We start from the raw sequence: 576,716 nt of genomic DNA, 5'->3' as shown, positions 1-576,716 counted from the left end.
AAATGTGGAATATCACCAAGTTTTCACTAGTTATATACAGTGGAGTATGCTATCGTACGTCAGTTGCTTTGTGTATTAGAACAGTTTTAATGAAAATTTTTATTCGGCATGTTTCGCTCATTCGAACTTAAACATTCTTTTGTGAGCGTGCCAGCAGCTACAACTGCAGAAAAAAAATGGCACGTTATCTGTTTTATGAATGAACAGTACATCTACCGAAAAGACCTAATCATCCATTGAAAGTCGGAAATCTGAGTTCAGGGAACAGAATATTTCTTAAACTAACACAATTGTCAGTTTTTATTATGACAAAATACTTTTCCAAAAGTTAGTAATAAAAATTTACAAAGATAAAACCTCATAGACCCCCTCTTTGTGTCTATAGATATACAGTTTTTTTTTTTTTTTTAGATTTTACACAAATCTAAACATGAGTTATCTACGCATAACCTTCGTAATGTAGATGCAACAGATTAGTGGAAAGGCCAACAGTACATACCGTCTATCTTGGGTTGTATTTGTCTGATCTGATAATAAGATATGGTAATTCCATAATAATTTTTGTAGATCCCCCACGACCCCAAATTCAACGGGTGGCGGACCATGAATCCTTCAATTCACTGTTCGGACACACTAACCTAAGGCCACACTCGAGCCTCAATTACATATTAATATATGTTACTTCAACGATTCCGAATAACATTTCAATCTGAAATACAATTAAAATATATATTTTTTATAACTAGATATTTTGTCGACCCGAAAGAAACTAATGCAGTTCCTTTTACCGAATGAGAATAAGTTTCCTGGCAGCATCAAAATAGTTTGAACTTTTTTTGTGTAAAAAGTTACGATTATATCAGTATTACTTTGAAATAAGTATTTTTTATTATGCGGAAAAGAATACATAGAGAACTCTTACTCAGAAATGACAACAACAAAAATATTTCAGAAGCTAAAGTCTCTGTAACTCATTGCTTTAATTAGCGATAGTGACGAAAGCAGAACACCAGATGGCTCCAAAGTGGCATTGGTCACATGAAGGCTAGAGCGTATAGAAAAACATTGATCACATTAAGACTAGAGCGTATAGAGCTAAAGTCTAATCAAAGAACAGTCACTTAAAAGTCCAATATACTGATATCACTTTTATTAACGTATGCTGCACCAAATGTCTCATTTCCTTGAAAGCTTTCCCTTTTCAGTTAGTTTTTTTCCATCACTGAATTCAGATGTCCTAAAAATCGTTAGAACAGGAATTATTTCTTGCTGCCTGTGTGCCTACAATCGGTAATGGAAAAGTCTTTCCTTAAGCTGGAAATTGGGAAGAGGGTGAATGGAGAGATCTCCAGTACACCAACAGTCCACCAACAGTTCAGAATAATGACTCCGTGTATGCAGATATAGAACCTGAAAAAAAACAAAAAAACATTAGTAGGTGGAAGTAATAATTCTAGCAAATTTAATAATTCTACTAAGATAATAAATAAAAAAGGAAAGTCTTATGAACTAGTCATTATTCTACTTATTTTCAAATTCATATCGCTTGTGGTTATGTTTTGTTTTTGTTTCTTTTCTCTCTTTCCATTATAATTTATAATTTGACTCACTGCGTCAAAATAGATATAAACTGCTGTACCAATTGTAAGAACTTTTCCAGTGGCAAATGCCCGGACCTCCCTACTTTTTCTAAAAAAACGTGATTCACTTCGAACTTGGGTTTACGACGAACATTTTGGTTCAGATGCTTATATGCTTTAAGTTGGCATTTGTTAATCATATATAACAATATACTTGTTTAATTATTTCATGAATCGTGGTTTTCATCAGCTTTCATTGTTAGAGTGATTAAAAGTGTGCACATTAATTTCATTTAGCCTAACCTATTGAGATAATGTCTTCCCTCCACATGGATCAAATTAAGCTTACTTTCTGAATTTACGAGTTTTCTTAGAGTTTTTTTATTCTCGTGAAATATCAAACGTCCTTTGGCATTAAACCTTGCCCATAATTTAGATGATGTCACTAATGGTTTGGTATGCATATTCATAAATGTATTTCAGATAATTTACGTACTGTGAAACCTATGACAGAATTCGCGATGACGAGAAACCCACTTGAAGCAAAAATGTGTTTCCCATACGGCTGGTATTGGTATTAAAACTTTAATTGAAATAAAATACAGAACAAAGTTTCGACCTTCTTAGATCATCTTCAGGATAACAAAGAACCTAATGTCGTACCAGTCGTCTTGATAGTACATACCATAACAGAATTGTTGGTATTTTACTAGAGGTAGAATTGTTGCCTCATAATAATAATAACACAGTAACTTGATAGGTCTGGTAACAAGTCGTTTTGGTTGTAACATAATTCTTATTTTATTGTGTTCTGTATAGCAACATCTCAAAGAAATCTTGAATTTTGCAAGTAAGTTTGTCTAGTTATCAGTTGTTTGGGCGACATACTAGGTTAAATTGTAAAATTAACGGTTGATGGGCTATATAGCAGATTAGAATTTAAAACATATTAGATTTTAAATTAAGCAGTGTATAAGAAACATACTAGGCTAGATTTTTAAATCTCACGGTTGATGACCTACAAGATTTTAACTTCAGCAGCTAATAAACTATATACAAGTTTAAATTTTAAATTTACAAGTTAACCAGATTTTAAGTTTAGAGGTTAATGAACTACGTACAAGATTTGGTTTTTAAAACTTAACGGCTTTAAGCTATATGAAGGTTAGATTTTAAACTCAGCGGTTCGTGAGTAACATACTAGGTTAAGTTGTAACCTCACAAAAAATTGTGAATCAACAAATGTGAATATTATTGAACAAACGCTTTTCAGGATACAATACATCATTTATATTTAAAGTTACGGTAGTTCATTAATTTAATAAACATTAGTATCTATACCGTACTCTAGAATTTGAAATATACAATCGTTGCACCAGTTATTATGTGGTATGCCCAGCCTTCCATCCATTAATACACATTTACTAACAAAACTATGAGAACAATATATATTCCAACTTGAAAGAGACAGACTGGATAGAAACTGTATATATACGAAATCAATATGTTACCGACTGTGCTTTGAGTGGAACATAATTACATTTATACAACTTTAATGTTCCCTTTATTAGTACGGCGTGTTCCAGGTAGATCTGATTAAACAAGCAACTAAGATTTAATTTCAATTTTCAATAAATTCTTTATGATCTTTCACTGGACTTGTACACTAAATAATCTCCTTTTCGTACAGTTCATAGACTGGCACGTGAGTTTGTATTATCTGGCTTTCTGAGCTGTAAAAATTGCCGTTGTTTTAAAATTGTTGTTTTTTTTTCTTACAATGTATGAGTTAGCTCATGCCATAGATTTTTGGATGCAATATATTTAGCAGTTTTTTTTTTTAAATATATGTTATTAAGATATTTTGATGAAAATTCCATTTCCTAAGTGGTTGCTAAGTTTACGAAACTTAATAAAAAAAAAGTTAACTACCACACGCAAAGTTGAAGTTAAAATTAAATGTAATTACAAACATAGATTAGATTCAATGCAGCGTGTGGCCACAGGTGAAGGTCGCTTTGTAAAAGTAATAAACGCAGACTTTGAGTTCAGATTTCCTACTGAAAAGAAAAAGGTCGATTATTAAAGTAATATTTATGATAAAAATCACATAAGCTGAAAATTTACGTCTGCTGATTAGGTAACTTTTATTGCAAAATTTGTCTGGTATCTTATATATTTTTTTACAACAGAAGCTTTTTCTTTATATTTACGCGTTAAAACATAATTTATGCATAAAAATCTTTGTTAATTTAGTTTCTTTATTAAATATTGACTTTCGAATGTTTCCTTTAATTTCATCTAATACAAAATTTACACTTTACAAGAAACACGTCTCTTTATTTGAATAAAGCCATCAGTGTTAGTTTAGAAAGAGTTCACATGTTTTGTCTAAATTATGTTTTTAAAGATCCCTAACAGTGTTCTGGAAAACTACGTACATATTTAAATTAAATTACAAACGTATACAGAATCATTAAGAAAAGTGAATGTTGAATCTCCGAACAGAGCATGATGGGAACTTCTAATATTAAACATTTGCACTGAAAGTAGATACTCGCACAGCGATTACTTTTCCAGATTCGTTAACTTATGTTTAATTTATCGCGTTTGGACTAGTGATTCATATACGAGAACTGTATGCGACCCATTGCTGCAAAACGCTGTCTCTGAATTTTGGTAATGAGGTGCGGTGTTTGGTCTGACAAAAAATAGCTTAAAAGTTTCGAGAACTCATCGTGTTCATATTTTATTTCTAGAATATACTACGAAGTATGAACATAAGTTTAATAAACTTACATTCGTAAATTTTAATATTTTATTACATGGTGTGATTATAAATCCTTTTTAAACAAACCTAAGAAAGTCATTGTTCCAAAACAATATACTAAGGCACTTCTTCACACACAAACAGAAACGTTCCCAAGTTCGTATTGTACGAAAACGAGAAAACATTTTAATATTTTCTGAATTTAAAAGTGAACTTTTAGTTCTGATATAATGTCAACAGTTAATAAACTGTACATATCTCTTTCACTGCTTACTGAATCTCTAGAAAGTTTATTAATTTAATGTAAAAGACATACTGAATAACCAATGATTGGGTGATGATAGAAACGTTGGTCAGGCTAAAACAAATTAATAAAACTATTTCCGTTATCTAAAAGTGTGGACAATATAAGAAACTGAATTTTCGTATTATCAGTAGTATCTAAGCACATGTATCACGTTTCGTTCCTCTAATTTATAAGAGAAAATGTCAACGCAGTGTCAAACATGGCACCCTCGGAATCCCAGGACGGAATAAAAGAACACAAAATTCGATTTCGTATTGTAGTCAAGAACCTTACTTTTAGACCATCATCCTCAGTGACATTCCAGGCATGCTTTGTCTTCTGTGCTGTCCCAAACAAATAAGTAGAAAATTACCTCATTTACATTTGAGCACACACTCGAGCCACCCAAATGCGTCTAACTAGTTTGTTTCGCGGAGAAATAAATTCGCAAACACACAACGTGAACAGCGTAGCCGAAAGCATTCTGTATCGAAATACGCTTTATGGTTTCAAGTAAATGAAATATTTTGACACCATGTCCGTAGTACATACTCGATTTGAATTTTAAAGATTTAGAAACCTAAAGACTGGGAATAACATGATGCACTCATCTGATTGTTTGTTTGTTTGTTATTGAGCACGAAGCTACACAACGGCCTATAGAAGCTTTACCCACCACAAATATCGAAACCTAGTTTCTAGCGGTATGAGTCCACAGACTTGCCGATGTGACACTGGGGGGTTTATCTGACTGAGCACTAAACTTTAGGTTCATTAAAAAGATTGTCTTTTTATTTACCTATCTCTAAATTATCCGTAAAAGGCTGTTTCGTCTTAATGAGTTTTTCAATTTGAAGAAAATTTTGGCAAAATTAATTATCGTCTGTTTTTCGTAAACAAAATTGGCCGTAAACGCGTACGAAGATCGTTAAAAGAAGTTTCAATGCTTTATTAAGTCGGTTTATAATATCATACTTTCTCATTGAGCAGAAAGTTTTAACTAGAATGTTATTAAACATCATTCATGACTGTTTTAATATGACGAGAAATTTCAGTTTATTTATTTTTTAATAGCCAAGTTTAGAGAATTTTGTTGGATTAGAAAATATAATGACTGTATAATTTTTCTATTTATCACTTTTGAGTCTTTTCTGATTGTAATGAACAACTATCAGAGCACGTTTGTTTTTATAATTTATATGTGAAACCGTTGAAACATGGTAAAACTCCATAATTACAGAATTGGGGAAAACAAAAATAATTGTACCTTTCACAGATATTTCATTTACTACTGCAATAGTTTCGCCACTAAAGGTCAAGTCAAGTATATATTTTTTTTTACTACAAATCTACCTGTTTCTTATATATTAAAAATAAAGTACAGCAAGGATTATTCCTGTACGAATCAAAAATTAATTCTAATACTAGAATTTGTGTTGCTAGATTCACCATATTTTTTTCCGTTCTCTTATAATTAGTGTCTGCTTATTAGCTCGTTGAATAATTTTGTTGTTGTTGTTCAAAGATTTATGGAAATGAAAATAATTAGTAGTCTGACTTTTATTCACTAGATGGTAGGGCATGCAAAGTGATGGTACGAAATTTTCCTCTTTCTGGTATCTGTCAACATTGCTCTAAAGAATTCATTTATATAGCTAGATTAAATTAACTGAATTTGAGGCATTTTTAATTTTTTCAGGAATAATTTACTAGGGTTCTTGTATTTATGGCAGAGCTACCAAGACTATAATGTCACTGTTCTAACTTTTGACAATTTACCAGAGGGAATACAGCCATTCAACAGCACCCTATCACCTATAATCCACACTGAAAGGTTGCCTGTTACCCTTACAACACATCCATAGCTAAAAGTGCCACTCAGTGTTCAAATAACTATAGTGTTAGTAATTCTGAACATACGTTTCTTTTTTCTTCTAACTTGACAGTAAAAGTCTCCACTCAGCTATAATTTGCTTTACTGACAATAAAAAGATATTGGGTTAAATTATGCTGTTTCCATAAATACATGTGGATTGCATTACTTATGATGCAAATCAAGCGAGTAGTTTTAGTTAGCTATCAGATACATATAAGCGGATTTACTAACACTAAATATGTAAAGGTTTATTTTACTGTTTCAATAGCTACATATGGATTGCTTCACTCTCAGTATAAATCAAACAAGTAATTCTAGTCTTTCCTCCTACACATATAGATGGATTTACTTAAGATGTAAGGTCTGCTAGAAGTTAAGCACAAAGCAACACAATTGGCTATATATGCTCGCCCACCACAGGAAACAAAACCCGGATTCTAGCGTTGTTAGTCGTCAGACATTCTGTTGTGTCACTGAGAGCAAAAATGTGTGGATTGATTTTGTTGTTCCTATAAATACATAAACTGGATTTGCTGATTTCACAAATGCGTATTATTGATTTTATTGCCACTAAACATACATATATATTTGATTTTACTGACTCCAGATATGCGTATAACATTTTTCATAAATGTACAATTACAACAACAATACTGCCGTAGTTTAGTAACGGACATTACGATAACAACTCAAATCTCAACTATTTCGAGAATCTTTAGTAAATGAAAGAAATTTATTTTTACATATACAACGAAAAATTAAAATTACTGACAAAAACGATGTTTTGCCAGTCTGTAAAATTATTACTAAATATGTGTTACTTGATTTGGTTTGAGTTTCGAACAAAACCACACTAAGGTTATCTACGCTAGCCGTACTTAAGTTGGCTGTGAAAGAGTAGAGAGTGTGTGTTTTCTTATAGCAAAGCCACACTGGACTATCTGCTGAGTCCACCAAGGGGAATCGAGCCGCTGATTTTAGCGTTGTAAATGCGTAGACTTACTGCTCTACCAGCGTGGACAAGAGTACAGGGAAGGCAGCTAACTAGTCAACACAGCCCACTATCAACTCTTGACCTATCTTTGACCAAGGAATAGTGGAATTAACCAATACATTATATCAACCTCATGCTGAAAAGCTGAGCACGTTCGGTGACAGAGAAAACGTATTATTAAAACAACCTTCTGGAGAATAAATCCTCCAATGTAAACCTTAACTACTCAAATCTCCATCTTGTGACACATTCTTTAACTGTGAAGCTTACTTATATTAACAATACATTAGAAACTGACTTGATCTTACAAAATCACTTTTTTTTTCTATTTTCTTTGTTTCTATTATCAAAATTAGGTTCTTCATTATGTGTTTCTATAACTCCTCCTCAAAAGCACAAATAGAACAAGCGAAAAATAATTTAATGTGCAGTTGTTCTTGCAGTGCGGTCATATAAAGTCTTTTAAAACTTATTATAATAAAACGCTTAAGCGAGTGAATGATTTTATATTGTCTCCAAAGCTAGATAGCTGATTCAGCAAGCTATCCGAAATGAAGCGCAAAAATGCTGTTTGCGTGCCACTTTTGAACTGTACGGCCAGTAAATAGATTTGTTTTCACGCTTGAATTGTGAAACGATCATCAGTCGCAAGTCTCCGTTCATTATGAGTGTGATCTGGGCCGCACACGAAATAGATAGACTTGGTCATGCTCAGTTTAAAAATTCTGTTCATTCTTTTCACGACCTAGAATTCTACTAGGTTATAACGTGTTAATTACCGATTTAAATGATGAATCTTCGTGCTATTTGTTGAGTAAAATGCCATTCATCATTTGTGCTTGAAGCAGAACAAGTCATATTTATCATTCTACAGTAACTGTTTAGTTCGGGTAGTAATTAACATGGATGTCATCACGATTTTCTTAGAAGGTCGTATTTCTTAGGGGTTGAAACTTTCTATTCCTGGTGCACATTTCTTATATATGCGCACATGTGTGTGAATAGATACATAGATGTAAAATTGCACATGTGAGGACAAGAACTCGACGGCAAACAAGTTTTTTGAATGCAATTTTTAAAATTAAACTGTATTCTATCCAATCATTAGTTATTTAAACTGTATTCTATCCAGTCATTAGTTATTTAAACTGTATTCTATCCAGTAATTAATTAACTAAACTGTATTCTATCTGGTCATTAGATAACTAAACTTTATTCTATGTATTCATTAGTTAATTAAATTGTATTCTATCTAGTCGTCAGTTAACTGACTTTATGAGCACTTCACAATCATACTTATATAATTTCATTGTTAGCAACTATTTCGCTTTTTATTACATAAGGTGGAATTTGTATCATTCAGATTAAGTGTGTATCATACTAAATGGAACAGATTAGGTGTATTTAGTTGTGAAAAAACAGCCACAGCCTTCTGCAGCATATTTAGACGCCCCAATATAAACACAAGTGTTAATGAAGGCTTTATCGAGGCCAGAATGTAATTTTAAAGTGTGGCTTTTATCTGGTTCGTATTGTAAAAGACGAAATGGTACAGTACTTCATGATGACGAAAAACTCATTTGAAGTAAAAATGTATTCTCAAGACGGCTGGTATGGGTATTAAATCTTTAATTTAAAATAAAGTACAGAACAACGTTTCGACTTTCTTAAGTCATCTTCAGGTTAACAAAGAGAGTTTGCAAGAGTTCTCCATATTGGTAAAATACTTGCCAATTCGCATTATACTGAGAAATGGGCCTGCTGACTGATTTAATACTTTTGAATATGTTATAATTGTGCCAATGATACTTATTTCACACCAAAATTACGCAGATATTAACTCTATCGTGCACCATACTACAGGACTAATGTCGTGTTTTAATCTCATACACAGACAATAGCTTGGTCGTGTATTAACTTTGTCGGTTCTCGTTACAGATCCAGCGTGGTCACGGTTTAGTTATACACAGCACGAAACTGTCCCAATTTCTAATACTTACATTATGGCACTTCGTTCATGTGTTTCTCGTCTTTACCACCTACAATGTCCCCCAGAATCTGTGGAGTTTCAAATTTAGCTATACGTACTACGATACAGTAACGTTTGTGTTATAACAGTGCTTGGCTAAACTTACTACATCACAGTAGTTTGTGTTATAACAATGCTTGGCTAAACTTACTACTTCACAGTAGTATGTGTTATGACAGTGTTTGGCTAAACTTACTACATCACAGTAGTTTGTGTTATAACAATGCTTGGCTAAACTTACTACATCACAGTAGTTTGTGTTATAACAATGTTACTACATCACAGTAGTTTGTGTTATAAACTTACTACATCACAGTAGTTTGTGTTATAACAATGCTTGGCTAAACTTACTACATCACAGTAGTTTGTGTTATAACAATGTTTGGCTAAACTTACTACATCACAGTAGTTTGTGTTATAACAATGCCTGGCTAAACTTACTACATCACAGTAGTTTGTGTTATAACAATGCTTGACTAAACTTACTACTTCACAGTAGTATGTGTTATGACAGTGTTTGGCTAAACTTACTACATCACAGTAGTTTGTGTTATAACAATGCTTGGCTAAACTTACTACATCACAGTAGTTTGTGTTATAACAATGCTTGGCTAAACTTACTACATCACAGTAGTTTGTGTTATAACAATGTTTGGCTAAACTTACTACATCACAGTAGTTTGTGTTATAGCAATGCTTGGCTAAACTTACTACATCACAGTAGTTTGTGTTATAACAATGCTTGGCTAAACTTACTACATCACAGTAGTTTGTGTTATAACAATGCTTGGCTAAACTTACTACATCACAGTAGTTTGTGTTATAACAATGCTTGGCTAAACTTACTACTTCACAGTAGTTTGTGTTATAACAATGCTTGGCTAAACTTACTACTTCACAGTAGTATGTGTTATGACAGTGTTTGGCTAAACTTACTACATCACAGTAGTTTGTGTTATAACAAAGCTTGGCTAAACTTACTACATCACAGTTGTTTGTGTTATAACAATGCTTGGCTAAACTTACTACATCACAGTTGTTTGTGTTATAACAATGTGTCTATATATTAGTGTTGTTTTGTTAAAACTACCATGAGTATTATTTGTTAATATGTAGCAATACAATAAAAGCACACACACAAACAGAACACGTCTTTAAAATTGTATAAGTTGTAATTCGCAATACGAACCGAAACAACTCATTATTGGTAAACAGTTGATATATCCACTCCCGCATTTTGAAGAATACTCCCAGTGTTTACATGTGTACATTGTCATTTGCTATAGCATTGTTGTGTAACTTGTTTACTTCTTTCTTTTACGGGCATAGTAAAACCAGCCCTTGAAAATGACAGCATTGTAATTCGCTCCAAGGGTAAGAAAACTAACTTTATACGATTGTGTTAATCTAATTAGTGTAGCATTGAAATACGAGTATGACACCTTACTAACATGACAGAATGTGGGGGAGGTATATAAATCTTTTTTACATTATTTAGACAGTCATTGATTGCACTTGTAAATATGGTGAGAAACACTTATGTCCCCTTTCCACACCTGATATACTTCCGTCTTCCACCAAATGCGATTCTCGCCTGTATTTAGATGGTTATCTAACGGTTAGTGTTCAATATTGAAGGTTATGACACTTTTTGAGGGTACAGAACTATAACATAGATGCCGCACTTTAAATGCAGAGTGTTCAAACCGACACAGAAAATAGTGAAGTTCCAAATTTATACTATTATCACTATACAAGCTATGCATGAACTTTACTTGACAGTGAGCACTTTTCAGAACGAAATATAAAGGTTTAGAATAAAAAGATCAGAGCAATTGTTATTGCACAAGTCCTACAACATTTAGAGTGTTCACTTAATTTTCAGAGACGTAATGTTGCGTTAAAAAGAACACACTGAACACGCCAAACGAGAACTGCGCAACCTTCAGGTCATTTTCACTAAACACAAGCTCTTATCGAAGCTGGGTGTGTCTAATGACTAACGAACTGTATTGTGAATACGAGAATTCGTGGCTCGCATCCCATTGTCGTGGGGCCTATGGGTGTGCTGTAAAGTGACAATAAAACCTTACTATTTGGCCAGACTAGAGTAACTCCTCAATGGGTGCTACGAATTAGTTGTTTTTCCCCTAGACTTATTATCAGTCCAACGTTATGAAAATTAGGAGGACAACTAGACGCAAACAGCCATTTATGTAGCTATACACGAAAACTTTAAAACAAATAAACCGACTTAACAGCTTTATAGTAAAACCACTTACTCGAAGAAATGTACGAATTTGTAATTAAGGGTAAACTGCACGAAAATCCATACGGAATTCGTGGCAGGTACTGTCTAATTCAATAATTAAACAATTACTAGCCACTGTAATAAGAGTGACTAGGAAAATAATAATTAATATAGTTTTTCTACTGGAGTAGAAATTTATCACATGATATTTTACGAAAACGGGAAAGTTCATCCACGTGTTCCATTTTCGTTTTTTCTTTTTTGAGTTACGAACAGCATTCGTTTCTTTATGAAGCACGAAAATTGCTACATTGACTCACATACACCCTAGCGTCGGTTTTCTTATTCACTGCACCATCTTTTTCAAAGGAAAGTCCAGCAAACACAGCATCCAAAATATTGTTAAATTTTGATAATAAGTTTATCACTTCAGTGTTTCATATCCAAGATAATATTAACAACCAGTGAGTGGAGTATTCGAACTTATAGTATGGATGCTATGATTGAATTGGGGAAAGTATTGCTTATAGTGTTTATTCGTGAGGTGATAAATTATAGACATTATGATTATGACGTCAGAATTTGACTAAAACAAACAACTTAAAGGCAGTTTGTGGGTATTTAGAATATAATAATGATATTAATTAGCCAAAAACTTCAAACAAACTAAAAATTAATATAATGCAATGGGAAGACAATCAGCATTTTATAACACTTACTGGAAAACCAAACAAAGGAAAGAGAAACAACGTGGTTTAAGTTTAAAATGCTAATAACCTTAGAGTTGTTACTGTTACTCTATCTTTGAACCTGTTTATAAAACGATGGATAAAACCAAATACTATTTTAAGACTAAAAACGTATCGTATTACACATCAGTAAACACTGTAATTAAAGTTGATACAAGAAGCTTGAAAGATTAATATTCTAAATCAACGACTGAGAAATAAATAAAATATGAAACTTGCAACATAACGCTATAAATTTGTGTGTTTGTTTTTTTAATTTTGCGCAAAGCTACACGAGGGCTATCTGCACTAGCCGTTCCTAATTTAGCAGTGTAAGACCTAGAGGAAAGGCAGATAGTCATCACCACCCACCGCCAACTCTTGGGCTACTCTTTTACCAAGGAATAGTGGAACTGACCGTCACATTATAACGCCTCCACGGCTGAAAGAGCGAGCATGTTTGGTGAAACGGGGATTCGAACCCGCGACCCTCAGATTACAAGTCGAACGCCTTAACCCGTCTGGCCATGCCGGGCCGTCATGATGCTATAAAAGTTTCTTTTAAGCATTTCAAGTCGTGGTATTTTATCCATTGTGGGTGGGATAACCGAGTTTGTCTAAATCCCTCAACTAAACACACATTGGCTAAGTCACGAAATACACTACTGTCATTTGTTTCATTTAATGGAACTTTAATAATATCGAATGAAACAAAACAACTGATTCACACTGAAAATTCTGCCTATACAACCGCTATAAGAGGGATTATCCACCATATATATATATATGCGTATGACTTGGAACAGAGTGATCATAGAAATGTTTTGAAGTTTGTCTGTTGTTCATAATTAAAGTTACCTATTATTTATTGTAATGGTTTGTATAGAATGTTTAACTAACCTCTTTGTAGAAATTATTACATACGAATGGCTTTTGAAGACTTCACCTGAATTTGTTAATTTGTTGTTTAGGTCTAAAATATTTTAAATGAAGTAAATTATCATGCCTACTAACTGAAAGCATAATAAATTCAAAATGGCTGATCAGGAGATGTATAATATAATATGATTATAGCCACACGAAAAAAAATATATATATATACATTAAATTAGTTACTTTAGCTACCATGTCTCGAAGGTTGAAATTACTTATAACATAAATTTAGATCCTGTAACGTAGTACTAAATAGTGTGTCATTGCTGGTGTGTTTTAGGGCCATGGTTGATGTGTTCGTTTTAAGGATCATGAATGATGCGTTTGGCTGCTTTAGATCTTGTTAAATGTTTGTATTTTAGGATTACTGTTGTAAATTTATTTTCCTTTGTATTTACAGGGTGACTCTTAAAACTGCACCCACATGACATTGTGAACAAGTAGAATTTGGCACGTAAATCCTGCGTAAAGATAAAAGGTCTAAATATGTCTTTTACAACATCAGCAGTTTGATTTTTTTCTTTCACGTACAACCTACCTATACTGCTGTATATGGGAAAGTTAAGTATGAGGTCACCAATAGTCACACTTTATACAGCCCGCTATTTTAACATTATGTTTAACTGTACTTCCGATTATTTTCCATTTCCTGTTTCTAACTGCGAGTTTATACTAACATTGTTACACACGTTAATGCTTGTGTGTGTTTATTTCTAACAGTTAAAGATTAGTGGATATTTCTTTACAAAACAAAAACAACGACATCGAACAAGTACTCAGAAATGTGAAAGTTCGAGAGAATTTGAGAACTGGAAGATCCGATGATAATGTATTCTGAAGCCCACTGTTTGGCGCCTTGTTACACAAATGTGCACTTCCACGTTTAGTGTGTAATATTCTCCGGAGACTGTCAATTAGTAACAAAATGAAACGAACGAAAACTATGGAAGCCTTTAAAAATTATTTATTTGATCAGAGAGAAGCTAATGACTATGACAAGATGACCTGAACTTGATGATTCACTGAAGGGTAATTTTACACTTGGATTAGGTTTACAGTGATTAATAAACTGAATGAGGTTTCTTCGTGCACACGTGCGGAAAAAGGGCAGTGCTCTTCACCAGTCTCGTGTTGTTTATCCGATTCGCAGCAGTTGGAGGTTGATTCTAATAAGGTTAAAGTAAACTACATACTCAGTGTAGAAGAAAACGCTCATGAGTAACAAATATGTATATATATATATATATATATCATTGCGAACGTAAAAGAGCTTTGAAGAGTTTTACAGAATATGTGTTAAGTTTATTAAAAAAAATCTATAAAAAACATGTAGTAACAAACATCAGACCAGCGAGGGTGAATGGACTCTAGGCTTAACTGAACTGGTTTTGTCATAGGTGCCTCCAAATGTCAATATCTTACACCATCTCCGCAGCAAAGAGAATCACCCTGCGCTTATCTGTGCCTCTTTCTTGACGCCATCTGACGCCTGCCTGCTGATACCAAATACAGCAATTAACACATTTTCGATCTACAAGTGATCTAAATAATCTTTATTTCATTAAAAGTCCACCCACTTCTCATAAGAGGGTGAAGTAAAGCAGCACGTCGTAATAACTTCCTGTTGCCACGTTTTGAGGTGAACTTCTGCTTTATTTTACGTTTCTCGATTTGACAGCTGTCAGTTTCAGCTATTATTTGGTAAACCAGCAAAAAACCTATTGGAAATGGAAAAATGATGTTTTAAAGGCACATCATCATATAATGACATACATTTCGCTGTTTGCGTAAATGAGTGAAGATGAAAACACGTTGAGATTTTCTTTCTCTCTCTTTCCTATCTATCTATAGTAGCTCTAACATCTTAAACAGCTGTTGATAGCCGATCTAATTGGTAACAAACGCTATTCCTCTTTATCTCCTGTTCTTATGAAATTACAGCTAAAATAAATCCAATGCTTCAATATCATTTTGATTTTTTTTTCAAATAAAGAAAACTAATCTATAATAAGAACAAATGAACGTAAAGATTATGAAAATGTTATCATTATTTGTATAATGAACATCTTTGTTTTGCTTTTTACGGGAGGGATAATTCCGATAAACCTCCTATCCATGAAATTCGGGCTCGGCATGGCCAGGTGGGTAAAAAGCTCGACTCATGATCTGAGGGTCGCGGGTTCGAATCCCCGTTGCACCGAAAATGTGCGCCCTCTCTGCCGTGGTAGCGTTATAATGTGACGATGAATCTCACTATTCGTTGGTAAAAGAGTAGCTAAAGAGTTGGCGGTGGGTGGTGATGACTAGCTGCCTTCCTTCTAGTCTTACACTGCTAAATTAGGGATGGCTAGCGCAGATAGCCCTTGTGTAACTTTGCGCGAAATTCAAAAACAAGAAAACAAACAAAAATGAGTGTTTGTGGTTATACGCAAAACTAAACGATAGACTATCTTTAGTGTGCCACCGTGGACATCAAACTACGATTTATAATGTTATAATTTTTCAAGCTTATATGTTTTAAATCAGGCCTTTTTGCGAATTCATAGTTATTGCTTTTAGTGATCATCTGACTTATCGGCTAGCATCTTCTAAAGAAAATCACTGTTCTTTCATTTTTTGATTTTTTTTTTATTTCCCGCAAAGCTACACGAACGCTATCTGCGTTACCCGTCCCTAATTTAACAGTAAAAAACCTGAGAAAAGGCAGCTAGTCATGACCACCCACTCCAAACTCTTGGGCTATTCTTTCACTAACGAATAGTGGGATTGACCGTCACCTTATAACGCCTCCACGGCTGAATGAGTGAGCATGTTTGGCAGAACGGAGATTTGAACCCGCGATCCTCAGGTTGCGAGACGAGCGACTTAAAAACCTGTCCACGCCAAGCTCTTTGCAAAGTGTACTACTTTTGTGGTTCAAAATTTATTTGCATAATTTCGTATCTTGAAAGATAATCCGATGAACTTTGTTTTAATACTTCGTCAGGTTAAAGAAACTAATGTCAAAATTGAACAACTTGTAACAACAGCTATGCTGTTAAGGTGTTAACCCCGGACCTTTTAAACCAGAAGTCAGTTTTATATTTTCTTCACGGCGAGTTATGTTCTTCGATTCACACGGTTTCAAAAGACTAGTAATTTATTCATTACGCTTATTTCTTTCATTGGGAAGTTTCTAAATGCGTTTTTAAACAATTAATTTTGTGCAATGGCAAAGTCTAAATAGTTTTCTATAGGGAAATTGTGGAATTATAAACATTTGCTTTCAAGGATTAAAAAATGATTTGCTTTGAGAACTAAAGTTGTACGTATTCCATTTTTATATTTTGATTCATTCAGTATAGGTTTATGGCTACATCTCATCCAATTGTGCCAGTAGCCTCAATGAAACTGATGGCATCCTGACTGCAGAAAGGTACAGTGGATTCTGATACAGCAAATCATTCCGTGAGGAGTACGACTCATCAAGCAGGAACGCACCTTTCAACAAGATGATAAAGCAAGTGTATTGAAAAGATATCTTGGAGATAAAGAAGCTGATGGAGCACTCCTAACTATGGTTTGATATATGTATGATCATGTGATCATACTGTTAAAATTGGCGCTGGGAAACCGTCGTCCTCACATACTATATAGATTATAGAAAGCATCAGGAATAATTATTCTGGTTTGGACGTGACAGACGTGTTATGGACTTTTACTCTGAAAGCTAGTTGCAGTGTTATTATTAAAATGCCCGGGATCAGATAGATTGCAACGACGTTGTGCGATTTTAAAATCGTTTCAGCACAACTCACTCAACCTCTTTAATGTATATAGTCATGTATAATATACAACATTCTTCTTTTCTCAGATAATAATACTTTACAGATGCTTGAAAAACAGTGAAATACGATGCAAGAAAAATTAAACCTTTCTTTACCCAAATATGAATATACTTCTGATTTCTAAAATATATATATCTTCGATACTATGCTGGTTACGTGGATATTTTCTTCGAGTGTGTAATTTCCGAAACTTTCAAATATGGACGTGGGCATTAAGTTTTTTAATTAACTATGTAGATTTCCGCTCTGATTCCATCACCAATTTTCCTTGTCAACTGTTAGTCACCATAAAATGTAAACCATAGCATTCCAATTTAGGTACTAATTTCGGAACATCTCGAAGTTCTGATTTTCTCACTTCTTAACTTAATGTTTATGATCTTGGAAATTGCATAATCTGAACCAAATGTTTGTAAATACTTTCCTTTGCTAATTTGAAATGTGAAATATATTTTTTAGCCTGATATTCATTAGTACTCCTGTCCTTAAAGCGTTTCGTATCATAGATGAATGTTAATTATATATTTTAACTTTTAAACTGTTGAAGTTTTAAAATAAATATTGTTTCAACAACTCGAATTCTGCCATTCCACTCGTAAATCAGTATGGTATGTCACATATAGTAACGCTGTCGCCTTACGTCAGTGTTAACTGCACAGGTAACATACAGCAAATAATTATAAACATAATAATAATAATGGTTATAGATTCTTCGAGGTCTTCACTCAGCCCAGTGGGTGCATCTTCATTAAAAAAATATAACGACTAAAAATGTTTGATTATCCACAATAATAGTAATTATTGACAGAAGATTGGTTATGGCCACCTACGGCCTTGGAAGCACTGAATCTTCTCCCTATGGACAATAAAGTGTGGACGTCGACTTTCATATAACTTCAGGACTTCGTAATCAGACTTCTTTCATCGAGTAGCTTGTAAACTTATATTATCTATAAGGACTGATAATTATCCGTTTGCATTTCAATATGAAAACGGACTTTTAACTGAAAGAATGACATCAGCGAAAAAATTGTAATTGTTAAATATCTGTAAAAATTAATACGTATTATCAGCAAGAATGAAAAATATATCATCTTTTTAATAATCGAACTTTATTTGTGTAATAAAGCATCTGTAACGTTTATTAAAATATTTCTAATGTCATTAAAAGTGTATAATTAAAATTACAAATAACAGAATATATTAATTAAAAAATAATCGATAGAACATCTAAAATGGATAAGGGTGCAATTAATCCATAAAAATCTAAGACAGATTTGTATCCTTGGAGGATCTAGAAGGATTTTTACATCAGATATTTTGGTTTCATTTTATATTACATAAGAAAACGTTATGCAATAAAAAAACTAAAAGTACTTGATAATTATATATACATAAAACAAACCACTTTGAAATAAGGGTTCAACAAACCTAAATCATATTACAATAATCAATTTCATTTCTAAAGACAGAAAGGTGTACAAGCTTTCTTACAGGTAATAACTGGTGCTTGAATGTTTAATTTTAAAAGTCTCACTAGTCCATCATTTCTTTATTGAATGAAGAAATATAGCATGCAAACAAACATTGGAAAAGTTTTAAAACCTTCACTTTTCCCTGCATAAATACAATAAACATCTTAAATACAAACTTTAAATCAGTAATAAAAATATTGTTTAAGATAATAAAGAAACGATTTAGTATGTGAATTACATTACTATAGTGAAGTTTGTCTCTCTGTATTGAAGTAGGTAAACGCAGACTTTTACACAAACCAAATCCAAAATGAAATAAAAAATAAAGCTGTGAGATTTTGAGTGTGCAAAACTTATGAACCCCTAACTACAAAAAAATATATGTCGTTCAATGTGTCCATACGCCTTGAACGTATAACAGCCATTATTTTACATACAAGTAAGCATTTAATACGCTGTTTAAGGACTTTCTTTGTACAGATCATTCATAGTTTTCTGTCAAATTAATATTATACAAGATAGTCACCTTTATTTTGTTTGTATTGTTTGTTTGTTTGTTTTTTGAATTTCGCACAAAGCTATTCGAGGGCTATCTGTGCTAGCCGTCCCTAATTTAGCAGTGTAAGACTAGAGGGAAGGCCCCCTTTGTTTGTAAGGCTAAACATTCTACGTTCTTATATGTCGAAAATAATATGATTGTGCATTTGCAATTTTCTTAAACGAAGAAAAGCCTGGTAAATTTATCGAGGTAGTATAATATAATTCCGTATACTGCTACTGGGCACTTTACAATTATAGAGGTCGCTGAATAGTATTTTAAAAATAGTGAAACTGTTTACATTGGGTCATCCTGTATAATAGCATGCTTGTCATCACCCTCATCACAGAAACCCCAATATTTATATACCACAAGTATGGGACATTTTTTATATAAATCTTTATTTACTGAAGTTAAATTAAAACAATATACTTTCTAAAAATGATCATAAGCATTGATGTAAAAGAATGAGAACCTATTTCCATTGTATCTAAATATTATCTTGTTTAGTATCTCCTAACAAAATTGCGTTAATGAAGCAAGAAGACATGATACAAGGCCTTCCGGGTTCGTTTCATGCATGGAAGAACAGTTGTAATCTATTTTGTAATTTGGACTGTAAAATAATCAAATATATAAAAGAAACAAGCACCAAAACATGCAGAACCATGTGGTCATTTAATAAAAAGACCACCTTGTCACGACAAGCGAGAGTAATGTAAGGTAATCTGCGTCCACATCAAAAACATTTCGCACTAAATGAGAGAAGATTAGTTCAGTACAAAAGAAGGTAATGTGATAAGCACGTGCAAATGAATGGTACAGTGATAACTACACTTTTTAGAGCATCTTGCTTCTGTAATTGTGTATCTTATTATGATGTGAAACTTCCCATGTGAGTGTGTGTGTGTTTTATAGCAAAGCCACATCGGACTATCTGCTGTGTTTAACGAGGATATTCGAACCACTGCTCTCGACGTTGTAAACCCGTAGACTTACCACTGTCTCAGCAGAGGACTCCTACATGTGAGAATACAACTTTAAAACGCCTGGAAAATAAACGTTTTTATATATCACATTTTGGTTTGTGTGTTTATAATTAGGCACGAAACTACATAATATGATATCTGTGCTGCCCACCACAGGTATCGAAATCTGAATTCTAGCGTTTAAAGTCCGCAGACATACTGCTGTGTCAGTGAAGGGCCACATTGTAATCTAACAGACTAATTCTTTCTTTCATTAATACAAAAATACTCCACCAGGGTGTTTTAGTAGCGTAAATATAATCCTTTAGAAAAAATATAACATGTTAGTTTGTTTTTTTGAATATCGCGCAAAGCTACTCGAGGGCTATCTGCGCTAGCCATCCCTAATTTAGCAGTGTAAGACTAGAGGGAAGGCAGCTAGTCATCACCACCCACCGTTAACTCTTGGACTACTCTTTTACCAACGAATAGTGGGATTGATCGTAACATTATAACGCCCCCACGGCTGAAAGGGCGAACATACTTGGCGCGACGGGGATTCGAACCTACGACCCTCAGACTACGAGTCGAACGCCTTAATCCACCTTGCCATGCCACATAATAAAATCATAGGTGATTTCTTCCCCTTGCTTTTCTTATAAAGTTATATTTGAAAACTCTTACTCTAAAAACACGACCCCAGACGGTGATGACAATGCTATTACATAATACACACGTTATCATGTTCTTGTACTTAGGTAGATGCTTTAGAGCTAAGCCATGAAAAAAATCATAGCAAAGAACAAAAATGACATCAAGATAAAATGTATCTAGCATTTACAAGCATCTTTGGTACCAAACGTATACAATAATAAGATTACACAGTCTTTCATATTTAACATGTATGTGCGAGTGTCTATGTGAGTAGGGCTTTAACAACCACCTCTAAAACACGCGATATACTTTCTAGTATTCCACTTTGTAATTTGTGCTTTTGTTGTTCCACATTTGTGTTCTGAATTTAATTTTTGTTTAAATATTTTATCTTAAAATCCGGGTTTAAGTGTCTGTAATAGGCAGAACACATATAGCTTATTGTGTACGTTCATACTTAACGACAAGCGAACAAAGATATTGTACAATTTGAAATAAATTATGTTTAAGTAAGGCTTGCATTATCATTTATAGTTTATCATGGTTAGTTATTTAGTTATCACCATTAGATTACATCTAGGAACATAGGGCCGCAATCGCTTGCAGATTCTTCAACAAGTATTTAAGTGAGTAGGTTGTTAGCCCACTGCACAGTTTATCATAAATGTAAACTTATTTTATGTCACGTTTGACAAAAACACATTAATTAAAATAACAACTTAAACTATTAGGTGTTTTAAGATTATTGTCTACCATAATTTGTTTATCTGATCTCAAACGTTTTTATCAGTTGATTTTTAATAATCACGTTAGGTGTATACTTCGGTAGCAGAACATAGGAATTGGATGGAGGAGAACTATGTCTCCCACTTTTCAGCCTGTCTCAATAAAAATGCATCACAATTAGGAAAATTATTCTTTAAAAGTTTCAAGGTCCTAAGGAAAGCCTTGAACCCTGGCTGAAGTGGTTGCACCAGTGGCGCACATTCCCTCAGTCCAATAAGGTTTGCAAACACTTAATTTGCCTCCTACAACTCTTGGTAGTGTTTCACTTGAGTGTCATTTATTAGCAATAACCTAGATGTAATTAATACTTCTTTATTTAAATTTCAGTGATACCAAACTACATTTCATAAAGTCCGCCGATGAAACAACAGTAAGCCTATGGACTTACAACTCTAAAATCCGGGATTCGATTCTCAGCGATAAGCACAGGAAATAACCCAACCATTATTTTATAACATCTCACATCGAAGCATGTACTTTAATGTTATTCATTTAGCTTCAGTTGTTGCAGTTTTTTCGTGGACAGGTTCGAAACCAATGTACTTTCCATCACAACTTTGAATGTACTGCTTTTTAATGCTTTTTTTCTTACTAACGTAAAACGAACTTAACTGTTTTATTATATAGTTAGTTGAACAAACGCAATTACCAGGCTTAAAGAAAAATATAATTTAAACGTGGTCATAGAAATGATAGGCCCGACATGGCCAAGCGTGTTTAGGCGTGCGACTCGTAATCTGAGGGTCTCGGGTTTGCATCCCCGTCGCGCCAAACATGCTCGACCTTTCAGCCGTGGGGGCGTTATTATGTGACGGTCAATCCCACTATTCGCTGGTAAAAGAGTAGCTCAAGAGTTGGTGGTAGGTGGTGATGACTAGCTGCCTAACCTCTAGTCTTACATTGCTAAATTAGGGACGGCTAGCACAGATAGCCCTCGAGTAGCTTTGTGCGAAATTCCAAATCAAATAAACATAGAAATGATACCCACATGATTGTCAGTCGCCTACATTTATGTGTGAATTAAGTTATTTGCAATAAAATATAAGATAATGGAGATAACCCTCGCCCAAGTATAGAGAGATCCCTGAAAATAATGCCATGCAAATTAACAAACTTCCTTCTAAAGCGCTGTTTTAGTTTGCTTTCTACACTCTTGCGTTTTGCTTTTTATTGACCTGCAATTTTTCACTTATCTGCTGTCTTTAAGGAAGTCGGCTGCTCTACTCATAACATAATTTTAGAATGATCACGATAAACTCAGTTTTCTCAGGACAACTAGGAACTAACCTGAATTAGAAGTAACAAATACAAAAGTGTCACGCTTATTTTAGTGTTCATCCTCACACTTTATTGTTTTAAAAGTCGAACATGAACAATTTTGACCTCTCGAGTACACTGAAATTATGCAAGTGCAATTACGAGTACAGAAACGGGTATTGTAATGGAAATAAAGCAAACCTTTTATAGAGTTCCTCAACAAGGCATTCATTTAATTTTTGGTGGGGAAACACGAATCACTTATATTTCTTGGAAACTGTTACACTGTTTCGACTTTAGTATACATTTTTAATTTGCTTTTTAAATGCTCAAGAGGATGAACATTCAAAAGAATCAGCCATGTTTAAAAGTGTTTCAAAAGGAACCGTACGACACTTCGGCTACAGAAATCAATCCTTATGCTACAAAAGAGTTTTACCTAGAGAAGCTACAATTTGTGTGCTTTCCATAACCTGCAATCTGTGCTTTTATTTCTCACATTATATTTATTTGTTTGAAATTAAGCACAAAGCTACACAGTGGGCTATTTGCGTTCTACCCACCCCGGTATCGAAATCCAGTTTCTAGGGTTGTAATTTTGCAAACATACCTATGCTAAAGGAAGGCAACATTTTAGTTAACGTTACAGATTAGCTTATCCAACACGAGACATCTTTCATATCGTCAACGTTTGCTAGTTTATGCTAAGTAATTGTTGTGGCTAAGTTATTTCACGATATCCATACCTATATATTTCTAAATTGGGGTCAATTTGCTAGTTCGGTAAGGTTAAGTATTATCAAGTTGAAGACAACTATACTGTAATAACGTGCATAATTAAATACCAAACTCAAGAAGCGAGTCGAAAATATATTTTAATAGTTTTACAAAATGATCACAAATGCTTCTATGTCACCCAGACCCAGCATAGCCTGGTGGTTAAGGCGTTCGATTCGTAATCTGAGGGACGTAGGTTCGAATTCTCGTCGCACCAAACATGCTCGAACTTTCAGCCGTGGTGACGTTACAATTTGACGGCCAATCCCACTATTCGTTGGTAAAAGAGTAGCTCAAGAGTTGGCGATGGATGGTGATGACTAGCTATCTTCCCTCTAGTTTTACACTGCTAAATCAGGAACGGCTAGCGCAGATAGCCTTCGTGTAGCTTTGCGCGAAATTCAAATACAAGCAAAAAACAAACAATCTCTGTCACCCAATGAGACAATGGCAAATTACAAATTTAAAACAAATTTGATTCCCTGCGATTGACATAACAGATAACCCAGTGTGGCATTGCTCTCAGACAAATAGGTATGTTTTGTCAAATGTTAGAATTAATTAATTTTGGATATAGAACGTTTTGGAAAACAATGTAGAATTTTCAATAATAACAAAATAACTAGCAAAGTGATTTGTTGTCTGATCAACAGATATTTGTCCCCTGGTGGGGCAGCCGTAAGTCTTCGGTTTAACAACGCTCAAATCAGGAGTTCGATTCCGTCGGTGAACACAGTGGATCTTCCGCTGTGGCTTTGCAATAAGAAATCAGACACAATAACAGACACTGTCCTACATGAGACCGCGCGGCTATTTGCAACATTACAACAAAGTTTATTCTTCCAAGCAATAAACAGTTCTCTTATCCACTCACGTTTATTTTATTTTTCAAAGTATTTTCCGCTGCTTTAATCATATGTAAGATTTTATGCCACCTGGTATTAAACAGTACGATATAAGAATCGAACTTGACAAGATGGAGTGTGAAAAGATATCAAATATAATGAGCAAATCAAACATCAAATCAGCTTATCGTCAGCCAATAATACAAGTTACTCTTCAGTTTCATGCGATTTGAAAACCATTTTATTACGACAAATTCTGTGGACAATTAATGATGTTGAACCAAACAAGACAAATATCTTTTGATAATACATTTTGTGAAACACATTACATTTATTACCATTGCGTTCTTTGTTCTATCAAAAAGTTACGATCTTTTTTTTTTTTTTTAATGTACCTCGAATTCTGTAAAATATGTGGAACACTTTTAAACTTCAGAAGATTATAAGGTCATTTGCTTATTGGAGACAAAAACGTCAGTATAATCATATGCTGTAATTAGGTCTATTCAGGGTGAATCAACGATCTTACAAATCGACCCACGTGTTTTATATTATTTCTACACCCCCATTATAAAGGAGGCCAAGGACGTGCAGTTTCTAAGTAGGGTGTTGAACCATATAAAACGGAAAAGAGGTTCTTACTGTCATGCAACTTTCTGTTAGAACTGAGACAAAATAACTGTATTGTCACAGTTTTGTCTTTACCTAATGTTATAGTCCAAGATATCTGTAACTACAGATGTATCTTCATTAAACTTATATTGCCGTAACATTTTAACATTTTATTGTAAGTTATGCTTATTTCAATTTATATGGTTGCAATTTTTTGGAGGAAGCAATGACGTCATGTCACGTAATGAGCACATGGTTTAACATCTGGCATTTTCTAGAAAGTTTAGAAGATAATTTCAGTTTATGTTATATAAAAAGCAGCTAGGCTAGAGTCAGTTATTGAAGTAGTGTATTATTAAGCGAGTAGTTAATTAATAAACAATCAGTGCATGATTTAGACAATTTTTTTATTCTTCATTCAATTAGTCAGTTAGCTCAGTGCTGTGAATAATGAGTTTTTTCAGGGTGTTCGGAAAGCACTGTGCAGTTTTGTAATCATATTTTATTCAGTCTATTTCAAGCCACCAACTGATAGTGGTGTTTAGAAACAAAATAAGAAGGATCCAGGCCTGTATTGATGCCAACAGGGGTCACTTTCAACATTGTTTATAATTGTTATTCATATTTACCTCCTGTATTCTATATTGAAACATGTCTGTTAATAAATATATAAGTGCATAGTGACTTTCCGAACACCCTGTATATCGATAGAGGAACAGAGGTTCGAATTTAGTAAGTTTAATTATGAAGTTAGGCTTGTCTATGAGTATTGGATATAGTAAAATGGTATTTGAAAAAATAATATTTTTGTTATCATTAAATGGGTTGAACTTTCATTTATTCTTTTTATTGAATAATTCAAAAGAACCTTCCCAGTAATAGAAACAATTACAACAGTAATACATTAAACATGCGAAACTCCTATGTGTAAACATACACCTAGACTTGCACGTGTGCTTTTATCTTAAGTAATTTGTGTATTTTTGGAATTAAATCAAATACAGCTTACTGTGAAATTATATCCGTACTAAATAAATTATGATCGTCTATGCTAACTTGCTATAGCAGTGTTATACGTTCACAATGACCAAAGTTCAGTTTCCTATAAATACAAGTCATAAATATTTGAGTCCAGTCTAGATGAAACGTTTCAAGCTTTAAAGCTATGCAGGTTCACATCGAAGACCATCATAAATTATCATCTTTGAAGCAGGAGTCGATATCAAATTCTCACTTAAGGACAACATATCATATCGCAAGAGCTTTGGAGGTCTTACAAGCTACTAAAAACCATAGATTAAATGCCTTACTCGTAAAATATTAAGATAACTTGTTCAATATACCTTGTCAATTAGGATAAATATATAAGATATTTTATAAGATTGGTACGGGATATGCAAACAACTCCCACTTGCAAAGCATGTTGAAGCTTTAAAAGACATAGAAGCCATTAAGGAGCAAAGAGTTTTAGAACCAAGTAAAACTTGAAGAATAAAAATGGATGTACAAAGTTCCACGTGGACTACCGAAGGTGAACCCAGTGACAAAGAAAGATCCTTACCATCTGCTGAGGACTTAAACTACATTGGATGTTTATCTGAACCAGAATGGTCTACAAAGTTCTACAAGGACTACCGAAGGTGAATCCAGTGACAAAGAAAAATGCTTATCATCTGCTGAAAATTGAAACTTCTTTGGATGCACTACCTGGATCAAAATGGTCTTCAACATTGGATCTTAAGAATAGATGCTGGCAAATGTCAATCGAAGAAAGTAGATAGGAAACAGTCTTAACTGTAGAATATTTATTGCGAAATTCATTGTTATATATGTAACACCCATGATCCCTTCAATAATTAACGAAGTGCGCTTTCTCTTAACTACTCTGAAACGTCATATTCATCCATTTGGGTGACATAATTCTACATGGAAACATCTTTTTTATAATTCTTATGATATACGAAAGAAAGTGCTGGGTCAAATGAGGAAAGACGCCTTTAAGTTGAATAAAAAAATGTATTTTTTTCTGTTAAAAAGTGAGTTTCCTGGGACACTCTCGGCAGATAAGAAAGTATCTATATACCCATTTAAAGTAGATTTTGTTGAGAAGTGGCCGATATTAAAAACATGCATAAAGTGAAGGAATTTCCTGAACTATACTCATGTTATTATTGTCTTGTAAAATCATTCTTAGAAAACTAAATGTTTGTGGGATAACGTATTGTGAATAAACAATCAGCAAATTGAAAGAATACTCGTGTATAAGCACAATTAAGTCTTAAAGATCTATTCCTTTTAGATACACATACCACTGAGTTTGCAGTTGTAGCAATATTATCACAATTACAACATGAAATAGAACATGTAATTGCCTACTATAGGAAGACAATTAGTATTGCGGAGAGGAAATATTTTAGAGAATTGCTGTAAATCATGCGAACTGTGCTATAAGCAAGAAAGTTCCCGAGAGAAACAGCATGGTCAACTAAAACACTATTGTGTTAGAGCACTACTTGAAAGATTTGTTGTTCACGTACTTAGTCCCCTGCTACGAAGTAACAATGGGAATACATAGATCGTAATTGTGCTGGACTATTTCACCAAATGGTCAGAAGTGTGTGTTTTTATTAATTATAAAACAGAAACTCTAGCAAAGGAAACTCATCGATGTATTTGTTTAAAGATCTTGGGTGTGTATAGAGAATCTCTCAGATCAGGGATGGAACTTTCAATTAGCCTTGTTTTCAGAAAAGTGGCTGCTCTTGGAATATAAAAAAAAGAAAAGAGCTCTTCATTTATTTTCCCACAACAAGATGAAGAGATCCCATTGTAAATTGTTAACCATTTATGTTGATGAAAACGTAAGTTCAAGATCTTCCACTTTTATTTATGAGTTATCAAAGAATAGTACCTGAAGCTACAAGGAACGTACCATCAGCTGGTATTTGGAAGACAATTTAAAGTGACATTGGACCTTTTGTACTCATATGTTAAGATAGCCACTCAGCAGAGGCTTACACAGAACATGAAGAAGAACTCAGAAAAAACATTCAAGTCATAGATGATTGTTCCTAGCAAAGACTAAAATTAGCTAGTAATAAAATTAAACATTTTTATAATATTAATGCTGACACCACTGGATTCCATCGATGTGACATGGTATGATTGTACAATAACCACTGTAAGAAAGCGCTCGAAAGTTAAGCAGGTGTTGGAAAGACCTATTTGCTATTCTATAAATAATCAATTACATGGTTTACAGAATCATGAAGAGCAGAGATTCTAATTCAAATGGTATTATCTTTCACAATATGTCTGAGAAAATAGCCAATTACGTAATTTCAGAAAAACAGTTTAACTGGCAAAAATCATCTCGTGGAAGATAATTTGCTAAACCACCAATCAAGGGAAAACTCTCGCAATAATGTAACAAATGACAACAAAGGAGAAGTCATATTATCTGTGTACTAAAGCTCTTGAAAAATAAAACCAACAGGACGATTGTGAATAGACAATATAATGTACTGTTATATTTTTTGCATTAGGATTGCAAAGTGAGAAATTTCGCAAGACATTTAAAAAAGAGGATGATTTAAATATTAATAGTTAATAAGAACGTTAATGAATTGTTCCGTTTAATGTTAGTAGTGAGAGTTTTCGCGCCTATTCACTTACTTTACAATAAATTATTGTAAGTACATTGTGTATTTGTAAATTAGGCATACAATTAGTCTCAGAAACGTTGCTTCTGAACTTAGACCTTCAATGTGTGTCACAGTGATCATATCCCTTAGCAGACTTTATACAAAAAGTTGATTAATTAATTCGTTATCCTTGCGTGAAATGGACTTATTATCTTTACCAAATAACCTAAAATATTCCGCCCAAGGAAAGAACGCGCTGCAACAAAAATCTCTACGTGTCGAGTCTTAATACGAATACAATCTGCTCGTGAAAAGCCCATTACGCATCCAACGAAACGAGCTTCTACGCTTTGAGTGTACTAGTATGTAGGCTTAAGTTATTAAAAGACCTAACTTGCTATTATAAAACAGAAAATTAATTTAGTTCGGGTGATAGAAAATTAATTTAGTGAACAAATTGAAAATTGAACTGTTTTGGAAACTCTTCTGCTCCTTTTGCGTCTAAAGTGATTGTGCGCCACCACATACCCTTTACCCAATCAAGGGCTGTCAAAGAGTCAAATTTCAATTTTGACTACGAAAACACATAGACGTTCCTGCTTCTTTGTTTTCGAAATGCAATGTAAAAAGTGAAAATATATTGTTAAATTCCACGTGTCTTTGAATGAGCGTTACAAATTAGTTTTATAGTATTAATCCTACAGATTGATACATTTGTGAATAAACAATATTAAAATTATTGGTGTGAAGGTGGCGTTTCGAAACTACATTTCCATATTTCAAACATAAAAAAATCAAGCAAGTTTCAGTTGCGAGTGATCCCGTGGTTCCTCGTTTCGCACAAAGCTACATCAGAACTAGCTGCATATTGCCATTCCTAACTTTTATATGATATTCTAGAGAAGAAAAACAACTATTCAACAGCACCCTTCGATAACTACTGAGTTACTCTTTTCTAACCAAAGAGTGGAACTTCACCGTCAATCCTGTAACGCATCCACAGCCCCAAAGCAGCAATGAGTCAAGGAACAGAAATTTTCAGATTCAGAATCTGGGCATGTTAACTATATAGCCACACTTGGAACACACGTGTCTTTTCTTTAATATTGACTGCGTAAATAAAAATGATTTTCGTAAAATTCCCCATATTTAAAAAAAAAATCAGTCATCTGACTGTTAAGCTTAAAGGCTAAAATTTGGGCTTTTATCCCTGCGGTTGGCACAGCACAGATTATTCATAGGGCAACTTTGTTTTTAACAACAAGCAAATAAGCAGTTTTTATTTTAGCGCCATCTAATGCTAACATGTAATTGAATTATTTTTTCCTTACAGTAACCGAAATCTAGGGTTACATTACACAGTAATAGTGGTAATAGAAGTTATTTTTGAGTTTTATTGTCACACTTCTCAAATGGTCCGGCATAGCCAAGAGATTAAGACACTCGACTCGCAGCCACAGGGTCGCGGGTTCTAATATCCGTCACACCAAACACGCTCGCCCTTTCAGCCGTGGGAGCGTTATAATATTATGGTTCGTCCAACTATTCGTTGCTAAAAAATAACCAAAGAGTTGGCTTTGGGTGGTGATGACTAGTTGCCTTCCACCTAGTCTTTCACTGCTAAATGAGGGACGGCTAACGAAGATAACCCTCGTGTAACTTTGCGGAAATTCAAAACCAAGCCAAACTTCTCATGTATTTTGGCACGCGTGATTCGATACATCTTGTTTTCAATAAGCATCTGAAATACAATATCCCAGTAATTGTTAGAATTTGTTAATCAATGGACTCCAGTAAAAACAAAGTCGAAAATGGTGCACATGTCTCATAATTTAACATAAACTCAAACATTCGATATAAAATACCCATATTTGTTTTAAAATCATGTGTAAAAGTACCTTGCCCAGAGACTAAACTTATTGATAAATTGCAACATTTTTTTAGGTTTTATTGCATCTAGTGTTTCGCATTATTAAAATTTCAGAATTATGTTTCTCAACTCTGCGGTTGCGAAACATTCGATTCGTGATCAGAGCTACATAATGGCCTATTTGCTCTGTACTAACAAAAGGGGCCCAATCGAAAATTTAAGTTTTATAAACATTTAAGCATACCAATGAGCCATCAAAAGTCTACCTCGCGAACATTCTCAGAAAACTTTTACTTACCATTGCAAGTAAACTTTACAACCTGTTAAAACTCTTGGCAGTTCTAAAAAACAAAAGGCCCGGCATGGCCAGGTGGGTTAAGGCGTTCGACTCGTAATCTAAGGGTCGCGGGTTTGCATCCCGGTCGCGCCAAACATGCTCGCCCTTTTAGCCCTGGGAGCGCTGTAATGTGACGGTCAATCCCACTATTCGTTGGTAAAAGAGTAGCCCAAGAGTTGGCGGTGGGTGGTGATGACTAGCTACCTTCCCTGTAGTCTTACACTGCTAAATTAGGGACGGCTAGCACAGATAGCCCTCGAGTGGGTTTGCGCGAAATTCAAAAAACAAACATTTAAAAACAATGTAATGATATAGTATCCTAGGAGAAATTCAAATGGACTCTTGAACCCTTTATAAGGATTTATCATATCTCAGTCGAAACTGTAATTAAACATATGTTCGGACTCAAAAATTATTTTTGCAAAAAGTAATGTATTTTTTGCAAATGTAAATAATTTTATTTTCAAATAATTGCTAAAATTATAAACGAAAGACAGGGCATTGTAATATAAATTACCTTTTTATCAAGACTCTTAAAATATCTCTTAAAAGTTGCAATACAGCTTGATAAAGTCAATTTTTCTACTATTGTATAGCTTTAGGGAACAAATAACATCACCAGAAATTTTTCTTATTGATATCTAAAATGGCGACCCTGAATCTATATCAAAAACGATCCTGAAACCTCATATTAAGAAATAGAATTTTAAAACATGTGCTTAGTTAACTAAAGAACTTTTTTCTAGACTTATCTATCTTAATGCTTGCGTTTTTAGATGGTTTGATTTATCCCTCTAGATTTTGTTTCGTCCTTCTATCTATCAAGAAAAAATAAGTGCCAGTAACTGAATAGAGAAAATAATTACTTAATAAGTTGAACCATGTGATCTTAGATCATCGTGTTTTTTTCTCTTTTCGGTTCCCCTCGGTGGGCTGAGCGGATAGCTTGATGTGGCTTTGCAATAAGAAAAACACACACACACACATTTTTTTCTTTTTTTGCAATTATAATGCCATTTGGAATTTTAGGCTTGCCTTCAGAATTATGTATAAGTTTTCCTTTCACCGGATCGCTGAAACTACTTCTTTAGAATATATTTTCTGTGTCGCCACCAGGAGGTGAAAAGAAAATAGACGAATATTGTAGGGAGTGGAGTTATCTTTTTTATAAACCAGAAAGAGCTATGTTCAGTGCTTCCTGACCTGTAATGTATTATATGGAAGCTATGTTCAGTGCTTCCTGACCTGTAATGTATTACATGGGAGCTATGTTCAGTGCTTCCTGACCTGTAATGTATTATATGGAAGCTATGTTCAGTGCTTCCTGACCTGTAATGTATTATATGGAAGCTATGTTCAGTGCTTCCTGACCTGTAATGTATTACATGGAAGCTATGTTCAGTGCTTCCTGACCTGTAATGTATTATATGGAAGCTATGTTTAGTGCTTCCTGACCTGTAATGTATTACATGGGAGCTATGTTCAGTGCTTCCTGACCTGTAATGTATTATATGGAAGCTATGTTCAGTGCTTCCTGACCTGTAATGTATTACATGGAAGCTATGTTCAGTGCTTCCTGACCTGTAATGTATTATATGGAAGCTATGTTTAGTGCTTCCTGACCTGTAATGTATTATATGGAAGCTATGTTCAGTGCTTCCTGACCTGTAATGTATTATATGGAAGCTATGTTCAGTGCTTCCTGACCTGTAATGTATTATATGGAAGCTATGTTCAGTGCTTCCTGACCTCTAATGTATTATATGGAAGCTATGTTCAGTGCTTCCTGACCTGTAATGTATTATATGGACGAGGTAATTATTACTTTTATAGAACACTTTATTCTGACGACGTGAAATGATTTTCGTGTGAATTTGAAACACAAGTAAAAAAACCAAATTGCAGTTTGTTTCAAACGTAACATTGTATATAGATAAAATAGTTTAAATGGGTCTATATCACAAGGTAGATTTTCTGATTATTCACATAGCTGCTGATAATAATAAATAAATTAATTTTAGATCATCTAGTTTAGAAGTAGAGGTTAAAACTAGACGATAGGGGCGCCACCTTTTGTGAAATCTCTTATCTAACAGTTACTTAAAAAAAAAAAACATTCTTTATAAAATAAAATGTACAAAATATCATCATGCTTTAAATCAGTTATCAGTCCCTATTCCAATATTCTATACACGTCAATGTCCCTGAGATTACAAAGAAATCAGTCTATTTTAAATGTTTTCTGCGGTTTATACAGATATGAATTACATGGAACGCCCAGACTGACAAGTCAAACAGTGGACATTTTCACGTTTGTAAATACGTGGTGTTTTCACAACCGGCTTGAAATGTCATCTTTTTTCTCTTTAGTCATCTTGTTTACCTCATTTTATCTTCCGGGGTCCTGAATAACACATTACTGTACAACTAGTACGTGCCTTGAATGATGTAACACTCCTTTCACTTATTCTGTAAGCAAAAATAGGCCTAAGCTCCGGTTACATACATCGAGATGGAGTGACATGGAGAGAGACCATGTAAAGCGAATTTCATGGCTTTTAAATCCACCACCCACCCCTCAAACAAGAAAAAATGAATTCATGGTCGTCCTTGGTATTTATTTTCAGGATGATGAACTAACAAAATGGTTGGAGTTATAGTTACTGCAAATTAACGTATCAGTAGAATCGAACCATGTAACTGTAAGATCATATCCTTCAAAATACACATAACGTACAACCAAAATAAACTAGTGGTCCTCCATTGAAGCACACACACGCAGCTTACGCGTACACACATGAACACATTAACTGTCAGTTTTTAAGATGTATACGCAGGTTACGAGTACATAAGAACCGGCATGGCCAGGTGGTTAAGGCACGCGACTCGTAATATGAGGGTCGCGGGTTCGAATCCCCATCACACCAAACATGTTATCCCTTTCAGCCATGAGGGCCTTAAAATGTGACGATCGATCCCACTATTCGTTGATAAAAGGGTCAGTCGCCCAAGAGTTGATGGTGAATGGTGATTACTAGCTGCCTTCCCTCTAGTCTTATACTGCTAAATTATGGATGGCTAGCGCAGATCGCCCTCGTGTAGCTTTGCGCGAAATTCAAAAAACAAATAAACAAGTAAAAATTCGACGAAAACTAGAAGCGAGACTTGAAGATAAACTCAATGGGATGGATAAAAGTTAAACCTAAAAAGACAGGAAGAGTAGAAGACAGAATGATGAAATAAAGAGATCCGGTCATTGAAAAAGACTGATTAAAAAAAAAGACAGAACGAGTGATGTAATGTAAGAGAATTGGGTAGATAACAAACACAAACGAAAAATAAAAATCGTTCAAGCTGAATAAGTGATGTATCAACCTTGGTTTTTCTTCACTGCCACTAGCAAACAAATTCAAAGTGTGATTAATAGTTTATCTGTACAAGAGCCACTTTTACTGGTCTCTGTTGTCCTATCATAACCCAGTAACAGTAAATAATATTGTCTGCTTGTTGTGTAATGTGTTTCCTACTTAAACAAAACACTGAGGAGCAATATTTTCTAAAAAATATACAACATTGGGTAAATATATAAAAAATTTCCTGTCTTTTGTTTTGTTTAAAAGAAAGTGTAGTCCAACTAATTAATAATGAAAGGCCTGTAAAAGTGTTTGACAAACATTTAATGGATACAGGAATTTCGTTTCTTTCCTCCAATTCCCCAGTGATTCAGCAATAAGTCTGAAGACTTGTAACGTTTGAAACTAGGTTTTCTTACTCGTAGTCGGCATATCAATTGTGCTTAACAATAATAAAAGAAAAACCTTCATAAAAATTGAAGCTGTCTTCGGGGTATGACACAATTGAGTTTTTTAAAAAGATTTAGAAGTACTCTATACTAAAATACAATAATGCAAAATCTTATAATATCTTATTTCAAAGGTTACTCACGTGTTAGTGTTAAACTCTATTGTTTTTCAACGCTTTTCCAGTTGAAAATAAGAAACATTAACTTATTTGGTGCTCAAGGTATAGCAAAAAAATATATTTAAGCAATAGTTTTACGAAACTAAATGTCTATTTTACAAGGAAAGAGGGTGAGCCTTTCTTGCTGTTGTTTTTGGTTTGTTTCTTTCTTTCTTTTTGAAAATTAAATTGAAAAACATCAGTATGTTTCTGGAGAATACGATTGTTTCCTTCACTACTGTAATTGACCATTCAAGGAACGCAAACCATAAGTGTTCTCAGACCCTTCCCGGTTCCTCCACTTACGTTAAATCATACATCTCTATGTGCTAGATTAATGTGGAAGTATTGCTTTTCATTATTGTTGAGTAAAGTTGTTCTAATAGTACCGTAATTCTTTGAAATGAAACTAAAAAACAATGATCTAATATGTGTTTATCACATTTTTTCATTAAGAAACTTGATATAATGCGTAAAATTCATCACAAATTCAATGCGTGATCAAAAACTATCTTAAAAATTAAAATCACATATATCAATTTAGTGAGAGCATAAATAATATTGCTTTTATTGAAACGTAAAACCTTAATGAGGCTATAATTTAAATGAAAATGGCACCGCCCTCTATAACTTGGTTCTGATTTAGAAATTCTTGTGGGCGAGGCAGTTGAACTTCTTAATATGGAATAATATATTACTTATCAGCATACTTCTGAACCGCAATAATTCGTACAGGTATTTCATTACAGAGCATTTGATCACGAATTACTACACCTTATATTATATATATTCAGCTATTTTTTACGCATAGCAGGGCATGTACACAGAAATCACTTGACGTATTTGGTGTGAAATTAACTTTTTCCTTCAGCTAAAAAAATATAATAATAGTAGAAATTTAGTTTAATAAGGTGAAATTAATTATTTCTAAGTTAATGAATATTCAATAAACCACTTACCAAAATCAAAAATAAGCTAGCGAGACGCCGTTTTGTTGAGTTCCAAACGTATGTCTATATATTTCCTGTAAGATCTTTTAAAACACGTATATTAGGGAACAATTTTCTCTTTCAGAGTAAAAATAAAAAATAATGCGAACATAAAGAACGTGTCTAGAGATTTATCAGTTTCAAGAAACTTTGCTTTACTTTTTAGCCCTGTATATTGGTTGTTATGAAACTCTTTGGACTTTCTATGGTACAATATAATGGTAATATTATCTGGGTTTCATAAGCACCTAAGAGCTGTCAAACTTTTGTCGATAACAACCAAGCTGACTCCAATAAAATTAACGCATTACATTCACAGAAAAAAAATATTATCAAATATACGAAAAGCAGAACTTTTACAGAATCTATCCATACTTTTAACTTAGCTGCTTACAACTGGTTTTGATTCTTTACGTGTGTGTGAAAGATACAAAAAAGACTTTCAAGTAAATGTATTAAATTTCCTTATTCGGATTGCTTTATTACATCACAACCTCAAATGTTCTTTTAAATGTAATATTTCCAAAAATAAAAACGGATCTACTTAAGTTGAGTAAAAGTTTCAAGAAAATTTAAAGTGCTAGTGGCCTTTTCTAAACGTTCCTCAACTTTTACAGTGAACTAATCATTAAAAAAGCCAATAATAAAAATTGTACTGCTTCAACCAATCATCAGTAAGTTAATAACAGGAAATATTCAAGTTCAGTTCCTAGTTATACTATTCCATGAGGAAAACATAAATGATCTCACAAAGAGAAATAAATCGTTTTAATTTTCGTATTTTCGAGTCAAGTTTTCAAACACCTTGTAATAAGGTGTAATAAGAGAGACATCAATTGGCAGAACAGTTAAACACAGGTATCACGTACGGTGTTTAAAGATTTTGAAGGTTATATTGCTCACGTTAACGTTGGTAATTAAGTAAGGCTAAAGTCCAGATTGAAACAGAAAGCGAAAGAATGCATTTTTTTGTCTATTGTGCTTGAACTGATCTTAACATGCAGTGAGGTTTACGTAAGAGACATTTTCGTCAAGAAGCAAAACGAAAATACTTATTTTATACATTGTTCATCTTTAAATGTGCAACGTAATTGAACATATAACTTTCGACATCATCATTCAAATACTGTTGTTTCACCAATTACTGCACAACCCTAAACTTGTTCGACTCCAAGGTAATACACGGAAACGTTTTAAAAGTGATATAAAGATAATACAAAGATATTTGAATCCGAGATTCGATTTCCGTGGTGAACAGAGCGCAAATATACTTCTGTATTATATTTTTCCATTGATATATATATATATATATATTGTAAAACCAATGTAATGGCAAGTCAAGGCGGTTCATTAAAAGCAATGTACAGACATTTTCGAGAAATACAGTAAGAGTAATGTAAAAATTATACAGAAGGGTATATAGTAAGAGTATTACAAAAGTAATTCAAAGAAATTTTGGGCATCATACAAAAATAAGCAAAGAAATATCATAAGACTGGTGTAAGAATAACATTACGTGTCATGAATATTTATAGAGTAATATAGTGCAATTATCCAATTGCAATCTAGGGGTAATACGAGATATAATGGTATTACGAGGAATGATAAAATGAGCTATTAAAAAGTAATAGAAGAATATTACAAAGAAACATTCAAACCTTTTTCAGGAATGTAACGTAATAGTTATGAAAAAATATTACACAGCTACGCAATGGTAATAGATAAGTTCATTAATTAAAGATGGCAAATCGGGTAATATCATGTTCAATGAACGAAAAAAATTAGTTCAAACTATTTTTATAATGGTGATAAAATACCATAAACATGGTTTTATAGCAATACAACGGCGTAATACAATTACATAAGCTTTATATAAATTGACAGCCCTCATTAATATGATACGCCAAAGCTGATATGCAAGATTTATAAAGTACATTTAAGAAATGAAATTAGCATGAATATACTAAGCATATATTAACACTTGATGAAAAAATTTATTAAAACTCATCAACTCGCCAAAATAAACAGAGCAATATGACTTGATTACAATTTACGGCTAGTGATGATTAAATGAGAAAAACATGACAGCTATTTAATCAACTACTATCTTTTATGAGGTCAGCTAAGGATATCATATCACTATTAACTGTATAGTTTCTGCCCCACATGGAAGAAAACGTAAATTTTATTTGAATTATTGTAGGAAGTTAACATCAGCAAGGAGAGTTGTACTATCTTTAGAGAATGAGTCGAACTGCTTCTTTGTTTGTTTGTTTTCTGTTTCACTTTCTATGTTGTACTAATGGGGCTCTACCACTAGCACACCATCTCTGACATAAATATATATATATATCGAATATAGGCTTACTTTTTCAATGTACACAAATGCTTTTCTGCTATTTTTTGTTTCGTTTTGTTTTAATTTATATGACGGAAGTAAAACATTCTACTCTACTCTTGACCGACATTTTATGTTTTCCATTCGCAAGTGAAATAATTTATTTTTCAGAGAAATATAATTTATATATAATTTATATATATACATATATATATATATACATATTATTTACATCTGGAATTATTTTACAAACTCTTCCACTTCACACACGTAGTTCTTGTATTTATAGGTCTTGAAATCGTTAATAGAGATTTTGGTGATAAATCAAGTGTTTGTTAAAAGGGGAAGAAACTTGCAATATTCTACTTTGCTTAACAACTCTGTTCCGCACGTGTTTGACCACAGAGCACGTTAACCCGATTAAAAAGATTAAACATGTTTTGTGTTAGGCAACAATATGTTTACAGTGCATTAGAAATCAACAGCAAAAGGTTTCTGCTTGGGCCCTTTCTCGCAGTTAGGGCAACATTAGCACTGTGGCTTCGCCGTCTGTTTGGCGCCTGTAAAGGGAACATTGTCCTGGTCTAAAACAAGCAGCCAACCAATCATTTTTACCTCTTTCTCAGCTTGGCACTTGATAATTGTCTGTTCACTGTTACAAGTCTACGCATGCGCAAATATCTATTGTTTTGTAATAGAAAATTGCTGGTAATTTTCATCACATTAGTCCTTTAACTGCTAATATAATACTTTACTGAACAAAAGCCTCAAATTATATGTTATTCAGGTCTCCTTCAGGCAACTCAGGACGCCCGCACCCTACTCTAAATATTTGTTCGTATGTGCATCTACTTATCTGTATCGAATGTTATGAATAATATTTCTTCAATGTTATTGTTGTAGTGATTGCAGCTTTATTTACTTTAGCCTACTTTCGAAGTCATGGAACGTTTACGTTCTCATGTGGCACTGAAAATTGTGTAAGAAAGGGCCATGTCCGAAAACATATGATAATAGTTTGTTTTTAAAATAAGATGTGTTTATACTAATTGAAGTGGCGTTTCATTAGAACGCTTTGAAATTCTATCAACATCGAATTGTGTCTGCATATTATGTGAAATATGGTAGGAGATTTTGTTGTTGTTGTTGTTGTTTTTTTAATTTCGCACAAAGCTACTCGAGGGCTATCTGTGCTAGCCGTCCTAATTTAGCAGTGTAAGACTAGAGGGAAGGCAGCTAGTCATCACCACCCACCGCCAACTCTTGGGCTACTCTTTTACCAACGAATAGTGCGATTAACCGTCACATTATAACGCTTCCACGGCTGGGAGGGCGAGCATGTTTGGCGCGACGCGGGCGCGAACCCGCAACCCTCGGATTACGAGTCGCACGCCTTACGCGCTAGGCCATGCCAGGCCAAAGAGAAATCAGTGTGTGTGTTTTTCGTATAGCAAAGCCATAAAGGGCTATCTGCTCAGCCCACCGAGGCGAATCGAACCCCTGATTTTAGCGTTGTAAATTCGGAGACATACCCCTGTACTAGCGGGGGGCATGGTAGGAGATAAATGCGTATGAAAATACATTACGAAAATACATATTTACCTCAAAAAATACGTGAAAATTTAAAAGAAAAACTTTCAATTAAATGGATGCTTTAAAGAAATGGAACTTACACTGATACAGCTTATTATTAGTCGAATTTAAATACTCAGAAACGTCTGGACTCCATTCGATGAGACAACTATGTTGTTGCAAACATTATAAACTGTGCTGATCGAATTCTAACGAAATTGTACTAATCACTTGTAAAATCGACTTAAGTTATCGTTTCCGTTCTAATTTGCCAATATTCAAATCACCATTGCATGTAAACGTTCTAAAGGTAAGCTTTCAAGAAATCGTATAAACGAATTTGTTAAAATAAGCTCTTAAAGACTGGTTCAGACCGTATCTAAAATAACCAGTGAAGACAGTTATTTAGAAGACAATATCGTTTATTTGAATTATTTCCATCTAAATAAACTAAAAACAATGGAAGAGGAAAGAGTTAGCCATAGATATAGAAAATAAAATTATTCTAAAAGTTAATCTTACAGTTAATGGTGTTTACCCTCTAAAGTCCAAATAGTCTTTAGCCTAATCAAGTGTAGAACTTGTCGGGACTGCAAATCGTAAAAATGTAAAATTATTTAGCAACGTTCTCGTTAGATTTAAACTTTATTTCATTACACAACAAAAAACGTGATGTATAAAAATAAAAACATTTCAAACACAATTACGAAACAAGTGTTAAGTACGTAAATTTTATAGATTTTCGAAGTTACCTAACAGGTATAAGAGTTGCTTACCATAAAAATTGCGTCGTTTTCTTTTCCATTTAGAACTATTAAAAATGTCATTCAAAAATTATGAGCGTTTTCAGAATTAATTATTAAGTTATCTATCAATAAATCTTGTCAAATAAAAGTGTACCAGATATTTAATGTTTTACATCACTTTAAGTTTCTTCACTATAGAAGCGACTTTTGATTGAAGAAAATTCGCTGGACTTTTTACAAACTTAGAGTATCGGTTTCTTCATATAATTGATTTTAACATATTTCTGTCCACATAAACAGAAATACTAATGCAGCTGGAAGCCAATGTCCGTTTTGTGTTTGGTTTGTCTGTTTGGAATTTCGCCCAAAACGACGCGAGGATTGTTTTTTTTTATTTCACACAAAGCTACACGAGGGCTATCTGCGCTAGTCATCCATAATTTTGCAGTGTAAGACTAGAGGAAAGGCAGCTAGTCATCATCATCCACCGCCAACTCTTGGGCTACTCTTTTACCAACGAATAGTGGGATTGACCGTGACACAATAACGCCCCTACGGCTGAAAGGGGATGTATGTTGGTTGTGATGGGGATTCGAACCTGCGAACTTTGGATTATGAGTCGAGCGTTGTAACGACCTGGCCAAAATAATGTTGTTGGTGTCCTTTGACTTCCTACCATAGGGTGAAAGTTACCACACGATTTTGTTTTCAATACAAATGATTTCAGCAATAGGTAGCGTTACAACAGTTTTTTGCGTGCTAAGAAATAAAATCTTGCTCTCTGTGTTTAAATTGTGTGGAAAATATCGTTATTAGACAAAGAAACATTCACACAAATTGTAATGTGTTCACAACTTATGCTCTTTACACGTGCGAAATACTTAAATAATAAATAAATGCAGTAACGCGCGAGGGTAACTAACACTTCAATAATAAAAGCAAAATTCATTTTCACTCACACTATCTGCGGTGGAGTAAATACCGATATTATACGGATATACTAAAAAAGTAGTCTATTTATGAAGGATGTAAACAGTTTCTGAAACACAATAGTAAGTTACTATCAGTTTCACATTTATCAACTAGAAGAAAGGCAACTATTCAACACCACCAACCTCCAATCAAATCTTGGGATACTCTTGTCAGACCAATTAGTGCGATTTAAAACCATCCTTATAACGCACCTACGACCTCAAGTGTTGTTTTTTGGAGGGGAGCATTGAGCGTTAAGACAACGCAAGCTATGGTTTTCATATCAACAGTCCGACTCGCTAACCAACAGCAATATGACTGTATCATATAACGCTTATCAACAGGATATATCATTAAGTTATATATACTAACTGAATAAATCCTATACGTATGAACAGGATGAGTTATTCATTCAGAGTTAATAAATTAATAAAATCCACACATCTCAATAGAATGTGGTAACTTTAGAAAGTCTGAATTAATTCAGGATCTATTAATAGGCTTTCTTGCATTTGAAAATTTGCAAGTATTCCACGCATATTAGCAGAATAAGGCTTGTTTGTTTGTTTTGCTTGTTTTGGAATTTCGCACAAAGCTACTCGAGGGCTATCTGTGCTAGCCGTCCCTAATTTAGCAGTGTAAGACTAGAGGGAAGGCAGCTAGTCATCACCACCCACCGCCAACTCTTGGGCTACTCTTTTACCAACGAATAGTGGGATTGACCGTCACATTATAACGCCCCCACGGCTAGGAGGGCGAGCATGTTTAGCGCGACGCGGGCGCGAACCCGCGACCCTCGGATTACGAGTCGCACGCCTTACGCGCTTGGCCATGCCAGGCCCAGAATAAGGCACAGTCAAATACTGAATTCATCCCACACACTATGTGAGAAGGATTATTTCAAACGTATGTGTACCACCAGTTATGAAATACTTTAGAAGGTCTGCGTTAATTATATAATTATCATCGCAATTAAAATAATTCCATCCTTACCCTATTTTTGACAGGATATGTCATATTAGAATATCTAAATTAAACCCATATGCGTCACAGTGTCAAGAGTATATGACAAATCTCGTTCACAATTTAAAATATACGATACATAAATAGGATGTATAGGTCTTATTTTATTAAACAATATATGGTAAAAAAGCTGTTTACACTGAAACTACCCAACTTAGTACATATAACGTAATATGATGTGGTAGGAACATAGTGTTAAACACCGAATCAATCCCACATTTATAAACTCAACAGGAAGAAGAAAGGTGTTACTGTTGAATCTCCTTCCACCCTAACAAACTATATATGAAACAGAAAAACATAGTGTTACTATTGAGTTCATTTCACACTAATAAACCAGATGTAAAAACAGAAAAAAAAATGTAACGTTATTACTGAGTCTGTTTCACACTAACAAGAGTAGAGAGAAAATAGAAAAGAACATATATAGCACGAGTATCAAGTAGCCGCCCTCCCCCCCCCAAAAAAAAAAGGTAAAAATACTATTAGGTCTGAAAAGTTTTACAATTATACACCAGATGTGAAATATTGTTAAGTTGTAAATAAATTTTACAATTATAAATCAGACGTTAAACATTGTTAGGTCTAGTTAAATTTCACAATTATACACCAGATGTGAAATATTGTGAGATTTAAATAAATTTTACAATTATAGATCAGATTTGAAACATTGCTATGTCTAAATAAATATCACAATCATACGCCATATATGAAACACTGATAGGTTTGAAGCAGTCCAACCTAATATGATAGCTACGAATTTAGCTTTCATTAAGATCAAAATCATGGTGAAAATTACAATACAAAATTATGCTTATGAAATACATATGAAACGTACTAGGCATTTCTTGATGATGAAAAACCAACTTGAAATAAAAATGTATTTCAGAACGGCTGGTATTTATGATATACTCGGTGTTTCTTTTCATTTCATATCCATCTATAATTTTAAATATTTTTGATACAAACTTGTTTTAGAGCTCGTACAAATAAACTTGGCATATAATGCAGCCAGTTCTGGAATATGACTAACATTCTAGAGTTGTTGTTACACGTCATCTTGAACGTTTCGTATTCGGTGTTGCTGAATATGTACCATGGAATGGAAAGATGTCATCGGAGAATTATGTAAATTAATATTATGCAGTTTTTCTAGGAACAATCAGCTGTGTAGAAATTTAGCGATACCTAGAACATATCTCCTAACAATTTTGACTCGTGAAATGGGTAGCACATGCGCCCTCGAAAAAAAGGCACTATTGTTTTCTCTTCACAAAACGGTCAGCTCCTTCAGAATTCCTTCTGGTAAGATCTCTTGCCAATTTAAGAGTAGCGCTACCTACAGTTTCTTTTTTCACTTCTTGGATTTGTATTATTTTTGCATTATTTTTAATAAATATTATTTTTGCCTCGATTTTAATATTTTGTTCAGTCTCTTTCATTCAATTCAGTTGGCCCGTGGGGACGCTATAATGTCACGGTCAATCCCATTATTCGTTGGTGAAAGAGTATCCCAAGAGTTGGCGGTAGGTGGTGATGACTGACTGCTCTAGTCTTACACTGCTAAATTAGGGGCGGCTAGCACAGATAGACCTCGTGTAGCTTTACGCGGAATACAAAACAAACCAAACCAATCAATTCAGTTAAATTCAAAAATTCAGCTTCAACTCTGTATAAATTTGCTGACATTCTTCGTGTAATTGCAGTCATTAACCTTTCCTTTACTAATAGATAAAAACATTATTGTAATTGTAGCTCAAATCAATGCCACCTCAATCAATAACATAAAATAATAATAGGTGTGTCTAATAATTAACAATCTGATTGCTATAAACGGTGGGATATATATGAGTGGAATCATGTTTATTTGAACTTTTATGTCTTATGTAAAATTTTGACTTCAAAAGAAATATGCAATGAAAGCAGGAGCGTATTTGGCTTAACAGTATGTCAAAATATATTAATTAAAGATCAAGAAATTATTTCGAGTTATAAATTAACATTCTAGTTTTGTTATGTGCACAGCAACATCAAAACATTAAAAATTCTCAGTACGCTCATACCCACCCAGTTTGTTTGTTTAAAATCAAGCACAAAGCAACACAATGGGCGATCTGTGGTCTGCCCACCACGGATATCGAAACCTAGTTTCTAGCGGTGTGAGTGTGCAGATATGCCGCTGTGCCACTGGTGGGTTATCCATTTAGAGTGATTAAAACAACGTGCAACGTAGCTGTTACCTCATTCTGAATTTGGTTCTATATATAAATCTCTTCCATTTTGACACAAATGTATACCATTATCTGATCCAATACTCTAATAATACTTCTTCAAGTTAAGCAGCTTACAATATGTGCGCTATCGAAACTAGCATTTTTATCCATCAAACAAAAATAAGGTCTAATGACACCTAACAGTAGTTACTATAATGTTCACCAAGCCGTCACAGAGATATTCCAACACTTTAACATTTAATGTAATGCACTCCATTTTCGTAACATTACGTTCAATGTTTATTGTAAAACAAAAAATTCTCGTTTCTACAGAAGCTTTTCAAACAGTGATAGTTTTTTTTATAGTTCCAGAGTGATTAAGAATAGCTGAAACATTTTTATCTTACTTTTCAAAAACGATTCGCCACAAAGAAAATCGAATTACAAACTTCTCCTAAGTTGTTTTTAAAAATGTCACTAGGTTAACAGAAGAAAAATAAGTGCGTTTATGTTAAAATCAAAGTATTATAACTCGATGTTAATGAATGGCTTATTAGTGGGTATTGAGATAATAAAATTTATTTTTATGACGCAAGCATCAAACAGCAATCATTAATCAGTTAGCGGGGTATAATTATCACAGGTCTTATGTCAGTTTTAATTAGATAGTTCTTTTAATAATCTCGCTTGATCACGACAGAAGAACAACCATTAGTCTTGTTTCCCAGGTACTTTTTTTTTACATTAACTTCGGAATCAGCTAGAATTTGTTTTCAATAACAATGAGCTTTCATATACATTTTTTTTGCTAGGTTCTCCATTATATGGGCCTGACATGGCCAAGCGTGTTAAGGCGTGCGAGTCGTAATCTGAGGGTCGCGGGTTCGCATCCCCGTCGCGCCAAACATGCTCGCCCTTTCAGGCGTGGGGGCGTTATAAAGTGACGGTCAATCCCGCTATTCGTTGGTAAAAGAGTAGCCCAAGAGTTGGCGGTGGGTGGTGATGACTAGCTGCCTTTCCTCTAGTCTTTCACTGCTAAGTTAGGGACGGCTAGCACAGATAGCCCTCGAGTAGCTGTGTGCGAAATTCAAAAACAACAACAACAACTTCTCTATCATACAAAGCATAACTTCATAGGACAGGCAGCAAAGGTACTATAATACACTTTTCATTACGCTTAACAGGGCGTTGTTACATGTTACACTTTACTGTGGGCTTCTCCCCCGTTTCTGCCGAAGAAACATAAAGCAGATGGTTTCATCTCTCTCCTGTTTTAACCCATTCTCTATGGTACGACTTGTTTACAAAAATATCGTCTTTCGTTATTAACCTTTCGTTTCAGTAACAAATATTTCAAACGACAAAAAATTGAGTAAGTAAAAGGAGAAGCAAATTAGGTGCAGAAATATTAGTTCTGTCTCCCGAATTCCTGAGGACAATAAGATATCTAAAGTAATAAAGTTATATCGGAACACCATTGAGGTGTGCCTAACCTAATACTTTAAATAACACTGTTGTTGATGTTTAGCCCAAAGTTAAAGGTGAATGACTGGAATTAAAACTCAGATCAAACTGTTGTTCAAGTTATTTCACTGTTTTATCAAAATTGTGCAAAGATATAACGAAAGCTGTAAATATGATATTTGAGAACCAATTTATCAACAAAATACCTTTGACCTTAGTGCACATTTAGTATGTTCAACTTGAACAACACCTTATGCAGTGCAGGATCTAAATGTCACAGCCAGGGTTAACGCAGAGCCATATCTAATTTAGAACTGCTGAAAAGAAGGAAGTCAACCATTTATCAGCAATCGCCGTCTAAATGTTTACTCTTAAACGAGTGGTCAGATTAAACTTATAAAATTTCCAAAGTTGAAAGTGCGAAGCATGATTCACAAAACTTTGCAGCTCGAATCTTGGACCTCCTGATCCCCAACTTGGAAGAAAAAAATATGAAAAACTAGGGCATGCTAGGACCGATTCTAGTCAAATGTACACTGATCTCGTGTGGTTGTTTGTGGTTGTAAATCATTTACATATAAAATCGCTGAATTTCTTCGTGACACACTTTTCAAATCACACGATTTTCGAATATGACACTCCCATCTGGTGCTTTTCGTACATTCTCACGCCTTAACTTGACAGTCACATGTTTTCCTAGAGTTTGTTAGTATTAAATGTTCAAGTCCTAATAAATCTTAATAATATTAAGAATTTTTAATTGGCCCAAATAAGCACGTGACCTACGAACCTAATAAGTAAGATAACATTAAAATTGGGTTCAAAAGACAAAATGAACAAAGAGGAAAAGTTAAGATAAAGTGACCTGCAAATATGGACTTTTCTCTTTTTTTTTTTGCTTCCAATAGAATTTTACTAATATATTTAGTGACATCACGCCTACACGTGTAGCTGAAGTTACCGCCCACAGTCCCAGTAAGGGAACAGCAATAGAAAAGATGTATACCACAGAAAACATCGTATGAAAACAGAGGTGGCAGCCGTTACTCCAAGCCTAGACGTCGAACCAGTTTCGTTAGCCTTTCGACCACGTGCAACGAGGAGCATTGGCTGGAACTGTACTAGGGTGAAAGTATTTAAGCGGTCAGCACGGCCAACTCCTGATGCAAGAAGTCTTCCTTCCAGTATATTGTCCAAGAATATTCGTTTACAAACCAGTAATTCCAGTGTTTTAAGGAGTAACGTTAATGATATAGAGAGGTTAGGTTTCACTTACCCAAATATTACAGAGAAAGAAAGTTAGGTGTGGAAACAATGGAATATCTGCTGTACAGAAAATTCTTTTTTTTCCTACTTCTGACACTCAGCACCAATCCTGTAATCCAGTGCAGAAGGATCCCTCGATGGCACATAAAAATGGTTCAAAGCCAAGGGTATTTATTGTTCTTTATTTCCTAAATTTGTTTAAAATTGTTTGGGTCTTTTTTCTTTTTTTGTAACCTGAATCTTGTTTTTTGAGGTATTTCATCAAAAAGCTCACTAGGATGTCTCCACACGGCTATTCATAATTTTGAAATAATAGACTAGAGTGAAGGTAACTAATTAACAGCACTCTCCGTCAACCATGAGGCTACTATTGTCTGACCGGATAGTAAAATTTGTTTGCCACTCTTATAACGCACTCGGGGATTAAAAAAAATACGGCACGTTTTTTTTTTTTTTCGGTAAGGGGCTGCGAACTTGCACTGTGAGATTACCAGTCAGAATGCAGTGAGCACTAGACAACGCCCAACCCCAGAACTGAAGAATTTAACCTTCTTCATCCCATGTTGCATGTAAATTTTGTACGCTCAAGTTTCAAATAAAACGTAGCTTAGGATCAAGGATAGTCGAGTAACATTATCATTGTTTCGTTATAGTAAAACAGTAAAATGGGTTATATGAACAGTAGTTCACAGTGAGGAATCGAACCTCGGATTTTATTACTGTAAGGTCTTAAACGTACTACTGATCAAGCAGCAGATTCAAGTGCAATATAACATACGATTATGTGCAAAAATAACTTTAGACTGAAAATAGTCGATTGAAAAACTAGCATAAGATTATTCAAATAAGCTATTTTAGTTATCCAGCACTGAAGTAAAAAGGTTCATTAAAAGAAGTAAGAAGCTGATAAAAGAAAACTAGTTGTGTTATTTGTCAGTGATTGATAGTTTGACATGTTATGATTTTGGTGATAAAAATAGTGGTGGAAATTATGAAAGAAAAATAGAAGTGACAGCATGTAAATTAATTTCATATTATTATCGGTATATAAATGTTAACTTGTGTGGAATTTCGCACAAAGCTACTCGAGGGCTATCTGTGCTAGCCGTCCGTAATTTAGCAGTGTAAGACTAGAGGGAAGGCAGCTAGTCATCACCACCCACCGCCAACTCTTGGGCTACTCTTTTACCAACGAATAGTGGGATTGACCGTCACATTATACGCACCCACGGCTGGGAGGGCGAACCTTTTTAGCGCGACGCGGGCGCGAACCCGCGACCCTCCGATTAGAGTCGCACGCCTTACCCGCTTGGCCATGCCAGGCCCAATAAATGTTAACTCAGTTTTCATTTGTCATAGTTGTTTTATGAATGAAAAACCTACCTGGCCATGCAGGTGGCATTCAATCGAGAACCTAACTCAGGCATTAAATTAAACATAAAAGGTTCTTTATCTTTACACCTAAAGTGTGAAAAATATCTGTGCAGTGGTTGCTTTACTCGTTTCAATTATTTAGGGGCTAGTTTTGTAAGACATTATGTCCGTAGTACACAATCGATTTGAAAATTTAGAAACTTGTCTAAAGTATCTAATTGATTTGTTTGTTTGGAATTAAGCACAAAGCTACATAATGGGCTATCTGTGCTCTGCACACCACAGGTAATGAAACTCGGTGTTCAGCGTGTGAGTCCGCAGACATGCCACTGTGCCCCTGGGGAGGGGGGGGGTATGGTTTGTAGGTGTTATTCTAATCCTTGTTTTTTTAAGTAATATTTTGTTTTTCTGAACGTGTGTGAAAGAAAGTTTACATGCTACGTTTGATCATTCAGACTTTTTTTCCAAATATAAAAAGTTTCACTTAAGTTCCCATCAGCATGGAAAATAAATACTGATTTCGCTTTTGCACTAAGTGAGCTTTCAAATTTCTCTTAATTAAATCTTTTTTGTTGTTGTTGTTCTACATGTTGGGTAAAGTTAACTAACGAAGTTAAGATAACTCACTTCCTGTATTCGACCACACGCTGAAGATATTACATAACGTTTGTTGGTATCATTATGAAGAGTTTACGTACTCATAGTTCAAGTGGAGAAGCGCTCCTATACAGAGAATCCGTTGTATGAATCAGCCTGCATGCCTTATGTGTAAACAATTGTAAGGACAAAAAATATGAAGAGAAAGCGTTTTAGGAGTATTATCGCTTGAAAACATATGTGCAATTTTTGAGGATGAAAGAAATGATATCAGTACTTAAAGAAACCACTTACGCATCAAACGTTATCCAAATTCGCCATTGAGTCTATATGCGTTTGCAAAGCACGTGATGCTAAAGAATGACGAAGGATAAAGTTTTAGGGTTTATATGGACACGTAAAAGTGATGTTACTTATGAAACGTTATCCAAATCATTCGGATGGTCGTCTCAAACTGTCTCGTTTATCACCTCTAATGTAAAATACGTTTATTTTAAAAAAATGTATATTACTCGTTATGTCCGTTTTCGAAAACTGAAAACATGCAACTGCTCGGAATTCTGTTCTATCAACAATCAATAAATATGCTAAATATACTAAAATATTTGTATGTTCACGTTATTGATTTGTTGATGTGCATAATTATTAGCACTTTAGCAAAAAGTTTCAAATTTTTTGTTTGTTTTTTAATTTCGCGCAAAGCTACACGAGGGCTGTCTCCGTTAACTGTCCCTAATTTAGCAGTGTAATACTAGAGGGAAAACAGCTAATCATCACCGCCTACCGCCAACTCTTGGACTGCTCTTTTACCTACGAATAGTGGGATTGACTGTAACATTATAACGCTCCCAGGGCTGAAAAGTCGAGCATATTTGGTGTGACGGGGATTCGAACCCGCGACCCTCAGATTACGAGTCGAGTGCCATAATCAGCTGGCCATATTGGGCCGAAAAGTGGAGTAATTGTCATTAACATTCTTGAAAATGGATTAGTAATTTAAATTAAAGTTTTCATTATATATATAGCTTAACGTACAAGTAATACAATACCCTTTTTCTGTGATTCTTCAGTGCAAATTAAAATGTCGTAAATCTAATTTAAATACATGATTCCGTTACTTTGTATTCATGCTAACAATGCTGTCACTTCTAATTAGCTCAAATAAAGCTGTTTTTTCTTACTAGTATACTTAATAATTTTTTCTATTTTTTATAAATAAATATAACGTTTAGTGATGCAAATGATGCTATTGTCACTCATTAAGTCAAATTATGTTACCTTTAATTTTTGTAAATGATGTTACATTTAATCTATGTTGATGATACTGTTATATATCGTGAATTAAAATTATGTTTTAATCTTTCATCGGTGTGAATGATATTATAACCTCACATGGATACAGGTAATGCTGTCATCTTTTATGGGTGTAAATGATATTATCACCTCACATGGGTGTAGATAATGTTGTCATATTTCCTGGGTGTAAATGATAATGTAACCTCTCATGGATACAAATGAAGTTTTTATGTCTAAACAGTTCAATCATTATGGTATCGTTCATGGTTGCATCAAATACTGTTTCTTCTCTGGGTGCGAAATTTGGAACCCTTCCAAGAACGTGACGTTGTAAGTACTACATGATGGCTAAAACCCTGGAAGTGAAGATCAATTAGAATTATATAAAAAATTGTTTTTTTAATTTTATTTACTTAGCATACACGTGGCTTGTAAGTCTCAAATGATGCCTCGCCTTTTGGTGTAACAGATCTTCTGTCTTCATATTTAAACTCTCACATCTACCCGGAAATCGTAGCCTAGTTTTTAATAAAACAAACACCTAAGAACGAGGGTATTTATTTAACGATTTCCTGAAACTTTTTTTCAATCTTTATACGTAGTATTTGTATCTATGGTAAAATTACTTAGGCTATCTCCTGCCGTCACTAACTTTGAACTCATGACTAGAGAGCATACAGCCAGTCAACATCATCCATACTCCACAATAAAAGATTTATTGTCACGCCCACAGTTTAAATAAACTTAGGGAAGGGGGAGTTTGTGGTATCTAATAGATTCAAATCCGGGTCTCTAGCACCGAAACCATAGCTCCACTACAAGATCAACTGGTGCCTTAATATTTAATAACAGTTTGGTTTTGGTTAGACCTCAGTGAGGTAGTTTCGGCGGTCAGTATAGTACAGCTACTAACTCGTCTCTTGCCAAGATAATAACTGTGTTTACTGGCTTTCAGTAATCAGTATTGTTTAATAAGGTACTAGTAATAAACAGTACGAATATATCGTCCGAATTTTTTATCTAAATTAGACATTTCATACATTTAGTAAACCCTCTTCTTGGCCTTAGGTCCACATTTAACTCCTTGCTGAATTTGGAAAGCATCAAAGACTGAATATTTAAACCTGTTTGGCATTTCCATACATTTGTTATTAGTTCAGTATATACAAAAGTGTATACTGACTATCACTTAGTTTCTCAACCTTGCTATCTTCTGATAATTAAGCTCAGGACACATGATCCACATGTGTTTCTTTGAAGACGTTCATAACTCAAAGTCGCAGATCTGCGATGCAAATAAAAATATTAAATGCTCCACAAAGTCATAAAAATCCACACAGGAAATAAGTAATCATTGATAATTCGTCTCATAATATGCAATAATAAACTCTATAGTTGAAAAATATATTTACGGTGTCGGTTTATTCTAAAACCAAAAATATATAAATTTAGGTAAATTTGATTTTAGTTTACCCTGAGTACTGCTTAGCCATGTATATGGCTTAAATTAAAAATCCCTCATTAATGTAATGTTGCATTTTTACATTATGATAAAAAAGACGGCATGTCAATAAGTAGATTAACCACCATGTAATTGGGTATCTGCAGTGCATAATATCAGATACAAATTTTATTTTAATAATAATAAAAAGTACATTCTGTAATGGCGCCTGTCTCTCCCCAATATCGTAAGATCATCATAGGGCATTTCTTATACTACCAATCAACAGTGTGCGACTCGATTGTAAAGAAAGAAAAATATAACTTGTGCTTAAGCGTCTCATTAAACAAATAACTGAGAAATAGTTAATAATTTGGAACTTATTTTAAATTTATACTACCTTTAACAACAACAAAATACACTCATTTGAGCGTGAGCTTACTTTTAGAATAATCAACAGGAAACATATATATATATATATATATCATACGTGGTCTGGTCCGACTTCCTGTCTAAAATTTGTATTGGAAACTGATTCTCTTGTATAGTTTAGTTGTGTATTTTACATAATAGGCGTTACTTGATACGCATCGTAAGTACGGTGAGATACAAACCACTTGATCAATTATTATATAGGATATAGTTCAGTAATTACATACCACTAAGTTTTTAAAATGTATTACAAGAAGCTGATGGCATGCAGAGCATTTCTGTAAGATTTTGGTACTTACACAAGGCTTTTTGGATACGTTTAAAACCAGATAATCATGTTTCGTAGCTTCAAAAACGAGGTTATTATGCTTCGACCAAAGTGATATGTAGATGCGCATGCGTTCACCTATCTTGTGTAAGTTATGTTACTGTGTAGAGGTTGCTAACCTGAACAACGAATGCGAGGCTTAATACCTGGAAATACCTATTAGTTGGTAAAAGAGTAGCCCAAGAGTTGGCTGTGAGTGGTAATGACTAGCTGCCTTTCCTCTAGTCTTACACTGCTAAATTAGAGACGGCTTTGAGCTACTCTTTTACCAACAAATAGTGGAATTGGCCGGAACATTATAACGTCTGCACTGCTGAAAGGGCGGGCATGTTTGGTGCGACAGGGATTCAAACCCGCGACCCTCAGATTACAAGTGGAACTCCTTAATCCACCTGGCCATGCCGGACCCCTTAGGATTCAGATATAGTCCTTCCCAAATTTGAAACTATTAATCAAAAAGCGGGAAGCCATGCATAAGCACCCGCCTCCATAATATATTTGTATAAATTTTGAAACGAATGATGACATTGACTGTCACTTGTATAACGACCCCGAAGCTAAATGTACGGTGTGTGTTCACGTCTTGAACCTTAAGTTCTTCGATTCTCGGCCCAGTTACATTGTCACTAGACGCTTTCCAGCCCAATTAGGTAAGAACAGCCCATTAAGTGAACTATGGTTGCATTTCTTTATGATATTGTAAAACATATTGTTATTTATAGCTAAACTTACTCAAAATAAGCACAGTTCATATCCTCAATCGACTATAATTTTGAGTGTTCTTAATAGATTAAATTTGTTAATGTAGAAGATGTCGTGTAATATTTAACCCCTCTCGTCACTAAATAGAAAGCATGATTCTGTTCAGATTTTGTCAGTACTTCACACGATTCCTTGATTACTAAATACTAATTTTCGACTATATTTTATCCCACTTTCAGTTGGTGATCTGAGACATCTTCAAGGAATTCCTGAAAAGGGATATTTTTGTCTTGGTAGTTGGTGGATTCATTTGGTTGAATTTCGCGCAAGCTACACGAGAGACATCTGCGCTAGCCGTCCCTAATTTAGCAGCGTAAGACTAGAGAGAAGCCAGTTAGTTATCACCACCAGCCGCCAACTCTTGCGCTATTTTTTTACCAACGAATAGTGAACGTTACATTATAATGCCCCCATGGCGAGCATGTTTAGTATGACGGAGATTCCAACCCGCGACTCTCAGATTATGAGTCGGGCGCTTTAACCACCTGGCCAGCCTGGGATTAGGTGGTAAGATTAGATTCTATGCCATTTTGATAGAGAGACTGGCGCGATTCTCCTCAACTGTTTGTGTGCTGATGAATTGTTTGTTTGTTTGTTTTGGAATTTCGCACAAAGCTACTCGAGGGCTATCTGTGCTAGCCATCCCTAATTTTGCAGTGTAAGACTAGAGGGAAGGCAGCTAGTCATCACCACCCACCGCCAACTCTTGGGCTACTCTTTTACCAACGAATAGTGGGATTGACCGTCACATTATACACCCCCACGGCTGGGAGGGCGAGCATGTTTAGCGCGACGCGGGCGCGAACCTGCGACCCTCGGATTACGAGTACCACGCCTTACGCGCTTGGCCATGCCAGGCCCTGATGAATTGTCTAGAAATATAATTTTATGAACGAGCATCAGTGTTATTACGGATGTTCTTCCCAATGTGTTGCAGAAACGGGACGCGAACAGAAAATTCCCAGATTCATAACCAGTTAATAGATAAAAAGTATTAAGTGTTTTGGTCATTAATCATTTTTTTAAAAGTCCTTAATCCTGTTTCTTTTGCGGTTTTTATTTTGAGTTATATTTTAAACCAATAGATAAAGGCATTATAATTAACAATTACGTTTTTCATATCACGCAAGCTTTTAATATCACGTGATCAAAAAGGGGTCTTAATATTCGCCAAAAAACTTTCACAATTATTTACATCACACCATAATAATCGTTTTACGTCATACACTGGTATCATTCAAAATGTATAACAATGACGTCGTACTTGCTATTTTCAACAATAATCAAGCAGAACGGGATTTAATACTATTAACTATACATAATAAACATTAATACCTTAGGCCCGGCATGGCCAAGCGTGTTAAGGCGCGCGACTCGTAATCTGAGGGGCGCGGGTTCGCATCCCCGTCGCGCCAAACGTTCTCGCCCTCTCAGCCGTCGGGGCGTTATAATGTTACGGTCAATCCCACTATTCGTTGGTAAAATAGTAGCCCAAGAGTTGGCGGTGGGTGGTGATGACTAGCTGCCTTCCCTCTACGTCTTACACTGCTAAATTAGGGACGGTTAGCACAGACTGCCCTTGAGTAGCTTTGTGCGAAATTCAAAAAACAAACAAACAATTAATACCTTATTATAGAGCTCACAGCAGACCTCTCGGAATAAAACAATTTATATATTTAATGTTAAATGTACGTAAGAAAACTTAACGTCCAAGGCGCCTTTTAATAGTTACTATTACAGTATAGCTTTCTCACCAATCATGAAAATATTTAAGTACGTATCGTTGGCACCTGAACATTCTTGAGTTAAGCCTATAAATGCTAAATCGTTAACATTTTCTTGGATGGTCTTGAAAATAGAGAGAGGACTACAACTGAGAACTACTGCGCGTCATAATTATATAAACATATCCTTTTCCACCTGGATAAGTCGAATGCAGCATACGAACCAATAATGCAAAAACAAAAAAAGTTAATTATCTTCGCTTTACAAGCAATAACGGTAATAACGTAGGCTGGTCAGGTTATTAGAGTATAGTCAATGGTGAGATCCAGAATGTTCTATAAAGCATTTTAATGAAGAGCCGAAACCAATATTCAAGTAAGATTATTTTTGTAACGAATATTTGACCTAAAATTTGATATCCGAAATTTGTTTATTGTTGTTGTTGTTTCTTTTTAATTTATTATAATTTAGAAAACCTGCATGTTCTAAATAACCCAGACATCACTTTCATTCCCTAACTGAAAACATAAACCAATTTTTCCGATTAAAACTGTTGAATACAATCTATCATCACTTATCTTTGTGTCTGTTTATCCATCATTTGAAGTTAAACGGCGTCTTAACATTCAAGAGCAATGTAACGTCACAATCAGGCAGGTCTTGTAGTACCAATAATGATCCATTTCTATCTCTAGGCAACGAGCTGCAATGATTCCAAAATCAGAAGCTTGCGCTTTATATATTCGTTGTAATTAAATTGTTCGTTTGCTCTAGTGAGATACCATACGCGCTGTGTCCACCATAGAAACCCCAAATTTTAACGTTATAAGTCTCAAAACTTATTTCTTCCCCATCGGGAATCAGTTCTAAAAGAGCTAGAAACTCAGCGTGTAAGAACTGTTTGCTTCTTTGTTTTTGAAATTTCACACAAAGCTACACAAGGGATCTCTGCGCAAGCCGTCCCTAATTTAGCAGTGTAAGACTAGAGGGAAAGCAACTAGGCATCACCACCCACCGCCAACTCTTGGGCTACTATTTTACCAACGAATAGTGGGATTGACCGTAACATTATAACGCCCGACGGCTGAAAGGGCGAGCACGTTTGGCGCGACGGGGATGCGAACCCTCGACCATCGGATTACGAGTCGAACGCCTTAACACGCTTGCACATGCCGAGCCTAACTTCATTAACAGGTTGAAAGACATTCCCACCAGAAAATGAAAAAGGCAGAAACTATATATTATTGTAATACTTAGAAGATATATTGGATATATTTTAATTGCCGTATAGATATCTCGGAATAAATCACTTCCTTAGCCAATTCTTGAATTTATTTACCGGAAGTATTTCGAATATGCAAAACGTTTGGTGCAAATATTCTTTGCCAATCAAGAGCTATTTAAACTATTAATTCTCCTTTTCAATTTGTTAAATCGACCTAATGTTTTCTAAATCACTCAATCACACTGAATTAACAATGCTAAAACAACAATGAAAGGTAGTTGTAAAATATTGCAGGTGGTTGGTAGCATATTTGGAAGATACAAATTTGAATAAAGGTGTATGTGTGTTTTTTTATAGGAAAGCCACGTCGAGCTATCTGCTGAGTTCATCGTAAGGAATCGAACCCGTGATTTTAGCGTTATAAATCCGTAAACTTACCACTGTACCAGGAGGGACTGAATAAATGTACCTCATGTTATTATCCGACACGTAAATTGTCTTTACAAGACTAAATAAATAAAACATAATACGTGATACTTTTTATCCCATTTTTCAAATAAATTTAACAAATCATAATTAATTATTCTTTTCATAAGATGTCAGTATTAGACCTATTATATTTTAAACATTACACTCTATGTCTGTCTCTTACGGATACAACAAAAAGAATGTACTTAGAATAGTATTATTATACATTTTTTCATTCTTGAAAACAGACTAGATATAAAATGTATAGTTTAAAATTTACAATGCCTAATACCAATGCCTTATGAAAAGTATAAATAGTTATAATTATGGTTTCGTTCCCTGCTGGTACAGCGGTAAATCTTCGGATTTACAACGCTAAAATCAGGAGTTCGATTCCCTTCGGTGGACTCAGCAAATAGGCTGATGTGGCTTTGCTATAAGAAAACACACGGAATACACATAATCATAGTTCACTACTTTGAAAAACAACGTTCACGTCTTGTTAATAAAACATTCTTTCAACAACTTTGGAGCCAATTTTTGCAACGCCTACTACGATTTAAAAAGAAAAATCCTCTTTTATCAAACACCAATATCCATTCCTAGAAATATGTTTTCGAGTCACTGTGTACATATATAGCTGAAATTTCATTATATGTTTTCAAGTTAGTGTTTACACACGTAATAATAACTGCATAATCTTGCACGTAGTAAAGTACTCTTATGCAACGCCTTCTGAAATTTCGATACCCGTGGTAAGAACAGCACAGATAGCCCATTCTGTAGCTTTGTGGCTAATTACAAACAAACAACGCCCTCCGGTGATTTAGCTGTGGGTTAAGGACGTATAAGGTTGAAAGTTGGATTTTAACACCAGCAATGGGAAAAACATACATAATTTGTTGTGTAGCTTTGAGTTCAGTTAACAAACACTTTTTCATCTAACATATTGTTCGATAAACCTCTCCAAATCTCAACGGCAACACCAATCATCAAACAAAACTTTACTGTATAATAAGTTAAAGTTACAAAATTAAAATCGCGTTTTGTATTATTTTTCTTTTTAAACTAATCAAGTACGTTGTGTGCTTTGTAAAACTTTTAAAATATTGTATTACCAGAATTAAGTTTTCCTAGTCACGTTTCAGTAAGACAAAACCATCATGTCATTTTCACAAACGAGTTTGGCCCGGCATGACCATGTGGTTAACGTACCCGATTCGTAATCCGAAGGTCGCAGGTTCGAATCCCTATCGCACCAAAGATACTCGCCTTTTTAGCCATGGGGCGTTATAATGTGACGGTCAATCCCACTATTCCTTGGTAAAAGAGTAGTCCAATAGTTGGCGGTTTGGTGGTGATGAACAGCTAGATTCTCTCTGGTCTTACACTGCTAAATTAGGGACGGCTAGCCCTTGAGTAGCTTTGCGCCAAATACAAAACAAACCAAATAAAAGAACGAGTTTGTTAACAATTTTTCTATTCGAAACATAACCTACTGAAATATTACACTTTTTCAACTTCAAGCGTTTAAAATGTTTAAAGAATCATTTTTCAATAATTAATGTTTACTTTTGAAATGCAACTATAGATAGTAAAATGTTAAATTTCTGGAATAGATCACTGAGTCACAACATTTCCTGAAATGTCTACTTTCTTAAATTGCTCATAGAGAAAAATTTGTTTTAATGTTATAAGATAAGCACAAAGCTACACAATGGGCTATCTGTGCTCTGCCCACCACGGGTATCGAAACCAGGTTTCTAGCATCGCTGGTCCATAAGCAAAGCGCTGTGTCACTAGGGGGTCGTGGAGAAAGCAGCGTAAAAGCAAATAATATTGCATGAATGCTAGATATCATATAAATAAACGATTCTCAACTTATGAAACAAAAATAATTATTTAACTAATATTTAGAATTAGTCTCAGAGTGTAATGTGATACTAAGATAGAAAACATCTGATTAAAAACGTGGAATTACTGAATATACATTTAAACCAAATAGGCTTCGTTAGGCTTTTGAAAATCAATTGAAACGATCGTATAAAGTAATAATTAGAATATTGGTAAAAGTGAAAGACGGACAAAATTATTCAATCAATTCTATGCGATCTGTTACGCTACATAAAGTTTGTTTGGACAGTAATGCAATATAATGTGCTTTTATCTAGATGTCCCCCACTGGTACAGCGGTAAGTCTACAGATTTACAACACTAAGATCAGGGGCTTGATTCCCCTCGGTGGACTTAGCAGATAGCCTGATGTGGCTTTGCTATAAGAAAAACACACACACACTTATCTAAATTCGAATTATAAGAGTTGACAGAAATGTTGGACAGAGGTAAGTTTATGGACTTACAACTCTAAACTCGTGGTTCGATTCACTCTCGTTAAACACAGCACATATCCCAATGTGGCTTTGTTCTAAAACAAACAAACAAACAAACAGAAAATAGTTTTACTTATTTGTTCACTGACATTAAAATGGTTCTTAAATTACCAAAAAACATCATTATTTTCAGGATAACGTTAATAGTCTCTTTTGCACCTTTCTTTTTTCTAGACGAACTGCAAATTAACTTCACGTTTAAATATTGAGCAGAAAACGTAAGTTGCACTTGTCTCAAGTGTTAAGCATTTTATATCTTTGGTTCTATTGCTTACTACAATCAAACAAACAACTACGACAAACAAAGAAACTGAAAAATGGAGTCTTTGGCAGTTATGAAATTTCCAAACCAAACATTTGTATCTTGAAAAAGTAAACGTTTGACTTATGTTTCCTAAATAATATAAGATTTTACAAAACGTCTCTTTACTTTATTTTTACTGGTTCTAACAGTGACCGTTACGTTTTTTTTTTTATAGTGGTCAGTGAAATATAGCGGTACAAGTAAGTCGATGTCCATACTATCATCTTAAACCACACATCTCACACCAGCACGATTAATAGTTGTTTTTTATGTTTTATTGTATGTCGTAGCTATGTATAAATAATTTAACTCAAATATTCTTGTAGTTTTAAATAACACAGCTATAAAAACGTTGGCAGAACAAATAGATATACGTCGTAGTGAGCTGATGTTTAAAATCTATAATACAATCTGTGTGAGTAATTAACACCAATGTAGCCAATTACTTTGAAAATCTAATATGTAAATTTTTCCAATATATGTTAACATATACCATCAAAAAAGACTAGGTTATCATTAAAACATGGATGGTTCTTATGTACGTATACGCGTATAAGTAGTAGTCAATTCGTATTCAAAGCGCAGAGAAGAAAGTGAAATTGATTGGTACCAGCTCCCACGTGGAAAGATTTATCGTGTTAAACGGGAAATATGCACTCTCGTGTTCTGACAGTCAGTCACGTGTAGATATATAAAGTGCACTTCATGGTTGGGCTTTTCACAACGCTATCGTTAACCACAATCATGTTACACTGCATTTGTTGACAATAATGAAAAGTTATCAGCTGAAATTTTCCTCCCCTGGTCAACATAACTTATATATTGATCCGAGATATGACTGTAAAATACGCAAATAAATTATACAAACAGACAGCACTAATATAACCAGGATGTTTGGATGATCTCGTATTACGAGCTCTTAATAGTAGGGAAAAAACTGATGATTTTGGGGTGAGTTATGTTGCAGAATTATTTCAGTACAGGAGTTGTTACATTCATGTCTTGTATATTATACAACATAATCAAATAAACGTTAACAAAGATTCACTAGAATTCCACTGAATTTAAATCAAACGTGACAATGAAGCACACTTCATGTCTCATTTACTTGCTCTGAAGACTAAATGATTTAATGTTTTCATTTCATCCTAACCTGAAACTAGAAGCTGCATAAAGCAGAAACAGCAAATTTTCTGTTGTTTGCTTTGTTTGTCACTTTGCATTCGTAAACAGTTTTCACGGTAAAAAAGCAGAAAGTCGCACATAATTGCAAGTCAATAAAAATACATAGATAGATATACAAGAAGTGCCATCTAATGTGAATTATTTCGTAGCTTCACAAGAGATAAACTGTCTGAAAAATAAATTCATGTAAATTCAGTAAAATAAACAGACACATAGAACAAAAAAATATTTGTTTACTTTGAATTCCGCGCAAGACTAAACTAAACTCCTTAATTTAGTTGTAATGGACTAAGGGAAGGAAACAACTCGACACCATTCTAAGCTAACTCTAAGGCTACTCTTTTAGATACGAATAGTGAGAATGATCGTCACATTATAACGCCCTCATGGCTGAAAGGACGAACATGTTCGATGACATGGGTACAGGAAAGTATTTATACGGAATAACAGCACTATAGGCAAGATGGCAGAATCCATTCAACATCTTAGAATAAATGATCGTTGTGTATTCTCTCGTAGTATCAGTAGCTCAACAGTAAGCTTAAAAACGTACAACTCTGGAATATTTGACCCGTTTTCCCATGACAGACAGCGCGGTTAGTCAGTTGTGTATTTGTGCACAATAACAAACAAACAGTCTCTAACAGTAAAAAGTGTTGTTAAAATCGTTCAACAAAAAGCAACGAGACTACCTTATAGATATATTTTGATATTGTAGCATTATGCAACTCGATACATATTAGAAAACGGTGTTAAAAAAACGAAACAAACTGACATGTGATGTTATTGAGGTCAAATCTGACAGGATTTTTGTAATTTTTTCTCATTTTTTGTTAAAGTAGTGGGAATTGGGACTCTAGAAGAAGGTGTCATAAATAAGCCCATGTTGATACAAACCACTGACTGATGCCTCTGCTAGTACAGCGGTAAGTCTACGGATTCACAGCGCTAAAATCAGGAGTTTGATTCCCCTCGGTGGACTCAGTAAATAGCCCGATATGGCTTTGCTATTAAGAAGCATACAAACCGCTGATACACGAAGCATTGACGATCATTAATTTCTAAAAAAAATTTGAAGTATTATTTTAGTGTATAAAAAGCAAAGAATGCTGAGTTTCTCATGTGTATAAATAAAACATCGGAAAAGGTTCTGACGTATGTCGCTAGTCATAGGTTTTTTCCTGGCCGTATTGCACTGTCGGCTGATCAACAACTCATGGTGAACGAAATAAACATGTGCTAAACATATTAACCATGTCTATACCTGTTGTGCCACGTGATTCTTGAAAATATACCAATATTTCTTGTAAAATGTGATTAACCTTTGTTATCGTTTAAATTTTGTTATTTAAAAAGAAAAAAAAACTTCTTTTAAACGATGCCTGGCATCTTGATTTTTCGATCTCAAATTATTAGTTCACCTAAATTATTTTTTATATTTTGTGCACATGAAAATACTGCGTGAATAAATACTTTTAACTGCTAACTTAAAAGTTATCATTTATGGATATTTTAACAAGTCACAGCATCAGATAAAGTTGACAATACAATCCATATCCACTGTCTAGAATCGAATGAATAGATAAAACTTAAAATCCTACTCAGCTTCTTAATAGTTGTCTCACTGATTAAATGTTTAAATATCGTTGAGGGAATACTAGACAGATATTAACATATAAAACAAATTATGTGTGCAAATAAACAAAAAAAAAGTACAAATTTCAATTTAAACACGTGCTGCCATCTAGTGAAAATCGTTATCATAAACCCTATTTTTTGGCATCATTTTCTTGCATAAGTTAGTTTATAATAATTAGGTTGTAATAGTATTAGCTATAAAACTAAAAATAATGTTTGAAATTAATATTACGTGACTAACACAATATTCATGGATATGATAATCTTTACTTTTCTCCAATTCCAGTACAAAAGATTCTGATAAATGTTTGTATCACGTTTTCTTTGCAAGGGTTTTAAAATATCGTATACAAAATCAAAAATACTAGCTCTGTTTTTATGGAAGCTTGTCTTTCAAACCACTAACATCTGTGCAATTCTAACAGTTTGCAGCTCGAAAAATTAACAGTTTAATAAACACTAGTTGAATAATGATATGTATTTCATTTTTAATATTGATATATTAGGCCTAACACCTGTGCTGTTGAGGAAGTTCCGGGAACTAATAAAAAGTATTGGACAGAATGCAAATATTGGATGAACAGGGAAATATGTGGCGTCAAAACGTAAGTCAACTTGTACTTAAACTAATAGTAAATTACAACTAATGACAATATCATAACGAAATCTAAAGATTACTTTGTCAACCTCATAAGATTAGCTGAAAATATTAATATTTTTATCAATATTCTGTGATTATTTAATTTGTTTAATACTTAAATTATATAATACAATTTTTATAGGTCCTGTTTTGGTTGGTTTTTTTTTTTTTCCTTTTACATTGAAACTGTAGATTATTATGTTTTACAAAGTATTGTACATATCTTTACGTTCCCTGGACTTACAACGCTAAAATCCACGGCTAGATTCCCAGCGGTGCACAAAGCAGATAATCAGTGTATCTTTGCTCTTAAATAAAACAAACAAACGTATTTGTATATAAAAAACATATTTAAAGTACGATTCGTCGTCGTAACAAAAATGAGGTTTGGCTTGTTTTGGATTTCACGCAAAGCTACACAAGGGCCATCTGCGCTAGCCGTCCTTAATTTAGTAGTGTAAGACTAGAAGGAAGGCAGCCAGTCGTCACCACCCACCGCCAACTCTTGGGCTACTCGTTTACCAATGAACAGTGAGATTTGTCGTCATATTATAATGCTCCCACAGCTATGAGGGCGAGCAAGTTTGGTGTGTTGACGATTCGAACCCGCGACCCGCAGTTATGAGTCGGGTACCTTAACCACCTGGCCGTGCTCGGCCCAACAAAAATTATATGAAAATTTTTCGTCATCTTTGTAGTTATGTGATCAAACATTTATAAACAAATCAAACAGCCTAACTAAAATATTGCAGTTTCTCTTTTCAACTATTTATTTGTGTCTTAAATTAAATAAAAACATTTTAATGTTTAATTAAGTTTACCAAAGTATTAACTGAGAGAAAGATGCTGTGCGATTTATTTTTCATTCGTAGTTTTTTATTTGTTTGTTCTTATACACAAAACTGTATGGAATACAAAGTTTTCATTTAATGCAGTGATCGAACTCCAAATTTGGAAATTATAAGCACCCAAATCTTTTATAGTATTACTTGGTTACTTCATAATAAATTAATTTTAAACCTTTATTACAGATATATTTAGCACAATATGGTTTTCATCACGAACTACCCATAATAACGAACGAAATGATATAATTCTCAAACTGTGATAACCTGACGTGTCCTGGTGTTTAGAATGCTCAACTCAAAATCTGTGTGTCGCGGGTTCATAGAACATGCTCGCTGTTTTAGCCGTGAGGAATTCATAATGTGACGGTTAATGATACTATTCGTTAGCAAAAGAGTAGTCTAAGAGTTAGGGCCTGGAATGGCCAGGTGGTTAAGGCACTCGACTCGTAAACTGAGGGTCGCGGGTTCGAATCCCCGTCACACCAAACATGCTTGCCCTTTCATCTATGGGGTCGTTATAATGTTACGGTCAATCCCGCTATTCATGAGTAAAAGAGTAGTCCAACAATTGGCGGTGGGTGGTGATGACTATCATACATTGCTAAGTTAGGGACGGCTAGTTTTACGCGAAACTCAAAAGAAAACAAACAAAACTAAGAGTTAGCGGTGGGTAGTATTGACTATCTGCCTTTCCCTCTAGCCTATCACTATTAAATTAAGGACAGCTAATGAAGATAGCTTGAAAATAGTTCTGCGCGAAATTTAAAACAAATCAAACTCATCTAACTGCGTTACGTGGAGTCAATGGTACGCAAAAAAAGTAATGTAAAAACTGTGAAATGTTCCGGACTTATACAGCTAGAAACCGTGTTTTGATACCCGAGGTGAGCAGAGCAGAGGTAACCCTTTATGTAGCTATGTGCTTAATTTCCAAACACATACTTGATGTGCCCCTCAGCGTTGAGTCTGAAAGTTCAGATCGTTAAATTCAAGTTTCGTACTCGCAGTGAGTAGAGCACAGATAGCCCATTGTGTAGTTTTGTGTTTAACAACATGAAAAAACTAAGTAATTCCATAATTTTGTGGTAAAGTATCGTAAAATGGCAAATTCGTAAAAGGTAAACACCTATAAAGTTATAAAATGAGTTAAATCTATGTCTAAAAAATAAGGTCATGTTATTCCTTTGTTTTTTGTAATTGATTTCTGTCTCCGCTTCAGTTGTTAAAAGAATGATCTTACACATAAACATTGCAAACTTCAAAACATCATAAAAAAATAAGCGTGTTTCTCGCTGCTTTCCAGAAAGAACTTCTTTGTTCTTTTGTTTTAGAGCAAAGTCACGTTTGGTTCTCTGCTGCGTCAAGCTTCGGATTCTAGCATTGTACGTCCATAAAGTTACTGTTGGCCCACCTACGAACTTCAGAAAGAAAGAAAAGTAAAGCATATTATAACTAGTGTGTTTCATCTCTTTCTAGAACAACAGTAATCTTACGGACACAGCAGATATTCCAAAGTGGCTTTTCTGTAAAATAAAACTACTGGCTCTTATTCCACTGAATTTTTCCATATTAAACAGCTGTGTGTTTATTTTTTAAAGAAGAATAAACAGATAGCTTAATGAATATGACTTTAATTTTAAATTGCAACAGATGGTCCAGCGTGGGATCAGGAAATTGTTGAAACAGTGACGCTGAATTTGAGGATTATTAAACTAGTTTCTTGAAAGATAATATTTCTTTTCCGTTATTATCCTATCAGATTTCTTATTTATCCTTGTCTAATAACCTTCATGTGCTAATTTTCTAGCAAAGTGAGTCAGTTTTAATAAAACTAATTTCATAATCTTCCGTTACGAAGCCATCTACACATTTTGTAGAAAGTTATGCTGTTCAGGAGAACTATTATGGTGACGAAAATAATGACATATTTAGTGGTGAATTAATGATAACTGTTTTTTTTATTTTAAATAAGATACTATGTCATTAGTGTGCTTCAGATAATAGAATAAAATGATTCTTTAGACAAAATTAAACATAATTAATTTAATAACACTTTCTCTGGTATTTCTTTTATTTCGTTCTGTATTTCTCTTCCTTTTTCTTTCTTTCTTTTTTGTTTTTGATACAGAAATAAAAATAACAATGCATGTTCTATAAAAATGTTTCTCTGCTTGGTTAAGTTTCAAACTAGTAATAAAAGAGTACCTTGTGCTCGACAGAGTTTCAAGAACGAAAATAAAAATACTTGTATGGTATTGGTTGACTTTCAAGAATGGAAGAACAAGGTGTTATTCCCTTGTTACTAAAAACCTTTTAATACTTGGGTTCTTTAACGATATGTATAATGTTCAGCTCAGATTTCTAGTGTTATACGTACATACCATTGTCCTCCTGGGGGACGCCTACCAAGGATCCGAGAATTAATGGTGCTGAGGGTGCAGTAGCATATCCTTGCTTGACTTGCGGGTAGTTCAGGGCGTACATGGTTACAATCATATTCAAGGGCATCAATTTTACTCACTGGTTTCCAGTTACCCTACTACAAAAATAGTTTCAGTGTTTATGGTTCAAACAGCGTTTCTCAGAAATAATCATTTTCAGATAATTAGCGAGTTAGATACTTATAACATTTAACTATAAGAAGTTTAAAATAAATGTGTGACCAAAGCAACCTCGTAAATACATCAAACAAGATTGTCAGCAAATTAAAACAGTAACTGCTGTTTCAAAAAAATCTGGTTTTAATATAACAAATTATAAAAAAATAACAATTTGAAGGTTCTAACTGTACGTCGTTTCAAAATGAAATACAAAATGTTTGGAATATTCCACCACCTTGTGTACCTTTTCACTAGGTACTAACACTTTCTATGCAATCACATAGTCCCTCTGATAAAAAATTCTATAAAGTCGGTGTAATAACTATTGTTATAAGAAAATCAGAAACTATGTTATGAATAGTAATAAGATATTGATATAAAAGTATTTGCACATGTCTATATATTTTAACATAAGAGTAGCTGTTGAAAACAAGGCTAATCAGAATTTTATCAAATATAAACTCTGTACATGTATATATATAAATCGTTTATTAACTAGTTCCAATATAATCAAGTGTAAAGTCTGTATATATATACGTGTGTCCATATATATATAAGCTCTTTGCTAATTACTTCCAGAGTAATACGATACGAATGCTGTGAAGGATTTCAGCAAATTAAATATAAACCAGGGTGCAGTGGAGGTAAGACGAATTATGTCTTGTACACAGGAATACATGTGCAAACCTGTAGTGAAAAGTATTATTCATAATACGTACAAACTGAGAATAGATAAACAAATTTAGTACGTGCTAGTTACATCTATAGTCGGGTAATACAGAGTGATTTTGTAAATATACGACGGTTACTAAGAGAAGATACTGGAGTAAACCTGGAATACTAAAAACATTTTCAAATGCATTAAATAGTAGGAAATTGTTCTAATGGCAATCTATTTCTACTTACGAATATAATTTACATTTTGCAGAATTGATTCCTATAAAAATGTTATTTGTCCTGTTATAACCCTACTTAATTATAACATTTTAGAATGCAATTGAAAATGGTAGCAGAAAGAGACTCAAAATGGTAAAAACATTAAATCATATAATAATCAAACAAGTAGACACACGGTTATGAATATTTTTGTAATTTTATGTGTTTGATAAATCTCTCAGTGAAACCGATGACAAACGTACTGGACACAGCACGAGACCTAGGGGCTACCTACTTTGTGGACTACTTGACTCAAGCTGGATTGGCAGACAGTCTTCGACAGGCTGGGGCTGCTGTTACTCTCTTTGCTCCAACTAACGAAGCTTTTGAAGTAAGAAGTAAAACATATTACTTTCAAAATATCTTGTATTATAACCAATTATGAAGTTTACTTGTAACATATAACACTGTTCGACGAGTGTTTTACGATACGTCAGACACAACAGTCATGGAATTCGAAAAGATGATGATAATGAACACTGGTTCGTTTGATGATAATGAACACTGGTTCGTGTTAGATCTCATTATACTCTCACAAGGAAAAGCTAAACTCTGATTAAATCATTTTTTATCCTTTATTGTAATTCATTCAGTGATGTTCCTGCTGTAATTCATTTCAAGTAGCTGCCGCACTTTATCTTTTTATTTGTAGCACTTTAACTCAATTAACCAAGACAATGGTACACCAAAACTGTCCGTCATAAATGCAATACCAGATAAAGACACAACAAAGCCTATAAAACCACTACTTGTCATCAATTAAGTGTGTAGAACCATCTATTTGTCACCAACAAAGTCTACTAAACTACCTATTATCACAAAGTGATATGAAATACTATGTGCAAAAAATGCAAATTTGAGGAAAACCCAGGAAAGTTTTATCCAACAATGAAATTTCCCAGAAGACACTCTATTATAAATCTAAGCATAAAATGATCCACCTGTTAACCAGAACATTCAAATAATATATCTTCCCAAAACTAGAAATTATTAGCTGTTTAATCACCAGAGTCCTATGAACTTTCAATTCTTCAGTTTGCTAAGTAAAAAAATGTTTGAGGAAATAAATATTCATCAAAAGTGATTCAAAAGTAATTTCAAACGTGCCAATAAAAAAATCAAACTTTTTCTACATAATCGCAGCATTATAGACATACATTGGCTGATTTTTTGTGAGTGTTATTTAAAATCACTTCAAAACTGTAATAACTAGTCAGTACCAGTTTTGTGCTGTAAAATGCTCTCCAGAAGAAACCATAAAGTGAAGTGTTGCTAAAATAAACAAAAGCAACATAAATACTACAGATAATTCCACTAAATCATTGCTTGATCTATTATGCCTTTTACACAGGAAATGGGTGATCCTACTCTATTCTATTTGTAGAATGAATTCTTTACTCAAGTGTTCAAAACTGTTACATAGAAACAGATACCAAGGGCCCGGCATGTCATATGGTTAAGGCACTCAACTCGTAGTCTGAGGGTCGTAGGTTCGAATCCCCGTCATACCAAACACGTTCACCCTTTCAGCCGTGGGGGCGTTATAATGTGACGGTCAATCCCACTATTCGTTGGTAAAAGAATAGCCCAAGAGTTGGAGGTGGGTGGTGATGACTAGCTGCCTTCCCTCTAGTTTTACACTGCTAAATTAGGGACGGCTAGCGCAGATAGCCCTCGTGTAGCTTTGCGCGAAATTCAAAACAAACCAACTCTGAATATTCGTATTGGAAACATAATGCTATTTACACAATATAGGAAAAGTAATTGTCTGTGTTTACGTGTCTCCAAGCTTTCAATAATCTCTTACATTATTTTCTGTAATTCTACGGTCATACTTTAATGTAAGTTTAGATTCACACCAACTCAATGTGTTTCAAAAAGAACTGTTCGAATAATCGTTACATCATATCTTAAAACGCACGTGCTAGCCAATGCTCACACAACTGTTTATCTTAATACCCCATGATAGTTTAATTTGTGTATGATACTATATACGTAAACAGTGTATTCTGTATAAATATCTTCGTCTTCAATTATCAGCACTTTTACATAAGGCGTCTTATCATAACAGCTGTACTGATACGAAGTTAATTAAAATCTGCCTTAAAAAGTACGGAGATGCTTACTTAAATTGCAAAGTATTGTGTCATGTCGATTCTGTAAAGAACAGAATTAGGGATTGGATATTTTTTTTTTTTTAATCTAGTCTAGGAACACTCCTGATGTCTTAGTGCAATGATATCAAGCGTTAATATAATATCTTTGTATAGGATTTTACATTCTCTTAGACTTACTTAGTGTGATCCTAACTCCGTAACACTATCCACACTTTTTCATTACTTTACTTAGTTCTCATTATATAGACTCTTTGTCTTACTTTTCAGTTTTTCTTTTTCTCTCAAAGAAACGTGAGGTTTAGTGGGCGTGGTTATATAATATGGATGTAAATGTATTTTGCTAATACTGTCCCTTTGCAATCTGCTAAACAATCTATATCCACTAAAATTCCTGATTTTTCTGGTTACATGGCTCTTCATAACACATGAGTCATGGATAAAAATGAGCAAAAACCACTGTCAAAGTTTCAAGTAGTTCCGCTAAATTACTTCTATGTTTCCTCGTGTATTTGATATAGAAAATACGTGAATTTGCCCGATATCTTGGTGATTTTTTTACACAGAATAAAGTAATAGTTAAAAAGACAGAATATCTTAAATATATTACAATTTGTGAACCCCAGCTACCGGTTAAAAATGCAGCTAGGATTATCTTAATAATCGCTGCGTTTCTTAAGATGTTACAAAACATATGTTTTATTTTAAACCTGTGTATAGTGAAGTTATAACAACAGTTTGAGTATTTAAATCAGTTTACATGGCAAAATATTTTGTGTGATTGTATTAAGAATCATGAAAGTCTATTTCGTTGGTTTACTTAAACGACATTAAAGGGTGGTGTTACCGTAATTACACATTACCATCATCATTTTCAGTAACTTTCTTCATCCTTAAGAAAAGGTGCCAGATATTGTAGCGTGTCACACCTTCCCAGGAATTGCCTGAACCCCAATTGCAATAACATAATTTGGATGAAAAATGGTTGCTGGTGATCAGTCTGTATTTGTAGAAAACCCTTAACCAGTAGTCGGTGGGTGTTAGGTCATAATTTCAAAGAAGTGGCTGCTGGTAGATTGACCATCACTAAGTCTGTTTGAATAATATTTTCACGAGAAGTTACATCATCTTGCATGAATGTGACCTTCTGGACAGGTCCATGTTGCTTGAAGCACGAATATTAAACAATGTATGTTAATGTTGTCCAGTTATGCGAGTCGCTAAGTAACGGAGTGTTATTTTCTGAAAGAAGAATGACCCCAGGATAACGCCAGCGATCAAATCACACCACGTACTGACCTTTAGTGAATACAAGAGTTTCCCTGTCACAGTCCATAAGTATTTGTTTACTCGGCTGACCTAATTACGGGTAAACACATGGTCAAGAAGAGTGAAATGAGTCAATGAACTACAACACGTGCTACGAACTTCCGATAGACACTCTTTTTTTAACTCCTAAAGGCGCTGGTTGGTGCAGAAGAGCATGTGAAGAATAACGCCCAAAACTTTCCGTACGGTTAGCCATGGTAAACCGTCTGACCTGCTAATCCCAAGCACCAATTACATCATCAGTGCATCTTTCAACAAGAGCTTCAGTATCCTGCAGTACCTCCGAAGGAGTACCCAGTGAGGTTTATGGATTCTCTGATTTTGGGCAATCTCATTATTCCTATCGCCCTCGGAACCTTCTAGCCAATCACACTGACATCTTGTGTCAATCGGAACCTTCTAGCCAATCACACTGACATCTTGTGTCAATCAGAACCTTCTAGCCAATCACACTGACATCTTGTGTCAATCGCGCAACGGAATGGTTGAATTTCTACCTCAGTTTCAGGTAATTTTGTTGGTGGTTCTACCAATACGATTCTTTGTTCCAAACGTTATACTATGTGGGATACCTTCTACTATTAACCACAAAGTGACGAGTCTATATTCAATTCAGTGCATATACAACAACGTAATTTGTATATGCAGCCCTCACTAGTATCATTTTCGGAAAACAATGGATCGTACTTCTCGTGATTTCGTATATGCAGATTGTACACTTTTCCTCACAGTCTTTTCCAAGTACCAATATGCTAGCATCACAACCTTCCTGCATATATAACAGAAGCATACCCGAAACACGCGCTTTTCACCACGAGCACTCATGTTGTTATGTCACTTTATGGAACAACTGTGCATTCCATCCTGAGGAGGGATCAGTCTTTACTTTCACCATTCATAAATATGTATTGTTTAGGAATAGCGCTATGTCTTTTAAAGCTTTTAATGCTAGTATAATTTCTTCTTGGTTCATTATGTATAATTCCACATTTACGTACTCGTTTTATTGATGAAACTGCAAATCTATTCGAAACAATCTCATTTTCAAATTTGTCAGTATTCTAGACTTGGCAATTGTAATATAGCTTTTCTCTGTAATGAGCTGTGATTTGCTTACCTTTGAGAAGGTCTAAGAAACAATAAGGAGGTCTCTATATAAACTATTAAAGTTAATTTATTAAAACATAAAACTATACATACTTAATTCTTGGCCTGTTCTTATTTTTCGTAGACAGTGGGTCACATTGAACGAAGGAAACCTCAGGAGAGTCTCAAAAAACCTTTATCTCTGTTTAAAAGTCAGTTTCTTAACTTAATAAAAAAAGCTATTTATATCCTTAAATTTTTTCTCTAATCTTATTTTTCATAAACAATAGGTTTCATCGAACAAAGGAATTTCAGGAGATTCTCAAAGACTCTGACTCTGTATTTAAGTTAGTTTGTTAACTTAATAAATAGAAAACCATAAATACTTAATAAATAGAAAACCATAAATACTTAAATCGTTGTCTACTTTTTATTTAGACGATGAGTCACATCGAACGAAAGAAATTTCAAGAAAGTCTCCTGAAACCTGAATCACCGTACTTGTTACATCATATAGTTGGACGTAAACTTCAGTCATCAAACTTTAATGCTGATTCGGAGATTGAGAGTCTTTATGACGGACAAAAACTTCGTATTATACGTTATTCAAACGGGGTAAGAAACACTAATCTCTTGATGCAAAGTAATAAATATCTGATAAACATTAGAACACTTTGATGTAATTGTTAAACTTGATTATGTTGATTTTCCACAAAAACTATCCTTTTTTTTTTGACACACCCAACACAGCCATGAAGTTAGAGAGCTCGACTCGCAATCTGAGGGTTCGCTAGTTCAAATCCCCGTCACACCGAACATCCTCGCCCTTTCAGCTGTGGGGGCGATAATGTGACGATCCTTCCCAATATTCGTTGGTAAAGTAGTAGCTAAAGAGTTAGCGATGGTTGGTGACTACTGTCTGCCTCCTCTCTAGTCTTACACTGCTCAAGTAGGGACGGCTAGCACAGATAGCCCTCGTGCAGCTTTGCGCAAGATTCAAAAAACAAGTAAACTTCTTAACACGGTTCTACAAGCAAAAAATCTAAACAAATGCTATTTTTATGCTTGTCATATTACTGAGATATCAACATGTGCGTAGTTCTACTTATTATACATATGCGAGAAACCAAAATCACTTATTACGTATATCTCTTATTTGTTTTAATTTGTGGTTATTCCACTCTTACACATTGTAAAACGATAGTTTCAGGTATCAGTAGAGAAGTAGTATAGGCATACTAAACTCTTACAACATTTCATTCCAATTGTTGTATTAGACATATGAGTTTGTTGGTTTATTTACTTTTGATAATCTTCCCCACCCAAGGAACAGCGGTATATCTGTGGACTTACTGGTGGGCAGAGCACAGATAGCTCATTGTGTAACTTTGGGCTTATTTCTGAACAATCAATCAATCTGCGAACTTACATCGCTAAAAATCGGGTTTTGATACCCGTCGTGGGAAGAGTAAAGATGGCCCATTGTGTAGCTTTGTGCTTAATTACAAATAAACAGACAGATACTTTTGATTATATGATTTCGAAATAACTAAAAGGCATTTGATTGATTGATTCCATTACTAAGGCCTGACATAACCTGGTGGTTGGGGCACTCGATTCACAAACATGCTCGCTCCTTCAGTTGTGGTACGTTATAATGTGAGAGTCAATCCCACTATTCGATGGTAAAGGGGTAACCCAAAAGTTGCTGGTTCACTTCCCTCTTGCCTACTACTTCTAAATTAAGGAGGGACAGCAAAGATAGCTCTCGAGTAACTTTGCACGAAATCCAATCCGAGCTCTGTATGCCATTATGTGTTTGATGGATGATTTGTGCGAAAATCACCTTTGGTAGGCAAAAAAGATCCAACTTTAAAAACAACAGATCATGAAAAAATGTTTTTCAACGTAAATGTAAAATTAAAGAAACAATGCGGGACTTTATATTACTTGATACTTCAATATACGATATTTTTATCACTTTTAACTATATGTTTACTAAAATTCTATTATAGATAAGGTTTCAAATATTTAATACCTATTGATAAACAGGTTTTGCTGTAAGTCCTTCATGGTGAATAATGTTATGAAAACTAGCTTTCTGCCATAATTAGATCAACTGAAGAAGTTAACTGATCTAATAAGTTTTGGGTCTATCGACATTTCGTGACTGTGCAATCAAATACCAGTTTGTTTTAGCTGAGAGCAAAAACAATTCAATTTTAATTACAATTCAAAAACAAATACTTATCTTCTTTTGTATTTCAATACCTCAAGATGATTACGGTTAACTGTGGTCCTGTTGTAAGAAAAGATCAGGAAGCCAAGAATGGTATTGTTCATCTGATTGATCAAGTACTTGTTCCTCCTGGACGTACAGGAACTTTAACTATTCCTGAAATTCTCGTGGAAGACGGCAGATTTCGAGAACTGGCTACAACTTTGCTTCAGTCCAATCTAGTCAATGAACTCCGCCTTGGAGGCCCTTATACGCTGTTGGCACCTCTTGATGAGGCTTTCGAGAAAATTCCACTCGCTGAAAGAGAACGTATGACAGGAAACCCGGAGTCGAGACTTGGTGAGGCTTTTAATTATCCTTCTAGATCTTTTAATGGATGATGGCCCGGCTATCATTACCCTCAATTTATTAGAATAAAAACCAAAAACTGCATTGTATAAAGGATTATGTCAGTTAAAGCAGCACTTATCAAGCAAAAACTTTTGTTTAAATCATGCTTACGTTATCATGGTATGTAAAACCTGCTTTAAAATTTTTAATATATATATTTTAATGTTATAATATAATTAATATAATATAATATTTTAATATATATAATTAGCTTTTTATCTCTTTTTCAGTAACCAAAAATACTGTTTACAATTCTGCACATGTATTTTTATCTGTAACATGTATTTCTCGTAACTCTACTCACCCTAGATGGTAGGATATATTGTAGTACTTACATAGAGAAAGACATTTCTTGAACTACTTTAATAAATCAAATCCTTTGTAGTAATAAATACATTTTAATGTGTAATCTTAACTCCATATTCTACAATGAGATAACCAATGTTGAGCTTTCCTTGTCTAAATTACTTTTACTTACACTTTTATCAAATGAAAACTCGGGAAGGAACAAATACATAATATGTGTAACTAAAAAACTTTTAGAATTATTTAAGTAAATAAGCTATTTTTTATGTAGATTAAGGTAAGGGTGTGAATTTGGTGTATTTAGATTTTTAGAAAGCATCTGGTAAGGTGACACGTAAGGACATCCCAAAAAATTAAAGCTGTAGGGTATAGGTTGGGTTATTCTTACTAGATATAAGACTGTCTGGATGGAAGAAAATAAAGGGTTGTTATAAATGGAGTTCATTCAAACTGGGTTATCGTGCTACGTGGGCTACCTCATGGTTCAGTTTTAGGATCTTTACTCTTTTTACATCAATGACATAAATGAAAGAATTGTCAATAAAGTAATTATTTGCTAATGATTTTAAAGTTTTAGGAGTTGCTGGCTGCGAGAAGGATACTGTTAGTTTGTAAATGACTGAAATTATTTATGCGTTTAGCTAATAAATGTCGGATAGATTTTAATCATAATAAATGCAAGTTAATGCATGTGGGATATCATAATTTGAATTATGGTTATAATTTTATGGGAATAACCTTAACGGTGTTCTAGAAACAAATGATCTTGTTGTTCTGATTGATCGGTATCTTAAGCTATTCAATCAGTGTACTATTGCTTGTGGTAGGGCAAATGGGATTTTTAGTTATATCTACAGAAGTATTGAATACAATCCTATAAAGGTTGTAATTTTAATGCATTGGTCATTGATTAGGCTACATTTGGAGTTCTAAGTTTAGTCTTGTATAACTTATCTTAGAAAAAAAACATTGAATTCTCGAAAAAGGTTCAGAGGAGAGCTACTAGGAGGATAACTTGGATGAAAAGATTGTTACACAAGGAAAGGTTAAGATCTCCGAAATTGTTTCCTCTTGAAAGAGAAGAGTTAGGAAGATCTGATGTATTTAAAATTGTTAATAAAATTGACAGTGTTAACGTACTGGTACTTACTGATGAGAATACTAACACTAATATAAGTTTTAGTACGAGTCTTCTCCAGCTTTATTTTTCCAACAAAGTGATTGGCCTTTGGAATAGGTTGTCTTTAGATGTGGTAGGTACTGTTAATTTAATAAAGTTTAAGGGAAGATTTGATAAATATTGAAATGATGAGGGATGTTTTCGAGTGCTTTATTTTAATATTGTCTTTCAGTGGGTCAGCGGTAAGTTTACAAACTTACAACACCAAAATACCAAGTTCGATTCCCCGCCGTGGGTACGATAGAAAGCCAAAAGTAGTTTTGTCCTAAAGTACACATACGCACATTTAATGTTTTGTTTAGTTAACAAGTCTCTTATTGTCCTCAGATTATATATATATTCAACCAGATTTTGTTTTATTTTTTGAAACTGGTATGAAAACATGCAGATGCTATTAAATATACAGCGTATGTAAAACTAAATCTAGATGTTATTTATCTTTATTAGTAGGTGGCTTTTATAAATGTTTGAGTAGTTTTATTTTAAAATAATAAATTTAATGAGCAATTATTCGTAAATTTAGCTAGTATATTTAAATAATAAAAAATGTCGACTAAATAGGTAACCTCAATTGTACAGAGTATGAATATCTTGTACTATATTTCACAAAAGTTAACGTGCTGATAAGAGAAATCATCGAGTGAATCAAGTTATCTCGAAACACATGATTAATATCAACTTGGTAACTTTACCCTGAACAACGTCTTATGCATAGCTATACTAAAAGGTTAATCTAAAGGCCTCTGAAATTCAGGTGTGGCTATCCAGAATTCAGAACTGCTAAACAGAGGGAAGTCATCTCGCCAGCAGAACCTGCTGCTCTTTATGTAGCTTCCCTTAACCGAATTGCGGAATGGACGTCAAAATTGTAACACTCCCCCCACAGCTTAAAATGCAAAGACTATTTGGCAGCGTATTGCGACAGAAACTTTGATACTCTTAACACACTAACCAATACGTTAACCATTATAAATCACACCCAGTCGTAACTTGTAGAACTTTATATTTCTTTCTACCCTTCTTTGTTTAGCTATACTTTAAAGGACCATAACTCGTTAAATTAGAAAAGAAAACATCTGTTGGACGAGTCAAAGATTAAAGCTTTGGACCTATTTTATTAGGTTCTTTAAGAAATAATATTTGAGCAAATAATCGAGCATCACATATTATGACACCTTTAAAATTAGAATTAGAGAGTATGTTCGTATTACATCTCTCACAACGCTTAAATGTGTTTGATAAAAGAATTCTCTCCATGCCCGCAGACTTTCTATAATATAAACAATAGTTAATGGATAAGTGCACAAAATGCTTCAGATTTTCTTATATTTATATACCAAATAAACTGGTCACCCTTCACAACAATCTGAGCTAGTAAAACTGTCTCAAATCAAAATAATATATCAAAACTGAAGAACCATTCTTGTGGTAACTACACCGCATATAATGAGTCACTGTTTGTCAAGTTTTGATCTTGTGAACTGTATGTTGGTATCATTGTCTGGCAAAAGTTGTAGTAAACAAAATTACTACGTATTTGATTTCAAATAAAAAAACATGTTAAAAATGAGTAGAACTTAATTTAGATTACAAAGGTGGTACAGAGGAGACTGAAGCTACCCCAAAATGTGCCTTAACATCCTGTAGCACTCCGAACAATTATTACTGTTAAAGCCTATTAAAATGTAGAATCTCCTGAAGTTTTTCTCGGGTCTACCTCAGTCCCACAGAAGTTTGTTTGTTTAGTTAATCATAAAGCTACACAATGGGCTCTCTGTGTTCTACCTACACCGTTATAGAAACCCGGATGTTAGCGTTGTAAGTCCACGTACATTCAGCTGTGCCACTGGGGGCGCACAGGGAAGAAGTTAGCGCCTCCCATGTTAGGCATTGTCTTCAAATGTTAAATACATCTTCTAATTCGATATATTGTTTTTCTTCTAAAAACTATGCTTCAACAATATCATTCAAAAGGTGATTTAACTTAGTTACAATTACCGTTTTTCAACTGATTTTACAGCTCTTCTGAAGAACCACATAATCCCTCACGTAATATGTACACCGGGAATAATAGACAAACACAGGCTTCGAACACTTGGAGGAGATCGTATTCATTTGCATTGCAACCAGTCCGGGACTTTTGTTAATGATGTGAAGATGACGTCAGAGGCCATGATTGCCAAAAATGGAGTAATAAACATAGTTACTGATGTCCTTGTGCCGGAGCGTGGTAAGTTTCACTTTCATAAGTCTAGCATTTTATTATAATAACTAAATAAATTATTCCAAACATTACTTACTTTTGATATTTTCAACGACTCTCTTGTTTACAAAGACATGTTGATGTTTAGTTTATAAATATAAAAGTTTATTTACTTTAAAAGAAGGTGTCAAATTATTAAGACTCCCTGCTATAGAGTTTATACATTTTTATATATAAACATATTAATAAAACAAGAAAGTAAAACTTTTATACTGAAGTTGAAACGTAATCTTATCTTCGACAAAAACTGTTATCTAATTGTTCATACTAAAGCTTATGTTACTTTTCTATTTTTCGTAGTACGAAGTGTTTTGTATCTAGCAGCACGATCAGACAATCTTAAGACATTCTCCACACTAGCACGCTCTACCGACATGGCTCAGGAACTAGTGCGCCCGAATATCACCATTACGATATTTGCTCCTTCTGACAAAGCTTTTGAAGCATTACCAGAAGAAAGACGACAGAGGCTTCAGGAAAACACGGACGAGGCTCGTAGACTGTTAGAGTATCATATCATACAAGGTAAAGTAAAATCGGACACCTTCTCGGATAACCAGAAAGTGGAGACAACAGGAAGAAAAAATCAACTCCGTTTGAAAGTTTATAGGAAGGTACGAACCCTATTTGATTGATACGATTTTTTTACACTAAACAATTCACTCAGATAACACACATAAGTTCCCAAAGGTTTTGGACCCTTTGGGCTGAGATTCCAAATAATTATCTAAAGTAAGTTTTTTAATAATAACAGCTCTTCACTCAAATTAGTTTTTGGAAACAAATATCATCCATAAACAACGTTTCTTACCATATCTACTTCAATAAATAAAATTCTCGCTGATAATATTGTTTTTCTCGATGTAAGTGAAGTTCTTAAGAGAATATTTCCAGATGTGGTCAGGGCTATAATATAACATTTCTTACGTTTCTTTAGTTGTTGTTATTTTACTTGATGTAAATATGAGTCAGTTCTATTACTTTCTCATGACTTAACAAGTAAGGTTTAGATCAGGGGTGTGCAACATTTTTCGTCGGTGGGCCATATAACCAACTTCATCAATCAAGCGGGGCCACTTAAAAACAAGCTTATTCGTGTACATGCACAATAAATTAAAAAAAATTCTCAAAATGCAAGCAATAATATTTTATATTTTTGCATGAGTGATCATTTTAGTGCGACACTTGAAATTTAGAGTCCTTGCAGAGCTTGTCAATATCAGCTTTGACAGAAGTGGTTGCCACTCTTAACTGACTGGTCAAATGTTCATCAGTCAGCTGACTTCTACATTTGGTTTTGATGAGCTTCATTTTGGAGAAAAATTGCTCACAGCAGTAGGTGCTACCAAAAAGGGAGGCAATTCTTTGTGCATGACGGGACAAATTGGGAAACTTTTCACGTACACAGAGTTTGTAAAAGTCTAGCAAACTGTTTTCAGAGAATTTCCTTTTAGTGTCCATGTCAGCCTGCAGTTCAATGAGTTCCATTTGGCAATCATCAGGACTGTCTTCCACTGCCAAATCAAAAGGTTGAGCGAACAATTTCAATCTAATTTCAGTTTGTCTGAAATCTGGAAACCTGTTTGCAAACTCATCACGCAGCTTTTGTACACTGGTTCCTGGAAAAGTTCCAATTTCTTCTCAAAAGCACAAATATGCTCAAACAACTTATTCACAAGTTGACTTTTCCCTTGTAGTTTTAAGTTTAAATCAGACAGATGCTGTGTAATGTCTGTGAGGAATGCTAAGTCATTCAGCTAGTTCTCATTGCTCAAGAAGTCCACATTCTGACGTTTGCTCTCCATGAAGAACTTAATCTCCTCTCGCAGATTCCAGAATCTCTTCAAAGTAGCAGCTCTACTAAGCCAACGTACAGCAGAGAAGTACAAAACATCTGAATACTCACTGTCCAGCTCATCTAAAAGAGTTTTAAATTGTCGATGATTTAATCCTCGTGTTCGAATATAATTTACGCATTGGACGACATTTTTCATGACTTCTGCAAAATCCAGAACTTTGGTGCACAAGCTCTCTTGGTGAATAATGCAATGGCTTACAACTACGTCTTGTGCTCCAATTGCAGTTAGAAATTTCTTGGTGAATCCATTTGTCCTACCTGTCATGGAAGGAGCACCATCTGTTGTAACACCACATAATTTATAAGGATTCAGTTCAAACTTTTCTACAACCTTAAGCACTTGTTCACAAATATCCTGTCCTGTGGTTGTGGAGGAAAGGCTTGCCATATCTAAAACTCTTCGAAAACATCAAAGCCTGCAGTAACAGCTCTGATGAAAATGACAAGTTGGGATGTGTCATTGATATCAGTGCTTTCATCCAAAGCCAGACTGAAAGCTTCACACGAATTCAATCTCTCTTTCAAAGTTTCTTTGATGTCCTCTGAAAGATCTTTTGTCCTGCGTGAGACAGTAAAGCGGGAAAGGCTAGTTTGCTCCACCAAATATTTTTCTCTGGACATGCATATTCTGTGAATATTGTTAAACAATTTTAATAAATTCTCCATCACTGAAAGGCTTTCCCTTTTCTGCCATACATTCACAAAGCTTAAAACTCAGTTTTGTCACCAGTTCTGAATTTTTCTTGAAAGTGGTAAAAACACCTTGTTGCTTTTCAATGGATGTTTTTAAATGTTCAATTTTGTCCTTTCGTGCCTGACCAACAATTTCATCAAACTGGGAGGAGTGCTTAGTTGCGTAATGTCGCTTAATATTGTACTCTTTCATGACTGCAATTGTAGTTTGACAGACGAGGCAACAACTAGGGCCACACTGCTCGGAGTACTCTCCATTTCTAACATAATAGGCAGAGTGCCAAAAATCTCTCTCGCATTGTGTGTTTTTGAATTTCGCACAAAGCTACTCGAGGGCTATCTGTGCTAGCCGTCCGTAATTTAAGCAGTGTAAGACTAGAGGGAAGGCAGCTAGTCATCACCACCCACCGCCAACTCTTGGGCTACTCTATTACCAACGAATAGTGGGATTGACCGTCACATTATAACACCCCCACGGCTGAAAGGGCGAGCATGTTTAGCGCGACGGGGATGCGAACCAGCGACCCTCGGATTAGGAGTCGCACGCCTTAACACGCTTGGCCATGCCGGGCCCCCTCTCGTATTCAAAAACAATATTTACAAAGGGTTAAGTAAATTATGTTCAAATGATTTTGAACATGCAAAGCAGAAATTCACGTGACATTTACAGTCGATAAAACGTCACAGGGGAACATAATGTATTAGAACTACTTTTTTATATATATTTTGGCTTCACCCAAGTTAGTATCATGCTACCGAAAATTGACCGTTTTGGGGAAGGGCATGTAAAATATCCGTATACTCAAATCATGAATATGTGTTCGAATCATGGAGTTAGTATATCAAGATAGGATTTTACTGGTGCTTAATAGGATTGAGAATGTGGATCGACATATGGCCTTGGAAAAACGTGCTTATGTAAGCAAAATATGGTAGCTTATAATAGGTCAAAATTCCAAACACGAAGATCGATAGCTAAAGTTTTCCACCTGCTAAAGGCGACAACACTAATCATGATTGATTAATTGGTTTAGTTGTTGTTAAGCACAAATTTACACAAATGGATATCTGTGCTCTGTTGATCATGGGTATCGGAAACCTTACTTTAGTGTTGCAAGCTCATAGGCTTACGACAAAGCTACTAGGAGACCCAACAGGATTAAGAAGAATTTATGAAAAACGATATAAATCACGTGTACGTGACATATTTGTTTAATCGTATCATTCATCAGCTGGTGAACTAAAGAGATATTCGTAGTATTCCATACAAAAATATACTCATCAAATCGCTTATGGACTTTTGTATGATCGGAATGGTGTGGTCAGGTTGTTATGGCGCTCGACTTGCATTCTGGGAATCGCGGGTTTCAATCCCCGTTACACCAAACATGCTTGCCCTTCCAGCCATTAGGGGCGTTATAATGTGACAGTTACTCCCACTATTCGTTGGTAAAAAAGTAGTCCAAGAGTTGGCGATGGGTAGTGATGGTTAGTTGTCTTTTCACTAATATTTCACTGTTAACTTAGGAACGGCTACCGCCGATATTCCTCATGTAACTTTGTGCGAAATTCAAAACAAATTGGAATAGTTAAACGGTCCCCAGGAAACCGTCATCATTGTAAACTAGAATGTCTATGGAAGGCAGGCAAGGAAGAGGGACATGCTTTAAACGTGACGACTTTACGACAGAAACTTTTGCAATGAAAAATAAAGAACAGAGATATTATAAAGTTGAACAATCGCCAAGTAGAATGTTATCAAACGTAGGATCATAGATTGTAATGCAAAAATCGTTTTGATATAACGTACAAAACATCTCTATTGTCCATATTATTTAAATATATTTCTTGATATGTTTTGTCTTCTGAACTCTTACTCATTACTAATGGCGATGCACTCATGCTATTTCGTGATGACGAGAAACTCACTTTGTTAACCTGAAGATGGCCTAAGAAAGTCGAAACGTTGTTCTCTGCTTTATTTTGGTAAAGGTGTTAGTACCTGTACCAGCCGTCCTGAGATACATTCTATCTGTTTTTACTTATAATATATACCAAGTCAGAAGCAAATGAAATTTTTGAAACGATTACTATGAGAAATGAAGACAAAAAATTCTAAGGTGACAGAGTGCGTTTTGAACTATCTGTAAACTTTAATTTTTAGTTTGAAATTCAAGTTTTGAATCATTAGAATTTTTAAAAATATCAACACGTTGAATCCTGTTTCAATATCCAAATAGTTTATTTTAGATAAAATAAATTAGGTGAAATAATTTGCATACATATAATGACGAAATATTTAGCCGGTAGAGATTTCTTACAAACACACTGGCTTGTGGATTTTTTTGTCCTTATTCTTCCTTCAAAATTATTTTTTTATTAATACATAGGTAATACTAATGTATTAGGTTGTCCAGAAATAAATTTCGTTTTTGAACTGCGAAGTTTGGAAAAATATAAACCGGTGTTATAAAACATGCCTTAATTAAAGTATTTGTTTGTTTTGGAATTTCGCACAAAGCTACTCGAGGGCTATCTGTGCTAGACGTCCCTAATTTAGCAATGTAAGACTAAACCAGTCATCACCACCACCGCCAACTCTTGGGCTACTCTTTTACCAACGAAAGTGGGATTGACCGTCACATTATAACGCTTCACGGCTGGGAGGGCGAGCAAGTTTCGGATGAAGTCGCGCGTACGCGCTTGGCCATGCCGGGCCTTTAACTAAAGTAATCGCCATTTGCTTCAACGCACTTTTCCTAACGTGTAACAATGCTGTTTATTCCTCTGTTGTAGAAATCAAAGTTTCTATGGTCAATGAACTCCCGGAAAAATTTTTCTGCAGCTTCCTGGTTTTGAAAGCGTTTATTTTTCAAAAAGGTTTTAGATTGCTTTAAAAAATTAAAATATGGAGGCAGAAGGTCTGGTAAATAAGGTGGATGAGGCAGAGCATCGATTCCCAATTTTTTATAATTTTGGAGAATCATCCTTGACAGGTCTCATAACTCCGATTTTGTTCATATTCAGTCAGCTCACGCGGAACCCACTTATCCAACTTTATCGGCTTTCCAGTCACACTCAGGTGGTTGGAAATACTTGATTTGTTTGTACCTAGCTTTTCTGCAAGCTTACATTTGTTGTGCAAGGGTCTGTCTTAACTGCTTCCATTAATGTGTTTCCTTCCACGACCTTCGTGGTCTTCAAGACTTTCATCTCCATGTCAAAACCCTTGGAACCAACGCTGCACTGTACGTTCAGTAACAGATCCATGACCGAATGGCTTATGTTCCGGGTAGTTTCGGTAGCTTTTCGTCCATGTTTAAAGTCGTAGAGGAAAATCAGACGAAAGTCCTTCTTGTCCATGCTGCCTTGGAGGTTGCGAAACTTACTCTGAGTAGAGTTGAAACAGCAGACAATTATGACACCTTGTAAACGACAAACGTTGGATTAAACCAACTAACCAACGATAAGTTACTTAATATTCAGCTTCTAAATGTCATCGTGAGATTTTCAACATTTATTTTTGGACAACCTAGTACAAATTGGTATTGAACCTATCTGTATATGTATGCATGAACAAGTCTAATTGCTTATGTGCGTAAACATGGATATATACATATACATATAGCATTATTGAATAAGAAAGAAAAAAAATTAACACTACATGTGTCATCACTTGAAAAGATCCGAATTTGGTAGTAAAATTTGTAATCCACGCACTGGACGACATCCAAGGCCACCTACGAATCATGTGCAATCGGAAGTCCTAGAGAAAAGTAGCGTTGTCGCATTACCTTTAACCTGTTCAGTGCCGTAGACGAGATAACTCGTCCAAATCGATCGGTAACAGAGTGCCACGGACGAGTTAATTCGTTCTCAATAATACCTAACTTCAACACTAGATGTCAGCACCATACATGCATTTGACCTACTTACATATTGCTTCACTTTCGATCCAAAATGGCATCACGAAAACGGTTACAGAATGAACAAGCATTAGAGTTGTATTTTGAACTTGGTTCGGAGTTGCCGTAGCAGCTGAAATACTTAGCAGTCAACAGGTTAATAACGTGTCTGGTTAGTAGGGTGCAACGAAATTTTAATAAACAGTTTATACTTGTGTAAAATAAAATATGTATTATGAGGCTAGACTGAATACACAGTGATGTCGCTATAATTATACCGTGTAAATGTGTTGCTGTTTTCAAAGCAACGTTACAAAGCATTTCTATATTAGTTACACTGATACTTAAGATTTTCCAAATTAACTTACGTATTAATGTAAACTTTAACAGACAGGTTACAACGATTGTTGTTCTTTTAATTTAAAGGGTGGCATTTTAAATTCCTACAGGGGTGGATTCTCATATTTTTCTTTTCAACTGTCCACTTCCACTGTTGTAGACCACGACTGACAACACGTTGCTATGATAGTGCTATGCTTACACTTTGTTTTCTCTTCAACTTTATCAAGGTTGAACTTATTTTTTATCAATACCTAACTTGTGCTAATATATATAAAAAAATACTGTTTGTTGCAATCATCTTCAATATTTGCCTATCAGAATCAGATTACATTTAACAATTAATTAAGAACATTCATATAGAAGTGATTTTGATACTTAGATTTGTATAAGTTTTATTAAACATGATTTAGAATAACCTGAAAATAAACAGAAAAAATATATTGAACCTTATTTATATATTCTATGGTCCATCGTTATTTAGGTTACTGAAAACAGGTGTTGTACGATTTACTCCTATTGAGATGAGTAGTAATTATTAGTATTGGCCATTTAGGCCGGGCATGACGAGGTGGGTTATGGCGTTCGACTCTTAATCTGATGGTCGCGAGTTCGAATCCCCGTCACATCAAACATGCTCGCACTTTCATCCGTGGGGGCGTTATAATGTGAACGGTCAACCCCACTATTCGTTGGTAAAAGAGTAGCCCAAGAGTTGGCGGTGGGTGGTGATAACTAGCTGGCTTCCCTCTAGTCTTACACCGCTAAATTGGGGACGGCTAGTGCAGATAACCCTTGAGTAGCTTTGCGCGGAATTCAAAACAAACCAAACCAAATTGTCCATTTAATTTCAAAACATTATTCTAATTGCCTTCAGATGAGAAAGTGAAATCACTAAAGCAAGCGTATGAATACAAGTTCTACTGCATTGAATGCAGCTACATGTTTTAATGAGCATGCTATAGTACGTAGAATTAATATTTAAATTTCATATAATAGATTTCGTTTTTGCTTTCCATGTAGGCTTTGGGAGTAGAGTCAGCAATGATTACTAAAGCGGATAAAGAAGGCCAGAATGGTATCATCCATATTATCGACAAGGTTCTCATACCTCCAGAACGTAGCACTTTGGAAATGCTCGAAGAAAATTCCAATTTTAGGTAAGTAACAACACTTTTATCAATTCAAATGAAGCATAATTTGTAAAATAAGTATAAACATAAATTAGGTTTGAGAGAAAACATATTGATAGCATATGTGGTGGAAAATTAGCTAAAGGATAATGATTTTGACTTCAAACATTTGACGAAGGGTATAATATAAATGATTAGTTGATGATGGGGTTTTATCTAATTGAGCTTATTGGAAGAGTATAATGGAGAAAGCGATGTAATGAATGATGCGTTTTGTGAGAAATGTGGTGTGCTGTGTTAGCCCTAGTAAGCATGAGACCCCACTCATCATTGTAATCAGGTAGTGTAACTCTCTGATTCCAAAACATTCTAAGTCGCAGACTCCTCCACCCCCTCTTTTAGCAAATATGAAATACACAGCTATCCCTCACACGTATTAACTGTCACTCTACTCATAAAGCCATTGTTGAATATGTAAGTGTTGACTGTATTTCTTTTAGCATAAGCAATGTTTGCGATAACTTTTTTTCTGAATTTTCAATTTTCTCACAGATCCACTAGCAGAGTTTATTAATAAGTTACTCACCATTAGAGATTGTGTATTTTTTTCATCTAATTAAGTCTAAACTTAGGTCCCTTAATTTCATTTTAGAAATCTGAACAAATGCCTTTGTTTTTATGGAATAATTTCCTACGAACAGCTCCGACCTACTTTTAGTTTGGGTTGGTTGAGTTACGGTTTTTTTCGCGTAAAACAACACGAGGACGATTTGCGTTAGCCGCACTTAATGTAATAATGTAAGACTAGAGGGAAAGCAATTAGTCACCACCACCCATCGCCGCCTCTAGCCACTCGTGTATGAACAAATCGTGGAATTGACCATCACCTTAAAATACCCTCAACGGCTGAAAGAGCGAAAATGTTTAGTTTGACAGGAATTCGAACCTACGATCCTCAGATAACGAGTCGAACGCCCTAACCACTTGTCCATTCCAGGCCCTTTTCGTTTGGGAGAAGCTATTTCTGATTGTATGCTTAATTACTAAGAACTCAGCACAGAGTCTGAAATAACGTCTCTAAAATTACACATAAGGTAAGTATCATCTACAGGAAACTGTTCAACATATTGTATAATCAAGAAAACAAACAAATTATTTGTCTGGAATAGCACGAGGTCCCAGCGATCATTTGTCTTACTCGTCTTAAAAGCTTGTACTATCAGAGTATGTGCAGGAAGAAAAGCCGTCCATGATGATAGAGGATATAGATGAGATGATGGGAAGTACGGTGAAGAGCTTACGGATAATCAAGGCATGTGTTTAGTAGGAAGTGTGGTTGTGAGTTGTATAACATACGAAAATAAAACATCGTCGTAGACTAGGTACAATTATAATAACAAATACATTAAAACACCAATCAAGAAAATAGATAATTAAAATAACAGTGACTTCAGAATTTAGGAATTCGTCAAATTCCTTCTTCGATGAAGACTAGGAATTTTTTATATGTAAATAACGGTATTTGTAGATAGAAGCTATGGAGAAACTCAAAGTACTTCGTCTAGGTCATGAAGTTTTTTGTTGTCGTTAAGCCTAAAACAACATTATGGGCTATCTATACTCAACCCATCACTGATGTTGAAACCCGATTTTTAGCGTGATATGCATTCAGATTTATTTGTGAGCCACCAGGATTGGGTGGAAGTAGATCATGGAGGAAGAGTAAAATTAACGACGTATTTGGTAGGAAGGTGGCAAAAGGAAAAATCTACGATAAAGTTAGTTCCTATACATATAGAGGTGGGGGGTTGATAACATTTTACAATGACAGGGATATATCATTTTGTTTAGGCATTTGAACTCAAATTTCTCAAATAGAGCATTCATTAGAAAGTAGAGAACAGAGCCAAATTTTTTTTATTTTTTTTTTACATTTTATAACATCTTCAGTTGGTATCTTCTATCATGTCCAATAATATTTTTGAAGTGTGTTAAATACGAATTCTTGTACGAATAAAACGCGTTCTAACCATTAAAACACTTAATGTAAATACAGAAATATTTCAAAGTGTTGTCCGCATGTATCTATATTGACATTACATGGATAATTCTTGATTTAATAAACGTGAAAACTAGTTATTTTCAAATCGTCGGTCGAAGAAATTAAAGCTAATTTGATTCGTTACGTCAGTGTTTTCATGTTCTTTTTCTTTCCTTAAGCATGTTTACTGACGCAATCCGAAGAGTTCGAAAAGTTGAACCTGAGTTCCTATCTGCTCCAAAGCCATCACAGATCTCCTTCACCATCTTCGCCCCAACAAACAAGGCTTTCAAACAAATGAGAAATCATGAAATGGAATCTCTAATGAAAAATGAAAAATCTCTGAAAAAGGTAAATAAGTATACTTATCTATCTTGAGTTAAGTAGAAAGTTATAGACGAAATAAATGAAATTAGAAGAAGTTAATTTTGTGGACACGTGTGCCTAACTTTGTTAAAAATAGTAGAAATAAGTGTGAGGAAGAACTAGCTAGCAAATGCGATGAGAAAATTTTCCCCCAACAAAATATAAATATATATATATTTACATATATTCACACTGATAGCCAACTGGTTAGGACACTTGACTTGCAACCTGAGGGTCACAGGTTCTAATCCCCGTCTCATCAATCACGCCCGCCACTTCAGCCGTGGGGTCGTTATAATGTTACGGTCAATCCCACTCTTCGTTAGCAAAAGAGAATCCCAACAGTTAGCGGTGGGGGTGATGACTAGCTGCCTTCCCTCTAATATATCAATAATAAATTGGAGACAGCTAGCGCAAATAGCCCTTATGTAGCTTTGCGCGAAATTCAGAACAAAGAAACGTGTCCCTTCTGCTCCTGGCCTGGCATGGCTAAGCGTGTTAAAGGGTCTTAGGTTCGCAACCCCCTCGCGCCAAACATGCTCGCCCTTTCAACCGTGGGGGCGTTATAATGTGACGGTCAATCCCACTATTCGTTGGTAAAAGAGTTGGCCAAAGAGTTGGCGGTGATAACTAGCTGCCTTCCCTCTAGTCTTACACTGCTAAATTAGGGACGGCTAGCACAGATAGCCCTCGAGTAGCTTTGTGCGAAATTCAAAAAACAAACAAACCCTTCTGCTCCCTGTTAGGTGCCTTTGCTTTAGTGCACTAATTTATCTTCAACTTTCTAATTTAGAGCTTCCTACTTGATTTTCCTCATTTTATGTACATGATACTGAAATGTTTACATCACAAAGTAAGTTTCTTTTTCACGATCTAGAAAACGTTTTGAAACTTGTAAACGCTTGGATTATTATATATCAGTTTTTGTTCAATTTGTTCTCTAGCTTGTAGTCATTACACTTTTTTACTATATTTATCTTTCTTTCCCAATCTTTTCTATCTTTTTTTTTTTATTCCAGTTTGTGCAGAACCACATAGTGGACAACATGATGGCCTCTCGTTCCTTCCGGTCTCGACTCTTTTATGATGTCCATACGGAATATGAAATGGTAAAAATTCACAAGAGGAGAGGTCATCTCATGGTCAATAATGCCCACGTTGTAGAGCCTGACGTTGTGACTAAAGATGGCATTGTTCACTGTATTGATAAAGTATTAATGCCAAAACATCAGCGACATTTATGAAAAAATTCAACGATAACTGTGCATCATGTACCTTTTCCCTGATTCTTCATTTCAATTATTTCACTATAAGTAAAGGAATGGACTCTGAGGATAAACTCCTCTGAACGGTGCCCCAAGGCATGCGCTTATAAGAGCGAGAAGATTCTTGCACCTCTACTTCACCCCCAAAGAAAAATCTGAAAAATTAAAGTAAAACGTTATAAGTATACATGAATGAAGTTGTATTTGTTATGGTACGAAATACGGGGTTTACTGCGAGCAACCATCAAATCATTCTTTAAAAATTATCCTTGTTTCTGTCTTTACACGTCGATTTATTCGAGTTTCCTCCATTGCATTTTTTTTTGTAGCGGACGATATGGCTACCAACAATAATTTTAGAATTTTGTTTTTATTTATAGAAAGCACTCAGTTCATATTATATTCGTTTATTGACTGAAATTTTAGTAAATTTAAGTTTGCGTAAGAAGGTAAAATCCATTGTGTTATATAAATATGTTTTAGGTTATTTAATAAGAAGTAACTCCTTTATTTTACCGGTCATTTTTCTCTTTTAAGAATTTTAATTTATTACCACTCGATAACTACGTAACCACAACTGTTTTTATAATGTCTTCCAATTTCTTAACTCTAGAATTTACACTTTTTATCCAAGATGTAACTCAAGAAAAGAAACAATAGCGAAATATATAATTATCTAACTATTAACTTGTCGTAACGAAGTTAGTTTGGATATAGTTAAGTACAGATAAGTTTTGGGAAATGTATGTTATGTGCATTGTGTTCTGTCTTACTGAGCATTAACATCGACTAAATTATTCTTCAATATACAAAAAAAAATTGTGGTAATGTTAGGAAGTTTTTCCCCGTTGTTTATCTTTCAAAATACGGTTTTTGAAGAACATTATTTTAGATTTAAGATATGTAAAAAGGCACGTGTGTCTGTTAGATTTAAAATATGTAAAATGGCACTAGTGTGTCTGTTATAGTTGGTAACTTTTTTTTAATTATAAATTCAATATTATACCCAGTACTTAAATAAATATTTGTCATCATTTCTCTGCCTTTTCTTTGAATTGAAATATTATAATGAACAGTTGAAGCTGTAGAAAACAACCACCCATCGTACTTACCCTCATCTATGTGTTGAGCGACTCATTAACAGTGCATAATATATACATGTAATATTCGTAATTCACGAAATATAATAATTGGTAACTTAATACTGCACCCCAGTGGTTCGGCGATATGTCTGCAGACTTCCAACGCTAAAAACCGGGTTTCGATACCCGTGGTTGGCAGAGGCCAGATAGCCCATTGTGTAGCTTTGTGCTTAATTCAAAACAACTACTACTTAATACTGTATAAAATACACAATAAATATATTTCATTTTGTTTAATGCATTTTGCTTTTAATTATAAAATCGCTAAAGTTTAAATCGTTGAGTTGGACCTTTGTGATTTGTCACGTTCTCTTCGTTAACACGTGCGATGGTGTTACAACTACATCTGCCCTTTAATGTTACAGAAAAATTTATATTGGCATACTTGTGTAATTTTTATATGAAAAACACTAGTATTTGCTTTACGTTGTCATTATTTTATTTATTGACATAACATAAATTAGCATTTTATTCACGAGTGCCACTAATCATATGTCATAACATGTATATAAAGTAACACTAAACGTTAAATGTAGTTCATTATTGCCAACATTATAAAAAGTTTTTGTATTTTTATTATCAAACCGATTATGAGTTTAATTATATTTCACCATTAACATTACATTACAGTTATATATTGAGATAAATAAAGAACATTTCTTTTCCGATTTTAATTTATAAAACTAACGTATCTCATAATGCATAATTTTAATCAAATATTTTAAATTATTTTACTAAACAAAGTCTATCTCTCAAACAAAAAACACTTCGATGGCAAAACTCAGCGCAGCTCTGGAAACCTGAAAGGCGATTTTAGAAGTGTTCAACTTTATATTAATTCTTTATTTCTTAATAAAACTATTCATGAACAATAATTTGCAGCGATTTGTTAAGGGTTTCAAAACACTGCGCTTCGTAAAACATTTAACACAGTTTAGATACTATTTCTCCATTTTTAGGCTTAGTTGATCGACTGCCAATCTGCAAGATCGTCTTTTCGAAGGCGTTATAACCTGATGGAACATTCCACTTTTCGTTGGTACATAATATGCCAAAAATTGGCGGTTGATGGTATTGACTAGCCTCATTCTCTATTCTATCACTTCCAAATTAAGGACGGTTAGCGTAAATAGTCCTCGAGTACTTTTGTACGAAATTCGACAAATCCGTCCTGAAGTGTAAAACAGGAAATGTTAAAATAGCCTATGAATAAAAATTGAGAAATGTGTTGAACAAAGTGCAATCAGATATTTTTTTTATACAGAAAAATGTATTTGTAAAAGTTAATTCCCATTTACGTGCTTCAGAGATAACCAAAGAAGTAATAAATGTAGTGCTTATACTTGGATGAGTGTCTGAAGATTTTGTGAATAATACATTTTAATTATAGAGCTTTTGATAAATGAAATGTATCGCCATGTGCCATGTAACAGCAAACACACAGAAAACTTACTTATAATTTATACTTGTTTTAAATTGATGGAATATTTTATCATATTCTTTTTAGGTTATCCTCTTTCTTACTTGTATAATGTGTTTTATAAGAATATGCTTGAACAACACTGAACGTTTAAAATTCTTTACAAGTATATTGTAAAATAAGCTTTATTATATGACGCTATATAAAACTGGTGGGACACGTTATTTTCAAGAGAAAACCTATATTAAAGAACAAATGAAAACGCGAAGAATTTGATCATTAAGGTTTAAAATGTCTTCATAGTAAAAACAATACTCATTTTCCAAGAAGACAAATGATATGAAAAGTACTTCTTTTGAAAAAAATAATAAAAAAGATGAACTGATTATATAGTGCTTCGAAGATATAGTATCACCCCACTTAACATGGAAAATAGATTTTCCCAAATTTAAAGTTTAAGCACTAGGTTTCGAGTGACTAACATAATCATGCAATCAAATTAAAGATAACTGCAGTTTCTAGGTAATTTGGACATTGTTAAGGAGAGAGGAATACAGTTGATATCAAGTGTCTCTTAACATTTCTAGAATTCCTTCCCTTTACTATCAAATGTATTATTTATTCATCAATATTTCATAAATACAATGATAATATATGGAATAAACAAATTAATTTCATATATTAAAATAAAAAACGTAAGAAAAAAAACTCGTTAAAAAACCTAGGTTTCAAATACACTGTTTTCAATGTGAAGAATTTAACGTACCAAACAAGTAAATTCAGATACTTTACAATATTATATATAAATATAGCATAAATGTAACTGGACCTATATTTTCCTTTAAAAAAACAAACAAACAAACAGAAGTTATAAAAAGGCACCACATGCAAAAAATATATGCAAAGTGAATATTATTTTTTAACTTTCAATAAAATAACTATAAGTTTTCATTTCTGGCAACCTCAATTTGATCTTTCAAGTTCAGATGTTTATAAACGAAAAAAACAATATTTAACAATAGCAATAAATAGAACTAAACACAAATTACAGTAAATGTGTTTATATATACAACAGCATAATATATTTTTTTTAGAATTACAAAAGGGGAGTAGTAATAACTCCATACTTATTTGAAAACTGTTTGGAATTATGAAACAACTGAATGTATTTTAATACAAGCATGTTTTCTTCATGATGCGCAGAAACTCTTCTTGGTTGACTTCTCCATCGCCATCCCTATCAGCTTCTTCTATCATCTCCTGTAACAGAAGAATTTGCAAGTAGGACTAAAGAGAATCGTGACTATTACTTTAGTTGGTTTGGTAATATTCTACAACATCAAACCAGCTTCATCTCTTTTCGTACTCATCTTCTTTCAACTCTTTCATCATCATCATTAACTTTTCAGTTTTACTGTGAGCATGTGTCATTATCTGTGACATCCAGTATCAAAAGATTTCTATATAATATAAATAAACTCCTTCAGCAGAGAACCTAACCAGAACCATCAGAAAAACAATAACATCCTTGGCATAAGATACTGTGAGAGATAGCAAAGAAGGACAGAACTAGAACCCCCCTTACCTTCACTGTGACCCACACTACAGGAGTATTATTGAAAGAGGAATATAGACAATCGTAAACATGGAAGGATTTGTGCTGATTGGTTCTACTCTAAATTCAAAACCCAGCCATAGAGTACCAACATTCACATGGGTATAGAATGAAGACTCCCAATGAAAGTGGTGAATGTCTCACTCCTTTTAATTGTATATGCTTATTGGAGGTTGTCGTATCATCTACACTTACAAAACACCACCACCTTACTCCATACTCCACCTGAAGAAAAGGAGGGCAACTAACAAGTTGGAAAGCCCAGAGGAACTTCATCACCTAAGACAGTACAATGGGTGACAAAACCCTATTTTCAAAAGCAGACTATATCAATTTATTTAATACAACGCATGGCAGGAATGAGCAGCTATTCCCCTCTGCTTTACCCACACAGTCCAAACATGCAAGTTTATAAAGCAAGGCCATAGTAAGGTTATTCACCTACAAGCAATCTTATGAAACACCCCATCTCAATAGCACTGAAAAGTCATGTAAACAAAGTGTGAAAAGTGTATAGTGCAGATTTCAACTTGAAAAATACCTGATCATGGGCCACTCACAAAAAGTGGAATCTATGTAATTAATAAATGAAGCAAAGGCCTCTGAAATAAAAAGAAAATATGAGTATAAACTTACTCAGTCAAATTTATATTGAAGCTTGAAGGAGGAAGACAAAAACCCAGTGATGAAGAAACCACACTATAATATAAATAATGGGAGACAAACATATTGTGTGTAGTTCACATACCCAAAGGTAGGATTTCCTCTAAAGACCAACAAAGATGAGATGTAGGAGAAAAGATGAAATGCTGAATCTGATAAGATGACACCTTTAACTATTTCTGGTGGGAAGATGAGAAGGAATACTGCCAAGGAATAAAGATTCACGAACAGGAACCACAGAAAAAAAGTCATACTGGAAATAAAGCAAACACACATATGCACCAGATATAAAAAACTATCCCAATTAGGATGAAGATATAGATGAGAAATAGAAGGAATGGAAACCAGAGAAAGCCAAGGTTATAGGGAGGAAAGAACAACCAGAATAAAAGAGAAAATAGGCAGGGTTGTAAGGCATATGTGAAATATATGTGAAAATAGGTAGGATTGTAAGGCATATGTAAAATATCAATGGCAAACAAATCAAATTGTTGAAGTTTACAAACTAAAAGGAAAAATGTTTTAAAGAAAACATGAAACATGAAAAATTAGGTTCAAACAGAGGTAAAGCAAGGGAATGGAGAGCTACATTAATATTTTAGCCAGGACAATTAGGCAATCTGTGTGAATCTCAAATCCAGAAGGAAAACAGCATTGTGGTAAAGACAGAGGGAAGCAAACACTCAATGGTATCTGGAAAAAATTAAAGATGGCAGCTTAAATATCCAAGAAATCAAAAACCCAAGGTCAAATAGCAACATGAGAAACTTAGCCACACAAGCCATAGTAGACAAGTGCATAGGGAATACCCAAATTGCAAACCAATTGTGGAACACTTTCCCTTGGCACTGATACACTTCCATTGAAAAAGGAAGTCTGGAAAGATCGTTTGGTTGGTTGATTTAGTGTTTTATGGCACAAAGCAGCAAGGCTATCTGCCCCAAATATCCAGTAAAAAAGGTAAAATTAAAGAAAATGTAGTAAAATTCATAAAATGAAATTAAGGTAAAACAAAACAAAAAACATAAATAGCATAAAACCAATGTTTATATCTAGTCTACAATGTTAAAAGAAAAACTACAATAAGAGAAGTCATAAAGGACTTTCTCCAGCATAATGGTAATTATCATAACCTGCCAGGAAGACTAACAAGTAAGTACAAAAACAACCATCAGTCTCATGAAGTTGGCCTTTCTAGTCCTGTTCAGAGTTATGTGACATTATGGCCATTTTCAAAAAGTAATAAAAAAAAGTTTTAAGAGATGTGTAGCAAAATTTTAATAACAACTCACCAGGATGACTAATGGGTAGTTCAAACAGCAGCATTAGTCACCTGAAGTTGGCCTTTCCAGTCCTGGTGTCAAGTTATTTAATATTACGGCTATTTTTTAATTTCAAATCGAACTAGAGAGACTGTGATTCTAAAAAAAGGGAACCACATTAAAAAAGGTTTAATGTATAAAATAAAAAACTTAGATGACATTAAAAAGATCAATGGCCTTTAAAAAACTAAAAACTTTACCAAGGTGGACAGTGTCACCATCACCAATAACACTGTACAATGTTATGGACAAACCTTTGCACAGAATGTGTTTAAAATGGTGCAATTGTTGAGAGTCGTAACGACGGTAAGAAAGTAAAATGTGGCTCATTGTGATCCGAGTGTTACACATACTACACACTGGTGCATCAGTTCCAGATAAAAGAAAACAATGAGTTAAAAATCTGTGACCAATGCATAGTCTAGTCACAACTTCCTCCTTCCAATCCTTACAGAAGCAAGAGGTCAAAGTCCAATATAGGGTTTTAATTGGAAAAGCTTGTTTTCGCTATGCTTACTCCAAGTCAACTGCTCATTGTGATCCGAGTGTGACACATACTACACACTGGTGCATCAGTTCCAGATAAAAGAAAACAATGAGTTAAAAATCTGTGACCAATGGGTAGTCTAGTCACAACTTCCTCCTTCCAATCCTTACAGAAGCAAGACAGCCAAAGTCCAATATAGGGTTTTAATTGGAAAAGCTTGTTTTCACTATGCTTACTCCAAGTCAACTGCCATCTGACACGAGCCGAGCTCTGAATACAGAACCATAGTCCATATATGGAACAGGTACAGCAGTGATAGTGCCAGAGCAGATAGACTTAGCTGTGGTGTCGGCGAGCTCATTCCTGCTAATACCAACAGTGCCTGGTATCCATAAAAACTGGATAGAAGTAGATGTTCAACAGAAATAGGCCAGTCGGATTTGAATATCAGTGAAAACAAGGTGTGAACCAACGTAAGGCGATTCCAGGGTCAGTAGAGAACCAAGCGAGTCAGTATAAATAGTTCAGTTTGAGTGTTGCTTAGCTTCTATGTGATTCAGGGCAAGAGAAATGGCATACAGTTCAGCAGTGAACACAGAAGCTGAAGAGGGAATTCTGTGTGCAACCACCAAACCACAACAAACCATGGCAGAGCACACAGTCACCTGATTTTAAACCATCCATATAAATAGGAATGAAAAGATTGTTCGAAAGATGTTCAGTAAATAAAAGATGGTACTTCCAATCAGGAGTATCTGCTTTTCTCAGATGACTGAAAAAAGGTCACAATATACCTCATGTTCAACAACTGACATGAGATGTGAAAGTCATCGACACAGAGCCTGTTTGCAACAGTGAGAGGGAGTTGTTCAGTGATGGCATTAATTTTTATACTGAAAAGGGTGATACTCAAAATACAGCCCTAATGGACTCCATGTTACTGTAGAAAAGAACGGGAAAGTGTCGAACCCACACAAACTTGGAATCTCCTGTCCATTAAAATTTTGTAAAATAAAAATGAGCAAATGGCCATGTAACCCATATACATGGAGGTCTCTCAAAATGCCATACATCCATGTTGTTATAAGCCTTCTCAACGTCAAAGAATATTGATACAAGTTGTCGTCATTTGAGAAAGGCTCCTCTGAATGGCATTTCAAGTCGAATCAGGTGGTCCATGGTGGAGCTCTGTCGTTGGGACTCACACTGGGTGTGCGAGAAGAGGATGTTTGATTCAAGGAACCAAACAAGACAAGCATTAACCATCTTCTTTAAGGTCTTACAGAGACAGCTTGTCAAAGCAATTGGACAGTAGTTGGAAGGAATCTTGGGATCCTTCCCAAGCTTAGAAAAAAGCAGGACAATAGCCTGGCATCAGGAAAAACACTCCTGCCAGATCTGGTTAAAAACAATTAGAAGAATAGCAAGAAAAGCAGGAGATAGATGGTGCAGCATGTCATAGTGTACATCATCTGGTCCAACCGATGTACTGCCAGACTGATGAAGAGACAGTTTCAGTTCCACCAATATACAGGGACGATTATAGTCATAGAGACAATCAGCTCGAAAGGAAAGAGGAGATTGCTCTGCCCAAGTCTTAATGGCTAAAAAGGTGGAAGAAGAAGCAGAAAGTACTAAATACCAAGCAAAAGCTTTTACCTAGAGTATCAACAATGCTCCAGATATCAGCTACTTCCTGGCCATCAGAGAGTAAGATCAAGAGGGAGACAGAAGTGTATTGCCCACTGACCTTTCGAATCTTGTCCCATATGACTTTGGAACTGGTGGTAGAAGATATGCCAATTGTGAACTTAATCCAAGATTCCTTCTGGCTTTGATATCTTACCCACAGAGCATGTGCACGGGCCCGCTGGAAAGCGACACGGTTTGAGAGTGTGGGATATCTATGGAAAGTATCCCAGGCCCATTTTTGAGCCTTCCGTGCCATGTGGCAGGCAGAATTTCACCATGGATTAGGATATAATGGAAAACGTGTTGAGGTTTTAGGAATACACTGAGCAGCTGCTTGTATAATACAATCAGTTACTGCTGCCACACAGTCGTCTACTGATGGCTGACACATGATGGCAGGATCAAGTTCTGCGAGAGCAGTGAAAGTAAGCTAGTTTGCCTGATCTAGCTTCCACCGGGGCACTTGGGTTGGGTGGCATCGACAACAGCCAGTCTCTCTCAAAATTATAGGAAAATGATCACTGCCTCATGGATTATTGTCAAACCTCCATGAAAAATTGGAAAATAATAAAGGGGAGCAAACCGAGAGATCAATAGCGGTAAAGGACTGATTATGTGCGTGAAAATAAGTAGAAGAACCAGTATTGAAAAGAGAAAGGTTATGATCAGAGAGCACACACTCTACAGAGCAACCCCTCCTATCAATATCAGCACTTCCCCAGAGGTGATGTCCATTAAAGTCCCCCAGGATTAAAAAGGAAGATGACAACTGTTCAATGAGAGCATCCAGGTCTGATTGATCATATGTCTCTCCAGGCGACAGATAGAGAAAACAAACAGTGATGGTATGACACAAGGAAACACAGATGGCTACAGCCTCCAAGGGTGTGTCAAGTGGCAAAGACAGGGTGGGCACATGCTGATCAACCAATAGTGTCACCCCTCCATGCACTCGTCCATCACACAACCTGTCATTTCTGTAGAAAGAAAACCGCCGAAAGATGACTGTATAAGCAGGTTTCAGAAATGTTTCCTGTAAGGAAAGACATACAGGATGATAGGAAGCAATCAGTGTTTTAATGTCATCCAGATAAGAACGTAAACCTCGACAGTTCCATTGTATCAAGGTGGTCATTTTTAATGACGTGTAGGTGAATTGGGTGGAGAACCCTTGTTTATGACCACGTCTTTTTTCGTTACTGTCCTATCGACTGCCATAGATCCTGCCCTGGGTCGATTGGGCAGGTCTTTGTTGTTAGAAGGAGATTCCAGTGACTGAGGTTGTGAACGAATTATTGTTTTGCATCTTAGGGTGGGAGAAGAGGATGTATCTGAGGAAATGCCTGTACCCAGAACCAAAGGATGTGGACCTTGAAGTTTGTTGTTGGAATGTATGTCAAGAACAGAGATGGGTGTAGAAGTTGATTCACCAACGTTTTCAACCATGGAGGTCAAAAGGCTTTTCATTTGTTTTGAAAAAGATTCTCTTGAAGGCACAGAGAAATCTGTCTGCACTCCCACTGTAGTTGTGAAACGAAGTGCAGCAGCATACAACTGAGATGAAGTGGTGGACAGCAATTTGAGCCTCAGGATAAATAATGTTATGAATCATTTTCAAATGCTGCACCTCTTTTTCTTCCAACCATTTAGGGCAAGAATGAAAGTAGGATGGGTGAGAGCCATTGCAATTGACACAATGAATGTCTGTTTCACACTTGTAGGCATCATGGTTCTTGCCATCACAATGAACATATGTCAGGAAACCACGACATGACATCTTTGAGTGACCAAACCTCTTGATGGTGGTAGGTGGACATGGTGATGTAAATGTCAGAACGAGGATATTGGTCGGCAATGTAACTCCATCTTTACGAGTGGAGATATGCCTTACTGCAGAAACTCTTTGAGTGGAGAAACCAGCAAGAATCTCTGTCTCTGGGATGTTCTTCAAATACCTCTCAACAATAACTCCTTGTGACTAATTCAAAGTAGCATGAGGTGTAACCTCAATAGGTATATCCCCAATTGCCTTTAAATTCAAGAGGAGCTCACTGTGTTGAGATATGGATGTTTCCACCAGTATGTCACCAGATTGAAGCTTCTTTACTGACTTTGGAGAGCCAGCAAGTCCCTCCAGACCCTTATGAATAAAAAGAAGGGGACATTTGCCCTAAAGGTTTCTCTGAAAGAGAATGTAGGATAAGAAAATGAGGTACAATTGGTGGTACAGATGTTGAAGATTGCTGCTCAGAAACTTCAAGATGTGGTCATTTTTACTTATGGACTGTTTTATCACTATTTTATTTACATTTTTAATTGGAGGATCCATAAGCAGGCATGCCAATGACATTTATGAAAAAAAGAGGAAAAGGTATATAGCCTGGTGCCAGAGGCGCCACAGCGCGGCATAGCTGCGCCTGACTAGGGGGGTCTGGGGGCATGAACCATAGGCCTCAAGCCTTTCTGCCCTTTTATTCTGATTCTCCCTCAGCTTTGAGGTATACTTTGAAGTTTCTGATCTAATGTCCTTACACATTCTCTTGTCTACAGGATAAAAATTAACATCTTTCCTTTTAAACATTTCAATCGCTGTTGTTTCTTTGGAGCGTAGAGAATATTTTATCGTCTGGTATGCACACGATACCAGATCACGAGACCTGCCACGAGACGAAACAAGACTGTTTCCAAGATGGCGGTCAGATTTTTTTTTCTGCAATAAGCATTGAAAAATTACGATTTCTCCTCAAAAACCACCTACCCGGCCCCAAAATCGCTCATATTGTCTCCTCGAATTTACACGAATCTTGTGGGTGATCGTTGGCTGTTTGAAAACTGCGGAAATACGCGTTTCAGCGGAAAAACGGCACGCATGATAAGAAAAAAGGAAGATTCAGTGCCCACTGACCCCACCCACCATGAAGCCATACGAGGAGATACACTACAATGTCAAACAAGAACACTGCAGCAACACCAGGGTTTCGTGAGCACTATACCCAAACACCAGCATCAGACACAATGTGCACAACACCTGTTGAGAACTTTCAACACTGGTACTTGGTTGACCCTAGCCCAAGTGGACCAGCCGATTGAATTTAGTGAGAAGAGTGACACTGTTTTACATTTTTGAAAATAAATATTTTGACCATAAATAATTTAAGAAAGCTTTTCCTGGTAAACTCCTTTCAATTAGCCAGTAATGGACAGTAAAAAACTGGTATGAAAACCAATATTTCCAAAAATGTTTGATTGGTTAACATTTATTTTGCTTACAGTGTCAAATATGCATTTCATATATAGATATATCAGTTGTTTCTAGTCAACTTTAGTTCATTTATTTTCACTCTACTTTGTATCATGTCTGATCCAATGTCTTTTTTCATAATCACTTCAAAAACACATCATGATTTGTTTGTTTTTTTACTAAACATTCATTTTAAAATACAAGCACAAATCATTGAAAATCATTGCATGTTAAGTCTCAGGTACACAAAAATAAATATATTCAAGTCAAGTCCTTCAAAGTCTCAAGAGTGAAGTTTTATACCTAACCTGCGATTCTTTTAGGTGATAGTATCCAACTAAACCTTATTCATTCAGGTATGATCACCTTTTAATTCAACTTGTGCTGCTGTAACTGTAAAGATTTTGAGGTTGTTTTTCCTGCACTAGAAGAAACTAGTGTTATTTTGCTAACAATAATATACATTTTTAAACATCTTTGTAGAACCATTCCTCGATTTAGCAATATACTTTAGCTAACAAATAAAATTATTTTGTAGGTTTCAACCCCAAATCAAGTCTTGAAATGTTTATATTTTTTGTATTATACAAGTTATTGATCTCAATTATCGATTTTTTACAAAATTACTTTTGAAATTCTGTTCCCATATTTCACATTATGAAATTACTATATTTTCACCATTCACTAGAAATTTTCCTAAAAAGAGAATATAGCAGTTCATTTATTAATTTTTTTAACAAAAGTTCACTCTTACCTGTAGCTCTTCATCTGTAAGATTTTCTCCTAGTTCTTTCGCTACTCGCTTCAAGTTCTTGAAAGAAATCTTACCAGTGTTATCATCATCAAACAGTTGGAAGGCTTTCATTATTTCTTCATTAATATCTTTCTCAGCCATTCGTGTAGACATTACATTAAGAAAGTCATCAAAGGCAATTTTACCTGATTTTAAAAATATATATAAATTATAGCTTTGTCCTTAATATAAATAAACATCCTTCAAACCAATCAGATATCACTGAATTAAAAATAAATCCAGGGTATTTTAACTTAGAAAAGCTAATATGTTTTAATTCCCAAAACAATTAATCTTGCTTCAAAAATAAATATTATAGCTAGTTAAAAATTTTATCAAACTTCTATTTATTGTAAAAAAAAATTTCTGAAAAGAAATTAATCCATCCTTAGCAGAAAAAATAACCAAGTCTTTTACAGGTACTGATAGAACTATGATGAAATGAGAATTTGAGAATTGTCCTTAAGGTTAAATTTAAGTACTAAACATATCCAAATTACATATACATTTTCAGTATTTTTGTATCTGAGTATGCGTGTGTGCATGCGCATCTCCTTTTACATTCATTTAGACATCTTAGTTTAAACAATTAAATTATCTTAAGACCCAGCATATATTCAGAAGCTCTGTTTTGGCTTAATTTAAATTCTCTATTTGTTTGTCTGCATTTTTTAATTTTGCACAAAGCTACACGAGGGCTATCTGCACTAGTCATCCCTAATTCAGCAGTGTAATATTAGAGGGAAAGCAGCTAGTCATCACCACCCATTGCCAACTCTTGGTCTACTCTTGTACCAATGAATAGTGGAATTGACCGTCATGTAATAATGCCTCACAGGTGAAAGGGCGAGCATGTTTGATGTGACGAGGATTCCAACCCACAACCCTTGGATTACAAGGTAAGTGCCTTAACCATCTGACCATGCCAGGCCTTCTCTATAGAAATCATTCATTCAGACAATAAAAATCCATTATGGGCTTGCCAGTTATAAGAGGTCGAATTTGAATTTTATACCAATTTCTCTATAAGATGTGTTTAGTCAGAAAATTAAAAGCATACAAAGACATATTTGAGTTTAATTGAAATTCTTTTATAAAAAGGTATGTATTGTAGACTAATTATTTGTCAGAAACTTACACATTGAACAATTACATGAATTAAAATAAAATGAAAAAGGTTAGAATAAAAATACATGTACACATGGCAAGTATATTTGCTTAGTTATGCTTTACACATTTGTGAATGCCTCCCATTAGTCCAGCAGTAAATCTACAGAATTACAATGCTATCAGGGGTTCAATTCCCCTCAGTGGGCTCAGCAAATAGCCCAATGTTGCTCTGCTATAAGAAACCACACACACAGATTTCTGAATTTTCATTTAAGGAGTAACTGTTTTAACTACAAAGATTTCTAATAATGATAATTTTTCATACATGTATTATATGTTGGTTTACAAAAAATAAAAATATTAATATTTAAAACCAAAAATAAAATTAAACAATGCAAATACATACATACACAGTACTGCACACTGATTCATAAATGTACTACAAAAAGTATAAGCACAGATAACATAGCTGCTTTGCATCATAAAAGCTAACCAACCGACCAATCAACAAAAAGTAAAGTACATTCTTTCAACTTCCAACATATTTTTTTTTACTATTTTTGCCAAAAATTATTTTATGACAATATTTAGGTTTTACATTTATTTTTAAAGTATAGAAATTAATACTGAAATATATTTATACATTCAACATTTTTAAACAATAAGATCATTTTAAACAATTTTCACTACTTTCATTTATATCTTTCACATATTCTTGGACATTGCATTAGTATTAACTTTTCTAAATTTAATACATAAAATTACAAAATATTTTTCTTTATGACTAAAAAAACAATTATCATTACAAAAGGTCCAAAATTAAGGTGCCAATTAATTAATAGTACACTTTAATTATGTATATATTTTTTTAGAGTGCTATAAAGGAAATACATAATGTGCTTTACTTACATAAAACATAAACTATCAGTGTTTGCTTATTATGTTGTTATTCTGTTTCAGTTTATGTACTTGGCTTTTAGTAACACAGCAATATTAAGTAAATTCCTGGACAAGGTTTTGAAATATTTATTCAAAAACAATACAAAATAAGTTAACTAAAAACTTATTTCTTAATGAAATTCTCAATGATTTGAGAACTTTGTTCAGTCAAAAACATTTTCTTCCTCAACTATTAAGTTTTTAACCAATATTATAAAACTAGATAAGTTGAATGTGATAATTACTGCTTTCAGAATTCACAGAGCTCTTGAATTATGCTATTCTAACAGTTATCTTGGTTAACAACTGAAGATAAATGATTTTAACTTTACTGATTAAAGCTCTACAGTGATCAGACAATCTATAATTATTATGTATCATTTGGCCTGGAACTGCTTTACAAACAGCAACCTCTTTTTTTTAATACGAAACAATGAGACAATACATATCCTATTATCTAACAATTGTATCTATTGACTATATCAGTCTTGTCTGCAAATAGTAATAAAGTATTTTTAAAAGGTGTTTGTAACAACCATTTATTAAATACTGCAAAATCATTTTCCATATAATTTTTTAACAATTACTAAAAGAATAGGTAAAAAAACACTTGCAATTCAGAATGAACACTGTAATATCTCCTATTAACTTTGAACTAATAAGCAATTTTGATGGTAAAATTTTCTGAAAAGCAAATACTCTTACCAATGCCTCCTTTATCAACTTCTGCAATCATCTTTTTAATTTCTTCTTTTTTTGGTTCAAATCCTAGTGCTCTCAAGGCAAACTAAATACAACAAAAAATTGTGAATACATTGACAAGACCACAGAATATCAAACATTCTCTTTTCCATGCTAACCAAACACTGAATATCTCATCTTTGTCAAAGTACTAGAAGACTAGCTATATGTTCACTCATTCATATGATATACGAAGTCACAATTTACTTTTAATAAAATTGTTAGTGACATAAAACTAAAAATTTCACTGGGAAAGGAAATGATAGGCAAAGAGTTGCAAGATATTTTTAACTTGACATACTAATTTTATCTATTTGTTGGATATAATACAATTACATAAGGTATTAACATGAAATATTAAAGTTTTGTATATACTGATACTTAGTAAATATATCACATATGTCAGAGCAATGATCATTAATGGATTCATATGCTGTGAAAACTAATTTCTGATTATTTTACTTAAAAATGTTAAAAATAATTTTAAACAAGTTCCTGGCTTTGACATTGAAGTATATTTTAATTCTAAAAATGTAAAACTCAAATTAAGTAGACATTTCTGAAATACTGAAAGCCAGAATATCCAAATTGTAAAGGGAATGAGAACCAATAAATGTTAAAAGAGAGAGAAAAATATAAAACTACTAGAAATATAACAATCTAGACTAAAATAAACATGTAATCCAGCAGAGCTGGAGTAGAATCAATATCTAATTTACAGAACTGAATGAGAAATAATTGGAGTGGACTAGTCTTACAAAAGTACTGCACCTGAATGACACTCAGAAAAAAAAGATTCTATCTTAGAAGGGTAGCTCTCCACCCATAATGTCCAATTCAAGCAAAGAGGGTTATGTTTTGGTTAGCAATAATTTGTATTATGCCTGTGAAGCCAACAATATGGCATAAACAAGTTGGAGGAATACTGTTCCCCCACTGGAAAGTTCCGTGGGGAGTAGTCTAAACATTTATTATGAAAGGACGTACTCCAGAAGCAGTAGGCTACCTTCATCTATATAACAAGTACATGTGTGAATCTGTTTCTTTATAATACATTCTAGTGGCCAGGTGATTGTTTTATATGTATATATTAATGCCAAGAAACTAGGCACTGTTGTTTACAATATTTTTCCTATAAATTATAAAGAAAGGTTGAAAGATGATATTTAGTATAGAATTCTAATTCTGACTTTGGCACAAGTGCAATTTTTAGCACATCATCAACATAATAATGACACATCACAGTCACTGATTCATTGTACTGAATAAACATATGATTATCAGAGTATCCAACAAAGAGGTTGGTGTAAGTGGGACCCATCTTTACACCCTTAACAGTTACACAATTCTGTCTGTAGTAGACACCATTACAGATGAAGGTGTTAAGTGTGAATACAAGTTTCAATAAATGTTGAAGTATGTGTGTTGGCAGATCAAGTAAGGGTATTTTATCTAAAAGATGTTTTCGTACAATTAAATTTTCACTTTGTGGAATAGAAGTGTTCAATGATTTTATGTCTATTAAAGATCTTTTCAAATTATATTTCTTCCTAACTGAAATTATATATATATGGATTGTGTCTTTTGTGTGTATTTATAAACTTGCAACAAAGAATGATAAAACCAAACAAAGTAATCACATATTTGTTCCGTAGGGCACACAACAAATCAGCCCAGATGTCCTTTTTTGTGGTTTTTGTTGCAAAGACAAAAAATAAAGGCTCATTTACAATAAAGTTCCTGGCTGTAGTGAGTAATTAGTTAGAATCAATCATATCCTCAACTGTGAATAATAGTAGGTTGTTGGAAGCAGAAAAATAAGTTTTGAAAAGGAGTGTTGAAAACATTACTCTTAGATTGTTTTAAAGTTTCAGTTACATATAAATTCTTAAATGGCATCACCTTCATCTGCTGGTTTTATAACATTGTCATATTTTTGCCACAAGTTGTTTATGACTAATTGTTCATTGTGAGAAATATTTTTAGACCTAGTCTTAATGTTCAAATTCAGTTCACTGATTTCACCATTACATTTTGAAATGAAGTAATCAAGTTTGGTGAACTTGCTACAAAGTGAAATCTATGAGAAATGTTCAAAAGACGATTTAGAGAAAAGAATGAAGGAAGGATAATCTTAGAAAATCCTGCTTGATAAAAATGATTTTGAGTTTCAATTTCAATCATTATGCAAAGAGAATTGACCCTACTTTTGATACAAACTTAAAACCTTTATTTAGAATGTTCAGTTCAGTGAACAAGTGTTCTAAGTCACTGGGCAAACATGACAGCTTGGTTGGTATCATTAATTTTTGAAATATTAGATGTGAAAGTAGTAATTTCTTGTGTGTTGCTTTTAAATGGATGGATATTTCTCATTGTATTTTGTGTGGATACAGCTGAGACTTCCCCAGTAAAAATTACAAGGTTAGCATTTGAAATGTTAGGAAAGCACAACTGAAACTGAGAAGTGTGGATTCATTTGTAGGAGTCACTGTAGTAGGTTCTTCAATTATTAGTTCAGGTATTTTGTTTTCCTTCTCAGAAAGGTCAGTCCACAGAATCACTGCAAAAATATTCACATTGGCAGCATTGTTTAAAAGTGTCACATTAGGAATAGGATTATTTATGGTTAAGTTCATTAACTTATTGTAATGTTATCATTTCTTTAACTTTTAAGGTTTTCAGAAAATTATGAAACTTATGGATTTTTTTTATTAATCTTTTGGAGACGTTAAATAAGTCCTGTTCATTCCAATCTTTTTAGATTTTGTGGTGATGTTTTCACAATGAAGTAATTAGTACAACTAGGAATCTCACTGTAAATGAACCAAAACTCCTATTTTCTATCATCATTCCAAAATCCAAAAAAGAACATCTGCACCAACCTATGGTGCCTGCAGGCAGTTGCCCTACAGAGCAAATATCCTGTTACCTTGAAAATATTTTACCATCCTTTGTTACAAGCTGACACAAAGAAAACTATTAATGTCATTATTTTAACTGAAAACATATGCTTAACTGAAAAGGAACACTACATTTTCACCACAAATGAAATCATATACCTCTATCCCACACAATGAATGCTTAATTGTGCAAGATATTTCTCAGATCAAAAATCATTACCTGACCCTCCATAACACTTCTTTATTTAAGAAACCTGTACTCACACATAACACCTCACTATCATGGTAACTAATACAAACAAAATTGTCGGTGTTTTCTGGGTCGAAAAACAGGTCTTACTTTTGCCAACTTCTGTTAGATACACCAAAAATCATATGCTTGTTTACTCAATGAATTAATACCCATGGCATTTCATCATCAATGACATGCTAGGAATTGCATCTATGTCAAAATCAGAATTAAGAACTAAAAGTACTATCTAAAGTCTCTCATTCAAAATGCTGCCAAAGCTAAATCATACACCCAGAAACAAACCTTCAACCCTGCCATAAAGAACAAACACATTGTACTCCACTGATGTTAGCATACCACCAAAACTACAAGATCAATGATATTATACCAAACAATTATGCACTACTTACTGAAAAAAACAAAGAAAAAACACTAGGTATGTATTAAAATACCTACCCACTGCTGTTTATAGACAAGACATAAACCTAAAACAATTTTAAACAAACATAATACAGTACACCAAGCATGCAAATATGTAAATGAAAGAGACAAGTCATTACCTATAACCAGCACTAATTAATAAATAAAAGGTAAAAAAAAACACTATTCACTGTTAGATAGCTCTTTATATGAGCTACTGCCTGTATCATTTGTTGTGTAATTTACAAACCAGTGCAATGGTTTATACACTGAATGAAGAAGTTGTTGGCTGGGTGACTGAATAATTAATATCCAAACAATACTACTGATACTTAACCAACAACGAGCACAGAACTGAGGATTTTTTGATCTGGGTTTTCAAGTGCAGAGATGCCAACTATTTCAAATGACTGAGCGTAATGATTGTAGACAGAGCCCATAAAGATATCATACAACCACTGGATACAGTTTTGAGTCATCCATGTCTGTGGATCCATCTGTGGCTAAACTGTAAACACTGTTAGTAAGTATGCTTGAAATCATTTTGTCATCTTCACAACCCAACATTTGTACAATGGCTGTAGTTTTGGTTCTAGCACAGCTATATTTTTTAACTATATCAGAGTCTGGGAGCATTTTTCTGAATAGATGTCCTGCATGATCTGCTACAGCTAGGGGTAAATTATGAGCAATGATGAATTGCGTGAACATCACTTCTGCATTTATGGTTTCATATTCTGAATTTTTACTTATAAATGTCGTTAGCTGCATCATTTTTGTCTTCACCTCAGCCTTTTGTTGGTGAGATGCCGATTTTGTATGCCTGGAACAATTGTTTATCCCACCATGCGCCACAGAAAAATCAATGTGACAAACTGTACAAAACACGACTGTCACTGACTTTTGATGCACTGACCAGATATTATGCACTATACTCTTTCCTAAATTTTTGATTCACAGTTTTAGTCCTTTTAGATTTGCCAGAAACAAGACAATCTGGTGAACCAGGCCTTTTTTTTTCCATCTTGTGAACAATCTCATTGGTGTTTCTATGCCACTTAGAAAATGAGAAATACCCATCTACACAAGCGCTGATTGGCTGACAAGCACTGATGACATAACTATAGATTCCCCCACATACCTAGTATGGAGAAGCACCACACTCAAACTATTGGTAAATGTCGAAGATACAAATATTTTTTTATTATTTCAAGTACAAACATGATTATCGCAAGTAGCCATTTGGACTATGTCTTTTATTTATTATCAAAATTTATTTGTATCTCACTAGAAATTTTCTTTTCACCCCTTTCAAGCCCTGGGGGAACAATTTATCACTTTATTGTATAGGCCTATGTAATATATAATAATTCAGGAGTTGCAACAAGTCGTAATAATTGTCTGTATGAGCGTATAGTCGTAATGTATACACCAAAATCATAATGATTACGCTCAAATCATAATGGTTGGCATCTCTGCAAGTGGTCTAACAGACATTCACAAAAAAGAATGACTACAAAGGTAATTAATCTAAAACATGGGAACCCCACAACCTTCTGGTTTAAAACAATGTTTTCCTTTTCTTTACATAACTTCACTTTTCCTGCAATTTTTTTTTCTATTTTGGTTTTAATATCTTTTTTTCTATTTTTTATAACCTGTATGATATTTACAAAGATCTAATTTGAAAAACATTTGTAACTCAACATTCAAAATGCTGTTAAAACAATTTTAGAAATTCATACATGAACTTCTATTCTATGCTCCACAATCTGTCAAAAAACACAATTGCAAAAATAATCTTCCAAAAGAAAAATGTATAAAGCATGAAAATTTTGTAACCTATTCATTAATTTCTGTGTCCCTGTTTACCTTAATTTTTTCTTTTGCAAATCTTAAACTTCTATTCTCATGTCCTACTGTTTGTAGAATACAATACAAAAAAAATCAGAGGCCTTTATCTTATTGAAACATCTCAATAATGTTGTAAATTTCAATAAGATCATGCCTTGCCCTCTTTTTCTGCAGATAACATAAGTTATGAGATCGTAGTTTATCTCAGCAAAATATTCCATCCATTCCTAGAATCATCCATATGTAGAATCTCTCCTTTGAACCTCTCCCAATTTTCGTAATCAACCAAACTGTCAAACATTTTAAAACTAGTCATATTCAGAACTTAAAAATTAGAAAGTGTGTAATATTTTACCTTTAGCTCTTTTGTATCAATAGTTCCTGAGTTTTCTGGATCAAAAAGATTGAATGCTTCCTTGATATCTTGTTTCTGCTCTTCAGTTAATTCTTGCTTTCCTCCACTTCTCTTCTTAGGTCCAGTTGAACCACTAACTTTTCTGAAGTTAGACATTCTGACTCTATGCACAACTGAAAAAAACAGAAAAAAATTAAAAGATAAACATCAAAGATAAGGTAATACACTACAAATTCACTGTTAACACCAGAATCCATTCACTATGTGATAAAACATTCACATTGGCACTAACTTTTTCATTTAATGAATTACAACAAATTCCATTTTTGTTTAAAATATTGAAGGAAAGGTACTTGTTACTCTAAATAGCAGCTATAAGCAATACATGCTAACTAAATATTTCTAAATCGTTTTTGCTGTGTCTTCACAAAATTGGTACTAAGGTAATGAAGTGAACACTGTGTTAATGAAATCAGTGGTTATACCAGAAGTTGTAACAAGTCTTATTTTACACCAAAAGAAACGTTAACAGTAGGATTTCTTTTTCTTTAAATGGAGTATTTATTAAAATTTTTAAAAGTTTAAAGGAATTAAACTCTCTAGTAAACCCAGACACTTACAACTAACATAATTAAACTCCAAATTTCCAACTCAATAATATAATCTCAATACAAAAAATTAAGAACCTGACAGAAAACAAACATTACTTTATAAACCATCATAAAATCTGCTTAATAATGCAATGCTTACAAACTCTATGGTTAATTATAACTCCTAACATTTATAAGATCTACCCAAATTTCAAGCAATATCCCATCTAGATCTCCACATTCTTAAGCATCTGGCTAATGTAGTCTTCAGCTTTCTTTCCTTTTTGTACTCATATTCTTGTTTGCTACCAGACTACAACTCAGCAAGGGATAGTTATTGGCAATTAAAAAATTATCTGCTCAACTTTGTAGCTAGAATGATTCACATAATGTCTTAGCAACATTTATTTACATATGACAACCAATTTATTTACATGATTCTTGCTGCTATGACCATGACTTCAGCATCAACCAGTGTCAGTACTTTTGTTTCACTGTGAAAGTAATATTACAATTAACTCTAATGAAGCATGAATTGGCATCATGTATAAACAGATGTGAGAGACAATTCAACTTATGTCAAATAAAATCATTACAATAATAATCAAAAAATGATGGAATGCCACCTTACAATCTAAACCATGTACAAAAAATTAATTTTAATCACCAGTAGTCAACTGAGGTTTATTTTATGAAGACTGACAATATACATGTATGCAAGGTGAAGAATGTACATAGTTTTCTTCTAATTTCATTATGGTGTTTCTCTTTTTGTTTTAGAATTTCACACAAAGCTACAAAAGTATTATCTATGCTAGCTATCCCTAATTTAACAATGTACAACTAGAGGGAAGGCAGCTAGTCATCCCCAACCACTGCCAACTTTTGGACAACTCTTTTACCAACAAATAGTGGGATTGACCATCATATTATAAAGCTCCAATGGCTAAAAGGGTGAGCACATTTGGCAAGATGGAGATTCTATCCTATGACCCTGAGATTATGAGTCAGGTGCCCAAACCATCTGGCCATGCTGGGCCACAGTGTTTCTAACAGCATTTATAACATTCTTCTTATAATAATATTAAATTTTGTATGAGGATTACCAAAACTACAATTTGACCAAAAAGCTTTTATATAAAAACCATGTAATAAGGCTTGCATAAAATAAAATGTAAGCTTGGAAAAAAACCAAGGAAAAAGTTATTTAATTAACCCTAAGTAATTAAACATAGTTCAATACCACTTTCTTTTCTTGTATAAAATTTCATACAACTAAATACCATTACAAGTTTACACGAAATAACTACGTATCTAGTTTCAAACAACTTTCATTCTGCAATTGATGTTCTTTAGAGATATAAAGCCATACGTAAATATACTGACTGAAAGTATAAAAAAATAGCATCTAACTTTTTTTAACTCTCCAATTTCAATTAAATATTACAAAAGTTGTTATTAAAAAAGAACAGCTTCAAGAAAGATCTGGAAAATTATAGGGTTATTACTGTAACTTTTCTTGTTACCAAAATGCTGGAAGAAAGGTGGCTTTAACAGAGCGATTCTTACCACAATATTCAAACTTGGATTTTATTCCCTTACTAACATGAGTTTTTAAGTGTTTAGCTATGATAATAAAAACCTAATCTGTACTTTATAGGAATTTTGTAACAAGAAGGTAAGTGGAAAGAAGAATAGGACTAAGAACCCCTTCATGGATGTGGACAACTCATGACTCCTCAATTTTCTAAAAAGGTAAATTGAGTAAATTTCTTGCCAGTATAAAATTTGATAAGGTAGTTCTAGGCATAGATTTAATCCTCTTGAGACCTCTCCAAAACAACCCTGGTGTAATGACTAGTAGAAGGATAATACAAAGTCTATTGGAATGATACCTAGCTTAATTTTAATGAGGCTTAAGACTTTTAAATTTGTTTATCCTAACATATACATAGGAAATAAAGGTTGCTTCACTGAGTTATTCAAAAATGTTATGGGTACTTTGTTTACAAAAGAAGTTTAAAATATAGAAATAAAAACATTAGTATTACTGACAAGAAAGTTATTTTTTGTTACACTCAGTTGTAAACTTGTGAAATTGTTTCCCAACAGCTGTGATTCTTTCAAACTTTAATCAAACAGACATATGCACAATATGATTTACAAAATATATATATACTTTGATATCATATTTAACTTAAAAGATGATGGAAGAATGATCTCAATAACCTTCTGCTATTTTATCTTTCTTGGATTAATTTATCATGGATTTTACACTATGTAATGGACTTGTACGTTACACTACTATATTTTCTTAATGTCAACATAAAATGGTACATGAAGCAATGCTTTCTGCATTCCAGACTTAATATTTGGTTCCCATTGGGAATGCATTCCCTGTACACTTTACTACTGAATAAAATTGTCTCTGAAACTAACAATCTATATTAGTTTAAAACACTCAAATATTTTGTTCAGCTTGTACTATTTTAGTATTTTGCATCTATATGTTTCTGTATATTTTATGATGAACTATTTGAATTAAAATTACTTATAGGATTTAATTTTTACAATACTGTTCTCCACTTCTGCATAATAATAAGCAAAAACAATGTCCCTTTATACTAAGCAAAGTAGGCTTCAGATGTATTAATTTAACTTCCTCATAATCTTTTAAACCAGAGTTTTCCAACCCAAAAGCTACTGCACCCTACTAAATCCTTCAAATATTTCACCATGTGTCCCAATAACATAAGTTACTATATATTCATACAGCATTTCAAGCCCCAGCAAATGCCCAAGAAACACTACCCTGAACTTAATTATCATAATTTGTTTTCTAATCTTAAAGTCAGCCATTATCATTCATATAGTTAGCTGGTTTTCTTATAAATCTCACTTAAACTTACTGCCTCCACATCTGAAGACAACTCATTCTAGAGACCTGTTAGAGAAATAAAACTGTCTTAACTGAAGATAACTCCTACCTTGCCAAAATTTATATTTGTGTCAGATAATCCTACTATTATTGCCATTAAGAATAAAAAAAAAACATTATATCAACGCTATTAATTCCCTTTACAATCTTATATGCCTCAATTAAATCCCCTATAATTCATTTTTCAAGAAAAGAACAGTTTCAAATATCTTAATCTCTCCTCATATGACAAACCCTCCATCTGAAGCACCATTCTAGAAACCCTTCTCACAACCCTTTACAACAATTCAATGTCCTTCCTAAGATAAGGGGCCCAAGACTGAGCCCAATACTCTACATGTAGCCTATACAAAGAAATTATAACCTCTTTAGACTTGTATTCAATACTTCTGTACAAACAACCTAAAACCCTATTTGTCCTACCACTAGCAACAGCATACTGCTTGGATGGTTTAAGAGACTGATCAACCATTACATCAAGATCCCCTTTTTTTTTTATGATACTATTAAGGTTATTCACATCCATACTAGTCTTATAACCCACATGCATTATCTTGCATTTATTACAATTATAACCAATCTGCTATTAACTTGCCCAACTCACTAAATTATTTAAATCCTTTGATAAAGTAGCAGCAGTGTATTTACAGTTAGCAACATCCAAGACCTTAACAGCATCAGCAAATTTAAGTAATTTGTTTACCATTACTTTGTCTATGTCATCAATGTAAATCAAAAAGAGCAAAGATCCTAAGGCTAAACCCTGATGCAGCGCACTTGGGACATTAATCCAGTTTGACTGAACTCCATTTATAAAAACTCTGCTTTCTTTCATCCAGCCACTCTTCTATCCAATTAGTTTACCCCCACCTATAAAGACATTTTTTTACAAGCCTTTTACATAGCTCCCTATCAAAAGGTTTTTGAAATTCCAAAATCACATTACCCCCATCTAAATAAGCATCAACCATTTCAAAGAATGTTAAAAGATTTGTAAAGCAAGATAGTCAGTTAGTGAAACCATGTTAACTATGGAATAAAATTCTAAACTTCGTTAAATGACTCAGCAAAGAGTCTTTTATCACACTTTCCAAAACTCTTTACCCACAACTGTTGCCTATGATTACTGGGAATATTTTTATTACCTACCTTGAAATTATGAGCTTCATTAGCTAATGTCCAATCACTTAGAACCTGCCCACTATTCAATGACTCAAAAAAATAGTAGTAAGTGTCCCACATATCCAATCATTAATATCTTTCAAAACCCTTGTGGAAATATTATCTGACTCTGGAGTCTTATTTTTTAAACTTCCAAATTTTTTCTTAATGAGCTCAGAATTAATGCAATCATACTGTTGACTTTGTTTCCATCTACCATCTACTCAAGGTAAGGAATACTGCTTAAATCTTCATTAGTAAAAACTGAAAAGTGCAATTTGATAACCCAGCTATCTCATAATATGTAAATACAAGCTTTCCTTTATCCCTCAAAGGTTCTACTCCCATCCTAATATTTTATTTACCCATAATGTACATAAAGAAATCCTTACAGTAATTTTTTTTCATTTTCAGCCAACCTATTTCATACATTCTTTTTGATGTCCTAAATTTGTTTGATGAATTTTACTGATTTTCTATAATCTTTTAAATTTCCTATCATACCAGTAATCTAATATTTTTAAATTTATAATGCTTTACTTTACTTTTACCTCTTATACTTTTTGTGAGCCAACCTAGTTTTTACTTGTGGTCACAATTTTCATTCTGTAAGGAATATGCTTATCTTGAATATTTAAACATTTATCCACAAACATGTCCTACATAAAAAACTCCCATACAAAATTTTGTCTCTCAATACCCATTCTCTACAAAACTTTACAATTTGATCTGCATTATTAAGATCATTTTGTGATATAGAGAAAAAGTTGGAATGATTCAGATGTTAAATAAGCTAAGCAAATCACATTATCAGTAATATCACTTTACTCGTTATTAACAATATTACTTATAATAAACGTGCGTCCATCATTTAAAAAAATCTTCAAAGTTATATTTCCTTTTTTTACAAAAATGCTACTTTGGACTATCTGCTGTGTTCACCGCAGGAATCAAACCTAGCATTTTAGCTTTCTAAATCCGTAGGCTTACCGCTCTCCCACTGTGAAAGAGCTTTTATTATGTATTCAAAATTGCAATATATATCTAAGCCTATTTCGAGATTCAAAAACTTTCTACGTTAGGCCTATCATCTATTCTATTGTTAAATTACAATCCCTCGTTTTCAATATTAATTAAGCTAAATTTTGACATCATCTGTTAAAACTCCAAATGCAAGCCTATCAAACTTTAATATAACTCTATCATAATTTTTTATATACACGATTAAAGGATATTTGTAGTCAAACCTTTGTAATGAAACCTAAGTAACCGTACTTACATCATCTAATATATGGGTCCACAAGACGCCTCGTTTGTTTCCAAGACTACCGATTGCAAAACTAAGCTGATTTTAACTGCGTAATTTGTTGCAATGTTACTGGGACAAAAGGAACATATTTTACGATGATTTATTTGAAATATGTTTGTTTTAATTCCAATTCCAATATTTTTGGTAACCCGTTCCGTATTGACCCCTCCCTTGGATCTTAGATCTGTGGTTCGTGTTCCGCTACCGCTGAGACAAAAATAAAAAATTTGCACTCCTTAAAATTAAAATAAATCTAGCGTATCGAGCCAGGCCTAAAAATAATGGGTTCTTATGGGTTCAAAGTAGAACTCGCTTCATGTATAACTGTAGTGCCCAAAGACGGAAAAAAAATTCTGAAATATGTCTGATTCTTTTATGATCACTGTAAGTATTTTTAGTAAATTTCCTCTGATAAGTATGAAAATGCTGTTTTTGTACCCATGTGCAGTGTTAAAAAGCAATTATATAATGAGAAACCATCATTAAAGAAAGGAAAAGCGCCCCGCTGGTACAGCGGAATTACAACACTAAATCAGGAGCTCGATTCCCTTCGATTGACACAGCAGATAGTCCGATGTGGCTTTGCTATAAGAAAACACGAACACAGAGAAAAGTTTTGGTTTGTTTTGAATTTCGCGCAAAACTACACGAGGGCTATCTGCGCTAGCCGTCCCTAATTTAGCAGTGTAAGAACAGAGGGAAGGCAGTTAGTCATCACCATCCATCGCCAACTTTCGGGCTTAATTAGACTGGATTTGATTTTGTTGGTTTTTAAGTAGATGAGACAACATATATGTTCCAGCAAGCCTTCTGCTGTCCCGTAAATGTAATATTACGTTTACAGTAAAAATTATAAAACTGGATATATTAACTGTTGTAATCAATATTGAAAATGAAAGTACATTAATAAATTGAGTAAACTGGCTTTACATGCGTAACAAACAAACACTTGTTGATAGCTTCAAATACTGTCATCACTTTGATGTACGATGAACAATGTAGATTTCTAGGATTCTTCAAAGATACCAGGTTGATGAAGAAAGCAGAGGCTGAAAGCTTTCCGAAATCTAATGATAATTGTAGTTGTATTATAAAGGTAGACAAAAATGTTTGAGAGAGTTGAGGATAGGTTTTCTAAGAGAAAAAGAAAAATATATATATATATCAGTTTTTACACACAATTGTATCAACTTATTCACGTTGATAGTAATATGTATAGACAGATTAAATATGTTATCATCAAAGCAAGATTAGTTAAGGTTGCGAGGGATTATTTTCTTATTCAGAATATGGAGGATTGAATTATGGAAGATGCTATCTTGTTCTTAGTACTGATGAAAATGTGGTAGAAATAAAGTTGTATCAGAACAATAAGTTTTAATTATCATAACCCCTCAGTGACCCAGCTGTAAGTCTAAAATTCAGGCCCAGGTTCCTATAATTGTATTCTAAAATACAAAAACACAAACTAATTTTAAAATTAAAATGATAACTAGGCCAAAATCTCTCTGTTGATTGCTTTGTTAAAAAATGGTGGTGGTGAACAATTTACAATTGTGAAAATACGATAAGTAATGGTATAAATTAAAATCTAAAAACATTTTATATCTAAAATAGCAAGCTCGTAATTTCAAATTTAGGAATTTCAATTGAATGAAATATAATAATGTTAAACTTGAGAAAGTTTTTTGTTTGTATCCCCAGGAATAAATATGTAGGGGTACACTGTACCCTCAATTATTGTAAATTATGGGGCATTCTGTTTAAATTGATCAAGTTTTTCAAAGATAAATATGGAGACCACATGTTTTTGATTAGCTATAAACGTTTGGAATGCGCTGTGTGATCTAGTTTGAATTATTTTAAAATCTCGTTATATATGAAAGGCTACATTTAAACTAATTTGTACAAGTAAACCTTAGAATTCCATAGACTTTACCAGTGCTTCAATGGTTTAAATTATTTATTCACTAATATGTACAGATCATTTTTCATGTTATACTATTGAGTTAGTTCTCATCTGTATTAAATATGATTCACTTACTATAATTAAAAGTAATTTCTCAAATATTTGTCCAACTTACCAATTGCATAAAGTTATTTTGTAATACTTCAACATATTCAATATAATTAGAAATATCAAAGTATTTGTGTCATCAGAAAAATTTATTGATCTATTGTAATTGAAAAAGTAAGGTGTGCGTGAAAAGCTTTTAAACTCCGTTAAATTGTGCAGAATTAAAATTCGGAGTAGTCAAGTACGGAAGAGTGTGTGTGTTTCTTATAACAAAGCCACACAGGGCTTTCTGCTGACTCCACGGAGGGGAATCAAACCGCTGATTTTGGTGTTGTAAATCCGTAAACTTACCGCTGTACCAGCGAGGAACAAGTAGGGAAGAAGTTACCATATGTGTGTGTGTGTGTTTTCATTTAGCAAAGCCACCTCGGGCTATCTACTGAGTCCACCGAGGGGAATCGAACCCCTGATTTTAGCGTTGTAAATCCGTACCATATGTGTAAGAGTTGTTGTTTTGAAGTTAGTCATAAAGCTACACAAAGGGCTATTTATGCTCTGCCCACGGATATCGAAACCCGGTTATTTGCGGTACAAGTCCACAGACATACCAGTGTTCCACTGGGGAGCATGTGTAAGAGAGGGTTGGGTGTAAATGGTATTATACATTGCAAAAGAAAAGTTATTTGGAGAATAGAACTGTTACCCTTTAGAGAAACATCTCAGATAGTAGTTTTGTGTGTGGATTTCTTCATTTGTATGCTCAAGACGGCTAGTATGAGTATTAGCATTTTAATCAAAATAAAGTGCAGAATAACGTTTCAACTTTCTAAGGTCATCTTAAGATAAATAAAAAGAGAGTTCGCAATTGACAGTTGCCGGGCACATGTCTCAGAAAAGAGAGTGTAAACCGGTTTTCTACGGTTGTGTTTATTTGATTTGAAGTGTTCAAAACGTGTGAAGGTGTTTTCTTTTTTGTTGTTGTTGTTCTTTGAATCTAATTTCCATTTTTCTGCTTTTTTCTCCAACATAGAAGTCGTAGCAGTTATTGCATTGTAGTTTATAAATTATGTTTGTCAATGTAGTTTTTACATAATACGGACTTTAGTTATATACCTGGTTTTGAATAAATTTGGTATTTCTTGGAATGTTGTGTTTTGTTATAAGTTTTTTTTTCCAAATGTTGGTTATTTTTTTGCTGATGTCAGGACTATATGGTATGCATCAGTGTAAGGTTTTGTAATTTTTGTTTCTTGGGATTTATTATTGTCTGTTTGTCATTGATTGTGTTGTTGATCTAGGTGTGTGCGTATAATTTTTGCAACAGTTTTTGGAGGAAATTTGTTGATGTTGATGAAGTATTGTTTTGTTCTGTTGATTTCATTGTTAATTCCATCAATTGAGCATAGTTTTGCGGCTGTGTTTAGTTGGTTTCTTAATATGTTGAATTTTTGTTTTGTTTCATATGCTGAGTCCTAGGAAACGTATAGTCCAGTATGGGTGATTTTTTTGTGGATTTCTGTTTTGAATTGTGTATCGGTTCTTGTGATCTTGAGGTTAAGAAATGCTAGTTGGTTAATTTTTACCGTTCACAGGTGAGCTTAATGCTGGGGTGTATAGAGTTAATGTGGTTGAAAGAACTAAGTGTGTGTTCTGTAGGTGTAAATCTAGCAGTTGTATCATCAACATATCTGCACCAGTACAGTAATGGGTGTAAGGCTAAATTGATCACCTGAGATTCAATCTGTATCATAAAAATGTTGGCTAGAACTGGCAACACGAGATTGTCCATACTTAGGCCATTTATTTGTAGGTTAGTTTGGTCATTGAAAATAAAGTTACTTTTGTTGGTAATGAATACTATAAGGGTTGCTAATTGGCTGTTAGTGATGTGTATCAATGGGGGGGGGGGGTTGAATATAAAGTTCTGAAGCTATCTTGCAGGCTTCAGTGGTTGGAACTTCTGTGAAGAGGAAGGTTACCTTAAAACTGGTAATTCGTCTGTCTTTTTAAATTCGAGAAATTTTCAAAACTTCATTTTGAGACACGTACTTCTTTGAAAGTTCCGCGGTAAGTCTTCGGATTTACAATGCTAAATTCAGGGGCTCAATTCCTCTCGGTGGACACAGCAGTTAGCCTAATGGGGCTCTACCATAAGGAAACACATAAATACTTCGTCTTCGAATTTCAATTTTTTATTGTTAATCAAAAAGCTTCATTTTTTTATATCCATTAAGTTTAAAACTGATTGATTTTAATTTTTTGAAATTGTATTTTATTTGTTGTAAATCATAAAAACACAACATAAACCGAAATCGAAGAAATATATGATGACTTAGGGCTGTCGGTCAAAATGGTTTGGTTTGTTTTGAATTCCGCAAAAAGCTACTCGAGGGCTATTTGTACCAGCTGTCCCTAATTTAGCAGTGTAAGACTAGAGGGTAGGCAGCTAGTCATCATCACCCCTCGCCAACTCTTGGGCTACTCTTTTACCAACGAATAGTGGGATTGACCATCACATTATAACGCCCCCACGGCAGAAAGAGCAAGCATGTTTGGCCCGACCAGGATTCGAATCTGCGACCCTCGGATTACGAGTCGAACGTCTTAACGCGGTTGGCAATGCCGGGCCTATAATAATAATAATAACACTTACTAGAAATTAGGATTTAGATGTTTTCATTAGAGAAAATTGTCGTAGCATTTTAAAAATATATATATAATTTAACGCCACATATACACAAAGGAGTAAAGTTTGTTTGTTTTTTGGAATTTCGCACAAAGCTACTCGAGGGCTATCTGTGCTAGCCGTCCCTAATTTAGCAGTGTAAGACTAGAGGGAAGGCAGCTAGTCATCACCACCCACCGCCAACTCTTGGGCTACTCTTTTACCAACGAATAGTGGGATTGACTGTAACATTATAACGCCCCCACGGCTGGGAGGGCGAGCATGTTTGACGCGACTCGGGCGCGAACCCGCGACCCTCAGATTACGAAGCGCACGCCTTAACGCGCTAAGCCATGCCAGGCCAAGGAGTAAAGAGAATGTCTATAAAAATTCCAAAACCTGTAGTTTATTTGAATTTTCTTTGTTCAAAATTTCATATAAAACCATATATTATTACTTGCTTCACTTCAGTAATTTACTCACTCTATATAGTTAATATCTTCTTTATCGAATATTTAAAACATTTGTTCAGTGTTGCTATTTTCTAGACCGTTTCGTATTAGTAATTATTCCCACCCATTTACTTAGTTTTATGACCTCACAACACATGATGTGAAGAGACTTGTAATAGTAAATCCTCAGACAGAGGAGGAAAACCACAAGATATTCATACCTTTGTTAACTGTATTCTTAAGAGATGATATGTTTATCAGCAAATAAAAATCCATAATGATCACCAGAAATATTCTTATGTGCATTGTTTACACTTATACAAGTTGCAATTTTCCCTGGATTTGTATGAAAATGTAAATTTGAACTTTTTTTTTTTGTAAATCACAGTTTACACTAAATTAATATTACAAAATGACAAAATATCAATTATAAAATGTTATTGATGTCATAATATAATATCATGATCATAATAGGCTAAATGTAATATTCATATAAATGTAATTTTTTTCTAAACTAATTCAAAAATCCAAGTTTATTTTTAAGAATATTTTTGTTTCCTCAAGAAAATATCTGCTTTAAAGCTACCTTCTTTAATATAAAAATTGCATATGATTTAATTGATTTAATTAATTGATTTGAATTATGATTTAATTAAATGATTTAATGTAAGCTAGTTTTTAAAACTTACTGTAACCAATTAAACAATGCTTTTAACTTTAGATTTGTACAGTGTTGGTTTTGATTTAAGCTTTGTATATGGTAATCTGTTTAGAACAAGAACAGTATCTTGATTGACTAATATTTGCAATTCTTTATTAACAATATGAAATTTGAATATATGCTTATTGGTTAAAATTTATGTTTTATTGTTCATTATATATATAAGTGTTTGAAACATTCAGCCAAGTTTAGATTTATTACATACTCAGTAAAAACTGGTTTTTATACCATTAATTTTTTGGTTTTTAAATAACTATATAATACATTTAAGTGTTCACAATTATCACCTCTAACCTTATGAAGTAAATGCTTTATTATAGAAAAAAAAACGTTTAGCATTTTATAAATTCTAAGAAAATGCTGCAGTTAAAATTATAGACATTTGAACTCGTATGATTTAGCAGAATGTTTTATGATTTTTATGGTAACTTTTTACAAGATACTTCAACTGTACAAAAATCACTTAATATCCTTGTTATCATATCTGTGGATTCTAATAACATCTACAATGTAATTATGCAGATTTGAATTCTGTGGTTATGTGTTTGCATTAACTACTTTTTTATACAAAAGGATTACCATTATGCTTCAAGTTCATGGATGATGATTCAGCAAATCAAACTTAGAATGTTTATTGTTTAAATATTTAACATTATACACGTTAGATATCACACATTGTTTAGTGCTGCTAGTTAATGAAATTGGAACAATACATATAATACTCCAGACCTCTCCAGTATTCTTCAACATAATTTATGAAAGAAAAAGTATTACAAAATTTTGAAACTATATGTATACCTTAAAGTGCATATAATTTATACTTGATTTATCACTTGCAGCATTGCATCTCAAAGGTTGTGTAAGAAATAAGTTTATGTGTTACTTGCTGTTGTTTTTTTTGCAGAAATCTGATACTGAAAATACCAAGTTTTCTTCTGTGTTTTACCAAATACTATCACTGTCAGGGTGATTTCTCTTCTTGGTAGGCATTCAAAATATAATGTCAAGGATCACTTAAAAATCACCTTGAAAGTTGGAAGTTGATGGAAATTTCTTAACATGGCCTCAAAGGGGGGATTATCTTCTCTTGATGAGGCTTTTGCTCTTTTGTTTGGTGAAAGTACCCTTGTTGTTTCATACAGCTTGACTCACAGAAGCCCAAGTTTACATTTTTGTATCTCTTGGATTTTGTTGTTTTCAAATATCTTAGAGTAAGCTTGAATACTTGCCAAGTTTTCTTCTGTGTTTTACCAAACACTATCACTGTCAGGGTGATTTCTCTTCTTGGTAGGCATTCAAAATATAATGTCAAGGATCACTTAAAAATCACCTTGAAAGTTGGAAGTTGATGGAAATTTCTTAACATGGCCTCAAAAGGGGGATTATCTTCTCTTGATGAGACTTTTGCTCTTTTGTTTGGTGAAAATACCCTTGTTGTTTTATACAGCTCGACTCACAGAAGCCCAACACTCAGGGTCAGAATAAGAGCAACTGATGCCCTAAGCACAGCCCAACAATGGTGCCCCCCCTCAGCCCCTCCATTGCTTAACTGACAAGACATTAAAACTCAGTAAGTGCTGAAAGTGAAATAAAAGTTTGAAAATTTATAACCATTTTTCAGTTTTCTTCCAGGTCAGACCCCCACAACTACATTAAATAAAAACTTTATTTTATTTATTTAACAGACTGGGCATAGATCAAAATCAAGCAATGACTGAGGCCTTTTATTTATAAATGATGAGGGAAATCTCTTCTTTGATTAATGATAATTAAAAATAATTATTTTTACTGTATATTTGTTTTCACTCTGAGTTAACAATTCTCACTTTGATGTTAACAAAAATGAAAATCTTACTCAAAACCCTTTTATTCAAAAAATTCTCACTTTGATGTTAACAGTTTCTCACTTTGAACTTAAAACCCTGTAAGTAAATTATTTACTTATAACTAAATATTTATTTAAATTTAAAAAATTTCTTCTAGATTTTTGAATTGCAAAGTCTTTGATTTAAGTCCTCAAAACTAATTTGGCATAACAAATCTGCTTCTATACTTAGCAGCCTGTCTTGTTACATTCTTATTCTGGTGGAATGTTTAATATGCTTGAGTCAGAAAAATAAATACTCAGCTGTGCAGTTTGGGACCATTAATGTTAAAAATATATGCAATTCAATGTCTACATTTAGAAATGCACACTTAATTTTGTCTTCTGAAATTATTTTATTAAGTTCAGCATGACTAAATCTGGTTTTTACAGATTTTGTTGCACTTGAAGAGATACCCGACCACAGAATACAGCAGCCAATCAAGGTCATTCAACAAGAATTGGCGTGATCAGCACTCGTAGTTGGAGTACTCTGTGACCCAAGATGCTGCATTCTACTTTTCAGTCACACACACTTCAGAAAAACTGAGAAGTTCTTCACCCATAAAGGCTTCTGGAATTGGAAGAAGGCGACCACATCACTGAAGTCCAATGATAACTCTGCAGAACACAAGTTTGCCATGCAAGCTTGGGCAGAGTTTAAATTGCAGAAAACATAGGGTGCAAGGATCCAACATGCTATCGATGCAGGAAAAAGCGTCTTGTGGAGGAGGACAATGTCCACAGAGCCACTGAATCAAAGGGCCTGTGCATCCTCCTAGATCAGCAGTTTGTAACCAGTCTAGTGACCATAGAAAAACTACTGCTGATGACAAAACAGCTATCAGACCACCTCCAGTCACTTGACCTGCAGCTGGCCTCTTTAGAGGACCTAGTACAATCTGTCATCTCTGGTCTCTCAGAAATGAGAACTGAAGCAGTATGGAAAGACTTGGAAGAGTCTGCTGAGGATATATGTAAGAAAGTGGGAATACTCACTGAGATGGTGCATCAAGGTGGACAGCGATCTACCCCCAGACACCTGGACGAAATCATAATCACATCTAATACTGCCCAAAGAGATGAACCAACACCAAATGCCAGAAGACACACCTTCTATGCCATCATAGACAGGATGCTCAATGAGCTGAATAGAAAATTCTCCTCTGATGCCTGCAGTGTTCTGATGGGTGCAACTGCATTGAACCCCAAGCACTCCACATTTCTGGACAAGCAAGCACTCTTAGGAATGGCAGCAAATTATGATGTGGCAGAGGATGACCTCGTAGTGGAGGTCCACCAGTTGAACTGGCTAATTGCCAGGAAGAAAGACAAGGGGCAGGAAGTATCCTCACCATTGGAGCTTGCAACCATGCTGGAGCCATACAAGGATGTCTTCATGGATCTCCACAAACTAGTATACATCGCTGTGACCCTGCCTGTCACTTCAGTTGCCTGTGAGAGAAGTTTCTCATGTCTGAAGCTTTTCAAAACATACTTGCGCAACAGCAGTGGTAACAACTGCACCAGCAACCTTGCTGTCATATCAGTAAACTCCAGGAGGGCAAAACAACTCGATATTGATACTGTTATAGACACATTTGTTGCCAATCACCAGAACAGGCGCATTGTTTTGAAGTAACATTGACTATAAACACAACATGATGAAAAATAGTTAGTCTGATAGTGACCTTACTTTTCCTCAGAGTGTGTTAACTTCACATGGGATAATTCGTTTTTGCTATGTAAATTATGTCTTTATGTTATATTTCTTTTGATTTGTAGGTTTACTCTTAATGGTATATTAAATGTTCAATCTAAGCTAATCTTGATTTTCTTTATTATTATGTATTACCTTGGGTGGAATTTAGGTGAGCTTCCTCTTTTACATATACGCATATTTTCATAAACAGATTATTTCTAATTTGTAATAATGAATTATTAATCAGAGTATGAGTTTTCAATGAAAACTGCATTGAAAACGCAGTTCAAAATAGCACAGCTTTCTGAAATGTACCTTGGTATTTACATTATTATAATTTACCATCTATACTTCATATTGATAGCATTTTGGGAAGTCCCTTCACAGTAGTACCTCAGTCCCCCCCCCCCCCAACGAAAATATCCTGGTGCCGCCATTATATGCTGTCCCACCAGTGGTAACGAAACTTAATTTCAACGTTATCAGCCTTCAGATTTACCACTGGAGAGAAAAATTTAGTTTGAAAGCAAAAATTATTACTTTCTGTAAACAGATTTTGTATTATTTCAGATTTACCGAATGATGTTGTTTGTTTTCGAATATTTTTGCAACTCTGTATAAAAGATTGTCTCGCGTAGATTGGTGGTTAGTGCACTACAGTCGCCAGATCAAATCCTGCCACCAAAAATGGCTGTCGTTACCGCCTTGTGGCTATTATATTGTGACGATCATTCTTACTATGCACAAGTCAAATGTGGGCCATGTCTAGTTCGACCCGGCAAGACCAGGTAGTTAGGGCGCTTGGCTCGTAATCTGAGGGTCGCTGGTTCGAATCCTCGTCTCATCAAACCTGCTCGCCCTTTCAACTTGGGGGCGTCATAAAGTGATGGTCAATCCCACTCTTCGTTTGTTGAAGAGAAGCTCAAGAGTTGGCTGTAGTTGTTGTTGACTAGCTGCCTTCCCTCTAGTCTTACACTGCTAACATAGAAACGGCTTTGTAGCTTTGGGCAAAATGTAGAAAACAAACAAACCCATGTGTAGTTCTGCATATTCAAAATCAGAGATGAATAGTCAATATAACTCTAGCTTTGAACGAAAACAAAAGGATTAAAAGAGGCATCTGTGCCGTTCGTCCTTAATATTCAACTGAGAGACTAGAAAGAAAGTTATTGGTGAACACCATCCGCTAAAAACGTGTGAGCTACTATAATCGAATTACGTGATTTCACTATCAATCTTATTACGAATTCACGGCCTGAAAAATCAAGAGAGTAAATCCACAATAACATAAATAGAACTGCGAACCTATTTTAATTGCTAAGCCACGCTGGGCAAGTGATTGGAGAAACATAATAACATTCTTCATATGCATCTAATTAAATAAAAAATCTACTGACACATAAAATACAGATCAACTACAGAGTGAATCCCAAAAAATGTAATTAATCATTATTGTACCTACACCTGAAATAAATGTTTATACATATTGAGCTTATATTACACTTAAAATATATGTTTATATATATTAAATGTATATTGTGATTTTAATATACAGTCTTCAATCCACTCTTCTGAAGTAAACTCAAATATACTTTAAGTTTGATTCTCTCACATTAAGGATTTAGTTCATTAACGTATTTATCTATTATATTTAAAATAATTTTATTGTATTTCAATAATCAACAAAAATATACAAATATGTTTTTCAGTCTGAGACGCATGAACTTTAACTTAGTTATAAGTTCTGATGGACCAGGTGGTTAACGGAATTTCTCTCAGGTTGTCACGTGCACAAAGTAATGTTAGCTATAAACGTATATTGGACGTAAATTTGTATCGATAAATCTCATTATCGTTGAAAATAATTTAACATTAATATTATTTGTTCTTCATTTATATTCCTCGAAGTGTTGTTAAATTATAAAAATAACAAATCATTACAGATTTATATATCAAGAACAGATTAATATTTACATTAGATATTGCTAGGCGAAAATACTAAAAACTACAGACGTGATACTTAAAAATGAGATTAGTTTAATATATTCCTAATATCAATATTAATATATTTTAGCTACTCAATTATCAAAGTTTATCTTCCTGTAAAAGATATCGATTATTTGATAAAACCAAATTTATTCCAGGTAAATATAATACAAGTATATCCAATTAAACAATGGAGTATCTCACCTTTATTTCTTCTTTCACCAGAATTTTGAGGTCAAAGGTAACTTTTAGGAATAGTTTTTTTACTGAGAACCTGTAACAAAAACATACAAATACCGTTTCTTAACTAAACATAAATAATCTAAAATAATAACATACATTATTTTTAATCATACAAACCTATGTAAAATAGTAAATTACGAATTTAAAAAAATACATAATTAGTCAATAAATTTCCCTTTACAAATTAAGATGTTATTATATTTATACTTTATTTTTATTATAATAGAAATAGCAATAATTTATCCTATATTTTTCATTCTTTTACTACTATTTGTTTTCTCTATAAGTCTCAGTAACTGTTTTCAGTGTTTCAAAATTCTTAATAACTTGGGCCTGGCATGGCCCAGCGCGTTAAGGCCATCTGAGGGTCGCGGGTTCGCATCCCCGTCGCGCCAAACATGCTCGCCCTTTCAGCCGTGGGGGCGTTATAATGTTACGATCAATCCCACTATTCGTTGGTAAAAGAGTAGCCCATGAGTTGGCGATGGGTGGTGATGACTAGCCGCCTTCCCTCTAGTCTTACACTGCTAAATTAGGGACGGCAAGCACAAATAGCCCTCGAGTAGCTTTGTGCGAAATTCCAAAAACCAACCAACCAACTTAATAACTTTACACAAACAGTTTCTTCTGCACTCCTACTACTACCTATTTAAAATGGCGCTAAAAATTTAATTGAGTGATTAATTATTTGAAGTTGAGCTCACACACAAGTGGTTATTTCTACTCTGCCCACCACAGTATTAAAACCAGGTTTCTAGCGTAGTAAATTCGCAGACATGCCGCTGGGGGCGTCAAAAATTTATAAAATATTTTTAAGAGTAATATTTTATGTTTTACATTATATGTCTTAAAAGAGAAAACATGAAAATATGGTTCTTTAAACCAATCTTAAGGCCAATGAACACAAAGAAAAAAATATGCATTTTACGTTGTTAGACTCACTTATTAGAGTAAAGCTTCGAAAGATGAAAATAAGAAAAGAGAAAATGAAAGAAAAAAACTTTTAGCATTTATTAGGGAAAACGTAAACACTATGAAATTAGCCTAAATACTAGCTGGTCAAAAGTTTAAGACCATACCAAAAAGAAGTCCGAAACAGGATAGGAAGTGCCCAACAAGAGGTCTCAGTGGTGAGTTGCACGACCGTCATTGCGAATAATTTCAAACATTCCTTTGGCGTGGTCAATATAACCATTTGCAGAAGGCTGGCTGGAATATTATTCCAAGTGGTGAAGGTCGCTTCACGAAGATCATGCACCTTTTGGATTTTACATCCATTTCTATAGACTTCCCTTGCCATCCACACCCAAACATTTTCAATGGGGTTCAGTTCACCATGAAAAAGTTCTTTGTCCTGTGAGCATTGTGGATTGTAGCGTTGTCCTGATGAAATATTCTGTCATTTCCACACAAGCGAGGGCCTTCAGTTAATAAGGATGCTCTCTCCAACATGCCCATGTAGCCAGCTGCTGTTTGACGCCCCTGTATAATCTGAAGCTCTATTGTTCCATGGAAGGAGAAAGCTCCCCTGATCATGATGGAACCTTCTCCACTGTGTCGTGTAGAAAATGTCTCTGGTGGGATATCCTTATCGTGCCTTATGGTCAGAGGGCAAGAATAAATTGGATGTGTAAAGATGATAGGAATAGTGAAATCATGAAAACATTTACTAAGACTTACATAAAACAAAAAGTAAGTAAAAATGTGAAATTATATAACAAATAAATTGTATTTGTATTATTAAAGTATATTAATTAGTTGAAAAGCAGTATTTGTATGTTTTTCTGTTAAAGTTTCTCAGTAGAACTATTTCCTGAAGAGCGAACCTTGAAGTTACGAAACCGGCAGAAGAAATTAACAATGTTTTGCCATAGTGAAGTAACCAGAACAAATATTATTTCTATCAATATAAGATAATGATTAACAAAGTTTTAAAATGGTAATGGTATCATATACTGTCACAATACTATTTATACTCTTTCACAAAACTCATAACATCATTCATATTAATTAGGATTTTTAGAATTTAAGTTTTCCAAGAACTGTATGTGAGATTGGAGCCTCAAAAGATACAAAATGTTGACTATTGAAGAAGAAGAAGTGAATATCTTTGAGGAAAAGTTTGAGTAATTCTTTGAAGTGTTTGCAGTCGAAACTCGTGTATTTTTCATTTTTGTTAGGGAAAAGGGTCGTTAGGATTAATTGTATTATTTCTTTGAGTATAATATTAGTTAATAAAGATTCAATGTTGAAAATAGAAAGGATATATTCATCACAATTAGTAATTTTGGACATTTTTTTGTGTAAAAGTAGAAAGAGCCTTTAATTGTCAGCTCATTGGAATTAAGTGAATTTAGAATAAAAAATAATTTATCCAGTTTTGACTAAATGTGCTTATATTTTTTTTAAAATGTTTTACTACACTAAGAACAAAACTGTAATAACTGTGTATATTAGGACTTTTTCATCAATAGGAAAATTAGTGAAATAATGAAAATATCTGGATTCAGAATCAACTGAGTTAAAAAAAACTTGAAAATCTTAAAAAGTATGTCATGTCTAGGTTCACTAATGGCTGTAGTTTATAAAAGGATTCATGCTTGTGTTCCATAATCAGAAAAATTGATACTGAATACTGACAGCACAAAAACACCAGTATTTGTTCATCCTTTTTATTTTTTGCTTTTGGGATATTTGCATTTGTTACTATAATCTTTTACTAGTGTTTCCTTAAGTATATTTTCTGTGTAAGATGATACATCTTTAATATTTATAATTTCTGTATGAACAGCTGATATAAAGACACTTGTTTGATACTTTGTATTACAACTTGTGAATGTTGGTTGTACTTGTACACATTTTGACTACTTTTCTTGCACCATAAGTCTGGAAACTTAAATTTACTACTGTTCTGCCTCACATTTCTTTAATAAAATTGCTACTTGGTTCATCCACCTCAGCCTGACATCTGTCTACATGTGATGAACTGAAAGTGCAAGTTCATTTCCTACTTCAAAATATTTTCTTGCTTTTTGAATCAACTGAATAAACACAATCCATCTTTATTAACATTTCTGTCTCTTGTCAATATTTGAAAGGATACAACATTAAAAACTAGTTAACAGTGTTAGTACCATTGAAATATGTTCAGATAACCAGGAAAAATAAAAGAGATCCCAAAAGAGTAAAGATATGTGATTTTTACAACGTTCATTTGTGGGGAAAAAAACAAACAAACGTGCATACATGTACAAAAGCACCCTGTCGATTTTTGCTTTAGAAGATGCAGAAGATGGAACCCAATATGACATTCATTGGAACAGTGGTGAATCAAGCAATGAAGATGCGTCAACTTCAGAATATAACAGTGAGTCAACAGAAACATCAGAGTAACACTCTGATTAAATAAAGAAAGCAAGAAAAAAATTATTGTAATGAAAATTTTAAATCTCCTGTATATTTGATATATTTTTATTATATTTCATTTTAAATACATTAATTAACATTTCTGGTTTGTTAACAAACTATTTTAAAACATATTTACGCCTTTCTAATTATCATCCAAAAATTTTCCCTTGAAATCCCTTTTTAAAAGTGGGGTGTATCTTAAATTAGAAGGAATACAATATATATAAACTGCTGGCCAAAATCTTAAGGCCAATTAACATAAAGACAAAATATGCATTTTGCGTTGTTAGACTCAACCACTTACTTGAGTAGAGCTTCGAAAGATGAAAATAAGAAAAGGAAAAATAAAAAAACCAAAACTTTTTAGTGTTTAATAAGGAAAATGTGAACACTATGAAATTAGCCTAAGTATTAGCTAGTCAAAAGTTTAAGACCATACCAAAAAGAAGTTCTAAACAGGGTAGGAAATGCCCAACAAGAGGTCTCACTAGTGAGTTGCACGGCCTTCATTGCAAATAACTTTAAACATTCGCTTTGGCATGGTCGATATAAGCGTTTGCAAAAGGCTGGCTGGAATGTTATCCCAAGTGGTAAAATGGCTTCACGAAGATCATGCACTGTTTAGAATTGATGTGCATTCCAATAGACTTCCCTTGCCATCCAACCCCAAACATTTTCAATGGGATTCAGTTCCGGCGAACACGCTGGATGGTTCAAAAGAATCACGTTATTCGCCATGAAAAAGTCCTTTGTCCTGCGGGTATTGTGAATTGCAGCGTTATCCTGCTGAAAGATCCAGTCATTTCCACACAAGCGAGAGCCTTCAGTCAATAAAGATGCTCTCTCCAACATGCCCATGTAGCCAGCTGCTGTTTGACGCCCTTGTATAGCCTGAAGATCCATTGTTTCATGGAAAGAGAAAACAATTCAGGTCATGATGGAACCTCCTCTACTGTGTCGTATAGAAAAAGTCTCCGGTGGGATATCCTTATCGTGCCAATAACATTGGAAGCCATCTGGACCATCCAGGTTAAATTTTTTCTCATCAGAGAACAAAATCTTCCACTTTTCTATGTCTCATGTTTAGTGCTTTTCAGCAAAGTTTTACCAAGCTGTTTTGTGGTGTGGAAGGAGGCGTGGCCTTTGAAGACGTTTACGGTTTTTAAAGCCTTGCTCTCGTAGATGCCTTCTTATTGCACTTGAGCTGCATTCTGCATCCGTAAGGGCTTTAATCTGGTTCGATGATTGGCTGATGTCTTGCCGGACAACCCGTCGAATCCTCCTGCTCAACGCCGGCGAAATTTTCTTGGACCGACCACTTGAAATTCTCGTTCCGTATCCCTCAGGGTCTTTTAAGAAATTTGCAACAGCAGTTTTACTATGCCCAATCTCACCAGCGATGACACGTTGAGAGAGACATTGCTTTTGCAGCTCGACAATTCTGCCATGTTCAAACTCTGTCAACTCTTTAGCCTTTGCCATATTTTTACCCAATGTAACACAGGAGATATGAGTGAAAGATGTTGACAACGCTAATGCTTAAATACAAATGACTAATTTTCTTACGTGTTTACCAATTAACGCTTCGTCTCAGTATGGTCTTAAACTTTTGACCAGCTAGTATTCAGGCTAGTTTCATAGAGTTCACATTTTCCCTATTAAATGCTAAAAAGGTTTGTTATTTTTATTTTATTTTTTCTTAATTTCATCTTTCGAAGTTCTGCTCAAATAAGTGGTTGAATCTAACAACGCAAAATGCATATTTTTTCTTTATGCTCATTGTCCTTAAGATTTTGGCCAGCAGTATATAGATGAAGTGGCGCGAAAATGTTGAGAACCTATAATGTAGAGTCAATGAAGGACAAAAATATTTGAATAAAGAGGAGTAAAATGTATGTATAAGGCAGTGGTTCCCAATTGGTGTGCAACAAAATTTTGTAAATATGTGACATCAATTATGCTTTTCACAACTGTGTAAAATAATCGAGTATATTTAGGCCAATGTGGCCTTATCATTGAATCGAGAGCATTTTTCCTTATTCAAAATATCCTCAAATTAGTTTATTTCGTGTTTTTAATCAGAAACACTGTTCTGCTTTCTGGTGCGATGATAGACGAGCGTGCTGTGAAGTTAACATTATTTTCCTAGTGTACTGTGAACACCAAAAGTTTGGGATCCCTGGTATAGGGAAGCAAATGTTATTCGTCCTGGTGACATTTTGGCAAAGGCTAGTTCGGCATACCCCACAGCATGGTTTGCTGCTTGAACAGGCCACTGTTTCAGTTCATTGTATAATACACACTCATATGATCTCTTCTGAAGGAAAACACGTGGTGACAGGGGCTAGTGTATGATTAACCAAGACAAGAAAAACATTATTTCCTAGGCTAATGTTCTATAATAAAAATAGACTTGTAATGTGCTGAAATTTAAAAAAATATATTATTTAACAAATAAAAGAATGGAAAACGTGATATGTCTGCATATCACACTCCTCCTCTCTCCTTTATTTCTAACTAAAGTTTAAAGTCAGTTAGTCAAGAAATTAAACACGTGAAAAGCAACTTAATAGAAATCTTTAATAACGATATGCGTGAAATCAATTTCTTAAACAGATAGGTATATACAATATAGCAGCAACTTTTAGATGAAGATAATAACACAGATAAAATATTTTTCACAGAATTAGCATAAAATGAAATGAGGATCTTCTGACAATGGGTAAACTTTACTGTACAACAGGGTACTCGTTAGTGGGAAACTACCGTACCACCCACCCACTATTACTCTGGTAATGGACGTATGATCTACAATTATAAGCGATTTTGAAAGACGGCCCAGCCTTTTAAGGTCGTCGTCTTCCTGGGGAACTTGAGCTACAGAAAAGTATTTTTGATTGTAATTGATTATGATTGGTCTGAAGTTGAAGGCATACGAGATACCTCTTGTATGTCGACCAGTCACTCTAGGAAAATATGCTATTTCTTGTGATTTGAGAAACGTTACATTTAGGCAGTGTGGAACAGGATCTTGAAGGATAATTGGTTGGGGGAATTAGTATAAGCAATAGTTTACGCTGCATGTTGAGTGTTGTAATAAAAAAAATGGTTATTTCACTTTTTGTACAATCTTATTATTCTGTTTAACATCACAACTCATATATTCGGAGACTGCATTACTTTATGATCGGTATTTTGACAATATCTCCAGCTATTAAGCATACTTATCTAATTGCTTAAAGAATAACCCAGACTTACCTTATTATACTACTACTACTAACAATACAATGGGTCAAATGATGTTTTCTGACTATCATCGCATGAGTCTCCGTATTATTGTCGTCTTTTGTGTATATATAAACTAACTACTTGCCAGACATTACTACGTTAAAACTAAAATATTCTTTCGTTCACATTATTACAAATAAGAGGTTCACAAACTTTCAAACAATGCTTCACAGGCCAACAAACATAGCTTCATACTTCAAGATCTTGTCATTCTAATCTCGTAGTTTCTTATCTGTTACTAGTGATTGATTCCCTTGTGTTATACAACACTCGTGAATGATTCTGTCAAATGCTGTGTACACGTGTAACACCACACAGGCATTCTCATTTGTACACTACTGTGTACACGTGTAACACCACACAGACATTCTCATTTGTACACGGGCAGAACAGCTCTATTGCTTTGGTAATAATTTCTGTTTATTTGCTGTGAGGCCCGTCACAGCCAGGTGGTTAAGGCCCTCGACTCGTAATCTGAGGGTCGCGGGTTCGAATCCCCATCGCACCAAACATGCTCGCCCTTTCAGCCGTGGGAACGTCATAATGTTACGGTCAATCCCACCACCCACCGTCAACTCTTTTACCAACGAATTACTAGCCCTCGTGTAACTTTGCGCGAAATTAAACAACAAAAATTATTCCCGTGAACTACACCGACAGTTTTGAGTCGTGAAACTCAAGTTATTCTCAACCATTGAGAAACAAGTGTAATCCTGCATATAATTCACTAACCAAGATTAATACTCACTCTATTGCTATCCTACTTGTTAATCAATATCTTATACCAACCTTGACTATACATAGTGAAATAACAAACCAGACTTATCAGGTCACCGTACATGAGTCGATTCCATTATTGTAGTTAATAACAAAAAAAAAAAAAAATCCAATGAAATAAGATCACTTCATTTCTGCTAGAACATGATTTATATTCTGTGTTGACTTACAGAACAAATGCTGACTGTTAGTGGAGGTGTTATATACACTCATATGTATTGACAGGTTCTGTGAGTAATTTTTGAACACTTTTACCGCTCATGTAGATAAAGAGTTTCTAATGAAGCACTGAACGACTGCTTTATTAGAGAAAAGAACTCAATAGCTTGGAAATTTGAGTCACAAAGCTCTTTTGGTTGAGTTTTTGAACCACTAACTAACATGTTAGTTGTACAAACTGAATATGTTCTAGTCATTACAAACACCAATTATCTTAAAAGTGCAGTAATTGATCAGCTAATAGTTGATCTTCTGAGGATAGCATGTGCTAAATCCAGCTCAGTAGCTCAGAAAGTAAGGATCACAAATTTCATTTTGTTCCGTCGACCTATTAATTGACAAATCTTTTAACTAACTAGTGATAGCTCATACACTTTATTAGTAAGACAGTGCCACTTAATAATTCAGAAAGCAGAGTCCACAAAACTTCTTTAGTCATTGATTTTTTGATAAAACAATTGCTCTAGATGCAGGTCAACAAGTGAAAATAACTTAATGTAATACTTCGGAAAGCAAGGACTCATATTTCCTATCAGTTGATGATCTTACAGTCAGTGACTGATCAAAATATTTATCTCTATGCTTATCACTCTCACTGGTATCAACTTCCAGTTCTTTGTCAAACCACTGCACAAAAGGGTGTTCATAATTTATAGTAACAGTTTGTTGTCATGTTCTGTGTGTGCCATATAACCACTGTATCTCATACATTGATGAAATCATTTGTCAAGAGTGTTGGGTGTAAACTAAGGTAACCAGATCAAATAGTTTATGTGCAGTTGGCATTTACCGAAGCTAAACTCAATTTTCACACTGAAATAAACGCTCTTTCATTGTTGTGTCATAATATTATCTACCATAAGACACCAACTGCTAATTGTTGATGTGCAAACTTGTGCATGTCAACTAATACAGTTCATATCCATTCTACACGTCTTTAGACCCTCCGAAACAGATACTAAAGTGTACGTCTTCACCATGTCAACGCTTTGTCCACGTCGGAGAACAGCTGGCTGGTAAAAATTAATTCTCTACTGTGTATGTATTTCTTTTGGTGCGTCGAATCTATCTAGCCATTGTTTCAGTAACATAACTATGGACCGTGGTAAAGTATAGCCCAACTGATGAAGTAATTAATAAAATAGAACAAATACTTATTTTCTCATTCAGTTTCTGGGAGAAGTCAAATGATATCCAGAAGCGTTCTTTGTAGGTGAAACCAACAATGCGGTAGTTTATCACGTCTAACCCAGTTTCGTATCTAAATAATATATAGCATATAGTGCCAATATCAATTTCTAATGTCCCTGCTCGAATGTAGTAGCTAAAACGGCCGTCATATGTTACTAAATGTTTCACTTTTTTAGGATATTATTGCAGAGTTTTCTGTTTTTGCTGACATTTGAATTACATTTTATGTAAGGAGAAGTACTCGCTACCAAGAGATAGAACTTATAACTGGAGAACTTTGTAAAAGAGAAGTACTGGGTGAAGTCTTCTCCTGAACACATGACTTTTCCCGATGTTACTTTTTGCCATTGGAGCTGTATTTTGCCAAGCAAAAAAAAAAGTAGACAAAGTTATATGTTTCAACCAATAACTCAATATGGCCAAGAAAGCAAATAGCAAGCAATAAATACTGGCGTTACAACTCAAAAACTAATGGAGCTAAAGTTGTACCTGGTCACACATTTGGAAGAGCACAAAAAACTGTTTAACTAAAGTGGGTTACTTTTGGGTGAATGTACAAGATGTTTTAATAGGACCCAAAGAACACGGACAACTGTTCAATCGAAACATCTAGTATGTTCCTTCAAAAATAAACCATTAAGCTTATAAGTCGTTGTTTACTACTTTGTATTATTTTAGCATTATATGCTTCCATACACAAGCCTGGCATGACCAGGAGGTTAAGGCGTTCGAATCCTCGTCACACAAAATATGCTCGCCCTTTCGGTCATGTGGGTGTTATAATGTGTTGGTCAATCTTACTATTCACTGCTAAAAGAGTACCCCAAGAATTAGCGGTAGGAGGTGATAACTAGCTACCTTTCTTCTAGAAGTATACTGTTCAATTAGGGACGGATAGCGCAGATAGCCTTTGTGTAACATTAATCTCCATATTGGTACAACTGCTATCTTCACTCATAAGTAGCACCTAGTGGCTCAACAGTATATCTGCAGATATACAATGCTAACAACTTGGTTTTTATACCGTGGTGAGCGCAGCTCAGGTAACCCATTGAAGAGCTTTGTGTCTAATTATAAACAAACAAACAGTTGTAAGTAATTTTCCTTAATAAATAAATCCATAAATATATTTACAAAGACGCTCTAGCCCACCGATCTCTTTTTTATGCCAAAGGTTCTCATGTGAATACTTTATTTTGGCTCTATCTTTAGACAACCTTCAATAAAGTCCACTCCAAAAAGTGTTGATTTGATGCTATTTCTATAGCATATTTTTATTTGGGTCAGAACATATTTTTCGGTAATTTTTACAAAATATAAAAATCAGCATTTATTTTCATAATATTGAAACAAATTTGAAATATATCGAATATACGAATTTTACATGCAAGTAAACGTATAAATTTCATTATTATTTATATCCGCTTCAGTTGCGTTGCTTAAACAATCCTTTAAAAAGCGCAAAATTCAGTGTTATACACAGAACAACTGTTAACTATATGCTATTGTTTATTTTAATATTATTAAAAGTTTAGATATTTCAATGTAGAGACCTCTAAACGCGACTTTATCACTTTTAAGTGATATCATAGCACAATGTCGTCTGGGATTATGTATCGTTACTCATGCTTTATATCGCAAAAGATTATTTTGTGATTAGTAATTAATATTTTAAAGATTTATACTACGTATCTAAATTATAACGCAAAAGAAATCACACAGAAGACTAAGAAAACGTTTTTGAAAAATTAATTTTTTAATACGAGAACGAGAGTAAAATTCCGCCATCTTTGGATTTTCCACGAGGTTCTAGCACGAGTGTGGATGAAATAATCGTTGTAGTTTTTAATAGCTGAACATTTAAAGGCTTATAAATGTCCCCAAGCCAACCTCTTCCTCCCAAAGAGAATGCTCTTTTCAAAAGAATATTGGTTCGTATATATTTTTTAATTTTTACATTATTTGTATATTTATATATTCAGTTTACAGCAAATTACCGAGGACTCGGTGGGCCTCGTTATAACAACTTTCACAGTAATACTATAGTGTTGACCTTAAGCCTAACACTCCCCTAAATTCGGGCCTAATAATATTGTATTTGTACAAACGTTGTTAGTATGCATTTGTAAGTTTGAGCCTATAAATATGGTATACGTTTGAAGTTGTATAATAACTCAGCTTATTCGGTAGAAGAAATATTTTTACGAATAAGATCGTTAAAATATTGCTTAGATTTTTGTAGCAAGTTTTCAGAAGTTTGAGTTATTTATAGTTTTAAATTTTCTAGAATTTTTAGTACCAGAAATCAGAAGTGAAATAAGAAATAAAGGTACAAATTTAATTACGTTTCTCTACAGTTTTCATTACATTTTTATTGTTTATTTGTTTTCACACTTTATATAGCATGGGCATATTTATCATATTTATTAATAGTTTAAGTTTCAAGAGTGAATTTAGGCTAACATATACATTTGAAAGATACTGTTTATAAGTGTTAAACTTTTATAAACTTCTGTGTCTGAAATGCTTTATTCTTAATTTTTGAATTGCATTCTAATATACTTTTCTTATTTTTTGCCCATCCATGTTTGAAAATGATTTGCCAAAATGTAATTCAAGAGTGTATTATTTTGTTAATAAATTCCAGATTTTTGTTACTTATTTACATTATTTTTCTGAGGTGAAAGTGGTCTTGAATTTTCCTGTATTCTCTTACTGAAAGCAACTCAGAGGGGACTCTGGAAAGTAGCAGATAATTTTAGTTGTCTTTGATGATTCTTAGTAATTTTACAATTATATATACATATTTTAATTTAGACAACTCTCAACCTATAGGTAAAATATTAACTTTTGGCAATGATAGTATCTTATGGGTTTTATACTAAAAGTGTTTATTCATAATGTATTTGTGGATCCCCTCTTTATAAAAAAAAATGACTCTTTATTATTCAGGAAATTATTTATCCTTAATGCCTGTAAAATGCTTACCTCGCATTACTGCCAATGGTAACACATTCCATATGGCAGCCATCGTGTTGGAAAAATAAAATATAACTGAAGCCTAACTTATTTTTTATAAATCTCAACCACATGTTCTGATGTCAAGTTGTTTTCAGAATATAGTGCCAAAACTTCATAGGTCTTTGTTTTTATCCCTCAGATAATTTTGTAAGCATAAATTAGATCACCTTTTAGTTTACTTTTATCAAGTTAAAATAACCTGTAGACAGCAATATTTCATTTGGTCTTTCAAGGCTGTGGTTAGATATCCATCCCTTATAAAACTAAAATTTCAAATTTATTTATTTTCAGCAAATCATTGATTATTTCTGTAAACTGTTGACATTGACTAATTCCATAAGAGATATTTCTTTCGTCATTGGAATTGTACTAGTAGTCCTCATGTGAACCCTTTCTACTAAGTTATTATTCTTTTTTTAAACAAAGTTACCAAAGCTGCACTCAATATTCCTTTTGAGGTTTAACTAGTCATTTGTACTTACCTTTTCTAATCATATCTGTAAAAACATTCAAAATATTTTATAATGTACTATTAACAGTAGAGCAGTGCTCTGTGACTTGCCCATGACTCTGCCAATATCTTCTTCAGTCACTGTTGAATGGGCTTCATTTGTATTAAATTTGTAATTTATTATAACATTGCATTTAATATAAATTACCAAATATTGTCAAACTTACCTTATTCATCAAGTCAATGTGTAATACCTCAATATATGTAATACAACTAGAAATACTTAGGAGCATAACTAATGGCATCAACAAGCTATTAATCTTCCTGCCCAATATCATTAAATAAGAAAAACACAGATGCATTGCAGAATTCTGAGGCAATTCACTGGTAATAAGGGTTCAATTTGAATTTAACTCCATTAGTAACATCCGTTTGCTTTTTCCTCACTGAAGCACACTACAGTCCAAATAACTAGTTTTATCTGAACCCTGACATGTTTTTCTTTATTATATAAAATTCCTTTTTTATATCCATATCTTGGAAAAAAATGAATGTTTATATGTTTTAAATTCTACATTTTGTCTTAAAATGTTAAAGTAATTAGCTATTGTAATTTACTGCTTTGTTTCTCATCAATGATCAAGAATAGAGTTGTAAGTGCATTTTAACACCTCATCTCGTGTGATTTGATGCTATGTTCTTCATAGTTATTTAGTACTTAAACATTAGACAGTGAAGTGCTTAGCATAAAAATAAAATTAAAAAATAATTGACATGTTAATATAAATATACTTCTGACAGATTGTAAACATTTAAGTCATTGTAAATGCTTAGCCTAAAGTAATTTGCTTCTACTGCATTATCAAAAGGATTTATACTTGAACCTTTGAACACACAATGTTTCTTAACTCTAGTGGCTTTATGGTCCAAACATAATATTTAGTAATGTTATGGTGTTTGTTATTAAAATCAGTTACATTATAGTAATATTTATTTAGAGTTTGTTTTTTTTCCTTCTTCTGTGAGCTGTGAAAAACTTCCAGAGAAAGGCTGAGTATAAGAAATATTTATCTGGTAGATTGATGTTTCCTATTTTACTTATTTTACATCATAATGTTCTTGATGTATTTATTTTAATAAGACCTTTCTCATTTTTTCTATTTTGTTTGCTTTTTAGCATTTAGGTCATTCATGTTTGTTCTTGAACTAGTATTATTTCTGGAAATAAGAGTCTGAACAAAATCTTTAATGTTTTGTCATCTGATTTTTTACTGTTTTTGTGTTTTGTTTTTAAATGAAATTGATTTAGACTGTCCATACTAATTGAATATTGCTGGTTGTGATAAATCAGCAAGAAATTGTAGTTAAATAATATATTTATGTATGTAGTAGTTATTCCCATCATCAAATTTTGGATCAGGCTTTGACTTTTTAATTTTATGTGCATTATTAAAGTTTTTACCATTGTTTTTATGATAGCAGAATTGTAAAGTAATATTAAATAATAGTACAGAAAGTAAAAGTTTGTAAAAATACATCAGACTAAATTAAGAAACATCTATGCAACTTTTTTTTTCCTTCACAGTCAAACCTTTGCTCTGACACTATAGAAAAATATACATTTTTGAAAATATTTGTATCTTACATGAGCTAAAATTTTGAACTTCATTTCAGATGTGGATAATGTTATTTGAATCAAGTGAACTCATGTTCAGAAGTTTCCAGTTATGAAATCTCTGAGTATGAGATATATTATGGAATGTACAAATTAGATGTGTCATATTTACATTTCTAAGTTGTAATTTTTTTTTATTACCCTATGTAAAACATATTTTGTTCCTGGATAGCATGTGTTATTTCTTAATTGCTTATGTTGTAAAAGTACATAAAATGGCCATTATTCCCTTCAAACTTTGTTTAGTGACCTGGATAATGAAATTTAGAAATTAACCTATTTTACTATGTAAAAATGGGCAAATTTTCACATTTTCATTTACATAAGGTGTGAATAAAACAACATATGAATCAAGATTTACATGTATTTATACTAAAGTTATTCAAAAATTAACAAAAATATTTAGAAGTGAGTAGTTTTTCAAGATTTGCAACTGTAATGTGAATCACTTTCACATAACAGCCTCCAAATATAGTCTCCCATCATGTTTTCATTACACACTCCTTGGTTGCAGTGTCCAAAGTCCAGTATATCTTGGTGGAAGCACTCACCTTGCTCCTCTGAGTATGCTCCCATGTTCTCCTTGAATTTATCAAGATGAGTGTCAAGGATATTGACTTTCACAGACATCCTGCAGCCCATTTTGCCATAGTTTTTCACCAGAGCCTCAACCACTTCCACATAATTTTTGGCTTTGTGATTGCCCAAGAAGCCCCGAACCACTGTGACAAAGCTTCCACAAGCTTTTTTTTTTCCTTCCTGCTGATCTTCTTGGAGAATTCTTTGCACTCCAGGATTTTTTTTATTTGTGGTCCAATGAAGACACCAGCTTTGATCTTTGCCTCAGACAGCTTAGGGAAGAAGTCTCGAAGGTACTTGAAGGCTACAGACTCCTTATCAAAAACTGTGACAAATTGTTTTATAAGACCTAGTTTTATGTGCAATGGTGGGAACAACACCTTCTGGAGGTCCACTAGTGGCTCACACTTGACATTGTGCATCCCCACAGAGAACTCTGTCCATTGTGGCTAGTGCTTCCTGTTGTAGTGTGCTGCAGTGTCCCTGCTGTTCCATAGGCAAAGATAACAAGGAAACTTGGCAAAGCCTCCTTGGAGACCCATCAGAATGCCACCATTTTGAAGTCTCTGATAACCTCCTATCCATACTCATCATACTTCAAGGCTTCTAGCAAGGTCTTGACACTGTTGTATTCCTCTTTGAGGTGTACCAAATTTTAAAAGGTTTAAAATTTGTATAATACAAAATCTTACTACTCAGGCAAGCAACAATTGTCCGTCCTACCTTCTAGAGTATTTTTGCAGTGTTTGCAGGTAAAATGAGATGCCCAAGGTTTGTCTTGATTCTTGACAGGCATGCCAAAATATGCCTTTTAGGCTTCACACATTTTAGCAGATGCTGTCACAGAGTACGTTTTTCTCTTGTCTTGATAAATTGGCCACATACACAGCAGAATGTGTCTTGGAGAATACTTGCAGCTTTTGATGTCATCTCTGATAAAATCAGGTATGTCTATGTGCTCACTTAGGCAGCTAGAACTAAACTGAAGTGGCGAGTCCCTGTATATATATATATATTACTATGGAAAGTTCTAGAAAATTCTCATAAGGTCTACAACATTCTAGAAAATTTGTGTAAGTTTGAGAAAATTCTGTATCAGCTACTCAGCACTGAATCTATCTGGAATGTTCTGGAAAATGGGTAAATTTGAAAATTTCATTACCCAGGTCACAAAAGCAAAGTTTAAAGAGAAAAATAGGTCTTTTCCATTTACTTTAGGCATACGAAATTGGGAAATGACACTTTCTGCCCAGGAACAAGAAAAAGCAAAAATTTTATTATATAGTGTTATGTGACTGTGTAAGAAATGGAAACATACAAGACAAATTTGTAATGTGTTACAACTCTTCATGTTTATGAATGAGGTCAGTTGTGATATGTGATTTGAGTTAATTAAAGGTGAAAATTTTCATAGATCAACTTTTTTATAAATATATATCAACTTGTATTATGGGAGTTCAGAAATAGTCAATAAAAGCAACTGTTATACTAAAGAAACATTGAGAGCAATTGTTAAAATAACAGCCAAACTGATATATAACAAGCATAGAAGAGTAATAAAACAGTAAGTAGATATGTGTAAAAAAAAGGGTAATTAATCTAAGTGAAATGAATAACTTGGAGATTTTATTAATGAAAATCAAGCCTATAAAATACTTTCTCCAAAGCTTATTATTATATTAAATATTTCATTGGATTCTTGGATACCTTGCCACTTTAAAAAACAGCTTTTAATAGAAATACATCATGGACAATGAGAAAAATCAAATGCCATCAAAATAGCTTATAAAAAAAAAGTGATTTAGTCATAGTTTCCTTTGTTCTTTATGTAACAAAGGAAAAAGAAATTTCGTTTAAAGAAAAAGAAAACAATCAACTCAGATGTAAGAAGTCGCTATGCTAACTTGATGATGATTTTAATCAAAATTTAACAGTTAATAAACATAAGGAAATGAAATAAATATTAATAGTTTTTAAATGAAAATGAACATAAAATTACTAAGAAAACATGTAACTGAAATATGTTACAATTGAGATTATGTTCTGAAATCAAAATCTGTTTATGATTCACAGTTAAGATACATAATGTGTATGTAAAATAACTTTTCAGTTAATGAGTTGAAAGCTAACAATTAAAAACATTTACCTAGTGAATGTCTAACAGTTACATTTATTAATTATGAAGATTTACATAATGAGTCTCAAATAGTAACTAATGAAAGTACTTTAAGGTTATTAGTTGACAAAGTTATTGATAAATTTGTGGATTTTTGGTGCAGCATAAAATTGTTTTATTGTACAAAATATTGGTTAGTGCTACTTTTATATGTATAAAAGCATACGTCATCCTAAAATTTAAGAAATTTATATATGTGGGTAGATTTTAATATCAGTCTTCTGAACTAAATTTTAAATCCTAATCATCAAATAATATGTAATAATGTTTTCCATTGCAGAAATGCTATGAACATAAACAATATAAAAATGGGTTGAAGTTTGCAAAGCAGATTCTTACAAATCCAAAATTTGCAGAACATGGGGGTAAGTTTGACATTTATTTACATCTGTTATATGTGTTATGTTATGGATAGATGTTTAAATAAAAATATTCTTTAGGAAGTACATTTCAAGGTAGATGGTACATAAAGAAACATTTTGCTAAATTATCCTCAAGACTGCTTGGTATAGAATAGATTATTACATTGTGTAGTTACTAAGTAAGCCCATTTATCTTATTGTATGTCATGAATCTGTTTAATGTGAATATAATTAAAAAATGCATTGAAAATATTGATTCAGAGTTGTACATATACGTGGAATTTCAGCTTTTACTGTGTTTTTATTAAGTAATATATTGTGAGAAAAAATTTCTTTGATTGTTTACCAGTAAAATAGAATATATTTGAATCATATTGAGAGCCTCTTACATATACCAGATATTCAAATATACAATATAAGATTACAGAGTAGGTTGATTTCTTCCAGATCTGTTTTTATTTGCATGGAACAGAAACAGTTTTATTGTTATGTTCAGAAGAGTAGATATGAATATTTACTACTTGTAGAATTTAATGTATTTCATTCTACATGCATCTTGCTGTTAGAAAACTTATTTCCCATGGAAGACATTTTTTTGCAACAGAAAACCATATTACTCTTAACAATTAGACCAAAAAGTCTTCAGCATTTATTTTTTTTGTAGTTTGTGGTAACTCTCTCTGTGAATCTAATTGGTCAACTTTCATGGACTGGGTTCTATGTAGGATGTATAGCATGTTGTCTCATGGAAGTTTTGTACAACGTATAGACAACAAAAGAATATTTGGTTCTTCAAGGCTGTACTGGCATATCCACTCCTAAAATGAAAAAATTGAATTTCACCCTTTTCAGAAAATCATCAGTTCCCCTTTAAACTATTCACTACTGCTGATAGCAATTTATTCCATTAGCCAGTTACCTTGTTAGAAAAATAAACTGTTTTACTGAAGCCTAGCCCATCTTATTGTTCCAAATCTAAACCTTGCCTTGTCTCATCTCATTGTCTTCAGAATACAGCATGGAAAATTCAAAGATTTTCTTATCAGTCTTCCAGATAATCTTGTTCTCTTCAATAAGATCATCTTGCACTCTTATTTTCTCAGGAGATGATAAGTTAGAGATCTTAATGTATCTATGTCCCTTTTGTAATATAGTTTGATATGGAATAAACAAGTGAAACTAATAGTTAAGTATGATAAAATAAGTACTTTGTTAGTAATTGAAATATAATAAGTAATAAAACAAGTGAGTTTTAGAGTTTGAGACAATACAAAAAGAATAAAATATATTGATATAATATCACATTTGTGTTGTATTTCTATTACTTTGGATTTTTTTTCTGTGATAAAATGAAATTGATATGTGCTCATTTTAAATTTTTCTGGAAAAAAACTTATTTGTCAATTTATTTATGTTGTTCCTTTCTCTGAGTTTGTCTTCTGTAAAAACAAAGGGCACAAAACCTAAGTAAAATGTTATATATGTATGAAATAATTGTACCTCTATGGGTGTAACCCATGCAAGATATATATTTTCAACAAACCATGCAGCTACCTTCTGTTTATATTTTCTGTAATGTATATTATTTAATTAGGGAAGATTTTACAAGGATATAAAATTAAGTATTCCGACAGATGTTTTTGGTGAGGGGGGGGTGTTTTAGAATGTACACCATAATATAACCAAGGTGCAGACTTGTTCTTTGGGAAAATACTTTTTTGTTAGATATAGTTTAATAACAGTTTTGTTGGGTAAGTATTTGAACATGTTCATGTTATTTTTTGTTTGTTTTTTTTGGTTGCTTATTCTTGTTGCTTCACACAAGTGTGTGCTAACAGTATTTTTATATCTTATCCAGAGCTTTTTAAATTATTAAGTGTTACATCATTTGGATAATTTGTAAAAAAAAATTGGAATGTTGTGAAAGATGTGAAATACAATTTGTGAATAATTGTTTCTTGGAAGGCAGAAACATTATTTTAAATTTGAAATGATGTTTCTTTAAGATTAATGTAGTTATTTTTGAGATTGAAATACATGTGTATCAATAAGTTAACTGTGCCGTTAATATCTACATCTAATAAGAACATTTTAGTTACTTCTATTATGTATTGCAATTTTAGTTTTAAAGCTACACATTTTAACAAATATTGTTTGCTTATGTTCCATCAGAAAAATTAAATCCTTAGAATAATTTTGTAAAGTTAAAATGAGGACTCTTTGTAAGGAATTAAGTTGTGTTCTGAAATAGCTTTACATTTATTACAAACCTATTCAAGATTATTTTAACTTTTATTGCAACCTGATACTGTAAGTAATAATTTTTCCTGTTTATTGATACATTTATAACTCACATGTCAGCATAATATCTGAAAAAAATAATTCTGGACTTCTTTGTTAGTGTTTTGCAGAATTACCATTATTTCTGTGCACTGTGCTTTGAAACTTCTGCAAAGTTATTTTCTGCTAGTTCATGATTAATGAAAAGTTATCTCAAGATGTGAAAAGTTGCAAAGTAGCTTTCCTTATATGTAATTGTAAAAAAATGCCCTTAAAAACTGTAAAGTACAAAATGTGAAACTGTGTGTTTCTTCCCATGGTCACAACAAATTTTTATGCCAAATTTGGTGAAGTTCCATTCCCAGGGAATGAATTGCTGGCAAAGAAATGCAAAAATGTTCTTAAAGACTACAAAAGACAAAAACAATTGGTATGCACCTGTGCATGAACCTAGTGAGATCCATCTATAATCTGTTAAGTAGTTACATGGACATACAAGAGACAGTACTTTATATTAATGTAAAATATTGTGACTGAAACATTTTTAATATTTTCTCTAGAGAACCTTTTTGGTTTTAAATTCATTGGTAAGACCAACTCAAGTATTAGTTATAAAAACCTCAATGAATTTGTCCTATTTATCATTTACCATATAGGAGTTTGAAGTTCAGAAGTATTTTGTGTGTGATTAATTTGTCTCTAACAGACCTTGTAAAAGTAAGATATAATGAACAGTTGCTCATTTCTAATACCTGTATAACCAACATTACCCCAAAAGATTTTTGGATCTTGGCTTGTTTTGTTTGGACACCCATTCCTTAAAATATTTAGTTCCAATTTTTGTGCCCTTTCCCAAGGTTATTTACAACAGTCTTTGTAATTTAATTGTATAGTTGCAAGATCAGGCAGATCTAGTTCCTCATGCTGTTTGTTGTGTATGTGAAAGACCATATTCAGCTGTGTCATTACAATTTTAAGTATTCATGAATAAAATAGAAATGTTATCTATAAAAACTTGTTGAGTAGCATAGTAATAGACATTTGTAAGTCATTGTGATTGTAAATGTAGATGGCAGGCAAAGGCAGTAAAATCAAATTGAGAACATTTCAAGGTTATGGGAAATTGATGATTATTGGACTAAAATGCTTTTAGATCATACCTTTCATTGAAGAATAAAAAATGGGTCAGTTTTAGTTGTCAGTGCAAATGACAAAACTGTATTGTAAAAGAGAGATGAAATTACTGAAAGAACAGTCAATTTTTATCTTGTGTAACTAAGAAAAGTTGTGATCTTTGAATCTAAAGAAGAAAGAGACCATTCTAAGGAAGTTTATGCTATCAGCTTATATGACTTATGAAAGTTACTTGGCTTCATTTTTTATGGTATTGATAAAATTGGTGGCTTCTAGGTTTTGCAAATATTTGTTAGAGACTATTTTCTTGGTGCATCCCTCTCATAATGCATCACTTTAAACCAGGCTTTGACAAATCTTGGGTGGCAAGTCACCATGCCAACTAGAAATTTCATCACGGCACCTAGTATTTTCTCCCATTTTATCTGTGTGGGGGGCTGTACTAAATAGAACTTGAATCTGGAATAGTTCTGGACTCTTGGAACTCTAGAACTATTTTTTGCTTTTTTTGAGTCATAAATCAAATTTTATTTCTAGGAATTTAATGATGAATTCAACACTTCATGTATTTTTCATGAATGAAGTGCTGTAATTACACAACACATTACTAATTTTGTTTTATTTTTTCCTCAATTCAGCTAATCATTGTACATGTTTAGACTCAGAGAAAGACCAAAGGCAATTAGTTCAAGCTAAACTATCAAATGGTTTCATGGGATCCTTAGTGTGCATTCATTGCTGTGAAAGTAAATAACTATATGTAGCCCTTATTTCCTGGTACATATAGTCAGGTTAGGCTCCTGAGTTTTTGAGCTAGCTCTTAAACCTTAATCCCTCAAGGTGGATTTCTTTACATGGTGAGGAAACCTCCCAGAGATGGTTTTGTACTTTCAACTCACTTTCTGGGATCTATACATTCATCCATGTGTTTGCCATAAAAGGTAGGAGAGGATCCTAGTGGTTGAGGGGTCCAATTCCAACACACTACTTTGACTTTGAATTCCTGTAGATGGGCAGTCTTGACTTGGACCTTCAGGGTCAGTTGGCTTGTCCACTTGGGCTAGGGTCAATTGAGTACCAGTGTTGGATATTCTTATCAGGTGTTGTGGATGTTGTCTAATGCTGGTGTTTGATACAGTGCTCATGAAATCCTTGTGTTGCTGCAGAGTTCATGTTTGGCATTGTAGTATATATCTTCGTAGGGCTTCATGGTTGGTGGGGTCAGTGGGCACTGAAATGTAGCATTTTTATTATTGATACCCCCAATTTTGAAAAAATTGGAAGCAACCATGTATGGATGACTGTTGTACAGTCTGATTTTGTACCTCAATTTCTAATTATCCATTCCTTATCCAAGAAATCCTTAGAGTAGATGCCCCTCCTTTTTATTCAGAAGGGATTAGAGGGGCTTGCTAGCTCCCCTAAGGCAGTAAAGAAGTTGCACTCTGGAGACATTTTGTGGAAACATCTTCACCACAACATATCATGCTCTTCTTGAAATCGAAGGCCATTGGGGTTATACCTATTAAGGCTACCCTCTGTGCAACTTTTTATTCTTCCAGAGGAGTTATAGTTGGGAGGGATTTAAAGAACATTCCTGAGTCAGAGATCCTTGCTGGTTTTTCCAGCCAAGGCATTTCTGCAGTGTGCCAAATCTCCACTCACAAAAATGGAATTAAGGTGCCTCCTAATGTTCTGATATTGATGTTTACATCACCACGTCCTCTTGCCACAGTAAAAGCAGGTTACCTGAACTGTAAAGTACAGCCATACATTCCCAACCCTCTCAGATGTTTCCAATGTCAATGGTTTGGTCACTTAAAAGCATCATGCCATGGTTTCTTTAACATGCTTGTTGTGGTGACAAAGACCACAACTCTTATGAGTGCAAACTAGAATCACACTGTACTAACTGAAGTGGTCCACACCCCTCTTACTCTACTTCTTGCCCTAAATGGTTGGAGGAGAAAGAGGTGCAACACTTGAAGACTATAAATAATATCTCCTACCCAGAGGCTCGGAAATTATTTTCCCCAACTACATCTCGGACATATGCTGCTACACTTCATTTCACTGCCATGGTGAGAGTGCAGACAGATCTCTCTGTGCCTCCAACAAAGTCATGTGCAAAACATCTGAATAATCTATTCTCCATGATTAAAAGAGTTGATGAATGTGTGTCTACTTCCATCCTGCCATTCATTCATGCCCTCAGTTGCTATAATCTTTATTCATAGACAGAGACCTACCTACTCAACCTAGGGCAGAATCCGTGGAGGTCAATAGACCTTCATCCAGTAAAGAAAGAAATGTGATCAAAAACGGAAAGGCTCTCTGCTACGTTCTCCTCCTTGTAAATAAAAATGTCCTCTCTGATCCAGTGTTTTCTGTTAAGGCTTTCATTAAAATATAGATGACATTAAGGATTTTATTAATTCTTACATCCCACTTGTTTCTCCTTACAAGAAATGTTTCTGAAACTTGCAGATACAGTCACCCTTTGGCAGAGATTTTTTGTACAGAAGTTACAGGTTGTGTGATGGATAAGTGCATGGTGGGGTGCCACTGCTGGTTTATCATCATATGTTCACTCTGTCTTCTTTGCCACTTGATACACACTTGAAGGCTGTAGCCATCCATGCTTTTTAGGTTATACCATTACTATTTGTTCTCTCTACCTGGCTCCTAAACAGACCTTGATGCCCTCATTGAGCAGTTACTGTCTCCATTTTAAAATCCTGATGGATTTTAATAGACATAATCTCCTCTGGGTTGGTGCTGATATTGATGAGAGGGGTCATTTGATAGAGCATATGCTCTTGAATCACAACCTGTCTCTATTCAATACTTGTTCTTTTATTGCTATTGATCATTCTTTCTGCTTCCCTTCACTTTTCTTGGAGGGTTGACTGTAACTCACAGGGCAGTGATCATTTTCCTATGAATTTGAGAGAGTGGTTGTGGTTGATCCATCTGACCTGCATGCTTTGATGGAAGTTGAACTAGGCCAATTCGCTTTCTTTCACTGCTCTCTCAGAACTTGGTCCTGCCCTTGTCTGTAAGCCATCAATAGACAACTGAGTTGTTCAGTGTATTTCTAAAACCTCAACATGTTACCCACAGCATCCTTGTTTTTGGGATCCTGCCTGCCACAAGGCAAGGAAAGCTCAAAAATGGACTTTCGTAGGTATTCCACAGTTTTAAACTGCATTGCATTTTTAGTATGGCATGCACATGCTCAGCAAGTCAGACGTCAAAGCCAGAAGGAATCTTGGATTAAATATACCTCTAGCATCTCTTTTTTTATGACTAGTTCTAGAGTCATATGGAACAAGATTTGTAAGGTTAGGAGACAGTATACATTTGACTCCCTTTTGATCTTCCTCTCTTATGACCAGGAAGTTGCTGATGCCCAGAACATCGCCAGTACTCTCAGCAAAAGCTGTTCTCGTATATCTAGCACTTCTGCTTCATCTCCCACCTTCTTAGTCATCAAGACAAGAGCAGAGAAATTGCCTTTTTCCGTTTGGGCTGATAGTCTCTGACTGTAATTGCCTCTTTACACTGGTGGAACTGAAGCTTGCTTTTCTTCAGTCTGGCAGTATATAAGTCTGACCCTATGATATTCATTACGAGATGCTATGCCATTCTCTCTCCTGCCTCTCTTTCTATTCTTCTGGTTGTTTTTAACTGGATCTGGCAGGAGAATGTTTTTCCTGATGCTCGGTGCCTTGCAATTGTACTCCCTTTTCGTAAACCTAGGAAGTATCCCAAGATTCCTTTGTACCTACCTTCCAATAGCTTTGACGAGCTGTCTCTTTAAAATTTTAGAGAGGATGGTTAATGCTCATGTTGTTTGGTTCTTGAATCAAATAACCTCCTCCCACCCACTCAGTGTGGGTTCTGACGATAGCACTTCACCATGGACCATCTGATTCAACTTGAAACATCAATCAGGGAAGTCTTTCTCAAGTGACAACATCTTGTTTCTGTATTTTTACATTGAGAAAGCTTATGATACAATATGGAGATAAGGCATCTTGTGAGACTTCCAATCTTACAGGTGGAGTGACCATTTACCCCTTTTTATTAAACATTTTTTAATGAATCAGCAATTCCAAATCTGTATGGGTTCAACCTTTCCTGTTCTTTCCCACAGGAACTAGGAGTCCCTCATGGCTATGTCTTGAGTGTTACACTTTTTATAATAAAGATTAAAACCATCAGTGGACAATTCCCCCCTACAGTTGCAAACAGTCTCTATGTCAACAACTTCCATATTTCGTGTTAGTCAGCAAGCATGAGGTTTATTGAATGGCAGCTACAGACTACCTTCAGTCACTTACTTATGGTTTTACCTTCATATTTTTGTACTAGTGATATATCTTCCATGGCATATATCGTAATTTTGAGAAAACTATATTTCCTCCTTTGTGAACAGAATTATATTGAAACTAGTAATGTTATCTACATTATTATTTATACTACAATTTAATATTAGGCTAGGCTTAGAAGAATAGGCCTAACATAATATCAGTTATGTAATCTAGGAGTAGATTCTCTAAAAGACCTTATTTGCAATATTGCTATATATTAATATAGTCATTGAAAAAGATGCTTAACTACAATATTTCTGTTATTTTAAAAAATTGTCACTGAGATGCACACACACTAGATTACAGTTAGGCTTAAATATTTTTGAATGAAAACTAGGCCACGTGTAATGTTTGAATAGGCCTAACATAACATCAGTTATGTAATCTAGGAGTAGATTCTCTAAAAGACCTTATTTCAAGAATTGTTCAGCACTCAATAAGGAAGAAGTCTAATTTCTGTTCCTAAGTATTTCCAAGACATCTGTGACAGTTTGTTTCAGGGTAATTTATACTCTCTGCCAAGATACATTGATATAAAACCAAAATTACTAATGATTTTTCTTCTAGCCATAAAGTTATAATTAAACATCGTATTTCAGGCATTGAGCATTAAATTTTATGATAACATTTTATAATTTGTGAAAAATTAAAGCCTGTGCTATAAATCAGTATAAAACTGTAAATGAAATTATTGTATCCAAAACTTATTTTCATCTCAAAACTTGTAAACAGTCAAATTTTTTTAAGCATTGTGAAATTGTGATTGACAATAATTTATATCAATGGTAAACTCAAAAGTCTAAACAATTTTGCTTTTAAACATAAAAGGGTTAAACTAGTTTTACTTTACTGCACTATTTAGTATTTTTGGGTATGGGTTAAGTTTTCTCCATTGTCACTTTATAGCAGTGGATCATGTTCCCAAATAGAAACACAGTTGACTTTGACCAAAAGGTTATTGTAACAAAATTTTATATTAAAATTGTACTGAATACTGCTTCATAATACACTATACAAATATTTTTGTATTAAGTAATTTTATGACATTTGGATTCTCCTTTAGTGCTGACATAAGTTTTATCTGAATAGAAGTATCATATGTTCAAGAAATACTGAACTTTACACTGTAGTACATTATTGCGAACTATATGTTGTAATGGCTTAAAACTGTCATGTTGATTTAGAACTAATGTGTAAATACAAATGATTATAGGAAAAGTATGTAATTAGTAACATGATGCACAAGTTGTTGGTGGTTTGATTTGTTGTTGAAAAAAACAAACTGGGCTATCTGTGCCACACATGTTGTAAAGAGAGGAAGTTTACTATAACATCAAAGCTATTGTGTGCATCTTTCTTGCAGAAAAATACCAAAGGTTATGCCTTAGTGGTTATTATGAAAAAACTATGGGTTTTTGATATGTGCAAATAGAGATGTATTTTAATGTAAAATAAAATTTAAGATCCATGAATATGTATAAGTACCTACAAATATTGGTGCAATTGATCTGATAGCACTTATGTAAATGAAACAGGGTGCAATATAAGTATTAGGATGAAAAAACATAAACCTGCAACTTTGAAATACTATGTATTGAAAACCGCATTAAAAGAAGCATTAATTTTTTTGTGAAATAAAATATAATTTAAATGAAAACATGGGTCTCATCCTGTATGTTCACTGAACTGAAACAGTGATCATACAACTTTCTATTATTTTATGCAATGGATGACAGCTTTCTTGATGATGACCACACAAGTGGTTGAAATGTTATAAAAGTTACAAAATAATCCTTTCAAAAAGCTTTATCTCTGGACTTTTCTTTATGCTACACATGTTGGACTGTATTTCACATGAGTTTAACTGACATAATTAACTTAAATTTGTCAAGCTTATGGTGTGTGTAGTACATAAATGTGTGTTCAGTATATTTTATGAATGAATACATTCCTGCTTTTTATTAAAGTAACTAAGAATTTAATAGCCTTTCCTCAAAATTTTATATTGCTTTAAATTAGTACTTCATAATAGAATGTATAAGAAATTAACATTTCCAAGAAGGATTTTGCTCCGATTTACATGTTTCTGATTTTGTTAACAGTTCTCAACCTAATTGCTTAACTATATACAGATGCATACTTACAAGGTTTAATGAAGTTTGTAAAACCTTGAAGATTTTTAGTTTTTTAATGGTAAACAGAGTATAATGTGTAAAATATCTTCTGATTAGGTATTGTGGAATGAAGCTGCTCTTACATTAAATAATGAATATCCATGATTTTTTTGATTTACATGGAGAAAAAAATGTGAATACAATTTGTTTACAACATACCTTAAAATTGTTTAGGCATTTATCTCAACATTTTAATTTGTGTGTCTTATTCGGGTAGTTATTTGTTGTACATTTTACGTTATGTTTTCTGTGGGGTAGTTATCTATCAAGTAATTTTTACCAAAATTGATCTAGTAAAGTTTTCTTTCACTTATATGACATGAAGTTTGTAATTGTACTGTTGGAAATTTACACACACTGAAAGAACTAACTCTTGTTTGAAATACCACTTGCATTGTTAAGAAAGGTAAGGAATGACTTTCACACCAGTTTGCAGATGTGTATTAAAAGTCAATTTTTAGGGTTAATCTAAATGAAAACTTGCATTTTCTCTTAATATAATATGGAGAATTAATATATTATATGCTAATATTTGTCTAAACATTTTCTAAATTATCAGGTTTGTTTTTAAGAGTGAAAAAATTAACACTAACTTGAAAAACAATATTAACTAAAAGTTTGCGGTCAGTAATTTGTACAGTAGAATTTAGTTTCTCTTGAATGAATAGCTTATATTAGTTTACAAAATAGATTAATTATACATGATTGAAATTTTAGGTAAAAGTATCTTCAAAAGTAATTTTTTTCATTTTGCATTATTATTTCTTGCACTCAATAGCAGTTTATATACTTCCATTTTATTTTTCTTAGAAACCCTGGCAATGAAGGGTCTCACCCTGAACTGCTTGGGGAGAAAAGAAGAGGCTTATGAATATGTTCGAAGAGGTTTAAGAAATGATCTGAAAAGTCATGTGTGTATCCTTTTTTTTTTTTTTTTTTTTGTGGTCAATGGACTAAAATTGGTACCATTTCTGCTGCTGTCTTTTTTTGTTGTTGTTACAAACTAAAAGAAGTGTTATTGTCTTCAAAATGTGGGTCAAAATTAATGATTAATCTTAAGTTTTTATTTTTGTTTTCACTTAATAATCTCAGTAAAAATTCATGGAAGTAATAAATTAGATTTGGTAGTAAAAGGACTAATTTTATATCATTTGTTATTCTTAAATGTAATAGATGTTTGACTGCCTTGTTTTGTGTAATGTGAAGATTCAAAGTAATGAAAACAATTTCTTAATCCTTCAAAAACAGTGTTAATAAATGTACTTGAGTGTTTAATTCAACCATAAACCATATTTTTTGCATAAGATATTGCTTCAAAACAGGATTCTCTATAATGCTAGTGTCATAATGAGCTCCTTTGTTAACCCTTGCATAGTGGGTCACAGGTCAAAAGCCATGTCATTGCCTTTGTTGACTTGCAATCAAAATTTTATTGAATTAGTATTTTATTACTTTGTCAGTAAGTTTGGAAACCAACTTTGTATTATAATTCAAACTTTAATAGTACACGGAAGTTAATTTCTTAATTTAAAAGTAAATATTAATAGAACACACCTGAGTAGAGATTTTAGTGAGTGTCATGATATGTTGAATGAAGCACTGTTTAAAATTAAATGTTTGTGATGTCAAAATACTAAGTCTATAGTTTCATACAAACTAGGAACTCAAATTACTAATATTGACAAGCTAGAATATAAAATAAAACTTTCATATCTTTTTATTTTGCTGAGGTGCAGCTAATGTATTTAAACACAATGGCACTGATTACCTCTTTCCGTTTTTGGAAATGGTCCCTAACATACACTTCAATATATGAAGTGTGAATAACCTGAAACTTGCTCCTTATTGTTTTCTCAGCCATTTTAATCTGGTAAAAGGCTACCACATCCCTTTGAACCAATATATCAAGGAGGTAGGTTGTGTCTTTAGTCTGCTCAAAGATTTGTATTTTTTAAACCTGAATACAGCTTAGTTATCATGCTTGATAAATTATAGTTTAATTCTATGGTATCAGTACAGTTATTTATGATTTGTTTGGCTATTCAGTTGTATATGTAAAACCTGAAAAAAAATTAATATATTCTCCACATGCAAAATTTTAAAAGGCTTAGCAATCTATGTACAGCAGCAACTGAGTTCAAAGGTCAAAGCAACAGGAGATAATTGTTTGCTCTACTTCTTGATTTATTGTTCTTATCTTAAGAAACATAAGTTTAATCATTTATTTCTAAATATCAATAGAACCTATATACATAATTATTGTATAATAACTGTAATGTGACTGTATATTACAAAATACTTGTCCATAGAAACACTGCCAAGATTGGGAAGACTAAAGGTCAGTTTAATATTATTAGATAGGATAACATGAGCATACATTCACCTTGTCAATGCAAGTTATGTATGTAATTTTAGCTAGGCATGACTGGAAGGCCAATATAATAAAAAATAATAAATATGTATAGATATACAACATTATGAAACTTATACTACTTACACTAAACATTTGTATTTTTTGTGTTATAATATGTAGTCATTCTAGCACAAAAAAAAGCATAATTTATATTTATTAATTTTTTATGATGGTTATGAGGTTGGTCATTTACAGACCCCACATAGTTAGGGTATAGAAAATAACAAAATATAAAATCTTATTGAAAACAAATGTTTGAAATGTATTTAGAAGGTTTAGGAGATTACAAAAGTAATACTTGAGATTTATGAGATGAAGAATAGTTTTTTAATCACAACATGAAATCACTTTGCAGTTGGACTAATAATGAGACAGGCTCAATATCTTTACAAATAAATCTATTATAAAAGTTATTTCATTAAAAATCTGATTTTTGTGTAGATACACATGCTGTATTAAAAGTTACACTGCCAATGCTTAACATGTGCAAATGTGTAGATGATCTCATGTATATTATACCAAGCCCATTGATAAAGGGTTAAGCAAGAAAGTTGAACAGAAAATCTTTCAAAATTTTTCATTCCCAATGTAATAGATTCCAATCATTATTCTTTTTAATACGAAATGTTTTGTCCTAAAATCAGTATGATAATATCTCATGTATTTTAGTATTATAATGAAACTAACACTTAGCTAAAAAATGTGTTTTTTATTTGTTCATTATTTATATCTTACAGGCCAAAGGAATTTAAGGGTAAACAAATTTTTTTGGTTAAAATGTATTCAACTGAATAAAAAAAATCCTCGTAGAAAGAACTTAAAAATGCTTAATTTTAAAGATAAAGTGATAGGTAGTTAAATCTTAAAACTTGTACCTTAACTTTGGTGAGTCGTGTATGCGGAGAGTTGAGAAAATTGTGAAGGTAAGGTGTAAAATATGAGTCTAACACAGTAAGACCATGATACCATGTTTAGATAGATTTGATACTGACAACACATGGTTCTAGCTGGACAAAGCATCCTGCCATGCATCCAAGTTAGCATATCAGGTCCTCTGCAAGATTCAAGTACACACAGGAATTTGTGTTTCTCCACTTGCAGGTATCTCCTGTTTAACTCTGTACCATTAAGTTACTCAAAGGAGCTCATGGAAGTTGTCATACACTGATGGTTGATGGAAGCTATTTAAAAATGAGAAAGACAACATTGACTTTAGGATGCTGTACAAAAGTGTTCTGCAGTGGAAACTGGACAGCACAGCAATAGTCAGTAACCCTAGTCATTGAATGGAACACCATTCATACTGAAAGAAAGAGCTAAAATATAGCTGTTGAGGAAACAAAGTTGTCAATACTTTAAATATGTTTTCAGGATTTTATGCAGCATGTTTCTGTTGTGCGGCTATGAATCATCTAGTATTTGTACGAAAATTGCATTGCTACCAGAACTTTCTTATCTCTGTTTTAAAGCTACAGTAATAATATTACCAGTTTCTTTACTTATCTTTCTTAAGGTATAAGCAGAAATTTTGCATAAGCTTAGTGGTAATAACTCATCTGGAATTGCTACTCAGGCAACAAATAATAGCTAACACTTGTCCACATCAGCCAAAAGATATTACAGATGCAGTAAGCTTGGCAGTATAAATTTGAAGAGAACTTTTTAACAAGCTACCCAGGAAAACATTACAATGAGTAGGTATTAAAGCTGTAATTTTACTTTTTTTTCTAAATAAACATTGGCATATGTTCAGGATGTTTGAAGTTGAATGAAGTAATAGAAAATATCTTTTCATCTAATTGCTGTGTGTTAGTAATGCAGAATGACTTTCATAAGATGAAAGTATATCCTTAACTTTAAGGACAGGTTGGCATGTGTATGGACTGTTGCAGAGATCAGACAGGAAATATGATGAAGCCATCAAGTGTTATAGGAATGCTTTAAAATGGGACAAGGTAGGAAACTAAAATGATTTATATAAGAAATTGGCATTGACAGTTGTGATAAAATGTAGTACTTCACTTTAATATCTTTATTTTATTTGAAAGTGTTTTTACTTGTACCCGAAGTTAATCTATGGATGAAGTCTTACATTGTTAAAATATATTTATGATCTTTCTCCAGGTGAATTTTTTTATTGTTTCTAAGTGTAGACCATTCTGCTTTGTTGAAGCACTTAATTTGTCTAGGCTATGCTATCTCACATAACACATTATTGTAGTACATTGCAGCGTGGAGTAGAATGCCAATTTTTCAGAAATGTCAGCACAACTACAGGCTAAATATTAACTTGATGTTTTAGTGGTATGAAACGATTCCTTGTTTGGACATTAGTTAATTGTTGATATACATTTTACTTTCTTCGAAATTAAGAGCCCCTTAGCTCAGATAAGTTGGGTAATAAATCTTATGCTGTATTATAGTGTATTGATAAACTATTAATTTTTTATTTGATAATTGTAAAATCTAGTGAACCATTGTTTAACTCCTGTTTTCTTTTGTTGATGTACAGCACCTAGTTATTCTGTTACCAGGATACAAGACATTATAGCAATTTAATATATTGTCAGGCCTACTGATTTAACGTTGATTGAAGATTTTACTGAGTAATTCTATGACACAAGAAGCATCTTTTAGTACGAAAAATTTGTTTTGCTGACATAAGATAATGTTTTGACATATAATAGTTGGTCACTTTCAGATAATTATTACAGTTGAACATTATATAGCATATTGAAGTTATAAATGATATGTACAGATAGGTAAAGTTAATGTAATTTATATGTAGTGTTTATAGATAAAGTAACTAAGTACAATTTTAAAAGATTGTTGTGTTATTTACTTGCAGGATAATATTCAGATACTACGAGACCTGTCTCTTCTTCAGATACAGATGAGGGATCTGGAAGGCTATCGGGTATGTATTTTACCTTTACTGAATAACAACAATGTAGGCTAATATTTATATATTTCAAAAGAAATGTCTTTACAGACATCATAACAGTACATTTACTCATTTACAAATAATTATTATATGTAAGAGTGGAGTTTGTTGATTTGTCTTTAAATTCCCCTGAATCAAGCTTAAGTAGTGTATACTGTTGTCTTTCTAAAGAAAATGACCATTTATAATTTCCTTATGCAATTCTGTCTGTATGAACTGTCAGATATTTGACATTGTGTAGTACATCACTTATACATTTGAATTTAGCAGCTCTTACCATTTGTAGATAACAAACAGAATACTTGAAATCAAAATAAGAGTATATATAGGCATTAGACTGCTATATATTAATTGGAATGGGAATTGATTCTGTTTTTTAAGATGAACCTGTAATGTTGTGCATTTTGGAAGTCACAGTGCACATAGCAAAACTTTTTTTTACAGAGTTACATTCAAAAGTTAATTAAACTACTCTTTTTAATAAACTTCAAAATATAGTTTATAAGTCAAATTTTGTATTAATAAGTTGTAATTTCCTAATTGCTGTTCCTCTAGATGGATTCCTGTATTTGGTGAGATGACTTCCAAGAGAAGGTTCTATATTTTCAGTTTACCTCCTCTGGGATATCAACATCCCAAATGTTTGGCATGCATTGTGACCCATGAAGGGGAGGAGAGGATGGGCAACCTTGGAGTGCCTCTCTCCCCTCCCCTCCCCTTCCATAGGGTGATTCAGCTGGTCCACCTGGGCTAGGGTCAAACGAGTACCAGTAATGGACATTCTCAGTGGGTGTTGTGGACATTGTGTTTGATGCTGTTGTTTGGGTATAGTGCTCACGAAACCCTGGAGTTGCTGCAGTGTTCTATTTTTGTCATTGCAGTGTGACCCCTCGTAGGGCTTCATGGTGGGTTGGGACAGTGGACACTGAAATGTTCTTTATTTATTATGGGTATCCCCATCTGTGAAAATGATAATAAAAGAACTGGAAAAAATGCAGATTATCAGAAAAAGACCTCATATAGATGACTATTCAACAGTCACCACCACAGTTGGATTCTGTAGATCAGTTTCTCATTTTGTATTCATTGTCAGAAATCCTTAGGGCAGATGCTTCCTTTCTTAATTCAGAAGGGATTGAAGGGGTTTGCTGGCTCCTCCAAATCAGTAAGGAAATGGCAGTGTGTAGAGATATTTTGGTCAAAACAGCTTCACCACAACAAACTAAACTCCTCTTGAAATCGAAGGCCATAGGCCATGAGGTAACTCCCTGTGCTAGTCTGAATTCCTCAAGAGGAGTTATTGTTCAGAAGAATTTAAAGAACATCTCAGAGTCAGAGATCCTTGCTGATTTCTCCACCCAAAGAGATTCTGCAGTGAAGCATATCTCTACTTGCAAGGATGGAATTGTGTTGCCTGCCAGTGTTCTAATTTTTATATTTAGATTGCTCCATCCATCTGTCACCATCAAAACAGGTTACTTAAACTATAAGGTACAGCCACATATTCCCAATCCTCTCCTATGTTTCCAGTGTCAGCAGTTTGATAATTTGAAAATGTCTTTTATGGTGGTGCTTTGACACATACTTGTGGTGGTGACAAAAACAATAACACTTACAAATGTCAGCTCAGACTCCACTGTGTTAACTGTAATGGTTCACACCCCTCTTGCTTTCATTCTTGCCCAAAGTGAGTGGAGGGAAAACAAGTGCAGTGTTTAAAGACTGAACGGTATCTCCTACCGAAAGGCTTGGAAGTTATTGTCTTTCACTTATCCTGGACATATGCTGCTGCACTCCATTCCACTGCTAGAGCGAGAGTGCAGGTAGATGTCTCCGTGCCTCTAACAGAATTGTTCTCAAACCATGTAAAGAGTTTTTTGCCTTCCATAGTTAACAGAGTTAACAAGTCAGTGTCTACTCCCATCTTTGTACCTACTACTCATTGGAGTGGTTCCCTCGCTCCACTTCTTTTGGCTCTGGCTTCTGGCAATTCCTTGGGTTTGTCTTCTTTTTCTTCAGTCTTGAGATGCAGAGAGATAGTTCATTCACGTCCTCAGTCACTGGAATCATTGTCCACCAACAGAAATCTGCTCACTAATCCTGGCAGGAGGTCAATAGACCTCCTTTTAATAAAGATAAACAATGCTGTTGAAAACAGAAGGGATCTCCACCCAATTCTCCTCCATCTAAGTAAAAAATGGCCACTTTTGATACAGTGGAACTGTGAAATTTTCATTCTAATTTGGATTACATCAAGATGCTGGTTGATTTTTGTCATCCTCTTTGTATTTCCTTACAGAAAACATTTTTAAAACCTGCTGGTACAGTTATCTTTTGGCAATATTTTATATCATAGTGACAGCTTGTGTGATGGAGATATGGCACTGCCATTCAACCAGTACGTGCCTACTCTGTCTTTGCCACTTGATAAACCTTTGGAGGCTGTAGCTGTTCATACTTCTTTAGGTTTTATTATCACTACATGTTCTCTCTACCTGTTTCCTGGAGAGACCTATGATCAATCATACCTTGAAGATCTCATTGAACAGTTCCTGTCTCCATTTTTAATCCTAGGAGACTTCAGTGGACATAATCTCCTCTGATATTGATGGGGAGGGGTTATTCCATTATTTGTAAGTCATCAGTAGATGACTCTGTGACAGTAGTGACTGATTATATTGTCCAGGCAGCTGCTCAATCTATTCATAAAATCTCGACACATTTTCCGTGGTATCCTTGTCCATGGGGGAATCCTGCCTGCCACATGGTACAGAAGTCTCAAAAATGGGCCTTGGATACCCTTCATAGGTCTCCCACACTTTCAAACTGCATCACTTTTCAGTGGGTCTGTGCACATGCTTGGCAGATAAGACATTAAAGCCAGAATGAATCTTAGATTATGTTCACAATCAGCATCTCTTTTACCACCAGTTCCAAAGTCATACAGGATGAGATTCAGAAGGTCAGTGGGCAGTATACCTCCATTCCCCCTTTCATTTTGCTATCCAATGGCCAGGAAGTTACCGATTCCCCAGGCATCGCCAGTATTCTAAGTAAAAGCTTTTCCCATGCATCTAACACTTGTGCTTCACCCCCACGTTCTTAGCCATGAAGACACAGGCAGTGATCTCTCACTTTGTTTTGGGCTAATTGTCTCTGTGACTGTTATCTCTTCTTTATGTTGGTGGAACGTAAGCTTGCTCTTAATCGGTCAGGTAGTACATCGGTTTGACCTGATGATATTCTCTACAAGATGCTGTGCCATCTCTCCTCTGCCTCTCTTACTGTTCTTCTGGTTGTTTTTAATCAGATCTGGCAGGAGAATTCTTTTTTTGATACTTGGCACAATGCTATTGTCCTCCCTTTCTTTAAACCTGGGAATGATCCCAAGATTCCTTCAAACTATCATCCAGCTGCTTTGATGAGCTGTCTCTGTAAGAGCTTACAGAGGATGGTTAATGTTCATCTTACTTGTTTCATTGAATCAAACATCCTCCTCTTGCCCACCCAATGTTGGTTCCAATTACAATGCTCCATCATGGACCACCTGATTTGACTTGAAATATTGATCAGAGTAGCCTTTTTCAAGCGACATCCTATGTCAGTATTTTTCGACTTTGAGAAGACTTACAATACTACATGGAGGTATGGTATTTTGTGAGATCTGCACTCATGTTGGTTGTGTGGCCATTTATCCACATTTATACAAAACCTTTTAAAGGATAGGTGATTCCAAGTTCATTTGGACTCATTGCTTTCCCATTCCTTTCCGGTGAACTTGGAGGTCTTCAGGGCTATGTCTTGAGTGTCACACTTTTCAGTGTGAAGATTAATGTCATCACTGGACAACTTCCTCCTACAATTGCAAGTGGACTGTGTATAAACCTCATCTCGTATCAGTCATCAAGTGTGAGGTTTATTGAGCAGCAGCTTTAAACTGCCCTCAATTGTTTATTGAAGTAGGCCACAGCAAATGATTTTACCTTTTCTTTCTCTCAAACTGTTTGCTTGCACTTTTGCTACCCTGACCCTGAGCTCTGTCTGTGGTCCCTGAGACAAAGTTCTTAGGGCCTTTTCTTTGACCATAAGCTGACCTTCATTCCACACATGAAACAGATATGTATCAAGTGTACACAAGCACTGAACATCTTCCATATCTGCTCTTCCACCTCTTGGCAAACAGATCGATGTTCTGTGTTAAAGATCTAATGTGCTCTCGTTCAGTCCAGACTGGGCTATGGGTCTCTTGTCTATGGTTCTGTCAGGATCTTGGTCTTAAAGATGTTGGATCCTATTTACCATTTAGGGCTTTTGTTCTGCACAGGGGCCTTCTGCATTTCTCTAGTTTGGAGTATGTACACCAAGTCTTATGAATCTCCTCTACACCTCTGCCATTTGCACTTTTCTTTACTATATGCTTCAAAGCTTATATATTTACTACAGCATCCCACCTGGGGTTTGTTTGTTTCTTCCACAGTGGGGTATGCTTTTTCAGAATAGATGGTTGGCCATTGTTTCTTTTGGATTTATGTATCCACGTGCAGCTGGGTGAATTGGGTCTGTCTTTGGATGACATTGCTGTCTTCACTAGTCAACCCATCTCACCATTGCTTATTACCATCCCAAAATGTGGCCTTTCTTTGAGTCATCTGAAGAAAACAGATACTTTTGATTGGAAGTACCATCTTCTATTTGCTGAACATCTTTCAAACCACCCTTCCATTCCCATTTTCATGGATGGTTCAAAATCAGATGAGTCTGTGGGATCTGTCTTGGTTTGTTGTGATTTTTGCAGTTGGACACAGGATCCTCTCTACAGTTTCTATGTTCACTGCTGAATTGTATGCCATTTCTCGTGCCTTGGATTACGTAAAAGCTATGCAGTACACGAACTGTACTATTTATAATGACTTGCTTATCTCTCTACTGGCCCTGGAATCACTTCATGTTAGTTCTCTTCCTGTTCTCATTGATATTGAAAACTGACTGGCCCATTTCTCCTTGTCATCCATTTCTATCTGTTTTTTTTTTAGATATCGGTCCATATTGATATTTGCAGGAACAAGCTTGCTGACACTGCAGCTTAATCTTTCTGCTCTGGTGCTATCACTGCCAAGCCTGTACCACATATGAACTACAGTCCTGTAGTAAAGGCTCAGCTCCATATCATTTAGCAGTCAACTTGGAATTAATGATATAACAAATTTTTCCAGATCAAACCTTTTGGTCATCTTGTTTTCATAAGGATTGTAAGGAGGAATTTGTCGTGGTTAGGCTATGCAGTGGTCACAGTTTTTTAACTCATTGTTTTCTTTTATCTAAGACTGATGCACCAATGTGTGACCATGTTTTTGCCATGGGTTTACACATAACACTGGACAGTGTCATTTATAACGGTGACACTGTCTACCTTACTTCTATTTTTTTAAATATTTAGAGCCATTGGCCTTTTAAATTCTGTTTAAGTTTTTTTATTCAAAATTTGGCAATTGTTTTATTTTAATATAATTTCTTTTTACATGTTTTAATAACTTTACTTTTATTTTTTTTTACTGGTTGTTTGGTGCAGATAGTCTAGTTGCTTTGCACCAATAAATACCAACCAACCAACCTAACTGCAGAATGAAATATTTAACAATGGATAGGTCGAAGTGTGCATACCATAACACTTTTTAGTTATATTCAAAATTTAATTAAACTATTTTATTTTCATTGTATATGAATAAAGATGACATCAAAACACAGTTAATAAATCACATTTTAATATTTGTCTTTGAAATTCTTAGTTTTATTGGGAAATATTTTAAAAAATCCTGAATAACACATAATATGAGAATGGTGATATTTTCTGTGGATGTTTTCCCTCTAATGTATTTACCACCCCTCTAAGACATATGAAACTTAATACAAATCACTTACTATGTTATAGATATTTCTCAGGCAAAGCATAACTTTCATAGCCTTCAATCATATTTGATTATGCAGCCATAAACTAAAAAAGTGAGAACCATTTTCCATATATTCTGATATTTTATACTGTATTATAACTAGTAAAATGTCAAGGTTTTAATCTATCAAATGAGAGTTATACTGTTTTCTCTCTTGAAAATTATCAGTTTCCTGGTTAGCTTTCCAATTTGTTCTTCTAGAAATTACATGGACTAGCTTAACTGAATTTTTAAAGGCTTTTATTTCATAATTAGAAAACCAGAAAATTTTTTATAGTTTGTTATTTGCATATTAATATTTTGCTTTCTTATGTGCTTTATTTAATTAAATAAGAAATTTGCCATAGTAGTGCCAGAACTTTCCAGATAATTATATTCGTGGCCACAGAAGTGTGCAACTGGGAAATAACAGTTGCAAATATATGCAAGTGTTCTATAATCAAAATATTAAATTATTGAACAACATATAACAAATAAACATGGCCATTACTGCTAAACATTCCTCTGCCATTTGGTAGTAACCAATGGGAAATGTCAGCACTAAAAACAGGGCATTGGCAAATGGATGCTTTGAAAATAAGAATTGGTGATACATCAGAAGATAATTCTCTTTATAATCTTCATTGTTTTGAGTAGTGTTTTTGTATCCAGAAACATTTCTTATTTGAAACAAAAAACTTTAAAACCATTAATAAATACCTAATGCTCATTTATTTTGCCAGTCTGTAAGCTTTCACAAAGATAAACAAAACTGCCAGAATTATTACATGTAAGATGCATTTTAGTGGGGTGTCAGTGAGTTCGTGGTATTGAAAAGTTTGAGAAATACTGCTCTATAGTACCGATGGTCAGATCTCCTTTTTTGTCAACAGTCTAATTGACTTACTCATTGGCATATGTTTAATTAACTTTTATATTATTGTTTTGCAAATTTTCTAGTGTTATTTTACAGAAACAAACCTTTTTTTGAAAAATACCTAGACTGAAAATTCAAGGTTATCTTCTGATATTCTTGTTGGAGAAGCTCCCTTAAGATAGGGCCAGGCATGACTTATTGGTTACTGTGCCCAGATTGTTAATCTGAGGATTCATGATTTGTACTCCTAAAACTTGCTCCACACTTTGGGCTAGGATGCTCTGAAAAAGAGTAATGTTAATCATTGTTTGGTTGGATGACTACCTCAGTAGTTGGTGGTGGTGCTGTGAACTAGCATTCCCTCTTGTCTATCAGTTAAAAATAAGTGACAGCTGTGTGAAGATAGCCTTTTATGTGGTTTGTGAAAATGCTAAAGTTTAAACACAGACAATATATATAGTGATTAAATTTTTCATAATATTTACTCTTATTTGTTCTTGTACTCTACTTTTATTGTTGGGCTCATAAAACATTTAATTTTTAATTAAAATTTTAAAACTTACCATGATATGCTACTTTTATAAAAATAAAAAGTATTCTTTGTGAGGAACACATACTTTAAATTTAGGAAAAATGATACCTACACAGCATTTAGTGGTATGGTAATGCATCTATAGGCTTTGCAATGAAATATTGTTACCAGTCATTACAGCAACCTTTTTTTATACGAGCATGATTGTAATGAATGATGTGTAGCAGATATTAAAGAATAGCATGTAGGTGTATTTTGTGAATATGTCCTATCAGTTTTCAGTTCATCACATTTTTTTAAATTTAGTTTATGATGTCACATAGCTATAATTTAATTTTTTAAACTTGTGCAGTTTTTAATTAGTGATGCTGTTATTTTACAGTTTTAAAATGAAAATTATGATTTCAGTTATGAATGTACACACCATATTAAGCATGGAAGTACTTTGTACATAGAAATGTATTTTTCTTCTCAAAAACACTATCACTTTCAGTTTCTGTGTTTTATGTTGTGCTGTGAAATAATTAGTGATGCATTTGCTCTATGTTTTTAGGACACACGCTACCAACTTTTCATGTTACGTCCAACTCAAAGAGCCTCGTGGATTGGATTTGCTATGGCTTACCATTTATTAAAAGACTATGAAATGGCCCTAAAGATACTGGAGGAATTCAGGAAAACACAAACGGTAAATGAAGTTTAATTTATACTAGACATGAGGTATATTATGTATATACATTGCTTTTTTGTGCAGTGGTTGAAAATTATGAGGTTTATTGTTTCGTTACCATAAAGCCTGATAATTGTAGTGCTTTTATGCTCCGATGTTATTTGTATAGCTGTTATTCATAAATATGTAAATGCTAAGCAAGAAAGGTCTATTTCAGAGGAATACTGAAGCAACATTTGGTTTACTTGTATTTTTAAATATGCAAAACTTGGGTTTGTTTTGGCTACTTCTAAATTCATAGTTGCTTTTATCTAATTTATTAGTCAATACAACATTAGCATTTAATGTGATTGAATTTTAATTTTATCTTGCTGTTTATGGTATAAAAAGTGCATTTATGATTTCTTGGCTAATATTTGAAGCAAATTAATATTTTTTAATCTGAATTTTGAAAGAATATTTCAAGTGACTGGCCAAAAGATTGAGTTGTTCAGATGATGTTTTGAAGTAGTGTACTTGTAATTTAAATTTTGTGGTTAAATGAAGCCAAATTTTCAGAATATTTCTTAACATTTACTTTGTGCAAATAATGTATCCTAATTTAGGGTTGAAATTGTCATTTTTAATGTTTCAGTTGATCATTAAAGACCGTTAACCTGAATATTTAGTATTAAAATGTTGAATTTTTTTTTATGTTTTGCCTATCTATTAGTGATAATGTGAATCTCTTAGCTTTGTATATCAGGTATGCTTCTTTGTTTTATATCTGTACACACATAATGACAGATATTCTTGAAATAATAAATTTACTCATCATTCACCGTTTGGTCAGTTCTAGGCAATGTCATCCCAATTTATTTATGACTTATTCAACATTAATAATTCTGTAACAACACAAGAAGTTTTGTTCAGTGAGATTCTTTCATTGATAGCAGAAAATATTCCCATCAAGTTTGTTTTTTTCTGTAATTTTTTTTTCTTTCTGGTTTTGCAAAATTTCTCTTGTAAGGCAAAGTATCTTGAAAACATTCCAAAAACAAAGGTATACACAAGTTGTATTTGTCACAAGATAATCACAGATGCAAAATTTTATTTTCAAAAAAGAAATATTAACTGCATGAATATTGGTTTTTTGTTGTATGTTTTGTTGAGTAATGCCATTTTTAAATAAACATTTGCTAACAATCTAAAATAACTTACAGAAACCTGGCTATGATTATGAACATAGTGAGTTACTGCTATATCAGAATATGGTGATTAGAGAGAGTGGTACATTAGAAGAAGCACTTCAACATTTAGAAAAATATGAAGAACAAATATCTGACAAGCTATCTGTTTTAGAAACTAGAGGTAAGAATTTTAGTGGTTTATAAACTCTTAAAGCTTATTAATTTTGGCTAGAAAGTACAACTTACAAGTTAAGTATACATCCTCGTGTGTGACTTTAATACTTGAGCTTTCCTTTCAATATTTTTTAATTTAAGGTAATTAAATTATTAATGTTAGGTGCTTTGTATGCTACTTAGTTTTCATTTTTGCAAATAAAAGTATTTACTGAATTTGTTAAATGTATTTGTAGTAGTGCTTATAAAATCTAAGTTTTCAAAGATATTATTTTACATTTCTAATACAGGGCTTAATGAGACTTAAGTTTGTGGAATTGTCCACAGTTTTGTTTTCTAAGGGTTTGAATAAAGATTTGTTTATAATATGTGGAATTACATAGCAATATTAAAAATTTAAATAAGGATGAAGGGTAAGAAAATAAGAAAGTGATTAGATGGTGGGATATTTTTAAATATGTAAACTCGTAGTCACGTGGCCATGGCTTTTTGTAATTATATGGTTCATTATTTGTTTTTTACATTTCTGAAGATATTAATCAATGCCAATAGTTAGTAAAATGTTGTCTTTTATGATTATTGATTGATATTTAAATAAATATTTTAATTCTGTATTGTACAATGTTCTTCATTTCGTGATTTTAATATATTGCATAACAAAGTGTAAACTTGATGTGACAGTTTTGTTATTTTGTATAATATTTTGAAATAAGATATATATATAAATGCTTTTTAGTATCACACCAGTAACATCATGTCTTATACCTTCATGTATATTTTTTGGCAGCTGAGATCTTAGTTCAACTTGGTCGTCTGGATAAAGCTGAAGAAATCTACAGAGAACTATTAAATAGGAATCCTGAAAACCTTGCATACTATCAAGGCCTAGAGTCAACACTGAAACCAGGTTCAACTTTGAGTCTTGATTCTTCTTGACTGTCCATGTGATTATAGGTTTATTGGGTACTCTATTTTGGTTACTGAAAGTTACATGAGACTCACTGCTGTGCTCTTCCAGAATTTATTCCAAAATGATGAGTTAAAGTTGTTTTAGTGTTATGGTTTATATCTTGAATCAAAACCTGTTAAGTGATCTTTTCAAAGTGAAAATGGTACTTGACTGGGGTGGAAGTTTTAAACTTTTACTTTGTAGAAACACAGATTTGTGTATAAAAAGCAAAACAAAAATACTGATAGAGTTAAATATCCATTTTTTTTATATCTTCTAATCTTCCCCCTAGTGGTGCTGTTGTATGTCTGCAGACTCACTCTGCTAGAAACCAGTTTTCGATACTTGTGGTGGGCAGAGCACAGACAGTCCATCATGTAGCTTTGTTCTTAATTTCAAACAATCAATCAGTCTTCTAATTAAGTTTTACCCACTCCAGAAATAAAGGTTTCAAAGTGCCAGTAACTTTCTAGCTTATATATGTGACATCCACACATCCTTTCAGCCTATCACATGAAGATGTGAAGTATTTGGAAATGTATGATATTTAAATGAATAGAAATTAGTGATGCACTAATTTTAATAACTGTGTGTATGGGTGTTAAGACATTTTTTAGCTTCTTACGATGTCTAAAAATGTTTTTTTTAAATACTTAGATATTTATATAATACAAGAATTTAAAAGAATGCTATGAAATATGGCAATTAGTGAAAAAAATACAGTAAAACAAATCATAATATTAGAAGCCTTCAAATCAGAGCAAATAGTTTTGACACATTCAAAAAGAATTTAGAATTACATAGCAAATACCTGAAGACCATTATAAATAACCTTGTTTCAAATAGAACTACAGCTGAAGGTAAACAAGATTCATATTATACCATAACAATCCTGTGACACTGGTTACTTAAATGAAACTAGAAGAAGTAACACAAGTTTCTGAACTTAAAAAAATGATATTAAATATTGGAACACAAATAATGCCAGATTTTCATATGAGAAATTCTAGTCATCAAATTGATTTAAAATCAACAGGAATTTTATATGGAATGGATAATTATATAAAAAGAATAGTTATAGGAAATTGCTTAATCAAGAGCATGCTTATTTGTGACCCCTATAAAGGTCACTTTAAGTTAGAGCTTTATGAAGCTTGTTTTTTAAGGGAACCCAAAGTTCTGGAGTCACAGTTGTTCACCAATTTCCCTGACAGAAGACAACGTGTGACTAAAGAAAATGAAACAAATGTAGCAGTTCTAGTTCATCTAACTTCAAGTTTTTTGATGATTTGTTCCATTCTCTGTGATAATTTGTTTAAAAGTTTTTAAAAAATCTATTTTTAAGGTGTTTTTAATGGTGTATATGGGTCAATATATTTCAACATATGGTGTCCCAAAGTGGTTCTGTTGTCCTGTAAGTTAAAAATGTTAATTTTGGTATTATAATTTTAACTCGCTCCATACAGGCTCAGTTGATCTGACCAACCATGTGACTCTCTGTCTTTATAGGTTTGATACTGTAACTTTGAATATAATATATATGTCTTCACAAAATTGTGAAGTATTTTAAATAAACTTAAGAGATTTGTTCATAAATATATCAAGTTTTTCTTTTGAATAGTCAGTGTGCAACGTTATTATCATGTTAAGATTACAGATACTTTTTCTTCATCTCAAAAATTTCCATTTTAGTTTGCATTATCTCTAAACCTATTATATACATTTCAAACACTTGTATATTATCTGTTATATTCTCTACCCTAACTTTGTGTAAGGTTGGTTCAACTTAAATGGGCTCACAACCACTAAATATTTGAAATAAATCTAATTTACCCTCTTTTTCTTTCTAGAATGACTTCAAATTGTAACATGAAACTACATGGCTTTAAACCCATAATAGTATACATTTATTTATATTTACATTTTGTTTCATTGCCATTTGAACCATGTCTTAACTACTGTTCACTTCATTATTAGTTATGAATCACTTGGGAAATGTGGAGCTCATATCATGTTTTTGAATTAAATTATCCAGAAGCTGTTCACGTGCATGCTCGTGAAACATTTTTATTTTGCTCTTATTTACTTTACTTAATCTAAGCTTCACTAACCTGAAAAAAGCCCTATGTTTACATTTTAGTTAACTTTATAATAATAAATGAAGAATAAATGTGAAAAACAAGAAATAAAGAACTTGCCCAAATAATCTTTTATTCTTGCTGTCGATTGTCAATGGCACTTAACCCTACTTTTTTATACTAATGATAACAATGCACTGAACAATTTTATTTAATTGCATAATGCACCAAAGAACATGGAATAATAACAAGCAAGAGGTCGGTAATTTCCCCTTATCATCACAGTTTTTCTAGCTTTCTTTCAATGCATCAAGTACTTACAAAATATCCAAGCTAGTCATCATTTTTCTTGTGGGAATAAATCTTATACTAGCACTGAAATTCACAATCCTCCATTTAGAAAACCATGTTATATGATGCATCATCTGATAGTTAAAAACATTGGCTTTTGATTGGTTATAGATAATATAGAATTAAGTGTGAGAGAAATATTAACAAATATTAAAGATCAAATACAGCTACGAGTTTAATAAATAAGATTTCATTTGGTATTAGCCTGTAATTTAACATTACAAAATATAAAAGTTTTAAATGTAGATTGTATTTTATATATCGGAAAAATATGTATATAAATATATATATATTTATAAACTTTTAAAGATGTAGCTCATTTTAAGATCTTTGTTGTTATTTTTGAAGGAATGCTCGTACTAGGGAAACTTTTAATATTTCAAGGAAGAAAACATTTTGTCAATAAGTTACTGTGTTTTATGGCCATAATTTTGTAATACAAACTAAAAATATTCCATCAGGTTCAGTGGAAGAAAGACTGAAAATATATAAAGAATTCCAAGAAAAATTTCCCAGGACTCAAATGCCGAGACGGCTTCCTTTGAATTTTACCTCGGGTAAGATCTTAATCCCTTTAATCTGTCTGAAAAGGATACAGAAATAATTACTGCTAAAACAGCAAGTTTTTTAGCAGAAATTAATATTGTTATTTAACCTTTACATTATATTTTCACTTTAGTTATATTTGTCAAATGCAATTTTTATATAATTTCTAGTTATTTTTTAGGTGAAGTGTTCAGGAAGTTAGTAGATGACTATATGCGGAGAGCCATACACAAAGGGATACCTCCTTTGTTTGTTGACTTGAGGCCATTATACACAGACCTAGAGAAGGTAAGAAGTAACTTACTGCCTTAGTAGTGGCATAAAAATATGAAACCTTAAAATTTATTCCTTGTATCAAGGCACTTTGCTTTTTCTTAAACTTCATCATGAATATTTCTTTTAACATTTTTTGTCTTACCATTATTGGATTTGTAGTTACTAACTATATATATGTGGAGTAAAATGGTTTATCTTGTTATCAAACTTGACTATAAGTGAATTTTTGTCATAGTTTTATTAGGTTTTGAATCATAGGTGTGTAAAAATAACTTTTCAAATCTGTATTTTTTCTGACATAGGTTACTTCCCAGGAACTTGTGCTTTCATCACTATAACTTGTCAGTTTCACAGACCAAGATGATAGTAAAAGTTTTATTTAAAATGCATCTTGCATGTTTTTGGTACAAGTAATTTAATGCTACATCATTAAATGACAAAAATCAATTAAAAAAAAAGGAACTAATAGGCTTAATATTTTAAACAAAAATGCTAAACTGCAAAGGATGTTTATCTTATTTCTCTCAATAATCATTAATTAACCATTTTGTGATGGGTTAAGGGTCAAAGGCCATGTCATCATGATTGTTGACTTGTATTCAACATTTTATAAAAATACTATTTTATGAATTTATGTCAGTAAGTTTCATATCAAATTGTAGATTATAATTCAAACTTTAATATTATATACGAGTTAATTTCTTAAGTTAAAAGTAAATTTTAGTAGAACACCCCTAAATATCTAATTTTTTTTTAAATTAGATGTTTATGATGCCAAAACACAGTCTATAGTTTTATACAAATTAAGAACTCAAATTATCAATATTGACAACCTAAAATATAAGGTAAAACTCTCATATCTTTTTATTTTGCTGAGGTGCGGCTTCTGTACTTTATTAAACATGGTGATACTGTTCACCTCTTTCTATTGTTTTGGAAATGGTCCCTTACATATGCTTCAATATATGACATGTGAATAATCTAGAACCTTCTCCTCATGGTTTTCTTAGCCATTTTAATCTGTTAAAAGGCTACCACATTTCTTTCAACCAAGATACCAAGGTAGGCCTCCTCCACATTTCATATTTTTTTAGACCTGAATACAACTTAGTTATTAAGCTTGATAAATTACAATGGGATTTTGTAGTATTGATATAATAATTTATGATTTTTTTTGGTTAGCAACTGTATATATATAAAATAAAAGGAATAATTTGTTTTATATCCTACATGTGATAAATTTTAAAAGGCTTAGCAACCTATGTTGAGCAGCAAGCAAGTTTAAAGGTAGTAGCTAGAAGAGATAATTGTTTACTTTACTTTATATATATATTGTTCTATATTTTAAGAAAAATAATTTTAATTTATTTATAATCTATATACATATAATGTGTATTAATTAAAATGTTACTATATATTACAAAATACTAGTCTGCTAAAACACAGCTAAGACTTTATAAAGACAAAAGGTAAGTTTTATGCTATTAGATATGGGGCCTTGAGTGCATGTGTATTGCATCAATATAAGTTATATAATGTTAGCCAGACACCACTGGAAGGTTAATGTAATAAAAAAAATAATTAAAATGCAACATCATGAAACTTAAGCTGCTTAGATTAAACAATTGTATATTTGTATTATAATTTGTAGTCATTCTAGCACACACACACACACACACACACACACAAAACAACATAATTTATATTTATTTCTTAAGTTTTTATGGTGGTTTCAAATTGTCAGATCCCATGTAGGTTAAAGAAAATAACAAAAATATATAAAATCTTATTGAAAACAAATGTTTGAAATGTATTAAGGAGGTTTTATAGATTCCACAAATATTTGAGATTTTTGGAACAAAGTATTGATTTTTTAATCATTACATGAAATCACTTTGTATTTGAACTAGTGACAAAATACTCCATTTTCACAAACAAATCTTTAGTAAAAATACTTCAATAAAAAATCTGATTTTTTTGCATACAAAAATATGTGATGTTTACTAATAATTTTGTGAAGATACGTGTACTGCATGAAAAGTTATGGTATAAATACTTAATGTGTGTATGAACTTGTGTATATTATACCAAGCCTGTTATAAAACGGTTAATTATAGTTTTCAAATTGTGTTTGAAAACATTGTTGCGGATAAGTCTTTTTTCTACTACAAAAGTCCTGGAATGGCCAGGTGGTTAATCTGAGGGTTGCAGGTTCAAATCCCTGTTACACCAAACTTATTCACCCTTTCAGCCATGGGGGCATTATTATAAAGTGATGATCAACCCCACAGTTCATTGGTAAAAGAGTAGCCCAAGAGTTGGTGGTGGGTGGTGATGACTAGTTGCTTTCCCTCTAGTCTTACACTGCTAAATTAAGTACAGCTAGTGCAGAGAGCTCTTGTGTAGCTTTGCACAAAATTAAAAAACAAACAATCTACTACAAGATATTGCATTAATTGTGCATATGTTGTTTCCATTTGTAGTCCTTGTCACTCATTTTTGAGAATGTGAGGGATTTGTTTACTTTTCAACCATACTTCACTAATTGTGAATGGGAATGGCCAATACTACTCTATTTCAAATTAAAATAAAACCCAGACCTTCAATGTTATTACACTGTACAGATCATGCATCCAATACTAATCCTTGAGTGTCATTTGAATCTGTTATGGGATATAACCAGGAACAAGGAGGGATACTCTTTCTAACAATAGGGTTTGAGTCTTAAGTAATAGAATGATTATTTAATATAAAATTTACTTTTTTTGTGAAAATCTTACAAAAGAGTTTTGTATCAAAATGCAGAATAAGTAAGGATACCAAAAAGTATTTGCTAAAGGAAATCCATAATGTAGAAAGTCATTGCTATATTTCTCTCCATACTTTGTAAGGACAGATGTGAAAAGGATTTTAATAGGTTTTTCAAAATTATGAAAATTTATGAAAAACTGTGCAATTTCAGTTTTAGAAAAAAATGCTCTTGAAATAATTAACATAAATTAAAAAATAAGAAATAAGTTTGTTATTTTTGCCTTTCTTTCATGTAGAATATTGTTAGTTTCTTTAAAAAAAGAAAATGCATGTTTAATCTTTCATAAGAAATGTGAGTATTACAGAAAAAGTGTTGACATATTTTTTTCGTGTCTGTAAGAACTGTGCATGTGTGTGTATGTGCATATATTTTAAGTATATTTTGTTAAAGAATTACAAGACTGGTTTTTGAATAGGTGAAAATTATTGAAGAGTTGGTCCTTGGATATGCAAGTATGTTGAAGCAAAAGGAAGTATTTTCAGAAGATGGTAAGTTGCAACATAATCGTGATTTTACTATTTTAACATCTTATGTTCATTATGAAGCTTTACAGGTTATTTATATTGTACTCAAGGTATATGAGTTTAGGAAGAAAAGTATTTAAGTTTCTTCTGTGTATTGTTTGAGTGTTTTTTTTCAAACAGTGGTGAATTGTTCTGAAATTCTAAGTTTAATTTAAACATGTGCATATCTCCAAAAGTAATCAGAAACTTGTTTCAAGACATCTCTGTACAACAACAGTTTAAACATCCACATAGCTATTTTTCCAGGATCTTTCACAGATTATCATGGAAATTTGTTGGAATATTTTTATGTATCAGTCTGGACAGGTCCATTCCTTGAAAAAGGAGAGTTCAATTTGTTTCTAATTGAACTTAATGCTTTTAAACTTTTGTAGAACCATGTACATTGTTTAATACAATTTCAATGTGATGAAGGCTTAAGTAATAGACCTGTGTGTGTGTATGTAAAGTTTACTTCTTTCCTGATTTTCTTCAATATTTATTCCCATAATAACTTACACAATATGTATGTGTGTGTGTGTGTGTGTGTAAGATAACATATTTTATAATCCTTGTATCTTACATTGTATTTTGTGAAATTTCATCAGATATTTTAGTAAGGATATTTTGTAAGCAAAAGGGTGAAGTGATTGTTAATATTTAGGCTAATAAGGACTTGAACTTTTTTATTTTGATATAGTATTAAATGATATGGAGTCTCAATTGAAAGCATTACACAGAAGTCAAACTGGACTGTTTTCTTGATTGTTATAAAAATTTAGTTCATTTTGAGAATTTTAGGTTGGTTTGTTACTATACAGTAGACTTAAGTTGTGTTTTTATTATTGTTATTACTACCAGCTACTATATAAAACTATTTAAAATGTGGTGCAGAGTTGCAGATTATGCAATCAGTGTTTCTTCAGTAAATTATGTAGGGCGTTCTGTTATAACAGTTTGTTAATATTAACGACAGAAGTTGTCTGGATGGAGAGGATGAATGATTTTTCTGAAATAATGGGTGAGATGAAGTATCTTTAAAAATAGCATGAATTTGTTTTGACTTTTCATAGTTTGCAATATTCGCTAAATGTTAACCAAATTAAATAACTGAATGTTTTGATTTCTTACAGATAACTGTATTGAAAAGGAGCCTGCTACTGCTCTCCTTTGGACCTACTACTTTCTGGCTCAACATTTTGATTACTTGGGACAAACAGACAAAGCCTTAGAGTATGTCAATACAGCCATAGAGCACACACCAACTCTCATAGAATTATTTGTATCTAAAGCTAGGGTATATAAGGTATGCACATTTAAATTTGTCATCAAATAAGTATTTTAAGAGGAACATGTGGATATACAGTTTTATGATTTAACATACATTTCTTAATATATACTTGAAAAAGGCCTTAACTCTCTCAACACAAGCTTCGTCAAATTGATTCACCACGTCACCACTTTGTTTTTATTGTAATTTCATGCTGCTAACTGTTAATATGGTATATGTATCTTTAATAATTTGACAGACTTTCAGTAAGTATCACAATTTTTTTTTATATTTAAAAAAATAGATTTTTTTTAATAAAGTATTTTTACTAAAGATTTCTCTATGAATATATCAAGTTTTTTGGTGGGTTTTTTTAACCAGTGAGAGTTAAAATGATTTTCTTCTTAAGATTACAAATACTTTTTTCATCTCAAAAATCTTAATTATAATTTGTATAATCTTTAAACCTGTTAAATACATTTCAAACACTTATTTTTTCAGTATCACTTGTATATGTTCTTTTCTCTACCCTAATTCTGCAAGGTTATTTAATTTAAATGGTTTTATAACCACAAAAAAAGAAAAAATCAAAGAAAGAAATCTAAATTATCATTTTCTCCTTTCCAGAATAACTTCAGATTGTAATATGAAACTTTTTTTTATCCTAAGTAGCTTTAAATTCATAATAATGTACATCTTTTTATACATACATTTTATTACTGTATTGAGATTTGAAATGTGTTTAACTACTGTCTTTGCCATTTTAAGTTACAAATCACTTGTGTTAAAAAATCTTGTTATTGAATTACATCACCTGCAAGCTGCTCATGTACATATCTCATGAAAAATTTTATATTTTATTATTATTTATTTTTCCTAATCTAACCTTAACTCACCTAAAAAGTTTTATATTTTTACGTTTTAGTTACTTTAATAATAATGCATGTGAAAAACAAGAAATAAAGTACTTGCCTAGACCTTCTCTCTTTGTTGATGGCACTTAAGCCTACTTTTCTTATATTAATGGTAGTAGTACACTAAATAATTTTTATTTAATTAAATAATACATAGACATTTTAATAATATGTAATAATAATAATGTGCAAAAAGCAAACAATGTCCTGTAACTATCACATTTTCTGGCTTTCTAATTGCAGTAAGAGTTGTTACAAATTCTTCTGAACTAATCAGCATGTTTCCAGTGTGAATAAAACTTGGAGAATTTGACAGTTGTCTGTACAGAAAGCAACATAATATAATACATCATTTGGATGAAAATTTTCATTTTCTGTTAGTTATAAATTATTTGGTATCAATTGCTTGAGAATTACTAACAAATCCTGAAAGTGAGGTTGTGACTAATAGGTGTGGCATGAAGTGTTTGGTTTTCAATTTGATGTTTATGTAAAACCAAACAAGATTGAAAGCTATGAAAATTGTGTTTTGCCTGAGTGGTGAAAACAGTATAATGAGTAATTTACATTAAATTTTGTACTTAGAGGGTTTGTAAATAAAATAAATTAAGAAAAAGTGACATTTCAAACACAAGAAGAAATTCAGGATTTTTTAATATTGCCTTATAAAGTTAAATTTAAACTGGTATACTGTTAAAATATGGATTATTAGCTAGGATTTTATGCTATCCTAATTGGTATAACATAAATACTTTAATTAAATTTTGAATGTAATTCACTGAAAACCTTAAGACGTGCAGTAAAAGATGCTCATGGAGAGAGGATTAATATGCTACATTAGTGCAAGTGTTTAGCATTGCTCAAACTCTCACATTTTGACCAGGACATGTAAGCATAAATCAGCAGTGATATTAGTAATCTTTATTGTATACGTACAGCAGACTAATAAAAAGTTTAGACAGCTGAGAAATTTCGAACTTTCCACTAGTGATTGTAGGAGCAGCTGAATATTTCATGGGATCATGTTTCTCATCATTCAGAATGACAAAGATTTGCTATTTCTTAGGGAACTAAACCCTTTCCAAAACTAATTTACAACTGTAAGTTTAAATTTATGAACATAAACATGCTGTTATTCATTTTGATAGAGATAAATGTTTGTAATTTTTTGTTTGACCATATAAAGAATCTTTGAATCTTCAGGAATTCTTGTAATGAAGGTAGAAAGTAATATTTATACAGTCAGTTCATATTCTTTTTGAACTTGTAACATTCCATATTATTATTCCTGACTTGTATATTGCTAACACTTTTTTTTCAGCACAACCCAATTAGATACTGTTAAAAATAATTTTCACTAAAACTTTTGCATAAGATTTGGCAGAATTTAATACTATGAGGTACATAATATTACTTTTAAAACATATAACATTTTTAATGAAAACTATCTACATCACACCCTGTTTTAAAAAAGTTACTTTTATATGCCCCACAGCATGCAGGAGATATTGACAAAGCAGTTAAATGTTTGGACGAAGCTCAGTCTTATGACACTGCAGACAGATACATAAACTCCAAGTGTGCCAAGTATATGCTAAGAGCCAATATGGTTAAGGAAGCTGAAAAAATGTGTTCAAAATTTACTAGGGTAAGTCCTCCTCTGTCCACATCATAACTTTAGTGTCATTTAATGTAAAGTTGGTGCAATTTCAATCAACCTTTATCTTTTTAATCACAGACATAAATACTAGTCTTATTGCAAAGTATAGTTTTGCTTATCATAGTTTTCTTTGATGATGAATCATTATTAGGTAAATGATTAAACTGTGTGAATACTTCATTGTTTGAATGTTGCCTTTTTGGAATTCTGTTTCCAATATCTAACCATAATCATTTTACATTTCTGAATTATTCAGGTACCAGTTTATATTTTATAGAAATAGAAAATTAATTAATAGTGGAGCAGCAAAGAACCAAACTTGACAGCAGTATTTTCCTGTAGAGACAAAATGTTCTATATATGTATTTTCATGTTTGTCTTAAAAATTCTGTATTCTTGGGTCATTTATAATGATGATGGTATTCTCTATCAAGCTTTAATGTTTTAAAGATAAATCATGATAATTAACTGGTAAAATGTTCTTAATTACTTCATATGCATATAATAGTTGCAACAGTATTTTGTGCTTTTCTGTAATAGTCAGAATGAGAAGTTTTATGACCTTATTTTCTTTCCATACAAAATTACATCTTGTGTTCAAAACAACAGTAATTGTACCAGTTTTGACAAACACAGTAAAATAGTTTTACCACAGACAAATCATTCTACAAAAGACCTTTGTTTTTTGGCATGAATACAATTTATTTCAGTTGCAAACATGAGTATTTTCCTAGTTACATATAAAGAAAGCAGGAGAGAGGAAGTAATTGTATGCACATGAAGAAATTAAGCACTTATTACCAGTTAATTCCAAAGACCATTTTCCGACATTTTATTTAACACGTAATTTAAATTTGATCCATCATGACTTTTTTTTTCTCCTTTATACTCAACAAAACTTGGAGTCATCAGTGGGTTTCACTTTGGCAAAATGATGAATGCAGTGGTTGTTTAGGACAACTGACCATACATAAATATCAAGCTTGTTTTCTCTGATGTAAGCTGTATATGTATGACTGTGGGTATTTTTCACTAACTTTTTGTAATTGAAATAGCATGCTGGTAAATTTTGTAGATGTTAAATTGCTTAGATTAAATATTTTAATTGTTTTCTTGCAGGAAGGTGTATCTGCTATGGAGAATCTGAATGAAATGCAATGCATGTGGTTTCAAACAGAATGTGCTCTAGCATATCAGAGGTTAGGGAAATGGGGAGATGCCTTAAAAAAGTGTCATGAAATTGATAGGGTAAAGTAGATCTTTTAACTACCTAAGTGTTACATTTTGAACAGTAATATTTTCTGCAGGATGATTTTAACCATTCAGCAAAACAGTTGAAAAAATAATGCTGCTTTTTAAGATATAGCTTCTGAAGTTTATCGTTTTGTAAATATAAAAGTATTTTACAAAGTTAATATTATGTGAAACTAGTTATTGTTTGTGAATGTGTAATGTGTTGGGACTAGTTTAATTCTGCAACAAATATGGCTGTTTTTCTTCAATTCAAAATTACCTTTGTAAAATAAAATTTTACTTTTACATTAATCTAGACAATCCTGTAAACTAAAAAAATCCCATATTTTGATTGATTGTAGCTATGTAGACATGTCTTCAAACTCAGGTTAATTTATTTGTCTAAGTTTAAAATGCTGTTAGTTTTCAAAGGTGGCATTGTTTCATATATTTGTTGGAGCTGAGAATATGAAGCAGAGTAGTTAGCAATGTGTTTATTTGATAGAACAAGGGAAGTTAGATTGCTTATTTTTAAATTGAAAAATGTACTTGTATAGAGCTATGATTTTTGGGTGATTCAGTTGCGCTTGTAACACATGCACTGTTATTCCTGAAATCAATTTAGTAAAATTGAAATACCAAAATGTAAGTTATACATTCATCCTCTATTTTCAAACCACATAAACATGTCTAAAAAGATATTTTTTGTAAAATTGTCATCAAATTTTTAAGGATGGCTGGTTCAAGTGATTATTACTGGTGGCAGCTGTGAGAGAAACTTATTTTAAGACAAATATAGATATTTCAGGCTAGTCATTTATCATAACTATAAAGTTTGTTTGTTTTTCTTGTAGCAGAGCTTTGTCGGGCTATCTGCTGACCCCACCGAGGGGAATCAAACCCCTGGTTTTAGCTTTGTAAATCTGTAGACTTACTTCTGTACTAGCAGGGGGCAACTATAAAGTAAAATTGAATAATTATTTTATATTAATTATCTGCTAAATAGATAGCTTACTAAATTAGTTGGGTTTTTTTTCTCTGGGATTACATATTACACTAATACTGGGAGCACTAAAATCTGTCACTGTTGATATAGAACTTCCTTGTGACATGAAGAAGACCTGTTCCAATAAATTCATTGAAACGTATGTGCTAAAAGTTATTTTTTCATATGTATCTGATTAATACTGCTTTATATTATAATATTAAACAACAGTCCCTCTCCCAATACTTGGGTAGGAATATGCATGTATCAAATCATGTACATTTATAAAGAAATCTTGTTAGTGATAAAGAGCCTTCACATGTCAATTTTATTAAAAATTGTTTTAAGTTATTTTCATGTATATTTCAGTTGCATAAATATTTATAAAATATTTCAGTGTAACTAAAACTGTACTTAAAGCAGATATTACATAATACACTTTTTACTGGACATAACATATGAACACTCTTTCACCTGTGTTGTTTTGAATCATTTTCTCTTGCAATGTACAGTCAGCTTTGTAGAGGTTTAGCACCCTGCTTATTTTCTGTCATTTCAGACATATCATTTGATGTCAGTCTAGTATATGCTGTATTACTCTGAAATAAGTGTAACAAGCTAAAAATAAGGTTGACAGTGAATACAGTGGTTCAGCTTCTTTAAGGTAACTAAAAGCATAAATTACCAAAAGTGAATCATTCCTGCTAGAGTTTTTAATAATTACATGTAGCAGTTTGCAATTTCTAGTCATACCATTACTCATAGTTTTAATCTGTTTGTAGGAAAGCACAGTAACTTAAAATAGGCAAAGCACTCTTTTTCTCACTTTATCAGTAAATTCAGTATGTTATACATTTCGTAAATATAACAGTTTAAAAGTGATAGAGTAGAAATGTGCAATATTGTCTTTTAAAAGTTGATCAAAATGTCTAGACACGAAGTAGTATAACACTATACAAATTAGTTCATGTACCAGACATCTCTGATAAAAAAAAAAAAAAAGTGAGATTTTCACACTGAGTAATTCCATGCAGATAAATGTGGGTGCATAAAGTTTTTTTTCTTCTAAAACATCACTCATTACAACTAATATTTTGTTGTGTTGCTCCAAATTTTTGTCATTTGTTTTTATCAGATTGTTCATATTTATTTTGGCACCTTCATGATGATTTGTTAATGTTTTTTTACTTGGATGTAAAAAATTTGAAGTTTAAAAGGTGAGCTGTATTGAAGGAAGGAATCTTACTGGTGTTGTACTGTTACATGTTACCAAATATGATATGTGGCAGGAAAGATTAGGTTATTTCATTTCCAAAGAGCAGAGGGAAGAACTTAATTAACTGGACCAGTAGTATCTTTAGTGCTACACTGTGATAGACTAAGCTTTGATTTCAGCCAGCCTTGAACATGTGGACCATGATGAATGTTAAAGCTTGCAATTAAGATACCAAAACAGAATTAATTTCATCTGATAGTGTCAGGGCTAGTTCTTAATGTGATACCAGTTGAAGTTTAAGAAAAATTACAAAAGCCCTTAGCTCTTCATTTACTACTGTGAAGAACTTGTTGAATAGATACCAGGAAACCACAGTTTTTAAATACCCAAAAAGTTAGAGGACAGGGGAAAACTTGCTGAGAAATGGAAAGAAAGCTGCAAAAGATATTACTGTTGACACATCATGCACAGTCAAAGTTTCAAGAAAGATAGTCTTGAGAGTGCTACAGAAATGTCCTCAAAGGGAATAGCTTTCTGCCAAAGAACATACATATAGCTGTTTGAAAAGTGGCACAAAGTGCTTCGAACCAGTAAATCAACATCTGAACTGTTTTGGTCTTACTGGTGTGTGTATTCACTGAAGAATCATTGAGATGTTACAGAAAGAATGTCTAGTGCCAAAAATTAAGCATGCAGGAGGCTCTGTGATGAGTTGGTGCACTATATTTGAAAGCTGATGGCTGTCTTCAAATAAATTGATAGAATGTAGATCAGTGTATTAGTTCATTATGCTGTACCCTGTACAATTATGAGTTAATTGCTGTAGCAAACCAGAGATTATTTTATCACTCTAATAATCACAGTTATTGAAGTGTTCTTATAAATGTGCACGCTGACATAATTTGTTACTTATAAGTTTAAGCAAAAAAAATTAGACTACAACTTTATGACATAGCAGCAGCCTCTGAAGTTTTAAGATTAACTGAATACATGGCTAGAGATGACTTGTTCTTTACCCTCCCTTTTTTTTTTGGCTCTGTTTGGCAGTGATTCTATTAATATACCACTAAAAATAATAATGGTAATTGAGGGATTGAAATTAATTTCTGTGGCAGTTTTAAATTGTTATTAAAAAAGTGCATTTTCTTCTTTTCTAAACAGCATTTTTCTGAAATAATTGAGGACCAGTTTGATTTTCATACTTATTGTATGAGAAAGATGACTCTCAGAGCTTATGTTGGATTACTAAGGTTGGAAGACATTCTTAGATCTCATCCTTTCTACTTCAGAGCTGCCAGGGTAGCAATTAAGGTTAGTCTGTGCTTGAAACAAAAATCTCAACTTAACTTAAATTACTAAACTTCATAACTTAGAAATTTATTAAGCCTCTTTTAGTGCAATTATAACTATTCTTCAGAAAAAAATGATATTTTCTCATACCAAATTTGTGGATTTATGAAACTTGTATCTTATACAGACAAATTTATATTTCCTTTCTATTTATGTATTGTACATGGGCTATATATTCCATTTTTGCATTATATGTGAAAATATTCTACAATCAGGTGATTAAATACTGAAACTTGCATTTGGCTACTGTTGAATTACTGTACTCAATAAAAATATCATTTTGAAAGAAAAATATTAATTACAAATTTGAAACATTAAGCTATGAGAATGTATATATAGAAAAATTATATTTAGGCCCATTCAAAAAATTTATAAATATCAAATATAAAGTAATTCCATTCAAAAAATAAAAATGTAGTAACAGTAGGTTCATAACACAACCCTGTTTTGCTTAAAGTACTATAATTGTAAACTATGATGATTTAATAAGTTAACTTACAAGACTTTTGAAAAAAAATGATTTATTATACAAATTTTATGGCTGAAGTAAAATTTAGAAAAAAAGCCAATGTATATTAAAAGAACTTTATGAAATGAGACAAATGCACTCTTGTCTTGTACTTCAGAGTTTTTCTGCTACTGTGTTTTTAAATAATCATGCAGTAGCAGACTGTTTTCTAAAAAGGTACAATCAACTTTTAAAAATTCAAATATTTTAGATTACTTACCTCAATTTTTGGCTGGTATCATTATGTAATCTTCTTGGTTAGTGGCTAGAAATGATGGGATCGAGTAAAGACCTGTAATAGATTTATCACTATTCAACCATGCATTGTTATTGGTTAATTTATAGGAAAAATTAAACCTGGAATATAATTTGACTCTTCGTGCATTTTTTTTACAGGAAATTATTTTCCTTAAACTTTGTTTCAGGATTAAGGAATATTAGAGACAACACTGATGTGGATTTTTTGTGTAACAAGTATATAGTTTGTGTGACATATGATTTGCAATGTTTTTTTTATGTACAGAGCAGATGGAAAATATGTATTTGCACTATACTGCAACTATTGACAGTATGGGCTTAGCTTGTAACAGTTTTTACAGTAATTTTTTAGTAATCTTTTTTTTCTCAGATGGTGGTGTGCAAGATTCATTATGTAACTGATTTTTATAGTTGGACATAGTAAATATACTATATTATTTGGAAGAAGAGAATGAAAAAACATTCCATTTTGTCTTGTATTTTTTTTAATTTTAAGAGTAAAATCTTAAATTTTTTTTTACCAAGTTAAGTTATACAAAATTTGTATAAATTGTGTGAAAAACCATCTTTCTATTTCTTACCAGGAATTTTGTTAAGAAACAAATACCACATGAATTTCCATTGATTCAATCACATCTCTTTTCTTCTTCAGGTTTACCTCAGGCTACATGATAAACCATTGAGTGATGGTGAATCTTCTCAGCAGATTAACACAGGTATAAATTTGTAGTGTATCTTACTAGATTGTTTATAATTGTCATTTATTGTACGGGAATAGTGTTCTGTGAACTTTTAAAATGTTTCTCTTAAATCGCCACAACTTGAACTATTGTTTTTAAAGCTTCAGTATAATATAAATGAATGGTAGTATGTGTTGTTAACTCCCGAGCTTCGACATGAAGATATGTTTACAAGCTCAGTCATACATTGCTATAAAACTGGGTTATCTACAATACACACACAATTTAAAATTTACTGCATACTAAAGTAGTTTTATCATAACTGGGAAATTACATGGCAGCATCTATTCATCGTATAATGTTTTATTAGTTTTCTGGAAGGATAAAATTGTAAACAATTATTTGTGCTTCTGATTCTAATAGTCAATCTTCATTTTATGAATTTTAAGAAAGACAAAATTCCTTTTTTGTTAATACACAGACATCAACTTTTAATGATTAAGTAATGTATATCAATTTGGTTGGCTATTTTCTTTTTCCAAGTCTTAGGTTATAACAAAGTGCTTAAGTCACCAAGTAGTAAAATGCTGTCAATGTATCTTTTATATTTTTATTTGAGTGTATACAGACTGTTTAAAAAGCATTTTTTAAACACTAAGCTCAGTGGTCTACCATAAACATTTTTGGTCAACAAAATATCAGTATATTTATATATCAAATATAAGGTAATTCAATAAACAAATTTTATATAACTACAGGGTGTTTGGAAAGTCACTGTGCACTTATATATTTATTAACAGACACGTTTCAAAATAGAATACAGGAGGTAAATATGAATGACAATTATAAACAATGTTAAAAGTGACCCCTGTTGGCATTATTACAGGCTTGGATTCTTCTTATTTTGTTTCTGAACACCGCTATCAGTTGCTGGCTTGAAATAGACTGAATGAATGCTGTTATTGCTGCTTTCAAGTCATTCAGCGTGCGCGGACGATCTCGATACACTGCAGATTTTGCTGCTCTCCATAGATAAAAAGTCTGGTGAGCATGGGGGCCACACGTCTTTGGAAATAATGCAGTCTCCAAAACATTCCTTTAATAACCGCATAGATCTGTGAGATGTGTGGGCAGTAGCACCATCCTGTTGAAACCATCAGTAATTGATTTCATCACTTATTATCTGACCCATGAAGGTGTGAAGAATCTCCAAACAATTGTGCTCACTGTTTATTGTGTTCATAAAGAAAATAGGGCCAATAATTCAACGTCTGGAAATCGCAATCCACACACCAACCTTGAAATCAAGTAGGGGTGTTTTGTGCAAACTGTGAGGATTATCGGATGACCACAATCTTGAATTTTGTGAATTAACGTAACACGAGAGATGGAACCATGCTTCGTCGGTGAAAAAGGTCACATCCAACACATTAGCTGTATTCTCTTTGATAAATTGGTTAAACCACCTGCAATAGTGTATTCATTTTTCATTATCAGTTGCTTCCAGTTCTTGTACCGCCATTATTTTGTATGGGAAGAGCTTTAACTTCTTTCTGGCAGCCTTATGAGCAGTTCCAAGATCAATATCATACTGCTGAGCTAACTTTCGTAATGATTTTGATGGATTCTGCATCACACTGTCAGAAATATCCAACAGTTTCTCCTCTGATAGCTTTGCTGACCTTCCACAGCATTTGGCTTCATCCACTGATCCTGTTTCCCGAAACTTATCAACAAGGTTACGAACTGCATTGCGATGTGGAACAGGTGTATCTGGGAATTTTTCAGCAAATTGCTGTCGCACCACATCTGTGTATCTACCACCTTCTCAGAATACATGTTTGGCGAGCCATACACGTTCTTCAGTTGTTAAAACCATATTGGGATCAAAATCTGAAATATAATAAAATATGATTACAAAACTACACAGTGACTTTCTGAACACCCTGTATAAATTCTGTTACATATTGTAACCAGCAGAAGGTAAATGTAGAACAACACTCACTTATGAAAGTAAAAATTCATTTTTTTATTTTGGGATAAGCTATGTGATATCAAAATAGGCAAGTTTCTCACTAAGTGGTAAGCAAATACTTAGAATTATTTTAATATTGCAAATACCATATTTTCTGTTGGGTTGAAGATGAGGCTGCAGATGAATGATATGATTAACTGCTGAATCTCACTTTAAAAAAAAAATGGAATCCACCAGTATAATATATTTGAAAACATTTAACTGGACATAACTTGCATTTTTGAAACAATAAATATTTATATCTACAAAGATGCACACAAATGTAATTTATGTTTTTGTTAAATTAACTAAGTATTTGTCACACAAATCCAAATGTTTATAAATTATAAGTCTTGAATATGACAAAAACCTAATGTTTTTGGTACTAAAAATATGTAATCCAGAATTCTTATAACAATTGTATGCAGTAGGGAATTAAAACACAAGATACCTTTATCCATGTTTTTAATTTCTGGATAGGAAATTAAAACTGAAAATGCCTTTTATCCACAGTCAAGAATATCATTTAGTAATTGCTCTAAAGATGTGTGTATCCATTTGGTATAGTATTTTGGGTGGTTGGGTAGGGGTAGTTGGATAAATAAAGAAATGTCTTACACGTGCACTGTTTCAATTGGTACAATAAAGTTAAATTTCATTGGTCTTACAGAATCTAAGTTTGACAATAGAAAGTATCTGAGATTAGTTAAGAAGCATTATGTTGATAGCTTTTTTCTTTTCTATTTTAAAAAATAATATAATTTCAACAGAATGTTTGTGCAGACATTAGATGGGTGTTTTTTGTCGGATGCTAATTTTTTTCAGGATAACTAGGCATATATAATCTAAACATTTTTGTGCTGTTCTTTGCGATATACATTTAAAAATTATCTGTTGTATAGATAAGTGTTATATTTAAAATAATATAATTATTAATAATGATATTATGCTTTAACTGTTTCTTTTTTCATTTTTGATTTTTTTGCTGTATATGTGAATACTATGAATATTACTTTATATGAAAGAAATGTGATAAAACATCACATTAAACTACAGTTGTTTTTTTCAAAATCTGTGTTTCATAACCGTTTGTAAATGAGAACTTGCTGGGTAAAAATGATTTTCAAAACTTTTGCACTCAAATTTCTTACAAGAAATAAGTTCTTAAAGGCTTTAAAAATATATACTAATTTTTTGAAGCTTAAGAGTTAATTTTAATTGTTTCCTGTTGGGGAAGAGAAGGGACAAAATAGTTGTTACTTTAATAACTAAGCTTAAATAGAGATAATGTTATGATCATTTGTTTCAACAGTTTGAAAAGAATCTAATTTTACCAAAGCCATTACTATTAATTTCTGAATTAGCTATTACAGAATCAGTGAAATAACAGCATTTTTTATGTAAATTTTTTATATTTTGTAAGAGAATATGCTATATAACATCAGTTTTCACTGGTTTTTATGCTTTGATTAGTTAGTATTTTTCTTAAGCTATGTTTTAATTTTAATCTCATGTAAAAGAAATGATTTTTTAATGTTCTGTTGGACTCTATAAAAAGTCATTAGCACTGCTGTAATTTTGTGAACAATTTAGTTTCAGTAATTGCTTATTGAGGTGGCCATCTTTTATTTTGGAAATCTTACTTTTTTGTTGCTTAATTTATGACACAACAAGGATAAAAAAATGTCTTTGGTGGGAGGGTTTCAAAATGTAATTGTAATCTCTGAATACCCTTGAATTGCTCATCAGTAATTCAAGCAACTGTAGAAGAAACAAAACAATATTTGTATTTTGTTTTAAACAATAGTACTTGATAAAAATATAAAAAAGCCTTGTACAGATATTATCATAGCATCAAATTGTACAAAAATGTTCTGTTAAACTTGGTTTCAACCCAAGCTTATAAATAAATACTATAGTAAATTTAATAGCTTTGCACTATTTTTTCATCTTCAGTATAGTAAAATAAGCTGTTTAATAGAACTATGTTTTCTTCACTTTGTCACTTTTTAGTTGCACATTGTATTTATCTATTTTGAGGTTTTAACAAAATACCACCTTATGCTTTCAAAAAACACTTGAAGAACTTACTACATTATGAACTATTACAATTAAGTTGACATGTGTAGGTATTCTCATGCATAAATATAATATTTGTTTATATTATATTCCAATGACATTATGCCTACTGTTAACTACTTTAATTAGGTTCTTCACAAATGTCAGTGTAATTTAATTGAACACAACCTTTTTACCCTAAACACTATAAAATCACAAATTTTGGTATGTCATAAAATGGTGAGTATGCAAAGGTTGAGGTGATCAATCATGGCTCAGTGAACTTTGGATTTTATGGTGGTGATGAATGTGTTGTGAGGTTTCTGTGGTATTTTTTTTGGGAAGCTTCCTTCTTCAGGTAGTCTTGTTCCATATGGTAAACTACTGCCTTTTTACCTGAAGCTGTTTTTAAGATCCAAGTAAGTGTTGTTTATTTCAGGTATTAACAGGTTTATATCATACCATGGGCTTTTTATAAAAATATTTTATGTATACATGGAATTTTTTAATTGTATTTTGGTTCTTAAATATTTTGTTGACTTCTCTTTTTGGTTGATGTTAACTATCTTGTTCACTGAAGATGTAAATGTACATTAAATACAAATGACCAAACTTATAAAGATCATATAATTTATTCACAAACTCCTGGGTGTTTTCTGTTTTGTTAATGAAAAAATTTCTCCATATCTTAGACTGTAAATAGTATGAAGCCTCATATTCTTTTACTTTTGTTACATAAGTTGAGAATAGTACAAAACTGTACAATGAGAAATTAGGAATTGTGGGTATTTTACACATGGGCTTTGAAGCTTAATTAGAAATACAAATGGAAATTTTAATAAAAACAGATGCAAAAAGGTATAGAAAAATGTTTTTTTGTAGCATATTAGAAAATGGCCAGAAATTATTGGAAAAAATTGTACCTTTTTAAAAAACATGTTTCTCTTGTGTTTATCTTATACCCACACCTTTAATCTACACACAGAAAGAAACACACATTCAGAATTAGCTAACCAAGAAATACAAATGTCTGTTCAGTTCTCGATGACCCCACAGTAAAATTGAAGTCTTAACAATGCTAAATTGAGGGTTAGATTTCTGCATTGCTAGGATGAGTTACTGACACAGTTTTCAAACATTTCTAAAAGCAATGTTGCATGTTATTAGCATAAAGGAAATGTTGGAAATACTGTTACCATTTTTACCCTCTTTACTTCCATATGTAAATTTCATAATTATATTCACATCTACCTGTATTAGACTTTTTCTAAGTTACCTAAATAACACATTCTTTTGGTGACATGGTAAAAAAAATTATTTGGAAGGAAATTTTTTTTAAAATGCCAGTTATTTTATTGGGGTTGATGTTGGGAATTTTCAAACCGCTAATACGAAATTCAAATTATTATGCAAGAATGTGTACTATTAGATATGTTTTAAAATTGTACAAAACGATTTTTTACAGGCATATGTTGTGATAATACGGTTAAATTAATGAAGGTTTTAAAGTTTTAAAAAGTTCTATACTAGTGACATATACTTTGGTTGGTTATAGATTGGTTATATAAATCAAGTAGGATTTTTTAGTTTTGTTCCCTTGTTAGTTCTATAAAATGTTGATCCTAAAAAAATTCCACTATAATGTCTATTATTTCTATTGTAACAATATCACTGGTGGTCTGTTCAAACTTACTGTAATATAAGTCTAAGTAACAAGCTCTATTCTTAAAATGTACCCTCCTATTACAATACTGAAATCATTTAGTTAGAAGTGGGGTGGAGCTAATTTTGAAGGATATCATCATATATTCAGAAGTTCTTTCATTTGCTAAAAGACATCCTAAAGTTTTATAAATTAGAAACCTTAAAATTAGCTTGTGTATTCAGTATTCATATACTCTGTCCTCTAATTATATAATATGACATAGGATTTACAAAACTATCTCTATCTCAAACCCATTTACAACACTAATGAACAAATAGGTTTTTCTAGTGGTGTAATGATAGACATCTCTTGGAGCTACAGAAGCTGGCCAGTGGGAAAGAATCTGGGAACCACAGTATAGAAACCTGTGTAATACAATGTTTGTTAGAAATGGTCTAGGTTCAAAACAATAAGCACATTAATACTCTACATTAAAATTGTCTTCTAAACATAAACAATATATTATAATAAATGCATATATATTAGACAAAATGTAATTGTGAATCCCAATCTTATCATTCGATCAATTAAGGATTACTTATTAGGAGTGGAATTACATAAACCGCAAGTTGGTTAAATTTTGTGTCAAATTATAGATTGTTATAATATATGTATATTGAAAAGCTTTTATAATGAATTTAGTAAGCCTTCCTTACCTTTATATATTACTAAACTGTAAATTTACTGTATAACTGATTTCTGTAAAATGCATGTTTTACTCTTCCCTCACTTTTTTTTTTTTTTTTACTATTATTTAGATGTATCTCAGTACTGTTAGTTGTAACATATAATGTGTATTCTAAAGTTAATAATGCAGAAGTAGTATTCACATGAATGCTTATCCTAGTTGTTATTAACCCTCAGTCATATCTGAAAGTTTGGTGTCAACATTTTCAAATATTATTGTGATTAACCTCAATATCTGGTTTTGCTTACCAGATCTGTTGTCAATTTACTAAGGATTTATGATTATTTTACTGTGTACATATTTGAGATCCTTACAGAAGATGATATATTCAGTTTGTTTGCATTAAAATCCATGTATTTACACCCATAATGTACTCCTGGAGCACGAGGGATAACTATATATTAATGTCTGCATTTTCCTTTGTTCAAAAGTTGCATAAAACAATATTTAATGGTTAGTGGATATTACAGAGTTGGCCATAATTTTCCAATGTGTAATCTTTATGTGGCAAAACAAATTAAGGCAGAGCAGGTAACAAGGTCCTTTGATTACTCTACAGTTTGTTAACCTGTAGTGATGCATACATACAAATAAAGAACCATTGCATTTTTGTTTTACTCAAATTTGGAGTTTTTAAAATGTCATGCTTGTGTTAGTATATAAAAAAATAGTCTGTAGTATATTTTTGCCCAAGTAACCTGTCAATTTACTCTTTAGTACAGTCTCACCATTTGTGTGAAGAATGCTGTGTGCATTCTTGCATAGACATAGTGTGACAACACACAACTGACACGGTCAGCATATGTGGTGCACAAGAAGAGTAAGAAATTAAATTGAGAAAATATTTCCTTAAATATTTTGCTTAAAAGGGGAAAGTGGGGGGACACTTGAAGTGAGACACACACAGATTGGTAGTGCAAAAGATTTAAAAAGTGTTCATTTATCTTGGTCAGACTTGCATAGTTTTTTAATTTTCCAAATTGTGTTATCAATTTTAATTTAACTGTTTCTTTAGGGTGCTGCTATAGATGTATAACTGCTTTTTTTCATTTTCATGAGTGTACAGAATATACACTTTTCATGATCATCATACATTTAGTAATATATATACATATAATATTGTAAACAAGGAATTGATTGCTGTATTTTGTAGAAAAAGTTATACTATTAATTTTGTTTGAATTAAGTAAAACAAATTCTTCATTTGGTCCTTTAGCTAATATGGCTCCATCTGAGCTGAAGAAACTGAGGAACAAACAGAGGAAGGCACAGAAGCGGGCTGAGCTGGAAAAGGAAAAACAGAATGCTGCTCAGGAAAAACGGGAGCAACACATCAAATCTCGTCAGCAGCAGGATACAGAGGTAGACAATGTGAAAGAAGAAGAATTGGTTCCTGACAAATTAGCTAAGGTTATTTATTATGTTTAATTTGTGTGTTTTTAATAATTGGTATTTACCAATTATCATTTTACTCCCTTTTTTTTTAATACATGTCATTCTTTTATTTTATTTTGAAGTATACATGGTGTTTATATTTTTTTAAAGGTTGACGACCCTTTGGAGCAAGCCATCAAATTTTTAAAACCACTTCAGTTGCTTGCAGCTGACAGAATAGAAACCCATCTGTTAGCTTTTGAGATTTATTCTCGTAAGAACAAGCTCTTGTTGATGCTACAGTCCATTAAACGAGCGTATAAACTTAATCCCTCGCATCCTAAACTCCATAGTCACATTATCTGCTTTTATAATCTGGGTATGTGTTTGTTTTATCTTGCTTTTAAAAAAATGTTGATTTAAAAAAAAGAACTTAGAATTATGCTAATGTAAGGGCATTTAGTAGAATTAATGTAAATTTGGTTTCTATTTATTCTTGTAGAAACACTGTTATTTTAGTTCTTTGACCTTTAGTTGTGTTTAAAAATGTTAAAAAAGTAGGAAATATATTTGTGTTTATACTTTTCTTCTCTAAACACAACTCAGTTTTTGTATTTTTTAACTTACTAATTGTGTGCAGTTTTCTTTTATGTTATATGCACAACACTATGTAACAAAATTTTTACTTTTTCTTGTTCCTGGGCAGAAAGTGTTATTTCCCAATTGCTTATGCCTGAAGTAAATGGAAAAGACCTAAGTTTCTCTTCAAACTTTGCTTTTGTGACCTGGGAGCGTATAACAAAAACATGATGGGAGACTATATTAGGGGGCTGATATGTGAAAGTGATTAACATTACAGTCGCAAATCTCGAAAAACTACTCACTTCTAAACATTTTTGTATAACTGTAGTATAAATACACATACATCTTGATTCATATGTTGTTTTATTCACACCTTATGTAAATGAAAATGTGCAAATTTGCCCGTTTTTACATAGAAAATAGGTTAATTCTAAATGTCATTATTCAGGTCACAAAAACAAAGTTTGAAGGGAATAATGGCCATTTTCTGTACTTTTACAACATAAGCAATTAAGAAATAACACATACTATCCAGGAACAAAATTTGTGTTACATAATGTCATTTATGTACTTGATAAATTATTAAATGTATCTATTATTTTTCTGCTATACTTTTTAATTAATGTACTTTTTAACATTTTCTGATATATTATTCTTTGTTTTCCTTTCTTTTGCACTTAAAGAAAACAGTTTCAAAACAAAAACATAAAATTACCTTGAAACTTAATTGTTGAGTCTTCTGTCTTATTTGAGGAAACTGAACTTGTCTAGTATTTTGAATTTGGAAATGCCAGCTTAATTTACTCTTCTTGTTGTTGTATCTGTCAAATTATTAACTTTTTATTTTATTAACTGGAGTTCATATATTATATAATTTTGATATTTTTGTTTGCTATGACACTCAAAGTGAAGAAACCAACCAAACAGGCTGGGTGAAATACTCATTTTCTAAGTAACATAAGGAATCCCAGCACTAATTGTATGGATTAATTGTGGTATTGACTGTGTTTTTGCCCACATTTTCTTGTGTAACCTACACATATCCTGTAACCAATGAAGTCATAAATGTGTAAGAAATGTGGTGCATAAATAGCGTAGAAAATGTGCTTAAAAATCTGATCTTTTGTGTGCAAAAGCTTTGTAACATTTACTAAAAAGCTACCAAATTTTGTTCAGATACATGTAATACAAGTTACTAGTATGTAAACTGTAATGAGAACAAATAGTTATGAGTCTGGTCTGATGGGCCTAAGCAGTGTTAGTAGAATTAAAAAGCATATTTTTTCTTATCTGTAATTGTAGGGCTTAAAATGTTATTGCATATATTTAGGTAAACTTTGTTAATATATTCATTGTAGAATATGATAATACTTTTTTTTATGAAGTGTACTAAGCAGAATTCAATCTCATGTCATATATTATGAAGCATTTGCGTTATCTAACCTGCCTGCCATATGTCTTAATGAATTAAACCACAATTTTCTCTTTGATAGTAACATTATTTTGATGGATTCCTGAAGTATACTGATCAACTTTTAAAATATAAGTTTCATTTATAGCCATTTGCAGAGATTATCTCTAATTAGCAACCTGTTTTTGTAAATAATAAGGTGAATAAATTAATTTCAAGCATATTGTAACATTTTTTCCCCCTTTTTGTTTTAGTTGCATTTCTACACTTAACTTCTGAGGTTCCAATTTATCCCAGGGATTTAGGTCTAGTAACATTTTTCAGACAGAGAAGGAGGGGATTTGGTGTGTAGTGTGAGGTTGTTGAAGCCATTCTGTGAATATGTATACACCCATTTCTTGAATGAATTACTTAAGTTCAGTTGAATCACACCACCATATTATCATCATCATTACTGAGAGTGAACACCAGGATAAGAGCAGTGATAAATTCTTGGTACAAAATGCATCTTATCATGCATTGTTAATAGTTCATCTGTGAAAGCTATCATTGAAATAATTTCTCCGTAAACCATATTAACTTAGTCCCAATTGTTTTTCAATTGTTTCTTCTAGTTGTAGTTGCATTGTGGATGTGTGTGACAGAGACTGAACTTTTTAGAAAATTATATATCCTGTTCATGGTTATGCTTGACCTAATAAATTAAAACAAGGGATATACAATTACATGTCTACTTTAGTAACATATAGATATTGCTCTAATGTGCATGAACCTTTAACTTGATCCTTTAGTATTAGGGATGTATATAATTGTAATAAAGAAGGAAAACACTGTTCTGCCCTGATTTTCATGTGTGTGTTTTTCAGTCACGTATCACAACGTGTACTTTATTTTTTCAGTGTCTCAACAGACTGATCTTGCAGAATCAGTGTCTACAGTGTTGAAGCAAGAGATGGAAAAAGTGTATGATTTTAAGACAGCCAAACAGCTGAATGAGGAGTTTCTCACTCAACATAAAGACTCCTTGCCTCATTTATTAGAAGGTTTGTTACTCTTAAATGCACAATAATTTCTGTTAAGCTACTAGGCCATCTGTTTAACCCCATTAGCACAGGTGGGAGTCAATGTGTTGAAACTGTGGCCTTTAATAGAGTGCCATTCAGCATGTTGTTATGTATTTCATGTCAGTTTTATGAACTATTCATTTAACCTTACATTTCTAATCTGGCAACATTTCATATTAGAGAAAAGTAAATATCAAATACAATGTACTGAAATACTGAAGCACACTGCAGATGAGCTTTTCAGATGTTCTGAAGGTTATGCAAATACAATATGCAGACAGTTGATGGTAAAAGTAATTTTATTCATCACCTTGAACTTGTCACAGTCTGAGTGAGGTTGATATTGTAAATTCAGATGTATTTTGAGTACAAATACCTTTTTAACTTATCTGATTTTTTGTGTGCAGCAGAATTGCACATTCTACTAAAAGCTTGATATATTTACTGTAAATGTACATATTAAATTCAAAATTATAACGAATATTTTTTTTCCAATATGGAGTTGGTTTTATTTTGAAAGGAGTAACTTTTAAAACTCTATATCAAAGCAGTATAGAAATAATTTTAGTAATCATTCAGTTTTCATTCCTGAATGTGTTTTGGGGATATGTACAAATAGGTTATCTTACAACTGTTTTTCTACAACTGTAGCACAGATAAAAAAATTATCAAAACACTTTTCTGTCTTTAGTAACTGTAAAATAGTGTAGCCTGGTCTTATAAATGTTGGTTTGCTTTTACAACCTTGATTTAATGGTATAACCAGTGCTTATTTATTAAATTCACTATTTAAAATCTAAACATGTTAATGTGATACAAACTTATTCAATATAATATCAAGTATTGCTTCTTATGTCTTCAAAATTTGGTGAATAACATTGTTATAGAATCATGATAGAATGCATGTAATAAGATAATTTCCTTACGGATAGTGTTACTAATATAATGAACATAATCATTATAACTCAAGTTAATTTTTGCACATATTGAGATCTGTATAAATTTGAAAGCTGGTAGATGAATGATATAAATGGATGTTTTCTCACGAGGTGGCAACTTGATAACATTTTTAAAATGGGACATTTTTAATCTCCGTGTACCTTAATATTACTTATTCTAACATTTTTATACACACCCACATATTGATGGGCATTTGGTGATAAATGTGCAACTTTTAGTGTGTTTAAAGTGCTTTAAAATAATGAGGTCGAAAAATAACAAATGTGTAAAAAACATGAATGATAATACCATAATATTTCAAAATTTGTTTCTGAACATAGTTCTATAACTTGCATCAAAATGAATGTAGACTATAGCAGATATTACAGAAGAAACAAGCTAGTTTATTTTTTACCAAAAAATCCCACCTAATGAAAGAACACATACAAGGAATATACATGCAAGCATACAGATTTCAATACATTCATGCAGATCTCAGTAAAAAAAAAAAATTATTGTATAGTTTATTTGCTAAAGATTAAGTTCATTTTCTTGAAATGTATATCAAAGTAGATTTATTGATGGTAAAAATGCTAACTTTATCTAATAGATAGCTATAGCACACTTATCATACCTAGAAAGGATGATTGAAGAGGTTAGTGACTGAAAGTTGGTATTAGAGATAGCATTCAAGAAGTATCTCATTAAAATGCATCACAACATTGGATCTCCTCGTTTATCATAATGCCAAGATCACAATTTTGAATGTTCCAACTTATTTTTAATATAAATGCATTTTCAAATGGTACTTCATGATGTACCAAAATATCTGAGCAATAAAAGTTGCAGAAGAACTGAAATGATGAGGTTAAGATGTCAAGAAACCTGTATGAACATAATGAGACAGGATGATATACTGATATGATTAAGGTAGAAGAGGTGAATTTAGACTATTAAGAAGCATTTTTGTGTACGTGACTTTGTTTTATTTCTGTTGCGTATTCTATAATGCATGGGTCACAGAGGTAATTCTGAGATATGCTGTTCTTTTTCTGGTCTTTTTTTATTACTCACTCATTTTATTTTATGTAAGGATGTTAATAATATGTTTCATATATTTATGGTATAAACAAGCTTAGTAGGTAGATTTTTGTTATTTATAATCTTAAAAAAAATAACCAAGAGACTGATTTAAGGAGAGATAATACATTTACCAGTGATATTATGAGAATAAAAATTTGTAATGATTTTCTTAATGATAGCTTTATTTTTCTAGTTGTTTGATCATCTCTTGTACATTGTGATTGAAAGTAAATTTAACCTGAATTCTTTTAAATGTATACTAGTCAAGTGCTTTCTAGAACTAATAGTGCACAGTTTTATTTAGCATTGGTTTTCACTTTGCTAGAGATTATATCTTAAAGATTTTAAATCTTCTATTAATTGCAAAGATATTGTGATATTAAGTATTAATAAATGTGTTGAATAATTTTTTTATGTATTGCTATATTCTGTGTGTTTAAAATCTTATTGGATACTTGAACGTATGTTTCATAACTAAGTATTCATTATTAGGTTTAATTTTTGGTTTTCTGCAGGTGCTCGAATGTTGTATTTCCTAGACAAATCATCCCAATCAAGAGTGCTAGAATTAGTGACTACGTTTTCCAAAAATATTAAGGGTCTGAACATTGAGGTATGATTTTTTAATTTTGCAACAGAAATAATGTAAAACAAGAAATTCTTTATTTTGGAAGAGCAGTGTTTCAGACAAATTATTTCAAACAGGTAATGTATTACACTAATTATATACACTAAAAACTTTTTTTTTAATCTTTCTGGCTGTAGATTTGTACTGAGGTACTAAATGCTATCAAAGAAGGTGAACTAGGACATTGTGAAGAAGAAGTTTCTAAGTTCATCTCTAGATGTAATGAGTTGTTCCCCATTGCTACAGCTTTCCGTCCTGAACTACAGAAGGAAGATGAAAATCTTGTGCCTCAGGTCTGCATAGCAGGAGATGGGGGGATGACCAATCATGTTGATGGACTGACTAAAGAAGAATAACCTAAGCCTGTTTATTATAATTATCTAGAAATATTGGCTTCCGTACAAGGCTGGAGCAAAGACATTTTGACCCAGCTCCATTCCAGTGGCCTGTGATTGAGCCTGTCATTAGGCAAATAAGGTTTATATTACCAATTGCAGTACAGTTTCTGGAAATATACTTTATCCCTGAGGGATAAAAATACAAGCATTCAACAAAAGAGTGAGAGACTCTTGAGTAGTTACTTCAAAAGATGACACACAGGAGCTGGGTTGGAAGCTGTTGCCCTGTTATGGACTTGCAGAATAGAACTTGCTTTGCAAGTAAATCATACCACTGGTTTTTCAATAGTTTTTGCTGCTTCTTTTTTTAGTACTATTGAAAGCAGTTTTGATCAGTACGTTAGCTTTCAGTATCATGCTAGATGCTGTAACTGGTGACCTAACTTTACAATCTTTTATTTACAGATGATGATATGGATTGTTTTCTTTCAAAAGTTCAGCAAGCAAATCATTTCACTTGTATTCTTGTGAGGGAAAAATTTACACATGACTGAAGAGCTCACTGTTCTATTAAATATAATCAGGTTTCAGTACTAGAAAGGAAAAATTTTCATTTACCTTTGTGCTATTCCACTATGGTTTTTGTGTGTGTTTGCTAACAAAAAATTCTAAGTCAAACTTCAGTCAGTGCCTATACGTAAAAACTTGCCTTTTTTTAATTTTCAACATGAATCATGAATTGGCAAACATAGTGATATCTGATAGCTCTGTTGTCTTTCAGCATTTCTTGATAGCAAATTTGTTTCTTTTATTTCAGAGATAAAACTGACAGTAATTAAAATTGGAGTAGAAATGTGTTACCCTAAAGCATACATTTGGGATATGTGTGCTATTATTATAAATCTGCATTGAATTTAATGAAGACAGTAAGTTCACTTGATATGTATAGCAACAGTTTTGTTTTGTCTTGTTGTTCTAAGTTGTTATTTACAAAATGTGGTACCTCTTTAAAGGATACCACTGTGCAGTGGAAAGTGTTTTTTTATTGAAAGGTCATTTTCCCCTTTTCAAGAATTGGATAGAAAATAAACAGAAGTCTTAAATATTAGTTTTCCTCCAACTACTAATAAACTAGTTAATTTATAAATAGTAGAAGTTATTGCATCATTTACTGGCATTACTGTTAATGCAAGTAACCAGTTATTCCTTGTAGTACCATCAGATATTTGTTTGATGGTGTGGGGAAAGCTTGTTCATAAATATGTTGGTTTCAGTTTATTAGAAGTTTCTGAAATGTAATACAATCCAACATTTAGTCATACAGAATTTTTTTTTTCGTTGATTTAAGTACAAGTTAATATTAAACTTTAAATCCACTTTTAGGGGAATAATTTTTTTCTTTTTTTAATGGTTAAGAAAATTTGATTATAAAAATTTCAGTGGTTGTTACAGTGCAAAATATCTTAGAATGTAAAAAAAAAAAAATTGTTCTGAAGTGGATGGGTTTAGAGTTAGCAAGATTTGGTCACCAAATTGCTTTTTCATTTCAAAACTTGTTTGTAGTATCAAAAATTCAACAAAATAAAATATTTCCTTACTTCCTGTATGATTTCAAATACACTGCTTGTGATTATTTCATGTCATATGACATTGATACTGTGGTTTAAGAGAACAACTGTAACCGTATTTTTCGTTTTGTCTTTTATTTTCACAGATGTAAAATTATAGCTTATGAAGTGGTTTATAGTGTTTAATCTTGAAAAGGAAAACTGAATATTTGTAACTAGACTAATGTAAAATCATTGTTAGGACAGACTTGCCAACTGACTGTACCTTTTATTTTGCCCTCTTCTAATAATGGGTTGAATCAACTTTTAATGCAATAATAGCTTAAACTCATTGTGATATAGACTTTATAAGATGCTGAAAGAGTTGCTATGCTCATTGAGAACTGCAGTGTATAGTCGGTTCAAGAATGTAAGCAGATTATTACAGTGACAATGAAACAGTTAGTTTACCCCGAAACTGCAAGTTGGGTTAGCTTCTAGTGAGTTTGTTTTCTTAGAAAAATGAATCAACTCACTTGCTAGATCATCAATCCAATTTCTTATAATGAGCATGATGGTTTATTTTTGTTTGGAAAGAGCCCTTGTCAGTCAAGGGGAAATTCAGCACTGTGTGCGTGTTTGTGTGTATGATTAAACTACAGTGAATATCCTGTTATTTTCTTAATCAGTACAATCTTTTCCAGCAGTACAAAAAAAAAAAATTCAACTCAACTTATTAGACCAAATCACTTCCAATGATTTGTCATTTACATTTGGCACCATAAGCATCCTTGAAACCAGGTTTTCTGTTTTTATAATCTATTGGTTTCAGCTGCAACATGACATGTTTTGGTAATATATTTCACAACTGTTGAAGACATTGAAATTTTTTGCATTTTACAAGCTTGTCCAATTCTTTTTCATTTGATATGCCACTAAAAGTTTGTGTAACTTTTTTGTAGTGGCAAACATAAACCTTGTCATTTGCGCAACAGTGTTGATAGACTAATGACAGATATCTTTGTACAGCTAAAGAAGTGGACTTTGAAAATAACTTTCTTGTCAAATTTGACACCTACTATCATAGCTTTTTGAAAGTTTAGATTCTACCTCAAGAACCATTGTTTTGCCAACCAAGTAAGACATGACTGTATATCTGCAATTATATGATTCAAGTAATATGCTGGCTCAATGCATTGCTAGTGTGTTTTGCATATCATTGTATATGGAGTGTTTTAAACATGTTTGGAGGGGTCTCTAATAAAGTGGCCATGCAGATCAAAGTTTAGTTATTTTAATTTTAATAACATAATTAGCATTTGCACGATATTTAATTGTTAATAAACTAATACTTTAGAGCTAATGGATTTCTTAAATGTATGCTAATATTGAGTTTGGATGGAGTTCTTTTTCTAATTATCCTGATAAATAAAATGGGTTGGTTAAAGAGAAGCAACTGGAAATTACAAAAATCTCATCACTCAGTGAACATTGATACTTAATTCAAATAAGTGAGACAAAAAGACAAATAATACAGTCATGAACAGGTGTTTACCTTGCAAATACTAAATCTGAACTAATGTTTTGCTGTAGGTATAGGAAGTTATCAGCATTTCTGTAAAAATCCATTATTTTTTCTGGACATGAGATAAACTATTCAATTATACAGAGGTTGGGAAATCAGTATATTAAAATGATTTTAGGTCCTCGCTATTATGTTAGTCTGTGTGTTACATTTAATCACGATTTATTTGATGTTGCATCTTGACAATAGTCTTGCAGTGTAGTTTCCATTGTTCAAAGCTGTTTTGTCCAAAGTACACACCTCTTAATGAGTGCTTTTTATAATCCATCATGTGTATGAAAAAAGCCAATAGGTACTTCGTCTAACAACTTGACTTGCGTGTATTCACACGAAATAGGATGAATATCCGTTTCATTTTCCTGCAGCTTGAGGTGTGACTGGAAACCTTATTTGTTGAACTTTATACTCTGTTAATATCGCTTGCTGATGAAGACAATTTTGGTTATGTTGCTGGGAGTACAGGAGCCTTACTTTGTCACTTTTTCTTCACGGTTTCCTTCTGTTAAAAGATTACCCTGTTGCCTACCATGGCTAGAATACAACATATTACACGGATCTTTCTGGATCTTCCTTGTGGCTCAAGTTCATTTTATTTTTATCGTTGTCAAATACTATTTAGTACAGGGATATCCGTATATTGAAAATTCTAAATCCCTGATCTGAAAACATTTTTCTTACACGAGTTGGTAAATATTTTGTTTTTGGAAAGGCTTGTTGTATACCCTTCCCAAAAACGAAAATGTTTTGGTCAAATCACAATACCTGCATATTATCAAACTGTATGAAAATGTGGTTCTGACGGGGTTTTTTTTCCTACCATGACTATTTCGACAATGGTCGTAACGTTTGTTGTTTGTATTCAAAATCGTTTTAATATAACGTACTTAACCTCCTGTGGAAGAATCGTACGCAAGACAAAAGAATATGTGCATGTGTGTTTTACCAGATGTTAGACGTAAAATAAAAAATGGGAGAAACTAGAGACAATCAACAAATAGTATCGTCTCATTTTACCAATAAGGTTTATATTTCATGTTATTTTTCTTAATAGGAAACTTCAAATGTGTTGTAGCTATTTTTTTTTTACATGTCCTGTAGGATTAGACTTCTAGAGAGAGAACTTAAGAAATGCAACTAGACCTTATTTAATGATCTAATCAATAAATTTACGATAGAATTATGATTACTTTAGGTGAAACTCAATAAAGGTGTCTTCAAAATATTTGGCTTTTTAAGCACAAGGTACATATCATTTTGCTAATTCCTTTAGTTTTGAAATGAAAGCAGAAATGAGCTAATTTGAGTATCAAATTTTGAATCTATTGTATTAAATTCCATCGCTGGCATGCTGTATATGGGAAAGTCAATGTAAAGTGTTTTTCTGTAGATACCGACATTTATAATACTGGAGAATTAAAATTGATTGCACTCCCCAAAAGTTTCTTATTGCATAACGTTATTGACATTAAATATTTTTTCACCCTCTTAAAACAGTTTCGTTAAGAGAAAGATACTGAGGCAGTGAGCTGCCATCTTTAATTTTGAAGTGTTAATCAGAATGCATTCGGCCAGTATCGCTCATCGCCAACTCTTGGATTACTCCTTACCAATGAATAGTGGAAATGACACTCATAATGCCACTACGGCTGAAAGGGTAAGCATGTTTTGCGCTGGGTTGCGATCCCGTTACCTGTAGTTTGAGAGTCGAGCGACGTAATAACCAGTTCATCTTTGAAGATACAGAACAGGAAAGTTGCGTAAGAACATAAGCATTTGACACGTTTTAACTAAACTGAAAACAACAAACTCATTTTGTTATTTTTCATGATTTCGGTGTATATTCTCCTGTAATAGAAATAACAGATGCAATAAACGTAATTAAATACCTAAGAAGAGGTTAATTTAAGGCATTACCAACGATGAAATAAACATGCCGCAGTTGTTTAGGCGCATTCCAAATATCACATTTTGATTTAATGCATTATGAAAAACAACATTCGCAAAAAAAAAAAAAAAAACGTTGCAAGCACATGCAATTCGAAAAGGTTGAGGTGAAAGTATTGCAATCTTCTGAGAGTTACGTGATTTTCTTACATTCTCCACTGGTGTCGTTTTCCAGCTTATATTAGAACATACAGATAGACAGATGGTAAAAAGTAATTCAGCCTATCGCAGTCGCCCTTAGATTTTACCATATGTTTAAATCCGAAGCTTTGTAATCAAGACAGTTTTGGCTGCTAAATTGCCCTCTTTTTGAGACATAAATGTTGGAGCAAGTGGAGTGAGACTTCTCTTTTTCGTCTTAAAATAAGTTTATATTTAGTTAAATTTCAGTAATAAGGACACATTTGGAACTCGATTCAAAGTGCACAAGAAAAATGAAACATGTATGGTGTACCTTGAAATTCTGTAAGAGTGTCACCAAGAACCGCAATGTATTTATTAAAAACAATAATATAAAAAATTTGTTAAAAGACATCAATGACAGCTCAAACAAACTGGAAAGTGATATAATTATTTATTCAAACGACAAAGTTGTACGTACAGTCACATAGTGCTAATTCGTAATGATAAAAATCAACGAACGAAAGTAAAGATAAATTTGTTAACCAACTTACATCAAGGGCTTATCAGACCGGCTAGGATACGACAGGCATAGTGATGGCTTAGATTGTATATTTATCAGTTTTATTTAAGTTATTTACAAATGAAATTTAGAGGGTACGTATTAATAATAAATGTTAATGTTCATAATTTTAACACTGAATATTTCTTTAATTACTATTGATAATGTCAGAAAAATACCTAGATACAGTAAGTCTTGGGTTTTGATCTTTTTGTATTTAATTATTTCTTCATTTGTATTTACTATCATTAACAAGAACTAGCGAATATCAGTATTTCTAATTGATATCCTCCTCGGTAAACAAACCAAATAGCTTTATGTGGCTTTTCTGTAATAAAAAAAAACATTTCTAGTTTATTTGATACTTTAAGATTTATCCAGAGCGAGGAAAATGAACTGGCATCATTTACTGTCTTCACGTAACTCTTAATTGAATCGGCTTATAGTTCGCTCTTAAAGCCTTTGTTGTTGCTCCCGATTTCCAGTGGTCTATGGTAAACCTGAAGACTTCTAACTTTCTAGAGCCCATTGTGTAGCTTTGTATTTAACATCAAACGAACAAACCTTTGATCTTCTGTCTGCAGTCTGGTGTGTTAATCACCTTATAGTTATGTTCGGCTCTAGTATGAAAGGATGTTTTCGTATTGTTCTGAAAAATAAAAATATTGGGTTTATCAAGGAAAAGATAGGAACTTTGATGGGTAATTTAAATATAAACATAACAAACTGCAACAAAGGAAGATAACTGCTTGTGATTTAATACGCATATTCACATTTAAGATGTATGTCAAGAAATCTTAAGTTGTTTGTTTGCATTGCAGTTTTTCGGATGTACATTGTTCACGAATAACAGATTTAATTGTTAAAACGTGTTATACTAATAATTGCCTATTTAAAGGTTTATATTGTGATGGTAGAGCACTCGCTCGGCGTTCGAAAAATCTGGTTCCATCTTGAGCTGAAGAAATACAAATAGTGGTTTCAATCTTTTTGTTATCAAATCAACAAGTTCAGTGATGAACAACGTTTGCACGTATGTTGGTAGCTAAGAACTGTTATGTTTGTAATTATTCTAGGATCTGAGGCAAGAAACTGGCTCATTTTTAGGTTTTGTTGGGCACCACTTTCTTAACTGTTTTCTGAGTTGCTGTTTTTTGTTTGTTTCTGAATGGGTGTACGTTACCGATAATATATGAACTGAGTGACCAATCAGCATCATGATTTTTAACCACATTTCCAAATGATATCACAATGACATTTTGCTAACAAAATCCAATTACGACTCATTACAAAAAAAGTTCATGACCATTTTTAATCCGATTGTAACAAACAAGGTATCAACCAACTGCTGTTTGACTTCCCTGTATAACCTGTTTCATGGAAGGAGAAAGCACCCCAGATCATGATGGAACCTCTTCCACTGTGTCGTGTAGAAAATGTCTATGGTAGGATATTCTTATCGTGCCAGTAACGTTGGAAGCCATCTGGACCATTTAGGCTAAATTGTTTCTCATCAGATAACAAAACCTTTGCTGAAAAGCACCAAACATGGGACGTAGAAAAGTGGACAAAGTTTAACCGAGCTGTTTCGGGGTGTGGAAGGAGGCGTGCCCTTTGAAGACGTTTACAGTTTTCAAAGCCTTTCTCTCGTAGATGCCGTCTTATTGTTTTTGAGCTGCATTTTCTGTCCGTAAGGGCCTTAATCAGGTTCGACGATTGACTGGTGTCTTGTCGGACAACCCGTCGAATCCTCCTGCTCAACGCCGGCGATATTTTCTTGGGCCAACCACTTGAAATTCTCTTTCCGTATCCCTCAGGGTCTTTTAAAAAATTTGCAACAGCAGTTTTACTACGCCCAGTCTCACCAACGATGACACGTTGAGAGAGGCCTTGCTTTTGAGCTGCATTCTGCGTCCGTAAGGCCCTTAATCTGGTTCGACGATTGGCTGGTGTCTTGCCGGACAACCCGTCGAATCCTCCTGCTCAACGCCGGCGATATTTTCTTGGGCCAACCACTTGAAATTCTCTTTCCGTATCCCTCAGGGTCTTTTAAAAATTTGCAACAGCAGTTTTACTACGCCCAGTCTCACCAGCGATGACATGTTGAGAGAGGCCTTGCTTTTGCAGCTCGACAATTCTGTCACGTTCAAACTGTCAACGTTTTGGCCTTTGCCATGTTTTTACCCAATGTAACACAAGAGATGTAGACAACGCTAATGCTTGAACACAATGACTAAATTTTGTTACGTGTGTACCAATTAACGCCTCGTTTCAGTATGGTCTTAAACTTTGGACCAGCTAGTATTTAGGCTAATTTCATAGTCTTCACATTTTCCCTATTAAATGCTAGAAAAAGTTTATTTTTATTTTCATTTTTCGAAGCTGTACTCAAATAAGTCGTTGAGTCTAACAAAACAAAATACATTATATATATATATTCATTGGCCTTTAAGATTTTGGCCATCAGTGTATACGTCATTCGCTTGGTTCCATTTTCATAATATATTCCTATACGGTGGTGTATATCAATGGTTCTCAACTTTGGGTGTGTTAAACATGATAGAGAGTCTAACAGACTTTGCTCCGTCTGAAGTTAGAATATTTCAGTCTGTACTGTTTTCTAAGGGAGCTAATGGACAAAAAAAAAAATTGGAACGCGGGATATCGTTCAAAAGCATGTGTTTTGTTAGCATAAACTGCATTTCTTAGCGTACGTCGGTTGTTTACTCACGTACTGCTGAATTTAGTTGTGCGTATATGTATGCATCAAGCCAAATCGATATGGTACTTAGAAACTGGTACTAAACTCCGGTTTCAGTGCTACAAGCGGATGAAAAAGATGACAAATTTAACCTGAACAGGATGCCAGTCCATCCCAGCTAGCCACTAGTACGTAGATTGAAACAAATGTGTTAGAACGATGATAACAACAACAGTATTTGCCTGGGCTTGATTGTGTATTTACGACCTCAGACATATTGCTTTATGGAATTTCGTAAAATCAGTTTGTTAGCTATCTATTTGGAAGCGATAGATTAAAGAGAAGTCAACTATTCGACACCTGGCACAGGTGGTTTACTCTAATCGCATATTTGATTGTTGTAACGCATTCATGGTCCCAATATGCAGAGCACGATTTTGTGTGTGTTCACAAAGCGCGTACTTCGGATGCAGAATCTGTCATGCAAACCACTTTCAGTTACCTGAGACAAGAAAATAATGTTTCTGAAGTGTAGGTTTTTTAAAAACTTCATTTTAATACAATTTGCTTTCCATCCAAATCTGTGAGTTAGTATACGAATAAAGTGTTGCAAGTTCTTTAGAAAGTTAGACTACATAGAACCAATTATATAATAATATTTACACGTAAATTTTATCAGTAATTAAGATAATGTTTAAATTCCCAAATATACGAGCGGATGTAATGTACAGTAGGTATGGAACTGCAAGATAATAATTTCGGACAGGAAAAAGAAACGAGCTATAAGGTAAAAATACAGAACACCCTCGCACATCTGTTCGTAGTGAAAATATTCTTACCTTGTTCGTATAGTCCTAAGAATATATAATAGAACCAAAATACTCTAAAATAAATAAAAAGTTAAAAACTCATGAACTACAGACTAAAACCACAGCAATATAAACTACCGAAGCAGTGAGGCACTTCAAGGTACAAAGTAAACAAGTATTAGGAAAAATAATTATTTCTTAATTTAAATATAAAAAAAAAAACTATTTAGTAACGGCAATTGAACTTGGGGGGAAAAGGGGGGATCAAACAAGAACGAGATGAAAGTGGAGAAATGATTTAATTCAGGTAATGATCACATAGCAGACTAAGCCGTCTCCACTTTACATGGAGAATAAAATCCCTACATTACTGGCTTCTCTACTTTGTTTATCGAAAGTTTGATGTTTTAACAGAATTTCAGCTTTCATCATTATGTCTTTCCTTTAGTTGATTGGCCAGGTGGTTAAGGCATTAGACTCGTAATTTTAGGTTTGAATCCCCGACACACCAAACATGTTCACTTTTCCAGCCGTGGGGGCGTTATAACGTTTCGGTCAATCCCACTATTCGTTGGTAAAGGAGTAGCCAAACAGCTGGCAATGGGTGGTAATGACTAGCTGCTAAATTAGGGACGGCTAGCGCAGATAGCCCTCGTGTAACTTTCCGCGAAATTAAAAACAACAATAAGTGAACAAGAATTCAATTTAGATGTTAGGTAAAAGCCTGTTATACAAAAAATAATCTTGTCTGCAGATTTGAGCATCTGAAATCTCAGTTAAGATAAAACTTGCATTTATACAAAATTAAAAATGACACGTTTTTCATAAGTACTCACAGATGTTGTCCTACTCGTGATAAACATTTTACCAAGATTCCTTCACTGAAATTCGTTTTCAGTGTATTTTGTGACTTTATGTGTAGGTCTGTACACATGTATATGGAGTGATAGCCTACAATAAAGTGCGATATAAGAAGCACTTACAAATTTATGTATAAATTAAAGAAATGTTTTCTGTACCTAGGACTTACAGAAAATATTGATTTTTTCCATTTATCAAGTGTTCAGGATGTCAGTAACTAATATGATATTTTACTCTATAGAAAGAACATCATTTTTAAACAGTTTTGTTGGACAAGATAAAAATGTTTAATATTCTTGTAATGTTATTTTCAATTTCTGAAACTTGATCTATATTTCGTGATAACGTACTTGTTTTTGCTACACATTGTAAACGTGCAAGCATCATGGGTATTTATGGTTTAAATATTATTTAGTATAACTGGTTGTTTAGACAGGATGTGTGATCTATGTATTCTGCTGTTCTAACAAACTTCACATTACTGGAGTGTAACAATTGATACATATTGTATACCTTGTCTAAACATTTTTAAGTATGACATACGTGTTAAACAGTAAACTAATTGTTGAGTTTTTAAGAGCATGTGTTCTTAGAACTTTTAAGTTTAATCACATTAATCAAAGTATATATAAAAATTCAAATGTAATATATATATATGTGTGTGTGTGTGTGTGTGTGTGTGCGTATCATGTTGCTTTATAAGTTACGTGAACAGAATATTAAAAACATACTAAAATCTTCCTAGATGACCTGTTAATATCTAATAAATTTACTCAAGAAAAAGAGTGACTCTCTGAGAAAAATTGTTAGCCCTCTTTTTTTTATGTTTTTGGCTTCATCCTCTGAAGAAGTCTCTTTCCTCCGAGTAAGTGAGAAAGTCATAAGTGAAATAGGTCCAGAAGAACCAGTCTTCCTGAATTCGTTGTTGTTGGTTGGCCTGGAATGGCCAGATGGTTAAGGCGCACGACTCGCAATCTGCGGGTCGCAGGTTCGAACCCATATCACACCACAATATGCTCGCATTTTCAGTCGTGAAGGTGTTATAAGTGGCGGTCAATCCCACTATTGTTGGGTGTAAGAATAGCCCAAGAGTTGGAGGTGGGTTGTGATGACTAGCTGCCTTCCTTCTAGTTGTAAACTACTAAATTAGGGACAGCCAGCACAGATAGCCCTCGTGTAGTTTTGCGTAAATTAAAAAAATAAACAAAGCAAATCACTGTTGACCTACCCTTACGGGAAGAAATTGTCCCTATGATCCAAAACAATCTAGGGATGTCATTGCTGGTCCTCCCATGGCCATCAGTATCTCCACTCCAAAATGGCTAGAGGCAAGAAGACTCAACAAATTCCTCTGGCCTAAAAAGCAGAGTTGAAATGTGAGTCCCTCAAAGATACGCATTTCAAATTGTTAAATAATTTAATTTTAGAACAACCTACGTTTTGTCAAGCTGAAAGGTGTCATACTCCACTTGATTTTCTCAGCATTAAATACCAAAATTTCTGATGAAGTGATTAGCATACAAGAGGGGTGGGGTCATCTAAGGAGAAAGAAATTTAAAATGCTACGATACAGTGATGTTACTCCTGAAGAAATTTTAAACTTTCCTTGGTGTTACTGTTGATGTGAGTATAGCTCTCTTCCCATCACTTACGAATTAGGCTCAGCATGGGAAGGTGGTTAGGGCGTGACACCAAACGTGATCTCCCTTTCAGCTATTGGGGCGTTATAAGTCACGGTTAATCCCACTATTCGTTGGTAAGAGAGTAGCCCCAGAGTTGGCGGTGGGTAATAGTGACTAGCTGTCTTCCCTCTAGTCTTACACTACTAAATTAGGGACGACTAGCGCAGATAGCCTTTGTATAGCTTTACGCGAAATTCAAAACAAACTCGAGAATTACTGGTCTACCATCCGTTCACTTCATTTACCCTAATTTTCTTTAATATTGTTTATATATTTTATGTTTAATTTTCTGCCTCTATAGCTTTTTATAAAATATTAAAATAAATTGATTTAACTTACATTATTCTTGTTTTAATTTAAACAGAAAAAAAAGTAAAGGTCTGAAATTTACTAAAGAGAGATAAAAGTGATATCAGTATTACCAAAAGCTCGTCTTTCTGAATAATGAATTGCAATTTATAAGTTAAATTGTTTAATATAGTTCTGCTGATTAAATACAAAAGAATATAAAAATAACGATCTCTTTCAGTTCGAAGTGCTACATTTAATTCACGTCCAACATCTTGCTCTCTACTTTCAAAACTCTAAATTCTTAACACGAGATATAGATTGTTACATTAAATCTTGACAAATAAGGCATATGAAATAAAGATTAGTTAAAATCTTTGAAAAGTATACTGGTGTACGCCCTCTAGTATTAATATATAAATCAAACTTGTCCATATAATTATAATATTAATGATAGATGGGTACTTGGCTGTAATTATAGTAGAAAAGATTTTAACAATTTTTAAGGATTGTTGTTTGACTGCATGGAACGTTTATTTGTAGTCTGAAACACATGTTTTGGATTTTGTGTTAGAATTTTCATTAAATTTAATTAAATAAAACAGTTAAGTATAAACAATATAATTTTATAGTACTAAGTAAAAAATCAAAAAGTAAAAATGAATTTCTATAACTTATCTACAATTTTATTCATTCAATGATGATATTTTGCGCTTGAGTACCAGAAAAATATCTTTCGGGTGTGATAGGTATATACAACTTGGACTTGACAGTGTTGGAACTAAAAGTATGGTTACCAAGTTGGTACCTTCTGAGCTGTTGTGGACGGTCCTGGTGTAGATGGTATGGCCGTTGTTTTAGTGATGATTTTGCTCTAAATTGATCTTTTCTTCCCATGATGTCAAGTAAAGGATGTTAACTTCAAATCTGTTATTTCAGGAGTGATAATCTTAGATAACTCCATTCATGCCTTAGGATGTACCACTGTCGTAAAGCGGAAATGTTGCCTTCTGTATGGGACAGAGGTGTCTTTGCTTCTATTTTTTTATTGCTGTGGAACTGACCTCAACTTTTGAAATTGTAGACTCTCAGTGGCAGGGGATATAGGTCATGTTTTGTTTTTTCTTAGATTGCCTTTTAATACTTGTGTGGTGGTTGGCCTCTTGGTAGATTGTGGTAAGTCCTTCATCATTGCGTAGGCTCGCTGGTCTGCTTCATTTTAGTGTCATTGGTAGGGTGTTTATTTCAGATAGCAGCAGCTTGTTTTTAGTTTATGTCAGTCTTCAGGTGTGACTTCCATTTATCTTGAAACAAGATAGCTCCTAATTAAGAACTGTGTCTTTTTATAGTGAAAACCAGCATTTAAAGCTCTCACTCAGCTTAAACTGTAGTATGGCAGAAGACGAACCCGCAATATAAGGTTAATACATTATAGTCAATCAGACCATGGCCCTACCCTTTCTGTTAAAACGTTTATTAGATCTAGATGTGGCACATATACCATGCCTTATGCCGTATATGATAGATGCATTTGGTTCAAATGTTTATGAATACCCCATTCAGTTAGCTTCATATGAAATAATACACGTGCAGCTACTTTTGCTATACCCTTGACCACATACATGAATCATATTCTAGCAATACTCACCAGTCAGCGAGTTTAGCCATTTTACACACACGTGATACTTCTGTCATTGTCTGATTGTCATTCAAACAGAGCCTGAGTCCACTAGAAGGAAAAATGAAAAATTGCAAGATGATACATGATAATTGTGACTGAAATATGGTTAACTACTTCACGAGCAGCAAGTAATACTTCTGACATTGAAGTTTTTACAATGTTCACAGTTCCAACCTGTCTTATGATACATTGAAGTGAAGCTAACTTACAATTCGTGTATTATTAGCAAAATCTTAAAATAGTTCAATAGATATCAACCAATATTTTTCTGAATCATTTTTCATTTTCAAAGAGTAAGTGACGATATCACAATATTACCTTTTAAGACTAAGTTCCACATTCTCTCATTTTTCAGTCAACAGAAGTGTAATATATTATTTCATCAATATTAAAGTAATATATTCCATGTTTTTTATTTGCTGCAATCTAGATTTTTAGTAACTTTGTATCTTTTCTTCATAGCTGTTTTTTGAAGGTATACAAGTTCTTACAATATCAAACCAAAATTATTTTCTTGTCTGAATATCACATTCGTGTATATAATGCATGATCAAACTAATTTAATATGCACAAGTAAATGTGTCTGAATTGCATATCTGATTTTATAGCAACATCATACACCAACAATGCATAATTTGTAGCATGTGACGTCACTACTCAGTGAACCCCCAGTTTCTATAGTAACAAACAAGCATCGCTTATTTATCCCACTTGCATTTTGAAAACACACAACGACAAAACCTGAATGTGCCATCTATAGAGTTAGGATTACTCCATCTCCATTGATGTCACAAAAATAAAAGTAATTCGAGACTAAAGCAAGCATTCATACAGATTACAGTTTGTGCCCTTAAATACAAAATTCACATATAAACACACAGGCTAATATAGTACAGTGGAGCGCCATTAAGCCGCGGACCAGTAAACCGCGAAATCCCTTAAGCCGCTATAGCAAGTCTTGTGAGCGAGGATTATCGCGGCTCACCGCTAATTTAAGAACGTGTAAAAACGCGGCTTACGAATTTAATCCTGGCTTTATAACTTCAAGGGGATATTTAAAAAGGATTTGCTTTAATTTGGGAAATAAATAAAATATATTACAATAGAAATCGACCGTTAATCTACCTTATCCGCTCTCTATGTCAGCTTTATGGAGGCCGCCATTGTTACCGAATCACACCTCTCCATACATTAAAGCTAATCCGCGGTAAATCCGTGAAAAAAGTGATCAATAATTAAAGTATTATTTTTAATTCGATAATCCGATATAATTATCACGCAATGGCTCGGATGAGGCTCCTCGGCGGAGCTGTTGGCGACTTCGCCTTTTCAATCACAAAGGTTTAAGCCGCGATTAAGCAGGTTGACCCCCCAAATACCGCGGCTTAACGGCATTCCACTGTATTTGAACAAAATAAACCAGATTTACCTTTTCTCTCATGACACACTAATTAGCTTGATTACCACGTTTATCCTAAATCATCACTGCTGCCTATGGCTCATATAAGATAAACATGAACAAAACTAAACAAAAAATTTGGCAAAATATTACATATTTCCCCGACTTATATGTCCATATTAATTTTTCGTTTTGCGTTGAAGAGTAAAACCTTCCAATTGCACTTCAGATAATTTAATATATACTTGACAAACCATCAAGAAAAATCTTGTAGAGCAGCACGATACAAAGACATCCAAATGTTCGTGTAAAATCAAAATGTTTCTACATTAGTTCTCACCTGAAAACCTAATTTAACCGCTCAGTAAGCAAGGATATCAAAGTCTTTTCAACATGTTTTTAGCACTCTATTATTAACAACAGTATAATTCAATTGTACCTTTCCTAAGAATTTTCATCTCACAGACTCAACTGTCTTAGTTGTGTTTCTAATGCGTTTTGTCTCGTCTGCTCTACAGAAACTTCATTACAATTCAATCAGATAGATCCGTTGATTGTGGCAAAATGTCAAACTAAAGTTTTACTTTAATTCTAGAATAGGGGCCCTGGCATGGCCTAGCGCGTTAAGGCGTGCGCTTCGTAATCTGAGGGTCGCGGGTTCGCGCCCGAGTCGCGCCAAACATGCTCGCCCTCCCAGCCGTGGGGGCGTTATAATGTGACGGTCAATCCCACTATTCATTGGTAAAAGAGTAGCCTAAGAGTTGGCGGTGGGTGGTGATGACTAGCTGCCTTCCCTCTAGTCTTACACTGCTAAATTAGGGACGGCTAGCACATATAGCCCTCGAGTAGCTTTGTGCGAAATTCCAAAAACCAAAACCAACCACTTCTAGAATATAAAGGTTGGAATACCCTACCACTTGTTTATCTTTCATCCAAACAATTATCATAGCTGTTAATAATCTATTATTTATCACGGGACATTAGGCATGCTGCTACGAACCACAACTCGATAGTTTTTTTTTAAATGAAAGAAATGTCACTTTTCAATTGAACGACCATCTCAGCTGCTGGTCAAGGAGCAATTCCAGTTATAAATATTACATGCTACAAAGATCTGGAATTTTCACTCGCTCTCTCCACACCCTCACACCATGTCCCATCGAAAATAATACTGTGGCAGAGTTTCTATGGTTTGACATATTAAAAAAATGGGCAATATGTCTCATGGGTTGGCATTTCTGTTCTGTTTACATGGTCAGTGTTGCAGAATGAAGTTTACTCTTGAAAAGTGGTTATCAAATTGCAGTCATAGCTTCTAGGTTTTTAAAGTGCATTAGCTATTTCAGTGGCGAATGATATATTCAGTGATGCACTGAACTTTCTTGGTTCAGTGGTAAATCTGGTGTCTTATAATATTAGAAATCGAGATTTGATGCTTGTGGTAGATAGAACACAGATAGTCCATTGTGTAACTTTGTTCTTAATATCAAGCATATAACGGGAAATTTCCTACCACCCAAATGATGGCGTTAATGTTGCAAATATATTACTTTTGCAAGCACTTTCTTTGTTGTATACTATGGGAATTCAGCAACTTTCAACATACGGCTTACACATGCGATCATCTGTCCTATACCACCCTGTACCTTTGATGAATAAACTATTACCGGCATCTATATTCAAGATAAAGGCACACATCTTAATGAAAATAAGGCAGTACACCTTTCTTTCTAATAATTACTACTGAAAATGAACATGCACTCTTTGAAGGTTGTATTTCTTTGTCCTTCAATATTCACTCCATTTAAGTGCTAGATACTCCGAAGAAACCTGAATGGCAGTTATTTTATTGGGTGTGTCCCCAGTATTTACTTGGTAACATGTGGTCGTTGTGTAACCTAATCATCCATCTTTTTTCATAAACATACGATCAAACTCCTTGAGAATTCTCTAAGATCATACTTTTGTACTGAGTTCATATCATCTGCATAATCATCAACTACAGCTTTCAAATGCTCTGGAAGCTACATGTTTGTTTTTAGACACGGACAAATGATGTAACACAAGCCATACAGCAATTCTGCTTTATTTCTACCTATATTCCAATTCCAATGATCATTTTAGCTGGAAGCTGAATATCTAGATGTTTATAGCCAAAGGTTGTTAATGGTAAAACACTCAAATTTGGACAAATCACCATTCACAGCAATGCATCTTACTTTACAGAAAAAAAAAAGAACCAGCACGTTTCATATGTTGATCCCATAGATTGTCAGCAGTGCATCACAGCAAGCCGCTTATACATTAAGGAATTTAGTATATCCGTTTAAATATACAAAAGAGCACACCGCTGTTTTAAATACAAGTCTGGTCAGTATTAGATGGCTTTCCACAGAACTATTATTCATACTTATCACAAGCAAAATTAACTGATAACTTCTGCAATAGGCCCATCTCTATTATCCCAATGCCAAACCCCAGATCAGAGACAATTATGTTGGTTTGCCACACAACATTATCAAAACAGTCACAGACATGCTTATATATAAGTGTCTAACTTGCCACCAATATGCTGTGATGTAACTGGTGGAGTGGCAGTTAGTGCAATTATTTGTATGTTCTGGAAACCTTTATAAGCTCTGAAGGTTGTTTTGCAGATGGGTCTTTAGCTATATGCGTAACTATTTCTAGTTTCCTCCTTTGCTTCAGCATGCAGCTTGATATGAAAATCTCAAATTATACTTGCTCTGATACTGCATCTGTAAGAGATAAAATGTTTGTTAGTCTAGTGTTCTGTCACATGAATACACTCAGTAACACCATTATAAATTTGGGAATAAACACCTCATTACAATATTCAACAGACATGGTAGAAGATGTCTTCTCATATATTATGTTATCCTAAATCATTTCTGGACTAGAGGGGTTTAATTATTTCGTTTGAATATTTTCTTTCTTACAATGGAAAAACATAACCAAATTGCACGAAACTCAGGACAAACTTACTAAATAGTATCTAATTTTGACAAACAAAAATTAATTTATTTTTTCTATCATAGCTTAAACTGTGGAATTTTCAAAACGTTATTATGAGATAAAATTTTTAATAAAAAATAAAAATATTTCCTTTCATTTAAGAATTTCCTTTTTTGTCTAGTGCTTATCAGAAAGTTCCATTTTATATACCCAATCACTTTCAACTTGATGAACGTTAGTAAGATATGTTTTTAGATGCTATATTTTGCTGATTGCAAGAGTGACTGCTTCTAGCTATAAATCATAAAAAAACAGAGAAACGGATACAAACTTATTGACAGCTGTAAGGCCCGGCATGGCCAAGCGCGTTAAGGCGTGCGACTCGTAATCTGAGGGTCGCGGGTTCGCATCCCCGTCGCGCCAAACATGCTCGCCCTTTCAGCCGTGGGGGCGATATGATGTGACGATCAATCCCACTATTCGTTGGTAAAAGAGTAGCCCAAGAGTTGGCGGTGGGTGGTGATGACTAGCTGCCTTCCCTCTAGTCTTACACTGCTAAATTAGGGACGGCTAGCACTGATAGCCCTCGAGTAGCTTTGTGCGAAATTCAAAAACAAACAAACAAACAGACAGCTGTAGATCTAAGGAGTTACAACGCCAAAATCATGGGTTCGATTCTCCTCGGTGGACTCAGTAGATAGCCTGATGTAGCTTTACTATAAGAAAACACCTACATCTACAAACATATTGTGGATCTGGGACCTCACTTTTCAAAATAGCTCCAGGTCAGGCTAGGTAACAATAGTGTTTTGTGTCTGTGTTTATTTTGTTTATTAAAATGTTTAGTTTTTGTTTAGTTTTGGAATGTATAATCCAGTATGGGTGATTTTTCTGTGGATTTCTGTTTTGAATTGTGTATCGGTTCTTGTGATCTTGAGGTTAAGAAATGCTATTTGGTTAGTTTTTTCCTGTTTACAGGTGAACTTAATGTTGGGATGTATCGAGCTAATGTGATTGAAAAACTAAGTGTGTTCTGTAGATGTGAAGCCAACAATTGTATCATCAGCATGCTTGTATCAGTATAGTGGTAGGTATAAGGCTGAATTGATCGCTTGAGATTCAATATGTGTTGCCTGGAACTGGTAACACAGGATTCTCCATACTTAGGCCATTTATTTGTAGGTAGTTTTGGTGGTAGTGAATTGTATAAGGATTTCTAACTGGTTACTTGGATGTGTATCAATGAGTTTGGGTCTTGGATATAAAGTTCTAAAGCTATCTTGCAGGCTTCAGTTGTTGGAACTTCTGTGAAGAGGGAGATTACATCAAAACTGGCCATTAAGGCGCTATGATTTAGTTGATCAAGAATATATTTAAAGTTGAAACAGTCTTTGAAAGAGGAGCCGACTGAAGTTACATATTTAGAAAATACCCACGCTATATATTTACCGAGGATGTAGTTAAATGATTCGTAGGTCGACATTATGGGTCGTAGCAGACAATCAGATTTGTGAGGTTTGGGTTTGCCGTATAGTTGTAGTGTGTGTGAGTCGGTCTTTCGTAGGTAAGAATAATTGTTTTCTGAGATTGTGTTGTTTTTTTTCATTTGTAGAGGTATTTTGTTTAACTGGTTTCATGTGTTTTTGTTGGATTTGTGTTTATCACTTTAAATTTGTTTATATCTGACAAGTTCTTGTTCATTTCTTTGATGTATTCATTCGTGTTAATTATAACTATAGCATTGCCTTTATCTGTTTTTAGAACTCTGATTTTGTTATCTGGTTTAAATTATTTATAGAATTAATATCTTTTTTGTATGAAATTGTTGTTGTTTTTAGTTTTCTTTTCTGTAAAATTATGTCGATACTTTTGTGCGAAAATTCTTTGAAAAAGGTGTTATGGATCAGGGGCGTAGCAGGGGGGGGGGGGTTTGGGGGTTAACCCCCATGGACCCAAACTTTTTAGACAAGTTCAGTTGCCACCTATGAAGTTTCATAAAGATCCATGATTGCATGGCAGATAATTTTACACACAACAAATGGTCAAATGCAAATTTCTGATTAAATACTCTTTTAATACAGCAAGTTTTGTCAGAACTGGAGAAATACAATCGAATATCTATGAAAGGCTCAAACGCCTGTTCGTTCTTGCCAGGACATCTACAACACAGTTTGGTTCAACTTTAATATCACGGTGAATGTATAATGAGGCCAGGCCATTCAATCGATCTTCAGTAGTGGTATTTCTCAAATACGTTTTGAATCTTCTGAGAGTTGAAAACGAACGCTCCACTGAGCTCGTTGACGCAGGCAGCGTGGCAAATACTTTCAACAGTCTAGAAATAACTGGGAACATTTCTGCATTGCACATTGCATATGCATCTATGACATTTTTTGGTCTGTTGTTCGCAAGTGATTTGTACCAAACCCTAAGTTCACCTACTGCAGCTAGTGAAGTGCTGTCAATGTCAGCCTTGTATATATTAACCAACTCTTTTATTTGGTCACATTGTTGTGCTGTAGGTTCTGACCGTTCTGTGGTAGGTCCTGATGGTAATAGACACATGAAGTTTGTAAGTAGAGTTTTGTGACTGGACAGACGGTCACATATTTGTGAAAGAAAGTGATCAACAAATAGTACAAATACAACAATACGAAAGTACTCCTCAGGGCTAGTGGTTTGTGGGTTAGCACGGTACATCTGTCTTTTAGCCTACCTTGGCATTATGATGTCAGTTTGAAGCTCAATACACAGAGTTTGAGCCTCACAGGAAATGTTGTTAAATTCATTCATGTATTATTTCTGAGTGAACGGATTAAATTTTTCACTATTTCTGCGTGATGCATCGCAGCACCTAAATCAATGTTCTGTTGCTGAAGTAAGTTGCACAGAGGTAAACTAAAGGAAAACAATTTAGCAATGGTAAGTAGAATGATGATGAATTCTGGCTGTGTTATAAAACACAACAATTGATTGGCTTGCGTGGCAGAATCTCTGTCTTGCCAATCTGATATGGTCTCAAGGGCATCTGCAACTGCATGGATTAATTCTAAAAATACAATGACTGAGTCACGCCTCTCAACCAACCTGGTGGGGCAGAGACCTTTCAAACTTTTTTTTCGATTCAGGTGCTTTATTCTCCACCGAAAGAGCCAAAACGTGCTTTCGTTTGGGTGTATTGAGAAAGTTTTCAATGCTAGAAATTATTTCCATGCAATTTCGCACAGGAAGTTTTTACAAGCATCAGAAATTGCCAAGTTTAGGGAATGGGCACTGCAGTTTACATAGGGTGCAAGTGGGAATTCATCAGTTATGTATCTCTGGACACCATTGAATTTCCCACTCATAGAGGCAGCACCGTCGCACCCTTGTTTTCGCAGGTAAGCCATGTCAATACCATATTTTGTCAGATTGGTTATGATAACATCAGCCAAGTTTCTGCCTGTCACATCATAAACATGTATAAATTGCAAAAAAATCTTCTCTCATTGCAACAGAGTTGTCATTAGCATGCAAATATCTAACACACAGCGAAAACTGTTCAATGCCTGAAATATCTGTTGTTTCATCATCTAATATTGAGAAACACTTTGCAGCATTAACCCTGTTGACCAAAGCATCAAGAACATGAATATTACAAGCATTGATGGTTTCAGTTTGAATTTGAGGACTCAGATACGTAGCATTCCTCTTTGTAATCTTAAAGCTTATTGAAAGCTTGACATCATCCTTTACCCTGTAACGCAAAACTGCCCGAAAATTCTTATCATTATTGATGGGCTTCTCATCAGTTTCACCAACAAACATTGGACCAGAATCATATTTTCCCCTCAAAGCTAAACCCTGTCTCCCACAGAGCAATACAATATCAATAATAGGCATTAAATATTGCCGGTTCTGTTCAATTTCTTGCTTGTAAGTTGTTTACGACCTGTAGAAAATTGTTAGCTTTTTCTTTGCTGTCTTGATGGTACTGTTTCTATTCATGTGCCTTGAAATCTTCAACAGCCTTCTTCCAGATTGTGTATGGAAATTTCACTAGTTGTCCCAATTTCTGGCTTCCAACACCAGCACCATCAGGAGCAAAAGGACAGCAGTACTTGCAGAAAGCACCCTTTGCATGTTGACTGTAGAGTAGCCATCTCCACTGTGAAAGCCAAAGATGTTGACGTGAGGGCGTTATAATCTGCGATCAATCCCACTATTCGTTGGTAAAAGAGTGGCCCAAAAGTTGGCGGTGGATGGTGATGACTAACTGCCTTCTCTCTAGACTTACACTGCTAAATTAGGGACAGCTAACGCAGTTAGCCCTCGTGTAGATTTGCGCAAAATTCCAAACAAAACCAATCAACGGCATCACCTTGTGACCTTTATCCTCTCATAGCTTTTGTTGGTCAACTGATCTATTTTAGACAAGGTCAACATGGGAAATTATAATGCTTGTCCTTTCAGCTCAAATACTATATTTTTCTGCAATATATTTTCGGGCAGAATTTACATTTGCTACGAGGAAGGGCATGAGTTGGCTGGACCTCCCACATTTCATATAGGCCCGGCATGGCCAGGTGGTTAAGGTTCTCGACTCGTAATTTGAGGGTCGCGGGTTTGAATCCCCGTCGCACCAAACATGATCGCCCTGTCTGCTGTGGGGGTGTTATAATGTTACGGTCAATCCCATTATTCGTTGGTAAAAGAGTAGCCCAAGAGTTGGCGGTGGGTGGTGATGACTAGCTGCTTTCCTTCTACTCTTACACTGTTAAATTAGGGACGACTAGCGCAAATAGCCCTTGTGTAGCTTTGCGCGAAATTAAAAAACAAACAAACCTTTCCTCCTGTCGTCTTATGTTACTATGCTATGTTCAATGCTTATTGAATATAGAAACGTGTAATCATAAGGAACAACTGGCTGAAAGGTGCGAACAGACACAAACTAGCTTGTTATATTAGATTTGTGTGTGAGTTTTTTCTTATAGCAAAGTCACATCAGGCTATCTGCTGAGCCCACCGAAGGGAATCAAACCCCTGATTTTAGCGCTGTAAGTCCGTAGCCTTACCGCTGCACTACGGGGGAGGTATACTAGATTTAAGTAATAAAACAATATGATATTTAAAAAAAATATATATATTAAAATAATATAGGTCTTTAAATTATGGCGTTAAGTAAAACTCAAACATTGTATGTTTTGTTAATTTTCATAGGTCATATAAACTTTGATGAAGTTACAGTTACACTTTACAGGCCTATTTGAAGTGTTTCTCTCTTGTGTTGGTGTTGAGTGTTGCTTTGAGTCGGAACGATCTCTGGTTTTAAATTTGTACCTCAAATCGGCCCGGCATGGCCAAGCGTGTTAAGGCGTGCGACTCGTAATCTGAGGGTCGCGGGTTCGCAACCTAGCTGCCTTCCCTCTAGTCTTACACTGCTAAACTAGGGACGGCTAGCACAGATAGCCCTCGAGTAGCTTTGTGCGAAAATCCAAAACAAACAAACAAAAAGTACCTCAAATCAGAGATGGTGGGTAGTTTTTTTAACATACGTGTGTATATATATATATATATAATTTTTGATACCTGGATATTTTAAAAATATCTTCGCATGTGTCGTGGATTGACACTGATAGATTTATAGATAAGTTATATTGTTATTAATTAAATTTTGGAAACAGCTTGAATGGGTAGCGTTTGTTTGTTTGTTTTGGAAATTTCGCACAAAGCTACTCGAGGGCTATCTGTGCTAGCCGTCCCTAATTTAGCAGTGTAAGACTAGAGGGAAGGCAGCTAGTCATCACCACCCACCGCCAACTCTTGGGCTACTCTTTACCAACGAATAGTGGGATTGACCGTCACATAATATACCCCCACGGCTGGGAGGGCGAGCATGTTTAGCGCGACGCGGGCGCGAACTCGCGACCCTCGGATTACGAGTCGCACGCCTTACGCGCTAGGCCATGCCGGGCCTAATGGGTAGCGGAAGAAGCTATTGCAATGTATATGCAAAACGTTTCGACATACTTGAGTCAAGCTCATAAGTTCCGAAGGGAGAGAAAGTTTATGACGACGTCAGCTTGTCAAAACGTTGAACATTTGTATCGAATTTCGTTTCGCTACCAATTCCGGCCGTCTTTAAACGTTGTTTTAATTCGCCATCAAATTTATTTTTTTTATTATTTAGAACGAGATTAGTTTGGCTTTTGGGCCATTATTTTCAAAAGTAATCCAATATTATAGCTTCATTTACTTGTCAATGTTTATTTTTAAATTAGACAAAATATATTATTGCAATTACTAGTATTAAGTATTAGTATTATCACTTTATCATAGTATATAAGTGTATCATACATATAAACCTAGGCTCGGGTAATCTTGAGCTGATGGTTTAAAACTGAAAATTATTGTTATATCAAATACAGATGCCGTTGTTAGCTCAGAGTTTATTAATACATCACATGGGTGTGAGATGCATCATTAGTAATAGTAAGTGACTAAATTTGTTTATAACAAGCTATTTTTCTATCCAAGACACCCTTACGTTCTGATCAACTAGGCTTTTTTCAATACCATCCTATGTGATACGCTTACTATTTTATGTAAATATTATCGTAATTTTTTTTTTAATTGGCCCTACTAATTATAGTAGGGCTCATGATTATTTGTTGGTTTTTATGGCTACCTATGAATCATATTGTTGAGACTAATAAGCAGGGTATTATTATTTTATAATTGTGTGCAAAATATACCCAAAAGTCAGAAAAAAGGGTTATACTAATTTCAATTAGATGTGTAACATTCATACACATTAACTGTCATCCCAGTTGCAGTTGAAAATATACATTTCCAATAAGCTATGTTTCCCATAGCCAGTGAATCATGCCAAAGCTGAGAAGACCTATGGAACATATGATGCATTTCTTGATAAGTTTTATAACATTGTGAAGTTGATAGTGATATGCTGCTTCTCAACTTTGTTAGCATTTATGGTACCAGAAGAAGTCGCAAGTGGTTATTAGTAGGACTGTTTTGAAAATATTAAGTACAAAATGTTCATATTGTTAAAAAAGTTTATAATATTTTACAAAATGAATTTGGTTATTTTTTTCCCCCACTAAAGAAGTAAAACATACTGGCCTGTAACTTCCAAAGAAACTTATTAGTCTCTTTAAAAGTGGAAGGGATGTTTCCAACTTTCCCTAACTCATCCTCAAGTGGACAAGTGTGCTGTAACTTTCTGAGTTTCCTGAAAATTTGCAATTAAAGCTACAATTTTTAAATTATTATCACTAGTAGAACTAACTTTAGCAACTGAGCTGTCTAAAACTAAATGGCAAACATATGTGACACAGATTATTCACACTGACATGGGTTTTATAAGTTACAGGAAAATAATTGGAATCATACACATATCTAAGGAGGCAGATGTGAAAGTGTAGAGTTAATGAAGTAGCCTGCATGCTTGGTTAGATGTGTATATTTATATACTGGTATATGTATAGTTGGAAAGATGTTAAGATTAGTTAGATTTCAAGCTGGTGGCAGTGTAGGAATACATATTTAACTGCTTGAAATAAATGTAAATTGTATATGTATTTTAGTTATATGTAAGTTTAATGTATTAAAAGAGATGATAAGGCACCTTATTAACTGTTAAATGTAAACTATGATTAACTCAGAGTTTCAGATTTATTAATATATTTTTATAAAAGTTTCCAACTTAATGAGGCCAATTACATTATTATTATTATTAGCTATACTTAAAAATGTTAACTCTTAAGATCTTAAACATTATTTGTTAAAGAACAAAATTTAAAGTACTGGAGGGATTTTTCTCGTGAAGGATTTAGAAAGTTCAAGCTGACATTAGTTTCAACAGAAAGTTAATGTTTATAAACACAGCTTTATCAGTCCAAAATTTCAGGGGAAATACTTGTTTCTAAATAACTGAGTGAGCTTTTTGGTTCAAGAGCTTGAGCACTTTTATTGGATTTTGAACATACTTCATAGGTTACCTCCCTTTTGGAGTTAAAAGATCAAAGTCACATAAAAATGAAAATTTGATTTTTTTTGGAAAAAGAAAATGTAAATATTAAAGGCATGCCATGTTTACCAACAATAAAAAATAACAAAACAATAACACCAGAAGCTAATGTATAGGGAGTATCATCCATTCTACTGTGCCCATTTTAAACTTGGGAGATAAAATTATGTATTGTGTTATTACTAAAGAGTTATGCTATTATGGAAGAAAATACACATAGCTGTATTTGTGAATATCATATTGCTTTTCATAGTTTTTTGAATATATATTTTTCCTTTTTTTGATAGTTAAAATTTCATGCTGTGAGATTTGTTAGTTAACAGCAGTGTATAAATGTGTAATTATTTTTCCCTAAGTTTATATGGTTTTTAAATAGTTTTTAAGGCTGTATGTGACTTTTTTTTCTAACTTACATCCTTGAAGTTTGTATAATTTTTCCAAGTCTGTATAAAATGTTGACCTTTTAGACTGATGAGTGACTTTAAAGTTTGAACTTTTTCAAGATGTATGAAAATGAAGAGCTAAATTAGTTTCAAAACATACAAAAATTGAAAACTATTAACATAGCAGAAGTTTCTGAGATGTATGAGCAGTAATATTTTTAGTTGTTTGATGATACAGACTTAGCCTAGAATCTTGGCTTGTTAGTAAATATTAGGTATTAGTAAATATAATGTTTATTTTTATAGTTTTGAAAGTGTCCCCTCCTTTTCATGGTTAGAAGTTTGTGTTCATGTTTATATAATTTTTATCAAAAACACTAAACTTAGAAATACTTGAAATTTACATTATAGTAATGTATTTATAACATAAAGTGATGGAATGAAAATTTGACACAGCTTGACTCATAAATTGTGCTTTTTACAAGCTATATGTCTTTATTTAAATGTACAGACATAAAACTATAATAACTTACACATTTTATTTTTATTGTAGGTCAGAATTAAATCTTGCATTTGAAATTAACTTTCACTAACTAGCTGATATACATGCTTCTCTGTGTGTGAGATGGTAGCATAGAATAGTCTATACATGTACTGCAACATCTACTAATTTAATAAGTGCCCACAGCAAGTTTTTAGACTGTGAAATCTCTAAGTACGTGCATGCTTACACGGTTGTGTGTGTGTGTGCACACACAGACATGAAGAATATTAGTTATGAGTCATCTCTAAGTAAAGCCGTGTTATTTTTATTGTCTTGAAGAAGAGTAGGCCTAATCACAACACTAATTCTGTACGGAATACTGGTTTTTAAAAGTGTTGTTAAAGTAATGGGTACATTTAAAGTGACGTGCTGGAGAAAATTACAATTAAGCCAAACTTAGATATTGACTTTGTACTTAGAAAACTGTTTTAGTTAATGGCACAAATAACTGCAATTTAATAATTATGCATGCATACACAAATTAGAAGTTATTATAATTGAAATGATGGATACACAGATGTAGTTGTAAATTTCCTATTGTTGCAGTCCTTGGAAGACAAAATCTTTCTGTCAAGACTACATTTTCATATTCTTCAGGTGTAAGTACTAACAATGTGGACAGGGGTTAAAAAAACAGGTAAGTCTTAAAGGCAGGACTTTCTTTTGGGTGTTTTTGTCATGTATGTAAGCATATGTTTTATGATATTGCTGTTTGATAAATGGTATTGAGTTATAATTAACCTTTGAATAATTTTTTATGTATTTAATGGTAGTTTATTGTAATTTGAATGATTGAAGCTGCTTCTCTTTATACACACTGAATTTGTGTTTCAATGAAGCTATTACTAAAGAAATAGAAAAGGTAAAACATTAAATGTTCAGTGTTGTGTAATTCCTGAAATATTCTGTGTATAATAAAATCTGTCTGTGTAGTTGGTCTATAGTCAACATAAAATTACACATATATTTATTGTTTTATTTATACAGTTATTCTAATGCTTAATTAATTTCTTTATAAATTTTCAGCAGTGATTACAGGGGGAGTAGGGCTTGCTGTGCTAATACTAGGCCTGATTTTATTGTTTTGCTTTCCATTGTTATTCAGTCACATGATGCAACAGGTGAGCTACAGATTTCTTTGGAATTACAGATTTGCACAGTTTTTCAGTGTTATTTATAATCATTGTTACAAATTATGTACATTTCATTTAATTAATAATATTTTTGTTAATTTGTTTGGGGTAATGAAAGTGGTGGAGCTATAAGTTTTATGTAGTATACTTTCACACCTGGTTATTGGTAATGAAAAATTTTCAAAGTGCATAAGAAAGATTTCCATACAAATTCGTCAGAAAATAATGTAGCCTTTGTGTTCAAATTAAAGCACTGTAGTTCTTGAAAGGATATCAAAAACAGATTTGGTTGACAGGTTTTAAAACCACACTACAAAAATAATGAAAAGTGTAATAGTTTAAAATTCTCAAAATTAGGTTTGCATTCAATATTTAAAAAGTTAACAAAAATTAATGTAATATAAATGAAAAATGTATTAATGCTTGAAAATTAATAGTCCCTATACTAAAATAGTTTTCAATTTTTCTTTGCATCTTTTTGTTTTGTTATGCTTAATTTAATGTAAGGTGTACAATTATTTCCATTTTTTTTTTATTTTTAAGGAATCTTTTTGTGTGTTTGTAAATGTTTGATATGTTTCAAAAAGTTTTTAATCAAGAGTATACAGCATGTTTCTTAATTTTGTGTATATTTGAAAAAAAAGTATTTATGTTCTAATGTCCTTACAGTATTTGTATTGTTTGAAATAACTATTTAGTGAGTGTAAAACTGCTACTTTTTTCACATTCATTAAATTCTCATTTAATTTGGGTGCGTGGTTTGCCCCCTCGAGGTGAATTTCTGTACATGGTGATGGGAACTCTTAGAGACAGTTCTGTAATTTCAGTTTACTTCTTCTGGGATCTGAACATGCATCCATGTGTTTACCCTGTGTATTGACCCATGAAGGGGAGGGTAGAACCCTGGTGATTGAGGGGTTTGACTCGGAAACACCACTTTAGCCTTGATACCCTGTAGATGGGTAGTTTTGTGGTGGCCCCTCTAGGGTCAGTTGGCTGGCCCACTTGAGCTAGGGTCAACCAAGTACCAGTGTTGGATGTTCTCCACATGTTGTGGACATTGTGTCTGATGCTGGTGATTGGGTATAGTGCTCGTGAAACCCTGGTGTTTTGTTGCATTGTTCTTGTTTGGCATTGAATTGTGTCCCATCATAGGGCTCCAGGATAGATGGGAATAGTGGGCACTGAAATGTTCTTATTTTATTATGGATACCCCCATTCATGAAGAAAAAGAAAAATTTTATTAGAAAATGACCATCTATGGATGAATCAGTTATACAGTCACCATCAAAGTTGAACTTATCATCTCAATTTTTCATTCTGCATTCATTTTTTGAGAAATTTTTAGGGCAGATGTCCTCCTTCTCATCTAAAAGAAATTAGAGGGCCTTGCTGGTTCCCCCAAATTAGGAAGCTGCACACAGGAGACATCTTGGTAGAAACATCTTTACCACAACATACCAAACTCCTTCTGAATTTGAAGAGCATTGGGAACATACCCATCAAGATTATTCCCCATGCTATCCTGAATTCCTCAAGAGGAGTTATTGTTAAGAGGGACTTTAAGAACATTCCTCAGTCAGAGATCCTTACTAGTTTTTCCCACCCAAGGCATTTCTGTGGTGTGCCAAACTTCCACTTGCAAATAGGAAATTATGATGCCTTATAATGTTCTGACTTTGACGTTTATATTGTCATGCCTTCCTGCCACAGTCAAGGCAGGTTATCTAAATTGCAAGATACAACTATACATTCCCAACCCTCTCAGATGTTTTCAGTCATCATGTCGTGGTTCGCTAACGTGCTCGTTGTGATGGCAAAGACCATGACACCTACAAGTGTGAATTGGAACCACACTGTGTTAACTACAGTGGTTCACACACCTCGTACTTTAATTCTTGCTTTAAGTGAGTGGAGGAGAAAGAGGTGTAATGCTTGAAGACTGTGAATGATATCTCCTACCTAGGGGCTTGGAAGGCATTGTCCACCACTCCATCTTGGACATATGCTGGTGCACTCTGTTCCACTGCCACAGTGGGAGCACAGAGAAATCTCTGTGCCTCTAATAGAGTTGTTTGCCAAATATATAAGGAGTCTTTTGCCCTCTGTATCTAAAAGAGATTATGAATCTACCTCTACTCCCATCTCTGCCCCTGCCACTTCTTCCAGTGGCTGCCTAGGTACACTTTCTTTGGCTTCAGGTTGGAGTTCATCTTCTTCTCCAGCCCTGAGATGCAAAACGATTATTTGTTCATGCCCTTAGTTGTTGGAATCTTTGTCCACAGACAGAGGTCTGTCTATTCAACTCGGGGCAGGATCCATGAAAGTCGATAGACTCGCATCCAATAAAGAAAAAAATATGGTTGAAAATGGAAGGGCTCTCTGGCCCATTCTCCTCCACGTAAATAAAAATGACCAATTCGATACAATGGAATTGTCAGACTTTTCATTTGAATATAGATTACATTAAGCATTTGGTTTATTCTTATCATCCAGTGTATGTCTCCTTACAAAAAACTTTTCTGAAACCTGTTGATGCAGTTGCCTTTTGGCTGTTTTATTTGTACATAAATTACAGGTTATGTGAAGATGTATCTCAGAACATCTTATATGGGTATTAACACTTTTATTGATAAGGAGAGAACAATGTTTCGACCTTCCTAGGTCATCTTCATCTTAAGAAAGAGAAAGCTTGAATGTAACCGTTGACAAACAAATGTCTTAAAGACGAGAGTATAAATGGCACCAGATTGTAGGGGGCATTGCAGGTGGATGTTAGGTTATTAATTAGTATAGGTTTATGTTGGTTTTAGTTGCTGTATAAGTATGGCTTCTTTGATTTTGTGTTTGTTTATATTTGTTTCCCTACTTAATATCTGGGTGTTTTCTACAGTTATGTTGTGTTTGTTTGATTTGCAGTGTTCAAAAGAGTGTGAAGGTGTTGTTTTTTTTTTGTGTGTGAAAGACGAGTGCATGGAGGGGTGGCACTGTTGGTTGATTAGCATGTGTGCATGCTCTATCTTTGCCACTCAATACACACTTGGAGACTGTAGCTGTCCATGTTTCCTTCAGTCGTACCATCACTGTTTGTTCTCTCAACCTGTCTCCTGGAGAGACCTGTGATCAATCAGGCCTTGATGCCCTCATTGAACAGTTACTATCTCCCTTTTTCATCCTGGGGTATTTTAATGGACATAATACCCTCTGTGTTGGTGCTGATATTGATGGGAAGAGCCATTCCATAGCTTGTATGTTCTTAGATCACAACCTTTCTCTCTTCAGTACTGGTTATTATACTTTTTTTCTTACACCTGGTCAGTCTTTTACTGCTGCTGAACTCTGTCTGCCCTCCTTCACTTTTCTGTTACTTTTCTTGGAGAGTTTACAGTACCCCATGGGGCAGTAATAATTCTTCTGTCATTTAGAAAGAGATTGTCTGTGGTTGATGCCGTCTAACCCATGCACCTCAATGGTAGTTGAACCAGGATCAAGCCAACTGGCTCTCTTTCACTGCTCTTTTTGAAACTTGATCCTACTATTTTCTGCAAACCATTAGTAGATGACTATATGACAGCTGTGACTGGCTGTGTAGTCCATGCAACTGCTCAGTATATTCCCAAAACTCTACATGTTTTCCATGGATCTTCATCTGTGGTGGAATCCTGCCTACCACATGGCACGGAAGGCTCAAAAATGGGCCTGGGATACCTTTTGTAGGTATCCCTCACTTTTAAACTACATTGCTTTTCAGCAGACTTTTGCACATGCTCAGCAGGTCAGGTGTCAAAGCCAAAAGGAATCTTGGCTTAAGTACACAACTAGCATCTCTTCTACCTCCAGTTTCAAAGTCATATGAGACAAGATTTGGAAGGTCAGTGGGCAGTATAATTCTATCCTCCTTTCAATCTTGCTGTCCAATGGTCAGGAAGTTGCTGTTACCCAGAGTATCACTTGTACTCTCAGTGAAAGATTTTCTTATGCATCTACCATTTCTTCATCTCCCACCTTCTTAGCCATCAAGACTTGGCCAAAGTGATTGCCTCTTTCCTCTCAGGCTGATTGTCTCCATGACTGTAATCACCCTTGACACTGGTGGAACTCAAGCTTGCTATTCATTGGTCTGAAGTACATCAATTGGATGTGATAATGTTCACTGTGAGATGCTGCACCATCTCTCTTCTACCCAGTATGGATTTCAGTGACAGCACTCTACCACAGACCACCTGATTCATCTTGAAACATCAATTAGGGAAGGTTTTCTCAAGTGACAGTGTATTGTTTCTGGGTTTGTTTGTGTTTTATCATTTTTTTGTGATGCTACATTGAGGTATGGCGTTTTGTGAGACCTCTACTTGTGGGTTGCATTGTCATTTGCCCATTTTTATCAAAAGGATTTTTAATGGTCTGGCAATTTCAAGTTTGTGTGGGTTTGACACCTTTCCATTCTTTCCCACAAGAACTTGGAGTCTCTTAGTGCTGTGTTTTCAGTGTCGCACTTTTCATTTAAAGATTAAAGCCATTACTGGACAACTTCCTCCTACAGTTGCAAACAGATTTTCTGTTGGTGATTTCCACATCTTGTGTTAGCCATTGAGAATGAGGTTTATTGAGAGGCAGCTAGAAACTGCTCTCAGTTGTTTAGTAAAGTGAATCACAACAAGTGATTTCACCTTCTCTCTATCTCTAAACCTGTCTGCATGCAATTCTGCCACCAGTGGGGTATTCACCCTAATCCTGAACTCCTTCTTGGTGAAGTTATGCTATCTGTGGTCTCGAGACAAAGTTTTTTGAGGCTTGTATTTGACCATAGGCTTATATTCCACATATCAAACAACTATCTGTCAAGTGTAGAAGGACACTGAACATCTTCCATGTCCTCCCTTCCCCCTCTTGGGGAACAAATTGATGTTCTATGCTCAAGATATATTGTGCCCTCATTTAACTGAAACTGTACTATGGGACTCTGGTCTATGGCTGTGCCAGAACCTTGGCCTTGAAGATGTTGGTTCCCATTCACCATCAGGAGCTTCAGCTCTGCATGGGGGCTTTTCACACTTCTCTAGTTTATAGTTTGTACATTGAGTTTCATGAACCTCCTCTACACTTTGCCATTTGCAACTGTCTTTATTGTATACTTCAAAACTTTTATCCATATCGCAGCATTCCAGCTGGGGTTGTTTTTCTTTGCCAGTGGGCAATGCTTTTTCAGAATAGATAGTATGTTATTTTTTCTTTTGGCCTTCGTATCCAGACATAGTTGGCAGAATTATATCTGTTCTTGGATGAAGTTGCTGTTGCTACAGGTCAGCCCATCCCACCATGATTTATTACCATCCCCAAATGTGACGTTTAATGAGTCATCTGAAGAAGGTGGATACTGTTGATTGGAAGTGTTGCTTTCTATTTGCCGAACATCTTTTGAACCATCCTTCCATTCCCATTTATATGGATGGTATGAAATCAGGTGACTCTATGGGCTCTGCCATGGTTTGTTGTGATTCGGTGGTTGCACACAGGATCCTCTCTACAGCTTCTGTGTCCATTACCAAATTGTATGCCATTTCTATTGCCTTGGATCAGGTAGAAGCTATACAGTACAGGAACTGTACTATTTACACAGACTTGCCTAGCTTTCTACTGGCACTAGAATTGCTTCACATTAGTTTTCATCCTATTCTCTTCAGTATTCCAAACCAACTGGCTCATTTCTCTTTATAATTTATATCTATCCAGTTTTTCAGGATATTAACCTATAGGAAAGCTCACTGACACTGTATTTAAGTCTACTCTGGTACTATCATTTCCATGCTTATCTCAAGGACTATGGCTTTGTACCCCTCAGTGTGGATTCCTGTATGTGGTGAGGGGACTGCCCAGGGAAGGTTCTGTTCTTTCAGTTTACCTCCTCTGGGATCTAAACATCTACCCACATGTTTGCCATGCATGTCAAACTATGAAGGGGAGGAAAGGATCCTAGTGGTTGAGGGGTCTAACCCTAACATACCACTTTGGCCTTGAATTCCTGTAGACAGGAAGCCTTGGGGTTGCTCCCCTTGGGGCAGTTGGCTGGTCCACTTGGGCTAGGGTCAGTCAAGTACCAGTGTTGGATGTTCTCAACAGGTGTTGTGGACATTGTATCTGACGCCAGTGTTTGGGTGTAGTACTCACAAAACCCTGGCATTGCTGCAGTGTCCTTATTTGACATTGTAGTGCTCCATGGTGGGTGGGGTCAGTGGTCACCAACATTCCCTTTTCTTTATTATGGATACTCCAATTAAAAATTTTAATAAAATAGTGAAAAAACAGTTGATAGGTAAACAACCACATTCTGATCAGCAGTCCTCATCATCTGCACCACCTGTTGTACCTCATTTTCTTATATTGCATTCACTTTCAGACAAACCTTTAGGGCAAATGTCTTCCTTTTTCATTCAGAAAGGACTAGAGGGACTTGCTGGCTTTCCAAAGTCAGTAAAGAAGCTTCAATCTGGTGACATATTGGTAAAAACATCCACATCTCAACACAGTAAACTCCTCATGCATTCAAAGGCCATTGGGGATATACCTATTGAGGTTACACCTCATGCTACTTTGAATTCATCATGAGAAATTATTGTTGAGAGGGATTTGAAGAACATCCCTGAGTCAGAGATTCTTGCTGGTTTCTCCACTCAAAGAGTTTCTGCAGTTGGGCATATCTCCACACACAAAGATGGAATAATGATGTTGATCAATATCCTCATTCTGACATTTACATCACCACATCCACCTGCCACCATCAAGGCAGGTTATCTTAATTGCAGGATAAGTCTATACATTCCAAACCCTCTCTGACATTTCCAGTGTCAGCAGTTCGGTAACTGAAACATGTCATGTCATGATTCCTTGACATGTGCTTGTTGCAGTAGCAAGGATCGTGATGCCTACGAGTGTGAAACAGACCCTCATTGCATCAGTTGCAATGGCTCTCACCTGACCTACTTTTGTTCTTGCCTTAAATAGTTGGAAGAAAAAGAAGTGCAGCGTTTGAAAATGATTCATAACATAACTTATCCTGAGGCTCGAAAATTGCTGTCCACCACCTCATCTCGGATGTATGCTGCTGCACTTCATTCCACAACTACAATGGGAATGCAGACTGATCTCTTTGTGCTTCCAAAAGAATCATTCTCCAAACAAATGAAAAGTCTTTTGACCTCCATGGTTACAAAATTTATGAATCAACTTCAACACCTATCTCTGTCTCTTGCATACATTCCAGCAAACCCCAAGATCCATATCCTTTGGTTTCAGGTACAGGCATTTCCTCGGATACATTTTCTTCTCCCACCCTAAGATCAAAACAATCATTCATTCACGTTCTCAGTCACTTGAATCCCCTTCTACCAGCTAAGACCTGCCCAATCAACCCAGGGCAGGATCCATGGAGGTAGATAGATCTCCCTTGAATAAGGACAGTAAGGAAAAAAGACGTGGTCAAAAACAGAAGGGTTCTCCACCCAATTCACCTACATATAAGTGAAAATGGCCACCCTGATACAATGGAACTTTCAAGGTTTACATTCTAATCTGGATGACATCAAAACACTGATTGTTTCTAACCATCCTGTATGACTTTCCTTACAGGAAACATTTTGAAACCTGCCAATACAATCACCATTTGGCAGTTTTTTTGTACAGAAATGACAGGTTGTGTGATGGACGAGTGCATGGAGGGGTGACACTATTGGTTGATCAGCATGTGCCCACCCTGTCTTTGCCACTTGACACATCCTTGGAGGCCGTAGCCATCTGTGTTTCCTTTGGTCATACCATCAGTTTGTTCTCTCTACCAGTCACCTGTAGAGACACATGATCAATCAGACTTTGATGCTTTCATTGAACAATTGCCATCTCCCTTTTTAATCCTGGGGAACTTTAATGGACACCATCCCCTTTGGGAAGTGCTATTATTGTTAGGAGGGGTTGCTCTGTAGAGCATATGCTCTCTGATCACAACCTTTCTCTTTTCAATACTGGTTCTTCTACTTATTTTCATGCACCTAGTCAGTCCTTTACTGCTATTGATCTCTCAATTTGCTCCCCTTCATTATTCTCCCATTTTTCATGGAGGGTTGATAATAATCCACAAGGCAGTGATCATTTTCCTATAACTTTGAGAGAGACTAGCTGTGGTCGATGCCACCCAACCCAGTTTATTGTCACACCGTCATTACAAACTTGAGTGATGACACCATTTTAGATATGCTTTAACCCCTGAAGTTGGACAATGTCATTGGTGATGGTGACACTGTCCACCTTACAAAAGTTTTTAATTTTTAAGGACCATTGTCTTTGTTAATTCTATTTAAGTGTTTATCCAACATTGAGCCACTGCTTTTGTTTTAACATAATTTTCCTTTACACTTTACAATACCTTCACTGTTATTTTATTTTTTACCAGTTGTTTGACACAGATAGCCTAGTTGCTTTGCTCCATAAAATGCCAAACCACAACTACTACAGCATTGGTTGCTGGGCTTCCACTGGAAAAATAACTCTTAGCCACTGTGGCTAAACAAAGTAATTTTCTTTTAGCCACAGTGACAGTTGTTTAACCACAATTTTAGGTTGCCAAAAACTGTGTGGTGCATGACTTTTAATATACATCAATTCCATCCAGTAAAAAATAGTTGTAATTATGTGAAAATCTACAAGATATTAAGTTTTGTACTATTTTTATTCCCCAGCAATCTTCCCCACCAAAAAACAAACTAACAAAATAAACATGATAAAGAGGAAAATAAAGAAATACATTTCTCAAAATAACACAGAAACAAAAAAAAAATGACTTTAAACTAGAATACGGTAGCATGACTAGTAAGTAGATAAATCCAATGGCAGCTTTTCAGCCAAATCATTCTCAACAGAAGATGTGGTAGAAGTTGACACCTGAGGTTCCGAAGCACATTTCTTCAACAGGGAATGGTACCCACATCTGTCTTTGTGAGTGACCCAGTATCTGAATGTGGAGTCAAAGTTAAAAGTTTTGGACTCCATGGATAAGTTCAGTAACATTTCTGTTTTGGCCACAGACAGACTGCTCCTGGCATCTGTTTTGATGCTGTTGTACCTGCTCACAGTCAACAGATTAACTGGAATTATTAACCCAATTTCTGCAAGCTGAGACATATTTGGAAAAGTGTGATGGATCTGATGGATGTATTCCTTGTAGAAGCTCTTCATGTTTCTGTTTTTGTGAGCATCCTGTTCCATTATGTTCCTCAGTAGCAGCCGTTTAATCAGTGCCTCATCCTCATTGACAAAAGAAGTGCTGGATGAGTTTCTTCAGATCATCCTATCAGACTCTGCTCTGCTGTGACATGGGCTAAGTATTGAAAAAATGACATGATGCTAGTGTCTGGGAATGCTACTTGTAGTCTTATGACCACCTCTTGAACAAATGACTCAGCAGCTGATCTGTACTTTACACGTTGTTTATCAATATCTTTGATGTCATGGCCTCTGTAAGAACTGTAATCACTGGCATCAGGAGCTTGTGGGAATTCCTTCAGTGCAGTCTGTGTTTAAGGACCAAGGATGTGTACCAGCAACTGAATTGACAGAATTGACCCATCAATAATTACTTTAGCCTGATGATAATATAAGTCAGCTTTTTGTAGAGATCTTGACAAAAGTTCAAGAATGCCAACAGCATCAGCCAAAAAATGTGTCATCATGACAAAGCTGTAACATGACAACTAGACCATGTAGCAAGGCTCGGCCTGGAGTGCCACGTTCCATTGCTACGACCAGCAGGCAGCTTATCACAGATGCAATACAGTTGATTAGTGCTTGGATGGAATCATTAAAAGAGAGCCATTGTGTGAAGAACACTTGCTTGATTTTGTTGCTTTTCTCTTCATGCAATGCTTTGCTCTCTTCCAGAACCCAACACAACTTGGAAGAATATTTTAGGCTTTTTGCAAACTGGTCCAAAACTGAAATGTACTTCACCAGGTATGGCACCTGGTTTGCTGCCTTTTCAGCTGCCAACTGTAATCTCTGTGCCAAACAATAACTTGTTATTATCCAGGAGCATTCCTATTTGAATTTTATAGCAACACCTGTTTTTATTCCCACCATGACATTTGCATCATCAGTTGCAAGTCCAACCAAGTCAACATCAAACAATCCTCTATCTGCCATGACTGAGTGCATTATGTTGTAGATAGAATCAGCCCCAGTGTTGGTCAGCTCACTCACAGCAAGGAATCAACTTGTAACCTCACCTAATGATGAAAGATGCCTGATATAAATTATCAGTATAGAGGTGTTTCTTGCATCAGTTGCTTCATCTGCTTCAAGAGCAAAAATGGGAAAGGCAATGCCCAAAAGTTTGCCTGCATTTCATCCTGAACTACATGATTTAGGGCACTGTACATATCATCTAGAGACTGGCTGTGGGTGTATATGAAGCTTTCTGTTCCATTTTGTGACTGAGTCTGTAGTTTCTTGAGAGAGGTTACTCCATGTTCAAAAATATATAAGAACTTGTATTTTGAAATAAGATCACCAATTAAAGTAATAAACAAAGATATTTGGAAGAGTTGGCTAGCAACTTAATTTTTTGATAGATATTTTCAAAATGTTTAACTTTTAGAAAATTGTCATTTTTTTTAAAGAAAATACTGTAGAAAACAGAAAGTATCTTATTAATACTAGAATGAAGAATATTCTTACATTGAATACTTGTAGTGAAAGGAGGGAATGAAACTTCACAGTTGGGATGGCTTCCTTTGCTTGTACAAGTAAAGTGGCCGTCTGTGCCTGAATGCCACCTTTACACCCCACATACACATTCACAGCAGGAGTTGACATGTCCTTCTTCAAAACTTGGGATGCTACTGCACTGCAATGTTCTTCTGACCGTGCGTGCTTCACCAAGTCTTTTTTACGCTTAGTAGCAGTTTTCCCAGTGGTAGCATAAATATTTGTCTTCTTGTTGTCCCTGCATAATTTGCAATGAAAAGTATTTTGTTGGGAAACATGTTTCAACCAAGGAAACTGTGAAAACCAAGTTTCTTTAACAACTCTGTGAAAATTGCGGGTATATATTTTTTCACACCAACAGTCTGATCACTGCTGCAAGCATCAGTTTCTTCAGAGCTGTCTTTTCTTTTCAGTTGATGTTGTTGCTTCGACCTTCTTTTGAAAAAAACTTTATATATCTAACTGTTTAGACATCTTTTTATCTGATCTAGAAGTTGTCATGATCTCAATTCAAACAAGTCAAACGAAACTTGGGATTTCCACTTTGATACAGACCATATGTTGGTTTGATGAAAGTCAGGTTTTCTGTGATTACTGTTTGTGTACCATAGGCAGAATCAAACATATAGCATAAGAAATGAAAATAAAATAAATCATTAGCAGAGCTGAGTAATAATTATTTTTCAAATTTAATTTCTTAGTTGTCATATCCCTGAAATCATAAAAATACATATATAAAGAAAATATAGATTACAGTCAGTGGTAGTTTTTAAAGACGTTTCTTGTTTCTTCAACTCGCTGGGGGGCACCTCTGGTCATTTGTCATCATTGATGGTGTGGATGGCAATAAAAACCACGAAGCTGTTAAGACCGAAACTTGAGCAGAATAAATAAAGGAAAACCATCCAAGACCAAAACATTATTATCTTTTGCCACTGTGGCAAAACCAACACTAGATTTTTTAACCACAGGCTGTTTCTTTTTGCCAATGGTGATGTGGCTAATGGCTAGCGGAAGTGTAGGGTTGCCTTTTTGGTAGAGCTCTTGATTTAGGTGTTGGTTAACTAGGTTTGAATGTATGCAATCTCACAAAAATATTTCATTCTTTGAGCTGTGGATGTATTATAGAAGTGACAACCAATTCTTTAACAAGGATGTAAGCGTACTTTTAACTGGCTACCTTTTTTCTGGTCAGTTTTTCAAAATTAGGGACGTAAACAGATATTCTTAGTAACTTTGCTATAATTAAAAGATACAAATATAGTTCAAATTATTTGCACATGTTGAAATTAATTATTGTCTATGGTAATGTTTACTTATGAAAAAGAGTGGTTCAAAGTTTTTTTCTGCTCTTTCCAGAAGTTTCCCCTGGCTAATGGGTCAATGTCATATAAAGTATGGAAGGATATGCCTATCCCACTTTATCAGAAGGTATATTTGTTTAATGTGACCAATCCAGAGGAATTTCTCCAGAAAGCTAGCAAACCGAGACTTGAGGAAATTGGTCCATACACTTACAGGTAATTAATATTACATTGAAGTTAAGTACAAGAAAATAAATTTAGTGGTTTTGCTTATAGTATTTTTAGTTCTTGTTTTCATTTGTTTTAATTACTGATATTATACCTCTATTAAATTTCATGTTTGGGTGGGTTTGTTGTGTTGTCACTAAAAAACCTTAAATTATGTTATTCTAGTTTTAACAATTTCTGTCACCTTTGTGACCTAATTTAAAAATATTAAAAATACAAAGACTAGTTGATGTAATATAAATGTACTAGTATTTCTGGGAATACCTGGTGTTTTAATTTTCAGTGGCCTCTTTCTTCTGCACCTGATGCTTAGCTATGTAACATTCTTCAGGTCACGACCCCAAAAGAAAGCATGAAACAGCAATGTCTCATTTCAGGATGTATCCTGTAATGCCTTAATCCATGATCCATTGTTAAAGGATTAAATGAACTAATGTTTCTCTTGGCTTTTTTGTATCAATTTATCTCATAAGAAGTTGATTAAAAAAAGCATTTTTTTTATTTGGAATGGTGAATTAGTACATTTCTCATTCTTGCTGATATTCTTGTATTACTTTCTTCTCTCTCAATTCAGATACTCCAAACATATTTGATCTAACACTGTTTACTTGAAACAACACTTGTAGTTACTACCTATTCTATTGAAACTATGATGTTTTTACTTGAGAATAATGACTTCTGTGTGTTAAGTTTCATAGCAAGAATTGTTTTGAAATTAATTAGTACTAACATCAGAATATTGCTTACTTTTGTTAGCAGATTAAGACATTTTATGTTATTAGTTGGTAATATTCTTGTATATTTCTGACAAGTTTTGTTCTTGTTTTATTCTTATTGAAACTTTAGCATTAAGAAATATAGCAGTTCTCAGATCAGACAGTAAGTTGCATGTTAATGACATTACTATTTAACTTTTTTTGCTGTCACAAAATATGTTTTACAAATGAGTCTGATTTTTTACATGATAAGAGCATCTTACAAATGTTTTTAGTGTGGAGAACAAGTCATTGTTTAGAGTTACAGTGTACTATTAATGTCAATTGAAATATGTGATTTTATACATAACAGATCTAAATGTGTGTAGAATTATACAATCATTTTGTTTTCATCTAGCAGTGTTAATAAATTGCTTACTTATATGACATGTAGTTTTCTTATATAGAATAGTGATAAACCTGTAAGTTTTGAATTATGTCTCTAATACATTTAATTTTTTCTTTGGGGTATAAATTTGAGATGAAGAAATTGTAATATTTAAAAAAAAAAACTAATCTGTAATTTTCAGATGTGAAAACAAATCTTAAATTTCTTAGATGACAGAGAATGTTATATTAGTTTGTTGCATGAAACATTAATTTTCCAAAATACTTTGTCAATTTATATTTGAGATAACATTTTTTATGTATTTTCAGCTTAAAATTTACATTAAACATGAAAGCTGTTCTGCTGTGTTGAAGAACATTTCCCATTGATGTGAAAGTAACTTACTTTGTGTGTAAAGTTCTTTATTGTTCACATAGTTATTAAAAAGAATATGATCCAACTAGTTTTGAACATTCTTTATCTGACGTGGCCACTCTGCATTTTTCCTTGTCTTAATAGGAAGAAGGAATGAAAAAATTTGGAATAAGTGACCAGTAACAAATCACGATTACATATGGTAGCTATTACCACAATGAACAGACAGTATTCTTCTCATAACATACATCAAAACTGACCTTATTCTATGTTGACTTTGACTACAGTTATATTTTTGTTGAGTTTGTATTAAAAATCTTATATACTTAACTAACTATATTTATTTATTTAAAGAATGTATTACGAGATGTGTTAGATGTAGTAAGTTGTTAAACATATGATAGTCAAGGTTGTTCTGAAGAGCTGGTTCATGCAGAGATTGATTACATTGTATTAACACAGTTTTGGAGTCTTGCCCCTAGACTTCAATCCTTATCCAAGTATGTGACAGTTGAACAGATATGGTGACTTGGTTAGTTTATTAAGACTGAAATCTTCTTGATCGTGTTGCATGTTGTTACCTAGAGCATGTGATAGATGACTTTTATCATAGGTCTTTGTGTTTTTGGATTCTCAGTTATTACCTGTTATAAGAAACGACATGTTATTTACTATAGTGGGGACGTTGCTTGTTACAGGTCTCTTTGTGAATGGTTCTTGTCTCTCAAATCAATCCATATTCCTTTGTTTTCAATGCTATCTGGTACAAAAGATGTCCATTTTTTGGAAATTACAAATCCTTAGTCTGAATATATCTTTATGCCTGAATCTACAAACACCTTGTTTCAAAATGAGGCTGTAACAAGCACTTCCCTAAATTGGTCAATTTTCATTGACATTGTTCTATCTAAGAAATGGGAAAAAAAGCCTAAATGTAGTTCTGATATGTGCAGTTTCACCACAGCTTTGCATTGATTGTGGTATTATGTGGCTTATTAATTTGCATATTCAAAATTATTATATTATACTCATCCTCATGTATTCCTATTGAAATATAAGGAACTTGTGATATTAAAATACTCTTTATAATTTACTCTAATGTCTAAGAATTTTTAGCATTGCAAACTTTTGATAAACATAACTTTTTTATGTATCACACACTTTATTTAACAACTTTTTGTAAGTTGGGGTAAAAATGTAATTTGAAAGACTAAACAAAATCTTAAAACATTTTAAAGCAAACAACTAAAACATGACTATAAAATGTAAAATCCTGAGTTTTTTGTGCTGTAATTTTTGTTCATATTGTTGTCTAAAAATAGACCAGAAATATTTAAGTTCTAAACGTTTTTGGGTGATCATGCCCTTGGACCCACTGAGAGGGATTATACCCAAATCTGTATATGATGTTGGGCATTTAGCCCAAGTTCCATCTTGAACCAAAAGGGTTAGCTGTTTATTTTAGTAGTATCACCCATTTACTATTAAAGATTATGAAAATCTTGCATTAGTGGTCTACAAGTGATATACCTTGTTCTTTTATATAGAACTTGGTGGATCAAAGAAAATATCACATGGCACAATAATGACACAGTAACCTACAGGGAAAGAAAAAAATATGTCTTTAGACCTGAACTATCTGTGGGAGGTGAGGATGACCTCATTACAACAGTCAACTTTCCTATGGTTGTAAGTGTACATGTACAAGTCTTTGGTTTCCAACCATGCTTGATTCAGCAAATTATTTTTGAGATTTTCTTTTGTGATGATTTATGCTTAAATAGTTTATTTGTAATTGCTGTGAGTTTTGAAGCCATTACAATATGAGTAGTATTTTGTATAATAATTGGTCTTGATTACTTGTAATTGGTACTACTGACTGATTAAAAGATTTGGTAGCTTTTAAGTTTTATTTGTGCTTTAACTCAGATATGTTAATGTTTGAAAACTGATCTTTTAATTGATAAAAGTCATTATGAATGAGTCAAAACCATAAAATCAACAGTTATTTTTTTAAAAAATCTAATCAAAGTGATTTCATGGTGTGAAATAAAATGTGGATGCCATTTGAGAGAGTTCAATTCATATTTTAATTTTTTTCATCTCTAAACTATTTTTGTATTAAGTTACCTTCTAATATTTCCTGCAGGATAATAACATTAGTTTGGTTAACTGATAAGCGAATGTAAAGTAAGTTACATTCATGTCTTTTAAACTAGTTTTTAATACCATACATTTCTTTACCTCACCTGGAAATCCAGACAGTAGCAGCATGGCTACGTAATGCCATTCCTTTGGAAAAAGTAGCTGCATCCATTCTCTTATCTTTGATGAAAGAAGAGATCTTCATACAGAGGACTGTTCGGCAGCTAGTCTATGAAGGTTACCCTGATTTTTTAACAGTGATTGCTCCATTGATCCATTCAGAAGTACCCAAAACTCATGGACATTTTGGATGGTTTTATGGGGCAAGTTCTTGGATGTATACTTTTGAACTGTAAAAAATTTATATTAGTTTAATTTGGTAGTGATACTTGATAATGGTATGAAAGGGTAACTTGAAAAGTAAAGATAAATATTTAAGATATTCACTGAGTTGTAACAAATACATTTTTGTATTGAAATTATACAATGTTTAAACACCTAAGAAAAAAACAGGTATTTAAATTAACAGTTCTACAAAATATCTTAAATATATTTTTCTCTTTTCGACACATATTTACTTTGAATTGACTATTAGCATTAGTCAATTGTGTTGTAAAAAAGCACTAAATCAACAAATTTTAAGGCTCCTTGAAGCTAGGTATTAAACAAATTTGTTTAAAATAATCTGGTTTTAATATGGTAAATGTAAGATTTTATGTAAAACATAGTAGTTCACTACTTTGTTGTCTTTTTTAACTAAATAATAATATCTTCTTAATAAACTGAAACTTTTATTTAACTTAATCACTGGAACAAGGTAAGCTAAAGTTCACAAAGAAAATGTAATAAGTGAGACTTGTCTATTTCTTGGAAAAATTGTAATAGATATTTTAAAAATTAGTAACACAAAAATCTATACATTTCTACACATTATATCATTAGACAATATTTTGTAAGGTTCATCATTATATAGGAATTTTGTTAATTTAACATATCTCAGAATATATTAGTCTATAAAGGACTGTGGCTAAAAAGTAGGTTATGTAATAATAATAAGATTGACTACATAATGAGAGCTGTCAAAAGAGTAAGCTAGGTTTTTTATTAACATTGAGAGTGATCATTAGTTAATAGTTACTCCTACAGTATTTGCTGATTTTTATTTTTATTTTTCAGAAAAATAATACTAATGATGGAGAGTTTACAGTTTTTACTGGAAAGGGTGATTTGAACAAATTTGGTGTGATAGAGAAATGGAATGGGTCACGGTGAGTTTTTTTTCTGTTGAATATTTGAATATATTTTTGTTTCAGTCACATGAAAAATTTCATACTGTGTTATATAGAACTGATAATCCTTGTTCTTCAGTTAAAACATTGAATTATTAAAGCAACTACTAAGTACATTTCTGTGGCTTTTATTAATTATGTTTTTTAGCTGAATAGTTTTCTTGTCATTTGTGTTAGTTTTATTTATTCATCACCAGATTTTTCTTTCTCTGTTATGACTGACCATTGCTTTTCATGTTTATACTCAGATTTTAACTTAGCTGTTGAGATTCTTTCAGGTGTGAAGTGAACTCCTGCATATTGAATTTTAATGTAACAATAATATTTCATAAATTTGCTTTAAAAGTTTCCCAAAAATATTTTGGAATTAATATTTTTTATCTTGTAACATTTATTTAGAGTAATTTGCAGAATAAAATGAACAAAAAAAACTCATTCTTTTATGCACAGTTTCAAGAAGCCTTGCTTTGAAACAACACTGTTAGATTTCTTCAGGAATTTTCTATTCATTTTAAAACAGTCTTATATTTGCTGAGAATGAATTTTATGAATACCATTCTCAGAAATTTGTTTCTCATGTAAACAGTGGTACAGGAAATTGGGGAACAATCACTTCCCTTAAATTTGTGTAGAGGAAGAAGATGAAAGCAACAGTGGTCACTCGAGAATAAAAAAATTCCTATTTAAACGAGAACAACAATAACCTATTCATTTACATATTGAAAGTGTTATTCATAATGCATAGTTTCAACACTAGGTGCATCACTAGATATTTGAACTCACTCCCTGACAAAAAACAAAAACTTCTGTTTATGTTTTTTTTAACTTTCTCTGATTTTGTTAGGATACTTTTGTTTATCCTTGTATTACCTCACAGCATGTGATGAGGTTAATTACTAACTTAACTGTGCTTTTTTCTGTTTGTCCCAATACATAGTTTTTTATTTGCTAGTAATCATCACTTCTTGAGAATACAATTAACTAAGTTTGCTTCATGAGTGATTTTTTTTTTCTTTTCTGTGTAAAGATTTATTATAGGCCTTTCTTCAGGTTACATGTTGTGAAGTTGTAAGCAAGTAGGAACAATTATTAAAGAACAGCTTTGAAAATAGTTGCAGTGAGAAGAAATTTTGATTTTGTGATAAAATGACAAGACCTAGCTTATACACGGTAGAACAACGGTAGTTGAAATTTAGAAGAGACTTAGAACCTAACCACAGATTAAGGAATTTTGTTATAGTTTCATTTGATGTTCATTTCCTATGTGAAAATGACTTTCTGTTAAATTACATTTTGAAAACTGTAGGCATTTTCTTTTATGATTAGACATCAGGTTTCCCCTGAAAAAGAAAGGTCCACATTTTGAAAGTGCTAGGGTTATAGGGTTTTTATCAAGACAAATTGAACCTATGTATTACTAAGGGAGACTTACTAGGGTTAGAAAGCATGTAGATTATGACAAAATATTCTGGTGACTCAAATCCTTATTTCTTGAATGCTACTGTTAAATTTGCATTAAAGCAGTGTACATAAGTAAAATAACTTGTAATTTATTAAAAAAAGTGTTTATTAGATATAAATTGATTTTGGTCAAGAATATGTAAGTATGCAAAAGTAGCATTAGCTAGTCTGACTTGATGCTGTTGTGACAGGTTAGGTTGTGTAGATCACTGATAAATTGTTGTCAGTTTTTGACATGTATATTTTATGATTTAGAGCTAGAAGTGCAGACTACTGTAATTGCTCAAATAAATGTGTTGATGAATGTTAATCAAGTTGAAACTGTTTAGAATATATAACATGGAAATTTTGATTCACACATACAAAAAATTCTAAAAGGATAGGAAGTATTTGTAATTTTTTTCGAAAAACAGTCGTATCATAAAATATCGGAAATATTACACAAAATATTATAGAAAAACTAAAATTATTAATTTTCTTTAAGGTAAAACTATACACTATTTAGTAAGCTTGTGTTACAAACTATTAACAAATTCAAAAAAATGTAAAGAATACATTGAATTTAATAAACAAAAAACAACAATAAAGGAAAGGTAATGATTCACATTGTCCTATATATATAGTGAAAATATTATCATATTTCTATCAGAAATTTGAAGAAGATAAATATAGCTTTAAAATAATAACTTGATTCGTTTTTGGCCCTGAAACAAAAATTAAACATGTTAAGCAAATTTTATAACAAACCCACCTAACCAATAAATATTTACAAAATAAAGTATAACAGTTGCATAGCCTTTTATGTAGGTGAAACAGGACATAACTTGAACATTAGGTTAAAAGGACACCTAAATCCCCCATCCCTGGTCCATGAACATATGAACTAAACCATTGTTTTTGTGAATAGAATGTGTCTATGTCAAAACATAAACCTGACATTTAAATATTAGCATAAAATAAAACAATCTCACAGTTAACAAATATCAATATACATTTGATAAGTTTTTGATTGGTATTTCTCCATACACTCTTAATCTTAAGCAAACATTTGGTACATGTTTCTACATTTTCATATTTATTTGCCTTTTGTTTGGTTAAGTTTTTTTTTCACTCTGAGAAGGAAAGATAATTAGGAGATTAGTGATAACTTTCCATCTTGAGGGTGGTTAAATAAATTATTTTACTCAAAATATGTTTACATTAAAATCTTGCTGACTTGCATGTCAGGGTATTTCTGTAGCCATGGTCTTGTGGCTTACAGAATGGCTCCGAGGTTGTTTTTAAAAGTACAAACTTTTAGCTCATATCTCCATCATCTTTTGACCAATTTGACATTTGATTACAGTTTTGAACTTAGGAGGTCAAATGCTTTTGAGTGATCTATTTGACTTATTCCAAAGGTCTCATAGGTTAATTTATTCTAATACTGACAAAAAAGAATTTCAATTTGAGAGTAGACTGATATATAGCCTGATGAGTAATATACCATGTTTGGTATTGCTGGTGCATAAAGATATTTAATATATAAAACTATGCCTCTCACTGTTCACACTTTTCAGCCCATATAATAGTATCGCTGTAATGATACAGAATCAGCACACTCGTATTTAATTATGTGACATCACATTCTTAATGTCAATGAAAATTTTGTGATTTAATTTTACCCACAGAAGGTAGATCATAGGACCTCCAGAGGTGTAAAACCCCGAGAATGATTTTTACCCCTCATTATTGAAACAGTACATTATTAGATAAAAATTGATTTTGATCAAGAATATGTAAGCATGCAAAAGTAGCATTAGCTAGCATCAGTTGATTTTACTGTGACAGGTTAGGTTGTGTAGATCAGCAATAAATTTTTGTCCATTTTTGTTATGTATAATTATTTGATAAATAATGCTAATTCATGTGTGCATTCTTTGTTCCCCCATTTCTTGACCAATAAGCACTAAACTTGGTAGATCTGTCATCCAGGATGTGATAATGGTCACAAGGGAGGGAATGTCTCATAGATTAAATTATTTTAATCTTGCCTAAAGGAATTTTAAGTATTGTGGCTGTTAAGGATTCTCAGTTGTTCTGGTTTTAACAGTTTTTGGTGTAAAGCAGTTGGGTTGTTCTGAAACAACACTGCTTATATCACTTTTTTTTCTTTTTTTATAATTCAGTAAGTTAGTTATTACTGAAAATTGAGGGTTTGGTTCAAGTGAACACTGTAAATGATAAATATTGAAAAATCTACTTGCTTTTCTCAGGTGATTTTATTGACATAACTGCATAATTTTATTTGGTTTTTTAGTGTGTAGAATAAAAAACAACAGTTTTACAGTATGATTAAATAATTGAAGATAATTATTGATCTTTATTTTAATATTGTAATTCAATTTTTACCAGGATTAATAATTGTGTACTGGCATTATTTATACCTATTGGCCATTAATGAATTTCATAAGATTTGTAATGAAAATCATTTCATAATCCAGTTGTAAATATTGTAATTATGTAATGGAGTAAGAAATGTTAAGGTTAAAATCTAAAGAATGTTTTGCATTTAGATAACAAATAAATTGTAATGTGTTATGCTTTAGAACATCTGAAAGTAGGCACTTAATATTTTTTTCTTTTCAAATTTGTAGATTGTTTTACATTATTAAACAATCAATATAGTGTTTGCAACTTATTGATATGCTAAATGGAAGGAAAATAGAAATTAGAAAAGAAAAAAATAACAATGAATATAAATACTGTGGTAAACATTTTTGTTTTTTGTCCATATAGTTCACTCAAGTACTGGACTGGGTCTTGTAATACAATTGCAGGATCAAGTAAGCTTTTTAATTTTTTTTGTTGATTTCAAAGATATGTGATATAATTTGGTGATGCAATTATATATATTGTATGCTATCAATTTAGTTGTAACTTTATTTTTTCAAAGTTGTAAACTGTACAGTCACTCATATGTAAAAAAAAAAAATTTTGTTTATAAAAATAATACATCAAGATAAAAACTTTTGTAACTTCTTTTCTTAAGATACACTGCTGGCCAAAATCTTAAGGCCAATGAACATAAAGCAAACGTATACATTTTGCATTGTTAGACTCAACCACTTATTTGAGTAGAGCTTCGAAAGATGAAAAAAGAAAAGGAAAAAAAAACAGTTTTTAGCATTTAATAGGGAAAATGTGAACATTATGAAATTAGCCTAAATACTAGCTGGTCAAAAGTTTAAAATCATACCAAAAAGAAGTCTTAAATAGGATAGAAAATTCCAAACAAGAGGTCTCAGTAGTGAGTTGCACGGCCATCATTGCAAATAACTGTAAACATTCGCTTTGGCATGGTTGATATAAACGTTTGCAGAAGGCTGGCTGGAATGTTATTCCAAGTGGTGAAGATGGCTTCATGAAGATTATGCACTGTTTGGATTTTACGTCCATTTCTATAGACTTCTTTTGCCATCCACACCCAAACATTTTCAATGGGGTTCAGTTCACCATGAAAAAGTCCTTTGTCCTGCAGGCATTTTGGATTGCAGTGTTGTCCTGCTGAAAGATGTAGTCATTTCCACACAAGCAAGGGCTTTCAGTCAATAAGGATGCTCTCTCCAACATGCCCATGTAGCCAGCTGCTGTTTGACACCTCTGTATAACCTGAAGCTCCATTGCTCCAAGGAAGGAGAAAGCACCCCAGATCATGATGGAACCTCCTCCACTGTGTCGTGTAAAAAGTGTCTCTGGTGGGATATTCTTATCGTGCCAGTAACGTTGGAAGCCATCTGGACCATACAGGTTAAATTTTTTTTCATCAGAAAACAAAATCTTCTTCCACTTTTCTACATCCCATGTTTGGTGCTTTTCAGCAAAGTTTAACCAAGTTGTTTTGTGGTGTTGAAGGAGGTGTGCCTTTGAAGACTTTTACGGTTTTAAAAGCTTTTATCTTGTAGATGACGTCTTATTGTTCTTGAGCTGCATTCTGCATCTGTAAGGTCCTTAATCTGGTTCAACGATCAGCTGATGTCTTGCCGAACAACCTGTTGAATCCTCCTGCTCAACGCCAGCGAAAATTTCTTGGGCTGACCACTTGAAATTCTCATTCCATATCCCTCAGGGTCTTTTAAGAAATTTGCAACAGCAGTTTTACTATGTTCAATCTCATCAGTGAGGGCATGTTGAGAAAAACCTTGCTTTTGCAGCTCGAAATTTCTGCCACGTTCAAACTCTGTCAACTTTTCAGCCTTTGCCATGTTTTTACCCAATGTAACACAGAAGATGTCAGTTGGAGATGTTGACAATGCTAATGCTTGAACACAAATGACTAAATTTCGTTACGTGTTTACTGATTAACACTTCATTTCAGTATGGCCTTAAACTTTGGACCAGCTAGTATTTAGGCTAATTTCATAGTTTTCACATTGGCCTTAAGATTTTGGCCAGCAGTGTACATCAAGTTACATGTACATCTCTAAACATATATATATACACTATAATTTGAATGGCAAAATAGATGGTAAATATTTATAAAATCTTAGATTAGGGTTTATAATGCTTTTTATAATTAAGGTTTTGTTAAAAAATCTGTGCTTGGATATTTTTACAGTCGTGTATTTTTATTAGTTGTTTTTACATTATGCTTTATGGCAATTAGATTTATTATAATTTTATAATACATATCTGTAGTTCATTATTAAAAGTTTTCTTTGACTTTCCCCAACATTTAAAATGGTCAGTTGCTTACCATTATTTTGTCAGTTATACACTGGTGTTAATTAAAAGATATTATAATGCATTCATGATTTGATAACTTAAATAAATGGCATAATGATGGAAAAAGAAATTGAGGTGAATTCGATTATGAGAGATGTGCATCTTTGCACTTTAATCTGATGTGTGTCTCATATTAAGAAAGCAGGACCAAGAAACAAAGAAATTGCATTTGGTTGTAAACTAAAATAATTCTTTAACTAAATCTTCCATTGTTCATAGCTTGGAACTGTATATCGTGGCAAACACAATGCAGTCATGGGAGACACAGACGAAAAGAAAAACCACCACAAATTATGAAGGACACATTTATATAGTATTAATTTGCATCCCTTGAAGAAGCATTTTATGAAATATCAAAAATTGACTAGACCATTGGCAGGAAACTGGATTGTTAATAATCTTGTGTTGTTTTTTTTGTCTCTCTTATCCCAAAGATATTTTTCTTTATTTTCAACTATATATCTAATGTTTAACTCTTCAGATGGATATTTGAAATTACACAGGCCTTGAGTTTAAACTTTAAAAGTTTTTAATAATGGATATTCCATAATTCAGTTGTGTAGATTTTGAAAATAATATTCTTTTTTTTTTCTATCACCTAAAATTTTTTTATAATTGTGGAAAAATAAATATTAGATCAAATTATTATTTCATTTACCTCAAAATCTTTGAAGAATCCTGTGGAAGGCCCAAATCTCTCGCATATCATTAAGTTCACCTTGTGTGAAAAGCTATGATTGAAAACAATCTCTATTGTAAATTTTTCTGAAATTTAATTTTCTTTAACTACATACAGCTTGTAACTAAACTTAATAAATTATTATGGATTTATATGGTATCTACAGAGTAATTTATTATTTTTTGGTTATCCAAATGTATATATATAATTCTAAAAAATATTTTTTGTTTCTCATCCTCCACATGTGAAATTTCTTAAGGTTTAGCAACCTATAACCAGCAGCAACCCAAATACAAAGGTTGTAATTAGAAAAAATGTTTGTTTTACTTCTTTATTTACTGTTCTTTAGTATCTTATTTGTAAAAACAGTAATCATGTATATACATATATAACATATTATAACTGAAATATAACTATTACAATATACTAGTCCACTGAAACACAGCCAAGATGGGCCACTTTGTAAAGACTCTAAGGGGCAGTTTTTTACCCATGGATACTGTAACATGAGTACATGTGTGCCACATCATTGGAACTCCAATCTTAGCCGGCAAAAGACTAAAACATCAATATAATAAAAATAATAAATATATTTAAATGTATAATGTTATGGCATTTAAATTATTTAGATTAAACATTTGCCTTTTTGAGCTATAATTTGTGGTCATTCTCAAAAGAAAGCATTGTCTGTATTTACTTTATTAATTTTTTTATGTAGGTTACGAGATTGGTTAGATCTGTTGGAGCATATACAGAAATTTTGATTTGATAGCAAAAAATGAAAACATTGTTTATTTTTACTTATATTTTTATGGTGGTTACTAGATTGGTCAGATCTGTTGGAGCATGTACAGAGATACTGATTTGAGAGTGAAAATAGCAGATAAAATATATTTTTTCTTAAAAAATTTATAGTTATCTGGAGGTTAAACAGACTTCACAAATTTTAAAATTTAAATAACTGCAACATTTCGAAAGAAAAAATTGCAAGAAAATTTTTAATTAAAATATATTAATACTTAATTTAAAAACCTGATATTTTGTGTATGAAATCCTTGTAATACTTACCAGTAATCAGCAAAATGTCGTAAAGATATACATGCATTATACAAAATCTTAGTATGATTGCTCTCATGGATACCTTTGTCGTCATGAGTTGGGTGGGTTCCACCCGGCCCAGCTTAGCTAGATGGTTAAGGCACTTGACTCGTAATCTGAGGGATGCGGGCTCGATTCCCCATCCACCAAACATGCTCACCCTTTCTGCTACGAAGGCATTATAATGTTATGGTCAGTCCCCCTATTCATTGGTAAAAGAGTAGTCCAAGAGTTGGCAGTGGGTGGTGATGACTAGCTGCTTCCCTCTAGTCTTACACTGCTAAATTAGGGATGGCTTGTGCAGATAGTCCTTGTGTAGCTTTATGCAAAATTCAATCCAATCCACCCAATCTGTAATGAAAGGGTTAAAAGGAGTATTATGACTGGCTGCTTCCCTCTAGTCTTACACTGCTAAATTAGGGATGGCTTGTGCAGATAGTCCTTGTGTAGCTTTATGCAAAATTCAATCCAATCCACCCAATCTGTAATGAAAGGGTTAAAAGGAGTATTATAAAAATTATAACCAAAAAATTCAGAAGAAAACTTTTGATCCAAGTGATTGGCTTCTACCTTTCTGAACATTTTAATATATTCTGTTGTCTGCCCACAGTTCAAATGTTATAGAAAAGATCAAGTAATCATAAAATTTACCTAGGTGATATTAAGACATGTATTACAATAGTCTATGAATTAAGAGACATTACAGGGGAAGAAAGAAACTGGAAAATACAAATATAAAATATTATGAGGAATTAGTGAAAAATAAAGATCAGACCTAAAAACAATAGCATAATACACAAAATGTACATTAATACTTGTATCGTTATCTTGTGCCACAATAAGGTAAAAGTTATTAGTGGTTGAAATTGAACAGGCAAGGGAAAATTATAAAGAAAACATCTGAACTTATTAAGTAGTTAAGTGGAATGTAAAACAAATTAGGGATTCTATATTGCTTCACATATATTAAGCTATATCTACATGTATGTAGAGACATACATAGACATTACATATAACAACCTCTACTATGATTCATGAAAGATTTTTTTTCTTAATTATATAATTAAGCAATTTTAATTTTTTTTTTACCTAGAAAGTTCTAGTATTCATTGGTTATAAATAGTTTTTCTCTTATTTTTTGTAGCTCATAATTTTTATTATGACTTCTAACCTGAAATTTTCTCAAAAACATGAATTCACTGTATTATATCTAATGTATTTATTTTAAAAATAAAAAGAGAAACAATAGATATAACTGAATGCTTCAGGCATACCTTACAAATTGTCATGTTAGTGGCAACAATGGAAGTATCGTAGCAACATTATATATTACTGAATACACTGGGCATATCTAACTAGCTACCCTACTAATGGCAACAGTGTAAGTATTACAGCAATAATAAATATAACTGAATGCTTTAGACATACACTACAAATTATCATGTTAGTGGTAATAATAAAAGTATCATAGCAACAGGAGGTAAAACCAAATGCTTCTGTTATATTTTAATATTAACAGTGTCAGTATTGACAGTAAAAGTGTCATAATTATCATATTAATGGTAATAAGTAACATAGCAGTAGTAGATAAAAACTGAGTGCTTTCAATATATTTTCTGAATTACCATTTTAGTGGTAATAATGAAAGTATCACAATAAGAGTTATAGAGATTGGGTAGCTAGATAATTAGTTCTAATCAAAATCAAGGATTTCAACAACAGAAGATTTTGAAGAGGTGTGAAAAAATAAACAATTTTCTCATATTTCTTTCCTGAATGTTATGACACTAGAATTATTGTATGAAAATTATGTTTTATATATATACATATTATTTTCGTAGTCTTTATTTCATGTATGTATCAGATTTTAAGAATATGTGCTGATTTATTCTTCTAAATTATTTAATGGACAAGCTGTACAAAACACCAAGGAATGAAAAATGGAGCCCAATTTTTTGTTGGATTCACTACTTGCTACTGAGTTATGCTGGTGCGAATGATATACTGGGCTTCTTGTTTCATTTCTAACTCTGATGTTTTACTGTTGAATAAAGTTTTATTGTAGCTAAGTTATATATTAATTGGTATTTGCACTCTCAGTTAGTTAAATAGTGAAAACATTTACAGACTTTTTTGGTGTTTATTAAAGTCAGGTATCATCTTATAGTGCTCATGTAAGCTCTATAAAATATAGTTTAAATGAACAAAATAAAAGTGTCTCCTCTGATGGGGGGGCTGTGTTGTTTGCTTTAGATGGTGAACTTGGTCCTCCATTGGCAAGCAAGCAAGAAACAGTTACTATATTCCAAACAGATTTTTGCAGGTAAGAATGTGTAAAGTTATAGAAGACTGATTTTTTCTTCATTGAGAATCTACTTCTATGTTGATATACTTGATGACAGAAATGTATTTATCTGATAAAGTTAGCTGTTTCTTTAAACAGAATTTATTTAATATATTAAATTATGAATTGTATTGACTGCTTTTGTTTGAAATTGTAAATATGCTACAAAATGTGTAGTAATTATGCAATACATTTTTTATTCATTATTTCTCTATGGTTTTGTGTAGCAGTTTTCCATATTTTTTGGTTTTATATTATTTGTTAAGAACTAACATGAGTGACTATTTATGAGGTAATGTTATTTGTTATTTGAAATTCTTAATTTTTCACTGTGTACAAACTTCAGAGTGCAGTGAAACATTGGTAAGGTGAAGTGCCAAAACTTTGGAATTATAAGATATCATATAATTGAAATAGCCAATCAGAAACCTTAACTTCCATTTTTGATCTGTAATATATGTTGAATATTAATTAGGTGCAATAAACGTTAAAGAAAACATACAGGGTTGAATTCTGAATTTAATATCAGCCAACCATTTAAGGAATCAAAGTTCAACATACCAATGTCTGATGATTGTAATTCTAAATCTAACAGTAGCAAGTAATCATAGTTCTAAATATGCTGATTTAAGGTCACAGTATGATGAGCCTTAGTGCAGGGAGGATACCAACTGTTTGTTCATCATCGTTGGTCTTTAGGTACAATTACTGCTCTATTGCTATTACAAATATATATAATATTATCTATTTTGACTAATTGTAACATATGTATTACAAATATATATAATATTATCTATTCCTAAGTCTAATAGTTTTGGGGTACAGTTATAGTTATTCATGTACGCTTCTCTCTTTCAAGTGCTTATAATGTAGTTTATTTAATCTTCAGAAACATTCTAGCTCTTGTGTATTGGTATTTGTGTAAAGTCATTATCAGGTTTAAATCCTTTTAGAAGTACTTAGAGTAGCTAGTAGCCTTCAAGGGTGTCAATCATAAGTCCCTGTTATTGTCTTTTTTAAAAGTGTAATTTTTCAAATATTTTGCAAGTGTAAGTTTATAAGGCATCAGATTGTTTTGAGCTGGCTTAATTTCTGTTGAATTTCTTTCTGGATCTGAGATTCTGAACTTGATTTGATTTTTTTTTTTTTTAAAGTAAGGGTGGAAATATTAATTTTAAGAGAACATAACTTGTATTACTCCCTTCCAGCCCTACCATGGGTATTTCTTCAGTAACTTTTAATTTGCTATCATCCAAAATTCTCCCCCCCCCCCACCATGTGAACAGAATTCTGGTGCTATTTTGTTTCTAAAAATTAAGCACTGAAATTTAGTGGTTGGGTACTGTGGTTGTTTGAAGTAATATCTTATTATTGAAGTTTTTGTTTTGAGGGTATTTTGTTGTTTTGTAGATCTTGGAAATTGAACTATGAAAAGGATGTTAACAATAGGGGTATGAAGTGTCGTCGATTCTCTGCCAAGAAATCTGTGCTTGCTAATGGTACAGATAACCCTGAGAACAGTTGTTTCATTACAAGAAGACAACTTCCATCTGGTGTCATGGATTTGAGTCCATGTCGCTATGGTATGAACAACATAGTAGTTTTCTGTTTTTATTATCTGTGATGATGCAATGTGAAAAAAATCTTGCTTCTTTTTTAAAGTCAGCTGTGATATTTTACATTTGTTTTTAATATGCCACTAGTCAAGTTGAAGTACTGTTAACTATACATAATTTATTCTAGATTCTCCTGTAGCACTTTCATTTCCTCATTTTTATCTGGCTTCACCATCTTATCTCAGAGCTGTGGAAGGTCTGAAACCTAATGCTTCCCTTCACAAATTCTTCTTGGACATTCATTTGGTAGGATATTTCCTTAATTTTGACTTTTCACAACTCAAACCTCCTTCATCCTCAACGTTACTGCATAGGAAATAAAGTAAGATATTACATTTGTTTCAAAAGTGAATAAAAATGGAGACTTAATTTTAAGAAGTATTATCTGTTACCAGGAAGTTTGATATTCATGCTGACAAGTCTTGAGCTTTATTTTTGATGTTGGCCTTTCCAATGGAATGATAAGTGTACACTGCTTCTCAGTAAAAACTTTGAAAAATAAAAAGTAATTAACCTCTTGTTTATAATTAAATAGTCCTTTAAATGACTGTGTAAAAAAATGAAACATTTTGATACTGACTTGTTAAAAAATGATTAAATAAGCATTTACATTTGTAATAAGAATGAAAATTATAAATTAATAACCTGTAATGCCTTGAGATTGTCTGGAGAATCATATATCTCCTGACATGTTTCTAGGATGTTGATATTAAAATGATTTGTCAATTTGGAACACAATAGTAAGATGCATTTGTAGTGTTTGAATCTTTAATGTTTATTAATATAATTGAAATGTATTAATGAACATTTATTGTTATTTAAGAATAATATGACTAAAGTTGATCAGTTGTTTTTAGACAAAATTAAGTTTGAGGCAAAATTTAATCAAACAAACAAACTGTATTAGAAGCATGTTATTTTACTTTACTAGCGATCTGGTATATCAACAAGTCTCAATGCTCGTATTCAACTTAATGTCTTCCTGGAGCAAGATAAAAAGATAAGGTAAGTTTCTTTACAAGTTATGATTTAAATGCAATAAGTTGACAAACCTATTAGAAGGCAGTAGTTTGAAAAACTGTTAAAAATCCAAGTAAACTGCAGTTCCCTTTACACATATCTTTTGAAAATGTACCATTGTCCAAGTGTAATTATAAATCTTATAGTAGCATGTAACCATAGTTTTAAGTATGCTGACTTAAGGTCACACCATGATGAGCCAATAGTGCAGAAAAGAATACCAACAGTTTCTTATACACATTTCTTTTAAACTATCTGTTTAGTTCAGAAGCAAAGGTGTTTAAAACTAGCATTTCAGAACCATATTTTTTGTTCCACAGGTTATTCCAATCTGTACTTTAATGAATCATGTATTTTGTGGATATTTTTACCCATTATCTTTCAATAAATAGAATTAGCTGTATTGTTTGAGGGGAAGTATTCAACTATATTAAAACCAATTACTTCATTACAGAATAATAATAATTAAATATAATAATATTTAATTTAAAAGAGGAGATTATACATAAATTATCTGTAACTTAGCACAAAGTATATATATTTCATAATTTACCTTCAGTTATACAAATTGAAAATAATTGAATATAAGATGCTAGGAAGAGGATATAGAGTATGTATTTAAGATAATCAAATGAATTATTGTTATTTTTAAGATAATTGTGATGAAATAAAGTACTAAATGATTAATGTTATTAATCCAGAAGAGGTGAAAGCTCTTGGGCTAATTATGATTTAATTTACATTGTGTGTTTAATGTATTATGTAATAATTGTCTTATGTTTAAAATAACATTTGATATTCATAGTTAAAAAAACTGTTTTTCCCTTTCTCTTATCTGTTATTAAATGCTGATTGAAGAATAAATTTCTTTTTAATTTTTGATCATATTAGTTTCAGTCTGTCTCAGTGGTTAGGTTCTAAAAAAATATTTTGTATGTAACTATATGTTGTTGTGTTTTCGAATTTAATCATTTGGTGTTTCATTATTTTCAGACAGTTCTCAAATATCACAGAGCTGGTGTTGCCAGTATTGTGGCAGGAAGTGGTAGGATTATTTATGACCCTATTATATTTTTAAGAACGTAGATATAGATGTAGTTTAGATAGTAATTGTTAAACTGAGATTAAAACAACATTTGAAGTGTGATAATACTTTTATATGATGTTTAACATTTTTTAACTATATCTATTTATATAATGATAAATCTGGTATCTGTTTCTGATATTAATAACACTGGACAACAAAGAAGTTATAACTGGAGAAAACCCAAGTGATTGGAGTAATATGATGGTGCCAATTTAAAAAAAAAAAGTCAAAATTGGTTCATCATGTCTAAATTATGAGTTATTGTAATATCTGAATATTTTATCACCACACTATGAAATATCATGTAATAAACTCAATATGGTAGATTTGTACTGTCAAATTAAGTTTACTTGGACAGTTTAATGAGTAAAAGGCATACATATTTGATAACTTTAAACATTTACTGTATTATATTGGGGTACAAAATTTTAAATATACTGTTCATATATGCTGTTTGTTCTAATATAATCATAGTGAATTTCTACACTTTTGCTTCATTCTCACACCCACCTGTCTTTGGGAACCACATAACCCTTGTGCTAAGTTTGTTAGAATATTTGAGATGTCCCTAAAGTCATGGGTGGAGTCAGATGCATCTCTGTTTTCTCTTGCTCAGTTGGCCACTTTGCCTTCCTCTGTGCAAAGACAAAATAAAGTGTGATCTCATTCCTGCAGTATAATCAAACTCTGCATATTTCTGTTTTTTGAAACCTTTGAAGCTCTACTTTTGTAAACATAATTTTTTTTAGAAAATCATTTGAAATGCTGGCTGTCTGCAGTTCAGGTAAAGTCTAAAAGTTCAAAAGTCACTCAAACAGTTTCTGCCACATTTATGGAAAATGTATTACAGTTTCATAAAGGAGAAACATAACATACAAGGTAAAGATAACTTACTACCACTATTCTGGTTGTGAAGTTGGTAAGGAAGAAAAACACTAGACTCCACATGTATGTTGCACAGTTTGTACATCTGGCTTGGCACAGTGGCTGACCAAGAGGAGAGCAAGTTATGTCATTTACAGTTTCCATGATATGGTGTGAGTCCAAAGGTCAAATAAGTGACTTATTTTTTGCATGACTAATATTTCTGCATATTCAGGCAAAACTAAAAATACATTAAGTATCCAGATATTGCACATGCAATGGAACCAGTACCTTCTAGAGATGGTCTTCCAATGTCACATTCACCAGCAAACTGGAAAACAGAAGAGTTATTCTGTGAAGAAGACAATAAATCATCTTTACCTAGTAATTCTGTTCCAATGGCACCTCATCATAAACTGCCTCATCTGATCACACAAGAAGAGCTAAATGATCTGATTCATAACTTGTATCTAACAAAACAGCATGGGGAACGTTTTGGCTTTCATTTACAGCGATGAAATTTATTAGTTATAGGAAGATGACTTTCAATTTACCAAAGTTGCCATCAGAGCTCTGCTTCTCAGTTATGTAAGATACTTTGTGTTTCTTGTACAAATGTTGATGCACTAATGGAAGAATTAATACTGAACATCATCTTCAGGAATGGAGACTTTTATTGCTTCATCTAAAGTTAGGCTGTACTTGTGCATAATTTGAATGCTAAGACATTGGTTTTTGTTGCTCATGCTGTGAACATGAAAAGAAACTTATCAAAGTCATCAAATAATATGAATACCATAGATGGGGAACATATGTGGTGTTCTGAAAATTACTGCACTTTTGCTAGGCTTGCAGACTGTGTATACTGAACATTGTTTCTGAGACTACCAATATTATAAAAAATCATTTCAGAAAGAAGTGAGGCAAAAAGAATTAGATATCAGAAAAACAAGATATTGAGTATTAACCTTTAATGAATCCTCATGGTGTGTTTCTGCCTCCACATCATTTTGAACTTGGACTCATGAAGAATTTTGAAAAAGAAATGGCAAAGATGGTAATGGTTTCAGATTTCTGTCTGACATATTTCCAAAAATTAATGAAGTAAAAGTGTAAGGAGGTATCTTTGTTGGGAAGTGCTGATAGGTACAATTTTGAAGCAGTACTCAATCAGAAAGAACTTGCTGTTTGGAAACCATTCGAAGTGGTTATCAAAATGTTCTTAGGAAATAACAGAAATGAAAATTATGCTGTGATGATTAACAGTATATTAAAGAACTACAGGCAAATATGAAAGTCACTAAAGATGCACTTCTTGCACTCCCACTCAGACTTCTTTCCAAATGATCGTAGTGCAGTGAGTGATGAGCATAGAAAGTGCTTTCAGCAAAATATGTCTACAATAGAATAGTAATATAAAAAATGATGGGAGATTACTGTTGGTTCCTACAGCAAGAAACTGAGAACATGCACAAATGGTGCAACAAGTCGAGCAGATGTTTTGTAATAAAAAAAAAAGTAATACCTCATCAAATAATTTGGAACATGACGTGAATGTATTTTTAGAATATAACCTTACTCTACTCATTGCTTTTTTAAACTGGTATTGCTATTACTTGTTGTTCTTGAATGTTCTTAAATGCAATTTCTTTGAATAAATAAAATTATTAAAGAAAATGTTATTTTTGCTATATGTATATATCTATACATGGAATTTTAAAGATAAATCTATTGTTACTTAAAATCTAGAAGTGATCAGTAATTTTTAATGTGATTTTTAGAATCAGCATTGTTAGATTACTCAGAATAGATTAATTTTTTATAGTAGCAGAGAAAATATTTTTGGTTACATAGTGTAATTAGTAAAATGTTGATGTATTATTTTTCTATATAATGTATATTTTATATTACTGGTGGTATAATTATTTGAACTATTATTCTCATCTTTATTATAAAGATGAAAATAATGGTCTGATTAATTATACCATTTGTAATACTAATTCCTAGCTCCAGTCATTCCACAAAACTGTATATTTTGTAGTTTAATGGTTACAAACTACATGATAACTAATTAGTAAGATTATTGTCCAGCTGTTTCGAAATTACTCATTGGGTAAATTGTGTCAAGCTGTTAACCCTTTCATAATTGTTATTCATAGGTCAAACGCCATGTCTTTGCATTTGTTCACTTGGGTTCAAAATTTTATTGAAATACTATTTTATAAATTTATGCCAGAAAGTTTGGAATCAAATTATAGATTACAATGCAGACTTTAGTATTATACAAGAGTTAACTTCTTTATTTAAAAGTAATTATATTAAAAGAACACCTAAATGTAGATTTATTGTGAGTCACTTGGTATGTTGAATGCAATACTGGTTAAAATTAAATGTTTGTGATGTCAAAATACTATGCCTTTAGTTTTGCATAAATTAGGAACTTAAATTACCAATATTGACAAGCTGGAATATAAAATAAAAACCTTGTATCTTTTTATTTTACTGTGTCTTATGTACTGAATCAAACAGTGACACCATTCACTTCTCTCCAATTTTAAAAATGGTTCCTTATGTACACTCACTTCAATAAATGACATGTGAATAACCAATTGACAGCTTAGAATGTCTCTTTCATAGTTTTCTCAGCCAATTTAATCTGTTAAAAGACTACCACCTTTCTTTGAACCAAGATTTCAAGGAGGTAAGTTGTAGTCTGCTTGAAGTTCCATATTTTTGTAAACCTAAATACATCTTAGTTACTAATCTTAATAAACTATGGTGGAAGTCTATGGTATCAGTACGGTTGTGTATGATTTTTTGATCATTCAACTGTATATGTAAAACTTAAAAAATTTTGTTTGTCCTCCACATGTGAAATTCTAAAAGGCTTAGCGATCTATGTTCAGCAGCAACAGAGTTCAAAGGTTGTAGTAAGAAGAGATAATTTGTTTTTAAAAAATAATAATCTGTATACATACATAATATATAATGATTGAAATATGACTGTATATCACAAAATACTAGTCCTCTAAAACGCAACCAAGACAAGGAAGGAAAGCAAAAGGTCAGTTTTATATTTTTGGATGTGTAACATGAGTGCATGTGTGCCATATTAATGCAAGTTATGTAAAGTTAGCTAGGCATGATTGAAAAGTTACTTAGACTAAATGTTTGCATTTTCATGTTATAATATATAGTCATTCAAGCACAAAAAAAGATAATTAATATTTATTTCTTACTTTTTTATGATGGTTACAAGTTTGGTCATTTGACAGACCCTACACAGTTAGCATATAGAAACTAACATTAAATATAAAGTTTTTCTGAAAGCAAGTGTTTGAAATGTATTTAGGAGGATTTAGAGATTAAGCAAATAATACTATGTAACAAAATATTTACTTTTTATTGTTCCTGGGCAGAAAGTGTTATTTCCCAATTTCTTATGCCTAAAGTAAATGGAAAAGGCTTGTTTTTCTCTTCAAACTTTGCTTTTGTGATCTGAGTAATTAAATTTTCAAATCTACCCATTTTCCAGAACATTCCAGGTAGATTCAGTGCTGAGTAGCTGATAGAGAATTTTCTCAAACTTACGAGGACTTTCTAGAATGTTGTAGAACTTGTACACTTCAGCACCCATACCACTTATCTCTGTCTGTCCGTGATAGGTCCACTTGGTATCAACAGCTTGCCATCTGTTGATATCTGTAAAGAATATCCAAAGCTTAGTTTTACAGGTTTAAAACTTATCAGTGGTTTATAATTGTGTGTGAGTGAACTAACAAGTACAAGCTTTAAAATCCTGAGTAGTTACTCTAAAAGTGTAAACGAAACTTTGATAAACTTTAACTGAAAATTCAAACTAAAGACAAATTTGTTCAGCATTTGTCTTTTTACTGTTTCTTTAGTTTTTCTCTGTGTAGGACTTTTATCATTATTGCACTGAATAAGCTTGTTTACCATGGTGTTTTTTGTTAATTCATTTTTCCTATAGTCTGGATATTTAACAAAAGAATTGGCAGATGAGTTATTAAAGGATCTAGAATACCCACTTCTGTATGCATCCATTTCTGCCTACTGCATCATAGCTGTTGGTGTTCTTCTGTTACTGATAGCTTTCATCTTATTACTCCTTCACTGGATTGACAAGAAAAATGTAAGTTAAATTTCTAGGATTTAATAACTAAATATGAGAACTATGCCATTGTGTGTAAAATATATAAACACTCTTTATTTATTAATTGGACTTTCAGGGTTTCCAAAAAATGAAACCTTGTTCCTGGTATTGAGTTACAAAAGAATGTGAAAGTTGACAGTAGCAATTCTTTTAATTAAGCCACACTGATTATTTTGTTTAATCAAATAGCATGTACTGTATGATTTTATTTCCATCTGTACAAATATGTGTGTGAAAAGTTGCATTATTTGTATAAAATTGTATTTTAAATTTTGCACCAGTGAATTGGTTTATCTAAAGTAACCTACTTTGTGACCTTATGTTATATTTTTATTCTATCAAAATACATATTATTATTTGTTGTGAAAATTTTTGCGTATTGTTTTTATTTTGTAATTACTTTTGCCTTGTGTACCAATTGATGCTGTGATCAAACACAACATCATGCAGACAATTGGCCATGTGTTGACACACTTGACACTTATTGTCAAAGTGAACTACAGATAATGTTGATACATTTAGACAATCAATGTTTTCATTCACATGTATGCTGAAACTAGTTATTTTTTTAAGATACTTGGATCAGTTTTTAAATTTCATTTAAAAAATGGATTATGATTTTCTTAGCACTCGAGACAAGAATCTCTTTTAGAACACGATGGTTTGAATGAAGAGAAAGAAGAAGATGACCCTAATATTCTCAATCCTAGTGTTAGTGTTTCCCCAAAAGTGAATGACCATGTTGATGGAGATGCATAATTCCAAGTTATTTAGCTATACTTTGAACATAACCTTATAACTTCCAGAGAGTATTGCAATGGTAACTGACACTTATTATACAATGGATGAAGTGTATCATGAATTACAGTATTGTGTTGATACTTTGTGTGGTCATTACTTAGATTGATTATGATGCATATATGAAGTTAGCAAAATAAGTAATTTACAAATAACTTAGTTTTAACTAATCATAAAGGAATATACTGTAAAACAGAAGTTGGTTTTCAGTTGGTTTTTTTTGTGATTTTAATATATACATCGTATTTTATCAGTGATATGTTATCATTCTGTTGTCATTAGGTTTCTAAAAGAAATGAAATTGTATATGGTAGTGACATCTATAATATCATGAGTACATTCTAATTTCTGTAATAGTGATTTATTTACTACAAGATTATTTTCTGTAGCAGCATATTTTAACTTTTTTTTTCTTTCTCTCTACTAAGAACAGTACTGATTTATTTCTTTTTTTTAATTATAGGTTAGTCCATGTACAAGTGTAGTTGGTAAAATATTATAAATGGTGTGACATACAGACCATAGTATAAAACTTTTAATATATGCTGTTTATGGTCATCTTTATATATTGTTCCATTCTCTAATACAATGGCCTCTTTAATGAAATTTTTATTCATATTAATGATGTTAAAACTTTACATTGTTGCCCTTCCTAAGAAATTTAGATTTGTTAACCAAGAAAATTTGTATGGACAACCACTTCCAAATATCTGTCTTTCTAATTTCACTTGCAACAAAGTGATTTGTCAGTTGAGTCATTCTTCCTGTTGTTTAATGTAAAAAAAAATCAATTGTTGCAGAGAATCCATTCTCAAGAAGAAATCCAATACTGAATTTATTTTTTGCTTCAGAATTCATCCTTTGTTTTTATTGTACTTTATAACTTATATCAGCTGTCTAAGAAACAGTAAAATTGTGTCAGTTTATAGATTTTTGGGAATCCATGGATTGTGCATGCATTATGTAACAAAATTAAATTAATTACACAAAGTACATTTAACAAAGATATTAATTACACAAAGTACATTTAACAAAGATATTAATTACACAAAGTACATTTAACAAAGATATTAATTACAATGATTGAAAAAGGAAGCAATCTGTTCAAGATATTTATTTTGATTTCAAACAAACTTAAATGAAGGCTTGTTCATACTATTTTGAATATTTTTATACAAGTGTAGTTTTGGTGTAATTGTTTAAACTTTTGAATTATTTTAAATATAGTACTAGATATATATATATATATAGTAAAAACATTTTTACTAGCCTTGGTACTAAACAGTTCATTTTAGGAAGCATCTCATTTTAACTTCTAAGTCAGTTGTACATTTTTTTTTTATGAAATACTTTATTGTCTATTTTCATTATTAATTTTCTTATTCTTTATAATTTAGTATATGTGTTTCCTCCTAGTCACTCTTGGTATGTCTTTCTTACTTTGAAGTATGATAAAGTACATTTGTTTATTTGTTTTGCCATCTTGAGTTCTACATAAATAGTTTATTAAGTGATAACTTTTGAATGTTAATGTTTTGCTTGTAAATGTGTTTGTACATATATTTTTTTAACATAGTGTCAAAAACTAAAGAGAAGGTATACCTGAGAAAATCTAAAGAATGCATGAAAAATTCACATCTTTAAATTTGCAAATGTACATTTTTATGCATCATGAAGGAAGGAAGAAATTTTTTAAATGTAAGGAATTTCTTTTTTTAATCTTATTTTAACATTCAGCTAATGCAAAAAAATTGTTAGAAAAATAAAACTAAGAAATGTTGACTATTGCAAGGCTACAAAAGTAAATTGGATTCGATAAGTTTCCTAGTTGAGCATGCTATGTTCATGTTACTTATTGCCATGTTTTTGCTTGAATTTTGTTTTTTAAACTTTTTACCAAAGAAAAAAAATGATTTTATTTTTCTTTATTGTAGTTTTCTGTTATGGTTCTGAAGTTGCAGTGATTTGTATTGTCATAATCCAGTCAAAGTATAATTTCACTTTAAACCTTTTCAACTACCGATAATGAATATTTTTAATATATAAAGCATTAGGTTCCTAAACAAAATTACGATGTACGAATTTCCCAAAAACTAATATGTAATTGTCTGTGTGTGTAACCAAAACATTAGATAACTTGTGGTCCAGTTTAAGTGTCAGCATTTCAGATAACTCTCTTAAAACAGACCAGTTTACAAAATATTATTTCAAAAAGAAAATACATGTACATCAAATTTCAAGTTATTGTGTATTATAGGATATTTGTAAGGGCTTTTAATTCTGGTATTGCAAAAGGTTAACAGTTGATTTATCTTAATTAATTAAAGAGAAAAAACACTAACGTATGCCTAGTTCACATTCATCTCTATCAACAGCTTTGATAAAGGTCATTATTTTTAGTAAAGTGTAATTCCAAGATGACTTGATTTATAGAATAATAAAATCTTATGTTTTCCCTTCAAGTCTGCTTCTCTTACTGTCTTTTATATAATCAAAATTTTAATCTTCCACTCTACAGTTCCAACGAGATATTCTGTTAGTGTTCATAATTCAAATTAAAAATTTAACTTTTATAGTTTTAACACAAAGATCGTCTATAAGATGCATGACACAACATTCAAGCATTTCAATAGCAGGTTATAAACTTTACTTGTAGATACAAATACAAAACTGTGTTGTAAGTAGTTAGATATCCTTCTTGTCTATGTGATTGTTACGTGTGTATGTTTTCCCTTGCAACCATTATGTGTGTTTACAGTGGTTTGTTTGTTTGTTTTGGAATTTCGCACAGAGCTACACGAGGGCTTAGCCGTCCCTACTTTAGCAGTGCAAGACTAGAGGGAAGGCAGCTAGTCATTACCACCCACTGCCAAATCTTGGGCTGCTCTTTTACCAACGAATACTGGGACTGATGTGTATTATAATGTCCCCACGGCTGAAAAGGTGAGCATGTTTGGCGTGACGGGGATTCGAACCTGCGACCCTCAAATTACGAGTCGAGTGCCTTAACCACCAGATCATGCTGGGCCTTATTTACAGTGATAATTATGATAAACTTTCCAAGTTACAATGGTGAGACTGTAATATTCTTGTTCAAAGTTTACTCAAAGGGGTCAACTGGTTACATGCAAAGCTGTGGATCTATGACTTGCATTCCGTTACCGCCAATAACAAGAAAGTAGCTTCCACACTTGGAGACTGTGAGTTCATTATATGAGTGATAGTCAAATCCCAATATTCTATCAGAGTACCGCACGAATGTAGATGATGGTGTTAAGTTGCTGCTTTCTCTCTGCTTATCATTTGAAAATTAGGTACGCTTAGTACAAATGATGTTATACAATTAGGTGCGCTTAGTACAGATGATGTTATACAATTAGGTGCGCTTAGTACAAATGATGTTATACAATTAGGTGCGCTTAGTACAGATGTTATACAATTAGGTGCGCTTAGTACAGAGATGTTATACAATTAGGTACGCTTAGTACAAATGATGTTATACAATTAGGTACGCTTAGTACAGATGTTATACAATTAGGTACGCTTAGTACAAATGATGTTATACAATTAGGTACGCTTAGTACAGATGTTATACAATTAGGTACGCTTAGTACAAATGATGTTATACAATTAGGTGCGCTTAGTACAAATGATGTTATACAATTAGGTACGCTTAGTACAGATGTTATACAATTAGGTACGCTTAGTACAGATGTTATACAATTAGGTACGCTTAGTACAAATGATGTTATACAATTAGGTACGCTTAGTACAGATGTTATACAATTAGGTACGCTTAGTACAAATGATGTTATACAATTAGGTGCGCTTAGTACAGATGATGTTATACAATTAGGTGCGCTTAGTACAAATGATGTTATACAATTAGGTGCGCTTAGTACAGATGATGTTATACAATTAGGTGCGCTTAGTACAGATGATGTTATACAATTAGGTGCGCTTAGTACAGATGATGTTATACAATTAGGTGCGCTTAGTACAGATGATGTTATACAATTAGGTGCGCTTAGTACAGATGATGTTATACAATTAGGTGCGCTTAGTACAAATGATGTTATACAATTAGGTGCGCTTAGTACAGATGATGTTATACAATTAGGTGCGCTTAGTACAGATGATGTTATACTATTAGGTGCGCTTAGTACAGATGATTTTATACTAGCTTTGCATGAAATCCAACGAATATTTTCTTTAAAGAAAGACAATTTCCAATTCTGCATTGACATACGTTTAACAAAGAAAACTTGGGGATTGAGAAAAAAATGCATCTTTCTTATAGTTCAGAAGTTAAAGTATATACTAATGTATTAACGAAAGCTACATTCTAAGATATTATCACAATATTCGTGATTATTTTTAACTGCTGTCAATTATATGTAAGCATTGAAACTTGCTGTGCATGGTGAAAACTTAAACCTACATATTTGTAGTTTTTTGTTATTTTTTTCACACATTTAGCAAGAGCTAAGGTTGGATTTGGGGTAGTATTTAGGTTTTTTAAGTTTTAAATAGAAGTTTCTTTGTCTATAAAAGAAAAGAAATTGCGTGCTGGGCGCAATTCCGAGGAAAAGGAAACGTACTCTAGATCTGTTGAGCTCGGAAAGCTTATTCGTTGTACACCGACTGAATTATCTTTTGATATGTGTTGCTTGACCTGCACCAGTAAACATATAAATGAATTTGAATTTTCGTCAGTCATGTATTAGGGTGGCCCATCAAGGCCAGGTGGGTTAAGGCGTTCGACTTGTAATCTGAGGGTCGCGGGTTCGAATCCCCATCGCATCAAACATGCCCTTTCAGCCGTGGGGGCGTTATAATGTAATGGTCAATCCCACTATTCGTTGATAAAAGAGTAGCCCAAGAGTTGGCGGTGGGTGGTGATGAGTAGCTACCTTCCTTATAGCCTTACAGTGCTAAATGAAGGACGGCTAGCGCAGATAGCCCGTGTAGCTTTGCGCAAAATTCAAGAACAAACATAACGTATTCAGAACATTGGTTATAATGATGAAATATTGTAATTGGGTAGTCCAGCATTGCTAGGCGATTAGGGCACTCGACTCGCAATCTGGGGTTTGCGAGTTCGAATCCTCATCCCACCAAACATGTTTTGCTTTGGGTATGTTATAATGTGATGATCAATTCCACTCATTCATTAGTAAAAGAGTAACCCAAGAGTTGGAGGTGGGTGGTGGTGACTAGTTGCTTTCCTTCCAATCCCTCACTGCTAGCTAGATTATGGACGGCTAGCGCATATAGCTCTCGAGTAACTTTGCGCAAAATTTAAAACAAATAAAGCGTAACTATGTATAAATTGGATTCTTCGAAAGTGGAGCAGGGCGTTTCTGGGTTCTCATTCACTCCGGTTTCTATTTTCCCTTAAATATTTACGTTAAAGTCGTATTGATTGGCTATCAATCATTGTCATGGTTATTAGACTACCTATATCTAATTGTTTATAACTGTTTTTAACAATTATATGCTAATTGCTAACTAGCTTTTATAATATATATATATATGTATGTATGTATGTCGGTTGCTTTTCTTGCTATTGTCTTTGGTATAGTCCCGAGAACTATTTTCTCTGTTGGAAGCAGTCTAGATTCGATCGGGGGTCTTCTTGATGGAAGTCTGATGCGTTATGTACCCATCCTATTGAAATTTGAAATAACTATTTGAATGTTTTATTGACTTTTGTTCTTGGTTGACTGGATGGTAACAGAAATCTTCCTTTATCACTTTTTATCGTATATAATTTATATTATTTAATTATTATCCCAGTGTGTTATCTTGATTTCTTCTCTGACATAGTGGAGTTTTGCATGCAGATTGGTACATTCGAGTCTTGTACGTCTATTTTGCTCCTGGTTTGTAATATTTGCTGGTCTTTTTGTTTCTCCATTGTATTGGTATTCATATGTGGAAGGTTGAAAATAAATATTCAAAAAGCGTAAGAAATTTCGGAAAAATATCTTTTACAGTTTAGTAGTGTTTCTTTTATTATTATTGTAAAATGGTTGTGCACTTTTTTCTCGCGAACCATTTCCTTACATTTTAGAAATTCGGAAACAAAAAGATAAACTATAGATCGTATTCCGAGTTTGTATCACTGTTTTAGAATTGAGTAGCCTTATATTATGATGGTCTAGAAGTTAGCATGCCCAAATGGTGAATAAAGGTTTAAGGTTCGTATCTCGTTGCAGCCAAAACGCTCTCTGCATTTTTAGCCTGTAATGCGTTATAATCTTAACAGTCAACTTTTACTATTCGATGAAGCATGAGTTAATGGTGAGTGCTGTTTGCTAGGTGCCTTCCTTATAATCATTACAGTAGTTGAAATTAGGGATGGTTCTTCGCAGATAATATACCTTGGGTAACTACATGAAAATTCTAAATGCAAACAAACAAAAATCTCATATTATAGATGCTCACTATTTTTGTGATTTTAGTAATAAAATTTTAAACAATTATTTTATGAAAATATATGGCGTAAGAAAAACTTGCAGTGTTTGGAATGCGTGTCTGATCTTGGTATTATATACTTTATATACCCAACTAAAAGAAATGTCGTGACAAAAGGATATATTTGCACTCGTTTTTTGTCGATAAGGAAAATAATGCATATGATGAGAAATAGCTGAGGTACTTTTAAAAGATTCATATAATCACGATCCTTACTTCAAACTTGTACTTGAAGCCAGTGTTGCGCTTGAGCAGTCTCCTAAATAATAATAATTTATGTATTTACTCCATTTTTCTTAGGGACCTGGAAGGATTCGCCTCCCACAAATATTCCATTTGTCAGCACAGACCCAATTTTATATCCGGTTAGGAGGGAAAGAATAGCGGGAGACAATTCCTTGTTGCGGCGAATCTTCAGGCAAAGAACGAAAATACGAAGAAAAATTCGGCAAATAACTGGCAAAAGCTGATAAAATGCTTAATTGCATCTTGTGGTGGACCATAATACCCCGAATGTTCTCATAGGTTTAGTAATTTACCATAATTTATTTGTTTTATTTTGAACTTCGTACAACACTACAGGAAGGCTATATGCGCTAGTCGTCCATGAGTTAGCAGTGTAAGACCAGAGGGCAGGTAACCATCATCACCTACCGCCAATTCTTGGGAACTCTTTTACTAACGAATAGTGGGATTGACCGTCACATTATTATGCGCTACGGCTGAAAGGGTAAGCATGTTTTGATGTGAGGGGGGACTCGAACCCGTGCCCTTCAGATGTCAAGTCGAGTGCCCTAACCACCTGGCCATGCTTTGTTTAATAATATTCGGAAATGCCGATTGTTTTACTAAAACTCAAAGCTTGCTATTTTATCAATAAAATTTAGTCCTGCACCCCCAATATAGATATTTCGTTTCACCCTTGGTTTCTCTGTTCACGTTTTCCAGTTATTTAAACGTGTCACATAAACAATTTTATCAATTGTTTCCAAAGCGTGGCATACTGTGGAACCCCTCTAATCAGGCCAGTTTGTCTCAGTCCTGAAGGTGGCATAATTAGGGATTATGTAAACAAAAAAAGGGACTGTGATTGAATGACCGCTTTCAAGGGGTGGCCGCTTAGAGGAGTTTCAATGTATATATATTTACAAGAACAAAATACTATTAACTGTAGCTGAAAATGTCAAAAACACGATGCCACATTTCACTTTACAGTACAAAGAAATATTAATAAATAAATATTTCACTACATTTAAGACATGGCGGCTGTAAAATGTTAGCAGTAGGTTTGGTTTGTTTGTTTTGAATAACGAACAGAGCTTCACAGGGCCTATCTGCGCTAGCTGTCCTTAATTTAGCAGTGTAAGAGTAGAGAGAAGGCAGTTAGTTATCGTCATCCACCGTCATCTTTTGGGCTACTCTCTTACCAACGAATAGTGGGATTGACTGTAATATTATGATGCCCTCACGGCAGAAAGGGCGAGCATGTTTGGTGTAACGGAGATTCGAACCTATAACCCTTGGATAGCAGTAGGAACAAACATAATAATATAGCCTTAAGCTACCTTTCAAATTAACAAATATTTAACATCCTCGTCCCTGTGCGATAATTTTCTTTGACCTTATAAGAAATATAATTAATCTACTATTAATAGCACACAAATATGCACGTGTTACAGCATGTAGAAGCGTAGATAGCAGCCTATTTGATCTATATAACTACACGTGCGTATCTAATAATAAACCTCAACAAAACTCTAACCAGAACAGGGTGTTGGTGGTGGGGAATAGGTTATAGTCAATGTGGTGCTCAACCTATTTAAGATCTTAGAAGTTGTAAGTGAAATGATAAAATCAAAGTATATATTTAAATGAGATATAGAATGTAAGTTTAGATACTTGATATCCTGTTTCGCCTTCTGCTGTGAACACCTTTGGAATTGGCGCCTTTAGGTGAGCATATGCTTAGTGTCATTGACCTTTCAGTCTTGTTCTCATGCATTTCACTTTTTACCAGATCGTTTAGGCTTAACTCAATAAAAGATTTAATGTCCGTGACGACAATAATAATCATGTTAATGCGACAAAGTTTACGGCTTAAACAACTGGTTGGTTATACATTTTTCAAAATAGATCGGCGTAGTCATGGTAACGATAACTAAGAAATATTATATTGTTTGTTTGGTAACTGCAAGTCCTCCGATAGGGAAGCGGAAAGTTTACGGATTTACAACGCTTACATCAGGGTTTTGATTCCACTTGGGGACACAACAAGTAACTTAACGTGGCTTTTCTAGTAAAAAACACACGTGTGCGCGCGCAAAGCTATGCAGTGGGCTACATGTGATTTTGTTTGTTCAGAATTAAGCACAAAGCTACACAATAGGATATCTGTGCTGTACCCACCACGGGTATCGAAACCTGGGTTTTAACAATATGAGTCCGGTGACATACTCCGGAAAGCAAGAGAAACTATCTATTTTCTTTTGCTTTTGACAAACCTGATAGTGAAAGGCATATGTATATTTCTTTCTCAATTACAAGCTCTTACTTTAACAAGGTATAGCAATAATAATAATAAATACTGCGGCGCATGTAGTTGAAAAAACACAAAAAACGATCATTTATGACTGTGTGTGTGTGTGTGTATATATATAGTGAAAGTAAATAATTACATCCAAACGAAGCTAAGTGAATAAACAAAATCATGAGGAAGGACTGCATTTAAAACGCTCCCTGCTAGTACAGCGGTAAGTCTATGGATTTACAACGCTAAAATCAAGGGCTCGATTCCCCTTGGTGGACTCAGCAGATAGCTCGATGTGGCTTTGCTATAAGAAAACACACACGCGTTAAAAACAGCGTATCCCAACCTCTGATTAATTATATTGTAGTCATAAATTTTCAAGCCATAAACATAACACATTAACATTAAAAATATGCAGCGAATTTTATTTCATGTTAAATGTGTTTTGGCTTGGCAAGGTGGCTTAAGACGTTCGACTTGTTATCCGAGGGGCGCGGGTTCGAATGCCCTTCTCATCAAACATGTTCTCCCTTTAAGCTGTGAGGGCATTATAATGTCACGGTCAGTGATGACGAGAAAACCCACTTGTAGAGAAATATATATGCAAAAACGGCTCGTTTGGGTTGAGAAAATATTTTACATAGAAGAGCGAACAACGTTTCAACCTTCTATGTAAAATATTTTCTCAACCCAAACGAGCCGTTTTTGCATATAAATGTCACGGTCAATTCAACTATTCGTTGGTAAAAAAGTAGCCCAAGAGTTGGCGGTGGGTGGTGATGACTAACTGCCTTCCCTCGAGTCTTACGCTGCTAAATTAGGGACGAATAGCGCAGATAGCCGTCGAGTAGCTTTGTGTGAAATTCAGAAAACAAACAATATATATAAGAACAGTCAAAAATATTTTAAACATTTTTATTTTCCAGTAACATAAAATATTGTAACTTAAGAAAACTTTATTGTCAAAGAACCTTATCATTACGTTTAATATTTTACATTTATATTTGATATCACATTTTATCAAATTTATTACGAAATTTTTACCGTGACAGCGCTTAAGGTTAGACAATATTGGTTGTTTTCCCAAGTAATCACAGACAGGCATGCAGGCATTCTGTATTATAATAATAATATAATTGAAGAAATGGTTCCTTATATTAAAATTAGATATAAATCACAGACAGACACGTTCGTGCACATCTTTATAAATGGATAGTCTAGAGAAAAAAGCTTAAAAAAAAAAGTGGTTCTGTATATACAACTTTTAATGTACGGAAATGCCAGTGTGGTTTGGTAACAATGCGTTTCAACTACGGCTTCTTTGTCATTTTGCTTAGCGATGAAAGAATAACCTAATATTGTTGTTAAGAGTCCATTTAAAAGACGTACATGCTCGCCAGCACGTGGATAAGTAATAATACTCAGGTGCACATCCTCAGGATCCACTTAGTATGGGTGCAAAATTTCAGGTTTATAGCCTCTTTTCTCTTGGAGCTGTGCCAATCACATTTTTTTCTATGTGGGTTTTTGAATAAAAATTTCGTGTGCGCGCACACACATAATTAGGAAATAATGACCAGGTGTACGCCCTCAGAGTCCACTTAGTATGGGTGCAAAATTTTAGATTTCTAAATTTTTTGCTCTAGGTGCTACGACGACCACATATTCTTTTCTATGTGGTTTATCGCTTTGTTACTTCACAGAAAGATGCGCATGCACGTGGATAAGTAATAATAATACCCAGGTGCATACTCCTAGGATCCACTTAGTAAATGTAAAACATTTCAGGTTTCTAGTTATGGCGTTTACACAGACACGTTTTTTTATTATTGATACAAATTAAGCATTCTTAATTTCCTTTTGAGACTCAACGGTAAAGTTGAGGGTTCGATCATCCCTGCAGATAAAGAGCAGATAGCCTTTTGTGTGAAGTTTTGCGTTAAACGAAAAATTTGTGCCCCAGTTTTTGATACCTGTTGAGTTTGAATCAGAGCGACATTCCTTTTTTTTGGTTGTAACTCAATAAATATTTTATCAGAATATACATAGCTAGAAGAAAAATAAATAAAATCCAGGCCGTAGGTGTTTTAATATTTAATAATAATTTCTTGTTATATTCAGAACATTTTTCAACATCTCGAACCATACGTGCTTAATTAAAAATTCATACTTTAAATAAAATTATTATTATAAACATGTAATCTGCTTTTGGAAATTAAAAGATATTAAAAAATTGATTTTTGTAATTGGTTGCATAAAAATCATTAAATGATGGCTAATTCTTTAAAACAATGACCCCTTTAAAAAGAACATTATATCACCTAATAAGTGATACTTGTTGCAAGGGGACTTTGACATTTACTTTATTAAAGCAGTACAAAGAATGATATAAATAGATGTAATAAGATATTGTAGTGGAATTGGTGTTATTGAACATGGGTTACAAAGTGAGTAAAAGGAAAAAAAGCATATAGTAATACTTATTAAATTACAAACGATATTCTGCAAAATAATTTTGCATATACACAAATATAGTGATTGATATATGTTTCACTTTGTAAAAAACAAAACCAGTAAATATTTCTAAATTTATCAAGGCACAAACAAATTACCAAAACTGTAAATATATTACCCACGGCACAGAGATGCATAGAATGCCCCTGTGTTTATTTATTTATTTTTTTACCACTTTGAGATTTAATTAGTTTTAGACTCAGGAGGTCAAACCCCTTCAGTTGATGTGTTTGTCCACGCCCAAGGTCGCATAGATTAATTTACTTTCAACCTACCTGAAGAATCTCAGTTTGAGGATAGGCTGGTTGAGATCTTGATGAATAATAAAATCCAATCGGGTGTACGTCGGTCCACACCTGGTGTTGCTGGTGCACAGAAATATAGCTAGTAAAATGAAAGAAAAGTCTGTTTGATTAATTTTTCTCTAATCATGCTTAAAAGAATTTAAAGTCCGCTGGTATTGAGGAACCCCTCTTACCATACATGTGTAACAAAAATTAACTCTGTAGTAAGTGTAGGATGTGATAAAGAAGTGTTAAAAATATGTTGGTTAAACATTGTGAAATATATTAACTGGATAATTTTGAAATGACGCTGTATTAATTTGCGGATTACAAAACTGTTGTATTCTGTAAACTTTATGCACACCAACGGGTAAGCTGTACAATGAAGATATTATGTCGATGGTGGGTAACTTTTATTAAATGTAATTCTGCAAAACAGTAGATTTGCAAGCATTAACTAGGAAGCTCAGTATATGTAATTTGTTATTTAAAGTAGCAGAATGAAAGACGGAGAAAAAACCACAACGGTAGAACGTTGTTATTTAAAGTAGCAGAATGGAAGATGGAGAAAAAACAACAACGGTAGAGCGCTGTTATTTAAAGTAGCAGAATGAAAGACGGAGAAAAAACAACAACGGTAGAGCGCTGTTATTTAAAGTAGCAGAATGAAAGATGGAGAAAAAACAACAACGGTAGAGCGCTGTTATTTAAAGTAGCAGAATGAAAGATGGAGAAAAAACAACAACGGTAGAGCGCTGTTATTTAAAGTAGCAGAATGGAAGATGGAGAAAAAACAACAACGGTAGAACGCTGTTATTTAAAGTAGCAGAATGAAAGACGGAGAAAAAACGGTAGAACGTTGTTATTTAAAGTAGCAGAATGGAAGGTGAAGAAAAACACCGCAACACTAATAAGTTGTTGCTTGAAGTAGGAAAATTGAAGATGGAGGAAAAAGCCATAAAAGAGTTGCCATTTGTTGTCTTTCAAGAATTAATCACTGTTTGTATGAATAGTATATGTTGAAATTTCAAGTTCTGTGAGTAGTTTCTATTATGTCTTCTCGTCCTTTTCATTTCCATATTGATAACATCTGAGTCAGAGGTTACATTCTTTGACTCTATATGGTATGATAGCTTTTAACAGACGACTCTGATTACCTTAAAAAGTGTTTAACGTCTCGAAGGGAGTGTGTTGACGCAATGTACAGATCCATAATCCGTGTAGATTTGCACACATAACATATTTCCTTATGTTTGCATTGCCTATACATTGCCCGGATCATCGCATCATTCTGAAATAGTGTGTCGTCTGTTCGTTAGTCATTAGACACTAAAATGACGTCATATAAGGGACGCTTTACGTTGCACGTTTTATTGTCGTGATATTAGTAAAATGTGCGCATGTCATGAATCACGAAACGAATTATGCACTCTGTAGGCTACAGCACACCTTGACGTATGAACTTCAAAAGTAAAATGAACTTCAAAAGCAAAAAGTAAAAATATTTCTTGCTCTTAATTTTGGTTTTAAGTACTATTGAAATAGAACACTTTTGAGAATCTTGCAGAAGTACATTGAGTTTTAGGTTGTTGATATCGATACAACATTCCCAATGTAACAATTACATCTCAATCTTGAAATACAGAAAATGTATTTGAGTTGTTTTGCTAACGGTGTTTTCAGTGAGACATTTTGTAGCTTGTGCAATCGTATTATTTTCCCCAATCTGTAAAGCACAAGAACGGCTAAGAATGTGGTATAAAATAATTTGCAAAATTTTTTGACTTTTCACTGGTTTTAATTTGCAACGTGTTTTGACTTTTCGCTGGTTTTAACTAGCATCGTCAATTCTACTACGTTGTAATCTCTTTGTTTGTTTTAGGCCCTCAAGCTTGTCGCTTGAGATATAAAAATATTTTTAGGCGTTTCTCAATGTAATTGTATATAGTGTAGAAAGTGCATCGACATTTTAAACTTGTTTCTAACTGGTTACACGCCGAGTAAAGTTACATATTTAGACTTAAAAGTTGATTGAACATTTTTTTAATTGTGCAGATAATATGTGGAAATGGTTAATACGGTTTATTATAATTAGAGTAAAAAAAAATGTACACAATAAATGCCTGAAAAAATTCCCTTTGGCCTATTCTCAAGATAAGGCTAAACATGCACAATATTAAAGGATTTACTTTAAATCTCAGAAGATTTTAGATCAGTTAGTAAACGTATTTTTGTATCTATTTCGTGCTTCACTTCTGCCGGGCCCGGCATGGCCTAGCGCGTTAAGGCGTGCGCTTCGTAATCTGAGTCGCACCAAACATGCTCGCCCTCCCAGCCGTGGGGGCGTTATAATGTGACGATCAATCCCACTATTCGTTGGCAAAAGAGTGGCCCAAGAGTTGGCCGTGGGTGGTGATGACTAGCTGCCTTCCCTCTAGTTTTACACTGCTAAATTGGGGGCGGCTAGCGCAGATAGCCCTCGAGTAGCTTTGAGCGAAATTCCAAAAACAAAACTAAAACATTCACTTCTGCCAGTTTGAAAAAGCGTGTTTACGCAATGCATCATTTAAAAATAAAAACAACATCGAAAAATTCAAAAAGATCCATTAAGTATGCCAGAAAATTTCGAACTAACATTTTTTATTCTTCTAAACACTGTACATTTTCTTTGTGATGTAGGATATAGGCTTAAATGAAAATGGACTGCACTCTTTTATGAACGTGAAACAAAATTACAAAAAAAAATTCAATTCAATTAAAATTTCACGAGAGACGCAAAACAAACAAACAAACAACACAAAGAAATTATGAACATTGTTAAGCATGATGTGAAAATTGTTTTCGAATTTTGTAAATGGAATTTTAGGTACAATGGCTCCCCCAGAAACAGGGTGCTGTGCACGTGGTGATATATTAAGAGATTCCCACTGTTTACGTTTAACCTCGCATGTTTGTCAAGTGTTTATGAAAAACTGCATGTGTACGAATTGATTTTTTTAAATGTGTAGTTTTTTGATAGTCTTGCACACTGACTGTATTACTTTTCCTAGTAATAATTTATTGGGAGAAAACAGCGTTAGCCACTTCAGGAAACAGTTTGTTCTTGATATTGAAGTTTAAAAAGTCTGTAGTGTCGGGTAGCTTGACTTGCTTTTCAGGTTGTATACTTTCAACGTTTCATGGTAAGCTCATTGTAAACATTGTAGGAAGCACTGTGGTTAAAACATTCTTTCACTTAAAGAGATAAACAGAGATTGATGCTAGTTTTGTTTTATTAACATGTTTCAACATAACAACCGAATACGTGGTTTTCACCTCATACGAGAGTTACAGTTTTGTTCAATAGCTTTCAGAATCCCCAATATATAAATTGTTCCAGGGTCAAAGCACTAAATTAATTATGTGCATATGTAATTAAGGCCCAGCATGGCCAGGTGGGTTAAGGCGTTCGATTCGTAATGTGAGGGTCGCGGGTTCGAATCTCCGTCGCCCCAACCATGCTCGCCCTTTCAGCCGTGGGAGCATTATATTGTGACGGTCAATCCTGCTATTCGTTGGTAAAATAGTAGCCTAAGAGTTGACGGAGGTTGGTGATGACTACCTGCTTTCCTTCTAATCTTACACTGGAAAATTAGGGACGGCTAGCGCAGATAACGCTCGTGTCGCTTTGCGAGAAATTAAAAAACAAATAAACAATCACATTGTATAAGATATGTTATATAATTATTTTCTAGCTAACTTACGACTATTTATTCTACAGACAATTATTTTGTGAATTCTTATTTTGGTGTATCTTAAACACTATTAAACTGATAACACAAACAGAGGTTGATTGAAGTTCGTGGAAAAATTGAAGAAATGTTCTACAACACATAGGCCTACAGCAGGTTATTGCCTTGAATAACTGATAAGCTTTTATATCTGTTAAACACTTTCCGAACGTATAAAGGATACTGAAGGTTATTGTTTTATCTTATTTATTTTGTACTTTAGATGTGTACTTTTTCTTTTCTTTACTAATCTTGATCAAACTACAATGTCGCCACTAAATTTATCCTCCGTTCACCTCTTTAAATGGGCCCCCCCGCTACAACAGCGGTATGTCTCCGGATTTACAACGCTAAAATCAGGGGTTCGATTCCCCTCAGTGGGCTGAGTAGATAGCCCGATGTGGCTTTGCTATAAGAAAAACACACACACACTCTTTAAATGGCGACGTTTTTTTTTAAATTCAGATTTTATATTTTGATGTCTTTATTTGAAACGCAATCTTCTAACAAATGGGCACAATACAAAAAGCACATTGTACGGTTTTGTGCTTTAAAAAAAAACTAACTCTAAACTGACAAAAGTCACTTGAACTGTAGGTTTTTCTATATTTCCTTTAACTAATCCATTCCGGGGAAAACATTTTAGGCTTGTTGGTTTTTAGTACTTCACCAGCTCTTGACATTTAACCGTAACTCTTAGTTATTGCGTATAAAAATAACCTTTCAGGAAAAATTGTGGAGGAGCTTCAACTGGATCAGGGACTTCTGGGCTTTTTTTTACATTTCGGATATTTGATTGGGTGACATGCACCTTTTGAACTCTTTACTTCTGTATTCAGTTAAGTTTGGTATTTAAATCGTAAGAATACCTCGGTGTTCCGGGTGCATTCCTGACTAGTGGAGCGACCGGAGACCCAGAACCTTCTTGGAGACTGTCTACCTAAATTTTATTTTTATACAAGCCTTGACCTCAGGAATATGATGCCTTGTGGTACTCCTACTTTATATGGTTCTATATGGATTTCAGTTTTCCTAATACTCCACCTGTAGTCACCACAGCCACTGTTTTTTCTAGTGCTGTAATAGTGTTGACTTTTATACACATAAAAGGCTTTAACCCATCCGTGTTTTACAAAGACTCGCACTTTCTGTTGTTACCAACTTTTATTATCTTCTAGGACATTATGTTCTTGACCTCACTTATCATGTTAAACTCTATTATTGTATCTTCTTTCCGCCGTTTATTCATTATCTCTTGAAGCCTTTATGTTTATTGCTGTTTTCTGAATTAAGACGTCATATTTGCTCTCATATCAGTGAGAAACCCTCGTGAAGCCTTACCCCCCTGCAGGTCATTTACTGGCCCTCTATTTTATGTCGCTTCCACTAGATGATTCTAGTCATAAGCTTCGCCGCAGCCAAATTTACTAGTTGACTACATTTATCTCGAGGACCGACGGATTAATTGTCTGACCACTTCCAACGGTCATCCACATAGTTTGCTTCTTTCGGTTCCCATTCTTCACCGATGTTACACCCATCCTTCTAATATTTGTTTCACGTCTTTCACAGCTACGTCATTTTCGTTAAGTTTTTTTAACCATCGCTTATAACCTTTTAGTTTTGAACGTGCATTCATCTCGTGATTGAAGATGGTCAGTCCCCTTAACTAGAATAAAATGACAAATAAACAAGAACTAAAAATAAACCTTTGTCTATTATTGTCTATCACAACTGACGAGTTCTGGAATTAACGAAAGGCCTCTCAGACTGTGACACATGAGAGAAGAAAAATAGATCTGAAATTCAAATTTAAACACCTCTGATTTTGAATCCAAAACTTCCAAATTGTAAGTTTCATCATAAACTTTATGCTTATTGACGACGAATTTTTCCCCAGTTTTCGGTGTTTAAGGTGAAACCAACTATACTTGTTCCGTGTGTAAACATAAACGTATCACACGCAGTACAATGCGCTGTGCTCGACTTGCAACCTGAGGATCGCGGGTTCCAATTCCCGTCACCGAACTTACTCGCTCTTTCAGCCTCGGGAGCGTTGTAGTGTGACGTCAATCCCATTACTTGTTGGCAAAAAGAGTAGCCCAAAAGCTGACTGTGGGTGCGTTGTGTTGACTAGCTGCCTTTTCTCTAGTCTATCACTTCTAAATTAGGAACGTCTAACGTAGCTATTCTTCTTGTTGCTTTAAGCGAAATTCAAAACATACTAAAACCATCACAATAATAGTTTGTAATTTTAAGAGTGAAATATATATATATATTAACTCATCAAACTTTATCCTTGAGGCACTCAGTTTGATTTTTAATTTTTACTAACGAAAGGGTGAATATGTCCGGTAACAGAGACTTGGATCCCCTGATTTTCACATTGCGAGATGATCTTCCTAACCACCAGACTATACGAGATTGAGAAAATACTACTGTAAAGAAAAAACAAAGTCGGGGTAATTGACGTACAACATACACAATGTTTTAATCGAAAACCTGTCTGCGTCAGTGATCGCGACATGTAAAGGTCTATGATACAGAAAGTTTAAACTATGGAAACATAATTTTTTTTTTAAATGAATAGGCGATAAGTACAATAAATAAAGGGTATTTGAGATGCTATTTTACGATAATCTTGCAGTAACATTAATTTGGGCCAATTAACAGTGATTTTATTACAATCATCGTAATTCTTATTGTGACGTAATTTCACACACGTATCATTACGGTAATAACATATGTCATGGTTCACCAGGTTATACGTTATCCATACACTGCATAGTATTTTTAAACCCTGAAGTGCAACAATCCTTTTATGATGTATGTAATAATGTTTGAGTGACAAAAGATTTAAGTTCTTAAAAGCACTTTATTTCAAGAACTAGTGAGTTAACCTTTTAGCTCACTCATCTGGATTGCAAGGAGCGGTCCTGTACTCGGGAAGCGCAGATAGCCCTCGAGTAGCTTTGCGCAAAATTCAAAACAAACAAACAAAAACAAACCTGTACTCGGGGACGCAAAAATTGAAATTACTACTAAAAAGAATTGTCTCTCAACTAGATGACGTACCACGACCCTGGGATAATGTAAGAGAACGACCTTTGTAATACAACGAAAATTCAGTAGTTCCAGTTGCTTAAAGTGCCTCGTTCTGAATTGTAGTGGGCTAACTTTTATCCTAATTAGCAGACCTCTCACCTCTTGTTCAAAATGTCGAGGGGTCGATTACAAACCGAAAAATAAAATGCAGATAACCTATATTGCCACTCATGTAAACATTGCAGAGCACATTAGACTAACTTCATGAGTGATGTTTTTTTGAGTTATGTACAGATAAATGTAGTTTTAACACTTTAGATATACATGATTTAACGTCGTGATTAATTATATTCTCGTTAATGTGGACCATGTACACACCTTAATCAAAGTTAAGTAGATTCTAAATTTTTAAAATCAACCTTTATCAAAATACGTCACATTTCGAGAAGCTTTGCCAAAAACCTTTGTAATTACAGATGTAGTTGCGGATTTTGAAGTTAAAAAAAATAGAACAGTTGTTGCTTCTAGCGTGAAGATACTAAATGGTTTAGTTCTATTCTGTCCAGTGCAGAGAATCGAACCTATGATTTTAGCATTGTAACTCCACAAACTTATCGTTAACCAAACGAAGGATAAAAAAAATGAAAGGAAGAAATAACAAGGAACAAATGCAGGGCAGTCGCCTGTTTTATCTTTTTGTCACGAGATGACCAAAATTGAATTTATAGGAAAACGACGAGCCTCAGTAAATTACTTCTCGCATTTCTACTAACTTCACTCCAATCCCCCCACAACTAATTCCGATTCAATGAAACATTGCACGTGATTTAATTTTTTGTACCTCAAACTATAGAGGTCCCGCTGCACTACAACTAGATTTATAGAGCACTTTTTGTAGATGAGCTAACTTCTCTCCAGACCTCCTACTGCCTCTCGTCTAAATGAAACTTAACAAATGATTTAGCGCTATTTTGTGCCATAAATTCAAGAATTTGTGGTTCGCTACAGCTGCAGGTATGGAGTATTTTTTTTTAATAATCTTACGCCAGCTCACCACTGATTCTGATCCACGTGAAACATAGCACATATAATGAATGTTGATTTGTTATTAATTTGTGCCGCAAATTCCAAAATGTGTGGTGAATACTACATAGTTGTGGTTATGTTTTGGGAGGATGGCTTCACTATATGTATCTAGTCTTCCAATAAAGTATTAAAAAAAACTGCAACAATTCAAGATCCTGTGGTATCGGTTGCTGTTGTTGTTTTTGGAATTTCGCACAAAGCTACTCGAGGGCTATCTGTGCTAGCCGTCCCTAATTTAGCAGTGTAAGACTAGAGGGAAGGCAGCTAGTCATCACCACCCACCGCCAACTCTTGGGCTACTCTTTTACCAACGAATAGTGGGATTGACCGTCACATTATAACGCCCCCATGGCTGGGAGGGCGCGCACCCGCGACCCTCATATTACGAAGCGCACGCCTTATCGCGCTAGGCCATGCCAGGCCCCTGTGGTATCGGAGATAAAACAGATCAATCTCACGCAAAGATAGTATTGTAGTCTGTTGGGAAAGATCCACCAGTTAAGAATTCTGTTAAGTGTAGTTGTGACAGGTAGACTTGCCTGAGTTCAAGGTCTGCTAACTCGTTTTACTGTGTACCTCGTTCCCTGTCTCTTTAAACCATGTGTACCGCGAACTTTCATTACTTAAAAAATATTAGTTCTTCCTTGATTCTATTTTCTAAATAATTAATGAACTTGTTCATTTTTTACCGTTTCGCTTCGCGTGGCTCGTAACTTACATGACAAACATTCAGTCAAAGTCAGCTGTATTTCTGTCATGATCTCAAGTTAGCCTAAGACGGAAATGTTGTAAAAAACATAGTAATAGCACAAACAACAATATAATATAAAGATATGGACATGCTTCTTGTATGCTAATTTCATTTAATGTGCTTTTAAAATCAAATATATATATATATATATCGAGGAAAAAATGTTTTCCTCTTTTCTGGATTTCGTACGGTGTTTTTCTCATGCTGCATAGGTCCGGCATAGCCAGGTGATTAAGGCACTTGACTTGTAATCCGAATGTCGCGGGTTCGAATCTCCGTCACACCAAACATGTTTGCGCTTTCAGCCGTGGGGGCGTTATAATGTGACGATCAATCCCACTATTTGTTGGTAAAAGAGTAGCCCAAGAGTTGGCGGTGAGTGGTGATGACTATTTGTCTTCCCTGTAATCTTACACTGCTAAATTAGGGATAGCTAGCGCAGATAGTTCTCGTGTAGCTTTGCCCGAAATTAAAAACAAACAATCTACTAGTATCAACTTTTGTTACTAGATTATTCAGTCTCAATCAAAATACGATAAACTTTGTTTCTCGAGGATTTCTGAAACATGCTGGTCACCAGTTTCATGAAACCTTCCAAATAAAATATCATTAAAACGCAGGTCGGTAAACTGTGGTTACTAAATACTCTAGTCTTTTTGTCATTGAGGTTATTGTCTGCTGTAGTGCTTAATGCTGGAGTACTTTCATATTGTTTCTGTGCTTAGATTCAAGGTATCAGGCTTTGATTTCTAATGCTCGCTTGTGCCAATCATTCCCTTGTGTGTCATTCTTTTCAAATCTTCTTTATGTTATATTTTATCTAATCTTTCTCATTCTGTGAGGACACCACTAATGGATTCATTAATAGAGCCTCCCAGCTGTTCCTCCGATCGTCTTAAGGACTTTAAACAAGAGCAAGGAATACTATCATCTTTAGTACCCTGAATCTCGACATTTGATACTACGATTATTGCTAGAAGCATGCAATGAATAACGTAACTATTTATAATTAATATATTTTGCCCTAGATACCGCAGGTAGAATCTATAAACTAATGGATCCATTTGCTCTAAAAATTTCATATTATGAAAACCTTTTTAAAGAAATGAGCAACGTCAAGCAGATATACGTAGAAGAGCATGTGGAAACATCATCAAGTGCACGTTTGCAGACATTTGAATATGACTGTATATTCTCCAAATACGTGAAAGCACAAACAACTGTAATTACACATAACCTCACCTAAAGGAACAGTACCACTCCACAGCATTCCATCAACCAAAGGATTACCATTGTCTAGTGCTTGTTGCCTAGAATTTGCAGAACAAAAACCTGTGATTCAGAAAAGTCAGAACTAATAACCTCTTGATACAGGTAATATGTGAGAAAAGAGAACCATCAGATCTTTTCAGTTTCCAAACAACACCCCTTATTGCTTCTATTCTCAACTTCGAATTCTCTTTTCTTCAATATGTTTTGTAAATATGCAATTCAGAACTAGAGCAAAAAAAATAATAAAAAAGTCCTGTATTGTGAATTACATTTTTTCCTACATTATTTATAATACTGATAGCTGTAATACAATATTTATCGAATATCTTGTTTATGCTTCATGTAGATCCTTAGTGGCTCGGCATGGCCAGGTGGGTCAAGGCGTTCAATTCGTAATCTGAGAATCGCGAGTTCGAATCCCTGTCGCACAAAACATGCTCGCTCTTTCAGCCGTGGGGGCGTTATAATTTGACGGTCAATCCCACTATTCGTTGGTAAAAGAGTAGCCCAAGAGTTGACGGTGGGTGGTGATGACTAGTTGCCTTTCCTCTAGTCTTACACTGCTAAATTAGGGACGGCTAGCGTATATAGCCCTTCGTGTAGCTTGGCGCGAAATTTAAAAAAAATCCTTTTTTGTTTCTGAAGACATTTAAAGACAGCTGGTGTGGAGACATGGGATTTTCTAGTTCCGTTAGTCCATCTGTACCAAATGCTGCAGAATTTCAGCTTTGAAATTTTGTTGCAAAGCTGTTGACGACTAGCTTCTTTCAATTGCTTTCACAAATGTTGAAAGAAGAACCTTGAATTCTCATTTATCTAGGATTTCACAGTGAAATGTAACTGTAACTTGATCTACTTTTCATTTATCTAATAACCTGGTTTAGAGAAAACCATTCAGAACAACTGTTCTGAATATCTAAGTACTTTCTCTTCTGTTTGGGTATATATTATCCTTTTCGAATACTCAATTCCAGAGTGTTCTGAACACATCCCATAATTCGTGAAAAACCACATCACTCCAAGCCGATGGCTTTAGAAACATGTGTTTCTGAACACCGAGTTTTTTTGTCTTCCTTTTTCATATATCTAGTAACATTTTCTGTTAGCAGAGGATCCCAGTTTTATTTGAAAACATTTAGGGATAAATTCGTCAATGTTTGGCATACCATCTCTCTCAAGCTCGTCATAATCTCTTGAAGATGTACTGTTGTTGCCGAAATTCATTGTTTTCATTTTCTTTTTAATGCCAACATCATTCTGAAGCAAGTTTAGCAATCTCTAAATTCATGTTCATTCCTTTTAACAAAAGTGTATAAAGCCTTCCCAAAATAGTTCCTTCTAGTTTATCAGACAATTGTCTGTTTTTTTTAAAGCAGAGCCACATTAGGCTACCTGCTGTCTCCACCACGGGGGATCGAACCTCGGTTTTTAGCATTGTAGGTCAGTAAACTTGCCACTGTCCAAACAGTTGTTGCCATATTAAATTGCTTTATGGAACAATATTACAAGTATCACTCACAGCTACTGAGTTTCTGTTGCTGGCACGAAGATATTTTAAATCTTCAAGCTAAAGTCTTGCACGTATCCCCTTTATTCGTGGTCGTATCTTTTGAGTCAAAGTTCATTTACTTAAAGAGCAAAATAAATTTATAAGTTATATTTTATTACTAGCTAATATAAATATTATTACTTTCTTCAATTTAATAACGACACTTTTATATTTATATTTATTTCTATCCAATGTTTATGTTAACTCACTACATTACACATAAGGATAATAATAAAATGAGAGAGTCATTGCTGGCTTTGTACCTCAGGATGAAATCGATGCCTTTTGGCACTGTCGTCTCAGATTGCGAGTCGAGTGCCCTAACCACTATGTCATGCCAGGCCATCTTATGAGATTGGTAACCTGTTGCTTTCTTAGAAATCAGCACTCAGTAAGTACGAATTCTACCCTTGATGATTGTTATGAGTTTTATGTCGGCAGAATATTAGGAGGGAAACAGCACCTCCAAGTGTTGTAGTGGAGCTTAGCATGGCGGTTTCAATAATCTATGTTACCTAGTATGGGAGTTTATTAAACCTTACGCACCCTGGCCGAGCCATAGTATACTAAACAGAAAATAATACATGGCGCAGTTAGCAGTCATAGAAGATAGGCAAACAATAACCCAGCTTGATACGACACAAATAAACCACCCTGTAATTAAAAGATATAGTTTTTCATGAAATATTTAAACTTTTATATTTACAGTCGCGTAACAAAAAGCAAAATTCACCATGCTAATTGCAGGGAAATATTAAAACACAAGCGGTATAATAGGTTTATTCAAATTAACAGAATAACGTTATCCATTCTTTGCCATAATTAAATAAAATACTTTCAAATGAGTCAAAGATATTGGTAAAATATAGACAATGTGCTTGGAAACAAAAAGAGAAAGAAGCTATTTAGAGTAAATGATGAAGTGATGTAAACAACAAAATTTGAAATATGAAATATATTTTTAAGTAGCGTTATTTTTGGTACGATTATAAAGTTCCATTTGGTTCCTCCTGTTAAACTATAATCTAATACATGCGAAGTTTCAGGGTTATTGTAAAGTTATCGAAACACAATGACTGCGCAGCGTAGATTCTGAAAACTGCGGAACAAATCAGAAAAAAAAACTCAACACTAAATATATACCAAGTTTCATTTATAATTGTACGTTCTCTAAAATATCATTCAACAATTAGTTTAACATAATTTTAATTTTTATCGGTTTTTATAGATACCATTTATAAGAAATACAGATGGATTTTTTTGTCCTTTCCATTTTTATTTCTCTATAACGATTAGGTTTGGTTTGGTTTGGATTTCGCGCAAAGCTACACAGAGGCTATCTGCCCCAAAATTAGCAGTGTAAGGCTAGAGGGAAAACAGCTAGTCATCTCCACCCACTTTCGGGGCTACTCTTTTACCAACGAATAGTAGGATTTACCGTAACGTTATAACGCCCCCAGGGTTATGTTTGGTGTGACGGTGATTTAAACCCGCGACCCTTAGATTACGAGTCGAGTGCCTTGACCACCTGACCATGTCGGGCTCCTATAATGATTAGATAATTAAACAGATTAACAGAATGAGGAAAACGCAAGCGTTAAAAATAAAATTTTTATTTTACAGTTCATATTATATCTTAAATGACATATAAATAGTAATGTTTCTGTACATACTGATACAATTATCGTAAAAGTCTGATAATAGCGAGTAACTTAAACAGGTGACAACTAAATATCAGTTAATCTAGTAATTAATATATACATATACAATTTAACATGGTGCTCTAAATAAAATAATAAACACTTTCAGGTATTGTAATATATTGATTCATCAGTTGGATACCTTCGCCGTCAGCGATACTTTAAGCCGTAATCCCAATAATATCTTACCAGGTTCATCCAACTTAATTAAGAGGCTTAGGTTAGTCCTAATTCCATCTGCTAAGCTAAAATGCAAAATAATCATAATAATGAATGACATATAATATACAAATAAGAATAATAAAAAATATAATGTACGTGTTGCGTTTTTCTTATAGCAAAGCCACGTCGGGTTATCTGCTGAGGCCACCGAGGAGAATCGAATCCCTGATATTAGCGTTGTAAATCCATGGACTATAATACACGTATTTAACCAATACTGTTGATGAAATAAACACTAAATAAACAATAACATATAACTTTCTTCGAAAAACATAGAAACTAGTAGTTTAGTCATTCGTTATCACCAATTCCCTGTGTTTTGAAAAGCATGACGACATTATAAACAACACTTTTTATATCATAAATGTTAACTGTTTACTTAATATATTTTCCTTCACACAATAATGCATTTTATACAATACTATGTACGTGTGCATAGCTGTTTATTGTATGCGCTTTATAAATTAAATTAGTCAGTAAAAATGAAACCTGGGTGTTTAGAATATCGTAAACTCACAATAATTAGATTTTTTAAAAAACGTAGTTCTACAGACTTCCTTAAACTCGGGTCCTGCAAACGTGCATTTCAAATGAATAGTATTTACAAAAAAATGAAAAATATATCGCGAAACACCTTAATGAATTTACATGTGATGTTTATTGTTATGACGTCATTACACGTCACGTCTCAAGTTCCGCCCACAGCATTTGTGATATGAAGTGAACGACTCGCGAGTAAATGTCTGCATAGCGAGAAAATCCTCAGAATGTGTATACGCAACGTTTCTATCTTGCAGTATAGGTGAACTTCTGTCAAATTCTTAGAAAACAGAGTCTACATTCCAAAGCTGGCATTATTAACCTGATGAAGAAACTTCCCAACACCGCTCACTGGTTATGTTTGTACACTTTTTTATAAACCTCATAACTGAAGAGTTGACGACTGAAGCTGTACTAAGGGTGAGTGTTTTGGTGTCAATGACCTTGTTGGTGATAGATATTTTAACTTCTTTTTGAATTAGAGTAAGAATTAGAGAGAAAGTCGTCAATGTTCTCGTTTTCTAGCTTGCGGTCTTAAAAAGAAACTATTTAAATTCGGGTCAAACTTATCAGAGTTCTGTTGTTATGAAAAAAAGGAAGCTTGAAAGCTAGTTTGCTATTTTTAGCAGCAGTCAGTAGAGTTAAGTTTCTTGTGTAAGCTGATATTGGTACTGCTATAAAAGAAACAAACAAAAAGTTTCGAAATGCGTCTACTGAGTAGTCTAGCTGTTAAAATATAAGTATTAAGAAAATGATTACTTTTGATGTATGCGCGCGTGCGTGTGGTCGATTTTAACAAGTGTTAACTATATTATTAATTATATAGGACAATTGCAGTACATTTAGCTACTCAATATAATGTAGTTCTAACCTTTGAACTAATTATGTGAACTTATTTAAACTTTTCCAGATCCGTTGCAAGTAAAACTAGAAATATGTTGTTATTTTTGTTGCGCAATAATATTATCCAGAAAACACTGTTACTAATGTTTGTAAAAGCAAACAAACAGTGCTTACACAAAATATGTTAAGTTTGAGAAATGATAAAATATAAATTATTTTTTACACTTTGTGATTGTTTTACATGTGATTTAAACGGATTTTCGTAATAATTATTTCAGTAGAAGCTAAAGCGAAATTGCTGCTATAAGCTTATGACCCTTGAATCGACTGGTTGGTTGAGTTTGCTGGTTTTGAGGTCATTGAACTCCTCTTCACAGTGGCCTTTCCCTGCTTAAGACTGCGTAACAGTTTGGTGCTGTGGGTTACTTAGAATACGTGCGTATGAGAATTAGGTGTCCAAATAAATGACTGACTAAATCGTTTAAACAATGACCCCAGAACTGACCAGCTCGTGTTCAAGAAGCTAAAAATGGCAAGCGCGACTTCAAAGGGCGCGATTTTTAGTAAGATAATGAAAACTAGGAAGTAGAGATAGGAAAATGCAGCAATAAGTAAACTAAAAAATAAAGAGGTTTCATTCCAAAGACAAATAATTTTGTTGATTTCACAAAAATTTCCAAACTTTTGAGGAATAATTTAACCTAGAAAATACGTATTACTGCCTGCTCTTGAGTAATTGCCACAGTTAGCTAGCAAATACATCAATATAAATTAATGTCATAACTATTCGTGTCTGCGTCGACGTGTAATATTAGGAATGACTTTATGTAAACGGCTATTGTAATCAGCTGAAAGTGAACATACCTACTGCTATTCTATTTTTAAAATTAATAAACTCCAAATATACCTGTTTAACATTGTTAATTTCAGTTTTGCTGTCCAGAACTAAGTTCGTAAAGTAAGCAGAAATACAAGTCACATCAGGGGTGAATGGCCGGGCATAGCCTGTCTATGCAACCAGCTTACCTGTAGGTCTAATGTTGGCGTATGAAGCCACTGTTGTGTTCTACGAATCCTCTTTATACATGGTTTGAACACAGGAGCCAGTTTTGTGCACATGAAAAAAAAAAGCTAATTTCTTGTTTTTTTACTATTCAAAGGCATCATGGAAGAATTAGAAAGACGACATAGCTCAGAAAGAAAAGTTAAAAATAGTTAAAGTCAGAGAAGACGTTAAGTTTTTGTTTGCTTCTTTGAAAGTTGGAGGGCTGCTTTTAGGAATTATATCTTCACACCTTGGGGGCTAAAATATTAGATTTTTATGACTTTTAGTGTTGTTGTTAGTTGTGTATTGCGCTGAAGAACTAAATTTTGAAAATACCATTAATTAACAATAAATGTTTGTTCCTGAACTAGGGCGAATGTCCTTACAATTCAGTTTGATTTTCACTGTAAAGTTTGAGCTACTAAACGCGTTGTGCTTATATATCTGACAAACAGATAGCAGAAAATAGCGATCATTTTAAAATATGGTATTATTTGTCTGTTTTATCGCAAAGAAATCTACCCAGTAGTCTACCTTCATTAATTCAGCTGCAGGGATTGAACTAAGAATGTTTAGCACTGAAGCTTACTGTTGAACCATTGGGACTTAATAATAAAATAAAGTATAAGTTGAATAGAAATGTAGTAATACAATGACTCATTGTTATTCGTTGTATAAATGCAAATAATAATAATAATAAAAGAGATTGGCATGGTATGTTACTACGTCATATTGCTTAACAGAAATATTAATTCATTTTGGAATCTCTTTCAGTTTTGAAATAATCTCGTGTTATTTATTTTTAATCATAAAAGTTTAGCATTTGGTTTGTCTTAAAATGAACAAATCTAATATTATATTCAAAACAAAAGGTTTTGCGAAGTATTATGTTACTATTACAGCTTTTATATAATTAAAATACAAGTTAATTACGTGGACGTTCCGGGCCCATGTTACATCTCTGGCCATTCGATTTATTTCGCTAAACTTAGAATAAATAAAAATGATTCAAAGGTACCTGATTTTATTAAATTAAAAGTTTTACAGCAGTGTTACGGTATTTTTCATTGTTTCAGTTCACTGTTTTAAGAGCCAGATTTCAGAGACTTGATTTGTTGATTTATCAAAACCACCAAATTATATTTTTTCAAGTTCAAATTATCGCACAAATATCGTACCTGGCGATAACGTATGTAATACAGACACTGAAAGAATAAATAATGATTGTTTAATCTGAGCTCACACCCTTACACACACCCCTGTAACTTACTTCCGAAACGTTTTAAACAGCTTACTATCGTAAGATGCCGTTATCGTAATACGTACTTATTTTTAAATATACTTTGTTCTTCTTGTCCCTGGTTGGTCAGCGGTAGATTTGTGAACATAGAGTCCATAAATCCAGGGCTCGAATCACCGTTGTGAACACAGCACACACACACACACATTTTTTTTTTCACTTATTAGCTTATGATTAAACATTAAGAACTGCATTTCAATAACAGGTTTCTCAATCTATATTTGTTATTTCAAGTACATAGCTGTACAATAGGTTATTTGCTATGCCCACCAGAGAGATTAAACCTTGAATCTTAGCGTTATAAGCTCTGAAGATTACTGCTGAGTATCGAAAGGGAAACCCAAAATAAGATAAATTTATTTTCTTTTGTACACAAGTAAGTACTGGATTTCCATAGCAGTAGAGTCGAGCGTTACCTGGTGGTCAACTGAAGACGTCCTTCACTTTAGACACTTTTAAAGGTGACAGTCAGATCAGATGATTAAGAAAATCCGTGTTGGTTGCAGATGTTACTGCATGGATCTCTTATATCTGTTAGTAGTTCTAAATTAGGGGCAGCTATGCCTGAACATTGGACCTCTCACTTGGTCCTCAAGCTCATAAAGTGCCTTTCAGGTTGAAAACAACCAACTGTAAGTATCAGAAATTACGTTTTCAAGTAAGTTAATTATTTTCCACAACATCTAAATATCTCATAGTGAATTTTTTCAGTTCGTTTTAGACTCGACTTGACCTTGAAGTTCATGAAAAATGTGAAGTGTACATAGGTGCACACGCGGAGCACAACTCAGTTGATTAGTACCACACAGTATTAATTACCTATACATCTCTGTATAAACATAGATCCATCGTACTGGTTGAAAACATTTTTTTCAATTACTTACGCATAGTAAGATCTAATTTATATCAAAATATTGTATTTTAAGCGTAGTTACCTGTACTTCCAGTCGTTTGATTAATTATGACGTACTTAATATTATAAAACTTGTTAAGTTCATTCGCATCATAATATATACTTAACATAAGGATTCGATTACGTAATATTCAAGGTAGGATACCAAATGCAATTCTTGGTATCAGCGTGGAGTCGGAATGGAAGTTTGTAATTTGAGTAACTAATATCTACAGTATCTCGAACCTTGTTTCTTTACTTATTTTTTATGATCCCATTTACAGGTTTTTAAATTTTCAGTTTTTTATTTATCTTGTGTTAGTATAGATAGTTATAAAAAAAGGTGTTCTTTTTGTTTGTTTGTTTTCGGACAACCGTGCAAATCTAGACTAGGTTATCTGCACTATAGCCGACCTACCTTAGGACTAATAATTTGGAAGGCAGCTAGCCAATAGCATTTGTCGCTAACTTTTGAAGTTAATCTTGTCTGTCCGAAGAGTGAGATATGGCTGTTACTCTTATATCGAATTCGCGGCCACAAAGCGAAGAGCACGATTTTTGTTATTTTACTATGGGACACAAACCATGGACCTCATGAATCAGTCCGGAATTCTAACTGTTAAGCCACGCTCGACCATGAGTGATATCAGCATTTGAGAAACCTTTCTAAAATTTCTAAAAAACATTTCCTATATGTTGGCATTCATTTCGTAAAAATGCATTGAAAAAAATTCACTCGTCGTTACACGAACAGATATGAAAGCACAGTGGATTTTAATAATGGTCTGTTGTATAAAGAAACCTTATTAAAATTTAAAATAGTAAATGTAAATCATGGAAAATAAGTAATGATAAATAGACCTGAGACGATCGCATGCAGGTGTGTTTGGTTGATTCTTAAGCTGTCAAGTATTGAATTATATGCTGTTTTATCTACTTACTAGTAGAAGTCCCTTTATGGCTTCTTTGGATTTCTGGCACACAGCTCGATGATGTCTGACTGTAGGGCTGTTTGTTTGTAGTTAAGCACAAAGCTATACAATGAACTATCTGTGTTCTGCCCACCACAAGTATCGAAACTCTGTTTCTAGCGTTTTAAGTCCGCATACATACCGCTGTGCCACTGGGGGGCTGACTGTAGGAATGTCAAGTTAAAAAACAAATTGATTTATTTAAGTTGCTGTAAACGTGACACATGGTAACATATATTCGGTTTATAAACATTAATAATACTGTCCAGAGTACGAGTGTTATGATATTTAAAAATTGTTATTTTGGGGGGTTATTTGAAAATCGCTTATTGACAGTTTCTTTTGGAATTTCGCACAAAGCTACTCGAGGGCTATCTGTGCTAGCCGTCCCTAATTTAGCAGTGTAAGACTAGAGGGAAGGCAGCTAGTCATCACCACCCACCGCCAACTATTGGGCTACTCTTTTACCAAGGAAAATTGGGATTGACCGTCACATAATAACGCCCCCCACGGCTGGGAGGGCGAGCATGTTTGGCACTACTCGGGCGCGAACCCGCGACCCTCAGATTACGAAGCGCACGCCTTAATGCGCTTGGCCATGCCGGGCCAAGCTTATTGACAGACATATATAAATGATATATGTATATTAATATGTTTGTCATTTTTTATATTTTGTAATGTTACTGACAGTGGTTTAAATATTAAAACGAAATAATTTGATATTCGAACTTTTGCGATTAAGTTGCTGTAACATAACTACTTTCATAAACTTTAATTTCTAATTCCGAGGGGACGAGGGTAACCAATAATAGATTCATTACAGACAAGTCAAATGTTAATAAACGATAATAAACACTTTCTCTAACTAGTCTTTGCTATATGCACACACACATTGAAATTAAGTTAATTAATCTGGTTAATTAATAATATCGACCTGTTGCTTAAAATTAATATGCCATCCTTATCGCTCACGGTTAAAAACCCATAAACGTGTTTATGGGCATGAATTAACCCTGTGATAGAGCTATGGGTTTCGTAACGATATGGATTCAAATCTGTGCGATATCACAAAATATTCCCCTGCGCTTTAAGCTGTAGTTTATTATAGAAGTGTCTGTCAATCCATCAGCGCGGATGGTGTGTTGGAATGAGATGTTGAGCAGTTGCCTTCAGTCTGGTCAACAGTTGAAAAACAATATACAAAGTTGGTATTTTGTGTTTAGAATAACTGAAGACTATTTACTGATACTATTCATTACCCTTCACCTGGTCTGGCATGACCTCGTGGTCAGACGACTTTACTCGCAATCTGAAGGGTGCGAACTCGAATCCCCTACCTACCAAATATGCTTTTCCATCCGTTTTTAAAAGAATAGCCCAAGAGTTGGAGGTGGGGGGTGATGACTAGCTGCCTTCCCTCTAGTCTTTCACTGCTAAATTAAGGACGGATAGCGCAGATAGCCCTCGTGTAGCTTTGCGCAAAATTCAAAATAAATTTCTCTGCAAATACTTTTTCGTTTTTTTCAATTCGCATACCAAGATGCAAAACTGTTAAGCATGGGTGGATGAAATAAGCGAAAGGCACGTAAGTGCCCTAATAGCTAGCCATCTTGTTAAATAAACAAGCAAGCTGTCATACAGTCAGAGGAATAGAAAGATAGTATGTTGTTAATATATACATTAGGATTCTCAGAATAATCTTTATTTTCTTCGTTTCTTGAAAGAGTCGAACCATATTTGATGAATGAGCCAATCATCAAATAAACAGTTTTTCTCATATGTGTACTTGTTGAAAGAATACTGTTTTGATGTTGATTTCTGTGAACAAAATCCGATGTTTAGTTTCTTCCTGTCATAAATAAAAAATATATACTAATTTTTCGTAAGCTGTGACCCTGAATGTCGCCTGGAGCGAACCGTGTTCTATTACCACTATTTTTGCTGTATTGTTTGTCTAACTAGCTCTTGTTGACTCGTGCTGATCATGTTCAAAGAATGGTTAAATAGAGTTGTTACAAAAAAAGCTGTTTAACGAGTATTTTCATGTAATTTTTAATTCGGGTTTTGACATGCTACCCATGATCAAACATGTTATCACAACTTGTGCAAAAACAAACAAAAACCTTTTTGTTAAAGAAAATAAAAAGTATTTTTGCCGTTTTTAGTTTCGCGTGTTGCCATTAGAATCAAGTTTATCCAAGTGCTCAACTGTAATTTTTAGATATATTTCAATGCTTCATACATAATACCACTGTTCAGTGATATACCTTATTGGTTTTGTAAATTACGCGTTGTGAGAAGTTTTAAAAATAGTGCACTGTTCTGTAATATAATTATTGGTAATTTATTAAAGTTATGTGTAACAAATTAGACCGACAGATGTCACTGTTAGTAAGAATTTGAATGATATAAGGTTCGTAAGTGCAAAGTTGCATATAATTGGCTGTCAACACTGTTTACCACATGGAGTTGAACACCGAATTTTAGCGTTGTAAGTCCACAAACCTACCGTATAGTATGAGTATTACTTATGGCGCTAAATATAAGATGCTTTAACAAATATAATTTTCTGAACCATTTTTTTTACTGAACTAATAACTGTAGTTAACATAAGAGCGTGATCAAATTATGCGTAGCCAATGTTTATTATGTATTTGTGTCATTGTAAAATGACCATGACGTACGAGATGAAAGTATACATTATGTATACACGTTATGGAAATGTTGGCTATGGTAGTTTCTCACACGAGAAGGAGATAGATAATTTCTTTCAAGAAGTGTTAATCATGTTAGAAGAATTTAAAAAAAAGCATCTATCAGACAAAAGAAGAATTTTCAGAAGTAGAATAACAAAAGATTGCGACTAATATTTCTTCAGAGTTTACTGATAAACAAATGTAGTTATGTTTAGGGTTATACTGAAATACACCTTTCCTTGTCTGTCGTGTGACGTTCATGTTGCAATCAGTTTGAAGCTTGAAACCGGTCTAACTTCATAACCAGAGAAGTGTAAACTACAGAAGATTGTTATAGAAAAATGTCGAACAAGAAATACCTCATCGCTGTTATTATTTTCCTATAAAGTACGAAGTCGCGATAAATGTGAGTTATTTGATAATTTCCATAAAATACTGTACGAAAAAATAGCAAAGTTACTGTTAAGGGACATTAGATTTTTGAAATAAACGTTCTCAAAGGTATAATGAAAATCTTATAATATATTGGTGAAAGAAATCCGAAGAAAAACAAATTTTCTTTTTAAATTTTATTTTCTTAACGTATCCTTTAAAATTTGTTATCAATCAAGACAAAATTCCATAAGTCTTCATTTACAGCAGAATAAACATTATAACCTTGTTATATTTATGGCTGTGTATCAGTTTGGTAACACTTAATAATGTAGCGGCTATATTTACAGTAATGTATGTTAGACTTTATCCTTTGATGTCATAATACAGATGGCTGTAATACTTATCTAATTTGGAAAACTAATCTTGAATCAAAACTTGTCTATATCAAAAAAACGTTATTATGAATTAGTCAGCGCGTTTACCGTTTTTTTCTTAACGTAATTTGAACTAACAACAGAGGAAGTCCGGAGTGCTGGACAGTATTCCAAGGTCTAAAGTATGTACGTGGATCACGTGCTCACGTGAGGGAATTCTCAAGGTCATATTGTACTATACTACGTAGCACGCGACATTATTGGACAAGTTTTTTATAAGACGTTTCTGTACAGATCAGAAAATAGAATGATAAGATTTTGATTTAAAAAAACAGACAAACAAAGAAAAAACGTGCCTTTTCATCTAGTTAACTTAGCTTTTTCGAGATCGAAAGTGAAAGAATTTATAACACAGTTATATTGCGGATTGTGAACGGATTGAACAGCCAATGGGAGGTTAAAGATACGTTAGTACGCTATACATCACAGCATAGTTTGAATGGCTTCCGCAGTTCAGAGTTTATCCTTGATGATGTAGGTTTCAATGTCAAGCTTGCTGGTAAAATATGGATCAGAGCCAACACTTGTTTTGAGAAAGGACTTGAAGAACGACAAGTTAGTATGATTTAACTAAATCGAATTTCTTGATAAAGTGTTGGACGAAACAAATATAGGTCAGGGTTTCCATACTGCAAAATTAATTTCTAAAAATAGGAAAGGTTTTATGTAACAACTTCCTTTGAATGAGTTTGTTTCACTCCCCCCCAAAAAAAAACAACAACAAAACAAACCAACAACAAACAAACTAGGTAAGAATTTTATTCATTTTGTAATTAGATATGTATGTAGTGTACAGGTACTTGAGAACATACGGAATTTAGGAAACATTATTATCTTGAAAATATTACATCGCATAATTATTATTATTTTGAAAGTTTAAAATTACAAAAGTAATGGCCTGTACACTTCTCTCAGTATTAGACTCACTTTCACACGGCTTTGAAAATAAAGCATGATGTTACTTTTATTGGTACGATAAATGAACGAACGATTACGAAGAGCGTGCATATCTCACTATTTCAGAGTTGTCCATAGCTTGTGATAAATAATATACATTTATATGTCATCCTAGACCAGACGTAGAACTGCATTACTTGAAATCATAAAGGTTTATTTTACATAGAATAAAATTATCAATAGGCCCCCATTAAGTCCACGAACTCTGGGACTGAGCCCCCTCTAGTCCCTACCTAAATGCGTCACTGGGAATCGTACACTATTTAGGTTATCGGATGACTTTTTGATAAATATTCTTGATTGAAAAATAGCCTTTCTGATAATCATGCGGTAAAACAGGTACGTTTTGTTATACATTTAAAATTGTCCATAAAAAGCATTTTCAAAGTATTAAAGGAATTTAGATTTTTATTGATATTTATATAGAAGTTTCTGTAGGTACTGGTACAATCAATATTCTTATACGGATACGACAGTTGGGCTCTTACAACAGAAAAAGAAGAAGTTATAGAAATGAAATTACTGCATAATTTGCTACAGATCCCCAGATTGGACAGTACATAAAATCAGTGATGATTACCATCCTGTCGGTCCGAAAAAGAACATGATTCCTATCCATTGTCAAAAGTGGACAGCTGCAGTTCTCTGTCTATGACTCTATTTACATAAGGGCTAGTGGCCTCTCCGAGTCATATTACAGAGTGTTTTAGTAGGAGAAAGAAATACGAAGGTGAACAAGGAAGAACTTAATACAAAACATTAGAGAGTTCTGACACATTATCAACTAATCCGAGCCGTGAAAACTCATTGAGATTGGCGGAAAATTACCTGCACAACTGCCCAAGTGATGGCAATACGAACAAGCTGTAAAAACCAGTTAAAGACGTTAAATGTAGTTGACGTCATAGTACGAATACTTCGTGTTGAAAGAACAATGCGGATATCGAGTTTCAAGCAAAAATTATGTTTGTTTGTCTTTTTTTAACTGCCATTTGAATTACTTTTTATTGTACACTGTTTTATCTAGTCTCGTATTTTTCCAAAGCAGACAACAGTTATAATTTATAACATGGAGCCGTCATGACCTACAATCGTGAAACAGTGTATATTGTTGAAGCCCAACCTATACCTGTACAATCGAGTATATGTACATTAAGCGGGCTTTATATATCCACCTGGACTCGCCCTGTTTTGCCACTCATGACATCTGCCTGTTTTATCCACGTTGGACTTCATCAGGGTTGGGACAGAATCTATGGTATTCGAACTCGCACCATGTGAAGTTACTAGGCTATTGACCTCATATAACCCCACACGTTCACTTCTAGTGTGGGTAATTTGTAATGAGAATTTAATTTGGAGTGTTTTCAACAATTAAAGAAAAATGGTTGACGAAATACAGGTATACTGTACAGTAAGCAATCATTTGGATTTTTTATCGTTTCGGACTAGTGCCTGCTGTTTTATTCAACTAATAAATATAATCGTTAAATGTTTATTATACCAAAGCACGTAAATTGAAGATAGTTGGGAACAAATAAGTATTGCTTGGTAGGAGGAAGGCTTTTGTACACTCCTGCAGTTTGTTTTTGTTTTCTGAAATTCACGCAAAGCTACACGAGGGCTACCTGCGCTAGCCGTCCCCAATTTAGCAGTATAAGACTGGAGAAAAAGCATCTAGTCATCACCACACACCGCCAACTTTTGGGCTACTCTTTTACCAACGAATAATGGGATTGACTATCACATTATAACTTCATCAAAGCTGAAAAGGCGAGCATATTTGGTGTAAGGAGATTCAAACCCGCGACCCTCGAATTATGAGTCGAGTGGAACTACCTGGAACTCTTTCAGCTCTTTAAGTTTCATTAAAATTGGTCAACAAACTTTTATTTTGTATTTGACACTTCTAGCTTCGTGATTCCAAATATCATTCTTCATGATGTAATTTTACAGAAAATATGTAATAAAATATTCAAATATTACTTTTCAACTAAACATAAATAACCTAAATTACATACAAGTATACTGAATGGTAAGTAACTATCTGGATATTTTGTGTTTTCATGATATACACGCAGAAATTAATATATTAAATATACTTCTCGGCAAGTGAAATCAAAGCGTATTCATTATACTTTCTTTATATTCCTTTTAAAATATGTTAATATCTTATTCTAACTAAATTTTCTTTTGTTATTATACAAATTCAATTTATTTCACAATTTTTCATAACACTCATTGGACAACAACAACAAAAAATGCTACTGGAGAAAACCTAAGGCATTAGGATAATTTGATGGTCCTGATTTCAAAATTGTAGTCAGAATTCGACCATCTTTTCTATATTTTGAGTTATTGTAATATCTCTGTATGTTATATCGTGAAATTTATATTGAAATACTATGAAATAAACTCTATGCAATAGATTTATATTGAGAAGTTAAGTTTACTTGGACAGTTTAATGAATAAAAAGGATACATTTTTGATAATTTCAATATCGTCTGTACTATTTAGGTGTAAAATTTCAAATATATTATTCATATATGGTGTTTGTTTTCGATATAATTCTAGCGAACTCCACGATTTTTGGTTCATTCCTACGCCCACTTTTCTCCGTCTGGGAACCACGAAACTCTCACGTACTCAGGTTTCTAGAACAGTCGAGATGTTCCCAAAGTCAACAATAAAATGGAGGAGTCAGATGCCTTCCCTTCTCTATCTCAGCTGCTTCTCACTCACTCAGTTGGTTACTTCGCCTTGCTCTGTGCACAGTCAAAACAAAGTCTGATCTTATTCCTCGCATAATTTCCGCGTCATAATCAAATTCTGCAAAATCCTGTGTTTTGAAGTCTTTTAAGCTCGAGTTCTGTAAACATAAATTCTTTTATATATAGTTAGAAAAACAGATCAAGTAAAATCTAAAAAAGTGGAAAAATCACTCAAACAGTTTCTGCTACATTTATGGAAATTATAATAAAAATGTCACACACAAGGTAAAGGTAGCTTCCTACCACTATTTTGGGTGTAAAATTGGTGACCAAGAAAAGCATAAGGATTTATATATCTGTTGGTCAGTTTGCGTATATGGTTTGACACAGTGGCTCCATAGAGAGAGCTGGAATGCCATTTGTAGTTCCCATGCTATGGCACAAGTCCAAGTATCATCAGGCCCAGTATGGCCAGGTGGTTAAGGCACTCGAATCGTAATCCGAGGGTCACGGGCTTGAATCCCCGTTACACCAAACATGCTTGCTCTTTCAGCCGTGGGGGTGTTATAATTTTACGGTCAATCCCACTATTCGTTGGTAAAAGAATAGCTCAAGAGTTGGCGGTGGGTTGTGATGACTAGCTGCCTTTCCTCTAGACTTACACTGCTAAATTACGGACAGCTAGCCCTCGTGTAGCTTTGCGCGAAATTCAAAAACAAACCAAATATCATCTAATTGTTATTTTCGCAAAACTAATGTTTAGCACATTCAGGCAAACTAGATAATAGATTAAACATCCAGATATTGTACCTACAATAAAACTAGTACATCCTGGAGTTGGTCTTCCAGTGCCACATCAACCAGCAAATTGGGAAACTTCATATCTTCATCATAGAAAAAAAAAAAAATTAAGAAGGGGGAAATCCAGAAACATATTTGAAATGTGTGTAAGTATTAACATGATAACTCGTTTTTATCTTTAATAAATAATTGGCCTCACTGGTTTTAAGGTCTAGGTCAAAATTTCACATGAAGTATTTCCTTATACTACAGTCGCTATTGGAAAATTATTTAGAGTGTGCAGGCTATATATTGTTGCAAATACCAAAGTAGAACAACAACACCCATTTGTTTCATCTAAATACTAGGAAATTATACCCATTTTCCGGACAGGCTACATTTCGACTGTTTGAAACCAGTCGTACAAATGGAGGGCTAAAATTTGTATTACACACTGGTTCGGAAACCAGTGCTTTAATCAAACTGGATTAAAAGTTTGATTTTTGATTCCATATTTATATAAAAAAAAAACCTATGAAATGTTATATTTACCGTAGTTATGCTAGAGTTGTGCGTGTATAGAAATATAGGTAGATACGTATGAATATATGAATGTAGCTTGATGCTGTTGTGTTCCATTATAACTTGTATTAAAATTATTGTTTAGAGAACACAGAGAAATAAAACGTTTTTCGAACAAGAAGTACGGCATGGCCAGGTGCTAAGGGCGGTTGGCTACCTAAGGGTCGGGGGTTCGAATCCTCTTTCCACTATACATACCCGCCGAACTTTCATTCGGAGGGGGGGGGCGTTATAATGTAATGGCCAATCACACTATTCCCAAGGGTAACCCAAGAGTTGTAGGTGAATGGTAATGACTAGCTGTGTGGGTGTGTTTTCTTATAGTAAAGCAACATCGGACTATCTGCTGAGTCCACTGAGGGGAAGACTATCCCTTTTTCACTGTTAAATTAGGGATTGCTAGCGCAAGTAGCCCTCGTGTTGCTCTTCGCGAAACCTTAAACCAAACAAGAAACGGTGCATTGTAATAAGTTAAGTAGTGGATTCGATATCAAGCAAATTTTTTTTTAGCTTTGCGTTTAATTAATAAACTTCAAGTTTTTATAAGTTGTGATAATCTGTAGATGTAGTTTTAATCTCTAATTTAATTTTAATTTATGTTTTCTGGTTGTACAATTTTCGCGTAACTTTACACAGCTTGTTTACAGCACAGCTGTCCCCAATTATGTTTTTTTTTTTTAATTTTGCACAAAGCTACTCGAGAGCTATCTCTGTTAGCTGTCCCTAATTTAGTAGTGTAAATCGAGAGGGAAGGCAGCTAGTCATCACCCACCGCCAACTCTTGGGCTACTCTTTCACCAACGAATAGTGGGATTGACCGTAATATTATAACGCCCCATGGCTAGGAGGGCGAGCATGTTTGGCGCGACGGGGATGCGAACCCGCGACCATCAGATTACGAGTCGCACACCTTAACACGCTTGGCCATGCCGGGCCCCCCAATTATGATATGAGAAAACTAATGGGATAGACAGATAAATAGCAATACCCACCGCCATTTCTGGGGCTGCTGTTGTCTGATCGATTAAATGAGCTTAGTTAGCTGTCTCTGTTTCAACGTACCATAACACAAAGTGCCGAGAGTGTTTCTGTGGCTACGAGACGCGAATCTTAAAAATATGCAGCGTTGATCGAATTTGGCTCTCAAAAAATACAAAAATGTGTCCGTATGTCCGTCGTTATCAACGGACACTGATCATTTTATGTTAGACACTGAGGAATACTATTCTACAAATATCCATCAAGTTTCATCAAAATTTTGTTTTCTTGAGTTATAGAATAAGAATAGTGTAATAAGTCAGTCCCCATCTCAACAGACGGGGATTTATTTATTTTTTACTTTTGTGACCTTGAATTGCCAAGGTCTTGTCTCTTCTAAGTTGGATTATAGTCTACCAACATTTGTCCAACTCCATTACTCGTTTTTGATACATTTGCGGACATACACAAACGTGCAGGGGTAAAATCATAACCTCCGTCTACCTTCGATGACTCAGTTTATCAGTAACATCAACGGTATGTGTATATATTTTTTCGTCAGACAAGCAGAAGAGTAAATAAGTAGCATCAGTGCTATATAGTATTTAAATTTTGTATAAATACATGTTCACTGTGACGAATACAATTCAACTTGAAACGTTATACACGTATTATAAAATGTATAAATCAGCAAGTATTCCACGCGATCATCATGCCAGGTTTGATTTATTCCAACAACTTCTGAGTGAAAGCAGAGAAGAGTCATAATATAGCAATCAAACTACGTCTACCAGTTTATATTGGCAACAGGTTTACTGTTCTCTAATAAATCTTACCAGAAATCTCTATGCAACTCAAATTTCCACAGATGTTTGTTCTACTGATATTGGGTATTGACTGGTAGAGTAGCAGAGATAACTCCTACTCACTCTAATACTGCTGGTAGTAACTATATTTTAAAACCGATATTAAACATAAAAACATTTTTATATCCACAGTCGACAGATCCTCTCTCATGATAATAGGACTCATTAGTCCGGTTGAAATACGAAAGAAATAGTGGTTATCTGGAAGCTGTATTTACACCAATTATCGATATGTTGTTTTCTGTCTTTTTACTATAAAGTTGACGGTAATATCGCCCGCCCTCTAGAAAAGGTTAATGACCTCCTTCGACTTCAATCTGAGAAGTTACTTAATGTAAAGGTTTAAAGAACAAGGGCTAGGTCAAATGTAGTACTTAGTATGTTATGAGGCCGTACATTTTTCTTAATCACGATCATTACAAGAGCGGAATTCTGGTGTTTATACTTAATGTACTCAAAGCGAAACTGACAGATAATTAGTGTTAAAATGAAATAAATAATGTTGTGATATAAATTCTTACCTAGAAAATCTGGTTTATAAATGAAGTAAATAAAATAATAGTTGCTATTCACTTGCTTGATCTAGTTGGGTGGGTGTTGTTTATAAGGTTGCAAATCACTTTGTTAAGCTGGTTCGCCCTCTAGTAGTTGTTGCTTATGTAGCTGCTATTACTTGTTTAATCTAGTTCACTCTTTGGCGGTTGTTGTTTATGTATTTGCTATTTACTTGCTTAATCTGATTCGCCCCCTTTAGGTTGTTGTTTATGAAAAGTAATTACATGTATGGTGCCTAGACCATTATTACATCTGTTGTATCCCAGCCGGCCTGTAGAGCCTTGGTATTAAACGAAAGTCCTTGTCGGCACTGAACATGGTAGAAGTAGAGTGCTTGAAATTTTTAAGTCTTTTTTTTTTTTTCTTTTCACTTGTGGATTTTTAGAATGACAAATGTTTTTCATTCAATTACAACTACAACACCCAAACTTTTTTTCTTATGTTGTTTAATACTTTACTACTAAAACTGACGCATTTACAACGCGGGAAAAGTCGATGCATTAATAAGCCTCAGTAGTGTACGGGAAAAGGGCAGAGGTCCACTGACAACGAAGGGCACTGTTCAAGCATCGTAAGGAAAGACTGGATGTGTGCTCTAGGGGAGACTGTGAGCTGTCTCTAGTGGACATAAAAAGAAACCCATGAAAACCTAACTGATCCTTTTTATGCCTGTCCACTTCACAGCAAACAAGGTGTGAAGTTATGAGTGCCTTTGAATAACTGTGGACAATTTTTTATAACCGAGAGAAAAAAACTTACACTTTTGGGGCATGAAAGAGAAAAGGGGTTTAAGCCCCCCATGTACATATCATTAGTAAACTTTTAAGATAGTTGTGTAAAACTTTTGGATTTCATTCTTGGGAAATTTAATTGATTTCATCTTGTCTTTCACTCTCACTCGAGATAAATACAAAAATAATTGGTGGTAGTTGTAGGAGTGTGTGATATTTATGGTAACAGTTGAAGTAAATCCACATGACCTGATTTAGCTATCACTAGTTTTATCGTACTTGCAGTTGTCGGTGATTTAACTGGGGTCTTCGACACTAACGTGGATCGCCCACTAGGGCGCGCGCTTCTACTTTAGGAGAGTGAACTCTCGGTTTCACGTAGCAGAAAGTCCGCGCACTTTGTAGAAACTAGGCCAATGTCCTATCATGTCTCACTAGCACTAGCGCGTGAGACACTCGTGTGTGTATGTGCGTGTTTTGTACCGTGTTTCATTCAACCCTCGAGCAACTCACCGTGCAAGTTCGTACATTGCCAATGATCAACTTCAAGAGGCAAGTTGACTGACAATACGAAAAGCGAAAGACAGTTATTTATTATCGTTTTAAGATATCTGCTTAAATGTATTACAGAGTAAGCAACTATCTCTATCGGGTAATCTTTTCTGCAAGTTGTCAGGTATTTTTTTGGAATATGAACCATTAGATACGATCGAATAAAAAAAAAACCTTTTTTTCACATTTCTATAAAAACTAAAATATATGCCCAAGGTAGTACATAGATATTGGACTTGTTTATAGCGAGACACACTAGAGGTCTCTGACCCACTGACGTTTACAATAGAGATAGATAACTGAGGTGCGAGCTCATTCGATAAATGTTAGAGATAAAATGAAAACTGAATTGCACTTTGAATACTTTATATATTTTAGTTTAAAAATAGTGTAAAAATCTCCCCGTGTATAAAATATACTTCTGTAAATTCCTTTGTGGATTTAGATATAAATCTAAACTATTTACTGCCAGTGTTATCATTTGCCTATTTTAGTGAATTTTGTTTGTTTGCTTGGGAAGTCAACTAGAAAGTTTGTCTGTATTGTAAAGTTACTTTTGTTATTGGCCATACGTTCACGTTTTACGGAAACAAGCAAAACTGTTTGCTTTCCATATAAATTACAAACTAAGTTTTCCATTTTAGTTATAAACAAATTAAGACGAATAAGTGCATACATATCAACCAGAATAAAACTGCTCTTCTTCTATATCCTAACTATGAAAATATTTACCCCCACTCGTAATCCACTAGAAAGGGCAAACTTGTCCCACACGGCTTTACTTCCTCGCGCCCGGCACGGCCAGATGGCTAAAGTACTTGACTAGTAATCTGAGGGTTGCGGATTCGAATCCATGTCACACCAAACATGCTCGCTCTTTCAGTCGTGTGTGTGGGGGTTATAATGTTACAGTCAATACCACTATTCGTTGGTACAAAGAATAGCCCAAGAATTGGCGGTGAGTGGTGATGAATAGCTGCCTTCCCTCTAGTCTTAAATTGTGAAAGTAAAGATGGCTAGCGTAGATAGGCCTCGTGTAGTTTTGCGCGAAATTCAAAACAAACAAACAATTACTCCTCAGCATCACGTGGATGGAGTGTACCTGCGTCATACGTTGGTACTAAGAAAGTGAGCACAGATAACCCTCGAGTAGCTTTGTGCGAAATTAAAAAAACAAACAACCAAACTAAGAAGGTAAGTAGCAAGAGGGTAAAACTGCAATGGCCACCAAACTCGTAAAAGCCATTCGGCAGTTTAAAGGTAAGTTTGAGAGCTCATACTGTTAAAGTTTGGAATTCAGTACCTGCACTTTAAAAGTAGAACAACAGTAACAAAAAGGAACTTGTTAAAATAAGAAAGTTAATACAGTGAGGCTTTTTTTTTTAGAATTCAACTAAGGCTTGTCCAAAATCCCTTGATAGATTAACTTCTAAACTCGCACGGAATTTTTGCAAATCGTACACCATTAACGGCATGTACGCATTTAACTGGCGAAAGCCGATCGTAATTACCTTATACGGAGAATCGCCACTCAATGTTTGTTTTTTAATTTCGCGCAAAGCTATATAATGTTTATATGCTCTAGCCGTCCTTAATTTAGCGGTATAAGACTAGTAAAGTCAATACCACCCATCACCAATTCTTGGGCCACTCTTTTACCAACGAATAGTGGGATTGATCGTAAAGTTATAACTATCCCACGCCTGAAAGGGCGAGCATGTTTGGTGTGATGGGGATTCGAACTCGCGACCCTCAGATTACGACTCGAGCGCCCTAACCATCTGGCCGTGCCAGATCTAATGAGGAATCAGAGGCCAGAAAATTAGAAAATCTTTATCACAGACAAACATGACTGATATGCAGATATAAGCCGGTGAATATTCTATCAGGTCATCACATTTTGAGATATTACAAATAACGTAAAGAATATTCTAAATGAACTCGTTTATATTGAAACCTATAATGATCATACTGTTATGTATCAGGTCATTAAGTAATGTTCGATTTTAGGTTCAGAAAAAGAGAAAGGATTTCAAACGCTTTTAATGTTATTTAATCAATAATATGTGTTCCATTATTATTAATTACTTCCTGCCAACGATTCACAAGCTTCTGAATGCCACTTCTATATAATTCTTAGGGTTTGGAGGAAAATAATGTAGAGAGGGTAGTTTTAACACCTTCATGTGTTCTAAGCTCTTTTTCATTAAGATAATTCTGCAAACTTCAGAAGATGATAATCAGATGGGGCAAGGTCTGGAAAATAAGGAGGATGTGGAATTTTTTCACAGTCTCGCTCTTCGATCTTTGCAGATGTGATCCTTGCTCTATGGAGTCGTGCATTATTCACAACACCTTTACGATTGATCAAAGCAGGCCTCTTTTCTTTCTGTGCAACATTCAAACGCTCTAACTGTAGACAGTAGAAGTCTGATGTAATTGTTACATTGAGTGGCAGCAACTCAAAGTGGATCACGCCAACAATATTCCACCAAACGTTTAACAAGAGTTTCCTAGGGTGGAGATCCATTTTGGGCTGTGCTATCTGCACTGAACCATTGTCTACGGTGCTTAATATTTTTATAAAATATCTATTTTTTTATCTCCAGTGACTAACCTGTCCAGTAAAGGTGAGTTACGTTCACGAGAGTGCAGAGAAGTGCAAATGTCCACTCTTGTTCTTAGGTTGGCTTCTGTTAAATGATGGGGGGACCGCTTTCCAAGTTTTGATACCTTTCCAAACTGTTGCAGATGACGGTGGATTGATGAATGGGCTTAATTAAGCTTCTGCGCTAGTTCTTCAACTGTTACAGCACAATGTTCATCAAGTGCAGTCAGCGGCAAGTCATTACTAAACTCAACAGGAAGACCTGAACGTGGCGCATCATTGAAGGTGTAGTCATCTGATCTCAACTTCTGAAACCACCTTCAACATTTTCTTTCATTGTGAGACTCCTTACCATAAACACCTTGAATGTCTCCTGTAGTTTTTACTGCACTATTGTCTTTTTTAAAACTCATAAAGCATTATATGCCTAATGTGCTCTTCAGACACATCTATCTTAATAAGGGTTTATTTGATTAATGATCTGAAAAAGTGTAGTTGGGTTAGTTTCTTTTATTTGATTGAACATTTTTATACACGTCCTACTACATATTTTAGTTATTAAAGCCTTCTACAAGACAGAAATAATGATGCACTTTCTGTATTAAATTTTCGGACATTACTTACGAGATGATCGGACATATACATAAATATTATATATTTTATTTAAACTAAAAGTAAAATATGAGCTGAACAAAACACTCCTAAAACAGAATTTTTTATGTATAACTTCTGTTAAATGTATTTGTATTTTTAGGCAAAATCCAATCAAAATAAATTAATTAAACTTTGGTCCTTTTCTCGGTCAGTGTAATATCTTGCAACTAAGATAAAAACGTTGTATATTTTCTTATTAACTTATATTAATGGCCTCCTGGTGGGGATTATTTGTCAACAAAAAAAGAAACAGGTACATTAGCTGTTTATGTGTTGAGCTCAATGAAAATCGACATAGGTTTAACTTGATTGTATAATATCAAAAAATCGATCAAACTGTTAAACTTTTGTTAATTATTACCTTTAAGATCACTGGACCCAATTCAAGGCCAGTGTTCTTTTTTACTGATTTCAACGGTGATCCTGCGTTAATTTACTGAAATTCGTAATGACCTTTTCATCGGCTGGAGTACCTCGGATTTACGACGCTAAAATCAGGAGCTCGATTCTCTTCCGTGGACTCAGCAGATATCCCGATGTAGCTTTGGTTTTAGAAAACATACACACATTAGCTGGAAAGTTTTTCCTTATTCTGTACTTAAACGTCTTAGGTATTTTGTAGTCACGTGTGTGGTTCTTGGTGAATTTATTTTCGGTATTCTTCTCTGGTCAGTGTTCCAGTTTATCATTCCCTGTTTTTTTATTGTATTTCAATTCCATTTGGTTGTTTTGTTTCAATGTTACTTCCAAAGACTGGATATTCTGTTTCACTCCTTTATTTGTTAACGTGTGCTTCATTTTATTAACCCAAATCCAAGGCTCTGAAGTACTGTTCTGGTGTTATATTGACTAAGAATATTGACTTTAATATTTTATGATACAGTTTGGTTACCACATGTTTATGGTCTTATTTTTGTTCTGTGTTTCATTGTGGTATACAGTGTATTCTCGGTTACTTTTTGTTGGTTGGCGATTTCATAAAATAATCCTATTTTATTAAGTCTTGTTTCTTTTTATTTTCAAACTTTACTTTTCGTTTTATAGCGCCTCCCAGTGTCACAGCAGAAAGTCTGCGAACTTATAACTTTAGTTTCGTATGTTTTGAATTTTACGCAAAGCTATAATAGGGTTATCTGCGCTAGCCGCCTCTAATTTAGCAGTGTAAGACTAGGGGGAAGGCAGCTAGTAATCACCACCCACCGCCAACTCTTGAGCTACTCTTTTACCAACAAATAGTGGTATTGACCGTAACATTATAACGCCCCACGGCTGAAAGGGCGAGCATGTTTGGTGTGACGGGCATTCGAACCCGCGACCCTTGGATTACGAGTCTAGTGCCTTAACCACCTGGTCATACCGGCCATATAACGGAAGAAAGCGGGTTTCGATACCAATGATGGGCACAGCACAAATTGCTGAACTACAAACACATCGATTATATAGCATACCGCCACCTAGTGGTAAGCCTTGGCTTAATTTGTAAGATTTGTCATTAAATGGTATTTTTATATATTTTTTCCCATATAATTTACAGCATTGCCTATGAATGACTCTTCTTGAAAAAAATATATCATAATTGTACCACTGAGTATAAATTAAATTATCTACCTTATGCTATTAAAAAAGACAGAAAGAAAACCATATTGAAGACAAATCAATTTGACATTTTGTGGTACTAAGTACATATAAGCTACTTTGAGAAATTCCTTTTTTAAATATTTATTCTTATTTTGTACTTGTTATATACTGAAGATGTGTGGACAGAAATGTATAAAAGAGGAGAGTTGATACTTTTGATGAAAAAAAAAGTTGGCTAAGCCTTATTGGAAGGTTCGGTTTGGGCATTCCCCTGAAAATGATGCTTTCTAACGATATGGGAGAATGTTTTTACATTTATTAAATGTCGTATACATAAACTGGGTGAAGTTTAGGAGGTATAATTTGCACCCTCCGCATCCACACCGCCTGTGAATGTACATTAATTTGCGTGTGTTATTTTATTGTTACAAAAATAAATATTTTAATACTATTAGTTTCATTGTCTTTTGATGTTTCTTAGCCAAGCCTAGGATTAGTAAGAATGTGGTAGTTCCTCGATAATAAATTCGCTTGATGTAGTACCATGGGCTAAAATAAAATAAATACATATTATCATCAGCCAATAAATTATACTTGGAAGTTCACAGGAGGACATAACTGAACCAAAACATTAACATGCCTTGTTTTGAATACCATTTAGTGTTCTTGTCAATTATTAACTAATTCTGTGGATTCCATACCGAGACTCTCAAAACTTTGTTATCCCCCGTTAAGAGCTCCAGTGCAAGAATTTTGAAAATATAAAATATAATATTTATTTTGAACAGTTTCCCTCAGGTCTATGCTAATTTTATGTGAATTAGTGGATTTCTTCTCGAAAGCCTGCAAAATATTTATGACTGCCAAATGGAATATGAAATTAAAAAAAAAAAGTTACAAAGTCTGAATTTTGATTATTGTTTGAACCAGCCTCTTACATTCGAATATTTATTTTCAAATAAATCAGTTCAATGAAGTTTGAAAGCCTTCAAACCCCTTGACCTCCTGTTGTTGTTTTTCGAAACTGTTTATTTATCATACTCTGTGGGAATAGGAACGAACAGCTTCTAAGCAAAATAGTTTCATCCGAACTTGTGGGAAGAGCTGAAACATCAACTGAGAAATGCTATAGAGATTGGTGAAGTGAACATCTATAACTCAAAAATTAGTGTAGTAGCAGTTGTATGGGCATTCTTACTAAACTACGACAATAAGTTGATTTGATCAATTCCTTTTTCTCTCATCTAATGTTTTGTAGTTGGACCCTTCGTACATTTTAACTAGATGTCTATCAGTTTTAATAGCGTTAAAGAGGAACATCTCCAGCATACATAAGAATAATCGAACTTTACTTTTTGTATAAAAAATATTATTCTATGTATTATGAAGAAATTATTTGCAAATTTTAGGTACTTCGAAAAATATATACAAATCCGTTATGACCACGAACTTCAAAACGCATTTATACTAAACGTGACTAGCTAGCTGCCTTCCCTCTAGTCTTTCACTTCTAAATTAGGGATGGCTAACACAGAGAGTTCTCCTGTAGCTTTGTGCGAAATTCAAAACAAACCAAACCGGTATTTTTGTAAGCCAAAAATTTTCTACATTCGAGAAGCTGGTCCAGTCGCCAACCGTTTGAGACGAGCATATTCAGTGATAGGGATTCGCACTTACGACTCTCAGTATGCGAGTCGAGTGTGCCCTAATCACCAGGTCATGCCGGGCCCCGAACTAAATATAAAGTAATTGTTGCTAAGTTATACGCTTATTTCATAATGTCACGCATGTAATATTTCCGTTACCCGTCCTTAATTTTGAACTCGTAAAATAAAGAGAAGGCAGTCAGTCAACAAACAGTGCTTTGAGTGTAGTCTGTCAGTTTAAAATTAGAAATACACGGAATTCCTCTCTGTAGCCTTACGCGAATTACGGAAATAAAGAAACTAAGCTAAGGAATCTCAGTTATTTTCTGTGCGCGCACTTGTACAGTTAGTAATTTATCACAAAACCATATCTTTGTAACAACTCGTATAAAAGTATATTATAGGGAGGGACTTCCTTGAATCAAAAACCTGTTATGTAGACGTGCAAATTCGATAGAACATTCCATTGCACTAGTGTTTATATAACCATTGCAGTTTAAAATGTGTGAAAAAAGCCTCTGAATAAACAAATTATTAATTTTTTTGTCTTTATTTATACTTTGATATACTACATGTTTATTTGATTTAAAATTTTAAGAGAAAGGGAACAAAATTATTAAATGCTGTCTATTTTTTCGTGATGTCTATATTAAATACAAGGTAGCGCAACAGTGTTATTTGCTAAAGGCTTTAATTTCTGTACAGTCTGACAAAAATTTGAGGTATTCACATCTTGAACTTTTCACACAGGTATGTGTAGGTGTATAAGGGATTATTTTTTTTGTTTATTCAAATTTATCATGCAGTACAACAAATGTAGTGTGGCGTTACTATTATCACGTTAAGAGAAAATTAACACAATGTGACAATGTCATAGTCATATCTTTACTGGTTGAAGTTTAAGAAGAAATACAAACGGATTTGGCTGTTTACCATGGACTGCTGGCCTGGCATGACCAAGCGTGTTAAGGCGTGCGGCTCGTAATCTGAGGGTCGCGGGTTGGCATCCCCGTCGTGCCAAACATGCTCGCCCTTTTAGCCGTGGGGGTGTTATAATGTGACGGTCAATCCCACTATTCGTTGGTAAAAGAGTAGCCCAAGAGTTGGCGGTGGGTGGTGATGACTAGCTGCCTTCACTCTAGTCTTACACTGCTAAATTAGGGACGTCTGGCACAGATAGCCTTCGAGTACCTTTGTGCAAAATTCAAAAACAAAGAAACAAACCAAGGACTGTGAAGTAAACATTTTACATATTCAAGGAATCCATAGCTCAACATAAGATAAGGTAGGGATATGAAGAAAAGGCTCATTGAAAGATATGCTACGTATCCAAAAATTAAATTTCTGAAAAACGGTTCTTTGGTCAGAAAAATTGTAAATTGAACTGTTTGGCTCTAAGCGGTGTAGCGAAGAGCCAATGAGAAGTTTCAGAAAGAATATCTCGTGCCAACTTTCAAGCATGCAGGAAAACTTGTAATGGATTAGTGCACAGTATTTGTGATATTACATCTTCAGAACCATGTTGGAACCATGGATTAGTATAAATACGTCAGCATATTACTCTAATGCAGAAAGAACCTGACTGGGTAGAGTATGATACATCAAGAACTTAATGACTTTAAACGTATTAAATGGTTTTGTTCCAATTGGCTGCAAGTAAAACTAGACATCCGCCGCCAGAGGGAGTAATTTAAGAAAGCTCAGACAGATGCTCTGCTTTTATTCATAGTGAAAGACATCTGCGAGGTAGACCTCTATTGAGAATGAAAGCCTTATATATGCAGGTGCTTACGTAAAGGTAACACTAGCGCGGTAGAGAGAGGTTTCGTGACCGTAGGTGTGAAGCCTTAGTTCCACCTGTCCCGTCATGCATCATGCTGCTGTCATATGGTGGTCCATCTCTTTTAAAGAAATCGACATCATTATATTAAAAACCCAAGTACTTGAGAAGTATATGAATTTAAACACTAAGTAGGATTATTTTTTGTTGTAAACTACGTTTAATTCATCTATTTATTGCCCGGCATGGCTAAATGGGTTAAGGCGTGCGACTCGTAATCTGAGGGTCGCGGATTTGCATCCCCGTCGCACCAAACATGCTTGCCCTTTCAGCCGTGGGGGCGTTATAATGTTACGATCAATTCCACTATTCGTTGGTAAAAGAGTAGCCCAAGAGTTGGCGTTGGGTGGTGAGTACTAGCTTCCTTCCCTCTAGTCTTACATTGCTAAATTAGGGACGGCTAGCCCAGATAGCCCTTGTGTAGTTTTACGAAAAATTGAAAATAAACCAAATCAAACCGTTTTATTGAAGTTGAGAGTGTTAAAAATTGTAACATCTGTACTTGCAAATGATAATCTTAATATTTTAAGTTTGAGGTCTTGCTTAATGATGCTGATATTTGTATTCAAATATTATGCTAAGTGATAGAGCATTTTGTCTAGAATGAACTTCAGTTGACACATTTGTTTTGCTGCGTTAAGAAAGACCTTGATAATCCGGTATAAGAACATATAATTCTGGAAGCGCGACTAATGTGTAAAGCTTTACTACGGTCTTAGTAAAGTTTGTAATCTGTGAAAATTATAGTCCAATCAATATAAGTCTACAACTTCCAGACAGAAGATTACCTTTCAGTGAAATTTATCATATCTGTTGGAAGACATGTTTGCCAAATTCTGTAAAAATGATTGTCACAGAAACTTCTGTGTTTACTAAATCATTACTTGAATTATTAAATGCCCTTGAACTTGTTGAATAAAAGTCTTTTGAAATATTATTAGTTTGAAAACTAGTGTAAACATTACTGAAACCAATCTGTTTCCTTTGTTATAGCATCAAAACGTTGTTACTGAAACGAAATGTTTCTATTGTTATAGCCTTAAAACCTTGTTACTGAAACAAAATGTTTCTATTGTTATAGCCTCAAAACCTTATTACTAAAACGAAATGTTTCTATTGTTATAGCCTCAAAACCTTATTACTGAAACGAAATGTTTCTATTGTTATAGCTTCAGAACCTTATAACTGAAACGAAATGTTTCTATTGTTATAGCCTTAAAACCTTATTACTGAAACGAAATGTTTCTATTGTTATAGCTTCAAAACCTTATTACTGAAACAAAATGTTTGTATTGTTATAGCTTCAAAACCTTATCGAAATCAGATGTTTCACAAAACATTTCTTTGTGCAATATAAACCGATTTAATCAGGAAATTTAAAGATGTAGATTTTCCATTGCATTTTCATAGTGTACTCAACAGGGAGTTACTACCGCTTGTTTCTCTTTATTTTTTTTACATTTTTGTTTAATGATCTTTAATATACTTCAGATTATTACCTATCAGAAGTGACAAATCCTTAGTCTTAGCGTTTTTAGCCCAGGCAGTAATAAGCTTGTACTAAGAACCTGTTTGATATAACTCGGGAATGTTCACCAAAGTTTGATAAAAGTGAAATATTGGCTTTAACGAACTTGATCACTTCATTACCCAAAATAGTTTCAGTTTTCAAAATAAATTTTTGTTCTTTACATAAAGTTGTAATATAGAATGTTTTAAATGAACACAAAGTTGGCAGCTACGTTATCTGCAGGAGTGGCATACATACACTGTTGGCCAAAATCTTAAGGTCAATAAACATAAAGAAAAAATATGCATTTTGCGCTGTTAGACTCAACCACTTATTTGAGTAGAGCTACGAAAGATGAAAATAAGAAAAGGAAAAATAAAAATAAAATTAACTTTTTTAGCATTTAATAGGGAAAATGTGAACACTATAAAATTAGCCGAAATACTAGCTAGTCAAAAGTTTAAGACCGTACCAAAAAGAAGTCCAAAACAGGGTAGAAAATGCCCAACAAGAAGTTTCAGTAGTGAGTTGCACGGCCATCGTTGAGATTAACTGCAAACATTTGCTTTGGCATGGTCGATGTAAGCGTTTGTAAAACGCTGGCTGGAATGTTATTCCAAGTAGTGAAGATGGTTTCACAAAGATCATGCACTGTTTGGAATCGACGTACATTTCTATAGACATCCCTTGCCATCCACCCCAAACATTTTCAATGGGGTTTAGTTCGGGCGAACACGCTGAATGGTCCAAAAGAATCACGTTATTCGCCACGAAAAAGTCCATTGTCCTGCGGCCATTGTGGATTGCAGCGTTGTCTGCTGAAAGATTCAGTCATTTCCACACAAGTAAGGGCCATCAGTCAATGAGGATGCTCTCTTCAATATGCTAATGTAGCAAGCTGCTGTTTGTCGCCCCTGTATAACCTGAAGCTCAATTGTTCCATTGAAGGAGAAAGCACTCCAGATCATGATGGAACTTTCTACACGACAGAGTGGAGGTGGGATATCCTTATCGTGCCAGTAACGTTGGAAGCCATCTGGAACATCCAGGTTAAATTCTTTCTCATCAGAGAACAAAACCTTCTTCCACTTTTCTACGTTCCATGTTTGCTGCTTCTTAGCAAAGTTTAACCGAGCTGTTTCGTGGTGTGGATGGAGGCGTGGCCTTTGAAGACGTTTACGGTTTTTAAAGCCTTTCTCTCGTAGATGCCACCTTATTGTTCTTGAGCTGCATTTTGCATCCTTAAGGGCCTTAATCTGGTTCGACGATTGGCTGGTGTCTTACCGGACAACCCGTCTAATCCTCCTGCTCAACGCCGGCGATATTTTCTTGAACCAATCACTTAAATTCTCTTTTCCGTATCTCTTAGGGTCTTTTGAGAAATTTGCAACAGTAGTTTTACTACGCCCAATCTCACCAACGATGTCACGTTGAGAAAGACCTTGCTTTTGCAGCTCGACAATTCTGCCACGTTCAAACTCTGTCAACTTTTTAGCCTTTGCCATGTTTTTACCCAATGTAACACAAGAGATGTCAGTGGGAGATGTTGACAACGCTAATGCTTGAACACAAATGACTAAATTGCGTTACGTGTTTACCGATTAACGCTTCGTTTCAGTATGGTCTTGAACTTTTAACCAGCTTTTATTTAGGCTAATTTCATAGTCTTCACATTTTCTCTATTAAATGCTGAAAAGGTTTTTTTCTTTTCCGTTTTCTTATTTTCATCTTTCGAAGCTCTACTCAAATAAGTGGCCTAAGGATTTTGGCCAGCAGCGTATATATATATTTTTATTACTTCTAATTTAAGATAACCCCACTTTTAAAAAGGGATTTTCAAGGAAAAAATGGATGATAATTAGAAGGGAGTAAATATGTTTTTAAAATAGTTTATTAATGTATTTGAAATGAAATATAATAAAAATATGTCAAATATACGGGAGATTTAAAATTTTCATTGCAATAATATTTCTGCTCTTTGAGTAACTTAGTTAAAATCAGTGAGACAGCATGTGTCGTAAACTACTATACATTCTCACTTCTTAAGTTAGGTAATCCAGTAAAGAACAATGGGATAGAATTTTGACTACTACCTATCCACACTTCTTAAGTTAGGTAATCCAGTAAAGAATGATGGGATAGAATTTTGACTACTGCATATCCACACTTCTTAAGTTAGTTAATCCAATAAAGAAAGATTAAATAGAATTGTGGCTATTACATATCCACACTTTTTAAGCTAGGTAATCCAATAAAGAACGATGGGACAGAATTGTGACTATTTTATATCCTTATTTCTTACGTTATCCATTAAAGAACGATGGGACAGAATTGTGACTTTACATATTCTCAGTTCTTAAGTAATTCAGTAACTAAAAACAGCATCGTCGTCACTTATCAAATAGTTAAAGTCACACATTTGAACTAGAAATCCTTTCAAATGGATTTCTAATAAAAATTTCTTTTAGCGATAAAGCTGTGTGAAAGTTCTTATAGGTTAGTAGTTCACGATTATTTTCATAGGCTAGTAGTTCAAAATTATACTTATGGGTTAGCAGTACAAGATTATCCTTATGGGAAAAATATATATGTAAAAACGGCTGCTTTGGGTTGAGAAAATATTTTATGTAGAGGAGCGAACAACGTTTCGACCTTCTTCGGTCATCATCAGGTTCACAAAGAAAGAAAGAGGTAACTGATCGATAGCTGACCACATGTTTCAAGGGGGTTGTGTAACTGAGTGTAGAAATGTAGAGGGCGTGCTTAGATGTTTGAATATATTTTTTAATATAGGTATAAAGGTGTTCCTTTGTATTGGTTTATTTTGGGCTTGCGTTGTTGTATAAGTAAGACTTCTTTAATTTTGCACTGATTATTATCCTTATGGGTTAGTAGCTCAATATGTATCTCCTCCAAATGAATTATATAATGTTCTATTTAAACATATTTGAATTTAATTGAGTTATTAAAGTTTTATTATGGCATTCTGAACAAATATGGAGTATAAATCATACTGTATTTAAGTACATTTTCCTTAGTAAAGCCCCTCAGTGGCTCAGCGGTATGTATGCAGACTTACAATGCTAAAAACCGGGTTTTGATACCCGTGGTGGGCAGAGCATAGATAGCCCATTGTGTAGCTTTATGTTTAATTCAAAACAACAACAACAACAGCCTCAGTAAAATAAAAGTTAAATATACAGTTCACAGAACCAATTTTTTCTTAGTTTTTTTTTGTTTTGAATTTCGCGCAAGGCTACTCGAAGGCTATCTGCGCTAGCCGTCCCTAATTTAGCAATGTGAGACTAGAGGGAAGATAGCTAGTCATCACCACCCACTGCCAACTCTGGGGCTACTCTTTTATCAACGAATAGTGGGATTGACCGTCACATTATCACGCCCTCACGGCTGAAAGAGCGAGCATGTTTGGAGTTATAGGGATTCAAACCTGCGACGTTCAGGTTACGAGGCGAGTGCTTTAATCACCTGGCTATGCCGGGCCATGGCATTAGAAAGCAGGTCAAAGAAATGGAAAGACACTGAAATCCAAACACTGTGCTTCCTAAAAAAAAAAAAAAAGAGTACTCTTTGAGCTTTATATTCAAAACCATTTTCATAATTTACAGGCTTCTTGAAAAGTAAGTCAGATAGTATACAGATAAACCTATCCTATTTCTTGTCGCTAAAGCTCTTTATATATAAGCAATGCTCTAACCTAAAACAGAATATTACGAATACCACACATATTAATGTAGATTTATCAGCTAGGAAAGAACATATTCATTTTAAAAACCAACAAGTAGTTTAAAGGATTGATGCAGAGAGAAGAAGAGAGATAATAGGTTGTCATGGTGTCGAATGGAGTTGCCTTCTCGTCTATTCGGAGCTGCATCGCATACTGCAAACTAGCTTGCATAATTTCGTTTAGGGCCTGGTTTGGTTTTGGAATTTCACGTAAAGCTACACTTGGGTCTTCTGCGCTAGCCGTCCCTATTTTAGCAGAGTAAGACTAGTTAGTCAGTACCACCGACCGCCAACTCTTGGGCTGCTCTTTTACCAGCGGATAGTGGAATTGACCATAACATTATAACGCCCCCAGGGCTGAAAGGGCGAGTATGTTTGGTGTGACGGGGGTTCGTACCCACAACCCTCAGATTACGAGTCGAGCGCTCTAACCACTTGGCCATGCTCCTTTTAGGGAAGTTTCCAGACTTTACGAAACTAATTTTGTCACGAAGAATGAACAGGAGTAGCTCATTTGTCTCCAATATCAATAGGAAAACTAATTAAAATGTGTTTTATTTAACGATATTGTTTTACTACGGTTCTCAAGTTTATACACCCACAAGTAGAATAACTTATGACATTACAATAGGTAATAGCTCACCAGTGGCACAGCAGTATGGCTGTGGACTTACAACGCTAGAAAGCGGGTTTCGATACCCTTGATGGGCAGAGCATAGATAGACCATGGTTTGGTTTTGTATCTAAAAAACAACAATTCACTCAAATGAGCATTAAAATAAACTAATTTTTATAATTCATAAAGTTCAAGCGTAAAAGTCAGGATATCTCAGTTCAAAAAAGAATCGCAAGTGAAAATAATTACTCGTATTGAACGTGCTCGATTTTATGCTAAATGTTGAGTGATTCAAGCTCAGGTCGGAAAAAAAGATTTGTTTTATAAAGTATAAATAAAAGTGTTTATTCAAGAAGCTGGAAACATTTCAAAGTAATATACAAAAAAACAAAAAAAGACTGAATCCCTTTAATTATTATGTTTACTTAGAACTACGTTTCACTTGAGCCTTGTGTAAGCCGGGCTGCTTATCAGAAAATTCAAGGCTTTGAACACGCTCTCTACTTTCAGATCTGAAGGTATTAAAATCGTGACGTCACATATGTGGAGGCGTTAACATTGTGGCGTCACTTCCTTTATTCTGTTAAGATTAGCCGCATATTAAAAGACCAATGCTATTTGAGGTTTATGTGGTCAGTACGTCTAAGTTAGAGATGGCTACGCTTGAATTTTAGGGTTTTTTAACATGATTGTTCAATCCATGCATCGTATAAAGTGATGTTCAACTTAAAACTACCAGTAACAGAATAAAGCTTTAATTGGACACAATTTTGTCTAAAATAATTATATTGTTGAACCCGCCATTGGGTAAAATGACCAGAAACTATAATCAGGTCTCGCATGCGTTTTAGGCCCGGCATAACCAAGTGGTTTAGGCACCTGACTAGTAATCTGAGGGTCGCGCGTTCAAATCCCCGTCACACCAAACATGTTCGCCCTTTTAGCCGTGGGAGCGTTATAATGTTTCGGTCAATCCCACTATTCGTTGGTAAAAGAGTAGCCCAAGAGTTGGCAGTGGGTGGTGATGACTAGCTGCCTTCCCTCTAGTCTTAAACTGCTAAATTAGGGACGGCTAGCACATATAGCCCTCGAGTAGCTTTGTGCGAAATTCAAAAACAAAACAAACAAACAAAACAAGCTATGCGCGAAATTCAAAACGAACAAACAAATAAAAAATATGGGCGACTTTCAAAAGTACTGAACAAGGGCATTATTAAAAGATAACTGAACTTTTATTTGTAGCTATATAATAATCTATGTTAGAAGGAATGTGATGTTCTCTTGTAAAAGGTTGACTGGTAGATAGAGTGAAGGAGATCTATAGAAGCCAAATAATTAGAACCATGGTTCTCAAACTTCATTTATTTACGGTCTTTTATTCTTTTTACATAACAGACCACAATGCGATCTATACACTATGCTGCAGCTTCCGTTATATAATTATCCAATTTTTTCTCAAACCACAGATTCAAAACAACTGAACTGGAAGAAAGCCTAATGGAAAACGTCGTAACTTTTAAATGTTCCGTTGTTGATTTCGAACTTGAAAAATAACTTAGTAACGTCTCTATTAATTCGGCGAAATTATGTTGACATTTCTCACTTTCTATCACTAACTATAAAAAGACTTATTCTTTTTGCCACTGTGTCGAAAACCACTTCACCATTCTTCTTTGGCAATGCTTAACAATATACACCGTTGCTTAGAAACAAAAGTGTCATTTGATTGTTCTTAGGACATTTATGGTGTTTATGTTGAGTGTCCGTTATTCGTGTTGATTTGTTACAAGGTTTGTTTTTATTTTATGTTTTTATAATTTCGGTGATATAACAGCCAAACAGTGTAATTCAGAAGTTGTAGCCAAAAGAAACGAAAATACCAAGTAGTGTTTCAGCTAAGCCTTACGTTACACACCCACTTTTGTTCACGGTAACATAATGCTGTGCAAGTCTCTTTCAGAGTATATACCAACTTTTGTTCACGATAACATGATGCTGTGCAAGTCTCTTTCAGAGTACACACACACTTTTGTTCACGATAACATAATGCTGTGCAAGTCTCTTTGAGAGTACACACCCACTTTTGTTCACGATAACATAATGCTGTGCAAGTCTCTTTCAGAGTACACACCCACTTTTGTTCACGATAACATAATGCTGTGCAAGTCTCCTTCACAGTACACACCCACTTTTGTTCACGATAACATAATGCTGTGTAAGTCTCTTTCAGAGTACACACCCACTTTTGTTCACGGTAACATGATGCCGTGCAAGTCTCTTTCAGAGTACACACCCACTTTTGTTCACGATAACATAATGCTGTGTAAGTCTCTTTCAGAGTACACACCCACCTTTGTTCACGAGAACATACTGCTGTGTAAGTCTCTTTCAGAGTACACACCCACTTTTGTTCACGGTAACATAATACTGTGCAAGTGTCTTTCAGAATACATACCCACTTTTGTTCACGATAACATAATGCTGTACAAGTGTCTTTCAGAGTACACATTCACTTTTGTTCACGATAACATAATGCTGTGTAAGTCTCCTTCACAGTACACACCCACTTTTGTTCACGATAACATAATGCTGTGCAAGTCTCTTTCAGAGTACATACCCACTTTTGTTCACGATAACATGATGCTGTGCAAGTCTCTTTCAGAGTACACACCCACTTTTGTTCACGATAACATGATGCTGTGCAAGTCTCCTTCACAGTACACACTCACTTTTGTTCACGATAACATAATGCTGTGTAAGTCTCTTTCAGAGTACACACCCACCTTTGTTCACGAGAACATACTGCTGTGTAAGTCTCTTTCAGAGTACACACCCACTTTTGTTCACGGTAACATAATGCTGTGTAAGTCTCTTTCAGAGTACACACCCACTTTTGTTCACGGTAACATAATACTGTGCAAGTCTCTTTGAGAGTACACACCCACTTTTGTTTACAATAACATAATGCTGTGCAAGTCTCCTTCACAGTACACACTCACTTTTGTTCACGATAACATAATGCTGTGTAAGTCTCTTTCAGAGTACACACCCACTTTTGTTTACGATAACATAATGCTGTGCAAGTCTCCTTCACAGTACACACTCACTTTTGTTCACGAGAACATAATGCTGTGTAAGTCTCTTTCAGAGTACACACCCACTTTTGTTCACGGTAACATAATGCTGTGTAAGTCTCTTTCAGAGTACATATCCACTTTTGTTCACGATAACATAATGCTGTGCAAGTCTCTTTGAGAGTACACACCCACTTTTGTTTACGATAACATAATGCTGTGCAAGTCTCCTTCACAGTACACACCCACATTTGTTCACGATAACATAATGCTGTGCAAGTCTCCTTCACAGTACACACCCACTTTTGTTCACGATAACATAATGCTGTGCAAGTCTCTTTCAGAGTACACACCCACTTTTGTTCACGATAACATACTGCTGTGTAAGTCTCTTTCAGAGTACACACCCACTTTTGTTCACGGTAACATAATGCTGTGTAAGTCTCTTTCAGAGTACACACCCACTTTTGTTCACGGTAACATAATACTGTGCAAGTCTCTTTGAGAGTACACACCCACTTTTGTTTACGATAACATAATGCTGTGCAAGTCTCCTTCACAGTACACACTCACTTTTGTTCACGATAACATAATGCTGTGTAAGTCTCTTTCAGAGTACACACCCACTTTTGTTCACGATAACATAATGCTGTGCAAGTCTCCTTCACAGTACACACCCACTTTTGTTCACGATAACATAATGCTGTGCAAGTCTCTTTCAGAGTACACACCCACTTTTGTTCACGATAACATACTGCTGTGTAAGTCTCTTTCAGAGTACACACCCACTTTTGTTTACGGTAACATAATGCTGTGTAAGTCTCTTTCAGAGTACACACCCACTTTTGTTCACGGTAACATAATGCTGTGTCTCTTTCAGAGTACACACCCACTTTTGTTCACGATAACATAATGCTGTGCAAGTCTCTTTGAGAGTACACACCCACTTTTGTTTACGATAACATAATGCTGTGTAAGTCTCTTTCAGAGTACACACCCACTTTTGTTCAGGATAACATTTCACTTTTTCAGCGTAGTTGTTACGAAAATGTGGTGGTTAAAGAACTACTTTGGTACTAATGAAATGATACGAAAAATTTTGGAGGTACTGATAAATTCGTTTGCGTTAGATTCTGTGATTTTTATTAATCATTCAACAATGGATTCCCATCATATTGACAGGCTTTTATACTAGTATATATATCTTATTCTATCTACACTGATTTTGGGTTCATATCATGAGAAAGTATTCTATAAACGTATGAGCCAGAAAAATCGAACGGATGCTATCAGGAAATAAACAAATTATTATTCCGTTGTTTTATCTTTTTTTCTCCAAAACCTGGTTATTCTTAACCTAATCAAATGCCAGATAGAATTCAACGTTTTTCATGGAACGTTAAAACACTATGGTACCCACAACAGCCTGGGGGTCAGTGACTTTTTATGCTTGTAGGTTTTCTGAGGGTCGTTCACCCTAGAACACTCATATGAAAGAAATTTAGGCTGTTTTTCGAACTCTGCTTTGATATTTCTAATCATAACTCTCTCTCTCTCTCTCACACACACACACACACACACACACACACACACACACACACATATAAATATTGCTCATGCGACTTATACATTTTGTTACATATTCTTTTGCTAAAACGACATAATTGAATTTCGCGTGATCAATACATGTGTACACATGGATTTATTACAAATATTCCATTCCTGTGTTAATTCGTTTTGTACAACTTTGTTGACTTAGATGCATATAAAATTAAACACTATATTTACATGAATATTATTTAATATTTAATGTTCTTACCACGTATTAATTCACCCAACTTAATTTTTCTTCACCGAATTTGATTGATGGATCTATGAATGTTAATTTAAATGCGAATGCATATTTGATGATTTGATATTGTTTATAGTAAAGGATTGTCTAGGATATATATTAATTCTTGCTCTCTCAATAAATTAAAGCTTTGTTTATGCAGCAGGTAATATAGCAAATGAAATAATGGTGTATAGGAAGTGATAAACGTTCGAAACCACTTATTTCATTGGTACGTACCAGTTACGTTTTTTTGTTTATGTAATTAGCACAAAAAGTTTCTGAATGTTTAGTTCTCGAATATAATTAATGCTTTTGTTTCTCACTTCCGCTTAAGTTCTTCAAGCTTCCTGTTGTAGAAGGAGGTAGTTGTCAAAAGATCAGTGCCCTGTGTCGCTGTTTTTTGTTATGTTTTTATATTCATACAGGCATTTGATTGAGTGAGCTTGTACTTACAAAATTTGTAAACATACACATATTGAGGAATAAGGACTAAAATCTGCATAAAAACATATTACACTGTACAACAAAATTTTTGTTTCTTGAACACTGTTAGGTGTTCCTTATAGACTTTTGGCTGCTGATCACGAAAATTATATCCAAATTTGCCCATCACGTAACGTTTCATCAAAATCTTTAGTTTTGCTACAATGGAAAAACGATATCAGGGCAGCTAGAGTCCGTCAATACTTGCTGACTACTGTTGGACACTGCAACGTGATGCACCGGACATTGAATACAAAACGAAAATCAGGAGCGAAACACTTTTAATTATGTTGAACTTAATAGCGTATTGGAAAATTACACGCAATTAAATATGTTATTGCCGGTAAACAGTTAACTGTCTATTTCTCAGAGTTCCTTCGTGATGAAGCAAAACCAAAACTATATTTGTGCATACCCACCAGGTACCTGTCACAATCAGCAAAAGCTTTTCAGGAAGCAAAACTTTTCAAAACAATTGTTGTGCAGTGTTATTAAATATTACAATCAGCAAGCATTTGTAGACACTTGCTTTGCTCAGTAGTCCTTACTGTGGTTGTAAACCATGTAGCAAGATAAAACGCTAATAGGAATAATCGCTTCCCTTGATTCATAAACCAAGTTTTTCCTAAATCGCCGCCCCCCAGTGGATCAGCGATATGTCTGCGGACTTACAACGTTAAAAACCGGGTTTCGATAGCCCATTGTGTTGCTTTGTGCTTAATTCAAAAACAATAAAACAACAACCTAAATCGCTCTTATTGACTAAAGGTATGATAGTAGACAACATAATAAAGTGATATTGATAATTTCCTCCAGGGTCCATAGACTACTGTTTTTTTTAAATTTCGCCTAAAGCTACACGAGGGCTATCTGCGCTATCCGTCCTCAATGTAGTAGTGTCAGCCTTAGATGGAAAGCAGCTACTCATCGCCACCCACCGCCAACTCTTGGGCTCTTTTTACCAGCGAATAGTGGAAATGACCATCAATTATAGCCCCCCTCCCACACGGCCAAAATGGCGAGCATGTTTGGTGTGACGGGAATTCGAACCCGCGACCCTCATATTACGAGTCGAACGCCCTAACAACCTGGCTATGTCGGGCCTCCCATCGACTTACTGTTCATTATAATCATTTTACCACTTAATGACAAACCACAGCTGGTAAGTGATTGAAAGGCTTATTTTTAAATAGTAAAAGAACCTTGACATTACAGAGGCAGCAGGTTGATAAATTTCTACTGCTTATAATTTTGAAACGTTGTTCTTCAAGAACCATTTGAAATAAGTAAAAAAAAAAATCCCACATTCGCAAACAAATCGAAACACACCCACACACTTTTTTTGGTGTTGCGAATGTAGTCGCTAACAGAACGAAACCGAAGGCAATTAACTAAGAATTTACAAGGTGCAATACAATGAGATGTGTGTGTGTTTTCTTATAGCAAAACCACATCGGGCTATCTGCTAAGTCCACTGAGGGGAATCAAAACGCTGATTTTAGCGTTGTAAATCCGTAGACTTTACGGCTGTACTAGTGTGGGGCATAAAGTGAGATATGAGAATTGTGAAAAACCTTGATTTTTGCAAATATTGGTAAAAATATAACTACTGTGAGTAATATTTATTACTTTTTTATTCAAGACACAAAGTAAAATAACTAACGTAGTGTTAACAAAAGATTCGAAATTTGTATTGCGCGGCCTTATTCCGTTTCGCGCATGTGACACATCGTCTGAAGCCGACTTTATATTTAAAACTGTAAATACTAGCTCGGGCCTATCCCAGCTTAAAATGTGCTACGACGTATAGACCGCTAACTGGCTTATAATGACGAAAACGAAGGTGCTATAGTTTTCAGTTGTGTTATTTTCTGCAGTAACTAGGTCTGATGCACGCACAAAGTCGTGGATTACCGTGACGAGGACGACAGATGATCGTTCATTACATTTTCGTATAAGAAGACACGCGAGTCTACCGTAGTAGCCTGCTTGGAGGACTGTGCTTCATTCGGCATATAAAGCCTGAATTATGCGTACCGTAGTGTGCATTTTATTATAATACTTATCCAAATCGTACAAGACGAGCAGTCAGAATCAAATCAGTGAATAAGTTTGACGTCAACCTAGCAGAATTCGTTGTTCGTGAGAAATTTCGAGATATTCGAGAGATTTCTTCACCAACGCGGAAGTGCTTTCGTCGGTGCAAGCGAACCCTACTCAAACAAGTGTTAAGTACACACAGAACCTAAGTTTTGGGAGTTTACCTGTGCAGACAAGCAGACGAGGTATGTGTACAGAAGTTTTAAGATGTCGGATAGCAACAATTTAAATAATTTATATATATATACACTTCAGTGATTAAAAAATCATTTCATATAGTTCGAGTCTAAATCCAATATACTGGATTTAATACACTGAATTTATATGCAATATGATCGGTAAAAATAAAAGTGCAGTATAATACTCCTATTAAGTTAATTGCTTCAGACATTAGGAAATAATGACAATTTTTATTATGTTTAATATAAATTTATATGCATGGTGCGTTAGGTGTCTTTTAGTTGAATCGGACTTGAAGAATATGAAGTAACGATGAAAACTCAGAAACACGTATAGTAATATATACCTCTTCAAAACACATATACCCCCAACACTATACGAAGCCTAATATTGTTTGTTTTTGACATTGTCCAAAGTCCCTGATGAGGGGTGGAATTCTTCAGTAAATCTAAGAGACAGGTGGTGAATCGGACGATAGACTGGCTACATACGTATTTTTAGCAATAAGAACTTACTTTTATAAAGATGTTTTCATAAGTTAGGGTTGTTTGTTTCTGAATTTCGCACAAAGCTACACGAGGGCTTTCTGCTCTAGCCATTCCTAATTTAGTAGTGTAAGACTAGAGGGAAGGCAGCTGGTCATCACCACTCACCGCCAACTCTTTGGCTACTCTTTTACCAACGAATAATGGGATTGACCGTCATGTTATAACACCACCCCACAGCTGAAAGGGCGAGCATGTTCGGAGTGGTGGGGATTCAAACCCGCGACTTTCAGGTTATGAGTCGAGCGCCCTAACCACCTAGCCATGCAGGGCTTCACAAGTTAGGAGATGGTAAAATAGATATAAGTAAAATTATTGTTAATAAAATTTCTCAAAATACATTTACAGGAACTATCGGTTAACGCAGACACGAATGTTATTATTCATGTTTAGTGTGTGTGTGTGTGTGTTTTCCTACGGCAAAGTCAAATTGGGCTATCTGCTTTGCCCACCAAGGGGAATCGAACATTTGATTTAAGCGTTGTAAATTCGTTGTCCCACCGGGTGATGATATACGACAGATATAACAATTGTTGAAACGATATAGTTTTTGGATGACAGTTGTTAATGTGTGAACTGGATTAAGCTGGTGAATCTTAATGTGATATATATTATAATATCGAATTAAGGTGAATATAATTATATTGAAATGCAACTAGAAATAAAAACAAAACTTTTATGTATCATAATATTCACCCTCAGATAATTCAAACCCCTAAAGGAAAAATAATGTTAAAAAGTCTGCATTAATATTTTAAAATCAATAACGCGCACTTTGTTTACAAGAATGTGGAAAACCTGTAGAATCGTGTTACTTCCATGTACAGTAATAATATAAACGGCAGTACCTAGAAACGCCAGAAGTGTTAAGTTACAGATTTCAACCATTACTTATGAAACTGGCATAAGCTGATGCCTTGTCTGTAACACTACAAAATCCTACGTGCAGACAGCACAATTCCTTAACGAAAATACGCTTAAATTTTCTAATACATAATTAAGGTATCCTTTGTGTTGTTGTTTTTTCTGTAGCAAAGCCACATAGGGCTATCTGCTATGTCTACCGAGGGGATAGAACCCCAGATTTTAGCTTTGTAACTCGGTAGACTTACTGCTGTTCCAACTAGAGGACAAAATATCCTTTAACAAAGATTTAAGTTGCAGTAATACAGTACTGACCCATGAAGGCAAAACATTGAATATATTCAGTCTTAAATTCTTGAAACAAAACGCTACGCCACTAGTGGATGGATTTGAAATGTAACACACAAAGTAATGTCATTTAGCGTAGAATCAGTGATGTTCAATCATAACCAAATAAAACATTGGATACGCTAGCTTTACTTTTGGTGGTACATAAGTACTGTTTATGAATTTTACCTGCTCGTAAATATTTCGACTTGTTACTCGTGTCATTTTAACATAATCCATAACCGGTCAAATATTTCAGTGTCGAAACAGTGAACATTCTTTTACTAGCATTAATGAAAATATCGGTTCCAATAGTACCTTATAAGTCACTTTGTATTTCAATACTTTAACGTTCTACTTAAAATTCAGATCAAATACTTCATTTTCGTATATATTATTTATGAAAATTGTAATCTCTGAGTGAATGATATCAGACAATTATTTTACACAACGTTTATATATATACACGTATATCATCATATCTCGATATTACGTATCCTCGTATATACTACCAGCGTTTTACAGACTGTCCCAGCTTGCGCGCCGTTACCTTGGTAACCACCCTAGATTACCAATATTATCTATGCTTCCAGATACACTGTTTTCGAGTGTATGGATTTAAGAAACATTACTGCTCACTTTTTCATACATTGTTTGGTCTTCCTATTTAGAGATAGAAGGTTTATTAAACAACATAAACTGAATGTTATTAAGGCAAAAGATACAACGCAACACTGTTTTCATCTGGAAGATAGTAGTCTTGGTCAAGATCTGAAAACAATTCAGAAAAGGCAGAACTCTAAATAAATTATCCATATAACTGGGAGAGTACAACAACTACGTATAAAGTATAGGAGTGATAAGTTTCCACGAACATATGTGCTACCTATTTAACTGTTGGTCATTTCAATAGAAAAACGGGGTATTAACTAGGCTGTCAAATCATCACATGACTTTCTTTAAAAATATCAATGTTCGTCTTTACAAAATGTGTTCTACAAAGATATAAAATTAAGGACAACAGGAGACCTGCTGGTGAATATAGGCTATTTCATTCACTAAACTAAAGGAAACCAACTCAAATCCAACCCTTATGATTAAAGTATTATCAAGTCTTCCCTTAAATGTCCTTAATTGTACTGCATCCATCACGTGTTAAGAATTCTTTCCAGTGGCCTACACAATGAAATTATAATGACTTTAGATTTGTACTCAGTATTTTGATTAGATGCAATTTAAAATCCCATTTGTCTTACCACGTGCAACGTCACACTGCTTTGGTGCCTTAAGAGACTGATGAGCAAGCCAGTGCAACGAGATATTTTCCTTTCATAACGCTGTTAAGGTTATTCTAATAAAAACTATGATTGTAATCAAATTAGTATAACCAGTATGCATTAACTTGCATTTATTATAATTAAAAGAGTAAAGGTCGTAACATTGAGCTCTGAGACATCTAATTTATGACATCGATACAGATTGAGTGATCTCCATTTACAATAGCCATCTACTATTTTTCCATCTACTCAAATTTCTGTTCAATGAGCCAGCTTATCCCTCGCACCCATATTTTTGTGTGTCTATGTGTATCTAGAGAACTATTTATAAGGATCTTATTAAATACTTTCCAGAAATCTAGATATATCAAATCAGTACCTTACCCCCATCTAAATAGGCTTTAATCTCTTCAAAGATTAATAAGGCAGGATTAACCCTAATGAAACTAGTGAATGTCCAAACAAATTTAAACTTTGTTTAATGAATTTGCAAAGCATCTTTTATAGTGTGTGTAAATATGTGGTCTTTAATGATTGAGTCCAAACACGAATACACAGGAATGAAACTGGATTGTGTGCCTCACATTGATTCGTAGCTGGGAAAATGAAACTTTAACCATTTGATTGGTACTTTACCCACATTCTACATATCACTAACTGAAATAAATGAAACCAGAAGGGAGGTTAAGAAATCAAAATTCCATAAACAAAATTTGTTAAAAGTCAACAAATTTTGTTTATTAAATTTTAATTGTAAATTAGCATTATTTGTAGAAAGTCACTTCCGCCTTCGTTCTTTTACATGTGCACATGTACCTGAACATGTATAACTAAGAAAGTTTAATCTTTTGTTAACATTTGATTAATCACGAAATGTGTCACAATGGATTGGAACCTCACATCCAAAGATACGTAAAATACATAGAGTGGGCTAAAAAGAGAGTAACAGATGTACTGTTTATATTGCCCTTATAATCATAATAAAATAAGATGTTCAAGTACGTCATGGTCGCAATTCGTCAAACGTATACATGATAACGTGTATTTTTTTTTTTTTTTAATAACAGGACAGTTCTCGTCTTCTTATTGCCAGATATGTTTTATGTCTCAATGGCAAGTTTGAAAACTTTAACTCTCTAATTCGGGACTCCATCTCAGTACTGAAACAAGTAAAATACGTTAAGCTCTTAATATGATAATTTAAGCTGCGCACATGTTACTTGTTCACACCTCTCCTTGTACAATAACAATACAGTTGTCTTAAATGCATTCGCAATAAAAAAATATGTAGGATGTATTCTTAGTAAAAAATTAACTATGTTGGATGTATCGCAATAAAAAAATACGAGTTTGAAACAATACGAAATCGAAAAGCCACCCAAGTGGCACAGCAGTATGTCTGCGGACTTACAAAGCTAAAATACGGATTTCAATACCAGTGGTGGAGAGAATATAGATATCCCATTGTGTTGCTCTGTGCTTAATTTCAAAACAAACACTCAAATCGTAAAAACCTTTTAATAAGCGCATGAGTGACCTGGGAGTCACCTGAGGGTGGTTGAGATCATGTGGTTAAGAAAAGAATGTTGGATGTTTGCCATAACCATAGATGTTAAAACTATTCGGCATCAAACAAGGACTAATGGCTGCTGTGTGATTTGTAGAATGATCGATCCAAGTCGTGGTTGTAATAAAATCGTGATGTTGAACATGCTCACGATATTTACATTACAGGCAATATGTCAGCTACATCAGATCACGAAAGTTCTTGCCGTGATTTAGTGTTAGAAACCATTTTCGTAAGATGTTGGTACAAATATCATATTTTATAAGCTAAGACAATATAATTATTGTACCATCCAGTACAGAGGGTATTTCATCATACTGTATGTGTGTGTGTTTTATTATAGCAAAGCCACACTGGGATACCTGCTGTGTCCACCGAGGGGAATAGAACCCCTGATTTTAGCGTTGTAAAGCCATACTAGCGGAGGACTTATCATCTTGTATAAAGTTTCAGTACTTACTTTGTCAGGTGGTTAGGGCGCTCGATTAGTAATCTGATGGTCGTGGGTTCGAATCCCCGTCACATCAGACATGTTCGCCCTTTCAGCTGTGGTTGCATTATAATGTTAGGGTCAATCCCAGTATTCGTTATCAAAAGAGTAGCCCAAAAGTTGGCGGTGGGTGGTGATGACTATATTCCTTTCTTCTTTCACTGTTAAATTAGGGACAGATAGCGCAGATAGCCCTCGCGTAGTTTGCGCGAAATTCAAACGAAACTTGCATTCAAAGGCTTATTATAGAATCGAAAAGTTTCTATAGCCGTGTCTTTTGTGACACATACCTGACCGTAACGTGAAAGATTTGATAAGTTGTTGTCACACGTATACACAGTTCGTTAAATCTAAAGCATCCGCGTATTTGTTTAGATATAAAGCGTCTGTTGTCAGGCTCACCGATAGGGCAGAGAGACTGGGTATATTCCCCTGGGGCCATCTGCCTAATCTGCTCACCAGGGGGCCCAAGAGAGAGATAAAAAATGTGTGCGAGATATATCAAATTAGTTGTTGTTTTGAATTAAGCACAAGGCAACACTATCTGTGCTCTGCCTACCACGGGTATCGAAACCCGGGTGTTAGCGTTGTAAGTCCGCAGACATACCGCTGAGCCACTGGGGGCGTCAAATTAGTACAGAACGTTTAAGTAAATATTAACTGCAGTTTTATCATTTCTACGTGTACCCAGCATCATTCTAAAGTTATTTGGAAGGGATGCACATACCACGTTTTTACCTGGAGGATTATGTTGACCCGACGGCCCCGTCTGCTGCACTTAACCCTGAACTACTAGGCTTGGCTTGTATATGAATGACTTCGAGCAACTTTTATGTAAATAACTAATATATTTTTTGTTTTTTTGTGCCTAGGGAAAGCCTTCGAATGCAATATATACTTTTGGTTTGGTTTTGATTGTTGTTAAGAGCAAATTCATACAATGAGCTTTACTTACCACATGTATCGAAACCCGATTTTTAACGTCGTAAGACTGCAGACTTACCCCTGGGCCACTGGGATACTTTTTGTGTATGATAAATAGTAGAAAATAAAAACAAATTATAGCTTTTTTGTGTGATTGTGCCAAAAATAACCCCAGTATAGTTGTTAAAAGGTAACGTTTATGTCCTCACTGCGTTGATCTTGCGTAATCGCGAATTGTTCGTAAGTCATCTTGAAAGTTTAGAAACGGAAAAAGTTATTAAGGTTAAACGACTTAGATATTCTAGATTTACCAAAAAGATTTATACACGCACTAACATAACGAAGGACTAGTGTACTAAAGCCACCGTAAAGTTAATTTATATTAAAAAAAATTTTAAAATAATGAATGTTTACAAATGAAACGGATAAATATAAGTTATTATTTCAATACTAAATTCATTTTTCTCAAGGTCATCATACAGTCTAACAGAACAAATTAAATGATAGTTTGGAAGATAATGAGTTTTATTAGCTGTTTTTAACTTTTTCTGGCTTTCTTTTTTATTTCTTATTAATTTGAGGAATAATTGTGTTTTAATTATATTGCTGTTATTTGGTAAAATGAGATGCTAAAATAGAACTGGGTCGAAGCTAGCGTCATCTATTGGTAAGTTATCGTTGCCATGGTTATGCAAGTAGTTCAAGGTTACCTCATCTTGCTACACATCTGAGATGTTCTTTATGAACCGGAAGTAACAATTCCTTGTCTGTTACGATAAATAGATCGATAAGAGTTTTAGAAGAAGAAAAAAAAAAAACCAAAAACTTCACCAACATCAACCAGGAAGTGAAACAGCAATTGAGATATAATTTCAACGAATTCATAAATGTCAAAAATTAATAAGTTTCATGAGACACAAAAATGTGCATTAGTTTTTTTTTTTTCATATTTATCGAAGAATAAGAAATTTCGCTACATTATTATATTTATGCTAAGTCAGTGTGTTTTTAAAATATAGATAGATTATGTTTGCGTGGAAAGTTGTTATATCAACATCTTTATCATTTTACGTCTGTTGCGTTATTTAACAATTATTTCGTTTTGAATAACATTTCTCTCTTAACACTTACGTCCACCTACCTGATGGCCAGTGATTCCACAAGTATTTACGAAAGGGATGTCTGATATACACAATATTTTCCTCAGTCTTATGTCCATTTTTTTGAAATACAAAACTATTATATTTGACAAATGAAATAATACTTTATTTCTACTGAATATGTCATCGTTTAATAAACCATGCTGTCAGTGATGTGTTCGGTACAAAACGAATACAGACTATAAAAGTCTTAATTTATAGAAGAAAGCAGTGTCTTTGGTATATAAGAGAAGCTACTCGATAGCACGAGATTGAATGATATTTATAACAAAGCGGCATTATTGTATGTTTGATACGAAGTCATCTATTTCTCCTCTAGACATAAAACATCAAGCAAGCTTTCGTTAAGGCTGAGATGCCTTATGTTGATGATGACTTGCTCTGGTGTCCTGATGCTGATGGCAAGATGGTGGACCTTTCTTGTCTCGTAAGTATAAAACAGAAAATAATTAAATTATGTAAAATGACGGAGCAAGAACTTTTATGTTGTAAGATATCGGTTTGTTGAACGTAGATGTTTTTCGAGTGTTCATAAATATTTATTGCGTTTAATGAATTTAGAAGGATTTTTTTAAAGTTAGGTAGTGTTTGTATGATATATATTATTAACTTTTACTGCTATATGACATTACATTTCATTTGAAGTTTAGTTCTATTCCCTGTGTTTTTATGTTTTTATTTATTGCGTTTAATGAATTTAGAAGGATTTTTTTTTAAAGTTAGGTAGTGTTTGTATGATATATATTATTAACTTTTACTGCTAGATGACATTACATGTTATTTGAAGTATAGTTCTATTCCCTGTGTTTTTATGCACTTTTTCAAGATCGCTGTAATGACTTACACAAGATTATATCTTTTGTAAAGTTGTGACTTATGAAAAAAATGCATAACTATTTTGATAAATCAATGAAGCAAATTGTCATCTAACTGTGAATACAAATATATTAGGCTCAAAGAGGTCATTGGTAAAAGTAATATTTTCAAATAGTGTAAACACATTAAATCTTTTATCTCCCAAACAAATTGTTGGTATGAGGTTTAACCTGTTCAGTGCCGTGGGACGAGATAACTCGTCCAAGCCGATCGATAACACAGTGCCACGGAGGAGTTAATTTGTTCTCAATAATACATAACTTCAACGATAGATGGCAGCACCATATATGCATTTAACCTACTTACAAATTGTTTCACTTTCGGTCCAAAATAGCGTTACGAAAAAGTTGCAAAATGAAGAAGCATTAGAGTTGTATTGTAACAGCTGAAATACTTGGCAATCAACAGGTTAATAAAATACAGTGAAAAGAAAAATCAAAAGACAATAACTTATTTTATATGTTGTACTGGAAGAGAAAGCAATCTTTATAAGAATGTTTTCCCTCGAAACATATAACAATTTTAATCAAACTTTTATAGCTTTTTAAGGTCTCCCAGTGGCACAGTGATATGTTTGTAAACTTACAACTCTAGAAACCAGGTTTTGATGCCCGTGGTGGGCAGAGCACAGAAAGCCCATTTTGTAGCTTTGTGCTTAACTTCAAATAAACAAGCTGTTTAAGAAAAAAATGATGTGTTGTTTATATATTTTATAATGCTGAGTTATTAAAGACCCGAGGAAATATGTCTGAGGCTAATTAATAATAAAAACCTTTAAATAATATATGATGTGATAATAAAAATAATAATCTATTTCTGAGTGATATTAAAATCATAAACATTAGTTAAGATTATATTTTATAGGAATTAAAGTTATAGTCTCAAGTAATAATATATACATCAGTAATGGGAATATAATATGAAAATTAAATAAGATCTGAAAGCACTTCCTTTATCTAGCAAGCTTCTGTGGGTTTAATATTTTTCAGATATGTTATTTAACAAAGAATCTATGACAGAACCGCAGTTTTAAATGTTAGGCACTATGTAGGAACCACATCTGGCAGTTTATCCTCTTTTCGAAAATATTACAGGAATATGCGTTATTTTGTCAGGATTCGAGTGGTTGTCTATAATTACATAACATCCGAATAAGTTATGATTGTGTTTTGTTAGTACCGTTGGGTAATGTTTTGCTTTAATTAAACATTGGTCATGGCGTTGTACTACATTATTTGCGGAACATTCACCATTCCCGAACATTTTATGAAACCTGTTCAGACAACGAGTGAGAATCTTATAGTATTTGTTCGTGTCTAGATGGAAACGAAGTCAGATTCAACGCTAACCTGAATGTGTAAAATAGCAAAATGTCCGAAATATGAGCAGGTGTGAATATGACTACGATAGCACATCAACTGCTAAAAATGTTAGTCATAAGAGAGGTTCATCGAAGTGTATCTTAGAACGACTGGTATGGGTATTAACACTTTCACTGATAAGTAGAGAACAACGTTTCGACCTTTCTAGGCCGTCTTCAGGTTAACCCATAGCAGCCGTTCTGGGATACATTTTTTTATTTCAAGTGGGTTTCTCGTAATCAAGAGGTTCATCGAAGCTTCGGTGGAGATGATGCTGTCAAGTACTCAAAAAGATCAGATTAAGAATGGGGAATGCGATGACATTTTATTTATTTATTTTAATAAAGTGTAAGAATATTACAAGGTAAAGAAGTATTAAAACAATGACGTAATAACGTGCGAACGGTAGGATAGAAACGCTTTAATGAGCACCAGGATCAAAGAAAACAGCAAAATGATCCCTGGCTTATGCCATAAACTTCTGTGTACTTTACTACTGCTGGATCTGATGGGATACTCCACCATTGATCAGAATAGTTATATTTTATACCGTTGAGTCATAGATTACTTGGTTTGTTTGTTTTTTTAATTTCGCGCAAAGCTGCTCGAGGGCTATCTGCGTTAGCAGCCCCTAATTTAGCAGTGTAAGACTAGAGGGAAGGCAGCTAGTCATCACCACCCACCACCAACTCTTGGGCTACTCTTTTATCAACGAATAGTGGGATTGACCGTAACATTATAACGAACCTACGGCTGAAAAGGCGAGCATGTTGGGTGCAACGGGGATTCGAACCCGCGATCCTCAGATTACGAGGATTTAACCCACCTAGTCATGTCGGGCCTGATTACTTGGTAATATTATAGAGTTAATATTGATTTTTTTATGTTTAATACATTTTTACTATTGATAAATGTGCTTGTTGTGTATTGTTTTACATGAGAACCGTATCTACAACGATCGTTATGTACTAAAAAAATGTGCGTATAAGTTTTTTAGAAACACGAGGTATTCAAATAAAAAAAATATGCTTCATTATAAACAACACCGGTAATTCCTCTAACTGTGCATTACTGCATTATTTTGTTGTTATTAGTAATTCATCACCAATATTTTATCACTTCTATCATACGTTGATCAAAATTGTCTTGTTTGTAGGATAGCGGACCTAACATCATTGTCCAACAACAACTTGATGTTCTCCAGGAACTGTCACATACAGACTTACATGGCTTGGTTCCGGCACTTGAAGAAGATGAAGAAACTATGCGACAGTTTTCTGCTCCGTATTTCGAACTGGATGGCATATTTACTGAAATCGAAACCAAAGTGGAAAACAGTGGTATACTTAACCAGCTATTAACAACCCAACCTCAAATAAATGAAATTCAGAGCTCCCTCCATAAAAGGAAGAAAAAAAGCGGTGAAGATAATGGTGCATGCGTCAGTAGAGTTGATAGTAATCCGGAGGAAGATCTTCCTGTCCTAACGTTATCAACTTGTTTCAACTCTTCTCTAACGTCCGTTAAAGACACCGAACTTGCCCACTCCTCAATAGATGTCACTAGCATAGCATACCCGTCTTCGGTAGTATCTGTCAATGTCAGTACATCTGCCCAAGTGATTTCTTCTAATTTATCCACAGATCTCCAAAATCACGAGCTTCTTACCTTACCTGAGAGCTCTTTTACTGTCTTAACAGAAGCATTTGATGTACCAGGACCATCTAGTAGACATGTTACCTCTTCCTTGCTGACGAGTGTTCCACAATCGTATGGTTCACTGTACACTACTCTTCCTTCATTTATATTCTCTGGAACTTTGGCCAGCTCACTCACAAACGTAGTAAGAAACACTGTAGCTCATCCAGCTGCACCGGTGACAGATGTAACTAATATTTTTCACACCACAGAAGTTTGTTCTGCACCGGACACTACGACCAATAGCAGAATTCAACTTCGTACGACCGTCGGAGCAAGTAATAGTAAGTGCAGAAACTTTCTTGTCATATACATTGATCGGTTTTCACAGTTCAAATACATCTATATTAAACAGAAAGTAATGCCTTATTCACTGTATACACACGCAAAATTATACACACTTGGTTGATTGTGCTGCCATCTTGTGGCTGCAACTGTTGTTGCAAAATAATATATTATGTGATATTTGTATATACTTTTAATAAAACTATATGAATTTCCACAAAGCTACACAAGGGTTATCTGCGCTATTCATCAAATTTAGCAGTGTAAGACTAGAGGGAGGCAACTAGTCATCACCACCCGCCGCCAACTCTTGGGCTATTCTTTTACCAACGAATAGTGGGATGACCGTTACAATATAACGCCCCCTTGGCTGGAAGGGCAAGCGTGTCTGATGTGACGGGAATTCGAACTCGCGCCCCTCAGACTACGAGTCGAGCGCCTCAACCGAATGGCCATGCTGGGCCATTTTCGATACAGTTAATGCCTTGAAACAGATAAGGGCAGATTATATCTGAATTTTTGGTTATATGAAAATGCTGTTTTTAGTTCGTTATGAATAAATAACAGTGTATTATCAATCAGTTCATCAAACGATATATTTGGAAAATAAATTCCACCCTTACGCTACACACACGAACAAAATAACAACAACAATGATGTTGTGCTGAACCAGTTACCGTTACTACTGTTGTGTATCAGAATCACATTTTATCAGTACCAGTTTCGGAGTATATTTAGGTTTATTCTGTGTAAGAATAATGGTGCACAGTGAACAAACTATGCTTCGGACTAAGAAAACAAGGCTCGTGAAGTACGTTTCTTTACTATGGATTTGTGTACATAAAGATACATAATGATTAAAAGTGTAATATTGTGATTTGGAATAAGCATCTTCTAGAGGAATATTATCTCGTATAATAATATTCAAAAATAATTTATATTACGGTCTATATATGGCTGTTACTGCCAAGTATTATTTCTACGAGTTTTGGTTTTAGAATTTTGCGCAAAGCTACACGAGGGCTATCTGTGCTAGCCGTCCCTAATGTAGTAGTGTAAGACTAGAGATAAGGTGTTAGTAATCATCGCTCACCGCCAACACTCGGGCTACACTTTTACCAACGGACAGTGAGATTGATCGTAAAATTATAACACCCCACGGCTAAAATTGTAAGCATGATTGGCGTGACGGGGATTTTAGCTCGCGACTCTCAGATTACGAGTCGAGCGCCCCCTAACCACCTGGAAATACCAGAATCTTTGTTTTTTTTGAAAGATTGTCCAGTGATGTGTAGCTTATGTAAACGAACAATGGAATAATTAACTAATTACATTTTTATATTGTAAGCTATATTAGAATTGTTAAAGAGCCAGCATAACGGACTAGATTAGTAAGATATATTTAGTATTTTAGACGCACTTGGGTTATTGAGTCGAACTTAGATAACTGTTTTTTTTTTCTTTCTCACTTTAATGATTTAATATGGTTTAATAACTATTATTAATATGTACATATATTTTCCCTAAAATTACTCCCAGACGTCAATACTTCTGACTCGCTGTCACACTATAAAACACACATTACTGCTGTGAAATAATTCATATGTCAATCGTTTCAACACAAAGGACCTAGCTTCATCTTCTGCCATTATTTAAATACAGATAATTAATCACCCTCAATGTTTCCACAAGATTATTTCGTCATCAGCGACAATATTTGTCTTTGTTGTTTTTGTTATGTACATTTTTTTAGTATACTAAATCACTTGTTCACCACTGTAATATACTCTTCAAAACAAGAAACGCAAAAGGGATATTTTTGTTATTTTAAAGAGAAATATATGTAATAACGTTACAAGCTCAGAGTATGTGATGTTACACGTGTTAAGGCACTGATTGTCAGGCCAAAATGACAATAAAAGTTGTGCACTTTGAAAACGGAGGAAAACAATGGATTTTTCGCCAAAACGCATGCGTGTCCAATAAATTTGTTTCAGAGATCTGCATGTTCTGCAGGTGCAACATGTGCAAAATCCCTATAAAAGTGACGGGTTCTCGGTTTTCATAGCTCAGTGTTAAGCCACCGACACGCAGTACAGTTACGCTAAGACTGAGTGAAGCACAACGCAAAAACGCCATTGGTCGTTGGAAGCAGGCGAATCTCTGTCAGATGTTGCCAGAGCTGTGAATGTCCACCCAAGCACCATCACAAGGCTATGGAATCGTCACCAACAACATGGATCAACTCGTGACCGTCCACGATCTGGCAGACCTCGTGTGACCACGCCCGCACAAGATCGCAACATCCGGTTACGTCACCTTTGGGATAGGACCACCACTGCGACGTCTACTGCCTCAACCATACCAGGGCTGCGTAGGTTCCGATCAGACCGTACGCAACCGTCGACGAGATTCTTAGGCCCCATGTGCAACCCATCATGGTGAACGTCAACGACGTTTTTCAACATGACAACGCCCGTCCTCACACAGCCCGACTCACCACTGTCTTCTTGAGACACCACAACATCAACGTTCTTCCCTGGCCCTCCAGATCACCAGATTTAAACCCCATCGAACATCTTTGGGACGAGTTGGACCGACGTCTGCGACGGTGACAACCTCAACCGCAGACTCTACCTCAGCTTGTAGCAGCTTTGCAGGCTGAGTGGACAGCCATTCCTCAGGATGTGATTCGTCATCTCATCGCTTCCATGGGCAGGAGATGCCAAGCAGTTATTGATGCTCACGGGGGGCATACTCGTTATTGACGTTGAGTGACGTTAAACTTCACCTAGCGAGCGTGGACTTCGCATTTGCAGACTTTGGATGTTCAGCAGTGAATGTGCAAAGTTTCACACATGTCATAAAGAACTACCCGGAATAAACTTGTTAACAATTTGTCTCATATTTTGCCTTTTGCGTTTCTTTTTTTGAAGATATTTTTGCACCGTGCAACCATCTCCAAACTTTGTAAGATAAATGTGAAAATCGTCAATAGGAGAAACGATGTTTTTATTTTCAGGTAATGTTGCTCTGAACAGTTAATTTCCAGTTTTGTGAAAATCTTAATACCTGATAATGATATAATAAAATTTCCTTCATTACCTATTTACGCCATTTAAGATGAGCTGACTCCTTTGTAGATCAGAAAGTTTCTGATGACTGCTGCTTGAAATGTTAAGTATTTTTTGATTTCACTCGACTGTACTCTGGACGTAAGTTACAAAGATCGGATTATTAGGATCATCCCATTTTCCACAGTTATTGAGGTGGTGAAGATGGAGTCATTACCCACATATATTGCCTCGGAGTTTTACGGCTGATAGACACATGAATTGCCATTACGAGCAAACATGAAACAATGGTGCTGTCCCGCGAATGCGTGGAGGCCAGGAACAATAATATTACAAAGGAAATAAAGAATTGTATCTTTTATTGTATAAACGCTCTGAATCTCTGATTGCAAGATACGATCAGCCGCTGCACTGAAACAGTAACATTCTTCAACCCAATTCAAAACGTATGTAGCTACTTTTCTGCTTCAACTCATCCTTTGAAAGTTGCCACGATATGTTTCCCACTAATAGAAAGATTGGATTACACATTATGGAAAAGAACAATTGGTGATGTTTGTTCATTTCAGTACCAGTTTTAAAAAAACTCTTGTAACACTCTTGTCTTCATTTCAGAAGAATATTTTAACAGAACCAGTGGAACAAAGACACACTCCAGTGCAAAAGCAATTGTTGCTAAGTTTCAGATCTCTGGTCGTTATTTGTAGTATGACATGACTTGCCGTATGAGGGCGACCTCGTTAGCAAACAACTGTAAGATAATGATCCTAACATATGTTGGTCTATTTTACAGCTATGAAAAAAAAAATTCCGTGATCAGTACAAAACTGACGGAGGTTTTGCAAAAGCATTGACTGGCTCAAAGAAGCTTGCAAAAACAATATAAATTAATAGTAGATTTGCGGAAAATAAAAGAAAGACAGTTATGGGTATTGGTTGTCCTAATTTTGACTCATAGTAAAACTTTAAGGACAATTTAGTCCGCAAAATTGTTGACATACACATCGAATTTATGGAAAAAGGCGTTTTAGCAACTACGAGAAAGAAATCTTGTAATTCAGTTTCCAGTACTGCGTTTCTAACTTGTCGAAAATTAGGTCAAGAGGCTTTATGAAACATAAGATTTTCAAATCGGATTATCAAGTGATGAGGCAACTGATATCAAATATAAAAAGTGTGCTGCTGATTTTATCCCCTCTAACAGAAAGTGACTAAAATTAATGATAAAAGTGTATTGGAATACATATAAAAGAGTAAATTATTATTAGACGTTTCTGAACACTGTTGTCACATCTAAAATTCTGCAGACTTTGTTTAATAGAGAAGAAATAAGCTCTTCCAAATTCAAATTGATAATTATCTATCTGAAATCAACTATGACATGAACTAGTTGAATTGGATACAATTTGAATCGGGTATGAAATTTCACTATTATTAACTTGAAGTAAGCAATCTACAGTATTGCCTCGGTGAAAGCAAGAAATGTGAAATTTCTGTCATTAATTGTAAAAATGTGAAATAACACTTGTTACGTTTTATAATTTATTTTGATCGATTTTCCGATTTATTATGTTACGTACATTACATATTAAGATTTCAAATAGCCGGAAATTTTAATTTTTAATTTAAAAGTTAATTTAATGTCAATATATATCAAATTTATTATATTTGCTAACAAGATTGATATACACAATTTTATTTCTTAACACAAATATGTTTTAATATTAAAAAATACAATTTATAATAACAGTTATTACAAATAATTATTTATGAACAAAAATTTTAGAAACTCACAAGCAGTATTCAGTCTTCTGTCTGGTCTGGAACTGAATATTTTATCGACGGTTCATGGAGTGATAATTAATTCTGAGTTCATATTGACGGGAAAACAAGCTAGCTTTATCCTTGGTTGGCCTCGCGCGATTTATAAGCTCACTTTTTACCAAGGAAGATATTTATTGTCCTTGTAGAAACACTAGCGTTAGAGGTTAATTCTCTGAAGATGAACGGTTTATAATGTTCGAAATCTATAAACGTTCCTGGTCAAGTTCTGTAGTTTTCCAATAAATAAGCGTTAATCGGAAATATATCTTTTGAGGCTTATAGTATGTTGAGTGTAGCGACCAAACAATATTCCAAAACTGTTTCTCGGCGTCTTACGATGACTAGCTTTTATACTCATTAAGCGATATTCTCGAAAGTTCAACAGTTTTCGAAGATACGCTAGTGATTTTGTAAACATATATTGTTGATTCTCACACTCGAGAATCTTTTATAAATTGAGAGATGTTTGTTTGTTTTGAATTTTGCGCAAAGCTACTCGAGGGCTGTCTGCGCTAGCCGTCCCTAATTTAGGAGTGTAAGACTAGAGGGAAGGCAGCTAGTCATCACCACCCAACGCCAACTCTTGGGCTACTCTTTTAACCAACGAATAGTGGGATTGACCATCATATTATAACGCTCCCACGGCTGAAAGGGCGAGCATGTTTGGTGCGACCGGGTTTCGAACCCGCGACCTTCAGATTACGAGTCGAACGCCTTAACCCACCTTGCCATGCCGGGCCTTGTTTTAATAAAAGAAAAAAGTTTTAGAGATACCAATAACTTAAAACAAAGGTTTTTGTCTTTTGATAACAAAAATAATCACTTTCATGTGATTTGTTTCTTTTACAAGGTGTGTGTGTGTGTATGTTTCTTTTAGCAAAGCCACATCGAACTATCTGCTGTGTCCACCGAGGGGAATCTAACCCTGATTTTTCTTTTACGAGGTAGACAACATTTAAAGTAACATTTTTATACGCTGAAGAAATTTTTTATTTTTATTTTCACTTTTCTTATTTTCATCTTTCGAAGCTCTACTCAAATAAGTGGTTGAGTCTAACAACGCAAAATGCATTTTTTTTTCTTTATGTTCATTGGCCTTAAGATTTTGGCCAGCAGTGTATTTACATGGATATAGTACTTTTCACATGTGTAAATGGTTTTAGTTTCTGTTGCACGTTCACTGGAGGATAATATAGCTTAATTTATTTTTGACACTCCATCGTAGTTTCGTTTCGTTGATAAATCTAAATTATAATTTTGTTACTGTTGTTAGTTTTGTTTATCATCTACAGTGCGCATAGTGTTGTTAGTTTTGTTTATCATCCACAGTGCACATGGTGTTGTTAGTTTTGTTTATCATCTACATTGTACATAGTGTTGTTAGTTTTGTTTATCATCTACAGTGCACATAATCTTGTTTGTTTTATTTATCATCCACAGTGCACATAGTGTTGTTAGTTTTATTTATCATCCACATTGTACATAGTGTTGTTAGTTTTATTTATCATCCACATTGTGCATAGTGTTGTTAGTTTTGTTTATCATCCACATTGTACATAGTGTTGTTAGTTTTATTTATCATCCACATTGTACATAGTGTTGTTAGTTTTGTTTATCATCCACAGTGCACATAGTGTTGTTAGTTTTGTTTATCATCCACATTGTGCATAGTGTTGTTAGTTTTGTTTATCATCCACAGTGCACATAGTGTTGTTAGTTTTATTTATCATCTACATTGTACATAGTGTTGTTAGTTTTGTTTATCATCCACATTGTGCATAGTGTTGTTAGTTTTGTTTATCATCCACATTGTACATAGTGTTGTTAGTTTTATTTATCATCCACAGTGCACATAGTGTTGTTAGTTTTATTTATCATCCACATTGTACATAGTGTTGTTAGTTTTATTTATCATCCACATTGTACATAGTGTTGTTAGTTTTATTTATCATTCACATTGTGCATAGTGTTGTTAGTTTTGTTTATCATCCACATTGTACATAGTGTTGTTAGTTTTATTTATCATCCACATTGTACATAGTGTTGTTAGTTTTGTTTATCATCCACAGTGCACATAGTGTTGTTAGTTTTATTTATCATCTACATTGTACATAGTGTTGTTAGTTTTGTTTATAATCCACAGTGCACATAGTGTTAGTTTTATTTATCATCCACATTGTACATAGTGTTGTTAGTTTTATTTATCATCCACATTGTGCATAGTGTTGTAAGTTTAGTTTATCATCCACATTGTACATAGTGTTGTTAGTTTTATTTATCATCCACATTGTACATAGTGTTGTTAGTTTTATTTATCATCCACATTGTGCATAGTGTTGTTAGTTTTGTTTATCATCCACATTGTACATAGTGTTGTTAGTTTTATTTATCATCCACATTGTGCATAGTGTTGTTAGTTTTGTTTATCATCCACATTGTACATAGTGTTGTTAGTTTTATTTATCATCCACAGTGCACATAGTGTTGTTAGTTTTATTTATCATCCACATTGTACATAGTGTTGTTAGTTTTATTTATCATCCACATTGTACATAGTGTTGTTAGTTTTATTTATCATCCACATTGTGCATAGTGTTGTTAGTTTTGTTTATCATCCACATTGTACATAGTGTTGTTAGTTTTATTTATCATCCACATTGTACATAGTGTTGTTAGTTTTGTTTATCATCCACAGTGCACATAGTGTTGTTAGTTTTGTTTATCATCCACAGTGCACATAGTGTTAGTTTTATTTATCATCCACATTGTACATAGTGTTGTTAGTTTTATTTATCATCCACATTGTGCATAGTGTTGTTAGTTTTGTTTATCATCCACATTGTACATAGTGTTGTTAGTTTTATTTATGATCCACATTGTACATAATGTTGTTAGTTTTGTTTATCATCCACATTGTGCATAGTGTTGTTAGTTTTATTTATGATCCACATTGTACATAATGTTGTTAGTTTTGTTTATCATCCACAGCGCACATAGTGTTGTTAGTTTTATTTATTATCTACATTGTACATAGTGTTGTTAGTTTTGTTTATCATCCACATTGTACATAGTGTTGTTAGTTTTGTTTATCATCCACAGTGCACATAGTGTTGTTAGTTTTGTTTATCATCCACAGTGCACATAGTGTTGTTAGTTTTGTTTATCATCCACAGTGCACATAGTGTTGTTAGTTTTATTTATAATCTACATTGTACATAGTGTTGTTAGTTTTATTTATCATCCACAGTACACATAGTGTTGTTAGTTTTATTTATCATCCACATTGTGCATAGTGTTGTTAGTTTTATTTATCATCCACAGTGCACATAGTGTTGTTAGTTTCGTTTATCATCCACAGTGCACATAGTGTTGTTAGTTTTATTTACCATCTACATTGTACATAGTGTTGTTAGTTTTGTTTATCATCCACAGTGCACATAGTGTTGTTAGTTTTGTTTATCATCCACAGTGCACATAGTGTTGTTAGTTTTGTTTATCATCCACATTGTACATAGTGTTGTTAGTTTTGTTTATCATCCACAGTGCACATAGTGTTGTTAGTTTTATTTATCATCCACAGTGCACATAGTGTTGTTAGTTTTATTTATCATCCACATTGTACATAGTGTTGTTAGTTTTGTTTATCACCCACAGTGCACATAGTGTTGTTAGTTTTGTTTATCATCCACAATTTAAAATAATACGTTAGTACTGTATAAAACATTATTAAACACCTTATTTCAACGACCATGTTACTTATAAAGTCAACCTTGTAAATAGATATACATCAGTTGCATTTCTTGATTGGTTGTAATGATGTTAATATTGTTTCGCTATTAAGTAATTTGATTCGTTGCGCTGAATAAGTGAAATATAAACTTTTTTCGTAACTTTGTTTAACACTCGTACGAAAAGACGTTTCTAGTCCTGATTTCTCCAAGTCCGTTCCCCTGGCTGTGGTTTCGCTAGATAGTAGATAGGGACAGTGGGAATCTCGTTAATCCATTCATTAATGGATTTAAATGGCAATTTCATTTAAATACAAAATTATTAGCCTAATATTAATAACCTTTCAAGTTGCTCTGGGGCCTATTAGGCCCCACTTTTCGTAGGAGTGTTAATATAATTTATGGCCTTGTTACCAAATGCAGTTAACTTATTTTATCAAATGTCATAAGTTTATTGTGAGAAAAACACAATTTTTTTTAAATATGATCTTACCTTCTGGTTATTAAATTTATTCCAATGAATTCATCAAGATACCTCGTATTAAGGAAACTCAGAGAATGTATGACATATCTAATAAAGACAGCGCCCCTTCCTCCGTCCCCTAGCCATTACTTTTATCTATAGTTTTAGCTCTATGTATTGAAGATTACAGTTTTATTCTATTTCTGTGTGTGTATGTTATAAAATAAATTGAAATTAGATTAAATGGTTAAATGTTTCACTTATAATAGAAGACAGTGATGTTTATTATTAATTGTATAGCTTGAATGTTAAACTTATTAAGTATAACTGCTTTTAAATATGACAGAATCATATGATAACACACTTTATCTTTTGATTGTACTAAAAGCCACGGACGGCGAGTTACGGTATGACTTAGAAAAGCCATAATTTCCTTATATTTAATGAAGTTTCATATGATGTATTTTTATAACTAAATGTTTATTATTTAAATATTAACCATCTGTCAGTTATGCTTAAAAATTTACATGATCTGTTCTTTTCTGGTGATTGGGACACATGACTCTCAATCTGTGGGTCGTGGATTCGAATTCCCTCGCCGAATATGCTCGCCCTTTAGGTTATGGGGTCGTTATAATTTGATAATTAATTCCAATTTTATTAGAATAACCGAAGAGGCGACTAAAAAAAATATGTTGACTTTTCTAATTTTGAACTACTGACTAGAGGGAAGGCAACCAGTCGGCAACATAATTCACACTAAGGGATTGACTGTCACTTTTATAACGCACAAACAGTACGGTAAATGTTTTTGCGACATAACTTGATATTGATATCTAGACAGCAGAACGGTAGCTGATTTATTTAAGGGTCCCCCGCTAGTACAGCGGTATGTCTCCGGATTTACAACGCTAAAATCAGGGGTTCGATTTCCCTCGGTGGGCTGAGCAAATAGCCCGATGTGGCTTTGTTATAAGAAAAACACACACACAAACGCTTTAATTAAGGTTTTAGGTTAACAAAACTGTCGCTCTCTTTTGAACTACATTTTCCATAAAGAAACCAGGAAATTGAGCAGTGGAGGATGTTATAATCAGATATTCGCTGCATTTTATAATTTATGGGTCTTTATCATCTGATTAATCTATGGAGATATAGCGTGTTTGTTTTTCATTTGTCACTTACATATTAAATCTTTCACTTTAATATAATTTCTAAACTTTCATGTAAATAAGCCCTTCGGTGAACTCAGCAGATAGCCCGATGTGGCTTTGCTGTAAGAAAACACTAACACAAAGTAAATAAGCTTTCCTGCACGTATTTGCAAATAATTTTACACACTTACTTGTGAAATTCTCTAATCAAACTTTGATATAAAATGTACTAAGGTTAAGAAAAGAATGTTTTATATTTTCCTTATACATTTTTTAACAGCACAAATAAATTTTGCGAGGATCTTCATCCTGTTCAAAATGTTTTGATTTTACGTAAGGAGAGATACATACTTTTATGATGTCAGGACCATCTATTTTTCCTAGCAAAAATGGAAAGGAAAAGAAACTTTGATACTAATTTGTGAAGTTCTAAAATAAGCATTAATTATTCTGTACCGTTCATAAAAAGTGGAATGTTATATTCTATATTAGTGTTATTATCGAAACAACAATAATTTATTCATCGCGTTATTAAGCAGGCACATGAGATTATTACAACTAAGTTTATACTCTAGTCCAAGTGCAGATGGTTTGTTTTTTAATTTCGCACAAAGTTACACGAGGGTTATCTGCGGTAGCCATCCATAATTTAGCAGATAAGGCAGCTAGTCATCACCACGCGCCGTCAATTCTTGGGCTACTCTTTTACCAACGAATAGTGGGGATTGACCGCCACTTTATAACGTCCCCACTGCTGAAAGGGCGAGCATGTTTGGTAAGATGGGGATTCAAACCCACGACCCTCAGTTTACGAGTCGAATGCCTTAACCCACCTCTGACCATGCCGGGCCGAAATATGAGATTGTGGATTTAAATAGAAATTGTTTGCATATGTGATAAAAAGGTAGAAAATAAAATGTCCATTTCCTGGGTGAGATTTGAACTCACAGTAGTGGCATGTCCCACAACTGCTTTCTTCGAAGTACCGTGCGCTTACCAATTGCGACACTGGAGGTCTCTGTTAAAATGAACAATATTTAGGTTTTTATACTCAGATGTCCTTTTTTTTTTTTTGAAGCGCTGTTTTAAGTTTCTCTTTGACACTACGAGATAACGCTACAAACATATGCCCACTTACAAATAAAAGTGCGTTTATCAAATGAACCCAAATGAATTTTCAACATACTAATATTTGTGGAATGTTTATTTACTGATACTATTACTCCTTAATTAGATGAAAGTAACTTTAAAATTCAAAATTTAATTGCAATATTTTTTAAATCTTAAAATCCGTTTTCATAAATTTGAACATAAATGTAAAAACTGATTAATATTGAAAAAAATCAATATTTTTGATCACTCATATTGTAAATATTATTAATAAATTATTAGCTATTATGTAGTATTAAGAAAAAATATTATAAAAGTCAATTTATTTTACAGCTTTAATGTTAAAAAATCTTTGGTAAACTAAAATATTTTACTAGTATGTTGTCTTTTAAAGGGGCCTGGCATGGCCTAGCGCGTTAAGGCGTGCGCTTCGTAATCTGAGGGTCGCGGGTTCCCGCCCGCGTCGCGCCAAACATGCTCGCCCTCCCAGCCGTGGGGGCGTTATAATGTGACGGTCAATCCCACTATTCGTTGGTAAAAGAGTAGCCCAAGAGATGGCGGTGGGTGGTGATGACCAGCTGCCTTCCCTCTAGTCTTACACTGCTAAATTAGGGACGGCTAGCACAGATAGCCCTCGAGTAGCTTTGTGCGAAATTCCAAAACAAACAAAGTCTTTTGAAGAATTTTTTCTTTGCTGCTCATTGACAGACGAACCTGAACATTTGAAAAACATTCCTAAATTATTTTAGGTAAGGGACCTCCCTTATTTTCGAAGAAAAAATGGACAAATACAGAAATTTTGTTACTAAGAGATAATACTAAACGTTAACGTTAAAATGAAGAATACTTATTTTTAAAACATTTTTATGTAAATAGTTCTTAAAGTTGTTAAATCATTAAACTTTTAATGATTTTTAGTCACTTATCATGTTGCCCGAGATCTCAGCGTAGTGCTTATCATTATAAGTTGTAAAAATAAATAAATTATATATATATATATATTAACGATTGAATATATCACATAAAATAATAATCCTGCTGTAAGAGGTATGGGATATATGTTTAAAGAAACCGTTGTGTTCCACAAGAAAAAAAAATCGATAAATTATTTAATATATTTTTATGCACCTGTCATGTAAGGTGTGAAAGAGTTTTTAAGGGTAATTTTTGGTTTTAGAATATTTGTGTGAACATGTTGTGTCAGATGGGACACTTTTGGCTAAATGCTTTCTTTTAAAAGTGTAACATTTGGTTTCCCAATTACTATTATAGGGTTAACTAGAACATAAAACAAAAGTACTATTACTAGTTTTGTAATTTTCCTGTTTACGTAGTAAGAAAATCCGGTTTTTATCAAGTGTTTTCTCTGTTCGGAGTTTCACGTGTGTGTGTTTTGATTTGTCCTACTAAGCTCGAGACATTTATATCTTCACAAAAACAAATGTCGGTGCGTTATCTGTTACGATGTGGAAGATCTTTAATTCCAGCCTGCGGATGTTTTTCATTCCTTATGTCCTTCAAATACACACAGGATGTTGAATGACTTCCTGAACTTCCTGACAGTAGTGGAACTTGTGTTCTATATTATGATATTTGCTCAATTACATTGTCTGTTCAAGTTACACTTTTATATATAAGATCTATCATTACAGTTTTTTGTATATAATTTTAAATCTCTATTAACGATTTAAAAAGGTACAGCCGAAAGAGACATTTGAACAACGAATGTATCTAGTGTATCCAACAGATGAATCAGTGAATTCTAATTGCCTCTGGTAATTCTGCAATAAATCTGAGGGCTTATAACATTAAAAATCGGGCTTCGATATTCATAGTGGCTACAGTACGGAAGGCCATCGTATAATTTTGTGTTTAACATAAAAAACAACAACATTAAAATTAAGAACAGTATATTCATTACTGGATTAATTTTTATTTCTGATTTATGTATGAAATTTGCTCAAGAGAGATGGATTTAAAATTAGTACAATATATATTTGCAGTAAACAAACATACGTACATACGTTTTATCTTTATGTAGGTCATGTTGTTTTAGTTTGCCAATGGTGTTCGCTGTGAAATGACGAATTGAATAAAAAAAGATATCATAATCTTCTTTCGTACATACTATGCTCCAACGCATAACAGTGACATGATGGGAAGAATTATATAACATCACTGGTTTACTTTTAAAGCCTTACGGTAACACCATATCCTCTTTCCACTTTAATCTGTGGATGAATTACAACAGTGGCAGTCACTTCCTTAGTGTGGATTGTAGAGTGCTAATAACTGTCTGCTCTCTTTTTGATTGGCCCGGCATGGCCAAGTAGGTTAAGGCGTGCGAATCGTAATCTAAGGGGCGCGGGTTCGCATCCCCATCGCACCAAACATGCTCGCCCTTTCAGCCGTGGGGGCGGCATAACGTGACGGTCAATCCCACTATTCGTTGGTAAAAGAGTAGCCTAAGAGTTGGCGGTGGGTGGTGATGACTAGCTGCCTTCCCTCTAGTCTTACACTGCTAAATTAGGGACGGCTAGCGCAGATAGCCCTCGAGTAGCTTTGTGCGAAATTCAAAAAACAAAACTCTTTTTGATCAGTAGTTAGAAATTAGGGATAGTAGCAGATTACATCAGCAACTTTGCCATAAGTGCAAAACTTAACTGCAGTTATGTGTTCCTTTGTTTTGGTTTCCTGTTAAAACGACGTTTCGGCTTATTTTAGTCATAAAGGCTTCAAAGAAGTAATTTTACGGTCAAAATACTAATGTGCACTTTTTTAAGTGCTTAACTGTCGTTTTTATTTGTGTAAGTGATATATTCAAATGACGTTAAGATTTAGAAATGTTAAATAATATCTGTATAAGTACATTGTTTACAAATACTAGTAATAAGTAAATAAGAAGTTATTGAGTGATGATTGAGTATTCAGTGAAGTATTCAATATGCGAAAGATCGAGTAGTTGTTGTTCAGGAGAAGTGATCAAGTAAAATTAATCAGTAACGTAGGTTTGTTCAACATCACTAATCTATTAGGCTTAAAGTATTTTCAGAATTCATGTTGAAAAGTAGACCTAAGACTTCCGTCAAAGCAAAAGAGTGTGTGTGTGTGTGTTTTTCTTATAGCAAAGCCACATTGGGCTATCCTGCTGAGCCCACCTACGGGAATCAAATCCCTGATTTTAGCGTTGTAAATCCGGATTCTTACCGATGTACTAGCGGGGGCAAAGCGAGATAAACCTGTAGAAAACATTATTAAAGAAATAACTTAATTCGTTATCTTTTCGTGAATTGGACTTGGTAGTATTTTTAATATATAATAAAGAGAACATACTACAACAACATCTGTAAGGAGTGGGACTATTTTTGTCAAAATAAAATAAAACTTTGAGTGAGCTTCAACTTGAAAATGACGATAACCCAATCATAAAGCGAGATTGATTTACTACCAAAAATGATGAAATAATTAAAAGGTTAACAAGAAAGGGACAGAAAATTAAAAGAAAAATTGAGAACTATTATTAAGTTAGAGAAGATATTTCAGTGATGAGTTTTCCAGCTCAACCAGATAAAAAAAAATGCTCACCAGACAATGAAAAAACATGAATTATTTGTAGTTGTGGGGTACGCTCAGCTTGAATGACTTCATTTGCCTTAAATGAGATTAGAAGCTCATTATTTGAGGAAAATCGTCCATTATTTCTAGGTTTACTCATCGAAAACTTTGCAATACGCTGATTGGCTTTGGTTCTACAGCAATAAATCTACATTTGGTAATTGGGGCATAATAAAGCCAATCACACCAGGTATTAATGATTGAAAGAGAGCTTGTGGATCTGAAGAATAAAAATAGTCTTATGTTATTTTACCAAGGAAAAAATTAAATCAATTCGTAATAAAATGAATTGTCGTATACTTACAATGCTGATAAGACTGGATTTCATCGAGGTGACATAGTATGGTTGTGCAATTTTCGTGACAAGAAAGGATAAACCATCAAGTATGATTAGCATCAGAAATTGTCGTATGTTGTAAGAAAATATCAATGATAATGCCAGAATTTATATTACTGGTCCCTAATCTTACAGTTCTCATTATTATGATGTTCAGTTATATCAGTTCCCTTAACAATCTTAAATACTTCACTCTTCTCTCAAACTCTTTTACTGAGCTTATCTATCCTCACTGGCAACAACCATTCTCTTCACGGTATCATCCTAACAACAACCTTTCTTTCCCAGGTATCATCCTAACAACGCCCTTTCTTTCCCAGGTATCATCCTAACAACAACCTTTCTTTCCCAGGTATCATCCTAATAGTTTTCCTGTGAACCTTTTCCAATAATTCGATGTTCTTTGTAAGGTAAGGAACCCAAGACTGAACACAGTACTCTAAATGTAGCCTAACGAATGACTATATAATGGTATTATAACCTTTTTAGACATGTATTCAGTATATCTGTAAATACAAACTAAAATCCTTTTTGCTCTGCCAGTTACAACAGCACACTGATTGGATGACTTACATCATGATCGTTATCTTCTATAACAATGTTAAGGTTATACCCATAAGAATGATATTCATAATTTAAATTATGATATCTCACATTCATTATCTTGCATTTATTATAATTAAAAACCATTTGCCATTTACTTGTCCAACTCATCAAATAAACCAAATCATTTTGTAAAGCAATAGCGCTCTTTTCACAGTCAGCAACACCAAAAACTTTATAGTGTTATTCAACAATCTGAAATAATATATTAACCATTCCTTCATCTACGCCACTGACATATATTAAAAAGAGAAAATGTTCTAACACTAAGCCCTAAGGTGCCTCTCTTGTAATATTAATCCTGCTTGACTGAACTTCATTTATCAAACCTTTCTACTTTCTTCCACATAACCAGTTTTTTTATCCAGTGATCCAACTTATAACCAACATCTACACATATAACTTTTTAAAAGTCTTTTATGCAGCACTTAAATCAGCACCTAAACCTATAGTCATTCAGATACACTAAATCTACACTTGTACCCTCATCTACATAAGTAGTAACCTCGTCAAAGAATGTTGAAAGATTAGTGATATAATATTTTACTCCAGTAAAACTATACTGACAATTCAATAAAATTTTAAACTTTGTTAAATAACTTATGTGAAGCATCTTTTCATCAGACTTTAAAAGCCTTTTCCTACCATTGATGTAATAAGACTAGAAGTCTCATATTTAATAAGGCAACTTTTTCAATCTTCTTTGAACAAATGGGTGACATTAACTAACTTCCGATCTTCTGGCACCTGCAATGATCACTTGCACCCAGATGTTCTCCAGTCTTTATCCTATCAACCATTTTTATAATAAAAATTAACAAGCAATCTAAAATAACATCATTTTTAACCAACTATGAGGGAAATCGTGGTGGACAATATTTAAAAATCTGTCTCACTCGTTATTCGTCTTTGGCATTTCCCATTACGTATGCTTGAAATTAAAATCTACCATAATTATAACGTCATTAATAGCTAGATTATTTACCCCATTGTAGACTTTCTTATTAATTTCATTGTTTTCTTCATGTTGTTTGTAACGAATTTCAACTAAAAACGTTCTTATAACTGTTAACAGATACCCAAACAGATTTAACCTCACTGCTGTTAGCTTGATATCCACAATTTGGGAAGGATCTAATTCACAATTTATATATAAAGCTACTCCACTTTTTAGCACTCTATCCTCATTAAATAACTTATAACTCCGTATTTCAAAGAAGCTCCTATAATTAAAATGATATACGTTAATCAGGCTTCAATTATTCTTTCTACATCAGTGTTCTGTGTTCTGACCAGTGTTCTAAAACCATCCAGTTTATTTGTAGCATTTCAATAACGACAGTTTAGACAACCATTAAAATCACTTTTATATTTCATTCCTTGCACTATACGTTTTCCTCTACCTTTGTTTTTTCCGTTGTTCTGGCCCTCATTACTGTGTACTCCAGGTTTAAAGTTGCCGTTACAGGACTTATAATTTCAAAATTTTAAATGTTGTTTTTTGTTTAAGTTTTTATATATAAGTGTTGCAGTGGTGAATTAATATAAACTCAGTAAAAGGTAGTTTCTGCTAAACCTAGGTCAAAGGCCACGATTTTCTTTTTTATGATCAGTATGAAGCGCTTTGCAGGAAACTCTACAATGTATTTAAATGTTCAACCCACATTTGGTTAAAACCTAATCTATGTTTGATTTCTTTGTGGTAACTATGAAATACTATTTTCTATGTTGGTATATATGTTGGTATATTCAATGACAGCTTTATTCAGATAAGAGTAGCCCAGGAAGTGTAAGGGGCGCTGTTGACTAGTGTACTTCCCTGTAGTTTATCGGTTCAAAATTAGTGACGGCTATTCGCAGGCAGCCGTCGTGTAACTTCGCGCAAAATTCACAAATAATCAGAAAGTTTGTTGCTCCGAGGGATCCAATAAAGTATTTATACCTTAGATATGTCCCTTTGAGTGTTGTGCATTACAGGAACTAGGCCCTAGCAAGCTTTGTCAAACTTTTTCATGGTGTCATTGGATCTTATTGTATTTGATGGACAATAATTCTCCTCTTCAAAATTCTTTTATTGCAATTGTTTATCTTAAGCAGACGAGTTTGTTAAAACATATTGACCAGCATTTCCTTGAAACCTTACCGCACAAAATCCGCCTGGGATCCACTTTAGTGACGAATCTTATTTGTACTTCGTTCACCAGACAGCCCTGAACATCTGGAAAAGATACTGATGATCCCTGGGAGGGAACCATTCAGTGATTCTTTAGAGTACGTAACGACATTACTGAGGTGTGGTGGCTGTTTGGGGGTGGTCATACTATTTATTAAAAATGGGCGCGTAATTTTCGACGCTCGTGAAATATAGTGTCAGTTCAAAAATTTCTAAGATAAGAAGTATAATATGGTAGATGTCAGTTTCTTGTTCATATTTTGGCGTGTTACGACTTATGTACACAAAAAAACAAGTGTATTTTGTTTTCCTTAATAGCTTCGAGTGATTAATTTAGCTTATTTATGCTAATTGATAATGTGTCGGTCCCTTATTCAGATGTTGTTGTTGTTTTAGAATTAAGCACAAAACCCCACAATGGGCTATCTGTGCTCTGCCTACCACGGGTATCAAAACCCGGATTTTAGTGTTGTTAGTTCGCAGACATACCGTTGAATATCCTAATTAGCAATTTGTGTGACACTTGCAAATATAAAGTCATGGTGGACTTATATGTGTCAGGAATACATTTTGACTTTGTTTGGCGTCACGCAGGTGGTATGAGACCACCGAAGGGGGTATGCAACAGTTCTTTTCCAATAAAAATATTCATTAGGGTGCGTCAGCGGATAAAGGATAAAAATTAAAATGTCCCAATTTTTTTGCTCAGTTGTGCCACTGCATGAGAAAAGAACATAGACAAAGTTTCATTTCAATCGCGTAGTATTTAGGGGTCGCGCATCCCTCGCAAAGTTCACTATTTTCCTTAAATGTACCCTACATTACATTGTTAATGGTAATTAAATTATTTAAAGAAATTATTTAATATTTATTGATTATACAATTAGCAAAACATAAAAACTTGAAAGAAAAATTTATTTCATTGAAGTTTTATCTTGTCTGCCCCTTCGCATTATGTTCGCCGATGTTCTTCTGCTACCTGAATCATATACTGAAATTGATCTTCGTTCTTGGTGCGGCCCTTTGATGTAAACTGTTGAATTAAAGCTACTCCTCTTTCAGCTGCGTCATTTGTCACAAAAAGTTTCTTTACTCTGTCCTTTCCTTGTTTGTACTCTTCGGAGGCGCTCCATTCTTTCGGTGGTAATGATAAAAATGCGCTACTAATATCCAGATGGTAGAAAATTTTCTTCGTTGCCGAGGTAAAAAAATCTGGAAGTTTTCTGGAAACAGCATTGCTTGCAGCATCAACTGTTAAACGTGGAGTTGGCCTAGGAGATCCTTTCACGGTATTCATATTTGAGACCATCTTGAGTTTGTCGCTATTCGTTACACCGTCATCAAAGAGCGCAAGCCCAACTGCAACCTCAGATAAATACCATAAATGCCGATTCATTGCCTTTGTACCAACTTCCTTAATCATATGATTTTCATGCAATGCAAGTTCCTTGAGTAGTGTAAGGTCCCTTCGAGCTGCCACGGAAGCATTCTTAGCTGTAAACCATGAGAGCAAGTAATGTTTAGTTATAAAGACACACAAATCACCAAGTTTGCTGCAGAAATGTGCGTCAAATGAAACACGAGATGAAGCAGGCCGTGGTTGCAGTCTACCAAACTCCTCTTGGAACATCCAAATTTTTAGAGAATATATTGCTCGAGCCATCCATCGTGCACGATGTACAGCACCAGAAGTACGGAAAGAAACTGAAGAACGTCCGTGTGGAAGAGATCCAAAAAAAATGACAGCTAATTCCAAGAGCTCTTTATAATCGTCCCGTGGTTGATGAGATTAAAGGATATTCTGACAAAATTGAATAATATCATCCTTCCAAGGCTGTATTCGGAGTGGCATTGCTTCTACTGCTGTTATGTACTTAGTTTTATTAATTTTAGGCCAACAATCTCTAAAGTTTAAAAACAAAGTAATATCTGGACTTTTTTGATGTCTCTATCACGAGAGTAGGGAATACAGCGCTCAGAAGAATCTCCAAAATGTGATGTCTACAGGCAAGATGCAAGAGCTCACGTTCAAGTAACATTTTAATCCTCAGACAGATGCCAGATTTGGATCCTGTATTGGTCGCCGTGGTGTCAAAGCAAAGCAATTTAATTCTGTCTTTTACATTCCATTCTACTAAAACTGATCCGATCTCAGAAGCTACTGAATTTGCATCCCCACTATCAATCTTGAGCACTGAAAGAATCTTCTCTACACCTTCACCTGAAACTAAAATTGCCAAACGTTCGATCTTCTCTCTGCCAACCAAGTCAGGCATCAGCTTACCATCCCAATGTAATGTCAAAGGAACGTTTGGAGAAAAACTTTCCTTTAATTCAGCTGCTAGAAGAGTACGGTTAGTAATTCGTTTCCTCCTTATGGAACTTTTGCTAATGGCAAGATCCTCGATATTATGTCCAATATGAGCTGCAAAAGGAAGCAAAATTTGCGCGGCTTTTCGGTCACTGATCTGGGTTCTGTCTAAAGCCGAAGCTAGCCTTTCACTAATGCCAACTTTTCGTTTGGTTCCGGAAGCACGTTGCATTGCGCAACCCCTAAACATTAATGTATTGGATTGATTTTTACGCTAGCATATTTTTTCATTGAATGGAATCAAATTATAAGCGAGCGACTGAGTTTCACAACTTTTTGTTTTTTGACGCACCCTAATATTCATACACGCAGATTATAAATATATTTTAATATTTTGGATTTAGAATTGCAAAGAATATTATGTCTTTTATATTTAATGGCATTGGAAATCAAAAAAGAGCGTGGATTACCTTCGTGTTCCAGAAACATCCAGAAAGAGACCTGCAAAAAGTTGTACCTTAGTGTGAGGTTTTGTAACAGTCGAAAATCCATGAAGACAAAAGACAGTAGCAAAAGCCATCTACATGTCCCAGGCAGCAGTACACAACGTAATGAAGTTGGATATCCATCAAGAAAAGAGGTCTGTAGGCTGTGGGTTCACAAAGATGAGATTTCATTAATCTTTTCTGCTTAACTGTGGCAAACTTCAAGCAGTTGGAGAAAGAAACAGATAGTTATACTCTTCCATACGAAGTGACACAACATCTCTATATTTCTGGATGATCTGACTATTGAAATGGATGCTAAATGCGTTATATAAAAAAAGTATGGAGGAGTGGCGTACTTTGATCATAATAGTCTTATGACAAGGATTTTCGTCGTAGAAATAGTGCTGCAGAGCGATTGTCAAGATTGTTTCCCGGGGGGGGGGGACAGTGATAAGGCTGCAGGTTTACAAAGCTAAAAGCTGGGTTCGATTCTTTACGGTGGATACAACAGATAGACTAATGTCACTTTGCCCTAAAATATAGAAACACGATTGTCTAGATTCATCATTGTTAGAAACACAATTGTCAAGATCCACCATTGTTAGAAACACAATTGTCAAGATCCACATTGTTAGAAACACAATTGTCAAGATTCATCATTGTTAAAAACACAGTTGTCAAGATTCATCATTGTTAGAAACACAATTGCCATCATTGTTACATAGAGAGCATGACAGACATGGCGATACGGATTTTAACGTAGAGTAGATGTCTCGACATAATTTTAATATAACGTTCTCAGTCTCTGAATTTGCATGAATATATAGAGTGAAACCAACATGCTGGGGCAGATACAGGATTTTGGTAAGGGGGCCAAGTGTATGATACATACATATATATATATATTATCTTAATGACACGTGTATAGACATACACATGATACATGTATTTCCTTAATAACATGTTCATTAATAATAATTTGTGTAATGTTAATGTTTCAGAAACAACGTGTATGATACATATATATATATATTATCTTAATGACACGTGTATAGACATACACATGATACATGTATTTCCTTAATAACATGTTCATTAATAATAATTTGTGTAATGTTAATGTTTCAGAAACAATGTGTATGATAATTACGGGAGTTTTCCCTTACTTTTAAATTTTAGATTTTGCCATCTCTAGAATTACTCCGTGAATAAAATAAAGCGAGCTTCAAGTTAGTTGGTTCATATTTATTAAGACTTTGTTCGTAAAGTTACGTACATATGACGCCTTTGTACTGATCGTTTGGAAGATATGTATATTGCGAGGAAATAAAACACAAACTTGAAGTGATCTGTTCTTTTTCAAATTTTCCTTAAGACTGTTTGGTTTGAAATTCGCACAAAGTTACGCAAAGGTAAAAAAATCAGTAAGATCAAAGTACTGATGTTTTCCATTTGCGTCATGTGTAAACATCTGTGTTTTATTATCTATATGTATGCGTTCATTATTCGCTAATAATTCCATGCTGAAACTGACCAGGAAAAGCAGTTCTTAACATGCTTTTTCTGGCAATCTTATCACTTTAAATCGAGGATTTTTTAAACATACAAACTGGCGGAGGACAATTGCCTTTCCAGTAAATAAAAATACCCCTACCGTTCGCTTTGTTTCATTTTTGAATTTTCACGCAAAGTTACACGAGGGCTATCTGCGCTAGCCGTCCCTAATTTGGCAGTATAAGACTATTGGGAAGGCAGTTAGTCATCACCACCCACCGTCAACTCTTGGGCTACTCTTTTATCAACAGGTAATTGAATTGGTTGTTCACCTACGGGTGAAAGGACTAGCAAGTTTGGTGTGACAGGGATTCGAGCCCGTGACCCTCAAATTACGAGTCAAGCGCCCTAACCCCCTGACTATGCCGGGCCTACCCATTTCAGTAAATATCAATATTATTATTTTGGGGGGCAAGTATATCTTTTGTTGCTAAATGTACAGAGAGGCGAACATGCGTTAAAGTGTTATTAAAATTTTATAGCTTTTACATTTGGGTTTTGGGCCTCTAAATCTTCAATGGAAAAATGTTATTAAATTGTAAAAGCTTTTCCTAGACTTGTCCGTGGTTTTTCCATCAAGTAAATACAGCTATACATCTAATAATGGCCATGTTCTTAAGATATAATTACTTAGATGTATAGTTATAACAAAATGATAAACATTTACCACGCTATTAAGAAGAAAGAATCTGCTGCAGAGGTGGCGCTACATACGTTCATTTCAACTTAAACCTACTTCTCTATTTACATTAAACTTTACAGATAATTTTAACTCAGACTAAAAAGAAATATTGAAATATTTTAAAATAAAAATTACAATTTAAGAGCATGTTTTTGTTTAATAGAGACTTACTACACTGTCGTGTTTAGATTTGGATCATGACATTATTTTTACTTGAAATAACGGTCACATGTGCTGAGCTGTAGCTACTTATGGACGAAGTTGGAGACATTCCTGTGAACTTTGATAGTGGTTCTCGATTTACTTGACAATTCCGTAAACTCTTACATGTTTGCCATGGTGTCCTTCAGAAAACTGCTGCTGCACTCTTAACACTTATATTACCTAATATGCTGCCAAAAAACATAAGTTTCGTGTCGTATATGAGCTTATGCACAACGCGTGAAGAAACCGCAAATGCGAGAATTATGAAGGCACTAAATGGTGGTGGGTGTTTAAGTTTGATTCTTATGAAGTTGTTGCTCAGATTCTTCTCAACTACAATAGACGATATCTAGAGCAAGTTGTTGCAATTTATTCTCAGCGTAGTTTAGTATCCTCATAATTAAAACAACAACAACAACTTGTGATCAATATTGAAACGAAAAACCAGTAAGTGGTTTACATTTCTACAAGAATGTGCAGTGTTATTTGATAACTGTTAGAAAATAAAGTGGTTTATAATTGCCTCACGTCGTAGCAATGAAAATAATAAGTGTAGACATTTTATGCAATATTGCAAAAAGCACAATATTTATTTCAGTATGCTACATTTTGTTACCTGAATGATGGACAGTGAAAATATAGTAAATCATATCAGAAATGGTTTGTAGTCCATTGAATCTAGCTCACGAACCCATTCACCCATCGATAAACAGTGCTGATAAGATTATGCTCTTTTAAAACATCCTCTGAGCTGTTACTAACTTGTTAGTGTGAATACAATTAAATTGCTTAATCGGTTTACTTCAACGTTCGGGTTAACATATTGAGGTGGTAGCTCAAAATATATATTTTGGTAAAATATTCAGATTCTTTACAGTAGATACAGAAATGGAACCCATGTATATATATGTACGTGTATTATATTTTAGAATTTTTGTTGAGTGGAAATTTGTACGTATGTGAATTTTTGATATATGTAACTATATATTTTATGAAATCAATCCCCAGAAGCCTTTATAGACGTCATTTTGTGGCGCAACGAATGTTTAAAAAAAGTTAAGCGTGTGTGTGTGTGTGTTTGTGTTTTTCTTATAGTAAAGCCACATCGGGCTATCTGCTGTGTCCACTAAGGGGAATCAAACCCCCTAATTTTAGCGTTGTAAATCCGTAGACTTATTGCTGTCCCAGCGGGGGACAAGAAGTTAACCATAATGCAACATTTCTTTTTCTCAAAACTGCTGACTTTGACGTTATCAATATACGGTCTGTGAATTTATTTTAATAATTATATTTATTATTATTGAACAGGAGCTGTACTTGAGATAGTACTATAATAATATCTTGTGTATCTCAAGGATTATGTTATGTTTTTAAAAAACTCTATTCGTGGCAATGAATAATTAAATTTTGTTTCATCATAAATTAATTAGGAGTCAGACTAGAAGTGGTCGTTATTTATTGGTTTACAACGATTAAGTCTCTTCCCTGAGTTAAAAAAACCAAAAACACTCACTGATTTGAAAACCTTTAAAAATAAAGACGTTCGTGTAGGGAAAAACGAGAGTTCCTAAATATTTGAAACAAGGAAATATTTTCTACATGCACAAGGAATAAAGGCTTGTGAAAGAATATGGGTCATCCAGAGAAGATATTTTCTTAAAAAGACATGACTCGACAAAAAGAGTTTGCAGTCAAGACGCTGGTTACGTCATCTATATCCGTGAATATACCCTGTTCCTGTTTCAATGTTAAGCGAATGACGTTTTTTCTTGTTCGTTCTTTTGAGGTCATATGAAAGTAAATGTTCCATGCCCTTGAAAATAAACCAAGAACTTTGCATCTTCCATTTCATAACCAAGTTGCACAACCAAAGCTCCTATTTGTCTTTTTTTGGGGTGGGGAAACTTCTGTGTACAGTGTTTAGTGAATGCCAAATACAGCAGTAATGAAAACAACCGATCCAGTGGTGTTGAAAATTTCGATCCTTGATGTGTTATCTTCCCCCCTTCTAAATCACCTCCGTACCAATTTGCAAGGTAATTTAATTTCCTTTTCACGTTTATTATTTTTTCCAATTCGAAGCAACATGGCATTGCTACAATGGAAGTAAAAATACAAACTTAACCTACTGTAAACACCTAATTTTGTTTGTGTACATTTCCAGTAATTGAACAGTATGAAACAAATACTCTGTATATCAACAATACGTGAATAAACACGTCTCTCGTTTTTCCCATATTTCCTTTTTCTCACAAAAACAATTAAAATTCTGCCTCTTTTACATTAAATCTGAGGGTTGTGGGCATTATAATGTTTCAGTCAATCCTACTATTCCTTGGTAAAAGGGTAGCCCAAGAGTTGGCGGTAGGTGGTGATGACTAGCTGCTTTCTCTGTAGTCTTATGGGCCCGACATGGCCAAGTGGATTAAGGCGTTTGACTCGTAATTTGAGGGTCGCGGGTTCGAATCCCTATCGTACCAAACATGTTCGATCTTTTAGCCGTGGGGACGTTATAATGTGACGGTCAATCCAACTATTCGTTGGTAAAAGAGTAGCCCAAGAGTTGGCGGTGGGTGGTGATGACTAGCTGCTTTCCCTTTTGTCTTACACTGCTAAATTAGGGACGGCTAGCGCAGATAGCCCTCGTGTAGCTTTGCGCGAAATTCAAACCAATCTTTTACATTAGCAAAGTTTATTATAAATATATTATTTTTTACATAAATCCCAGTGAGATGCAGTGCATATTTCCATCTGATTGATCACGCCTTATAAGGATACATTATTAATAACAGAATTTTCAGGATCAGCTGTTTTATCGCGCATCATTTCATGCAGAAGCATCCTGATTTAATATACCAGTTCCTCCTATGTACCTAATTACTTTTCTATTAAATGTCATTTTTTAAGTATTATTTCTCTGAAGACCTCCATGGAGGAATTACGATGGCCGTTTTATTAAGCAGAAAGAAAAAACAAACGACGTTGACGCACGTGATATCTAAGTGACGTAATAGTGTAACTGATCCTCTCGTCAGCATTTGTGGAAACTGATGCATTAATATATGAGCAGGCGATAAAGTGCACAAATATTTGCGGTTGTTCTCATGGAAAAAGAACACGACGGTTCGTGTAGTACAGGGTGATTATAAAGGAAACTCCATATTTAAATTGTTTATACCATAAGAGATACCAAATTGTATAAAAGACACAATAGCAATATTTAATTTTATTTAAGAAAATATAGACATGATAGAGTGTTCTTCAATACTATTACAGAGGGCGTTCAATATGCTTTCAGCCATTCTAACTCAGAATACAGGGCGTTTTTAAACTGTTCTACTATAAATATCTTCTGTTCCGCCAAGTTTCAAATGATCCTTACAATATTCTGTTTTTTAACGTCTCTGAACTAGAGTCAGAAAAAGAACAAAAAAGAAAGAAACAAAAAGTATGCTAATTTACAAGATGTATCAAAGAGGTATGCAGTAAGATATGTGCGGTTTCTTTATTATCAAATACTTTTGTTTAGTTTGATTCAGAATTTTTTATAATGGGAGCCGCGATTCTCTGGGACCGTGAAGATTTTGTGTGTGAGAAAGGATTCCAAAAATGGGCCGAAAACAAAGATGCTGAACTTAATTTTAATTCTAAATAAACAATATGTAAATAAAAATTGTACTGAAGTAACTAAATGATACAGTATGCCAATAGGAGGCGTTATTATTTTTAATGTGGCACTGTATAACAATCCACATGTTTAAGTTAATTATTTTTATTCGCATCAAGAGAACCTCAGACTAAAAAGAGTTTGGGTACCACTGACTTAAGACAACATATGTTTATAGAAGTCGCGCTATGAATACGTTTACATCAACACTATAGGTATCTATTATTTTATCAAACTGACGCTGAACAAAGTTATGTTTTTAAAATAAAGTTGTCTCTCTCCCTTAGAAGACCAATGGTACGTTTACGGAATTACGACACTAAAATTCGCGATTCGATTCCTTTCAGTGGATGTAGAAGATAGCTAAATATGACTGTGCTGTAAACTATGGTGTTTGATGTTTTCTTGCAGTAAAACCACACTGGGCTATCTGCTGAGTCCGCAGAAGGAAATCGAACCCCTGATTTTAGCATTGTAAATCCGTAGACTTACCGCTGTACTTGCGGGGGACTGCTCTAAAAGAAATGAACAAATAAAGTTGAGCCTCGAGGCTAAGTGGTAAGCACAAAAGTTTATAACGCGAAAATAGGTTTAATCATAACGACGATACAGCACAAATATCCTGTTATTTAGCTTTGCGCTTGCTAAATATAAAAGTAGAAAGTGGAATTTTCAAGCTAAATGGCGTCCATTCCCCCATAACAGATAGCAAGTCTGTTGAGTTTAATCATAATCGTTACTGGTTTTGAAGAAATGACTAGACAGAAAACTGCCAAATACACTGCTGGCTAAAATCTTAAAGCCAATGGACATAAAGAAAAAATATGCATTTTGCGTTGTTAAACTCAACCACTTATTTGAGTAGAGCTTCGAAAGATGAAAATAAGAAAAGAGAAGATAAAAATAAAAAAACTGTTTTAGCATTTAATAAGAAAAATGTGAACACTATGAAATTAGCCTAAATACTAGCTGGTCAAAAGTTTCTAAGACGATACTGAAACGAAGCGTTAATCGGTAAACACGTAATGAAATTTAGTCATTAGACCATACCAAAAAGAAGTCCTAAATAGGGTAAGAAACGCCCAACAAGAGGTCTCAGTAGTGAGTTGAACTTCAAACATTGGCTTTGGCATGGTCGATGTAAGTGTTGCAGAAGGCTGGCTGGAATGTTATTCCAAGTGGTAAAGATGGTTTCACGAAAATCATGTACTGTTTGGAATTGACGTCCATTCCTATAGACTTCCCTTGCCATCCACCCCCAAACATCTTCAGTTGGGTTCAGTGCGGACAAACACGCTGGATGGTCCAAAAGAATCACGTTATTCACCATGAAAAAGTCCTTTGTCCTGCGGGCATTGTGGATTGCGGCATTGTCCTGCTGAAAGATCCAATCATTTCCACACGAGCGAGGGCCTTCAGTCAATAAGGATGCTCTCTCCAATATGCCAATGTAGCCAGCCGCTGTTTGACGCCCCTGTATAACCTGAAGCTCCATTGTTCCATGGAAGGAGAAAGCACCCCAGATCATGATGGAACCTTCTACGCGACACTGTGGAGGCGGGACATCTTTATCGTGCCAATAACGTTAGAAGCTATCTGGACCAACCAGGTTAAATTCTTTTTCATCAGAGAACAAAACATTCTTCCACTTTTCTGCGTTCCATGTTTGGTGCTTCTCAGCAAAGTTTAACCAAGCTGTTTCGTGGTGTGGAAGGAGGCGTGGCCTTTGAAGACGTTTACGGGTTTTAAAGCCTTTCTTTCGTGGATGCCGCCTTATTGTTCTTGAGCTGCATTCTGCGTCCTTAAGGGTGTTAATCTGGTTCGACGATTGGCTGGTGTCTTGCCGGACAACCCGTCGAGTCTTCCTGCTCAACGCCGGGGAAATTTTCTTGGGCCAACCACTTAAAATTCTCGTTTCGTATCCCTCAGGGTCTTTTAGGAAATTTGAAACAGCAGTTTTACTACGCCCAATCTCACCTGCGATGGCACGTTGAGAGAGACCTTGCTTTTGCACCTCGACGATTCTTCCACGTTCAATCTCTGCCATGTTTTTATCCAATGTAACACAGGAGATATCAATGGGAGATATTGACAACGCTAATGCTTGAACACAAATGACTAAATTTCGTTACGTGTTTACAGATTAACGCTTCGTGTCAGTATGGTCTTAAAATTTTGACCAGCTAGCATTTTGGCAAATTTCATAGTGTTCACATTTTCCCTATTAAATGCTAAAAAAGTTTTTATTTTTATTTTCCCTTTTCTTATTTTCATCTTTCGAAGCTCTACTCAAATAAGTGGTTAAGTCTAACAACGCAAAATGCATATTTTTTCTTTGTGTTCATTGGCCTTAAGATTTTGGCCAGCAGTGTATGAGCGTTTTCCACCATAAGGTATGCGACTGTTGAAATTAGTTGACAGGATTGGCTGTCAGTTTCAAAATGCACCTACAGGTGAAAGTGCAAAGCATGTTTAACGATGTCGATTCTTGAATCTTCGAACCTTCGGTCTGCCCCCGCCAAGCTCATTACCAGACTGTTGAGATAAAGTAAAAATAAATCATGTCTATACTTCTTTGGGTCGAGTATGGTCTAGCTGTTGACATACTCAGACTGTAGATCCGAGTGTTTCTGGTTCAATGCTCATTGTCACCAAAACGCACTCCGCAGTTTGAGCCATGGATGTGTTCTAAAATTAAATATCCAAATTCCATTAGTCAATCAGACAAGAGTTAGCAGTGGGTGCTGTTGACTAGTTGCCTTCGCTCTAGTCTATCAATTCAAAAGAGAGGCAAATATGCACTAATCAAATTGCCCTTATTCTTCATTTATGAATATAAGCAAACTCTCTATTTCTATCATTTGTTCATTTGAATTATATTTAATTATGTATGAACTTCCTTAAAATGTCATTATTAAAAAACACTTCTAGGCATTCGTGTATTTTTTGAACATACGTATATATATATATACATAAATGTGTGTGTGTGCGCGCGCGCGTGTGTTTGATAGCATCGCCGTTTTTCTTTTGGTTTTGTAACGTGTTTGTTTGATACAAATTTTTGGGCAGAGATAGACAATGACGACATTCGCTTAGCTGGACTACTCTTGTTTGATGGAATAGTAGGATTTCAGCCTCTTTTATAGCATAGCCCTGGGATCGTAGTGCGGAGCACGTTTTTACAGAAGTAATTCGCAAATCTTCGAGGGTGCAGTTTGGACACACCAATCACTTGTTCTCTCCTAGATCCACACACACACACACACATACATACGTCATTCTTTGTTTTATTTTTGACGTTAATTATTTTTTGTTTTTTATTTAAAAATAAACAGCCCATATAGTGTAGGCCCCCGAACTGACTGAATTTTTGTTGTGACCTCTGACATTGTCTCACAAAAACTGGAGCGATTGGTTTCTTGGTTGGAACAATAATAATAATAATAATAATAATATTAACTTCTAAATGTTAAATTTATTATTCTTGAAGTATTTTTGAGATAAAAAAAATGGTCACATACAATGTGTGTGTATTTTCTTATAGTAAAGCTACGTCTGGCTATCTGCTGAGTCCACCGAGGGGAATCGATCTCTTGATTTTAACATTGTAAACCCGTAGACTTACCGCAGTATCCGCGGAGGACCACATACAGAGAGATAATGCAAAATAAAAAGTAATTCCTACAATTTATTTTGGGCATAGTAAAGAAGTGGTAGAACTAAAAATATATCGGAAGTACAAAAGTGGCACATACATACACTCTCTAAGGGAATCTTAAAATATATAAATTAAGCCTCGAGTGAACAATGTTAAGTTTCGTTCATGAATCATCTTACTACGCTAGTGGATTTTGTATGTAATGTGTGTAATTTTGCTTTCAGATTTTAATATAAAATACACAAGTTATTTGTTTTTGCCTTCGCCATTTCCCAAGTGTATGACGCTGTGAAACTTTGTAGGTGCGCATGGCTTTAATAACATATCACTTTAATTACTAGCGCGTGAACTTCAAATTTTATTACTTAAACTGGCCCAACTTGACGAATTAGATTTAATTTCTGTGCCTTTACACACCTTTAGTGTGTTTCCCTTAATCACGTAATGGTTTCGTTAAATTCCAACATTGATGTTTTATGTAAAACCTCGGATGAAAAATAGATTTTATTTTTATTACTTAGAATCTCGGTTGATACAATGATCTTTGCAATAAAGTAAAATGAGATTTTTTTTTTGTATCACTTCCTTTTATCTTACCTGTGGATTAGTTTAGTACCAGTCGTCGTTGAAGTACATGTTTCAGGTTTACCTTTATCTTACTTACATGTAAATAGTGGCAACTATATTGTTTACTTTCGTATGAAGTGCTTTCATGACTCATCTGATTGTTTAGATTTCCTTGAAAATTCATACAGAAAACGGGGCTATTAGAACAGGCTCAGTGTGAAGTATGTTCAGAATTAAAGATCAAATTTACATTACGTTTTCAAGCTTATAAACGAAGTAGTTACGAGACATCACCTGGACTGAATTATTACCAAACCGACTTTGGTAAAATGTATTAATAAATATCGTACTAATGACATAAGTGCACCTGTATTTAACCAAACGGCATTTTTCTAAAAGCTCAAGTTTGGTAAGGTTTAATGCCGTTTTAAATGACGTCAAACTAGAATAAGAGTAAGGCTGAGCAAGTAACAAATAACTATCATGGAATATATTCACATCACTTAATATTGAAGTTTATATGAAGTAACGCACACAGCTGTTCTGTCGTCGGTCAGTCATTAGCAAGTACTGACAAGCATTGGCAAGTACTTTGAAAATGTGCACAAGCACGCGCACCTGATTCATCTTTATTGACATCGTAAAGTGCTGAGGATTATTAATATCGACCTGATATCTCAATTAAAACGCTGACAAGTAAAAAATGCAGAGACTGGCTATGAAGAATTACACTAAATATGATGCGAGTAGAGTTTTTGTTGAGTTTATGTCTCATACACACAGAATGTTGAAGATGTTCGATTAAAACGATTTTGATTATGCAAATCGGTATTTTAACATTGATCATACACTTAAATTGTAAAGACGTTTTTAGAACAGCAATTTATTTAGAATTCCTCTGACTGTGATGTCACTTATATTGGAAAACAAATGAATATGAATCAACATGAGAGATCAGAGACCTGCAACAAGCCATATCTCAAGCAAAGTGTGGTGCTTTTAACTGGCGAGAATCCAGAAACACAGAGGTTAGCGGAAAAAGCCGCCTACGTACTCCACAGAACAATACGTAACATAATCAAGAAGGATTGCCATCTGAAAAGTGACATAAATCAAGCATAAACAGGCTGTTTCAACAGCGTATTCAGACAAAGGCGACCAATTAAATAGAACTGTATGACCAGTATTTATCTGAATACCTGCACTATCGGACTATTGAAACAAACACGGGTAAGCTGTCTACTTTGTACACTAAATGGCTTATGGAAAGCCACCAGGGAAGGTTGGTTTGCTTTATACAAAGCGTATTACGACGGGAACCTGTTGCAAAGAATGCTATGCTGTACGGCAATTGTCAATATGCACGGTAATCAAATAGAGCATAACCAGATGTAACAATACGGACTGTAACGATATTTGGACTGTAATGAACCACCAAAATTGTTAAGTATAAAGTACTCAACTTTTGTATTTCGAAGACAGTTTTTGTTCTAAATTATCATAATTGATCAGTCATAGGATTGTCCTCAGATACGTGATACATACAAACATATATTAACTTTACAGATTAAGTTAACAACATTATTTAAAATATGTATTGTGTAAGCACATGAATAATGGGCAAGCAAGTGAACTGGAAGAAATTCTGTAAACTATGCAGATAATATGGGAGCACAGTGGACATGTGTGTAAATAATCGAAATGAAAACAAACTAATGAACAGGTAGACAGACAGCGCCGTGAACAGATGTACAGAAAGAACAGAATGGCTTCAACGTGCTTATCGCAAAGAAAGTGTGAAATATCTATGTAAAGGTAACCAAGGCCCATTTTTGAGCCTTCGATGCCATGTGGCAGCAGGATTCCTCCATGGACGAGGATACCATGGAAAACATGTTGAGGTTTTAGGAATACACTGAGCAGCTGCCTGGACAATAAAGACCGTTACTGCCGGCACTCAGTCGTCTATCGATGGTTTTTCAGATGATGGCAGGATCAAGTTCCGAGAGAACAGTGAAAGAGGGCCACTTGGTTTGGTCCAGCTTCTATCGAGGCAAGCGGGTCGGATGGCATCGACCATGCATACCCCCCCCCCCCTCCCTTCAAGGTGATAGGAAAATAAACACTGCACCATGGGTTACTGGCAACGTTTTAAGAAAAGTGATAGAAAAGAAAAGGGGAGCGTACCGAGATATTAAGCAATCCCTCCCATCAATATCAGCACATCCCAAGATGGGATTATGTCCATTAAAGTCCCCAAGGATTAAAAAAGGTAAACGGCAATTGTTCAATGAGAGCATAGAGATCTGACTGATCACAGGTCTCTCCAGGTAGAGAGATCAAACAGTGATGGTATGACCCAAGAAAACACGGATGGCTACAGCCTCCAAGAATGTGTCGAGTGGCAAAGAATAGGGTGGGCACACGTTGATCAATCAGATGTGCCACTCATCCATGTACTCGTCCATCACACAATCTGTCATTTCTGTACAAAGAAAACTGCCGAAAAGTTACTGTATCGGTAGGTATCAGAAATGTTTCCTGTAAGGAAAGACACACAGGATGGTAAGAATCAATCAATGCTTTGATGTCAACCAGATTAGAATGCAAACCTCGACGGTTCCATACTATCAAGGTGGCCATTTTTTGCTTATGTAAAGGTGAATTAGGTGGAGTACCCTTCTTTCTTTGACCACGTCTTTTTTTCTTTATTATTTTTATTAGAAGGAGGTCTACCGACCTCCAGGGATCCTGCTTTGGGTCGAGTGGGCAGGTCTCACTCATTGAAATAAGATTCCAGCAACTGAGTAAACGAATAATCGTCTGCATTTCGGAGCTGGAGAAGAAGATTGGCACGAGGAAATATCAGAATCCAGATCCGAAGTAAGTGGATCCAGGGAGCCATCGGAAGGAGTGATGGAGACAGATATGGGAGAAGGCGTTGACTCGTCAACTCTGTCAATCATGGAGGGTAAACGATTATTTAGGTGATTTTAAAATGACTCTACAGAGGCATATCTGCGCTCCCAATGTAGCAGTGTAACAGAGTGCTGCAGCATATGCCTGAGATGGAGTTGGGGACAATAATTTCCGAGCCTCTCAATAGCAGATATTGTTAAAAGATTTACGACAAGATGTCTTTGAATGTCTGAAACGCTGGAACTGAAAACATCAGAGACGATTTGGATTATATGGCCTAACCTTACAATTTAAGTATCCTGCTTTGATAGTGGCGGGTGGACGTGGAAATGTGAACGTCAAAATAATTACATTTGCAGGTAGCATAATTTCATCTTTACAAGTGGAGATTTGGTTCACTGCAGAAACACCTTGGCTGGAGAAACCAGCGAGGATCTCCGACACAGGAATTCTCTTTAAGTCCCTCTCAACTCGAACTCCTGGAAGAATTCACAGGTGCATGGGGAACAACCTTGATGGGTATATCCCCGATGCTCTTCGAATTTAGGAGGAGTTTAGTATGTTGTGGTGAAGATGTTTCCACCAAAATATCTCCAGATTGTAACTTCTTTACTAACTTGGGAGAGCCAGCAAGTCATTCTAATTCTTTTTGAATAAAAAAAGGAAGACATTTGCCCTAAGAATTTCTCTCATATGGAATGCATAATTAGAAATCGAACTGTGACTGTGCAACAGAGTGGTCCATGCATGGTCGTTTTCTGATAATTTGTTTTTCTCAATTTTTCATTTTTAAGTTAATTTTTTCTTATATGGGGATATTCATAATAAAAGGAATACATTTCCGTGCCAAACCACCGTGGAACCCTACAAAGGGACGCACTACAATGCCAAAAAAAAGGACTTTGCAGCAGCACCAGGGTTTTGTGAGTACTATACCCCAAAACCAGCATCAGACACAATTTCCACAACACTCGTTGTGAACGTCCAACACTGGTACTTGGTTGACCCTAGCCCAAGTAGACCAGTTGATTGACCCGTTGTTTTCTACTTTATTTTAATAAAAGTTTTAATACCCATACCAGCCGTTTCGAGATACATTTTTACTTCAGGTGGGTTTCTTGTCATCACGAGTTATGTCTTTGTTTTATCATGCTGTTTTATATACATATATACTCTTCAAAACAAGAAACGCAAAAGGGATATTTTTGTTATTTTAAAGAGAAATATATGTAATAACGTTACAAGCTCAGAGTATGTGATGTTACACGTGTTTAAGCACTGATTGTCAGACCAAAATGACAATAAAAGTTGTGCACTTTGAAAACGGAGGAAAACATCGGATTTTTTCGCCAAAACGCATCCGTGTCCAATAAATTTGTTTAAGAGATCTGCATGTTCTGCAAGTGCAACATGTGCAAAATCCCTATAAAAGTGACGTGTTTTCGGTTTCCATAGCTCAGTGTTAAACCACCGACACGCAATACAGTTACGCCAAGACTGATTGAAGCACAACGCCATTGGTCGCTTGGAAGCAGGCGAATCTCGATCAGATGTTGCCAGAGCTGTGAATGTCCACCCAAGCACCATCACAAGGCTATGAAATTGTCACCAACAACATGGATCAACTCGTGACCGTCCACGATCTGGCAGACCTCGTGTGACCACGCCCGCACAGGATCGCAACATCCGGTTACGTCACCTTTGGGATAGGACCACCACTGCGACGTCTACTGCCTCAACCATACCAGGGCTGCGTAGGATTTTCAATCAGACCGTACGCAACCGTCTACGAGATGCAGGAATCCGACCTCGACGTCCAGTCAGAGGCGTAATTCTCACCCAGCAACATCGTCAAGCACGGCTGCTGTGGACTCGGGCACATCAGGTATGGCCTCATCGACGATGGAGGCATGTTTGGTTCAGCGATGAATCCGTTTTATGCTTCGTTGGCAGGATGGAAGGACCCGTGTTTACCGTCGCCGAGGTGAACGTTTTGCAGCAAACTGTGTGCAGGATGTTGACAGATTTGGTGGTGGCAGCGTCATGATGTGGACTGCCATCGCCTACAATGCCAGAACAGACCTTTTGCACATTCGAGGGAATCTTACGGCTCAACGATACGTCGACGAGATTCTTAGGCTCCATGTGCAACCCTTGATGGTGAACGTCAACAGCCCGACTCACCACTGTCTTCTTGAGACACCACAACATCAACGTTCTTCCCTGGCCCTCCAGATCACCAGATTTAAACCCCATCGAACATCTTTGGGACGAGTTGGACCGACGTCTGCGACGGCGACAACCTCAACCGCAGACTCTACCTCAGCTTGCAGCAGCTTTGCAGGCTGAGTGGATAGCCATTCCACAGGATGTGATTCGTCATCTCATCGCTTCCATGGGCGGGAGATGCCAAGCAGTTATTGATGCTCACGGGGGGCATACTCGTTATTGACGTTGAGTGACGTTAAACTTCACCTAGTGAGCGTGGACTTCGCATTCGCATTTGGATGTTCAGCAGTGAATGTGCAAAGTTTCACACATGTCATACAGAACTACCCGGAATAAACTTGTTAACAATTTGTCTCAAATTTTGCCTTTTGCGTTTCTTTTTTTGAAGAGTATATATTTTAGACATGCCCAAGAGTTGGCGGTGGGTGGTGATGACTAGCTGCCTTCCCTTTAGTCTTACACTGCTAAATTAGGGACGGCTAGCACAGATAGCCCTCGAGTAGCTTTGTGCGAAATTCCAAAAATCAAACCAGACCAAACCTGAGAGAATTTCTAAAATGTAAATGTTTAAAATGTTTGTAATATGATGCCAGTTTCAGTGTTTATGATATTGAAGGCTTCAAGATACTTAATCCTCAATAGACTTATCAGTTTTGTTTTTATTATATTTTGCTTCGACGAACATCTTTCATCTTAAGTGATGAAAACTCTCAAAAGAAACTGTTTTTGAATGTCGTATGTACTTCTCCAGCAACTGAAAGACACATATGCAACACTATCTGTGCCTTTAGAAAGTTTTTCATGATGTAACATTCTCGTTCGTGCTCTACTCTGTGATCAATCTCAGATGCATCAACAGCGTCACTTCCCTTAACCAACACTTCTCTTCCAAGGCATTTTGTCGGTCTTCTCTCTTTGATTTAGCTTGGGATACACACTTGCAAAATGTTCCAGTGCAAGTCTTACCTTTGTAAGATTTAGGTGTGGCATGAGCTAACCTATCTTTTCAATGATTCAGCAAGTAAGCAGGCAGGCCTTTTTTTTGTATGTCCAGTGTCATAGGCCATGACACTGTATGTCAGTATTCAAACTGTCTTACAAGACTTCTTATTGCTGGATCGAATACCACATTGAATATATCAATCCTGTGTGTAATCATAGGTGATGTAGTAGTATCATAAAATTGCAGTTCGTGCTTTATCATACTTAGCTTTTTGCTTTCTCTTACTTTTGACAGACAGTTCAGCTGATACCATGATTTCACCACATTCCTCAATATATAAAAGATGTGGCAGATCAGTGTTTTTATTTTATTTTATTTATTTATTTTTCATCTTTTTATGTCTATATTTTCCTTATTCTTATTTTAACTTTGGAAAGCAGTCACCTCCCCACAACTGTCTGCAGGCAGTGAAGGATGATATAGATGTGGGACGTTGTGGGCTTGAGTATCTATATCTTGCTCTCCTAATTTCTAAATTTAATCTTCTTATGTGAAACTAGTGAATTGGAGGTTAAGACTGATAGACGGTGTATCCCCACCGCAGTGTGGGTCCTCTTTACAGTTACCTCCGAAACCTAGGATATATTTTATAATCCCACGTTGTAGCTTGTAACCTAAGCTCTTTTTTTAAAAAAATGTACAGCGCATTTTGTTTAATGTTAATGTGTTTTTTTAAATGTGTAGCGTATTCTGTTTAATTTTAGTGTGTTTTGTTTATGGCTTAAAATTTGTGGTTATAATATAATTAATCATGGTTAGGATTTGATGTTTTTAACGCAGTCCTTCCTCATGATTTTGTTCACTTCTTTGGCTTCATATGTAATTATTTAATTTTACTATATATATAAATGGCATTACAAGGTTTAACTTAAGTTATGAGCCTTATTTCAAGGCTATGGGTCGATCATATGAGTTAGGGAGTTAATTTGTTAGGATTTGATAATTAAACATTCTTGAACACCTAAAACTGTAACAAACTGACTTGATAAAATTACAGATGTCTTGTTTCATGTAATAATTTTAATATGTTTTTCGAAAAGACAAAACTTGCATTTTCAAGATGTTTTTATCAGGTTGTTAAAAGCCATTAAAATGGAAAGTGTAAATAATTATATTTTTAATGGTTCATTATAGCATGGTTTATTTTTAAGGCAGTATAAAATCGAGTTTCAGTTTTTCTCAAAATGTTTAACAATATTGTAAAATTTTTCTGAGCATTTACTCAGAACACTGCTGTATTTACCTCACTGGTGTACAATGGACAGGAAGGACAACAGAACGATCACCTCAGTTGACGCAACAAGCAACATAAAAGTATTTATTTTTACCACCCCTCGTTGGATTGTTAAAGCGGTACTTTGATAACATTGCCACTAATGTGACTGCGACAATGCATTTCGACCAATCAATACAAAACACAACAAGCGCAAAATGAGGTCACCGTACTATGAGTTCGATGTTGCAGGGATTCGGCACGAGCTCAGCAGCGCCAGTTTCCTTTTGTGTATACACCATTACGGAAACAGCGTCCGCAACCTTGGAAGAGTCTCTGTAATATACCGCGTGGTGGCGCTAAATAGAAGTGAAAGTAGTTCATGATGACGAGAAACCCACGTGAAGTGAAAATGTATTCTAAATTTATTTGATGTGGATATTAAAACTATACTTAAAATAAAGTGCAGAACAAAGTTTTGACCTTCTTGAAGATGACCTAAGAAGGTCGAAACGTTGTTCTGTGCTTGATTTTAATTAAAGTTTTAATATCCATACCAGCCGTCTTTAGAACACAGAAGTGAAAGACGCTTTTGATAAACAGGTGTAGTCTGTGTTAGCAAGTACTTCAGTTTCTTTCTTTTTCTTTTCTCATAATAATAAAAAGTCTATGTTTGTTAAAATTACCCATCTGACATAGCTGTCGCTGATTTTGAACTGATAGACTAAACGAAAGGCAGCTAGATACTCAGCAACATTCATCGACAAAGTTTGACTAACTTTTGGCAGACGGAATAATGCTCTTTGACCATTACTTTTGTAGCGCACTTACAATATCCACCGTACAGAATGCGTTTTGGTGGCTGTAGGTCGCGAACCACGAATACTGGAATTCACAATCCTGACACAATCACCAATGGGGCAAGACCTACCTTACAAATATATACAGGAATTCACAATCTTGACACAACCACCAATGGAGCAAGACCTACCTTACAAATATATACAAAAGTATAATACTAAAGATATGCGGATTTACAAAACAAACAAAAAGGAATTGTACCTTTAGGGTGTAATTTCTTAGATTAAAATATCATGTTGTTCTTTACCTCCAAATTTCCACTTTTCCATATTTTTCACTTGGTTCATTCATTTGTTGTTAAACGCAAAGGGCTATCTGTGGTTTACTTACCACGGTTATCGAAATCCAATTTCTAGCCTTGTAACTCAGCAGGCATGCTGCTCTACAACTAGAGGGGGTCTTTTTCAGGTGGACGAATGAAAGTTTGTTTTGAATTTCGCTTAAAGCTACTCAAGGGCTATCCTAATTCAACAGTGTAAAACTAGAGAGAAGGCAGCTAGTTAACATCACCCACCGCCAACTCTTGGGCTACTCTTTTACCAACGATGCCCCCCGCTAATCCGTATGTCTCCGGATTTACAACGCTGAAATCAGGGGTTCGATTCCCCTCGGTGGGCTCAGCAGATAGCCCGATGTGGCTTTGCTATAAGAAAAGACACACTTTTACCAACGAATAGTGAAATTGATCGTAGCATTGTAACGCTTACATGAATGAAAGGACTAGTATATTTGGTGTGACGGGGATTCAAGCGCCCTAACCAACTGGTCATGCCGGGCTACGAATAGAAGTAACAAAATCTATCATGTTATTTAACTGTTGATGGAAACTTCAAAAATAAACTACAGACGTGACAATGCTTTTTTTTAAAAAAAAAGTGTCAGCTTTTGTAATTGGATTCTGTTACTGGTGCATAACGTCAAATTGTGGTTATTAATTAAGGGTTTGATTTACACACTGAATGTAGAAAGTAAACAAAATAAGTAGATAGTGCGCTGATGTATGTCTTCGTTAGGAATGGAAAGAGGATATCATTATTATTTGTTCTTTTTTCTAAAAATCTTTGGCTGACCTGTTTGGAAGTAAACAAAGGATCGACAATTGATAATAATAATTCAGAAATAAAAACTATATTCAAGTTTTCTGACAAACATTTAACCTAAGATAAAAAGAAAGTTTCATGCGAAAGGGAATTGTGTTTTCGAACTCCGAAAGACAACTTTTCCGCGAAATTTAAAAACAAAACAAAGAAACCGAAAATATTTTAATTTCCATTTCAGAATTGCGCGTGTATCGTCGTATACACCAATATGATTACGTATCTGACTATAAAACAAATGTATGTCCATGCGTACATATTTATATGATAGTTTGTGAAAAAAAAATCACATCGTTGTTCAATGTGTCTTCTCGTGTAACTCCGAACTCTTCATTGCTGATGATTCAGTCGAGTTACTTCAGCCGTGACATTCTGCAGCTGCAAACATACAACTAGCTACCAACTTCCTGGCGTAGAACCACATCTTAACCGAATGCTGCCAATGTCCCTTTTCAATGTCATCCAGTAGTAACGCCAAACTGTACTGCTAAACGTTAGGTAGGGTAGCGTATGAACTTTGGGAAAGAGAGTTCAGTTTCTTTGTGTGTAATTGTGGTAGTTGCTGTGGAAGTGACATGTGTGGAGCATAATCGTTGGATATCCAAAATGTTATGTTCATGCCATTTAAAAGTATTATTTTAGGTATATGTGTGCTAAACACAAACACAAGGTTATTATGGATTCAATAAAGATAGATATTTGTGACAAAATCTACAAACAAGATCACACGTTTTAAAAGAAACGTTTGTTTATTTGAAGTTTAAGCAGGAAGCTACACAATGGGCTATCAGTGCTGTGCTCACCACGGGTATCAAAACTTGGTTTCTAGCACTGTGAGTCCGCAGACGTTCCTCTGTGCTATTATGGGGCGTTTAAAATCCATCTTCAGTTCAGTGTGAGTCGAGTGTGAGTAATGTTCATTATTCCAAAGACGTAATTAACTTATTTGAAATTTTGCTTTTTTAAGTTCAAGTTTGTTTTTTTAACTAGCGTACACTGGTTTGTTACCACCTCCTCCCATTGTTTTAGCGATTATTCTGAAGATTTTAAAGTGTTAAAATCAGGTTTCGATACTTATGGTGTAGTTTAGCTTAACACTAAACAAACAACTGTTTCAGTACGAAACTAAACTTACTGTTTTCCTACTGGAAGACTTAATCATAAAAAAAAATGTTTCTTTGTTGAGCCCTCATCACCCAGTACGGTATGTCTGTGGACTTACAACTCTAGAAACTGGGCTTCAATTCCCCTAATGGGCACAGCATATATAGCCCATTATTTAGCTTTGTGCTTAACTACAAAGAAACAAATTCTTTTTAGATTATTAAGTACAAAACTAAACAACGAACTTACAACCGAAATTTGCTGCTGAGCCATTGGGGGACGTGTACACTAGAGCAACATTAATTTCTTACTGTTCACTAGTCGTTATTGCAAGAGCTGATTTAATAGCTTTCGGTGAACTGTCTGTTCATTATAAACGTAGCCGGATTGGGGAACCAAGAACCAGCGGCTAATTCCCACTATTCGATAGTATGGTAGCCCAGAGTTGGTGTTGGGTGTTGTTAATTAGTTGTATTCTCTAGTTTATCAGCGCAGTTGGTCCTCATGTAACTTTCTGAAAACCTGAAATAAACCAAACCTGTCATTAAGAATGACTAGTAATTATTCACTCGTTCACATTGCAATGCAAAACTTTGCTCTAAGCAACAGGGCTATCTCCTAATGAAAATAAGGTTTCTGTGTTTCTCAGTACACAACAGTATTCCACTTTAAAGTCAGGAGAAATAAACGAAAAACAACAACAAAGAAACTTGATAACTCGAACACCTTTAGAGCGTTAGATCTTTCGTTTCGTTTGGAGTGATTCTATGCGTGCTTTAAGCAGTGTATTTGTATATAGCATGCGTATTCCTCAGTATTGTTGGAAGTTAAACAACCAAATTCGCAAGACTGGCAGCCAAGCAATCATATTTCATAGCTCAAAATTCGGATGTTTAATCCCTTTACTCTCTGCATGTTTGTTCGTGAATATATCGTCGTTTCGAGGAGCTGGTTTCTGATATAAAGCTAGATCATAACAACTTCCAAGCCGAGGCTGATGTGTTAATAATTTATTTTGTTTGCTGTCTTGCTATGTTTTATTTTGAAATATTTCAAAAGTTGAGAAAGAACGTTATATTCATGATCGTATACTGAAAGAACTGATCATACGTGTCAGTTCCTGTGGCGTCTATCTTCTTCCCTCAGCCAGTTCTAGTTTAGCGTCGATCTACTCAAAGATGTATTATTACATAAATGGATTAGTGTGCAGCATGTGCAACAACTAAAACTAAAAGATCAATAATAGATAGCTGGACTAATATATTTGTGTGTGTGTGTTTGTTTATGATAACTGGGACCACTACAAAGTCATTTAACATTTGTTGTGAATTTCACAAAGTTTCTCTATGTTTTTAGTCACAAATCTTTGTTGTTGCTCATACGAAAATATATTTACTTATTAAAATTAGGTGTTATTTAAAGAAGTAATTCTAAATTTAAACTTTGTTGTACAGTTATTAACGGAGTATAATTAGTATTTTATTGTTTCACTATACATAATTGTTTTAGTAAACAACAATAACACCTAGGTTACCACTCTCAGAATTAAAGTCATACACTATTCTTTATTCTTTTTACCAGCCCTCTGCTAGTACAGCGGTATGTCTCTGGATTTACAACCCTCAAATTAGGCGTTTGATTCCTCTCGGTGGGCTCCGCAGATAGCCCGATGTGGTTTTGTTATAAGAGAACACACACTCTGTTCACCAGTATAAACAACATTATTCATTTTTTAATTCTTTTAAGTTTCAGTTACATTTCATAAATTGAATTTTTTTTTATAAAATGTATGTCTTTATGAGTGAAGCTCACAAAGTTATGGATACGTTTACTTGATTTCTGTTTGTTTACGTAAATAACACACATTTGGTTTAGTTTTCCAACTTTCCTATTTGTCCTGGTTCTTCTTTGTTTGGTACACCAGAAGGATTTTTGCGGTGCGTGCGAAATTCTTTATACTACAATATAGGACGTAACTGAATTAAAATTTTTACAGCACCTTCACTTTATGGAATTAAATGTACACGCACGTGCGTACAAATATATACATAACATCAAAAGTTTCTCAACCGTGTAAGCAGGAAATCAGCAAGAAAACTGAAATATGTTCTAGTTGTTACCACAGAATTATGAATATGTAGTTCTAACTCAAAATAAGTTTGGATATAAATGTAAAGGAGAATAATATAATATACAGTGTTTTCAGAGAGTTGATATTTATGGGGAAAACCTAGGTAGCGCTGCGAGATGATCTTGAAACTGTAAATTTGATTTTGTCTTAAGAATGCAGTAGCAACAATGCATACTACATCAGATATGCGGTGTGCTTCACGTAATGATGAACGTGACTTTTAGCTCAAGTGTTAACTACCTTGGATAGATGTAAAGATCTTGTTAACTGATGAATGTGTGAATGAGCCCCGACGCCAAATTCACACTTTTAACTCCAGTTCGAAATGACTTCATAAGATAATCGTATACTTCAATGTCAGCAGTGGCGTATTTAGGTAAGGGCTAAAGAGGGTTCAGTCCCAGGGCCCATGGTCTTAATGGAAGCCCATTGATAATTTTATTTTATGTAAAATTACATGGGATGTAGGGATCACAAAAATTATTAGCCCCTGGGCCCACACAACCTTAAATCAGCCACTGCATTACAGTGACACCTATGTTTTTTTCCATAAATTATTTCCACACATGTTTTATATACGTGTACCAAATGTCTATCTCCAAACTTATTTTTATATCAGTCATATGTATCTCAGTGTGCGAGCACATTCTTTAAATAGTTATACACCTTCATCTATAAGCAGGTGTATGGGAAATTATTAAATAAAAGAACATGAATGCTATATGGATACATCTTTTCTTACCCAGTTCACGATCCTGCAATTCTATTTATAAAGTTGGGAAGGATTGCACCGTTCTTGTGTTAAATACCTATCAATAGCACAGCTTTGGAATATTTAGTAAAGGTTTTTTTGTCTTTACGTGCATGTTGTAGGCTGTACGTCCGTATTCCTTCCTATGTGCACAAGGAAAACTATTTAGTTAAACGAGGACCTAAAAAGAACATTGACTTCTTTTACCACATCCTGGACTCGGTATGGAGAGGTGGTTAAGGCACTCGACTCGTAATCTGAAGGTTGCGGGTTCGAATCCACGTCATACCAAACATGCTCGCCCTTTCAGCCGTGCGGGCATTATAATTTGGCGATCAATCCCACTATTCGTTGGTAAAATAGTAGCCCCAGAGTTGGTGGTGGGTGGTAATGACTAGCTGCCCTCCCTCTTGTCTTAAACTGCTAAATTAGGAATGGCTAGCGTAGATAGCCCTCGTGTAACTTTGCACGAAATTCTAAACAAACAAACAAACCACATCCGATTTTCCTTTTATTATAATAGTGAGTAATAATAACAGTAAGCACATCGGAAAACATAGAATATTTCAACTGTTATTAGAATTAAATTTCAGGCAATAACCAAAGAAAGAGGTGAACACGTTTGTTCTACACATCAATACATAGCAATTTCACTGGGTGAAATTAGATGATTACAAGTGAAATACCGCATTTAAAATGATTTGTCTTAGGGAAAATGTTTCACTCGTTACTCATTGGGAATCGTAAGCTTTAGTTAGGAAAGCTTGAAAGTGTAAGGTGTTTCAAAACAATATTATATCAAATCATTTCTGTTCGTAAACTATCATTAGTTTTATTTGTTCTCTCTCTTTGTGTTACCGTGCAGCTAACTGCGATGATCACTAAACACTTTGCAGTAGCTTTACTTAGCAATTAGTAGCAAGTTTGCATAAACTTAAAATACTGAAATTCGAAGTTCGATTCCTTGTGTTAAAAATAAATAAACAGGCATTCAGGGTTTTGTTTTATGTTGTTGTAATGCGAAATGTCCTCCAGTGGGTCAGCAGTATGTCTGCGGACTTACAACGCTAAAAACCGGGTTTTGGTACCCATGGTGGGCAGAGCACAGTTAGCCCATTCTGTAGCTTAGTGCTTAAGTCAAAACAACAACTTATTTCTTGTAATGCGAAACTACACAATCGGCTATCTGTCCACTACAAGTAATTGAACCTCGGGTTTTAGTGTTGTAAACCTATAAATTCATTCCTGGCTCACTGGGGGAACAGCATCTAGGGATAGTATTAATATCTGAATGAGAATAATGGAGAACATATCAAACACCTTTTTGGGCAGAGCACAGATAGCCCATTGTGTAGCTTTTTACTTGATTTAAGAGAAGTCCTCAAGGACAAGTAGTTTTTAAAATATAATAATGGTGGGTAATTCTACATAATTCCACTGGATGATGCTGTTGTACAGGAATGATAGATTTCAGGGTAGGGGAAACAAGCGGAACATTTTCTCTGCCTTAGGATAAACAGTAAAATGATTTCAGGGTGAGGGAGGCAAGCGAAACATTTTCTCTGCCCTAGGATAAGACTCCAGGAAAACAGTGAAGTGCAAAACATGATTTCAAAAGACATAAATACATAATAATCAATATTTATTCGATATTCACTTTCTATTGATTTCAAATATTTAAGGGGTTACGTGCTCAATATGCTGCTATGTTAAATATATATATATGTATATTTTCAACAACCTTTGATGTCTTCATTTCGAGTATTCAGAGGTTAATACTTCTACCTACATAAATATTTTATTGAAAAAGTTGTATTTTTGACAAATCACTTGATATTTATCTGTTTTCTTATGTTTTGTTGGCTAGACTTAAAGTTTTTTGAAACATACTGTGATCTTGTATATTTTTGTGTAGACTTCTTGATAGTACGAATTCTTGTTGATGAAGATTATTATTATAATTTCCTGTGGAGAATCCTAAAATATAGTTTTATGTCTTTAAACTTCCTTCCGTTATCATCCAACGCGGTTAAAAACAAACTAGTGGTCCTATTAAATCAAATTGAACTATGTGGTTGACTTAAACGGGGCACAAAAACAGAGAAAATGAACAACACGTTAATCATAGTTTGGCGAATGACTAGTGTGGAACTGATGTATGATCTAATGTATAGAAACAGCTTCAGTGTTCCTTCCCCATAAAGAGGTTTTGGTTTAGGTTTAGATGACTAAATCAGGAAATGGAAAGACCTCCGCGTAAGATCACTTCTTTCTTTCTTTCTTATAACAGTCTCAATGAGAGTAATTCATATGTCTAATAGAGATTAAGTTTAACTCTTCTATGACACTAAACAAACGTATTTGAGCTGTAATAAAGAGTGTTAATAGTAACTAATGCGACAGCTAAAGATAAGGAGATAGTCACAGTTCACTTTACAGCGAATGAAAATTAATTGTGAAAAACACGTCGTTGTAAAGTAGGTGCTACTTCTATCCACGAGATAAATTAGTAGTAAACCACACGAACGTGGAACGTATTGGAATGAAGGCGTGTGTTTTCTTATAGCAAAGCCATAGCGGGCCATCTGGTGAGCCCACCGAGGGTAATCGAACCCATAATTTTAGCATTGTAAGCCCGTAGACTTACCGCTGTACTAGCGGGGGGTAGGAACGAAGGCGATTGTTGAACTTGTCAGAGTGCACACGAATATGATGGTCGTTTTTGTTCGTTTTCTTTTCTTGATTTCGAGCAAAGCTACACGAGAGACATGTGCGCTAGCTGTCCCTAATTTAGCAGTGTAGGACTAGAGGGAAGGCATCTAGTCATCATCACCCACCGCCAATTCTTGGGCTACTCTTTTACCAACGAATAGTGAGTGGGATTGACTGTCACTTTATAAAGCCTCTCTAGTTAAAAGGGCGAGCATGTTCAGTGTGACGGGGATTTGAATTCGCAACCATTAGATTGTGAATCGAACGCCTTAACTACCTGGCCGTGTCGGGCTGCACATGTTGATAAATGCAAATAACAAGTACTGTTCAATATCCAATTAAATCTTCAGTTTGAGCATGTCAAACTAAAATGGATAGAGTTAAGAAAGTTAACGGACATTTTCTGACTACGAAGAGTCCGAATAAATTAAAAGATATAGGCTCGAAATCTGGTGGTTACAGATATTAAAGCGACAGAACTAACTTCAGAAAATTTCATGTTTGTTTCTCCTTTATTATGATAACTAGGCAAATAACAATTTATAAGCATGTAAAGTGATTTATTTATGGTACAAGATACTACATGTTTCAACAAAACACTTCAGAATTTATTTATAAAACAATGAAACTTTTTCAACTTTACCGGATGCTGGTTTTTTGTTTGTTTTTTAAATATCAAAATCACATAGGGTTATATGGTTTGTCTATCAATAAAGAATTGAACCCCAGCATTTAACGTTGGAAAGTCCGTAGGGTTACCGTTGTCCCATCGGGGGACTCTCATTTTGGAACACGAGTTAAATATTAATTATGAATACACGACTTCTTGTTCAAGGGATAGTTTATATAGGTTAAGATTTGACAAAGCTTTATCACTTTGGGGTTTGTGCTTTCTCATCTGATTCCGAAATGAATGCTGTTGTTTTCTCGCATGACCAACAGAGAGCGCTATAAGATTATGAGATGTCACGTCGACAAGCTTGTCGGATAAGAACAGCTCATTCAATTTTACAGCCGTTGAAACGGAGCACGAGACAACGGATGCTGCGTTACAGTTCCACTCGCCACGCACTGTACCCTCGTCGCCTACTGACCTGCTCACGGCACACCTAGTCTTCGAGACCGCATAAACTTTCTCCCACTGCAACTGCTTGTTAGTCTAGATCTAAAACGTGTAAGACGAGGACGTCGGTCAAAGCAACTCAGCCCTCGCTCTTACGCTGTAAGCCTTCCAACGCACAAAAATTGGTATAACGGCTATAGCCAATTGAAATATCAGTTATAACCACAATACTTGATCTCTCAGTCTTAGTCAGGGCTAGCATTGCCTGTTTTGTGATACCATTCAATAATAAAGAATGCATTGACATTCATATGAAAGGCTGAATGATAAATAACATTATATATAACGAGAAGACCAAGGACGAAATATAAATAGCGCACATTAGTATTGGTTTTGGTTAAAACTGAACAATATTATCGAAGACAAAGGCACCATGCTAGAAGATACAGATATCCAGCCAGATGACTTATCCAAGCCCAAACAATACGCCACTTTCAAGAAGTCACTTATGAAGCGATATTGTAAGTATTTTTTGTTTATTTGTTGTTTTTTTTGGCAAATCATTTGTGAAGCCATATTGTATTGCGTACGACTAAACTTTTTATATATTGCCTATACGTCGATTTTTGACCAAAAATATATTGCTTATAGCTGGTCGTATTTATCATGTTGGCTCAAAACAGCCCAAGAAAACAATACAAACAATAACAAGAGTACTATGAAACTATTAACAACAGAAATTAAAAGCGAGTTTTAACACTTCTGATACTAAGTTTCTGCGATTTAGTTTTCAAAAAAAAATGCGCGTTTATGGATCTGTTGTAACTGCTGCACAGTTAGCTCATGATATCGAGGACGTTCTGTTTCAAATGTGCTGTTTTTAATTTTTAAACCATTTTTAAAATATGCGCTTTCTCTCACGTGCACCGTAGTGCGAAGACGAACGTGACGTGGAGTTCACCGCTTTTTAGATGCACTAATGCGATCAAATGACAAACTTGTTCATCTACGTTCTGATCCTGTTACCGGAATTTAATTATCTATGTTTATGAAACCTTTAGCAGCTTTTCTGTTTGATTTCCTGTTGTTTACGGTACTGGTTAAATATTTTATTCCTTAGTTTATATTTCATTTTTGTAATTTATATCTATAAATGTTAAATAACATTTATCTTGTGTTTCTTGTTTGTTTGTTTGTTTTTGAATTTCGCACAAAGCTACTCAAGGACTATCTGTGCTAGCCGTCCCTAATTTAGCAGTGTAAGACTAGAGGGAAGGCAGCTAGTTATCACCACCCACCGCCAACTCTTGGGCTACTCTTTTACCAACGAATAGTGGGATTGACCGTAACATTATAACGCCCCCACGGCTGAGAGTGCGAGCATGTTTGGCGCGACGGGGATGCGAAACCGCGATCCTCGGATTACGAGTCGCACGCCTTAACACGCTTGGCCATGCTGGGCCCTTGTGTTTTTTAAATATTGTCCACCAGTGGCTCAGCGGTATGTCTTCGGACTTACAACGCTAAAATCCGGGTTTCGATACCTGTGGTGGGCACAACACACAGACCCCCAGTGGCATAGTGGTATGTCTTCGGACTTACACACTAAAAACCGAGTTTCGATACTCGTGGTGGGCAGAGCACAGATAGCCCATTGAGTAGCTTTGTGCTTAATTCTAAACAAAGAAAAAATGCTTAAATATTTGTTGAAATGGTCAGGGTCCGACATGGCCAGGTGGGTTAAGGCGTGCCATGCGTAATCTGAGGGTCGCGGGTTCCATCCCCGTCGCGCCAAACATGATCGCTCTTTCAGCCGTGGGGGCGTTATAATGTGACGGTCAATTCCACTATTCGTTGGTAAAAGAGTAGCCCAAGAGTTGGAGGTGGGTGGTGGTGACTAACTGCCTTCCCTCTAATCTTACACTGCTAAATTAGGGATGGCTAGCGCAGATAGCTCTCGCGTAGCTTTGCGCGAAATTCCAAAACAAACATTCAGAAGAACTAATACTGAGCAAACTCGCAAGATGTGAGCAATCGAAAGTGATGCTGTAGCTGAAAAACGAACCACGTGGTAGCGTGTTTTTTTTTTTCGCGCACAGCTACACGAGGGCCATCTGCGATGTAAGACTAGATTAGGGGATTAGTCGCGTCATTATAACAGGTGAAAGGACGAGCACGTTTGGTGTGACGGGGATTCGAACCAGTGACCGTCAGATTGCGAGTCGAATGCCCTAACCACCTGGTCATGCCGGGCCACGTGTTAGTGTCTCGCATAGAGATTTTAACGCTTTTCATTCCATTTATTGGACGCTATTAATGCAGCATGCTTTAATAGATTACGCACATTATAAAGACAGCATTCGACTTTTAGATTTCGTAGTATTTTAATTGTTGTCAGGGCACTACTAATTCAGTCTACTTTAATAGATATGTTTGTTTCTTTTACAGCAAAAAAATTTGGGTTATTTGATGTGTTAACCTTGCAGGATCGAACCCCGGATTTTAGCGTTTCAAGTCCATAATCTTATTGTTGTCGCACTAGAGGGAACTCTACTAGATAACTCATGTTATATAAGTAGCATTTAAATGTTTTCATATTTTATAGTTTTAAGTTTTTGTGGCACTGTTATGTCAGCTTACTTTAATAAATCACACACGTTGTGGGAATAGCATTGAACTGATTTTACATTTTATAGATGCTTTCCCTTTCAGCCTTAGGAGCATTATACTTTTACGATCAATCCCACTATTTGTTAGTAAAAGAGTAGTCCAAGAGCTAGCTGGCTGTGAGTGGTGTTGATTAGCTGCCTAGCCTCTGGTCTATCACTGCTGAAACGGTTACTCTTAGGGTGGGTAGTCTTCGAGTAGCTTTACGCGAAATTCGAAACAAACTAAAACAATTATTTATTTTCTAATATGGTTTGAATTTCGCGCAAAGCTACGCGAGAGCTATCTGCGCTAGCCATCCCTAATTTAGCAGTGTAAGACTAGAGGGGAGGCAGCTAGTCATCACCACCCAAGGCCAACTCCTGGGCTACTCTTTTACCAAAGGATATTGGGATTGAAGGAAAAAGTACAAAGAACGAGAAAAATTGTATGCATTTTAACCATGCTCCCAGTGGTCAACCTCGGGTGAAGGAAAGAGTTCCGATTACCATTGTAGTATGTGTAAAACTTGTGATACGTCACTCCTGGCGTTTTCATTCTCCCGCTGTCCACAAGAACCTCGCTTTTTCCAACTTTTGTCAAGAAAAAACATATAACAGATTTTTACACAGAGGTGACCCACTTTCAGCAGTCTCACGTGGTTCTCAGCAGCTCTTGTTAGTACACCCCAAGGCCTCATATATAAACTTACAAATGTCTAATTTGTTTCCTAAAGAGCATAAAATATAGCAATAGGATCACACGTGCTTAGATTCGATGGTCCTATTTTCTGAAATCAAGGTTGGATTTTAATGTGTATTTGAGAAGTTTAATTATTAGGGTTAACTTTTAGTATTTAGATATACTGTTATTAATCCACAGAATATCAGCTTCTCAGGCTGAAGTTTTAGTGATCTATTCTTTCACATTTTTAGATCTAGCTGTTGCGAACAAATTTTAAAAGTACCAATTAATTTTCAGATAAACTGGACAATAAAACCTTTTCGTGCTGAAACCACATCACCAAAAGAAAAACAAGTGAACAGCGTCACCAAATTGTGTTTTTTATTATGTGTAATTTGTTTTCGTGTTTCGAAAGTTCTCCTAGGCGATTTCCACTATGTTGTTAGAAATGGAGCCAGCGTAACGATTCGTTTCTAGGTGAAGGTTAGCTACTATTGGTGCCATCACTGATCTGAGGGCCAGTTTATACTTTTGTCTCTACTGCCAGATGTGTTTGAGTAGAGAATAATGAGATTACATTGAAAATTAGTGACTGGGATAAAAGTATCAATGTAGTAAAGGTTCTTTACATAGTCAGTCATAGGCTAATACGAATTTTATTTCGTATTACAGGTTCTTTACATAATTAGTCATAGGCTAAAAGGCTAATACGAATTTTATTTCGTTAGTTATCTGTTTTTAACTTAGAGGATGAATAATGTTTTATGAATGCTATAGAATGACGGACTATCTCATATTAATATTGTCAAATAATTATTTGTAATGTTGAGGGCCTATTTAGACTTGTTAAGTGTGTAGATGAGCATAATTATCCATTCTGCGCAGGTTTCCCTCCAATTTTACAGTTGATATCAATGTGATATGTTATTACGAATATTAGTACATTAATTTTCGTACGATACTTTCTTAATTCCTCGATAACAAACTGCCAGTGTCTTATGTTTTGATTTATTGGATCACGTGAAGAACATATTTTGTGTAAGCACATTTTCAACAGTTTTGTACATTTTGCTTTGTGAAAACGAAATGTTTTCTTGTATCTTGCCTTTATAATTTAGATATTTCCATGTACGAGTCGGAGGTGACCTAGCGGTTAACGTGTCAAGTTGCAAATCAAAGGTCCAAGGTTCACGTTGCGATGCCTCTGAACATGCCCCACGTTTTTAGTTGTGGATACGTTTTAAAAGTAACAGTCAATCTTATTATATGGTTCAAAGTTGAAAAGAACCTTAGTAGCGGTGTCTGTGGTGCTGCTGATTGAATGCCTTTACCTTAATCAATGACTCAAAATTAGAAATGGCCATATCTTAACCATAAGGATCTTTGACCTGGTTGATTAAACCTTGCGTTGCACAAGGTATTACTTGGGTTAAAAACACTCTATGCCTCTTTTTAAGCCTTAGGACCTACCACTTTTCAGTAGAATGACAATTTTAGTACTATCTGAAGATATAGAGTGGTGGACAAAAGAAGGTATTGCAAGATATCAGAGGGTAAAAAGCAACAATATATATTTTTAATATCTCTTAGCAAAAGAATAAAATTAAAAAAATACTGGTTTCAAATAAATTCTAAGAAAACTTTGTTTTCAAAGCATGATATTACGTTTTTATCAAGCTATCGAACAACATTTCTGTTCGGAAACAATACAGAATGCCTACCCTCTCCAAGTGAGGTAAGGCTGGAGTATAATTACCCTGGAAGATTGGGCGTTGCTGCTGTTTTGTTGTTAACAGGATCTGTGAGGAATATTTTAGAGTGCCTTGTAAGATATCGTGTTTGTAAGAACAGTAGTTAACGGTTTGATACTGGCAGGACACGAAGGACAATTCGTTGGTAGCCATCTTGTTAACCTTCCTTCGGTCATCGTCCCAGTATGATAGCCAAGGCCAACATCTTTGCCAGTTTTTCCTTATAACGCTCATGCTGTATTTCTTTGTATAGCTCCCCCCCGTCTCCTAACCAGACTCCCATTCAAATCGAGTATTTTTTTTTTTAGTTGCAGAGAATTGTTTGTGATTTTTTTTATTACAGTTTTATATAATACAGGACTCTAAGCAGCTGAAGACTACAGTTACCTTGTTCATTCCTTTGCAAGGTTTGTAATTAACAACTGGTTTCGTTTTACGAAATTTCATTCATTGTAAGCTCTACTCATCTTTATAACAACTATTTCTATCTCAGTACTTACTTCAACACTGTTTTTTTTCAGTTGTTGAATTTCGCGCAAAGTTACACGAGGGCTATGTGCGCTAGCTGTCCCTAATTTAACAGTGTAAGACTAGAGGGAAGGCAGCTTGTTCACCACCCACAACCAACTCTTGGGCTACTCTTTTACCAAAAATATAGTAGGATTGAAGGTCAAATTATAACGCCCCCACGACTGAAAGGGCGTGCATGCTTGGTAAGATGGGGGTTTCGAATCCGCGACCCTCAGAATGCGAATCAACTGCCCTAAACACCTGGCCATACTGGCTTATTTTCAGTTGAATTCGTAACAATGTCACTTGTTATTGCAAACTACCACTGACAATAGATTTATCCGGTTGAAATTGGAGTTTATTTAAAAGAAACACATCACGACAACAGTTTTAACCAAACGATTCGAAATCTAAAAAAAATTCTGTTGTTATTGGTCTGTAAAATTGTAAAGATTGGAGACAAATGTGTAGAAAAAAAGGTTTCCAGGAAAATTGAAAACAGAATTTAGTAAGAATTTAAGGAAATCAAAAATATGCAAAAAAAAAGAAACTAATTAAACTGAAATGTAGCGATATATATTTAAAGAACTTAAGAATCGAGATAACTGTTTATTTTTGTAAGAACTTGTTTGTGTTTTGAATTTCGCGCAAAGCTACACGAGAGCTATCTGTGCTAGCCCTAGTTTAGCAGTGTAAGACCAGTGAGAAGGCAGTTAGTCAGTACCACCCAACGCCAACGCTTAGGATACTCTTTTGCCAACAAATAGTAGGATTGACTGTCACGTTATAACGCCCCCATGACTGAAAGGGCGAGCATGTTTGGTACAACCGGGTTTCGATCCCGCGACCCTAGGATTATGAGTCGAATGCCTTAACATACTTGGCCATGCCGGGTCCCTTTTGCAAGAGAAAAATAAACACAGTTGAAAAGACGCAAGGCTGTTATTTAAGTTTGAATATTCATTCAGTATCAGTGAAATTTCTTTGCGTAATTTCTCAGCTTATGATTTCGAAATTATCAACGATAAAAAAACAGGTATGTTTCCAAAACGTCTCATTAAATGTTTACAGTTATTGCCGTAGTGTTGTTTTAATTAATTAAACTAAATCTTCACTGAGTCTGTTTAATTATACATGTTGATGTTTGGCCACATATTTGATTGCTTATTTGTTTGTTTTGGTATTTTGCATAAAGCTACACAGTTGGCTATGTATGCTCTACCTACCACGGTTATCGAAACCCGGTTTCTAGTGGTATGAGTCCATAGACATGCTGCTGTGCCACTGGGGGTCACATATGTGAAAGAAACAAATAACACAACATTTATTACCATTCGATGTAAGTGTTTGTACAGGGCTTCTAACTGTTCTTTACTGTTGAACAACAGTATAGAGCATTTGTTTGTTACTTCTTTTATAGGATGCGCTATAGTATGGAACTTACAAGTAAAAATTTAACTGATCATTGGATCATAAGGGTTATAAATTCTTTTAACTCTGTACCTTATATCCAAATGTAGACGTTTCCCATATCAATTAAACGTTACAGAATACGTTTTTAGTTTTGTGTTAGAAGCTGTGCTACAACTCCTTTTACTACAGACCAAATTTTGTGATATTTCAATTTCTTCCGCTGTTTGAAGTTACTTGTACAGGAAGATTTAGGACGGGAAATAAAAATTATAAACATTTTAATCTCTAGACACGTAACAATTTGTAAGTTTTGTATCAAGTTGTGCTTATTTTTAATGGGAATTTCGCGTAGAAGCTGCAAAAAAAAAAAGAACAGTTACAGGATAATGGAAGAACGACAATTATTGTAAACATTTGTCGTTTTTATTCTTGTGAGAAGAGTTTCAGAAATGTGAGTTGAAAATAAAATTGATTCATGTCACAAAATGAGCGCCTGGACTGGTAACCTACTTTAGTAGCTTCCGACCCATATGTACATGTAGGACAATTGCCACATTCACTTCTTAAATTTTCTCTCTCCACCCAGCATATTCTGGTTCATCCCAGGTTTCACTGAGAGCTCTAATTAATTTTCTGCTTGATCTTTTCCCCCCACATACTTCGTACACGTTAGGCCAATATTTGTAATAAACATTCGATTAGCCTGAAGAAGGTCAATAATAGAAACGTATTATTTGGAATTCTAGGTTTTTATTTAATGTAAGTACGGGAGGTTATCAGTGTATCGTTATAATATTTACTTTAAACATTAAAACAATCCAAAAATATAACACTTGACACTTTTTTTTTAAAGATTAAATACATCTGAGGAAGATTGATGCACGAAATGTTTTGTTTATGATCAAACAAAAAGCCACACAATGGACTTTCTGTGCTTTGCTCACCAGGAGTATCGAAATCCGGTTTCCAGCTTTGTAAGTTAGCAGATATACCGCTGTACCCCCAGGGGCTGCACGAAACAATATTCAATATAGTTACAAAAACATTAGCGAGAATGCTATTGGAGGGTGACGAAGCTATGTTTGACTTGTGTATTTAGATAATTTGGTCCATCTTATGTCACGATTAAATGCGTTAAGAAAGGTTTTCTTCTTTTTTTGTAACTTATCTTGTATTGAGCAAACGATCAGAGTCCATATATAGGCGCCTGGCATGGCCAAGCGCGTAAGGCGTGTGATTCGTAATCCGAGGGTTGCGGGTTCGCGCCCGCGTCGCGCTAAACATGCTCGCCCTTCCAGCCGTGAGGGCATATAATGTGACGGTCAATCCCACTATTCGTTGGTAAAAGAGTAGCCCAAGAGTTGGCGGTGGGTGGTGATGACTAGCTGCCTTCCCTCTAGTCTTACACTGCTAAATTAGGGATGGCTAGCACAGATAGCCCTCGAGTAGCTTTGTGCGAAATTCCAAAACAAACAAACCATATATAGGCGACATTTCAGTAAACTTTAGTTGTGTTATTTTAATGCAGCATTACAAATATTAAAATTATAATCACCATATAAGTCTTGTGTATCTTATTTGTATATTATCTCAGTTCATGTGCATAACACTGTCGTGGATTATGTTCGTACTTTGATATATGTGTTCGGTGATTATGTATATACTTGGATATGCAATATTCGTGGGTTATGTCTGTACGTACTTTATATTATGTTGCTATATGTGACTATATTTGTTGTGTAATTTTTTCTCTGTATTTGAAATAATTGGGGATATACAGAGATTATAAAAAAATAAAACAGGGCAAATGTGTATGTATATTTAATTTAGTATGTGTGCTCTTCATTTTTCTGTGGTAAAAAGTAATTCATATAGACAGCCACACAGAACATATATCGTGATTGTATGGGCCCTGAACACGGTAACGTTATTAATTGGCTTTGCCTGACATGTGGCTCACCTCCACCCCCCCAAAAAAAAACCCCAACAACAACAAAACACATACGAGAACTGATAAGTCGAGTTTTAAGATGTTATTTTTTGCTTCACACCTGTGAACACTACTTGTACAAAGGTTGCAAGGTATCCGTTCGTGATAAAATGCAGCTACGAACGTATTCTCTATATATATATTTGCTCACGCGTGCTGACGTGAGAGCTGTGTGATAAATATAGCAGCACATAGCCCACTTTTGAGTGGATTAATCACGACGTAATGGCTTTCCTCTGATATGGAACACTATTTTTCTTAAGAAAAAATACCAAGGAAAGAAGACTACATTTTTTAACTCTAAAAGTCAGTTGAAGTTCATTCTTTAACAGAAACACTTCGACCGTCTTTCATCTGTAGAACAAACAATAGTTCAAATTTAAAAACAAAACAAAACAAACAAACAACGTACCAGTGAAAATAAAGAAGGTTATTTTAATAGTATGTCAACGACACTACTATATTCAGTACTGGATTGAAATAACAAGTATTTGTATGGAAACGCATGCTTTTGAGTTTGAATTGTTCATCTGTAGTCCCGAACACATACAGAATTTCACAGCATTGTTGAATATGATAATATTTTCCTTTGCAGGAATATGCCTTTCATTTCCATTTCGTGTGTGGGAAGAATCACGTGATAGCAATGTCCTTTACCTATAATCCAATAGTTTGTGTAGAGAATATGCCAAAGTTTTAAAAATTGAAATTTTTAGCAAGGAAATATGGCGTTAATAAATACGACTAACTTGACCAAACGAAACAATAAAGTTTCTCTGAGCACTAACTATGAGTCAAGTTTGTTTCTGAAGGCTAGCTTGCTGGTTTGCCAGTCCGTCTGAATGACAAAGAAGTCAATTAAATAATAATAGTTAATAAATACAATAAATACGATTGTGTTATTAATTCCTATCATATTGCTATGTTTCTCTGTCTAAACCGCTCTTTTACGGATATTAAAGATCAGGATTAAATACAAAACAACTTTGTATTTGTATACATATATTACATTTGATTGAACAGAACTTCCTCTTTTTCCTTTTTTCTAGAAGTAAAAGCAAAGATAATGAACATGCTTGAGATAATTAAAGTTAATTCTACAATAGTTTCTAATACTTATCAACGTTGTTTCAATATTGTTAATGTTGTTATTCGACGAAACTAATGAGACGCATTACAGCACACTACATACTGTGATTTATGAGGTTTTGCCCTATAAACGCAATATTATTACCATTGTATGTATAATGTGCTACAGTTTCCCAACACGTGGTCTTCCGCTGGGACAGCGGTAAGTCTTCAGATTTGAAACGCTAAAATCATGGGTTCGATTCCCCTAGGTCAGTGGTTCCCAACTAGGGGTGCGAGATAACATTTGTTTTGGCCATTTTCACCTTTATTCTTAAATAAATAATTGCTGTGAGGGGTGCGGGGTATAAAAAAGGTTGGGAACCACTGCCCTAGGTGGATACAACAGATAAGATAGCCCGATATGGTTTTGTTATCACAAAAACACATACTCCAACAACTGTGGTGATTTACTTTCCTTTCTTGTATGTTCTCTCGAAATCTAGGTTCATCTGTACCATGCCCTAAACATATGTATGTATTGCAAGGGAGAGGAAAGTGAATTTGCTCTACTGACCCTCTCACATTCATAGTCCTAGTACACCAAAGAACCCTCGAGCTTTGTGTACGTGCATAAAACGAGTGCACGGCTTATGCTATTCGGCATGATTTAAACGAGTACATAATTATCTTATCGTTATTCCGTTAGGTTTACATTTGAGAATGGACATTGAAATACAAGGTTGTGTTTCACATTGTTCGTTAGTCTTCATCAGGAAAGAGGAAGTAATTCCTTCTAAAGAACCTGTCGTCTTCTAATGTAATCCTGAATTATTAACCCACAGTCTCAAATTGTCACATCCAACGCTTTATTTCAAACAAATAATTCTTAGTTGGATTATTTTGCTGTTTTTGTTCTTTCTCACAGAATTTTATGTATTTTCTTGTAACAACGCCACATCGTGCTATCTCGGTGGGCTCACCGAGGGGAAACGAACCCCTGATTTTTGTGTTGGAAATCCGGTTGCCAATCAACTGTTTCACATTCTTCCAACATATGCAGATAGTGTATCAAGTACCCCCCGTAAAAAAACTATCATAGGAAAGAAGCTCTCACAAAAAAATATCAGTAAGTAAACAATCAGCCCAGACAAATCCTTGAATATCAACAATATCTGGAAACAGCTTCTATATAAATATGACAAAACCGGGGGTCACCAGTCTTTCCAATTACCAATCAAAATTCTTCACAGGTGAAGCCTTCTCTTTGGGCTGCGCTACTGTTGTACAATTTTCTTTCTGCATAAAATTAAGATATAATTATAGACTCAGTATGAAGCACGAAACTTCTTCATGAAACCCAGAAATAAGGTAGCAAAGTCCATATAAAATCCAGTCCGTATATTTAAACCACCCTCGTGTAACAGATGGAATGTTGTGCAATCTTAAATTTCTTTCTAAGGTGTCCCCTGGTGGATTATAGCGCTGAACTCTGGGTTTCTATTTTCCACGATGGACAAAGTACAGATACTTCATCGTATAGTATTTGTGCTGAAAAAACAAGACAACTTTTCAAGGAACAATACAGTTGTAATTATGTCTTTCTGTTTGTCTTTCATACTTTCACAAAGTGACCCGGCATAGTCATGTGGTTAGGGCGCTCAACTCATAATCTGAAGGTCGCAGGTTCTCGAATTCCCGTCACATCAAACATGCTCACCCTTTCAGCTGTGGGGGTGTTATAATGTTACGATCACTCCCACTATTCGTTGGTTAAAAAGTAGCCCAAGAGTTGGCGGTGGGTAGTGATGATTACCTGCCTTTTACTCTAGTCTTACGCTGCTAAATTAGGGATTGCTAGCGCAGATAGCCCTCGTGTAGCTTGCACGAAATTCAGAAAACAAACAAACTTTCACATAAAATATGTGAAATAATTATTTCCAAATAACGTTACCTGTCAACTGCTTTTATGATCCTGTGTTTTTAAAGACAAAATTTTGAAATATAACTTTATATTTTAGACTCAGAAAATTATTTGATGTTTTCACGTTTCTGAAATCCTTACGTTTAGTTTCCCACTTTCACAGACAGAGTCAAATACGTGACACGTACGTTGTCCAGAAATGGGTCGAAAGTGTATATATGATTGTCATTTTCAAGTCGCCTTTTCCTGATTGTTGTGGCCCAGTCATTTCCGAATGAGGACGACCCGAAAAATATTACATGTGCATGTAACATGACACAGAAGTCACAGGTTTGTGGAAAAACACGCCAGGCGGCGTCCATGTCGTTCATACAGAGAATCTGAACATGGTGGTGGTTACATAATCTTTCTCACATCCACGTTTTTTGTGTTTTCGACGTGATATAATCTAAACATATGTTACATCCTTAGTTTTGTATCATGATACAACAACTACCAAAAACGATTTTTCTTCCCCTCTTTCTCTGGAATAACAAAGGGGCTCGATTCCTTTCGGTGGACTCAGCAGATGGCCCAAGGTGGCTTTGCTATAAGAAAACACACACACTCGAATAACAAGAAACAGGGAGATGAGAACATGCTCCCACTGTTTTGTGTGTACTAATTTGAAGTTAGATTGCTTTTTTATGTAAGTATATGAAAATATTCTAGTTATCTCATAAGTAGTCGTTTTGTGCTAGTACTATACTAACAGTTTTTTTGAATGACTTAGAGACTGTTTTGTCCTTTGCGGAGAATCGAACTCCAGGTTTTAGTGTTGTAATTATATGTAAAAAGAAAAATATCTCCATCTATATATGAAGGTTATAGTCATGGAGGTGTAGGTATAGTTGTGTATCCGTGCAAATAAAAAAAAAAGTATCTGTGGTGTATTTATTTAGTTTATTCGAAAATTGTTTTATGCGACTGGGGCTTAAAATTATGGAGGAGAGAAAAATCTTCAAATTTCGAATAACTTTCACCACCGCCACAGGGCAAAAGAAACTGTGCCATGAGTATTTTTTTTTTCTTTTTTGAAACTGTAAACAGACTGTAACGCCGTCTAGCGGACTGGTCTTTTCAATTGTTGACGTTATAGAGTGAATTTATAGCATCGCAGCGCGGCTCAGTAGTGAACAATAGCATTTTGATTTTTGTTGCCCACTCACTCTAGGAGCCACATGGACATAGCGGTGTTCCAAAGTTTTGAAGTCTGACCTATTCCCTCAGATCTGTGTTAATTCTGGCTTAAAGAAAGAATCGAGATCTAGGTCGCCCACGTTACGATAAAACAATCTACTTTAGTTGTTATGTCTGGTTGGTCTGAAGTGATGGTGATGTCTACGCTTATAACAAAATGTTTTGTGCGCGCGCGTGTGTATATATATTTATGACATTAGTATTTTTGATATTTTTTATGCAGATACTGACTTCAGTGTGGCATAAATAATAAATGTTATTCTGAATTGAATTTATAACACACCTGGCACGTTTGGAACAACAGTTCGTAGTCACGAGGAGCTAATTATGTAAACTAAAGCCACCATGCTTGTCTTGTCTGAAAAGAATTATGTTAATTAATAGTTTTTCTTTCCCGAAGAACTTGGGCAGGATGTTGTTGTTTTTAATTAAGCACAAAGCTACTCAATGGGCTGTCTGTACTCTGCCCACCATCGGTATCGAAACTTGGTTTTTAGCGTTGTAAGTCCACAGACCTACCACTGAGCCAATGCACCAATCTAACTCAGCATTTAAGTAGTGTCAGGTAAAAGCTTACAGAAAGATGGAAGAAAATTATACTTTTTTGTTGTTCTTCTGACAGAGTACGAACAATAAACTTCCCTCAAATGATACTAATATATTTTACTACACTAAGGTATGCTGTAGATTATTTTAATATTTTGGGAAAAACAAAAACGAGCAAGACTGAGTCAAATGCAGTTATTTGTTTAAGCAGTTATGCCACTTATGTATATTTTTATTTTAATTACGATATCCAGAACACAAGATGGTCGTTACTGTTAACCTCTGATCAGAGCAAACCATCTACACTAGTCTTACATTACTTAAGAATCCTTAGGCATTACACTCGGAAACGTTTAACTTAAAAACAGTTGAATAACACTTAACTGTCAGTTGTTCTATTTCCTTAAATAAAACCGACTAGAGATTTTTGAATCTGCTTTTTAGGGAGGTATTTTACTTGATATCCGGAATGTTATACAGTACAAAATATTGACACAAAAACATTGGTATGGAGAAGTTCCTGCAGAGCCGGAATGTGTGCAAATTACGTTCGTTATTTTGTGTATTTGCGGTTAACAGAGCTTAACTGTTAATTTTTTACGCATATTACACGTTTAATCTGTTAGACTTTAGCTGTGTATGAGATGCTCGTATTACACGTTTAATCTGTTAGGGTTTAACTGTGTACGAGTAGCATGTATCATACGTTTAATCTGCTGGAGTTTAACTGTGTATGAGCTACACGTATTACACATTCAATCTGTTAGAGTTTAACTGTGTGACTTACTCGTGTGTAATCTATTAAGCAGACTATAACTGTGCATTTTGCACACGTTGTTTTATGTGTTTAATCTGTTTAGCAGAACATAACTGAGAGCAGTTCGCCAACGTGCGTAATCTCACAAGCACCATACAAATCTGTACAATTTGCGCACGTTGCTTTACGCATTTATTAAACTTTGACACAGAAAGGAGCTCACTATGACCCAAATTTCTTACTTAACACTAGTATTAGTTTAAAGAAAACAGGCCATGAGGGTGGTACGTGTCCCCTGAGAGCGAAAATAGGAGAAGTGTTACTGTTTAAAGGAGAAAAAAAATATGTACTAGTATACATTCATCTACTGTAAATGAAGATGTGATATAACATCCATTTCTGAGACCACTATATTATGGATCATGTTCATAAGATGAAGTTCTATATTAACCATACTCTTTTAATGTGCATTAAAAATAACTAATCATTAAAAACTCTCCTTTTTAAATTCATTTACTTAAATTCATTTATTAAAACTAGTATGTTTTACTAGTTCATGACTGTAATCAAAATATGCTTGTTACTCTTGTTCGTAACACTCGTATACTTCAGCAATAAAATATGTTATTGGAACTATTAGCTTGAACACGTCCATAAAACCTGAAACTTCATTATGAAATAGGTATGGCATGTTTACTGAAGATGACGTCAGTTCCTTTCGAAAATGATATCATTTCCGTTATGACTTTCTCATTTTTTTCAGTTCGCTTCAACAGAAGACAAGAAGGATGTGCTTTTTAAACCTGCGAAACCATTCTCAACTGTCGTTACAGGACTTTCATATACTAATTATTTGAATCTTCATTAGGTATTTCAGTATAAAACCTGTACAAAAACGACAATAAGGAATGGAAAAACATTTAATAACACATCTACAAACTTTTGTTTTGTTTGTTTTTAAATTTCGCGCAAAGCTACACCACGGTTATCAGTGCTGGCTACAAACGTAAGTTACCTTTATCCTGGTGGGATTAAAAAGACATTTCTAATTTTTCTTCAGTTATTTTTTTCACCGAATAACCTAGATGAATGTTACTCTTGAAGGTTTTCATTATTTTGGGAGGTAATGTAACATGTCACTAATGCCAGAAGAGCTCAGAGCAATGTTTAAAAATTAATAACAATAATAGCCTAATTTCACAGTTGTTTAACTCGTCATACAAATTGTTCAAATTCATGAAAAACATGCTTTGTTGAAAAGGGTACGTAATATCAATATGTGTTAACAGAGACGCTTGACAACAATGATAATTGGAAAGCAGCTGTTACTCATCAAAGCACTAATAATTCAACTTGTTGACCAGTTTGTCACAACACTTTTCAAGGATAAACATGTTAGGTCACCATTGTAGACTTATCAACAATAACCTCCAGAACGTGAGGTGCGAGAGTCACCGTCATTTCGATAAACAAATACCCTACTACAACTAGTGACCTCTATTAGAAAGTGAAAGAAGAAAATGGGTCACACTGATCTAAATAACACTTACCTGTGCCCTAGTCATCTCTCTGGGAATCTTGGTATAGATATATTGGCATTTTCGTCTTTATCTAGATTTTGTTAGGGTGCTTGTGTGTTTTCTTATAGTAAAACCACATCGAACTATCTGCTGTGTCCACCTAGAAGAATCGAACCCCTGATTTTAGCGTTGTAAATGTGTAGACTTACCGCTGTACTCGCTGGGAACGAGTCTGTTAGGAATAAATTTTATGTATATAGTATATATGCTGCAAGTAGTTCTAACTTAGTACTTCCTGCATTTTAACAATTAAAAAAATCTAAGTTGCAAGTTTCACTTTCAAAATCTTGGAAAAGCTTCGGTTATTGTGTGTTACTTTCTCGAATTTAAACCGTCATTCGTTGTTTTGCGTTATATAGAAAAATAGAACAATATTTTTAAGTTTGGAAATGATTGAAAACATTTTATTTGTTTATTTGTAGTTACGCACAACTACACAGCGGGGTATATGTGTTCAACCCATTACAGGTATTGAAACCCGGTTTCAAGCGTTGTAAGTCTGCAGACATACTGCTGACACTGGTGGAGGGGATTTTTTAGAGTCAACTTATTTGTATATAGTTTTTCTAAATAGTTTTATATTGGGTTTTTAAAGGTATTCTAATATTGGGGATTTGTACATCAATCACAGAGTACTATTTCTGAAATCGAGTACAAGTATTAGGTTGAGGAATAATTCGTGAGCGTTTTTAAATAATTTCATTCAAGCATTACATGCAAGACTATACAATACTTCATTGCATGAACACATTACACCCAAAACATTTATTATGATACTTTATTTCATGTAATACCTAGGTATATAGTATGCATTGTTTTAAACGAAATTGCAAGAAATAAAATGCGAAAAGCAGATGGTGTCGAAAATGCTCGATTTTGTCCACTTGACATTCCATTTAATGAGCTGAAAATGAAAGCAAAAATTAAAGACATATGAAAATCAAACACACCATCTATTAGAGCAAAAAATTATCTACCAAATGACATGAAATATTTTGCGAAAGCGTTTCATTTATGAATATATTTTTTTAACTTGAAAAAACGCTCACGAATTATTCCTGAACCCAATATATAATAGTTAGTCTATCTTAGTTAATTCAAGAAAAATCTTTTTGTTTTACGACTTAATGTATGATACGGAAATACTTTCTGCTAATATCCCCTATAGAATGAACAAAAACACGCTTCCTTTAGCCAAGTGTTAACTAGAAATACAATTAACTTGTTACCAGGCGATTTTGTTCTGTGGCATCAAGCCAAACGAGTGCGCGCATTGATCATAACCTTGAACGCTCTTATACGCTTCCCCTGGCTGCTAATTCAAGAATGGCGGGCGTTCACCTCTTTCTACCCAGAAAGCGTCACGCACGCGCAATGCGCCTTGACTTTGATTGCTTTTTTGTTTTTTCTCATACGTCTACGTATCGGAGGCCTTGCTCAGTTTGAGGAAGTTTTTGTAGCGCCGTCTAGCGGCTAGACATTGAGTTTCATAAAAAAAGCCGCCTTGACCTCAATTGCATTTCCCCTACTTTTACAAAACATGTGTACAAGTAACTTTATTTGTAGCTACAACCAATTCTTGTCTGTTACTGTGCTGACAAATTTGAAATGTAAAGGAAATAGGTAAAAGTATATTTTCTGTAATATTTGGACCAGGTCACATCTATTTTGGATAGTTTTTTATATTCAATTTCTTCAAAGCAAATATTTTTTTGTTAAATAAAAGTATAAGATTGGATTATACAACTGGAATACAAGCATATAAATACGATTTGAGCAAGTCTTTTTTAACAGACGATTTGTAATATATGTCTCAGCCAAAGAATAGAATATTGAAACCGGTTTCACAACCTGCTAAATGTTCAAGATATGTGAAAGTTTCATTACCAGCTAATTTGCACAATGTTTTGACATCTTTTCAAACTAAAACTGATTTGCATCATAAGTTCAGCGAGTTTCAAACTTGGCTCGTTCTGCAAACTCTGTATTGGGACCAAAAACGAGAGTTTTTATGTTCTGTTTTTGTTATTTTTTACTTATACCAAAGCCACATCGGGCTATCTGCTGTGTCCACCGAGAGGAATCGAACCCCTGATTATTTATAACGCAATAGTAGCGTTATAAATCCGAAATCTTACTTCTGTCCCATACTGTGTTTTGTTATACTTTATGTGAGATGTGTATATATATGTGTGGTTTTCTTATAGCAAAGCCACATCGGGGTAACTGCTGAGTTTAGCGAGGGAATCGAACCTCTTATTTTAGAGTTGTACCAATGGGGGACTACATGAGATGTTGCACGATTTTTTCAGATTTATTGCGATCATTTAAAAAAATTCTATTACGATAAGGCTTTACGTGTTTTCGGTAAAGATTATTTAAACTTATCGTGTTTATGTATACCGTTCCATTTTTGGTATACAAAAGAAAGCCAATCACTAATTTACTTTTGATTAAACCGGAACAGTGGGCGAACCAATAAAATGTTTTCTTGTTTGTTTGCTTTTTCTCGTGATATTATTTTATGGTTTTTGTTCTCGGATTAGGAGAAATTCAAACTTAGGTATTAACAAATAATTATTTTAAGTTTTTTTCTACATCGTGATATCTTTCGAAGTTTGCACCCGAGGAAACAACGTAACTACTACGCCATCATAAGCTTTACAAAAAGTATTTGACGTCAGACTTATAAAATTATAAGACCCGGCTCCTCAAGCGCCGTTTTTTTTTTCCTTTTTATCCGTATCTTGCATATTGGCTGCTTCCTGTTGAACGACCGATATATAGGTCACGGACAGAAAGCAGTATACGGGCTTCAGTGTGCGCACACTAGGGAGACTTTATGCGGCAATCGATCTTCCCTGCTGTGAAAGAGAGGTAAAGTCGGTGCAAAGGGAAGTTCTAATACAAAAGACCTTTTCTGAATTTCTAATTGACGATTATCGTCTCCAGTTTCCATTTCTGAAGATATGAAGAAGTACTTACAACTCATGCACGCGCACACACACACACATATATGTATTATATATTTGTCTCTCTCCGCCATCCGTGATAACAATGTTCATGCAAATTTGTAGCTTACGAATTTGAAATTAAATAGAAACAATTGTTTACAAATATGTATTTACTCAAAATGCAAACATAAAAAAGAAAATTTCTTATCCGTTTCTGAATTAAACATTTCGATAAAATTAATATGTTTTGTGTTTTTGTTTTCTTAGTTAACAAGTTATTTTATTAACCTATTCATATTTTCGTCTCTTTTGTTGCTATATTATGATAAAACAGTACACCGTGTTCTGTCTACTGACTTATCTGGCACAGAATTCTACACTTAGCGCCTTGTCGTCTTAGAAAAACGATGCTTGAAGGTTACGTGATGCTGTCGACCTCTCAACACTGGTCGACCTTCGACGTTGCTTGTTATCGGTTTGAACGCATGTGCTATTTAGGTTGAATATCCTCAGGTCTTGGGCTTTATGTCCAAGGTAACACACCTGGAAATAATGCATTTTTTCCTTCTGATTTTTTAAAAAAATGTTATATTTTCATTCAATCTCTTTACACCTGGAGTCGTGTTGTGATCGCCGTTAGTTGAGTAGAACTGATTTGTTGGTTGTGTTGGCTGAAACAGGGCATGAGTTGGTTGTGTTGGCTGAAACAGGGCATGAGATTTAAACTTTTAATGTAATTATTTGCTGGAGAGGAGCTGCTGGTTTTATAAGTAGAAAACGTAACGTTTGGTGCTATATATATAGAACTGATAAACATTATTATTCACACTATGAACACTGGGATAGAGAATATTGCTGTTATAAGTGAAATAAGAGTTTCTTTTGGTTTTTGAGTAATTTGTTTATTTGTTGTTTTTGAATATCACGCAAAACTACACGAGGGCGATCTGTGCTAGCCGTCCCTAATTTAGCAGTGTAAAACTGGGGTGAAGGTAGCCATTCATCATCACCCACCGCTACATTATAACGTTCCCACGGCTGAAAAAGCATACATGTTTGATGTGACGGGGATTCAAACCTAAGACCCTCAAATTACTAGTTGAGCGCCCTAATCACCTCGCCATGTTGGGCTTATTGAATAGTTTAATGGATGGTAATGTAGGTTAGTTTTCAATGTTTGACTCGTGAAAAATAAATATTTATAAGAAAAAAAAAAGGAAAGGTATAAACGCGAAAAAAACGAAAACAACAAACATTTCAGTATCAGTACTACTGATTAATAGTTCAATATCAGAACTAGTGATTAATAGTTCAATATCAGAACTAGTGATTAATAATTCAATATCAGTACTAGTGATTAATAGTTCAGTATCAGAACTAATGATTAATAGTTCAGTATCAGAACTAGTGATTAATAGTACAATATCAGTACTAGTGATTAATAGTTCAGTATCAGAACTAATGATTAATAGTTCAGTATCAGAACTAGTGATTAATAGTACAATATCAGTACTAGTGATTAATAGTTCAGTATCAGAACTAATGATTAGTAGTTCAGTATCAGAACTAGTGATTAGTAGTTCAATATCAGTACTAGTGATTAATAATTCAATATCAGAACTAGTGATTAATAATTCAATATCAGAACTAGGGATTAATAGTTCAGTATCAGAACTAGTGATTAATAGTTTTACTGTTGCATTTATTCCTTTAATAATCCTGCAATATAGATATTAGTAATGTGAAACTTATCGTGAGGCTTGAGTGGTCAAGTAAAGGCAGAAACTTATTCAAAGAGTAAAGAAAACTACTTACCTGTTTACATACGGTTTACTTTCAATTGACTATAGCTTGTTTTTCATTTGATTTGCAGTACATAACTCAATGCTCTGTCACATGGGATTCCAACTACGTGGTGGTAGAAACATACACGCGAACAGTGGCTCAATGCCACATTTGTGGAGTTCATAGACCCCCGCTTGTTTACAAAGACAACTTTCACAGTCGAAAATAACCACGACCTTGATATACAAAGCTGTCAATGGGCGTTGGATTGCTAGTCTATTTCTCATTACTTTTGGAGAGTTCTCTTGGTGACTTTTAGGGTTAAAATTTGGTATAACATTAGCTCTACTGTAATGACTCTTTTATATGTCGGGTTGATTACAAATGCCATTAATTGATCTCTTAACCGTTGATTAATGATTTTGTGTAAGATGTAACGCTTTGCAGTTTCGAAACTGTATACACCATCGTAATGTATTCAGAACTTTTCACAGCTTTTAGTGTTAAAGTGAGAATTCCATATCGGGATAACACAAGTATCACATGCTTACTAGTATTCAAAGGATGCCTTTCTTTCTTAAAGGTGTGGATATTGCGGACACACAACAGTATTATATACGTAACCTCTTGTTATTTACCGTTACATTATTATTTCGAACTATTTATATCTCGATTTAAAATACAAGTTTAGTGTATTGACTGTTTTATGTGTTGTTGTTGTTTTTTTCTCATTACACAGTGGATGGGTGTGAGAATGTTCGATCCCACAACAACCTTTTGTTGAAAAAGTCAGCAGGTCATCGCAGTAAGGCGAATACACTACTTCAGAATATCCTACAACAGCCTCCTCAGCATCTTCCGTTCTCCATGGTTGCCTTGTCTCACCATCCGGCCTTCTCCTGCAACACCACAACAGGTCATTTAAAGTTTCCTAGAATATTAAGATTAATTTTTTTGTTCCCTCTCTGTTCTTTTCAGTTGTAATTGACTGGTATATAAACGTTTACTGATGTTCCGGTGTATGCGCGATTGAAGGATTATTGAACAAACCGTTTGTAGTGCAGTAAGATGGAAAACAGTCTTGTTCACTTCTTATGAAAAATCATAACTGGAGGTTTATAACTTCAGACTTAAAGCTTATGTACATTTAGTCTGTGTATTAGTTTCAGTGAAGCTATTAACATGCTTAGAAAAAAAAATTCCATTCATAATCTGATACCTTTCCTGATACCAACATCAGTTCTCTTCAATAACTATAACAAGTTAACGTTTCCTGATACAAACATCAGTTCTCTCCAATAACTATAACAAGTTAACGTTTCCTCATATCAACATCAGTTATCTCTAATAACCATAACAAGTTAACGTTTCCTCATATCAACATCAGTTATCTCTAATAACTATAACAAGTTAACGTTTCCTCATACCAACATCAGTTCTCTCTAATAACTATAACAAGTTAACTGAACAGCGGGTAGTTGAATTGGTTGAAACATTTACGACCATTAATTTTAATAAAATGTATCTGTTCACATTTTGTGATTTTTTTTTTGTTTTTCTAATTACAATCTGAATGAATTAAAGTTATGACAAAATAGACTTTCAGAAACCAGTCACATTCAGCTTCCGAATACAGAACAATATACACACAAGGGTGTGTTGTGTGTTTTTTCTTATAGCAAAGCCACATCGGGCTATCTGCTGAGCCCACGGAGGAGAATCAAACCTCTGATTTTAGCGTTGTAAATCCGTAGATTTACCACTGTACTAGCGGGGATCACGTAAAAGAGACAAGTACAACATAATTCAATTTATTAAACAAATAATACAGCGTGGTTTAAAAATGCGCAGATCTTTCAAATACCATGTTGTTGAAACCATGTATTACATTACTGAAGCTTACACATTATCGGTGAAAATGTATCGCAATATGTACACTTTAAAAGTTTGAGCTCACGTCATAATGAGGCTTCCAACTACAGGGTATTCCAACTCCATTGTTAATACGCCATTTTTTATATTAAAATACACTTTGTTGTCATAGCTACCGATTCCAATGACGTATTAACTTAACTTCAAGTGTCAGCTGTAATATCATTGGTATGTTTGAATAACATAATATAAGGGTTCTCAAAAAATAACTAAATGCTACCATTATTGTATGGATATTTTTAAAGCATATCTTAATTGTAAATATAATTAAAATATTTTTTATTTTGGCCTTTAGCTAAACAGGATGTTGTTAGTCTCATCAATAAACTTAAAAGTTTTGTCTGTGATTTAGAAAGCACTTTATTTAATAGATCTTTTATTGAAACTGAACACAAGGGGGCTATGCGTTACAATACAAGATAAACGTAGCAGTGACAACATATTTATAAATAGTCATCTGCTTTGAGCTTCCGAGATATCTTGAAAAGTTAGAGCTTCTTGTCTTGACTGCTATAGCTTATAACAGGGAAAGGCAACTGGCGAAGCCACGTTTCGTTCTCAAGACAATTTTCTTTGGCTCACAGTAGTTGCCAGGTGATAATGTTAACCCTGTTAGTTCTGGTACCAAAATCTTTCATTACAATACCCTATTAATTGTTTTTAAAAAATCATTATAGGTATTATAAACATTTGTAATTCTGTCTTGCATTTAAAAATAATGGATAATGAATTTAATACATTATTTAGTACTTTTAGGCGGGAATGTACTTATGATTTGTGAGAAAAGGGTAAAAAAAAAAGATGTAAAATTTTGTTCGATTTGAGAGGTTTTGTTAACTAGCAAACCGTCCCCAGGTTTTAGATTTGATACTACTGTAAAAAAGCGTATAACTTCCAGGCTAATGATGTGTAGCTCGCTAGAATAAATTGATATTATGACTCGTCAAAGCCTTTTCTATGAAATTTGTGACCCACTACAACCTCAAAGTTGACCATCCCTGCCTTGCAATGAGCTAAATAATTCAGGCTTTTACACACGTGAGATGTTCAACATTTGTTCCATAAAAATTACTATTATTAATATAGTTTTTATCTCCTGCTTATAGTTTTTAGCATCTTTTTTTCTTCTTCAACTTGATTTTGCAGACGTACTGATATAAGAAAGATTAAATATTTTTAAAACCTAAAATCGATAGTCGATCATACAGATGTTAAAGGCAGTTTTGGTCATCACAGTCTTTGACAAACTATAAAAAAAAACACAACAAAACTGCTTTTCAACAATGACTTAGTATTAAGGCTTTCGAACATTATATCATTTGTACTCGTTGGCTCATTTCTTGTAGAGAAATTTTTGTTTGAAAATGAATTCTTCCCTTCATTTGTATCAAGATTTTGGTGAAAGTTCATTGCCTTTTGCTCGGTATTTTCCTATAGAAGTTCTGTTTTGAGTGCTAGACAAGTCAATATTCATGGGAAAAGTGTCCGAAAGTCATATTTACTCTAGTCTAGTTTCAGTTGTAAGTACAAGGCTGGAAGGTGTGATATTTACGAGAAATACAGCCATGATGAGGCTCCAGTTGAAGTTAAAGCAATCAGAAAAATAATTCGTCCAAACACATTATAATCCAATCAGAAGAGTATAACAAAAGGACTAGCAAGAATAAGATACTTTGTTATTTTCATTGTAATATCTAGCATAGACTTAGATATGATTGACTAGACCTCAATCAGCAAACGTCATAAGAAAAAGCTGAAGAGCATCTATTGTTTTTTTCTACTAGATGGTCAGGGTATTCTAGATGACATGAACTTGCTGAAAACTACACTTATAATGAAAATCAAAGTTAAAATGGAATGATTCTAAGGTAACTTAACTAGCTTTGGAACGACTTTACATAAGTACAAAAGCAATATTTTGGAGTCGAGTTTTAATTCGATTTTCGAAGAAATAAATTGAACCGTAATTTAAGCAAATCGTTGTATGAAAATTTGCACTAGCAGTTTTTCTCTTATTCAAAGTTGCCACTAAAACAATTCCAGTACGGTCGATCCACAAGCTTTGGCTCAACTTAATTATGATAAAACTTCTACGTTCTCTTTTCTGTAGATTTATACGTTTGCCCTATTTTTCTAATAGCTGAAAATAGTTGTTATGTAAGTTAATATCGAAAGTAACTAAAAACTGTTCTAATCACACCATAAAGATCATGAGAAACACTGAAAAGTATATGGTATTATTGTTCAGTTTTAACTGTTTGTAATTTCAAAAGCATTTTTCAGCATCTTAGAGCTACAGCATTAAGATCTTAATGGTTTTGCTACAAAAAAATGTTGAAAAAATCTTCAATTTATTTGATTTCCAGAATTTATGTTATATGATAACACTGTAGTTTAATGGCTTCTAGATTGCTAATGTATACTAAAAAGTCAGAAAAAAAGCGCTTTTAATAAAATGGAAATGGGGGAGGGGAGAAAGGGAGAAAAAGTCTTTAAAACTCCTCTAAACGCTACAGAAAAATACAGCAACAAGAATTGTGGTATTTAATGCTGTTTATAACGGATACTTCTTATTCTTCAGTAATGTCTGTTTTACTAAATAGTGTAGACTTGGGTAAACAAGTATATGTACAAATCTTGATAGATTTGTAACTATCTTTTAGCTAATATATAATGTTTGAATTTAGGCTGATGTGAATTTGTATAGAAAGGGTTAATCGCACTGTTTTAAGAACTATTTGTATATGCTAATGTTACAAAAACAAGCATTGTGTTATGGGCAACATGTTTGGCACGTATTTATAAAGCTCACGGTTGTTCGACAGTGAAACACTGTTGTGGGTAGAGTTAGCTTTTGAAGAATGTGCGACAGAAAAATATTATATTAAAATATATTAAGTGATACAGAGCTAAAGATTACAAGCTTTGATGAAGGAAGCTTTCAATATTCTTCATGGAAGTGGTGTGAGGGTACACAGTTTAGAACAGCGAGCGGCTCCGAAAATATACTCTAAGTCGTCCTAGAACACAAACTTATACACACACTGCGAAGCGATGGAGCTTGGCATTTCTCCTAATATTATTAACGAGACAATAAATAAAGACGTAAGGCTGATAAAGGTTGTCAAGCTTATAGTCCATGAGTTTCTAGACACATCTGGATGTTAAAACTATTTTTATAAGAAAGTTGACGAAGAAAGTGGAATCACAGCAATTTAATTCGATTACTTCTGATACAGCTTCAGTGGACTTCTATACTTTTGGTCTTTTTGAGCTTGGCCTTGAACTGTACAGTTGAGGGTTTATTAAACATTAGTCAAGATGTGTGGTTCCAGATGATCATCTGTCCTTGGCAAAACCTTCTTACTATGGAAATTACTTTGTCGAATAACGCCGAACGCCTGTGTAATCCCCCAAGGGAGTTAAAGGTCCCTGTCATCTCAAGTTTTGAAACAATGGATCCAGCAGTTCGCCAGTTATAAGCGACTGACACACAGACTTTGTCAAATAATATGTTCGTGTCAAATAATTTGCCAGTATTACATAGAGGTAAGGAGGAGAGACGACAACATCATGCTATCTTCGTATGAATGTAAAATTTTTATAGATATTTTGCAAAATACGTGTAATGCAAAGATTGCTTTTTTGTAGGACAAAATAATATTTTTAAGTTATTAAACGTGAAAGTTATATTTCTTATTAATTTTATAAATGTATTTATAAATCAACTGAGCTATCAGTATCTCGAAAAACAAAATTGAGTAGAAAGTATAGACTAATTTGGTCATTAAAATTTCGGGTATAATGAACCATTAAACGTTTAATGACAAACACATTGGCAATACCCTTTGCTGAGCATGGTTTGGTATTTAGCTAGCCGGGCTGCGGTCACGAGGTCGAAGATTCGAGTCATAGCACGACGCTGAACACGGTCCGAAGTTTCAGTATACGTAAAAGCCTGGCATTGCATCAGTTGCTTTTCAGCAGTTAGATATTTTGCTGGTAAATGTTTTCTTAGGGCAAAACTATACAATGAGCCATTTGCACACCGTCCACCGTGGGGAGTATAACCATGGATTTGAGTGTTGTAATCTCGTAAACTTATTGCTGATCCATTAAGGTGAGGGGGCACAGTCAAATATGAAATAATCTTAACGATGTTGATTTTTCAATGGAGATCCATTGTTTATAGAAAGAATTACAAAAAAAATATTAAACATTCGTCCCATAGAAAATAATAAATGAAAAACATCATAATTAGCCCTTATAATTTTAAAAATAATTCCGTCATGTTTTTTTAGACACGCGTGTATTATGTTTTTTGATGTATTCAAGTTTATTAAAGACGCCGCATCGTCAACCCTAGAGCAACTAATTTAACATACTGATCCAACTGGGAGATTGTATTGTCATAAAAGTAAAAGAACAGAAATATCGTTTTACATTCTTAATACTTCATTCAGATTGTGCTTTCTACATTTTGTAAACCTAAATATGATTTTATGTTTTCATCTTGTCTCGATCGTAATGCCAGCAGTTTAGGAGATTCAGGTTAGTCTTAAATCCTTATACTAAGTTCTAGGTGTATTTATATATATATATATATAATTTGTTATTTTAACAGTTGATGCAGTGTTTTTTGTTTCGGCTTGTTTTTGAGTTAAAATAATTATATAATTAGTCAGCGATTTGAATTTGCTGTTTTTAACGCAGGCCTTTCTTATGATTTTACTTATTTTACTGTTTAACTAGATTAAAATGTAATTATTTTCACTAAAATAAATACAAATATATTATTTCGAATAATCAGAAAAAAAGTTCATATTATTTTGTAAAATCTCAGGATTACACAGTCGTGCTTAAGAATATCCTTACTTCATAAATTTTTGTTTGTTTTGGAATTTTACACAAAGCTACTCGAGGGCTATCTGTGCTAGCCGTCCCTAATTTAGCGGTGTAAGACTAGAGGGAAGGCAGCTAGTTATCACCACCCACCGCCAACTCTTGGGCTACTCTTTTACCAACGAAAAGTGGGATTGACCGTAACATTATAACGCCCCCACGGCTGGGAGGGCTAGCATGTTTGGCGCGACTCGGGCTCGAACCCGCGACCCTCAGATTACGAAGCGCAGTACTTCATAAATAACCATTATATATTTCTATAAGCACTCGAAGCAGGAAATAATTAATATTACTGTTATTTGCATTCAGTTAAACTTCACATATTTGTTCACACTCGATTTTAAGAAAGCATGTTTGAATTGTTCTTCTTCTGATGGAGTTCTTTTGTCTCGTTCTTTTCTCAGCCTGTTGCCTCTTGCGAATTTAGGTCACAGAAAGGTCTGTCGATCCCGTTTTGTTTTTTGTACCTAGGCGCGAAAATAACGGGACCCTCAGCAAACCAACAGTTATAAACAAGCCCCACCAGAAGACATGACCTCATTCCATTTGACCTTTGTCTCTGGCCATAGCAGAGAGAGTTGTTTATGCCACTTCAGTTGTCAGTATACCAGAACGTTAAACACCAAAACAATCTAGCTGTTCCGGTGATTTTGAGTGTTTTTCTTAAGACATCGCGTTTGTGTCCCAGTTTGTGAAGTTTTGGTTGATGGATGATAAAATTAAGGACCTCTTCTAATGATAAAGACATAATTAAAAACATAAATGGACATTCATTCTATTCTTTTTTGTTCTATATAGAATTATTTTATTTTGTAAAGACTTCATTTTTTCCGTTTCTTTCAGATGATCAAACGAGTTCAGAAACTTGAATAGAAAAATTCTGATGATGTTTTCTCAATATAATTTCCATTACAATAATCATACCATTTTCCCAATTTGCTTGAATAAATACTCTAAATTTTCAGGATCTTTACCTCCAAGTCCAGCTGATAGCGGTGTTTCAGACGTAGACAGTAGTAGTGGTCACCTGAGTAACGACGAATCGAAACCTAAGCTTAGATGTACACCAGGTAACCAGACTTAAATATATATATATATAATAAACCTTCAACTTTACTTTTGTTTCACATAGTTTCGTAACTTTAGTGCACACACAAGAGTCCTTTTGTAAAGCTGAAATATCAAAATGTAAGATTATAAATAACTTTAAGCTTTCTGATTTTTATCGTCCCTTATAAAGAATAAGAAAACGCACTTTCTGGTTATTGTAAACAGTTCTTTACGTTTCTCTTCCTTCTGACGAAAACTTCGGTAAGCTGAAACATAATTTATAAAATATTTAGTAACAAAACGATGTTCCTGTTCCACGTTGAAACACGTCGTGCATATTGTGTGTAGCGGATAGAGATGTATATTATCCGCAAATGAAATAATCTTTATCATATTATGTAATACGTTTCTCAGTTTTTCCTTTACCCATACCGCTAGAATTCGGGTTTCAATGCCCGTGGTGAGCAGAGCACAGATAGCCCATTGTGTAGTTTTATGCTTAATTTCAAACAAACAAACGTTTTTCCTTTTTCAGCTGAGAGAAAAGGGCAAACTTCCAGAAATTGTCTTTTGTTTTTTCTTTTCAATTTTCGGTCAAAATTCGTGGAGAGAACAAAATTAACACTTTGCAGGCTTAAAGATTCACTTTAGTTTTGTTTTCTTCTAAAAGAAAAATAACACTCTTTTAATCTTCGATGTTTTTTTCTCAACCTCTTCCTGTTTGTTTGTTTTTTGAATTTCGCACAAAGCTACTCGAGGGTTATCTGTGCTAGCCGTCCATAATTTAGCAGTGTAAGACTAGAGGGAAGGGAACTAGTCATCACCACCCACGGCTGAAAGGGCGAGCATGTTTGGTGCGACCGCGATTCGAACCCGCGACCCTCGGATTACAAGTCGAACGCCTTAACCCACCTGGCCATGCCGGGCCCCAATCCCTTCCTGTTTTTGTTTTAACGTAACATACATAGAAAATGATACCACGAGTCCTGGTACATCTGAGATTATTACTTGTATATTTTTAATGGAACCTCGCGAAAAATCTACACATTGTTTTCTTTATTGTTTGTGTTTTGTTGAACTGAAGATATCTCTTAGCTGCAGATAACCCAATTAAAAGCATTCGTTTTTAGTAGGTGTTATTTCAATGTACGTTTGCAAATAGAGTTTTACCTTAGTAAATGTTTGGTTTCTGCAATTAAACGAGATGTTTGTTTAACGAGAGTCTGATATTTACGTTTTCGTTTTATGAAAATAAGGCTTCAGATGAAACTAAACTGTGACGAGAGTGTCAAGGAAAGCCATGAACTTTCATTCCCTGAAGATCAGAGGTTTAATAGTAGCGGTTTAGAATTACTGTTCTGATGAGTAAGAACGAGTTCAAGTGCTTTTTATTAGGATAGTTAGGTTTATTATTTAAATAGACACTCGTTCCTGATTGAAAAAATTTCATACGTAATATCAAATATAGAAACGTTATGTACTTCCTGGAGTTATCATTCATTTGGTTAACAGAAGAAAAAAATCGATCTTCAGATGTTTCATATTTGAAATAATGAATTCTAATTATGACGATTTCCTTTCACACAGCGTCTTCAAGAACACCGGACTCCTCTTCAACTAATGGCCAGACTTATTTTCAGTCCTACCAACAGGCGGTGATGTCATCACGCCATTCTCACCACCTTTATTCGCAAAAACCTCCTTGTACGTATAACTTTATTGTGCAAAGAATGGAGTTGTGTTTTTTATTTCATAATTTAAAATATTTTAAGGTAAAAGGCAGAAGAAGGGTTATACACGTATATTTTTGTTGTAAGATTGTTTGTTTTGAATTTCGCGCAAAGCTATTCGAGAGCTATCTGCACTAGCCGTCTCTAATTTAACAATGGGCTACTCTTTTATCAACGAATAGTGGGATTGACCATCACATTATAACGCCTCCACAGCTGAAAGGGCGAGCATGTTTGGTGCGACGAAGATTCGAACGCGAGACCTTCGAAGTACGAATCGAACGTCTTAACACGCTTGGCCATGCCGGGCCGTTGTTGTAAGATTAAAACATAAATATACTGATGTACTGCAGTTAATTCTTACTCTTAGTGCGAACCACTGAACTCGTCCAGTGAAAATCTTTGTTTATTTTATGTGCTCAGTGACAGATAAAACAAACATTTGTGTTTCTTGTGGTTAAGAACACTCGCGAATTTATTACTGCAACAATAGAACTGGCCTCCTAAAAATATTTTGTCGTTGAGTATTGCTTATTGGTTATATTTTCGTTTGGGGGCGCGATGGTATTATAGCATCGATTTAACTAAGAAAAGGAGGCTTAGGAATGTGTTGCTGATGAACATAAACTAAATACATGAGGTTTTATCTATTTAATTTTGTTATGTTGCAGTAAATACGTTAAATGAATTCCATGAATAGGTGTTAAACACTTACATCTGTCGCTAAATTATGCACACAGTTTACTTTTTTGTTGGCTATTATTTTGGTCTGTCAGAGGATAAATTTTGTTTATGTGTTTGCTTTTGAGAAAATCCATATTTAGCTATCTGCTGTGTCTACCCCAAGAAATCGACCCCAGATTGTAGCTTTGTAAGTCTGTAACTTACCACTGTCCAGCCAAGGGACAGAGTAAAGTAAGGTCGTGTTTTGTTTGTTTCACTGACCTGCACACACTTTCCTTTCTTTTACATGTTTTTAGTTTTAATTGAAGGATAGTTAACACCGAAAGTCGTTCATCCTTGTCAAAAGCTCGAGTTGGTAACTAGAGTCAAAACTCTTAAGATGTTTCATATATAGAGGTTTTGCAGGACGCTGTCATGGACATCCTGTCACTAAATTTGCTTTAGATGAAAACTGACAATTTTTTCTTTTAATATTGTATTATATAACGCCGTAAACGCTCTCACAGAAGTGCATGCGGGAAAAATGTATCTAGAAACTGAATAATTATAGAGTTTAGGTGACATATTTTTGCCAAAGGTGATGCTTGCATTCCTGACAGCATGTAAAATTCTGCCGAATCTTTTACTGACATGAATTTCTGTTGATTTGTACAAGGCGATGTTTGATGTTCAATATGGCGGCGTTGAATGTAACAGAGTGTTTTCTGACGTCAAGTGCAAAACCTATGTCGACAAGAAACTGCTAGTACTGAATAATCTCACATATCACAAGTCTTTAAAACCCTTCAATTACACCACAGTTTCAGTGTTAACGTTTCTACCTTTCTTGATGTGAAGGATGAATCCATTCCCTTTCTTTTCCCTTGAGTTTTTTTCTAATTAATGTAAAATTTAATATTTTCTTTGTCATTTAAACTATTATATGAAACCAAATGAGAGTATAAATAATAGTAAAATATTTATAATAACTAGATGAAGGAAGAAGTTCGAGGTATCTTGTACCGTAATGAATGTATTCATCCGATAATGCACAAGTGGAAATAAAATACATGCATTATTCATCTACCTTGGAGATCGTATATCTACATGTGAAGTGTACTCTTATGTACTACAATACTGATTTTACATGAAAAAGATGAAGATAATATAATGCCAATGATAAACATACAAGGATAGATTGGCCTACTTGTTAATTTGAGAAGTATTTCGTCTCTTATTGAACGTCAACATCGAAACAAAGGATTGCAATTTCAACCATTACAATGAAGTCAGAATATGAAAGAACGATTTTTTTAATCAAACCATCATTATACACTTTTTAGTTAGTTGAGTCTACGGATTTACAGCGCTAAAATCAGGGTTTCGATTCTCCTCGGTGGATAGAGCAGATAACCCGATGTGACTTTGCCATAAAAATTGCCAACACACACATTACTAGTTGGTTGTCGTTATGCGCAAAGCCACTAAATGAAGTATCTGATTTGATCGAAACCCAATTTCTAGCATTGTAAGTTTGGAGACTTACCACTACGCCATTGGAGGAGACACACTTCCAGAGATTAATTGAACCCTTCCAAGAAAAATTAATAAACAACCCCTTGATCATGATATACAATTATACAGTAGTAACAGGCATTATTTTCCCAATTTCACAGTATAAGTTGAAGCCATCGATTTTAGCATTTAAATTAACCATCAATGGTTACTAGAAGATCGTTACAAAATGGAACTTGCAGCAACATTAAAGTAACTAGAAGGTACAAAATAACGTGGTTAAAATTTGTTTTACAGGAACTTCGTGTTGTCCAATAGTGTTTTACAGCAGCTTAGTGAAGTGTGGAAATGGATTTGGACACACTCTTTGAACTTGGTTTATATAACAGCTGTAAACCGTAATGAACTCTTGTATTTTTCGTTGAGTCATGCATTTCAATAAAAACATTCGACTGAGCGTGTTTTAGGAAACATATTTGCTGTTCCGTTACAGATTAGTAAGATAACGTTTTTCTGACGTCAGCAGCGGCTGCTTGTCACACAGGTACTACACAGACGGCGGACCAGACTGACCTTCACTTTCAGTGAAAGTCACAGAGTCGATGAACCTCCAACAGACTGGCATTGAAATCCAGTTTTGCTGGACGCCGTGCCGCCTCCCGTTTCCTTTCACCCTGCTCCCCCTTTCGCAAATCGTGATGGCACTTAATGTGTCATATAGAGCGTGGGGTCAGACAACGTATACTGGTGTGGTTATCACGTCACAAAATGTGATGTCCTCGGTTATATGAGTGTACAGTGCTCCGGCCCTTTAAGTATATGATATCCGATAGTGGCTTATATATGAATATTTTTTATATTTTAATCTTGTGCAATTGCAACAAATTTGGTATTTATTTTCATCTATGAAACGAGAGGCTAGATTTAAAATGTTTTATACTGCTGTTTATTTAAACTAATTTGTAATACAGTGAAAGTGCTAATAAGATATTCAGCTTGCCGTCTTCGTTTTATGACATCTATCTATCTATGTTTCTCAAAAACTTATTTTTAACCCTTTATATAAACAAACAAAAAGCGATTTGTAAGTTCACTTTGAGTGGTAATTAACATAAAGCAAACATTTTTCAAGAACGAGTTTCTCATGTGTGGGCATAGTTTAGTGCTCTCTAGTTGACCAGTAGTGAGCAACTTTGTACTAGTAGTGGCGGCCACTTAGTATTAAGAGTACGGTATTGACGAAAAAAATCAAGTTTATTGGTATCAAACAAATAAAGTAATGTAATAATGGATATTAAATATTAAACAACTAGGTGACAAGTATTAAACAACTAGGTGATAACGGCTATACATATGTTATACATTAATTTTATTTATTTAATTACTTTTATTATTTGTTGGTGATTGTCAGACAAAAAACTGGATAGCCTAGACAAAAGTAACAAAAGGTTGAGTGTGCTGTATATTAATCGTGAGTTCAGATCGGGATTTTAAATTTCCAAGTGATAACCCTTGTATTTAATAGCAATGGGGAACAATGAAACAACTTTGGGTACCAGGACCATCTGTAAGGAATCCCACAACAAATGGTATACCAGTGTCTACATGACACAGAACGCATAATTATCAAGAAGGATATCCGTTTGGAAACGAGACCAACAACACATTGGCCCATCTGTATAAGGTTACCAGTAATACCTTCTGTTCAACCGTATAATACCTAAAATAGGTGAAGAATCCAACGGTCATTCATACTATTCCTTGTGAAAATATAACAGTCAAATCATCGGACATAGCGAATATGGGTTTATACGCAATTGAACTGTTGAAACAATCAATGCTGGGAAACCATCAGTTTCATACACTAGACGTATTATTAAAAGCATACAGGCGCGTGAGATCTACTTTCGATATGACAGCCTTATGTTGGGGCCTTTTACGGTGGAAACAGCATCTCAACGCTAATTTAAAGACACATGATTATCAGATAGAGCATAACGACATGATGAAGCTCCAAAACTGTTCTAATATAACGTATTCAACCTTTGTATAATTAGAAAACAATCAAAATTAATTGAAATGGCCATGTGTACCATTCTTTAATTACTGCAAATGGATAAGGATTACATTTTCCTCATTTAGATCTTCAACAAAGAAGATTATTTGAAGTAAAGGTGCATTTTGGATAAGAGAAGAGATTCATGGGCATAAGTCGTGCATCTCGGTAAGATGCGTATGTTAAAGCAATTTATACATCAATTTAATATGTCGGTTGGAGTACTGATTTTTTTTCTCACTGAGACTATGTTGTGGTAGTTCAACGAAGGTTCAAAATGAACAAGAGTTAAAAAAAATCCGTTTCCTGACAAATTATAACAGTACCACCTGTGTTATTGATGAACTTTTGTCCCAGTTTTGAAATTCCATTCGTACAGTATCTGATACTTGGTCCATTTGAGTGACTACATCTTGAAATGTACTCTGTAGCTTCTAGATGAAAAGGAGCTGTTGAAAGTTAGTTCATCAATAATTACAACACAAAATTTTGGTTGTATTTTAAAACTTCAAAAATTCCAAGCTTGTTTCATGGACAAGAAGAAATCTTTGAACTTTTTAAAGCGACTCGAAAAGGGTCAGGCTGCAGGTAAGAATGAACAAAATTCGAGTCGTGATACACGTTGCTGAACAAGTTATGCACTTTCAGCTGTAAAAGTGCTATAATTGTGACGTCAATCCTGCTATTCGGTTAATAGTAGCCATACAAGCGTCGACTGCTTTTGACTGGTCACCCTTTTGTTTGGTCAGGAGAATTAAGAATAGTATGGCTGTGTCTGAATCTTAGGGATCTCTAACCTGGTATTTTAATCCACGTGTCGCATAATGTGTCGTTCAGGTTTAAAATGTCATGTTTCTCATAATATGGCCTGGCATGGAGGGTGCTAAACTCGTAATTTGAGGGTCGCGCGTTCGAAGTCCCTTTCAGCCATGAGGATATAATAATGTTACGGTTAGTGTCACTACTCGTTGATAAAAGAGTAGCCCACGAACTGGCGGTGGGTGATGATGCTTAGCTGCCTTCTTTCTTGTCTTATATTGCAAAATTAGGGACGGCTAGCGCAGATAACACCCTTGTGTAGCTTGCACGAAATTAAAAACAAACAAATCCTACAATATTTTGATAGGATGGAAACTTATTACTCGTTTTATGTGCCTTAACTACATAAAACCTTTCCTAGTCACGTACTCTTCAGCCTGCGAACAAAATTAACTGCACAGTAAAAACCAAGGCTCCAAACAGCTTTAGTCGCGTTAGGTAACCATTAAAAGCTTCCTCTTTTGTTTTCAATTTTTAAGAGGTAGTAACCTCTATGTACTTAAAAATAAAGTGCATTTTGTGGATTGAAAATCGAGCAGCCTAGCCACCTGGTCATGCCAGTCAGCTTTAATGTAAACCATGATTTCTCTTAATCAGTTTGTGTGAGGGGTATTCCATAGCATGGGCTGTAATATTCTACTGATTTGCTGTTAAGAACTATAAAATACATGAACGAATAGATATGAAGAGTTTAAGTGTATCCCCCGATGGGTTAGTAATAAGTTGACATACAGCGTTAAAATCAACGGTTCTACTCCTCGCTGTAGGAACAATGAAGATAGCCCATTGTGTAGCTCTGCTGAAAACACAAAGAACCAAAACCTTGGATAAAAATTTCGGTCATAAAATACATATTGGAATACATTTCTAGAGCTTAGATTCATTATTTGGCCATAAAATACTTGATCGAATATATTTGTAGAGTTCAGAATAAAATGCGGTCATAAAACATCAGATCGTCCAGAAATAAATGTCGTTTTCGAACTGCAAAATTTGAAAAAGTATAAAGTTTATAGAGTCATCCTTGACAGGTCTCATAACGCCGATTTTGTTGATCTTCAGTCAACTCATGGGTAACCCACTTGCCCAACTTTTTCGGCTTTCCACTCGCACTCAGATGGTTGGCAATGCTCGATATGATTGTGATCTAGCTTTTCTGCAAACTCACGTATTGTTGTGCGAGGGTCTGTCTCATCTGCTTCCCTTAATGTGTTTCCATCTAAGGATGGCTTCCTTCTACGACCTTCGTGGTCTTTAAGATTTTTCATCTCCATGTCAAAATCGAATGAATGCCTGGTTGATGTTTCGGTAGTTTTTCGTCCAAGTTTGAAGTTATAGAGGAAAATCAGATGAAAGTCCTTCTCATCCATTCTGCCTTGGGGGTTGCGAAACTTACAATAAAAACACATTGTAAGCCACAAACGCTGGATTAAACCAGCCAGCCAACCAACGATAAGTTACTCAGTTGTCAGCTTCTAAATGTCATCATGAGAATTCCGACATTTATTCTGGACTACCTAATACATGGACGAATACATTTCTAGAGTTTAAAACAAAATGCGGTCATAAAATACATGGACGTATACATTTATACAGTTTAGATGCAAAATGAGGTATCCTCCATTCCTAACAAAACTAATCTGCCAATTAAATGATATTATTAAACCAAAAGAAATTTCTGAATTCATATTCTAGTTGTTTGTATATTCTCTGTGGTAAGGATAGGAACAAGTAGAGTTTTTTTAAGTTTGTCCAACCATGTTATTGCAGTTAGCTCTAAGCTAGTGTTTGCGGTTTTACGTGTATGAGAATAAATAAATTATTGGTACATACATATGTACAAGATTACACATATCACTATGCACAGCTAGCACTTTGGTACACCATCAGCTCCATACTAAACACTATATGACCGAGTCAAGGCCGACTTGTGTTCACATATTACTCGCTTACCATCTGTTTTTATTTTTGTTTTATGACTGGTTTATTGGAATATTCATTACCTCTATATGCACAAAAAATAAGTTTTTGAATGTTGGAAGAAGGCTGCAGAGTCTCAAAGGGTAAAATAATTTCGATTTCTAACAGCTCCCATGTGGTCGTGTGTCGGTCACGTAATTCATTGATATTAATACAATATTAATACTGAGAAAGATATTATAATGCGTGATTTAAACCTATAGTAAATGATCTTGATTTTGAAGAGATGAAGAAATCCTCAGGAACAGTTTTAACAATTCAATCTACTCAACCACTACATAACTTCTTTGCCACAAACAAGGCTTATCCTTGGGTCTTGCGTTGGATACGAGTTATTCTTTAGTTATAATCCATTTTTCGCACCTAAATGAGCATCTTACTCATCTAAGTTAAAGGTCGACCTCGATAACCAATGTTGATAAAGTACAGTTTTTTTAATTATTTAAAATTATCTGGCTTACCTTTGTCCAGTTCTGGATGAACCAGCTTATTATGGACCACACTCGGGACTAGTTATACTATGCCAAGTCTATTAAGTTTCAGAATATTAATTCTTGACCCAGATCTTTCGTCCTTAACCTTGTTTCTACGCTTAGCAATCAGACATATCTCAGACAAACGTATATACTTCTAAGTTATTTGCACACCAGGCTCAGGCATGAGTTTGCAAGATGAGTATCTTCATTAGATTTGTAGAGAATGCTCCTTCATCGTTATGTAAACCGGTCAGGAAGGCCCCTTCTTTCCTCCGGTATACCCGTAGGATAGTGGGGAAAATATCCTTATCCTTGACCGTGCCACAGTAATGTGGGAAGCTCCCTGAGCGATGGTTAACTAAACCATTTACGGTCGAGTTTCCTTAGCAGAGCTGTAGCGTTAAACGTTGTTTACCTACATTACTTGGGGGAGTAGCTAGAAGACACACAGCACTCTTAATGTGTTTGTTTCTCAAGGAGTCGTTTCAAAGGTCCCTCGGTAGGACAGCGGTGAGTATTCGTAATTACAACGCTAAAATCAGGAGTTCGATTCCTTTTGGTGGACACAGCAAATAGCCTGATGTGGCTTTGCTATAATAAAACACAAACTCATTTTAAAGTTAGAATAATGAATATATGATTATAATTGGATATTCAGATGGAAGAGATAAAGAATAATCATCAATGAAATTTTTTATTTAATTATTATTATTATTATTTGTAAAATGATGTGGCAAAATATACTGAGATATTAACTTGTAAAAGAGTTAATCCCTAATTAAAGTTACAAACTTGTTTATGCATATCGGTCATTACTGGTATAGTTTACACATGTTCCACTTCAAGCAATTTATACTTTTGAATGTTGAGTTTAAAAATTGACCAAAAATAAATATATAAATAGGATGAAATCACTAACGTTTTTGGTTTTTTTAAATCTAAAATATTTATAAAGCAGCAGTAGTGATTAATAAAGTTAACTGTAATACTGACAGTACATTTGTTAGCATATTATGCGTATATTACTCGTATGTTATTAGGAACTCTGTAACCAATAACCATGGTTTCACAAGCAATTTGATGCAGAGAAAAACCTGTTTAGTAATTAAATATATCCATATTTCCACCACATTCATTGCTTTTTAATAAGTGCTGCCCCTCAGAGGTAAATCTTTCGACATAAAATTTTAAAAATCGGGTTTCGATACCTTGGTGAGTACATTACAAACAGCCTATTGTGTTTTCATGATTCTAAATTTGCAGAACAAGCTTATAACGTGATGCTGGTATTAAAAACCCATTGATAAAAGCCCTGTTGTACAACACCCGCAGGTTTTGTGCCCCTATTATCCCGTATCTTGTTTGTGAGGGTTGTAGATAGTAGCATTTAGTTCATAACTAGAACATTGACATGAGTAAAAGTCTGTCCCTGACCTCCAGACTCACCTCACTTTTGATATCGTTTTACTAACTTCAGGGAGCTACTGGCCGTAAGCTTTCAGTCTTTGTTACACATTGTTATAAAGGCCATAGGGAGAATAGCACTAAACAACATTCACGTTACCATGGTTTAACCTGCAACTTTATTATTATTGTTTGAAAATAAACTGGGCTGTTTCCATTGTTTTTAACTGTTTCGTGTTAATGAATACACAAGTTACTTAGTTTGCAGATTCGTGATATTACAAAACAACTACAAATATAACCAAAACCATGTAAGTTATATTTTACGCTCATGTTATATTTTAGTTATATGTGAATGTCTGGAAGCCATAGTTAGTCTACTGTCGGATAACTAGCACCTCACCCTGATGGCTTAGAGATAGATAACTGCTCGAGAGCTTATAACACGAAGAAAAATAATAAAAATCTGATTTCGATACTCAGAATAATGTACTGAGAAGGATCTGAAGGCAAAACCGCAGGAAATGTTTTGAAAAGTGGGTTTTTAAGAATGAATTTTGTGCTAATTTTACAATAATTTATTGCAAGTATTTATCATTTGTGAGCACTTCTTTATGATACACAGAAATAGGAGCTCACTAACACTTACACTCACTGTAGCTGACACGTGTAATTTATTTCCTCCGTCCAATTTCTGTGGTGGAGGTTGTTTCCACCCCTGCGTTTGTTTGTGTTTTTGTCAGCAAGAGTTCTCTAAAACGACTGAATGGACTTGGACGAAAGTTGTTTACATTTGGACTATGGCCTAACTTAGAAATGATTAGTTTTTGGAGGGTTAAGGTCACGGTAAGGTCACTAAAGTGAAAAATATTCCTACTTGTTAATATGGAGACCGATCTTTCACGTGACATTTTGGTCTGTAACTTAGTTAAAAACGATTAGATTTTGATGAATATTCGTGGATGAATGTAGAATATTATTCCTGATTGCCCTTCAAAATGGCCCGTGTCCGTTGATAACAACGAACATACTAAGAGGTTTTCGTATTTTCTGAGAGCCAGATATGATAAACGCTGGGTGACGGAAGTATGCACCTTACTGAGTGCCCCTCTAGGTATACATTGTTACACTACTTCATACATACTACTGTAAGCTTATATAGTAACCCAAGAAACAATTTTTGAAGTGCAACTTAAAGTTTAAAAGTTACTGTGAGAAAATGTTGGTCCGACTGACTGGCCGGTCTGTCAGACCTGCCTCAGCGCGTATGTGATGAGTAGAACACATGCATCTCATTGTGTAACTTTGCACTTACAACATAAAAACTCGATTACTAGCCAAGTTACAGTTGGACTATTAACCAAAGTGGTTACACCACTGTTTTTTTTAAACTTATTTTTTTACGACAAGTCAGGTAGTAATAATATTATTCAGTTGTATATGTTCCAGATTTTCTTAATAGTCTGATGATTATGTAACAAGAATATATATTGTCTTATTGATGTTTCGGGTTATTTGGTTGTTGGTGTTGTTTTGAATTAAGCACAAAGCGACACAATGGGCTATCTATCTGTGCTCTGCCTACCACGGGTATCGAAACTCGGTTTTTAGCGTTGTAAGTCCGCAGACATACCGCTGAGCCACTGGGGGACCGGGTTATCTGGAAGACAGTTCAAGTATTTCTTATTTTCACCTCTACACGTGAGCTAAAAGGCCAAGTCAGAGACACCTAAGAGTCTGGAATATAGCCATCTATGATTTTAAACTACTGACCAAAGGCAAGACAGAGGGGCAGCAACATCCGTCGCTAGAAAGGCTTCATCCGGCTGTGAACCGAATAAGGGAATTGAGTGTCACCGCGGCATGTCTGCGGATTCACAGTGCTATAAACCGAATTTCGATACCCGTGGCGTCCATAGTACAGATAGCCCATTGTGCAACTTTGTGCTTAGCTACAAACAAACACTCTTCTAACACACCCCACAGACGAAAGTGTGGAGAGTTTCACTGTCATCGCGATCCAAACCTTAGATCCTGAGGTACACATCCATTTATGATGATCACTAGGCAAAGCCCAGCTCAGTTTCAAAAATAAGTATTCTTCAAAATGTTGGCCAACACGTGTGTTATAATAAGATGATGATAAATTTAACGACCGTACAGTTGAACCTACGGTTAATTCACTGTTTCGACAATAATTTGTTATAAATGATTTCTCTTGATGGTTCGACTTGTAACAAAGATTAAACGCCCAATTCTGACTGAGGTTGTACTTCACTATTAATCAATTAATTTTGAAATATATTTTTAGATACTGCGAAATAAGAATAACACTGAGTTAATTATTCTCTCCTAAAATGTAAACACTAATAGGTAACGTCTGAAGCGTTATAACCATAACAATAATAATCACAGGTTGATTTCTGTGTGTTTGATGGAGCAAAGGTAATAATAAAGACATGTGATTATGAATATTTATGTAATATACTTAAAATATTCCTCATTTTATAGTCATTTGATCTGCGTGGGAAGATTTTCCGAAACGTGTTTCAAATACAAACTTATTTGAAGTGAAAACTTTAAAATGACAAAGTTAGATAAGAGCATTAGGCCCTGTAAGCGTAGTTGAAATTTGTTTGTCACAAAACTCTTAATGACGAATTAGTGTTAAAACGCATTTAGGTAATGACAGAAAGATGCGGTGTAGCTGTGGCTATATTCAGCTTTTTCATGTTTTGGCCCGGCATGGCCAGGTGGGTTAAGGCGTCCGACTCGTAATCTGAAGGTCGAGGATTCGAATCCCCGTCTCACCAAACATGCTCGCCCTTTCAGTCGTGGGAACGTTATAAAGTGACAGTCTATCCCACTATTCGTTGGTAAAAAAGTAGCCCAAAAGTTGGCCGTGGGTGGTGATGACTAGTTGCCTTCCCTCTAATCTTACACTGCTAAATTAGGGACGGCTAGCGAAGATAGCCCTCGTGTAGCTTTGCGCGAAATTAAAAAAAAACAAACAAAATTTCATGTTTTTCAACTATTGCATTAGACTTGATTTTGATACACACATGTCGCCTGTGGTTACCAATACATAAGCAATAGAAACGTAAGAGCAGCCTACGCTGGTTTCCGCCTTCATGGTACTGACGGAGGGCTTAACTTGTACACCTGCCTATGTAAAAACAGTTATATAAAGTAAGCATTGATATATACGTATACAAATGTCACTACAGATGTCAATATACTTTCAAGGCTGCAGCTGTATTCTCTTTTAATCCTGTATCGTCTTGCCCTCTATTGGTAGCTAACAAAACTATCATCTGAATACGCTGTTGTTGTTTTTAAAATCTGATTCAGTATGCGTAAATATTTTAGAACTTCGACCATGATTTGAGGTGTTGATTTGTTTATAAAAGTAGTTCTCGTAGTGGCTGCTTCGTAAAAATTACATTTTGCAGTATTTGTTGTTTTCATTTTTCGTTTTAAGAAATTCTGTGTCTTTCAACATGGGTGGAATTTGTCGTTTATTATTTTCTTAGCGTGAGTTTTTTGTATGTTTATCTACACCATAATGGCTTGTAATCCCGTAATGATTACAGATGCTTAATATAAAATTCATCTTTTGAAAGGACCAAAATGTTCAGTCTATTTCAGCAGTACTGAGCATTTACATCCATTTAGGTGTTATAGTAATTATGAATTTAGGTGTTATAGTAATTGGAGAAACTTAAGTACTGAGTGAGTATCAGAAGCTCGTTTAATAAAAGTTATGAATAAGGTCAGGTCGGAAGAACAATCACCAAGAAGTTGAGTTTAATTATACATATGTATATGCTTTAAAACTTTTCAAAATAAGCTAATAGTGTGTAGATTCGTACACTTTTAGATTAATCATCGGGTCCTAACAGATAAAGCAATGCTGTTCGGAAAGTGTTTAGAGAGGTGTATATATATTGGGTGAACTGTTGCATTTGTTTAGCCTTATGACAAAAAAAAAAAATATGAAATAATTTTTCTTCCATTCTAGTTCCTGGTATTGTCCACTTTTCTCCAGAAAATCATTACAAGACCTCTCAGTCTCAATACTTCACGGAATCTCCCATCCAACAAAAGCCACATAGTACCCAAAGCATTATTCAACACAAAAGAAGCCCTTCACATTTAGTTACACAGTCAGACTCGTTCCCTCGTCCCACACCTTCTGCTTATCCCAGCCATTATGACGTTTCGAGTACCAGTCATTTGAACTCTCCTCATCCCATGGGTCTATCTCCTCATCTTCATCAACATTCTCAACTTTCCTCCAGTAACGTTCCTTTGACAAGACCACCTTCATCGTCATCAACATCTCCTTCCTCTTCTGGACTTCACTCACCTTCTGGTAACACTCCCGCTACCCCAACATCCGTTATTACTGCAGCTCATAGTAGCAGCAACTTTGGAGATGACCCAGATCCGTCCTTTTATGTTGAAGATCTCTCTTTCCAACCGAAAGTTAAAAAAAAAGGTAATTCTTACTAAGATTATCTTTTTTCGCTTAGCTAGAAAACTCTTGTTGGTTTGGAATATAAGTTATACTTTTTCAAAAGGATGTTTAATCAAATTTATTAAATTTGATGATTGTGGATAAATTTTTAAACTAACAATAGAGAATCAGACTAATAGAAGTAATAGAATTAAGTTACTTATGAAACATTATTAAGTATCCAGGATTAAATAAGAATACCTCGTAGATAGGCAAAATATGGAAAACTGTCACAATATATCTTGTATTATCTTAAATAAGAGTAATTGCATTTAGGGCTTATAAATATTAAAATTAATAAGAAATATTGAGCTTCTTGAGTGTTACCAATGTTTCTCCCTCCTGAAGTCTGTAAGGTACTGAAGTGCCCATGTAGAAATATATTTAAAGGTTTAAACTTTTGCTTGGTTTAGGAAAATTAATTAATATGTTTGTGTTTTTGTTGTTGTGTTTTTGGAATTTCGTGCAAAGCTTTCAAAGCGCTGTTTGGTTAGCTGTTTCTAATTTAGAAGTGATAGACTAGAGGGAAGACAGCTAGTCAATACCACCCACAGCCATCTCTTGAACTACTGCTTCGCTAATGAAAAGTGGGATTGGTCGTACGTTATAACGCCCCACTTTAGAATGAGCGAGCATGCCGTTAATATAAACTAGCATGCTAATGTTTAGTGTATAGTTCGTATCCCAATATGTTTATGAAAGATGTATTTTCTGTAATTGTCTTTACTACAATATTGTCGCCTTTGTTCAAAGTAAATACAACGGATTAAATGAAATTGAAAAGTAAGTGCCACCTAAATTTGTTGTTCTTCTCAGTGGCTTTAACGGAAAGTTTGAGGGTTTTTCACTCTCATGTTAGGATTCGATTCCTGCTGTTCGCACAGTTCGGGAAGCTCATTGTGCACCTTTGGATTTAAACAAACAAACAAAACATAAAGAAGCGACACGGTCTCTAACTTATGTTTACTGCAAGTAGCTGGTGATGTTCATTTTTATGATAATGCTGGAATACTAATTGGTCCTGTATTTGATTTTCTAGAATACGTTTTTAACTTGTTGCAGGTCGAAAACGTAAGAACTCTGAAAATGGGGCAACATACGTGAAAAGAAAGAGTAGAGAAAGTAAGTCTGTAAAACTAGCTCAAAAATACATCCTGACAACTTTACACAGCTAGAGATAATAACTTAACTTGCTGTTATAGTTAATTAGAAATTAACAATAGAAATTTTAAACAAATATTATTCAAATACTTCCATTATGTTTTCCGTTAGAGGGTAAGAGATTCTTTGTCATTTAGTGACGGTTTGGATGGAAGTGTTAAGCATTTCGTAACAATAACATGTGCCTTACCTCTCTTTTTTTATTATTGGTTTTTTTTCATTAAGTTTTATAAGACAAACAACTCAGGTCAGGATGTTACCGTTTCCATTTGTTGAATACAGAATATATCTATTTTTCTGTATCGTTTAGTTGTCTGTAGAACTTTATATATACATGTCCTTGTGTGTATTATATTCTTATCTTTCCGTCTGTGGACATTTATAACTCATATTTAGTCTTGTTCATGTATTCACCTACTACTGGTTGTTGTTAATACGGGCGGTTATAATTTTGTTCTTGAAATAAGTATTTATTTCCGTATATGTCTTTAATTATACGCGGCCATCTACCTAATCTAGTTTCCATTTATCTATTTCAGTGTTTATCTTACATGTTTTCTGAGTTACTTTGAGCGAACTGAAATGAAACGTTCGAATACGTGTTTGCATACCAATGTAGGCAATTTTTATGATTGATAATTTATTAATTTGTCTTCTGACCTGCCTTTTCTTCGTCTTCTTCTTACGGGATAGTGTATATCTATTTAGGTTTTGCTTTGGAAATGCCTATCATTTGATTTTTTTTGTGTGTTCTTTTTTCCTGTAGGTGCGACTACATATTTGTGGGAATTTCTACTTAAACTTTTACAAGACAAAGAATACTGTCCGCGCTACATAAAATGGACAAACAGAGAAAAAGGCATCTTTAAGTTAGTCGACTCAAAAGCCGTTTCTAAACTCTGGGGTCTTCATAAAAATAAGCCAGACATGAACTACGAGACAATGGGTCGAGCTCTCAGGTGAGGACTTTCATACTACTTTACACTGTTAACCTGCTCAGACCTTTGACCTATGTCTGTGATTTAACTTGCTCCTTCAGTTATTAAGCCTGATGTTATTATGAAACAATGGGTCGAGCTCTCAGGTGAGGACTTTCATACTACTTTACACTGTTAACATGCTCAGACCTTTGACCTATGTCTGTGATTTAACATGCTCCTTCAGTTATTAAGCCTGATGTTATTATGAAACAATGGGTCGAACACTTAGGTGAGGACTTTCATGCTACTTTACACTGTTAACATGCTCAGACCTTTGACCTATGTCTGTGATTTAACATGCTCCTTCAGTTATTAAGCCTGATGTTATTATGAAACAATGGGTCGAACACTTAGGTGAGGACTTTCATGCTACTTTACACTGTTAACATGCTCAGACCTTTGACCTATGTCTGTGATTTAGTAGCTTAATGTTGTTGTAATGAAGAATAACTTCAGTATGAAGAAATAAAACATTATCGAGAATTTGGTGTATTTTTTCTAGCAGTCTGTGATAACTGATAAAGCTTGTCTCAACATAACATAGCGTTTTATTTCAAACATATTAAACTGAAGAACAGAGTCGAAAAAATTAATTATTGAAAGTTAGAAATCATTTTAGAGAAGTCTAGGTGATATGAAAATAGATTAAAGTAAAAAGAGGTCTAAACGGACCTAGAAAGCTGCAGACCATAAAGTTATTACAACATTTTAGTAAAGTCTAAAAATTAAGCATTTCTCTACGTATATTTTTGAGCACTATAGTGTGAAGAACTTTCAGTAGGGGTAAATAGTAAAGCAAGATAGTATCAGAAAAATATATCGAAACCAAATTACCAAATCAACAAGAAACTGAAGCATTTATAGAGCTATGTGAAACTTTGTTGCAGTTTCAAAAGAAGCGATATATTTTGTATTTATGTGAACTTTTTATGACACATCATAAGTGCTTAAATAATATGGAATAATATATCTTTCAGGTATTATTACCAAAGAGGAATCTTGGCAAAAGTTGACGGCCAAAGACTAGTTTACCAGTTTGTTGACGTTCCAAAAGACATCATCGAAATTGATTGTTCTGGTGCTTGACGTACTTCGGGTTATTAATATATAACAAAAACTTTATATTTATATTCAGAAACATCTGATTTTACAGTTGCGTTTTTAAGACGTGTGTTGGTTTATTGCTATAGGAAAAAACAGAGAAATGTAAAAAGTCATTCCACACATTATAACATGAAAAACTTCAAGAGAAAACGATGCTTATGGTCGCTTATAAACGACAGAAACATTGGTCGTTGTTGAAAAGACGGAGAAAATTCTGTTTAAACTGTTTTCGTATGTATGAGTAATACATAACCGTCATCTGTAATCCACATATATTCCAAACAATTTTATTTATTTTTTCTATGAACTTCGTCGGTTAAAAAGACATAGAGTGAAAATATTGTATAAACGACAAAACAAAGGGACACAAGAAGAAATGGTTAATAATATCAAATGTTCATTGATGAGATTTTGTGTTGTACGTTTACGTAATGCTAGCTAGGTTTCTAAATGTGTCACACATTTTGCCACCAAGAGACCGTAGTTTGTAATATTGAATTCGTCATTCAGGATTGTTTTAGTGACCAAGTAGAAATATTGTTGTGTTGCATATTTACGGTTAGGAAATTGTTGTGTCAAGCAGTAAAGAGAAATTTAACCTTTTAAGACGTGTGATCATTTGTCTATTTTAAATTTTGTGAATTTTAATATGTATATAGTGATGTATAATGTACTCCTGGCTTAATGTTGTGATGAAAGCGATACGAGTTCTGTATAAATAATGTTATTTTAGTATTCGTCTATGACCATCTAAAAAAAACAAACACAAAATATAACAGTGATGGAGTTGTATTATAGTGTTGCTTTAGAAAACTATTACTTAAAGGCCCGTCTCTCTTCAGAAGAAGAAAAAAGAGACGGCAAAAATAAGAAAAAATGGTTTCTTGATTTCTCATTTTTACAAATTATCAGGCTTTAAATTAACTTATATTTCTAGCTTTTCAATAGCTTTCTTGTTTCATGTTACATAATGTAAACGTAACAAATGTGTTGGTTTATTTTTAAAAACTGCCAGATTTCATACTTTACCTTCCTCAAATATGGGGATCCACACCTTACTCTGCCTACGATACAAACTGTCATTTCTTCTTCTTGTGTGTTGACCACTAAACTTGTGCCTTGATGTAGTTACCTTCTCTTTCCACAACAAACTTGTTGATGCTACTTAAAATATATTTGAGCATTCCTATGATCTGGTTATATGTACATAAGACACATGGCTACTTTACAGTAGCCATTTTGTTAAAATCAGTAAAAGAAAAAAAATCTTTCTTTACGATTTTTTACTTGTTTCCTGGATATGTGGATGACTAAAACTTGTTCTGTAAATAAAAGAAATTAGGTTTATAGATAAATATAGATTATATATATATTGATATTAGATGACGAGGATTTTTCTGTATTGGTTAACAAGGTAAGGAATGCTATCTGGACACTGTTACTCGGCAGTATTTTTTTACAGTTGACTGGCAATTGGTTTGTATTTGTCTTACGAATGAACGTATGTTGATATAACTAATTAATATGAAGTGATAAAATATGAAGAAATACACTTTTTACCTTTTATCTTGTAAGTTTAAAATCACGGTGCTAACTATAAAAAAAACAACAACACACGTTATATATAACCTTGGGCTATGGTATATATTTTTATAAAAATTATACATCATTTTTATGTAAATGAGATAATATTGACTTTTAAGAGTCGAATTTATAATAGATTCAAACCAACTTTTTATTTTCTAATTGTCATATTCTAACGAGCAAGTAGTTGAAATATGTTTTCATTTGGTACACTTTTTAAAAGACAAGATATGAAATCTTAATTTATTGTTGTTTGCATAAAGAGAGTAAATCACTGAGTTTTGTGAACAGATTTTCAAATAGTTTATTTTAACAATACTTATACAAAAATACATAGCCCCCCTCCATAAAGGAAAACAAAGTAAGCCACATGTAACACAACAAACCTTTATGTTTAAGCTGTTTTGTATATTTCTGTGATCCAGGTTTTATAGACTTGATCGGTTAAATCATTCTACACAAAAAAAGTCGCCGTCATGTGAAACATTATTTAGTAGTTTTAATGTCTTTATTAGAAGGTTACGAGTACCTCACCCTGTTTAGAATATAAATTAAGTTTACAATGTTAATGCAGTGCTGCTAATTTCCGTCCAAAATGGACACGGTTACTTAAAGAAAATGCTGTCAGAAAAATCGCTATCATCGTAAAATTGAAAACAGTGGGTGTGTATTAGAACATTTTGGATATATTTGTATAATTTTCTTTCTTAAATGTTGCTTGGTGATGAGCTTATGGAAAGGCGTTAAAGATCAATACAAAAAGAAAAAATCCTCAATCCAAACTACATATTCTTTACGAACAGTGAACGTTCATTTGACTATGAAACAGAACATGTACCCGTGAAAGTGTTATTGGAGGGTATTTCATTAAGTAAAAGAAACACGTTTTTTTAGTCTCCAGGGATATGTAAGTATGATAATATAAGGGTATGGTCTTGGTAGATTTGTCAGGATGTATAGCGACTGAATAATTTGTAATTGTGATGTAAAATGTGTTTAGTATTGAAAGTTTTAATCTCGTTTAATTTCTAAGTGCTTGATTTGTGTGTTTTGCAACACCAAATCAGTTTTTTTCATTGTATTAAAAGAAGATAAATGTGATGTGTAACAAAGTGCTATCTCTGTGGTTAAACTTAACAAAATGATATCTTCATAAAGTTTTTACAATACATGTATAACTTAAGGTTGTGTTGTTGGAATTGTTTTCAATGTACCTGGGCATTGTCGAAGATTTCACATATCTTCCACCTAATTCCTGGCTCCTATGTTGGATTTGTATGTACATACTGGTTGTAATAATAAATATTTCTATAACTGGGTATTATTTACTCTTCGTGTGGTTTATCTGAGATGTTTTGCATCAGTGCTCAGATCATATCCTTGAAAGTCAAGTCTATTCATAAAGAGAGACAGATTACACACATGCAGAAATTGTTGTCAACAAGTTATCGTCTTTTATTACTTTGTGTGATTTAACGTGTGATTTTAATACTTCTAAGGCACTTTAAAAATTCATAATCTTTAGAAGTTATACAAAAGTATTATCATTGTCAAAATTATTATCCTTTTTTTATTTTGTTAAGGAGGCATGAAAAGGTGATCAATGGATGTAGATCTTAATTGGAGGTATCTTACAAACACTGCAACAGAAAGTAACGCGAGATATTCCTTTTTCATCTAACCTAAACAAATTAGACTTAAATTCATTTTCCAAAGGAAATGTTCTCCCCTTCCATTTTGTTCAGTTATGAGAGATAACAGTAATCATAAATTAATAGTGATTGTTTTAAACTTTATCACCAAACCTGTTAATTTTTGCAAGGCAAGTCTAATAGATGTTGGATCCAATGTTCAGTTAATAGTGTTTGTTTGAAATTAAATTACGTATTTAAATATCGTTTAGATCATACACACCTTAGAAGGTTCCAATGCCGTTTACAATATATATGTCTTTGGAGGTTTAAATATCGTTTACAGCATTATTAGCGTTATAGGTCCTCAGATTTACCACTGAGCCACCGAAGCAAAGTAAAATACATGTGGTTATCACGTGTAATGTCAACAAAAGTAAGTTTACACCCCATCGCATGTGTACAAAAGTTATTAGCAATGGCGTAGTGAAATGAAATTTGCCTCTCTATAAAACCAACATTTTTAAAAATTTATTGTATAAGAATTGATAAAAAATAATAGACTCAATGTTTTCTCCCAACAAGAGTTGTTTCAAAGAAGACAGCAAGTCAAGAGAATCTATCGGCAACGGTTTGACTACTTCAATAGAATAATGAAATTTGACTGTCACTCTTATAACGCAGTCATAATCACAAACCTTGTTGAGCTATTTTTGAGGCTAAAGAACGCGAATCACGGACTTTCAAATGCATAATCCAGCGCTCGAACCACTAAAACATTCATGACCCAAAGAGTTAGAAAATAACTAATTTTAAAATAATTGCAAGCAGATTAAGAATCAAAGTGATGTAAGGTATTTGGACAACAGGAAAGCCATTTAATAGTATAGCTTCTGTTTTTAGTTGAGTCGTAGATCTGGCAATCAAAGAGAAAAATGTTTGTGTTACTTATGGATAGTATCATAAAGCTACACAGTGACTATATATGTTAAATGCCCTTTATTTTGAGCTAATATACTAAAGGGAAAGTACATAGTCAAAAGCACATATTCAAACCATTGGGTTACTGTAACTGAATAGTGCCATTTGAGTATTACTATTCTATGCCACCATAACCGTACAGAGAGATGCGGACCATGGACCTTCAGATAAATATTCGCCACGCTAACCACTATTTAAATGACTTGGAAGTTTTCATGGACTTTGCAAATTATGTTGTAAAAGAACTAAAACACATCAGTATTATAGGGTATATACGAGGTCTGATCAAAAAGTTCTAAGACTTCTGTTACAGGTGCCAGTACAGAGGCAGTGAACTTTCCTGTGGCGTGTACAAAGTACAAATAGTGAAGTACCCCACCAACAGGCCATTTCTCCAAACCTTATACCCGTGTTGCGAAAAACATGTTCGTAAACAGATGTATCTCTTGTCCCTGTCGTAATAAACAAGGACAGAAAAGACGAGCAACGTGTTTGCATCAAGTTATGTGTGAAAAATGGTAAAGGAAGAACAGAAATCTTCGAAATGTTAAAAACTGTCTCTGGTGATCACTGCTTAAGTAAGGCTGCGTTTGTCAGTGGATAAAACGCTTCCAAGATGGCCGGGAATTGGTCAAAGATGACCCAAGTTCTGAGGGACCATCGACATCGTCCACTGATGAAATGGTCGCTAAGGTGAAAGAAAAACATCGAAATGATCAACGACTAATTATCCGCGAAATTGCTGATGAAATAGACACTTCTCCTATATCGCGCCTTCACACACTGTTCGGTTTATTCAAAAATTTCTGGCAAAAAAAAAAAAAATTCTATTATACCCCCCCCCCCCCATCGTATTCTCCCGATCTTGCCCCATGAGATTTTTTTCTGTTCTCAAAAAACCAATATTAACTTGAAAGGAAAGAGATTTGGTGACATTCCAACCATCAATAATAATGTGAAAGCAGAACTTAGTCTCACAACAGTTGTAAACTTCCAGCATTGCTTCCGAAAATGACAGAAACGTTGGCACAAATATCACCTGGGAGAGATCACTTTGTAGGGGATAGCATGTAACACTGAAGTATGCACATTACTCTTCGAAGTAAAAGTGAAGTCTTAGAACTTTATGATCACACCTCATATATATATATATAAATATACACTGCTTGCCAAAATCTTAAGGCCAATGAACATAAAGAAAAAATATGCATTTTGCGTTGTTAGACTGAACCACTTATTTGAGTAGAACTTCGAAAGATGAAAATAAGAAAAAATAAAATAAAATAAAATACTTTTTAGCATTTAAAGGAAATTGTGAACACTATGAAATTAGCCTAAATACTAGCTGGTCACAAGTTTCTAAGACGATACTGGAACGAAGCGTTAATCGGTAAACACGTAATGAAATTTAGTCATTTATGTTCAAGTATAAGCGTTGTCAACATCTCCCACTGATATCACCTGTGTTACCTTGGATAAAAACATGGCAAAGGCTAAAAGTTGACAGAGTTTGAACGCGGCAGAATTGTCGAGCTGCAAAAGAAAGGTCTCTCTCAACGTGCCATCGCTGGTGAGATTAGGCGTAGTAAAACTGCTGTTGCAAATTTTTTAAAAGACCGTGAGGGATACGGAAGGAGAATTTCAAGTGATTGGCCCAAGAAAATTTCGCCGGCGTTGAGCAGGAGGATTCGACGGGTTGTCCGGCAAGACACCAGCGGATCGTCGAACCAGATTAAGGCCCTTACGGATGCAGAATGTAGCTCAAGAATAATAAGACGGCATCTACGAGAGAAAGGCTTTAAAAACCGTAAACTTCTTCAAAGGCCACGCCTCCTTCCACACCACGAAACAGCTTGGTTAAACTTTGCTGAGAAGCACCAAACATGGAACGTAAAAACTGGAAGAAGGTTTTGTTCTTTGATGAGAAAAAATTTAACCTGGCTTCCAACGTTACTCGCACGATAAGGATATCCCACCGGAAACATTTTCTACTCGACACAGTGGAGGAGGTTCCATCATGATCTAGGGTGCTTTCTCATTCCATGGAACAATGGAGCTTCAGGATATACAGGGGCGTCAAACAGCAGCTGGTTACTTTGGCATGTCGAAGAGAGCATCCTTATTGATTGAAGGCCCTGGCTTGTGTGGAAATGACTGGATCTTTCAGCAGGAAAACACTGCAATCCACAATGCCCACAGGACAAAGGACATTTTCATGGCGAATAACGTGATTCTTTTGGACCGAAATGAACCCCACTGAATATGTTTGGGGCTGGATGGCAAGAGAAGTCTATAGAAATGGACGTCAATTCCAAATAGTGCATGATCTTTGTGAAGCCATCTTTACCACTTGGAATAACATTCCAGCCAGTCTTCTGCAAACGCTTATATCGACCATGCCAAAGTGAATGTTTGAAGTTATTCGCAATGACGGCCGTCTCACTACTGAGACCTCTTGTTGAGCATTTCCTACCCTGTTTAGGACTTCTTTTTGGTGTGGTCTTAAACTTTTGACCAGCTGGTATAGAGGCTAATTTCATAGTGTTTAAATTTTCCTTATTAAATGCTAAAAAGGTGTTTTATTTTTATTTTCCTTTTCTTATTTTCATCTTTTAAAGCTCTACTCAAATAAGTGGTCGAGTCTAACAACGCAAAATGCATATTTTTTCTTTATGTTCATTGGCCTTAAGATTTTGGCCAATTTTGAAGTTTTGATAATATATTTTTTCGAAAAATGCCAAAATTCAAGAAAAGTTTGCAGTTTTAACGAAAATATTTCATCGCTTCCATTGCTAAAATAATGCAAATTTATCTTTCCAGAATAAAGACAAAGTTAAAGATGGCCTACATTTTGGAAACAATCGGTAGTAACATTCTAAATTTAGGAATTTTGAATTAAAGTTCGCAATTTTAAAGGCCTTGTATTAATTTTTTTTTCTTGACAAGTATAGTTGTTGTTGATTACAGTTAAGCGCAAAGCGACACAATAACCTATTTGTGCTCTACCCACCACTGGTATCGAAACCCAAGTTCCAGCTTTGTAAATCCGCAAATATACATCTAGAAGGTAAGAAGTATAATACTATCGAAGACAATCGAAATTTTTGCAATAAATCAAGGATAAGCGCTGAGACTTTTGGTGAACGTTTCTAAAACAATAACATCAAAATAAAATATTTCAAGAAAATTCTGAAAAATTATCTTGTGTTTTCATCTAGAAAACGCCAAAAGTGAGTATTTAAAGAAAAATGAATTGTGAAATCTTCGATTTTCGTTATTTCACCCAAAAGTCGAGAATGGTACATTATGACTTCAATGTAAAAAATTGTATCGCTTCTACTGCTAAAAATGTAAATTTATTTTATTCAACAAAGTTAAAGACGGTCTAAATTTGGAAGAAAGCGTTAACTTTCTAAATTCAGGTATTTTGAATAAAAATTATTTTTTACGAAGCGCTTGTATTTAGCTTATTCTGTTGAGAAATACAGTAAAATCGAAGACAATCGGAATTTTCACAATAAATAAAGGATTAAGTGTTAATGACGATAGTTTGTTTAAAGTAAAGCACAAGCAATACCATTGGGAGGTCCAACTAAATTTGGAAAAGTCTTTAGGTTCAGGGCTTTCGAATGTGAATTCTTCTTTTAAGCCATTTTATTTAACTAGGTGGTGGTTAACTGTTAACTTATTTTCGAATATCATGAAATAACTGAAGGTATTAAAAACTAAAAATCTTTAATTGATCAATCCACAAGAGAGGATGTTGGCTACACGTTTGTATGTATAAAAGGTATCAGTTCATTTGACCAAATAATATTTTGTTACTAAACATGAGTTATTGCAAAATTGCATGTGTAATCGTGCTTTTCCTGGAATAATAAAGTTCCTCATATAATTGCTCTCGGCCCGGCATGGCCAAATAGTTAAAGGCACTAGACTCGTAATCCGAGAATCACGGGTTCGAATCACCTTCACACCAAACATGCTAGCCTTTCAGTCGTGGGAGCGTTATAGTGTTACGACCAATCACACTATACGTTGGTAAAAGAGTAGCCCAAGAGTTGGCGGTGGGCGGTGATGATACTAGCTGCTTTCCCTCTAGTCTTGCACTGCTAAATTAGGGACGGCTAGCGCCTAATTTTGCGTGAAATAAAAAAAAAAACAATAATTGCTCTATCATTATATACTCTTCAAAAAAGAACCGCAAAAGGGATATTTTTGTTATTTTTAAGAGAAATATATGTAATAACGTTACAAGCTCAGAGTATGTGATGTTACACGTGTTTAGGCACTGATTGTCAGACCAAAATGACAATAAAAGTTGTGCACTTTGAAAACGACGGAAAACATCGGATTTTTCGCCAAAACGCATTCGTGTCCAATAAATTTGTTTGAGAGATCTGCATGTTCTGCAAATGCAACATGTGCAAAATCCCTATAAAAGTGACGGGTTCTCAGTTTCCATAGCTCAGTGTTAAGCCACCGACACGCAATACAGTTACGCCAAGACTGACTGAAGCACAACGCAACAACGCCATTGGTCGATTGGAAGCAGGCGAATCTCGATCAGATGTTGCCAGAGCTGTGAATGCCCACCCAAGCACCATCACAAGGCTATGGAATCGTCATCAACAACATGGATCAACTCGTGACCGTCCACGATCTGGCAGACCTCGTGTGACCACGCCCGCACAGGATCGCAACATCCGATTACGTCACCTTCGGGATAGGACCACCACTGCGACGTCTACTGCCTCAACCATACCAGGGCTGCGTAGGATTTCCGATCAGACCGTACGCAACCGTCGACGAGATTCTTAGGAACCATGTGCAACCCATCATGGTGAACGTCAATGACGTTTTTCAACATGACATCGCCCGTCCTCACACAGCCCGACTCACCACTGTCTTCTTGAGACACCACAACCTCAACGTTCTTCCCTGGCTCTCCAGATTACCAGATTTAAACCCCATCGAACATCTTTGGGACGAGTTGGACCGACGTCTGCGACGGTGACAACCTCAACCGCAGACTCTACCTCAACCTCAGCTTGCAGTAGCTTTGCAGGCTGAGTGGACAGCCATTCCACAGGATGTGATTCGTCATCTCATCGCTTTCTTGGGCAGGAGATGCCAAGCAGTTATTGATGCTCACGGGGGGCATACTCGTTATTGACGTTGAGTGACGTTAAACTTCAACTAGTGAGCGTGGACTTCGCCTTTGCAGACTTTGGATGTTCAGCAGTGAATGTGCAAAGTTTCACACATGTCATACAGAACTACCCGGAATAAACTTGTTATCAATGTCTCAAATTTTGCCTTTTGCGTTTCTTTTTTTGAAGAGTATATTTCGATTCCAATGCACCTACTATTTCACTGAACTGCGATAAAAAACTGAAGACATTTGTATCTTACACTGATCCTAGTGTATGAACAGGATTCAGTGTCCGTTTATTGCGACTGAAAGTAGTTTGTACTTGCATGCTAAGTAACCAACTTATATTCAAAATTATAATATGATTCGATAATCATAGCTTGAGTTGAGGTAGAACGAATAGTAATGCCATTACGACTGTTTACTTTTTAATCAAATCATTCATGCTGTTAAACTACTCAAGAAAACATGACCTTCGTGGGTCTGCTATTCACAAATTGGATACCTAACATGGCCGTTCCTCTTGTTAATGATATTTATCATTTGATCTACCAGCGTCTCACTTAAGGTTCAGTAATCTATAAAGAAAAATGAGGAATGTTAACTGTACGGAATAAATAGTAGATTTGAAAATGCTTAAAGTTACTCAAAAAATTTGTTAATAAAGATATACAGATTACGACTGAAAGGATTTATCGTGTTAATTTAGTGGATAACATATGTTTTGTCTATGTTACTGAATATAATAGAAGACCTTTTTAATGAACTCCTAGATCTTCAAAACGAAACATTAAATGATTTTGACTTAATGTTATTTCAAGATAAAGGGTTTCATTATCGATGAAATGCTCGACTGTGTATAAATAGAAGACTATTTGATTGTATTCAGTTGTTTCTGTGTAATTTTTTTTATTCAACACGTGAACCTCCTCGAGTTGTTGGATTGAATGCTCCTTTAATAAAAGCATGACCTGAAATCTATGTGTGTATCAGATAAGTTTGTTTATTCATATGGTACGTACGTTCTTCTTCAGCAATCTCATTCCATCTGAACGTCAGTGAACACCTTCCAAGATCACTACTTACTGGTAGCGAACAGGCGTTATCCTACCAATAGTTGTTTTGGATTTGATAAAGAGGCTTCTCCTGTAAGCTTTTCAACTTTCGCATTTAGTTTTACCTCTAAATGGTCTGAATCAAACATCCAGATGATGATCTCACCACGCAGTTGTTTCAGTCTGTAATTCATCCATCCGAGAATAAATTACTCAGAAATTTACACAATACTGCCTTGTAGTCAGGCGCTAATATTATAATGTTACTATTTTAGCCCAGCAAAATCTACAGTAATAATGAGCCTAATACCTAATAGTAGGAAACTCGAACTAATCTGGGGGAAAATATTGTGAATTTTCTCTACCAGGTTTGAAAGATAGATAACGAAACAAAATATTTCTCTGTAACAATCTCCTTGTATGTTGTGAGTCACCAACACCAGATAGAATACACAAGAATAAAGTAGTTGTTTACTGCATTATTCAAGTGGCGTAGTTTGAGATACACTCGTCCTCAGCTTCCATTAAAAAAAAAAACGCTGTGCTAATTGAAAAGATCGCAGGGTACAAGCTATAATTTGGGATATAAAATGTATCCTATGTTTGGTTGGTTGTTTGATTTAGTGTTTTACGACACAAAGCAGCTAAACTATCTGTGCCAAACATACGGTAAAGAGTTAAAAGTAAATTTAGTAAAATTCATAAAAGAAAATTAAGTTAAAACAAAACAAAGTTAAAAAAAACATAAATAGCATAAAACCAATGTTTACATCTAGTCTACAACGTTAAGAGAAAAACTACAGTAATTCAAGTTGTAAAGTTGTAGCGTAACTGTAATTATCATAACTCGCCAGAAAGACTAATAAGTTGTTCAAACAGGCAGTTCGTAGAGCAGCGTTAGTCACTTGAAGTTGGCTTTTCCAGTCCTGGTTTCTAGTCATTTGACTTTACAGTCATATTCTATTTTCAAATCAAACTAGATGTACTGTGATTCTTAAAAGAGAATATCATTAAAACAGGTTTAATGTATAAATTAAAAAAACATAAGTAGCATTAAAAAGATTGATGGGCTTTAAAAAACTAAAAACCTTTCAAAGGTGGACGGTGTCACCATCACCAATAACACTGTGTGACGTTACGGACAAACCTTGGGACAGAATATGGTGAAAATGGCGCATTTGTTGAGAGTCATAACAACGGCAAGAAAGTAAAATGTGGTTTACTGTGACCTAAGTATCACACAGACAACACACTGGTGCATCAGTTTAGATAAAAGAAAATAATTAGTTAAAAAACTGTGACCAACAGGTAGTCTAGTTAGAACAACTTCCTCTTTCCGATCCTTACGGAAGCAAGACAGCCAAAGTCCAATATAGGGTTTTAGTTGGAAAAGGTTGTCTTTGCGTTGCTCACTTCAAATCGACTGCCAGCTGACACGGAGCCTAAGCCTTGAATACAGGACCATAGTCCATATATGGAACAGGCACAGCGGTGATAGTGACAGAACAGGTAGATTCAGCTGCAGTGTCGGCGAGCTCGTTCCCGCGAATACTAACGTGGTCCGGTATCCAGAAAAACTAGATAGAAGTAAATGTTAAAGAGAAATTGGCCAGTCGGTTTGAATATCGGCGAGAACAGAGTGTGAACCAACGTTAAGCGATTCCAGGGCCAGTAGAGAACTAAGCAAGTCGTTATAAATAGTGCAGTTTGAGTACTGCTTAGCTTTTATGTGATCCAGGGCAAGAGAAATGGCGTACAATTCAGCAGTGAACACAAAAGCTGTAGAGGAGATTCTGCGCGCAACCACAGAACCACAACAAACCACGGCAGAGCCTACACAGTCACCTGATTTCGAACCATACGTATAAATAGGAATTGAAGGATGGTCCAAAGATGTTCAGCAAATTGTAGATAGTATTTCCAATCAGAAGTGTCTACTTTCCTCAGATGACTGAAAGATAGGTCACATTTGGGGAATGTAATAAGTCATGGTGGGATGGGCTGACCAGTGGATACAGCAATGTTATCCAAGGACAGACCCAATTCATTCAACTGCGCCTGGATACGAAGGCCAAAAGGAGCAATGGCAGACCGTCTGTTTTGAAAAAGCATGGCCCACCAAGAAAGGAAAACATAACCCTAGGTGGGATGCCTTGGTAGGGAACGAAGTTTTGAAGCATATAATAAAGACAGTTGCAAACGGCGGAGGTGCAAAGAAGGTTCAAGAGACTCCATGTATAAGTTCTGAACTAGGGAAGTGCAGAAAGTCCCAGTGCAAAGTCGATATCATTGATGGTGAATAGGGTCTAGAATCTTTAAGGCCGATGGTCTGACAGAGCCATAGACCAGTGATCCACAGTCGAGTTTCGATCGAATAAGAGCATGATATATCTTTAGCATAGAAGGTCGATCTGCTCCCCAAGTGGTGGAACAGAGGACACAGTGGATGTTCAGTGCTCTTATACATTTGACCCGTAGCTGCTTGATGTGTGGCATAAAGGTTTACAGAAAGGTAGGACAATAACCTGGCGCCATGCATCAAGAAAAACATTCTCCTACTAGATCCAATTGAAAACAATCAGAAGAATAGCAAGAGAAGCTGGAGTTATATAGCACAGTATGTCATAGTGTATATCATCAGGTCCAACTGATGTACTGCCAGACCAATGAAGGGACAGTTTGAGTTCCACCAGTGTAAAGGGACCAGTATAGCCACAGAGACAATCAGCTCGAAAGGAAAGAGATTATTTCTCTGCCCGAGTCTTGATGGCTAAGAAGGTGGAAGAAGCAGCAGAAGTGCAAGATACCTGGCAAAAGCTTTCACCTAGAGTAATGGTGATGCTCTGGGTATCAGCTACTCCCTGGCCGTCAGAGAGCAAAATCGAGAGAGAGACAGAATTATATTGCCCACTGACCTTTCAAATCTTGTCCCATATGACTTTGGAACTGGTGGTAAAAGATATGCCAGCTGTGAACTTAATCCAAGATTCCTTCTGACTTTGACGTCTTACCCACTAAGCATGTGCATGGGACTGCTGTAAAGCGATGCGGTTCGAAAGTGTGGGATATTTACGGAAAGTATCCCAGGCCCGTTTTTGAGCCTTCCGTGCCATGTGGCAGGCAGGATTCCACCATGGACGAGGATATAGTGGAAAACATATTTAAGGTTTAGAAATAAATTGAACAGCTGCTTGTATAATACAGTTAGTTACTGCTGCCACACAATCGTCTATTGATGGCTTACAGATGATGGCAGGATCAAGTTCTGCAAGAGCAGTGAAAGAGGGCCAGTTTGCCTGATTCAGCTTCCACCGGGGCACACGGATCGAGTGGCATCGACCACGGCCAATCTCTCTCAAGATAATAGGAAAATAATCACTGTCTCGTGGATTATTGTCAACCCTCCATGAAAAATGAGAGAATAATGAAGGTGAGCAAATTAAGAGATCAATAGCAGTAAAGAACTAACTAGGTGCATGAATATAAGTAGAAGAACCAGTATTGAAAAGAGAAAGGTTGTGGTCAGAGAGCATATGCTCTACAGAGCGACCCCTCCTATCAATATCAACACTTCACAGAGGGAATGATGTCCATTAAAGTCTCCCAGGATGAAAAAGGGAGACAGCAACTGTTCAATGAGAACATCAAGGTCTGATTGATCATATGTCTCTTCTCCAGGCGACAGGTAGAGAGAACAAACAGTGATGGTATGACCCAAGGAAACACGGATGGCTACGGCCTCCAAGAATGTGTCAAGTGGCAAAGACAGGGTGGGCACATGCTGATCAACTAAGAGTGCCACCCCTCCATGCACTCGTCCATCACACAGCCTGTCATTTCTATACAAAGAAAATGGCCGAAAGGTGACTGTATCAGCAGGTTTCAGAAATGTTTCCTGTAAGGAAAGACATACAGGATGGTAGGAAACAATCAGTGTTTTGATGTCATCCAGATTAGAATGTAAACCTCGACAGTTTCATTGTATCAGGGTGGCCACTTTTATTTACGTATAAGCGAATTGGGTGGAGAACCCTTCTGTTTAGGACCACGTCTTTTTTCCTTACTGTCCTTATTCGGAGGAAGTTTATCGACCTCCAGGATCCTTCCCTGGGTCGATTGGGCAGGTCTTTGCTGATGGAAGAGGATTCCAGTAACTGAGGACGTGAACGAATGATTTTTTTGCATCTTGGGGTGGAAGAAGAAGATGTATCCGAGGAATTGCCTGTACCTATAACAAAAGGATGAGGATCTTGGGATTTGTTGGAATGTATGTAAGGGACAGAGGGAGGTATTGAAGTTGATTCATAAACTTTTTTAACCATGGAGGTCAAAAGACTTTTCCTTTGTTTGGAGAACGATTCTTTTGGAGGCACAGAGAGATCTTTCTGCACTTCCACAGTTACTGTTGAACGAAGTGTAGCAGCATATGTCCAAGATGAGGTGGTGGACAGCAATTTTCGAGCCTCAGGATAAGTAATGTTATGAATCGTTTTCAAATGCTGCATCTCTTTTTCTTCCAACCATTTAGGGCAAGAACGAAAGTAGGACGGGTGAGAGCCATTGTAGTTGATGCTATGATGGTGTGTTTCACGCTCTTAGGCATCGTGGTCCTTTCCACTGCAACAAGCACACGTCAAGGAACCACGACATGACGTCTTCCAGTACTGAACTGCTGACACTGGAAACATCGGAGAGGATTTGGCATGTATGGACATACTCTGCAATTAAGATAACCTACCTTGATGGTGGCAGGCGGACGTGGTGACATAAATGTGAGAATGAGGACATTGGTTGACACTATAATTCTATCTTTGCGAGTGAATATACGCCTCACTGCAGAAACTCCTTGGGTGGAGAAACCAGCGACTCTGGGATGTTCTTCAAATCCATCTCAATAATAACTCCTCGTGATGAATTCAAAATAGCATGAGGTGTAACCTTAATAGGTATATCCCCAATGGCCTTTGAATGCTTTGTTTTTGTTTTTGAATTTCGCACAAAGCTACTCGAAGGCTATCTGTGCTAGCCGTCCCTAATTTAGCAGTGTAAGACTAGAGGGAAGGCAGCTAGTTATCACCACAAACCGCCAACACTTGGGTTACTTTTTTACCAACGAATAGTGGGATTTACCGTCACATTATAACGCCCCCACGGCTGGGAGGGCGAGCATGTTTGGTGCGACGGGGATGCGAACCTCAACCCTCAGATTACGAGTCGCACGCCTTAAAACGCTTGGCCATGCCTGGCCAGAAATAAAATAGTAGCAATAGATATAGAGATTAGGAAAGCGTTATTTGGGTGCTTAATCCCACAACCTCCCACATCTGGATCACTTTTCACTGCCTGCAGACAGTTGTATGAAAGTGACTGCTCTCCAAAGTAAAGAAGAAAAATTGACATTAAAATAAAAACAAGAAGAATGAGGTGTTACCATGTGGTGTTAAGTAAGTTAAAAATTAAAGTTAACATTTCAGTCCCTATTTTCATAGAAAAGCACTAATTGGTAGCCCAGTAAAGGAATTACACTAGTATATAGAGTTCCATCCAATTATTTAAATAAGCTAGAATAGCTCCCAACCACCGCCCATTTATTAAGTCTACTGTGACTTTCATACTCTAAACAAGGTTTTATGTGCAAGTATTTCAGCTGCAACGGCAACTCCGAACCAAGTTCAAAATACATCTGTAATGCTTCTTCATTTTGTAACCTTTTTCTTGATGCCCTTTTGGATCGAAAGTAAACACAATATGCAAGTAGGTCAAATGCATGTGTGGTGCTGACATCTAGCGTTGACGTTAGGTATTATTGAGAACGAATTAACTCGTCCGTGGCACTGTGTTACCGATTGGCTTGGACGAGTTATCTCGTCTACCGCATTGAACAGGTTAAATTACCTTATTCATAACTTTTTTTTTGTTTTTGAATTTCGTAAAAAGTTACTCGAGGGTTATCTGCGCTAGCCGTCCATAATTTTGCAGTGTAAGACTAGAGGGAAGTCAGCTACTATTGGGCTACTCTATTACCAACGAATAGTGAGATTGACCGTCACATTATAACTCTCCTTCGGCTGAAAGGGCGAGCGTGTTTGGTGAGACGGGGATTCGAATCCGCGACCCTCAGATTCGAGTTGAACGCCTTTACTACCTGGCCATGCCGGGCCTTATTCATAACTAAAACGTTATAAGAAATTTTAAGTAAAATTTTTCTAATTTTTATTTCTTTATATTTATTTAATACATTCTTATATTTGTTACAGAACATTTAATACTTTTATTCAAAGTTTCTTCGTTAAATCCATTAACTATTAATTTTTCTATCAGTATTTCAACTTTACTGATAAAATATTTTAATTTATTACAAATTTTACAATATCTGAATAGTTGCGAAGTCTCAATGCTTATTACAGAAAGGTATAGTACATTACTATTAAAAGAGGGTAAACATAAATTGGAAATACAAAATATTTTCTTTTATCAAAAACATTAACATTCTTAAAAATTATTTTAATTTCTAAATCTAAATAATGTACTTCTGTATGAGATATTGAAATATTTCGAAATTCTAATTCTGCTGGATAAATAGTCTTAATAAAATTATTCCAGGATTATTTATACTAATTAAATAATCTGTGTACCCGCAAGTTAAAGTAAAATTATCTGAATTTGCTAGTTTTAAATAAATATATTTTTATGAGAAAGAATTAAATTTGTTATGCAAGTACAATACTTAACTCCCATTACTTGTTTAAAAAGCCTGTTCATTTATAAATACATAATTGTAAGTACAGAAACTTAATATATCTTTTATGTTTTTGGAGCTAAATTTTCTTTCTTCCAGTTCTATAGAAGGCAAGCAGAATTGAATTAATTTTAATGAATTTAAAACAAAGATTAATTCTTTTTATGTAATTACGATGTACAATGTGGCCAAATGTTTGATTATTTATTTGTTCAAACTTTCATAGAACTTTTGAAATAGGTTATTCTTTATTATCCAAATTGTTGTTATTAACACCAATAATTAGAAATGAATCTAAATTTAATTGATTTATGCAGTTTGGAAATAGCATAAAGAAAAGGTAAATTTACATAAGGAATTTGTTTAGAATACAGTTTATTATAAGTTTTAACGAAATTATTAATTATTGTATATTTGGAGTGGTTAATATGTTTTCAATATTTGTGTATTATTGATTTCTTTTATCGTAATTAATGCATACAACTTTTCACAAATGACACCAATGTTACAGTTAGCCTTATTTTTCTTGCAATCATATTTTTTAACTAATGAAACTATAAATCTGTATGGCATTTCTTTAATTTTATGCAGGATAATTTTATTTTTAAGTAGGTTAAACATCCATTCCAGAAACCATCTGGATGGAAAAGATGTAATTTAGTTGAGTTTCAAAATATATCCACAAATATTGTTTTCAATAAATTTTACAATATTATTATTACACTTTATTGCTATTCTGTATTTAGATCCTTTTTATGAGAATTTCTCGTAATATTTTATTATTACGAGTAACAATTTATTTATGAAAAGTATCAATAAATAAACCATTTTCAAACTCACAAGGTAAGTTATTAACTTTATCTACATTTAAACGAGTTAAAATATTTTATAATTATATAATAATGGATCATTTGGTTTGTTTTTGAATTTCGGACAAAGATACACGAGGGCTATCTGCTAGGCGTTCCTAATTTAGCGGTGTAAGACTAGAAGGAAGGCAGCTAGTCATCACATCCACCGCCAACTCTTTTACCAACGAATAGGAGGATTGACCGTCATATTATAATGCCCTCACGGCTGAAAGTGCATGTTTGGTGTGATGGGTATTCGAACTCGCAACCCTAAGATTACGAGGTATTCATAAGGAAAAATATTTTATAGCTTGATGAATAATTTTAAAATCTGCAAATCATTGAAATATTTTGACTAAAATTAATTATCAAATATAAAGGTTTTAATTGCAATTTCTCTTTTTCAAAACTTGATAAATCACTAACTTTTAATCGATATTTTATATCTACAAGTGTTTTGCATGATCGTTCAGAAAAATCAAAATTTTTTTATTACATTAATTAATGCTTTTATTTTAGGAAGATAAAATTGATAAATCTTTTTGAAAAATAATTTACGTATACTAATACTAGAATAAAAACTATTATCTAATCGACTACAAAATTCTGAAAATAATAAAATTTTATTATTGCCTTTACCTCTAGTTTTCCTACTTTCATGACAAGTTATCTATAAAGAAAAAATTAGCAATACAACAATAATTACTGAAATTTAAAGCAGTAGAATTATTAAAATATTGGTTTAATCCATAAGGATATTATGTTCTTAGTTTCAAAACGTTGAAGTCTATTGATGCCTTCATTAACAACTGCCAATATAGTTATCTTAATAGAAGTAAATTTGTCAATCCTCAATGTTTTAATTCCACAGAATTAAATTATTTTTGATTTTATATCTAGTCATCACCACCCACCGCCAACTCTTGGGCTACTCTTTTACCAACCTCTAGTCGGATTGGTCAACACACTATAACGCTCCAACATCTGAAATGATGAGCATGTTTGGTGTGACAAGGATTCGAATCCACGACCGTCAGATAAAGAGTCGAGGGCCCGAACCATCTGACCATGCCGGGCCCAACCTACAGTCTCAGGTATCAGTTTGGTCTAAATATAAATCACATGTGCAAAGATATTCAACAAAAACAGCTCGATTTTAACAATGTTTTTCGCACGTCTATGCAGAAAGCAGCTTGAGCTTTTATCGGCCTAAACTTTTTACTACAGGTTCACCCTACAGTAAAATTGGACTGCTTTTAATTTTTTGTCATTCGGAGTAAAGACAGCTGATTTGCTTAACTGAAGGGTGAAAACCGCTGATATGCACGTTTGTTTAGGCCAAGCAAACTATATCAGTTTCTAACTAAAATTTAAAATAATCATACGGGTGGACGGTTATTATTCATTTCTAACTTTTAAACATAAATTTGATAAACTGTATGAAATTATTCTAATGAAAAAGCGTCACACGATATTAATGCAAATTATGATGATACGGCTGTACGGAGCGCAAGCGGGTGATGACAAGAAACTGTTGATCTAGATTTAATGACGTTACCATAGATGAATTTATTAACAATGTTTTAGAGAGGGAAAGTTACTACCATATATTTTTAAAAATCTAGTTGGTTCTGTAAAGTATGGGTATGTTCCAAATAATACAGTTACAATCCTAAAGGTCATGATATATATTATAAAAAACGTGTAAAACAGAAGTACGACCAAATGATTGGGCACACCACTTAAAAGAATGAAATAAAAATTGGAAGCTTAACTCGTAGCAACACTTGTATCTTTGTTAAATATTTTACAGCAAATAGTTATTTACTAGTTAGCCAAATCCCACATTTTGTTTTATCCATCATCATGACCAAAGCTGAATATTGACTGACTCTGAAGTAAACATTTCGTTGTAAGATTGATCCTGAAGTAAACAACACCGTTTTACAACTGACCCTCATATGCTGGTATTTTGTTGTAAGGCTGACTCTGAAGTAAACATTATTAATAGAAATGTACTTTTGCTTCCCAATTATTTGTTTTAACAAAAATAATTTCAACAGGTCTTAAAAATACATAAACGAATATTTTTGTTAAAAAAAACGAGATGTATATAATTGTGTATGAGGAAACATTGTATGTCCTTGTTACCTTGTAATATTTTATTTACTGACAACAAATAAGTAAAAAAATTAATTTCGATCATATTAAACTTCTGTAAACATTTTACACATAAAGATGTTATGTAGCTTAATAATTATTTTAAAAACAGAAAATTCACTGTAAAAAAAACCTACTGGGCAGAATACACACTTAAAAACAGTCCTTACCACTGTAATGTACAGTGAAAAGTTACACCATCTACATATAGTTATGAATGAAGGAAGTATACTGTGGACTGACCTATTTATTAAGTTCTTTTCTTACCTTCACTTATTTATTATAAGATATGTTATACCAATTACATATAACTATGAAATAAAAACCCGATAGCCCGAGTGCTTTTGAAAGGTAGACATTTCTTCTCCAGGGACAAAGTGGGAGACTTCAAGGTTGCCCGTGAAGAAGAAAGGGCTACCTTTTGAAAATCATTGGGCTATAGGATGTCTGTTTCATTTCTATCAAGACTGCTTGAAGCAATGCGTTTTCTAATATCATACATATAACTATGTACTGACATATTTATTATATTATTTTTCATTTATTTATTATAAGATCGTATAAGATATGTCATACCAACTATATATCCCTATGACCATAGGGGGTATAATGGGGACTGACATATTAAGCTCTTTACTTTCATTTATTTATTATAATACTGTATAAGATATATACACAATTGTCAACCAAACAACTAAAACTTGAAACGTTAAACTTGATAAGATATTAAAATGCAATAGAAAACTGTAGTGTTCTTTATTACTGACTTCTAGTAAGTTTTATAATTTTTAAAATACAATAGTTGCACATGTTTTGAATATTAAAAAAGTGTTCACGATACTTTAGAAACATACAAGATGGAGAAACTAAATATTATTAATTTTTTAATCATCATTGTTATTTTGTCTTATGATACAAATCCACATTTTTATTTCTTTGTACTGAAAGATGTAGGAAGTATCAAAACAGATACTTCAATAACTGGATCATTTAAAATTCCTTTAGGCAGAATTAGAGTGAATCAATGTACGAGACATTTTAGTCCTGTTTATTAACAATATTTTTGTGTGTCAGCAATAACAAGCACAGGGTACATACATTCATTTCTTTCAGCCTACCCTCAAGTTGAAATTCTTTAAGGAAGGATTAAAGAAAATTAGCCTATGAGAATAAGAAAGTGTTTGATCACCTTAGATTAAAACTGTAATTAGATGTCACATAAATGAAGATATAATGGAGCTTTGAGCTAAAAGTTTGAACTTGAAGAAAAACAAAACAAACAGAGCCATTCTATGAGCTGCTATGTCATGACTAAAAACTAAGTATGTACTATAGAATACTGCATAAAATATTCAATAATTACAGAACAACACTATGAATGTTATTTTTAGAGTTCAGTAGAAAAGTGTTTATTAAATAAATAAAATTTCAGATTGGAGCTTTATCAGTTGTAGAATTTAGTCACTATGAATAATGTGATATCAAATATACATCATTACAATGCTAAACAATATTAATTTAATCCCATTTTTTCCATTCCATGCCATCTGGTGGTTTTATTTCAACATTTTTTGAGCCAACCTCCTGCCAGTTGGTGCTCAGTACGGTGCCTCCAGATTCCATCTGAAATGAAACCAATTTACTCAAAACGGGAGAAAAACTACTTTTATTTGATAAAACTACTTAGAAATCAAATAAAAATCAAAACAGTTCTTATCTCAGGAAGCACAAAAAATGAGGGGAAAGAAATACTGAAAAAGTAGTCCCATTCTCCAAGTGGAAACAGCTTTAGTACAATAAGTTTAATTTATAAATGGAAAGAAAACAAGAACAATAAAAATACATACCCATTTAAAGGAAAATATAGTTACAGACAAAAAAAATGCTACACCTTGAGTAAATAGAAAAAGAACTCCAGAATATCAATAGTACTCACTGGTCAAGGCCTGATACAGGCACAACCAGGACATCTGGGAATGAATCAAAACTTTGAGAAGATAGCACTCTTCAAACGTGCATCTCAAACTGTTAACTGTTAAAGATCAGCTTAAAAATGTGGAAACATTAGAAATTAGTGTAGCTTGATTCATGTCCTTGTTGTAACCTGAAATAAATATTAACTTGGAGGTGGGATGGGGGTCTTCTGAGTGAAGCTACAAAGTTAAGTTTCAGTCCAAAACTGAAATTAGCACAAAAGAAAAGCAGTTAAGGATTTCAACTTAAAATATAATAATGACAGCCAAGTATACAAGCTAAACAGAGTAGAAATATATATATAATAATAACAAAAGTCTTACTTAAAATAGAACCTCAAAGGTTCAGTTTTGAATAAGGCTTTAGCACCAATGAAGCACGAGACATCATGAATTGTATTTGTTTAGGACAATAAATGATTGCACAATAAAATCTAAAAAAATAACTGCATACCAAGCCAGATACTCCACTAAATATGCACATTCCAACTATTTACAATTTTCTGTTTGAGAAATGTAAGGATGATTTCAATTTTTAAAAGCAATGAGAATTTCGATTCAACACAATATGATGCAAAAGATAAAAACTATATTCAGCATAACATCCTTGTACCTTTGATCACAAATCTTAAAGATATTATTATTCTGGTAATCAGTTGTAAATAGTCTTTTTCTTATCCAAATTTAAATATACACTGCTGGCCAAAATCTTAAGGCCAATAAACATAAAGAAAAAATATGTGTTTTGCATTGTTAGACTCAACCACTTATTTGAGTAGAACTTCAAAAGATGAAAATAAGAAAAGCGAAAATAAAAATACACTTTTTCAGCATTTAATAGGGAAAATGTGAACACTATGAAATTAGCCTAAATACTAGCTGATCAAAAGTTTAAGACCATACTGAAACAAAGTGTTAATCGGTAAACTCGTAATGAAATTTAGTCATTTGTGTTCAAGCATTAGCATTTTCAACATCTCCCACTGACATCTCCTGTGTTACATTAGGTAAAAACATGGCAGAATTGTCGAGCTGCAAAAGCAAGGCCTCTCTTAATGTGCCATTGCTGGTGAGATTGGGTGTAGTAAAACTGCTGTTACACATTTCTTAAAAGACCCTGATAGATATGGAAGGAGAATTTCAAGTGGTCAGCCCAAGAAAATATCACCTGCATTGAGCAGAAGTTATAACGGGTTGGCCAGTAAGACACCAGCCGATTGTCAAATCAGATTAAGGTCCTAACGAACACAGAATGCAGCTCAAGACCAATAAGAGGGTATCTACAAGAGAAAGGCTTTAAAAACCGTAAATGTCTTCAAATGCCACACGTCCTTCCACACTACAAAACAGCTTGGTTAAACTTTGCTGAGAAGCACCAAACATAGGATGTAGAAAAGTGGAAGATAGTTTTGTACTCTGATGAGAAAAAATTTAATCTGAATGGTGCAGATGGCTTCCAAAGTTACTAGCACGATAAGGATATCCCACTGGAGACATTTCCTACACGACACAGTGGAGAAGGTTCCATCATGATCTGGGACGCTTTCTTCTTCCATGGAATAATGGAGCTTCAGGTTATATAGGGGCATCAAACAGCAGCTGTCTACTTTGGCATGTTAGAGACCATCCTTATTGATTGAAGGCCCTCGCTTGTGTGGAAATGACTGGATCTTTCAGCAGGACAATGCTGCAATCCACAATGCCTGAAGGACAAATGACTTTTTCATGGCAAGCAATGCAATTCTTTTGGACAATCTAGCGTGTTCACCTGAACTGAAACCCACTGAAAATGTTTAGGGGTGGATGGCAAGGGAAGTCTATAGAAATGGACATCAATTCCAAACAGTGCACGATCTTCATGAAGCCATCTTCACCACTTGGAATAATATTCCAGCCAGCCTTCTGCAAACGCTTATATCAACCATGCCAAAGTGAATGTTCGAAGTTATTTGCAATGATGACCATACAACTCACTACCGAGACCTCTTGTTGGGCATTTCCTACCATGCTTAGGACTTCTTTTTGTTATGGTCTTAAACTTTTGACCAGCTAGTATTGAGGCTAATTTCATAGTATTCACATTTTCCCTATTAAATGCTAAACAAGTTTTTTTTTTTTTAATTTTCCCTTTTGTTACTTTCATCTTTCGAAGCTCTTCTCAAAAAAGTGGTTGAGTCTAACAATGCAAAATGCATATTTTTTCTTTATGTTTATTGGCCTTAAGATTTGGGCCAGCAGTGTATTTTCAAGTACCCAAAAAATAAATCATTACTAAAACTTATGCCAAAATGCTAAATTACCATTAATCCAACATATATTACTTACAATTGGTTTGCTAATTTGCACTACTTACAAATGACTTGTTCATTGCTTTTTTAACTTCATCAGATCCATCAGCATAGATTTTTTGGAAGAGATCATTCAAAGCTGCTTCACCCTCAGGCTTGTCAGTTTCTTCATCCTTCTTGATGTCCACAACTAGTTTATCCCAGTCCTTTTGATGACGAGCAGAAGATGGATATGCTGTTATTATGATAAACAAAGGATCATATTAAAATAGTTCATTAGATGAAATATTTGATAGACTTTTCAAATGTTTAGATTTTATACTTTTAACATTTGAAACTAATATTTGATTAAAGAAACTGCTAGCATTCTTAAAAATTCTCATATGTTTAAGTTAAAACAATGAAATGTTTTAAGAAAACATAAACCATTACTAAAACTATATATAACCAGACAAATAATTAGAGAAACAAATAAAATCAAACATTTTACATCCATATAACTTTAAACACCATTTTAAATCAATATTTTACTGATACTTTTAGGATTCTTTTTATTTGTAAATCATCATAAACATTGTATTATACCTTGTGGAATCTGTTTAACCTTTACAGTTTCTTTAGCTTTTTCTAAGTCTGTCCATCGAATACCTTCTGCTTTTTTCAGTTTAATTTCAACCTGTAAATGTAAACATGTAACATTGATTTGCAACTTGTATCAAAGCAACTGAAGAAAAACCATTGCAAATTGTGTGAATGAATCACCTATGCCCCCATTTTGACTTTTATTTTTGACCTATGACTTAGAAAAGTTAACTAGTTGTAGAATGTCACATGTTGAACCTGTTTGGTCAAAATCGATCCATTTATCCTATCCATAAAACAAATGTACTGGGGCAACACTGATCTTAGATCAGCAAGTCATTGTATGATGATAAAACAAGTGCTTGAATGAGTTTTCATTAAGAAGCTATTTTGTGTCCGTGAAAATACTTCTGAAGTGCCATCCTAGGCCTAGGCCTAATCCCAATTCATCAGCATTATTGTCATATGCAAGCACTTCAACATAGGATGATGCAAGAAGTACTGAAACAAGAAAGAAAAGAAAGTATGATGAAAGTTTTATTGAATACGGTTTTACATGGACAGGTAATGAAGATGGACCTAGTGGGTTGTGTTTTCAATGTGGTATAGCATTGAGTAACAGTAGTTTGCATTCAACAAAATTAAAATGGCATCTAGAAATCAAACACTTCCAATGAAAAAATCCAACTTCTGAATATTTAAAAAAAAAGTGTTTGCAATTAAAGGCAAGGAAAGCTACATTTCGTTCATTTGTCCATCAGGACTACAAAGGTGCTCTTATTGCTTCATATCGTGTTAGTTACTGTATTGCAAAAGCAGGTGAAGCTCATACAACTGCAGATTTGATAAAACCATGTGCAAAAGATTTGGGAGATTGCACGGTTGATGAGAAATTTCTTAAAAACATTAACTCTGTGCTCCTTTCTGACAACTGTTTCTTGAAGAATCAAGAATATGTCAGTAAATTGCTTAACAGAGTTAATAAGGCAAATAAAAGAGAGTCCAACTTTTTCACTTCAAATGGATGAATCAACAGATGTCCCAGATTATGCAATATTGCTTGTGTTTGTTTGCTATATTCAAAAAGCTAGTTTTGAAGAAGGCATGCTAATGTTAAAACCTTTACTCACACAACAGACAAAGAAATGTTTAAACTCATTGATTTATTTATGGAAGAACATGAGATCCAATGGCAGTTTTGCTCAAGTATTTGCACTAATGGGGCTGCAGCTATGATTGGAAAATTTTCAGGTGCAATGGCACACTTAAAAAAGAAAAACCCAGACATCGAGAATATTCACTGCTGTCTTCATCATCATGCACTTGCAATGAAACTAATGCCAGAAGACTTAAGAGGTATTGGGTGATGTCATAAAAACAGATAATGTTATAAAATCAAGACCACTTGATGCAAGGATCTTCAGTTTACTCTGTGAGAATATGGAAGTATGCATAAATACTTGCTGCTTCATACTGAAGTTTGATGGCTTTCTCAAAGAAAAGTGCTTGCTTGGTTTTACAAACTGCACGAAGATTGTGTTTTTTTTTTAACCTGAATGCCATTTTGAACGACTGTTTCTATTTTTAGTGTATTTTTTGTAATAAGGCTCCAGAATGTTTTTTTTTTTTGATGCATAGCTCCACAAGTCTAAAACGTTTGGGAAGCCCTGACTTAGTGCATGCACATAATGAAGGGAATGGCTAGGGGGCTATACCCCTTCCTTTTGCCATAAACTTGAAATTTGTCCAAAAAATATATATATACTAGGAAAAACACAGTTATATAATTATAATCTCAACTATCCTAAAGAAATGAGAAAGTTTTTTTTCTGAACTCAGTAACAGTTCTAATATACAAAAAATATAGCCTTGTTTCTATCTTACAGCTCTGAGATACTGACATCTCGTCATATTACTATAGCCGTAATGAAGGGCTAAATTAATTTTGATTTATTTTCAGCATATCAATTCCTATGTATTTTGTTTTATACTAATGGTCAATTATTATCTTAAAAAAAAGAAGAAAAATTCAATTTTTTCTTGTAAAAAATACAAATACTCTCTGACAATAATTATCATCGCAATATTTTGGAACTGTCTTGTATCCCTTATATTGGTCTATTAACACAACTATCAACTTAGACCTCCTATGTACTATATTATTATCACTGATATTTTCTGTGTGATATATATTGTTTCTATATTTCTAAACTATTTTATATAATAAAATAACAAAATTAAGAAAAAATTATAAATCATTTTAAACAAGCAAAAATAAAAAATTTCATATTGTATCACATAATAACTTTTGAAACTATATATATTTTCTTATCAATTACACTTGTACAAACCTTCGTGGACTGTAAATAAGCCTTCTTAAAAAATCCTGGTGGAATTTATGACTTGAGCTTAATAGAAAACATTACTGAGATATAATATTATATTTTATTCTCTCAAAGAAAATGTTGTTTGCTGAATAGCTTGTTCATTAAACTGTGTTTGCCAGTATTTAATAGGTAAGTATTAACAACAGATTAACAATATGAAACACAAAGTTTTAACTTTTATTCAGAAATACATCTTCTGTTTAATACCAACTATCTCTTGCTAGAAGGGAAACCCTGAAAAATGAAAAGAAAGTCTGGCTGTCATCATGTGTCACTCAAGCATGACCTAGTAAATAAGTTATCTGATTTACTGATTTCTTAGTACATGTGTATTTCTATTTTGCTACTGTATACTAATCAAATATATGTATCAACTGCTTTAATGTGTTATTTCTGAACTTCCTTCAGTATCAACAGATTTTCACTTGAAACCTGTATTTTTTTATATCTGTAAAGTTGTTAATTTTTTCAGTTTTAATCTGATGATGGAGTATAAAAAAAATCAAAGAAAACATTATTTTGCATCATTGTGTTTTTAATATTTCTTATAAAATTTCATTATCTCTCAAGAATCATTTCAATCTCTGAAAAAAGATCAACTAGTGCTATTTTAACCTTCTTGTAAAATAGGAGACATTATACTATCTTTTCTTATATTTTAGTGAATTTATTTTAATTGATTCATAAATTATCTATCTCACACACTGCAATAAAAAAAAAGATCTATAGTTTTATCACATAGAAACCTAAGAGCCATTATTTTTAACAAACAGTTACTTTATTTATTACAAAGTGTATGAAAGCCAGATATCTTAGTTCTCTGTAACAATACTGTACTCTTTTCTTTAACAATGACTTTTACTATTGAATTAGTTTTAGTAATAAATGTCATAGTTTCTCATAAAAATCAGATTTTCTTTTCTCAACCTTACTGACTGACCAGTCATGCAACTGCCCTTATGATACCAGTTTTTTAAAGGGCAAGAACAAAGGTAACATCCAATAAAATCCAAAAATGTTTAGTACTTTCTTGATTTATGACCACTGATGTTTTCCCCACTAATAAAAGTTTCATATTTTTTAATAAAGTTGTTTTGTGCAAAGCTGTAGGGAAAACTCCTCAAAAAATTGTATTAACCATATTTTCAGCTTGCTACAAGTTTGGTGTTATATAAGTTTTCACGTATCACAGTTTAAAATTACAGAAGTAACTTAATACAAAATGTTTCTACCTTCTGAATATGTGTATCATATTAAATAAAGGATAGTTTATGTTTTTACAAAAAATTCTAAAACAAGTAATAAATAGAAATTTTAATCTTGTGAAAATAATCAATTCACAAGACAACTGATTAAATTATCAGCAAATTTCACTAATCACCCATACCTATTCTATTGTACAAGCTTTAAAATGATACACAATGTTTATACCTTTTATTGTATCGTAACAATGCTTTAACTTTTAGACAGATATAGATGCACAAAACAGAAAATATTTCAGTAACCATATAATTCCATAGGGTCTCTGATACAAAAAGGATCAATAAACAAAATAAATACTTACTTTAGAAGAAAGAAGTCTCCAAGAGCTCTGTAAAGGGACAATCTCATGAGGAAGCTCTAGTTGAAGATCATAATAATCTCCTTCATGAAGCTTAATAGAACAAGTAAACTGAAAAGTAACGAAACAAGTGTGAGAATGAGTCAAATCTCACATCAACTCACAGAGAAAAAAGTATGTTGCAGTCCTGAATTTAAAATATCTTTATTTATAAAGAATTATGAGGAAACATTTACTGTGTAATTACAAGACTAACAGTCTTACTTTAATTTCTTTGAAGCTAAAAGTCACAAGTTATAATTTTTGATACTTAAAATGTATTTCCAATAGGTACATCCCTTCACTAACAAGATCAGCTATTCTCATTCATTACTTCCCTCTATATGTGAACTGTTTCATTACACATGCCACAAGTCTTCCACACCTTCCTACTGGAATCACATGATTTCAGTGTGTCTCTTATACAAATCATTGTGCATCATCACTTATCCACCAATAGGAGCATTGCTTACAGACATGACAGTGATAAAGGGCAAGGACAAAGGTAACATTCAATAAAATCCAAAAATGTTTAGTACTTTTCTGATTTATGATCACTCTCATCAGGTTGGCTAATAATGTGAGCACCAGAAGTAAATGGGGAGGGAAGTGTGAATGAAAGGAAGTACCTACTGAAAATACATTTTCAATGTAGGAAATTTGTAGCTTCTTATCTTCCCTCACAAGATTAGGAATACCACATTAATTAGGAGAACAGACCAGAGAGAGGAAAGAACAAAAGTACACCTGAAAACTGTTTGAAGAGTATCTCTGTAAATGAAAAAGACAGATCTGAAGTTCTTGAAAGGGGAACTACACCACTTCTGATCCAGGTATACTCTTCACTCAGGTGTGGATTGCTAAAAAAGCAGGGCACAATTGAGAAGAGCACATCCTAGCAAAAGAGAATGCATGACAAAATTGACCCTAACTGGAGAAAGATATAGTAACTCAATCCCACATTCCATGGTGTAGAGTGGCTAGGATGTGGCAGATTGTGCTCGGTAAGTCAACTTACCTTTAAAGTCTCTTCCCTAGGTACCAACATCTGTGCAAGGATAGGATGAGTATCATATAGTTTTCACCTCAAACCCAAGAACTGGAGAACAGAAAACTACTCTTATTCCCAGGTATTACCAGGATTAATTCAGAGCTTTGATCCAGATATCTGACATCTGGGATGGAGAGGAAGTTATCACATACAATCAACTCCCATGACTGCAAAACAGGTTAAGACTATTCAAAATACAATAACATCTATTTAATAATAGAGAGCTAAAAACACAGGAGGAGGAATCAAGAGAGGAAGATAACCCAAAACTTGTATGAGGACTTGTGCTGATTGGTTCACCTGAAATCCAAAACCAGCACACATGGTACTGACATCTATGCAGAGGTAGTAAGTGGGCTCCAAATCAAAGGGGTGAACTGCATCTGAACATCTCACTCTATTGTATGGCTTATATCAAATTGAAGGACATTACATCAGCAGAACACCACTGTCCTATGATGAATTGAATGGTTATGGCCACCTTATGTAGAACTCATTCAGTAGGATGTATCCAAGGTGAACCACCCCAGAAGTTTGGAACTGTTAAGTGGTAAGGAATCCTATACTCTACAAGAAAAGAAGACAATACTAATTTACTCAATCAAGATATGGTAGAATTCCTGTTATGCTTTACTCATGAAGTCCATGAGAGGTACAGTCCAGGATGGACCAATTTAAGAAGCAAACATTAAAAGGTTATTAAACCTCAAACAATCTTGTGAAACACTCCATTTCAAATAAAGTGTGAATTTAGAGTTAAAAAATACCTGGTAAAACACTAGTCATCACAGAGCAGGATCCGAGAAATGAAAGCATGAAAATTGAGTCCCTGAATGATATGGAACAGGTTCCAGAGCCTGTTGAGCAAAGAGGTCCTGTACTACCTCTGATAGATGCTAAAAAGTTATGGGATCCTAAGGAGATAGGAAGAAAACAGATACTTGGGACAATGGAGGTGAAGCAAGAAATGAGACTTAAAATCCCTCTGGTGGCACATTGTGCATTGTCATGAAAATGGAGAGTCTTAGCATCACAATAAGGAAGAACAGATAAGGGAAGGAAGGGGAATGACAGGAATCGGTACCTCAATTGGCTCTTACTGAGATAACTAAGCAACCAGATGGGAAAAGGTAGATTATTGCAAGACAGATGCCACCTAAAACTCCAAGGATTCTGGAATCATATAAAAGACAAAACTTCTTAAAAATGAAGCCATACACAAATACAAAAGATAGAGCAAATATGGAATCATATAAAGGCCATACACAAATACAAAAGATAGAGCAAATATACGGGTTTTAGGTAAAACAACATCGTGACCTAAAAGGTCCCAGCAACAACAAAAAAAATGTTTGTTATACCAAAGATGAAAACACTAAATGATCTAACATAAGGTAAAGAGGAAGAGGATATCCCAAAACCCTCTCAGGATTTCTGTGAAGAGCCTCAGACAGGAGATGAATCATGGAAAGGTACTGCAAAATGATCGTGCTGGTAAGTGAAAAGAGGGTAATTGGATAGGGGTAAGACTAACAGGAGATTTGGGGCCCACTCTTCAAAATGGAAAAAACAAACTCTATAGTTGTTGATAAAAATATGGAAAGTAAGCTCTATGAAATACAAGAGCTGACTAATCCCAAGCTTATGGGAATGAGGTATACTAACACCATCACCCAAGAGATATAAATTGGTCAGCATGAACTCAAATATCGGGATATGGGGAAACACCGAAAAGAGTTGGAAAACATGATCATGCAGTAACAAAGGATGAAAGTCATAAGATACAGGAGCAATGAATAAAATATCACACATCTGAGAAATAAAGATTGATTGATTGATTTAGTGTTTTATGGCACAAAGCAGCTAGGCTATCTGCACCAAATGTCCAGTAAAAAGGTAAAAATAAATTAAATGTAGTAAAATACATAAAAGGGAATAAAGGTGAAACAAAACATCATTGAAAAACGGAAAAAGTATAAAATCAATGTTGACACCTAGTCTACAATGTTAAGAGAGAAAGCAGAGTAAGAGAAGTTGTAAAGGACTTTCTCTAGCAAAATGGTAATGATCATAACTTGCCAGGAAGGCTAACAGGTAAGTACAAGAACCACCATCAGTCATTTGAAGTTGGCCTTTCCAGTTCTGGTTCTGGGTTATGTTGTCATAACAGCCATTATGAAAAGGTAAAATAAGAAAAGTGTTAAAAGACATGTAGCAAAATCGTAATAAAAATTAGCCAAATGTCCTGTAAAAAGGTAAAAGTAAAGTAAATGTAGTAAAATTCGTAAAAGGAAACAAAGGTATAAACAAAACAGCAATTAAAAACAGAAAATGGCATAAAACCAATGTTGACATCCAGTCTACAAAGTTGTAAAGGACTTCCTGTAGCAGAATGGTGATGATCATAACCTGCCAGGAAGACTAACAGGTAAGTACAAGAACAACCGTCAGTCACCTGAAGTTGGTTTTTCCAGTCCTGGTTCTGGGTTATGTGTCATTATGGCCAGTACTAAAAGGTAAAGTAATAAAAGTGTTAAATGACATGCAGCAAAAGTGTAATAACAACTTGCCAAGACAACTAACGAGTAGTTCAAACAGCAGCTTAGTCACCTGAAGTTGGCCTTTCCAGTCCTGGTGTCAAGTTATTCAATGTTCTGGCCATTTTACAATGTCAAATTGAACTAGAGAGATTGAGACTGAAAAGAGAACCACAATTAAAAAGGTGTAATGAATAAATATCAAACACTTAAATGAGGTTAAAAAGATTAATGGCCATTAAAAAACTAAAAAAGCTATCAAGGTGGACAGTTTCACCATCACCAATAATACTGTCCAATGTTACAGACAAACCCTGAGACAGAACATGTTTAAAATAGTGCTGTCGTTGAGAGTTGTAACGATGGCAGGAAAGTAAAATGTGGCTTACAGTGATTTGAGTGTTACACAAACTACACACTGGTGCATCAGTTCCAGATAAAAGAAAACGATGAGTTAAAAAACTGTGACCAATGCGTAGTCTAATTAGAACAACTTCCTCCTTCTGAACCTTACGGAAGCTAGACGGCCAAAGCCCAATATAGGGTTTTATTTAAAAAAGCTTGTTGTCACGTTGCTCACTCCAAGTGGACTGCCAGCTGGCACAGAGCGAGCCTTGAATACAGGACCATAGTCCATGTACGGAATAGGCACAGTGGTTATAGTGCCACAGCAAACAGATTTAGCTGCCATGTCTGCAAGCACATTCCCGCAAATACCAACGTGGCCTGGTATCCAGAAAAACTGGATAGAAGTAGATGTTAATAAGAAATGGGCCAGTCGGTTTTGAATATCAGCGAGAACAGGGTGTGAGCCAATGTAAAGTGATTCCAAGGCCAACAGAGAACTAAGGGAGTCAGTATAAATGGTGCAGTCAGAGTACTGCTCAGCTTCAATATGATCCAGGGCAAGAGATATGGCGTACAGTTCAGCAGTGAACACAGAAGCTGTAGAGGGGATTCTGTGCGCAACCACCAAACTGCAACAAACCATGGCAGAGCCCACAGAGTCACCTGATTTTGTACCATCTGTATAAATTGGAATAGAAAGGTTGTTCGAAAGAAGTTCAGTAAATAAAAGATGGTACTTCCAATAGGGAGTATCTGCCTTTTTCAGATGACTTAAAGAAAGGTCACATTTCACGGCTGTAATAAGCCATGGGGGGATGGGCTGACCAGTGGATTCTGCAATGTTTCCCAAGGACAGACCCAATTCATCCAATTGTGCCTGGATGCGAAGGCCAAAAGGAGCAATGGTAGATCGTCTGTTTTGAAAAAGTAAGGTCCACTGAGGAAGGAAAACACATTCCCAAGTGGGATGCTTTGGTAAGGAGCAAAGTTTTGAAGAATACAGTAAAGACAGTTGCAAATGGCGAAGGTGCAGAGAAGGTTCGTGAGATTCCACATATAAGCTCTGAACTGGGGAGGTGCGGAAAGCCCCAGTGCAGAGTCGAAGTCCTTGATAATGAATGGGGTCCAGCATCTTTAAGGCTGAGGGTCTGGCAGAGCCATAGACCATTGATCCATAGTCGAGTTTTTAATGAATAAGAGCACGATATATCTAACATAGAACATCGATCCACTCCCCAACTGGCAGTAGAGAGGACAAGGAGGATGTTCAGTGCTCTTGTGCATTTGATCTGTAGCTGCTTTAAGTGTGGTATAAAGGTCAGCTTACGGTCAAAGATAAGCCCCAAGAACTTTGAATCAGGAACCACTGGCAGCGAAACTTCACCGATACGGAGTTCAGGATCAGGGTGGATACCCCGTTGGAGGCAAAAGTGCATGCAAACGGTTTTAGAGACAGAAAAATTAAAGCCGTTCACCGTAGTTCACTTCAGTACACAATTGAGGGCAGTTTGTAGCTGCTGCTCAATATATCTCATGTTCAACGACTGACACGAGATCCGAAAGTCGTAAACATAGAGACCGTTTGCAACAGTGAGAGGGAGTTGTTCAGTGATGGCATTTATCTTTATACTGAAAAGTGTGACACTCAAACACAGCCCTGAGGGACCCCAAGTTCCTGTACAAAAGAACGGGAAAGTGTCGAACCCACACATGTTGTGCCATAAGCCTTCTCAATGTCAAAGAATATTGAAACAAGATGTTGGCATTTGAGAAAGGCTTCTCTGATTGATGTTTCAAGTCGAATTAGGTGTTACGTGATGGAATGCTGTCGCCGAAACCCTCAATGAGTGGGCGAGAGAAGATTGTTTGATTCGAGGAACCAAACAAGACGAGCATTAACCATCCCCTCTAAGGTCTTACAGAGACAGCTCGTCAAAGCAATTGGACGATAGTGGGACGAAATCTTGGGATCTTTCCCAAGTTTAGAGAAAGGTAAGATAATAGCCTAGCACCAGGCATCAGGAAAAACATTCTCCTTCCAGATCTGGTTAAAAATAATTAGAAGAATATCAAGAGAAGCAGGAGAGAGATAGTGCAGCATGTCATAGTGTACATCATTAGGTCCAACAGATGTACTGCCAGACCGATGAAGGGCCATTTTCAGTTTCATCAGTGTAAAGGGACAATTATAGTCAAAAAGACAGTCAGTTTGAAAGGAAAGAGGTGAACACTCTGCCCGAGTCTTGATGGCCAAGAAGTTGAAGGAACAAGCAGAAGTGCTAGATACCGGCAAAAGCTTTCAACTAGAGTATCAGTGATGCTCCGGACATCAGCTACCTCTTGGCCATCAAAGAGTAAGATGGAGAGGGGGACAAAATTGTAATGCCCACTGACCTTTCGAATGCTGTCCCATATGACCTTGGAACTGGTGGTAGAAGATATGCTAGTTGTGAACTTAATCCAAGATTCTTTCTGGCTTTGACGTCTTACCCACTTAGCATGTGAACGGGCCCATTGGAAAGCGATGTGGTTCGAAAATGTGGGATATCTACAAAAAGTATCCCAGGCCCGTTTTTGAGCCTTCCATGCCAAGTGGCAAGCAGGATTCCACCAAGGACGAGGATATTGTGGAAAACGTGTCGAGGTTTTAGGAATACACTGAGCAGTATAATACAGTCAATTACTGCTGCCACACAGTCATCTATTGATGGCTGATTCACGATGGCAGGATCAAGTTCTGCGAGAGCAGTGAAAGTGGACCAGTCTGCCTGATCCAGCTTCCACCAGGGCACGCGGGGGAGAGGTGGCATCGACCACAGCCAGTCTCTCTCAAAAGTATAGGAAAATGATCACTGCCACGTGAATTATTGTCAACCCTCCATGAAAAATGGGAAAATAATGAAGGGGAGCAAACTGAGAGATCAATAGCGGTAAAGGACTGAGTAGGTACATGAAAATAAGTGGAAGAACCAGTATTGAAAAGAGAAATTTTGTGATCAAAGAGCATACGCTCTACAGAGCAACCCCTCCTATCAATAACAGCACTTCCCCAGAGGAGATGATGTCCATTAAAGTCCCCCCAGGATTAGAAATGGAGACAGCAACTGTTCAACGAGAGCATCAAGGTCTGATTGATCATATGTCTCTCCAGGGGACAGGTAGAGAGAACAAGCAGTGATGGTATGACCCAAGGAAACACAGATAGTTATGGCCTCCAAGGGTGTGTTGAGTGACAAAGACAGAGTGGGCACATGCTGATCAACCAATAGTGCCACCCCTCCATGTACTCGTCCATCACACAGCCTGTCATTTCTGTACAGAGAAAACTGACGAATGGTAACTGTATCAGCAGATTTTAGAAATATTTCTTGTAAGGAAAGACATACAGGATGGTAGGAAACAATCAGTGTTTTGATATCATCCAGATTAGAACGTAAACCTCAACAGTTCCATTGTATCAAGGTGGCCATTTTTAATGACAGGTAGGCGAAGTGGCTGGAGAACCCTTCTGTTTACAACTACGTGCTTTTTTCCTTACTGTCCTTATTCGAAGGTAGTCTATCAACCTCCATGGATCCTGCCCTGGGTTGATGGGGCAGGTCTTTGTTGTTGGAAGGGGATTCCAGTGACTAAGGAAGCAAACAAATGATTGTTTTGCATTGTGGGATTGGAGAAAAAGATGTATCAGAAGAAATGCCTGTATTTGAAACTGAAAAATGTGGATCTTGAAATTTGTTGGAACAGAGATGGGTGTAGAAGTCGATTCATCAACCTTTTTAACCATGGAGGTGAAAATGCTTTTCATTTGTTTTGAAAATGATTCTCTTGGAGGTACAGAGAGATCTGTCTGCACTCCCACTGTAGTTGTGGAACGAAGTGCAGCAGCATATGTCTGAGATGGAGTGGTAGACAGCAATTTCCAAGCCTCAGGATAACTAATGTTATGGGTCGTTTTCAAACGCTGCACCTCTTTTTCCTCCAACCATTTTGGGCATGAACGAAAGTAGGAAGGGTGGGAGCCATTGCAGTTGACACAATGTGGGTCCGTGTGACACTCACAGGCATCATGGTCCTTGCCACCACAACGAGCACATGTCAGGAAACCACGACATAATGTCTTTGAGTGACCGAACCTCTGACATTGGAAACATGGAAGAGGGTTTGGAACATACGCCGTTCCCTGCAAATTAGATAACCTGCCTTGATGGTGGCAGGTGCATGCGGTGATGTAAATGTCAAAAGGAGGATATATGTTGGCAGTGTAACTCCGTCTTTGCGAGTGGAGATGCACCTCACTGCAGAAACTCCTTGAATGGAGAGACCAGCGAGAATCTCTGACTCGGGGATGTTCTTCAAGTCCCTCTCAACAATAACTCCTCGTGATGAATTCAAGGTAGCATGAGGGGTAACCTCAATAGGTACATCCCCAATTGCCTTGAATTCAAGAGGAGTTCACTGTGTTGGGATGTGGATGTTTCAACCAATATGTCTCCAGATCGAAGCTTCTTTACTGACTTTGGAGAGCCAGCAAGTCCCTCTAGTCCCTTCTGAATAAAAAAGAGGGGCAGCATTTGCCCTAAAGATTTTTCTGAAAGAGAATGTAATATAAGAAAATGGGGTACAGGTGTTACAGATGTTGAAGATTGCTGTTCAGAGTCTTCAAGATGTGGTCATTTACCTATTGACTGTTTTTTCACTATTTTATTTAAATTTTTTATCGGAGGATCCATAGGAAAAAAGGAAAATTTTGGTACCCACTGACCCCACCCACCATTGAGCCCTATGAGGGGACACACTAGAATGTCATGCAAGGACATTGCAGCAACGCCAAGGTTTGTGAGCACTATACTCAAACACCAGCATCAGATACAATGTCCACAACACCCATTGAGAACTTCCAACACTGGTACTTGGTTGACTCTAGCCCAAGTGGACCAGCCAATTGACCCAAGGGGGGGCCACCCAAAGGCTGCCCGTTTACAAGAATTTAAGGCCAAAGTGGTGTGTTAGGGTTGGACCCCTCAACCACCAGGATCCTCTCCTCCCTTCACGGGTCGCCACACACGGCAAACACGTGGGGGGATGTTTAGATCCCAGAGGAGGTAAACTGAAAGAACAGAACCTTCCCTGGGAGATCCCCTCACCATGTACAGGAATCCACACCAAGGGAAGAAATAAAGTCCAAGAACTCTGTGGACAGCTAAACAAAATCTTAAAGGGAGGATATGGTGAAGACATTACAAAATCAGGAAATGGAAATATGCCATGAAAGTCTTAATCAATCTAACCAGGTTCCACAGTTTCAGAAGAAAAGGGGCAACATTTGGAGATAAATGTTTACCCATATACTGTTCAATATCTATGTGAATGAACACAGAAAAATCTCGCATCAAGTCACCAGCACCTGAAGTCAATAGTACAGTGCCTCTTGACTGTGTGACACTTGAAGTAGTGACATTAATTTCAGAATTCATGTTGATGTAATTGTAAAAAACATTTTAAGGCAATAAGAAATACAGGGTGTTCGGAAAGTCACTGTGCAGTTTTGTAATCATGTGTTATTATATTTCAGATTTTGATCCCAATATGGTTTTAACAACTGAAAAACACGTATGGCTCGTCGAACACATATTCCGAGAAGGTGGTAGATACACAAATGTGGTGAGACAGCAATTTGCTGAAAAATTCCCAGATACACCTGTTCCACATCGCAATAAATATACAAGAGCACAGTGACTTTCCAAATACCCTGTATAATTAAGATGAATGTAAGTGAGCTGAATAATTAACAAAAGACACCAAAAATTAAACCACTCTGAAAAAAATAATCTCAATCACAACACAAAAGAAAAAAAAAGAGATGTTCAAATATAAGTGCTGCCAAACAAAAGTAATAGCTTGGAGTAATACTCATGCATTATAAGTATATTATACTCCTATTGGTGGATTGAATAGATGATGCATGATGATTTGCATAAGGCACATTGGAATCATTTGCTTCCAACAGGGTGGTTTAGAAAGCTTGTGGCATGCATAATAAAGTTTGCATATACAGGGCAGCAATGAACAAAAACAGCTAATCTTGCTAGTGAAAGAGAGTACCCATATCACCCATTTTCACACTGAAGATTTACGCTTTTCTTATGTCACTTTTATTTGTAGAGATTATTTTTCTGTGTCTGTCTAAATCAGTTACCTTAAATTAATAATCTTTTCTTTTAACATGTTCATTTTGATATAGTTTAATGCCAGTCAAGTTATTCAAGTAAGTACTCTTCCAAAATTTGTAGCTCTAAAATTAACATATACAGGTTTAGTCTTAGCCTACTACACTGGAAAGTTGGTTACATTTTTAAAACAAAAACTAATGTAATATCTGAAGACCAAAAAGAAAATTAAAAGTGCAATAAATTATATCCTCTGACATTGTGCCTTTTCTGAATATTATCTTATACTACAAATGTATCACAAAATTTTAGAGATGTGCTAATTAGCAGTTTGACTGACTGTTGAATATTTGACTAGACCACAATAGCCATTAATTAATTATCTAACTAGTGTACAAATTTAGAAATATTTACATTTCTACAATTCCAAAGAAAATTCAATAATAAGATATTGATATCATTCATTTTTTTTGTTTCTACTCACTAATATTAGTTGGTATTTATATGATGCTGAGACTGAAAAAGTAAAACTGCAGATGGTGCAATTTTTATGCTTTTATAGCCTACTTTATTACTAAAGTATCTCAAGTCTTAAATATTTAAAGCAAAATAATACAGAAACAAATTTTGCTATAATTAGAATTGGCTTCAGCAGTAAACATTTAAATTTCCTCTCTTACCATATCAATTGTTGGAGAACCCTAGCCACTATTACAGTGCAATTCTTCAAGAAATATTAATGTTATTATTACATCAATACATTAAGCCATTAAATAGCTAAAACAAATATACTTTACTTTTATTTACTGAGTCCACAATTAAGAGTGCCTACTGATTAATCCTACCTACACAAGAGGTGCAAAATGTGTGTGCCACAACCTTATTAACATTACATACAAAATTTTGACACTAACTGGTTGTTTTGGCATTTAGAGAAATCTGATTTCTCATAATAGCAATTGTTGGTAAATTTATTAAGGAGAATTTTACACTAAAGAAGGACCACATAAAGGTAACTATTCTCTTTCCAACAACAAAAAAAAGTTTCAGGATTTAATCTCCAGCATAAGACATGGATGGTCTTGAATCAATGTATAGTAACATTTTTCTTATACTGAAATGTATTTCCAATAGGTACTTACTGTATACTCTTTTGCAATAATCAAATTTGTGTGACCAATCTTTTAGGCTGTAGTTGATGGGTCAACATTGAAACGTGTAATACTTTAAAGAGATTGAAATGCATGCTTAATAACAGTTCACAAAAATGAAGCAAATCTTCAAATGATATAAATTATAAAAGACAATAAGCAACAGAAAATCAGTTTCATTATTTTTTACATTTAAAAATGGTGAACAAGAAAACATACATACCATCTTAATAATGAAATTATCAGTTTTTTAAGATAAGATTGCTACATATCTATCTTCCAGTTACATTATCACCCTTACTTTAGAGTACATTAATCTATTTAAAATTACAATATTTTGACATTATGGTTGCAATTAAGATATGACAAGAAAAATTAATGTCACTTTATAAATAACTTAAAAGAAAAATAGGAAACCTTTTCAGGTAGTTAAAGTTAAATTTGGTAAAATAAATAACAGAAATTTTTCACAAGGTATGCTTGCAAGTAGCTTGTGCATAGTGTAATTAGAGGAGAAGGAAAGAAGTCTCTATGAAGAGAATGTATGTGGAACTCGTACACAAAGGTTAAAAGGGAGAATGGGAAAGAGCATGAAAGATTACACAGATCCCAGTCAGGCAAATCATAGGAATGTAGAGAGAAATAACAGGGAAAGATGAAACCTTATGAAACTTGGAAAAATGAAAGGTGTTCGACAAGGCTACCCAACAACTAAACACACTCACAGTAGACAAGTTTTTGTCAAACAACCAATTACAGAATCGGAAAAGATAAGGAACTGACAGGCGAGAATGATGGAATGTTGAATAAACAAAAGGTGGAAGGTAGACCACTGTCTATAGCAAATGGCCTGATGGATAGATGGGGAAAGGAAATATGCAACACATGGAGTCAATGTCTGGGCTAAAGTAATAGACCTGACAAAAGCCATCCACAAAGACAGACTGTGGTGATGTCTAGATGAACAATGTCTAATTAAGGTTGGAAGAGTAAAGACAGATAACATATGAATAAGAAAGACTGTACAAGTATAGGTTGGAGCAATAGGAACCATGGTTGCACCTGTCAATATGGAGCCACAAATAGAACTAAACACAGAATGGTTTAGATTAGGGATAGAACTCTGGAAAGAAGTCAAATAGGAGGATAACCATAGATACGATGACTCCTTAAATTCTGACTGAATGTGTCCACTCCCAGAGCTAATGGGTGTGAAATGGGAGACCAAAATAAAGTAAGTTGGGCATTCCAGTGAAAGAAATGTGGATCAAGGGACTACTACCTGAAAAGAATCTCATTTGTTCAAGATAAAAGGTCCACAATGAGACTCAAGGCACCAGGAACATAAGTTAAAACCACTACATGGTGACTGTGGGCAAAGAAAAGGAGATCCATGGTCTGAGAGCATAGAGACTTAGATATGCTACTCTCCCTATATCACTGCTTAGTGATATAAGGACCACTGTGGAGTTACTGGCATGTATCATAACCATCCTCCCCCACAGAAGAGGAAAGAAATGGGACAGTGCTTGACAAACCACAGTAAGTTCAAGATTGTTGATATGGAAAGAAGGTTCTTCGACTGACCAGAAACCAAAAACCTCCCAAATGTCAACTTAGAACCCAATCCTCTAAAGATGCATCCACAACATATGTTAGTTCAGACAAGGTGGGGTAGTAGAACCCCTGGCATGATCTGGTTGCTCTCTAGCTACCAAGCCAGACCAGCTCTGACAGAGAAAGGAACAGTAAAAGGGTGGTCCAAAGACCTGAGATGTTCCTCTGATTGAGGAATGTCCATTAAAGGAAATACATATGAGCTTAACCCATAGAAATGAGAGCTTCTATGGAAGGCCATATTCCCAAAAGAGAAAGAACCTTTCAAGCTGTTAGAGTATGTGAAATGAGGGTCTTGTAGACTGCTTGCTCCATACCTTGAAGATGAAGAGGAGAAGGCTATGCTTGACTGAGGCTGAAATTGAAGAAAACACTCAAATGAATAAGGTGCTGAGTAGGAGGTGAGAACAGACTTCACATTTATCAGGTATTGCCCCCATGCTGCTTCTTGTAGGAGCAGAGAAGTGTGGTTTCTGGACTGTGAATTAGAAGAAGCAAGCATGAGCCAGTTGTTCATGTAATGGTGAGTGTAAAGACCCATTGTGTATGTCAGGCAAAAGTTCTTAACACCTGACAAAACACAAAAGGAGCCAAGATTAGTCTAAACTGGAGAACCCTAAACTGGAACAATTGAACTCTAGCCATAAATAACTATCAAATAATGTAGGTAATGTGTGGATAAACCCCAAATTGTAGAGTATGAGAAGAAAACTTTGATTCTAGTATCAAGAATGTAGGAAATGTAGCTGAAGCATAGCTCAGATCTATAAACAGGAAAGAAAAACACATCAGTAATGTAATAATACAAAAAATTACGTCCTACACCGATAAAAATTAGAATTACAAGGCACATATTTAACATTGAAGCCATGGTGTTTGTAAATTACAAACTATCTAAACATGAATAGTTGACAAAGTACTCTAATATCAAATTGACAAAACATCTTTTTACCACAACTCTAAACAACTACGTCATTAATAAAAACTTAAATGTCTGACAGTAATAAAATTACATTTTCATAATCTGGAAGAGAATAGAAGAACATTTTTAAGTAGAATTTAAATACAGTATAACAATAAATTAAAAATGACTTTATACTTCAATAGATACTTAAGTTCACCTGATTTTCTTTATTTAGCAAACTTAAAAAATATACAAGGTGGCCCGTAAGTCCCTGCCCATCCATATATCATATGTATTCAGTGTATCTGTGTGCTGTCCCTCATTCTCGCTGCGTAATATTATGCAACACCATGTTCTGTGAGACATTTTCCTCAACATAGCAGGGATTATTGTTCCAGATGCTGCAGTAACAGCTGCCTTCATCATTAGTAGTATAACGTTGTTTAGACACAACATATGGATGGGTAGGTACTTACAGGCCACCCTGTACAAACAAGGAGAGCTGATATTGTGCCATTAGTGTACATAATATGAACCTACTTTCTCTGGAACAAACTCTATCTTCACATCATCTTCCTTAACATTTTTCAGCAGAACACTGATAACCACATGGCTCTCTGTCTGATACCAGTCATACCTTTCAAGTCACATAAATTTAAAAACAATTTACAGTGGTATTTAATTTTTAAGTAGGAACCAATTTAAGCCAAATAAAACTAATATAAGAAACTGATTATAGCTACTGACAACATTATGAATACTGACAACATTCCAGTAATTCTATCAAACTAAAACTGCAGACTACAACAAATGACTATTAAAACTGGAACTTCATTACTGTATGATAAAACCTTTTAATAAAAAACTCACAGAAAAGTGCAAATTTCTTAGAGACAATGATATAATAATGCAACTAAAAACTTCACCCTTCACTATATGTAATTTGAAAAAGTGAAATACAACCTGATTGTAAAAAAATACAAATCATAAAAAGAACAAAACACTTACTACAAAGTCAACTGTAAAATCAGATAAAAATTCTACTCATTATAACAAAAAATTAAACGTTTTAACACGTAAAAAATTACAAATGATGGGCTTACAAATCTCTAATACTGCATCATAATAAACCTATTTTCATTCTATTAAATCTTTATTTAATACTTTAATTTGTTTAATGGTGTACATCTTATTAACACTTTAAAAACAGAGCTTTTTCTTTTGTAAAATCAGTGTTACCTTCCTTTATTTGAAGTCATCACAACCAACTGTTCTTTGCAACACCTGTAACAATATTTAAAAACATTTCTAGATAAATACTTTAAAAACATGTTAAAATCACTGGTGTAAAAATATTTACTTATCTGTAAGATTATTCATTTTACAAATACATAGTTTAGATGACAATTTGTTTATATATATATACCACATTCTGTATATATATAAAAAAAGCTAATTACATTCCACATTATAAGTTAGATGCATCTTGTATACTGTTTTGAAAATAACCTTTTACCAATTTTCCATTTTGGATAATAATATGATAGCAGAAATTGTTTAGGAATCTGAATCTAAAGATGAATGTGCCAAGACAAACTTCCACCCATATTTATATTCAAAACAGTTTCAAATGTCTACAGCCAAAGCATCATTATAAAATAAGGGTCTGTAGAAATAACCCGTCCTTGAACTTGTTTGTAGCTGACCATTATAATGTCACAGATACAAAATAAATGTGCAAAATAGCTTTAGCTGTTGAAAAACTCCTCAGATTTAATGTAACTCACTTGTATGTTATCTAGCCTAATTTAAACAGAATCTATGCTACCTTCTTTTCAATAAGTTATAACAGATAGAACAATTTCCTCATACGTCAGAAATGGAGTCCTTCAAACACCTTAACTTTTTAACAACCTTGTTTCATCATTTTTTTTTTATCTCCATTGCTCAATAATATAAGCTTTAGAAACCAAAATTATTCTTTTAGTCTGACATGGCATTCAACAACATAATTACCAAATTTAAGCTAAGTTAAAGTGTGGTTATCTTGTAAACCAAAACTAGAAACACAAGTATCTTTATTAGATCAATGTTTATTTTTCTGATGAATGTATCTACTGAGAAAAAATCTAAACCCATCCTTTAGTTCTTATGAAATCATTGATTCTCTTCTTAAAGTCTTGTAAAGTGAAGTGATGGTCTCCATTATTGCTGACAGTATCTTATTCCATTTGCCAATTACTCTATTAAAAAATAACTTAGATGAAGATTAGCTTGAATTTTTCAAATCTCAAAGTTGTGTCCTCTCATCCTGTTTTTAGAATGTATCACAAAGAAATCACAGGCTTTTGACCTATCAATTCCTCAAATAATCTTGAAAACTTTAGCCAGATCACTGCTTATTCTTTTTCTCAAAATGAGAGATTTTAAAGTGAGACTCAACTATTGACATGTACAGATACAACTAACCTATTCTGACTAGTAATCATTGTCTATATTTACATTTATTATTCCCAACATAGCACTTCTTTGGTAGCTTGATTATCTTATCCACCACTATGCCAAAACACTTTCTTCAATCATGCTATTGAATACTTCACATCTATTTTAAATGTGTAATCCACATATTAAAACCTAAATGCATCAATTTGGAGTTATTACATTTAAAGCTCATTTGCCAAATATTGGTCTTGCTTACCAATTAATACAGGACAAAGTCATTCTATAATACCTCAACAAAAATAAAAACAGCCAAGAATTTAAAGTATTCAGTACAGTGTTATGACAGGATGAAAAAGAAATGTCCATTTGTGATGATTATGAGATTACTGGGTTATTAGATTCTACTATTTGTCCTATATTTTTGGCAATGAAGATTTAACCAATATTCCTCATTCTCAACAGCTTCTAGATGGAAAAAGAACAAAAAAAAGATCACATTAATTCTGAGTTTTTTAAACAAATTTAGAAGTTTAAGGAATGTTAGGCTTCTGAATCTAATATTTCCCAAAGGGTTTTGAAGGAGGTTAAAAATTGGATATTTAAGCCACTCACTACAATCTTTGTTAAGTCTTCTTATAGTGGAAAAATGCCAGAAGATTGGATGTTGATTAATGGTATTCTCTTTTCACAAGAAGAGATAAAAATTTTCCTTGTAACTATAGGCTTATTATTTTTGCATCAGTGATGGGAAAAAGTTTTTTTATAAATCTGATATAAGATGCTTTGCAAAGTCATTTAACAATTTTTTTCAAGTTTTGTTGAATACACAATTTTACTATGGGAAAATCTAGTCTCATGAATCTTTTAAAATTCTTTGAAGAAGTTACTTCTTACACAGATAAGTGTAAGGGTGTGAATTTGGTGTATCTGGATTTTTAGAAAGCATTGAACAAGGTGCTATATAAAAGGTTTAAGTAATTATCTCTATACTAGAGTTCACAATTTGCAACATTTCTAACCAATCCTTCAAAAAACTTCTAACTGGTCTTCTCAGATTTAACCAGTCCAGTCCAAAAACATGTACATTTGATTTTATCAATTGCAAATGTGAATTTTTTAAAAAAAGACAACTGCAAATATGTATGTACATGTATACATAATATTAAATGAAATTTTAGTTGAAAAATGTTTTTGACTGTATCACTGTCAGAATGTAAATAATCTTTATATTACTCCAGATAAACATACATAAAATAAAATACAATTAGAGATTACTATTCTAATACTGACCAAAAGGTAGGTATTTCTCACTTGAGATGTTAATATTAATCATACTTTGTTGAGATTGATCCTATCATTTCAAAATCCTGAGAACCTTTTTTTAATACCAACAAATTGCATAAATTTCTCATAATGTTTAAAAATAGACCATGGTTCTTCAAAAAGGTAGGAGCTTTATTTGGGAAACTAATTTAAGTAAAGAAGATATACATCTATAGTTCTACAAAACAAGTGCAAAAACATGCATTTGAAGATGAGGTAAAATAGAAGAAATACTTAAAACTCTAACCAGCCCTGCTGAACTAATTACATTATTTGACAAGTTTGGCAAATAAATCATACATGGTTTTTAACTGTAACATAAGCAAGATAATACATGTGGGTTATCATAACTTAGTATTGTGGTTGATCAGTCTTATTAGCCCTTTAAGCAGTGTGCTGTTGCTAGTGGTAAGACAAATAGAATTTTAAGTTGTATCAACAGAAATTTTAAACACAAGTCTCAAAACGTCACTGGCTAGGCCAAACCTGGCATCTTGTTTTAAGACTGGAGCTTGTTGCCTTAGGAAGAACACTGAATTATTGGAAAGGGTTAAGAGAAGGGCTACTAGAATTATTGCTGGGATGAAAAGGTTATCACATGAAAGCAGGTTAAAATCTTTAAAATTATATTCTCTGGAAAGAAAAAGAGGGAAATCTAGAATCTTAAGATTGTTAAGGGAACCAATAATGTTGATGCATTATCTTTCTTCATACTTAATGGTAAGAATAATAAGACTAAGGGACACAAATACAGATAGATGCAATAAATTCACAGGAGTTTAAACAAAAGTTGGATAAATATCTGAAAAACAAAGGATAGCTTGTTGTTATTTTTAATGCTTAGTTCAGTGAATGGAATGTTCTAGACAGTCCAACAGGTCCTTTGTGTCTAAATTTTTTATTACACAGTTACTCTCTTCTAAATATGTAAACAGAAAATAAACACAGACTCTAAAAATAACCTTAGAGACACTACACTAATAATGAGGGTCTAGTTTGGCTGGACCCCATTAAAAACAACCTTTTGCTTTCTCCCATCAAATCACCTTACAATCCAATTTGCCCAGCTCAGTCCTGTCAATATGATTTCCTTAATTAATTATTTTAATGACACCACACCAAAAGCTTTACAAAATATATGTTATTAAGTCCATGTCCTTTCCATCTTCCAGATAATAAGTTAAATTCTCAAAATAGACAAAAGATGGGCAAAATTTTCCTTTGTTGAATTTATGCTGGCTTTCATATAGATATAATATTTTCCAAGAGCATTTTATTAAACTTACCAGGCTCTCTAAAATTTTCCTACATTGCAGAAGTATGACTAACTGGCTTATAATATCCATGGCAACTCTTACTACCTTGAAATACAGTTCTGAGAAACACTAGCATTTCTCTAATCTTCAAGCACCTACAGTACTGTGCAAAAGTGTTAGATTAAAGGCAAAAATTAGAATTCATGCTAATTTCAATGAACAATGGAAGGTAAATCACAGGCAAAACATAAAAATTTTACTAACCTTCATATTTAGTATAACAGAAACATAGGGGAAGTGCTTCAGTTCAGCAAGCTGTCAATATTTCATGTTTCCTTTTTGCTTTAATAATACTGCAGACAGTCTTTAACATATTGCTGCAACATATTTAATCAAAGTGTCCTTTGAAATTTTAATACCAAGCATCTCTGATACAGTTCCATAAAATTTCTTTGGAAGTAACATTTGATACATCAAATTTCTGATCTATGAAATCTCAAATTTGGTCACTGGATTCAGGTCAGAGCTCTGTAGGGACCATTGTATCATTTTAATGACTCCAGTAGCTTCTTTGTTAGCTAAGTAATTTCTTCAAAAGTGGAAAAGAATGACTGAGGTCATTTTCTTCTTGGTAGTAGAATCCTTTACCAATAATATGCAAACCATTGGATATTCCATGATGGATCAGTATCTGATGGTACTTGTGCTGATCCATTATTCCATCTATCTTGCAAATAGCTTCTGTTGCTTCCACAGAAAAATACCCCCAAACCATCACACTACCACCCACATTCTTCATGGTAGGTGTTATGCATCAAGGTAAGTATCTTTCACTTTTTTTCTTCCAGATGTATAACCAATGTTTTAAACCAAATATTTCAAAATTAGACTCATTCATCCATGCCACCCTTTACCAATCTTCAAAAGTCCAGTTTTTATACATTTTAGTAAATTTCAGTCTCCTGAGAATATTTGAAGAAAGATGTAAAGGTATTTTAACTGCTACATAACCAAATATTCCATTGTTCTTGAGTCTTGATACTGTAAATCTAGACATTTTTCTCTTACACAACACATGGTTGTTTATCACATGCTTAGATCAAAGGCAGTCTTCCTTTTGTCCTGAAGGTTGCATAACCTAAGATACTTAACATCAGTATCATTGAGTTTAGGTGTTCTGCCTATTCCTTTCCTACCTTTAAATTTACCTGTCTCAGTCTCACAACCAGGGTGTATCTAAGTGTTTGGAAAGCATTTCAACTCTGAAGCAATTTGTCAGAGTCTAACTAGCATCATGCAATGCTTTTATATGAACTTTGCTCTAATGATAATTTTCTATACTTTTTGGGATTTAGCATGATAACAAAAATTTAATATATAGCGTTAAACACCATTTTTATCAAGATTAATTTGTAGAGTGCTATTACATTGATTATGTCTGGCATATATCAGTACTATATGTTAGCTTTTTGCTAGTTTCTTTTTATATAGTTTAGACAAGGTGTGGGGTACCATAACAGCTACACCGGACCCTTACTTTGATCAATAAGTTCATTCAAACAGAGCCCTTATGACATATCCTTAGTAGAAGTATATGGGAATTGTAAAGAATAAGATTTCTCAATCTGGCTCATTTAAATGTTAACAGGAACCAATGAAGCACTACTGTAATGTTGAAATTTACATTGTTATGTCATGTAAGAATTAGTCACATAAAATAAAATTAAAAAAAATATTCTCTTGTCCTTCTATTTTTGCACAGTAGCATATCAGTGTCTACAGACTTTCTGAAAAAAGAAAACGAGAGGCTCATATATCCGAGCTTTGACCTTTTTTAAAATCATGGGAAAACACTGTCTGACCCTGGTGTTTCATTTTTAATTTCTGAATCTTTACACACATCAACAAGGAATTAGTATCTAAATGATTCAGGTTTATTTCAATATTTTCCACATAATGCTCAAGACTAGGAATATTTCTATTTTATTTTCTTGTAAAAACGAGTATATTTAAAAGCTCAGCCATCTCACAGTCTTCAAAAATCCTTGCATCCTTTAACATGTTTCAGAAAAACCACCACCAAGCTCTTGGATTTAATGTCATCACTCATAACCAATTTTAGACTTCTCTTTCTTGTAAACTAAATCCTTAGCTTTCTTATAATTCTGCAAGTCTCCCAACCTATTTGTCAATTTAAATTACTTAACTTTTATACCTAACTTTGTCTTTTACACATTTTACAAACCAAATACATTTGACCTTCTCTGTTATCCCTTCTCTCTATTCAGGAACATGTCTACCTTGAATTAAAATAAATTGTTTTTATTACTCAAACCATAAATTACAAATTTTGTTTTACGACCTCCTCAAAACTTGATTTATGGAAATTAAGAGACTAGTTGGTTGGTTGGCTGGAATTTTATGGCACAAAGCAACTAGGCTATCTGCATCAAACAACCGTTATAAAAAAATTAAAAGTAAAATTATTAAAAACTCTAAAAAAGAAATCGTGTTAAAACAAAACAGTGTAATTTTTAAATCAAAAACTTAGAGTTAAATCCAATTTTCAAATCTAGTTTACAGCAGTAAGAGAAAATAAAGTAATACAAGTTTTAAAAAACTTTCTGTAGCATAATTTTAACTATTATAACTCACCAGGATGACTTATGTTCAAATGTCAGCATTAGTCACCTGAAGTTGGCCTTTCCAGTCCTGGTTTCGAGTTATTTGACATCATGGACATTTCCTAACTTTGTATCAAACTAATTTTATTTTAATTCATAAAAAGAAATCATGTGAAAATAAAACAAAGTTTAGTTTATGAATTAAAAACTTAAATAGCATTAAAAAGGCCAATGGCCTTTAAAAACCTAAAAGCATTTGTAAGGTAGACAGTGTCACCATTGCCAATGACACTGTCCAGCATCAGGGATAAACCTTGGGATGAAACATGTCTAAAATAGTGCCATTGTTGAGTCATAACGATACCATGACAGTAAAATGTGAACTATTGTGACCTGAGTGTCACACAGACCACACATTGGTCTGTCAGTTCCATATAAAAGAAAACAATGAGTTACAAAAATGTGAATAATGATTAGTCTAAGTTATGACAACTTTCTCTTTCTGATCCTTACAGAAACAAGATGGCCTAAGTCTAATAGATGGTTTTATCTGGAAAAGCTTGTTTCCATGTTGCTCACTCCAAAGCTACTGCCAACTGGCACAGAGACAAGCCTTGAATACAAGACCATAGTCAATGTATGGAACAGGCACAGCAGTGACAGTGCCAGAGCAGACAAACATAGCTGCAGTGTCAGCGAGCTCATTCCCGAGAATACCAACATGGCCTGGTATCCAGATAGAAATAAATGTTAAAGAGAAATGGGCCAGTCAGCTTTAAATAATGATGACAACAGAGTGAGAACTAACACGAAGCAATACCAGGGCCGGTAGCAAACTAAGAGAGTCGGTATAAATAGTACAATTCAAGTACTGCTTCGCTTCTATGTGATACAGTGAAAAAGAAATAGCATACAATTCAGCAATGAACAAAGAAATTTTAGAGGGGATTCTGTGCACAACCACTGAACCACAACAAACCATGGCAGAGCCTACAGAATCACCTGATTTTGAAAGACCAGTATAAATGGGAATGGAAGGATGGTTCAAAAGATGTTTGGCAAATAGAAAGCAACACTTCCAATCGAGAGTATCCACCTTCTTCAGATGACTCATTAAACGTCACATTTGGGGATGGTAATAAGCCACGGTGGGATGGGCTGACCAGTGGATACAGCAATGACATCCATGGACAGACCCAATTCATCCAACTGCACCTGGATACGAAGGCCGAAAGGAACAATGGCAATCTGTTCTGAAAAATCATGGTCCACTGAGAAAGGAAAAACATCCACAGGTATGATGTTGTGGTAAAAATCGAAATTTCAGAGCATACATTAAAGACCGTTGTAAACGGCAGAGGTGTAGAGGAGGTTCATGAGACTGTGTACAAATTCTCGACTAGGGAAGTGCAAAAAGCCCTGGTGCACTGCTGATGCCCCTGATGATGAACAGGGTCCAGCCTTGAATAGATGGGCTATCCAGGAAACTAAGGCCAATATAATGTTATCATAAATAATCAATTTAAATGCACAAGGCAATGAGCTTGAATGTTTTACTAATCATCAGGCCAAACTTTCCCATGTTATAACCATAACAGAAAAATAACACAAGAACATAAGACTAGATGACAGAAGATCATTTAACCTCTTGGGTTAATTTCAAGAGAAACCAGCCCAACTAGAATATTGCCTTTCACATTTATAAAAGCAGCAACTGAAGAGAACTGAAAATATCAGCACAAACTAAATCACCTAATAAACCATTTTACAGGTTAATAATTCTAACAATAAAGATTTTTGTCCAATTACTGACATTGCCTTTGATAGCTCATACTTTCTTTTATTCTCAGATCATTTCATCAAAATATTTTCCAAGTCCCTAATTGTTTCAAACATCTATACCAGAATATTTCAAATTTCCTTTATACTCCTGAGAAAAATTTTAAAAAAAGTTCAAATGTTTTTCTCTTTTCATGACTTTAATGTTTTAAACCAGTTCATTATGGTAGTATGTCTGAACATTTTAAAATAAATTATATTTTCTATAACTGGTATGATGACTAGCTGCCCTTAAATTGCTAAATTAAGGACAACTAATGCAGATAGCACTCATGCAGTTTTGTGTGAAATTCAAAGAACAAAACAATTTTCTATAACTTGAGGGCAAAAAATAGCCACAATATTGCAAATGAAGCATTGCCAAAGTCTTGTGCAATACGATAATAAATTCTTTACAGCTGAACTCAAAATAAATCCCACAATCCTATTTGTTCTTTTTACCACTCCTTCATATTCAGCTGAAGCCTCAAAGCTTTCATTACATCCCAAAACATGTTTATTCTCTATATTTATTTTTTAACTTCTTTTTAAAGCAGTTTTCCCAAATACCTAACAGTTCGAAGCATCACGTTACTGCTTATATTTTCCTCATGTTCATAGCCCACTCAACAATACTGTCGAAAACCATACCTATTGTAAGCAGCTTATTATCATACTGGCAAAAACTATTTTACATACCTTTTTTGTAACACTGCTTTATCGTTAAACGGATATTCGGGTTGGAGTTTTATATATATTACTCTAACGCTCAAAATATTAAACTTACACCAGCACTTTCAAACTCTTCGTTCTTTCTCTGAAAACACTGCGTAATAACCCTTTTATTTATTCTTAAACTTTTTTTTTTATAAGCAGATACAAATACTTCACGTTAAACCTAAATATTAACTTTTATCAAAGTGAATGTTACAACTTGCCTGAGGATGAGTGCGAAGTGTTTTAACTTTTCAATAAACAAATAATCTAATTTGACCCAATGCAATTCGTAATGACGAGAAACCCACTTGACGTTAGAATGTATTTCAAGGCAACTGGTATGAATATTAACTGACCCGACACATCTAGCACTTCTCAACTTAGATTTTAAGAAGTTTAAATTTTTATTATCATACTATTTAAATTACTCTCACGCAACAAACAGACCACTAGTACTTATATCAACAGCAATATAATATCACAAAATATATATTTTCGTTTTTCCAAAACTTGCGCAAGTGTAACTTTTAACTAAGTAAAGTTATGAATGTAAGTATTGGTCTTATAACAATTTACGAAATACCTTACCTTTTCTTTCTTTCTTTTTTAAACTCTTATAAAAACTGTGTAACTTAACTAATGAATTGTTAAAATGATTTTCTAATACTATTTACTGGTACAACACTTATTATCTAACTTGTAGTGAATATTTGCACTCAAACAGAAAATTCCAGAAGATCATGTTAAGTATCAAAATATCCAGAAGATGTCGCTGCAGGAAAGAAAAAGTAAATTAAAAGGAGAACATTAGAACTGTCCATAAAAATATTGTTGTCATTTGAAGTTAAACACAAACTACATAATGGGCTATTTGTGCTCTGACCACCACAGGTATCGAAACCCGGTTTCTAGCTTCGTATGTACGCAGGCAATAATACGACACAAATATTATGTATTGAGCATAATCAGAAAAGCTGGAACTATAGAAAACATAATATTAAATTCTGATAATCATGAGTGAAGAAATAAAAATATAATATAACATGTGAACTACACTACATATGTCACTTCCGAAGATCAAAAGACCAATGATTAGAGTGCCAAATTATGATGGCTCGTGATTCTGTGGTTCGAGCACAAAAACGTGTTTTACACTTTGGAGTCGTGGGTACATTATAATATTGACGGCCAACTTCTAGGATTTAGTTAAAGTAGGTCACGAATTAGTGGTGGTTGTTTTTGTCTAACTGCTTTCACTAAAGTATATTATTTCAAAATTAAGAACAACTAGCGCAGATACCCCTTCCATTAGCTTTGGGTGAAATTCAACAATAATAACAAAAACATCTGCTAGATCCAGTGCCAACACACTCTTCACCAGATACTAGTGATCAACAGGCTGGCTCTATAAACTAAAAACTAGGGACATCTTTTTCCAAATAGCGTTTTTTTTTAAATACAGATATAATTTTTGAAAATCCAGACTATTTTTCCCACTTTTATGGTGCACAACGCGAAGCAACACGAAGTATCTTGTGATTTCTGGTCTTTAAATACTCTTTTCAAACTGTATTGTTCAAAATGTTTAGAAATAGTTCAACTGGATTACTGGTGACGCAACAGGTTCGTCAATGCAGTTATTATTTGTTTCAAACTGTTGTTGCATATGTAACACAATTAGGATGTGATTGTACCAAGATGAAGGAGGTATGGATCTTCCTTCAAAAAACCTTAATCAATACTAACAGTGCAGCGTTATCCATAAATGTCAAAATAAGACAAGACATTTTGTGCTTTTTTTAACTATTACAGATTGAATAAGTTCGAACCATTTACAACTTGCTAACATCATAATATTACTTCGATCACTCTTTACGTGTTTCACAGGGTGCAACATTATATTCAGGCTGAGACGCTTTGTACTTTGCAGTTTTTCCAAACATGTGTTTTTGTTGGAGCTCTGAGATCATTTTCTTACATTTTCTCCATTGCATTTTCTGTACTAAACAAATATTCTTTATTTTACCATAAAACTCAAATTTAATAATGCGAAATGAACATGGTGTAGTGGGATTAATCACTGCACATTATTATCTATCCATTGTTCTTCACTCTGATTTCCATATTCAATATACCATGCCGAGTGGCCTATATATAATACAAGCATATGGGATAAATACTACTTATAGTGTCTATAAGTCTAAAAAATACAAGTCTTGTTATCCAATTACAACGATTTTATTTCACCTTTAGTAAAAATTGTATTTAATCTGACGTATATATTAAACTCATAATGTGAACTTCTAAAATGAGCACATACAACTGTATTATCTTATGAAAGTAATTTAATGGCAATGACTGGAGCTTTGAATCTTCGTGATATGATAAATGATTTTAAATGTTTTGTACACAAACATCAATTATTAACATTGTTTATTATCACTCTTAAGTATAAAAATAGCTCTTCATTATTACACGCTCTGGTATAGATTTTACTGAAGCAAAAAATTCATGTAATGTATAAGTAATAAAAATATTTTGTAAATATAAAATAATGTATGTACGGTAGTGCTAAAAATAATACAAACAAAAATATAGGAATGATATAGTTATACATATATCATCTTCACATTATTTCAACATTATAGATTAATGTTACTTTAAAATGCAAAAGTACAAAATGGTTATAAGATCGATCAGATGGACCGACCTCGTAGCGAAAGTCTAAAATATTCTGGAATAATCAAGACACATTTTGACTCAACTTGGTTTTCCTTGCATAAAAGTACTACGCTTTTAGTTACAATACGTTAATGACTACGCTGACATGACCATGATATTATGGTGAACAGACAGTACACCAAATAGTTAGGAATGTATAGTCTAAGGATTTACAACGCTAAAATCAGGGTTTCGATTCCCCTCGGTGGACTCAGCAGATAACCTGATATGGCTATGCTATGAGATACACACACACACACACACACACAGAGAAGTGTATAACTTCTAACTAGAGTAATGCTGAAGTCAAATATGCATTGTATACACTGTAAAGTGTAGCATTAAATTTTAATTTTGATAGCTATGTGGGAATGATTCATGTGGACATAAGTTATCCCTACATGGTTTTCAATTACTGGTTAGTAATTTCTTTTTTACCCTGTATTTAGAAATACATAGAGTGGATTTAGGCTTAAACTTACATTAGTGATAAAGTAGTTGTAGAGTTATCTTGACTGAAACAACAGGAAGAAAGATGAACAATTTGGTGGGTTGGCCACTTTCTGGTTTGGTATCTTAGTAACTGTTTTTGTCTTGTTTTGGGGCATATTAGATAGAGAAACAAGTTAAAGTGATTGGCAATCATATTTTAAAGTAAAACTGTCACTGTTGATTTTTAGTGTGCATATTTATATTATGCCTATTGAGTACCTTACCCATCCCTATATATTAATAGAATCTACGGATACTATGGTATTTCATGTTATTACAACGTTTAAAATAACGAAAATTCATAAAATGCTTGTCTAAACATGAATAACTTTTTCCATCAAGTAAATAAAGTCCATAAATTTAGAAATCAACTTCTTGACGATTATTCATAAAATGCTACACAGTTTCGTTTATGTTAATTTACGTGTCTCAAGGAAATAGCTTGTTACACTATACCACCTTCTTAACTTCGATCACCCTATGATGTCAAATAGTTTTAAAACCACTATCACAACGTTCATTGTGAAAAACTGTGTTATTTCAAAACAGAGTTATTTTGGAAGCCCTGAGTTTTGTTAGGCTGGTGATAGTTAAGTATTCTAATGATAACGGAGGAGGAGTTCTAAACAAGTGATGCCTTTTAAAAAATGAGGTTCTTTAAAAAACAAACATGGAGAACAAATGACCTCAATCTGTCCTTCCTTTTAGTGTAAAGCCAAGAAGTAGAATATTTATTTTTTGCTTGTCACATCTAGGCATTTAAAGTAGTTGTTCTATAGAAAATGTTTTGTAAAAATGATTTTTTTTAGATACGGAGAGACATACAAGTCTCGATTGTGCTATATCTGTTTCCACGACATATTCGCTTATCTTTCGCATACCTGAAAAAGCTGGAGAATGAACCATACATTAACGTTATTCTACACAAAGACATATCGATCAAGTCGTCAGATGCAGAGCCTACTGATTCCTGTGCGGTCAGACTCTAGAAACGGATGGTGGACACTGTGTTAATTTTAGGGATGACAGCCTTAAGGCATAGTCTTTTACAATAGAAACCACGTGGCACAGCTATGATCAAGATGCATGATCGTTCAGATAGCGCTAGACTGAATGTGGCGACATGGACTGTAACAACGTAGTGATGACCCAAATTCGTTTTAATATAACATACTTAATTTCTGCAGTGCCTTATACTTGCTGATTAATGAATGGGTATTTGTCCAGTCTTATGTTTTGATATTGACAATTTTGTGTTTTAATAGATTAATGGGTATTTATACAAAATCTGGTGACTTGGTCTGTGAAAATCTTATATTTTAATACATCAATGGGTATGTATACACCGTCTGACAGCTGGGTATGTGATAGTCCTACTTTCTGATTGATGATGACTTGTGTTTCTTGTTTTTTTGTTTGATGACTGGGTCTTAATCAACGTTTATGATGTATAAATATATTCAGAAGCTGTCAGTATAAAATTGTCTGCTGTTTTACAGAAGTGTCAACTTAGCTGTGAAAATGATATGCGCGAACCTGACCACTGATGTCGACTCATCCATCCCCTTTGTTAAGTGCACAAGACTCGCACGTTTGTCCTTGAACATGCGCAAAAGTGTTAAACATTATTATAACGTACTGCAAAATACTTGATTAAATTATTCTTTCTGCTTGCTTAGGAACTTACAGGAAGCCAAAGAAGGACAGATGGTTTGTCGTGTTCAGGAATGCGTGACGATAAACCAGTGTTAGCTATTCTTTGTCTAGCAATTGACGGCCACTGCATTCAAACGTTGTACGTAGTGGTTCGAGAGTGGCATTGTTACGTTCTGTTGGTGCACACGGTAATGGGCTTAGTTATTTCTTTGTTCCGTGAAATATAAATCGTGTGTTTCGTCCCACAGAAATACTGCTATAAAACCAGTCAGACTAAAGCAGTTTGGATTTAGTTTACATCCTTATCACTCGAGAAGAATTATGATACAATTCTGTTAAGTTCTAGCGAATAACGATACCAAAGGTATAAGATTACATCATGTGAGTATTTTCAGAAATTAGACTCTAAAACTTTCAGCTTGTTTATATTAAGAAACTAAAGTTTTGGTATTAAGTTCAGTTTGATGTAACTGATAAGTATATTGCTAAAGAAACACTTTTATATTTTTATTGGCAAATATATTTATTTTTTACATCAAGTTTCATCAGAGGTTATTTTCGTTTGTCTAACGCTCCTGGTTTTTCTTACTTTGATACCGATATATCTATATAGTTGTGTTTCTGTAAATAAGCGACAAATGCATATATATCTAGATAGAAGGTGGTTCACTATAATCATAAGCTTTTGAATGACTATATACTAAATATATGTAGTACATCAAATATGGATAATTAAACAAAGTTTTAACAATTTAGAATTTTTAATGGAGTAGTTTTGTAAACACACACCGTTAGTTTGATCATTTGGTATTTATTTATCTGTCTGCCTATTTAAAGTCGATAATGGATGTGATTGCGTCTATCTACCTAAAGTCTAGAATGGATGTAATTGCTCTCTACTTTCCTTACATTAACATATTTAGAAAATCATGACCTTAACAAAGATAATGATAATCAGAAAAAATATCTGGGATGATATTTTTCATTTCACTGTAGTCTATCTTAATACTACTATTATATTCATTTTATTTCTGACTTTGAATAAGAAACAGTTAAACGTTTATTTGAAAATAAAATCAGGAGTTCGATTCTCTTCAGTGGTCTCAGCGGATAGACCGATGTGGCTCTGCTATAAAAAATACATACACTTTATTTGAAAAAAAAACAGAAAACACTAAACAAGACCATGGGTTAGAAAATTAATCTTACGGTTATCTTTTTACCAGCCAATCATCGCCAGATGGTTAAGGCACTCGACTCATAATCCGAGGTTCTCGGGTTCGAATCCCCCTTGCACCAAATATGCTCGCTCTTTCAGCCGTGGGGGCGTTATAATGTGAAACTCAATCGCACTATTCGTTGGTAAAAAAGCAGCCCAAGAGTTGGAGGTGGGTGATGACGACTAGCTGCCTTCCCTCTAGTCTTACATGCTAAATTAAGGGCAGCTATCGTAGATAGCTTTCGTTTAGCTTTGCGCGAAATTCAAATCAATCTTTTTAACTTAATTATAATTATGTTAGGTGTAAATAATGGGCAATCTACACGTGGTTTGATTTAGTTTTTTTTAATTGCGCGGAAAAGTGCACAAGGAATAATTATTTAGCAGTGACAAACTAGAAAGAAAGCAGCTAGTCAATATCACCTACCGCCAACTCAATCTATACTTGTCATCAGATGAGTTGTCTATGGCTTCGAATTCGTTCTTATCTATTGAAATATGGCCCTAAATAGAGTCTAAAGACGGTATTAAGCAAAGATCTGTTTGATTAGTAGAATGGACGATTGATACGTCTCACCAACATTCGTATAAATTAAAATAGTACTGTCTACTTCTACGTTCCTTAAAAACCTGTGTAAAGGTAGCGTTACAAATAAACGTACTTAATTAGAAAAATGGCCCGCTGATACGTCTTTAAAACGATCGTATACATTTCTTAGGCATTTGTCTAAAGACAGCATTGTATAGATACACTCCTCACAGGTATGTGTAAAGACGGTATTTTTTATTGAAATATCACCCAAAACGTTTCTAAAACTGTATCATTTATTACAAAGTCCCTTAAAACCTGTCTGCAGACAGTATTATATAGATACATTCCTTATAAATCTATGTAAAAACATTATTAACTACTGAAGTACCTCACCCACAAACTACTTAAAGCAGTATCGTGTAATATAAGTCTTTAAAAACATGTTTAAAGAGCGTATTGCATACAGATACACCTCTTACAGATCTGTATAAAGATAGTAATTTCTATGGCAATATCATTTTAAAATTGTTCAAAGCAGTATCGTGTATGTCCCCTAAAAAAAACATCTGTAAAGAAAGTGTTGTATAGATTCGTTTCTTATAAGTCTGTGTAAAGACAGTTATATAGATACCTTCCTCATAACTCTGTGTAAAGACAGTGTTATATAGATACATTCCTTACAAGTCTGTGTAAAGACAATGTTATACAGATACATTCCTTACAAGTCTGTGTAAAGACAATGTTATACAGATAGATTCCTTACAAGTCTGTGTAAAGACAGTATTATTTATTACAATAACCCCTCAAGAAACTTTTCAAAGTCTTTTTTGTCTTATGACAAGGTTCTCATTCTCTCTTAAGAGACTTTTCTGTACTTTATTCACTACGTAACTAACATTCTCGTCAAATGTTTCTTTCAGATATTATTTCTACCTCTCCGCGGATCAGTCTGGCTTTTTTCGGATTGTTCACTCTTTCCTTGAATGTTTAAATTAAATTCTAAAGAACAGTGTGTGTGAGTTTTCTTATAGCAAAGCCACATGGGGCTATCTGTTATGTCCACGGAGGGGAATCGAACCCTTAATTTTGGTGTTGTAAATCTGAAGACTTACCGCTGTCCCAGCGAAGGACTCTAAAGAGGAGTTCTTATTTAAACTAATATTACCTGTAAGGAAATATATTTATTACAGCGTTAGAACTCGGGGTTTGATACCCACCAGTGGACAGTATGTAAAAAGCCAGCTCTATGGCTTTATGCTAAAAAGTCAAAACAACGACATTGTGTGTAACAATTTCTAAAATTACGAAATAATATTTAAACCAAATATAGCATAGTAGTGCAAATGCCTTCTCAGGAAAATAATAATAATAAGTTTTAAACTGCGTAAATGTTGCAATGTTTTAACTTGGAGAATATAATTATCTTCTTCAGTAGATGTAGTTTGTTAAGTGTTAGACAGAAAATACAAAGGGTTGAGTACGCTATAATAAAATGACGTCGAATATGTAAATCAGCAAGTCACGTGACAACTACAGCCAAGGTATAGTCACGGTAGAAAGGGTGTAACAGAACTACATTTTGACATTGTTTAACGCTAAGTAAATAGTGCGAACCACTATAAATCGATCGCTTCGGGGAAGTGGTATGCAATAATTCTTCCAAATGCTCAACACTCATAAACGCAGGCTATGAAGGTATGCTCAAATCGGAGCTATAAAGTTCCCGAGACGAATATGTACTTTGCATTTAATGACACTGGAGAACAAAGGAATGTGAACCAAGTAAGATAAGCAGGACAATCCAGAAAGAGATGTACAACAATACCTTATTTGTGGTAAACATATTGTAACAGGTCAGTGGAGAAAAATCCGATTATGTACAACTTAATCAGAAGACTCTCCGCCTAGAAAAGTAACACAATTCACGTGTACACAAGCTGCTTCCACAAAATATTTATTCAACTGTCTCATGTCTCAAACCGCTAAAAAAATTAAACGGCTATTAATGATATGTAATAGAAAAATATATCGGCTAAGTCGCCAACTTAACATCTATGGATGTCTATGCAATCGAACGGTTGAAACGAGTGCTGGAAAACCTTCGTCCTAGTCCACCAAATGGATTATGGAAAAGAAGATGCAGGAACGGTATGCTTTTGACATGACAACTTTAGGGCCGGCCCTTTTACAATGCAAACTACGTCGCAGGCTTATTACTGAGATGACAGTCGTCAGATTAGGCATTACCGAACGTGGCGACATGATCTTTAGCGAAGTGGTGAGGCTCCAAAATCGTTTTAATATAACGTACTCGACCTCTGTATTAGCAATAATTTTTTTCATTCAATCTAGCTTACTTGTTTATTTTCTCTATAATTTTTACATAACTTGAATCAAACGTAAAAGGCTATAAGCATCTTACAAGTTTTTAAATGAATAGATTTACTTTCAGGATTTGGAATAAAGCCGCGGCTTTATTATTATTATAAAGTGTAATGTGCTTACTATATTTTAGTCTCCTGTAAACATACTTTTGTATTATGCTATACGGTTAAGAGGAGAAACACGATTCACAGGGGCTTTGATGTATGATGTATTATGCTAACTCGGATCAGAAATTGATTTCTTTAGAAAATTTCTATCCTTAAGTTTGATTTGATATAATCTTAACATATATGTTGGAGAAGAAATATGCGTTAAACTTAGATGGCACCACAAATTTTCTTTTAAAAGGTTCACGTGATCACTGCATAATAATAACCGATTCCTCCTATCAAGAATCATAAATTCATTCTATCATTGCATAAAGACCGTATTGATAGCTTAACAGATTTGATATGCTCTGTTTTACATAAGAATACATGCACATCGATATACGATTTAAATTTAAGTGATTCCTAACTTATGATATAGGTCTACACACATAAACGAGATTGGTTCTCCGCAACTGCAAGTCAGTATTGAAGACACATTTTATCCCCTTAGTTGGTGACCCATCTAATAACTGGTAGATTCTTTAAAATGAAATGCATGCACTACGGATATTCTTGTAACAGTTTCTATTGCTTGGAGGGCACTTTTGGATTGTTACGAAAAAGTCAATTGCTGAGTCTAGTCTCTTTAGTGATAATAATATCTTTTTAGTTTTCCGATTTACAAGTGCTAGATATTTCAATTGGTAAATTAAAGTTTACTGGTCGATAGACCTACCTTCACAAATTACGCTAAACAGTCATTTAATCGCTAATTTATTTATACCTAAGATATTTATTCACATAACTGAACTAACAAACCAACTGGTTGATAGTAACAGACAGATTAAGAAATAAAGTTGCTAAATCAATAGTCAATTTAGTCTAAATTGCGTTTTATACCGCTAGAAGTGTTCTAAAACTTTGGAATAAATCTAAGGCATTAAGCTACGTGCTATACACGCGATGCCAATTCTCTCCATGACTAAAGAACAATATATCTACCATCTTGCTTCTAATTAGTGCTTTCTCTCTCATTATCGCCTTCTCGGTATCTTTATTAAGCTTACCTTGTGTGATAGCACTAGTAATCCAACACATAACCCTCTACTGTAATCTGTTTTATTATTCTAATTTTGACAGCAACAGTATTTCAACATGTCATCCACTTTTATTACTGTAATGTTAATGTGAAAAAGAACGGAAACAAACACACACCTATTAGCATTAAAATAAACAAACTACATGTGAAAAATAGAATTGAGAACTGCACAAATATTATAATTAATTCCCACCTTGCAATTTTAAACACTCCAGGGGCGTTAATTATGGACAATACAGTAAATTAAAGGTATCGTTTATAACAGTATATTATTTATATGATCATAACAATAACTCAGCCTAAATACTCAGCATGTTTGTAAAATATTGACATCCAATTAAAGAGATATTAGACAGCATGACAGACAGGCAGACGTAGTGATATTTATATGCAAAAACGGCTCGTTTGGGTTGAGAAAATATTTTACACAGAAGAGCGAACAACGTTTCGACCTTCTTCGGTCATCGTCAGGTTCGTGAGCGTATTTTCTTAACCCAAACGAGCCGTTTTTGCATATAAATTTCTCAACAAGTGGGTTTCTCGACATCACAGACGCAGTGATAGTTTGTGTAATTACTGATCTAAATGAAGAAAATAAAACAAATGTAATCAATAAATCTTCAGTCTCTTCTTTAAGATGAAACGTATCTTCGTTTTTTTTTATATATCAATAAAAAACAACAATTTCTCAAGAAACCACTTAAATATATGACATGGCAAACACATAACTAAAAATATTGGTATAGTATTGAAAATGTTTTATTTGAAATACAAAATACGTATACAGCTACATATACAGACGTATTTTTCCTATGTAGATTAAAGCTGACATTAAGAGATTCATAATGTTGGCCACTAGGGAAAGAGCTGAAACGAACCGTTCAAAGACGCGTATGCTAGAAGGTCACAGACGACTAGAGAACTTCAAGACTGACATACTAAATATCAGAGCCGATATTAGCGCCGCTCGACGGTTGTTTGCCCAAGTGGAGAGAGGAATCCAGGATTACAGATGGGAGTCTGTAGACAAAGAAAGCTGGATTAATTTCTTTCATCCAGACGCTTTTCACTCATCCTCGAATTCTTTAGCTTCAAGGTCCCACAGTCCACAGGCGCAAATGTATCGAGAGCACCAGACTTTCATAGACGAAATGAAATATCACTTTAAGTGGAGGCATGGTATTGTATGGTGAAATATTAAGTTAGGCCTGAGTTAGACAATATCTGATATTGTCATTGTTTATTTATAGAAACAATAAATTATTCTACGATAAATATTGAGTGCGATACTCTCTGAAAGGTTGTGCATATCTTTTGAACTGTGCAATTATTTATTTCGTGTGACGATTGAGAATGTTTCGATTCAGTGTTTTGTTGTCGTTTTCCTTGAATGTAATATTTATGCATATAGAAGAAACTTGTGTGGTTTCGTGCGAGATTTAAACGTTATCCGTTCATATTTACTTCACTTTATTAAGTTCTGTATTTATCTTTTTTTATAATTTATACAAACACTGCCTTGAACAGCTGGTTAGTTTGCCCCGGTGATCTATTCATATATAACATCCTGTGTACACGTAATTAGCCCGTGTTCAAGACCTTGCTGAAATAAATGCTGTCATAGCGCATGGAGCATTTTTGGTGTTTGTTTTGTACGTTAGTCCTCCAGTAGTTCAAGTTCTTTATCTTCATAAGGTCGTGAACTTACGGTGTTTAACCCTTGGTTAATTAGTACAGTTGCAATTAAAAATAATTACCTGTATTTTTAAATTTCCGGGAAGCTAGGAGGATTGTATGCGGATATGGTCGCATCCCCAAGATCAACAGAACATCATTTGTAACACATCTTGATCTTTAAAAGCAAGTGAGATAACTACAAAAATTATTGCGTGTCCTCAACAGAACAGCAAAATTCAAAATCGTTTTTAATATCCTAAAGATCGCATATATATGACAAACAATGTAATTAAACATATCATTATAAATGCTGATGTACGTTAAACGTACGTTTATGTGTTGTACAAGTAAGATTACACAGTTACCGTTTCATGTATTATGTTGTGTTAAGCACAGTTGAGGCTGTTATAATCTCAGTAGTTAGTAACAGTTACGACATAAATAAATGTAAAGGTTACATGTCAAAGCTAGCACTTATCTTTGATCATCTGACGACACGTGAAAATTTCGAAGGTTTTGTTTAGTCAGGACCCGTAATGAGTATATACCAGGAATTAGTTTCATCGGGCAAACCAACAATCATTAAAATTAATTGATTTATTATAGAAACCAGATTAGTACATTATATTAAAAACTGCACCGTTTAGTTCTGACAATGTGAACAATATGTAGTTCTACAAGTAGTTGTGTCTCCTCGCCCACAAATTAGAGTTTCTTCTAATTAAGAGTAAGTATTAGTGTACAAAAATTAAGTACAGAGGAGAAAACAGCATGAGGTGTCTGTAAACTGTGACCTTTTCTCAAGTAGAAAAGGAAAACCATCATAGTTAACTTCTATAAGACACTTCAACAAATGTAATGATTCAACCATGATTCAGGAATTAATGGCATTCATTGTGTTGCATTTGATATATTTTTATTAAAAACTCCATGTTTACAATCTACTGTAGTAAGTTCTTTAACCGGTTTGTATAACTTGACTATTCAGTCAAATGTATTGAGAGGAATTTCCAATAAATTTTTTTACTGAAAAGATCTGTCTATTTGGTAGTGATTCCACTTATATCCAAGAATTATCCAAAAACATAACTCAATAGCTATGTTAATACCTGTTTACAACTATGGTTGTACTATAAATAAATTGCCCCCTTCTCTGAATTTGAATATTTAACTAACTATATGTGTTACCTAAAGAAACGGTCAAACTTTTGTGCTTTCGAGTAGTTTTAGAAGATCACATCAGCAAAGTTAACTGGATCAGATTTTGTTTATTACTTGAATGTGACATTTTGTGGTGACTTATGATTGTCAAGATTGCTCTTCTAGAAATTCTGATTGACATCTTATGTAAGTTACGAACAGAATTTTGTATTTTTCGTTGCATTTTTTTTTAGTTTTCTATTTTTACCAGTTCTTTCTAAGCAAATAAAATATTTTGATGGTTAGGGAAAAATTAATTAAAACTACGCTCATTTATTTGTTTTCTCAACCAAGGATTCACCTTGAAGGATTTAGTAATATCGACAGTACAATATAATAAGCATATATTAAAACTTGTCAGTTGCACGTGTTTCTTTCTTTCTTAATAACTTGAAAATTAGTTATAATTTATCGGTAGAAAAATATGTACACTTATATATGTATATATATATTTTATTTTTTTCATATTATATATGTGATAATAAACATTTACAGATCACTCTCAGCGTAGCATATTACAAGGTTCAAAAAATATTGTACACTGATTCACATACACAATCAAGGTAAACGTCTGACTTGGAATAGTGTATTTCCTGTATAAGCCAAACCATGTGGTGTATTTGGTCAAAATCGTGGATAAAACAGATGGCCCAGCTGTCACAGAGAGTTAGAGAAACGAAGGTTACAGCGTTAGTTTGATAGTTTCTGGTCGATTTAACAATGATAACACTTAATAAAATCAGCTTGTACTGAACGAACGCAAAACAAAACTTTGTTTCGGTTGTCTTGGTAGGTGTGCACACTCGTCAGCTGCTTCTCACAGATAATAGGGTGTGATTAATGTGCACACACGTCAGCTGTTTCCCACAGATAATAGAGCCAAAGATACACTGAATGGTTCCTAGGTAAATCAGATATTTCTTCTATAAATTTTCTTAATTTTAAAGAGACTGAAAAACTTATAATAACGTATAATGTTTATAGGATATTCACACAGTTCGCATGGAGAAAAAGCCTGCTTTATAAAAATTCCATTAACTCAACATCAGATAATTAAAACCACCATTAAAGTGGTTAAAGTTATTCGAACAGTGAAGGACTAATTCACTGGGCAAGAAGATTTTCTTACACAGGTTTAATGACTTTTTGTGAACGTTTTCATTCAGCGATGTGGAACAAATTAAAGTTGATTTTCAACAACAACAAGAAAAACTTAAATTACGTGCAGAAGAAGTTGGAGAGCTCTGAATACTGATTTTTTATTTGTCCTTAATAAGTAATGTTGTTGAATTACCAAAAGGCAGTGAATAATAAGTTATTTCAAAGCTACTTCAACAGAATTTTCGTGTGAGCGTTGTTTTTTTTATCACAACTGCATTTGTTGACATAATAATGGTTTATTATTTATTCTGCAGGTAAGCTGACTTCTATTATTATCAAGTAATGTTTAAAGCGTTTATGATAGTTTTATGATGATTATTTTGGCTGCTTCTATGAAAAAACCACAGAAAACGACATTGTGACGTGAACTTGACCATTGCAATTGGTGTAACGTTTTGTTGACTAGCGCTAAATTTTACGTACGAAATATAATTGACACGTGTGTTATAGGTGAGTTGGAGCTCAGTTTCAACTTCGAAATTCCTTATAATTTTTAAAATAAATTCCTATCTAAAGTATATCACTCAAAAAAAGGTTTGAAAGCTTTTAGTGGTAAACTCGAAATATCTGTCTAAAAATTTTTGAAATTGAAAAGAACTGCGCCAAATCTCTAAGATAGTATCTAAATCTATAAAACACAAGCGCAATTAATATATACATTAGTTCTACCATATACCTTTGTTTGGTTTATAGCAAGATTTTTTTGTTCTTGTTGTTTCAAAATTTTCGTGAAATGTCCCTAATTTTGAAGTTCATATATTAGAAGGAAGGCAGGCAGTCTAATTTCCAACAATTGAGATATTTTTATGTGACAGAATAGTAGAAGTCACTCTTCAGCACATGGATGGTCTCAAAAGATGGAGTGCATTATTTTCTCGGAGCAACGTGGCGCAAACAACGAATTTTCGTATTGACAGGGTAGGCACATTAACAGCTAGCTTCTCCGAAAGTAAACAATTTTGGTCGTGCACAACTAATTCAACATAAGCATTTTGTGTCACCACATTTTCAATATGAGAGGTATTTGCCAATTCACATTAATGGCAGGAATGTTGGGAATTAGTCATGTTAAAGGTAGAAATAACTTAGCACACCTTCTTGACACGTAAAATACATAAGTTAAGTGGTAGAATGTCTGAATATTTTACTTATTCGTAAATGAGCAAGAGGGAATGGTGAAAGTCACATTAGAGCTAGACATTTTAGAATATTAGTTATTAAGCTCACATGGCTGAAAATATAATTCTACAGATCTTTGAAAACGAGAAATTTGGATTTACCATATCAAAGTTTATAAGATATTGGTTTGAACTACACATTACGATGTTTGGGGACTTCTTATTTATTGAGTATATAAAAGTATTTTGGACCGTGGACTCGATTTTGAAAATGTTAGTGAATTATTTTACCGTGTTTTATGCCTAGATACTTTAAACCAAGAAAACTGAAAGAATGAAAAATCCAGTCCAAATAATGAACATAAATCTAGACTAAGTGTTGATAACAAAATTAGATGTTGAGACACCCTACTAAGAACTCAGCATCCTATTGAATTATCCGTTTATGGAAATACCATTCGCCCTAGTAGCACTAACTTTATAGTCATACAGTTTGCTAAGTACTGCCCTCTACCTATAGAACCTTAGTAACATAGTCTACTCAGAAACATTAACTGTCTTGATAAAATACATGTAATTCAGTTAAATGTATAAATGAAAATTATAAATATAGGTTGCAACGAGTTGAAATATTTATGTAGTCCTACAGAAGTATTGTAGCACTGTCAAAGTATAGAAACACCAGCCTTTGTAAAACACATACAATACGCCTGTAAGGCCATCTGCCTAGAGCATCATAGTAAGACTTTGTAACGATAACACTCTCCACTCATAAAAACACTGTCAGTCTTTGTAAAACGTAAGTAACACGCAAGTGAAATTTACAAATTAACTTCCATCATGTGTAAAATAAAATATTTTGTCAAGAATTCATTTACTATTACAAACAATAAAAATCATAGTCATATTGATAGAAGATTAGCATAAGAATATATTTAATCCATAAAGCCAAATTAGTGAAACAGTAAGATTTTATGTTAAATTATTGCATGATATTTAGATATTATTATAAAAAATTCGTCCTTTTCAGGAGAGATATTTCTAAAAATACTATGCTATGCTAATAAGGTAAAATACTATTGATTAAGCAATAATCGTATGAACCATGGTAACAATAATAGTAGCATCATCCGCCTATAGTAACACTATCCTTTGAAATATTTTGTAAAGAACTCATTTATTGTCATACGCAATACATAGAAATATAATCTGTAAATTACATGTTGAGACACCGTATAATGAGCTCATCATTCTATTAGACTATCTGCATGTATAAACACTCTCCATAGTAATATTATCCACTACGGAAACACAATTTGCCTTTGTAAAGCGTACACGATTAACTACATAAGCAAAAACTATAAAACTGACAAGATTAAAATGCCAGATTTAATATTTTACTTATAAAGCAAGATTGTTATTGTAATAAAAACGTTTCATTATTGATAATTGTAAATACCACATTATGCAAATTAGATAAAGTAGTTGATTTTAAGACTAACTGTTAGTATAAAGTAAATCTCATGTTGATCTGCATCACCCTCTGGTGGTTTGCTAACACACTATTTGCGTTATTATCATACCTAAGCACCCTCTGGTGTAACTTCTTAGAACTATAAGCATATAACAGTCACACTCTCTGCCGCCTATTACTTTGCAATCATGTAACCTAAGACGGCGCCCTTTAGTCGCTGAATATGCGTCATAACTGTTTTTTTAACGAGTCAAGATAATTTCAATAATCTTAAACGATGTAACCCGGTCAAGATATTTTCAATAATTATAACCTTAAGATACAAAATCTGGTCAAAATATTATGGCTGATCTTAACATATGTAATATTCAAATTATTGTTCTGTTGTTGTTTAGTTTGGTTTTTGTTTTGTTTTACTTCTGTAATCGTGCCTTCAGCTGATGTATTTACATATATGCATGTGAGTAAAGGAGAAATGATTAACGTATATTCTCGATAACATCTTTTATAAAAAGGTAATCTTAATTAAAATAAATATAGTACAAGGGTATCCATGTGGTTTTCTGACATGGCTTGGTAGTTAGGACTTTCCTCTTGGAAAGGTTGCTTTGTCTCCTTTGTTGGTTATTAGTATTGCAGTTTATATTATCTTATTTGGCATCACGCGGTGATTACCAGTATTAAGTTGGTTCGGGCCCGGCATAGCCAAGCATGTTAAGGCGTGCGACTCGTAATCTGAGGGTCGCGGGTTTGCATCCATGTCACGCAAAACATGCTCGTCCTTTAAGCCGTGGGGGCGTCATAATGTGACGGTCAATCCCACTATTCGTTGGTAAATGAGTAGCCCAAGAGTTGGCGGTGGATGGTGATGACTAGCTGCCTTCCCTGTAGTCTTACACTGCTAAATTAGGGACGGCTAGCACAGATAGCTCTCGAGTAGCTTTGTGCGAAAATCAAAAAACAAACAAACATTAAGTTGGTTCATGTGTTTCATCATCCGATGGGCTTGTATTCCTTCTGTGATGTTGCTAGAGAAACTGTTGCTCATTTGTTTTTCTGGTGTTCCAGAGTAAAAGACACGTGTAACTTAGCATTTAGTTTGTTGAAGATTGTTTTAGGTCGTGAGCTAATGAATCACAGTTTAGCTGGATGTTTACCTCATCTGAGTTCTCATCATCTCGTGTTGTTACGCTTGTGTAAGGGTATAGCTAAGTTTGTGATTTATTCAGCCTGAAATAAGGTTCTATCGCGTGGTGTTGGTGTTCAGTTTGTGTACATCTTTAATACTCAACATAAAGCCAACTTTTTTTCGACTTCTTAAGGTTTCGGTTATGTGATAAACTGTTAGGTTTATGTAGTATTTATCACGAGTTTGGGCATTTGTTAAGGGAGGATTTACAGGTTTATATACTTTGCAGAGATTTGGAATATTTATTTTGTTTGATTTTTAATGATTTTCAGCTTATTGTGGTTCATCTTATTATTAATATATTTGATACTAGTTTTATTTATTTTGTTACCACTAATTTTCTGTGTATGCATCTCAAGTAATTATCTTTATTATCCAGATAAGAATAGTCATCGTCATGAGAAGGCTTGAAAACCTGACGTATTTTTTTATACTTCCTCTATGAGGGTGGATTAATAAAGAAAAAAAAGGACTCGTTTCGCACTCTGATGGTTGCGGATTCGAACCTCATTACTGACCGTAGTTGCATTTACAGATATTATAATATTATGGTTAATTCAATTGTTCCATAAGAGTATCCAAAGAGTTGGAATAGACACTGGAGTAGCATTGCAGGTGATATGAACGCTACAATATGTACAAAGAAACACTAGTCACCACTCAGCAACAACAGACACTTATCGATTAGTGGTTGCCTTAGTTCAAAATAAAATACGGGTACACCAAGCAGGTTTTGACTTGTTTTGGGGCGGGCATCCGAAAAACAATCAAAGAGCGGTACAGTCTCGTGAAAGCACAATGTCTATTACTTATGACCATCTTAGACAGAAAGTATATTTTACTGTTAAGTACTGTGTTTAGCTTGTATCGGTCTGAGCGTACATTAATGTATATTGTAGTGAGCACTTATAGTATGAATAATGGAATTTTATCTAAAAAGTCTTAGCTCAGCTGAAGTCTACCTGTTGTTATTTTTGGGATACTGAAGAAAAGTTAAATGCATAAGTTCATAGATGGCAGCACAGTTCATCTTTGGAAACCCAATGAACAGTTGTTGCCCGATACGTTTTTTTCGTGTTTACCAATAAAATTATTTCAATTTCGCAAGGTTTTAACCATTACTATATTTTATATTTTGTAATTTCTCCTGCCACACAATTCTTTTGTTACTTTACATAAGTAATTTATGAATTTTGTATTACCTTTAGGATTGGTTTGGTTTGTTTTGAATTTCGCGCAAAGCTACACGACAGCTATCAGCGCTAGCCGTCCCTAATTTACCAGTGTAAGACGAGAGGGAAAGCAGCTAGTCATCATCACCCAATGCCAACTCTTGAGCTACCGTTTTACCAACGAATAGTAGGATTGACCGTCACTTTATAATGCCCCTCCGGCTGAAAGGGCGAGCATATTTGGTGCGACAGGGATACCTGTAGGAATGAATTACACAGTGATGAGCGAAATAAAGAATTTGATCTAAATGTTCAACATGTATTATATGAAGTGCTTACTAGTTTATGAACCATCAGTATTTGCATTGATGCTATTGAGATAACATACTCAATTTTGACGGTGATATACTTGGTAAGTAGTGGAATTTTTTATTAAAGAAATAAAAGTAACAGTTGAGCTCACACTACAATGTTTTTATTAAGTACTTTTTCAGGTTAATTTACACTATTAATACAAAAATAAAATTAATTAGAAATTACCTCGCACTTTGGGGCTTTGTTCACTGTGCTGTAGGAGGTGTCAGTATGACTACATACAAACGTCGGCATTTTAAGCAATAAAAAACCAAAACCAAACAAAACAAAATGAAAATTTAATATAGTTAGGCTTAAATAAATACTTAACAATAGATGTTATTTAAAGTTAATCGTTAATTACTTAATTATTTATAAAAATAAAGATGTTTCTTGAACTACATTATTATACAATTTTAGATTACACTCTTTACTACTCCTATGGTCCCCCTCTTAGTGCAGTGATAAGTCCACGGATCTACAACGCAAAAATCAGAGGGTTCGATTCCCCTCGGTTGATTTGGCAGACAGCCCGAGGTGGCTTTGCTAAATGAAAACACACACCTGCACTACTTCTTTAATTTAGGATTAGTTATTTTTGATATCGATTATTATTTACAATAATTTTTATTTATTCATCTTCAATTATTTATCTATTTCTTGTTGTAAATTCAAATCAATAAAATACTTTTCAAATGTATCTCATTGTTTTGGTTCATTTATTGTTTCTGTTTGTTCCAGAAGTGTATTAAAAAGTTTCACAAACACAATATACCAGTATCTGAGCCCAACTGTTGTCAAATAACTCATACACACCCTGGCCCGGCATGACCAAGTGGTTAAGGCACTCGAGTCGTAATTTTAGGGTCACGGGTTCGAATCCCCTTCCCACCAAACATGTTCGTCCCTTCAGCTGTGGGGGCGTTATAATGTGACGGTCAATCCTACTATTCGTTGATAAAAGAGTAGCTCAAGAGTTTTGGGTAATAATGACTATTTGACTTCCCTCTAGTCTTAGGGACGCCTAACGCAGATAGCCCTCGTGTAGTTTTGCGCGAAATTCAAAACAAACCAAACCATACACACCCTTAGATACCCCCCGTGTGTTACCAGGATGCTATAGTTGCTTTACTGGGTGACTCTACCATTACATCTAATCAATATACTTAAAAAATCCTTAATATTTGACATACAGAGATGCTTAAACAGAAGTCTAGACGGTTTCATTAATTTCTCTCTAAGCATTACCCTCATTATATTTCTCTGCAGTAGTTTCCATTACCCTTATTATATTTCTCTGCAGTAGTTTCCATTACCCTTATTATATTTCTCTGCAGTAGTTTCCATTACCCTTATTATATTTCTCTGCAGTAGTTTCCATTACCCTTATTATATTTCTCTGCAGTAGGGCTGATTGCATTTGTGTATAGTCTCCCAAGCTACGATTCCATATTGAAAATTAGACTCAACTAATACACAGTATAACATCTTTAATTTAACTATCGACAAAAATTATCTGACTATTACACACATGTATACTAATTTCTGCATTTCATAAATTATATCTAATATGTTGGGTCTCCAATTGAACCAGCTATCTAAAGCGTTTCTTAAGTATTTAACTTTATCTATTCTACCCACTTTCGAGCAGTTACATTGTTGGGGGTTGGACCGGATACAGTTGTTTTCATGAATTCTGAAAGCTGCAGCAGTTGACTGGTCTCTGTTATAGAGTAAGAGTGTCATATGATTTGTTTTTATAGCGTTAAGTGATAATATTTATACACCTAACCAGTATTTAGTGATGGCATGTTTACACCTAACTAGCATATAATGTTGTTAAGTTCTCGCTCTCTGATACTGAGTGTCTCCACCCAGTTATCACCTGCATAAAGTAGGGTTCTATCGTTGACTAGCGCAATTAACCACCCGGCTAGTACTAATTTGCATAGAACATTTATAAATATTATAGAAAGGATCCGTCCTAGGAATGTACCCCGAGAGATTGAATGTTCTGTAGTAAACTTATCGATGGCAGCACCGTTTAAATGTATTCTCAAGACGACTAATATAGATATTAAAACTGACGATGACCTAAGAAGGTCGAAACGTTGTTCTGTACTTTATTTTTATTAAAATTTTAATACCCATACCAGCCATTTTGAAAATACATTTTTACTTCAAGTGAGTTTCTCGTCATCACTATAATACCGTATACTTTAACCATCTGAGGTCTTCTCTGCAGGTAACTTTTAAACCAATTTTAGTATAACCTATCTAACCCTTATATAACAACACAACTTAAGTATAATTTTAGAGTGTAACATTGTATCGAAGACTTCGGCCAAGTCAATGAACATTTCTATGTCGTTACTTCCATATCACATCTTGTGAACATTTCTATGTCGTTACTTCCATATCACATCTTGTGAACATTTTTATGTCGTTACTTCACATCTTGATTATCTCAATACTTTCAAAATCGACATTGATTGCTTTATGATTTTCTATTATTTTTTCAAAATTCTACTAGACTTTTTAAAACAATTGTCTTCACGACTTCATCAAGATTCAACAATATTCAAATTGATTTTCAGATGAACACAAGTGTTAGATCGCCACTTGTGTAGATTAGGGTAATAACAGGTGTTGTTAATATATCGGGGAATACACTATTATTTATAAATACGTTTATTATATATTTATGGCTAGACTTATATTCTCGACATTATCTTTAAATATTTTGGCAGTAAAACCGTTATATCCTGGACCTGAGCTCCCCTCAGTTTATTTACGGTCCAATGTATATCCCTGTCTATAACCCTACATCCCACAAGTACCAAACTATATCTAACCCCTCCTCATTCATTCCTACCCTCTTACCTATTTTTTCTGTTATTGTTAAATATTCTTCTAATATATATTGCCCGATGTTTTGGATTATCTACCAAGTTAATTTCATTTTCATTTTATCTATCAGATAATTTGGTTACTGTTTTAATTTGTGTAGTTTGATTATTAATTGCTACATTTATTATATCCTACATTTTCTTAATGTTAGTATTATTTTGAGATATTTTGTTACCATAATATCTATTTTTACTTGTTTCAATAAGCTATTAAATTTGTTTTAATATTATTTTAAAATAATTTTTAGGTGTTGGTTAAATGTTTTTTTGCGGATTTTTTTACTAAATCTTTGTTTCCTTCTAATCGAAACCAGTAAACCATGGATTATTCAAGGCTATGTTTTTCGACACTTCGAGTTAAAAGCAGACTGGGTTAGTTGTTGGCTGATTTGCAGCAAATTTAAATTTATTACAGTCACAAAGTTATTTGTATTAATATTTGCATTAACATCGCTTTCCATGTTTCTGTCTTGAGAATTTCATTCAGTCAGGAGTAATTAATTATTTTAGCTTTTACAGTAGGGGTATTGGAAGTAAGTACATTGGAAGTTCAGAAATCCACGTGTAGAAATGTATAGTAGTGATCCATAATATTACTTTTAAATATAATAGTTTTTTGTTGTTGTTCTGTTCTCTCCTACGTCTGCTTTTGTTTATAAGTTTTAAGTCAGTATGGGACCTAATTTGAAATATTCCACCCTGCACGTCTCATCATTATTACGTCTTTCTTAGACCACACAAACTTGAAACCTACGTCCCTGGTCAACTGTTTTGTTTCGAATAGCAGTTTCTTTCATTTTGGAGCCAGGTGCTCATATATAAAGACTCGTGTGTCTGGAGAAAACGGAATGGATGTCCTTAACAAATAAACATTTGTCTTTGACAACATTAATCCATTGCTGTTTTTTCAGCCTAAATAAGCCTAACTTGCCTGACGATCGCTACACAGTCTTCTTCTGCTATGACAAGATGCCTACAATTTCAACATTTTCAATTCTACTTCCAGGAATAGTTTTTTTTAACACACTGTTTGCTACTTTTATTTTACCTACTTTTCACTCTAAATTCTCACTTGATGTTTTCAACTGGCCCAAAGTTACCTTAAAACCATCAGTTAGTACAAAAAAACAAACAAACCAAAAACATATGTACTGACTTTTAAATTTCAAAAACTTTGTGTCCATGTTTGATATTGTTGCTTTTATATTCTTAATTTCTTCCATAATATACTTAAAATTTTTATTACTCACAGTTTGACGTCTCTTCTTTCACGTTTGGCAAATCCAGTTAGCTTTCCAAGTTTGACTAAATTATCCACCGTTTTGGTTTGGTTTCGTTTTAATTTCGCCCAAAACTACACGAGAGCTATCGGCGCTAGCTGTCCCTAATTTAGCAGTGTAAGACTTGAGGGAAGGCCACTAGTCATCACCACCCACTGCCAACTCTTGGCCTATTCTTTTACCAACGAATAGTGGGATTGACTGTCACTTTATAACGCCCCCACGGCTAAAAGAGTGAGCATGTTTAGTGTGACGAGGATTCGAACCTGTGGCCCTCTACAGTTTTGATTCAAATACATTTTGCACGAACGTATTCAGAACAGTCCTACAATGTATTTTTTTTCTTTTAGCATTTTAAACTCGTCTACACACGGAAAACACTTTAACATACTATTCACGATAAATTTAATTAAAAACAAATACAGCATTTATGTGCAATGCAAAAATTAAAATTTTTTAGAACGTAGCAACTATCACAAGTGTAAGCTGAAAAAAAGCAGTTTGTTTGGAACATCATTATTATAAACTATAAACAAATAAACATATAAATTTAAGTAGAACTCGCATGATATTAGGAGATTTTTTTGTCAATAATTCCGTACTTTGATTAAAACTTTGATTTCTTCTTTTAAAATGCCAAGAAACATTCACCGAAGCGCAAGCAGTACAGATCAGAAGTTAGGGTTCACACAGAAACAGTTTTGGTGATTTTGGTGCAAATATTTTAACTTGGACCAAACTGAAATATTCTTAAGTGTATGGCATTATCTTCAGAAATGAAATCCAAAAAAGGTAACTTATGCGTCATACTATATATTGCACAATAGCATGGCAAGGCAAATTAAACTAGGCCTAATATAATAGAAATAAATATTATATTTTATATTAGCGAATATAAGAAACACTCCAAACCTTAGAGCCATAACGTTGAGTGTGTACTTTCGTGAAGGAAATAACCAGTTTTATATTTTTTGTGAGACAGTTATATTTTATTATTTCTTCTATATCAGTCTCTGTTATATTTTATTTTTATAATATGTATGTTTTGTGTAAGAACTAACGTGGATTGTTAACTGGATGTATGGGATTAGGGCTAACATAAACTTTCTAAGCTGACCAGAGTTAATTTGATTTGTTTGCTTGTTTGTTTAAATTTAGCATAAAGCTTCACAATGAGCTATCTGTGCTCTGTCCACTACGGGTATCGAAACCCTGTTTTTAGCGGCGTGAATTCGCAGACATACCTTTGTGCCACTGGGGAATAGTAAATTTGATACCTTTCGGATTGTGACCTAAATAAGGGTTAATATGAAAGAAATTCAAATGACGAATCAATGCATTTTAATCATTATGAGATTTTGTTTAAGACACTGCGTATCTATAGCTATACCAGTTTATTAATTTAGCTATGCAGGGTCTTCATAACGTCCTTGTGCAGTTTGAATGTTTAATAGCTTAACTTCTATATAAGATATAAACAAACTGTTAAAATCAAATAAAAGGGAAATTTATTCACAATTTATGATAAATAAAATTGTAAATGATTCATTTGTTCTTGCTTGTTTGTTTGTTTTATTTTTCAGATAATAAACTCTTTACTTTACTGAATGGCTTTAATTGAAGTGAAGGATATCAATCGTGTTTTCTGGTTAGCTGGCTGAAGTTTGTTTAACTGTCAGAAGAAAATTTAGATATCGTTACAACAAGAAAACGCCCACAGAAAGCATTTCAAAACTGGATGAACGATTAAGGAGACTGGTTCCATTAATGATAAGCCACGAACTGGAAGACCGAGAGTAAACGACGAGACCGTGTTGTCTGTAGAGTAAGAGCTAATACAATTGACGTATCTGGGGAACAGAGAAACTACAAGATTTTTTGGCAACGTGAAGGAGATTCTTCTAAAGTAAATGCCTGGTAGTGCTCCAGGAAAATCGCGCATAGTTGGTCTATTCGTTTTTCAAGGGCTCGGCATGGCCAAGCGTGTTAAGGCGTGCGACTCGTAATGTGAGTGTCGCGGGTTCGCATCCCGGTCGCGCCAAACATGCTCGCCCTTTCAGCCGTGAGGGCGTTATAATGTGACAGTGAATCCCACTATTTGTTGGTAAAGGAGTAGCCCAAGAGTTGGCGGTGGGTGGTGATGACTAGCTGCCGTCCCTCTAGCACAGATAGCCCTTGAGTAGCTTTTTGCGAAATTCCAAAACAAACAAATCGTTTTTCAAGAAACTGTTGTAAATGGTGAAGCATTTTTGGATATGCTACAGAATTAACATTCTTGCAATTAAATATGTTAAATTTTGAATAAATTTCCTCTTTTATTCATTTTACAGATTGTTTATATCTTATATAGAAGTGAAGTTATTAAAGATTCAAACTGCATAAGGACTTTATGGACATCCTGTATTTATTAATGTTTACCTCTGAGTTATGTAAGTACTTTTCTTTTATCATACGTTAATCCTATCAAAACAAATAAGTTTTTTTATTCCCAGTAACCAGAGAACAATGGAAAACTTGATGAAATATTATAAAATATATATTTTGTAGACTTACTACGTGTTTTGTTAATTACACGTATCGTATATTATTGGATTCACTATTTAAAAAACGAAACAAACAATATCAAAGTATGTCCAGATGGCCTCTTAGAATAATTTGGTTTGCATTTCGCGCAAAGCTGTATGAGGGCTATGTGCGCTAGCCTTTCCAATGATATACTCTGAGGAAAGCAGCTAGGCAACTCCACCCATCATCAGCTCTTTTATCTACGAACACTAGGATTGACCGTCACATTTATAACGCCCCTACGGTTGAAAGAGCGAGCATGTTTGATGGGACGGTAATTCAAACCCTTGACCTTCAGATTGCGAGTTGAGCGTCTTAACCACTTGGCCATGCCTGGCTCTGGAAATAGAAATATCCAGTTTACCAATAGCCTGAAAATAAAAATAGCCAGTTTACCAATAGCCCTGTGGTAAGGAAGAGATTAATAATAATAGCTTTATCGGATTTAATCGATATAACAAGGTGCTCGTGCTGATACTTTTTGAGCAGAAACAAAAATCCAAATTCCAAACTTCTGTTGAAAGATCACATATCACGCACCAATTTTTTTACCAACATAAATATTCAGAAGTTTGATGTTGTTTACACCAGGAGTTTTATAAACCAGATTGTATCTTGTAATCCAAAAGTTGAGGGAACCATCATTTTTAATTAATGAAATATTCCTATTTATAATACTGTCACTTTTTTTTTAAATCACACGTCCTTCGATATTTGGTTCTATAAAGTCATTTAAATGTATTTACTCTTGTTTATGTTTAACTTAATCTTGAAACTATAAGGGAAATTAATTGACTCTCTGTTTGTTTTAAAGTGAATGAACATGTAAATTTGATATTTCAATAAATTATCTTGCATCGTACGCTATGTTCAAAAATTCAAACGTCTCATTAATAGTGTGGCTGTGAAAATTACATTTAATAGTGCCGTGACCAATAAGCGTTTGTTTATCAATAGGATATATTTAGCCATATGATACGAAAACAATATATATGACATAAACAATATATATATATGCACAAAACGAAAGAAAGAAAGAAAGGTCTGAGAGAGAGACAAGTATTTTTATATCACGTGTAGATCCAGATTTCATCATTCGATAATGCACTTCACTTCTGATCTAGCCGCAGAAACTTGCTATTTAATTATAAACTTACTAGAAACACATCATGTTAATTTGGATTTTACAACATGTCTGTTTTGAATATTTTCAAGCAAAACCAAAAGGAGCTACCTGTTTACAGTCATCTCTGATTTTGAACTGATAGACTAAACCAGCACCCATTTACAACGTTTTAGTATTCTTGTCTGGTAAAGTGGTGGGATTTGACCAACATTTCTATAATGCACCTCTAGAGTTTGTGAGGTAACGAACCATGAAGCATGAATCTCCGGATTTACAGCCAGAGTACAGTGATATTTAAGAGTGTCTAGTCTTATCGCAACGTTTACTGTTATCTAAGTGATATGGTTATCGAGGTTTGTTTGAGTCGTTTTCTGCGCAGTGTTTGAGTCAGATAGAACATTTTCTTATGCAGTTCATGCAGGAGTATAATAAATATTTAATATAATTTATTATAACTGTAAGTGCTTATAAGCAATACCTTCATTTATCTTCTAGTTTATGTGATAGACAAAACAAGTTCCGCCCATCTCTCGCCCCTTTTAAAGTAAAATGGCACTTTTAACATTTCAAACACTTGGCGCAACGTAATTCATTAAGACGAAGACGTTTTCATAATGTGATTAATTTAGTACTCTTGTGTTTTAAACCTACAGGAAAAACATCGGTACAAATAAGTAGGAAGTTGACTTTGACATATTTTGTAATGTTTTGACTATTTCACGATACGATTGGTGCTCTGATGTCCAAAATATCTTTCAATAAACTTCTGCAGTAAAGGTGTTATAAGAAGACAATATTATGGAATCCACTATTTGAAGTTAGGTATAAAGGTACACAATTGCTATCTGTGTTCTGCCCACCACAGATATCGAAACCTGCTTTCTAGCGTTGTAAGATCGCAGGCATGTTGTTGTGCAACTAGAGGGCACTATGGGGTCTAATATTTTCAATGGGTACAACCGATAACGTTTTTTTTTTTTTTAAGTTTATATTTTTGTCCAGTCTTATTTTCAAAGGGCTGAATGTTCAGTGTATGGTGCCCGCGGACAAAACAAAATTTGCTGCTTCCTCCCCAAAACAATCTCACCCCAGGCGTTCACAAAATTAGTAAATTTCCTATCAGCTGTGAGATACGAGTGAAGTTTAATCATTCTATCATCTTATTGGAACTGCTAAATTTTGGCTAAACTGTTTATTAATTTGGTGTCCCCAGCACTCGACACCCGAGGGCAATTGAACCCCTGCATCTTCCTCACTACGCCACTTTGAGTATTATCTAACATTGTTGTTACTGAAATAAAACATTTAAGAATAAGAACACAGAAATATTTCATGTGCGAATCATACTGAACTAAATTAATGTTTTAAGAATTTGTAATTAACAATGTTGCCCTAGATGTAATTTACATGACGAACGACAGGGGAATGTTCCACTCATAAGCAGTGCTAAAACATCAGCAGTGATAAAACTAGTAATAATAATATGTTTGTTGCCGCTTTTGATTTTGTAGAAAAACCTTCGTGACTCAGCCTTAAAAATTGTTTCTCACACCTTTGAAACCCGAAATTACGCCATTAACTTGAGCTCTCACCACGTTTGAGGTAACTAGACCATTCCAAAATAAAGTGCGTGAATGAATTTTCAATATCTTTGCTTTTTTTTAAATAAAATATGTTACATTTGTATATTGAAAACACAAAAGATATTGCTGTCAATTAATATTACTCGTGCTCAAATTTTGTCAGATTGAAACTGAGATGATTAACTCATTATATAATTTCTCTAGTGTATATTGGTGCATAGAAGACCACCAAATTGTTGTTTTTCTTTTACAAGAACGCTCCTAAAGAAGCTATAAATGTTGTTTTATAATTTCGGGCAAAGATACACGAGGAATATCTGTGCTAGCCGTCCCTAATTTAGGAGTGTACGACTAGAGGGAAAGGCAACTAGTCTTCACCACCCATCGCTAACTCTTGGGATACTCTTTTACCAACGAATAGTGGGACTGATCGTAACATCATAACGCCCTCACGGCTGAAAGGGCGAGCATGTTTGGTGTGACGGGGATTTGAACCCGCGACCCTCAGATTACTGCTGTAAAACGAAGCGTTGAGTGTCCAATAAAAGAAAAACAACAATCTGATGTTATAAGGTAATAAAATTGTTAACTACCCAAGTTATTACTAGTTTTATCACTGCTGATGTTTTAACACTGCTTATGAGTGGAACATTCCCCTGTCGTTCGTCATGTAAATTACATCTAGGGCAACATTGTTAATTACAAATTCTTAAAACATTAATTTAGTTCAGTATGATTCGCACATGAAATATTTCTGTGTTCTTATTCTTAAATGTTTTATTTCAGTAACAACAATGTTAGATAATACTCAAAGTGGCGTAGTGAGGAAGATGCAGGGGTTCAATTGCCCTCGGGTGTCGAGTGCTGGGGACACCAAATTAATAAACGGTTTAGCCAAAATTTAGCAGTTCCAATAAGATGATAGAATGATTAAACTTCACTCATATCTCACAGCTGATAGGAAATTTACTAATTTTGTGAACGCCTGGGGTGAGATTGTTTTGGGGAGGAAGCAGCAAATTTTGTTTTGTCCGCGGGCACCATACACTGAACATTCAGCCCTTTGAAAATAAGACTGGACAAAAATATAAACTTTAAAAAAACAAAAAACGTTATCGGTTGTACCCATTGAAAATATTAGACCCCATAGTGCCCTCTATTGTTACAAGGTAACAGCATAGGCTACTCTACTAATTCCATGAATATTCTAATTACAGTTTTACCTTAATAGATGTAAAATTTATCGCATGTCTAATATTCAATGCAGTTTTAGTATTAAGATTTTGAGCTATTTGCCATCAAGCAGATTTTATCTTATTCTCTGGCATTCTACTAGCTATATGTATTACTTTTAAACCCAAATGAATATTGAACATTATGAAATCGTTTCATTATTGATATAAGTGTTTTATTTATTAAATAAGAAACAAGTGATCATAAGTATTTTACAAACACCAAAAAAAAAAAAATCTGTGATCGCCATTGGAATAAAATTCGAGCATTATGTGTTGATCACGAAGAATAGAATCACGAAGTGCAGAATGAAACCGGATAAAAACTGTTAAGAATCTGGAACAAATAAATAATTTTTAGTCTTAGTAAATTATATTTGTGTACCTAAAACGCTGCCACATTTAGGCCCGGTGAATCTCCACTATTGTATTAAAAACACCGTAGTAAACGGGTGTAGTTCTGGATATTGAGGTGGGTTTGAGAAACGTTTTTTATCATCACTGAAGACATCAACATTATGATCGCACTTGTTTGTAGGCTTTAGTATTACTCTGGAAAATAGAAAAGGAAGTAAGTGCAGGTAAGAAACCACGAAAAACAACATGATACATGTCTATATAAAAATCTATGTACAGTTAATCGCTTAGGCCCAGTTTAAATTTATTAACTTTCACAGACAGTCACTTAATTTGAGAGATCATTACATAAACGCTGGGAAATTCTTTTAAAGCGCATTTCATACGTAACTGTTTAAACGCGTATCACTGTATTAGCTAATACGTCTGATGTGAGCAGGAGTTGCATTGAAATGGAAGTCATCATCAGATGCTATGACATTATATATCGCTGATTTATTAAGATTCTAACTTCTTAGTATGTGCATATATAAATATATATATATTTATATGTTCTAAAAATATTAATTTATTAAAAACATCGCAAGGGTTTCGACTTTGTGAATGAAGTTGCTTGCATTATTTTAACACGCCCATACGCTGTTTTATAGAGAAAAGAAACTAGAAAAAGGTTCAGATACGACGCATAGATTGCAGGACAAGCGCTATATAACTTGCAAGGAAAAAATATTTATTAATGTTAAAATTGTATTTCTAAGAGAGCGCTTATTTATAGTCTAAAACGTATGAGATTTTAAAAAAGTTAAATTTCTCTTCAGGCTTCATTAAATAATACAATTCAGTACAGATAATTGAATTTTATGCTACTGTTTGCAAAAGAAAATTATAAAACTGAAATTCATTAAAAGATAGGTTCTCTGTAATTTTTCCCTCACGATAAGGCATAATGGCCCTGGTAGGTAAGGGGTTAAAGGACCGAATTGTACCAAATGAAAAACATTTTGAGCAATGTCTGTGCACGTCCAGAGAAGGATTTAACTTGTGTAAGCAAAATATTCTGATGATTAGCAAACAAACCATTCTTATATGGGGGGAAAAAAATGTTCTTTCTGAACTTTGCAGAACTTCAGGAAGTTCCGGGAGGGTTGGCAAGTAAAATATCTTGATGACCGATGAGTAATAATTCATATGTAAGTGTAGTGACCGTCTAGTAAACATTTGGGTTCTGTCTGTACTCACTACAAGGTAAGTGTTCTCTCGAGCAGAAACATTGAAATTGAAATAACTACAAAGATGGAGTAGTGGTAAAGTTTAACGATGACCGAGAGGTAAAGCGCTGCACAAAATATTTTTTTATGTGATATACAAGCGCTGCACAAAATATTTTTTTATGTGATATACAAACTATTACGAGAAATACTTGGTGAAGTTGCTTTTGGGTTTATTCTTGAAGAATACCGTTTCATATCTGACAAAACGATTTTGAACATAACTTTAAACTTTAAAAATTAGGTACAAGGATACTTGTTCATGTTAAAACATATATTTAAGTCAAAAATCAAAAGAATGAACAAAACAAAGATATATATGTAATAGTTATATCTTTTAGCAATCAATCTATTGTTTAAGGTATTATTTTGTGTTTTTCAACATGAATGTTATCTTATTCACGCTTGAGCTAAACAGTGTTATCAGAGACCACAAGGCTTAAAAATTTCCGTCTCTAATCTATAGCTACTGATCAGAGAGAGAGCAGCACTTGTGCTTCTACTCTTAATGAAATAGTGGGATTCACTATCATAGTTAATATGCTCTGGGAAGAGAAAGTGGAAGTGTGTTCAGTGGCATATAATGACTTGAACCTTGGACTTTCTGGTCCGCAGCTTGACATGCTATAGATCAATACGTTGTAAAAGAAAATGAACGAAAATTCCCACTACATTTTATCTTGTTGAGACACTATACATATATTGCTAAATATATAAATGTATGAGAAATAACGTAATATGTTATATGCCGAATGTAAAACAACAGGACACTTCTGGTATAAAGGAACTAGAACACGAAAACCGTTATAAATATAAGTTTAAATTAGCAAATCTGTGAACCAAATCCAGTTATAAATATTCTTTTAAGTCTAATGTTAATTCGTTATTAACCGAGAACCTTAAGAAGAGGAATTATCATGATCAAATTTTAAAAAAATATATTGAGTTTTGTTTTTCGCGGAAAGCAGTAACTAAAATAATGTGTCTAAAGCGAGTAGGTGAAACGATAAAAGGTGACCAATAATGAAAAACTATGACATTACAATCATAGGTACAAAAATACTCGTTTCGTTGTTATGGCTTTGAATATCCAATCGAAGAAAACGTACCTTGTTTTTCCGATGTCTGAAGAAAATGACAAAACCAATTGTCATAAGTATTACACCAATTACAAATAGAATAACGCAGCCAATAGTGGTGTACACTGATAGACCATGAGTCACCAGACGGAGCTGTTTGGCCATTGACTCATCTAACTGAGCGGTCTGAAACAGAAAGTTTTATCCTGTAACTCACAAACTGTCTGTAATACACTGCAATAAATATGCATCACTCCTTTCTATCCTCATTTTTACTAATTTACATTTTTCTATTTCCTCATTTGCATTTTATCTGTCTATTAATTATTGTTCCTTATTTCCATATTTTTCTGTCCTATCTCTCCTTCTGTTTTTACTTCTTTTCGTGCTATCTTTAACTCCTATAATAATTTTAACCTTTTCATTCTGTTGGTCTCTTTATTCTTTTACCAGTTATCTTTGACAGAACACATTATAAAAGGAAAAAGGTATCTACCTCACTAAACCAGAATATCGGAAAATACGTTCTTGATATTGACAGAACACATTATAAAAGGAAAAGGTATCTACCTCACTAAACCAGAATATCGGAAAATACGTTCTTGATGTGATGTTTTCGAAAAATCTGTAAGATTAGATAAGCAATTTAGGTCAATGAAACTAACAACAACAACACAAGTCTCATATTCGAAAAATAAATTAAGAAATAAACACCATAGAAGGCAACATTTACAGAGATCCATAAATAATAATATTTAATTTTTAAACGTTTATTGTTTGCCCTACCTACAATAAAAGATCAAATTTGCCACATGAAACCTCCAACTGATCTGAAGTAGAAAGCTTAAGATGTATTTCTATATAAAGATAAAAATAATGTACTTTTAGAGTAACATAAATATTAGGATATTTCCGTTTTTAATATGAAAAAAAACACATACAAAGAATAGAGTTTATCAATTGCCGTAACGTTAACTTCCTTTGTCTGCACTGAGGACGTTGTAAAGAAACCAAGCATTAAAAGTTTGTTTAATGTTAGCTTGTTGTCTTTTTTTTTTCTTTTAATTTCACGCAAAGCTATTTGGGTGTTATCTGCATTATATGTGGTAGAATAGATAGAAAGCAGCTAGTCAATATTACTCTCCACCACCTCTTGGGTTACTCCAATTAACTATTGAGATTAACCGTCACATTATAACGTCCCCATAGCTGAAAGAGCATGTTTGGAAACGAGAATCAAGCCCTCGCCCCGTAGATGGCAACACAAGATTCCTAACCACTATGCCATTAATATTGACATTTGACATCTTACAAACTTGTAATTTTAAAAGGTGTTTCTTGAGGGCTTAGTTTTATCGATTTTTTTGTAATTTATACTTACGATATGCCCTCAATACGTTCAAAAACGATATTGATCTGCATTCTTGCTGCCACATTCATGGGAATTCCCATTTCCTAGAGTAAAAGAAATGATAGAAATATTAAAAGCATTCATTGAAAATCTAGCTTATTTAAAGTGACACGAAAGAACAAGTATACACTGCTAGCCAAAATCTTGAGGCCAAAGAACATAAAGAAAAAATATGCATTTTGCGTTGTTAGATTCAACCACTTATTTGAGTAGAGCTTCGAAAGATGAAAATAAGAAAAGGGAAAATAAAAAAAAAACTCTTTTAGCATTTAATAGGGAAAATGTGAACACTATGAAATTAGCCTAAATACTATACTAGCTGGTCAAAAATTTAAGACCATACTGAAAAGAAGTCCTAAATAGGGTAAGAAATGCTCAGCAAGAGGTCTCAGTAGTGAGTTGCATTGTGGCGTTGTCCTGCTGAAAGATCCAGTCATTTCCACCTCGCTTGGGCTGGCTGGGATGTTATTCCAAGTGGTTAAGATGGCTTCACAAATATCATGCACTGTTTGGAATTGATGTCCATTTCTATAGACTTTCCTTGCCATCCACGCCCAAACATTTTTAATGAGGTTCAGTCCGGGCGAACACGCTGGATGGTCCAAAGGAATCACGTTATTCGCCATGAAAAAGTCCTTTGTCCTGCGGCCATTGTGGATTGCAGCGTTGTCTTGCTGAAAGATCCAGTCATTTCTACACAAGCGAGGGCCTTCAGGCAATAAGGCTGCTCTCTCCAACATGCCAATGAAACCATTGTTGAATGTACAACCTGAAGCTCCATTGTTCCATGGAAGGAGAAAGCACCCCAGATCATGATGAAACCTCCTCCACTGTGTTATGTAGCAAATGTCTCTGGCGGGATATCCTTATCGTGCCAGTAACGTTGGAAGCCATCTGAATCATCCAGGTTAATTGTTTTCTCATCAGAGAACAAAACCTTCTTCCACTTTTTTACGTTCCATGTTTGCTGCTTCTTAGCAAAGTTTAACCGAGCTGTTTCGTGGTGAGGATGGAGGCGTGGCCTTTGAAGACGTTTACGGTTTTTAAAGCCTTTCTCTCGTAGATGCCGTCTTATTGTTCTTGAGCTGCATTCTGCATCCGTAAGGGCCTTAATCTGGTTCGACGATCGGCTGGTGTCTTGCCAAACAACCCGTCGAATCCTCCTGCTCAACGCCGGCGAAATTTTCTTGGGCCGACCACTTAAATTCTCGTTTCGTATCCCTCAGAGTCTTGTAACAGTAGTTTTACTACGCCCAATCTCACCAGCGATGGCGTGTTGAGAAAGACCTTGCTTTTGCAGCTCGACAATTTGGCCACGTTCAAACTCTGTCAACGTTTTAGCCTTTGCCATGTTTTTACCCAATGTAATACAGGAGATGTCAGTGAGAGATGTTGACAACGCTAATGCTTGAACACAAATGACTAAATCTCGTTATGTGTTTACCGATTAACGCTTCGTTTTAGTATGATCTTAAACTTTTGACCAGCTAGTATTTAGGCTAATTTCATAGTATTCACATTTTCCCTATTAAATACTAAAAAAGTATTTTTATTTTTATTTTCCGTTTTCTTATTTTCATTTCTCAAAGCTGTACTCAAATAAGTGGTTGAGTCTAACAACGTAAAATGCATATTTTTTCTTTATATTCATTGGCATTAAGATTTTGGCTAGCAGTGTACACGAATATTGCGATCATTGAAAGTGAGTTGTTCAAGAACACTTCAGATTAATGGACAGAGTTTTTCAGAATACACCTGAGTGAGAATTTAATATTGGCATGGTCGATACTGGAACAAGACATAAACAAAAATAAAGAAACCTAAATAGACCGCGTAGAGGTACCACGTGTTCGTATAGTGCACCATCATAGTTGTGTTAACTGGAATAGCAGCATCAGCAACACTTGTTTACTCAACTAAATTCGAAACGTTGCCCGATGCAATTTGTCTATATCTCTTCCTTTGTTGAATCAACTGACGATAACTTAAAAGCTGGGAAACAAAATATCGAATTCGTCCCATTACCACCACCACCAGTAGGTGATTATAAAGCTAATATCATAGGTTTCTTGATTCATTAAGGTGTTCATTTTAATATCATGAAAGAGTTCAGACATTGGTCATACTTAGGTCTGCTTACTAGAAAAATCCCCGGAAACCCCTTTTATTTCGATATCTTTGCTCATTTATACTTGCAAACACGTTACACATGTGTTTACGCCTATACAGAATACAACCCAGAATATAGTATGCCATAACACAATGATACTCAATAAAAGCATTATAGCTACAATTATTTACTAAGAGGAAATCAAATTATTTGCGTGCGAAATATTTCTTTTGGTTGTAGAATTTTATAGTTGAATGTATAACGTTTAAAAGATGTTAAACCAGTGTTGTGTATTTAAAGTAATTCAAACAATTCAATGTTCTATCTAGAGAACTCACATATGAGATTAGATACGCAGAGTTATAAACGAATCTGATGCCTATTTGTGGAATCTAAATGACTGCGAAGTTAAACCTAAATGAAGCCGATTTCTCAACACGTGACCCCCACTGAACAACTCTAGTACATGAACCTTTGTTTGTTTGTTTTTTGAATTTCGCGCAAAGCTACTCGAGGGCTATCTGCGCTAGCCGTCCCTAATTTAGCAGTGTAAGACTAGAGGGAAGGCAGCTAGTCATCACCACCACAGACAACTCTTAGGCTACTCTTTTACCAACGAATAGTGGGATTGACCGTCACATTGTAACGCCCCCCACGGCTGGGAGGGCGAGCATGTTTGGTGCGACCGGAATTCGAACCCGCGAATCTCGGATTACGAGTCGAATGCCTTAACACGCTTGGCCATGCTGGGCCCTAATTTTTATTCTCGTATAATTGTAATAAAAAAATCTTGAATGAACTAAATATCCATTTGGTTTAAAATGCCTGATGTTTTATCCAATAATCCGTTTATATGACGTTTAGATAGCCGTATAATAAGTCGAATTTCCATTAAACACTTTTATAATTTTATCTAAATCGTATAATAATAGTAGAAAAACGAAAAATATCGTTTGTTCGTTGCCTTGTTTTGCCTGTTAAACGAATTATGGTAAAACATTTTTTTCACAAAAATATGTATTCAAATTAGGTGTTGTTTTTCAACAAATTAGGTATTTTAAAAAATCAAGCTGTTATGTGTCAAATTTGCGTAATTATGTCAATTCATAGTGACATTTGCTATTTGCAGGAGATGGATTGCCCAAGAACGCTTCGGTTGAAAATTGTTTAAGTATAATTTCATGTGAAGCTTTTTTGTTTGTTTTTCGAAGTTTGCACAGCGCTTTACGAGAGCTATCTGTGCTAGCAGTATCTAATGTAGCTGTGTGAGGAGACAGCTTGTCATCACAATCTACCGCCAACTCTTGGGCTACTCTTTTACCAACAAATCGTGGGATTGACCATGACATTATAACGCCTCCACGGTTGAAAGAGCGAGCATGTTTGGTGGGAAGGGGAATCAAACCCGTGATCTTCAGATTGTGAGTCGAGCGTCCTAACCACCTGGTCATGTCCTTTTATGTGAAACAGCAATGATCTTTACATTTTCAAGGTGTAATTTCTACAGTTATCCAATAGATGACGTTACAGTCGACTAAAGATATTTAGACAAACTATTCATTTGCTATAGAAACATTCTGTTTTTTTTTTTAAAGCGGTATTTCAAATCTTTTCTGAAACATTCTTTGATATTTATGGTAAATTAAATATAACTACAAGTTCTGTCGTTCACAGTCACCTTTCAGGTTCAACAGTATTTCTGATGGCAATTTTATGTTCAATTCTTTATTATTCTGTGAAAAATATGAAATTCTAGATATATTTTCATGTTTATTTGTAAATAGACACAGAGCTACAAAATAGGCTATTTGTGTTCTGCCCACCACGAGCTCTGAAACCCGGTTTCTAGCGTGTAAGTCCACAAACATACAGTAGCTAGTATGAGCAACAGGATCATAACTGATTTGTTATGACACCCGCCGCTTGGAGCGCTGCTGTTAGCCTGATCACGTTTTACGTGCTGCGAGAGCGTTTTGACAAACATAGATTCTTTGTAGTTAAATATACACATGCACTATAGTACGATTAAAAAAAGCTTCAAACATTATAGTCAAATGCCTAGTATTTCACTGTGAAAACGTTTTCAGATATCTTTCTGGTTTTTTTCACAGGACAAAATCGCTAAAAATATATCATGTTTTCAGAGACAACAATGCACAATAAGTCACACACAATTCTCTTTACCGGCTGAATATCGATGAACATTCGATGTTCTTCTGGTACAGCTTTAACACCCGTTACGGTAGATGCATATGCAGGATCAGCATGCAGGAAATGTGGGTAGGTTACTACAGCGGGAGCATCTATTCATGACACAAACAAAAATATGTGATCAATTAACCAGATTATTTTATGAATAAGTACTGGTCATGCGCATAGATCTGACTTTACAACAAGCCCTGTACGACTGTATAATATATTTGTGTATTTGTTTAATACTATACGTACAGGATGTTGTACACATTTAACTGAAGTAATATATTATTCTTAATTGTATCACGTACGTTATCAAACCAATAGACATCAGTGGCACACATTGCAAATTATATAGAAAAGTTGGAAGTATATAACTAATCAAAACTTTCTATACGAAAACGGGTGTAGCAAATTTAACAGTGTTAGAGTAATATTATTCCAAATATACGTTTAGTTTTGATTACCAAAAAACAGACTTAAAAATTCCCATTTTCCAAAGAGAAGGCTTTTGAGCTTAATTAACGTGCTAGAACTTTTAGTAATTACACATAATATATACACGATCACAATTTTCAATGCCAATGGGATCTTATGAGCTGAAACCTAGGATTCAGGTATATCTGTTTCTAATTTAATTTGCTGATCACAGAAAATACCTTTCATTACCTGTTGCACTATGGCCTTTGTCGGCTCTTTCATCTGCATAACGAGAGTAACTGCCATTTTTGTAGCGTGCCTATATCCGATAGTACAAAGTGGTTACAGTTACATCACAGCTTGTGCCTCGGATCATTTGAAAATTATGGCTAGACGTATTTTCTTTAATTGAAGTGTTGGTGTTGAAATGTATTATTGCATAGTTAATAATGAAATGAATTCCATTTGAAAATGGACAAGAAAAAGATTTTCAAGAATAGGTTTATTATTTCTTTTGATAAGAATTGGTTCAAGTATTGTCTTATTATTGTTGTACACTGGAGATCCCTCATAATTAATATTTTTTATCATATCAGTTCAATATCAAATTCTAGTGAGTAAAAATAGCCCTAATATTCAAGATAAAAGATCAAGTAGGACTGCGGATGAATTTCTTTCATGTCTGCAGTCTAACGTGATTTTATCACATTTATTAAAATTATAAGTTTAAAATAATTCTCTAGTTTTCGGCGTTTCCTCTTAGTGTACAATATTTTAGTAGATTGTTGTTATTAGATATATGTGAGATGTGTTAAAGCACACTCCATAGCATGGTCAATGAAATATTCTTAAGCGCATTCGAAATTTAAGATATCTTACCATTATTTACTACGGCTCACAATTATAGCATCTGAATCTCTGTATAATTTACTACAGCACAAATTATAGCATCTGCATCTCTGTATAATTTACTACAGCACAAATTATAGCATTTGGATCTCTGTATAATTTACTACAGCACAAATTATAGCTTCTGGATCTTTGTATAATTTACTACAGCACAAATTATAGCATCTGGATCTCTGTATAATTTACTACAGCACAAATTATAGCATTTGGATCTCTGTATAATTTACTACAGCACAAAGTATAGCATCTGGATCTATGTATAATTTACTACAGCACAAATTATAGCATCTGGATCTTTGTATAATTTACTGCAGCACAAATTATAGCATCTGGATCTCTGTATAATTTACTACAGCACAAATTATAGCATCTGGATCTCTGTATAATTTACTAAATCTCACAGTTACAGTAACTAGGTCTCTGTATAATTTACTAAATCTCACAGTTACAGTAACTAGGTCTCTGTATAATTTACTACACCTCACAGTTATATAGTATTTAGGTATCTGTATTAATTACTACATTTCTCAGATGCAGTATTTTAGATGTTAAATGTACAAGATAAACATGATTCGGATGTATGAACTCGAATCTTATTACTTACTGTACTGACAAGAAGAAACGTTAAGGCCGCCACTAGGCAGACACGTGGTGGCATCAGATAAACAGAAACAGTTGTGTGAGGAATCGTCTTCTTCACTACTTAACATATTTTTGTCAGCTACGTAGCTGTACGCTTTCACACCCTTAACGTGAGTCTCTTCATGGAACTTCAAAGTAATAGACCTTAAACAAAATACAAAAATCCTGAATTCTAACAACATTTGAAGAAGATATGTAGTTCCATGTTTTACAGTTTTTCTACCCACTTGTGAAGCATATCCAACGTACATTTTACTTTAAGATATAAAATCTACCTTTATATTTACCTGCATATATCAGTCACAAACATGGTTAATTTGATGTCGGACGAACTTCTGAAAGGGGGCCACATATCTCCAGCTATAGAGAAGAAAATAACATTCATTACGTCTGTATCATTCTCATTTTTTAATCATTTATCTCCCTAAAACACTTTTAGTTTCCATCCTTACTTGATCTACTGTAAAACTTCTGTTTCAGGATGATTATGGAGATTATTTATTTATTAGGTAACTTACGCGAAATAGGATACGAATGATAATTCACTTTTTCTAGCATAGCGAATATTTTATGAGGATACAAGATTCGTTTTATTTTACATGAAACTTAATTATAGTTCTAGCCAACAAAAAAATGGGGGGAGATATTTAACATTAACTTTATTTATCATAAAAGTTTACTTTAGATCTCAGTGTGTCTTTTTTTTTCTCATAGCAAAGCCACATCTGGCTGCCTGCTGTGTCCACCGAGGGGAATAGAATCCCTGATTTTAGGGCTGTAAATGCAAAACTTACCTCTGTCCCAGCGAGGGACTACTTTGGATCTAAAAAGTAAAGAAACTATGGTTTCATAAATGTTTATAGCACTCTTTATCGAGAGAAAAATTTATTTTTAATATCAGGGATAGTGTTCGGTATTTTCAACGTGAACGGTGCCTTTTATAAAAGTGTTGGGCTAAACGATCAGGTTTAGAAGCCCCAAAGTTCAGGTATACCCTTCCGAAGTTAAAGATTTTTGTGTGTTTTCTTACAGCCAATCTACCTCGGGCTATCTACTGAGCCCACCAAGGGGAATCGAACCCCTGATTTTAGCGTTGTAAATCCGGAGGCAAACCGCTGTACTAGCGGGGGGCTAAATATTTTTATCGGAGGAAAGAAAACAAACTAGTATCACCTGCCGTCTGCACAACTATTTTTAGCCGAATTGCGAAATTGAGGGAGCTTGTAAAACTTGTTCACATCTGACAACGCAGGCCCGGCATGGTCAGGTGGGTTAAGGCATTCAACTCGTAATCCGAGGGTCGTAGGTTCGAATCCCTACCACACCAAACATGCTCGTCCTTTCAGCTGATGTGACTCTTAATCCCATTATTGGTTGGTAAAAGAGTAGCCCAAGAGTTGGCGGTTGGTGGTGATGACTAGCTGCATCCTCTCTCGTCTTACACTGTTAATTAAGAACGGCTAGCGTAGATAGCCCTCGTGTAGCTTTTCGCGAAATTCAAAACCAAACCAAACTAAAATGTATCGAGAACCAAACAAGCTGGAACTCAGGCTAGTCAAATATATCAATAAACAATTATTTTGTTGTTAAATGTTTAGATGAAAAAAAAAAAAAAAAGACAGGGAAATATACTGGGAGGTATTGAGAAAGACAAGTAAATCGGTTTAATAAATAGACAGGAAAATACATTATTTTCTCACCTGTTCCGTTGATTTGATTGCATGTTTTCTCCCAAACTCTTACTTCCCTATAAAACAAATAATAAATTATTTCTCAATTGACTACTCACTCTGAAAAGTTAAATTACCTTTTAGAAATACATTTAAAAAAAGTGTTTAGTTCATAGCTATAAAAATAAGAGCCGTTTGTGTCTTCATGAAATATAAAATTAGTTCAATATTGTAAACGCTTACTTATACAAGCAATAAGATCATTTCTAAAAATATATCCAAACCCAAAATTTCAGAGGTATGTTTTTTGTACGAATTTACTTTGTTCGTATTGAAAGCATCAAGAAAATTATACTTGAAGTGTCTTTTTCTTTCGCAGTTCATTGGTTGTAAAAATGTTGTTTTTTTTAGTGAGAAATGTTTATTTGTGTTTTTTTTTTAATTTCGCGCAAATCTACACGAGGGATATTTGGGCTATCCGTCCCTAATTTAGCAGTTTAAGATTAGAGGGAAGGTAACTAGTCATCACCACCTACCGCCAACTCTTGGGCTAATATTTTACTAACAAATAGTGGGATTGTCCGTGATATATAATGTACCCGCACCTTAAACTAGGAAATCTATGATCTGTCTGTCTAGCCACGGGTCTAATAAAGTGTCATTCTAGTTGAAAATGCCAAATATTTTATGAAGAATGTGCACTAATGCTTTATAATATGTGTTATATCCGCTAACAAAATAATTACTTTTCTTTGAAATGTATAAGATAATTATAAGAATGTGACTCTGTCCTTATCGAAGTGGCCCGGCATGGCCTAGCGTAGTAATCTGAAGGTCGCGGGTTCGCATCCCGGTCGCGCCAAATATGCTCGCCCTCCCAGCCATGGGGGCGTTATAATGTGACGGTCAAATTTAACACTGCTAAATTAGGGACGGCTAGCACAGATAGCCCTCGAGTAACTTCGTGCAAAATTCCAAAACAAACAAACCTTATCGAACTATTCCAGACAAGTTTGGACATGATTTTAATTAGATTAGTCTCAATTATTACATAATTTCAGAGTTATTTGGCCTTTAAAACATGTATTTAATTAGATTTTGAACATTTTTTACACATAAAACAGATTTTTGTTAGTGTGTATTTATCGGAAATTCCGAATTATTTCGCGATGTAAATTTTAAGGTTTTTTTAGCGAATTGGAAAGAAGATATTTTAAGTCTCAAAAACTGCTCAGTATTGTTTGTATATCATAATTTAAGTTAAGTCCATACTTAAGAATATTTTTCGCTTAAATTTTAAACTTAGGATCTTTAAAGCAACAAAGAATTAATTTGTTTGTTTACTTTTGAATTTCGTGCAAGGTTACACAATGGCTCTCTGTGCTAGCCGTTCCTAATTTAGCAGTGTAAGACTACAGGGAAGATAGCTAGTCATCACCACCCACCGTCAACTCTTGAGGTACTATTTTACCAACGAATAGTGGGATTGGCTGAACATTATAACGCTCCCATGCCTGAAAGGGCGAGCATGTTTGGTGTGACAGGGATTCGAACCCGCAACTCTCGGATTACGAGTCGAACGCCTTAACCCTCCTGACCATGCCGGACCCAAATAATTAGTATTTTGTTTGATAAACCCAGCTACGGTTTAAATATTTTTCACAGCTGATAGATAACGTTAACAAAAGTTGTCTAAGGAAATCCACGTTAATTCTTAAGATACCACTTCATTTCATGTTGGACATGCTTAAAACAGTTCAAAGTTTCCATGGAAACACTTGCATACTTTGCTGTGCTTTGTTTTGAATTTACTAAGAATGTTTCAAATAAAACTACACAGTATATCTGATCTTAAAAATATAGCTACGTTACTGACTTAACTGTACATCTCGATTACTTGGTTATTTTTTTATTGTATTTTAATGAGAAAAACTTCCCCAAATTATAACAACAAATTCTAATTTACTTACGTCCGGCATGGTCAGGTGGTTAAGGTACTCGACTCGTAATCCAAGGGTTGCTGGTTCGAATCCTCGCCACACCAAACATACTCACTATTTTACCCTTGGGGGCGTTATAAAGGTGAATGTCAATTCCACTATTCGTTAGTAAAAGAGTAGCTCAGGAGTTGGCGGTAGGTGGTGATGACTAGCTGCCCTCCCTCTAGTCTTACACTGCAAAATTAGGGACGGGTAGTGTAGTTTTGCGCGAAATTCAAACTAAACTAATTTACTTACTTGCTGCGGTTCCAATTATCAATCTGCGCTAATTTTTCTATTCCCTTTTCACCTGTGAAGATGTTGTAAATACCATCATCCGAGTTGTTTTTCTGTAGATAAATAAACATACAAGTATAGCAAAGTAAATAATATTAAATTTAACATTTAAAAGGGCGCGAAAATTAATACAACTGATACGTACGTTTCAATGTTTTGAATAGACTGAAATCTTCCTATGACCGAAAATTTTATTTTTTCTGTTAACAACAGACAAGACAATTTTTGTTGGAATTTAGACAATCTGAAGTTAAGTTTGGACTTGACAAGCAAACATCGTTACGTTTTTAAAAGTAAAAAAAAAAATCTCTTTGTGGACTTTAAACGTAGAGCCACATATTTGTCCAAATTCAACACTTATAAATAACCTTTAATGAAAAGTACGCAACATTGACGATTAAAACTGAAAGGCAACCTTGAAAATAAATTAGATTAAACAATGTGGAAATATGTGTGTAATATGCGAGCTCAATACACAAAAAAAAATAAAACTTATAATTAGAATGTTAACCATGGTTTTTCAGCCGTATATCAAATAATTATCATAAGGTACTTTGTCCTATAGTAACAAATGTACCCTGGTTGTACCCATCAAAAAAAGAGAAATTTGAGTTATTTCTTTTTTATTTTGTAATCAGCAGTTGTTCACACTATAAACTTTGTGTCCTGTAGTTAGTACAAGTAGCTAATTCTGATAATACGAGAGGTACTATAGAATCTTATCTTACACACAAAACAATAGCTTAAAAAGTTAAATAATTATTGAATCAATACACACTATTCATTATCCTGGTTTATAATTTACTCGGTAGTGTATGAATCCACTAATTTTCATAAAAACAAACTGAATGGCCATTTTATGAGAGCCCTGTTCTTACACATACCGTTTATTTGTATATAAAATACAGATGGATATTGGTTTTTGTCATACAATTTTTTGGGCAGAGATATAGACATACCTTTGTTAGAGGGACATATAATAAGCTAGGACAAGGTTCTCTTCATCCATGAAACAGACATGATAGGTAGTATATACACCATAGTAGCATTGTTATCAAAATGTCTTTTTGTTTGACCGGCTGTATTTCACGAATAGCGTATGTCAACCATTTAGAAGCAAATTGTCAGTAACAGACCGTAGGAAAAGACGTTTCTATATTAATTGAAAGTTAACGGATAACAGACTAAACCCGAATTAAACAATTTATTCAATGGTGTAAAAATGTTAACCATAATATGTAAAGAATATTACTACAACTGACACGTGAGAGTCAATAACAAGTCCGGAAAAAATACTGACCTTAAATGCATTCAGCTAATAAACGTTTCAGTGACTGAAAGCTATGATATGTTCTGATGAGCAACATTTCACTTTTTCAAATCTGTTTTTGCAGCTTAGTTAATTAAAACACAGTAAAAGCACATTTCATTATACTTTTTATATATAATGATATAATGTTGTGAAGGGACATTCTTGTATTGGCTTCTCTTAGAACAGTGAAATACATCCAGAGTGTAACAGAACGTTGTTATTCATACCGGCACCACTATGCTAAATCTCAACCCTAATGATTAGTTTATTTCCTAAGGTAATAGTGTGTAGCAGTCCATCAGACTTGTTTCATGGGAATTGGGCTCAAAGAACAAAAGAGTGATTTCAGTCGTCTTCTTTGCTCAAACACCATGATCGGTGAAAGTGAATTATGAAACCTTTTTCTAGTAAATATACCTTGAGACTTGAACACGAAAGAAAAAGACTGTTATTATACTAATTTTAAATAGTCAACTTTATACTGGGATGTTTACCGTTTAAAAACTACAGAAATGTTATTAGCATATCACATGTGATCTCCAAAGTTGAAACGTTTAGGACAGCACTGTAGTCAAACTGTGTCGTCAACATATCTTCTGTGGTACATAGGCTAAAATGTTCAGGACATGACTGTAACCAAACTGTGTCATCAAAATGTCTCTTTTAATTCATAGATTTAAAATGCTAAGACCAGGACTCTTTGTTTAAAGTTAAGCACAAAGCTAAACAATGGGCTGTCTGTGCTTTGCCACCACGGTATCAAAACCAGGTTTCTAGCGTTTAGGTCCACAGACATACCACTGTGTCACTTGGGGTGGCAGGACAGGACTGTAATCAAATTGGTGTTGCCAATATATCTCCTGCAACACCCAGTCTTAAAGCATTCGGAAAAAGACAGTAACCTTTTTGAATGTAACTTTAAATGAATGTGACTCCATATTCTGGATTAAAATGTTTTAATTGTTAAAATCAGAAATTTTCTACCGTAAAAGTTGCTGGTTTTGTATTTGTGAATTAATTATTCTGTTCAGTACGTTTCTCAGTAAACTGTTGTTAAAAATTCTTTCAAAACACACATTAAAACAACCTAATTTTAAGTCAAACAGTAAAACCTATGTAGAGACTGATGGCTTGGCAACAGGCTTCCCGATTTTGCTTATCTTTTTGTGAGCTTCGGTGATAAAGTTTGATTAACTATTGTTCATCTATTTAAAGGAAATGAGTTGATGATTTTTAAGTATTTCATATACAACAGTAGCCTTTCCTTAGAAAGTGAACAAATGTATTTTGATTTTAGTCTATATATCACCTGTATCTAAAAGAAAGTGCGCGATCTTGTGTCTTTTAACCAACAGTAAGTGTTTCTTTGTGATCGTGTGCGTAACAATTTGTATTACCATGAAAGAAAATCAATTCTTTGAAAACTTAGACTTTGTCCCATTAATTTGTTCTTTAATATAGTAATAGCTCCAATTTAGAATCGATATACGTAATTCGTAAATGATAATAATTGATTGTTATTACTGCCTTTCATTACAGACAATAAACATGAAAATAACATCATAATCAAACAACTGCTGATCCTAAGCGCTAGATAAGACATTGTTCTGTACTTTGCTTCATCTCCCTTCTTATCAAATAAACATGTTATTGTGCCTTTTACCCACCCCTTGTTTTTTTTTTCCCCCTCATGTTTGTTATAGACAGAACGCCATATTTGTATGTCTTATTCAGTTCCAACGAGTTTCTTTTCAGTAACTAACAAAGTATTCTATGCACTCTGTGTTTTGTTTTATCTGGTTGAAAAGACTCTCAATCTGTGGTCCGAAACAGCGCTAGATAAGACATTGTTCTGTACTTTGCTTCATCTCCCTTCTTATCAAATAAACATGTTATTGTGCCTTTTACCCACCCCTTGTTTTTTTTCCCTCATGTTTGTTATAGACAGAACGCCATATTTGTATGTCTTATTCAGTTCCAACGAGTTTCTTTTCAGTAACTAACAAAGTATTCTATGCACTCTGTGTTTTGTTTTATCTGGTTGAAAAGACTCTCAATCTGTGGTCCGAAACCCATTCGTAATACGGACTTTTGATTCAGATGATTCGTGGATAGGTTACATAATTACAGAAAAGAAACGGCAGTGTAGTTTATTATATGTTGTATGGTTCGCTGTAATATATAACAAAGAATATTCAGGCAGTCCATGAACAGAAAAGATCAGAATTTCTGGTATCGTTTCTCGCCAATAGCAAACATGATGTCTTGTTACATTTTTTCGTCTGGTATCTTGTCAGTGGTATACACGATGTTATTCTCTACTCATTACCTGGTCTCACCTCTTTTTAGACACGATGTAATGTCACTAGTCGTTACTTTGTCTCGTCTAGTTTTTTCTTAGTAGTAGATATGATGTTAATTCACTATTCATGACATTGTCTCGTCTAGTTTTTGTCAGTAATAGATCGGATGCTACTTTTTATTCATTATCTTGTCTCGTCTAGATTTTGCCAGCATTTAGAGATAATTTTGTTTGCACTTACGGATTTGTTTATTTTACTTTTTCTAGTAGTAAACTATAAGTTATATTTCACTAAGTAAAAACATACCTGGAACTTAAGAAGCTTTTTTCTACTTGATCTAAATCTGATATGATTTTTATCTTTTAGCATTTCAGAAAAACACACCTTAAAATGTAGGTGTACATCTTTATAGACTTAAATATTTGTAAATGTCTTACCCCATAAAACCAACCAAATTTGTCATATGGTAGAGGAGATAACGTTTGTGCCTCTTCAATCAATCTATCTGAATATCCTTCGAATAAAAGTTCTCGAACTGGTTTCCTTACAAACCACGAGCTATTGGTTAATATGAGCATCTGGTCAATGGCATACCTGTAGAATATTTCTGGTGAATATCTGTACATATTCGAGGCTGCCTAGAATAACATAAAAACTTATAAATAAAGCTGCCTTTTATAATTTTACTATTTTTGATTCGTTACACGAAACACATCATTTTTATAATACCGGGTGAATGAACATCATGGCTGCGAATGAACAATATATCACAGTTAAACGAACCTGATGACTTGAGTGCTTGTGGAAGGTGGAACTTCTTCCTAAGGGTAGTAAGAATTAACGTTTTTGAAAAGAAAGAAGTTTATCTAGGTGTGAATACCACATTGAATATCAGAAGGCCGAAAATACGTTGCACTTTCAAACATCATTGTGTTATAAAAATAACAGTCAACTCCACTATTCGTTTTAGGTTAACCAAGCAGTTCTAAATTAAGGGCCACTTGGCTTGAACTATGGAGCGTCTGAACCGATCATTTAATCCTTGCGTCGCATAAGATACCATTAAAGTCGAAAGCACCAAATAATAACAACATCAAAGAAAAACGTGTTTGATTTTCGATGGTGCTTGAGTCATTAAGTTTTTAATTTTTTTACTTGTTTGAACCTACATGTTTTTAATATGACAAATAATAGTCTAAAACACAGTGGGAATTTAGATTTCTCTTCATCAAACTGCACGATTTGAGATCAAATGGTGCCTAACTATGAGAACTGTAGTGTATAACGAACAACAATGATATTTAAACCATTGTATGATAGCTAGATTTATAGCATCTGCTTATAAATGACTGGTACTAACCAACTAACGTGGTAGTCTTTTAGGTTTATAAGTCTGACAGGCCACGAAGTGCCTGCAAAACAACCAGGGGCACTAAGAAATTGTGGTTTCTCTCAAGCCCCACACGCGGATTTTAAGATGTTGGGCAAACAACAGGTTAGGGATCTCAACGAGAAGGCTAAGGTAGTTACGGTTATTGACTGGAGGGTATATTTTACTATTTATGTGTTAAAGAAGGATATGTTCCACTTAGCGTCAGAGAAAGCTGCCTGCAGTTCGGAGGTGAGCAGAAAGATGCGAACTGTAGTACGCTGTTAAGTAGATGTAACAGGAGGAATACACTTAGAGTAGCCTCTGGGATAAAGTAAAGGAAACGGTCGTTTTCAGGGCCATAAATCAATAGATCCAATGGCAGAAAAAATTTTGTTGGGGAGGAATCCAGAGTACCTGGAAAAAAAACATTTCAACTAGACAGGTGCCAAATAAAAAAACCTGTCCACTGCCGAAAGCTGAAAAATAAAAGGAATATTAGTATGCACGTAAAGTAGGTTTATATTGAGGCTGTGATACTGTTAATCGTGTTGAAGGGGGATATGCACATGACCCATGAAGCACGGGTGGAAGCGACAGAAGCGAATTTTCTTGTTTGTGAACGTTTAAAATAGCTAGTGGCTAGTTTGGTGAGATGTTCTTTTAAAAGTCGGGAGGGCCTGGCATGGCCAAGTGTGTTAAGGCGTTCAACTCGTAATCCGAGGGTCGCGGGTTTGAATTCTAGTTGCACCACACATGCTCGCCCTTTCAGCCGTGCGGGCGTTATAATGTTACAGTCAATCCCACTATTCGTTGGTAAAAAGCATCCGAAGAGTTGGCGGTGGGTGATGACGACTATCTGCCTTCTCTCTAGTCTTACACTGCTAAATTAAGAACAGCTAGCGCAGATAGCCCTCGAGTAGCTTTGCGCGAAATTCAAAACAAACAAACAAACAAAAGTCGGGAGTTGGGCTAGTGAGTAGAGGTAAATTCGGGGTGCATAATTCGGGGGTCTATATGTCACTTTGATGGTTTTATTTTGTAGATTGTGTATGTGTAATTATTTGTATAAGTTCCTGGGCATGTTGCATATAGGGGTATTACTGCACTCTATGAGAGATCTGATGTATGCTCTGGATATAGTTATAATGGATTTGGCGGAGCAACCCTTACTGATGCTAGCAATTCATTTCAGGTAATTGTCTCGTGTGCTGTCGCGGTTAATGATGTTCATATTAAGATAAATTAAATAAGAAAGTAAACCCTTAAAGCTTAATCGTGTTGGTGAACTTGATAGGTATGCTGTGTAGTGTTAACTTGAGGTTTCTGAATTTCTCTTGGGCCTTGTTTACAAGTTTGTGGAATGCTATGGCTTGCGTTTTTGACGAATTGAGAACAACCCACCATTTGTTACACTATTCGGAGACTGTGTTAAGTGAAGATGAACACGGAAAATAACTGTGTTAGCGTTACTCGATGTGCTCTAATGGCATTGTTGTTGTCTGCATACTGATACGTAAAGATGTATATTAAGGAAGGGAAGAAGGGTCTGTCATTAACGAATACATTGTATAGGGTTGGGCTGAGCGCAGACCCTTCCGGGATACCTGCTGTTAGAGTGAAAGATTGTGAAGTTTCTGGTTTATCTTAACTTGGCTGGCTCCGTTGTTTCCAAAAACATTATATAACCTTAGGCATCTCATGTTAGCTTTAGAATCTGACACTCATGTCACCCATGGCGTCCGTAAGTCTTCCCCGTGCGTTAAACGGGTTCGTCAATTAGTCATACGTGAAAAGGCTATAAACAGAATTTTTAGATAATTTCTAGAATAGACGATAGTTTCTAATGTTTTGTTTTAATATATACTTGTAGTATAATATAATATAATATAATATAATATAATATAATATAATATAATATAATATAATATAATATAATATAATATAATATAATATAATATAATATAATATAATATAATATATTTAGTTTGAAGCGTTATTAAAATGATCCATGTAAAATATAGGTCAGATATGAAAAGTTAAATATTCACAATTGTATTTGTAATAAATTAAAAAAGAAATGAACTCATAATTTACAAAACTTAAAACTCTATTGCTTATCAGTTCTTCATTTTCAATATTATAAAAGCATAGTCCCCATCCCAGAGTGAAATAACACTAGAAAACCAGGCTATAGTTCGCATGGTGGGTACAGCGCAGATAGCCCATTCAGTAGATTTGTACTTATCTACAAAAATGCACAATCTGCTAAAAAGAAATTTAAAGGAAAGAATTGGACACACACGTTTCTGTTTTTTCCCAGCATGATATTCAAGTTTAAAACATAATGATAATAAACACAAAAATACACGTGATTTACTACTTTTACCACACACTTAGCATTCTGACGCGTGAAAACAACTAACCAGTATCTTTCTCTTTCTGTTATAAATTAGTCGCTTCTTTAAGCACTTTGTATATTTTCTTATGCAGTGAAAAAAAGCTTATGACCAGTAATTGCGCATTCAACTGTTCTCCTTTTTCTACGGATTTTTTATTTAAAATTTCTAAACTACCAAGTACTCTTGACTTTGTATGCACACAATCGAGACATCTTTTTATTTCGGTTTCTCATTATGCAACTTCATTCAGAAACGTATCTCTTTCTTTGCGATATCTCTATTTTACAAAGAAGATTGTTTAGAGAAAAAAGACATTATGATCTGGCACCTGTTGGTCGAAAAGTCACGGTCAGAAAACAGTTAACTCTTCGTGAAGTCAAGCATTATTGAGGATATACTTACTGAAGTAACCTTCATACTACTTTGAATCCTCGAGATAAGTTCTCACTAAGGGGGAACTTTTTATTTCTTAATATTCCTGTGTCCGAGTTTGTCGTTGATATCCAATCAAAGCGCACCAGCTGTTTTATGAATCTACTCTCATAATAATGTAACATCTGAGCTACTCCCCGCATGGCCAGGTGGTTAGAGTGCTTGACTCATAATCTAAGGGTCGCAGGTTTGAATACTCATCACAACAAACATGCTTGCCCTTTCAAGTGCGGCACAATTATAATGTGAAGGTCAATCCCACTATTCGTTGGTAAAAGAGTAGCCTAAGAGTTAATGAGTTCACACAGGCAATAAGCAATTATATTATCCAGTTAGTTGTGCTTACCGTTCTAGAAACCTCGGCACATTTTCTATGGTATCTTCGTCCATGGTGGATATTTGACGGCCCCTAATAGTTAGAAGTGAGTCTGGGAAATTGTTGCAAATATCCATCTTTTAGTGACTTCCAGAAAGCTAAAACTAGATTCTGGTAGATCATACGTTAAATAATCTATCAGTATCTCTTCCTTCAACTGTTCCTAGGTCTTTTGGGATAAAATTCAAATGGTGAAAGAAAAATATATATTCAATCTTCTTATTGACCAAGTAATAATTATCCAGGTATTTCTAATATTTGTGAAGAGTAATTTTCATACCGATTTAAGAAACTTCCAGATACAGGTCAGAAGAACTCCACCATTTCAACGCACTTCATTTTGTAGTTAAGCACAAAGCTTCACAATGGGTTATATGTACTTTGCCCTCCACGGGTATATAAGCTTGACCTTTAGAGTCGTAAGCTAACAAATTTACCGCTGAGCCACTGGGTGACAAACCCAACTGTCTTCACAGTTATAATACACTATTCATTCTGGTGGAATTTAAACTTGCATAAGATCAATATAGCAACACATTTGTTGGACCAGATGACATTCGTTACAGGATGCTGCACCACTTAAGTCCAGACTTTCTCAATATTCTTCTACTTTTTTAAAAACTGGATTTGTTTGGAAGTGTAGTGTCTAAATTTATTACACGAAGCTTTTTTTCCGAAGCCCCATAAAATATCATAAGATTCCTTTTAATTAAATATTTATTACTTTGAATAACTATATTTATAAAGTTTAGAAACGAGCAGTCAATACATGTTTTGTCACAGGAAATCTTCTTGATGACTCAGTGTGGTTTCTGTAGATAGCTGTCAACTACGTACGAAATCATTCGACAAGAATATAGAGAGTCATTTCATATTGTTTTAAATCGCTTTTTGTCTTGATAAAGACACGTGAACGTGTAACAAACTGAACATTAATTATATAGGTTTCTTGTAATCTATCCATTTCTATTTACAGTGTTTAGTTGAATCTTGGGTCTATATACGACCAGCACTATTCAGATCCATTACACAAGAATGAAGTATTCAGAGATAATATCACACTCTTTAATATTTTTGCATTTTGCAAAAAGAAATTGATTTTTTTGCATTACTTCACTCCAGAGTTTGTACAAGGAACAATATAAACCCCTTTTTATTTCCAATTCTTGCAATTTATTTCATAATCTACTACGAAGCTTTGAATACTGATATGGCATTTCACCTGTCAATATGTATTCATGCATTTATGTTTCTGTGGGGATGGGTCTGCTTTTTGCAAATATATGGTTTCCTAACCTACACTTTGTTCCTTTTTATTCAGGCAAAGACGGTTAGGATGGGTCTTATATTGAATGACATCATGGAGTCTAATGATCAGCTCATCCACCATAGTTTGTTTACCATCTTTACTTCTAATATTTCTATGAGTTACCTGCAGAAGTTAGATATACCTGAGTATCAACATCCTTTTATTCCATCTATAGTATCTATACTGACTCACGTAGCTCTTTTGAGGTCATGAAATTACTCAGCATTGGTTCTCACCCAAATTCCCTTGGATATTAAGAAATGATAAGCCCCTTCGGCTTTTTTATGTCTAGTTATTTTGGGTTTCTGATTACATCCGTATCTACGGGATCGGACTTGGTGACACCATTGCCAAATATCCCCCACTCACTGGAACATTAAGTCTTTGTGTAGTCCATATATTGACTTCAAGCATTTGATCAAGATAAAATTTCAAGTCAGTTTTCAGACGATCTGGGGCGAACAGCATCTAAACAAGTTTTTCGTCAGAGCAAATCTAATTTCGCTGATTATCTTTTAGTTTGCAGAAGAAGAAAGTCGTCCTAACATGGCTCCTCATTAGCCATAGTATTTTTGCCACTCTTGTTTTCTGCATGAGAAGAATCAATGTGTGAGCAGTTTCACACTCATTTTACATGCCACTTGTTATTCTCATACAATTACTATGACTTTCAGTGATGGTATTTGTTTAGACTTATTTTCACTTCTAGTATCTCGTTAACTTTGGAAAGTGTCATTGAAACTAATGAAATCGTCCACTTTTACAATGTGTTTAGTTTTTTACGGGTCATTAGCCTTTTTTAAATTACATTCACTTTGTTAACTTTCTTTAAAATTGCATTATCTGTATGTAGTTTCGTGTTATCTTTATAGAAGGGGAGGACAAAAAACTGATCCCCTTGAAAATATTGTTAATTTGTTATATTTTTATTAGATAACGGGAATATATATAAAACTATATGTTTTTAGAACTCGATCGAGCTGTTCCTATATGTTTGTTTTTTAAACTCGCGCAAAGTTACTCGAGGGCTATCTACGCTAGCCGTCCCTAATTTAGCAGTGTAAGACTACAGGGAAAGCAGCTAGTCATCACCACCCACCGCCAACTCTTTTACTAAAGAATAGGGGGATTGACCGTCACATTATATAGCCCCCACGGCTGAAAAGGCGAGCATCTTTGGTACTACGGAGATGTGAGCCCGCGACGCACAAATTGCGAGTCGCACGCCTTAACCCACCTGGCCATGCCGGGCCGTTTATATGATATAAAATCCTAATTTCAACGCTGGTTTTCGTACATACCGGAATTTTTCGCAATATTAGTTACATTTTCTCACAAAAGTATTATGTACCTGCTGTAGTGTCTTATATCTTCTTATTACACTTATATATATATACATAAACATATAGGAATTTACGATTGGTTTGTTGAATTTCTTATTATATTTTTGTAAAAAAAATACTTTTAACGAGTCTTTTTATGTGTTTGATGCATTTGCTTTTTAGGCACAATAAGAATAATTACTGTTTTTTCTGCACATCTCAAGTTCTTATCTACGGTAAAATATAATGACCTCTGTGTGTAAGTGCTCGTTTTTTTCACAAGCGCCCTCTCTGCGTTAACCCAATTTCAGCAAAGCTCTGACTACTCGTTGATCTAATGGATGAAGAATACGTTTTTCTTCATCTCAGCTACAGATGTTTATTATGTTTTTTGCGTTATTTAATATGATGACAACTTAATAATATTCATATTATTTTCCAAGTTATGAAAGCTGAAATATATTTTGGATTTTAACCCCTGATAAAAACTTTCTAGGTAAGTATTTACTTCTTTAGTTTATTGTGGAAACGTAGGGGATCTAGGGGGTTAGAGAAGCTCTAAAAATAAACAGTAATTATTTTGTATCTATCGTTAATGGAAATTGGAAAGGTATATCCCTTGTAATTACTATTTCTTCAATCAATAGCATTACATTAATTTCATTAATTAAATTCAGTTAAGAAATCATATGAATTATTAGAACTTGGCTTATATATCAGGAAACATATTCTACTCTAAGAGTTGGATCTTCATTATTTCTAAAAACCTTGATCCGCCCCATAATCGTCCTCTCTCTCACATGACCTTAACTTTTATTGCGTGACTGCTTTATCTCAACTTTTTATTACTTTTCATAAACTTAAAGTTTGTTTGTAGTTAAGTTTAAAGCGACACACTGGCATGTGTGTGCTCTGCCCACCACGAGTATTGAAACTCGGTTTCTAGCGTGTAAGTCCTCAGATTACCACTGTGCCACTAGGGGGATATAAATATAAATAGAGCATTTATCTATTTACTTGCTCGAACATGGTCATATGAGTTAACTTCTTTTTATGCTAGGGCCGTGTGCGTGTGTTTTTTTTTTATAACAAAGCCACATCGGGCTATCTTCTGAACACACCGAGGATAATCGAACCCCTGATTTTAGCGTTGTAAATCCGTAGACATACCGCTGTACGAGCGGGGAGCATTAAGGTCGTCACTAAAATATGATACAATGAGGTTAATTTGTTTTATTGTGATACGAGATTTCACAAAGAGCACAATGAGGTTAATTTGTTTTATTGTGATACGAGAATTCACAAAGAGCACAATGAGGTTAATTTGTTTGATTTTGATACGAGAATTCACAAAGAGCACAAATAATAAAAAATGTTAATATTAAAACGAACAATAATGAAATAGGTATTAACTACAATACAAAGATTATGATAGAAGTGAGAGCTGCAGTACAGAACGCTGAAGAAAACAATAGTGGGAATAGTTACACCACGTACAATACTGAACAATGAATAAAACGATGATGGTAATAGTTAGGACGCGATACTGGATATCTAAGATAATGATACAGGTAATACTAAGAATATCTATAGCAGAAAATAGTAAATCAAGTAACAGTGCTAACAACTACAGTAGTTATAATGTTTAACAACAAAAGAACTGATTCATAATGGTAATAGTTAGAACACTTAAAATATTGAGTAACGAGGGGTGTGCTAGTAGTAGTGACCACAATGATAACAGAAGTAAATAATGAATGAAATTATTACGATAATATGTACACTTGGTATAATAGTGAACAACGAAAAAAATTTAGTGGCTAAAAGTACAATTCTTATTAGATTAAACATTGAAGAAAATGATAGAGATAATAGTTACAATACTCGCAATTACAAACAGCAAAGAAAATTATAGCTACATAACTTACACTGTTTAACAACAAAGAAACTGATTGATAATGGTAATAGTTACAATAATTTAACACTTGAACAGTTGATAACGACAAAATAACAACACATGCACTACCAGGAATAATGCTTTACAACAGCAAAAGTACTAGCGCTTAAAACAGCTACACTGTTTAAAAGAAAACAATCACAATGAGATTTATGTTGTATACAATATTAGTTTTATCTAGAAAATGTACAACAATTGATATGAATAATTGTTTGTGCATGCAGAATGTAGAACATTATTATACATAACGTCAATATAAAAAATCACGACGGATGCAGCAATTAAGAACATTAAGGGTAAGAAAGGATATAGAATTTAAAACAAGAACATTAAGATGGATAATAGTTACTGTATTTAAAACAATAACAGTAAGGGTGACCATAGACATAGCACTTTAAACAAGAATATTAAGGGTGGCATGAAACAATAATGACGTTATGAGGTACAACATATGCATTACTTGGAATAATATAAATATTAATACAATATGCAAAGCAATAGGAAGGCTAACAATGACGGTAAATTCAATGTTTACGACAATAGCTTGTGAAGAATAGTGACAGATAAAGTACTAACAGCAATAAAAGAACATAAAAAAACAGTAAATGCAATAACTACGACAATAAGAGCAACAAGAGTAACAATAAGTAAACTACTAATTACAATAAGAACATTAACAATGCCAGTTGATACAGTACTTACAATACTAAAAAGAATGAGAGTGACAATAGATACGATACTTAGAGCAACATGTACCCTAACTGTAATAGTTGATACAATATCTACAATACTAAGAACAATAAGAGTGACAATAGATACAATACTTAGAGCAATACGTACACTAATGGTGGCGATAGATACGATACTTACAATACTAAGAACAATAAGAATTGCAATAGATACAACACTTAGAGCAATTACAATAAGTGTGATAATAGATACAATACTTACAACGGCAGGAACGTTGAGTGTTGTGACAATATCTTCTAAAGAACCGTTTGTAAGATCTGACTCAAAATACCAGCTCTTGATTTGCTGATAGGAGACTGTCCCGTTTTTGTTCCAAGTGATGTTTACTTTTAAACGATGTTCTCTGTCAGGAGCAAAAACAAACATTTAGCAGTTAATACATTTTTAAAATAATGTAAACATTTTATAAGACGTGGAGAAACCAAAGATTAACACAATACGGTCGAAGATACAAAACAATCCTCATAAATTAAAATTAATCAGTAACGACTGTTAGTCGATAGATTTTTTTATTAGTCAGGCTTTTTTGCGCAAAGCTACACAAGAATATGTCTGCGCTTTACCGTCCTCAGTGAACTGTTACACTGGAGGTTGAGCAGAAAGGGTAACAGTATGAATAACCAGCTCTTGGTCCATTTCATATAATGGGATTTGACCTTCACTCTCATAATGTAACCACGGTTCCAAAGTGCGGAGCACTTTTTTGACAGTAGCTGAACAAAAACCACGAATCCTAGGATTCACAATTCAGATAGGCCAGCCATAACTCATGCCTGAGCCAAAGTCTCTCCAAGCAAAGTGTTACAATTGGTCTGTTTAAAATATACTCTTGAGAGATGTTCAAAATAAGTTTTCATATGTGAAACTCAATATACTGAATTATATATATATATAATATATGTATAAAGCACATTGAAATTAGTGTGATAAGCTTGAACTGACGAAAAGAAAAACTAGTTCAGATCTAAGGTATATGGTTAACAGGAGACTGTGTTGTAAAACGTATAGAAGTGACGTTTCTAAGTGTATCTTCATTTCGAGACCCAAGTTGTTCTCTTTGATCTTTGTATTTGTTTGGTGTCAAAGTATTGTTTTATGTGTATTTTATATTTGCACTTGGCATAAATAAAAGATGATGAAATCGTCAAGCCCGTACACTTGAATTCTATTTCGTTTCACGACGGTTAAAGTTTGGATTGCTAGTAAACAAAATTCAACTGAAATATCTTTACGTTGTCCTTCACCTCTGGACTCTCAAAAGACGTTGACTCTAAAAGGAGCAAAGAATTGATAAAATGTGTTTAATTAGAGCTAGCAACAAAATTAATAAATGTATAGCTTATGTTATGTTTAGTGTAGAGATACAGCGTTAGACTAAACGACCTTGACTGTGCCTTATAAGATATCAACTTGTTTTTTTGTTCAGCAGCTTGTTCATATAAAGCTACTCATATTTATCGCATTTAGCCGTTACCAGTCAATAGCACCCACTGCCAGTTCTTGAGCTATTCTAATCAAACAGCAGGATTTGCTCGCCTCTGATATAATGCACTCAGAGTGCGAAACTATGAAATGCGATTTTTTGTACAGCAGTGGGACGCAAACCATTAATTCTCGGATTGAGACTTCGAACACATTAACCACTAGGCGATATTCTGCTCGGATATAAAAGATAGGGCAAAACTGACTAAACAGTTACTTTATAAGGAATCGACGTAACATTTGACACTTTCACTTCATAAGAGTGGCTGTGAAACCAGCCTTCAAGTAGCCATGAAGGTTGTGTGTGCTGCTACTGACTGTTTACCTTTCTACTAAATCAAGGATCTTAATAAAAATTTGCCAAGCACATTTTGCTATTCTAATCCATCGTATTGTCTGGTATGCTTAACAATTGCTTGTTTGGTTTTGTAATTTCGCGCAAAGCTACTCAAGGGCTATCAAGGTCAGCCGTTTCTAATTTAGTAGTGTAAGACTAGAGGGAAGGTTGTTGTTGTTGTTTTGAATTAAGCACAAAGCTACACAATGGGCTATCTGTGCTCTGCCCACCATAGAGGGAAGACAGCTAGTCATCACCACCCACCTCCAACTCCTGGGCTACTCTTTTACCAACGAATAGTGGGATTGACCATCACATTATAACGTCCCACGGCTGAAAGGGCGAACATGTTTAGTGCAATGGGGATTCGAACCCACGCCCCTCGGATTACGAGTCAAACGCCTTAACTCACCTGGCCCATTTGACATGTAATTAAAACCACATTTATATCTAGATCGGACTTTCTTACAGGTAGAAACATCAGCAAAACCCTTAGGAATTATATATGACTCAAAATTAACCGAATACCACATGTTAATAGCATAAAAAAACAGAATTTGAAAAAGAGTTAGTTTCCTGAGAAACCTGATTGGCAACAAACAGTTTCACCTGAAAACACATTAAAAATTTACAGAACATACAAATGACCAGTCGTAAAATACGCCTGTATAAGATGATAAATGTATAAAAAAACACATAAAAACTACAGTAAATACAAAACTATACTTCAACAAAAGCGATAAAATAACTCAGAATTTCTACACAGCTATCACTACCAGACAGACTCCTGGATAACTAGCTTCAATATTATAACAAAACTACTAATAAAAATAAGCTAATGAGCAAACTACAGAGTTACATAATACATGATGAACCAAGCCCTAAGTACTTGTACCATCTAAACATCATAAATAAGCAATTTACAGGACAAACAGTACTAGGTTAACTGAATCCCAGACCCAAACTTAACTCTATTTTAAAAGAAGTTTGTTTGTAAAATATTGGATTATGTGTGTGGAACTGTATTGTGAACGCGGACTACTAGTTCGATCATGCATAAATGAAGCTAGTGAAAATATACGAGTTTTACCACTCGTAAACTGCATGTGGCATGAAAAGTGTGCGTGAATTAAAAATACGGACAGTGGACAAAATTTAACACACTGTGAGAAATGGAAAAACGTAAGAAGGGTTATTATCTAGGGTTCAGTTACAGCGCAAACTAAAAAAAAAAAAAAAAAAGAACGTACGCCCCAGCATATGTTCGATACGTCGGTTTGTTAAAGACGCTGTTTATGTGACACATCACGGTTATTTCTAAATTTTAATTAATACTTTCTTTTCCATTTGCCATGGTCGAGATACTAACACTCAAGCACATTTATTTGAGTTACATATAGGTCAAATTTTATGTTCATGTATCTTATGTACACAGTATTGATGTCTCTATGACACATGAAACTCAAAAGTTATTAGTTTACCTATACATATGCACCGAATGCTTTCGTCTAAAATAAGAAGCCCGCGACTTTAAATTAAATTCATAAACGTTCTTACGTATCGTGTAATTTAAGACACCTGTAAACCCGTTCGATCTAAGGCGAAACGCGAAACCTACTGGTATCGCATTTCATAGCGCTTTTCTGTTATTATTTTATGTGCGTTAGCTGTTAATGACGTCACTGAAGTACAGGGGGAGAAGGAAAACATGACTCAGTCTCTACTTCTCAGTTCCTACACATATTTTCTGGGTAACAGTATAAAAGTTATTGTTACAAGTTCTCGAAGAGAGAGAGCTATATTGCTGTTGTAAAATTATGTTGTACCAAATGCTTATATAGGTCAAGAGTAGATAATGAAGTGAAAATGAAACATTTCTTGCAGAAGGACGTTAAGATGACGGACGCTTACGTAAAAAATGCACGTGCTGAAAGGCTGGACGAAACTGCTCGGTTCGTGCATTTTTAAAATGATTCACTTGTGGTGATTGTAAATACAAATGGCAATTAATAAATAACAACACACAAGTATTTTTAAAAGGATTCACATGAAGTAAAGGTGAATATTAAAGGCGATGCTCAGATAACAATATACGAGGCATTTTTATAAGGATTAATTTGTGTTGATTGTAGACACTAATGGAGATTGATAAATAAAAATATACGTATTTTAAAAGAATTCACTTGTGATAATTCTAAATGAGGAAATGATTACAAGTTTCGTAAATATCAACAAAATGAACGAAAAAGTTGCAAGATAGATCACAGTGACTGTAAGGTTAACAGCGCCCTCCGACAGTGATATAAGTAATTATAAATAGTTATTTTTTTAAAGTTTTCATAAACTGTATACATTTATATTGGTCCGGCATGGCCAAGTGTGTTAAGGCGTTTGACTCGTAATCCGAGAGTCGCGGGTTCGAATCCAGGTCGCCACAAACATGCTCGCCCTGTCAGCCGTGGGAGCGTTATAATGTGACGGTCAGTCCCACTATTCGTTGGTAAAAAAGCATCCGAAGAGTTGGCGGTGGGTGGTGATGACTAGCTGCCTTCCCTCTAGTCTTACATTGCTAAATTAGGGACGGCTAGCGCAGATAGCCCTCGAGTAGCTTTGCGCGAAATTCAAAAAACAAACAAAAACAACAACGTACACATTTACTTAACGTGCTGCAAACTATACGATCATTAATCATGAAATAAAAACAACATTTGTTAAAATTGGGTTTTACCAGAACAGCACGGATGGAAAGGGAAACAGCTGTAAACATTTCATAACGTTAGTTTGTTATTTTGGCTTAGGGAAAAGCTACACAATTGTGTGTGTGTGTATTTTTCTTATATCAAAAATACATCAGACAGTCTACTGTATCTACCAAGGGGAATCGAGCCCCTGATTTTAGCTGTTCCAGCGGGGGACTACACAACAGGATATCTGCATTCTCTACACCAGGGACACTCGAACTCCAGATTTTAGCGTCGTAAGACAGTAAATCTACAGCTAACCCGCTGGGAGACCATTTAAACATAAAATATATTTATATTTTGTCATCTGATCCCTTAACAACTAGCGAGCTGTTATTGTAAACTAAATTCTACAGCACTAGCCCAACGAATATCGAAAGTTTGAGGAACACGGATTTGTGCTTATTTACTTGTCTCTTCATTGTTAAGGCTTAAATAAGTTACACAAAATACCAAAATTCACTTTTGGACTTCTTATCAAGGTTGTTTGAGACGTAAGGCGACAATCGACACACCGACATATCAAAGCATTTCCATTGTTATTCCCATGAAAAGACAAAATAACTGTCAATCACGCACTGCCGAGGTTGAGAAATTATTTCAAGCGTTTTTCATTTAAATAACAACTGTGTGTGTCCAAATAGTGGCTTATCCTAACCTAGAATCCGATGATTTACGGTAGGAGAAACGTGACGAAAATACAAACTACGCACTTTGGAGTCGTCGTTTCACTTTAAGAGTGATGTTGAAATTGAATTGTTCGCTTAGGTAACAATTGCTCGACAGTCGGAGCAAGGTACTGTTGACAAGATGCTTTCTATCTAGTCTACTACAAGTTCAAGATTAGAGATGACTTGTGCAGATAACCTTTGTGTAACTTTGCGTGAAAAATCTAAGACAAATAAAATGTCTAACTCCCGTTAAGTATAAAACAAGTTAAGATGCATAAGACTTAATACCGTATTAATTCTCTCACAGTAACACCAAAAAGGGCTCAGAGTACAGTTAAAACAAGAAAAATGTAAAATTATATTAATTATAACATTTAAGTAGTTCTAATTAACCACATGCTTATTGTTTAGTCTTACTTACCTAGAACAGCATAGAATAGCACTCATTAGTTCAAGATTCCCCCCCCCCATTGGCACAGCGGTATGTCTGGGGACTGACACTGCTAGGAACCAGGTTTTGATACCCATTGTGGGCAGAGCACAGATTGCCCATTGTGTAGCTTTGTGCTGAATTACAAACAAAGTTCAAGATAAAATTTTGTAATGATTTAGTCCTTACTGAGGCGCCTTCCAGTGGTAGAGCGATATGTCTAGGGACTCACATCGCTAGAAACCGGGTTTTGATACCAGTGGTGAGCAGAGCAGAGATAGCCCATTGTGTAGCTTTGTGCTGAATTACAAACAAAGTTCAAGATAAACTTTTGTAATGATTCAATCCTTACTGAAACATTGACTAAGCATAATAACGATATTTTTTACCATATTGTTAATAACATCACAAGGATAAGGTAACGCGGGAATTTGGGTTAGATCAAGTTCCACACATTGAGTTAACAAGACAAATTATATAAAGAATTGTAATTTCTGCTAGTGCCTAAGAGCTTTACAAAGACAAAATAACAAATCGCTAGAATACTTATTATTGTCAAAGTACGTATATGTTCCAGGTGAGCGTTATTCAGTCATAATTTATTAGCACTCGTTCGTAATAAATTATTTAAGTGTTCATGTGTTTACAAATTAAACGACTTAGCTTACTGATGGTAACAGAATCACGCGTACGCAGTGGAATTGGAAGCACAAATGTGAATAGAGCAAAATGTAAACATTAGAATCTTTTAAGCTTTTACCTGAACGTATATGGACCCACTTCTTTGAAGTCAGGTTTTTCTTTGAGACTCCACACCCCTTCAGGATTGGTGAGGTTAAAGAAATAGAAACGGATGTAGATGGGGATTGGTGGCTCTTTCCAGTAACCGTAGCTTTCTGATCCTTCGTGCAACATCATTCGCTAGAGTAGCAATTAAAAAAAAATATGTAGTGAAAAACATTTCTAGCACTTATCTGGATGTTTCCATAAGTTTCCGAACAAGTGGTGAAAGAACCATCTTTAGCTAGTGACATAATATTGGTGAAAAACAAACTTTTTAAAGAACCATCTTTAGCTAGCAGCATAATATTGCTAAAAAATAAACTTTTTAAAGATTCCATCCTTGACATCTTAACTTATGTGCATAAATATTTTATAAGTGTCATTAAATCTTACAGTGGCATACATTAAACATATGTTGACAGGTTAATCAAAAGGAAAGCGTATTTTGGAAAATCCTTGGAAAACAAATAAAAAGACAAGCTTTATCAAAGAATGATCTGTGATTGGGCGGAAATAAAATATTCGATCGAAGATACATATTTTCGGACAGTAGATCGCTCATGTAATTATATGGAGCGTTCAAAAATTAAAGAAAATGGTTATTAACGCCATTGCCAGCGAGTATTTCCGTAAATGATTAACGTACTCCTATTTCTTTTATATGCACATACAAGAATATTGCCTTTTTGTAACATAGTGCATGTCTCATTCTCTGAAATGTATTATATTTGCTTATTTCCCGACCTGTGCACTACACGTTCCTTTATTAAACCTAGCATAAAATACCCGCATCCAGCTGCAAGGTTCAGATGTCACCTTAAGGTTCACTTAGGCCGTAATGTAATGATAAAACACCAGCTTGTAGTATCAGAGCACTTGTGACAAGCTTGATTTTTCTAGCACACATTTTTTACGAACACATTTTCAAAAATGACGTCCCTGGAATCTAGAGGGAAGGGAGGCAGGAACGCAAAATTCGATGTGAGATTCGACTTCGGCAACTCTTCATACGTATATACTCCTGGACCTCCATTAGACATGGGTGACCTTCTAGGTGCGTTTTAGGAGCTACCCAGAGTCGATCTGCCAGAATATTTTAATGCGAGGTTAATGGATGTTAAAATAACCTATGCATTTAAAAAGGAGAAGAGAAAAACTTTCAAGACAACACTTCTACCACACAGTTTGAGTGATATGTTTAATTTATTATGCTTTCCAGACGTAATTTAGACACGAAACTTATTTTTACTGCCACCAAACTATCACACAGACAAACAGTAAACGTACAAAAATGACATCGTATGTGCCAGTGCAGAAAGAAAGAAAATGGTATTCTTTTTGTATAGATGAACTAATGAGAAATCAGACCTCTTGTGAATATTAAATGCCCAGCAATATAATCAGCTAGCTTTCATAGCAATTCTTTTTGTTCTTAGGTTACTTCGATAACGTCGATATGGTCGTCGCTTAATTAACGATATTATACTTCAAGTAATAGCAATCTTCATTTTAAAAAACATGTCTTAATATGTGCCAGTCGTTTTCGTAATTCGTGTATTTCACGGCTCTTTTCTTTATCCTTGATAGCAGATAGAATTTCTTTATTATTAGATTAGTATGAAGTTAATTTTATAAAAAAAACCAAAAAAAACCGTTATGGTTATAAAATAAACTAACTATGAAAAGCGTTTTCAAAAATGCAAGGTCAAAGACATCTAATTTCGTAATCCTCACTAATCTACCGTTCTTTTTAAATCATAGTGAAGAACTGAAGATGAAAAGCAGAGATGGGCTTGTGGAAGACGTTTCGGTCATATAGGGTGTGCATTTCACAGGAGTTCTAAGAGATCCAACAAGCCCTAATCTAATTAACTGGTCTGTTAACGAACTAAAAATAGTAAAGTTTTCAAAATTCATCCCACAACAAGGTATGACCGCTCATAGGGATGGAAGAATATAAGTGTTACTATAAAGAAATAAAACTGAATATTGTTTAGTACCAGACAGGTCGTTATTTGGAATGAGCTTAATGTTTTAATTACTATTTTCACAACATATCATGTACTCGATGTTTTCCAATTAATCAGAGGGCGCTTTCGAAATGTTTTTTTTATTTGCTTTGTTGTTAAGCGCAAAGCTACACAATGAGTTGAATTTTATATGCAAAAACGGCTCGTTTGGGCTGAGAAAACACTTTTACATAGAAGAGCGAACAACGTTTCGACCTTCTATGTAAAAGTGTTTTCTCAGCCCAAACGAGCAGTTTTTGCATATAAATTTCTCAACAAGTGGGTTTCTCGTCATCACTGATCAATGAGTTGAATGTTTTACACCCGTTAGGCGTATCAAAATATTTTTTTTTTAGCGGTGTGAGCCAAGAAACTTGCCACTCTGGTTGTGGGTGGAGAGTCGTGTTTAGGCAAATATTTAAAACGTCATAAAAACTTTTGTAGCTATGTTAATAAAAAATTTATAATAATACATTTTTATATGTTGCAGAGTGATACAACTGCAAATATTCTGCACACTTCTGCTTCGCCAGTTTATAAAACACGTGCGTGTGTTCTTCCCTGTAAATTATTCGCGCCTTGGGAACGCCCTCCAAGGCCTACTATTATACAGTGTTGATAGTAAACGAAGACTTCAGGCGATTCCACCGAAATTTTCTATACACCTACCAACCCAGTTTTCCAGATAATATCTGTGAATATTCACAGAAAGAACAAGCTAAATGTTCAGTTATAACTCATTTCATTTTTAACTCGAGGTATATACTTGTGCTGGTAACAGCTTGCAGTTTAAACCGGTACTTTTGATAACATTTTATTTCTTCATCTTCTTAGTGTTGTAGCTTTAGAATGAAGACTGGTACTGATAACTCTTCGAACGTTAGTTGATTTTCTGCAACACTATTAAGAAAATTCATGTTTGGGGTTAAGGTGAGAGTCACTCCAGAGAAGATTACACCTACTATTATGTATACATAAAGGACATCACATGTAATGAACCATTGATACTTAGTGAAAAAAACGTGGGTTTAGGAGACGTGCGAAATGTCACTTGCTTTGCTGTTGTAGGAAATGCTACATGATTGCTAGGACTTTTCTACTGCCCTAAATACCGACGTATTATTTGGTGCTACCTTTCATAATTCACGAGAATTCTCGTACACGATAAGATAACATTTTAGAACAAGGTCGTTGTTTCCTTTCATATATGGAAGAGGCGTAATGCTATTCTTTTCTACTAAGATGTACCAATCGCATCAAGAAAATAATAACACTTCTGTTGTTGTTGTTGTCTTATTATTAATTTTATTTATTGTTTTGACCCCCCTTTTTTTTTTTCTCTGTATGGTAGTGTTTTAGAGGGAAGAACAGAAAGAAGAAATCAGTATATTATCATACGACTGTTACCTCGCTGTAATTGTTGACGTCTTTACGGCTATAATAATACTTTCTATTTGGTTCGATTGGTAAAATGGTTTTCAAATTTTGTGTTAATTCTTAAACTAACGTTAGTGACCGTGAGTACACCGTGTTCATCGTTTGGTTAGGCCTATCCATCCGTCATTGAGGAAACTGGGTCGTTTGGAAAGATTGTTTATTTAAGTGTTTTGAAATGTACAATCTTCTTCTCGAAAAATGATTATACTGAAATATTTTAACTGTTATTTTTATTAATATTGTTAAAATGTTCTTGTTAAAATTAGTATCCAAATGGAACAGCGATAAGTTTAAAGATTTACAACGCTAAAATCAGGGGTTCAATTTCCCTCGGTGGACATAACAGATGCCCCAATATGGCTTTGCTATCATAAAAAAACAACATACACCATCGTTAACATAATCCAGAGTCGGGCTTGTTCTCTTTACAGTTGTCTCTGGGTCAGGCTTGTTTTCCCTAAAATTCTCCCTGGATCAGACTTATTCTCTTTAAAATTATCACGAGTCGTGTTTGATCTCATTAAAAGCTAGCATACGCAAAAGCATGAATTAAATAGATATAAAAACAGAAGCGTTTTTTTTCTTTCGATGTATTAGAAGAACGATACGAACATAATGGTTCAGCAAGGATTTGGTTAATTAAGCATATCTGACTTGATTAAGAAAGGGTTTAAAAGCATCAATATTCTGCAAAAAAAATATACTATCGACAGTAAGTAACTTTTATTTGGTTTAGAGCAAAGTTTGTTTGTTTTATGAATTTCGCGCAAATGTGCACAAGGACTATTTGCACTAGCCGTCCATTATTTAACAGTGTAAGGCAGTTCGTCATCACTACCCACCGTCAACTCTTGGGCTGTTCTTTTACCAACAAATAGTGAGACTGATATCACATTATAACGAACCCACATCCGAAAAGGTGAGTATGTTTTCTGTGATGGAGATTCGAACTCGCGACCTTCAGATTACCAGTTGATAACCACATGGTCATGCCGGGCCCTTTACAGCAAAGACACATTGGGTTATGCTCTGTGTTCACCGCAGGGTATCTAACCACGGATATTAGCGTTGTAAGTCCATTAATGTGTTGACAAGTTTGCTAAATAAATGAAGTTGACTTTACCAACTTTCATGTTCTTGTGTTTTTATTGGGCTTAGTGCATATCAAGATTTAGCTTTGCTATTATATAGAACAGGGGTTCCCAACCTTTTAGCACTCGCGACCCCTTACCTAAAAGTTTGAAACCCATGTGACCCCTACTTAGGGCTTACTAGCAGCAGCTTAATTTTTCTTTTATTTTCTGTGAAGGAGAGGGAAAGAAACATCTAAAAAAATATTTAAAAATTCTGTAATTATTTATTAGCAAATTAAATCACATTGGTCCAACCTGAATTCACAAAAAAGAACATATATTTCTTAAAATAATATTAACATAGGTTTGAACAGCTATCCAACCCAGCTAGTGAGATGCCTGATGTTGCATTTTAGCAGCAAGCTTTGAAATTCGTGGCCAAGCGTTTGTTAGAGCCAGTCTCATGTCATCTCCAACATCCAATTTGTTCCTATTATTTGTTTTTATATTGACAAGAGTGGAAAATCCTGCCTCAGACAAGTAGATAGAAGTAAATGGAACAAGGACACGTAAAGCTATCATGCTGACTTTGGAGTATGACTGATACATAGCGCACCAGAACTGAGTCACGGATTTCACCTTGAAGAGATCACGAGCTGAAGAGTCGTTCCTTAGATCCAGAAATTCATCTTGGATATCATCTGGGATGCTGGATACATCACGTTCAGTACAAAATGGGTTCCTTACCAGGGCCTCCTGTTCCTGTGATAGCTCAGGGAAGTAACGCTCGACTTCCTTTTCTAGAGACTGAAGATATTGGGTAATCTCATCCTTGAGGAACTGATCCAGTTGGATCTGAGACTCATCCGTCACTCCACAAAGTTTTTCAAACATAGCAATGTTTCCAAGATTGGTTTTCCGACGCCAGTTCTGCAGTTTGGAAACAAAGGCCCGAAGACTATCTTGAAAAAGGAGAACATGTGTTTCCCTTCCTTGAAGCTTCAAATTGAGCTTGTTCAGCTGGTCAAAAATGTCGGCTAGGTACGCAACCCTTTTATTCCATGCTTCATCTTCGAAGTGAGCTACAAGATCTTTCCTTTCTTGAGTCTCCAGGAATAGCTTTATTTCATCTTTCATTTCAAAGACACGATTAATAACGTTTCCTTTCGACAACCAACGTACTGCTGTGTAGAAGAGAAGGACTTCATGTCTTTGCATAGTTCTTTGAATAGGCGAGTGTTGAGTGCTTGAGTCTTCACATAATTTACAATTTTGATTACAGATTCAAGCACTTCCTGCAGAGAGGCAGGGAGAGTCTTACTGGCGAGAGCATATCGGTGAATCATGCAGTGGATGCCCTTTGCTTGAGGTGCTAGCTTCTTCACTCTCGACTGGAATCCTGATTTCGATCCCAGCATAGCCGGTGCCCCATCCGTACAAACCCCACACACATTTTCCCATTGAAGATCTTCGTCTTGAAAAAAAGTCGAAACTTTTTCCATGACGTCATCAGCTTTTGTTGTGGTTTCAAGTGCACTGCAGAATAAGAATTCGTCTTTGATGTCACCTGAATTAATGTATCTCACGAAGACAAGCAACTGAGAACATGAACTTACATCTGTTGACTCGTCGAGCTGAAAGGAGGACAAAGGGGTACCCTTGATTTCAGTCAAAACCTGTTCCTTCACATCCATAGACATTTTAGAAATGAGCCTCTGTACAGTATTATTTGACAGGGATACTTGCTGCATCTTCTTTGCACTGGCTTCTCCAAGAATAAGATTTACTGCTTTCATCATTCAGGGTTTAAGAAATGTTTCTCCAATCGTGTGAGGCTTTTTTTGTTTAGCAATTTCGAATGCAATCTCATATGAAGCTTCCACTACGGCTGCACTCTGCTGCTGAAACGACCCACTTCTATCGATTCTTTGGCTTTTAAGACATCGTTCATGCCGTTTGAAGAAATCCAAACCCTTCTTTGCGTGTTTTGGATGTTTCAAAACACACTGTGGTTTCTCGATCCTCGTTTTAAGATCCTTGATTTAGTATGGAGGTAAACAGTCAGTAGCAGCACACACAACCTTCACGGCTACTTGTTTTACAGTTACTCTTATGAAGTGAAAGTGGGGAGTGAATTCAATCTCATTACCTCTGCAATCATAGATCTTTCTATATACAGACTTACATATTAATAACTTATTCATCAGTAGTTTGGTGCAATCCCATTTGCTCATATTTGAAATATTGTAAATACGTCAACTTTTCTGCCATAAATATTGCAAAAGTATTTTGTTGGAAGGTGGGAGATTGACTCGTGTACTTTGTACGTTTGATTTTGTGTCAAACTGACAATTTCTATATACATGTAATGCCCAGTTGGATTACATTTCCCAATTTGTTAATGCACTTTTTATTGTCAATTGACTCTTGTTCGATGAAAGTAGACCTGATGTACATTATTGGTTAATCCTCATATAACGAACTTTACCATGCAATGTTTCAATAAATAAGAATGTTTATTTATCATTCTTCCTGCATGTCTGTTTGATATTCATCGCGGTTAAGGTAAACCACAAGACGTACTACGATTTCCAGTTTGGTCTTTTCACCCTTTCAAACTTCACACAGAAACATCGAAACAAAGACGAGGAATCGTACACTTACCGAAGGACAACAATAAGGAAAATCTCGAGCTTGACATAATTTGTTGGTTTGTTTTATTTACTTTTTGTTTATATTTGATAGCATTATTAATACTTGTTAGTCATGGCGCATGTGTTTTCAACAATAACGCTTATAAATGATCAAGGTGTTAAGTTTATGACATATCCTCTCAAGTTTAGGTCTATGGATAGCTTGAAATTAGCAGTGTATCCTAATCACATCATGTAGAGCAGATTTTCTTCAGAGACAAAACTTGCTAAGCGTAATAAGCTTAGTTTAAAACTTAATTTTCATTTGATATTTTTAAAGTTTATTTTATGTTTCGAACGTACGTATTGCACGTACACTGCACAAAAAGGGAATACTTGAATTTATAGTATTTTAGTTTTGACGATTCAAACGACTATATATGCAAAAACGGCTCGTTTGGGTCGAGAAAATATTTTACATAGAAGAGCGAACAACGTTTCGACCTTCCGAAGTTTTTCTCTACAAGTGGGTTTGTCGACATCACTGATTCAAACGACTGTTATAAACTAATACCCCTTATGTGATATTTTTGTGTACGTTATGCATATGACGATCCATAAAATGCAATAATCAGTCAGTCACTCTGTGTTCGTAACTCAACGTTCGATAGAGATTTATCAACAATTTTATATCTCACAGCCTTTCAGAAAGAAAAGGGTCAGGTTACCACCTACGTTAAATACAAGAAGGTTTAGTGTTTATAACACTCTGAAGTAATATCGGGACCTATATATATATATGTATATTTACTACCTGGAATCACTTTTCACGTCCTTCAGTGATATCCCACACAAACTTGAAGAGATTGAAATCGAATACGTGTGCTGGCAGCTCTATTCGGTCAATTTTTTTCGAGGTGTGGGTCAACAAATTTATCGTGGTGAGGTTAGAAACAATTGTCATTTAAGCTGAAATTAGATGTAATTGCAAACATACAGCAGTACACAGGATTGTTAAATACTGTCTTGGTGATGATGTGTGGTATTAAAGGCACTATTCTATGGTTGGAACTTATAAAATATGGTCATATGTAGTTTCAGGCTCCCTTCAAATAAGCTATGTGTGGTTTCTGCCTGCAAGATAACGTTGTCTCATTATTTTATATCTACTGGGTGTATTTTTTGGCACCATATCAAACAAGCTGCTTCGTTCCTACATGTGGAAGAGATGCATCTCTCTGGATGTTTGGCATACAAACTAGCATAGGGAAGTTTTTAATCATTTTATAATGATCTGGTGACCAGTTGTGGCTGTGAATTTATTATTCAGTGCTAGAGCAGGTATTCTACAGCAATGGCTAAGGACCAACTGATAATGCTGTTAGGTTTTCTACAGCAAAAGGCCAGGATAATGCTGTCAGATATCCTATATCACTGGGCCAGAATCAACTGATAATGCTGTCAGATATCCTACAGCAATGGGCCAGGATCAACTGATAATGCTGTCAGATATCCTACAGCAATGGGCCAGGATCAACTGATAATGCTGTCAGGTGTCCAAAAACAATAGGTTAGGGTCAACTGATAATACTCTGATTGGACACCTTTTCTACCTCATCCACATGTATTCATTGAAGTCTAGTCTAGTTCACAAATAATTTTGAGCATTTGAAATGTTTTTATTCATATGACCGATCAGATATCTCATTTTGGTACAAATGAACTGAGGGAAGTGAACTGCATTTTTTAATAATGGTTACAATTGCTAAAATATACAGAGTTGATTCCAATTAATAAAAAAATTCCACATCCACTTTTCTTAACCCAGGTCATTTCTATGACCTGTATCTTTTGTTTCGAATTTCATGCAAAGCTACACAAGGGCTATCTGCGCTAGCCATCCCTAATTTTGCAGTGTAAGACTAGATGGAAGGCAGCTAGTCATCACCACCCACGGCCAGCTCTTAGGCTACTCTTTTACAAACCATTAGTGGGATTGACTGACACGTTATAACGCCCCACGGCTGAAAAAGCGAGCATGTTTGGTGTAATGGGGATTCGAACCCGCGTCACACGAATTACGAGTCGAGTGCCTTTAACCACCTGGCCAAGTCGGGTGACTTGTATTTACACAACTTAATATCCTTAACCAACGATTCAAAATTACTATTTTCCCGCAGAAAATTTGAATATAATAAAAGGTTTTCTGCTCCTGCCGGGCATGGCCAGGTAGATAAGGCACTCGACTCTTAATGTGAGGGTCGCGGGTTTGAATCCCCGTCATACCAAACATGCTCGCTCTTTCAGCCGTGGGGGCGTTAAAAGTGACGGTCAATCCCACTATTCCTTGGTAAAAGAGTAGCCAAAGAGTTGGCTGTGGGTGGTGATGACTAACTGCCTTCCCTCTAGTCTTACACTGCTAAATTAGGGAGGGCTAGCGCAGATAGCCCTCAAGTAGCTTTGCGCGAAGTTAAAAAAAACAAACCCTCGTGTAGCTTTGTGCGAAATTCGAAAAAAACAAACAAACTGCTCCTATCGATGCGTTCGGTAAGTGAAAGTCTTAGACTTGTTAAGAATGCAACTTCTTGAAACTGCATGCTGGAACACGAACTTTTCACCTAAAACATTCACAGCGAAGCACATGTAACTTAATCACCACGTGCTTGCACGTGTATTTGCTGCACTAGCTTTTGTAAATCTATGACGAGGATATCATGTTTCAAAGACCTTGCTGACTAAAGTATAGAATTGAATAAATTGAAATAAGGCCCAAATGTTTTCGTAAACTTTTTACAACCGTATTTGTTAAAAATAACTTTTAAACAAATTTGGAATGCGGTGTTGAAACTTTAACTTGATCACTGACGAACGAAGTCAGAAGAATGGTTAATATTTGTTAGGAACAATGGAAAGACAAAGAAATCGTAGAACATAAAAGATAAGAAATGCACAAACATATTAGAAACATAAAAAACAACAACACAACCATACAATGAGACCAAGGTATTGAAATAATCAATTCATGGATCTCACTGATTTGGGAGGGGGTTCTCCAATCAGATTCCAGTTACCAATTCACATTCCTGGGGTCATAAAGATGTTTGGTAGAATTTGGGCTTTTCATATTTAGTAACTAAATTCAATCCAACTAAATTCACATAAATTCTGAAAAAACAATAAGCGTATAAATATTATGTTGAGTTATGTAAATGATACAGTATGTCGAAAAGATTGGTTGGTTTGAATTTTGCGCAAAACTACACGAGGGCTATCTGCGCTAGACGTCCCTAATTTAGCAGTGTAAGACTGAAGGTAAGGCAGCTAGTCATCACTTCCCATCGCCAGCTCTTGGGCTACTCTTTTACAAATGAATAGTGGGATTGACTGTCACATTATAATGCCCTCACGGCTGAAAGGGCGAGCATGTTTGGTGCGACGGGTAGTTGAACTCGCGACTTTCGGATTACGGGTCGAGTGCTTTAACCACCTGGCCATGATTGACCATGTCGAAAGGAAGTATTATAGTTTTCACTTTGGCTCTTTTTTTTTTCAATCAGCATGCTAAACTCATAGGTTCAGGAGGCCCCAAAACTTTCCTTTATTCGCAACAAGGGAGGTTCAGACTAAAGTAGTTTTAATTTGAAAATAAACTAAATATGTTAGTGATGCAGCAAACTTCTATTTTCTATATTTCTGAAGATAAATCTTGAACTAACTTTTTATGGATATTCATAAGTTGAGTAATCTCCTGTGAACTAATTGAAACCCAACTGAATCCAGTTTTTAATGTTTCATAAATACAGCTTATCAAAAATAATATTTTAAATCAGTTTGTTTGTTTTGAATTTCGCGCAAAGCTCCTTAAGGGCTATCTGCGCTAGCCCTCCCTAATTTAGCAGTGTAAGACTAGAGGGAAGGCAGCTAGTCATCACCACCCACTGCCAGCTCTTCGGCTACTCTTTTACCAGCGAATAGTGGGATTGACCGTCACATTATAACGCCCCCACGGCTGAAAGGACGAGCATGTTTGGTGTGACTGGGATTCGAACCCGCGACCCTCGGATTACGAGTCGAACGCCTATACCCATGCCGGGCCACTTAAATCAGTTAAGAGTTTATTATTATTAAATATGATAGTTATGAAATAATTCCTGTATAAAAACAAAACAAAAAGCATATAAATATTTAGTTCATTCGAAAGAGGGCGGTAATAATTTTACTCAGAAAAAAAAGAGTAAACTAAATACAATGCGTCAAATTATGAACAATATACAAGATTGTTCTAGTAAAACTGTTAAAAACATTATAAAGTTTTCATTTGCTCGATTGTTGGATATGCTCTTTCAAGATGTTGTAATATTACTGGTTCTACAAACTGTCCAAAACTGCATCCTTAAATTAAGTCTGGCCTGGCATGGCCAAGCGCGTAAGGCGTGCGACTCGTAATCCGAGGGTCGCGGGTTCGCGCCCTCGTCGCGCTAAAAATGCTCGCCCTCCCAGCCGTGGGGGCGTATAATGTGACGGTCAATCCCACTATTCGTTGGTAAAAGAGTAGCCCAAGAGTTGGCGGTGGGTGGTGATGACTAGCTGCCTTCCCTCTAGTCTTACACTGCTAAATTAGGGACGGCTAGCACAGATAGCCCTCGAGTAGATTTGTGCGAAATTCCAAAACAAACAAACAAATAAATGAAGTCTCAACATTCCCCATTTCTTTCTACGTTTATTCACACTCAAAGTTCTTTGTCTGTGTTGAATATTCCTTTACAACATTTGATTGGTAAATACTCATAAAAGAAATAAAGATTCTCTGTTAATTGATGAAAGATAAGCAATATAATAAAAGAGAAAGAGTAAAATATTTGATCAACGGTCCGGGTCCACGACGAGCAAAGTAATTCTAAGTTGATATTCTTATACCTCACTTAAACTAGCTAACTGTCTTTTCTTGGCTGGTCTCACACCGCTCACAAGCTGACCATTTACCGACGAAGATATTTAATGTCCTCGTAGAAATACTAACGTTTGAAATTAATTCACTGAAGTTGAATGGTTTGTAATGATCAGAATCTATAAAAGCTCCTGATCAAATTCCCTAGTATACTGATTAATAAACGTTAGTCACAATTTTAGCATCCAAGGCTTATAGTATACTGACTGTTGCTGACGAATAATATTCGGTCGAATGCTGTTTCTCGAAGTTTTCGCGGGTTAACCTTTATACGCTCATTCGGCGCGATTCTCGAGCGCTTAACAATATTCAAAGATACGCTAATGTTTTCGTAAAACATATATTGTCTTTACTTACTCTTGAGAATCTACAAATTTAGAGAACAGGCAGGATGTGCAATAGATATCCAACAATATACGTTACATGCATTAAAATGACACAAACGTAGATATTAAAATAAACGTATGACAGTAAATTCGTTAAACAAGTTAACACAGCCACAAAGCAAGAATACACTACTGACGTACAAATCATAGGGCGAGTCATTAGGTAAGGGGCCCGGCATGGCCAGGTGGTTAAGGCACTCGACTCGTAATCCGACGGTAGCGTGTTCGAATCCCCGTCAAATAAAATAAACTAGTATCACTTACCATCTGCACAACTACGTTTAACCGAATTGCGGAATTGAGGTATCTGATGAAACCTGCTCACAGCTGACAATGCGGAACACGTTCAATAACATATCGTGGGTTCTAACCTTAAATCTCTCCACACACAACCCGACACATTAATCGTTAGATCACACCCGTGCCTAGTGCCAAGGAAACAAGAATTTTCAGTGGTTTAGGATTTTTTTTACGTGTTACGAAATCTTAACTTACGCATGTAAAAACTGAACTTTATAGGAGAGTTGGGATTAGCTTTGATAATTATTAAACAGCACAACTGTTTGAATAATACTCTGTAGATACTTAGGGTGCTTAAAGAAATATGATAACTGTCCAATACAATTTTTATACAAGACATAATGTACGTACACTTTATGTTTCAATTATTGTTATGTTGTTCGTCTAAAATGCATCGCCCCCCCGCTAGTACAGCGGTATGTCTCCGGATTTACAACGCTAAAATCAGGGGTTCGATTTCCCTCGGTGGGCTGAGCAGATAGCCCGATGTGGCTTTGCTATAAGAAAAACACACACAAAACGCACACTAAAATGCATCGATTGGCCCGGCATGGCCAGGTGGTTAAAGCACTCGACTCGTAATCCGATGGTCGCGGGTTCAAATCACCATCACACCAAATATGTTCATCCTTTCAGCCGTGAAGGTATTATAATGTGACGGTCAATCTCAATATTCGTTGGTAAAAGAGTAGCCCAAAAGTTGGCGGTGGATGGTGATAACTAGCTGCCTTCCCTCTAGTCTTACAATGGTAAATTAGGGACGACTAGTGCAGATAGCCCTCTTGTAGCTTTGCGCGAAATTAAGAAACAAAAAAACAAACAAATAAAATTATGTAAGGTGCCCTGGTTTCTTAAGATACCGATGGAAGTAACAATCAAATTGCGTTGGGGGTACATCGTCTATCCAGCTTAACTTCAACTCCGCCAGTTAATATTAATACATAAACTGATTTTTAATGGATTTTATAACAGTTTTAGCTATTATCTACTTTAAATTAGTTTATAATGAAAATACAAATTAACCACATAATTTTGAAAATAGTGATTTAAACAAAGTTATATACAATAGGGAAAATAATTAGATTGCTTATTTGGACACTTATATAGGTGAATTAATATAGCTGTATCACCTTCCCTACATAAGACCTGCTGATGTGTGGATCTCTTTACAACCATTGAAGATCCTAATAGTAGCATGGCAGGTGAAGGATTATAGCTATACTAATATTATTAGTTAGGCTTAGCATAATATTACCTTAACTTCTTGGTATGTATATTGCTTTGGAAAGCTAACTTTAAGGACAACTTTGCTGCCTCCCCCCAATGATGTCTTATACTCTAATTATATCTTGTTATTGTTGTTAATTTATTTGCTTATTCCATGTAAGCAGCCATCTTTCCACATCTGGCTGGATGTTAAATGTTTCCTAGAAACTCGTTGCATTTCTTCCTTTTGTGTCGTCATAAAGAAAACATTGTTCAACAAACGATTACTATAGAATGCAAAATAAAGATAAGGGGTTCGAAGTTGAAGTTAAACGGGATAGATGGTGTTCCCTTGACGCAATTAGGCCTGCTTTCCGCCGGTATCTCAAACGACCAAGGGCACGAAACATAACGACCCACTTCATGGTTTTTGTCTTTGTGTTGGATGTTTGTGTGTATCTGCGGATTTTGCTGTTATTTTCTTTCTGTAAATAAAAGTACATTTATTGTTGTAAAATAACATTGTATATCGGAATAATTAAGCCTGGAAACAGCGTTACTGAAACTAAAGTCAATCTTTAATTAAACTAAGACAGTTTTTTAGAATGAGAATTAAAATATTGTTTTCTGCAATTTTAATTCATATTACTTTCGATGGATGGAGCACAGGTAGCCCATTATGTAACGTAGCCCTGAAACAACAACAACAATTGGGCTCTCGATTTTAGTTTCACTGTCGCTTCTTATAACAAAATGTATGTTTTCCTACGCGTTCTTTTGTAAGGAAAATATAAGTTTCTTTTGTACGTCTAGTCGTATAAGGTGGTCCTGTGCAGAATTCTGTACTTATAATTCAGTGCTTTCGACCTATGTGTGTCTCTGGGAACCTAAGTACGTTAACGCCTTTAATTTTCAGTTTATGAACTTAGCTCGTGTATGTTACTTATCTACGTGTCTAGACAAGGTAGAAGATGGCTCCAACTTGCATTCTTGTAACTTTAGTGATATGTATGACATTTAATCTGTTGTTTCCAAAGCATATTAACGATTTTGGAGCGCTAAATGCTACGAAACTGGAAGGTATCGGATGATGGACATATTACGCCCTCAAACGACTGAAGCTGTGGCAGCCCTTCTCGCAGCCCGTTTAAATTTCAGGTTCATTTATTTCTTTAGTTTAGCTATTTGTTTGTCCTAGGTAATGCTGAGGTCGATTAAGTAAAAACATGAAATTCCAAATGTAGCGCCCTCACGATAGGACAAGGGAAAATCTACGGACTTGCAATGGTAAAACAAACCAAACATAGCTAACCTTGATATTTCTCATATAATGTATCATGTAAATCGATTTAAATGGAAACAGCGTTTGCTATTCTTTCAACATTATCCTGGTGATTATAATTATATTAAAGAAACTATTTTGTCACGGAAAACGGCTAAATATAATATATAACAATAACAGCATATTTTCGTATATAGGTTATAAATAAATGGTGTTTCTTTTTCGAACAAAGAAGAGGAATCCATAGTTAAACTTGGATTCTTGTTTTCTCTTGGTATTTAGATGCATTTCTCTTACTATGGGGACGACAGGTTTTTAGTAAATTTGATGCCATTTGAGCACCTTGACTAAAGGCAGTTCATTTTCTCCCTCTTTTTAGTCTGGGTGTATTAACTGTGGATTTACTGATGTTTAGGGTTGGGTTTTTTTTTTGGAAATTTGCACAAAGCTACTCGAGGGCTATCTGTGCTAGCCGTCCCTAATTTAGCAGTGTAAGACTAGAGGGAAAGACAGCTAGTCCTCGCCACCCACCGCCAACTCTTGGGCTACTCTTTTACCAACGAATAGTGGGATTGACCGTAACATTATATCGCCCACACGGCTGGGAGGGCGAGCATGTTTGGCGCGACTCGGGCGTGAACCCGCGACCCTCAGATTACGAAGCGCACGCCTTAACGCGCTAGGCCATGCCAGGCCTAAATGCTGTTTCACTTGCGTGTGTTTGTGTTTGTCTTATAGCAAAGCTACATCGGACTATCTGCTGAGCCCTCCGAGGGGAATCGAACCCCTGATTTTAGCGTTGTAAATCCGGAGACATACCTCTGTACTAGCGGGGGGCAAATAATTAATCATGTGCGTGTGTGTTTTTCGTATAGCAAAGCCACAAAGGACTATCTGCTCAGCCCACCGAGGGGAATCGAACCCCTGATTTTAGCGTTGTAAATCCGGAGACATACCGCTGTACTAGCGAGGGGCGATGTTTAGGGACTCGTGGGTGAAAGCAACTGGAAACAAATATAATTGTTCTCGAATGATTTTTTAAAATGAAATTCACTATACAACCTATTGTTTCTGTTAGGGTAATTTTTATCTTCTTTACACGTTCAAGTAAAAATGGTCTGTTACTTTATATTAATCTGTAACCTCATCTCATTTTGTGTATTAATCACGTACGACTACTAGAAATGATTGTTCATTTATATTGTAACTTAACAGGTTTAGGTAGGCAATGATGGTGGAGTATCTTATGTTAGTGTACAAGTCTTATATTACGATAGGGAAGCAGTTTTCGAGAATGAAAGTTAAGTTTGTATTTTAGTGTTACAGTCGTCATATACAAAAGATAATAGATTTTCACAAACTAACAATGAATCTCCCATTACCTTACAAAGGTTTACTTGTTGCGCAATAAATTAATAAACCATTTCTAAGCTCAAAACTATAGTATAAAAACACACCACGTTTAAGCGTAAAACAATAATATAGAATAACGGACTTATTTATTTGTGAAGTACGCATTATACTGATTTGTCACAGTAAATTTCACTTTCCTCGTCGTATAAAGACATATTCGCAGTCCTAAAGATAATTCATTGGATTATATTACACAGCTTCCTCTCTATACGCTAACATATGCGTTAACTTTTGACATACACATACGTGAGGCTGGTAAGCTAGTTTGTTGTATAGTTTTATGCTAATATAAGTTATGTTAGCTTATCAGTTCAGTTAATTGATAATATTCACAATACTGGTAGGCCACGAATGAATTGAGATATATACGTATATATTTATAATTCACAGAATAAGAATCCTACTAATCCAGTATTATCTGTCTTACTCGTCTGCGTAAAGGGGCGTATTAGTTGATGTTACAGTTTGGTGCTTATATAACGGGAGGTTAGTTTATCTTTAAGTTACGTTAGCCTGTGCAAGGATAAACAGTAATTTGTTATTAGTTCGTTAAATGCAACACTGGATTTTTTGCTATTAAATATAACGACAGTAATTCTCGAACCTACCTTTTCGATTTCATTCCTCATTATTAGAGGGAAGACGAAATACATGACGATACTCGTTACTGCCGTGGAAGCTCCGACAATAATTAGCAGACTACACTTTACTGTTGGAGAAATGCCCATTTTGTTTGCGAAAAGTAGAACGTTTCCTGAGTATTTAACCGTCCCCTCTCTCTGTTAAAGTCGTTTTCATAGGTTTAGTCTTTTATTCTGCTATTTATATTCATTTCTAGCCCTCTAGCTCCTCCTTTTTGTGTGTTTTATCCCCCAGTTTCTCTTTCTGAAACAAGCAGGGAGTTCAAAGTTTACTAAGGTCGTTCCACCAATAGCTGAGCTCTGAGGCGGGTTTTAAAATCAAATACCTACTGTACGGTGTTAAAATGTTCTACGCGCTGTGTACCAGAAGTACAGTAGCAAGATTTAGAAAATAAGTTACGATTTGGTGTTTTCAACTCGAACTGTGTCTCTTAAAACACGTGGATTGAACGGCCTGATCAGAGACCTAAAGTTCAGGCATATCTACCCGTAATTTTTAAATATTGTCCAGAGTCACGAACATTCACCTACTGTTACAGTTTAAAGCTATCTCTTAGCATGAGTTGCCAGTCATCTGTAAATTTACGGACAGGCACAAAAAATCACATTTTAACATTGTGAATAAAATCATAAAGAGCAAAAACTAGTTTATTTTAATGACGTCAGTAAAAACAATATACAGTGTCAGTATATTTGTATATAAATACCATTGTTTGGTTGCATGTCAGTAAAAACAATTTTGCACGATTGCTAACCTTACCCTCAGCTGAAAGTGTGGAGTGTGGTCAACCGCAAATCTTGGCTCGCTCGAACCTTTGACTTTCCGACACGCAGGTAAAGATGGTTCGTTAGTTTGTATTATAGTCCCATAGACTTACTAGTCTTACTCGATTGCTAGAGAGGAGAGGTTAGGTGATAATGCAGGTTTAATAACAGGCTAAGAAGGTATGTCAAGCTGGTTGATCGGTCATGAATACTGAGATCAAAATATTTAAGGTCGTTACACTAATTACCGGGTCGGCATGGCCAGGTGGTTAAGGCTCTCGACTGCTACTTTGAGGGTTGCGGGTTCCAATCCCCCTCGTACCAAATATGCTCGCCTTTTTAGCCGTGGGGACGTTATAATGTGAGAGTCAGTCCCATTATTCGTTGGTAAAAGAGTAGCCCAAAAGTTGGCGGTGGGTGGCGAGGACTAGCTGCCTTTCCCCTAGTTTTACACTGTTAAATTAATGACGGCTAGCGCAGATAGCCCTCGCGGAGCTTTGCACGAAATTAAAAAAAAAGACTAATTACTAAACCATGACTAATTCTCATGCAAAAAATTAAAATTTTTATACGATCAAGATATCCGATGTCTGTGCTCTCCAATTTTTACTTTATTTTTAATGAAATAATCTTAATTGAAGTTTGTTAATCAAACAAAAGTTGTTGAAAAAAACCCAACTAAATACGGACACAAGAAGTAATATGTAATTAACCAAACAATTCGGAAAATTACATCTTAATATAGTAGTATAACTAACAAATAGTTGTAGTTATAGACTGGTAAGTTATTGAAGTACATAAAATGAAAAGTTGAAGCTATTGTGTGAGAGAGAGTATTTTATTTTTTGGGAGTAACTTACTGTACAACTTGTAGTTCAATAAGGATTTCAATACTTTCTTAGAAATATTTCATTCTATTTCACTTTTTTGCTGAACTACTAAGCCTAATTTAAGGGTACTTGAATGGGAAGGTAAGACTTCTTTTGATGTCTTTTTTAACATTTTACCGAAAATTTACAGCAATATTTCTTCAGTTGCGAAACCGATTAAAATACAGTTTGTCAATGAAAAGATAGATACCAATTAAATAATAGGTAAAAAATGATAACTCGTTGAAACTGACAGCTGAAAGCAACTCTCTTAGAAGACTCGTCAAAAATTGACATTTCTAGAAATAATAATTATATAATGCTGTCCAGCATGAATGAAGTCACCACAAAATCGCAAAAAAAAAATAAATGTGGTTACAATACAGAATACAACATTTGATATTTCGTTTTCAAGTAATTACATGATAGGCAAGGGCTGTCTTTTTGTGCTGCCATCTGGTAGCAACTAGGTCAACAAGATACATCAACTAGAAGCAATATTAAAAAATATTTGAATATTTTCATGTCATATGATGTTTTAGGCTTTCACTTGAACAGCACCTATTGCACCTAGTGAGTTAAAAGATTCAAAATCCTCATTGCTGATGTTTTCTGTGTCATGTTTGGAGGGCTCAAGAAATGAAGTGCAAGTTTGACATAGATTGCAAGCTCGAGGATGTTGTAAAATACAGCCATGCTAATGATGGTAAAAGGATAATAACGGATTAGAGTACTAATGTATGTGGATATATCTCACTATCACAATAGCCTTTTCCAACCACAGTCAGTGCAGGGATCTCCTCTCCCCCAGGCTTGGCATTGGCAGATGGTTAAGGCACTCAACCCGTAATGTCGTTGGTCTATATTATGATTATTATATGATTAACGTTGATCATACTGAACGTTGATATTTATCGATCTGTTATTAACATAGGTCAAACTAGATGTTGACCTAGATTCTCGTTTAAGATGTTGAAATTAATAACTTCAAAAACTTGCATTTTTTAAAGATATATACATGATAATACTTTAATCGATCAATAATAATAACACTTTGTTTTTGTTTGTCCTGGAAACGAGCGAGCATTTCATATCAACGGATGTAAAAAGAGGAATGT

General features: G+C 34.3%; 7 protein-coding genes and 1 long non-coding RNA gene across 30 annotated transcripts; 5 read left to right on the top strand and 3 right to left on the bottom strand.

Moving 5' to 3' along the window:
- The first annotated feature begins 47,312 nt into the window (after window positions 1-47,312).
- Window positions 47,313-91,310, top strand: LOC143230818 (transforming growth factor-beta-induced protein ig-h3-like). The gene is made up of 11 exons (XM_076465001.1): window positions 47,313-47,747; window positions 63,252-63,350; window positions 67,413-67,477; window positions 67,952-68,100; window positions 72,737-72,913; window positions 74,576-74,876; window positions 78,434-78,643; window positions 78,977-79,290; window positions 86,495-86,631; window positions 88,825-88,996; window positions 90,031-91,310. The coding sequence occupies exons 1-11, from the start codon at window positions 47,629-47,631 to the stop codon at window positions 90,253-90,255; spliced, it is 1,968 nt and encodes a 655-aa protein (XP_076321116.1). The 5' UTR covers window positions 47,313-47,628; the 3' UTR covers window positions 90,256-91,310.
- A 524-nt stretch (window positions 91,311-91,834) lies between these two features.
- LOC143230819 (uncharacterized) lies at window positions 91,835-117,439 on the bottom strand. 2 transcript variants are annotated; one of them, XM_076465003.1, is made up of 5 exons: window positions 117,142-117,439; window positions 111,206-111,378; window positions 105,406-105,487; window positions 102,613-102,797; window positions 91,835-94,098 (listed from the first exon to the last, which is right to left on the bottom strand). In XM_076465003.1, exons 2-5 carry the CDS (start codon window positions 111,359-111,361, stop codon window positions 94,009-94,011), a joined length of 513 nt encoding a protein of 170 aa, XP_076321118.1. In that variant the 5' UTR covers window positions 111,362-111,378; window positions 117,142-117,439; the 3' UTR covers window positions 91,835-94,008. The 2 variants fall into 2 exon arrangements, with proteins under 2 accessions (XP_076321118.1, XP_076321119.1); XM_076465004.1 differs by having other exon boundaries at window positions 117,174-117,390.
- Window positions 117,440-139,278: 21,839 nt separating this feature from the next.
- Window positions 139,279-203,747, top strand: Naa15-16 (N-alpha-acetyltransferase 15/16). Of its 2 annotated transcripts, none has more exons than XM_076465000.1 (21): window positions 139,279-139,667; window positions 145,919-146,003; window positions 156,775-156,879; window positions 160,244-160,332; window positions 161,226-161,294; window positions 169,211-169,345; window positions 170,530-170,677; window positions 171,458-171,577; window positions 174,510-174,605; window positions 174,776-174,882; window positions 178,098-178,170; window positions 179,319-179,491; window positions 181,865-182,017; window positions 183,149-183,277; window positions 186,625-186,774; window positions 188,232-188,295; window positions 195,941-196,086; window positions 196,270-196,477; window positions 198,991-199,134; window positions 201,693-201,790; window positions 201,943-203,747. In XM_076465000.1, exons 1-21 carry the CDS (start codon window positions 139,611-139,613, stop codon window positions 202,159-202,161), a joined length of 2,568 nt encoding a protein of 855 aa, XP_076321115.1. In that variant the 5' UTR covers window positions 139,279-139,610; the 3' UTR covers window positions 202,162-203,747. The 2 variants fall into 2 exon arrangements, with proteins under 2 accessions (XP_076321115.1, XP_076321114.1); XM_076464999.1 differs by having other exon boundaries at window positions 195,941-196,134.
- Window positions 203,748-225,670: 21,923 nt separating this feature from the next.
- LOC143230813 (scavenger receptor class B member 1-like) lies at window positions 225,671-278,703 on the top strand. Of its 11 annotated transcripts, none has more exons than XM_076464996.1 (15): window positions 225,671-225,810; window positions 229,801-229,891; window positions 230,284-230,375; window positions 242,499-242,659; window positions 245,677-245,818; window positions 246,391-246,597; window positions 247,451-247,542; window positions 251,803-251,849; window positions 257,819-257,888; window positions 259,320-259,492; window positions 259,653-259,771; window positions 260,457-260,530; window positions 261,539-261,590; window positions 266,488-266,649; window positions 267,298-269,930. In XM_076464996.1, the coding sequence occupies exons 2-15, from the start codon at window positions 229,867-229,869 to the stop codon at window positions 267,427-267,429; spliced, it is 1,548 nt and encodes a 515-aa protein (XP_076321111.1). In that variant the 5' UTR covers window positions 225,671-225,810; window positions 229,801-229,866; the 3' UTR covers window positions 267,430-269,930. The 11 variants fall into 11 exon arrangements, with proteins under 11 accessions (XP_076321111.1, XP_076321106.1, XP_076321105.1 ...); XM_076464991.1 differs by having other exon boundaries at window positions 230,281-230,375; XM_076464990.1 differs by lacking the exon at window positions 225,671-225,810 and adding an exon at window positions 226,171-226,769 and having other exon boundaries at window positions 230,281-230,375.
- Window positions 278,704-293,430: 14,727 nt separating this feature from the next.
- On the top strand, window positions 293,431-442,054 carry LOC143230812 (uncharacterized). Of its 3 annotated transcripts, none has more exons than XM_076464984.1 (10): window positions 293,436-293,628; window positions 339,818-339,925; window positions 342,892-343,717; window positions 413,600-413,776; window positions 420,660-420,764; window positions 422,332-422,448; window positions 435,409-435,888; window positions 436,969-437,028; window positions 437,834-438,026; window positions 439,025-442,054. In XM_076464984.1, exons 2-10 carry the CDS (start codon window positions 339,854-339,856, stop codon window positions 439,131-439,133), a joined length of 2,139 nt encoding a protein of 712 aa, XP_076321099.1. In that variant the 5' UTR covers window positions 293,436-293,628; window positions 339,818-339,853; the 3' UTR covers window positions 439,134-442,054. The 3 variants fall into 3 exon arrangements, with proteins under 3 accessions (XP_076321101.1, XP_076321099.1, XP_076321100.1); XM_076464985.1 differs by lacking the exon at window positions 293,436-293,628 and adding an exon at window positions 301,998-302,319; XM_076464986.1 differs by lacking the exons at window positions 420,660-420,764; window positions 422,332-422,448 and having other exon boundaries at window positions 293,431-293,628.
- LOC143230816 (uncharacterized) lies at window positions 391,838-400,842 on the top strand. The gene is made up of 2 exons (XR_013016637.1): window positions 391,838-392,534; window positions 395,641-400,842. It is a non-coding gene; the product is annotated as an uncharacterized LOC143230816 (long non-coding RNA).
- An 18,280-nt stretch (window positions 442,055-460,334) lies between the features above and the next one.
- On the bottom strand, window positions 460,335-492,848 carry Sgt1 (suppressor of G2 allele of skp1). 5 transcript variants are annotated; one of them, XM_076464979.1, is made up of 8 exons: window positions 492,681-492,843; window positions 489,589-489,683; window positions 483,152-483,196; window positions 482,453-482,549; window positions 468,102-468,209; window positions 464,154-464,244; window positions 463,634-463,803; window positions 460,335-460,930 (listed from the first exon to the last, which is right to left on the bottom strand). In XM_076464979.1, exons 2-8 carry the CDS (start codon window positions 489,615-489,617, stop codon window positions 460,826-460,828), a joined length of 645 nt encoding a protein of 214 aa, XP_076321094.1. In that variant the 5' UTR covers window positions 489,618-489,683; window positions 492,681-492,843; the 3' UTR covers window positions 460,335-460,825. The 5 variants fall into 5 exon arrangements, with proteins under 5 accessions (XP_076321094.1, XP_076321095.1, XP_076321097.1 ...); XM_076464980.1 differs by lacking the exon at window positions 489,589-489,683 and having other exon boundaries at window positions 492,681-492,848; XM_076464982.1 differs by lacking the exons at window positions 489,589-489,683; window positions 492,681-492,843 and adding an exon at window positions 492,314-492,401.
- A 10,178-nt stretch (window positions 492,849-503,026) lies between these two features.
- Window positions 503,027-574,188, bottom strand: LOC143230809 (protein croquemort-like). Of its 5 annotated transcripts, XR_013016636.1 has the most exons (14): window positions 573,932-574,186; window positions 556,614-556,774; window positions 550,394-550,535; window positions 540,713-540,913; window positions 536,622-536,713; window positions 534,415-534,461; window positions 533,002-533,074; window positions 532,677-532,858; window positions 530,735-530,853; window positions 526,411-526,484; window positions 525,600-525,654; window positions 525,060-525,215; window positions 522,711-522,877; window positions 505,600-506,063 (listed from the first exon to the last, which is right to left on the bottom strand). XR_013016636.1 is itself a non-coding variant. In XM_076464975.1 (13 exons), exons 1-13 carry the CDS (start codon window positions 574,049-574,051, stop codon window positions 503,243-503,245), a joined length of 1,485 nt encoding a protein of 494 aa, XP_076321090.1. In that variant the 5' UTR covers window positions 574,052-574,188; the 3' UTR covers window positions 503,027-503,242. The 5 variants fall into 5 exon arrangements, 4 of the variants coding, with proteins under 4 accessions (XP_076321090.1, XP_076321093.1, XP_076321091.1 ...); XM_076464975.1 differs by lacking the exons at window positions 505,600-506,063; window positions 522,711-522,877 and adding an exon at window positions 503,027-503,305 and having other exon boundaries at window positions 573,932-574,188; XM_076464978.1 differs by lacking the exons at window positions 505,600-506,063; window positions 522,711-522,877; window positions 573,932-574,186 and adding exons at window positions 503,027-503,305; window positions 569,387-569,512.
- Between the last annotated feature and the right edge of the window lie 2,528 nt (window positions 574,189-576,716).

The sequence above is a fragment of the Tachypleus tridentatus genome, chromosome 10, assembly GCF_004210375.1.
Source record: "Tachypleus tridentatus isolate NWPU-2018 chromosome 10, ASM421037v1, whole genome shotgun sequence".
NCBI lineage: Eukaryota > Metazoa > Arthropoda > Merostomata > Xiphosura > Limulidae > Tachypleus > Tachypleus tridentatus.
The sequence above is the reverse complement of the archived record's forward strand: the minus strand, read 5'-3'. Positions and strand labels throughout refer to the sequence as shown.

Coding starts and splice junctions, on each gene's coding strand:
- LOC143230819 (XM_076465003.1), bottom strand. CDS start 111,361: ATGTCTAACTTCAGAAAAGTTAGTGGTTCAACTGGACCTAAGAAGAGA. Junction 105,488..111,205: donor TTGATACAAAAGAGCTAAAG/GTAAAATATTAC, acceptor TGTTGTATTTAG/TTTGCCTTGAGAGCACTAGG. Junction 102,798..105,405: donor AGTTGATAAAGGAGGCATTG/GTAAGAGTATTT, acceptor TTTTAAAATCAG/GTAAAATTGCCTTTGATGAC.
- Sgt1 (XM_076464979.1), bottom strand. CDS start 489,617: ATGCTGACATTTGAACATAAGTCATCCTG. Junction 468,210..482,452: donor TAGAGTTTGTTCCAGAGAAA/GTAGGTTCATAT, acceptor GTTACTTTTCAG/TTTACTTGTTCTATTAAGCT. Junction 460,931..463,633: donor AAGCAATGAACAAGTCATTT/GTAAGTAGTGCA, acceptor GTTTCATTTCAG/ATGGAATCTGGAGGCACCGT.
- LOC143230813 (XM_076464987.1), top strand. CDS start 226,706: ATGCCGTTGTTAGCTCAGAGTTTATTAATACATCACATGGGTGTGAGA. Junction 245,819..246,390: donor CAGTCAACTTTCCTATGGTT/GTAAGTGTACAT, acceptor CTGGAAATCCAG/ACAGTAGCAGCATGGCTACG. Junction 246,598..247,450: donor ATTTTGGATGGTTTTATGGG/GCAAGTTCTTGG, acceptor TTTATTTTTCAG/AAAAATAATACTAATGATGG.
- Naa15-16 (XM_076464999.1), top strand. CDS start 139,611: ATGTCCCCAAGCCAACCTCTTCCTCCCAAAGAGAATGCTCTTTTCAAA. Junction 196,135..196,269: donor TTCCTGACAAATTAGCTAAG/GTTATTTATTAT, acceptor ATTTTTTTAAAG/GTTGACGACCCTTTGGAGCA. Junction 199,135..201,692: donor CTTGCCTCATTTATTAGAAG/GTTTGTTACTCT, acceptor GGTTTTCTGCAG/GTGCTCGAATGTTGTATTTC.
- LOC143230818 (XM_076465001.1), top strand. CDS start 47,629: ATGGAATATCTGCTGTACAGAAAATTCTTTTTTTTCCTACTTCTGACA. Junction 86,632..88,824: donor GAAGAAAATTCCAATTTTAG/GTAAGTAACAAC, acceptor TCTTTCCTTAAG/CATGTTTACTGACGCAATCC. Junction 88,997..90,030: donor ATGAAAAATCTCTGAAAAAG/GTAAATAAGTAT, acceptor TTTTTATTCCAG/TTTGTGCAGAACCACATAGT.
- LOC143230809 (XM_076464975.1), bottom strand. CDS start 574,051: ATGGGCATTTCTCCAACAGTAAAGTGTAGTCTGCTAATTATTGTCGGA. Junction 540,914..550,393: donor CACTCAACGTTCCTGCCGTT/GTAAGTATTGTA, acceptor ATGTTATTCTAG/GCAGCCTCGAATATGTACAG. Junction 526,485..530,734: donor TGTTCATCGATATTCAGCCG/GTAAAGAGAATT, acceptor CTTTTACTCTAG/GAAATGGGAATTCCCATGAA.
- LOC143230812 (XM_076464984.1), top strand. CDS start 339,854: ATGCCTTATGTTGATGATGACTTGCTCTGGTGTCCTGATGCTGATGGC. Junction 343,718..413,599: donor GACCGTCGGAGCAAGTAATA/GTAAGTGCAGAA, acceptor CTCATTACACAG/TGGATGGGTGTGAGAATGTT. Junction 437,029..437,833: donor GAAAAGAAAGAGTAGAGAAA/GTAAGTCTGTAA, acceptor TTTTTCCTGTAG/GTGCGACTACATATTTGTGG.